This window comes from Cetorhinus maximus, chromosome 19 (genome assembly GCF_964194155.1).
Source record: "Cetorhinus maximus chromosome 19, sCetMax3.hap1.1, whole genome shotgun sequence".
NCBI lineage: Eukaryota > Metazoa > Chordata > Chondrichthyes > Lamniformes > Cetorhinidae > Cetorhinus > Cetorhinus maximus.
Genome location: NC_135897.1, coordinates 18,107,753 through 18,684,468, shown reverse-complemented (window position 1 = coordinate 18,684,468; position 576,716 = coordinate 18,107,753). Strand labels below are relative to the sequence as shown.

Sequence of the window (576,716 nt, the reverse complement as noted above, 5' to 3'; positions counted from 1 at the left end):
AGGAGTTGGAGTTGAGTAGAATCTGTAGTTGTAAAAAGGGAGTTGCAGATGTGAAATATAGATAGTTCAGCAGAGCGGCTGTATAAAGATCAGAGCGGAGTTTACCTGCGAGGGAGCGGAGCGGCTGTATAAAGGGCGGAGTGGAGTTTACCTGTGAGGGAGCAGAGCGGCTGTATAAAGAGTGCAGCGGAATTTACCTTTGAGGGAACAAAGCAGCTGTATAAAGAGCGGAGCGGAGTTTACCTGTGAGGGAACACAGCAGCTGTATAAACAGCGGAGTGGAGTTTACCTGTGAGGGAACAGAGCGGCTGTATAAAGAGCGGAGTTTACCTGTGAGGGAACACAGCAGCTGTATAAAGAGCGGAGCGGAGTTTACCTATGAGGGAACACAGCAGCTGTATAAAGAGCAGAGCTCACTATGGAGAAGGACGATGTAGGTGTAGAAATTAGGGAGGGGGACTGTGATATACTTGAACAAATTAGCATTGAAAGGAAGGAGGTATTAGCGGTTTTAGCAGGCTTAAAAGTGGGTAAATCCCTAGGCCCAAATGAGACGTATCCCAGGTTGCTATGTGAGGCAAGGGAGGAGATTGCAGGGGCTCTGACACTAATTTTCAAATCCTCTCTGGCCACAGGAGAAGTGCCAGAGGACTGGAGGACAGTGTCTGTGGTACCATTATTCAAGGAGGGTAGTAGGGATAAGCCAGGTAATTACAGGCCAGTGAGTCTAACATCAGTGGTAGGGAAAGTATTGGAAAAAATTCTGAGGGACAGGATTAATCTCCACTTGGAGAGGCAGGGATTAATCAGGGATAGTCAGCATGGCTTTGTCAGGGGAGATCATGTCTAACAAATTTGATTGAATTTTTTGAGGAGGTGACTGGTTGTGTAGATGAGGGTAGTGCAGTTGATGTCGTCTACATGGACTTTAGTAAGGCTTTTGACAAGGTCCCGCATGAGAGAATGGTCAAGAAGGGACCGTGCCCATGGGATCCAGGGCAATTTGGCAAATTGGATCCAAAAATTGGCTTAATGGCAAGAGGCGGAGGGTGATGGTCGAAGGTTGTTTTTGCGATTGGAAGCCTGTGACGAGCGGTGTACTGCAGAGATCGGTGCTGGGACCCTTGCTGTTTGTAATGTACATTAATGATTCACACATGAATATAGGAGGTATGATCATAAGTTCACAGGTGACATGAAAATTGATGGTGTCGTAAATAGTGAGGTGGAAAGCCTTAGATTACAGGATGATATAGATGGGCTGCTAAGATGGGCAGAGCAGTGGCAAATAGAATTTAATCCTGAGAAGTGTGAGGTGATGCATTTTGGGAGGATTAACATGGCAAGGGAATACACAATGAATGGTAGGACCCTAGGAAGTACAGAGGATCAGAGGGATCTTGGTAGATAAGGTGGTTTAGAAGGCATATGGGATACTTGCCTTTATCAGCCGAGGCATAGAATATAAGAGCAGGGAGGTTATGTTGGAGCTGTATAAAACGTTACTTAGGCAACAGCTGAAGTACTGTGTACAGTTCTGGTTGCCACACTATAGGAAGCATGTGATTGCACTAGAGAGGGTGCAGAGGAGATTCACCAGGATGTTGTCTGGGCTGGAGCATTTCAGCTATGAAGGGAGACTTGATAGGCTCGGGTTATTTACCTTAGAGCAGAGAAGGCTGAGGGGAGACATGATAGAGGTATACAAAATTATGAGGTGCATAGATAGGGTAGACAGGAAGGAACTTTTCCCTTTGGTGGAGGTGTCAATAACCAGGGGGCATAGATTTAAGGTAAGGGGCAGGAAGTTTAGAGGGGATATGAGGAAGAATTTTTTCACCCAGAGGGCGGTTGGAATCTGGAACTCACTGCCTGAGGGGGCGATAGAGGCAGAAACCCTCACAACATTTAAGAAGTATTTAGATGAATATTTGAAATGCCATAGCATGCAGGGCTACGGGCCAAGGGCTGGAAAATGGGATTAGAATAGATAGGTGCTTGATGGCCGGCACGGACACGATGGGCCGAAGGGCCTGTTTCTGTGCTGTAAAAATCTATGACGCTATGACTATGACTTGGACTCTAGGCATAGGGCATGTGTTATGACCATGCAGTTGGTAAAGAGGAATTATTTAAAAACCCCAGAGGGAAACTTTAAACAACTGTCATAACCTATCATTTTAAGTGTTATGTTTGAGATGCGACCCTAAATTCAGGAATCAGACCACCAGTTCTCAAGGCTATACATTAAACTAAATGAAACATGGTTTCAAATTACTACTATCATAACTTTTAACAAATTCCCAAACTAATCTCCAGTAAGGCAACAGCAACCCATAGATTTAACCAGATACCAGGCAAAGAATCTTCACCTTATGAATTCAAAATGAGGTTATTTTCACTGTGGAGCCAGTTGGAGGCTTGCAGCTGCCTTTTGAGCTTACATTGCTTCTGCCTGCACACCACACCCAAAAGCTGCTGAAGTTACATGTACCAGCCCCATTGAATGTTAATTCTCAATGTATCAACAACCTCTTTGAACTTTACCTTTTAACAATGAAACCTCTTTCATAGTACGAATTTTATTTGTAGTATAAACATATTGCTTGGTAGCTGATAGAAAGGTGTCAATTTTCACCCCACTTCTTGAATGCTTTGTTCAAAAAATGAAAATGCACGCTATCTCCCTGTTTACATCTCAAACTAGTACATCAAAGCACCCAGACTGGCTGCTTTAATCCAATTAAGGCACACCCGCAAACTAAGCTTCTACTTTAAAAGAAAAATATTTTCCAAAATATTATATACATTAATAGCTTTATGGCAACATGGTTCTTAGACAGACTGTAGTCATACTCTGGTATCTGCTTAACTCTTGTTTATTAGTACTACATCTAAACAGGTTACAGAGTAGGCAAGTAGTGCTTAGGCATGATTCCAACATCTCTCTCCCTCTCCCTCTCTATGATTATGACTTAGTTTCGTGTTGTTTTTGAAACATAGGACAGTATATTTGGGGGAGGTGTAGTTAAAGGATTAACAGATGGGATTTGCTAATGTATGACATAGGTAATTATGTACCACTGACATCAGTCATGTGATAGATCCTCTCATGAGAGAGGGAGAGAGAAATTGGAATCATGCCTCAGCGCTACTTGCCTACTCTGTAACCTGTTTAGATGTAGTATTAATAAACAAGTATTAAGCATCTACCAGAGTATGACTATAGTCTGTCTAAGAACCATGCCCCATGCCTAGAGTCCAAGACAGAGGACCCAATCTGAGAACACTCCAGTATGATTTTTAACACGACCAACCATTCCCCGCCATGGTTATACTTTACTCTGTCCCTTAAATGGACACATCATTCTGGAACCAGTCCTTTTTCCTTTACCGCCTACTAGCTTCTCATCCTCGAACTGACTTACACTGGAGATTCCTTTCCTCTATCCCGAGCTAGGCAATCTTCCAGCCTCCTTTAAATCTTCATGATCTAAGTCTCTTCAATCTGAGCATGAGCTCCCACCCACGTTCTGCTTGGTAAACAATTTCTCTGCTTTGGTACAGGACTAGTTGCATCTATCTCCTACTCTCTCACACTCAGATTCTTCCAGACTCCCTTGGATCTGTGAGGTTCAGTGATATCTTAGGAAACCTTGTAACTTGATATTACAATGCTTACTATGGACTATTCCCTCCCCAAAGCCCATCGCCATGGCAATGTGAATCACATGGGCCTTGTATCAATGTCAAAATACCATTCATCTATCCTCTAGACTAGACCATCAATTCCATTCTAGTGGGCACATAGCAGATGAAACTCAAAGGGGATAAGTGTAAGGTGATACATTTCAGGAAGAAGTATGAGGAGTATGATTAGTTTGGGATTGATACAGGGCTATGGGGAGAGAATGGAGCAGTGGGGTTAGTTTGGAATTGGTATAGGAATATGGGGAGAGACTGGGGGCAGTGGGATTATTTTGGGATTGCTACAGGGATATAGGGAGAGAATGGGGCAGTGGGATTATTTTGGGATTGATACAGGGATATGGGGAGAGAATGGGGCAGTGGGAATAGTTTGGGATTGATACAGGGGTATGGGGAGAGAATGGGGCAGTGGGATTAGGTTGGGATTGATATCGGGCTATGGGGAGAGAATGGGGCAGTGGAATTAGTTTGGGATTGATACAGGGATATAGTCATAGAGGTCTACAGCACAGAAAAAGGGCCTTCGGCCCATCGAGTCTGTGCCGGTCAAACAAGTACCTAACTATTCTAATCCGATTTTCCAGCACTAGGCCCATAGCCTTGTATGCCATGGCATCGCAAGTGCACATCCAAATACTTCTTAAATGTTACGAGGGTTTCTGCCTCTACCACCCTTTCAGGCAGTGACTTCCAGATTCCCACCACCCTCTGGGTGAAAAAATTCTCCCTCACGCCCTTTAAACCTCCTGCCCCTGACCTTAAATCTATGTCCCCTGGTTATTGATCCCTCCACCAAGGGGAAAAGTTCCTTCCTGTCTACACTATCTATGCCCCTCATAATTTTATACACCTCAATCATGTCCCCACTCAATATCCTCTGTTCCAGGGACAATAACCCCAGTCTATCCAATCTCTCCTCATAACTAAAACTCCCCAGCCCAGGCAACATCCTGTTAAATCTCCTCTGCACTCTCTCGAGTGCAATCACATCCTTCCTATAATGCGGATTCCAGAACTGCATGCAATACTCTAGCTGTGGCCTAACCAGCGTTTTATACAGTTCCAGCATAACCTCCCTGCTCTTATATTCTGTGCCTCAGCTAATAAAGACAAGTATCCATATGTCTTCTCAACCACCTAATCTACATGTCCCACTTCCTTAAGGGACCGGTGGACATGCACACCAAGGTCCCTCTGATCCTCGGTACTTGCCAGGGTCCTCCCATTCATTGTGTATTCCCGTGTCTTGTTTGTCCTGCCCAAGTGCATTACCTCACACTTAGCCGGATTAAATTCCATTTGCCAATGATCAGCCCATCTGACCAGCCTGTCTATATCCTCCTGTAATCTAAGGCTATCCTCCTCACCATTTACCACTCCACCAATTTTCGTGTCATCCGCGAACCTATTAATCAACCCTCCTACATTCAAGTCTAAATCGTTTATATATACCACAAACAGCCAGGGACCCAACACCGAACCCTGTGGAACCCCACTGGACACAGGCATCCAGTCACAAAAACACCCCTCAACCATCACCCTCTGCTTCCTGCCACTCAGCCAATTCTGGATCCAATTTGTCAAATTGCCTTGGATCCCAGGGGCTCTTACCATAGAACCGTAGAACCATAGAAAAGTTACAGCACACAAGGAGGCCATTCGGTCCATCTTGTCCATGCCAGCCCAAGGACACCCAGGTGCCCTTTCTAATCCCACCTTCCTGCACCCGGGCCATAGCCCTGCAGCTAACAGCACTTTAGGTGCAGATCCAGGCACTTTTTAAAAGAGTTTAGAGTTTCTGCCTCGACCACCAACTTGGGCAGCGAATTCCAGACACCCACTACCCTCTGAGTATAAAAGTTCTTCCTCATGTCCCCCCTACACCTTCTGCCACTTATCTTGAATCTATATCCCCTGGTTCTAGAATTCTCCATCAAGGAAAACAATTTTATCCTGTCCACTCTATCTATCCCCCTCATAATTTTGTACACCTCAATCAAGTCACCTCTCAGCCTTCTTTGTTCCAAGGAAAATAACCCCAACCTATCCAATCTCTCCTCGTAGTTACACTTTTCTAACCCTGGCAACATTCTTGTAAACCTCCTCTGCACTCTCTCCAGAGCTATTACGTCCCTCCTGTAATGTGGTGATTAGAACTGCACACAATACTCCAGTTGTGGCCTCACCAGTGTTTTATACAATTCCAACATTATATCCTTACTTTTATATTCTATACCTTTGCCAGTGAAGGAGAGCATTCCATATGCCTTCTTTACAACCTTGTCTACTTGAACTGCTGCCTTCAGGGACCTGTGTACTTGTATGCCAAGATCTCTCACTTCATCTACCCTTCTTAGTATATTCCCATTTATTATGTAATCCCTGTAACTGACCTCCCTAAATGTATGACCTCACACTTCTCTATGTTAAAATCCATCTGCCACTTTACCGCCCACTCCACCAACCCATCTATATCGTTTTGGAGATTATGGCTATCCTCTACACTATCTACTACTCGACCAATCTTTGTGTCATCTGCAAATTTCCCAATTGTGCCCCCCACGTTCACGTCCAAATCGTTTATATATAACACAAACAGCAAGGGTCCCAACACCGAGCCCTGTGGAACACCACTTGAGACAACTTTCCATTCGCAAGGGCATCCATCGCCCATTACCCTTTGTTTCCTGTTTCAAAGCCAACCTTTTATCCAGTTTGCCACATTACCCTGAATCCCATGGGCTTTTACTTTCCTGACCAATCTGCCATGTGGGACCTTGTCAAATGCCTTGCTAAAATCCATGTACACAACATCCACTGCACTACCTTCATCAACCCTTCTTGTTATTTCCTCAAAGAATTCAATCAAATTTGTGAGGCAAGACCTTCCTTTAACAAATCCATGCTGACCATCCCTGACTAGTCCATGCCTTTCCACATGACAGTTAATCTTATCTCTCAGGATTGATTCTACTAATTTGCTCACCACCGATGTAAGACTAACTGGCCTATAATTGTTTGCCATTTCCTTTGATCCCTTTTTAAACAATGTAACTATGTTTGCATTTCTCTGGTACCTCCCCTGTATCTAATGAAGATTGGAAAATCATCCTCAGAGCATCTGCTATCTCCCCCCTGACTTCCTTCAGCAATCTCGGAAACAATCCATCTGGCCCTGGTGACTTATCAACTTTCAAGGATTTCAAACCTTCGAGCACTTCCTCTCTCTTTATGACTATCCCGTCTTGTATCTCGCATTGTTCCTCCTGGACTACTATATTTACATCCTCCCTTTCCTTTGTTAACATGGAGACAAAATATTCATTCAAAGCCCTTCCCACAGCCTCTGCATCTACACACAAGTTTCCATCTTCATCTCTGATAGGTCCCACTTTTTCCTTAACTAACCTTTTAGCATTAATGTATTGGTAAAACATCTTTGGGTTATCTTTAACTTTACTTGCTAATCTTTTTTCATGTCCTCTCTTTGATTTCCTTATTTTCTTTGTCCCTGCACTTTCTATATTTGTCTAGGCTATCTGCAGTGCTTAGTTCTTTGTGCCTATCGTACGCTTTCTTTTTCATGTTTGATCTTCCCCTGTATTCCTCTAGACAACCAGGGGGGTCTAGTTGGCAGTACCACTCTTATTTTTGTAGGGGACATGTCTACTTTGTACAATTAGGATCTTGCTTTTTAGTACTTCCCACTGGTTTTCCACTGTTTTATCCTCCAGCAGTGCTGTCCAGTCCACCTCAGCCAAGTCCCTTCTCATTTCTGCAATATTTGCCTTCCCCCAGTTCAAGACTTTTACTCCTGCCTTATGTCTGTCCTTTTCCATGGTAATGCTAAATCTAACTGAATTGTGATCACTGTCCCCGATATGGTCGCCAACCGTCACTTCACCCACTTGCCCTTCTTGGTTCCCCAAGACTAGGTCTAGAATTGCATCTGCTCTCGTTGGGTTTGTCACCAATTGGTTGAAAACATTTTCCTGGACACACTGCATGAATTTTTCTTCCTCAGTGCCCCTTATATTGTTTGAATCCCAGTTGATATTTGGATAGTTGAAGTCTCCTACGATTATTGCCCTCTTGTTCTTACAAGCAGAAATTTGCCTACATATTTGTTCCTCTATCTCCCTTTCACTATTTGGGGGTCTATAGTATACTCCCAGTAGTGTGACTGCACCTTTATTATTTCTAAGCTCAATCCATAAACCCTCGTTTGCTGACCCATTTAGTATATCATCCCTTCTCACAACTGGAATTGATTCTTTAACCTTTAGTGCTACCCCGCCCCCCCTCCTTTTTTATCTCCTACTCAATCGTGTCTGAAGACTCTATAACCAGGGATATTAAGCTGCCAGTTTTGTCCCTCCTTTAGCCAGGCCTCCATTATAGCAATGACATCCTGCTGCCATGTGTCTACCTGTGCCCTTAACTCATCTACCTTGTTTGTAATACTCCTTGCATTGAAGTATAAACAGTTTAACCCCATCAATTTCCCTTGCTGGACACTTTGTAAACTTTGCTTCTCCTGTTACTCCATGTCTATCACAACGTCCCTAGCTAACGTTCTACCTGCATTTTTCTGATCTGAATCTGACCTATCTGATCCTACTCCTGGGATCCCATCCCCCAGCCACACTAGTTTAAATACTCCCCAACAGAACTAGCAAAAGTCCCCGCAAGGACACTGGTCCCAGCTCTGCCTGGGTGCAGCCCGTCTGGTTTGTACAGGTCCCACCTTCCCCAGAACTGGTCCCCGTGCCTCAAAAATCTGATCCCTCCCGACTACACCATCTCTCCAGCCACGTGTTCATTTGGTCTATCCTCTTATTCGTGCTCTTGCTAGCACGTGGAACTGGGAGTAATCCTGAGATTACTACATTTGAGGTCCTGCATTTTAATTTATCCCCTAACTCCCTGTACTGAGCTTGCAGGTCCTCATCCTTTAGTTTACCAATGTTGTTGGTACCAATGTGTACCATGACCACCGACTGCTTATCTTCCCTTCCCAGAACACCTTGCAGCCGCTCCGTGACATCCCGGACCCCGGCACCAGGGAGGCAACATACCACCCTTGATTCACGTTTGCGGCCACAGAAGTGTCTGTCTGTGCCCCTAACTATTGAATTCTTCCAGCCACATTAATCTGCCAGCAAGTTTTTTAAATGAGATGAAGAATTCTTCTATATCATGCTCATCAAATGTGGGTACTAACCACACATTACAGCTCTGGCTATCTCACTTTTCTCTTCCGCTTCCAATTTTAAGGTCAGATTTAGCTTGTTTTCTCCAATGGATTCAAATCCCAGTTGTAACGCCCACTTCTGCCATGGGCAAAATGCTCCCCTACTGCCTGTAATCAGTATGTTTTGTATGGAAAGAGATGTGTCTTTTCTTACACTTGGAGTGTGTATTCCAATTAAATAATTCAGCAGCAAGCTTTCATGGATTTAAAATGGAGAAGGTTATTTATTCTTGCACACTCACCCCGAATTAACGCAATGTCACACACGCGCACGCACGCATACACACACACGGATTGGGTACAGATAAAGTTAGTGCACTTTTACAGATTATAGGTAATTCAGTTTCCAGTCTCTCATGTGGCAGGCCTGTAGTTTCTGGAATGGATTCAGTGATTTTAAAATTGAAGTGAGGGCCTTGTAAAGCAAAGGATTCACAGCAGGTTGTGAGGTTTCTTGTCATTGAATATCTAAGAGGTTAGTTCTCAGCTAATTGAAACTGGAACAGGTTAAATAATTTGGCTGCTTAGGTGCTTTGGCAGTTAGTTTCAGTGTCTGGTTCTCAGACTGAGTGACAACTGATGGTTCTGATGGATCTGCTGGATCCCGGGGTTATAAGGTGCAATCCTTGAAACCAGCTTCAATCACATGACCACTGGGTTAACACTTCTGAGGCCCACCCAGTCTAATTTGGATGGGGAGTGTATTGTGTTACAATGGAAAGTTGATAGTGGCCATTGAGTTTCAATCTTCCTTTTTGCCCAGTATGAAACATAGAGACAGGCAGTCTTGGAAACTCCATAGTCTTTAGGTCTTGACCCATCCTTAAACAGTGAAATGTGTGAATTCCACCTCACCTATGTCCATATTTAATTAGGTATTCACTGGAGACTTGATAGTGTCTGTAGTCCAAATGCCAAAAGTCACATGATTTGTGGCAATCATCTTAACAACTTGTTTGTATCCAATTTTTATAAGTATTAACTGAAAATTTACAATATGATGTGTCTGTACTGGGCATGATGTTAGCTCTAACTAAATAGATTCTGTCCTTGATATCCTCTCTGTCTAACATAGCAACATTCTCCTTAATCAATCTTACTATGTGTCCAGGAATAGTTAATGCCCAGGTCTGCCTTTCTTTGAGCCAGGTCTCTGTTAAAGCCACAAAATCATATTTTCACATGGCAATTTGCAACTGCAACTCACCAATCTTATTTACCTCACATACATACACAGTAACCCTGATTCAGACTTAATCACTTTTCCCCTATTGTTGAACCTACCTAATACCTTACTATTTCCTACTCTAGTACTATCTGACTTTCCCAATATTCTGTGCACCTGGTATTCCTCTCTAGGTTTAGTTCCTGGCTCCCACACCCCTGCCAGATTTGTTTAAATCCTCCCCAGTAGCACTGGCAAATCACCCAGCAGGAAAATGAGTCCCTGGCCAGGGTTTTATGGCCAAGCGGGATATTACGGTCCCACCGAACTGAATGGAAATTTAAATGGCTCACTGTATCCACCAGGGGGTTGGGGCGGGTGGGGGTGGGGGGAGATACACCACAGTGGGGCTATAAAACCCTAGCCCTGGTTCTGTTTAGGTGCAACCCATTCAGCCTGTACAAGTCCCATTGCCCCCAGATCCAGTCCCAATGTCCAAAGCAACTAAAGTCATCTCTCCCCCACCATCTTTCCAGCCAGGCATTCTGGGTTACCATTATCCTGGGGGTTACCATTGACCAGAAACTGAACTGGACTACCAATAGTAATACTCTGGCTACAAGAGTAGGTCAGAGGCTAGGAATTCTGCAGGCAATAACTCACCTCCTGACTCCCCAAAGTCTGTCCATTATCTACAAGGCACAAGCCAGGAGTGTGATGGAATACACTCCACTTGCCTGGATGAGTGCAGCTCCAACAACACTCAAGAAGCTTGACACCATCCAGAACAAAGCAGCCCACTTGATTGGCACCACATCCACAAACATTCACTCCCTCCACCACCAACACACAGTGGCAGCAGTGTGTATCATCTACAAGATGCACTGCAGGAATTCACCAAGGTTCCTTTGACAGCACCTTCCAAACCCATGGCCACTATCGCCTAGAAGGACAAGGGCAGCAGATACATGGGAACACCACCACCTGCAAGTTCCCCTCCAAGCCATTCACCATCCTGACTTGGAAATATATCACCGTTCCTTCACTGTCGCTGAGTCAAAATCCTGGAACTCCCTTCCTAACAGCACTGCGGGTGTACCTACACCACATGGACTGCAGCGGTTCAAGAAGGCAGCTCACCACCACCTTTTTGAGGGCAGTTAAGGTTGGGCAATAAATGCTGGTCTAGCCAGTGATACCCAGGTCCCATAAGCGAATAAAAAACAAGATCAGTTCTAATAATACCAACCCAATATCTAAGGAGCATTGCAATATTATGGCCGGAGGCTTCGCAATTTCCACTCATACTCCTAGAATAACCTAGAATATACCCCATCTGAACCACGTGACTTTTCTTTGTGATCTGCCAACCTCTTGATTTATCTTCAACCTGTCCAATTTCTCCACGACCTCCTCCTTTAATGCGCAAAGTACTTATTCAATACCTCAGCCTAAGCCTCTGCCTCCACGGAGTATTTGCTTTTTGCTCCCTAATTAGCTCCACCTTCTTTGATATACTTCTCGAAGATTGTTCGCCAGTAATCTGTTCTCATAATGTCATTTTGCCTGACTTATTGGCCTTTTCTGTTCTCCCCTGTAATTTGTGGATTCAGCTTGTTTCTCTACCTATTTATAGGTCCAACTTGTATTGTAAGCCTCCTTTTTCTCTATCATTTTAACTTCTGGGAGCTCTAGCTTTGAATGCCCTTCATTTCCCCCTTATGGCTGGACAAGTTAGGCTTGTATCCACTGGAATTTAGAAGAGTAAGAGGCGACTTGATTGAAACCTTTAAGATCCAGAGGGGTCTTGACAGGGTGGATGTGGAGAGGATGTTTCCTCTTGTGGGAGAATCTGGAATTGGGGTCACTGTTTAAAAATAAGGGGTCGCTCAGTTAAGACAGAAATGATGAGAAATTTTTTTCTCTGAGGGTTGTGAGTCTTTGGAACTCTGCTTCCACCAGCTTTTGAGGAAGAGAGTCTTTGAATATTTTTAAGGCAGAGCAAGATAGATTCCTGATTAACAAGGGAGTGAAAGGATATTGGGAGTTGGCTGGAATGTGAGGTTGAGGTTATAATCAGATCAGCCATGATCTTATTGAATGGCGGAGCAGGCTCGATGGGCCGAGTGGCCTCCTCCTGGTCCTAATTCATATGTTCATATGAATGTGTCCAGGCTGTACATGGACCATCTCCTCTTTTGCAGGACTCCCATTCCTCATTTATTCTTTCGCCTGCCAGTCTTTGACTGCAGATCTCTTTACAATTCTCTGAAATGAGTCCACATGAGGTTAAGTAGCTTCACCATTAATTGTTCCTTGTCCTTTTCTGTAACTATACTGAACCTATTGACCCTGTTCCTCTAATGCTCCTGCACTGAAACATGCTCCATTTACCCCACTTCATTCCCCAGAACTGGATCCAGCTCTGCTTCCTTCCTCATTGGGCTGGAAACACGCTGATTGAAAAAGGTTCTTCTGTACATGTCAGGAGTTCCTCCTGCTCTATTACTATCGCAGTCTGTATCAGAATGACTGAATTATCATTGTCATTTCCCTACAGTTCTTGCATCTTTCTGTAAAGTTGCTCCTCTGCCTCCTTCTCAGTGTGTGGGCCATGTATTATTCACCCAGCAGCAGTGTTTCAAAGATCCTTTACTGTTTCCTAATTTGAATCAAATAGGTTGTCTCTGGCCCCTCAACAATATCATCCCTTTCCAGTGCTGTAACACTATCTTTGATCAATACTGCCACCAATTCTTCATTTTTTCTTTCTTTCTTTATCTTTACTGATAAGTAATATTAATTGCCCAACTCCTTTCCTTGTTTGAACCAGGTCTCTGTTATTGCCACTAGTCTTATGTGGAAAGTCTGGCTATTTATGAACATGCATTCCAAACCCACCTCAGTCTGCCTCACAGTTCCCCCCTCACCTGATCCCCCCTAGAATGACTCTTCACTCTGATGCTGTTTGTCTCTCTCAGTCCTCTGTGTATCTTGTGCTTCCTCTCTAATGCTTCACCCAGGTGCCCCTCCCCTGCTCTGACTTTTTTGATTAGTTTACTAAACATTTCCTTCACCTTCCAGCAATGATGCCAGTGTAAATATTTTGTGCTATCAGTGTGTTAAGGCCTGTGCTCTCCTCGAATGAGGTCACTATTCATGTCAAGTTCTGAGCTTTCCCATCCTGCTATCACTGATACTCCCTGTAAATGAGTCATTCCACACAACTTTTGTTATTCCAGAAGTAGCTGGTGCCAAACTCCTCAGAAGACTCATAGCAAACATTCACAGTGGGTGGAGAGAAAACAACTTTTGACAAACGGTCAGGTGAAATTGTAGAAATGCCAACATGGAGGGAAGCCATTTGGTCCATTATGCTGGTACTGGTCCCAGTTCTTCAGTTGGAGCTACCTACTGTTGTCTCATTCTCTGCTGTTTCACAGTATCCTTGTAGGTTCTTTTTCCAATTTCATTTCTAATTATTGCTTCATTTCTAGCTCCGTTTTCTGTGTAAGAAATGTTTTCATCAAGGGAAGTGTGTTAAAGGAAGGTTACAAATAAAAGGAACACACAGGTGCAGGGGGAAGCGATAGGTTTATTTCCATCAGACTACACTACAAGAATTCTCACCTTGGTGCAGATACCCTGTTGCCCTCCTCAGCCTGAAGTGGTTGTGAGGATGACAAGTGTGGATTGAAACTGACTCCGGATTCCTCGAGTCTCCACCGATACAGCAGCATGAAAAGCTGGCTGCATCCTTTAGCCAATCAGGTTTAAGCCATGCAAATCGGCAGGGGGAGGGAGGGGGATGTTGGGGGAATTGATGATCTGTCCCCATTTATGTTGGACATGGGACCTGCCAAATCTGAACTGCTAGACTTTGGAAGCATGAGGTTAACCAAACATATTGGCACTAGATACAGAGATACAATCAGATGGGGAGGAGTTATAGATTATTAAATTCATTTGGTTGAGGTTATTGATATTTTGAGAGCTGAAACTGTAGGGTCTGGTTGGGAGGGATTTAAAAGGGTCAAACCTGCCTCTTAAAGGGGAATCACCCCTTGAGAAATTATGAGCAATGCATTTTGTAATTTAAAGGTCTGGCTCATGTAGGGTTAATATGGGACTGAGTACAGTCCCACCCACACAGTGATGCAAGAGAGCATATGACCCACACCCAGGGTCAGTCTAGTGTTAGACAGAGCCATGTGTACCAGCAAGCATGGAGACAGCTCTTAGCTTGTACCCTTGACTGTGGCCAGGGTTTTCCGTGCCTGCTGGCATCAGGCATGTCCAGTGACATGAGCGGACAATATGGCGCAATCAGTTTCATGATGGCATGAAACTAGTTTGTGATCGTCTGCTCAGCCCACCAATGGCGGGCCACGTTTCCCACCATCGGACATTGGGAACCTGACTGTAATACATCTGCATATCAATATGAGGCCAGCCTGCTGGAATTGACCCCTCTTTGCTGGATTGTCCACCCACATCGGCAGGAAAACACACTAACATGTTTCATAGCAGCATATATGAGGCATGCGCTTGGCGAGCTGCACTTTGCTTGGGACTTTGAGGTTTGTTTGCCTACCTTGCTTCAGGCAGCACTCGCAGTCATCAGCGCCAAGCTTCACAGGCAGCACCACATCACTTTTAGGGGGGCTCATGGCAGGTCTCTACCTCCCAGATCAGTCATAACCTGGGGGTGGCTTTTCGATGGCTGCAGGGTAAGGTCTTGCTTGGGGAAGGGAGAGAAGTGGCCTCAGGCAAGGGAAGAGGCTGCAGGGTGAGGGCTATACTGGGGAAAGTGGGGTATCCCAGGGTGTGTGTGGGGACACATGTTGATCTGTGCAAGTGGCCTCAAGATGGTGAAGGCTGAGGAGGCAGTCTCCAGAGGAGATGAGACTAGATGGAGATGTGGGAGTGTGTGTGTGAGAGGGTGAGTGGTGATGTCCCTTGAGCTGGCAGTGAGTGAGGTCCCAGTGATGGACTTGAGTGTGTGAGTTTAGAGTGATGAGATGGTTGTCATATGTCATGAAGAGATATTAATGTTTATAATGTTATTGGAATTTATTTTTAAACTGGACTTGTACTAGGGTCTGTGACTATGTGTGTGTCTGTGTGTGTGGCTTAATTGGATTAAAGCCAGCTAGCCTGGGTGCTTTGATGTATAGTAGTTTGAGATGTTAATTAGATATGCGTGAGGCTAGAAGGTAAAGAGTACATTTGTATTTGTTGAATAAACCATTCAAAAGAATGGGTAAAATCTTGCACTTAGTTAGGAGACACCAAGCAATGTGTTTATATTACTAATAAAATTGGTGGAATGTAAGGATTATTGTTAGGAGAGGTAAAATTAAAAACCTAGTAATATAATAGAAAATTTACATTCAAAGGGAAAGCTAGGTATAAACCAAGAGGAGTTTGTGTGCGTGAGTCAGAGGCATCTAAGATAAAACCAGCCTGTACGCCTAGGGCTGTGTCTGCAAAGGAACCTCATTTTGAATTCATAAGGTCAAATGTGCTTTGCCTGATGTCTGTTTAAAGTCTATGGGTTATTGTTGCCTTGGCAAAGATTTATCTGGGAGTAATTAATTTGGGGATTTGCTTAAAAGTTATTATGGTAGTAATTTGTAGACATGTGTATGTGTTTAATTTCTTGTTAAATTAATAAATGTTTAATTTAGTTTTATATAAAAAACCTCTTGAGGCTAGGTGGTCTTATTCCTGAATTCAGAGCTGCATCTCAAACATACCAATTGAAAATATAGGTTATGGCAGTTGTTCAAATTCAAGCGTCTTCCTTTATAAGTCTCACTATCTCCAGCTGTGACTCACTAGTGTCAGGTATTACTTCCAACTGTAGATGCTGTGCTATACCTTTAATTATATCTGATTTCCTAGCCCCCATGGGTAAACCTAATTTTAACTTATTCACCAACTCTGTTAACTTACTCTTAGTTATTTTTTGTAACCCAATCAGAGTTATGTCCTCTATTCTCAGGCAAGTCTTAGCAATTGCCAAAGCCATCTCGCAGTCTCACCACTTAGAAAAATTCTCCCAACTCCTTAATTCAGAGTGCTTCTCGTACTTATAAGATTATTATATTGCAAATGTGACATGAGAAAAAACTTTTTCACATAATGAGTGGTTCGGGTCTGGAAAGCACTGCCTGGAAGTGTGGTGTAGGTAGGTTCAATCGAGGCATTCAAGAGGACATTAGATGATTATTTGAATAGAAACAATGTGCAGGGGCATGGGGAAAAGACAAGGCAAAGGCACTAGGTCATAATGCTTACTTGGAGAGCTGGTGCAGACATGATGGGGTGAATGGCCTCCTTCTGTGCCATTAAAATTCTGTGATTCTGAATACTCCGGGAGAATTGTGATTTTTTAAAAATACCATCTAAAGGCAAGCAAAAGCCAGGATTCACCAACTTTATGACTTAAACTTGAATACTGAGCAACAGAACCCTGCAGGCAACCATTGTTGAATTTTTCCTTCAAGCCAAACACGATCGCCATTGTAGCGGAGCCCGCCAAACCAGCAAGCACGGGAAATCACTTTGTCTCCCCGTGAATAGCAACGCCATCTTGAAATTCAAAAAGCTCTTAAAGCAGAATATACACTTTTTAAAAATTAACCTTGGATCAGAATTCCATTTTTACAGATCAAGTTGCACTCACCCCAGGGGACAAACCTAATGAAAATGGGGTGTCCTGGAGAAGAGAATTTTTTGAGGTCCAGGTAAATATGTTTCTACACTGATTTGGTGAAGTAATCCTAATGCAGTGCATTGATGAATCCTCAAACAGCTTCAATGAAATATTAAAAGCCTTTGAAAAATATTTTAATTTTCAAGTTGTGGAGCACACAGAGCTTAATAAGGGGATAGCAAATCCCCAGTGAAGCTACGAAAGGGATAATGCAAACCACACAAATGTACCAGCGAGGCAGGGAACTTTCCAGAAGCCCTAAAGATATATCTTTTTGGACATCCTAACACATTTCCCAAACTGCAACAGCAGGTGGCAGTGCAGAGTGAGCAGCCCGCAGTGAATGACAAGGACAAAGCTCTGCTGCAGGTGGAACAAGAAAAAACAGCAGTAAAATCAGAAAATGTTCACATCAAAGCTGAATTGGAAGATTTGAAACACAAAATTCAAGCTGAGTATATACCTTTGAAAACACAATATAATCTAAAATCTTCAATGAACTAAACTGTTCGACTTCTGAACAAACAAATTTCTGAGATCACAAAGGTACCAAGAGGAAATAACAACTCTGAATTACATTGTTTTGAAAATAAAAACAGCCTTGAAAGACTCTCTGAGGAACCAACACATGCCCCTGGGTACACATGAGGAGTTAAAAAAGAACCTGAATAATACTTCAGAAAAAGCTGTGTTAGAACTATGAGTAATAACAAAGCAATGCACTGATGCACAGAGAGAAAGCAAAGGCTGAATAAGAAAATAGACAGTTGAAAGAACAAAATCAACTTCAAAAACAGTACATAACCCTTAGCAGCATGAAGGAATAAAGACTATCTTGACCAGCTGAATGACGGAACAGCAGAACAAGCTCGATGAGACTCTGTTAAATTACAAGAAAACTCAAGATGAAGTAATTGTGCTTTTCACAGAAGAGGAAAACGCATTGCAGGACTTGCACACACTGCAAAGATCCCTCAGGTCAAAATTTGTTCCTCTGCAAATTTACAAAGTGAAGCAGAATGAATTTAATGTCACTCTGAAGGAATTGATGAACCAACTGGCATAGAAGAGTCAGGAATGTTCTATACCCCAAGAGGAAGTCAAGAGGTACAAGAGAGAGACTACAGAGTTGAAGAAATTGGTTGGACATTTGGAAGAAAACTTGGGAAACTATTGCATTTCCAAAGAGATATATCAAGAGATGAAAATTAAGAACCTGTAATGGCAAGAGCAAGTAGAACTTCTCACAAAGAGCGTGAAGAGCCTTGGAAACAATTGGACGAAGTGCAATGACAGGATGTTAGCTTGAAGGATAGCGCCGAGGAATTATACTCTGCCAAAGAAAAACTGATCAGGGTAGAGACTAACTTTCACGTTCGAAAGATGAGTTTGTAAAGGAAAAACAGGAACTGATGAGAACACTTGAATGTTCAAATAAAACACTTGAAACAGGACTTGAAACACTTAAATGATGAGCTTGTAGAAGCAAATTCAACAAAGATAGATCTTCAATTAAATCTTGATGAACTTTAAGCATCGGTAAGTATCATGCAAAATGCCTGGAACAGGAGAAAGAATTGCTGATTCATAAGAATGGTTGCTTTAAAGCAGAATTAACAACCAAAACTGATGAATTTCTTGAACTTTGGTCCAATCTGAATAACATGAATGTGCAACATGGAAGAGCAAATCCAGACTTTAAAATTAGATAAGAGAAATCATAGGAAACAAATTGACGATCTAATGAGTGAATTGACAGAATTTAAGGAGCAGTCAGTGACCATGGATAAAGATTCTGAACAGAAGTGAGTCCCCAGTGAAGTTGTCAAACTTATGTAGGAGTTTGCAGATAACTCTGAAACAAAGACAACTCAACTCAACCAGGATAGTTGCTAAGCTGAATGAAAAGATTCTTTTCCAGTTATTTCTTAGATTTACTGAATAAACTACTCAAAAATTTGGGTAAAATTGTGAAACAAGTGGAAACTAGAGTTCTTTTTTTGAAACATAAATTTTCACATATGACCAACAGGATGATGGAAGAAGCAAAAAAAATGACAAGGAGAAGAACACAATGTTTGTCCATCCCGCAAGAAGTGAGTTAGAGTAGCAACCACTGACCAGCACAACACCAAAGTGATCAAGTGTGATTCAACACAAAAGAATGGATGAAAAGGATGAGAATATATCCAGATGCCAGAGCAACCTCCAAACCTACAGATAGAAACAGCAGCGACAGAGCCTACCACTCCTCCGACAGTAGTGTGAATGAGATATGGGGGTTATATTGCCTCCAGACTAAGGTAAAACTATAGTCACAAAGTACATTGGATAAAGGCTTGGTGGGAGGTGTAGTATAAGGTTCCGGTTAATGTGAGACTGAGTACAGTACCGCACGCAAAAGTGATGTAAGAGAGCACATAACCTGCACCCAGGGCCAGCTGAGTGTTCGACAGAGCTGTGTAGACCAATAAGCATGGAGACAGCTCCTAGCTTGTACTCTTTACTGTATATTTGTCTAAGAGTCAATAAAGACTTACCGTCCACCTACATATGACTATGAAGACTTCTTCAGACTTACCTAACTGTAACCAACACCTTACAACACATTTCCCATGAGCATACCATTACATTCGACATACCTCGATGCAGTGGAAAAGGAGGGACTGAAACAGAGAAAGATAAAGTGACCTAAGGGGAGATTAGGGAGGGTAAGAAATGCTCTTTCCTGCACCTCTCGGAGGAACAATGAATGAGGAGATTCTGCTTTCCTAAAACTTTGCAATGGTCTGGAGATACCTGACCCATGGCCAGACTCCAGGAATACCCTTACTCTAAGCAGAAGACCTAGACCAAATTTCTCAGTCTGCTGCACACAATGCCATTAAGCAGCCATAGAAGCTGCAGAATTAATTGATTCCAATTGTATACAGCCTCCCAAAATGAGAGGACTTTGGACTCCTCCAGAGTGACTGGCTTTCCAAGGGGCGGGGATGTGCACTCAGAGCACAAACATACCTGAACATAAAGAGAAAATCCAGCCTGTTGATACCAACCATGCTGGAAATTGCCATGATTCCTTTACCATGAAGGAGTCAAGAGGAACATAGCAGATCTTAGGCCTCATCCAGAACACAAGTTCCCACACATGTTGTAAGACATTGAGCCTTCATCTTAAAGGTTCTTATAACTGGCTTAGAAAACAGTGCTGCTTATCTAGAAATTGGGGGTATTTTATTTGGATTTAAAATTTCAAAAAGATTAGACAAAAATCTGTGGACAAACTATTTAAACTCAATAGGTTAGGGAAAATGAGGGATTGTTGTCTATAAGCTACATTAGTATATGAGGAGGTTAAATGTCAAGTGGGTCTTGGATGATGCCAGGATCTAATTGCCGGTTCATGTTGTATGTGTGGATAAATTGCAAGAGTCCATAAGGGACTGGACAAGATTGCACTGTAGCGAAGGTCACTGCACACAGCGATAGCTAGACTTAGGTTTGTACCTCAACATGATGTGATCTCCAAGAGCTGGTTTTCGAAAGCTTGTGGAGATCAGAGAGAAATATTTCAGATTTTTCCCCTCTGAATTGGTCTGAAAGTTTGCTATCCATTTTTTTTTTGCCTCTCCTAGGAGATTACATGCTTACTCCTGTGACCTTAACGAACCAGCCAGTCCCTCCTCTTCATCTTATCACAGAACATTAACACAGCACAGAAAACTGTTATTCAGCCCCATCATCTCCGTGCTGGCTCTTTGATAAAGCCATCCAATTAATCCCATTCCCCTCTCTCTAACCATAGTGTGAAATGTTTTTTTCCTTCAAATATTTATCCAATTCTTTTTTCAATATTATCGTTGAATCCGCTTATGCCATCTTTTCTGGCAATGAATACCAGATCATGACAGCTCACCATTATGTTAAACAAATGCTTGCTGGTGTCGCTTTCAGCTGTTTTGCCAATCACCTTAAACCCGTGTCCTTTGGCTACTGACCTTGATGCTACTAGAAACAGCTTCTCCTCATTTACTCCATCAAAGCTCTTGTGATTTGAACACATCTGCGAAATCTCCCCTTAACCTTCTCTGTTCTAAGGAGAACAATCCCAGCTTCTCCACATAACTTGTTTTTTATTCTTTCATGGGATGTGGGTGTCACTGGCAAGGTCAACCCCAATGACCCTTAAACTGAGTGGCTTGTTAGGCCATTTCAGAGGGCAGTTACATCTCAGCCATATTGCTGTTGGTTTGGAGTCATACGTAGGCTAGACTGGCTAAGGATAAAGGGGATTAGTGAAGCAAATGGGTTTTCACACCAATTAATGACTAGTTTATATTCCAGATTTATTAATTGAATTTAAATTCCTTGGTGGGATTTGAACCCATATCCCCAGAGGATTAGTCTGGCACCCTGGATTACTTGTCCAGTGACATTACCACTACACCACCGTCTAAAGTCCCTCATCTCCGGTACCAATTTGGTAAATCTCTTCTGCACTCTCTCCATGGCCTTGACATACTTCCTAAAATCTAGTGTCCAGATTTAAATAGAATGGCCCAGAATTTCTGATCTCCAGGGCGTCAGGGGATCCTGAGTTACCCCAAAAATGCACTGGGGGAACCCTAGAAGTCCCAACATAAAGACTGCACGGCAATTGCCAGAAAGTTCAAACTTCCATTGGGCAATTACCCTGCACTGGGAACCATCGGATAATCCGATTCAAATTGGAGACTTTGGATGTTTCTGACTCTCTTAGCAGTACAGTTACCCAGACAAAGTTCGAAGAATTAAAACTGCTTCCAACTCCTGGGTACCCATAACAGTGACACCCCCTGACCAGCCCCCACCCCCGCAACCACCGACTCCACACTGACCGCCCGACATTCACCCCAACCTCCCCAATATCTCCCACCACCGACAGCCCTCCTGACCCTCTGACTACCCTCCTAACCCCCCAATACCTCCCACCCCAACTACCCTCCCGACCTCCCCCAATACCTCCCACCACCAACTACCCTCCCAACCCCCTGACTACCCTCCCAACATCCCCAATACCTCCCACCCCAACTACCCTCCCGATCTCCCCCAATACCTCCCACAACCAACTACCCTCCCGACCCCCTGACTACCCTCCCAACATCCCCAATACCTTCCACCCCAACTACCTTCCCGACCTCCCCCATACCTCCCACCCCAGACTACCCTCCCAACACCGCAATACCTCCCACTCCCAACTACCCTCCCAACCCCCGACTACCCTCCCGACCCCCCAATACCTCCCACCCCTGACCACCCTCCTAACCCCCCAATACCTCCCAACCCCGACTACCTTCCCGATCCCCTGACTACCCTCCCAACACCCCCAATACCTCCCACCCCGACTAGGCACTTTACAGCCTTCCGGACTGAATATTGAATTCAACAACTTTAGATCTTGAACTCCCTCCTCCATCCCCACCCCCTTTCCGTTTCTTCCCCTCCCTTTTGTTTTTTCCAATAATTTATATAGATTTTTCTTTTCCCACCTATTTCCATTATTTTTAAATCTATACCTTTTATGCCCTGTTAATCTTTCCACCCGACCCCCACTAGAGCTGTACCTTGCGTGTCCTGCCATCCATTCTTAATTAGCACATTCTCTTGGATAATATCACCACCTTCAACACCTCTTTGTTCCTTTGTCTGTGACATCTTTTGATTATCTGCTCCTATCACTGCTTGCTTGTCCCTACAACCACCCCCCCCAACCCCCCCACTTCTCTCCCCCAAACCACCCCCCCACCTTAAACCAGCTTATATTTCACCCCTCTCCTATTTTTACTTAGTTCTGTTGAAGGGTCATGAGGACTCGAAACGTCAACTTTGTTCTTCTCCGTCGATGCTGCCAGACCTGCTGAGTTTTTCCAGGTAATTCTGTTTTTGTTTTTGACCTTTAACCTTACCTGTCTTACGGCAGCCAGTTCTCACCTGATTCGAGTCGGAAGGTTGGATTGAGAAATGCGCAGCTACATTGCAGTGTAAGTAAATAGGAGCAGAGCAGCAATCGGACTTGGCCCTGAGTTCTGGAGTTCTCTTCCTAAGCTCTAGCTCTCTCTCCGCCCTGAAGATACTCCTCAAAATCATTGATCAAGCTTTTGGTCACTTGTCCTAATATTTCCTTCTTTGTCTTGGTGTCAGTTTTTATTTAATTACTCTCCCGTGAAGCTCCTTGTCTACACTAAAGGCATAATTTAATGTAAGTTGCTGTGGTTAATGGCCTCCCCATGGAGGCCCAGGTATGCAGCAAATTCGATCGGATGTCAGTATGGGAGCAGGCCTGCAGGAATCTTCAATACACACCAGCTCATGTGACCAAGATAGTAAGAGTTACAGTAGGGCAGAATCGTCTGGTCCAGTTGGCGTCGGACGTCATGGCGGGTGTGAGTGGACAATATGGCGAGAAGGCCAAAAATCTATTTCACGCCATTGGGAAACCAGCTTGCGATTGTCCGTCAATGGGAGGCCGCATTTCCCACCGCTGCACGTTGGGATCCTAATTTCAATACTTTACCACCTCATTGTAAACCCTGCTCACTGGAATCATCTCCCCACATCAAATTTACCACCCACATCAGCGTGACTTCAGAACGGCATGCTTCACAACTGCCTTTAACAGGCGTGCACCTGGCAGCCTGAACTTCGAGGTGAGTGCGCACAACTTTGCGCATCGATCACGAGCATCGCCTGTAGGACATTGAGGAAGAGCACATTCGGTGGGGGGGGAGGTGGGGCACAGGCAAGTCGCTTTCTCCTGGCTGGCTTTCAGTGTAGTGCAGGGGCAAGGGCTCCAGTGTGGGTGAGGCCTGCGGGGAGTGGTGGTGAAAAGGCAACACAGACTGAAGGAAGTACACAAGCACATACCAGGGGTGGAGGGAGCAGGGTGAGGAAAGCAACCACGCACTTGGAAAAGTTTGTCAAAAGTGAGCATTCTTCCACAGCTGAGACCGTTCAGCTGCAGCTCCTTTGACCTGCTTGGAATTGGGCCTCTGAAGGTTTTCTGCCCACTCAAGCAAAATATGTCACTTAAATGCTCCAGAAATTTTCATCCCTCGCATGCAGACTGCAAATTAATGTGTGTTTTAGGGGCAGCAGAACAATTGGCCGAATGGGCCAGTTGTACAATCCCCCTGTGAGAGGCGGCCATGGAGCAGTCACTGGTGGAGGTGCTCAGAGCCCCCTGCAATGTCTTTATTCAGGTTTGGACCAGTCTCCCCTATGGTTCAAGCTAACAGTGCAGCCTTGCAGTGCGGGTTAGGAGAATGCCTGTGCCTGAGCTGAGAGCACAGCATGCAGTCCAATGGGCAAAGCTGCTGCCAATTGGTCAGGTGGAGTGGGGCGGAGGTGGGTGGGGTTTTGGACAGCCAGGAAGTGCACTACACACAGGCCATCCAAGTGGTGCCAACGCTCTCCAGTATGCGTGAAGGGACCTTCAGACTTAACCAAGAGAGGTTCTTAGGACAAAAGCAAAATACTGCGGATGCTGGAAACCTGAAACAAAAACAGAAAATGCTGGAGAAACTCAGCAGGTCTAGCAGCTTCCATGGAGAGAAAAACAGAGTTAACGTTTCGAGTCTGTATGACCCTTCTTCTTTAGAAGCTGCTAGGCCTGCTGAGGTTCTTAGGATACATGTGCTAACCCACATGTAAGAAATTGGGGTCTTTAATAAACAGGTATTTTCTAGATTTTATGAGATTAGCTAAACTACATTGATTGTCTCTCTGGAAAGAGGATGTTGACATTCCTAAGCTGAGAGAATGGCATCTTCTGAACCCCTTTATCTATGCAAGTGTTTAGAAAGGGCCAGGGTATGACCCTCAGCAAGATGTAAATTAAAAATCTGACCTCGAGCAGGGTGACGAACAGGGGAAATGGTAACAACCTTGACAGTTTGGGTGCCTGTCCTGTGTCCCATTGGTCAGGATAGTTAGATAGGTGATTGACACTGGGCTACCAGCCCCCAGGAAAAGTGTATATCAACAAGTGCTATGGGACAGGGACCAGGTCCTGATGGGGTCATATACTGGCAGCGAGCTGGTGAGGTGGTTTTTTAAAAATTCATTCATGGGATGTGGGTGTCGCTGGCTAGGCCACCACTTATTGCCCATCCCTAATTGCCATTGTTCAGAGGGCATTTTTAAGAGTCAACTGGTGAATCTGGAGTCACATGTAGGCCAGAGCAGGTAAGGATGGCAGATTTCCTTCCCTAAAGAACATTAGTGAAGCAGATGGGTTTTTATAATAATCAGCAATGGTTTCAGGGTCATCATTTTAATTCCAGATTTTTATTGAATTCAAATTCCACCATCTGCCATGGTGGGATTCGATCCCGGGTCCCCAGAGCATTACCCTGGGTCTCTGGATTACCAGTCCAGTAACAATACCACCTGCCTCCCCCCACGCCCCCATTGTTGCTGAAGTGTTGGCGAGGTGTTGTTGGCATGGTGCTGGCAAGGTGCTGGTGAGGTGTTGGCACGGTGCTGGTGAGGTGTTGGCGAGGTGTCGGTAAAGTGTTGGCACGGTGCTGGTGATATGTTGATGAGGTGTTGCCAAGGAGCTGGTGAGGTTTTGGCGAGGTGCTGGTGAGGTGCTTGCTCGGTGTTGGTGAGGTGCATGCAAGGTGTTGACGAGGTGGTGGCGAGTTGTTGCCAAGGAGCTGGCAATGAGCTGGGAAGGTGTTTACGAGGTGTTGGTGAGGTCTTGGCAGGGTGTTGGCGAGGTGTTCGTGAGGTGCTGGCGAGGTGTTGGCACGGTGTTGGCGCAGAGCTGGTGAGGTGTCAGTGAGGTGTCGGCGTGGTGCTGGTGAGACGTTGATGAGGTGTTACCAAGGAGCTGGTGAGGTTTTAGCGAGGTGTTGGCGAGGTGCTGGTGAGGTGCTTGCAAGATGTTGGCGAGGTGCATGCAAGGTGTTGGCGAGGTGTTGCCAAGGAGCTGGCAATAAGCTGGGGAGGTGTTTACAAGGTGTTGGTGAGGTGTTGGCAGGGTGTTGGCGAGGTGTTGGCGAAGTATTGGGGATGTGTTGCCGAGGTGTTAGTGAGCTGTTGCCGAGGCGTTGGTGAGATGTTGGCGCGGCACTGGTGAGGTGTTGGTGAGGAGCTGGTGAGTTGTTGGCGAGGTGTTGGCGAGGTGTTGGTGAGGTGTTGCCGAGATGTTGGCGAAGTGTTGCCAAGGAGCTGATGGGGAGCTGGTGAGGTGTTGGCGAGGTGTTGGCGAGGTGTTGGTGAGGTGTTGGCGAGGTGTTGGCAGGGTGTTGGCGAGGTGTTGGTGAGGTGTTGGCGAGGTGTTGGTGAGGTGTTGGCGAGGTGTTGGCAGGGTGTTGGCGAGGTGCTGGCGAAGTATTGGGGATGTGTTGCCAAGGTGCTAGTGAGCTGTTGCCGAGGCGTTGGTGAGATGTTGGCGCGGCACTGGTGAGGTGTTGGCGAGGAGCTGGTGAGGTGTTGATGAGGTGTTGGCGAGGTGTTGCTGAGGTGTTGGTGAGCTGTTGACGGGCTTTTGCCGAGGCATTGGTGCGGTGTTGGCAGGGTGTTGGCGAGGTGTTGGTGAGGCATTGGTGCGGTGTTGGCAGGGTGTTGGCGAGGTGTTGATGAGGTGTTGGCGAGGTGTTGGCGAGGTGCTGGTGAGGTGCTGGTGATGTGTTGGCGAGGTGTTGGCGAAGTATTGGGGATGTGTTGCCGAGGTGTTGGTGAGCTTTTGCCGAGGCGTTGGTGAGCTGTTGGTGTGGTGTTGGCAGGGTGTTGGTGAGGTGTTGAGGTGTTGGCGAGGTGTTGGTCAAGTGATGGCGAGGTGTTGGCAGGGTGTTGGCGAGGTGTTGCCAAGGAGCTGGCAATGAGCTGGGGAGGTGTTTACGAGGTGTTGGTGAGGTCTTGGCAGGGTGTTGGCGAGGTGTTGTCAGGGTGTTACTGAGGTGTTGGCGAGGTGTTGGCGAAGTGTTGCCGAGGTGTTGGTGAGCCGTTGATGGGGTGTTGCCGAGGTGTTGGCGCGGTGCTGGTGAGGTGTTGGTGAGGTGTTGGCAAGGAGCTGGTGAGGTGTTGGTGAGGTGCTGGTGAGGCGTTGGCAGGGTGTTGGTGAGGTGTTGGCAGGGTGTTGGTGAGGTGTTGCCAAGGAGCTGGCAATGAGCTGGGGAGGTGTTTACGAGGTGTTGGTGAGGTGTTGGCAGGGTGTTGTTGAGGTGTTGGCGAGGTGTTGCCAGGGTGTTGCTGAGGTGTTGGCGAAGTGTTGCCAATGTGTTGCCAAGGTGTTGGTGAGCTGTGACGGGGTGTTGCCAATGTGTTGGCGTGGCGCTGGTGAGGAGCTGGTGAGTTGCTGGCGAGGTGTTGGCGGGGCATTGGCGAGGTGCTATTGAAGTGCTGGCCTGGTGCTGCTGAGGCGCTGTTGAGGTCTTGGCGAGGTGTTGCCGAGGCGTTGGTGAGGTGTTGGCGAAGTGCTGGTGAGGTGTAGGCGAGGTATTGCCGAGGTGTTGGTGAGGTGTTGGTGCAGCGCTGGTGAGGTGTTGGCGGTGAGCTGGTGAGGAGCTAGTGATTTGTTGGCGAGGTGTTGCCGTGATGTTGGCGAGGTATTGGCGAAGTGTTGCCGAGGAGCTGATGGGAAGCTGGTGAGGTGTTGGTGAGGTGCTGGCGAGGTGTTGGTGAGGTGTTGCTGAGGTGCTGGCAAGGTGCTGGTGAGGTGTTGGCAAGGGATTGGCGAGTTGTTGGAGAGGTGTGGTCGTGGTGTTGGCGAGGTGCTTGCAAGGTGTTGGCAAGGAGTTGGCGAGGTGTTGGTGAGGCGTTGGAGAGGTGTTGACGAAGTGTTGGCTCGGTGTTGGCGTGGCGCTGGTGAAGTTTTGGTGGGGTGTTGGCGAGGTGCTGGTGTGGTGCTGGCGAGGGATTGGGGAGGTGTTGGCGAGTTGTTGGCTAGGTGCTGGTGAGATGTTGGTGAGGTGTTGCCAAGGAGCTGGCGAGGAGCTGGTGAGGTGTTGACGAGGAGCTGGCGAGGTGTTGGCGAGGAGCTGGCGAGGTGTTTGTGAGGTGTTGGCGAGGAGCTTTCAAGGTGTTGGTGAAGTGTTGGTGAGCAGCTGACGAGGTGTTGGTGAAGTTTTGGCGAGGTGTTGCCGAGGAGCTGGTGAGGTGCTGACAAGGAGCTAGTGAGGTGTTGGTGAGGTGTTGGCGCGGTGTTGGCGAGATGTTGGCTAGGTGTTGGCGAGGTGTTGGCGAAGTGTTGGGGATGTGTTGCCGAGCTGTTGGTGAGCTGTTGACGGGGTCTTGACGAGATGTTGGTGCGGCGCTGGTGAGGTGTTGGCGAGGTGTTGCCAGGGTGTTACTGAGGTGTTGGCGAAGTGTTGGGGATGTGTTGCCGAGGCATTGGTGAGGTGTTGGCGCAGTGTTGCCAAGGTGTTGGTGAAGTGTTGGCGCGGTGCTGATGAGGTGTTGGCGAGGAGCTGGTGAGGAGCTGGTGAGTTGTTGTCGAGGTGTTGGCGGGCCGTTGGCGAAGTGCTGGTGATGTGTAGGCGAGGTGTTGATGAGCTGTTACCAAGGTGTTGGTGCAGCGCTGGTGATGTATTGGCGGTGAGCTAGTGAGGAGCTGGTGATTTGTTGGCGAGGTGTTGGCAAGGTGTTGGCAAGGTGTTGCCGAGATGTTGGCGAGGTATTGGCGAAGTGTTGCCGAGGAGCTGATGGGAAGCTGGTGAGGTGCTGGCGAGGTGTTGCTGAGGTGCTGGCAAGGTGTTGGCGAGGTTTTGGCAAGGTGTTGGCGATGTGTTGGAGAAGTGTGGTTGTGGTGTTGGCGAGGTGCTTGCAAGGTGTTGGCAAGGAGTTGGCGTGGTGTTGGTGAGGCGTTGGCGCGGCGCTGGTGAAGTGTTGGTGAAGTGTTGGCGAGGTGCTGGTGTGGTGCTGGCGAGGGGTTGGGGAGGTGTTGGCGAGTTGTTGGCTAGGTGCTGGTGAGATGTTGGTGCGGTGTTGCCAAGGAGCTGGCGAGGAGCTGGTGAGGTGTTGACGAGGAGCTGGCGAGGTGTTGGCGAGGAGCTGGCGAGGTGTTTGTGAGGTGTTGGCAAGGAGCTATCGAGGTGTTGGTGAGCAGCTGACGAGGTGTTGGTGGGGTTTTGGCGAGGTGTTGGTGTGGTGTTGGAGTGGCATTGGCAAGGTGTTGCTGAGGAGCTGGCGAGGTGCTGACAAGGTGTTGGCGAGGTGTTGGCGCAGTGCTGGCGAGGTGTTGGCTAGGTGTTGGTGAGGTGTTGGTGAGGTGTTGCCGAGCAGATGACGAGGAGCTGGTGAGGTGTTGGTGAGGTGTAGGAGAGGTGCTGGCGAGGTGTTGGCTAGGTGTTGCCGAGGCGCTGGCAAGGTGTTGGCAAGGTGTTGTGTGAGGTGTTGGCGAGGGGTTGGTGAGGTGTTGGCAAGTTGTTGGCTAGGTGCTGGTGAGATGTTGGTGAGGTGTTGCAAAGGAGCTTGTGAGGTGTTGACGAGGAGCTGGTGAGGTGTTGGTGAGGCGTTGGTGAGGTTTTGGCGAGGTGCTGGTGAGGTGTTGGTGAGGAGCTGGTGAGGTGTTGGCGAGGTTTTGGTGAGGAGCTATCGAGGTGTTGACAAAGTGTTGCCGAGGTGTTGGTGAGGTGTTGGCGAGGAGCTGGTGAGGTGTTGGTGAGGTGTTGGCGAAGTGTTAGGGATCTGCTGCCGAGTTATTGGTGAGGTGTTGGTGATGAGCTGGTGTGTTGTATGTGAGGTGTTGGCGAGGTGTTGGCGAAGTGTTGCCAAGGAGCTGATGGGGAGCTGGTGAGGTGTTGATGTGGTGTTGGTGAGGTGCTGGCGAGGTATTGGTGAGGTGTTGGTGAGGCGTTGGTGAGGTGTTGGCAGGGTGTTGGCAAGGTGTTGCCAAGGATCTGGCAATGAGCTGGGGAGGTGTTTACGCGGTGTTGGTGAGGTGTTGGCAGGGTGTTGGCAAGCTGTTGGCGAGGTGTTGCCAGGGTGTTGCTGAGGTGTTGGCGAAGTGTTGGGGATGTGTTACCAAGCTGTTGGTGAGCTGTTGACGGGGTGTTGCCAAGATGTTGGCACGGCGCTGGTGAGGTGTTGGCGAGGTGTTGCCAGGGTGTTACTGAGGTGTTGGCCAGGTGTTGGCGAAGTATTGGGGATGTGTTGCCGAGGCATTGGTGAGGTGTTGGCGCGGTGCTGCTGAGGTGTTGCCGAGGTGTTGGCACGGCGCTGGTGAGGTGTTGGCGAGGAGCTGGTGAGTTGTTAGCGAGGTGTTGGCGGGGCATTGGCGAGGTGCTGTTGAGGTGCTGGCGTGTTGCTGCTGAGGTGCTGGCAAGGTGCTGGTGAGGTGTTGGTGAGGGATTGGCGAGGTTTTGGCAAGGTGTTGGAGAGATGTGGTCGTGGTGTTGGCGAGGTGTTGGTGAGGCGTTGGTGAGGTGTTGACGAAGTGTTGGCTAGATGTTGGCGAGGTGTTGGCGTGGCGCTGGTGAAGTGTTGGTGAGGTGTTGGCGAGTTGCTGGCGTGGTGCTGGCGACGGGTTGGGGAGGTGTTGGCGAGTTGTTGGCTAGGTGCTGGTGAGATGTTGGTGAGGTTTTGCCAAGGAGCTGGCGAGAAGCTGGTGAGGTGTTGACAAGGAGCTGGCGAGATTTTGGCGAGGAGCTGGCGAGGTGTTTGTGAGGTGTTGGTGAGGAGCTATCGAGGTGTTGGCGAGGTGTTGTGAGCAGCTGACAAGGTGTTGGTGAAGCTTTGGCGAGGTGTTGGTGAGGTGTTGGAGTGGTGTTGGCGAGGTGTTGCCGAGGAGCTGGCGAGGAGCTGGTGAGGTGCTGACAAGGAGCTGGCGAGGAGCTGGTGAGGTGTTGGCAAGGTGTTGGCGTGGTGCTGGCGAGGTGTTGGCGAAGTGTTGGGGATGTGTTGCCGAGCTGTTGGTGAGCTGTTGACGGGGTCTTGAGTTGTTGGCGCGGTGCTGGTGAGGTGTTGGCGAGGTGTTACTGAGGTGTTGGCAAGGTGTTGGCGAATTGTTGGGGATGTGTTGCCGAGGCGTTGGTGAGGTGTTGGCGAGGAGCTGGTGAGTTGTTGGCGAAGTGTTGGCGGGGCGTTGGCGAGGTGCTGTTGAGGTGCTGGCAAGGTGCTGTTGAGGTCTTGACGAGGTGTTGGTGAGGTTTTGGCGAAGTGCTGGTGAGGTGTAGGCGAGGTGTTGATGAGGTGTTGCCGAGGTGTTGGTGAGGTGTTGGTGCAGCGCTGGTGAGGTGTTGGCGGTGAGCTGGTGAGGTGTTGGCGAGGTGTTGCCGAGATGTTGGTGAGGTATTGGCGAAGTATTGCCGAGGAGCTGATGGGAAGCTGGTGAGGTGTTGGTTAGGTGCTGGCGAGGTGTTGCTGAGGTGCTGGCGAGGTGTTGGTGAGGTGTTGCTGAGGTGCTGGCGAGGTGCTGGCAAGGTGCTGGTGAGGTGTTGGCGAGGGATTGGCGAGGTTTTGGCAAGGTGTTGGCGAGGTGTTGGAGAGGTGTGGTCGTGGTGTTGGTGAGGTGCTTGCAAGGTGTTGGCAAGGAGTTGGCGAGGTGTTGGTGAGGTGTTGGTGAGGTGTTGATGAAGTGTTGGCTAGGTGTTGGCGAGGTGTTGGCACGGCGCTGGTGAAGTGTTGGTGAGGTGCTGGCATGGTGCTGGCGAGGGGTTGGGGACGTGTGGGCGGCTAGGTGCTGGTGAGATGTTGGTGAGGTGTTGCCAAGGAGCTGGCGAGGAGCTGGTGAGGTGTTGACCAGGAGCTGGTGAGGTGTTGGCAAGGTGTTGGCGAGGAGCTGGCGAGGTGTTTGTGAGGTGTTGGCGAGGAGCTATCGAGGTGTTGGCGAGGTGTTGGTGAGCAGCTGACAAGGTGTTGGTGGGGTTTTGGCGAGGTGTTGGTGAGGTGTTGGAGTGGTGTTGGCGAGGTGTTGTCGAGGAGCTGACGAGGTGCTGACAAGGAGCTGGTGAGGTGTTGGCGAGGTGTTGGCGCGGTGCTGGCGAGGTGTTGGTGAGGTGTTGGCAAGGTGTTGGCGAAGTGTTGGGGATGTGTTGCCGAGCTGTTGGTGAGCTGTTGACGGGGTCTTGACGAGTTGTTGGCGCGGTGCTGGTGAGGTGTTGGCGAGGTGTTGCCAGGGTGTTACTGAGGTGTTGGCAAGGTGTTGGTGAATTGTTGGGGATGTGTTGCCGAGGCGTTGGTGAGGTGTTGGCGAGGAACTGGTGAGTTGTTGGCAAAGTGTTGGCGGGGCGTTGGCGAGGTGCTGTTGAGGTGCTGGCGTGGTGCTGCTGAGGTGCTGGCAAGGTGCTGTTGAGGTCTTGACGAGGTGTTGGTGAGGTGTTGGCGAAGTGCTGGTGAGGTGTAGGCGAGGTGTTGCCGAGGTGTTGGTGAGGTGTTGGTGAGGTGTTGGTGCAGCGCTGGTGAGGTGTTGGCGGTGAGCTGGTGAGGAGCTGGTGATTTGTTGGTGAGGTGTTGGCGAGGTGTTGCCGAGATGTTGGTGAGGTATTGGCGAAGTGTTGCCGAGGAGCTGATGGGAAGCTGGTGAGGTGTTGGTTAGGTGCTGGCGAGGTGTTGGTGAGGTGTTGCTGAGGTGCTGGCGAGGTGCTGGCAAGGTGCTGGTGAGGTGTTGGCGAGGGATTGGTGAGGTTTTGGCAAGGTGTTGGCGAGGTGTTAGAGAGGTGTGGTCGTGGTGTTGGTGAGGTGCTTGCAAGGTGTTGGCAAGGAGTTGGCTAGGTGTTGGCGAGGTGTTGGCACGGCGCTGGTGAAGTGTTGGTGAGGTGCTGGCATGGTGCTGGCGAGGGGTTGGGGACGTGTTGGCGGCTAGGTGCTGGTGAGGTGTTGCCAAGGAGCTGGCGAGGAGCTGGTGAGGTGTTGACCAGGAGCTGGCAAGGTGTTGGCGAGGAGCTGGCGAGGTGTTTGTGAGGTGTTGGCGAGGAGCTATCGAGATGTTGGCGAGGTGTTGGTGAGCAGCTGACAAGGTGTTGGTGGGGTTTTGGCGAGGTGTTGGTCAGGTGTTGGAGTGGTGTTGGCAAGGTGTTGCCGAGGAGCTGACGAGGTGCTGACAAGGAGCTGGTGAGGTGTTGGCGAGGTGTTGGCGCGGTGCTGGCGAGGTGTTGGCGAGGTGTTGCCGAGGAGATGATGAGGAGCTGGTGAGGTGTTGACGAGGAGCTGGTGAGGTGTCAGTGAGGTGTAGGAGAGGTGCTGGTGAGGTGTTGGCTAGGTGTTGCCGAGGCGCTGGCAAGGTGTTGGCTAGGTGTTGTGTGAGGTGTTGGCGAGGTGCTGGCACGGTGCTGGAGAGGGGTTGGTGAGGTGTTGGCAAGTTGTTGGCTAGGTGCTGGTGAGATGTTGGTGAGGTGTTGCAAAGGAGTTGGCGAGGAGATGGTGAGGTGTTGACGAGGTTTTGGCGAGGAGCTATCAAGGTGTTGCCGAGGTGTTGGTGTGGTGTTGGCGAGGAGCTGGTGAGGTGTTGGTGAGGTTTTGGCGAGGTGCTGGTGAGGTGCTGGCGAGGTGTTGGTGAGGAGCTGGTGAGGTGTTGGCGAGGTTTTGGCGAGGAGCTATTGAGGTGTTGACAAGATGTTGACAAGATGTTGGTGAGGTGCTGATGGGGTGTTGATGGGGTGTTGGCATGGCACTGGTGAGCTGTTGGCAAGGAGCTGGCGAGGTGTTGCTGAGGCGTTGGCGAGGTGTTGGTGAGGCATTGGCACAGTGTTGATGAGGTGTTGGCGAGGTGTTGCCCAGATGTTGGCGAGGTGTTGGCGAAGTGTTGCCAAGGAGTGATGGGGAGCTGGTGAGGTGTTGATGTGGTGTTGGTGAGGTGCTGGCGAGGTATTGGTGAGGTGTTGGTGAGGCATTGGTGAGGTGCTGGTGAGGTGTTGGCAGGGTGTTGGCGAGGTATTGCCAAGGAGCTGGGGAGGTGTATACGAGGTGTTGGTGAGGTGTTGGCAGGGTGTTGGTGAGGTGTTGCCAGGGTGTTACAGAGGTGTTGGCAAGGTGTTGGCGAAGTGTTGGGGATGGGTTGCCGAGGCGCTGGCAAGGTGTTGGCCAGGTGTTGTGTGAGGTGTTGGTGAGGTGCTGGCGCGGTGCTGGAGAGGGGTTGGTGAGGTGTTGGCAAGTTGTTGGCTAGGTGCTGGTGAGATGTTGGTGAGGTGTTGCAAAGGAGCTGGCGAGGAGATGGTGAGGTGTTGACGAGGTTTTGGCGAGGAGCTATCAAGGTGTTGACAAGGTGTTGCTGAGGTGTTGGCGAGGTGTTGGTGAGGAGCTGGTGAGGTGTTGGCGAGGTTTTGGCGAGGAGCTATTGAGGTGTTGACAAGGTATTGGCGAGGTGTTGGTGAGGTGTTGATGGGGTGTTGATGGGGTGTTGGCATGGCACTGGTGAGCTGTTGGCAAGGAGCTGGCAAGGTGTTGGTGAGGCATTGGCGAGGTGTTGGTGACTTACTGGCACAGTGTTGGCGAGGTGTTGCCCAGATTTTGGCGAGGTGTTGGCGAAGTGTTGCCAAGGAGCTGATGGGGAGCTGGTGAGGTGTTGATATGGTGTTGGCGAGGTGCTGGTGAGGTATTGGTGAGGTGTTGGTGAGGCGTTGGTGAGGTGCTGGTGAGGTGTTGGCAGAGTGTTGGCAAGGTGTTGCCAAGGAGCTGGCAATGAGCTGGGGAGGTGTTTACGAGGTGTTGGTGAGGTGTTGGCAGGGTGTTGGCGAGGTGTTGCCAGGGTGTTGCTGAGGTGTTGGTGAGGTGTTGGCGAAGTGTTGGCGAGGTGTTGGCGAAGTGTTGGGGATGTGTTGCCGTGGCATTGGTGAGGTGTTGGCGCGGTGCTGCTAAGGTATTGCCGAGGTGATGGCGCGGCGCTGGTGAGGTGTTGGCGAGGAACTGTTGAGGAGCTGATGAGTTGTTGGCGGGGAATTGGCGAGGTGCTGTTGAGGTGCTGGCGTGGTGCTGCTGAGGTGCTGGCAAGGTGCTGGTGAGGTGTTGGCGAGGGATTGGCGAGGTTTTGGCAAGGTGTTGGAGAGGTGTGGTCGTGGTGTTGGCGAGGTGCTTGCAAGGTGTTGGCAAGGTGTTGGTGAGGCGTTGGTGAGGTGTTGACGAAGTGTTGGCTAGGTGTTGGCGAGGTGTTGGCGAGTTGCTGGCGTGGTGCTGGCGACGGGTTGGGGAGGTGTTGGTGAGTTGTTGGCTAGGTGCTGGTGAGATGTTGGTGAGGTTTTGCCAAGGAGCTGGCGAGGAGCTGGTGAGGTGTTGACGAGGAGCTGGCGAGGTGTTTGTGAGGTGTTGGTGAGGAGCTATCGAGGTGTTGGCGAGTTATTGTAAGCAGCTGACAAGGTGTTGGTGAAGTTTTGGCGAGGTGTTGGTGAGGTGTTGGAGTGGTGTTGGCGAGGTGTTGGTGAGATGCTGGCGAGGTGTTGGTGAGGTGTTGCTGAGGTGTTGGCGCGGTGCTGGTGTAGTGTTGGCGAAGAGTTGGGGAGGTGTGGCGAGGTTTTGGCAAGGTGTTGGCGAGGTTTTGGCGAGGTGCTGGCGTGGTGTTGGTGAGGAGCTGGTGAGGTGTTGGCGAGGTTTTGACGAGGTGCTATCGAGGTGTTGGCAAGGCGTTGGTGAGGTGTTGATGGGGTGTTGCTGAGGTGTTGGCGTGGCACTGGTGAGCTGTTGGCGAGGAGCTGGTGAGGCGTGGGCAAGGAGCTGGCGAGGTGTTGGTGAGGTGTTGGCAAAGTGTTGGCGAGGAGCTGGCGAGGTGTTTGTGAGGTGTTGGCGAGGAGCTATCGAGGTGTTGGCGAGGAGCTGACGAGGTGTTGGCGAGGTATTGCTGATGTGTTGCTGAGGTGCTGGCGATGTGTTGGTGAGGTGTTGGCAGGGTTTTGGTGAGATGTTGGCGAGGCGTTACCAGGGTGTTGCTGAGGTGCTGGCAAGGTGTTGGCAAGGCGTTTGTTGGCGAGGTGTGGGTGAAATGTTGGCGGGTGCTGGTGAGGTGTTGGTGATGTTTTGCCGAGGAACTGGCGAGGTGTTGTCGAGGTATTGGCGAAGTGCTGCCGTGGAGCTGGTGAGGACCTGGTGAGGTGTTGGTGAGGAGCTGGTGAGGTGTTGGCGAGGAGCTATTGAGGTGTTGGCGAGGTGTTGGTTAGGTGTTGATGGGGTGTTGATGAGGCGTTGGCAAGGACCTGGCAAGGTGTTGGTGAGGCATTGGCGAGGTGTTGGCGAGGCATTGGCACAGTGTTGACGAGGTGTTGGCGAGGCTTTGTCTGGGAGCTGGCAAGGTGTTGGCGAGGAGCTGGTGAGCTGTTGGTAAGCTGTTGGTGAGGCGTTTGCGCAGCATTGGTTAGGTGTTGGCAAGGAACTATTGAGGTGTTGGCGAGGTGTTGCCAATGTGTTGCTGAGGTGCTGGTGAGGTGTTGGCGAGCGTTTATTGGCGAGGTGTTGGTGAGGTGTTGGTGAGGTGTTGGCGGGTGCTGGTGAGGTGTTGGCAAAGTGTTGGTGACATGTTGCCGAGGTGTTGGTGAGGTGTTGGTAAGCAGCTGGCGAGGTTTTGGTGAGATGTTGCTGAGGTGTTGGTGAGGTGTTGATGGGATGTTGCTGAGGTGTTGCTGAGGAGCTGGCGAGGTGTTGGCGAGATGTTGGCGAAGTGCTGTTGAGGAGCTGGTGAGGTGTTGGTGAGGAGCTGGTGAGGTGTTGGTGAGGAGCTGGTGAGGTTTTGGTGAGGTGTCGGCGAGGCTTTGGCGAGGTGCTGGCAAGGTGTTGGCAAGGATCTGGCGAGGTGTTGGTGAGGCATTGGCAGGTTTGGCGAGGCATTGGCACAGTGTTGACGAGGTGTTGGCGAGGCTCTGTCTGGGAGCTGGCGAGGTGTTGGCAAGGTGTTGGCGAGGAGCTGGTGAGGTGTTGGTAAGGTGTTGGTGAGGCGTTTGCGCAGCATTGGTGAGGTGTTGGCAAGGAACTATCGAGGTGTTGCCAATGTGTTGCTGAGGTGCTGATGAGGTGTTGGCGAGCGTTTATTGGCGAGGTGTTGGTGAGGTGTTGGCGGGTGCTGGTGAGGTGTTGGCAAAGTGTTGGTGACGTGTTGCTGAGGTGTTGGTGAGGAGTTGGCGAGGTTTTGGTGAGATGTTGCTGAGGTGTTGGTGAGGTGTTGATGGGATGTTGCTGAGGTGTTGCCGAGGAGCCGGCGAGGTGTTGGCGAGATGTTGGCGAAGTGCTGCTGAGGAGCTGGTAAGGAGCTGGTGAGGTGTTGGTGAGGAGCTGACGAGGTTTTGGTGAGGTGCTGGCAAGGTGATGGCGAGGTGTTGGCAAGGAACTATCGAAGTGTTGCCAATGTGTTGCTGAGGTGCTGATGAGGTATTGACGAGGCGTTTGTTGGCGAGGTTTTGGTGAGGTGTTGGCGGGTGCTGGTGAGGTGCTGTCAAAGTGTTGGTGACGTGTTGCCGAGGTGTTGGTGAGATGTTGGCGAGGTGTTGGTGAGGTGCTGGCGAGGTGCTGGCGTGTTGTTGGTGAGGTATTGGCAAGGAGCTATCGAGGTGTCGATGGGGTGTTGCTGAGGTGTTGGCACAGCATTGGTGAGCTGTTGGCGAGGAGCTGGCGAAGTGTTGGTGAGGTATTGGCACAGTGTTAGCGAGGTGTTGGTGAGGTGTTGGCAAAGTGTTGGTGAGGTGTTGGCAGGGTTTTGGTGAGATGTTGGCGAGGTGTTACCAGGGTGTTGCTGAGGTGCTGGCAAGGTGTTGGCAAGGCATTTGTTGGCGAGGTGTGGGTGAAATGTTGGCGGGTGCTGGTGAGGTGCTGGCGAGGTGCTGGAGTGTTGTTGGTGAGGTGTTGGCAAGTAGCTATCGAGGTGTTGATGGGGTGTTGCTGAGGTGTTGGCGCAGCATTGGTGAGCTGTTGGCGAGGAGCTGGTGAAGTGTTGGTGAGGTATTGGCACAGTGTTAGCGAGGTGTTGGTGAGGTGTTGGCAAAGTGTTGGTGAGGAGCTGGCGGGGTGTTTGTGAGGTGTTGGTGAGGCGTTGGCGCAGCGTTGGTGAGGTGTTGGCGAGGAGCTATCGAGGTGTTGCCAATGTGTTGCTGAGGTGCTGGTGAGGTGTTGGCGAGGCGTTTGTTGGCGAGGTGTTGGTGAGGTGTTGGCGGGTGCTGGTGAGGTGTTGGCAAAGTGTTGGTGACATGTTGCCAAGGTGTTGGTGAGGTGTTGATGGGATGTTTCTGAGGTGTTGCCGAGGAGCTGGCGTGGTGTTGGTGAGATGTTGGCGAAGTGCTGCCGAGGCGCTGGTGAGGAGCTGCTGATGTGTTGGTGAGGAGCTGGTGAGGACCTGGTGAGGTGTTGGTGAGGAGCTGGTGAGGTGTTGGCGAGGAGCTATTGAGGTGTTGGTTAGGTGTTGATGGGGTGTTGATGAGGCGTTGGCAAGGTCCTGGCAAGGTGTTGGTGAGGCATTGGCGAGGTGTTGGCGAGGCATTGGCACAGTGTTGACGAGGTGTTGGCGAGGCTTTGTCTGGGAGCTGGCAAGGTGTTGGCAAGGTGTTGGCGAGGAGCTGGTGAGCTGTTGGTAAGGTGTTGGTGAGGCGTTTGCGCAGCATTGGTGAAGTGTTGGCAAGGAACTATCGAGGTGTTGGCGAGGTGTTGCCAATGTGTTGCTGAGGTGCTGGTGAGGTGTTGGCGAGCGTTTATTAGCGAGGTGTTGGTGAAGTGTTGGCGGGTGCTGGTGAGGTGTTGGCAAAGTGTTGGTGACGTGTTGCCAAGGTGTTGGTGAGGTGTTGGTAAGCAGCTGGCGAGGTTTTGGTGAGATGTTGCTGAGGTGTTGGTGAGGTGTTGATGGGATGTTGCTGAGGTGTTGCCGAGGAGCTGGCGAGATGTTGGCGAAGTGCTGTTGAGCTGGTAAGGAGCTGGTGAGGTGTTGGTGAGGAGCTGGTGAGGTGTTGGTGAGGAGCTGGTGAGGTTTTGGTGAGATGTCAGCGAGGCTTTGGCGAGGTGCTGGCAAGGTGATGGCAAGGTGTTGGCAAGGATCTGGCGAGGTGTTGGTGAGGCATTGGCAAGGTGTTGGCGAGGCATTGGCACAGTGTTGATGAGGTGTTGGCGAGGCTCTGTCTGGGAGCTGGCGAGGTGTTGGCAAGGTGTTGGCAAGGAGCTGGTGAGATGTTGGTAAGGTGTTGGTGAGGCGTTTGCGCAGCATTGGTGAGGTGTTGGCAACGAACTATCGAGGTGTTGGTGAGGTTTTGCCAATGTGTTGCTGAGGTGCTGGTGAGGTGTTGGCGAGGAGCTGGCGAGGTTTTGGTGAGATGTTGCTGAGGTGTTGGTGAGGTGTTGATGGGATGTTGCTGAGGTGTTGCCGAGGAGCCGGCGAGGTGTTGGCGAGATGTTGGCGAAGTGCTGCTGAGGAGCTGGTGAGGTGTTGGTGAGGAGCTGGTGAGGTTTTGGTGAGGTTTTGGCGAGGTGCTGGCAAGGTGATGGCGAGGTGTTGGCAAGGAACTATCAAAGTGTTGCCAATGTGTTGCTGAGATGCTGGTGAGGTGTTGGCGAGGCGTTTGTTGGCGAGATTTTGGTGAGGTGTTGGCGGGTGCTGGTGAGGTGCTGTCAAAGTGTTGGCGACGTGTTGCCGAGGTGTTGGTGAGATGTTGGCGAGGTGTTGGTGAGGTGCTGGCGAGGTGCTGGCGTGTTGTTGGTGAGGTGTTGGCAAGGAGCTATCGAGGTGTCGATGGGGTGTTGCTGAGGTGTTGGCGCAGCATTGGTGAGCTGTTGGCGAGGAGCTGGTGAAGTGTTGGTGAGGTATTGGCACAGTGTTAGCGAGGTGTTGGTGAGGTGTTGGCAAAGTGTTGGTGAGGAGCTGGCGGGGTGTTTTTGAGGTGTTGGTGAGGTGTTGGCAAGGAGCTATCGAAGTGTTGTCAATGTGTTGCTGAGGTGCTGGTGAGGTGTTGGCGAGGCGTTTGTTGGCGGGGTGTTGGTGAGGTGTTGGCGGGTGCTGGTGAGGTGTTGGCAAAGTGTTGGTGACATGTTGCCGAGGTGTTGATGAGGTGTTGATGGGTTGTTTCTGTGGTGTTGCCGAGGAGCTGGCGACGTGTTGGTGAGATGTTGGCGAAGTGCTGCCGAGGCGCTGGTGAGGAGCTGCTGAAGTGTTGGTGAGGAGCTGGTGAGGTTTTGGTGAGGTGTTGGCAAGGTCCTGGCGAGGTGCTGGCAAAGTGTTGGTGAGGTGTTGGCAAGGAGCTATTGAGGTGTTGGCGAGGTGTTGATGGAGTGTTGCTGAGGTGTTGGTGCAACACTGGTGAGCTGTTGGCGAGCTGGTGAAGTGTTGGTGAGGCGTTGGCAAGGAGCTGGCGAGGTGTTGCTGAGGTGTTGGCAAAGTGTGGGCGAGGAGCTGGCGAGGTGTCTGTGAGGTGTTGGCGAGGAGCTATCGAGGTGTTGGTGAGGTGTTGGCGAGGAGCTGACGAGGTGTTGGCAAGGTGTTGCCGATGTGTTGGTGAGGTGTTGGCAGGGTTTTGGTGAGATGTTGGCGAGGTGTTACCAGGATGTTGCTGAGGTGCTGGCAAGGTGTTGGCAAGGCGTTTGTTGGCGAGGTGTGGGTGAAATGTTGGCGGGTGCTGGTGAGGTGTTGGTGAGGTGCTGGCGAGGTGCTGGAGTGTTGTTGGTGAGGTGTTGGCAAGTAGCTATCGAGGTGTTGATGGGGTGTTGCTGAGGTGTTGGCGCAGCATTGGTGAGCTGTTGGCGAGGAGCTGGCGAAGTGTTGGTGAGGAGCTGGCGGGGTGTTTGTGAGGTGTTGGTGAGGCGTTGGCGCAGCGTTGGTGAGGTGTTGGCGAGGAGCTATCGAGGTGTTGCCAATGTGTTGCTGAGGTGCTGGTGAGGTGTTGGCGAGGCGTTTGTTGGCGAGGTTGTTGGTGAGGTGTTGGCGGGTGCTGGTGAGGTGTTGGCAAAGTGTTGGTGACGTGTTGCCAAGGTGTTGGTGTGGTGTTGATAGGATGTTTCTGAGGTGTTGCCGAGGAGCTGGCGAGGTGTTGGTGAGATGTTGGCAAAGTGCTGCCGAGGCGCTGTTGAGGAGCTGCTGAAGTGTTGGTGAGGTTTTGGTGAGGTGTTGGCAAGGTCCTGGCGAGGTGCTGGCGAGGTGTTGGCAAGGAGCTATTGAGGTGTTGGCGAGGTGTTGATGGGGTGTTGCTGAGGTGTTGGTGCGATACTGGTGAGCTGTTGGCGAGGAACTGGTGAAGTGTTGGTGAGGCGTTGGCAAGGAGCTGGCAAGGTGTTGCTGAGGTATTGGCAAAGTGTTGGCGAGGAGCTGGCGAGGTGTTTGTGAGGTGTTGGCGAGGAGCTATCGAGGTGTTGGTGAGGTGTTGGCGAGGAGCTGACGAGGTGTTGGCGAGGTGTTGCCGATGTGTTGCTGAGGTGCTGGCGATGTGTTGGTGAGGTGTTGGCAGGGTTTTGGTGAGATGTTGGCGAGGTGTTACCAGGGTGTTGCATGAGGTGCTGGCAAGGTGTTGGCAAGGCATTTGTTGGCGAGGTGTGGGTGAAATGTTGGCGGGTGCTGGTGAGGTGTTGGCGAAGTGTTGGTGATGTTTTGCCGAGGAGCTGGAAAGGTGTTGTCGAGATGTTGGTGAAGTGCTGCCGTGGAGCTGGTGAGGTGTTGGTGAGGAGCTGGTGAGGTGTTGGTGAGGTTTTGGCGAAATGCTGGCGAGCTGATGGCGAGGTGTTGGCAAGGAGCTATCGAGGTGTTGGCGAGGTGTTGATGGGGTGTTGCTCAGGTATTGGCATGGCATTGGTGAGCTGTTGTCAAGGAGCTGGCGAAGTGTTGGTGAGGCGTTGGCAAGGAGCTGGCGAGGTGTTGGTGAGGCATTGGCAAGGAGCTGGCGAGGTGTTGGTGAGGGATTGGCGAAGTGATGGCGAGGTGTTGACGCAGTTTTGACAAGGTGTTGGCAAGGTTTTGGCTGGGAGCTGGCGAGGTGTTGGCAAGATGTTGGCGAGGAGCTGACGAGGTGTTGGTGAGGCATTGGCAAGGAGCTGGCGAGGTGTTGGTGAGGCATTGCCGAAGTGATGGCGAGGCATTGACGCAGTGTTGACAAGGTGTTGGCGAGGTTTTGGCTGGGAGCTGGCGAGGTGTTGGCAAGATGTTGATGAGGAGCTGGCGAGGTGACGGTGTTCATTGGGCAGCTTCCTTCTTCAAATGGAAGCAGGAGGATGGTTAAATGAACACATTCTGTGCCAACGTCTTGTCTGCCGTCTGAAATCAATAAACCACCAGCTGCTCCGTGTCGCATACCTTTCTCTGTCTAATTAGTTAATGTATCATATCTAAACTGTTGCATCTTAATAAACTCAATAATCTATTTTAAAATTACATTGAAATAGTCGACTGCCTACTTAGAAATCTGTGGGCTCGAATCCAGAAATCTTACACACGCGTCTCTCTCTTTGATCCTGCAGGGGGAGAACATCAGGATCATGGAGCCTGGTCACTTAGCGGTATTTTTAAAAATTCGTTCTCGGGATGTGGGCTTCGCTGGCTGGGCCAGCATTTATTGCCCATCCCTAGTTGCCCTTGAGAAGGTGGTGGTGAGCTGCCTTCTTGAACCTCTGCCTCATGGCTTACAGGAAGCAGAGAAGAAGAGAGTGGTGGAGGCACCTGGCTCGACAAAGGAAGGAGCACCTTCCTCATGATAAAGGGGCAGCAGGGCCTCCTGAGCATGGAGCTGAAGATCCACAGTGAACCAACGCCTCGCTAGTTCCAGGGCCTATAGACAGCGCCAATCATTCCTGCAGATGACTGAGAACCAGTGTTGCTGAAGACTGCGCATGTCCAGGGAACTAGTCGGTCACATCTGCCGCCTGCTGCAGGATTTGGCACCACGGGGACATGGAGGGCATCCACTGCCAGTGGCCCTGCAAGTTACCACGGCACTCAATTTTTACACCGGTGGCTCTTTCCAAGGCTCCACGGGTGACCTGTTGGGGATTTCACAAGCCTCCAAACACAAGTGTGTCCAGGTCACAGACGCCGTCTCCACGAAGGCACACAACTTTGTGCTTTTTACCCAGGATCAGGAAAGCCAGGAAGCAAGAACGCTGGAATATGCCCAAATCTCAGGTTTTCCACAGGTGCAGGGCGCCATTGGCCGCACTCACATGGTGCTCAGATCTCCATGGCAACAAGCGGTCAACTACATCAATCACAGGGGCTTCCACTCGCTGAATGTACATCTGGTGTGTGACCACCACAAACACATCCTGCAGGTCTGTGCTCAATTCCCTGACACCTTCCAGGGTCCACAGAGGCTGCAGGGCTGGCTCCTCGGGGACAAGGGCTACCCACAGAGGCCGTGACTGATGATGTCCATGAGGTGGCCTCAGACCGAAGCAGAGTGACGGTATAATGAGGCTCATGCCACGAACCGGACTTTAGTGGAGCAAACAATTGGCATTTTGAAAACGAGGTTCCGGTGCCTCGACAGGTCCAGTGGAGCAATGCAATCCAGTCCCCAGAGGGTGTCGCGCATCATCATCACTTGCTGCACGCTCCACAACCTGGCGCTGCAACAGTGGGAGGAGCTAGCTGAGGAGGAGATGGAAGAGCTGCATGTCTTCTCCAAGAAGGAGGATGTCAAAGGGGATGATGGTGATGAGGCCATCGCACTGGCCAGGCGAGGCAGGTGTGCTCAGGAGGCCCTCATAGCCACAAGATTTGTGGAAGATGATGACGCGATGCAGTGAGGAGACACCATAGATCTTCACATAGCCTCTGAGAATGTCTGACTCCTGTCTGGCTGAGGGCAGCTCGCTTGCGCTCTGTGATCAGGGTCATATCATAGAGACACAGCCATGACACTGCAAAAGCACCTGATCCTTTGTCCGCCTTCAGCACCTGAGCCCTTCAGGTGCACAGCATCACTGGTCACAGATGCTGAAGAGTTGGGGGCCATCCCCACCTTAAAGGTGCTGAGAGCACACAGAGAGAATGAGGGAACTCTGTGACACCTGCCCACGACATTCTGGCGGCAATGACCAGCACCATCGAGGTGCAGGCATCAGTAATGTGTCCAGGGAGTGTGAGGCTGGACCATCACTTTGGTCTGAAAGCTGCACAGAGCACAGGGAAGATGCACTGGACTGAGACACCTGCCTTTATCTTGTGCAGAAAGGTTTCACATCTGATTGACAAGAAAACTGCTCATCAGAACAAGGAGTCACAGGCAGGGAGACATTCTTGGGAGTTTATTGACAATAGTGAACATTATGTACAAGTGATTAACACCCGTGCCCAGGCTGTGCAACTATGTCTTCTTAACCTTCCTAATCCTGCCGCTACGTCTTGGTGCTCCCCGGACATCCACAATGGAAGTGGAGGCAGCCTGCTGACTGTAACAGCCTGCCTGTGATGACCTTAATGGGCGTCCTCTGGAGGGCTGAGACCTGGAAGGCCCCGATCTGCTTTCGGGGTCCTGCTGTGTGGCAGTGACACCCTCCTCGGCCTGTGGAGCTGGAGCTGCTGGGCTCACAGGAAGAGGGGATTCGGATGGTACGGACACTCCCAGAGTCACCTGGGTGGATGGGCCCGGGGTGTGCACCTGCTGATCCTCCTCCCTATGGGTGCCCGAGGGCCCCAGGCTGACTCCTTGAGGAGCAGGGGCAGCTGGAGTGAGACTGAGCTTTCCCGCACTCCTCTCACGTTGACACTGTTGGAGGCCAACTATGGCATCAGTGATGGAATTCAGCCCGTGCAGCAATGCAAGACCAATGTCCTGGACCAAGGTCTCCATTGACCTCGATGTGTTGCAATGCCAGCACTATCACCTCAGGTCCACCTGAAGGTGAACAGGTTCCTCCATCATCCCTTGCAATCTGAGGAGTGCAGCAGATGATCCTTCCTGATGTTCCCATGATTGTATTTGCAGCTCCACCAGCTGATTGAGGACCAAGTCCAGAAGCTCATCTCCAGACTCAGACTCAACAGAGTCCTTGCCTAAAGAAGTCCTCCGAGTGCCAGCGACCTTGGATGTCCCTGCCTCCGCCAGCTGTGGAACAGATTCTGTGCTGTACTTACCGGATTGTGATCCCGAGGCTACTCTACATCTAGGTCCCACCCAGATGTGTGTCGCTGCGCTGGTGGAGGGTGTGGGTGAGAGCCATGATGGGCCTTCAATGGTGCTGCCTTCGGGGTCCTCACCCAAGGCGCTCTAGGCTCTGGGGTCGGGGTCAAGGTTGCCTGAGGGCAACGTGTTAGATGTGCCTAGGACAGAAAGTGGAGATTATTAGTGCTTGGCAGCCACATTGAACACAGAACAGCAGACTCAGAGTAGCATTGAGAGAGGGATGATGTGGTTCAGGATCTTCACCTGGATGTTCATCTCCAACCTCTCTGTAGTCACAGAAATGGTCCACATCCTCTCCGGCCAGTTATACACAGCCGGTGAGTTCTCAAATGGAATAAGGAGCTTGATGTCTGGCACGCCATCCCCGATCTTGGTTCTCTTCCATTGATTGTGCGCAATCCTGTCCTGAATAAAGACAGATGAAGAGAGTGTGAGAAAGATGCATGCCAGGCCAAATAAGAAGGATGCCAGGCATCCCTGTGTGCTGAGTGGAGCGAAGGATGGGATGAGGAGGCAATTTCTTGAGGGGTTGAGGCTCGATGGAGATGTGAGGGTAAGTGAGAGAGAGTGAGTGCTGATGTCCCTTGAGCTGTCAGTGAGTGAGATGCCAGTGAATGTGTGATGGGCTTGTGAGTGTATGAGTTTAGAGTGATGAGGTGGTTGCCATACCCTGGCAGCACAGATGAGATCATTCATCCGTTTTCTGCACAGTATGGCCAACCTCTTGTGTGCAGCGTTGGCACTGACTGCCTCTGCCACCACCTCCCAAGCCATAGAGGACATCACAGCGGGCCTCCACAGCATCCAGAATGTGTCCCAGGGATGCCCCACTGAATCGAGGGTGGGGGGGGTGGCGGGGGTTGGGGGGTTGGGGAGAGTTGTGGGGGGGTGGGGGTGGTGACTGGGGGGGTGGGGGGGGTGGGTGGGGGGTTGGAGTTGTGGGGGCGGGGGGTGGTGACTGGGGGGGTGGGGGGGCGTGGTTGGGGGAGTTGTGGTGGGGGGGGGCTCACTCTTCTTGGCTTTTGGGGCCATGTCTTCACTGGAGCAGTACTGGGCTGCAAGCATTGAGAACTGTGCGCACAGCTGCAATTTAAATACAGCGCCAGGAGTGAGGAAGTGGCGAGGTGACGGTGTGGGCAAATCAGAGGTCACCCACCAGTGGTACAGTGAGTTTCCCATGACTGTATAGTTTATGAGGTGGGAAGTGGACAATATGGTACAAAAACCCACCAATGCCCTGATTCGCTACTTCAGTCATTCAAAGGGATCCCCTCATTGGTCCATGACCTTTCCATTATTTTGAATGGTGCTTTTACACCTTTTGTGGGAATCATTAATTCGTTTAACACTCAAAAAAAAACTTCTCACAAGATTCATCACTAAACATGAATAACATCTGAGAGTTGGTATTTTATAAAGCTATTAGAATAATATCTATGACTGGAGAATATCCTCAATTATGACAACACTCTGAATGCTTTAAAACCTTTAGTTAAACAGGTATTCACTGGTCAAGGTAGAGAGGATGGTCAGCTGCTCTCTACCTCACAGGACTGAGGTGTCTTCAAGGAGACCAGCTGCCATCTGCATTTCCAAATCTGAAGATGACACAAGCCAATCCTGTTGTAAATCAGCATGTTCAGGCATTCAGCTAACTTGACTGATCGGCCTAGAGAAACTGCATTCCTATGTTATGATCAGTTGATGTTAATACTGGACAATTCAGATCCCAGAGAGAAGCCTGGCTTGGTAGATCCTAACTATTTTGTTTTAGAAGCCACGGAAGTCAATTACTGAACATATTCACTAGACTCTGCCAGTATTCTGTTAACACAAAGGATAAAAACATTTATAAACAAGAAAAAATCAATAATATTACACCAGCCAAAAAGGTTGGAACGACTTCAATACAAACACCAGAAAATGATTCAAACTCACATTATTCCTTGTATCCCAGCAGTACCCTCACAGACACAAAACCCCAGTGAACATTTACCACTATCTTAATGCCACAGCTTGGGCAGCTCAGGTTCACATGGTTTTCTTCCAGCAGGTTTCTGAGCATTCGCTAGGTGCCTTTCTTCAACCAGTATCTCTCCCTGAGACATCCAAAAGCCGCAGTCTGAACTCACTATTACTTCAACTTCAGGGCAAACACATGAGTTCTTTACTCAGTTCCCCACAGTCCTGCAGGATTTCTTACTAGAGATTAGACCTTCTATCTCAATGCTCTGGTGCACACACATTGACTGAACCCTTCTGTGTCTCTGTGTGTCTCTGGACCCCTGCTGCTAGGCAACAATGTAGTTATTTTCTACTTTATGTTTTTTTAATTTCACTAAACCACTAACCCCTTGGCAACCCATCTCTTCACTTGGATGGTTGTAAAACCTGATTAAAAACGCATATATACAAACAGGGCCCCAGCTTTATTGGCACCACTCACAAAAACCCTCTAAATAAAAGTAAAACCAGGTTTCACCCTTTCTTAACACACAAATACAAACATAAATTAAACTTAAAGCTATACATTGTTCCTAACACACAAGAAAAAGCTATGTTATCCTGATAACATTCCTGCCAATTAGCTGCATTATCTGATGGGCCAGTGATCAGTGAATGGGTGTAGCCAATGCGATATAGCCCTTACGTATGTGTGCACCCACCCAATGTCTTCATAGCAGCTCTGTCAGCTTCCTCTCAAGAAGAAGGCATTGCTGCCAAGGTCTTATTACCAGCCTCATTCCACAGACCACTGCCAGACCTGTTGAGTTTTTCCAGCATTTTCTGTTTTTATTTCTGATTTCCAGCATCCACAGTATTTTGCTTTTATCTTATTGCCAGTGCTATTCTCTGCAGCTCTACCTCTAGGCTGCTACGTATGGTGCAAGGAATGCTACAGAAATGGGGAACCCTCAGTGATCTGATTTTGCAGGCAGATGATACATTTTTACAGCCAATTAGCCAAACAAAGCAGATTTTGGAAAACATTCTGCAAAACTAGCACAAGGGGCTTTGATACTTGGTTATCATTACTTGTCTAAAAGCAGGATCCATCAAATCACAGTCCTTGGCTCCACAGCCTCCAGTGAGAGAAGACATCCACCTCCTCCTCCATCCATCTTTTTGCTCGAAATCTATAAGTGCACTTACATCTTACATCCATCGCTTTACGGTCCCTTATTTCTGCCATTTCTCCTTGAAGCTGCTGTGGTTCCTTAAATCTGCAGCAGGTTGCCAAATTTTCCTGTATGCCCTCCCATTCATTTCAGCCCCACCACATTAAGTAACATCTGGGCACGTGCCCAGGTCAGCAGGGTCAATGAGATGACAGGAGGCCATAAATTGGCACACAAATGGAGGTACATGCCTTTATTTTCATTATTTTTGTCAAAATGATTGTCCATAAACTAATGATGATGAATAAAGAATGAGCAGAATTAATAAACTATTTCATGACTTCTTAACACTTCTTTTTGGGATGTGGGCTTCACTGGCTGGGTCAGCATTTATTGCCCATCCCTGTTTGCCCTTCAGAAGGTGGTGGTGAGCTGTCTTCTTGAACTGCTGCAGTCCAGGTGGTGTAGGTACACCCAGAGTGCTGTTAGGAAGAGAGTTCCAGGATTTCAACACTTCACTACAGACTACTAACACTTCAGCTGCAAGCAGTGGGCCTGCAACAATATCTTAAAGGATTGAACTGAATTTCATTTTTATAAATATCTTTTAACCTTACCTGCATTTAATGTTCACATCTATTCAGTTAATAACCTTATTACTTTTACTTAAGTAACTTACAGTAGTCCCCGCCTAGCACCCATTGTCTGGCAGGATAGGCTCTGACTCCCTGTGACCCTGAATTGGATAAAGCAGTTCTGGAAAAGTGAGTGAGTGAACTTACAATAGTTGCTTTTAATGAACAAATGTTTATCTTGTTTAAAACTAAAGCTTTACTGCTGCTGATTTTTAAATTGAATCACTCGCAAATTAAAAGGGGGACTACATTCAAACACATTCACACAAACAATCACACACAGAGACACACACACAGACATACGCACACACATTCACTCACTCACACACACATAAACACACACAAAACACAGCCACAGACACAAACTCACACATGCATAAACACACACATCAATTAATTAAAAGGAGGACAACATTCAAACACACACACACACACACTCACACACACAGAAACACACATACACACCCAGACACACACACACAGACAAAAAACACACACACAAACACACACACACAAGCACAGATATAGACAAAGACACACACACACAAACACAGATACAGACAAAGATACACACACACACAAACACAAACACCCACAAACTCAGACACAGGCACAAATACACACACTCTCACACAGGCACACATATACACACCCAGACACACACACACACAGCCACACACAAACACAGACACACACAAACACATACACACTCACAAACATTCACTCACACACAGGGACACACACACACACAAACACAGATACAGACAAAGACACACACACACAGGCACACACACACAGGCACAAACACACACACAAACACTCTCACACAGACACACATATGCACACCCAGACACACACACACACACACAAACACACAGACACACACAAACACTCACATTCACACACACAGGCACAAACACATTCATGCACACACACATATATAAATAGACACACACATACGCATACACACATACACACACACACCCAGCCCCAGACACACACACACACACCCCCAGACAAATCCAGGCACACACACAAACACACATACACACACAGACACACACATACACACTCACAGACACACACAGAAACACACACAAATGTAAACACACACAACCCCAGCCTCGGACACACACACATCCAGACAAACACAGACACACACACAAGCCCAGACACACACACAAACACTCACCCACAGACACACACACACACACAAACAGGCACACACACACAAACACAGACACACATTCACACACAGACATATACACACACTCACAAACACTCACACACAGGCACACACATAGACACACACACACACATACATAAACACATTCATACATGCACACACACACACACACATAAACAAACACACATATAAACAGACACACACACATATAAATATATACATACATACACACACACACACCCAGCACCAGACACACACACACCCCCAAACACGCACATACACACATACAGACACACACATATACAATCACACCCATAAACACACACACACCCCCAGCCCCAGAGACACACACATACACACACACACCCAGACACATACATACACACACACACACCCAGACAGACACACCCATACACGCACACCCATACACACACGCACATACACTCATAAAAACACACATGCACACACACATTCACACACACTCACACCCAAACACACGCACATTCACACAGTCACACACTCATAAACAGACACACACATGCACAAACACACACACACACTCTTATGCACACTCACATGTATAAACAGACACATACATACAAACACACACACTTACACATACTCATACACACATATATAAACAGACACACACACAACACACACACACTCACATGCATACATACATATATACACACAGACACACACACGTATATAAACAGACATACACACATGCACACACACACAAACACACACACATGTATATAAACAGACACATACATACACACAGAAACACGCACACATACACACATGCACACACACACACAAACACAGACACACATTCACACGCAGACATACACATACACTCACAAACATTCACTCACACACAGGCACACACACATAGACACACATTCACACACACATACACAAACACATTCATACATGCACACACACACACACACATAAACAGACACACACACATACAAATATACACATACACACACACACCCAGCCCCAGACACACACACACACCCAAACAAGCACATACACACACACAGACACACACATATACAATCACACCCATAAACACACACCCAGCCCCAGAGACACACACATACACACACACACTCAGACACATACATACACACACACACCCAGACAGACACACACATACACACACACCCATACACACATGCACACACTCATGAAAACACACATGCACACACACATTCACACACACTCGCACCCAAACACACGCGCGCGCACACTCACACATTCACACACTCATAAACAGATACACACACATGCACAAACACACACACACACTTATGCACACACACACATGTATAAACAGACACATACATACAAACATACACTTACACACACTCATACATACACACATATATATAAACAGACACACATACAACACACACACGTGCACATACTCATATACACACATATAATCATACACACACACATACACGCACACATACACAGACACACTCACATGCATACATACATATACACACACAGACACACACATGTATATAAACAGACACATACATACACACAAACACACACGCATACATACACACACATATAATCAGACACACACACATACATGCACACATACAGACACACACACACATACTTATACACACACAGACACACACATTTATAAACAGACACATACATACACACAGACACATACACATATAATCAGACACACACACAGACAGACACACAGGTACACACACACACTGTACTCACATACATATACACACACACATATATAAAAGACACACACACTCACACACATAACACACACAGACACTCACCCACCCTCACGCACATGCAGACACACACACACGAACACACACACTTACACAGACACACACATACACGCACACGTGCATACACACACACATATATACACGAACGATACACACATACACACACATTCACATACACAAAATCACACACACGCCCATACAGACACACACTCATACATATACGCACACACTTACACACGCACTCACATACACACACACATACACTCGCGCACACACACCCACACTCACACACACACAGACACCCATACACACACACATAGGTACACACACACATAGACTTACATACATATACACACACACGGACACACACATATAAACAGATACACACACACATGCACACATACACACACTCATACATACACACATATACACACGAACAGACACACACACACATAAACATATATATGCACACACACAGACACATATATAAACAGACACACACCCACACATACACACACACACACATACACACACACAGACACTCAGACACACACACACACGTACACTCACACACACACACTCACACAGATGCACACACATATATATACACACACTCACACTCATTGATGCACAGTTTGTGTTCCACCAGGGCCACTCAGCTCCTGACCTCATTACAGCCTTGGTTCAAACATGGACAAATGAGCTGAACTCCAGAGGTGAGATGAGAGTGACTGCCCTTGACATCAAGGCAGCATTTGACCAAGTGTGGCATCAAGGAGCCCTAGCAAAGCTGGAGTCAATGGGAACCAGGGGGAAAACTTTCCACTAGTTGAAGTCATACCTAGCACAAAGGAAGATGGTTGTGGTTGTTGGAGGTCAGTCATTTCAGTCCCAGGACATCACTGCAGGAGTTCCTCGGGGTAGTGTCGTAGGCTCAACCATCTTCAGCTGCTTCATCAATGATCTTCCTTCCTCATAAGGTCAGAAGTTCTCTGATGATTGCACAATGTTCAGCACCATTCGCGACTCCTCAGATACTGAAGCAGTCCATGTCCAAATGCAGCAAGACCTGGACAATATCCAGGCTTGGGCTGACAAGTGACAAGTAACGTTCACGCCACACAAATGTCAGGCAATGACCATCTCCAACAAGAGAGTATCTAACTGTTGCCATTCAATGGCATTACCATTTTTGAATTCCCCACTATCAACCATTTACCAGGAACTGAACTGGACTAGCCATATAAATACTGTGGCTACAAGAGCAGGTCAGAGGCTGGGAATCCTGTGGCGAGTAACTCACTTCCTGACTCCCCAAAGCCTGTCCACCATCTACAAGGCTCAAGTCAGGAGTGTGATGGAATACTCCCCACTTGCCTGGATGAGTCCAACTCCCACAGCACTCAAGAAGTTTGACACCATCTAGGATAAAACAGCCTGCATGATTGGCAACCCTTCCACAAACATTCACTCCCTACACCACCGTCACACAGTAACAGCAGTGTGTACCATCTACAAGGCGCACTGCAGGAATTCACCAATTAGACAGCACCTTCCAAACCAAAGACCACTACCATCTAGAAGGACAAGGGCAGAAGATTGATGGGAACACCACCACCTGGAAGTTCCCCTCCAAGTCAGTCACCTTCCTGACTTGGAAATATATCACCGTTCTTTCACTGTCACTGGGTCAAAATCCTGGAACTCCCTTCCTAACAGCACTGTGGGTGTACCTACACCACATGGACTGCAGCGGTTCAAGAGGCAGCTCACCACCGCCTTCTCAAGGGCAATTAGGGATGGGCAATAAATGCTGGCCCAGCCAGCGATGCTCACATCCCAGGAATGAAAAAAAAATCAAAGCAAAGGACAGCTTCTGGCTTTTTGTTGGTTTCATGACCCTTGAACTTCTCGACCAATAGGCTGAGACTGCTGTTTTCCATCACAATCTAGTGATCTTGTTTATCCGTAATAAAAATGCAGCCATCTGGTTTTGGCAGGTTACTTCACTTTGAGAAACGCTTTAGTCTTGGCAATTCATGCTGGTGAGATTTGCTCAGTTTCTGTATCTCTGGCTACAGCAAGCAGGTTCTCATTTAAGCTACTAATGCTTCTGGATTGGAAAGCCTCACAAGTCTCAACCACAAGTTTCATTTCAAATAATATTATCACTTTTTATAACGGCTGTTGATAAACCAAGGTTTCCCAGAGAGCTGGAGGTCTGAGTTTAAGATGGAGCTCTGAATTTTGTATGCAAAATGGGTGGGGAATGGGAGACTGAGACATAGAGAGAGGTAAGTGGGATTCACAGCAAAGAGTGTTGTTCAAAACCACTGAGTGTAGAGGGAGTGAACAGGGGTCAGAGGGAAGAGAGCAGTGCTGCATGGGCAGCCAGAAACAAACAAGAGATAGACACCAGATAAGGAGCATGGGTAGTGCCCAATATGAATAACAGTAACAGGCTTCATATTGACATATGTATAAGATAACAACCTCTTCCAGCTTGGACTCTCAATACTCAATTTCAATCTTATTCATACATCTATAGATTACAGGTTAGGTCTCAGCTGGGCCAAGATGAACAATTCTGAGATGAGGGTAATGCTGTCGATGTGGTGTATATGATCTTCCAAAAGGCATTTGATAAAGTGCCACACAACAAGCTTGATAATAGTATATTGTATATATTTTATATTTTGATGATTATTGTATATATTTTATATTTTGGTGATATATATTGTATATATTTGATTTTTTGATGATAGTATATTGTATATAATTTATATATATATATGTGATATAGTAGATGCTGAGAGGTTTTCCTGTGTTTGCAGACTCTAGAATGCAGAGGCACAGCCTCAAGATGAGATGATGGCCATTTAGAACTGAGATGGGAAAATTTTATTCACACAAGGGGTTGTGAACCTTTGTAATTCTCTACCCCTGGGGACTTTAGATTCTCAGGCACTGAGTATATTAAAGATTTTTAGACACTAAGGGGATATGGGGATCTACAATTTAAGTAGAAGATCAGTTCTTAGCTTGTTAAATGGTGTACCAAGCTTGAGGAGCTAAATGTCTGGCTCTTGCTCATATTTTGTATTGTTCCAAAGGGATACCTTTGCCCCAATGGCCCTCTTTACTTAAAGCCTGCTGCCTGCAGCTCTTTCTTTAACTTAGCTGGGATCTGTTTCTGTTCCTTTTGCCTCTGTGGCACTTGTTGGCTGGCAGGCTCTCTGAAACTGATTGCCTCAAGAAGAGTTGTTCACTGACCCTTGAACTGCTCTGAGGACCTATCAAAACACTCCCAGAGGGTCCCACCTTTGTTACAAGCAGGAATCAATGTAACAAGTATTGGAACATCCTGTACCTTAAGTGTTACAATCTCCACAGATGGCTAATTTAGCATCCAGGGACACACAGAACATGTGACACACACTAAAATACTCCAACACTGAGTGGAGTTTGGAGTAAAATAAAGTCAATTCTCTTGCATGGGGAGTTACTGCTCTGGATGGTGGGTAAATGCCAACTTATGCTTTATGGCAGCTGAGGAGTGGCATTCCTAGAAATTTACAGGCAGAGTATGATATATTTAAATTGGAAGGGGAGAAGAAAGGCACCGGGCTGTGGGGAGAGTGCGAGCTGTATTTTGCTTTTGAATTCCTGCAGTCGGCAGAGGCACAATGGCCTCTGGTCTGATGAACTATATAAACCAGTAGGTTTTATATATCCTTCAAAATCTTGAATAGTTACTTGGCAGTGCAGATGCGATTTGCTTTCCAGGATATCATGAGTCTAAGAGTTTGTACGCTCCAAGTTACTGACACACTATTAATGGTGTAAAATGCTGTGAATACAAAGTGGTGAAATATTAATTGCTCTCTCCGAAAGAGAATATGCAGTTCTCATTATTCAATGAAAAACATTTTCTTCACAGATTACAGAAGGAAGTAAACTGGGAGGTTTCTGATAACACCCAGGCACAATGGGAGAACCTTAATGAAGGTTTATATTGAAACTGGGAATGTGCAAGACAAATGATTTAAAGGTCAGCCACCCTCGGGACAGGTTTCTTTTCGTCAGCAATGCTGATTGTTTTCAGTTCACTGTGCTGTTCCACGAACAGAACAATACAACACGAAATATTTTTAGGAAGAGAGAGAACCTGAGTGGGAAATTTCTTTCGCGTTTTGAAGTTCAGTTTGCACTCACACTGTGACAATTATTTGGAGCAACCTAATTTCCCAGAGTTTTCACCACTGGATTTCTGTGTTTCTTTATGAAATATGGATGTATAATTACTGTGTTTTCTAAATGAGAGAATGATGATGTTAACAGTGCTGCAGCATTGCTTTGAGAGCCAGTGCAAATACTCACCCTGTTCAACAGAACAAACCTCAGCAAAACAAAAGATCAAATATATACTTGGGATCAAGCTTTTTTAGTTTCCACCTCCTGCAGCAGTCCTCACCATTTCTTGCTTTAGAATTATAGAATCATAGAATCATAAAATGGTTTCAGTACAAAAGAAGGGCATTTGGCCCATTGTGTCTGTGCCAGCTCTCTGCAAGAACAACTCCCCTAGTCCCATTTCCCTGCCTTTACCCTGTAGCTCTGCAAATGTTTTCACTTTAGGTAATTACCCAATTCTGTTTTGAAGGCCGCCATTGACCCTGCCTCCACCACACTCTCGGGCAGTGCATTCCAGATCCTAACCACTCACTGCGTAAAAGGTCTTTTCTCATGTCACCATTTCTTGAATCACTCTTGAATCACTTCACACTTACCTGCATTAAATTTCATCTGCTACTTGTCCGCCCATTCCATCCATCTGTCTATGCCCTTTTGAAGTTTTGTATTATCCTCCTGGCAGTTCACAATGCTTCCAAGTTTTATGTCACCTGCAAATTTTATAATTTACACACATTACATTAAAATACACCCAAATCTAGATCATTAACATATGTATCAGGAAGAGCAAGGGTCCCAACGCTGACCCTTGGGGAACTCCTCTACAACCTCCCTCCAGCCTGAAAACATTCATTAACCACTACTCCCTATTTCCTGTTACTCAGCCAATTCCATACCCATGCTTCTACCTTTTATTTCATGAGCTCTAACTTTGCTTCATCTGTTATTTCTTACCCTGAATATTAGAGCATACGATAGATATTGTAAATTGTTTTATTTTTCTGAACTAATATAGTAAATTTTGCTTTTGTTTGTTAAAAACCCATCAAAATAATATACAACATATTATCATCAAAACTGCCTCTCTCTATCACTTCTGCCAAAATGCATCACCTCGCCCTTCCCTGTGAAGTCCTCTCAGCATTTTGTTTGTTACATTGACATCATCTCTCATTCTTCTAAACTCCAGAGAATATTGGCCCATTCTACTCAATCCCTCCTCACACGAAAACCCTCTCATCCCAGGAATTAATCCAGAGAACCTTTGTTTCACCCTTCCTAAGGTAAGTATTGGGTATGGAAGTCAAGACTGTACACAGTGCTCCAGGAATAGTGTCACCAAAGCCCTGTATATTTGCAAGGCATGCTTACACTTAGACTCTAACCTTCTTCCAAAAGAAACTAACATTTGTTTTCTTAGTTGCCCGCTGTAACTGGATGTAAACTTTCTGTTATTAATGTACAAGGACACTCAGGTTTCTGAATATCAGCATTTCCCATACTTTCATCTTTTTAGGAAATATTCTGCTTTTCTATTCTTCCTACCAAACTGGTTAATCTTGCATTTGGCTTCATCCGCCACCTGCTTGCTCATTCACAGAACCTGCCTATATCCCTTTGCAGCCTCTTTGCCCAGAGCTTATATTCCCACCTAACTTTGCATCATCAGTAAACTTGGATATATTACACTTGATCCCATCATTCCACCATTCAATACGATCATGTCTGATCGAACACTTCAATGCCTTTTACCCACACTATCCCCATAACCCTTTACGTCATTGTTAATAAGAAACCTATCAATCGCTACCTTAAGAGGCCATTCAGCCCATTGATTCTATGCCGGCTCCCTGCAAAGCAATCCAGTTGGTTCTGTTTCCCTGCTCTATCCCTGTAGCCCGGAAAGTTTATTTCCTTCAAGTGGCCATCCAATTTTTTTTTGAAATCAATGATCAATTCCTCTATCACTAGCCCCGAGTTCCAGGTCATCACCACTCGCTGTGTAAAGAAGTTCTTTCTCACAGTTCCCCTGCCCAAAACCTTAAATCAGTTCCCCAAGTCCTTGCACAATCAGCAAATGGGAGCAGATTTCCTTGTTATCTTATCCAAACGTGTCATTATCTTGCACACTTCTATCAAATCTCCCCTCAACCTCCTTTGCTCCAAGGAGAACAATCCCAGCTTCTCCAACCAAACCTTGCAACTAAAATCCCCCCATCCCTGGAACCATCCTGGTAAATCTCCTCTGCACCTTCTTGAGGACCCTCACATCCTTCCTAAAGTGTGGTGCCCAGAACTGGACACAATCCTCTAGTTGGGGCCTAACCAGAGCTTTAGAAAGGCTCAGTGTAACTTCCCTGTTTTTGTACTCGATACATTTATTTCTGAAGCCCAAGATCCCATATACTTTACTAACCGTGCTCTCAGTATGTCCTGTTACCTTCAAAGATCGATGCACTTGAACCCCAAGGTCCTTCTGTCACTGCACACTCTTCAAAACTGTGCCATTAAGTCTATATTGCTTCACCCTATCCCTTGTACAAAACTGCATCACTTTACACTTCTCTGCATTAAATTCCACCCACCAATTATCTGCCTATTCTACAAACCTATCTATGTCCTGTTTCAGTCAATTGGTATCATCCTCACTGTTTGCCACTGCTCCAAATTTGGTATTATTGGCAAATTTTGAAATTTTAATCTATTCCAATATCCAAGTCATTTATATATCGTGAAGAAAGCAGTGGTCCTAGCTCTGACCCTTGGGGAACACCACTGTCTACCATCCTCCTGTCTGAAATACAACCATTTACCACAACTTGCAGCTTTCTGTCCTTAAGCCAATTTTTTATCCAAGCTGACACTAACCCTTCTATTCCATGAGCCTTTAATTTGATACTTTGTCAAACACTTTCTTAAAATCTCTGTGGACAAAATTCATAGAATTCCCTTCATTAAATTTCTGTGTGTTCGACTAACCCAATTGCATTTTTTGATGAAATAACAATCAGCCTTTTATAAATCCGTGCTGGCTCTCCTTAATTAACTCAAACTGCTCCAGGTACCTGCTGATTGATATAGGGGCGGAATCGTCCCAGATTTGCACTAAGTGCGGTAGCGGGCGGGTAAAACGACAATTTACCTTTCGGCTGTGATGGCGGGTTTTCACGCCGTATTGTCCCAATCCCGCCTCATTAATTATGCATTCCTCGGAAACACGCTGTTTCCATGGCAGCTGGGCTCTTAATTGCCCACCCACTATTACCTCGCCACCTCATCACGCTGGACGCCATATTTAAGTCCAGACGCTTCAGTGCTTCCAGACCACTACTGCACGGAAGATGTCCATGAAAAACAAAAAGACTGAACACCCCCAGGTTCGGAGATGTGTCACTGGAACGTCTTTTGGATGCTGTGGAGTCCTGCCGGATGTCCTCTACCCCTGCTCTGGCTGCAGGATGGGCAGTGGCATTACCAACCAGGCTTGGAAGGCAGTGGTCAGTGGTGGTCAGCGCCAATGCCCTGCAAAAGAGGACAGCCACCCTGTGCCACTAAAGGATGAATGGTCTCAGCCAGATTAACCCACTCTTCTCCTCACTCTCAACTCACACACTCACAAACCCTTCACACATCCAAAGGGATCTCACACCTCAAGGGACAACACCACTAACTCTCACACACACACTCACATCTCCATCAGGCTCATGTCCTCTCGAGCTCTTGTCCTCATCCCGCCCATGGTTCCACTCACCACACAAACATTCCACACAGTGCCATGTCTCCTGCTCACACTCTCTCCATCTGTTTTCATGCAGGAGAAGCTGGCTCACAACAGCAGGGAGAGGTCCCAGACTGGGGGTGGAGTGGCCCACATTAGGCCCCTCACTCACTTTGAACAGTGTGCCATCACATTGACTGGTGAGGACCTGGACTGTGCCTGTGGTGATGGTGAGGTCGGCAGCGAACACCCTCATGAGGATCCTGCACCACATCATCCCTCTCTCAACACAGCTGTGAGTGCTCTCTCTCCTGCTTTTGACTCTGCTGCCATTCACTAATTATCTCTACTTTGTTTCACAGGGAGCTCTGCCAAGCGAGCGACACCCTCAGCCAGACAATCCCTCAGCTCCAACCACATCCTCACCTGCAGCCAAGAGGACTCCTCCTCCACTGAAGAGCTGGAAATAAGCAGCCTGGAAGACCCATCACTGCAGAGGGAGCAGCCGACCCACGAGTGATTCTGGAGGGGGAAGTGTGTGTGTGTGTGGCAGGGCCTTTTGGAGCCTCGTACAAGCCTCTCCCACACACGCGGATCGTTCATATATCACACTCACCTCACTGTCCTGAGTATTTTCAATGCTGCCTCCTGGGGGTCGCTTTCTGTTGTCCATCTGAGCTGAGCTGCACCTCCACCCACCCACTGATCACACTCCCATGCAGCACCTGATCTCGCCCACCACGACTGTCATTTCACATTAGATTTGGACAGCATGGCCTTGATTCGGTTCTTTGTGCACTCCCCTGTCATTTCCCCTCCCCCAGTCACCCATTTCCTTTCCCCATCACTGTTGACTCCCCGGCATCACCTTCCACCTCCCCACCGCGACCAACCAGCCACAACCCTTTTCCTTCGGGGATGTCCAGGTGAACGTGCACATTCCCTTCCTTCCTGAAAATCCCATCCCCATCCACATTCACCTCCCCGACCTCCTTCCCACCCCCAGATCCGTGTCTGCCTCCGAGTCCCCACCACCCACCCTCGCCATCCCTTCTATCGCTACCGTCAAACCCTCACCCTCCCACCCTACCACCTCACTCTGCCCTCGGGTCATTCTCATCCTTCCTCCAGACAACACCCACCCTCAGTTCACTCCCCAGGAGGCAGACATGGGCCTAACCGACCCCTCGCATGCAGGGTCACCTGCACACACCCCTCTCTGCATCCTTTCCCCTCTTCGTACCACTCTACCCCTTCACACCACTTCTCCCACCGAACACATTCACCCCACTGCAACCCCTTCCCACCAGAATCCCGTTCCCACCACAGTCCTTCCACCCACCCCCAGGCACCCACCCTCACCCCCCCACATAGTCCCTTCCCCTCTCCACACCCCTTCCTCCCTCAAGACACCCTCCCCTCTCCACACCCCTACCTCCCCCCCAGACACCCTCCCCTCTCCACACCCCTACCTCCCCCCCAGACACCCTCCCCTCTCCACACCCAACCTCCCCCACAGACACCCTCCCCTCTCCACACCCCAACCTCCCCCCCAGACACCCTCCCCTCTCCACATCCATCCTCCCCCCAGACACCCTCCCCTCTCCACACCCCTACCTCCCCCCCAGACACCCTCCCCTCTCCACACCCCAACCGCCCCCCCAGACACCCTCCCCTCTCCACACCCCAACCGCCCCCCCAGACACCCTCCCCTCTCCACACCCATCCTTCCCCCAGACACCCTCCCCTCTCCACACCCATCCTTCCCCCAGACACCCTCCCCTCTCCACACCCCTTCCTCCCCCCAGACACCCTCCCCTCTCCACACCCCTTCCTCCCCCCAGACACCCTCCCCTCTCCACACCCCAACCGCCCCCCCAGACACCCTCCCCTCTCCACACCCCTTCCTCCCCCCAGACACCCTCCCCTCTCCACACCCCTTCCTCCCCCCCAGACACCCTCCCCTCTCCACACCCCTTCCTCCCCCCAGACACCCTCCCCTCTCCACACCCCTTCCTCCCCCCCAGACACCCTCCCCTCTCCACACCCATCCTCCCCCCAGACACCCTCCCCTCTCCACACCCCTTCCTCCCCCCAGACACCCTCCCCTCTCCACACCCCTTCCTCCCCCCAGACACCCTCCCCTCTCCACACCCCTTCCTCCCCCCAGACACCCTCCCCTCCCCACACCCCTTCCTCCCCCCAGACACCCTCCCCTCCCCACACCCCTTCCTCCCCCCAGACACCCTCCCCTCCCCACACCCCTTCCTCCCCCCCAGACACCCTCCCCTCTCCACACGCCTTCCTTCCTCGGACACCCTCCCCTCTCCACATCCCTTCCTCCCCTCCACCCCAGACACCCTCCCCTCTCCGCACTCCTTCCTTTGCACCTTCCACCGCCCCAGTTGTGGTCTTCTTCCCCGGTATCCCCTCCTCCCCTGTACTCTCTCCCTCCAACCACACCCACCCAACACCTTCATTCCCCCTCCCAACCTCCACCCCCAACACCTTCATTCCCCCCTCCCAACCTCAACCCCCCCACACCTGTATTCCCCCCATCCCAACCTCCATCCCCGACACCTTCATTCCCCCTCACAACCTCACCCTCCCAACACCTTCATTCCCCCTCCCAACCTCACCCTCCCCGACGCCTTCATTCCCCCCATCCCAACCTCACCGCCCGACACCTTCATTTCCCCCCATCCCAACCTCACCACCCGACACCTTCATTCCCCCCATCCCAACCTCCACCCCCGACACCTTCATTCCCCCTCACAACCTCACCCTCCCGAGACCTTCGCTCCCCCCTCCCAACCTCCACCCCCGACACCTTCATTCCCGCTCACAACCTCACCCTCCCGAGACCTTCGTTCCCCCCTCCCAACCTCACCCCCCCAACACCTTCGTTCCCCCCTCCCAACCTCACCCCCCGACACCTTCGTTTCCCCCTCCCAACCTCACCCCCCCCAACACCTTCGCTCCCCCCTCCCAACCTCCACCCCCGACACCTTCATTCCCCTTCACAACCTCACCCTCCCGAGACCTTCGTTCCCCCCTCCCAACCTCACCCCCCCAACACCTTCGTTCCCCCCTCCCAACCTCACCCCCCGACACCTTCGTTCCCCCCTCCAAACCTCACCCCCCGACACCTTCGTTCCCTCCACCCAACCTCACCCTCCCGACACCTTCGTTCCCTCCACCCAACCTCCCCCCCGACACCTTCATTCCCCCCTCCCAACCTCCCCCCCAACACCATCATTCCCCCTCCCATCCTCACCCCCCCCTCTCCACACCCCTTCCTCCCCCCAAGACACCCTCCCCTCTCTACACCCCTTCCTCCCCCACCAGACACCCTCCCCTCCCCACACCCCTTCCTTCCTCAGACACTCTCCCCTCTCCACACCCCTTCCTTCCTCGCACACCCTCTCCTCTCCACACCACTTCCTCCCTTGGACACCCTCCCTTCTCCACATCCCTTTCTCCCCACCGCAGACACCCTCCCCTCTCCGCACTCCTTCCTTTGCACCTTCCACCGCCCCAGTTGTGATCTTCTTCCCTGGTACCCCCTCCTCCCCTGTACTCTCTCCCTCCAACCACACCCACCCAACACCTTCATTCCCCCTCCCAACCTCCACCCCCAACACCTTCATTCCCCCCTCCCAACCTCACCCCCCCGACACCTTCATTCCCCCCTCCCAACCTCACCCCCCCACACCTGTATTCCCCCTCCCAACCTCACCCCCCGACACCTTCATTCCCCCCTCCCAACCTCACCCTCCCGACACCTTAATTCCCCCCTCCCAACCTCACCCCCCGACACCTTCATTCCCCCCTCCCAACCTCACCCTCCCGACACCTTCATTCCCCCTCCCAACCTCACCCTCCCCGACACCTTCATTCCCCCCATCCCAACCTCACCGCCCGACACCTTCATTTCCCCCCATCCCAACCTCACCACCCGACACCTTCGTTCCCCCCTCCCAACCTCCACCCCCGACACCTTCGCTCCCCCCTCCCAACCTCACCCTCCCGAGACCTTCGTTCCCCCTTCCCAACCTCACCCCCCCAACACCTTCGTTCCCCCCTCCCAACCTCACCCCCCCGACACCTTCGTTCCCCCCTCCCAACCTCACCCTCCCGACACCTTCGTTCCCCCCTCCCAACCTCACCCTCCCGACACCTTCGTTCCCCCCTCCCAACCTCACCCTCCCGACACCTTCGTTCCCCCTCCCAACCTCCCCCCCGACACCATCATTCCCCCTCCCAACCTCACCCCCCGACATCTTCATTCCCCCCTCCCAACCTCCCCCCCCGACACCATCATTCCCCCTCCCATCCTCACCCCAACACCTTCATTCCCCCCTCCCAGCCTCTGCCCCCCAACACATCTTCCTCTCCAAGTCGATCCTAGGCCTTCCTCTCCCACCACCTCGACCACCACCTGTTGTGAGTGTTAATGGTGACTTTCCACCTTCCGTGAGCTGCTTCACAGCACAGCCACATCCATGAGACACCTTCATTCCCCCCAGCACACCCAGCATGCCGTGGACGTTCCTTCAACATAACGTCTCCTGCTCCTCGGATGTGCTGATATGAACAAGACCCTGGCGGGTAAGCCCGACTTCTGCATGTCACACTGGTCAATACGTTCTATACCAGTGTGCTTTCCCACCGACGTGGGCTAGCCTAATAATGATATGCTGATGTATTACAATGTGGTTCCTGATGTCCAGTGTTGGAGAACGCAGCCTGCTATCGGCGGGCTGATCGGATGATCACGAACTGGTTTCACACCGTTGTGAACATAATCACGCCATATTGTCCACTCACACCACCCAACACGCTCAACGCTGTTGGATACAGAAAATCCCAGCCATAGATTGCAGATAGCTGAGACCCCAGCACTGATCCTTGCAGCAATCCACTAGTCACACCTGCCAACCTGATTCTGTGCCTTAACCAATCATTCAGCAAAGCTAAAGCACAACTCCAAAAATCCCATGGGTCCTAATCTTATGTAACAACCTCGGGTGTGGCGAAATCCAAATACACCACGTCCAGTGGTTCCCCCTTATTTACCCTGTAAACTACACCCTCAAAAAACTCTTAACAAGATTGTCAAACACAATTTCCCTTCTGTAAAACTGTGTTGACTCTGCCTAATCATGCCGTGATTTTTCGAAGTGTCCTGTTACCTCATCCATAATGGATTCCAACATTTTCCCTACTAATAGGTCAGGCTAACTGACCTTTAGACCTGAATTTGGGTGGTTGATCCACATTGGGACGATAGCTGGATCAGGGGCACACTTGGTGAGTGGCTGGACTTCCTCTGTGATTTTATCAATCAGAGCCAATTGAAGGCTGCCTGGGTCCCAGGGCTGACAGCTTGCATGGAGGTGTCAGACAGGCTGAAGATACAGGCAAAAAAAGAGATTAATTAACATGAACGAAGGCAGAAGTGGATGTGGGGCCTGAAATGGCAGAGGAGGGGCAGGCTGAAGGAACAAAAGAGTTTTGTTAGCTGAAGACAGATCTTTGGGCAGGCGGTCCCAAATATACTGGACCCAAGCATTCAGGCCCCCTGAGGACACAGTCAAAGACTAAAGAAAGGCAGCAGTCTGCCTCCACATGAACTCGAGGTGCTGGGGGAGCACCCAGGAGGACTGAGCACCTAAATACATCTCTAATGTAGTAAAATTCCCAAGGTGCTACACAGGAGTGTCATCAGTCAAAATAGGGCATCAAGACTGGTAGAGAGGGCAGCAGTCCAAAAGCTTTATCAAATAGATAGGTTTGACAGCTTGAGAGGTAAAAAGGTGAGATTTAGGGAGGGAATTCCAGAGCCTGGAACGCATGGACTATCAATCAGGGTTCATTGGCTGATAATTGTTTGTTAAATGCAGAAGCCTTGAATGTTTAATGAGATTTAAAGGTTTTGACATCCAATGTATTTATTTTTACATAACAGTTAACAGTGACCGAATGTAGAATCTAATCTGTTAGAAGTGGGGGCTTCCTGAGTGCCTGTCTTGACAGATAGTGGGCATATAATGCTGACAGGTACAGAGAGATACTAATGGTCTCTGATGAAAGGTCAGCAAGTCTGCCTCTGGGACAGAGCTTCTTGTTTGCTGGCCCGAGTTATGGTCACGTTATATGCCTGTAAAGTTTATTGGGAGTTGGATACTTTACTTTGAAAGAGCAACGTGGAATATGGACACTTCACAGAATGGAATCGAGTCACATGAATTCTCTTGTAGTTTCTGCGCAGAGACAGACATGTTGAACATGTCTCTGAAAGATACTTAAAATGCAAATAGCTCCCCAAGGTGCTGATTGGCTGCCCCTCACCATTTCAATGGAAGAGATTTAAAATGACAATGGCCGCTAAGCCTGCCGGCTCCATGAATATGGAATTTCAAATAAGGACATTTTGGAGGATAATCATAGCTGAAATGTCGATGAGGTAGCAGACACCCTGCATTGTGTGGCAAATTGCTTAGCTGTCAATCCATTGTGTGGACAATGGAAAACATCAATTATGGGGAGGCACTGGCAAAGTGGTATTGTCACAAAACTAGTAACCCAGGGTAATGTTCTGGGGACCTGGGTTCAAATCCCACCACTGCAGATGGTGGAATTGGAATTCAATAAAAATCTGGAATTAAAAGTCTAATGATGACCATGAAACCATTGTCAATTGTTGTAAAAACCCATCTGTTTTTAGGGAAGGAAATCTGACATCCTTACCTGGCCTGGCCTACATGTGACTCCAGATCCATAATAATGTTAATTGTATCCACGCCAGTTTGTGAAGTTAAAACTGAGATGCAGCTGTTTGCTTTGCTGGAGAGTGTTTATTGACTTAGTTCACAGCCACCACTACTCCAAACCCAGTGTCCCAGCTATCCCCATTTATAGGTCTGCAAATACCTATACCTGTGTAACAATGTAATTGCCATTAAACCTTAAGAATGTAATTAATAAGACATTGACAACGTGCGTGATACTACTTATCTGTGATGTCAAGGCAATATTTTTATTTCCTTGCTTCACTCTTGTACTTGGTAGCTTGAAAGGCTCCTATAGAGAACAATAAAGTGGTCACACTGGCAGCGTTCATTTAACAAAAATATCCTGTGGTATAATATGGAAAGAAGGGGAGGAATTCCTGGAATGTGTTCAGGGGCCCTTCCTTGACCAGTGTATTCTTGGTCCAACTAGGAAGCGACATTGCTAAATCTGGTGCAGGGGAATGAGGTGGCCCAAGTGTGGGAGAAAGCTTAGGTAACAGTGATCATTATACAGGTTAGGATCAGTAATGGAGAAGAGCAAGGAACAATCTAAAGTAGAACTTCTAAATTGAAAGAGGGTTAACTGGGAGGAGGGGGTCTAGCTAGGATAAAATGGAACCAAAGTTTGACAGGAAAAACAAACAGGACAATGAGTGTTGAATGAATAATGAGAATCACAGAATTGTTATGGTGTAGAAGGAGGCCATTTGGCCCATCATGTCTGCACTGGCTCTCTGAGCATTTTGACTTAGTGTCAATCTCCGCCTTTTCCCCATAACCCTGCACATTGTTTCTATTTAAATAATCATCTAATGCCCCCCTGAATGCCTCAACCAAACCTGTCTCCACCACACTTAAGGAGGAAGTTGTTTCAGGTAGAGGCTAGTTACATCCCAACAAGGAGGAAAGGGAGGGGAACCAAAGCCAGGGCTCCTCGGATGTCGAGAGAGAGATAATATGATGAAACAATAAAGAGTATATGATGCATGTCAGGTGAATTCTTCCAGGGAGAATCAGACCAAATACAGTATGTTCAGAGCAGAAGTGAAGAGGAAAAAAATGGTCAAGCAAAAAGAGAATATGAGTATAGAATGGGAGCTAACATAAAAGGTAATCTCAAATCTTCTACCAGCATGTAAATAGTAACCAAGTAATAAGAGATGGGGCCTATTAGGGATAAAGAGGGTGAGGTATGTTTCGAGGCACAGGGCAAGGTTAGAATGAGTACTTCCTTTACAAAGGAAACAGGGCTGCCAAAATATCGTTAGAGGAAATGGATGTGATGAAAGTTGATAGACAGGAGGCACTGGAAAGACTGACTGTGCTTCGAGTGGATCAATCACCTGGACTGGATGACTTGTATCCCTGTTTGCTAAAGGAAGTGGGGGTGGAAACCAGAACTTTCCAATCTTCACGAATGTTTTGTGGGAGTGCCAGTGGATTGGAAAGTGGCAAAAGCGACATTCTTATTCATGGAAGGATGTAAGGACATTCCTGACAACTGTAGGTTAGTCAGTTTAAGGTTTTAGAAATAATAATCATGAAACAATTGTTGACAAACTATTTGAAGGTCAAATAGCACATGTTGGAGCCTATCTTGATAGAATTCAGTCACTGCAGATATGTGTTTATGTTAGGAAAATGTGTTATCAGTAAAGTTAGCTCAGCTACAATGTTGAAGGCCTGTGTGCGTCATTGAAACAAAAAACAAGACATGGTATCAGAAATAAACTAAGCGTAACAATGAAGGTCCTGAAACCAGAGATGGAGCTCAGTTTGGAGGGAAATCTCACTGAAAACTGGAGAGGGTTCTGGCAGCAATTCGAGCTGTACGTCACAGCGATGGGCAGTGATAAAAAAAATTCTCGGGTACAGTTTTCCATCTTTCTTCACGTAGCAGGGGAAGCAGCTGTAGAAATCATTCACATTTGAAAATGATGAGAAATGAAATGACTTGAAAGAATGGAAAAATTTGAAGCCTACAGCAGCCCTAAGAAAAACATCACGTATAAAAGATTCCGATTTTTTACGTGCACACAAGGCAGTGACAATGTTAGTCAGTACGTAACTGAGCTGAGAAAACAAGCTAAATCCTGTGAATTTGGAGATCTGAGATAGAATAATTTGTGGAATCACAAATGACACTCTGAGAGAACAGCTTTTGGGAGAAGTTGATCACACGCTGGAGAAAGCAATAAATATATACAGAGCATCAGAGACAATGAAATGCCGGATTAAACAGATGACAGAAGATGATAAGCCGCACACGGTCAAGCAGTTAGATGCAGTTAAATAGAAACAGCCCTGAGAAAGAACAAATAGACAACCTGAAGGTAAAAAGAACAAAACTGCCATTAAAACATTTAAATGCAGCCGATGTGGAACAGAGCATTTACCACGTAGTTGTCCAGCCTACGGAAAGCAGTGTAAGAACTGTGATAAACTAAATCACTTCGCTAAGATGTGTAAATCGAAGAAAGTACACATGATTGCAGATGATGACACAGACACTGAAACAGAACCTTTTGTTGGTGCAGTAACAACAAATTCCAAAATAGATCAATGGAAGGCTGATTTTAAAAATGCCAACATGATGGTGAATTTTAAGCTTGATACAGGTGCACAAGCAAATGTCATTCCCATAGCCTGTATCATAAGATAAACAAAGAAAACAGCTAACTAAAATAAAAGTGAAGCTGTCTACTTATACAGGTAAAAAGAATGCAGTAGAAGGCAAGTGCACACTTAAAGTGAACTACAAAAAACAGTCTCAAGCACTTCCATTCATAGTGATGAAAACTGATGCAAAACCCATTCTTGGAATCAAAGCTTTTGAAAATCTGAAGCTAATCAAGAGAATAATGACTGTCAACACTGATGACATCCTGAGTGAGTGTAAAGATGTATTCCAGGGGATTGGCTGCCTAAAAGGAGAACACACCATCAAGACTGACGAAACTGTGACACCCAAAATACACCTGCCCAGGAAAATACCAGTGATGGTGAGAGAGCGACTGAAAGCAGAGTTGGACAGAATGGAGAAACTTCACATCATCAAGAAAATTGAAGAACTAACAAAGTGGGTTAATCCAATTGTAATTGTAGCAAAATCAGATGGGAATCTGCGGTCTGTCTGGATCCCAGAGACCTAAACCAGGCAGTAAAAAGAGAGCATTACCAGCTGCTCACAGTAGAAGAGATCACGTGTAAGATGCTAAATACTATTCAGTCTTGGGGGATGCGAGTTCAGGCTTCTGGCAGGTCGAGCTGGATGAACACAGCTCCTGTCTCTGTACCTTCAACACACCATATGGACGATACAGGCTTTACACTTGTCTTTTGCTATTAATTCAGCTCTGGAGATGTTCCACAGAATAGTGAAGCAGCTGTTTGAAGGGTTGGAGGGCGTGGAAACCTATATCGATGATGTGCTGGTCTGGGAAGCCTCATGAGAAGAGCACGACCACAGACTGAGGCAGGTGCTGGCCAGAGCTAGAGAAAGGAACCTCAAGTTGAAGAAGGAAAAGTACAAAATAGGTCTTCATGAAATCAAGTACTTGGGACATGTGTTAACAAGTAAGGGACTGAAGCCGGACCCTAGTAAAATCGAAGCAGTCATGAGCATGTAAGAATGTAAGAAAAACTTGGAGAGGTTTTTGGGAATGGTGACCTATCTTGGGAAATTCATTCCAAACATGTGAGACCTGACAGCACCTCTCAGAGAACTTCTACAAAATGATTTGGAAAGGTACTGGGAACAAAGTCACCAGGAGGCTTTGACTAGTCTGAAGAGAACACTGACACAGGCACCAGTGTTAAAAATATTACAATGTCAGTCAGCCGGTCAAGATCTCAGTGGATGCTTGAAAGACTGGCCTGGGAGCTGCCCTCTTGCAAAATGAGGCACCAGTGGCAAAGGCTTCAAAGGCAATGACTGAAACACAGCAGCGGTATGCCCAAATAGAGAAAGAAATGTTAGCAATTGTGTTTGGCCTAGAACACTTCCACCAGTTTGTCTGTGACAAAGACATAGAGGTAGAGTCTGATCATAAGCCTTTGGAAGCTATACTTAAAAAAAACTTGAACTGTACACCACCAAGAATCCAAAGATCACTAATGGGTCTGCAGAAGTACCAGGTCAGAGTTAAATACAAACCGTACATTGCAGACACTCTGTCACATGCATATCTACCCATCATGGAGGAAAAGGATAAAGAAAGGATCAGGGAAGCAACCAAGAATGATACCACCCTGAGAAAACTGCAGCAGATTGTACAAACTGGCTGGCCCACACACCGGAGCAGAGCCCCTTCTGCTGTACAAGAGAATTGGAACTTTCGAGAGGAATTTCATGTAGCAGAAGGAATACTTTTCAAGGGAGAAAAGATCATAATTCCTGCAACACTGAGGAAAGAAATGCTGCAGCGCATACATGAAAGTCACGTCAACATAGAAACATGCAGGAGAAGGGTTCGAGATGTAATGTATTGGCCTGGAATGGGAGCACAAATCGGGGAAATGGTGAATGCGTGTGCAGTGTGCCAAAAGCACAGTAAATCACAACAAAAAGAACCACTTAAACCACACAGTGTTCCAAAGAGGCCCTGGCAGAAAATTGGAGTGGACTCATTCACATTTGACAACAGTGAATACCTACTCGCAGTAGATTATTACTCAAAGTTTTGTGAGTTTGTTTTGCTGAGAAATGATAGTAAGAACATCACTGTAATAAATCATTTAAAATGAATGTTTGCTCACCACGGCATACCCAAAATGCTCATCTCAGTTAACGGTCCACAATTCTCAGGCACTGAGTTTCGCAAATTTACATAGGACTGGGAGTTTTGCCACACTACGTCAAGTCCCAAATATCCACAATCCAATCGAATGGTGGAACAAACTGTGCAGATCTTAAAACACCTGTTGAAGAAGGGCAAGGTGGACGGAAGCTAGCCCTAACTGGCTCTGCTGCGTTTCAGGAATACTCTATTAGAGGGCATTGGATCATCTCCAGTACAGCTCCTGATGGGGAAAAGGTTAAGGACTAAGCTTCCAACTGCGCCCCAACTATTATTTCCACAGCCAGTGAGCTACAGCGAGCAGGACCTGCTCAAACTGAGAGAGCAGAAGCAGAAACAGTACTTTGATTGAGGTACTGACCTCTGCCTGACCTGAACATGGGAGAGACAGTGAAGGATTCAGCATGAAGGGATCTGAAATCCTGCTGTTGTCACAGGAATCATAGAAGAACCAAGATCTTACATAGTGCAGACTCCAAACGGACAACAGTACAGGAGAAACCGGAAATTCTTACGGAAAACAAATGAAATGCAACCCTGCTCTGAACCAGAAAGAGTAGCTGAAGATCAAAAACCAGAATGCACCAATGAAGCAACGAGACAAAGCCCGAGAGTCCTGATAACTATCCAAGGAGTGATAGTGACACAGAGCTGGAGAAGGCACCTTGTCCTTCAAAATCACCTCTGTCACCATTCAGAACATCCAGTGGAAGAATTGTGAAAAAACCACAGAGATACAAAGATGAGTGAAAGACAAAACAGACTGATCAAAACAGTGAGAAAGAATAGATAAGAGACTTTGTGTACTAGAGTTGTATAAGGGTTTGTCTTTTTAAAAAAAGAGAAATATCATGATAATAGCTGATTGTGACAGTGAACTCCAGTATTAGATACGATACAGTACTCTGTACTAGAGGGGGGTGGGGGGGGGCACCTGACCTAGGAGTTGAAGGTCAGATAGCACAGGTTGGAGTCTGTCTTGATTGAATTCAATTACACAGACATGTCTTTATGTTTGGAAAATGTGTTATCAATAAAATTAGCTCAGCTACAATGTCAACAGCCTGTGTGCATCAGCAAAATAAAAAACACAACATAAAGTACCACATAAAAGGCTGGTTGACAAAGTGAAGGCTCATGAAATGGGAAGGTCAGTATCGGTTTGGATAAAAAAATTCAGGACAGAAAACAGCAAGTCATGGTAAGTCCAGACTAGAGGGTGCTAGACTGCAGTGTTCCCAAGGGTTAATGCTAGGACTGAATATGTATAAACATGTAGATGACTTAAAACTTAACCCCTTATTCTAATGTCCAAAATTTGCTGATGATAGCAGACTTGGAGGAGTGGCAAATAGTGAAGATGATACCAATCAACGGCAATAGAACCTGGACTAGCAGAATGGGCAGACAAGTGGCAGATGGAATTTAATACAGAGAAATGTGAGGTGATGCATTTTGGCAGAAGAGATAGGGAGAGGCAACATAGGCTTAATTGCAGTTTTGAAGCGTGTGCAGGGAGAGAGGGCCCTGAGGATTCATGTGCATCGATGATCTTTGAAGGTAACAGGACATATTGAGAGCACGGTTCGTAAAGTATATGGGATCTTGGGCTTCAGAAATAGAGGCATCGAGTACAAAAACAGAGAAGTTACACTGAGCCTTTCTAAAGCTCTGGTTAGGCCCCAACTAGAGGATTGTGTCCAGTTCTGGTCACCACACTTTAGGAAGAATGTGAGGGTCCTTGTGTGGGTACAGAAGAGTTTTACCAGAATAGTTCAGGGATGAGGGATTTTACCTACAAGGTTAGGTTGGAGAAGCTGGATATGGAAGCAAAGGATATTGAGGGGAGATTTGATCGAGGTGTACAAGATTTTGGCAGGTTTAGATAATGTAGACAGAGAAAAGCTGTTCCCAACAGATTTAAGTTTTTGGGCAAGAGAAAGAGGGGGAATGTGAAGAAGAACTTGTAACAATGTACCATTGAGTGGTAATGAGCTGGAACTCGCTGCCTACGGGGGGTGGTGGAAGTGAAGACAATCAATGACTTAAAAATAAAATTAGATGGGCACTTGAAGAAAATAAGCTTGCAGGACCATGGGATTCAGTGGGGGTAAAGGGACTGACTGGATTGCTCTGCAGGGAACTGGCATAGACTCACTCGATGGGTCAAATAGCCTCCTTCTGTACTGTTACGACTCTGACCACTATTGTGCGGAGGATGCATATCTTTCAGAGAATGAAGATTCCAAAAGGTAAATCATTTTTATTTATTAGAAATTATTCTTTGAGGCTTAAGGGCAATGTTGCAATTCCGAATTCTTCAGTGATATTAACTTCGACACTCCTTCAGACTCCATACAGCATTATTGCTGTGTAAGCCAGATTTCCCTGCTCACCTCTACCATCCCATTTTGTTCTTGAAGTGTTTATAGATTTATACTTTAACTATTTTCCTTAAGTTGTTTCCTTTTTTACGTAAAGATTAACTGGTGCGGAGTAAATGCTGCAGATAATTCTGATACAATACAGTATATGCCCTAGTTATTGAAGAGAATAAGTTCGATTTTTATGGTAGGAGTGACCACAGCTACAATCACACCCTGTAATACTTGATGCCTGGTCTTGATCAGTCTCAAATGGTACTTCAAAAAAATAAAGTAACAGATCTCCTGTGGCAATAAAAGCAAAATACTGCAGATGCTGGAAATCTGAAATAAAAACAGGAAAGTGCTGGAAATACTTAGCAGGTCTGGCAGCGCCTGTGGAGATGGAAGATAATTTCTTCTACTTCTACCCTATCCCAGGCCTTCCCTTTTGTCCTTCCCCCTTGCCCACTTTCAGCAGCATAACACCCATCACATTTCCACCTCCCTTCAGTCCTGGAGTCATATTCAACCCAAAACTTTAACTCTGTTTTTCTCTCTCCACAGATCTCCTATGGCATTGTTCATAGTGAAAGAAAGAATTTGCAGTGATAAAATCACAGAATGGTTACAGCACATAAGGAGGCCATTTGGCCCATCATGTCTGCACCAACGCTCTGTAAGAACAACTCCCCGAGTGTCACTCCCCTGCCTTTCTCCCGTAGCCCTGCAAATTTCTCCTCTTCAGATAATGATCCAAAAATGCTTTAGAAAGTCACGATTCAATCCATCTCCATCACACTCTCAGGCAGTGCATTCCAGATCCTAAGGACTCATTGCATACAGAGACTTTTCTTTGTGTGTCCATTGCTTCTTTTGTTAATCACCTTAAATCTGTGCCCTCTGGTTCTCAATCCTTCCACCGAGTCGAACAGTTAATCCCCATTTACTCTGTCCAGACCCCTCTATCAAATCTCCTCTCAACCTTCTCTCCTCCAAGGAGAACAGCCCCAGCCTCTCCAATCTATCTACATAATTGAAGTTCCTCATCCATGGAACCATTCTCATGAATCTTTTCTGCCTCCTCTCTAATGCCTTCACATCTTTCCAAAAGCATGGTGCCCAATTGAGGCTGAAACAGCATTTTATACAAGTTTATCACTACTTCCTTGCTTTTGTACTCTATTCTCATAGTGACAAAGCCTAGGATGATGTATGCTTTATTAACCACTCCCCCAGCCTGTTCAATTGCCTTCAAATGTGCACATTTACCCCCAGGTCCCTCTGCTCCTGCACCCCCTTCAGAATTTCACCTATTTTATATTGTCTCTCTGTATTCTTCCACCAAAATAAATCACTTCACACTTCTTTGCATTAAATTTCATCTGCCGCTTGTCTGTCCATTCCACCAACCTGTCTCTGTCCTCTTGAAGTTTGACACTATCCTCCTCACAGTTCACAACACTTCCAAATTTTGTGTCAGCTGAACATTTTGAAATTGTGCCCTGTACACCAAAGTCTAGGTTAATATCTACAAGAGCAGAGGTCCTCCCTCCAGTCCGAAAAATAACTGTTCACTACGCTCAGTTTCCTGTCATTCAACAAATCCTGTATCCATGTTGCTACTGTCCCTTTTATTCCATGAGCTAGATCTTTGCTCACAAGTCTGTTGTGCAGCATTCTATCAAATTCCATTTGGAAGTCCCTGTACACCACATCAACCACATTACCCTCATCTATGTTTTCCGTTACCTCAACAAAAGACTCAGAGTCATACGGACTCGAAACGTTAACTGTGTTCCTCTTCACAGATGCTGCCAGACCTGCTGAGCTTTTCCCAGGTATTTTTATTTTTGCTCAAGCTAGTTAGTTAAGCATAATTTGCTCTCAGGAAATCTGTGTTAGTTTTTTTAATTAGCCCACATTTGTCCTAGTGACTGTTAATTTGTCCCAAATTATTGTTTCTAAAAGCTTCCCCACCCCTGATGTTAAACTCACTGACTTGTAGTTGTTGGGTTTATTGTTGAGTTTATCCTTACAGTCATTTTTCAACAAGGATTTAACATTTGCAATTCTCCAGTGCTCTAGCACCTCCCCTGCATCTACGGAGGATTGGAAGATTATGGCCCATGTAACCTTTAGTTTCCCTCAATATTCTTGGATGTATCTCATCAGCTCTTGGTGACTTCCCAACTTCAAGTACAGTCAACCAGCCTTTCTAATACCTCCTTTTTATCAATTTCTGGCCCATCCAGTGTTTCAACAACTTCCTCTTTCACCGTAACCTGGACAGCATCTTCCACCTTTGTAGAGACAGATGCAGAGTACTCATTTAATATCTCAGCCATGGTCTCTGCCTCCATACATAAATCCCCTTTTAGGCCCATAATCAGCCTCATTCCCCTTTTACCACCCTTTTACTACCTGTATGCTGATAAAAGGAAATCTAAAAGTCTTCTATGTTCCTTGCCTGTCTCTTCTCATACTCTCTCTTAGCTTCTCTGATTTGTTTCTTTCACTTCACCTCTGAACTTTCTATATTGAGCCTATATTATCCACCTGAAATCATATGCACCCTTTTCCTGCTTCATCTTAACCTCTATCCCTTTTGTCATCCAGGGAGCTCTGGATTTGTTGGCCCTGCCTTTCCCCAATTCTCCAATCCTCTGACATCACTTTTGTATTGAAGGAGGATAAGAAGATTATGGTTAATGCCTCTGCAATTTCCATCAATATTTCCCCCAGTTTCCTTGGATGCATCTCATCTGATCCTAGTGCCTTATCAACAGTCAGCTGATAAGATTTTTTTATTCTATCATGGGATGTGAGCATCACTGGCTGGGCCAGAATTTATTGCCCATCCCTAATTGCCCTTGAGAAGGTGGTGGTGAGCTGTCTTCTTGAACCGCTGCAGTCCATGTGATGTAGGTACGCCCACATTGCTGTTAGGGAGGGAGTTCCAGGATTTTGACCCAGCGACAGTGAAGGAACAGTGATGTATTTCCAAGTCAGGATGGTGAGTGACTTGGAGGGGAACGTCCAGGTGGTGGTGTTCCCATGTATCTGCTGCCCTTGGCCTTCTAGATGGTAATGGTCGAGGGTTTGGAAGATGCTGTCTAAGGAGTCATTTTTCTATTTTTAAACCAACCAGTGTCTGATCCATCTCCTTTTTCACTATGACCTGGGCAGCATCCTCTTTCTTTATAGAGACAGATGCAAAGTACTTATTTAGTACCTCAGCCATGCCCTCTGCCTCTTCATTTAGGTCCCTAAACGAACTCCTTTTGCCACCCATTTTTTATTCTATCACGGGATGTGGGCTTCACTGGCTAGGCCAGTATTTATTGCCCACCCCTAGTTGCCCTTGAGAAGGTGGTGGTGAGCTGCCTTCTTGATCCGCTGCAGTCCATGTGGTGTAGGTACACCCACAGTGCTGTTAGGTAGGGAGATCCAGGATTTTGACCCAGCGACAGTGAAGGAACGGTGATGTATTTCCAAGTCAGGATGGTGAGTGACTTGGAGGGGAACTTCCAGGTGGTGGTGTTCCTATCTATCTGCTGCCCTTGTCCTTCTAGATGGTAGTGGTCGTGGGTTTGGAAGATGCTGTCTAAGGAGCCTTGGTGAATTCCTGCAGTGCATCTTGTAGATGGTACACACTGCTGCTACTGTGCGTCGGTGGTGGAAGGAGTGAATGTTTGTGGATGTGGTGCCAATCAAGCAGGCTGCTTTGTCCTGGATGATGTTAAGCTTCTTGAGTATTGTGGGAGCTGCACTCGTCCAGGCAAGTGGGGAGTGTTCCATCACACTCCTGACTTGTGCCTTGTAGATGGCAGGCAGGCTTTGGAGAGTCAGGGGGTGAGTTACTCGCTGCAGAATTCCCAGCCTCTGACTTGCTCTTGTAGCCACAGTATTTATATGGCTAGTCCAGTTCAGTTTCTGGTCAATGGTAACCCTCGGGATGTTGTTAGTGGGGGATCCAGCAATGGTAATGCCATTGAATGTCAAGGAGAGTTGGTCATTATCTGGCACTTGTGTGATGCTTATGTTACTTGCCAGTTATCAGCCCAAGCCTAAATGTTGTCTAAATCTTGCTGCATTTGGACATGGACTGCACCTGTATCTGAGGAGTCGTGAATGGTGCTGAACATTGTGCAATCATCAGCGAACATCCCCACTCTTGACCTTATGATAGAAGGAAGGTCATTGATGAAACAGCTGAAGGTGGTTGGGCCTAGGACACTACCCTGAGGAACTCCTGCAGTGATGTCCTGGAGCTGAGATGATTGACATCCAACCACTACAACCATCTTCCTTTGTGCTAGGTATGACTCCAACCAGCGGAGAGTTTTCCCCCTGATTCCCATTGATCCCAGTTTTGCTCGGGCTCCTTGATGCCACACTTGGTCAAATGCTGCCTTGATGTCCAGGGCAGTCACTCTCACCTCACCTCAGGAGTTCAGCTCTTTTGTTCATGTTTGAACCAAGGCTGTAATGAGGTCAGGAGCTGAGTGATCCTGGCGGAACCCAAACTGAGTGTCAGTGAGCAGGTTATTGCTGGGTTGGATTTGTCCGCTTTTTCTATACAGGACACACCTGAGCAATTTCCCACATTGTTGGGCAGATGCCAGTGTTCTAGCTGAACTGTAACAGTTTGGCTAAGGCTGTGGCTAGCCAAGCACAAGCCTTCAGTACTATAGTCAGGTGTCAGGACTTTGCCTTATCCAGTGCCTTCAGCTATTTCTTGATAACGTTGCAGTGAATTGAATTGGCTGAAGACTGGAATCTGTGATGCTGGGGACCTCCAGAGAACGCCAAAATAAATCATCAACTCGGCACTTCAGTTTGAAGATGGTTGCAAATGCTTCATAAAAACAAAAAGCTAAAAGCTACTGCGGATGCTGGAAATCCAAAACAAAAACAGAATTACCTGGAAAAACTCAGCAGGTCTGGCAGCATTGGTGGAGAAGAAATCAGTTAACGTTTTGAGTCTTCACGACCCTTCGGCAGAACTGAAGCATAGTTGGGAGAAAGGTGAAATATAAGCTGGTCTAAGGTGGGGGGGTGGGGGGAGAGAGAAGTTGAGGGTGTGGTTATTGTGGAGATAAGCAAGCAGTGATAGGAGCAGATAATCAAAAGATGTCACAGACAAAAGGATCAAAGAGGTGTTGAAGGTGGTGATATTTGTCTAAGAAAAGTGCTAATTAAGAATGGAAGACAGGATACTCAAGGTACAGCTCTAGTGGGGCTGGGGTGGAAAGACTAACAAGGTTTTAGTTTTAGATTTAAAAATAATGGAAATAGGTGGGAAAAGAAGAATCTATACAAATTATTGAAAAAAAAAAGGGGGGGTACTGTTGTACTGTTGGTACTGTTGTTGTCTGGCACATTGACCTCTACCTCGCGGAGGCTGAGCGTCAACTCGCAGACACTTCCTCCTACCTCTCCCTGGACCATGACCCCACCACAGAACATCAAGCCATTGTTTCCAGGACTGTCACTGACCTCATCTCCTCTGGAGATCTTCCTCCCACAGCTTCCAACTTGATAGTTGCCCAACCTCGGACGGCCCGCTTCTACCTCCTACCCAAAATCCACAAACAGAACTGTCCTGGCAGACCGATCGTGTCAGCCTGTTCCTGCCCCACGGAACTCATTTCTCGTTATCTTGACTCCCTTCTCTCTCCCCTTGTCCAGTCCCTTCCCACCTACATCCGTGATTCCTCTGACACCTTACGTCACATCAACAATTTCCAGTTCCCTGGCCCCAACCGCTTCCTCTTCACCATGGATGTCCAATCCCTCTACACCTCCATCCACCACCAGGATGGTCTGAGGGCCCTTAGCTTCTTCCTTGAACAGAGGCCCCAACAATCCCCATCCACCACTACTCTCCTCCGTCTGGCTGAACTTGTTCTCACACTGAACAATTTCTCCTTTAACTCCTCTCACTTCTTCCAAATAAAAGGTGTGGCTATGGGTACCCGCATGGGCCCCAGCTATGCCTGTCTCTTTATGGGGTATGTGGAACATTCCTTGTTCCAGTCCTACTCCGGCCCCCTCCCACAACTCTTTCTCCGGTACATCGATGATTACTTCGGTGCTGCTTCATGCTCTCGTCGGGACCTGGAAAAATTTATTAATTTTGCTTCCTATCTCCACCCCTCCATCATTTTCACATGGTCCATCTCTGACACTTCTCTTCCCTTCCTTGACCTCTCTGTCTCAATTTCTGATGATAGACTGTCCACCAATATCCATTACAAGCCTACCGGCTCCCACAGCTACCTCGACTACAGCTCCTCACACCCCGCTTCCTGTAAGGACTCCATCCCATTCTCTCAGTTCCTTCGCCTCCGTTGCATCTGTTCTGATGACGCTACCTTCAAAAACAGCTCCTCTGACATGTCCTCCTTCTTCCTTAACCAAGGTTTTCCACCCACGGTCGTTGACAGGGCCCTCAACCGTGTCCGGCCCATATCCCGCGCATCCTCCCTCACGCCTTCTCCTCCTTCCCAGAAACATGATAGGGTCCCCCTTGTCCTCACTTATCACCCCACCAGCCTCCGCATTCAAAGGATCATCCTCCGCCATTTCCGCCAACTCCAGCATGATGCCACCACCAAACACATCTTCCCTTCACCCCCCCTGACAGCATTCCGTAGGGATCGTTCCCTCCGGGACACCCTGGTCCACTCCTCCATCACCCCCTACTCCTCAACCCCCACCTATGGCACCTCCCCATGCCCACGCAGAAGATGCAACACCTGCCCCTTCACTTCCTCTCTCCTCACCGTCCAAGGGCCCAAACACTCCTTCCAAGTGAAGCAGCATTTCACTTGCATTTCCCCTAAGTTAGTCTACTGCATTCGTTGCTCCCAATGCGGTCTCCTCTACATTGGAGAGACCAAACGCAAACTGGGCGACCGCTTTGCAGAACACCTGCGGTCTGTCCGCAAGAATGACCCAAACCTCCCTGTCGCTTGCCATTTTAACACTCCACCCTGTTCTCTTGCCCACATGTCTGTCCTTGGCTTGATGCATTGTTCCAGTGAAGCCCAACGCAAACTGGAGGAACAGCACCTCATCTTCCAACTAGGCACTTTACAGCCTTCCGGGCTGAATATTGAATTCAACAACTTTAGATCTTAAACTCCCCCTCCCCCCATCCCCACCCCGTTTCTCCCCCCTCCCTTTTTTTTTCAATAATTTGTATAGATTCTTCTTTTCCCACCTATTTCCATTATTTTTAAATCTAAAACTAAAACCTTGTTAGTCTTTCCACCCCAGCCCCACTAGAGCTGTACCTTGAGTATCCTGTTCTCCATTCTTAATTAGCACTTTTCTTAGACAAATATCACCACCTTCAACACCTCTTTGATCCTTTTGTCTGTGACATCTTTTGATTATCTGCTCCTATCACTGCTTGCTTATCTCCACAATAACCACACCCTCAACTTCTCTCTCCCCCCGCCCCCCCCACCTTAGACCAGCTTATATTTCACCTTTCTCCCAACTATGCTTCAGTTCTGCCGAAGGGTCGTTTGCAAATGCTTCAGCCTTGCCTCAGTTCTCAATTGAGTTATCAACCTGACATCTGTTGTATCATTTTTTCTGCTTCATTGTACACATAATCTCTTTCGTCATTCAGGGAGTTTGGGATTTGTTTACCCTTTCTTTCCCCTTGTGAGAATGTACCTTGGCTTTTTTTTGGCAGCCTTCCACCTCATATGATGATGGTGCTGGTCTGTGTTAAACATTGTCTGGTGTGACTCAGGAGCTTCACTCTAACATGGCAGTCTCTGCCGCATTTGCTGCAGAGGAAGACAGTGGGCTGAGAAGGTGTACGATTCACTGGCCTCTGTTTTCTCTGGGCCCTCCTCTTGGCCAGCCGACCTTCTCGTTTCTGTTCACCTTCCAAACAGCCAGCCTCCAGAAGTCACAGCCATCAGTGACTGACTCCCAGTTGTCAAAGTCAATATCCACCATCTTCATATCTCACTTGTAGGTGTCCTTGCAGTGGGTGTATGGACGCCCAGGAAGTCGTGACCTAGTGGCCACTTCACCATACAGATGGTCTATGAGTATACGGCCATCATCCATCCAATGAACATGACCGAGCCAGCACAGATGTTGTGGGCTCAGCAATGAGTGTGTACTGATGGAATTAGCATGTTCCAGGACCTCAGAGTTGGTGACCAGGTCCAGCCAAGAGAAGCCGAGGATACGTCTGAGACAGCGAAGGTGGAAACTATTTAGCCTTTTCTCCAGTTGCGCATATGTTGTTCAGGTCTCACCACAGCAGAGAAGCGTGCCGAGGATGCCGGCTTGGTCAACTCACAGTTTGTTGTTCTGAGGCAGGTTGCTGTTGTTCCACACTCTCTTACTCAGCTTGGACATAATAGCTGCAGCTTTTGTGATGTATGTGTTGCTTTCAGCATCAAGTGACAGATTGTTAGTGATTGTGGAGCTGAGATACGTAAAGCTACCAACAACCTCCAGTGTCACTTTGTCAATGCTGATAGTTGGAGGTACAGCAACATCCTGGACCATGACATTTATCTTCCTGTTGCTGATGGTCAAAACAAACTCTTTGGAGCACAGCGTTGGAACATAGATACTCATGAGGTTAACTGGCCCTGCTTGAGTTGAGTGGTGGATGGAGAGAACATGTTCTGAACCATTTGTGGGGTGTTCTCTCATCGAGAGTAGCATGTTCCTCACAGTGAAGCCTATACCTTGCTCATGAGTTTCCTCTGAACTCTTCCCCTGCCAGATGAACACATGATGTTTCTCTTTCAGTGATCCACTCTCACTGAGCCTGCTCTCTTGTCGGGAAGCTACGTCAATGTTCAGCCTATCAAGTTCCATGTCATTCACAGTTGTCTTGTATGTGTTATCGACCAGCTGTAAGTCATTTGTCAAACCCATATACATGGTCCTGATATTCCAATTTGCCATTTGAAGAGCTGGCATCTTTTTTCTTATTATTTGTCTGCCTGGTGTGATGGATTCAGTCCACTTGTTGAGCGAAGGCTCTGAGCCCCAATCTCCATTGAAGCAGATGGACAGTGGCAGGTCAGCACCTTACTAGTGGAGGTGCTGCTTGACTTCAGGTGTGCAGTGGCTGCCAGTGGGATATGATGATCCCTCCCACTGTCAGAGACAGCCTGTAGCACCCGTTCTCTATGCCAATCCATTTGGGCTTATTATTTGTGACTGCTGTCTCCTGTGTTAAGGTTCTGCAGCGAAACCGGGTGTCCTCTCCAGTGTACAAACCTGGGAATAATTTATGGAGACCCTGGGCTGCCCAAACATCAGAGTTTCATAGAAAATAGGAGCAGGAGTAGGCCATTTAGCCCTTCGAGCCTGCTCCACCATTCATTATGATCATGGCTGATCATCCAACTCAACAGCCTGCTCCCGCTTTCTCCCCATACCCTTTGATCCCTTTCACCCCAAGAGCTATATCTAACTCCTGCTTGAAAACATACAATGTTTTGGCCTCAACTACTTTCTGTGGTAATGAATTCCACAGGCTCACCACTCTCTGGGTGAAGAAATTTCTCCTCATCTCAGTCCTAAATGGTCTACCCCATATCCTCAGACTGTGACCCCTGGTTCTGGACTCCCCCACCATCAGGAACATCCTTCCTGCATCTGCCCTGTCAAGTCCTGTTAGAATTTTATAGGTTTCTATGAGATCCCCCCTCATTCTTCTGAACTCTAGCGAATATAATCCTAACCGACTCAATCTCTCCTCATTTGTCAGTCCCGCCATCCCAGAAATCAGTCTGGGACCTCCCCGGGTGAGTCCGAAGGAACATAAAGCATTACGTTTGGCAGGAGTTGCTGGAAAGAGGAGATATTAAGACATCAGTCTGTCTTGGGCTCCACTCCAGATTTTGTATCAGGGTTTACTCCCTTAGATATGATCTCTCCCGAGGTATTCATAAGGCAGTGGAGCTATTCACCCATAGCTGGGATTTTGTTCAGGAGTGTCAGGGTGTGCCCACATGCCAGTGGTCCTGCAAATTGCATGTCTGGGGGCTAAACCTCCTCAGCGTTACTCTGAAGCTTTAGCTTGTGGCTGCGAGGGACCCAGTTTCAGTTTCAGTATGTCACCAGTAAGTGTGTATCCAAACCAGCTCTGATTTAAAGGCAGTCCAGTTCAGTTACAGTTTTGCTTGCCACTCTTCAATTCCAATTTATGGGGACCAAATCCATTCTCACCCCATTGAAGTTTGCCCTTTCCCAATTAATTATTCTTACTCTGGATTGCTCCTTGTCCTTTTCCTTAGTCAACCTAAAGCTTAAGATACAATGATCGCTAAATATTCACTGACTGACACTTGGCTCACCTCATTTCCAAGAGTCAGCTCCAGCAATGCCTCCATTCTCATTGGACTGGACACATAATGCTGAAGAAAATTCTCCTGAACACACTCTAGGCACTCTTACTCCTCTCTGCCATTTATACTACTACTACCCCAGTCAATAATCAGATAATTAAAGTTACTCTATAATTCTTGCAATTCTCTTTAATTGCTTTACATATTTATTCCTCTACATCTTTCCCACCATGTGGTCTATTGTATACACTGGGCAATGGTAAGGCACCACTATTGTTTCCTAGCTCTAGCCAAATAGATTCTGTCCTTGACCCCTCCGGGATATCTTCTCCCTCCATCACTTCAATGTTTTCCTTAATCAATACTGCCATCCCTCCTCCTTTTATCCCTTCCCTATTTTCCACAAACATCTTGCATCCAGGAATATTTAATACCCAGTTCCTGCCCTTCTTTGAGCCAGGTCTCCATTATCGCCACAACAACATATCTCCATTTGGCTATTTGTGCGCACAGGCTTCCACCTTATTACCCACACTCGGCACTTTCACATATATGCACTGTAACCCTAATTTAGATTTTATTACTTTCTTCCTTGCTCTGACAATACCTGATACCTTACTATTTCCTACTTCAGTGCTACCTGTCTCTCATAGTATTCTGTGCATCTTGGAATTCCTAACTGATATTACCTCCTGGTTTCTACACCCCTGCCCAGTTAATTTAGCACTAGCAAATTGTCCACAAGGAAATCAGTCCAGCTGTATTCAGGTGAACCCTATACAGGTCTGTACAGCTACCATCTGCCCCAGAGCTGATCACAATGTCCCAGGATTCTAAAGCCCTTTCCCATGTACCACCTATCCACTGATGCTGACATTAGCACAGGCACTTTCACTGGTGCTAACACTGGCACAGGCACTTGCACTGGTGCTGACACTGGCACAGGCACTTGCACTGGTAGTAACACTGCCGCTGGGACTTGCACTGGTGCTAACACTGCTGCTGGGACTTGCACTGGTGCTAAAACTGGCGCAGGCACTTGCACTGGTGCTAAAACTGGCGCAGGCACTTGCACCGGTGCTAAAACTGGCGCAGGCACTTGCACCGGTGCTAAAACTGGCGCAGGCACTTGCACCGGTGCTAAAACTGGCGCAGGCACTTGCACCGGTGCTAAAACTGGCGCAGGCACTTGCACCGGTGCTAAAACTGGCGCAGGCACTTGCACCGGTGCTAAAACTGGCGCAGGCACTTGCACCGGTGCTAAAACTGGCGCAGGCACTTGCACCGGTGCTAAAACTGGCGCAGGCACTTGCACCGGTGCTAAAACTGGCGCAGGCACTTGCACCGGTGCTAAAACTGGCGCAGGCACTTGCACCGGTGCTAAAACTGGCGCAGGCACTTGCACCGGTGCTAAAACTGGCGCAGGCACTTGCACCGGTGCTAAAACTGGCGCAGGCACTTGCACCGGTGCTAAAACTGGCGCAGGCACTTGCACCGGTGCTAAAACTGGCGCAGGCACTTGCACCGGTGCTAAAACTGGCGCAGGCACTTGCACCGGTGCTAAAACTGGCGCAGGCACTTGCACCGGTGCTAAAACTGGCGCAGGCACTTGCACTGGTGCTAAAACTGGCGCAGGCACTTGCACTGGTGCTAAAACTGGCGCAGGCACTTGCACTGGTAGCCACACTGGCACTGGGACTTGCACTGGTGCTGACACTGGCGCAGGCACTTTCACTGGTAGTAACACTGCCACTGGGACTTACACTGGTGCTAACACTGGTGCAGACACGTCCACTGGTGATAACACTGGTGCAGGCACTTGCACTGGTAGTAAAACTGGCACAGGCACTTGCACTGGTACTGAATCTAAAAGTGAGGGTCACCCATTTAATAAAGAGATGGGAAGAAATTTTTTTCTCTCAGAGGGTCGTGAGTCTTTGGAACTCTGTTCCTCAAAACGTGGTGGAAGCAAAGTCTTTGAATATTTTCAAAGCAGAGGTAGATAGAGTATTGATAAGCAAGGGGGTGAAGGGTCACCAGTGGTAGGTGGGAGGTTACAGTCAGGTCAGCCATGATCTTATCAAATAGCAGAGCAGGCTCGTAGGGCCGAATGGCCTACTCCTGCTCCTATTTCGTATGTTTGTAAATATAGCAGATATCATGACCTCAGGATATACAAAGCATTTTGCAATGAATAAAGCACTTTTGAAGTATAATTACTGTTGTATTAGAGAAAACATGGCAACCAATACGTGCACAGCAGAGATTAGTCGTGTTGGCTGAAGGATTGCTATTGGCCAGGACCCTGAGGAAAAACTGCCCTTCTCTTCAAATTAGTGTAATGGGATTGTTTACCATCTGAGTCAGATTTCATGTCCCATCTGAAAGAGTTCGCCTCCCTCAGCCCTGCACTGAAGGTTTAGCCTGGACGTTGCACTCGTGTTTCTGGAACGGGTCTTAAATGCACAAACTTTGGATTTCAAGATACAACCCTTGGGCCACAGCTGACACCTTCTAATAGATCTTAACAAGGCCTGGTGACGGTTGAAAGGATCTGACTCAGGTCAAAAAATCCAGGCAATGCGAAGGTCATGATTCTTGATCAAAGGCTGTGCCTGGAGTGAGGACATGGGATGGGCCTGTAAATTGGAAGAGACCCAAGGATTCTTTGTTGTCCCATTCATGGGCACCTCTAGGCTAAAATTCCAATTGCAAGTTTGGAATTTGATCAGCAAGCTACAGTCAGCAGAGAGCCTCAGGCTAGTTTGACCTCATAGTCCTGTTTAATTGTATAATAAATAAGAAATCGATTCTGGTGATCTAGTCAAGTTGAGATACAGATGAGGATAAATTATCGAAAAGAAAGTAATGGTATTAAAAACACCATGGGCAGTACCTTCCTCAGATCACATCAGATTGCCACTTACCTGCACCACATTTCTTCTGTGCCTGTCTCACCCGACCTTCCGACCCAGGCAGCGCAGGTGTCTCCGAGCCCAGTGTGGCAGTCCACATGGAGTTGAATGAAGGCACAGCGCTGTTTTTACAGCACTAGCTGCCGTAAAGCAGGTAAGTTTAAAGGTCTGATTGAAATTGACAGGCCAGGGAGGAGGTAAGTGAAAAGGATTTGGAGGGCGGGGTGTTGGAGGTGGGGAGGGGATGCGGGGAGGGTTTCGGACATTAGGAGGGGATGAGGGGTGTTCGGTCACTCGGGTCCCCTAGGGTCCTGCTCACAAATCGGTTTTCCGTTTAGGAAAATGGTGAGGGCACTGGTTCCTCAGAGGAGTGCAGTCAGAGCCAAGTTTGTGGCACCACGAGTGGCTCGGCTGTACAGGAGGGGAGGAGGAAGAAAGGAAGAGCAATAGTGATAGGAGATATACTGATTAGAGGAACAGTCAGGCATTTTGAGGCAGTGACTCCAGGATGGCATGTTTCCCCCCTGGTGCCAGGGTCAAGAGCAGCTGTAGGACATTCTTCTGGGCGAGGGTGAACAGCCAGAGGTCGTGGTTCACATTGGGACCGATGACTTAGGTAGGAAGGGGGATGCGGTCCTCCAATCAGAATTTAGGGAGCTAGGTAGGAAATTAGCAAGCAGGGCCTCAAATGTAGTAATTTTCAGATTGCTCCCAGTGCCACGTGCCAGTGAGTACAGAAATAGGAGGATAAGGTAGATGAATATGTGGCTGGAAAGATGGTGTAGGAGGGAGGGCTTTAGATCCTGGGACATTGGGACTAGCTCTGGGGGAGATGGCACCTGTACAAGCTGGACAGGTTGCACCTGAACAGAGCTGGGACTGAGTTCCTTGTGGGGCATTTTGCTAGTGCTGTTGAGAGAGCTTTAAACTAACTCAGCAGGAGTGTGGGAACCAAGAGAGAACATTAGAGAGAATACCAGGGTGCACAAAATACTGGGAGGGATAGTTAGCACAAGTATAGAGAATAGTAAGTTAATAGGTAAAGTCGGGGTAAGGGAGAAAGTAACAAAATCTAAATTAGGATTACTCTGCATGTATGTGAATGTACGGAGTATAGTAAATAAGATTGGGGAGTTACAGGCCCAGATTGCCATGTGGAAATATGATGTTGTGGTGATAACAAAGACCTGGCTCAAGGAAGAAGAGAACTGGGTGATAAATATTCCTGGTACAAGGTATTCAGAAAAGATAGGAAAGGAAGGACAGTAGGAGGGGTGGCAGTATTGGTTAAGGAGAGCATTGCAGTGCTGGAGAAAGAGGATGTCCCAGAGGGTTCAAGGGCAGAATCAATTTGGCTGGAGCTAAGGAACAAAAAGGGTACAATTACATTGCTCAGTGTAGTCTATAGATCACCAATTAGTGAGAAGGATGTAGAAGAACAAATCTGCAGGGAAATTACAGAGAGATGCAAACATTATAGAGTAGTTATAATGGGGGACTTTAATTACCCGAATGTAGACTGGGACAGTCATAGTATAAAGGGTGGAGAGGAGCAAAAGTTCCTAGATTGTGTTCAGGAAAATTTTCTTTCGCAGAATGTGTCCAATCCAACGAGATAAGACGCACCGTTGGACCTGGTTCTTGGAAATGATATAGGCCAAGTAGATCAAGTGTCAGTGGGGAAACATTTAGGAGACAGTGGTCATTGTATTCTACATTTTAGGATGATGATAGAAAGAACGATAGGCAATCCAAAGTTAAAATAATTAACTGGACAAAAGCCGACTTCAATGGGGCAAGAACAGAGCTGGGCCAGATAGACTGGAACTAAAGATTGGTGGGAAAAACTGTAGCTGAACAAAGGGCTACCTTCAAAAGAGAATTGGTTCGGGCACAGTCAAGGTATATTCCATTGAAAGGGAAAGGTAGGGCAAACAAATCCAGAGCTCCCTGGATGAAAAAGGAGATAGAAATTAAGATAAAGAAAAAAAAGTGCTTATGACAGGTGTCAGGTAGAAAATACAATTGAGAACCAAGAGGAATACAGAAGGTTCAGAGGGGAGGTGAAAAAACATATAGAGGAGAGATTATGAGGAAAGACTGGCAGCCAACATAAAAGGGAATGAGCCAAAGCCACTTGTTGCAGGAATAGTTGCCATGGATCATGCAGGTGTCCACAGACCCCACAAAGTGCAGCAGCAACACATCACCGGCTTTACCATCCTTTTGTGTTATTATTTTCATCACTTTTTAAATTATATTTAATACCTTCCCTCACCACTTAGGTTTAAATTAGTACAGTAATACTTTAACTGGTAAAAGTTTAATTTAGTCTTCTATCGGCACATAAATAGTAAAAGGGTGGTAAAAGGAGGAGTAGGACCAATTAGGGACCTAAAAGGGAATTTACACATGGATGCAGGGGCCATAGTCGAGGTACTAAATGAATACTTTGCATTTGTCTTTACCAAGGAGGTAGATGCTACCCAGGCTATGGTGACAGGTGAGGAAACTCTATCACTACATGTGTTCAAAATTGATAAGGAGGAAGTGTTGAATAGACTGTCGGTACTTAGAGTTGACAAGGCATCGGCACTGGATGAGATGCATCCAAGAATATTGAAGGAAGTGAGAGTAGAAATTGCAGGGGCACTGGCCATAATTTTTCAGTCTTCCCTAGACCCAGGGAGATGCCAGAGGACTGGAGAATTGCAAACATTACGCCCTTGTTCAAAAAAGGTAAGGATAAGCCCAGCAATTACAGACTAGTCAGTTTAACTTCGGTGGTGGGCAAGATACCCAAAAAAATTATTCGGGATAGAGTTAGCAGTCATGTGGAAAAATGTGGGTTGATAAGGAAGAGCCAGCATGGATTTTTAAAGGGAAAATGGTGTTTAACTAACTTGCTGGAGTTTTTTGAAGAGTTAACAGAAAAGGTCAATGAGGTTAATGCTATTGATGTGGTGTACATGGACTTTCAAAAAGCATTTGATACAGTGCCACACAACAGACTTGAGAAAAGTTATTGCTCAAGGAATAAAAGGGACAGTAGCAACATGGATACAAAATTGGCTAAAAAGTAGGAAGCAGAGAGTAATGGTCAATGGATATTTTTCAGGCTGGAGGAAGGTTTGTAGTGGGGTTCCCCAGGGATCGGTACTGGGACCCTTGCTTTTCTTGATTTATATTAATGATCTAGATCTTGGTGTGCAGGGAACAATTTCAAATTTTGCAGGTGATATGAAGCTTGGGAGTGTTGTGAACTGCGAGGAAGTCAGTGTAGGATATGATCATGGCTGATCCTCTATCTCAACGCCATACTCCCACACCCCTTAAAGCCTTTAGAGTCTAGGAATCTATCTATTTCCTTCTTAAATATATTCAGTAACTTCGCCTCCACAGCCTTCTGTGGTAGAAAATTCCATGGGTTCACCACCCTCTGAGTGGAAATATTATATTTGGTTCCCTCATCCAAATCATTGATATATATTGTGAATAGCTGGGGCTCAAGCACTGATCCCTGCAGTACCCCACTAGTCACCGCCTGCCACTCCAAAAAACACCCATTTATTCCTACTCTCTGTTTCTTGTCTGTTAACCAATTCTCAATCTATGCGAATATATTACCCCCAGTCCCATATGCTTTAGTTTTGCACATTAACTTCTTATGTGGGACTTTATCAAAAGCTTTCTGAAAATCCAAATACACCCCACATCATTGGTTCTCCCTTATCTAATCTGGTAGCTACACCCTCAAAGAAATCCAGTAGTTTTGTCAAACATGACTTCCCTTTCATAAATCGATTTTGACTTTGTCTAATCTCGTTGATATTTTCTAAGTGTCCTGTTATCACATCCTTTGTAATAGACTCTAGCATTTTCCCTACCACTGCTGCTAGGCTAACCGGTCTGCAGTTCACTGTTTTCTCCCTCCCTCCTTTTTTAAATAGTGGGGTTACATTTGCCACCCTCCAATCTGCCGAGACTGTTCCAGAATTTTGGAAGATGAGAACCAACGTATCCACTATTTCCATGGCCACCTCCTTAAGCACACTGGGTTGTGGATTTGGGGAGGCGATGGTGGAATGGTATTGTTGCTTGAATAATAATCGTGAAACCCAGGGTAATGTTCTGGGGACCTGGGTTCAAATCCTACCATGGCAGATGGTGGAATTTGAATTCAATAATTTAAAAAAAATTTGGAATTAAAAGTCTAATGATGACCATAAAACCATTGTCAATTGTTATAAAAACCCATCTGGTTCACTAATGCCCTTTAGGGAAGGAAATCTGCTGTCCTCACCTGGTCTGGCCTACATGTTACTCCAGAGCCACAGCAATATGGTTGACTCTTAAATGCCCTCTGAACAAGGGCAATTAGGGATGGGCAGCTGGCCTAGCCAGCGACGCTCACATCCCATGAACGAATCAAAAAAAGATCAGACCCTGGGGATTTATTGGCTTTCAGTCCCATTAATTTGTTCAGCACTATTGTTTTAGTAATACTAATTTCCTTCAATTCCTCCTTCTCATTAGGCCCTTCGTTCCCTATCATTTCTGGGAAGTTATTTGTGTCTTCCTCGGTGAAGACAGAACTAAAGTAGTTGTTTAATTGCTCTGCCAGTTCCTTGTTATAAATTATCCCTTTTCGGGCTGTAAGGAATCAATGTTTATCTTCGCTAATCTTTTGCTTTTTACATACTTACAGAAGCTTTTACAGTCTGCTTTTATGTTCCTTGCAAATTTACTCTCATACTCTATTTTCCCCTCTTAAAATAAACTCTTGGTCCTCCTTTGCTGAATTCTAAACTGCTCCCAATCCTCAGACTTAAATATTAGCCATTGTCTATCCACCCATCATGCCTTTTAATGAAGTTGCCCAATCTAGCTTCGCCAACTCACGCCGCATACCTTTGTAGTTTCCTTTGTTTAGATTTATGACCCTCGTTTCAGATTGGACTACTTCATTTTCTATCCTAATGAAGAATTCTATCATGTTATGGTCACTGTTCCCTAAAGGACCCCACACAACAAGATTATTAATTAAACCCTTCTCATCGCACAATATCAAATCTAGGATAGCCTATTCCCTTGTCGGTTCTTCGATGACCTGGTCTAAAAAACCATCTCATACGTACGCCAGGAATTCATCCACCACAGTATTATTGCTAATTTGGTTTGCCCAGTCTATATGTGGATTAAAATCACCCATGATTACTGTCATACACTTGTTACATGCATCTCTAATTTCCTGTTTAATGCCATCACCTACCTTACCACTACTGTTTGGAGATTTATAGACAACTCCCACTAATGTTTTCTTCCCCTTGTTGTTTCTTAGCTCCACCCAAACCGTTTCTACATCTAGATTTTCTGAGCCAATATCCCCTCTCACTATCGCACTGATTTCATTCTTAACTAACAACACCATGCCATCTCCTTTTAATTTTTGCCTGCCCAACATAAATATTGAGTATCCTTGGATATTCAGTTCCCAGCCTTGGTCACCCTGCAGCCATGTCTCCATAATCAGAATCATATCGTACCCGTTAACATCTATTTGCGCTGTTAATTCGTCTACCTTATTGCAAATGCTCCATGCACTCAGATACAGTGCCTTTAGACTTGTCTTTTTAATATTTTTACACTTTTTTGTACTATGGCCCTATATGCTGCTTGCCCCTGTTTCCTCTGCCTTCCAGTATTGGTTCCAATGCCTCAGGAATCTAAATCCCTCCCTCCTACACCATGTCTCCAGCCGCTCATTCATCTGGTCTACTCCCCTATTCCTGATCTCGCTAGCATGTGGCACTGGGAGTAATCCTGAGATTACTACCTTTGAGGTCCTGCTTTTTAGTTTAGTTCCTTGATCCCTTTATTCTGCTTTCAGGACCTCATCCCTCTTTTTACCTATGTCGTCGATACTGATATGGACCACGGCCTCTGGCTTTTCAACCTCCCCCTTCAGAATATCCTGCAGCCACTCAGTGACATCTTTGACCCTGGCACCAGAGAAGCAACATACCATCCTGGAGTCATGTCTGTGGCCGCAGAAATATCTATCTGCTCCCCTTATGATAAAATCCCTTATCACTGTTGCGGTCTGGCGGTCACCCATTCCCTTTCTGCCTGTGCACTCTTTGCCTGCAGCGTGACCACCTCACTATATGTGCTATCCACAAAGATCTCAGCCTTGAGGACTCTCCACAGTGACTCCAGCCTCAGCCCCAGCTCAGAAACACAGATTTCGAATAGCTGCAGCTGAAGGCATTTCCTGCACACGTGGTCACCCTGGATACTGGAAGTGTGTCTGGCTTCCCACATCACACAGGAGGAGCATTCCACTTGGCCAAGCTGCCCTGCCATGACTTACCCTTAAATTACTCACTTTACTTTTACTTCCTCTAGTTTAAGGAATATTAAATATATACTAGGGACCTTACTTCTTATACTTTATACACTACTTAATCTAAAGACCAATTTTTACTTTAAAGACTGGACAATAGAAATAGTAACCTAGTCCTACTTACAAAGGCTGCTGCTCCTCCCTTGCTAGCCCTCACTCCTGCTCTGGCCTTGGGCCTGGTTCCCCTCGCTCTGCTCGCATTATCAAATGCCAAAAGCAAAGGAGCACCTCTTTCACTCCCTCCCCAAACTCCCTTAATCACCCAACTCCCAGCACTCTATCCTAAGTCACACTCAAGTGCTAAGTTGCAATAAGATGGCTGGCTAAGATACTCCTGAGAGAAAGGCCTAGCTGACCCAGTTACAGAGGAAGCAGTTTCAGCTGCTTCTTTAATTAACCAAACCCAACTGTTCACCCAGTGGAGACCTTGTTAAAACCCTGCATAACGCAGGGAACTTTAGAACTTAAACTGTAGATTTCAGTTAAATGGTAATTACAAACAAAATCAGATTTTTACAAAAAGATTTTAAAAGATTAAGAGCCCTTACTCACCACATACCAGCATCCAGAGGAAATAAAGTGTTTACAAAGGTATTTCAATAGGTTAAGTGAGTGGCAAAAAATTGGCTGATAATGTGGGAAAATGTGAACTTGTCCACTTTGGCAGGAAGAATAGAAAAGCAGCATATTATTTAAATGGAGACAAATTACAGAACTCTGAGGTATCTGGGTGTCCTGATACATGAATCACAAAAAGTTAGTATCCAGGCACAGCAAGTGATTGGAAAGGCAAATAGAATGTTGTTGTTTATTGCAAGGAGAATGGAATATAAATGTAGGGAATGTTGCTACAACTGTACAGGGCATTGGTGAGACCACATTTGGAGTACTGTGTACAGTTTTGGTCTCCTTACTTAAGAAAAGATATAATTGCATTAGAAGCAGTTCAGAGAAGGTTCACTGGACTGATTTCTGGGATGTAGGAGTTATTTTATGAGGAAAGGATGGGCAGGGTGGGCCTATAATCATTGGGGTTTAGAAGAATGAGTCGTGATCTATTGAAATATATTAAATTCTGAGGGGTCTTGACAGGGTAGATGCTGAAAGAATTTTTCCCCTTGTGGGGAGTCTAGAACTAGGGGGCAGTTTCAAAATAAGGGGTTTCCCATTTAAGACCAGAAAGGAGTGGAGGCTGGGCCATTGAATTTATCCAAGGCTGAGTTAGACAGATTTTTGATAGACAAGGGGGTCAAGGGTTATGGGAGGCAGACAGGAAAGTGGAGCTGAGACCACAACCAGATCAGCTATGAACTTATTGAATGGCAGAGCAGTCTCAATGGGCTGAATGGTCTACTCCTGCGTTCTTGTATTCTTCTTGTGTTCTAAGAGGGTGCATGGGGCAAGAGGGCAACTTTATGATCATAGAAGGTGCTACCCAGCTCAAAGGGTGCACCATCAGAGGCTCAGCTGCATTGAGATGTACGAGTACGAATGTCTATGAAGATTTGTCTCTCCAAGGAGGCAGTGACAGAGTTGTGTGGCATGCAGGAGCAGGAGTTAATGCCAAGAGGAGGTTGTGGCCATCCATTGCATGTCATATTAAAGGTGACATTGGCACTCAACTTCTGGAGATCTGGAGATCCATGTGCCATCTCCCAGTCATCAGCCTATCACTGTGCAGAGGAACTCACAGATTCCATATACCATTGGCCAATATATCAAGTTCACAACAAATTAGGTCAGTCAGGTCAAGGGGACTGGCTTTGGGCTCATGTCCCAACCAGACGCAGGGGATCATTGACTGTACTCATGTGGCTATCAAGTCTCTCACACAGCAGCCAGACATTCTTGTGAACAGGAAGGGTTTCCACTCCCTCAATGTTCATGTCATCTGTGAGCAACATAGTGAATCATGCAGGTGTGAGATTTCTGAGAAGCTGCTACAACTCCTACATCCTTAGACAATCCCAATTGCCTCAGCTCTTCAGGCCACCCGAACGCCTTCATGGCTGGGGGAAAGGGGGTCCTCTGAATACATGGCTACTGATCCGTTTATGCAACCCCAGCAACAGGCCAAGGGCACATGCAGCCACTGCCATAGGACTACAAGAACCACTATCAAGCAGGCCATTGGCCTTTTGAAGAAGATGTTTCAATGCCTCTATAGATCTGGACATTGCACAATCTGGTGCTCCAGAGGGAACTACCGCTGGTGGCAGAGGAAGACCCTGAGCAAACCATATCCTCAGAGAGGAGGATGAGCATGAGGCACCTCAACGGGTGCCAGCCAATGACGAGGGCTCAGTTCACAGGACAGTGACATGCATGGCAGAGAAATTTATAACTCTCTGATCAGCAGAAGCTTCACAACAGGGCAAGTGTCAAGTGTTATGGACAGGGACAGGCACAAAACAAGCCTTCTTACACTGTAAGTGTAAATCAAAGGAAAGGATTAACTTTTATTTCTCAGAACACCCAAAATGTGATTGCAAAAACACTCAGTCCTCACACATGCTAGATACATATGCACACATGAACAGATGATTTCTCCTCAGAAAACATACACTTAAGTTACTTAAAGGGTAAAAAAAAAGTAATTTCCAATTAGTGTTCAAGAGGGTAGCTGAAACGTTGCAGGCCTGAAGGATTTACTCAATGTACTGAAGGAGGAGGATTCTGGTGATGAATTCACACTGGCTTACCCCAACCAGCAGCAAGTTTCTGGCTTTCCAGTTGAAGTTGGTTGAGCCACTGCAGCGAAGAACTAAACTCTGGTGGGTAAAACAAATAAGCCCAAATTCTCTGCCGTGGTGACTTTGTGCTGGGCGAGAGATGACTTCATATCTCAGACTGAACTCCCCTAGTCCTGTCCTTGTGGATTAATAAGGTATTTCCAGGTATTTCTTAACTCAAGCCAGTTTCTGTCATGTGACACAGGTATTTTTTTCATTCACGGGACATGGACGTCACTGTTGGCCAGCATTTATTGCCCATCCCTAATTGCCATTGTTCAGAGGTAGCTGAGGATGGTTAGCCTAAAGGTCAAGATTGGAAACTAAGATGCCTTTTCAGACAGAAGATTGTTATTGGAGTTATGTTTGAGAAGAATGGCTGAAACCAAGAGTAAAGAATCAGGGTATGATTTTCCACCATTGTTCTGTGAAGCTGAACCTTATGACCAACGGAAGAATGAAGTGGATATATGGACACGGGTTACATCCTTGCCAAAGAAAAAGCAAGGTATGGCCTTGGCACTTTTGCTTCCCACCAGAAACAGTACCAGGTGCAAAGTATTTTCAGAGCTAGAGACTTATCATTTGGACACTGAGGAAGGTTTGGATAAGCTCTTAAATTTTTGGACAAAATTTGTAAGAAAGATGCATATGAGACAAACCTAAGTAAATCAGCAGATAAGGCTAGAGGTTACAAAAATAATAAAAGGACAAAACTAAAGTTTCTATATGTGAATGCATGTAGCATTCAAAACAAAACAGGTGAACTGAGAACACAAATAGAAATAAGTATGATCTGATAGCCATTACAGGGACATGGCTGCAGGATGGCATAGATTGGGACCTGAATATTGAAGGGTATGTGATATTCTGAAAGGACAGGAAGCTAGGAAAAGGTGGAGGGGTGGCTCTGTTAATTACAATGGTATTAACACATTAGAGTGCGGTGACCTATGTTCAGGAACCCAGGATGTAGAGAAGAGAAATGATAAAGGCAAGGAGTCACTTGTGGTCATGGTGTACAGGCCCCCAAACAGTACCTACATGGTAGGATGGGATATAAAGGAAGAAATAATGGGAGCTTGTCAGAAAGGTAGGGAGATAATCATGAGGGATTTTAATCTGCTTATAGACTGGGAAAATCAAATGACCAAAGGTAGCCCAGATTAGGAATTCATTGAATGTTTTTGGGATGGTTTCTTAGAACAGCACATTCTGGCACCAACCAGAGAGCAGGCTATGCTAGACCTGGTATTGTGCAATGAGATAGGATTAATAAACTACTTCATAGTGAAGGCATCCCTAGGTAGTAGCGATCATAATATGGTTGATTTTACATTCAGTTTGAGGGAGAGGAGTGGGTCCAAGACTAATATTTTAAACTTGAATATTGCTGAAAAAAATAAATTTTTGTCGAAGCATTTCATCTTGCGAATTGCCCTGATACCAATGAGGAAACAAATTTCTACTGCATGAGAAGAGAGTGCTGATTTGTTAGCAAATGGACTCTGATTGGTAAAGGCGTGGCCATGGAGAATGCACCAGCTGATGTTGGCTGCCAGTTAACTGCCAAGCATTGTTTGAAATTTAAACCAGGCAGCTTGACTCTGATTGGTGAAGGCATTGCCTCGAGGAATGAACCAGTGAATGGCTGTCACTTATTTTGTTTAGCTCAGAACAACACAGCTTGCAGCACCACTCATTCCTCTCTTTTCAGGCACCTCCACACATCTTCATCTGAGCAGCCAACACTCACACTCAGCCTATAGCTCTCTCACATCCACATCTGTTATCCTCCATGAATGATGTTCTTCTCTGTGACCCCACCAGTTATTGCAAACACTTGCAACTCTTGAGGACAGGCAGACCTGGGAGGTGGCTCTCTAGTGACAGGCACCTCAATGGCTATAGGCACACAGGGAAGGAGCTCTTGCTCCAGGAGGCTGCAGCTGTCAGCAATGACCTACTGTGGGAGGCACTGGTGCTCAGGCGTGTCAAGAGAGCCGATGTAGATCATGATGGGGGTCTCATCTCCTTCCAGCTGGATCTGTGTGTCAACCCTCCTCTGCCCTGTGCAGGTCCACACAGCTGTGAAGAAGACAAATTGTGTTGATGTTAGTGTTGTTTCTCTTTTTGTTCCTCACCAGAGGTGCAGGGTGCAACTTCATAACCTGTTCCCATGCTGTGGTGAAGGCTGGCAGCAGGAAAGGGCAGTTGAAGGTGTGTAAAGTGAGACACATGAAGTGCTCCCCAGGAAGGTGGTAATCACCTGTCAAACAGCAATTTTACTTTCCGAAAGCTTTGAACAGCTGGATCCCTTCAGTGTAACTAATCAAAGGCTTCCCAGTTGCCAATTTCTTTGAAGAAGTTCTTTCCACTGTGACCCAACAGCCAGGGAAACAGGGGCTCTCACTGTTAAATCCAGAATTGAGGGATCATACAGTTGTAGGTTGGCTTAAGTACCTTCAATCCCACCCCAGTGAAACCTGGATGAAGGCAGAATGATGATGGCATCCAGACCCAAAGAGATTTAACTCCTCACACACATGCAAACACAACTCCCCCAAATTATTCATTAAGAACCATGCCCACGTTGTTTACCTCCACACACAAGTCACCTTTCTGGTCTAAAATGCCCTACTCTTTCCTTGGTTATCCTCTTTATGCATTTATATAAGATCTTTCGTTTCTCCTTGATTTTACTTGCCAATATGTTTTAATGTCCTCTCTTTGCTTTCCTAAATCCCTTGTTGTTACCTTTGCATTTTCTATAATCTTCTAGGCTTTCTGCAGTATTGAACTCTCAAATATCTGACATAAGCCTCCCTTTCTCGTCTTATCCTACCCTGTATGATCCTCGACATGCAGGAGGATATAGATTTAGGTGTCCTATCCTTTTTCTTTGTGGAAGCATATTTGTTCTGAACCTTCACTACCTCCATAAGAACATAAGAAATAGGAACAGGAGTAGACCATACGGCCCCTCGAGCCTGCTCCGCCATTCAATAAGATCATGGCTGATCTCCTTGAACCTTCAATACCTCCATCTTGAATGCATCCCACTGCTCTGACACGGATTTCCCTTCAAGTAGCCAAAGCCAGTCCACTTTTGCCCAATCACACCTCAGCTTATTCAGTTCAAGCTGTAACACCTCATTTGATTTTCCTTTTAGTATATCATCCCTCCTCCCAGCTGTAATAATTTCTTTAACCAATATTGCAATCTCCTGTTTATATCCTCCACTCTCATCTGTAACCAGGAATGTTGCACTGCCACTCCTGCCCTTCTTTAAGCTATGTTTCAGCAATAGCTATTGTTATGATCCCCGTAAAGGCTGATAACTTTTAAAAATGTTAATTTCCCTGTGGCCAATGCAAAAAATTGCACAACAGCATTTCACATTTTAAGACTTTTACTGTGACAAACTAAAATCAACATCTACTAAACATTACTTCATAGGCAACTAATATATTAATTATAGAAAATGCATTTTTCCCATTAACTAATTAACACAACCGAAAGCCCCAGGCTATGTTTATACTTTACACAAAACTCTCAGCAGATATGTAACTTCCAGATATGTAATATGACTTCCAATAAAGTCCCAAATTCCTCCCGGCAATTCAACAGGCTCTCTTCTCCCTGCCCCACCAGGAAGAATCTTCCTGTGTCCTTTTTAAAAGTCCCTTTGCTCAGTCAAATTGACCTCCAGCAGCATGGCACCCTCTGGCGACTCCTGGGTCTTTAAAATCTCAACAGGTCTCATCTCTTCAAACTGGGAATCTGTTCTCACCAGCATTCAGCTTGGTGGTCAACACAAAAACAGTCTCGCCCTCTGCTTGGCACAGCAGCTGTTGTTTTTGGTCTTCCCCTCCAGGTCTCACAGTCAACTGCCCCTCTTTCATATCAAACTGTGAAACCTGACACTTGAGTTTCTGAGTTTCATCCTGGGCCTCTGTCCAGATGGCATGGGCTAGTTTCTGGGCAGTGCTCAGCATGATTACCATTCCCCATTCCAGGACATTCTGCTTTACCTTTAACTAGAAGAGACATCCAAGCGGCTACCTGTGCTCTCAGTTCATCTGCCTTATTCACTAGACTCCTTACATTGAAGTATATACCAGCCAGCAGGAGCAAATTAGTTTCTTACCTACTTTCTACTTTTTGTGTCCTCAGCCTCCAACACACCTTTACTAATTTCCCCCTTCCATTTCCAACTTTGCTTCTCTCCCTTCTGAATCTATGCTTAGGTAAACATTCTCACTACGATATTGGCCTGTCCCTGTTAAGGTACTATCTGGCTTCTACAGGTACCACTGCTCAAGAATTTAAAGTCCTCCTTTCTGCATCATCCCTCCAGCCAAACATTCACCTGCACCACCCTCTTATATTTGCACTCACTAGTGCCTAAGACTGGGACTAATCTGGAGATTACTATCTTTTAAGTTCTTCTTATTAATTTATTTTCTAGCCCCTAAACCTGTCTGCAGGACTCATCTCTTTTTATACCCGTGTCATTGATACCAACACGGATCATGATTTCTAGCAGACTCTCTAGCCTTTCTGAAATAAAAACAGAAAATGTTAGAAAAACTCAGCAGGTCTGACAGCATCTGTGGAGAGAGAAACAAAGTTAACGTTTTGAGTCCGTATTACTCTTCTTCAGAGAGAGGTTTTCCAGCATTTTCTGTTTTTGTTTCAGATTTCCAGCATCCACAGCATTTTGCTTTTATCCCTAGCTTTTCTATTGCTTTATTCCTTTCTCAGCCTTACTGGCTGACTTAGCTGCCTAAGTATGACCAAGTCAGCATGGGGCTGTGGAAAACTCCTCTCTGAGGCAAGCTTCTCCCTAAAACATTCTCCGAAAATCACATCATCATATTTCCCATAGAAAAATGAACACACAATTTCAAACCATGAAAACTATCCAGTGCTTCTTCCAAGCCCAAATGTGAGAAAGAGTTGACCAATTTAAGTACAAGTGCTCAATGAGCAAGACTACTTGTACCTTATCCAATTCCTGAAATAAGGATTTTTAAAAAAATTCTAAAACTCAAATCAACACCTGTAGCTTTAGCACAGACACCTTTTCCATATTTTGAATTTGATGTTTGCACACTTCCAGATGTGCACTGATTTAGACATCCTTCAATTTGGCTTGCAGCTTATGCATGGTGCTAAATTTGTATCACAGATAACACCAAGGGTAAGTGCCACAACACAGTTAGGTTAGCTACAACAAATGACTGAGCTTCAGAACCTTCAACAGCATCTGAAGCACTGGTGCCAATGGCACTGTACTGATGTATCCAGTTCCTGGATTTATCCTCAGTGAAGACACTTAACATGAGAAGCTTCAGCTTAAAGGAAATGTCACATGCACAGTTTCACATCGCAATACATTAAAATGTTTAAAAATTCTTGAGAGTTATCAACAGTCACAGATTGCAACTCTTTCGAGTACAATCACAGTTCTTAGTTTCCGGGAGTGGGACATGAACCCACAACCCTCTGATTCAAAGGAAAGGGTGCTATGAACTGAGCCACAGTAAGATGGATGCCATCCCTTGCATTCCTAATTAACTGCTGTAGGGTACGAGTGGAAAAGAAAACATCTCTCCACTGGAATTTGACAGCTGCTATTTAATTGATATTTGAGTGGCTCTGTTATTTTCTATTGGATTTAGCAATGGTGAAAGTACCACATCAATTACATGATCTTGGGTTTATGTACCCCAAAGTTTGAACCAAGTTATGGACAGTCATGATGCTATTCAACCTCACTAATGAATTTTATAAGCAGTCTTGTCTACTTTAACAATATAATTATGCAAATATCCTTAACTGTTTAGCCTAAGGTATACTCTACAATTTTCAGTACTCAAAGCAGGTTAAGACTGAATTACTGAGAATACAGTAAAGTAGCTGTTTAAATACTACCACAACGCACCCAAGATTATAGTATGTACAAATATTCAGAAAGATTTCTCAGCTTTATTAATCATATCCTCTGCATTTTACAAAGATGTACATCATACAAAGATGAACATAGGTTGACAACTAGAAATAGCAGACAATTGAGTTGTTCAAAAATATATACAAGGTTTGGATTTACAAAAAAGGCCTTTAACCTAGTTATCCCAACCACCTCGTACCGGAGAACAGAAAGCTTCCATAGTGAAGGTCAAAGGTGAAGTATATCAGTGGATTGACACTTTGTAACTGACTAGACTTTACTATGGCAGGAAGTGCTAAAATTCAAAATACACCCAACGTACCGCATTTTGAGACGAGTGAAAAGCTGTATGTGTAGTTACCAAGCAACTACCTTCTCTGGTCCAACTCTGTTTGCTACATGATGGGAAACAGACTTTGAAGTGCATGGAGGTTTAGGAATTACACAAGACATGGGAATGAATCTTTTGATTCTGATTACTGCTGAAAAGTAACCAAAGCTTTGCTGAAGTGGTTAAGCTCTGGAATGCATTGCCTGTGTGGTGGAGGCAGGTTCAATCGAGGCATTCAAAAGGGAATTGGATTGTTATTTGAAGAGGAAGATGTGCAGGGTTGTGGGGAGAAGGCGGGCCAATTGCACTATGTGAATGGCTCATTCAGAGAGCTGGTGCAGACACGATGGGCCGAATGGTCTCCTCCTGCACTGTAACAATTCTGTGATTCTGAAGCAGTGAACCATTTGGGGAATTGCTCTGTCGTGTAAATAAGCAGCCATTCAAAAAACCTGTCAAAATATGTTTCACAAAAATTTTAGAAATCTGGCTCCCAATTACCTTAAATACAGGCAACAGGAGCTAAGAAATGGAGTGCAAAGTCCAACTGACATTGGCACTTTTCAGTCTATTAAATTTGGCTGCTCCAGGAACCTCACCCAGAAACGGAGCTTACTAAAAGTCTTACTCATTTAGGTAAACATGATGCTGTGTTATAAAATACCAAAACTCACATTATCAAGATATTTTACAAAACAAAACTATGAAAGCATTTCAAGGCACTCTGCTTCAGAAGAAATACTTCCCCTGATTTTCTTAATTTCTATTATTAATTCTGCTCTTAGTATTGAAGATTTCAGGTGTGACAAAAGCCTTGATTCAGACATAGGCCCCTAAGGCAGCATGAAATTCAGTCAGACACTGCACTAGCTGCTGGAACTTTGGTCTCTCATCACGGTCCAAGGCCCAACAGCAGGCCATCACTGCAAACCTGTAAAGAAAATACAAAACAAATGGTTTCAAACTACAGGACCAGATATATAATGGGGCATGGATCAGTGATCAGATATGTAATGCTGTATTGATGGGGCCAGGTTACTAACAGCAACTGCTTAATCCTGATCACTTGATACCACCCTCCCGCAATGAGATCAACAATCGTTATAGGGCGCTTACCTACAGGTTGCTGTAGTATGGGATGCTACATGCCCACAATTATTTCCTCAAATCACAAATAAACTTCATAGTTCTGAACCAAGAAGGAAACTGCTTTATTTTGGCAAGGTTACTATTCATTACAGCTTTATTGTCATTTAAGAAAGGCTAAATCCTCACCCACCATCTTAGCTTGAGCAGTAAACATCACATTGAATATGATCTCTTCCTTGCTGTCTTTCGACAGCTATAGCCACATCAGGACGAATAGAGAATACTTCTCTTTATAAACATGCTTATCATGCCCATCATAATTGTAATCAATTACGACCCTTTTCCAAAAGAGGTTCCTTCGCCTAAATTGTTTTGTATAATTTATTTTGCCAAGCTTAAGTGTGGCAGTTTTAGGTTTGGCTAAAATTAGGCCATGCTTTTAAAACACTAAAACTCTTTCAAATTCTTGACATCTGGCCTGCTTTTGACAGCCGTTTTGAAGGGGATTCAGCATGATGACATTCCACTGGTATACATGACAGATTTTCAAGAGTGATGATGGACAAAGAGATGGTTACCAATATCCAGGGAACGGGTTGGTGGAAATCTGATAAAAATGTTTTAAATAATATCAGTGAGAAGTATTTCCAGATAAATAACAAGGGTATACAATTTCAATAACTATCAGCAATGCTCTAAAAGATGACACTAATTGTTTTAGAGAATGAAGGAAGAGCTCTTAGCTTCTGCTCTTTCATCTCCTTTCTCACCTGGTATGGCCAAGATTGTAGTCCCATAGGTTGAATCAGTGGCCTATCAATCTGTGATAAATCAGCACTGTGCTGCACCTCCCCATCATTAATCTAGGGGCTTGGTTCACTCAGATGCACTGAATTAAACAGTTGTGTAATGCTAAACAAGATTTAAAAAATAAAACAGAGTGCCTTTTAAAAATTACAGTAACTTACAGTTCATCTGGACAATTGATTGGCTGGGCTATTCTGTATCCATCTTTAAGGTAAGCAGCCATCTCAAAAGGATCGATGTCAACGTATGGAGTCTGTCCCAGAGTCATAAGCTCCCACAATGTAACTCCAAATGCCCACTGAAAGGAAGAAAAGCAGATATTGAGATGTTATGTACCAGGAGAATCTGATAGTGGTAAACTGGGGTGGATAGAAGTTACAGAATCACTGTTTTATTTGCTTAGAGAACAGGTTTTTGTAGTAGGGCACAGTAAATAGAAAATTTATGGAAAATAACTTGCATACTGTCATTTCCATACATTTCAGCAAGAATTTATTATTAAGAACTTCTGTTTGAATAATCAAGTTTGAATTCAGGATTCTTTAGAGTATTTAGACTTCAATAATATCAGCTTCCTAGAATTTGGAGCTTATATTAGCCATTTCCCTCAAAACTTCAAGAGTGTAACTTAATTAGTTACACATTTACTATTTGCTAATTAAACAGCCTGTTGAATATGTGACGACCTTCGACCCTGAGGCTGTACAGTAAAGAAAATATGTGATTTCTTTAAAATGTCTGTGGAATCTGTAATTGTTTTTAAGAATGTTTGAAAAGGACTTAAGAGGTCCCATCAATTGTAAAGGGATCAATTGTAATTTTCTTGGAAAATAAGAAATACTGATCCATGCTGAAAGGAACTAAATCCTAAAAGTGATGTGAATAGCTCAAGCATGAAAAAGAGTTGAGAACCAGTATCAGAGGACCAGATCATGAACCAGCTATTGTTAGTTGGTCAGCTGAAAAGCTACGCCATCGGGACTGACGTGACGTGAGTGAGAAAGGGCTCGGAGACATTTGCCTTGTTGCTGCTAACCTTATCCTGTGTGAGTGTGAAAGAGAGAGATAGAGAATGTGTGTGTGTAAGAGAGAGAGAGAGAGAGAGCGAGCACGCGTGTGTGAGAGTGCGTGTGTGAACATGTGAGTATGAGAGAGAGTGAGTGTGTGAACGTGAGTGAGAGAGTGTGTGTGCAAGTGAGTACGAGAGTGTGTGTGAGTGTGCGTGAGAGTGAGTGAATGTGAGAGAGAGTGTGTGCACACGTGTGTGAGAGACAGTGATTGCGTGAGTGTGAGGCAGTGTTTGTGAGAGTGTGAGACAGTGATTGTGTGTGCGTGCCCAGGGAATGCGTGGCTGTGGTTTATTGTGTTTTTTTAAATTCGGAAAATAGTTTCAATAGACATCTTTTTCTTTGCTTAACATAAGAAAACTTGTCTGACTAATTGTTTACAAACTGAAAGCATAAACAGTAGGACTCCTGCAGTATTGGCAAAGCATATCCTCTCTAAATTCACAAAAAACCCAGTTATAGTCAGACCCAGAGGGTACAATAGGAGAATCATTTTTACCCCTCCTCACATGGTCTTAACAGGCACAAAGTGATGGAAGGTGTTGTCAACAGTGCTATCAAGTGGCACTTATTCAGAAATAACCTACTCACCAATATTCAATTTGGGTTCTGCCAGGGCCATTCAGTTCCTGACATTATTACAGTCTTGTTCTAAAATAGATAGAATAGCTGAACTGAAGAGATGAGGTGAGGTTAGTGTGACTGCCCTTGACAGCAAGGTAGCATTTGACATCAAGTTGAGTGAGGTAACAAGGAGTGCTAGCAAAATTAAGTCAATGCGAATTAAGGGGGAAACTCTCCATTGGTTGGAATCATACCTAGCACAAAGGAAGATAAAGAAGAGTCATATGGGCTCGAAACGATAACTCTGTTTCTCCCTCCACAGATGCTGCCGGACCTGATGAGTTTTTCCAGCATTTTCTGTTTTTATTACAAAGGAAGGTGGTTGTGGTTGTTCGAAGCCAATCATCTCAGTCCTAAGATATTGCTGCAGGAGCTCCTCAGGGTAGTGTCCTAGGCCCAACCATCTTCACTTGCTTCATCCTTCCGTCATAAGGTCAGAAATTGATATTTGCCCATGACTGCACAATGTTCAGCACCATTTGTTACCCCTCAGATACTGAAGCAGTTTGTGTTAATATGCAGCAAGACCTGGACAATATCCAAGCTTGGGCTGATAAGCAGCAAGTAACATGTGCATCACACAAATACCAGGCAATGACCATCTCCAACAAGACAGAAACTAACCATCGCACCTTAACATTCAATGGCACTACCATTGCTGAATCCCCCACTATCAACATCCTGGTTGAGGGGTGGGGGCTTACCATTTACCAGAAACTGAACTGGACTCGCAATACAAATACTGTGGCTACAAGAGCAAGTCAGGGTCTGGGAATTCTGAAGGTGATTAACTCACCTCCTGACTCCCCAAAGCCAGTCCACCATCTACAAAGCACAAGTCAGGAGTGTGACGGAATACTCACTGCTTGCCTGGATGAGTGCAGCTCCAACAACACTCAAGAAACTTGACACCATCCAGGACAAAGCAGCCACTTGACCGGCACCCCATCCACTTCCTTTAACAATCATTCACTCCACGCACAGGGACAGCAGTATGTACCATATATGGGGAGGCGATGGCGAAGTGGTATTGTCGCTGGACTAGTAACCAAGAGACCCAGGGTAATGCTCTGGGGATCCGGTTTGAATCCTGCCATGGCAGATGGCAGAATTTGAACCCAATAGAAATTTGGACTTAAAAGTCTAATGATGACCATGAAACCATTGCCGATTATTGTAAAAACCCATCTGGTTCACTAATACCCTTTAGGGAAGGAAATCTGCCATCCTGGTCTGGCCTGCATGTGACTCCAGATGTGGTTGACTCTTAAATGCCCTCCGAACAAGGGCAATTAGGGATTGGCAATAAATGCTGGTCTAGCCATATCCAATGAATAAAAAAATATAAGATGCAGTGCAGCAACACCAAGGCTCCTTCAAAAGCATCTTCCAAACCCACAACCTCTACCACCTAAAAGGACAAGAGAAGTAGATGTACCACCACCTGCAAGTTTTCCTCCAAGCCACACAACACCCTTACTTGGAACTATTATCATTACCTTCACTGTTGCTGGGTCAAAATCCTGAAACTCCCTTCCTGAGAACACTAAGTGTATCTACACCACATGATACAGTTCAACAGGCAGTTCACCACCACCTTCTCGAGGGCAATTAGGGATGAGCAACATATACTGGCCTTGCAGCCTTACTCACATCCCAAGGAAGAACTAAAAATTATACCGTTGGATAGAGCTTTCAACAAGAAATTATTGGAGCTTGTAACAAAGACAAGTCAAATAAACAAAGGTGGTCTAGATGTTGAGTTTCTAGAATGTTTTCTGATAGTTCCATAGAGCAATACACTGTGGAACAAACCAGATAAAGCTATTTTAGATCTAGTATTGTGCACTAAGGCAGGGATAATTAGTAATTCCTTAGTAAAAAATCCACTGGGAAATAGTGATCATAATACAATTGACTTCTACATATACCAATCATAAACAAAGCTAATTATATGGGTATGAGTGAACAGCTGGCTAAGGTTGATTGGTAAATAAACTGAAAGGTACAATGGTAAATAAACAGTGCAAAACATTTAAAGAAACAATTCAAAATGTTCAACAAAATTACATTTAATTGAAAAACAAAACTCAGCAAAAAAGGGAAAAAAAGCTTACTAAGGAGTTTAAGGATAGTATTAGACTAAAAGAAGGGGCATATAATATTGCAAAGAACAGTCGTTCTTATAGTCGTAAGCCCGATGATTGGGAGCATTTTACAAACAGCAAAGGACCACCAACAAATTGATAAAGAAGAAAAATAGAATAAACTATCAAGGGCTATAAAAGCAGATTGTAAGAGCTGTTACGACCTCCATAGGGAAATCATAAACCAAAATAACCCAATTTACTGAATGATCTCAAAATGAAGAAATTACCAACAACTTTCCAGTTTTTGTAACTTTTACTTTAACATGAATTGGAACGAACGCTAACTTCACAGAAGACACAAGTTACATATCAGAAATAGAGGGTAACCTGGAGGGAAGTAAGAGTGAGGAAATCAAGGTTTTATGAGAAGGAAATTATGTTTGACAAATTTTTCAGAGTTTTTGAGGATATAACACGAGTTGACAGACAAATGATACTTCAAATAAAAAGGTAAATTTCACTTTAAATGGTTGATACAAAAACACGTTGTACACAATCATAACCACATGCATTACTCTCCACAGACATGTGGCAACCTGTTCAGTTCCAAAATTCTTTAACTCAGCCTGTGATATGTAGGATAGCTCACTTTCCCACTCAATCGATGCGGCCCTCCAGTCGTGTTCACTGGCAGTCGTATTCCTTCAGAGACCCCTGGAAATGGTTGTCAGTCCGGCAGAATCTCTTTGGCTAGGTTCATGGCAGTCTTGGTGGCAAAAATTCCCGAGAGTTTTCTTTTATCTGAGTCATTTAATAAACCCCATTAAATAGTCTGGTTGGCTTTAGCAAACCTCAGCAGTAAAACTGTCCGATTCACAGTCCCTGCTCTTAACCTACTCTTCATCTTTCTGTCCTGCTTTACATACATCTCCTTATAAATGTGCCTTCTCTGAACTCTGTTCTGTAGCAGCTCTGCTTTGGGCCTAGCCACATCGATTTTGGTCTTAACTTCATTCTTGCTGATACTGCTTCAGGTCAAGGGTCACCAGGTCACATGGGCCAGTATTTCTTAATACCAATGAAATTACAATTGATCACTTTACAATTACGATGCAAACTTATAAAAGTCCTTTTCAAGCATTCTTAAAAACAATTACCCATTCCACAGACATTTTAAAAGCAATTACAAATTTTCCTTACTGCATTGCTTTTGGGTCAAAGGTTGCCACAGAGTTTTTACAAGTATAAAAAAAGGAGTGGCTAAAATAAATGTTGGTCCTTTAGTAGCACAGACAGGAGAAATCATGGGGAATGAGGCAATGATAGAGATACTGAACAAATAGTTTGTCAGTCTTCACAGTAGAAGACACAAGTTACATATCAGAAATAGAGAGTAACCTAGAGGCAAGAAAGAGTGAGGAAATCTTGGTAATAGTCCTGGAAAAACTTAAGGAACTAAAATCTGACAAATACCCAGGGCCTGATGACCTACCTTCTAGGGTTCTCAAAGAGATAGCTGCAGAGATAGTGGATGCACTGGCTGTGATTTTCCAAAATCCCCATGATTCTAGAATGATCCCAGCAGAGTGGGAGTTAGCAAATATAACACTGCTATTCAAGAAAGGAGGAAGAGAAAACAGGGAACTACAGGTAGTTAACCTGATTTCAGTCATGGGAAGTGCTAGAATCTATTAAGGAATTCTTGACAACGCACTTAGAAAATCATAGTATGATCAGATGATGAAGTCTGATCATACTATAATTTGGTTTTATGAGAAGGAAATTCAAGTTTGACAAATTTATTAGAGTTTTTGAGGATATAACTAGTAGGGTAGATAAAATGGAACCAGTAGATGTAGTATACTTGGATTTCCAAAAGACATTTGATAAGGCACCAAGGTTAATGCACAAGATAAGGGCTCATGGAGTTGGGGGTAATATATTAGCATGGATAGAGGATTGATTAATAGACAGGAAGCAGAGTAGGGATAAATGGAGCAATTTCAACTTGGCAGGCCAATGTCACAAGGATCAGTGCTGGGGATTCAGCTTTTTTAGAATTCTTTCACAAAATGTGGGCGTTCTAAGGTGGTGGTGAGCCAGGCACTCCCACAATGCTGTTAGGAAGGGAGTTCCAGGATTTTGATCCAGCAACAGTGAAGGAACGGCGATATAGTTCTAAGTCAGGATGGTGGGGAACGTGCAGGCGGTGGTGTTGCCATGTATTTACTGCCCTCGTCTTTCTAGGTGGTTGAGGTCATGGATTTGGAAGGTGCTGTCAAAGGACCCTCGGTGAGTTGCTGCATTGCATCCTTTAGAAAGTACACAAACTGGATGCTTAAAGTTGTGGATGGGGTGATGATCAAGCAGACTGCTTTGTCTTGGTGGTGTCTAGCTTCTTGAGCGTTGTTGTTGGTTAGTCCAGTTCAGTTCTTGGTCAATGGTAACCCCCAGGACGTTGATAGTGGGGGATTCAGTGATGGTAATGCCATTGAACGCCAAGGGGCGATGGTTAGATTCTTTCTTTGTTGGAGATGGTCATTGCCTGGTACTTGTGTGGCGCGAATGTTACTTGCCACTTGTCAGCCCAAGCCTGGATACTGTCCAGGTCTTGCTGCATTTGGACATGTTCTTCAGTATCTGAGGAGTCGCAAATGGTGCTGAACATTGTGCAATCATCAGCGAACATCCCCACTTCTGACCTTATGATGGAAGGAAGGTCATTGGTGAAGCAGCTGAAGATGGTTGGACCTAGGTCATTACCCTGAGGAAATCCTGCAGTGATGTCCTGGAGCTGAGATAACTGACCTCTAAGAACCCACAGCCACCTTTCCTTTGTGCTAGTTACGACTCCAACCAGTGGAGAATTTTCTCCTCAATTCCCTCGGACTTCAACTTTGCTAGGGCTCCTTGATGCCACATTTGGTCAAATGCTGCCTTGATGTCAAGGGCAGGAACTCTCACCTCATATTTGGACTAAGGCTGTAATGAGGTCAGGAGCTGAGTGGTCCTGGTGGAACCCAAACTGTGCATCAGTGAGCAGGTTATTGCTGTGTAAGTTCTGTTTGATAGCATGTCAATGACATTTTTCGTCACTTTGCTGTAATCAAGGGGAGGCTAATGGAGTGGCAATTGGCTGCATTGGATATGTCCAGTTTTTTGTCGATCAACATGCCTGGGAAATTTTCCACATTGCTGGGTAGATGCCAATGTTGTAACTGTGCTGGAACAGCTTGGGTAGGGGCCCAGCTAGTCCTAGAGCACAAGTCTTCAGTACTATTGCCGGAGTATTCTCAGGGCCCATAGTCTTTGCACTATCCAGTGCCTTCAGCCGTTTCTTGATATCACATGGAATTAATCAAAATGGTCGAAGACTGGCATCTGTGGTGCTAGGTACCTCAGGCAAAAGTAAAGTCACTGGGCATCGAGGCAGCATTTGACTGAGTGTGGCATCAAGGGACCCCAGCAAAATGGAAGTCAAAGGGAATAAAGGGAAAAACTCTCCACAAACCAGTCTTTCCTGGCATAAAAGGTGGTTGTGGAGGCCAATCATCTCAGCCCCAGAATATTACTGCAGGACTTCCTCAGTACAGTGTTCTAGAGTCAACAATTTCCACCTGCTCCATAAATGACCTTCCCTCCAAAATAAGGTCAGAAGCTAGGATGTTCACTGATGATTGCAGAGTGTTCGGTATCCAGAGTGACCAACTGTCCTGGATTTTATAGGACTGTCCTATATTTGAGGTGGTTATCTCGTGATCTGGGTTATTGCTGCTGGGATGTTGTTTGAACCATATCTTAGATCCTTGATTTTCACAAAGTACGTACCTTTGCATGCACACTGCACTCTCCTCCGAGTTGCCCAGTCACAGGTTCCCCAACCACCAACCACCCCACCACTCTCACAGCTTCACCAGCACCACCACCCCCAACTGTATGGTCCCCCATGCCAAACTGTCCCTTGATTATTTTCCACCTGTCAACCTCAGTCACAACTCCTCAGATGATGGAGCAGTCTGTGCTCATTTGCAGCAAGACCTGGAAGGATGATATTCAGGCTTGGGTTGATAACTGGCAAGTTACATTCATGCCACACAAGAGGCAGGCAATGACCATCTCCAACAAGAGAGAATCTAATCATTGCCCATAGTCAATGGCAATAACCTTGCTGAATTTGGCACCAACATCTGAGCGGGGTTACCATTGACCAGAAACTTAACTGGACCAGCCATATAAATACTGTTGCTATAAGGGTTTAGGTCAAAGGCCTAGAATTCTGCAGTGAGTAACTCATCTTCTGACTCCCCAAAATCCATCCACCATCTACAGGACACAAGTCAGGAGTGTATTGGAATACTCTCCATTTGCCTGGATGAGGTACAAATGGGCTTTTAGTGACTGTAAATGCATTTTTTTTCCCTAATATTACTGTGGGAATACTGAATCAGGCTTATGGCGTGTGTGTGTGTGTGTGTGTGTGTGTATGTGTCTAGTTTGCAAAGTTTGAATCATCAAAAGGGGTTAGGTGTAAACAGGCATTTTGAAATGGAGATGGGGTAAGCTAAGATGACATCCCAGCAGATACAGTGTGAATGGAATTTGCATTTTTAGATAAGTTGAGAAGTTGTTTGGTTTTTAAAGGGACATGATAAGATGTTTACAACTGGCAAGATAAATAAGGCAAAGTTATTAAGTTTATTTTTCCCGTAAGCGTTGGCTATAAGGACAACATGAAAGATTTTTATATTCTGGGAAAAGTAACTTCCAAAGAAAGGTTGAAATAATGGGATTTACAGATCAAAGGAGAGGAAAATATATTTAAAGAAAGATGGAAAGCTGTATTGAAACATGCACTGTGTGAAACAGGCCTATGTAAAACAGCCTCTCGCCACCCCAGAGAAATTTGCTGTTCCAGAGAGCAAGGTTGTATTGAAAAGCCTTGGAGTTCCATTGTTGAGTGAGAGGGATAAAGAAGTTGTGAGATAACTTCCTTATAGCAGCAATGGGTGCTTGTGGTAATGTTGCTGTATGTTTTATAGATTAAGAATCTATTTGGACTGTTGCTTAAAAGGGGTGTGTAGTTGGGAGTCTAGTTAAGTAGAAATCCTATGGGAACTGTTATAAAACTAAATGCAGCTGTGTAACTGTGATCTTATGTGTTTAAGTTTTCTTTTCTTTTGTTAATAAATGCTTTAATTTAATCTTCAAAATCTGTGAAGATGGTAGCGGAATCATTACTTCTGATTTCAATGCACAAGCCTCTCGTAATAAATACAAATTGCAAAATTGTTGTGACAGCCTGATACCCTGGGATTTGGTCAGCCTGGCAAATACAGCCTGCCATATCATAGCAACAGCCCCAAATAACTTGCATTGTAATAGGTACAAGCTGCACCTTAAAACCAAGCTCAGGAGTCAGGGCAAGCTTGGGTGTCTGTAAAGTGGGTGGGGGTTGGCAGGGTGGTCTTCAAGAAGACATTCAGACTGGTGAATGTGAGCTTCATGACAGATGGACACTGGTTAATGTTCCACTGGAGCCTCCACCCACCTTACTTTGTCTTCCCCTATCAGTATATCTTTCTATTCCCATCTCTCTCATATAATTATCTAGCTTCTCCTTGAATGCATCTATGCTATTCACTCAAATACTCCCTGCTCTGGTGAATTTCATACTCTAACCACTCAATGGATAAAGAAGTTCCTCCTGTATCCCTGTTGGATTCATCAGCAAGTGTTTTATATTTATGGCGCTAGCTCCGAACTTCACAATAAATGAAAACATAGCTACATCTATCCTATTGAACCCCTCCATAATTTAAAATACCTCTGTGTGGTTACCCTCAGTCCTTGCCTAGATAAGAGAGAGTCCCAGCCTGTTTAGCTTTTTCTTATAGATGTACTCTTTCAGTTCTGGCCATACTTGACTAAATTGAAATCAATTTACATTTAAATGCCCAGTCTGCAACTTTGTGCTGAACTTGTCCATAGTTCTGGCTGCTCTTTCCAGCTTCTGCTACTGCTCCAGATTTTGTGCATCCCACACAACTCTACAGCTGTTTCCTTGGACCTGATTCCTTTGATTGACCTTTCACTCTCTCCTTGCTTCACGATCATTGTTAGCCTTTAGATTTCTTTTTGAATCATCCACACCCCTCTGCTGTCATGAACTATAAAGACCCGACTGGACTTCAGGATAAAAGCAAATTATTGCGGATGCTGGAAATCTGAAACAAAAACAAAAATAGCTGGAAAAACTCAGCAGGTCTGACAGCATCTGCAGAGAGGAAGACAGTTAACGTTTCGAGTCCGTATGACTCTTCATCATCCTCTCCGCAGATGCTGTCAGACCTGCTGAGTTTTTCCAGCTATTTTTGGACATCAGGATCTGTTGCCTCATGGTTGACTATCCATTCCTGCTTGACTCCTCTCAATCCACTGCATACCCTCCACTAGTTCCCCAGCTTAATCTCCTCACTCTTCCTCCACTACTAATAATACACCTCAGCATTGGTTGGTGGCTGTTCGATGTTAACACCACAGTGTCTATTAGGAGGCAATACCTTCTTGGCTCTCAATGTAATCTAGGTTAATTCAGATCGTCTCTTCCTACCTTCAGTTTGCAGTCACTGCACATCACATTTATGTAACCCATTTCCATCTTGCAATTCTACAATGGAACAGGAGTTGACCATTTAGTGCCTTGATCCAGTTCTGCCATTCAGTGAGATCATGACTGATCCAGATGCCTGCCTTTGTCCTGTATCTCTTATACCTTTGGATGACAAAAATCCAGTAAACTCAGAACTGAAATTAACAACTGCCGCAGCCCAATTGCTGTTTGCGGAAGAGAGCTTCAAAATTCTACCACCCTTTGGATATACAAGTGTTCCCTAATTGCACCCCTGAAAGGTCTGGCTCTAATGTTTCGGCTATATTCCTCAGACACCCCAAACAACAGAGACAGTTTCTCTCTTTCTACCCAACAGTTCCCCTGAATAACTTCAAAACTTTCATCAAATCACTCCATAACCTTCTAAATTCCAGGGACTAGAACCTTAATTTGCATAATCTTGACTCAATTTAACCCTTAGAGTGCAATTATTATTCTGATAAATCTACGCCACACTCCCTCCAAGGCCAATATATCCTTCCTAAGATGTGGTGACCAGAACTGCCCTTGGTACTCCAGGTGTGGTCTGAGCAGGGCTTTCTGTAGCTGAAGTGTGACTTCTACCCGCTTGTAATCTAGTTCGAGATACAGAGAATTCCATTAGCCTTTTTGATTATTTTCTGTGCTTGTTCAAGACATCTTAATGATTATGTAACCAGACCTTCAAATCTTTTTGGACTTCCACTCTTTCTAGTTTTTCACCATTGAGAAAGTACTCTGCTCAATTCTTTTTGGCCCAAAGTGGACAACCTCACATTTACCTACACTGAAATCCATTTGCTGCAGTTTTACCTATTCACAATCTATTTAATACCTGCCTACAATATTGGCCATCATTGTGTCATTAGCAAACTTAGCCAAAATCACCAGGTACACCTTGATCATAACAAGAACATAAGAACATTAGAAATAGGATCAGGAGTAGGCCATTCAGCTCTTCAAGGCACTTTGCCATCCGATGAGATCATGGCCGATCTTCTGCTTCAATACCATTTTCCTGCACTACCCCGTATTACATAATGTGTTTAATATATAGAAAACTATCAATCTCAGTCTTAAACATACTCAATGACTGAGCCTCAGGAAGGCATAGTGGTATTGTCACTGGACTGGTATTCCAGAAACCCAGGGTAATGCTCTGGGGACCTGGGTTTGAATCCCTCAATGGCAGATGGTGAAATTTGAATTCAATAAAAATCTGGAATTAAAAGTCTGATGATGACCATAAAACCATTGTCAATTGTTGTAAAAACCCATCTGGTTCACCAATGTCCTTTAGGAAAGGAAACCATAAAACCATTGTCAATTGTTGTAAAAACTCATCTGGTTCACCAATGTCCTTTAGGGAAGGAAATCTGCCGTCCTTACCTGGTCTGGCCTACATGTGACTCCAGACCCACAGCAATATGGTTGACTCTTAAAATGCCCTCTGAACAAGGGCAATTAGGTATTGGCAATAAATGCTGGCCTAGCCAGCGATGCGCATATCTCATGAATGAATTAAAAAAAAGCCCCCGGGAGCAGAGAATTCCAAATATTCACCACCTCATTCCTCCTCATCTCAGTCCTAAATGGCCTGCCCCTTATTCTGAGACTGTGTCCCCTGGTTCGAGACCACCCCCAGTCAAGGGATACATCCTTCCTGCATCTATCCTGTTGAGCCCTGTAAGAATTTTCTATGTTTGAATGAGATCACCTCTCGTTCTTCTAAACTCCAGAGAATAAAGTTCCAGTCTATGTAATCTTTCCTCACAGGACAATCCCTCCATCTCAGGAATTAATTTAGTGAATCTTTGTTGCACCCCCTCTATGGCAAGTGTATCTTTCCTTAGGTAAGGAGACCAAAATTGCACACAATACTCCAAGTGAGGTCTCACCAAGGCTTTACATAATTGCAGTAAGACATCTTTACTCCTATGCTCAAATCCTCTTATAATTAAGGCCAACATACCATTTGCCTTTTTAATTGCTCACTGTACCTGCATGTTAGCTTTCAGTGACTCATGAACAAGGACACCCAAGCCCCTTTGAAGTTCAAAACTTCACAGCCTCTCGCCATTTAAGAAACAACCTGTCTTTCTGTTTCTTCTAACAAAGTGGTTAACCTCACATTTCTCCACATTGTATTCCATCTGAAAAACGTTTGCCCATTCACTTGGCTCTCCAAATCCCCTTGAAGCATCTTTGCATCCTCCTCACACTTCCACCTGGTATTGTGTCATCTGCAAATATGGAAATATTACATTTGATCCCTACATCCAAATCATTGATATAGATTGTGAACAGCTGGGGTCTAAGCACTGATCCTTGTGGTACCCCACTAGTCACAGCCTGCTAACCTGAAAATGATCCATTTATTCCTACATTGTTTTCTGTCCGTTAACCAGTTCTCAATCCATGCCAGTATATTCCCCCATCCTATGTGCTTTAATTTTGTTTACTAATCTCTTATCTGGGACCTTATCAAAAGCTTCCTGGAAATCTAAATATACCACAACTGCCGGTTCCCCCTTATCTATTCTGCTAGTTACATCCTCAAAAAAACTCCCAACAGGTTTGCTAAATATGATTTCCTTTTTGTAAATCCATGTTAATCTGCTGAATCCAACCATTATTTTCTAAATGTCCCGTTATCACATCCTTTATAATAGATTCGAGCATTTCCCCTACTACTGATGTCAGACTAACAGGTCCGTGGTTCCCCATTTTCTCTCTCCCTCCTTTCTTAAACAGTGGGGTCACGTTTGCCACCTTCCAATCTACAGGAACCATTCCAGAGGCTGTAGAATTTTGATAGATGATCACCAATGCATCCGCTATCCCTGCAGCCAGCTATTTCAACATTTTAAAGTTACAGGGGCAACAAATTGCTCCCAGGGAAAGCACGTAGTGCAAAAATTGCCCAACATTCTTCGTTAGAGTAATATTATTCAGTTTTAAAATTAAGTGAATTAAAAACAACAGAACACTAACAGTCAATATTAAATTGAAGATCCATTTCAGTGTCTAATACAAGCTGACCCTGATTTGTGTGTCAACCTCACCATGGTTCTAATCCTGTGCTCAGCATGAGATCTTCCATATTGATAATTCACTGCTTAATATTCCTCCTACTATAACCAAACAAACATTTTCCACAAACAACAATGACAAAAAACAAAGGAATTAGAACTGCAAAAAGCGAGCCAAAAATGAAATGTTGGAATTACCAAAGGAAAAAAAATCAAGCTAACTGACCTGGCTGCTGAGGATGATCCTCCAATGATGCAGTCAATCGGCAGTTGCAATACAACTTTCTCCCATGTCCCCTTGGAGCAGCTTCAGGAACCCAGCTCCCAATGCCCTGATACCAATCAACATGTCGAGCACAGAGGCTGTGCCCTTCATGTCAGAACTGCGGTGGGTGGGTGGGTGGGGGGGAGAGGAGGAGGTGAGGAATGGGTGCTGCCCCTCTCATGCAGAGTAATCTCTCCCCTTTCAGTCTCACTCACTGATCACCTTGCTGTGAATGTACTAATCTGGTAAATACTTTATTAAGTTTGTTGTGTTTGTTGGTGTTGTGTTATTGATTGATAGCTATTTTAAAATTGTTACTTTTATTTTTGTTGCTGCTATTAAATTATTGAAGTAATTTGTAACCTTTTGAAACTTTGAAATTTTGAATGCACTAACATGGTTGAAAATAGAAAGGGACAGCGGGCGAATTCACCCTGGAAACCTCACAAGAACAAAACTCATAGATGGGAGCAAAAAATGCATGAAAAGTCGCTCCTGTGTATTTTGATTGGAGCAGCAGCGAGTGCATAAGAACATAAGAAATAGGAGCAGGAGTAGGCCATTCGGTCGCTCAAGCCTCCTGCCCTGCCATTCAGTAAGATCATGGCTGATCTGCTCCAGGCCTCAGCTCCTCTTTCGTGCCAGCTCCTCATAGCCCTCAACTCCCCGATATTTCAAAAATCTATCTACCTCCTCTTTAAATACCTTCAGGGATCTAGCCTCCACAACTCTGAGATAGAGAATTCCAGACATTCACCACCTTCTGAGAGAAGAAGTTCCTTCACATCTCAGTTTTAAATGAGTGTCCCCTTATTCTGTAACTATGTCCCCTAGTTCGAGATTCCCCCACTAGTGGAAACATGTTCTCAACATCTACCCTGTCAAGCCCCCTCAGAATCTTGTACGGTTCAGCAAGATCACCCCTCATTCTTCTAAACTCTAATGAATAAAGGCCTAACCTGTTTAGCTGTTCTTGGTAAATCAACCCTTTCATCCCTGGAATTAACCTGGAGAATCTCTTTTGAGCTGCCTCCAATGCCAGTATATCCTTTCATAAATATGGGGACCAAAACTGTACACAGTAGTCCAGGTGCGGCCTCACCAACACCCAGTACAGGTGTATCAAGACTTCCCTATTTTTAAACTTCAACCCCCCAGCAATTCAGGCCAAAATTTCATTTGCCTTCTGAATCACTTGCTGCACCTGCATACTAACATTTTGCGTTTCATGCATAAGAACACCCAGATCCCTCTGTGCTGCACTTATCTGGACTCTCTCTCTCCTTTTAAATAATAGACTGCCTTTTGATTCCCAATCCTCTGGACTACTAGTTTTCGCCTCTTTGTATGTCTCATTTTTTGATTGGATATTCTCCTTGACCTTCTTTGTTAATCACGGGTGGTTCTTCCTTCTCATCAGGTCCTTCTTTTTGAACGGGATAAATTTTTGCTGAGTGTTATGAAATATCTCCTTAAATGTCTGCCACTGCTCATCCACTGACCTTCCCCTTAGTCAATTTTCCCAGCCAGCTTTAGACAACTCTTTCCTCATACCTCTTTAATTGCCCTTATTTAAGTTGAGGACACTGGTTTGTTTGCCCTCAAACGGAATTTGAAATTCTACCATGTTGTGATCGCTACCCCCTAGAGGATCCTTAACTACAATATCTCTTATTAATCTCAACTCATTACTATATTTAAAATAGCCTGTTCCCGGGTACGTTCAGCAACGTATTGCTCTAAGAAACAGTCCCTAATGCACTCGACAAATCCGTCTTCCATGTTACCCCTGCCAATCTGATTTGTCCAGTCAATATGCAGATTAAAATCACCCATGACAATTGTAGCACCCTTCTTACACACCTCCATTATTTCCTGATTTATACTTTGTCCTACAGTGAGGTAACTCTTTGGGGGCCTACACGCGACTCCCACCCATGACTTCTTCCCCTTGCTATTCCTTATTTCCACCCAAACTAATTCCACATCACGATCTTTTGCACCTATAATCACTACTCACCACTTCTTTGATGTCTTTCTTTATTAACAAAGCTACCCCACCTCCTTTTCCTTTTTGCCTATTTTTTGGAATGTTGAATACCCTTGAATATTGAGTTCCCAGTTGTGGTCACCCTGCAGCCATGTCTCTGTAATAGCTATCAAGTCATATTCATTTATTTCTATTTGTGCTGTCAACTCATCTATCTTGTTACAAATGCTGAGTGCATTCAGACAATGAGCCTTAAGCTTTGACTTTTTACTATTATTACTCCTTCTGGTTCTAATTTCTGCTGCACTCTTCTACTTATATTTTCTGCCTCTTCCTGTCACACTTTGATTATCGTTCGCCTCTTCACTACCCTGCACCTCTGCTCTCTCATTTCTTTTTGATTTTTTAAACTTCCCATCAATTGAACCCTCCCCCCACTAATTAGTTTAAAGTCCTATCTACAGCCCTCGTTATATGATTTGCCAGGACACTGGACCCAGCATGGTTCAATTGAAGCCCGTCCCAACAGAACAGCTCTCTCCTTCCCCGGTATCGGTGCCAGTGCCCCATGAATCGGAACCCATTTCTCCCTCACCAATATTTAAGCCATGCGTTTACCTCTCTAATCTAATTTACCATATGTCAATTTGCTCGGGTAGTAATCTGGAGATTATTACCTTTGTGATTCTACTTTTTAATTTAGCCCCGAGCTGCTCATAATCCCTCAGCCGAACCTCTTTCCTAGTCCTACCTATGTCGTTGGTATCCACGTGGACCACGACAACTGGATCCTTCCTCTCTCACTCCAAGTTCCTCTCCAGCCCAGAAGAGATGCCCTTAACCTTGGCACCAGGTAGGCAACACAGCCTTTGTCTTTGCTGCAGAGAACAGTATCTATCCCCCTAACTACATCCCATTGCCACTACATTTCTCTTTTTTCCCCCACACTTGAATGTCACACTGTACCACAGTGCTGTGGTTAGTTCGCTCATCCACCCTGCAGTCGTGTGTGTGCCCTCATCCACACCAGGAGCAAGAACCTCGTACCTATTGGACAAGGGCATTGGCCGAGGCTCCTCCAAAGCCTCCAAAATGGGAGACAGAATTTGAGGAGCTGCTCATCCTGCCACAGATTCTGTTTCTCCCAGGTTGCTGCTTCAGCACAGGACACCACCTTCCTACGCTTTTTTATCTGATCTTGTTCTTTGACCTTGCTGGGGTGTCTGGTTTTCTTGGGCTGCAGCATGGCCTGGATGTTGGGCAGGGCCCATCCTGGGCTATGGTGAGTCCCAGCAGTTTGTTGAATTGCTCTTCATTGCAGATGGCAAGAGCTGGAGGTGGTGGGGGATGATGCTAGTCATCTTCTTGTCCCTGCCCATATTGCTGGCCAGCAACAGGATTTCGATGGCGGTCATGTTGCAGGGGTTTTGGCCTCAACACGCTTGGCATAGTGATCCTTGTGCACTGCACAGTAGCCAGTTTGTGCGGCCAATGGGGAGCTGGAGACCAGCTTTGGAGGAGCGGGTCAAAATCTCAAAACAGGCCCTCAAAAAGAAAAAAGTATTTTGACTTCTACACTCTAACTTCCCCAGTCTGGAAATCTATTGTTCAGAAACACCAATTGTCTGGAAACTTTTTTGAGTAGACCCAAGCAACTCTAGGCATCATTTCAGTCCAGTACTTTGGGAGTGGAAACACGAAAGATACAGTATTTGGATAAATAAAAAAAAATTATTACTGCTTTATAATGTTTTATCGCCGTTTTATATTTTAGGCAAATATTTATATCCACTGAGTTTCCAGTTGTGATTGGGCATTCTAACATCATTCTATAATCCAGAATAATTCCAAAATCCAGAAATGTCTTGGTTCGAAGCATTCTGGACTGGCTAGTTTATAGCATATTAATTTCAACATGTTTACATTCAAAACTGTTGAAGCATAAAAACAAAAGCTATTTTTAAATTGTTCCACTGTTTGACTTCTAGTCTTCTTGCCATTCCTTTTTGTGTTATTCTGGAGGAGGGAAGGCTGGTGAGGGACTGGATTGGGGGAGAGACCAGAAATTCACACCATTGACAGGAGCATTGTGATGTGGACTACAGCAGTCTTAATAGCTGCAGCATGATTAATTCATAGTTACTGTGCAAATACACCAATTTTCTCGATATAAAATGTTGAGGTTCCTATTTTTTGTTGTTTGCAAGACTTACAAAATGGCACATTTTGTAGAGGATAGAACCATAGAAAAGTTACAGTGCAGAAAGAGGCCATTCAGCCCATTATGCCTGCACTGGCCAATAAAGAGAAAAAAGAAACTAACTGCTAATTTTAGTCCCTCTTTCCAGCACCTGGTCCGTAGTCTTACAGGTTACAGCACTTCAGGTGCTGACCTTTTAAATGAGTTGAGCGTTTCAGCCTCAACCAGCAATTTAGGCAGCGAATTCCAGCTGCCCACTACCCTCTGGTGAAAGCGTTTTCCTCACGTCTCCTCTAATCCTTCTACCAATCACCTTAAATCTATGCCCCCTGGTAATTGACCTCTCAGCTAGGGGAAACAGGTCTTTCCTGTCTACCCTGTCATAATTTTGTACAGCTCAATTAGGTCACTCCTTAGCCTCCTCTGTTCTAAGGAAAACAACCCCAGCCTATCCAATCTTTCCTCATAGCTGCAAGTTTCAAGTCCTGGCAGCATTCTCATAAATCTTCTCTGTACTCTCTTCACAGCAATTATGTCCTTCCTGTAATGTAGTGACCAGAACTGTACACAAGATTCCAGCTGTGGCCTAACCAGCGTTTTATACAGTTCCATCATTACATCCCTGCTTTTGTATTCAATACCCCATTCAATAAAGGAAAGCATTCCATATGCTTTCTTGACCACCTTGTCCATCTGTCCTGCCATCTTCAAGCAGTTGTGGACATGTACTCCAAGCTCTCTCACTTTCTCAATCCCTCTCAATAACTTCCCATTTATTGAGTATTCCCATGCTTTTTTTGCACTCCCCAAATCCAGTACCTCACACTTCTCCAGATTGAATTTCGTTTGCCATTTCTCTGCCCACTCAAATCGAACCATTGATACCATTCTGGAGTTGACAGCTATCCTTTTCACTATCAACTACACGGCCAATTTTTGTGTCATCTGCAAATTTCCCGATCATGCCTCCCACATTTAAGTCTAAATCATTAATATATACAACAAACAGTAAGGAACCCAACACTGAGCCCTGTGGAACACCACTGGAAACTGTTTTCCATTCAAAAAAACCATCACCCATCGACCATTACCCTTTGTTTTCCGTCACTGAGCCAGTTTTAGATCCAACTCTCCACCTTCCCCTGTATTCCACAAGATTTCACTTTTCTGACCAGTCTGCACATGGGGCAGAATTTTGCCCTTGATGGGCGGGCGGGCCCAACCGACACGGCGGTGGGCGGGCCGTCGATCGCCAACGCCGAAACTGGCCCCCGCTGCCATTTTACGTGGGCGGGCTAATTAAGGCCCACCCAGCGGGCTGCCCGACGGGAAGCGCTCTGCGCTCCCTGTGCAGGTGGGGGGGGGAGGAATTCCCCAACTGTCAGAGTGCGCTCTTTCACACATGTGCGCGAAAGAGCGCACATCTCCCTGAGACAAAGTGCTGCCTCAGGGAGATCGCTGAAAGGCAGTGAAACATTAAAAATAGAAGTATAAAAGAAATCATTAAGATGCCCCCCTCATGTGGAAATGTTACACGATATGGGACATGTTAATGAAATACACAAAAACTTTATTACACTTTTTAAATTCCAATATCAAACCTCATCCTGCCTTACTTACCCGCCTGCCCGTTGGGCCCGTGCACCGACCCGAAGTTCACACGCCCTCAAAATCCTGGTCAACTGGTGACTGAATGACCTTAACAAGGCCTTGAATTAATGGCGGGCACGCGTCGCGCTGCATAGCGCGTCTGACCGACCGAAACATCGCGCGTTGACATCAGGACGCTCGCGTGGTATTTTAAGCGCTGCCTTGCGGGCTGCACCACCCGCACGTCAGCCAGAAGATTCAGCCCATGGTCTACTTTTTATCTACCACAAATTGCTGTTTAACACACTAATAAAGGGTGTCATTACTTTTCCAATAATTTCTGTCGCATTGTTTCCTGACTGACACGGAATAACCTCAAGAGGTGCTGCTGCAATTGTCTATTCCTAGGTAGACAGCTGTAGTTGTTTTCTTATTGCAGACTTTGACAAACCATCCGGGAAAGTCCAGTGGCCAGAAATAAATGCTGTACATCGTTTTTGCTCCAAGATTTAAAACATAAAAGTGGAAAGTTATTCCTTTGCATGGTGTAATCCTGGGTAATGTGTTAATGGGGCAGATTGCACAGTTGAGAATGATTCTATTTTGATCACCGAGGTATCTGATAGAGAAGGAAACCCATACGGATGCTTAAACAAATCACAGTATTGAAAAACAGGTACATTTTGCTGCATATGGAGTATGCCCTCCACCCCCCTTGACTGGCATCCCATTTACCAAAGAGCAGGCTGTCAAAGTCCAAGGTGTAAATACCCCACCCTTCTATGCACATGCACAGGTACGACTGAAATTAACCATTTGAAAATTGTACAACTTACACTGAAAAAGCATCATTATAAATTATTTTAAGGTGAATATATGAGTAACTAGAGACATCACATATGGTAAGTGTAGCATGCTTTGGTGAACAGGTTGATTTGGATCTGTGGTTTTTAAAGTTATTCGCGCCTGGCCAGTTTCCTTGCCTCATGTCTGAGTCCATTGTAAACTGATTGATAGTTATGATTATCAACAACGACAATGACTTGTATTTATATACATCTATCCCACGTTTGGCACTTTTCATGTGTTCCTAAAAATTGGCATCCTAAATGAAAACGAAAATCAGTTTTCCATCAAAAAAGATGTAAAAAGAGTGGATTACATTCCTGACCTGGAATTTTTATAATAAAAATCTCTTGGCTGCCTTGAACCTAACTGGCCTGAAATGCATATTTATTACTATTTACTACTGTTTGTACTTATCACCCTTGCTCACTGCCTTTCTGTCTTCACCCTTCTTGAGCCCTTGCTGTGATTAGGGCGCCTAGCGGGAGGGGCTCAGGAGGGCTGGCGAGCAGGAGGGGTTAGGACAGGGGTCAAGAGGGGATTTGGAGGGCCGGCAAGTGTGAAGCAGTTGGGAGGGCCAGCGAGCGGGAGGTAACCAGGGCATAGAGGGTTACAGTAATAAGTTGCACCATGTCAGCGCAGCAGATTCTTAGGTTCAGCTGTTATTTTCCTATCGGTTATTTTCATTTGCTTATAAGAGCTTCACACTGGGGCTCAGCTTGGGCTTCTCCCTCACCCTACAGTTACAATTGCAATTTCCACCAAAGCTAGCTAACTGTAATGTTAGAAATAATTCACAGATTAGGGATACAAGAGCTAGTGTTCTGTATGGGCCAATATTATAGTGTATAGTGAATTTATCTTCCAAACCAGAGAATGAGCTCCCTGAAAATTATAGTAACTATGAAGTTATTGCCTCAATTATTGGGAGATTTCAGTTTGTTTACATTTGAAGACCGGTTTATTATTCTATGCTGAAGAAGTTGCTCACCACATCACTCGCACTGGAAAATTCATTGTTGACGAGGCTTTCAAGTGCCATCCACCGAACAGGTCTATTTTCGTTGTCCCCCAAGCAGTGGTAGTCCATAGGGAAGAGATCCCTGGAGAGAGCATTGTCTGTAATCTTTACCTGAAGGCTATCATCAATTCTAGGATAAATAATAGAGAACTGAATTATTAACTTGAATGCTTAAATATACAAAGATGTGAATTTTTAACTTAATGAACACATATAACAGAAACCAGAAAATCAAGTCAGTGGGGAGTTAATGAACACGGGTCAAGTCCAGTGGTACGTGAACATTCTAATGCTGGCACACAAATGACTGGGCTTAAACAGACCTTCATCTGTCTTCACCACATATCTTTGAACAACTGTACAAAATGTAAATTTTAATTTTTACAGTATTAGCAGAACACCGTGCTTACCACAGGCCAATAATTTATGCCAGCTCTTCTCTATACATTCACTTCATAGTTTATTTTGAGAGTTTTCATCCAAAACTACAAAAAAGTGTAAGATTGGTTCGTTTGAAACATGGATTTGTTTCGGCTCCTTTGATCTTAAGGGTGGGAAGGAGAAAACATACCTCATTGCATACAACAAATTGTATTTATACAGTGCCTTAAATGTAATAAAACATTCCAGGAGCATAAGATGTTACACTGAGCTAATCAGGAGATATTTGGTCAGATGACCAAAAGCTTGGTCAAAGAGGTAGGTTTTAAAGAGGGTATCAAAGGAGAAAAACGAGGTAGAGAGGCGGAGAGGTGTAGGATGGCAATTCCAGAGTTTAGGGTATGGGCAACTGAAAGCGTTGCCACCAATACTGGAGGGGTTAAAATTAGGGACGCTGAAGAGGCCAGAATTAGGTGAGCGCAGAAACCTTAGAGGCTTGTGGAGCTGAAGGGGCTAACTGAGAGAGGGAAGCGCGAGGTCATGGAGCGATTTGAAAACAAGGATAACAATTTTAAACTCAAGACATTGCTTGATAGGGAGCCAATGTAGGTCAGTGAACATAGGGGTGACAGGTGGATGGGACTTGGTGTAAGTTAATATACAGGCAGCAGAGTTTTGGATGACCTCAAGTTTACAGAGAGTAGAATGTGGGTGACCAGCCAGGATTGTGTTGGAATATTGAAGTTTAGAGGTAACAAAGGCATGAATAAGGGTTTCAACAGATGAGCTGAGACGGGTGAAGTTGGGTGATGTTACAAGGCAGGAAATAGTCTTAGTGATGGCATGAACAGGTGGTCAGAAGCTCATATTGGGGTCAAATATGATACTAAAGTTGCAAACAGATTAGTTTAATCTCAGACTTGCCAGGGAGAGGGATGGAGTAAGTAGTTAGGAAATGGAGTTTGGCGCGGAATCTGCAACAATGGCTTCAGTCCTCCCAATATTTAATTGGAGGAAATTTCTGCTCATCCAGTACTGGATGCCAGATAAGCAGTGTGATAATTCACCAACAGTGGAGGGGTTGAGAGAGATGGTGGTGAGCTAGAGATGGGCGTTGTCAGCACACATGTGAAAACTAATACTGTGCTTTTGGATGTCACCAAGGGGCAGCATGGAGCTGGAAAATAGGAGAGGGCTAAGGATAGATTCTTGGAGGACAATAGAGGTAACAGTGTAACAAGAGAAGCTATTGCAAATGATACTCTGGATATAATTAAATATATAAAAATGGAACCAGGTGAAAGCAGTCTCACCCAACTGGTCAACAGTCTAGAGAGCATTGGAGGATGGTGTGGTCAACTGTATCAAAGGCTGCAGACAGGTCGAGGAGGAAGAGTTTACCTTTGTCACAGTCACGTAGAATGTCATGTGACATTCAATACAAAGAGTTTGCAGTTCAGAAAAATGATCTCTGCTGGTGTTCATGTTCCACATGTGCCTCAGCCACACTACTTCATCTCACCTTATTCCTTTCTCTGTCATGTGACTTCCCCTCATACGCATCTTTGCTATTTGCCTCTACTGCTCCATGGGCAGGATTTTTCTTATGGCGGGTTGGCTGGGTGGGAGCAGGTGCGAAGCCGATCGCCGCCTACGATCGGCTCCACGCTGCCATTTTACACGGGCGGGCCAATTAAGGCCCGCCCAGTGTAATACATGGCCAGTAGCGCTCAGCAGGAGGGACAGTCGGGGCCAACGCACAGCAATGTGCCTGAGGCACGGAGCTGCCTCAGGAAGACTGAATGGATATTAAAAGGTTTGAATAAATGATTTAAAAACGTATTTAAACATGTCCCCTCATGTAACTGTGTCACATGAGTTGGGACATGTTTTTAAATTTATGAAAATTTATTTAATAAAGGCTTCATCCTGCTCATGGATGAGGTTTCCTGAAAAATGTGAAGGCTGTTTGGGCATTTTGCAAGCCTGCCAACCTTAAGGTTGGACGGGCAGCGTTCGCAAGTGCTTCAATTAATTTCCTAATGGCGTTAATAGGCCGTTTACATTTCGGCAGGCGCGCAGCCGACTCTGGCGCCAGCCCGCTGAATGAAATATTGCGATGGCACACGGTGACGTTGGGATGCATGCCCAATGTCATCGCACGTCATTTTACGCGTTGGCGTGCCAGGCCCGCCCCTGCACGCTGACTGGAAAATTCTGTCCCCCTGGGTAGTGAGTTTTACATTCTATTCACTCTCTGGGTAACAAACCTTCTCCCGAACGCTGTATTGGACACTGATCTCAACACTGATCCTTGTGGAACAGCACTTTCCACCTTTTGCCTGTCTAAGTGAATGCTGTTAATTTTAACTCTGTTTTCTAACACTGGTCGCCTGATTACACAAGCTCTGATGTTAATCATGAGTCTAGTACCTTATTAAGAGCTTTTTGAACCACCAGTATGATTATATCTTATTTACTTATATCTATTCTCTGCCAGTCATGACTCATTCTTGTCACTGAGTCAGAAGCTGCTGCATTTGAACTGATTCCAGAGACTTGAGCAAAAAAAACCTAGGTTTATACTCCAGATCATCACCTAGGGAGTGCTACATTGTTAGAGGTTCCATCTTTTGGATGAAATGACAAACCACTATAGGATGGATGTAAAAAGATCTCATGGAACCAGTTTGAAGAGGAGAAGGGAGTTACCCCAGTGTCTTGGACATTATTTCATGGAATAATAATGCCAAAGTAAGAGGCCATTCAGCTCATCAAACCCATGCCGGCTCTCACTAAAACAATCCAGATCCAGTCACTCGCGTTCCCCCACATTGTCCGCTTAGGTCTTCAAACAAGTGTCTATCCAATTTCCTTTTGAAATCATTGAAATCATCTTGGCTTCCACCAACCTCATAGGCAGTTGTATAAAAAAGTTCTTCCTCACGTCCCCCTTTGTCTCTTGTCTTAAACCTTAAACTTGCACCCCTAGTCCTTATACCATCAGCTAACAGGAACAGCTTTTCTTTGCCTATCCTATCTAAACCTGTTATAATTTTGTACACCTCTATCAATTTTCTTTTTCTATTCTTTGGTAATTTGATTTTGTAGTTCTTTTTTGCCTTCCCAATGGTTTATAGATTTTTTTTTAACCTCTTTCCTACCTCCTGTTACTGACCATAATCTTTCAGACTTCCCTAGAATCAGGGGAGCTGCCAGAGGACTGGAGAATTGCAAACATTACACCTTTGTTCAAAAAAGGTTGTATGGATAAGCCCAGCAATTACAGACCAGTCAGTTCAACTTCGGTAGTGGAGAAGCTTCTAGAAACAATTATTCGGGATAGAATTAGTAGTCACATGGCAAAATGTGGGCTGATTAGAAATTTCTTAAGGGGAAATCGGGTTTACTAACTTGCTGGAAGTTTTCAAGAGGTAACAGAGAGGGTTGAGCAGGGTAATGCTGTTGATGTGGTGTACATGGACTTCCAAAAGGCATTTGGTACAGTGCCACATAACAGGCTTGTCAGAAAAGTTATAGCTCATGGAATAAAACGGACAGTAGCAATGTGGATACAAAATTGGCTGATTAATAGGAAACCGCGCGCAGAGGGTTAATGGATATTTTTTGGGCTGGAGGCAGGTTTGTAGTGGAGCTCTTGGTTTTCCTGATATATACTAATGATATAGGCCTTGATATGCAGAGAACAATTTCAAAGTCTGAGGACAATACAAAAATTGGAAGCATTGTAAACGGCGAGGATGACATGTGGAACCTCAAAAGGACATAGGAAAGTTAGTGGAGTGCCAGATGAAGTTTAATGCAGAGAAGTGAGAGGTGACTCATTTTGGAAGAAAGAACACGGAGAGACAATATAAAGTAAGGGGTGAAACTTAAAGGGTGTAAGGAGCAGAGGGACCTGGGTCTATATGTGCATAAGTCATTAAAGGTGGCAGGACAAGTGGAAAGAGCTGTTAATAAAGCATACAGTATACTCGGCTTTATTCATAGGGGCATAGAGTACAAATGCAGCAAGACCTGGGCAATATCCAGGCTTGGGCTGACAAGTGACAAGTAACATTCGTGCCACACAAGTGTTGGGAAATGACCATCTCCATCTCCAACAAGACAGATTCCAACCATCGCTCCTTGATGTTCAATGGCATTACCATCACTGAATCCCCCACTATCAACATCCTGGGAGTTACCATTGATCAGAAGCTGAACTAGACCAGTCATATGAATGCTGTGTCTACAATAGCAGGTCAGAGGCCAGGAACTGTCCTGACTCCCCAAAGCTTGTCCACCATCTACAAGGCACAAGTCAGGAGTGCGATGGAATACTCCCCACTTGCCTGAATGAGTGCAGCTCCCACAACACTCAAAAAGCTTGACACCGTCCAGGACAAAGCAGTCCATCTGATTGGCACCACATCCACAAACATTCACTCCCTCCACCACCGACACACAGTAGCAGCAGTGTATACCAGTTACAAGACGCACTGCAGGATTTCACAAGGTTCCTTCGACAGCACCTTCCAAACCCACGACCGCTACCATTTAGGAGGACAAGGGCAGCAGATAAATAGGAACACCACCACCTGGAAGTTCCCCTCCAAGTCACTCACCATTCTGACTTGGAAATATATCGCTGTTCCTTCACTGTCGCTGGGTCAAAATCCTGGAACTCCCTTCCTAACAGTGCTGTGGGTGTACCTACACTACATGGAGGGGAGGTGAAGAAGCAAACAAAAGAAGCAAAGAGGGAGCATGAAAAGAGACTGGCAGCTAACATAAAGGGAATCTAAAAGTCTTCTGTAGGCATATAAATAATAAAAGGGTGGTAAAAGGAGGAGTAGGGGTGAGGAGGGACCAAAAAGGGAATTTAGAGATGGAGGCAGAAGGCATAGCCAAGGTATTAAATGAATACAAAGGGGAGGTAATTCAGACATTAGAAGGTTTTAAAATTGAAAAAGAGCAGGTATTGGATAGGTTATTTGTACTTGATAAGGCAACGGGGCCAGATGAGATGCACCCAAGGATACTGCGAGAAGTGAGTGTGGAAATCTTGGAGGTACTGGCCCTAATTTTTCAATCTGCCTTAGATTCAGGGGTGGTGCCAGAGGACTGGGGAATTGCAAAAGTTACACACTAGTTCAAAAAGGGTATAAGGGTAAGCCCAGCAACTACAGGCCAGTCAGTTTAATTTCAGTGGTGGGGAAACTTCTGAGACAATAATCTGGGACAAAGTTAATAGTCACATGGGCAAACGCAGGTTAACTAAGAAAAGCTAGCATGGATCTCTTAAGGAAAAATCATGTGTAACTAACTTGGACTTTTTTGAATAGGTAACAGAGGACAATGCTGTTGATGTAGTGTACATGCATTTCCAAAAGGCGTTTGATACAGTGCTACACAACAGACTTGTGAGCAAAGTTATAGCTCATGGAATAAAAGGAACAGTAGCAACATGGATACGGAATTGGTTGAGTAACAGGAAACAGAGAGAAGCGGTTGATGGATGTTTTTCAGGCTGGAGGATGGTTTGTAATAGGACTCAGTGTTGGGAGCCTTATTTTTCGTGATATATATTAATGACCTAGATCTTGGTGTACAGGGCACAATTCAAAACTTGGAAACATTGTGAACTGTGAGGAGGATAGTGTAGAACTTCAAAAGGACATACACAAGTTGGTGGAATGGGCGGGCAGATGGCAAATGAAGTTCAATGTAGAGAAATGTGAAGTGATTCAGTTTGGCAGAAAGAGCAGAGAGACAGTATAAATAGGGGGTGCATAAGCAGAGGAACCTGGATGTATATGTGCAGAAGTCATTGAAGGTGGCAGGGCAGGTTGAGAGGGCAGTTCATAAAGTACACAGTATCCTGGGCTTTATTAATAGGGAAATAGAGTACAAGAGCAAGGAGGTTATGTTGAACTTACATAAGACAATAGTTCAGCCTCAGCTGGAGTATTGTGTCTAGTTGTGGGTGCCGGAAGGATGTGAAGGCACTGGAGAAAGTGCAGAAAGTATTCACGAGAGTGGTTCCTGGGATGAGGAACTTTAGTTATGAAGATAGATTGGAGAAACTAGGGCTGCTTTCCTCAGAAAAAAGGCAACTGAGAAGAGATTTGATAGAGATATTCAAAGTCATGAGAGGTCTAGACAGAGTAGATAGGGGGAAGCTGTTCGCACTCGTAAAAGCATCTAGAATGAGATAGCACAAATTTGAAGTAATTAGTAAAAGAAGCAATCGTGATAAGAGGAAAAACATTTTCACGCAGTAAGTGGTTAGGGTCTGGAATGCTCTGCCTGACAGTATGGTCGAGGCAGGTTCAACTGAAGCATTCAAAAGGGCATTAGACTGTTACTTGAAAAGAATGTGCAGGGTCATGTGGAGGATGCAGGAGAATGGAACTAGGTGAGTTGCTCATTCAGAGAGCTGGTGCATATGATGGGCCAAATGGCCTCCTTCTGCACCATAACAATTCTAAATTGGTAAACTAGTGCTTAGTGCACAGCGCAATATAGCTGAAGTTGTGTCTACTGTACTGGTTTATGGTGGGCAAATGATAGACCATTTAACATCAGAAAATTAAGATCAGCAAAATGTAATGTATCTAATATGACTCTGGAAACAATATTTATTTGGCATCTTTCATGTTATGAAGGCATTTCACAGCCAATTATTTAGTTTTGAAGGGTAGTGAATTTTGTTTTGTAGGCAAATCTGACAGTCCAGTTATACACAGCAGGTTTCCACAAAGAGCACTGAAACGAACCTGTTTTGGTTGTATGGGTTGAGGGATGAATGTTGGTCAGGTCAATGCTCTGCTTTTCCTTTTTATTTTAGTAGTGCCATGGGATCATTTATGGTCACCATAACAGGTGGGCAGGCCATGAGTTAGTCTAATGTCTCATCCTTAAAAGCACATGTCTGACAATGCAGCATCCCATCAGTACTCCCTGAAACATCAGCACAGATTGTGCTCAAGTCCTTCTGAATCAAAAGGCCACAGCACAATCCTCAGTCGTGGTCTTTAGTATAGATCTGGGTTCTTTCATGTTGGTGGCGACAAACTATCTTTTTCAATACATAAAATTCCACTAGATCACCTGGGAAAATCATAGATTCATAGAATGGTTACAGCACAAGAGGCCATTCAACCCACTGTGTCTGTGCCAGCTCTCTGCAAGACCAACTCACCTAGTCCCACTCCCCAGCCTTTTTTGACAAGCACCTTTAAACAGCTGTACCAAACAGAAAACCGAGCACATTGGAAGGAAAGAAGATCACTGACTTCACTTCATAAGCACTATCATGCCCAAAGATCAGCATCAGTTAATTAAAAAACAGAAGATGTTAATAAACTGGACCATCCAGAACTGCACATCTAAATCAGTTAAATGAAAAGCAGATTGCTGAACTTTCAAGAGCATTATTCCTTGCTAATTTTACCTGAAGTCATGCCCAGGATGTTCCGGCTCTAGGAACCTAACTACAATCTTCTGACAGTGTTACAATAATAGAGAAAACAAACAATGGAAAAAGTATGATGAACAATTGGTTTGCATGCTACATATCAACTGATGCAGGGAATCTCAACCTTTTTGACTGAGGACCACATTCCCTTTTTTTTTGCATTCAAATTAGTTATACAATTATGCATATATTTATTATTTTTATTTTACCTACTTTAATATGAAACTTTTTGGTGGTGCTCGTTTCCAAATTGCAGTGCCCTCTCCTTTCTCTGCGCCTATAACCTCCTCTAGCCTGTACAACCATCTGAGATCTCTGCCATTCTTCAATTCTAAATTCCTGCTCTCCGGATTTTCATCACTTCACCATCGGTATCCTGAAAGCTGGATAGTCCCAAAGCTCTGGAATTCCTTCCCAGTGCCTCTTCGTCTCTCTACTTTTCTCTTCCCATTTAAAACGCTCCTTAAAATCTACCTCTGCACTGATTCTTTTAGTTACCTGTGCTAATATTTCCTTGTGCGTCTCCCCATGGGGAGGTGGTGGCATAGTAGTAATTGTCACTAGACCAGTATTCCAGAGACCCAGGATCTGGGGTCCTGGGCTCAAATCCCACAGCAGCAGATGGTGAAATTTGAATTCAATAAAAATCTGGAAATCTGAACCAGGAAATCTGCCTTACCTGGTCTGGCCTACATGTTCCAGACCCACAACAATGTGGCTGACTCTTAAAAAAAAAATGCCCTCTGGCCTAGCCAGCAATCCACCATGGATGAATAAAAAAATGACAAATTTTGTTAGATGACACTCATGTTGTCATAAATCAAACTGAGGTCGCGGGCATTCCTGGGATTCTGCAGATAGTGTGGAAGGTTAGCTCGGAGACAATAGCAGAATCGCCCCACAAAAAAGTTATGAATTATTTAACAGACATAATTAGTTATTTTCTGACTGCTTCAAGTTTCACTGAACTTTCACTTGACCCATCCTTCAGAAATACACACTGCCCTTAAAAACCCAGTTACACCTGGTTGACACGGTGCAACTTTTTCTGGGGTTTGAATGCTAACAGTTCACCATCAACTCTGTAAAACCAAAGTGATCTGGCTGTGGATGACATTATAAAAGCATAGCTTGACATGTTTCAAACATATTCTAGCTGAATAATATCACCAAAGAAGTGTAAGACTAGGTGAAACATGGTCAAAAGCCCCAGCAATGGCACTCAAGTGTAACCAGATATGCATAGGGATAAGGAGTCAGCATGATTTAATCAGTTCTTGTGCGCACATCTTTCATTTAGTGGCTTTGTGGATCAAGAAAAAATTAATTGATGATTCAATTTCCTTGCCAGAAGGACCCTGAGGTGTAAGTCAAATTGAACTAGCACCAACATCTATGACCAACCATTAGTATTCTGGAGAATACAAACTTACGAGTTTCCAAAGGGTGAAAAATAGTGATTACCTGCCTAAATACAATAAAGTTCTGCCATTTGTGACATCCTCTTCCTCAAATTTGCTTATCCACGCGAAAGTCTTTCTACACCAGATTGCCCATCGTGGGCCCAAATGTTCACTTACCCGCGGGTTTCAAAATAAAAAAATAGAAGCCAACTTTAGAAAATGCCGAAAAAAAGAAAAATTGCCTAAAGGAAGTTAAAAAAAAAAGGGAAGGTGTCCATGACACATCTCCTGCAGTAGGAAGTGCAGACTATGTGTGCCTGCTGCTGGCACGTGGATGTTCCTTGATGCTGCAATTTAATTCCTGATCACAGTGCAGTATCTGGGCAATCTTTAAGCCTGCATCTTTAAGCCTGTATAGTACTGTATTTAAAAATAAGTGAGTCAGAACCAACAAATAAATGTCCTAGGAAAGTGATACTTTTGAAAAATATTAGGTAAATGCTACTAGATAATGCTATTAGATAAAGTGCTTCTATGCTGGCCAGGGAATACAGTATCAGAGAACCTACAATTAAGTATATTGGGCAGTCTGAAGATAACATAAGGGTCAGTATAAGTGTTTCTGGTAATGTACTGCCAGGTTAACTTGTAAGTAGGAGCGATCCACACTTGGAAGAAATGGAGAAGTTACTAAGCATGCGGATAGAGCACCAGCAAATAAAGAGGACCCCAATGGTCTAATCATTCAAAATAAAGCGGCTGAATTGTACCAGCACAAGCAGCAGTAAAGAGGATAGGGCTGGTGTTAATGGTGATAACAGTGACGATGATGGTGGCATTGAACGGTTCTCTCCTTTGCTTTCCAGAGGATTTTCCGCCAGTACAGGATGTTTATTTGCTGTAAAAAGCATTTTGGTGTTCATAATGTGAAGTTGGTAGGGGAGACTGCATCAGCTAACCATGCAGCTGCAGAAGAGTTTCCCAAGGTGCTGCACGGATGCATTGAAGAGAGAGGGTACCAGTCAGAGCAGGTTTTTAATACAGATGAAACTGGCCTGCTCTGGAAGAAATAGGACCAACATATCCAAAGAAGAAAGGACAGCACCTGGTTTTAAAGCTGCAAAGGACAGGATGTAAACCAATACTGGTTTATAGGCCGGAAAACCCTCGAGCCTTTAAAAGAGAAAAATAAATCTCATCTGCCAGTCTTTTGGATGGCTCACAGTAACACCGGAGTTACATTAGTGTTTGAGGTCTGGCTTGAGAATTGCTTTCTACAGGAGGGAAAAGAACTTGTCCTTCAACATCATATTTATCTTCTACAATGCTCCTGGATCTCTACCCTCTCTTGCAGATAGCCATTCAGACACTGACATTTTGTTTTTATCCACAAATATGACCTTTCTTATCCAGCCAATGGAACAGGGGTCATTGCAACCTTCAAAGCTTACTTTACACATAGAAAATTCAGCAACATTATGGAAGCAAATCCTTCAAGTCTGTGATTGCTGGAATGAATTCAACACCCTCACAGCAACAGGAATAATTAAAGACTCATGGGATGAGGTTAGAGAGTCGACCATAATAACCTTCTGGAAAGTAATTTGGCCTGAGGCTGTGAATGATTTCACAGGGTTCCCTAGTTTGGATGTGAAGTGACCATGATTGTTGAGCTGACAAAACAAGTTGGAGAGGAGGGATTCGAAGATCTGGCACAGGTGAAGTAGAGGAATTGCTTCAATCTCATCAAGAGGAACCTTCTACAGAAGAATTGGTTGAACTGGTGGAATTTAAGTGAATTTTAAAAGCAGGAGGAAGAGGAGCCTAAAAAAGGTCATTTTACAGCCAAAATGATGGCAGACCTCATAGGTCAGCTGAAGATTTGAAAAAAAAAACAGGTGACAGGCTGATACAAACATGGAAATAAGCCTTGCCTTTTCTAAAGCGAATGACACTGCCTTTGCTCCTTACCGAGAACTTTACAAAGTGAAACTCAAAAGGCAAAAGCAGTCAAAAATATAATTTTTAAAAATCAACATCTACATCCGCCACATCACCCACCCCCTTCTCTCTCCACTCTCGAGTAAAGCACTTAAGTGTGACAAATTTTACACTGTTCTTGTTTTATTGCTTTATTACACAATTTCACCAATACGTTTCTCTTAAGTTTATTAAAACATAGTCTTTATTACCTTTGATGCTTTATACATGTCAAATTTTCAGATGACTGGAACCTATCTAATTGACTTCCATTGTAAAATATATTTGTTATTTGCATGTTTGCCATCTGCGACATTCCATGGGAACGTAGACCCCATGAACAGCAGGACTTGGCTGTATTCATGTGTTATATTATGCTGCACTAACCTTTTAAAAACCAATGCCAATGTTTCTTCCAAGCAGCACAGCTGTATGCTGCTAGTGCAAAACAAAGCATCCTAAACCAATAGGAGTAGAGATTCCACTTTGGGCGCAATTGGCAAACAAGCGCATTTTGCAGCCCTTTTTTTTAAACTTCTGTTCAAACTCATTTGTATATCACCGGATGCAAAATCTGTCAAGAACGAGAGCAGTTGGGCAGCATTTTCAGATATGATTCTTTGGAAAAAAAATTATGCTTTGAAAAATATTCCTTGTTTTTAAGTGGTAACTTGGTACAATTTGATTTTTACAGCTAAAATGGGTTTATCACAAAAATAGAATTTTTAAACAGAGTCGAGTAACTCCATTTTGAATTGAATTTGAACTGAAAATGTTATGAAAATATATTGAACCATTTCTTAGTTATACTTGGTACAGTATTCAGGGATTTAGTAAATTAAAAATATAAGTATATATATATTCAAAAGTTTTTAAAACACTTCTTTTAGTGTCCTTGCACCCAAAAGTCCCAGCTTAATGCTCTGTGAGAATCTGCAAATGAACACAATTAGTAAAAACTCCCAATGGTGATTAGCTCACTCTGGGAGTGTAGCCAGTTTTGGGGGCGGGACTGGCTTCTAGTATAATGGATTTTTAAACTAGTGCAAAAGATCTCAGAAACTCAAGGTACGCTGAAGTAATCTGTGTTTAAAATGATAATTTACACAGTGGTTATACAGAGCAGAAACTCCAAGTCAAAATGTAAATAATGTAACAAAAATGTTAGACAAAACCCTCAGAATTGAATTCATGGTGCTTAAAGTCTGTATGTTGAATTAGTGAGATTTAAACAAAAAAAAATACCGTAAATTGTGGCGTCTAAGTTGACCTGACGTACAAGATGACCCCATTTTTCCAGCCCCAAAAAGTGTTTTTTTTGCATATACTTGGTGTATAAATCAACTTCCCTTTTGAGCTATCAAATGCTATACTTGTATTAGTAGTCAGCCTCAATTTTACAACCCACAAATGCGTGTTTTATTTACTGGCACCTTATAACTGGACACAAGGAATCAAGCGGGCTATATGGGCCGCATTGCAAAGATGCGCTTGACTTTAAGACATGCCCACTCTTTGTGTTGTACATGGATGATGTTTCAAAGTGATGACCAAGCACACCTACATCGGCGGTTCACTTTTATACTTACTGCATAAGTCGGCCTCCGTTTTTGGAGGGATTTTTCTAAGTTTCAATGGATAACTTTAATGCCATCTCCAGCAGTTTATTTGTGGTAGGGTGATCAGATTTTCAACAGTCAACACATTGAAAAGCTTTGGGAAGGCAGGGCTTGGTGATGACTGACATGTTGGGCAACCAATGGGAGAAGTCTGGGGGAGAGGCAGTTGAAGATAGGTGAGTGTTTCTTAGCACAAGCCAGGTCCTCCAGAATGTGTCAAGCGACGTATTTCCTCCGCCAGGTGCATGGCCTGAATTATGACGTGCAGCTCCTGTTTATAGACCTGAGGGGCCTTCATGGCTCCTTGCAGGCGTTGCTCGTCTTTTACCAGGACCTGATCAAAGTCTGGAACATGGTCGCCTCGCAATGCAGCTCTCTGCCGTTAGGAGTAGCGGCTATGGTCAGAGAGCCGCTGCTCAGGAATCCGCCCCTCCGCCCTTTTCAGTGGCTGGCGGAGAGGAGGGCTGTGGCTGCTGGAGTGACCAGGATCGGGCACGTGCTGGGTGGCGGAGGAGTGGGCTGGATGTTTCCACAGGAGTTGGCGCGTCACATGTCCGTGGACGTCCAGCTCGCGGCCAATGCCATCGAGATCTCAGGATGGTTGTGCACGGACCCGGTGTCATACTGGGCCTCGAGGTGGCGCAGGTGCGCGGTGGTCTTCCATCTGAGCGTACCCCTGTTTGGATGGAATTCCACATTGGCCCCAAGCCTCAAACCCTCCCTCGGGAGCCGGTGCCCCGCAACCTGAGCCGCCTCGCAGAAATGCCCTCCGTGCTCTTTAGCACGGCGTGGAGAGGTTTCCTGTATAGGCTGCTGCTGCACACCCTTCACTTCCTTGCCCTTGCTGCCACCTGGACACGCCCTGGCGTTCCTTGTTGCCTTCCGGCAGCAAAGGTCCCGTTGGGGGGCCTTCTAATGGAGGTGTCCTCCTGCTTTCCATCGGGGACCTGGGGTGGAGGGTGTTGCACGCAGCAACCCCGTACAACCGCAGGATGTGTTGGTTCATGGACTCCCAAGTGACCTGTGCTTTTTGTGGCCTTGTGGAGTCCGTGGACCACGTTTACGTAGGGTGTTGTAGGATACACTCCCTTTTCAGTTATTTAAAAAGCCTTTTATTAAATGTTTTGTTTGCACTTCAGTCCCACGCTCCTGATCTACGGGCACCCGGTGTGGAGGGGGGCCGGGAGGGAGGAGGACTTCCTCGTGAACCTGCTCCTGGGCCTGGCCAAGTTGGCCATTAACAGGTCCAGGCAGCGGGCGATCGAGGGGGTCGTCCCACCCGACTGTCTGCCCCTCTTCCGCGGCTACATTCGCGACTGAGTGTCCCTGGAGAGGGAGCACGCAGTGTCTGCCGGCACCGTCGAGGCCTTCCGTGCTCGGTGGGCACCGCGGGGACTGGAGTGGTTTATCAACCCCCTTAATCACATTTTGATTTGATGTTTGTAAGTTGTCTTTAACCTTGGTCTGTGGTTTTGCAGTTCCCTAATTTAGGGGCTGTGTTTATTTTGTTCTACTTGGTGGACTCTAAAATAATTAATTCTCCTTAACTTTCCTAACCCTGCAGCCACGTCTTGGTGCTCCCCGGACATCCACAGCAGAGGTGGAGGCAGCCTGCTGATTGTAATGCCCTGTCTGTGATGACTTTGGAGGGCCGAGACTTGGAAAGCCCCGGCCTGCTTTCGGGAAAAAAAAAGAATGCGTCCAGCCAAAGTTGGCAACCCTAAGACACCCAATTCTTGAAGGCAGTGGTTTTGAACCACAGACTTTTGGTTAAATGACATTTCTCCCTTATTTTCTTTTTAAAAAGCTGCTTTGGGTTGCATTAGAGTGCTTAAGTTGGAGTTTGGTGAGTGAGGGAGTTCAATGAAGAGGGAAGGAGGTGATCATTTCATTTTCTACCTTTCCTCAGAAAGAGCAGCAGCCTTGGTAAGGAGGACCTGATAATAATTTCATCTTTCCTTGATATTCTCTAAATTAGAGGAAGTAAAATTAAAGGGAGTAATTTAAGGGCTAGTTATGGCAGGGCAGCTGGCCACATGGAATTCTCCTGCAGTGTAATGTGGGAAGTCAGTGACACTTCCAGCGTCCAGGGCGACGATGTGTGCAGGAAGTGACTGCAGCTGCAATGACTCGAAATCCAGGGTTCATGGCTGGATCTGTGGCTGGAGTCATTGTGGAACATTTGCAAGGATAAGATCTTCGTGGATAGCACATACAGTGAGATGGTCGCACTGCAGGTAAAGAGTGCACAAATGGAAAGGGATGGGTGACTGCCAGGCAGATTAAAAAGTCTAGGGAGGTAGTGCAGGAGTCCCCTGGGTCTGCCTCCCGCTCAGTTTTTCCATTTTGGATACTGCTGCGGGAGATGGTTTGTGAGGGGAATGCAGCAACAGCAAAGTCCATGACACCACGAGTGGCTCAGCTGCACAAGGCTGGGGGGGGGGGCGGGTAGAAGAGAAAAAAATAGAGTGGCAATAGTGATAGCGGATTCTATTGTATGTGAATAGGTGGACGCTTCTGCAGCCGTAGATGTGACAACAGGATGGTATATTGTCTCCCTGGTGCTAGGGTCAAAGATGTCACTGTAGAACATTCTGAAAGGGGAAGGGTGAACAACCAGAGGTCGTGGACCATATTGGTACCAACGACATAGGTAAAAAAGAGGGCTGAGGTTCTGAAAGCAGAATATAGGGAGCTAGGAAATAAATTAAAACGCAGGACCTCTCAGTAATCTCAGGATTATGCCCAGTGCCACCTGCTAGCGAAGTCAGGAATAGGAGAATAGACTAGATGAATGCGTGGCTGGAGATATGGTGTAGGAGGGGGGGCTTTTAGATTCCTGAGGCATTGGGACTGATTCTGTGGAAAATGAGACCTGTACAAGCTGGATGGGTCACACCCCAGCAGCACCGGGTCAAAGATCCTTGCAGGGGTATTTGCTAGTACTGTGGTGGTGGGTTTAAATAAAGTGGCAGGGGGATGGGAGCCTGGGCGGAGAGGACACGAGAGAGGGAAACAAAGACAGGAATGAAAGACAGAAAGTAGAAAGCAAAAGTGGAAGGCAGAAGAAACAAGGGCTAGCAGCAAATAAGGCCATAGTACAAAAAATGTGTAAACATGTTAAAAAGTCTAAAGGCACTGTATCTGAGTGCATGAACCATTCATAAGAACATAAGAAATAGGAGCAGGAGTAGGCCATTTGGCCACTCAAGCCTGCCCTGCCATTCGATAAGATCATGGCTGATCTGTCCCAGGCCTCAACTCCTCTTTCGTGCCAGCTCCTCATAGCCCTCAACACCCCAATATTTCAAAAATCTAACTACCTCCTCTTTAAATACTTTCAGTGATCTAGCCTCCACAACTCTCTGGGGTACAGAATTCCAGACATTCACTACCCTCAGAGAAGAAATTCCTTTGCATCTCAGTTTTAAATGAGTGTCACCTTATTCTGTAACCATGTTCTCTAGTTCGAGATTCTCCCACTAGTGGAAACATCTTCTCAATATCTACCCCAGTCAAGCCCCCTCAGAATCTTGTACGTTTCAATAAGATCATTCTTATTCTTCTAAACTCTAACCTGTTTAGCTGTTCTTGATAAGTCAATCCCTTCATCCCAGGAATAGATGACTATGTGGGGGGTAGGATTAGTAAATTTGCGGATGACACAAAGATTGGCCGGGTAGTTAACAGTGAGGTTGAGTGTCTTGGGCCACAGGAAGATATAGACGGGATGGTCAAATGGGCAGATAAGTGGCAGATGGAATTTAACCCTGAAAAGTGTGAGGTGATACACTTTGGAAGGAGTAATTTGACAAGGAAGTATTCAATGAATGGCATGGCACTAAGAAGTTCTGAGGAACAAAGGGACCTTGGCGTGTGTTTCCATAGATCTCTGAAGGCAGAGAGGCATGTTAGTGGGGTGGTGAAATAGGCATATGGGACACTTGCCTTTATCAATCGAGGCATAGACTACAAAAGTAGGGAGGTCATGTTAGAGTTGTATAGAACCTTGGTGAGGCCACAGCTGGAGTACTGTGTGCAGTTCTGGTCGCCACATTATAGGAAGGATGTGATTGCACTGGAGGGGGTGCAGAGGAGATTCACCAGGATGTTGCCTGGGATGAAACCTTTAAGTTATGAAGAGAGGTTGGATAGACTTGAGTTGTTTTCGTTGGAACAGAGGGGCGACCTGATCGAGGTATATAAGATTATGAGGGGCATGGACAGGGTGGATAGGGAGCAGCTGTTCCCCTTAGTTGAAGGGTCAGTCACAAGGGGGCATAAGTTCAAGGTGAGGGGCAGGAGGTTTAGGGGGGATGTGAGGAAAAACATTTTTACCCAGAGGGTGATGATGGTCTGACATGCGTTGCCTGGGAGGGTGGTGGAGGCGGGTTGCCTCACATCCTTTAAAAAGTACCTGGGTGAGCACTTGGCACGTCATAACATTCAAGGCTATGGACCAAGTGCTGGTAAATGGGACTAGGTAGGTAGGTCAGGTGTTTCTCACGTGTTGGTGCAGACTCGATGGGCCGAAGGGCCTCTTCTGCACTGTGATTCTGTGAACGAACCTAGTGAATTTCTTTTGAGCTGCCTCCAATGTCAGTATATCCTTTCTTAAATACGGGGACCAAGACTGTACACAGTACTCCAGGTGAGGCCTCACCAACACCCTGTACAGTTGTAACAAGACTTCCCTATTTTTAAACTTCAACCCCCGAACAATACAGGCTAAAATTCCATTTGCCTCCTGAATCACTTGCTGCATCTGCATACTAACATTTTGTGTTTCACAAGAACACCCAGATCCCTCTGTGCTGCACTTTTTTGGAGCCTCTCTCTATTTAAATAATAGTATGCCTTTTGATTCTTCCTACCAAAGTGCTTGACCTCACACTATCCTACATTAAACTCCACCTGCCAGGTTTTTGCCCACTCATTCAACCTATCTATGTCCCCTTGCAGATTCTTTATGTCCTCATCACAACATGCCCTCCCACCTATTTTTGTATTGTCAGCAAATTTGGATACATTACATTCTGCCCCTCCTCCAAGTCATTAATATAGATAGTAAATAATTGAGTCCCTAGGACTGATCCTTGTGGCACTCCACTAGTTACGTCTTTCCAACCTGAAAAACATCTATTAATCCCAACTATCTGTCTTCTGTGTGTTAACCAATCTTCAATCCATGCTAATACATTACCCCCAATACCGTGAGCTCCTATCTTGTGCAATAACCTTTTATGTGGCACCTTATCGAATACCTTCTGGGGATCTAAATAGGGTACATCTACCGGTTCCCCTTTATCAATTCTGCTTGTTATATCCTCAAAGAGCTCTAGTGAATTCGTCAAACGTGATTTCCCTTTCACAAAACCATGTTGACTGTTCGATTGCGTTAAGCTTTTCTAAATGTCCTGCTATTTCTTCCTTAATAGTGGACTCTAGCAATTTCCCAATGACAGATGTTAGGCTGATTGGCCTTTAGTTTCCTGCTTTTTGTCTCCCACTCTTCTTGAACAGGGGCATTACGTTAACGGTTTTCTAATCCTGTGGGACCCTTCTGGAATCCAGTGAGAGTTCTGGAATATTTCAACCAATGCCTCCACTATCTATGCAGCCACTTCCTTTAAAACCCTTGGATGCAGGCCATCAGATCCTGGTGACTTGTTCGCCTTTAGTCCCATTAGTTTGTCAAATACTTTGTCCCTTGTGGTAGAGACTGTTACAAGATCTTTCCTCCCATTAGCTCCTTGCTTCTGTGGTACCTGTGGGATATTTATAGTGTCCTCCACCATGAAGACCGATGCAAAATATTGGTTTAAATTTTCTGCCATTTCCCTGTTCCCCATTATCAATTCTCCAGTTGCATCCTCCAAGGGTCCCAGGCTCACTTTAGCCACTCTCTTTCGTTCTATATACCCGTAGAAGCTCTTGCTGTTTGTTTTTATATTTCTTGCCAATTTACTTTCATAATCAATTTTGTCCCTCTTTATTAGCTTTTTAGTCATCTGCTGGTTCCTAAAAAATTCCCAATCCTCTGGCTTACCACTAGTTTTCGCCGCTTTGTATGATTGGGTACTCTCCTTGACCACCTTTGTTAACCATGGGTGATTCATCCTTCTCATCGAAGGTAGACGAATTAACAGTGCAAATAGATGTAAATGGGTGCAATATGATTGCGATTACAGAGACATGGCTGCAAGGTGACCAAGCCTGGGAACTGAATATCTAAGGGTATGCAATATTTAGGAAGGACAGGCAAAAAGAAAAAGGAGGTGGGGTGGCGTTGTTAATTAAGGATGAAATCAGTGCAATAGTGGGACAGGATATTGGCTCAGCAAACCTAGATGTAGAATCAGTCTGGATGGATGTAAGAAGCAACAAGGGACAGAAAACATTAGTGGGAGTTGTCTATAGGCTTACAAACAGTAGTGATAAGGTAGGGACAGCATTAAACAGGAAACTAGAGGTGCATGTAACAAGGGTGCTACAGTAATCATGGGTGACTTTAATCTACTCACAGATTAGGTAAACTAAATTAGCAATAACACTGTGGCGGATGAATTCCTGGAGCGTGTATGAGATAGTTTTTTTAGATCGGTACAATCGAGGAACAAACTAGGGAACAGGCTATCCTAGATTTGGTACTGAGCATTGAGAAGGGGTTAATTAATAATCTTGTTGCGTGGGGTCTTTTAGAGAACAGTGACTATAACATGATAGAACTCTTTGTTAGGATGGAAAGTGAAGTAGTCCAATCCAAAACTAGGGTCTTAGATCGAAACCAAGGAAACTACGAAGGTATGAGGCGTGAGATGGCTAAGATAGATTGGGGAACATCATTAAAAGGTGGCTAGGCAATGGATAATATTTAAGGAATGAATTTATATATAAAAATAAAAAGATTAGTGAAGACAAATGTAAGTCCCTTACAGTGCAAAATGGGAGAATGTATAACAGAGAACAAGGAAATAGCAGAGCAATTAAACAACTACTTTAGTTCTGTCTTCAAGGACGAAGACACAATTAACTTCCCAGAAATGATAGGGAACCAAAGGTCTAGTGAGGTGGAGGAATTGAAGGAAATTAGAACTACTAAAAAAATAGTGCTGGAGAAATTAATGGGGCTGAAAGCCAATAAATCCTGAGGGTCTGATAATCTACATCCCAGAGTACTAAAGGATGTGGCCATGGAAATAATGGATGCTTTGGTTGTCATCTTCCAAAATTCAGTGGATTCTGGAACAGTCCAGGCAGATTGGAGGTGGCAAATGTAACCCTACTTTTTAAAAAAAGGAAGGGAAAAACAGGGAATTACAGACTGGTTAGCCTAACATCAGTAGTAGGGAAATGCTAGAGTCTATTATAAAGGATGTGATAACATGACGCTTAGAAGATACCAATAGGATTAGATAAAGCCAACATGGATTTATGAAAGGGAAATCATGTTTGACAAACCTACTGAAGTTTTTTTTTGAGGGTGTAACCAGCAGAATAGGTAAGAGAGGACCAGTAGATGTGGGGAAGAATTTTCGGGTCGGCGGGCAGGGGTGGGGCCCGCTCACCGACGTGTAAAACAATGCGCGGTGACGTTGGGCGGGCGTCCCTGCGTGTCATTTAGGTTTTCAATTCAGCAGGTGTCAAAAGCCTATTAAGGCCATTTAAAGTCATTAAAGCAATTAACAGGGCTGCCCATCCAACTTTAAGGCTGGCAGGCAAGTGAAGAGCCCAGGCGGCCTTCGCATTTTTCATGGAACCTCATCCACGAGTGGGATGAGGTTTCATGAAGGTTTCATTAATTAAATAAAATTTTTTTTCAAAATTCATGAACATGTATCAGCTCACTGTCAAATGAGGGGACATGTCTTAAAATATTTCCTTTTCTTTATTTAAATTTTTAAACCTTAAACTAATCTCCCTGAGGCACAGAGGTGCCTCAGGGAGATTTCTGCGTTCTATCGCGTGGATGTGTGAAAGAGCGCAGACCCCGGCTCAGAGAATCCACCCCCGCCCCCACAGGAAGTGGTCAGTGTTTCTGGGCGAGCGTCATGCTGAGCGGGATAAATGGTGGCGCGGACCCGATCGGGTTCCCGCCCGCCCCCCGCACAATCCCCCCAACGGGGGGAAATTTCTGCCCATGGTGTTTTTGGATTTTCAGAAAGTTTTTGATGAAGTCCCACATAAGAAGTTAGTGTGCAAAATTAAGGCACATGGCATTGGGGGTAATATGTTGGCATGGTTTGAGAATTGGTTGGCAGGCAGGAAACAGAGTTGGAATAAATGGGTGTTTTTTGGAGCGGCAGGCGGTGACTAGTGGGGTAGCGCAGGGATCAGTGCTTGGGCTCCAACTATTCACAATATATATCAATGATTTGAATGAGGGAACCAAATGTAATATTTCCAAGTTTGCTGATGACAAAAAACTTGATGGGAATGCCAGTGGTGAGGACGATGTTAAGAGGCTTCAAGGTGATTTAGACAGGTTGAGTGAGGGGGTAATTACATGGCAGATGCAGCATAATGCAGATAAGTGTGAAGTTATCCACTTTGGTAGGAAAAACAGAATGGTAGTGTATTATTTAAATGGTGATAGATTGGGAAATGTTGATGTACAAAGGGACCTGGGTGTCCTTGTACATGAAAGCAAGCATGCAGGTGCAGAAAGCAGTTAAGGTGGCAAATGGCATGCTGGCCTTTATTGCGAGAGAACCTGAGTACAGGAGCAAGGATGTCTTACTGCAGCTATACAGGGCTTTGGTGAGACCATACCTGGAGTACTGTGTGCAGTTTTGGTCTCCTTACCTAAGAAAGGATATACTTGTCATGGAGGGAGTGCAGCAAAGGTTCACCAGATTGATTCCTGGGATGGCAGGATTGTCGGATGAGGAGAAATTGAGCCAACTAGGCCTGTATTCCATGGAGTTTAGAAGAATGAATAAGAGGGGATCTCATTGAAATGTATAAAATTCTGACAGTACTGGACACAGGGATGATGTTTCCTCTGGCTGGCGTTCTAGAACAAAGGGTCACAGTTTCAGGATACGGGGAAGGCCATTTAGGACTGAGGTGAGGAGAAACTTCTTTGCTTAGAGGGTGGTGAACCTGTGGAATTCTCTACCACAGAAGGCTGTGGAGGCCAAGTCACTGAATATATTCATGGAGGAAATAGATAGATTTCTAGATGTTAAAGGTGTCAAGGGGAATGGGGAGAGAGCAGGAGTATGGTGTTAAGATAGAGGATCAGCCGTGATCGTATTGAATGGTGGGGAGGCTCGAATGGCCTATTTTCTATGTTTCTAACCAAGGCTTCGTTTGTTACAAGATCCCAGAATCCTCTATTCCAATCTAACTTTAATGTGCAACGCACAACGCTAAGACCAATCTTCATTTAAAAGCCTAGTTTATTTTAATTTTCACAATGGGTTCTCACAATCAACAGTTTTAGCCAGAAGCTGGATTTTAAACTAGCGAACCTACCTGAAGTGTGGAAGATTTTGTTTAAACCCAGAGCCGAAGGCAGGAAAGCACACGATCTCTCAATGAGAAATCTGGTTGAACGTGCCACGGCTCAACCAAACTTGCCTGTCACCTTCCTCAGCACCAATTGGTGGTTTACTGGTGGGCTACCACTTTAAGTGCGGCTTGCGGTTGGCAGACACCACTGTCAATCTTCTGTGTCACCCAGAGGCTGACTCTCCCAGCTCCCAGGTCATCATGGGGTAAATTATAGGAGGTCATGGGGGTAAATTATAGGAGGTCAGGGAGGTAAATTAAATGAGGTCAGGGAGGTAAATTAAATGAGGTCAGGGAGGTAAATTATAGGTGATTAGGAAGTAAATAATAGGTGGTCAGGGGGGTAAATAATAGGTGGTCATGGGGGTAAATTATAGGAGGTCAGGGGGGTAAATTAATGGTGACTGCTGGTTCAGAGCAAGCTCTGAGTGTCATACGTGCTTGTTTGTTTTCAGGGTACAGGAAGCACTTCCACATCTGACGCACTGGTTATTGTGAGTGTCTTCCTCCACTCTTGAGCCAAAACAAGCCCAACCTCCTGCGAAACTGATCCCTGCTTCCTTGTGTTCTAGAGGACCTGGCTTGTGCTGAGAAACACTCACCATTCTGCATTATTTCCTGTCCCCAGCAGATACAATCCTGGCCCCTGGCCAGTTACAAAATCAGCACAACCGGAATGGCAACATGATTTCTCAGGCTCACAGTCCCAATATACACTAAAGATCAGAAAACAGTTACCTCCATTAGGCCACATGCCTTCACACCTGTGTGTTCATGAAGCTCTGATTGGCTAATCGGGGCGTTCTGATGGATTGGCCAATCAGGCCACTGAAAGGCAAACAGGGAGTGCTGGGGGGGGTGGTGGGGGGCGAATTTGCACCTGACACTGGATGTCAGTGAGAAGGATTTCTGTGCGTGTGGGAGTGTCCCAGTGCAGCCGGCATTCAGATTCTCAGCATACAGGGCACGAGAGAGGTTTTTTGAATTTACCCAGTAAATGGAACACTGGGATGGGGGGATTCTAGGGAGAAAGATTGGGAAGACAAAACAGGGACATTTGGAAATTTGGAGAAAACTGTTGGGACAGTGGGACATTTAATCAAAAACCTGTCCTGGCAAAAACGGAATGTCTGGTCACCCAAATTTGTGGCTGCAATTTGTCAATGCACTAGTTTTGAACTAACACTTTTAACTAACAAAGAACCAGTCCATGTGGTGTAGGTACACCCACAGTGCTGTTAGGGAGTGAGCTCCAGAATTTCGACCCAGCAACAATGAAGGAACAGCGATATGTCCCCAAGTCAGAACGATGTGTGGCTTCGAGGGGAACTTGCCGGTGATGGTGTTCCCATGCATCTGCTGCCCTTGTCCTTCTAGATGGTAGAGGTCGTAGGTTTGGAAGGTGCTGCCTGAGGAGTGTTGGTGACTAGCTGCAGTGCATCTTGTGCATGGTACACACTACTGTCACTATGTGTCGGTGGTGGAGAGAATGAATGTTTAAAGTGGTGGATGGGGTGCCAATCAAACGGACTGTTTTGTCCTGGATGGTGTCAAGCTTCTTGAGTGTTGTTGGAGATGCACTCATCCAGGCAAGTGGAGAGTGTTCCATCACACTCCTGACTTGTACCTTCTAGATGGTGGGCAGGCTTTGGGGAGCCAGGAGGTGAGTTACTTGCCACAGAATTCCCAGGTTCTGACCTGCTCTTGTAGCCGCAGTATTTGTACGGCTAGTCCAGTTCAGTTTCTGGACAATGGTAACCCCCAGGATGTTGACAGTGGTGAATTTAGCAATAGTAATGTCATTGAATGTCATGGGGAGATGGTTGGATTCTCTCTTGTTGGGCATAGTCATTGCCTGGCACTTGTGTGGCATGAATATTACTTGCCACTTGTCAGCCCAAGCCTGGATATTGTCCAGGTCTTTCTGCATATGGGCACGGGCAGCTTTAGCATCTGAAGAGTTGCGAATGGTGAACATTGTGCAATCATCAGCGAACACCCCCACTTCTGACCTTATGATGGAAGGAAGGTCATTGCTGAAGATGGTTGAGACACTGCCCTGAGGAGCTCCTACAGTGATCTCCTGGTATGATTGACCTCCAACAAACACAGCCATCTTCTTTTGTGCTAGGTATGACTCCAACCAGTGGAGAGTTTTCCGCCGATTCCCATTGTCTCCAGTTTTGCTGGGCTCCCTGATCCCACACTCGGTCAAATGATGTCTTGATGTCAAGGGCGGTCACTCTCACCTCACCTCATAAGTTGAGCTCTTTTGTTCATGTTTGAACCAAGGCTGTAATGAGGTCAAGAGCTGAGTGGTCTTGGCGGAACCCAAACTGAGCATCAGTGAGCAGGTTATTGCTGACTAGGTGCTGCTTAATAACACTGTTGATGACCCCTCCATCACTTTGCTGAAAATTGAAAGTAGGCTGATGGGGCGGTAAGTGGCTAGGTTGGGGTTTGTCTTGCTTTGAGTGCCCAGGACATACTTGGGCAGTTTTCAAATTGCCATGCAGATGCCAGTGTTGTAGCTGTATTGTAACAGCTTGGCTAGGGGTGAGGCTAGTTCAGGAGCACAAGTCTTCAGTACGATTGCCTGAATGTTGCCAGGGCCCATAGCCTTTTCAGTATCCAGTGCCTTCAGCCATTTCTTGATATCACGTGGAGTGAATCGAATTGGATGACAGGCATCTGTGATGCTGGGGACCTCTGGAGGAGGCCAAGATGTATTTTTAAAAATTTGTTCATGGAATGTGGGCTTCGCTGGCTAGGCCAGCATTTATTAGCCTCCTCAAACTGCCCTGGTGGCGGTGAGCCACTGCAGTCCATGTAGTGCATGTAGATCCACAGTGCTACAAAGGAGGGAACTCATTCACTTGGCACTTCTGGCTGAAGATTGGAGCAAATGCTTCAGCCTTATCTTTTGCACTGAAATGTTGGGCTCCCCCATTATTGAGGATGGGGATATTTGTGGGGTCTCCTCCTCCAGTGAGTTGTTTAATTGTCCACCACCATTCATGACTGGATGTGGCAGGACTGCAGAGCTTAGATCTGATCCGTTGGTTGTGGAATTGCTTAGCTCTGTCCACCACTTGCTGCTTATGCTGTTTCGCATGCAAGTAGTCCTATGTTATAGCTTCACCAAGTTGATACCTCATTTTTAGGTATGCCTGGTGCTGCCCCTGGCATGCCCTCCTGCACTCTTCATTGAACCAGGGTTGATCCCCAGTTTAATGGTAAAGCAGGGGAGATATGCTGGCCATGAGGTTCTAGAGTGTGGTTGTATACAATTCTGCCGCTGCTGATGGCCCACAGCGCCACATGGATGCCAGCTTTGAGTTGCTAGATGTGTTTGAAATCAATCCCATTTAACATGGTGGAGTGCCACACAATACGATGGAGGGTATCCTCAATGTGAAAATGGGACTTTGTCTCCACAAGGACTGTGCGGTGGTCAAGGACAGATGCAACCGCGACTGGTAGATTGGCAGGACGAGATCAAACAGGTTTTCCCTTTGGTTGATTTCCTCACCAGCTGCCCGCAGACCAGTCTAGCAGCTATGTCCTTCAGTGCTGGGCCGGCTATCAGTAGTGGAGCTACCGAGCCACTCTTGGTGACGGACATTGAAGTGTCCCCTACCCAGGGTACATTCCATGCCCTTGCCATCCTCAGTGCTTCTTCCAATTGGTATTCGACACGGAGTACTGATTGATCAGCTGAGGGGGATTGAAGGGGGGGGGGGTACATGCAGTAGCTGGTAACCAGGAGGTTTCCTTTCCATTGTTTGACCTGATGCCATGAGACATTATGGGGTCTGGAATCAACTGAGGAATTCCAGGGCAACTCCCTCCTAACTGTGCCACCACCTCTAGTGGCTCTGTCCTGACATACTCAGGGGTGGTGATGATGGTGTCTGGGACATTATCCGAAAGATATGATTCTGTGAGGATGACTATGTCAGGCTGTTGCTTAACTAGTCTGTGAGACAGCTCTCCCAATTTTGACACAAGCCCCCAGATGTCACTAAGGAGGACTTTGCAGAATCCACAGGACTGGATGTGCTGTTGTCATTTCTGGTGCCTAGGTCAATGCTGGGTGGTCCATCCAGTTTCATTCCTTTTGGGTTTCATAAAGGTTTGATACAACCGAGTGGCTTGCTAGGCCATTTCAGAGGGCAGTCAAGAGTCGTCCACATTGCTGTGGGTCTGAAGTCACATGTAGGCCAGGCCACATAAAGCCAGATTTCCTTCCCTAAAGAACATTAGTGAACCAGATGGGTTTTTATGACAATTGACAATGTTTTCATGGTCACTATTACTGAGACTAGCTTTTAATTCCAGATTTATTAGTTGAATTTAAATTCTCCAAGCTGCCATGGTGGGATTTGAACCTCTGACCCCAGAAAATTAATCTTGCGCCTCTGGATTCTAGTCCGGTGATATTACCACTTCACCACCACCTCTCCCCCATGTTAGGGTATTTGCACTCTTTCGTGGGAATATCCACAATAACAACATCCATACTTCACAATCTCCAGGAGTTGAATCAATATTATTATAAAACAGTGAAACTAGTGATCACTCAGATCTCCTGTATTCAAACACTTGCACTATTTCTGATCAGAATTCTCCACAACTGTTTCAATTTTGGTATATTTTGTCATTCCAAGTTACAGTCCTAGCCACAAGTGAACAAGATTCCTGAATACATGCCATTCAGGTTACTCATGCAGAGTAAAAACATAAGCAAATGAACTAGAAATTTTAGACAGCAATCTCTTGTACTTACACACAATTTCTTGTAGCCAGGTCTTTATGAATAACTTCTCTCCTGGCCAGGTAACTCATCCCACAGGCGATCTGAATGGCCATATGTACAAGGTCCTGTTGGGATATTGCCTGTGAAAAATGCATGATAACCATTACTATGAATTTCATCAGTTTCAACAAACCCAGTTAGTACAAATTGAAATAGAATTACACCGCAATGGGAGGGATAGGTGCAGCTGGAGGACACGAATAGAGAACATCTTTATCAATTGCAATAATGTAGTGCCAAGGATCTGGATGCAGTGCTGAAGTTCAATGACCTCACACAAGTGGTCAAGGTCCATGAATTAATCTTCAAATGGCCTATCCCACCAATTGCACCAACAGCCTCCATTCATTACATCCCCTTCACTCTCGATCGACAGTGACTCATACCTCAAATTCCTAGCTTCACCTCAACCTCACACACTGAGCACTGTCGCAAACCTCAAACCCACATCTTTCACCTTGTACACACTGCCAGCTATTCAACCAAAACAGGCACATCACCCAAGCACATTGCACAGCACTGACTGACCCACTTCTCTGCCCATAACAAGAAGCAACAACAGCTAACCGGCATGGGACAAGCACATGCTCTGGAGAGTACTGTCGGGCTCCTCGACTTGTCCAGGCATTGGGAGCATTGGTCTGCTTCATAACATTCTATATGGCAAATCATTCTCACAAAATATATGCTCCATATGTGTTTGGGTTGCACACTGGATTAATGAACCAGGTGCTCAGTAGATAGCCCTTGTCGGCCCAACCTTCTGGCTTCTTGTAGTTGCTAAAATGCTGTTGGACACACAGCTTACTGGCTGTGAATGCATCATGACTACTGTCAGGATATTGGGTGCACTGACCATGGTCACACACCAGCTGCATAGTGGAATCTGTTGTAGTCAACAGGAGGTCGCACCATGGGGAAGACCAGTATCCTGGTGAAGCCACATGCATGCTCTGCCTCTGGCTATAACTGACACACTGCTTGTAAATAGAGGTGAATACATTGCCTTCTCTCCTTCCGGATGGAGGGGACAGCGTTTGCGATCAGTGGAGCGGCCATGTCCAAGGCATGGCCAGTGGCAGGGCTGAAACCATTGAAGATGACAGTATATTCGTATCCAATCCTCCTTCTCACTTCCCCCTTGTGTCATTATCTCTTCTGAGAGATGTTTTAAGGATGCATCTCTTGCTTTTCCCCCACCTTCCCCTCACTACCACCTGATCTTTGTGCCTCTCTCTTTTCAGATACCAAGGAACTAGAATCTGGATGGACAGTGGTGCAGGAATAAGTAGTGGCTGATCAGGAAAAAACACCATCACTTGCAGCCACCAGCTCAGATACTGACACTATGGGTAAAATCTTTAGCTTGGTGGGCATGCGCCTGACCCGGCCAAGTGTAAAACGACACGCGACATTTCAGTCGGAGGGCGCGTGCCGGAGTTGGTAGCATGCCCGCCGACAATTAAAAGGCCTATTAAGGCCATTAAAAGGTTAATTAAAAGAAATTTTTTGCTGCCCGTCCAACCTTACGGCTGGCGGGCAGGCAAAAAGGCCAAGTGGCCTTTGCACTTTTTTGAAAACCTCATCCATGGGCGGGATGAGGTTTCCAAAAGCAAATAAAAATCAAATAAAAACGTTATTTTTTCATTAATGTCAGAGTCACATGAGGGGACATGTTTCATAACATTTATAAAATCTTTATTTTTTTTAAAAATTAGCTCTGCCTCAGGGAGATTAAGTAGCACGCATGTGCAAAGGTCACACTTGGCCTGCTCACTCTCCTCCCCCCGCCCGCACAGGCAGCGCTCAGTGCTGCTGCTTGCGTTTCATGCTGGCCTGCCCAATGTGAAGTTGCCTTCCGGGCTCGATCGCGGGCAGCAGTCGGCTTCCCGACCACCCCCACTGAGCCCGCATGCCCTAGGGCAAAATTCTGTCCTATGTGTACTTTACAGGATAGCATAGTGGCCAAATCTACATACTGTGAGACTGGGCATGAGTAAACTGCAGCCAGGGCTGGGAGAAAGACTGGCACAAATGCCATTAATTTGGGAGGGGTGAAGTTGCACAAGTTCTGGTCCATAGGGCTCAGATGGGGGCTTCAATTGACAGAGCACAGGAAAAGATAGATGGGCATGCACACAGAAATACCTGATACAATGGCAGGCCTGTCAGAAAGGCTGCAGTCACTGCCAAGAAGCATGGAGGAGTTAAGCACCAACTTTCCACTTGCTTTTGCGCAGAGCTTGGAGCCCATCATTTATAGCATGAAAATGGTGACTACTCCATGAGAACAACTGTGGATACAGCCACAGTTCTGATGAAGAGTCATTCGGACTCGAAACGTTGACTGTGTTCCTCTCTGCAGATGCTGTCAGGCCTGCTGAGTTTTTCCAGGTATTTTTGCTTTTGTTGTGGATACAGCCATGATGCAGCGTCTGATGGTCAATGTCTCAACTTTAACTGCTGCTGATTAACTCTTTGGATATTGCTGGTTGAGGGCAGTGGGGGTCATTCAGGCTGGTGATCACATGTTCATCTGTGCTGTTAACAGGGGGTGTTAGCTGGAGCACTGAGGTTGAAAATTGCACAGTCAAATATCTGCGTTGTGTGCTGACTGACATCCCAATGTGCCAACTCTGCATGTTTTTGGTGCATGCTCCTAGTGCCTGCTCTACTGACCTATCTAAAATGACATCTGCTATAACCTGTACATGATTTTAGATGCCAAATGGCACCCATAGCACCAAAAATACAAGAGTTACCAATATGAATTTTGCAGCCACTAAGTTCGGCAGTTCTCCTTGCAGTGCCTTAGTAGTCTTAGCACAAAAAATACTATCATTTAAGTGGGCAAGGTTCCCCAGCAATTGATCAGCAAGTTCCAATTCCAAAATGGGATCTGTTTCACTATCTCCAGAACCAACACTTCCTTAATGTGACAATTCCGAGAGAGTTCAGTTGCATTGGACTCTTGGAATTGTCACGTTAAGGAAGTGTTGGTTCCGGAGATAGTGAAACAGATCCCATTCACTTCCTGTGAATGAATAATTTAAAAAAATCATGTCCGTCCTGGCTCTCCTAAGGAGCAATTGTCTGAAGGACAGTGTGCAGCAGACACCTTAAATCCCTGGAGAAATATCACCGGCGATGCCTCCGCAAAATCCTGCAAATTCAATGGCAGGATAGGTGCTCCCATATCAGTGTTCTCTCTCAGGCTAACATCCCCAGTATTGAAGCACTGGTTATGTTTAATCAGCTACATTGGGTGGGCCACATCGTCTGCATGCCTGCACGAGACTCCCAAAACAAGCTCTTTACTCCAAGCTTTGTCACGGTGAGCGATTACCAGGAGGGCAGAGGAAACATTTCAGGGAGAACCTCAAAGCCTTTCTGAGAAAAATGGAATACTCCCACCGATTTGTGGGAATCTCTTGCTCAAGGCCATCCAGACTGGAGAAGAAGCATCTACAAAGGTGCCAATCATTTCTAAAGTCTCCGACAGGCCCAGGTGGAGGCAAACAGCGGAAGGAGCGGACCAAAATCTGAGTGTCCAACCCACCCGCCTCATCAAACGCTATCTGCCCCACCTGTGGCAGGGTGTGCAGATCCAGCATTGGATTCTTTAATCACGTCAGGACCCACAACCCCGGAGTGGAAGAAAATCATTCTCAGCCCCGAGGGGCTGCCTAAGAAGAAGGAGCACTTCACGTACTTACATATAATAATTTATATATTATAAACTATATTTATATTATAAATTATACTATATAATAATGATAATGTATAAGTGCTGCATGTAAACTGTGTTTTAATAATGCTTTTAAGAAAACAGGCAAATGCAAACTTAAGAATAGCAATATGAGGACTATTCCACTGATGTGAACAATGAGACAGACCGACCAGACAAGCCAGAGATAAAGGATAGTGGCAACTCCATTAACATTCTATTATATGCTTATTGAATGGCTTTTCACACAATCAAAATACTGTGGGTGTTAGAAACCTGAAGAAAGAATTAAAAACTGCTTAGGCAGCATCTGTGGAGAGAGAAAGAGTTAATGTTTCAGGTCGATGACCTTTCTGATGATCAACCTGAAATATTAACTCTGAACAGCCTTTACTATGGCTATAGATTGTGCCTTTATGCCATTAATAGGCAATCAGTTCACAGATCATACCCAATATAGACAGCTAATAACCAAATCAGTATTAACAGTAATCCCATCCTATTTAGATGTTTAACATGCTCAAAGTAGGTTATATTTCTAATGAAAAATAACTTTCCACAAACACACAGGTACAAGTTTCCTTCCCTCCAGTTTTACCTTGAAATGCTCATCTGAACATTTTGGGAATATTTTACACATCTGTGCAAACCCAACCCAGTTCTTTTAGAATTTACACTATTCCATTTGATTTAAGCAAGTCAAACTGACAACTTTTCTATGATTACAAGAATCAAACCAACAAATAGTTTAATGTAAACGGAAAATGCTGGAAATACTCAGCAGGCTAGGTGGCATTATAATGACACTTTCTCATTGCATGAGTCCAAATTCAATGCACCCGAGTATTGGAGCAGCAGCTTTCCTCCCGCTGAAAGTAAACATGAGACTCACTACTGAAAACCATGGCAACTGAAGCACCCATTGCTATGAAGGTGAGTGTTTAAGAGTGGATGTCCTATCAGCCCTTGTGTGGGATTAACATTAACTACTGTTCATTTATACAAGTGGGTGATTTGTCTTTTTTTCCCCTTTTTTCTCTTCTTTCTGTTTTTTTCACTCTCACCCCAGCAAGATTATTGTGCAGACTCCCTGGAAAGTCTTTATGGACCCCGTTTGTTAACCATTGCATTACCCCATACTGTATTCACCTTCATAAAAATCAACCACAAGAACCTCCACATACAACAGAATAGAAAGGATTCAAGTACATGCACCACAAATTGCTGCATAGTCGTGGGAGCAGCATTTGCGTCACTACTTCATGATTGCTCTCTCAATCATGCAATACAATATATTGTTTTAGAAACCCCAAGAAAGATTGCAAAGTTACAAAGCATAAAGGTCATAGAAACATGTAATTTGAGCTGACAGGCCCATGCCAGTTTTTGTGCTCCACGCAGAATTAGATAATGGTTACAGCACAGGAGGCTGTCAATGGGCCCATCGTGTCTGCACTGGCTCTCCGTAGGAGCAATGCGTCTCGTGCCTTCTCCCCATAGTCCAGCACATTCTTCCTTTTCAGATAATAATCCAATTTCCTCCTGGCAGCCCTCTCCATTGAAGCCCATCAACGTTTCTTTCTATTCCTTTCTCCATCATGTGCTTATTCAACTCTCCCTTGAATACATCTATATTATTTGCCTCAACTACTCATGTGGCAGTGAGTTCCATATTCAAACAACTCTGGCTAAAACAGTTCCTCCTGAATTCTTCCAATGAATTTATTAGTGACCATCTTATATTTATGGCCTCTAGCTCTGGTCTCTTTCATAAACTTCTTTATGTCTACTTTAACAAACCCTCTCAATCTCAGAAGATCTCTGCTAGGTCAGCCTTCAGTCTTCTCTTTACTAGAGAAGAGGGCTGAGACTGTTCAATTTGTTCTAATAGGTATAATCTCTCAGCAGAGCCTCTATAACCTTATGACATGGATGACCAGAATTGTACACAGTACTCCAAATATGGCCTAACCAAGGTTTTATGCACGGTTAACATAACTTCTCCGCTTTTTAATTCTGTTCTAGAAATGATTTTTATGGCCTTATTGACCTTGTGGCACTGCTTTCAGTGATCAGTGTATGTGTTACTTTCCTTCTGTTCAGACACTAACTTTCCAAGGAATATGCAGCCTCCTTATTCTTGTGTCCAAAATATGTTACATAACACCTATCTGTATTTAAGTCAATTTACCGTTTACATGTCCATTCTGCAGGTTTTTAAATCTTTTCCTGCCATTTGTCACAGTCCTTCACTACATTAATTACACTGCCCAGTTTGATGTCATCTGCAAATTTCAGTGTGGCAGGCAGTGATGTCATGTTTCAATATAGATTATTATCGTTTGGATGTTACAGCAGGCTGCATAATTAGTGTCAATGCATAAACTGAATGACATGACCCAGATGGAGAGATGCTCATTGTGCTGGGTATAACATTTCAATTTTATGCTTTAGTCCTTTATGCGGTGCTCGAAATTCCCTCTTACAGAATATGTCGTTGGGCTATATTTGCTGCATACAAAGTAGCTGTACTTGTTACTAAGCCTGCAAGGTCATTTTGATTTTATTTGCAATTATTGTATTTCTATGAAAGAACACAGCTTCGTCAGTTTTGAACATCAACACTTACAAGTTTCTCACCTTTTAAAAAATACTCTGCTTTCCAATTCTTTTGATCTTTATGACCAAAGTGAATAGTTTCACACTTCCCTACATTATATTCCATCTGTCATCTTGTTGCCTACTCACTTAACCTGTCTATATCTCTGCAGCCTCTCTGTGTCCTCCCCGCAGCTTACCTTTCCACCCAGCTTTATATCATCAGCAAACTTTGAAATATTGCTGTCTGTCTCTTCACTTAAGTTAAATTACTGAGGCCCCAGCACTGATCCTTGCGGCACTCCATTATTCACTGCCTACCAATTTGAAAAAAAGCCTTGTTTATGCCCACTCTTTGCTTTCTCTCTATTAACTAATCCTCTATCCAGACGATGGCACAGTGGTAATATGGCCGGACCGGTAATCCAGAGGTCCAGGCTATTGCTCTGGGGACATGGGTTCGAATGCCACCACAGCAGCTGGTGGAATTTAAATTCAGTTAATTCTGGAATTAAAAAGCTAGCATCAGTAATAGCGACCATGAAACCATTGCCAATTGTCTTAAAAATGCATTTGGTTCACAAATGTCCTTTAGGGAAGGAAATTTGCCGCCCTTACTTGGCCGACACTTGACTCAGACCCAGAGCAATCTGATTGACCCTTAAATGCCGTCTGAAATGGCCTAGCAAGTCACTCAGTTCTATTAAGCATGCAACGAAGTCTACAAGAAGGAATGAAACTGGGCAGATCACCCGGCATCGACCTGGGCACTGGAAATGACAATGGCTAACCCAGCCCTGTCAATCCTGCAAAGTCGTCCTCACCAACGACTGGGGGCTTGTGTCAAAATTGGGAGAGCTGCCTAACAGACTAGTCAAGCAACAGCCTGACATAGTCATACTCATACAATCATACCTTACATACAATGTCCCAGACACCACTGCCGCCCTGGGTACGTCCTATTCCACCAAAAGAACAGATCTATCAAGGTAGTGGCAGTGGTATACAGTTGGGAGACAGTTGCCCTGGGAGTTCTCAATATTGACTCTGGACCCCATAATGTCTCGTGGAATCAGGTCAAGCATGGGTAAGGTAACCTCCTGCTGGTTACCACCTGCTGCACCCCTACCTCAGTTAATCAATCAGTACTCCTCCATGCTGAGCACCACCTGGAGGAAGCACTGAGAGTGGCTAGGGCACAGAATATACTCTAGGTGGGGGACTTCAATGTCCATCATCGACAGTGATTTGATAGCACCACAACTGATTGAGTTCTAAAAGACAAAGACTGGGTCTATGAAAGGCAGTTAGGGAACCAACAAGAGGGAAAAACTACTTAACTTCATCCTCACCAATTTGCCAGGCGCAGATGCATCTGTCCATGACAACATTGGTAAGAGTGACCTTCACATAGTCCTTGTAGAGACAAAGTTCCATGTTCACATTGAGGATATCCTCCATTGTGTTGTGTGGCACAACCACCATGCTAAATGGGATATATTTCCAACACATCTACCAGCTTAAAACTGCGCATCCATGAGGCGCTGTGGGCCATCAGCAGCAGCAGAATTGTATTTAACCACAATCTGTAACCTGATGGCCTGGCATATCCCCCATTGTACCAATACCATAAAGCCAGGGGATCAACCCTGGTTCAATGAAGAGTGCAGGAGGGCATGTCAGGAGCAGTACCAAGCATACCTAAAAATGAGGTATCAACCTGGTGAAGCTACAACACAGGGCTACTTGCGTGCCAAACAGCGAAAGCAGCAAGTGATGGACAGAACTAAGTGATTCCACAACCAAAAGATCAGATCTAAGCTCTGGAGTCCTGCAACATCCAATTTTGAATGGCGGTGGAAAATTAAACAGCTATTTGGAGGAGGAGGCTCCACAAATGTTCCCATCCTCAATGATGGGGAAGCCCAGCACCTCAGTGCAAAAGACAGGGCTGAAGCATTTGCTACAATCTTCAGCAAGGAGTGCCGACTGGATGATCAATCTAAGCTTTCTCCGGAGGTCCCAGCATCGCAGATGCCAGTCTTCAGCCAATTCAATTCACTCCTCATGATATCAAGAAACAGCTGAAGGCATTAGGTACAGGTTGATAGGCCCTGACAATATTCTGGCAATAGTACTAAAGACTTGTGCTCCAGAACTTGCCGTGCCTTTAGCCAAGCTGTCGCAATACAGCTATCAGATTGGTATCTACCCGGCAATGTGGAAAACTACCCAGATATGTCCTGTACACAAGAAGCAGGTCAAATCCAATCCAGCCAATTACTGCCCCATCAGTCTCTCAATCATTAGCAAAGTGATAGCACTGTTGACGACCCCTTCTATCAACTGGCACTTACTCACTGGTGCTTAGTCTGGGTTCTGCCAGGGCCACTTAGCTCTTGACCTCATTACAACCTTGGTCCAAACATGGACAAAAGAGCTGAACTCCAGAGGTGAGGTGAGAATGACTGTCCTTGGCATCAAGGCAGCATTTGGCCAAGTGTGGCATCAAGGAGCCCTAGCAAAACTGGAGTCACAGGGAATCAGGGGGGAAAATGCTCTACTCATTGGAGTCATACCTAGCACAAGGGAAGATAGTTGTTGTTGGAGGTCAATCATCTCAGTCCCAGACATCACTGCAGGAGTTCCTCAGGGCAGCGTCCTAGGCCCAACATTGCTTCACCAATGGTCTTCCCTCCGTCATAAGGTCAGAAGTGGGGAGGTTCGCTGATGATTGCACAATGTTCAGCACCTTTCACAACACCTCAGATACTAAAGCAGTCCATGCCCATATGAAACAAGGCCAAGACAGCATTAAGGCGTGGATTGATAAGTGGCAAGTAACATTCATGCCATACAAATGCCAGCAATGACCATCTCCAACAAGAGAGAATCTATCCATCTACCCATTACATTCAATGGCATCACTATCGCTTAATCCATGACCTTAAACGCCCCAGGGGTTACTACTGACCTGAAACTGAACTGGACCAATCAAAAAGATACTGTGGCTACAAGGGCAGGTCAAAGGCTGGGAATTCTACAGAGTGTAACTCGCCTCCTGACTCCCCAGAACCTGTCTGCCATCTTACAAGGCACAAATCAGGAGTGTGATAGAATACTCTCCACTTGCCTGGATGAGTGCAGCTCCAGTAACACTAAAGAAGCTTGACACCATCCAGGGCAAAGTAGCCCATTTGATTGGCATCCCACCCACTACCTTAAACATTCACTCCCTCCACCATCGGCACACAGTGGCAGCAGTATGCATCATCTGCAAGATGCACTGCAGAAATTCACCAGGGGTCCTGTGACAGAACCTTCCAAACCCGCGATCTCTAGAAGGACAAGGGCAGCAGATGAATGGAAGTTCCTCTCTAAGCCACACGCCATCCTGACTTGGAAATATATCGCCGTTCCTTTACTGTTGCTGGGTCAAAATCCTGGAACTCCCTCCCGAACAGCACTGTGGGTATACCTACACCACAAGGGCTGCAGCGATTCAAGACGACAGCTCACCACCAACTTCTCAAGGACAATTAGGGAAGGGCAATGAATGCTGGTTTAGCCAGCGAAGCCAACGTCCCATGAAAGAATAAAAAAACTAAATAAAACTCTTAACAAATTTGTCAAAGAGGATTTTCCTTTCATAAAACCATGTTGACTTGTTCTAATCATACTATGCTTTTCTAAGCGCATTGTTAAGCCTTCCTTAATAATAGATTCCAGCATTTTCCCAACAACTGATGCTAGGCTAACTGGTCTGTAGTTCATTGTTTTCTCTCTCCTTCCTTTCCTGAAAAGTGGCGTGACATCTACCAACTTCCAATCTGATGGGACCATTCCAGAATCTAAGGAATTTTGGAAAATCATAGCCAGCACATCCACTATCTCTGCAGCTACTGTTTTAGAACCCTAGAGTGTAGGCCATCATGTCCCAGGGATTTGTTGAGTTTCAGTCCCTTAAGTTTCGCCAATACTTTTCTCTGCTGCTATTAATTTCCCTAATTTCCTCATTCTTTTTAGCTCCTAAGTTACCGGTATTCCTGGCATGGAACTTGTGTTCTCTATTGTGAAGACAGACACAAATTATTTGTTCAATGCCTCTGCCATTTCATTGTTCCCCATGATAATTTCTTCTGTCTCTGCTTCTAAGGGACCAACATTTACTTTAGCTACTCTCTTCGCCTTTATATACTTATAAAAGCTCTTAAAATATGTTTTGATATTTCTAGCTAGCTTACTCTCATAGTCTATTTCCTTTTTTTACCAACTTTTTGGTGGTCCCATGGTAGTTTCTAAAACACTCCCAATTCTCAGACTTGCTATTGTTTTTTGCAACGTTGTAAGCCTCTTCTTTTAATCTAATACTATCCTTAATTCCCTGAGTGCTCCACAGATCGGTCTTTTTTGCAGAATTGTTGGTTTTCAATGGATGTATTTTTGTTGAACATTTTGAATTGTTTCTTTAAATATTTCCCACTGTTCATTTACTTCCATACTTTTTTGTCTATTTACCCAAACCTTGGCCAGTTCTCCCCTCATACCTATGTTACGGTCTTTGTTTAAACTGGAGATTCTAGTTTGCAATTGGAATATGGAATTAAATGGTATTATGATCACTATTTCCCAGTAGATATTTTTCTATAACATTACTAATGAACCCATGTTTCCCATCCTTGATCACCTTGTAACCATGTCTTTGTAATGGTGATTAAATGCAAGTCATATATCTCTATTTGTGCCACTAGTTCATCTATCTTACTGTGGATACTTTGTGCATTCGGATAAAGAACCTTTAATTTCCATTTTTACTTCTATTCTCTGCAATGTCCTTATTCACCAATGTACAATTTTTGTTAAACTCTCTGTCCCTTCCTGTCCCACTCTGCTTGTTTTTACCTACATTGCTATACTGTTCTGGTGCCTTGGCCTTTCTCTTTGGATTTCTAAATTTCTCTACACCTGAACCATGTCCCATCCCTGTTAGTTTAAAGCCCTGTCCACAGCCCAAGTCATATCACTGGCCAGCGGTTCAAGTGGAGCCCACCCCGTTGGAAAAGCTCACTCTTCCCCGAGTACTGATGCCAGCCAGAGTACCATGAATTGAAAACCCTTCTTCCCACACCTCTCTTTGAGCCATATGTTTATTTCTCTAATCTGCTTGACCCTATGTTAATTGGCATGTGGCTCTGGTAACAATCCAGGGATGATTACCTTTGTTTTAATTTGATCCCTAACTCCTCAAATTCTCTTAGCAGAACGTCATTCCTGGTTCTACCTATGTCGTTGGTTCCCACAAGGAGCACGACAACTGAATCCTCCCCCCCCCTCCATCCCCCACTCTAAGTTCCTCTCCAGCTGCGAGGAGATGTCCTTAACCCCGGCACCGAGCAGGCATCACAACCTTCAGAGCTCCCTGTCGCGGCTGCAGAGAACAGAATCTATCCCCTGACTGTACTGTCTCTTATCACCACCGCCTTCCACTTGGTAGAATGGCAACCTTCACCATGTTGCTATGGTCAGTCGTTCATCCACCTTACTATTGTTTTTCTCATCCACACAGGTAGCAAGCACCTTGTACCTGTTGGGCAAAGTCAGGGGCTGAGGTTTTTCCATCACTACAAGCTGCGTCCCCATACCTGCCTAACTTGCAGTCGCACCCTCCTATCCCTGACTATTGACCAAGATTATGTCTAACCTAAGGGGTGTGACTGCCTCCTGGAACAAAGTGTCCAGGTAACTCTTCACCTCCCTGATGCTCGCAATGTTCAATACTCAGACTGTGGCTGTATAACTCAGAGCTGAAGTTGCCTAAGCTGCAAACTCTTTCTGCAGATATGGTTGTCTGGGATTGTCAGGCATTCCACAGATTCCCACGTGCTGCAGTCACGGTACACCACCAACCCTCCATATCTGTCCAATCTCATTAGTCAATTAGTTAATCATTTCCACAGGTAAAATAATAGAAAGTTGCACTCACCTAGCTTGGAGACAAGGAAGAAAACTCATCAACTACTGGAGGCTGAAAAAAGTAGAAATAGGAGCATCTCTTTGTCACCCTGTGCTGAAATCCCAACTGAATCAAATTCCTAACGACACACTTTGTCTACGCCTCACTCTGGTGTTGTCTCGTGTCCCCTTACTCCTTGCAGTTTGAAAAACCTGTCTGCTTACATAGAGCCTCTGATGAGTCACTAACTAGCTTAGCTTGCTGGTACAGTAATTAACAACTATTAAACCAACTAATTTCAGCTTATTGACAAGTAACTGCTGTTATGATCCCAGCTGATGTTACTACTGGACAAGTCAGATCCCAGGGCGGAACCTGGCTTGATAGATCCAACTTTTATTTTTTGTTTGGAAACATGGAGGGCAGCTTCTGAACAGAGTGACAGGAGTCTGCCGATAAACTTTTAACAAAAGAATTAAAGCATTTATTAAACAAGAAAAAATGAACTATATGACAATACTGTTCCACCCACAACTATACCTTCGCAGATTTTTTTTATTCCTTTATGGGGTGTGAGCATTGCTGGCTAGGCCAGTATTTATTGCTCATACCTAATTGCCCCTGAGAAGGTAGGTGGTGGTGAGCTGCCTTCTTGAACTGGTGCTGTCTCTGTGGTGTAGGTACACCCACAGTGCTGTTAGGGAGGGAGTTCTAGGATTTTGATCCAGCAACAGTGAAGGAACGGCGATATATTTCCAAGCCTGGGTGATGAATGGCTTGGAGGGGAATTTCCAGGTGGTGGTATTCCCATGTATCTGCTGCCCTTGCCTTTCTAGATGGTAACGGTTGTGGGTTTGGAAGGTTTCTGCAGTGCATCTTGTAGTTTCTGCAGTGCATCTTGTAGACAGTACACACTGCTGCCACTGTGCATCGGTGGTAGAGGGAGTGAATGTTTGTGGATGGGGTGTCAATTAAACGGGCTTTGGGCCTGGATGGTGTCAAGCTTCTTCAGTGTTGTTGGAGCTGCAGTCTTCCAGGCAAGCGGAGAGTATTCCATCATGCTCCTGACTTGTGCCTTGCAGATGGTGGTCAGGCTTTGGGTAATCAGAAGGTGAGTTACTCAAAGCAGGATTCCTAGCCTCTGACCTGCTCTTGTAGCTACAGTATTTATGTGGCTACTCCAGTTCAGTTTCTGGTTAATGGTAACCCCCAGGATGTTGATAGTGGGGGGGGATCAGTAATGGTAATACCATTGAATGTCAAGGGGCGATGGTTAGATTCTCTCTTGTTGGAGATGGTCATTGCCAGGCACTTGTGTGGTGTGAATGTTGCCTGTTACTTGCCAGGCCAAGGCTGGATATTGTCCAGGTCTTGCTACACTTGGACATGGACATATATTATATATATATATATGGGTACATACATTTAAAAAAGATACAGATATCAAATGCATACAGATTTGTAAGGATAACACAAGTTACATTAGCTATCTTTTACTCTAATGTTCACAGTAAGTACACAGTCCATGTAAACCAATAGGCGACTTGTGGACAGGCAGCCCACACTCTGAAACCAAGTGACAGATGCCACCTCAATAGATGTTATGGTCCCCTCATCAACACCTCCTAGAGGCTTGTCACACCGCGAGCCAACCAGTCTTACTGAACTCTCTGTCACATGAGGGTTTCCAATCTCCACTCTCGCAGAACCCACTTTGGAATCTTCTCCCAAACGATGCTCTCTCAGACACCTTCCACAAGGGTCCACCTCCAGGGTTTCAAACTCTCCTTCTGATGTTCCTTTCCCCTGGATCGTCATGTGCATTCAAGCTCTGTCTCCCACGCACTCTCAGATACTCAGCCGTGCCAACAGAACACTACTGCTTCACATTACCACAGGAAAGAATTACAGACCTTCGGCTGTCTCCTTGGCTCTTCTGGCTTCTTGCAAGCCTATTTTGCTTGGAGTCTGCTTCCTGCAGCCGCCTTCTCTTTAATTTGGAGCCGCTCCTTGCTTTCACTTCCAATGAACAAGGTCTTGTTCTAGATTCCTGTCCTTGTCCTTTGACTTAACTTAAAGGGGTTCTTGGGCCTTTCTCTTTTCCCTTTTGGACCTGCTCCCTGCAGTTCCCTCTCCCAACAGACTGCTGACAACTTGGAATCTCCCTTGAGATCTAGAACCCCCTCAACATTCACTGTTACTTTAACTTTAGAGCAACTCATCTAAGATTCTTAGGTTTATTTTCCTCAGCAATCCTTGGTATGTCCAGCTAGAGAGAGCCTTAAACTACTTCTTCCACCTTAGCGCATAATCACCAGCTGAACTCAAACTGCTTTGTGTTTCTTTGTGCCTGTGGGTCCCTCTCTCTGGGCCCCTGTTGCTAGGCAACAGCAGTTTTTTTTCTACCTTGTGTTTGTTTTAATTACCCTTCAAGAGATTAAAACCTCATTAAAATGCAGACATCTTTTAAAGTGAAGCTAAAACTCAAATTCCCCCCTTTCTTAACACACAAATGCAGAAATGCAAATTAAACTTAAACATTAAAGATATACCTTATTCCGAACACACACACACAAATACGCATAATTTAATTAAACTATCTCTAGTTCCTAACACTGCCAGCCAGTTCCCTGTTTAACAATTGCATTTAACTCACTTGAAGGTTGAAAGTTCAAGGCTGTGACCTGAATATTGAATGGTAGTTGACATTTTGAAAAGATAGGAATCTAGGAAGAGGCGATGAGGTGGTTCTGTTATTAAGGATGTCATTAGTACAGAAATGAGAGATCACCTTAGCTTGGAAGAGCAAGATGTAGAATCAATCTGGGTAGTGATGAGAAATAGGAAAGGTCACCTGTGGGAGTAGTTTATAGGCCCCCTAACAGTACTTTCATTATAGGACAGAGTATACTCATGGGTGACTTTATTTTACATGAAGATTGGTCGAATCAGGTTAGCAAAGGTAGTCTGGAAAGAAGTTCATAAAGTGCAATTGGGACAATTTCTTGAAGCAGTATGTTCTACAGCCAACCATTGGGCAGGCTAGTCTAGACCTGACAATGAGCAATGTGACAGGATTAATCGACAACCTCATGGTGACAGCAATCATAATATGACAGAATTCCATGTTCAGTTTGAAGGGGTGAAGTGTAGGTCTAAGACCAGTGATTTAAACCTGAAGAAAGGGAATTATAAGGGTATGAAGGCGGAACTAGCTAAAACAAACTGGAAAACTAGGTTAAAAGGCAGGGCAATAGAGATGCAGTGGCGTACTTTTAAGAAGATATTTAATAACTCTCAGCAAAGATTTATCCCAGTGAGAATGACTCTGGGAAAAATGCATCATCCGTAGCTGAATAAAGAAGTTAAGGATTGTATGAAATTGAAAGAAACACTGTACAAATCCGCAAAGATTAGTGGTAGGTCAGAAGGTTAATCAGATTTTAAGAACCAACAAGGAATGACTTAAAAAAATAGAGGGAGAAGGTAGAGTATGATAGAAAGCTAGCTAATAATATAAAAAAACAGGTAGTAAAGAGTTTCTAAAAGTATTTGAATAGGAAGAAAGTAACTAAAGCTAATCCTGCTCCTCGAGAGCTGGAGTCTGGGTAAGTGATGATGGAAAACAAGGAAATGGCAGAGGCGTTGAACAGATATTTTCTGTCTGTCTTCACTGTAGAAGGCTTAGAAAACTTCCCAAAAAAACTTGAAAATCAAAGGATGAACAGGAGGATTGAACTTAAAACAATCACCATCACTAGAGGAAGGGTGCTGGGAAAACTATTAGCCATAAAGGCTGACAAGTCCCGTGGACTAGATGGCCTGCATTCTAGAGTCTTAAAAGAAGTGGCTGTAGAGATAGTAGATGCATTGGTCATAATCTTCCAAAATTCCTTAGATTCTGGAAGGGTCTCAGTGGACTGGAAAATAGCAAATGTAACACCTTTATTCAAGAAAGGAGAGAGACAGAAAGCTGGAAATTACAGGCCAGCTAGTCTAGCGCCTGTCATAGGGAAATTGCTGGAATCAATTACAGCAGGATACTTAGAAAATTGTAATGTGATCAGGCACAGTCAACATGGGTTTCTGAAAGGGAAATTGTGTTTAACTAATTTATTAGAGTTCCTTCAGAAAGTAAGAAGCAAGGTGGATAAAGGGGAACCTGTAGATGTGGTAGTACACTTGGATTTCCAAAGGGCATGTAAAGGTGACACATCAAAGGTTACTTCACAAGAAAACAGAACATGGTGCAGAGGGTTCTTTGCATGGATAAAGAATTGGTTCGCTAACAGAAGGAAAGAGTAGGGATAAGTGGGTCTTTTTCAGGTTGGAAAGATGGAACTAGTGGAGTACCACAGGGATCAGTGCTGGGGCCTCAACTATTTACAATCTACACAAATGATTTGGATGGAGGGACTGAATATATGGTAACTAAATTGCCGACGACACCAAGACAGATAGGAAAGTAAGTTGTCAAGGGGAAGTAGAGAGTCTGCAAAGGGATACAGGCAGGTTAAGTGAGTGGGCTAAAATCTGGTAGATGGAGTATAATATGGGGAAATGCGAACTTGTCCACTTTGACAGGAAGAATAGAAAAACAATATATTATTTAAATGGTGAGAGATTGCAGAACTTGGTGGTACTGAAGGATCTGGGTGTCCTGGTACATGAATCACAAGAAGTTAGTATGCAGGTACAGCAAGTGATTAGGAAGGCAAATGGAATGCTGGCGTTTATTACAAGGGGAATGGAATATAAAAGTAGGGAAGTTTTACTGCAGCTGTACAGGGTGCTGATCAGACCACATCTGGAATACTGTGTGCAGTTCTTGTCTTATTTGAAAAAATATATGATTGTGTTAGAAGCAGTACAGAGAAGGTTCACTTGACTGATTCCTGGGATGAAAGGCTTATTCAGTGAAGAAAGGTTGAATATGTTGGGCCTATACCCATTGCCAGTCTGTATCTTGTTCTCAAGATTTGTTTTCAGAAAGCGCTGACCCTTGTTCTGCTATTAACACACTCTGCTATCTGACCTTTATGCCATTATTAACACCTGCTTTAGTCTTTAACAGTATCATTACCACTCCCTTTGTCTTGTGCCCATGGCATCTTTGTCATTTTATCTCTCCTGACCTTTAACCATCTATTTTGCTCCACCACCCTCCTGTCAACAGCATTAAACCCATCACATTTCTAACTCTCTTCAGTTCCGAAGAAGAGTCTTACGGACTCGATTCGTTAACTCTGTTTCTCCCCCGACAGATGTTGCCAGGCCTGCTGAGTTTTTCCAGCATTTTCTGTTTTTATTATCTATACCCATTGGAGTTTAGAAGAATGAGAGGTGATCTATCGAAACATACAAGATCCTGAGGGAACTTGATAGGCTAGATACCAGTTGGATGTTTCCAAAAGTGGAGACAAGAACTCAGGGGCACAGTTTAAGAATAAGATATCTACTGTTTAAGACTGAGATAAGGAGAAATGTTTTCTCTCAGAGTTATTAGCATGTGAAATTCTCTTCACCAGACTGATGCTTGATTCCTGGGATGGCAGGATCGTTGTATGAGGAGAGACTGGGCCGACAAAGCCTGTATTCACTGGAGTTTAAAAGAGTGAGAGGAGATCTCATTGAAACATATAAAATTCTGACAGGAATGGACAAACTGGATGTAGGAAGGCATTTCCTCTGGCTGGGGGGGAGGCTAGAACAAGGGGCCACAGTCTCAGGATACGGGGTGGACCATTTAGGACTGAGATGAGGAGAAACTTGTTCACTCAGAGGGTGGTGAACCCATGGAATTCTCTACCACAGAAGGTTGTGGAGGCTAAGTCACTGAATATATTTAAGAAGGAAATAGATAGATTTCTAGACTCCAAAGGCATCAAGGGGTATGGGGAGAGCACAGGAGTGCGGTGTTGAGATAGAGAATCAGCCATGATCATATTGAATGGCAGAGCAGGCCCAAAGGGCTGAATGACCTACTCCTGCTCCTATTTTCCATGTTTCCCCGGAGAGCAGTGGAAGCTGGGTTTGTGAATTTATCCAAGGCTGAGTTTGACAGATTTTTGATAAACGAAGGAGTCAAGGGTTATGGGAGGCAGACAGGAAAATGGAGTTGAGACCACAACCAGATCAGCCACCATCTTATTGAATGGCGGAACACGCTTGAAAGTGTGAATGGCTTACTCCTCCTCCTAAGTCCTTTGTTCTACACAGAAAATGTGTTTACTAAAGCAACTAAGTCACTATTTTGTTGCCATTTGTAAGGTTTAGGAATTTTTCAAATTGAGCTCCAAGTGTAGTGTTGATATGTTCCTAAAATCTAAAAAAATACATCAGGCTTTTAACAGGAACTTCTGCATCTCTTTTTATATAAGATCGAGGATTCCTTAGAATAGTATGCACTCAAATCTACTTCCTCGTGAAGTTAGAGGTCCCCCTGCCGCCCCCCCCCAGTAACAGCAGCCCTGTCTTCAGTCACAGAGCTACCATAAAACAGTGCTGTTTGGAATATTAAATTATAAAGACAGGTTGCAGAAACTTGGCTTGTATTCTTTTGTTTAGGGGATTGAGGGGTGGTCTGATCACCATGTTTAAAATGGCAAAATGATTTGATAGTGTAGATAATGGAGGAGCTATTTGCTCTGAAGAGGTATTCCAGAACAGCGGGGGCACAATCTTAAAATTAGAGCAGGGCCATCTAGAGGTTAAATCAGGGAGCATTTTTTTTCCCAAAGGGCAGCAGAAATATGGGGCAGAATATTGTGCTTGCCGAGCGGGCACTTGCCCAACCCGAACAAGCGAAAAATGGCGCATGATGATGTGGGGTGAGCGTCCCAATGTCATCGCACACTCGCATGATATTTTGGTCAGTGGGTGCGCATGGGAGTCGGCAGCGCACCCGCTGACAATTAATAGGCATATTAAGGCCTTTAAAGTAATAATTAAATAAAACTTTTGGTCGGTTGGCTGGCAAGTGAAAAGGCCAAGCAAACTTTGGGTTTTTTGCAAAACCTCATCCATGGACAGGATGAGGTTTCATTCAGTGATAAAAAAACATTCTTCAAACTAATTTCTAACATGTCCCTGCTCATTTGACAAGAGTCACATGAGGGGACATGTTATTAACATTTTTAATTTTTTTTTTATTTTCAAAAATCTTCAGCTCCCTGAGGCAGCTCTGTGCCTCAGGGAGCTTTTACTGTGCGCACCCACGCGCATGCGCGAACTTCCGCACCTGCGCTCCTCCCGCCCCCACCCCAGCAGCGCTGAGTGCTGCAGTGCGCATTTCACACTGGCTCGTCATAATCGTGGTCAGAGCCCAATCGCGGGCAGCGGTCAACTTCCTGACCTCTGCCGGGCCCACCCACCGAGCCCGCCCGACCACCGGAAAATCCTGGCCGTGGAATTCTCCCCCATCACCTCCCCCCAACACTGCTACCACAAAAGGCTGTGGATGCTGTAGCTCAATGTCAGCTTTGAGGGTTGAGGGATAAGGATCAAAGGTGAGCAAATGGAGTTGAGGTACATACAGATCAGCCATGATCTAATTGAAATGCTGACTGGCCTACTCCTGTATCTAATGTTCTAACGACGCTAATTATCGGCAGCACTGGCTGAGATTTATTTTAGTTACAGATGTCATTGAGAATCAGCAGGCCAATACTGATTTTTCCCATATATCATGACAGCAACTTTTTAAGCAATGTGCATTCACAGTAATTTTTGTCTACCTATCAGTTTTGCCTGTCAATATAGATGGGCTGGATTCACAGCACTGGCATTGCCACTGAATTGAAGACTGCTGCAAACAGAATTGGGATTATACTGTTAAGGATTGCAAGATACCAAAATTAAAATAAACATCCTGCCATTTTATCTTTGGGCCTTAATTCAAAGCTTCATCTTATACATAAAAACCATCAAGGCTGAACTTCACATACACATTGATTCACTCCTGATAGCCTGAAACATTAGCAAGCCATATTCAAGAGGGGCAAAAATAGCAGCTCAACATCCCTGGATATAGAGTTTTCAGACAGGATAGAGAGGGGGATAAAAAGGTGGGGGTATAGCATTACTGGTTAAAGAATCAGTTACAGCTGTGAGGAGGGATGATATACTGAATGAAGCATCAAATGAGGCCAGATGGGTTGAGCTCAGAAATAAAAAAGGGGCAGCCATTCTGCTAAGAGTGTACTATAGACTCCCAAATAGGATGGGAGTTAGAAAAATGTAGGCAAATTTCTGAGTGCAAAAACAATAGAGCAGTAATAGATGGACACTTCAACTCCCCAATATCAATTGGGATACGAACAGTGTGAAGCACACAGAGGGCTCAAAATTCTTGAACTGCATTCAAGAGAACATATTTAGCCAGCTCGTAACAAGCCCAACGAGAGGGGGCGCAATTCTAGATTTAGGCAAGTGGACGAAGCTGCAGTGGGGGACCATTTTGGGGATAGTGGCCATAATACAGTTCGATTTACCATCATGGTGGAAAAGGACAAAGATAGAACAGTAGAAGAAGTTCTAAATTGGGGGAAGACAAATCTTACAAAACTGAGAAGTGAAGTGGCGAAAGTGGACTGGATACAGCTACTAGAAGGGAAGGTAAAGTGAGGCAGGTAAATGGATCGAGCAGAGAGGAGTGGAGGAGCCTCAGACTTTGCAATTGTCAAACAGGTTTGAGATGCTGCAACCTGTGTGGATGAAAGTGAGATCTGCATGGTAGATGAGCAGGCTGACCATGGCACTATGGTACAGGAAGCCAAACCAGTGGGGGGAATAAAAAGGAATGTAGTGGTAGTAGGAGACAACATAGGGAGATGGATTGACACTGTCCTCTGTAGCAAAGAACGAGAGTCCAGAAGGCCGTGTTGCCTTCCTGGTGCCAGGAATAGGGACATCTGTTCAGGGTTGGAGAGGAACTTGCAGTGGGAGAGGGAGGTCCCAGTTGTCGTGGTCCATGTAGGTATCAATGACAAAGGTTGGATAAGGAAAGAGGTTCTGCATAGTCTGTATGAGGCGCTAGGCACCAAATTAAGCAGAACCTCAAAGGTAATAATCACTGGATTACTACCTGAGCCACGTGCAACTTGACATAGGGCAAATAAGATTCGGGAGCTGAATGCATGGCTCAAAGACTGGTTTGGGGGAAGTGGGTTCCAATTCCTGGGGCACTGCTATCAGTACTGGAGAAGGGCGCTGTACCGTTGGGATGGTCGACACCTGAACCGTGATGGGACCAGTGTTCTAGTAAGCCACATAACTAGGGTAGTAGAGAGGGCTTTAAACCAAACAAGTTGGGGTGAGAGGTTAAATTTGGGTAGGTGTAGCAAACCAAGGGGTAGAGTCAAGGCAGGGGAGTAGATAGTAATATGGCAAATGCAGGTCAGAGAATGGAGGGAAGGGAGAGAGAGAAAAAAAACTAAGAATACACCAACAGTCAGCAATAGCAGTTTCAAAGATGACAAAAAGACCAAACTAAAGGCTCTGTATCTGAATGCTTGTAACATTCACAACAAAGTAAATTAATTGATAGCACAGACTGAAGTAAATAAATATGATCTCATAGCCATTACGGAGATGTGGCTGCAGGATGACAAGGATTGGGTCTTGAATATTGCAACGGTATGTGACGGTTAAGAAGAATAGGAAGCTAGGTAAAGGTGGAGGTTTTTTAAAAATTTATTCATGGGATGTGGGCATCACTGGCTAGGCCAGCATTTATTGTCCTTCCCATTTTTCTCTTGAGAAGGTGATGGTGAGCTGCCTTTGTGAACCGCTGCAGTAGGTACCCTCATAGTGCTGCTGGGGAGGCAGTTCCAGGGTTTTGACCCAATGGTAGCACTGTTAATCAAGGATGATATTGGTGCAATAGTTAGAGATGACCTTGGTTCAGGAGGTAGAATTGGTTTGGGTGGAGATGAGGAATAGTAGGGGAAACAAGTCACTAGACTACAGGCCTTGTAACAGTTACCACGATGTACGACAAAGTATTCAAGAAGAAATATTGAGTGCTTGCAATAAAGGGATGGTAATAATCACGGGTGATTTTAATTTACATATAAACTTGAAAAAATCAGATTGGCAAAAGTAGCCCAGATGAGGAGTTCATATAATGGTTTTCAGGTAGTTTCTTAGAGCAGCATGTTCTGGAACCAATCAGAGAGCAAGTTATATTAGGCTTGGTATTGTGTAATGTGACAGGATTAATTCATGACCTCAGAGTAAAGGCACCCTGAGGTAGCAGCAACCACAAAATGATTGCATTTTACGTCCAGTTTGAAATTGAGAAGAGTGGGTCTAAGACTAGTATTTTAAACTTAAATAAGGGCAACTATGTTGGCATGAAAGCTGAGCTAGTTGAAGTTAACTGGGATACTAGGCTAGAGATAGATCAATAGAGAAGGAGTGGCAGACATTTAAGGGGATATTTCAGAATACTCAGAATAAGAATATTCCTACTCTAAAGAAATATTCTAAGGGGAGAACCCACCATCCATGGTGAACTAAATAAGTGAAGGAAAGCATCAAACTCTAGGAAAAAGCATATAGCTATGTAAAGATGAGTGACAGGTCAGATGATTGGTCAGAATATAAAGAATGGCAGAGTATGACTGAAAGGTTAATCAGGGGAAGAATATTAGAATATGAGAAACTAGCTAGAAATGTAAAAATGTAAAAACAAGATTTTCTACAGGTATTTAAAAAGGGAAAGGAGTCAGTAAAGTGAGTGTCGGTCCTCTAGAGAATGAGAATGGGGGGTTATTAGTTTATTAGTAGATAATAAGGAAATGGATGATGAAATGAACAAATATTTTGCTTCTGTCTTCACTATAGCGGATACAAAAAACATTCCAGTAATAGTTGTAAATCAGGTGGTGGAAGGGAGAAGGGAGCTTGGTGAAATTGCAATCACTAGGGAAGCAGCACTGAGCAAACTGATGGAGCTGCGGGCTGACAAGTCTCTGGGTCCTGATGAAATTCTTCCTAGGGTCTAATAGAGGTGGCTGATGGTAGTAGATGCATTGGTGTTAATTTTCCAAATTCCCTAGATTTTGGAAAGGTTCCATCAGACTCGAAAGTTGCAAATATAACCCCTCTATTCAAGAAGGGAGGGAGGCAGAAAGCAGAAAACTATAGGCCAGTTAGCTTGACATCTGTTGTGGAGAAGATGTTGGAATCAATCATTAAGGAGGCTTTGGCTGGGCATTTAGAAACATACAAGGTAATCAGGAAGAGTAAGCATAGTTTTGTGAAAGGGAAATCATGTTGAACCAATTCATCAGGGTTCTTTAAAGGAGTAATATGTGCTTTGGATAAAGGGGAGCTGGTAGGTGTACTGTACTTCGATTTCCCAAAGGCATTTGATAAGGTGCCACATCAAAGGTTACTGGAAAAAATTAAAGCTCATGGTGTAGGGGGTAACATATTAGCGTGAATAGATGATTGGCTGGCGGGCAGAAAACAGAGAGTATGCAAAAATAGGTATTTTTCTGATTGACAGAATGTGGGGGGTGAAGTCCCACATGGGTTTGTGCTGGGGCCTCAACTTTTTACTATTTATATCAATGACTTAGATAAGGGGAGCGAAGACATGGTAGCTAAATTTGCAGATGAAGCAAAGCTAGGTAGGAAAGTGTTTTTCCTTCACATGTCCATAGCAATGAGTTACAGACCTTTAGTTGTCTCTTTGGACTTTCTTGCCTCTTGCAAGCTGTTCTCGCTTTAAATCTGCTTTCTGCAGCTTTGTCTCTTTAAATTTGAAGCTTGGAGCCTTTCTCTCTGCTCCTCACTCTTAACTTCACTTAACAAGACCTTTTCCAGGTTCCTGTCCTTCGACTAGAAGGTTTGCTTGGGACTTTCCCCTGTTCCACTTCCCTAAATTCTTGGGTTATTTTCTTTAGCTTGGGACTGGCTATTTGTCCCCTTTGCTCCAGTCTCTCTCTGGTAGCTAGCTTCAAACAATGTTAGCTTGGAACTGGCTATCTGCGCCTTCTAGGCTGCTATCTTCAAAACTGACTTCAAAACTGCTGTTTCTAGCTTTTGCGTGTGTAAATGTGGGAGGGACCTGCCTCTCTGGATCCCTGTTGCTAGGCTAGAGCCCAATTCTTCTCCTCTTGTTGGTTTACCTTAGCTGCAAGTGTCATAAAAATCTCATTAGAAATGCAGGCACCTTTTTAAAGTGAGGAGCAGAAAAAGGCTTCGAGCTTAAAGGGAGAAAGCTGCAAGACGCAGACTTAAAAGCAAAATAGGCTTGCGAGAAGCCAGAAGATCTAAGGAGACAGCTGAAGATCTGTAACTCTTTACTATGGGCATGTGAAGCAGCGGTGTTCAGTTGGCACGGCTGAACATTTGAGAGTCTGTGGAAAGCAAAGTGGGGGAAATCCAGGAGAGAGGAACATTGGAAAGAGCATTCAAAATCCTGGAGGTGGACCCTTGTGGAAGGTATTTGAGAGAAACCTTGGGCAAAGGTTCCAATGCGCGTTCTTCGAGTGCAGAGATTGGAAACCCTCACGTGGAAGACAGAGTTCAGTGAGACTGGTTGGCTTACAGTGTGACAAGTGTCTGGGGGGTGAGGCGGAGTTGATGAGAGATCCATAGCATCTGTTTGGGGTGGCATCTGTCACTTGGTTTCAGAGTGCCAGCTGCAGACTTCATGTAAGCACAGACCACCTACTCCTCTGCCCCCTCTGTGACGATGCAGCAACAGTAAATGCAAGACCCCATTGCAGCACCTGCAAAACCACTCAATATCTTTCAGACATTTTATGACAGAAAAAATTCCAGAAGTTTAACTTACATGTCTGTGTTAATCATTGGGGATGGGTGGAAAGCGGGGGACTGCAAGTCTTGCTTCTTCTTCCATTTACTGTGGAATTTGAATATATTCAGCTAGAACTATCCTTAACTCCTCTGCTTAAGGTATTTCAAATAACCTTCGCCTTAGATATAACCTACATTTTCATTCTTTTGAATTAAATGCTGCATCACAATATCTCTTTAAATTTTTAAAGAACTTTTATGTTTTGATTAGTTTGGTACAAAAATACACTTTCTGACGGTACTGAACTTTTTTTCTACAGGAGGAAACAGGATAAAATTGTTCTGCCTTGTCAAATAGCATATTATGCCAGCAGTGACTGTGCCAATAAACTCCTAATGCACCAATGCTCAAAGGAATAGTGCAAATAGAGTACATTTAGTTAATTCAGTTTATATTGTTTGTTGCTATACAATCTCAATGCCTGTTGCGATTGAGATACGGATCATCTGAAGTGTTTACTTCCATGTTTTTCAGCTTTGCATATAAATTGGTATTAAGGATTGTTTAGCTGATGAATTTCAGAGTAATTCCAAGTCTTGCTTCTTCCTCCAATTTACTTAACAGGCTGAAAACATTCACCTGGTATGACCATTCATCTGTGTCTATAGCTTTGGAGCAGAAAATTGATACATTCAGGCTAAATGCCATACTGCAACTCCAACCGGTGGAGTGTTTTCCCCTGATTCTGATTGACTTCAGTTTTATTAAGACTCCTTGATGATACACTCCGTCAAATGCTGTCTTGATGTCAAGAGCAGTCAACTCACTTCACCCCTGAAGTTCAGCTCTTTTGTCCATGTTTGGACCAAGGCTGTAATGAGGCCGAGAGCCAAATGCCCCTGGCACAACCCAAACTCAGCTTCAGCTCAGAATCCTGCTGTTTTATAATTCTTGGCATAACTCACCTGAATGTCAAGTGCCAAACCACTGTCAGCAACCCTCAATGTCCATGACACAATAGATAAGTGGCTGCCTTCAATCCCAGGTACATGGAAGATGCTGCATCTGTTAGATTGGTATCTGCAGTTACTGAGCAGAAAACTTCTGAGCCAATCCAGTAAGTACAAAACTATAAGATATTTATTTGAAGAGGAGACATCAGTGAACAACAGATATTATGCTGCTTGACAGGTTTCCCAAATGAGTTACTGCACTGTCACATTAGTTGAACCAATTTGCTTTGTGCTATTCCACATCTAAGAATAAATGTACAGTTTCTCCAGGAAAGCTGTTCCTCAATAAGTTGTTGGCAAACAGCTTGGTGTCATTTTGCAAATATTAAGTCAATATTAGATCAAAAACCAGCACAATGTATTGATAGCATACACCTTTAGCAGTGATCCTCCTGTACTTCATGGGGCACTCTTTCCTCATATAAAGGACTTGAAGTGCCTGATTTATTTAAGTAAATATTAGGTCAGTACTTTGACTAAATTTGAGTTAAAGAACTGGTTCTTTCAATGGAAAGTCTTTAACACTGAGAATTGTTTATAGGGTTGGACTTAACATCTTAGCTTTAATCAGTACTAAGATCTCTTTTGGAGTTTCCACTAGGTTGTACTTTATTTTCAGTGCAATTTGCCCAGTCAGCCATACCAGTGCAAAAGATTGTGGAACGTGAAGAGCAAATTACTTTCAGTGCAAACTGAGTTTCCGAGATCTTTTGTGCTGGTTTAAAAAACATTGTGATAGAAGCTAGCCCTACCCATCGAACTGGCCACATAGCTGGATTGAAGTAATTACCACGCTGTTTCCACTAATTGCACCTGTTTGTGGGCCTTGGAAGAGGCTCCAAAAATTAAGCTTTTTGAAAACAAAGCAAAGACACAAACAAACTTTTAGATGCTCCTGAATATAATTTTTCCTTTTAACTGACTAAGAAACTGACTACTGTTCACCAATACAACTAGCAAACATTTATGTATAGTTTTAAAAGATAATCTCAGTTATTTAAGGTCAGGTTGCCTACAAGTGGACTAGTTACTAAATAAACCTGGCATCTACCCGACAATGTGGAAAATTGCCCAGGTATGTCCTTTTCACAAAAAGCAGGGCAAATCCAACCTGGCCAATTACCGCCTCATCAGTCCATTCTCGATCATTAGAAAAGTGATGGAAGGTATCATCAACAGTGCTAGCAAGCAGCACATACACATCAATAACCTGCTCACTGATGCTGAGTTTGGGTTCTGCCAGGGGCACTTGGCTCTAGACCTCATTACAGCCTTCAACCAAACATGGACAAAAGAGCTGAACTCCAGTGGTGAGGTGAGACTGACTGCCCTAAACATCAAGACAGCATTTGACGGAGGCAACACAGCCTTCGGGACTCACTCCCGTGTGCACAGAACAACATATATTGTCCCGTACCACTACTGCATTCCTTTTCGCTCTCCCAACTTGTGCTGTGGTCAGTGTTCTCATCCTCCCTGCTCTCGCTGTTCTTGTCCACACAGGATGAAAGAACCTCATATTTGTTGAGCAAGTGCAAGGACTGGAGTAAGGCCAGGGCTATTAGCTCAGCTTCAGCATTCACCGTCATTGGGGCGGTAAGATCCTGGCCACTCAGCTGATCACTGAGCTGGGCAGGCTAACAACCCATGCCACCCCCCACCCCCCTCCCCCCTCCCCCCGGAGGCCATACCACCCCTCCTGATATGACCAGTGCTACCTTCTGGATCTCCATACCTGCCTCACTCGTAGACATACCCTCGCTGTAAAATACTACTTGAACATGGTGGTTAATGGCAGACTTTATATTCAGTGATATGCAAATACATTTTAGGGGAAAAAAATTCTCAAAACTAGCGCAGTTATGGGCACAATTTGTATCCAACTGCACCCAGAGTGGAAGCTCCAGGTTACAATATTCCCTTTAATCTGTTACCACACGTTCTCTCCTCATGTATTTTTTTAAATGAAACATATTTCAAATGAATTCAGCACACCAGCATCAGAGGGGGTTGGGGTGGGGGGTTGGACATCGGGTGGGGGTGGGGGTTGGTGGCTTATGTCGGATAATGGTGGGGAGGGGGTGGGGTGATGGTGGGAGAGAGAGTGTGCTGACATCGAATGGGGATTGGGGGGGGTGGAGAAGGTGTCAGAAGTTGAAGGGGGAAGGTCTGGTCATATCAGGAGGGGTGGTAGTATGGCCTCCAGAGGGGGCATGGGTGCAGTTAGCCTGCCTAACTCAGTGATCAGCTGAGTGGCCAGGATCTTACCGCCCCAATGACGGTGAATGCTAAAACTGGGCTGATAGCCCTGGCCTTACTCCAATATTTACCCTGATTTATTTAAGGTGGCTCCGAGCAGTATGCTCAGGAGCACAGTCCAACAATATAACGGCACCAAGAATACAGGTAGCTGTGAGTGTTGGGTGGAAGTAATTTCTGGAGTAAGTTGTCAACTCCCTGCCCCTGCAGGTGCTCTGCACCCATCTCCCACTTGTCCCCCCCACCCTTTTTCTCTCCTCCACCGGCTCCTCAGTCCTGAAGATGTCAGAAACAATGATCGGTGACTGAAAATGCCTTTTCTTAAGTCACTATTCAAAGTAAAGCCAGATACACAGAAGAAAAATTAAAAGCTCGAATGCAACAAAATAGCTTTACATTTTGATTTTTAATCTTGTTATTAGTGTGAACAACACTACACACAGCACTGCCTCTTTCAGAAGATGATATGCACAGAAGCTCTATTTTGGTTATGTTTGGGATGAAGAAAGAAAAAGGTGAAGTAGTGATAGGCCACTGAAAGAGAACCTTTTCTTACTGTTATAATTTGGGAATGTCTATCCAGCTGAAAGAATTTCAGAGCGTTTTGTACCAAATTTGTGGTTGAGCACAAATGACATCACAAGGTAAGATTACAGCAAGTGTGTCCATGCAATCCTAGATATGAGAGCATTGGGCCCTTTTTTATCAGGTCAAATTGTCATGGGCTGCCATACAGATAGAGTGACATAACACTGGGTCCTAAACTTCTAGGAAAGGAGCAAAAGTGGTATTCACTTTCATACCCTAGATTGTCCAGGAGGTGTGGCAACACACAAAAGGGGACCTGACAGAATCTAAATGTTGGACATGGTCGTTATGTCACTGAACATAGTGGATGGATTGGAATACAGAAACACTAGAGGGTTTGTAAGAAAGTGGTAACCTTTTCTCTACTATTCATCTTCATCGGACAAACAAGGGCAAAAGCAGTGGAGTATATGCATCAAACCGCTATGAGGTCCTTAAGGGATGAAACTGGACAGACCACTCTGCATTAACTTAGGCACCGAAAACGACAATGGCAAACTCAGCCCTGTCGATCCTGCAAAGTCCTCCTTACTAACATCTGGGGACTAGTGCCAAAATTGGGAGAGCTGCCTCACAGACTAGTCAAGTAACAGCCTGACATAGTCATCCTCACAGAATCAAACCTCACAGATAATGTCCCAGACACCACCATCACCATCCCTGAGTACGTCCTGTCCCACCAGCAGGACAGACCCAACAGAGGTGGCGGCACAGTGGTATACAGTTGGGAGGGAGTTGCCCTCAATGTCGACTCCGGACCCCATAAAGGCTCATGGCATCAGGTCAAATATGGGCAAGGAAACTTCCTGGTTACCATGTACTGCACCCACTCCCCCACCACCCATGAATCAGTGCCTCTCCATGTTGAACACCACTTGAAGGAAGCACTGAGGGCGGCAAGAGTGCAGAATGTACTCTGGGTGTCTATCACCAAGAGTGGCTCGGTAGCACCGCCACAGATCGAGCTGGCCGAGTCCTAGAGGACATAGCTGCTAGACTAGGTCTGCGGCAGGTGGTGAGGGAACCAACAGGAGGGAAAAACATACTTGACCTCATCTTCAGCAACCTGCCTGCTGCAGATGCGTCTGTCCATGTTGGTGTTGGTAAGAGAGACCATCGCATAGTCCTTGTGCAGATGAAGTCCCGGCTTCACATTGAGGATACCCTCCATCGTGTTGTGCGGCACGACTACCATGCTAAATAGGATAGATTTCGAACAGATCTAGCAACTGAAGACTGGGCATCCATGAATCGCTGTGGGCCATCAGCAGAATTATACTCAACCACAATCTGTAACCACATGGCCCAGCATATCCCCCACTCTACCATTACCACCAAGCCAGGGTTTCAACTCTGGTTCAAAGAAGAGTATAGGAGGGCATGCCAGGAGCAGCACCAGGCACACTTAAAAATGAGGAGTTAACCTGGTGAAGCTATAACACAGGACTGCTTGCATGCCAAACAGCATAAGCAGCAAGTGAAAGACAGAGCTCAGTGATTCCACAACCAACGGATCAGATCTAAGCTCTGCAGTCCTGCCACATCCAGCCGTGAACGGTGGTGGACAATTAAGCAACTCACTAGAGGAGGAAGAGGTGGCTCCACAAATATCCCCATCCTCAATGATGGGGGAGCCCAGCACATCAGTACAAAAGATAAGGCATTTGCAACAATCTTCAGTCAGAAGTGCCGAGTGGATGATCCACCTTGGCCTCCTCTGGTGGTCCCCAGCATCACAGGTACCAGTCTTCAGCCAATTCGATTCGCTCCACGTCATATCAAGAAACGGCTGAAGACACTGTATAGTGCAAAGGCTATGCTCCAAAACTTGCCGTGCACCTAGCCAAATTGTTCCAGTACAGCTCCAACACTGGCATCTACTCAGCAATGTGGAAAATTGCCCAAGTACTTCCTGTACTCAGAAAGCAGGACAAATCCAACCCGGCCAATTACCGCCCCTTCAGTCTACTCTCCATCATCAGTAAAGTGATGGAAGGGGTCATCAACAGTGCTATCAAGTGGCACTTGCTTAGCAACAACCTGCTCACTGCCGCCCAGTTTGGGTTCTGCGAGGGTCATTCAGCTCCTGACCTCATTACAGCCTTGGTTCAAATGTGGGCAAACGGGCTAAACTCCAGAGGTGAGGTAAGAGTGACTGCCCTTGATATCAAGGCAGCATTTGGCCAATTGTGGCATCAAGGAGCCCTAGCAAAACTGGGAATCAGGGGGAAATCTGTCCACTGGCTGGGGTCATATCCAGCACAAAGGAAGATGGTTGCGGTTATTGGAGGTCAGTCATCTCAGTTCCAGGACATCACTGCAGGAGTTCCTCAGGGTAGTGTCCTAGGCCCAACCATCTTCAGCTGCTTCATCAATGACCTTCCTTCCATCATAAGGTCAGAAGTGGGGATGTTCGCTGATGATTGCACAATGTTCAGCACCATTCGCGATTTCTCATATACTAAAGCAATCCATGTCTAAAAGCAGCAGGACCTGGACAATATCCAGGCTTGGGCTGACAAGTGGCAAGTAACAATCATGCCACACAAGTGCCAGGCAATGACCATCTCCAACAAGAGAGAATCGAACCATCGTCCCTTGACAGTCAATGGCCTTACCATCACTAAAATCCCCACTATTAACATCCTGGGGGTTACCATTGACCAGGAACTGAACTGGACTAGCCATATAAATATTGTGGCTACAAGGTCAGGTCAGAGGCTAGGAATCCTGCAACAAGTAACTCACCTTCTGACTCCCCATAGCCTGTTCCCTATCTACAAGGGACAAGTCAGGAGTGCAATGGAATACTCTCCACCTGCCTGGACGAGTGCAGCCCCAACAACACTCAAGAAGCTCGATATTATCCAAGAAAAAGCAGCCTGCTTGATTGGCAGCCAATCCACAAATGTTCACTCCCTCCACCACCAATGCACAATGGGAGCAAACTGTACCAGCTACAAGATGCACTGCACAAACTCACCAAGGCTCCTTAGACAGCATCTTCCAAACCTATGACCGCTACCATCTAGAAGGACAAAGGCAGCAGATACATGGGAACACCACCACCTGGAAGCTCCCCTCCAAGCCACACATCATCCTGGTTTGGAAATATACCGCCGTTCCTTCACTGTCCCTGGGTCAAAATCCTGGAACTCCCTCCCTAACAGCATTGTGGGTGCACGAGGACTGCAGCGGCTCAAGAAGGCAGCTCAACACCACCACCACAAAGGGCAATTAGGAATGGGCAGTAAATGCTGGGTGTCCCACATTCCAGAAATGAATGTTTAAAAATGTGCTGTTCTGTGTATGAGTTTAAGTTGGTTCACTTGGATTTCAGCATATTTGGCAAATGGTTCTTGCCAGATTTCCCTCCATTGCACCAATGTCATGACAGATTTATATTTCTGGATGTTTTATGCTTCCAGAGATTTAGTTCAGGATGCACAAGGAAGGGGAATGATTCTCACTGAAATCTGCAAATTATTAGTAAGCTGTGGAAGAAGTTTGCAGTGTGGGTACACAAATAGTTCTATATAGCTGTGGATAGATGGTATTGGCTAATCTGGCAATTCAATCCTCATGTTAGTTTAATAACCATTCCAGCAGTTTGGAACATAGTTTTAGTACAGAATGGGTGGATATGTATGGAGTGTGACACTTTCCATATAATTCTCTAATGCAATCTACCTTTCATTCACCCCAGCATAAGAAGCAATAAAGAGTGCAAGAACAACAATTGTTATAATGCTATAGGTTTGAATATCAATCTGCTTTTGGTGAAGATAACATTTGGTCTGTCAGTTCTGTCTCCAACTGAGTGTAACTAAGAACTCCCAGCTGTGGTTATCATATAATACTCCTGTTTCTTAATATGTGACAGAGTGCTCTCTTCCATTCACACATCAATTTTGTTGTTACCTACATCTCTGTCTTAAAATTGGCAGAAATGAACAACACTATTATGGCAGTTACAATGTAGACGAGTGACCAATTCACAGCTTACATGGAAGAATTCCAATAGTGCCATCTAGTGTAAAGCTTAATAAGTTCTTCTTGAAACTCCACTTCTTCCCTCCATAGCTCTCTTGCTTGGCTTGCCATTTGTGTTTTAACAGCTGGCATCAGTGCAAGCACAAAGGGCTGAATAGTCTAGTCTATATCTAAATTTCTATCATTCTCTACATGAGGAGAATAAATCTCAATAACGCATCTTCAACCGTAAAACTAACAGTTTAAACCTAATTTGTCAAAGTAGTCAAGACAACCAACCAAGTCAGCCACATTCCATAATTTCTGTCATTCACCCTACCAAAGTGTTTCAACTTACTAAGTGGCATCTCCTGCAACTACCGTTATCAGTGCGAGACAATTTCATCGCCTCTATAGCTCTGATCAGTGAGAAAGATCAGGACAGAGTGGGACCTGCCTTCACCTCCTGTACATCTTCAAGGTGAAGTGAGCCACTGTTGAAAAAAAAGCAGTGAAATATTTCAAAGGAAAGCAAGAACAGCTGCGTGAATAAAGTCATGGCAAGAACATAAGAACTAGGAGCATGAGGAGGCCATTCTGCCCCTCAAACCTACTCCTCCATTCAATAAGATCAAGGTTGATCTGATTGTGGGTTAACTTCAATTTCTTGTCCGCCCCCCATCACCCTTGACTCCCTTAGACAATCAAAAATCTGTCTAACTCAGCCTTGAGGATATTCGATTGCTTAGCTGCCACTGCTCTCTGGGAAAGGATTCTAAAGATTAATGAACCTGAGAAGAAATTCCTCCTCACCTCATCTTAAATGGGAGAACCCTTATTTTTAAACTGTGATTTCTAGTTCTAGACTCCCCCACGAGAGGAAACCCCCTCTTATCATCTATCCTGTCAAGCCTTCTTAGAATCTTTTGTATTTCAATAAGTTCACCTCTCATTTTTCTCAACTCAAGTATAGGCCCAGCCTGCTCAACATATCCCCATAAGAAAAACCCCTCACCCTAGGGATCTGTCTAGTGAATCTTCTTTGAACTGCTTTCAATGCAAGCATATCCCTCCTTAAGTAGGGAGATCAAAGCTGTACAATGCCCTGTACAATTGTAGCAAGGCTTCCCTACTTATTTATTCCACTTCCCCCTTGCAATAAAGGCCAACATTCTATTTGCCTTCCTAATTACTTGTACCTGCATGCTAACGTTTTGTGATTCATGTAGGACACCTAGATCCCTCTGTACCACAGCATTCTGTAGTCTCTCTCCATTTCAATAATATTCTACTTTTCTATTCTTCCTGCCAAAGTGGACAACCTCATATTTTATCACATTATACTCCATCTCTCAATTTTTTGCCCACTCACCTGATCTATCTAAATCCCTTTGCACACTCTTGGTATTCTCCCTACAGCTTTCTTTCCTATCTATCTTTGTATCATCAGAAAATTTGGCTACAATACAGTTATCCCCTTCATCCAAGTCATTACCATAGTTGAGGCCTCAGCACTGATCCCTGTGGCATTCCACTAAGTACAGTTTGCCAACCTGAAAATGACTCATTTATTCCAAATCTGTTTTCTGTTAGTTAGCCAGTTCTCTATCCATGCTAGTATATGAACCCCAACACCATTAGCTTTTATATTTTGCATTAACCTTTTATGTGGCACTTTATCAAATACCTTTTGGGAATCCAAATATACTACTCCTATTGATTCCCCTTAAGCCATCCTGTTTGTTACACCCTTAAAGAACTCTAGTAAATTTGTCAAACACAATTTCCTTTTCACAAACCACATTGACTCTGCCTCATTGTATTACGAGCTTCTAAATGTCCTCCTGCTACCTCTTTATTAATGGATTCTAGGACTTAGGCTAAGTGGCTTGTCGTTTCCAGATTTCTGCCTCCTTTTTGTGAACAGAAGTGTTACATTTGTAGCTTTCCAATCTACTGGGGCTTTTCTAGAATCTAGAGAATTTTGGAAGGTTACAACCAATGCATCACTATCTCTTTAGCCACTTCTTTTAAGGCCCTAGAATGGAGGCCATCTGGCAGCCTTAAGTTCCATGAGTATTCCTGTTACTTTTTTTTCGAGTGATACTGATTGTTTTAAGGTCCCCACCCTTTTGCCTCTTGATTTTCTAATATTCTTAGCATGCTTTTTGTGTCTCCCACTGTGAAGAAGACTCTTGTCATTTCCTTATTTCCCATTATTAATTCCCCAGCCTCACTCTAATGCTCACTTTAGCCAGCCTTTTGCTTTTTATATACATGTCAAAGCTTTTACTGTCTGTATATATTTCACGCTAGTTTTCTCTCATACTCCAATTTCTCTCTCTATTTTTTCAGACATCCTTTGCTGGTTTCTAAAATTTTCCCAATCTTCTGGCATATCACTAATTCTCACAGCATCGCATGCATTTTCTTTGAATTTGATAACATGCTTAACTTCCTTAGTTAGCCACGGATGGTGCATCCTTCTGGTAGAGTCAGTCTTCTTAATACAGAGTTATGAAAATAGCTCCTTAAATGGCAGCCACTGCTTTCATCTTCCCTCTTAGCCTATTTACCCAGTCCACTTTAGCAAACTCTGTCTTCATATCATAGTAATTGTCTTTAAAGGTTAAGACACTAGTTATGGGCCCACATTTCTCAATCTCAAACTGAATGCAAAATTCTGCCATATTATGATCACTCTTGCCTAGAGGATCCTTTATTTTGAGGTCATCAATTAATTCTGTCTCATTATACATTGCCAGGTTCAAAACAGCCTGGTCCCTGCTAATTTCTACAATGTATTCTTCTAAGAAACCCAAATACAATCTATGAACTCATCTTACAGACTACCTGTGCCAATCTGACTTGTCCAATCAATGTGAAGATTAAAGTCACTCATGATTATTGCAGTACCTTTTCTTGCAAGTCCCGATCATTTCTTCACATATATTCTGTCCTATGTAGCTACTGTTAAGAGATCTGTATTCTACTCTCACAGTAACTACTTTTCTTTTTCTCATTCTCAATTTCTCATCTCCACCCAAACTGATTTTATATCTTGATCTTCTGAATCATTATCATTTCTCACTACTGGATTGATCTCATTCTTTATTAACAGAGAGACCCCATCTCCTTTTCCAATCCTTCTTTCCTTCCAAAATGTCTTGAATTTCAGGTCCCAGCCTCAGTCTCCTTGCAACCATGTCTCTGTAATAGCTATCACATCACACTCCTTTATTTCTATTTGTGCTATTAATTCTCCAATTTTGTTACAAATGCTGGTTATCATTACCCATATTGCTACCCTGCACTAACTGCCTTGTCCTTTCTCTTTAACTTTCCAAATCTCCCCTCATGTGAACCCTCCTTCCCCCACTGTTTAGTTTACATTTAGGTTAAAGCCCTCTCTACTGCCCTAATTATATGATTGCCAATACTCTGAAGATTCAAATGCCCAATCCTACAATGCAAGGAACATGCCCTAGGGCCCGAGAGCATCAGACTTTGAGATCACAATGCAAGATTTTTTGCGGGTAATTTGGATGCCAAGGAACTTTGTGCAAATTTCCCTCAAGTGGAGAGGCAGTGTCTTTTTTAGCACTCCTAATCAAATTATAGTCTGTGTACTTATATCCAAGGTGCTCTACCTTTCTCTGCTCTCTGAAGCCTTTGATACAGCTGAGCACACCACTTCCCTCCAACACATCTCCTCCGCTGTTCAGCTCACAGGGGCTGCTTTGCTTGTTTTACTTGATATTTTCCAATTTACTTAGAGCAGGCTAAATTTGTCATTCTGATTTGAAGCACTGGCTATTGAACTAGCAAAGTACTTAGAGCTTCAGAGCACCACATTTTGACAATTATGCAAACAATTGTGTGCACCTTCAATCTCTGAATGCATTTCTTAACAGAAGAGATACATTAAAGTGCATTTATATTGCCCTGTTAAAAATGGAGAAATATGCCAAGGCACTTCACTAAGGTGTGATGATGAGAGATTAGAAAGAGTAGATGCACAAAGGAACCTGGTGTCCTCGTGAATAAGTCACTGAAAGCTAACATGCAGGTATAGGAAGCAATTAGGAAGGCTAATGGTATGTTAGCCTTTATTGCAAGAGGATTTGAGCACATGAGCAGCAAAGTCTTGCTTCAATTGTATAGAACCTCAGTTAGACTGCACCTGGAGTTCTATGTGTAGTTTTGGTCCGCTTAGCTTAGGAAAGATATTATTGCCATAGATGGTGCGCAACGAAGGTTCACCAGATCTGTTCCCGGGATGGGAGGACTGTCCTATGGCGATTGGGGAAACTGGGCCTCTATTCTATAGAATTTCGAAGAGTGAGAGGTGATCTCAATGAAACCTGCAAAATATTTAAAGGGATAGACAGGCTAGACGCAGGCAAGGCGTTTCCCCTGGTTGGGGAGTCTAGAACCAGGGGACACAATTTCAAAATAAAGGAAAAGCCACTTAGGACCGAGATGAGGAGAATTCTTTTTATTCAGGGGGTTGTGAATCTTTGGAATTCACTACCGTAGAGGGCTATGGAAGTTCAGTCATTGAGTATGTTTAAAGTAGAGATTGACAGATTTATAAATATCAATGATAGGAAAGGATATGGGGATAGTGTGGGAAAAAGGTATTCAAGTGGATGATCAGCCATGATTTTATTGAATGGTGGAGCAGGCTCGATGGGCTGAATAGTCGACTCATGTTCCCATTTGATCAGACAAACATTAGTCAATTGAGATGGGTAACTAAAAGTTTGGCCATGAGGTCGACTCCTGCCTGGTTCAGCGAGATGACCAGGCAACTAATAGGAAAAGACAGTTTTGTTTTTAAGGACCTGATAGAAAATGGCACAGAATTAAGACAGCTTCAAAAATAAAAGTTAAGATAGGGTTAAAAAGGTTGGTGGAATGGGTGGATACATGGCAGACAAAATTCAATGCAGTGAAGTGTGAGGTGATGCAATTTGGTAGACATAAGAGAAACAATGGTTGTTAAATACCCTAGATCCATTACAGCACAGGAGGCAGCCCTTCAGCCCACTGGCTCTATACCAGCTCTCCTTAGAGCAACACAGTCGAATGACCTCTTTCTGCGCTGTAACCATACTCAATGATACACGGATGGAGTAGGGAAGCTGTGCTTGCTCCCCTTTGTTGGAGGTGTTTAAAATCACGACGGGTTTAGATGGAGTAAATAAAGAGAAACTGCTCCCAATGGCTGAACTATCAATAACTTGGTGGTACAGATTTAAGTAAATCAGCAAAAGAACTAGAGGCTACGTAAGGAAAAACTTCTAATGCAGCGAATGGTTGATGATTTGGAATCCATTGTCTGATAGAGTGGTGGAAACGCATTCGATTGCAGTCTTCAAAAGGGAATTAGACAAATATTTGAAGAAGAAAAAAATTACAGGAATAGGGGAGAAGGGCTGGGGTATAGGACTAACTGGATTATTCTTCAAAAGAACTGGTGCAGACTCGATGGGCCTAAAAATAGTCACAATAGCCTCCATAGTCACTGTACTGTTGTATGATTCTGTCATGCATCATGCTTGGATTATAAAAAGGTCATCAAAATAGCAAAGAAAATTTTGAATTCAATATGGCAAGACAAATAAAGGATATAAATTAGATGATACAATTTTAAGTTGGGTGGAGGAATAGAACTCCCAGGTTCACTTACATAAACCTTTGAAGGTGGTAGGACATGTAGAGAAGGCTGCTAAAAAAACACATGTAATCTTTGGCTTTATAAGATAGAGACAGAGTACAAAAGCACCAAGTTCACTAAATCTTTACATATCATTGGTGGGGCTTTACGGGAGTATTGTATTCAATCCAGGCCACCACACTTTAGGAAGAATGTTAGGCCTTGGGTGAGGGTTCATTCATTAGAATGGTGCCAGGATAAGGGACTGAGAGATTGGAGAAGCTGAGACTGTTCTCTTTTCAGCAGAGAAGATTAAGGGAAGTTTTAAGAGAGGCGTTCAAAATTATGAAGTGTCTGTTAGGGTAAACAGAGATAAACTGTTTCCAGTGCAGAAGTGTTGGGAACTAGAGGACACAGATTTAAGATAATTAGAAAAGACCAGAAAGAAGATGAAAAGATCTTTTAGACAGCAAATTGTGGTAATCTAGAACACATTGCTGAAATCAGATTCAACATTACCTGTAAAAAGCAAATTGGATAAATACCTGAAAAGGAAAACAGCGCCGAGCTATGGTGAAAAATCAAGAGAGTGGAACCAATTGGACAGCTCTTTCAAAGAGTCGGCACAAGCACAATTGGCTGTATTCTTCAATGAACACTAAGTATTTACATTCAGAGGTAACAGATACTAGATGCTATGTTAGGTCCAACATTTAATGGTAGTAACTAGGAAATGTACAAAATAGTGCTATTGCTCAGCAGTTACCTGGGGATTGTTGGCCTCAGCAAGCTTGCACTGTCGAAGGAAGAGTTTCAGATTTCCCCAATTCATGTACGGCAGCAGTACCATAGGCCTCTCCCCATCCTCTACGCAAACATGATTGATGGGAAGCAGGTTTCTGGTCAGAAAAATAGCAAAATATCAGTCACCAGCAAACATCATCTTTTTAATCCTTTCTATTTTCCAAACCAGCATACTGTAGGCATCGACTCATGCAACAGGTAAACAACAGTTACAGCCCCATAACATTGGACATGTTTCTCCATGATTAGTGACAAATAGTCCTAAATCACTTAGAAGGTTCAAATTTATAATTCCATATACGAAGAAGTCAAGTCAGAATGCCAGTGGAGGAATGTAATCTAAACATTGTTCTTAGCATTCATGGCATATTGCCGAGCTCCTCTAGGTCAAAATGAACCCAGGTTTCTCAGGTCGTTCTGAAGTACAAAATTACATTAGTCTACCAAAACAGCTGAGGTGGTCTTGTGGTGCAGTGGGTAGCATTCTTGCCTCTGAGCCAGAAACTCCAGGTTCTTGATGGGACTTGATGGCCAAGGAAAGTGTATTCATAAAGTGGCCAAACAGATTGAATATCAACTTATAAATCCTTCCAATACACATTAATGGCAGAGGGCAAGAGCAGGAGAGATTCCTGGGCAGCCATTTGATGGAAAGAAAGTTGGATCTACCATCACTAGTACCAGACTACAACATGCATGTAAAAGTGCATGTTACCGCAGCAACTCAGAACTCCGAGTGAGCTGTGACACATCACCACCAAAACAATTATTTGGCAAAACAGAGGAGAACAAATGGCAGAATCAAACTGATTCAGTCGGATGTATTGCATGCTTTGATTGACTAAGAGGAGACGGTAAAGGGAGTCAACAATGAAACTGTTATTGAATCAGGGACAGGGCCTCAACAAAATTAACATAAGCAAGATAACTTTAATGAGGAAATTAATGGCACTAAAGAGTGACAAATCCCCAGGAGCAAATAGTTTTCATCCCAGGCTTTTAAAAGGTGGAAAAAATTGCAGATGCTCTAACTATAATCTTTCAAAGCTTGCAGGTTTTGGGAACCATTGTTTAGATTGGAAAATTGTGCATGTCACTCAGCTTTTTAACAAAGGTGAAAGAACAAAACCAGAAAATTGCAGATCAGCTAGCTAAACATTTGTTGTCGGGAAATAGCTAGGGTGTATAATGAAGAATAGCATGACTGAACACCTTGAAAATGTTTGGCTGATAAGAGAGAGTTGGCATGGATTTATCCTGGATAATTCATGTCTGATGAATCTAATTGAATGTTTTGAAAAGGTGGCCAAAGTGGGCATTTAAGAGCCAACCACATTGCAGTGGGTCTGGAGTCCCATGTAGGCCAGACCGGGTAAGGATGGCAGATTAGTGAGTCAGATGGGTTTTTCCGACAATGACAATGGTTTCATGGTCATCATTAGACTTTTAATTCCAGATTTATATCTGCCATGGTGGGATTCGAACCTGGGTCCCCAGACCATTACCCTGGGTCTCTGGATTACCAGTCCAGTGACAATACCACTACACCACCCCTTCCCCACCCTCTGAATTTAAGTCGCAGATCAGTCATGATCTCATTGAATAGCAAAAGAGGCTCAAAAGGCTAAAGGGCCTACTCCTGTTACTTTCGTACAGGGTTTATAAGATTGCCTATCTGAAGATCCTCAGTGCATATTGCTATGACCGGTCCCCAGGTGACATCCCCCAATTTATGGTCTTGGGTGAGATAACCCAATTGTTACACTCCAGGGTGATGAACTGGCTCCCCTTCTTTATTCAAACCCCTCCATTGGTTGCAACAAGGTAGATTTAAAAAGGGTCCCTTCCCTCGTGGATATCTTTTCCCAGTCCAAATGTATTTATGTTTTAGAAGGAGCCAATTTAACCAGACTTTCTTAAATCAAAGAAAAAGTTTATTAGATACATTAGATACATAAAAAATTAGAAAAAATAATAAAAACGCAACACACATACACATTAGAAATGAAAAGTTGAGTCCAAAAATAAAAGTTAAAAAAATGTACAAATCAGTCTTTGGTTTGTCCATGAGGAGTAGATGGTGAAATGTTGCAGCTGTGAAGTTGGGTGATTCCGGTAGAGCTGACTTTGGCAGTTGAGCAGTTGGTTTGGAGACACTTGGGTCTGCAGGTGAGCTGAAGGAGTTGTCCTGTTTACTTTTGACTGTGGCTTTGCTGACTTGTGACTTGCCTCCAGCAACAGAGAAATACTTTTTTTTACCTGGAAGCTCCAAGGATGCCTAGTTATGTTCTTCAGCTGTGACCTTCACTAGCACACCAGAACTAGCACATATAGACCAGGTTTGTAAGCTGGCTTTTTAGCCCTATTTCTTGTGTATTCCTGGAAAAGAAAAACTAACATGCCTTTCGCCCAGAATCTGCTTTCTTTCAACTCAGATCAGTTCCACATCCTGAGATATAACTTAACAGTGATGGTTTCTGCTGAGGTGGTAATCAGTCTCCATTATCTCTGTAGCCACAGAGATAGATTTATGATTTGGGATAGATTTAAACTGAGTTCAATTTGAGAAGAAGGTTATATAGCCTATTGTGCCAATTTCGATGGTTTTTACTGAAACAATAAATTGAAAAGGTTTCCTCAGTTTTCACTCTTTAAGCAACATAGTTGTTTGCTGCCATTTAATATTTCCATTAAAAAAATTGAGCACATTTTTCAAACAACTTATGCAAATAAGAATTCAAAAGTCCAAGAGCATTTCACAGGCAAACATCTAGCTTTTGCAAACATGGACAAAAGAGCTGAACTCCCAAAGTGAGGTGAGAGCGACGGCCCTTGACATCAAAGCAGCATTTGACGGAGTGTGGCATCAAGGAGCCCTAGCAAAACTGGAGTCAATGGAAATCGGGGGAAATCTCTCCACTGGTTAGAATCATACCGAGCACAAAGGAAGATGGTTGTGGTTGTTGTAGGTCAGTCATCTCAGTTCCAGGACATCACTGCAGGAGTTCCTCAGGGTAGTATCCTTGGCACAACCACTTTCAGCTGCTTCATCAATGACCTTCCTTCCATCATAAGGTCAGAAGTGGGGATGTTTGCTGATGATTGCAGTGTTCAGCACCATTTGTGACCCCTCAGATGCTGAAGCAGTTTATGTCCAAATGCAGCAAGACGTGGACAATATCGAGGCTTGGGCTGATAAGTCGCAAGTAACGTTCGCACCACACAAGTGTCAGGCAATGATCATCTCCAACAAGAGAGAATCCAACCATCGCCCCTTGATGTTCAATGGCATTATTATCACTGAATCCCCCACTATCAACATCCTGTGGGGTTATCATTGACCAGAAACTGAACTGGACTAGAGCAGGTCAGAGGCTAGGAATCGTGCGACGAGTAACCCACCTCAAAGCCTGTCCACCATCTACAAGGCACAAGTCAGGAGTGTGATGGAATACTCCCCACTTGCCTGGATGAGTGCAGCTTCCACAACACTCAAGAAGCTTGGCACCATCCAGGATAAAGCAGCCCACTTGATTGGCACCACATGCACAAACATTCACACCCTTCACTACCAACACACAGTAGCAGCAGTGTGCACCATCTACAAGATGCACCGCAGGAATTCACCAAACCTCCTATGCCAGCACCTTCCAAACCCACAACCACTACCATCTAGAAGGACAAGGGCAGCAGATAAATGGGAACACCACCACCTGGAAGTTCCCCTCCAAGCCGCTCACCATCCTGACTTGGAAATATATCGCCGTTCCTTCACTGTCGCTGGGTCAAAATCCTGGAATTCCCTTCCTAACAGCACTGTGGGTGTTCCTACACCACAGGGACTACAGCGGTTCAAGAAGGCAGCTCACCACCACCTTCTCAAGGGCAACTCGGGATTGGCAATAAATCCTGGCCCAGCCAGCGAAGCCCACATCCCATGAATGAATATATAAAAAAACCTTCACAGCAGCTCTAGAATTACATTAATCTCGACACAGTTAAGGATTTAAGCAACTGAACAATGTCTGTGTTTCTCACCTAGGCAAGAATCTGGCAGTGCTTTGCCCACTCATTTGAACCTGCCTGGTTTTTCATTCCTTTCTACTTAACAGAATGAAATGGCACCTGGTGACCCATTCTGCCAGATTACCACGCAAGAGCCAAGGACTGAAATGTACCACATAATCTAAACTAGCACTTCAGTGCAGCAGGGATATGATTATGAAATTGTCACTTGGGTGACAGGTTAAACCAAGAACCACCTCACTGTTCAGGCGGATGGAGAGGTAGAAGGATCTCATGGTATGACTGGAAAAGCAAGAAGCTTCTGAAGTGTCCAGAGTAACATTCCTTTCACAACCAAAGTGATCAAAAACAGATGAACGCCCTTTCATTCATTTGTGAAACGTTGTGTGCTAATTATATCTCATGTTTCCCTACCGAACAACTATGATTGCATCTCACAAGCAACTCAGTTACCATGAAGTGCTCTGGAACATCTCAAAAAAATGCCTGTTAAAGGAAAGTATGTTCTTATGTTAATGATGTGGAATGTGTACTCTATTGCTGGCTCTTCTCTTTGTATTAAGTCCTTGGCCAACAATTAGGACCCAAGAAGTTAAAGACATTAATTGTGCTAAACTGCAAAAGCAATTTTGCATACAAATGTAACAACAAAGGTGACGGATAAGAAATGAGCCTGTCCTACACAGCAATGATGCCTTTAAAAATCCTTGGATGGTTATCTCAGGACCAGAGCACCAGGCTTTTTGAGATTCCTAACTCTAAGATGATATCCTCATTTACTCTGATTTTTGCACCAAAAACTGGAAAATTATTATTCGTGGAAAACGAATAGTGAAAACTGATGCAAAAACTTTTCAGACTTGTCACACTTGGCAAACCATTCAAATCTGTCTGAGCAATTTCCCAAGGGCCTGACGTGATCTTTAATGGTCCTGTGTCTCTTGACATGGCTATAAAATCCTTTTATTATCGCTACCAGTTATTCAAAAACCTCAGTATCATCTCTGCTAGAGAACAAGGTGTACTATTAGCAGTGGTAGTAGTTTGTAATCACAGCGATGCTGCACTACACTAGATTTTTGAATTGGGGATAAACAGATGGAGAGAAAACCGGTTAAAACAAGGGCCACTGGTCATGGCTTTGAAAACACCATTTCTGTTGAATTACCACAAGACCATAAGACATAGGAGCAGAAATTAGGCCATTCGGCCCATCCAGTCTGCTCCGTCATTCAATCATGGCTGATAAGTTTCTCAACCCCATTCTCCTGCCTTCTCCCCGTAACCTTTGATCCCCTTACCAATCAAGAACCTATCTATCTCGGTCTTAAATACACTCAATGACCTGGCCTCCACAGCCTTCTGTGGCAATGAATTCCATAGATTCACCACTCTCTGGCTAAAGAAGTTTCTCCTCATCTCTGTTCTAAAAAGTTTTCCCTTTACTCTGAGGCTGTGCCCTCAGGTCCTAGTCTCTCCTACTAATGGAAACATCTTCCCCACGTCCACTCTATCCAGGCCTTTCAGTATTCTGTAAGTTTCAATCAGATCCCCCCTCATTCTTCAAAACTCCATCGAGTACAGACCCAGAGTCCTCAAACGTTCCTCATATGTTAAGCCTTTCATTCCTGGGATCGTTCTCGTGAACCTCCTCTGGACCCTCTCCAGGGCCAGAACATCCTTCCTGAGATACGGGGCCCAAAATTGCTCACAATATTCTAAATGGGGTCTGACCAGAGCCTTATAAAGCCTCAGCAGCACACCCCTGCTTTTATGTTCTAGTCCTCTCGAAATAAATGCCAACATTGCATTTGCCTTCCTAACTACCGACTCAACTTGCAAGTTAACCTTAAGAGAATCCTGGACTAGGACTCCCAAGTCCCTTTGCACTCCAGATTTCTGAATTCTCTCCCCATTTAGAAAATAGTCTATGCCTCTATTCTTCCTACCAAAGTGCATGATCTCACACTTCCCCATGTTGTATTCCATCTGCCACTTCTTTGCCCATTCTCCTAACCTGTCCAAATCCTTCTGCAGCCTCCCCGCCTCCTCAATATTATCTGACCCTCCACCTATCTTTGTATCATCTGCAAATTTAGCCAGGATGCCCTCAGTTCTTTCATCTAGATCATTAATGTATAAAGTGAAAAGCTGTGGTCCCAACACTGACCCCTGTGGAACTCCACTAGTCACCGGCCGCCATCCTGAGAAGGACCCCCTTATCCCCACTCTCTGCCTCCTGCCAGACAGCCAATCTTCTATCCATGCTAGTACCTTGCCTCTAACACCATGGGCTCTTATCTTACTGAGCAGCCTCCTGTGCAGCACCATGTCGAAGGCCTTCTGGAAGTCCAAGTCGACAACATCCATTGGCTCTCCTTTGTCTAACCTACTCGTTACCTCCTCAAAGAATTCTAACAGATTTGTCAGGCATGACCTCCCCTTGATGAAACCATGCTGACTTTGCCCTATTTTACCATGCACTTCCAAGTATTCTGAAATCTCATCCTTAATAATGGACTCTAAAATCTTACCAACGACTGAGGTCAGGCTAATCGGCCTGTAATTTCCTGTCTTTTGCCTCACTCCCTTCTTAAACAGGGGGGTTACATTAGTGATTTTCCAGTCCTCTGGGACCCTCCCTGACTCCAGTGATTCCTGAAAAATCACCACTAACGCCTCCACTATCTCTTCAGCTATCTCCTTCAGAACTCTGGGGTGTAATCCATCTGGTCCAGGTGATTTATCCACCTTTAGACCTTACAGATTTCCTAGCACCTTCTCCTTGGTAATGGCCACCATACTCACCTCTGCCCCCCCGACTCTCTTGAACTTTGGGGGTGTTACTCGTGTCTTCCACTGTGAAGACTGACGCAAAGTACTTATTCACTTCCCCCGCCATTTCTTTGTTCCCCACTACTACTTCTCCAGTGTCATTTTCCAGCGGCCCAATGTCCACTTTTGCCTCTCTCTTACCCTTTATATATCTAAAAAAACTCTTGCAATCTTCTTTTATATTACTGGCTAGTTTACCCTCATATTTAATCTTCTCCCTCTTTATTTCTTTTTTAATTGTCCTCTGTTGGTCTTTGTAGGCTTCCCAATCCCCTGGTTTCCCACTGCTCTTCGCCGCATTGTATGCTTTCTCTTTAGCTTTTATGCTGTCCCTGGTTGCCTCGTCCTCCCTTTAGTATGCTTCTTCTTCCTAGGGATGAATTTTTGCTGTGTCTCCCAAATTACTCCCAGAAACTCCTGCCATTGCTGTTCTACTATCTTTCCTGCTAGGCTCATCTCCCAGCCAATTCTGGCCAGCTCCTCCCTCATGCCTCTGTAGTTGCCTTTATTCAACTGTAATACCGTTACATCTGATTCCAGCTTTTTCCTCTCAAATTGCAGGGTAAATTCTATCATATTACAGTCACTTCCTCCTAAGGGTTCCTTCACCTTAAGCTCCCTTATCAAATCTGCCTCATTACACATCACTAAATCTAGAATTGCCTGTTCCCTAGTGGGTTCCACCACAAGCTGCTCCAAATAACATAGGTAAGACTAGGAAAGAGGACCTGTTTTGGGATTATCAGGAATTAGGAACTAAATTAAAGAACAGGTCCTCAAGGGTTATAATCTCCGGATTACTACCTGAGCCACGTGCAAATTGGCATAGGGACGCAAGAATAAGGGAAGTAAACACTAGGCTAAAGGGGTGGTGCGGGAAAGAGGAATTTCGTGGGGCACTGGCATCAGTATTGGAACAGGAGGGATCTGTACCGTTGGGATGGTCTCCACCTGAACCGATCTGGGACCAATGTTCTAGCGAAAAGGGTAAATCGGGTGGCCAACAGGACTTTAAACTAGAAAGTGTGGGGGAAGGGAAGGGTAAAACTCCAAGAAGTATGACTAATGGCAAACAAAGCAGCAGGTTAGCATGTGGTGGGGGTGGATTCAACTTCATGGAAAATTATGAAAAAACTGAAAAGAGAGCCCAGGAGAGGCTATTAAAGTCTCCAGAACACAAAATAGGACAGAGTGTTTGGAAAGGGCTAGGAATCTAACGTCAAGCACATCAGATAAAGGGACAACAATGAGAAGGGAAATACAGGACTGGAGGTGTTGTATCTGAATGCACGCAGTATACGAAATAAGGTAAATGAGCTTGTGGCGCAGATTGAAATTGGCAAGTATGATGTGGTGGGCATCGCGGAGACATGGCTGCAAGGGGATCAGGACTGGGAGCTAAATATCCCTGGATATACATCCTATCGAAAAGATAGGCAGGTTGGCAGAGGTGGTGGGGTTGCTTTGTTAGTAAGAAATGAAATTAAATCGATAGCAAGAAATGACGTAGGGACAGATGATGTAGAATCTGTGTGGGTAGAGTTGAGGAACCGCAAATGTAAAAAAACCATAATGGGAGTTATGTACAGGCCTCCAAACAGTAGTCAGGATGTGGGGCACAAGATACACCAGGAGATAGAAAAGGCGTGTAAGAAAGGCAAGGTTACAGTGATCATGGGGGATTTCAATATGCAGGTAGACTGGGAAAATCAGGTTGGTAGTGTATCCCAAGAAAAGGAATTTGTGGAATGTCTACGAGATGGCTTTTTGGAATTACAATGCACTATTGCTCAAATTAAATCAGGATAATTTTCCTTCCTTCACCATACCAACAACTTGCAGGTACATAGCATCTTAACAAAGGAAAGGTTTCTATGATGTTTCACAGAACAATTATCAAACAAAATTTGAAACCAAACCAGAGCAAGAGCTATTAGGGCAGTTGGTTAGAGGCAGATTTTAAGGACTGTCTTAATAGGAAGCGAGAGAGGGAGAGAGAGAGAGAAAGAGAGAGAGAGAGTGAAGAGGATTAGGAGGGAATTCCAGAAGTTAGGGTCTGGGTAGCTAAAGGCATGGCCGAAAATTGATGGCAGAGTTGAAAATTGGACATGCGCAAGTGGCCAGAATTGGAGGTGCACAAATATCTCTAGATCATAGGGCTGGAAGAGGTTACATATCCAAAGAGGGGAAATGCCATGGAGGCACTGTAAAACAAGGTGAAAAATTTTTATTCACAGAACTGGTATAGCGCAGAAGGAGGCCATTTGGTCCATTGTGTCTGCACCGGCTCTGCGAATGAGCAACTCAAGCAGTACCATTCCTGGCCTTCTCCCTGTAACCCTGCATAATCTTTCTTTTCAGCTAACAGTCCAATTCCCTTTTGAATGCTTCAAATGAATCTTCCTCCACCATAGCCATTCTCAAACCCTAACCACTTGCTGCGTAAAAAAAGTTTCTCCTCATATCACTCAAGATTTTGAATGCCTCTATAAAATCTCTTCTCAACTTTCTTTTCTCTAAGGAAAACAGTCCTAATTTCTCCAATCTATTTTCATATCTGAAGTACCTCATCCTGGAACCATTCTTGTGAATCTTCTCTGCACTCTCTCCAGTGCCTTCATATAGCTGAGGCTGAACTAGTGACTTTTACCAAATTCAGCATAACCTCCTTGCTCTTGTACTCCATGCCCCTAACAATAAAGCCTAGGATACTATATGCTTTATTAACTGCTCTCTCCACCTGTCCTGCCACCTTCAATGATTTATGTACATAAAGGGCCCTCTGCTCCCCCGCCCCCTTTAGAGTTGTAAAACATTTTATATTCTCTCTCCACATTCTTCCTAACAAAGTGAATTACTTCACAGTTCTCTGCATTGAACTTCATCTGCCTTCTGTGCAATCATTCCACCAACATGTCTATGTCTCTCTAAAGTTCTACACTATCCTCCTCACAGTTCACAATGCTTCCAAGTTTCGTATTATCCACAAACTTTGAAATGTTGCCCTGTACATCAAGATCGAAGTCATTAATATATCAGGAAAAGGGTCCCAACAATGACTCCTGGGGAACACCAATACAAACCTTCCTCCAGCATGGAAAACATTAATTAACCACCACTCTCTGTTTCCTGTCACTCAGTCAATTCTGTATCCATGTTGCTACCTTCTCTTTTATTCCATGAGCTAGAACTGTTCTCACAAGTCTGCTGTGTGGCAATTTATCAAATGCCTTTTGGAAGTCCATGTACACCACATCAACAACACTGTCCTCATTAACCTTCTCTGTTACCTCTTCAAAACTTTCATTTCCCTCATTATCCTTGGATGCATCTCATCTGGTCCTGGTGCCTTATCAACTTTAAGTACAGGCAGCCTATCCAATACCTCAGCTTTTTCAATTTTAAACCCATCTAGTGTCTGAATTACTTCGCTTTTCATCATGGCCTGGGTAGCATCTTCTTCCGTTGTAAAGACAGATGCAAAGTATTAGTTCAGCACCTCAGCTATGCCCGCTTGCCCCCATGTGTAAATCTCCTTTTTGGTCCCTAATTGTCCCTAACTCTTCCGTTTACCATGCTTTTACTATTTATGTGCCTACGGAAGACTTTGGGTTTCCCTTTTACGTTAGCTGCCAGTCTCTTTCCATACTCCCTCTTTGCTTCTTCACCTCTCCTCTGAACCTTTTATATTCAGCTTTATTTTCAATCCTAATTTCTACCTGACACCTGTCATTAGCACACTTTTTCTTCTTTATCTTAATTTCTATCTCTATTGTCATCTAGGGAGCTCTGGATTTGTTTGTCCTTCCTTTCCCTTTTGAAGGTAGCCCATTGATCAACAACTGTTTTTCTTGCCTGCCTTTGACTCAAATTTATTCAGCAGAGATCTGTTCTTACCTCATTGAGATTGACTAAAAATAATTAATTGGGTGAAAACCAATCTAAAATGTATGGTACAATGATCGCTGCCCTCTAAATGTTCTCCTACTGACACATGACCTACTTGGTCCACCTCATTCTCAAGAACCAGGCCCAGCAGTGCCTTCTTCCACGCTGGACTGGAAACTTTCTGCTGAACAAAATTCTCCTGAACACATACTCGGAACTCTTGCCCCTCTCTGTTCTTTACACTAATGCTATCCCAGTCCATATTTGGAAAATTAAAGACCCCCATTATAAGTGCTCTATAATTTTTGTACCTCTCTGTAATTTCTTTGCAACTTTGTTCCTCTACATCCTTCCCATTAGTTGGTGGCCTATAGACTATACCGAGCAATGTAATTGCACCTTTTTTGTTCCGAGCTCTAGACAAATGGATTCTGTCCTTAATCCCTCTGGGACATCCTCTTTCTCCAGCTCTGCAATGCTCTTCTTTATCAATATCGCCACCCCTCCCCCTTTTCTTCCTCTCATATCTTTACTTAACACCTTGTATACAGATGGCCCTTATCTGAGCCAGGTCTCTGTTATAGCCACATCATCATATTTTCACATGAAAATCTGCACATGTAACTCATCAATCTTACTTACCACACACCATGCATTCACATACATGCACAGTAACCCTGATTTAGATTTTAAAAAAACTGCGGATGCTGGAAAATGATGGAGGGGTCCAATCCCTCTACACCTCCATCACTCACCAGGATGGGCTGAGGGCTCTCAGCTTCTTCCTCGAACAGAGGCCTGAACAATCCCCATCCACCACTACTCTCCTCCGTCTGGCTGAACTTGTTCTCACACTGAACAATTTCTCCTTTAACTCCTCTCACTTCCTCCAAATAAAAGGTGTAGCTATGGGTACCCGCATGGGCCCCAGCTATGCCTGTCTCTTTATGGGGTATGTGGAACATTCCTTGTTCCAGTCCTACTCCGGCCCCCTCCCACAACTCTTTCTCCGGTACATCGATGATTACTTCGGTGCTGCTTCATGTTCTCGTCGGGACCTGGAAAAATTTATTAATTTTGCTTCCAATCTCTACCCCTCCATCATTTTCACATGGTTCATCTCTGACACTTCCCTTCCCTTCCTTGACCTCTCTGTCTCAATTTCTGGTGATAGACTGTCCACCAATATCCATTACAAGCCTACCAACTCCCACAGCTACCTCGACTACAGCTCCTCACACCCCGCTTCCTGTAAGGACTCCATCCCATTCTCTCAGTTCCTTCGCCTCCGTCGCATCTGTTCTGATGATGCTACCTTCAAAAACAGCTCCTCGGACATGTCCTCTTTCTTCCTTAACCGAGGTTTTCCACCCGCACTCGTTGACAGGGCCCTCAACCGTGTCCGGCCCATCTCCCGCGCATCCGCCCTCACGCCTTCTCCTCCCTTCAGAAACATGATAGGGTCCCCCTTGTCCTCACTTATCACCCCACCAGCCTCCGCATTCAAAGGATCATCCTCCGCCATTTCTGCCAACTCTAGCATGATGCCACCACCAAACACATCTTCCCTTCACCCTCCCTGGCGGCATTCCGTAGGGATCGTTCCCTTCGGGACATCCTGGTCCACTCCTCCATCACCCCCTACTCCTCAACCCCCACCTATGGCACGTCCCCATGCATACGCAAAATATGCAAGACCTACCCCATCACTTCCTCTCTCCTCACCGTCCAAGGGCCCAAACACTCCTTTCAAGTGCAGCAGCATTTCACTTGCATTTCCCCTAACTTAGTCTACTGCATTCGTTGCTCCCAATGCGGTCTCCTCTACATTGGAGAGACCAAACGCAGACTGGGCGACCGCTTTGCAGAACACCTGCGGTCTGTCCGCAAGAATGACCCAGACCTCCCTGTCGCTTGCCATTTTAACACTCCACCCTGCTCTCTTGCCCACATGTCTGTCCTTGGCTTGCTGCATTATTCCAGTGAAGCTCAATGCAAACTGGAGGAACAGCACCTCATCTTCCGACTAGGCACTTTACAGCCTTCCGGACTGAATATTGAGTTCAACAACTTTAGATCTTGAACTCCCTCCTCTATCCCCACCCCCTTTCTGTTTCTTCCCCCTCCCTTTTGTTTTTTCTGTGACATCTTTTGATTATCTGCTCCTATCACTGCTTGCTTACAACAGCCCCCACCGCACCCCCCCCCACCCTACCCTCCCCACTTCTCTCCCCCCACCCCCTCCCCCCCACCTTAAACTAGCTTATATTTCACCCCTCTCCTATTTTTACTTAGTTCTGTTGAAGGGTCATAAGGACTCAAAACGTCAACTTTGTTCTTCTCCGGCGATGCTGCCAGACCTGCTCAGTTTTTCCAGGTAACCCTGATTTAGAGTCTATTACTTTCTCCTTTACTTTGGCCCCACCAATTAACTTACTATTCCCTGCTCTAGTACTAGCTATCTCTCCCAGTATTCTGTGCACCTTGATACTCCTCCCTAATATAATCTCATGGTTCCCACACCCTTGTTAAGTTAGTTTAAAACCACCCCAAAAACACCAGCAAAATGCTCTGACAGGAACTCTGGCTAGCTCTGTTCAGGTCCCATCTCCCCCAGAGCTGGACACAATGTCTCAAGAATCTAAAGCCCTCTCTCCTGTACCATCTTTCCAGCCATGCATTCATCTGTTCTATCCTCCTATTTCTGTACTCGCACGTGGTACTGGAAGTAATTCACAGAATTGTTACGGTGCAGGAGGAAGTCATTTGGCCCATCGTGTCTGCAAACTTAGTGCCAATCTCTTGCCTTTTGCCCGTGACCCTGCACGTTGTTTTTATTTAAATAATGATCCAATGCCCTCTTGAAGGCTCCAATGAACCTGCCTCCACCACGCTTCCAGGCAGTGCATTCCAAACCCTAACTACTCGCTGTGTAAAAAAGTCTTTCTCTTACCTTGCATTTGCTTCTTTTGCAAAACACTTTAAAACTGTGCCCTCTGGTTCTCGATCCGTTTATGAGCGGGAACAGTTTATCCCTATCTACTCTGTTCAGACCTCTCATGATTTTGAAAACTTCTATTAAGTCTCCTCTAAACCTTCTCCTCTCAGAGATTACTACTTTTGAGGTCCTGCTTGCTAAATCCTTACCTAGCTTCCTAAATTCTGGCCGCAGGACCACATCCCTCTAGCTATCTATGTCGTTGTTACTGATGTGGACCATGACTGTTGGCGGTTCACCATCCCCTGTGTGCTCTGCGGCCGCTCAGTGACATCCTTGACCCTGGCACCAGGGAGGCAACACACCATCCCGGATTCATATCTGTAGAGACAGAAACATCTAATTATTCCCCTAACTATTGTATCACCTATTGCTATTGCTCGCCCAGGCCTCCTTGTACTCCTGTACAGCTGGGCCATCCGTAATGCCATGGACTTGGTTCTGGCTGCACTCCCCACATGAACCATCACTCTAATCTGTATTCAGAACTGAATACTGGTTGGAGGGTAGGATGTACTCAGGAGGCTCCTACTCTACCTGCCTGTTACTTTTTGACTGTCTGGTGGTCATTCCTTACCTATCTCCCTGCATACTCTTAAGCTGCGGGGAGACCAGACCTATAAACATGCTATCCACTTAACTTTCAACCTCCGCAGTACGCCAGTGGCTGCTCAAGTTCCACAACCCGGAGCTCAAGCTGCTGCAATTGACAACACTTCACGCACAAATGGTTATCCATGACATGGGAAGCATCCTGGAGTCCCCACATAGCACAGGATGCACACTCCTGAGGTTGGAACAGCCCTGCCATTTCTCTATTTAACTTATAACCTTGTTACTGCAATTAAACCTCACTAGTGGTGCACCTTACCAATATTATTAAAGTTTTACCAATAGTAATAAAACTTACTATTAATAAACAATAGCAATATTGATAACTGTAACAATACTTACTACACCGTGCTAGTGGCAAAATATCTTACCATCAATAAATCTTACAAATAAATGTTATTAATACTTATGATTTCTACTAATAGTTAATACAACTTACTAGCAGAAATAAATCCTACTTTATAAAAAAAGATTCATCCATTTATTCCCTAGTTTACATCGAAAATACTCATCAGCCAATCACCTGCCTGCACCCCCATAATGTCACACCTCAATTTTTCATTCTAGGGCTCTGATTGGAAATGGCCCAGCCCTACTGCTCTCGCTGTTTCTCACTGCTCGGACTGAGCCTTCCCTCTGTGTGTGCATGGAGCCCTGCTGCTCTCGCTGTTTCTCACTGCTCGGACTGAGCCTTCCCTGTGTGTGTGCATGGAGCCCTGCTGCTCTCGCTGTTTCTCACTGCTCGGACTGAGCCTTCCCTCTCTGTGTGCATGGAGCCCTGCTGCTCTCGCTGTTTCTCACCGCTTGGACTGAGCTCTCGCCTTCCCTCTCCGTGTGTTTGTACCCCTACTGCTCTCGCTGTTTCTCACCGCTTGGACTGAGCTCTCGCCTTCCCTCTCCGTGTGTTTGTAGCCCCATTGCTCTCGCTGTTTCTCACTGCTCGGACTGAGCCTTCCCTCTCTGTGTGCTTGGAGCCCTGCTGCTCTCGCTGTTTCTCACTGCTTGGACTGAGCTCTCGCCTTCCCTCTCCGTGTGTTTGTAGCCCCATTGCTCTCGCTGTTCCTCACTGCTCGGACTGAGCCTTCCCTCTCTGTGTGCTTGGAGCCCTGCTGCTCTCGCTGTTTCTCACTGCTTGGACTGAGCTCTCGCCTTCCCTCTCCGTGTGTTTGTAGCCCCATTGCTCTCGCTGTTCCTCACTGCTCGGACTGAGCCTTCCCTCTCTGTGTGCTTGGAGCCCTGCTGCTCTCGCTGTTTCTCACTGCTTGGACTGAGCTCTCGCCTTCCCTTTCCGTGTGCTTGGAGCCCTGCTGCTCTCGCTGTTTCTCACTGCTCGGAATGAGCTCCCGCCTTCCCTCTCCGTGTGCTTGGAGCCCTGCTGCTCTCGCTGTTTCTCACTGCTCGGACTGAGCCTTCCCTCTCCGTGTGCTTGGAGCCCTGCTGCTCTTGCTGTTTCTCACTGCTCGGACTGAGCTCTTGCCTTCCCTCTCCATGTGTTTGCAGCTCCACTGCTCTCGCTGTCTCTCATCACTTACTCTGAGCTCCCGCCTTCCCTCTCCGTGTGTTTGCAGCTCCACTGCTCTCGCTGTCTCTCATCACTTACTCTGAGCTCCCGCCTTCTCTCTCTGTGTGTTTGTAGCCCCAATGCTCTCAGAGCTCAAATTTGAGACATTGCTGGATGGGAGCTACCGTAGGTCACTGTGCATGGAATGATGGGTGAAAGGGAATTGGTGCGAGTTGGATGAAAGGGAGAGTTTTGGAGGAGCTCAAGTTTACGTAAGGTGCAAGCTGGGAGGCTTGCTAGGAGAGCACTGGAGTAGTCTAACCTACAGGCAACATGCAAAAGGATTTCAGCTGAGGCAGGGAAAGAAGACAGATGATGTTATGCAAATTAGACAGTTCTGGTGATGGAAGGTATATGCCATCAAATTGGGTCAAACAGGACACCAAATTTGCGAAGTTTAGTTAGGCCATGGTCAAGGAGAGGGATGGAGTCAGTGGCTAAGGAACAGAGTTCTGGGGGTTCCAAATATTTAGTTGAAAGACATTTTTACTCATCCAATACTGGATGTCAGTCAAGCCACATTCCAATCAAAGGCAGTGGCAGGGCAAGAGAGGTAAAGCTAGATGTTTGTCAGTGTACATGTAGAATATGATTTGTTTTTGATTAATGGCATCAAGGGGGAACATGTGGATGTGAAATAGGAGGGGCTCATAGTTCCTTTGGGTCCCCCCGCCTAGTTAATGATGTGAGAGTAGGAATAAAAAAATGCATGTGATTCTCTGGCTACAATTGGATATAGTACTGGAAAGCTCCATCTACAGAACTATGCTGAGCTTTGTAGATTCTCTGCCAGGGGAACCTATCACGAAGAGTCATTTTCAGGGATGCATTAATGCTGCAACAGCCAGTCTGAGTGTGCACAAGTGTACTTAACTTTCAGTAGTTCACTTTCGAATCCAAGATAACATATGACTCTTGTCACGCAATCAAATTAATGAGGCAATCACACACACATTATTTGAGCATTGAAATGTATAAAATTCTGACAGGGTTGGACAGACTGGATGCAGGGATGATTTTTCCTTTGCCTGGGGGGGGGGGGGGGTCTAGAACAAGGGGTCACAATCTCAGGAAACGGGGTAGGCCATTTAGGACTGAGATGAGGAGAAATTTCTTCACTCAGAGGGTGGTGAACCTGTGGAATTGTCTACCACAGAAAGCTGTGGAGGGCATGTCACTGAATATATTTAAGAAGGAAATAGATAGATTTCTAGACTATAAAGGCATCAAGGGGTATGGGGAGGGTATGCTATTGAGATAGAGGATCAGCCATGATCATATTGAATGGTGGAGCAGGCTCAAAGAGCCAAATGACCTACTCCTGCTCCTATTTTCTATGCTTCTAAATGTAATTTGAGTCCTCAACAAAAATGTAAAAGAGGAGTGGAAACAGCAAACTCAGTACTTCAGCCTGGAATTTCATTTATTATGTATTTTGGATGGAACCATGAAATATTAAATACAATTCTTACTGAAGCAAGCTTTCTAATTGACTGGCATGATGACAATCAGACAGCACATTATGATGTGAAAAGGAGAGATTATTTTTAAAGCAGTTTAGGCCTTGGAATTCAGTATTAAAAACTAGAATGCTTATGAACATAGGAACAGGAGTTGGCTATTTAGCCCCTCGAACTTGCCCTGCAATTCAATGAGACTATGGCTAATCTGTGACCTAAATCCATACACTCACTTTTGGCCAACATCCCCGAATACATGTGGTGAACAAAAATCTATCAATCTCAGTTTGAATAATTGATCAAGTATCAACTGCCATTTGCCAAAGAGAGCTTCAAACTTGTACTACCCCTTTGTGTTGAAGTGTTTCTTAATTTCACTCTTGCAAGGTCTGTTTTTATTTATTTTCAGGCTATACCCCCAGTCTTAAACTTCCTAAATGATGGAAATAATTTCTATCTACCCCTGTTCTGATTTCCTTAATACCATGAAAAGTATGATCAAATCACCCTTAACCTTCTAAGCCCCAGAGAACGCAACTCTAGTTTGTGAGGTGAGAGTGAGTGCCCTTGACATCAAAGCAGCATTTGACCGAGTGTAGCATCAAGGAGCCCTAGCAAAACTGGAGTCAATGGGAATCAGGGGGAAAACTGTCCGCTAGCTGGAGTCATAAGGAGCAAAGGAAGGTGTTGTGGTTATTGGAGGTCAATTATCTCAGTTCCAGGACATCACTGCAGGAGTTCCTCAGGGTAGTGCCCTAAGCCCAACCATCTTCAGCTGCTTCATCAATGACCTTCCTTCCATCATGAGGTCAGAAGTAGGGAAGTTCGCTGATGATTGCACAATGTTCAGCACTATTCACAACTCCTCAGATACTGAAGCAGTCCATGTCCAAATGCAGCAAGACCTGGACAATACCCAGGCTTGGGCTGACAAGTGGTAAGGAACATTTGCGCCACATAAGTGCCAGGCAAAGACTACCTCCAACAAGAGAGAATCTAACCATCACCCCTTGACATTCAATGGCATTACCAATGCTGAATCCCCCACGATCAACATACTGGAGGTTACCATTGACGAGAAACTGAACTGATCATATGAATACAGCATCAGGTTAGAGGCTAGGATTCATGTGGTGAGTAACTCACCTCCTGACTCCCCAAAGCTTGCCCACCATCTACAAGGCACAAGTCAGGAGAGTGATGGAATACTCCACACTTGCCTGGATGACTGCAGCTCCAACAACATTCAAGAAAGTTCAACACCATTCAGGACAAAGCAGCCCATGTGATTGGCACCTCATCTACAAACATTCACACCCCTCAGTAGCACAGTAGCAGCAGTGTGTACCATCTACAAGATGCATTGCAGAAACTCACTAAGGCTCCTTAGGCAGCACCTTCCAAACTCACAACTATTACCAGCTAGAAGGACAAGAGCAGCAGATACATGGGACACCACCACCTGGAAGTTCCCCTCCAAGTCACTCACCATCCTTACTTGGAAATATATAGCTCTTCCTTCACTGCTGCTGGGTCAAAATCCTGGAACTCCCTTCCTATCAGCACTGTGGGTGTACCTACACTGCATAGTCTGCAGCAGTTCAAGAAGGCAACTCATCACCAACTTCTCAAGGGCAATTTGGGATGGGCGATAAATGCTGGCCTAGCCAGCGAAGCCCACATCCTGTAAATGAATAAAAAAATGAAAACAGAAAATGGACTTACTCAGCAGGTCGAGCAGCAGCTGTGGTTAGAGAAACAAAGTTAATGTTTCAGGTCGATGACTTAGAAATGCAATAGGTTTTAAGGAAGTGAAAGGGGACAGGGAGTTAAGGATAAAAGAACAAAAATTGGTGGTGCAGAGCCAAAGGAAGTGCTAATGGGACAAGTAAATAAACAAAGGATGTGTCTAAAAGAGGTTTGACTGGCAGAATGATGATCAGATGTCATTCAAAAGCAAGAGTCAGGAGAAAAATGGTAGTAAAACTAAAACCTGCAGAAAGGAAACAAAATGGGGGTATAGATTAAGTTCTTAAACTGTTGAACCCAATGTTGAGTCTAGGAGGCGGTAAAGTACTTAATCAAAAAGATGTCACAAGTGCTGTGAATGGGGCTGCCCTTGTCAACCTATCATTTCAGCCTCTTCCTGCCCCAGTGAACACCAAGTCAACTAGTTTGTGTAATCCCTCCTTGTAATTTAACCCTTGGAGTCCAGGTATCATTCTGGGAACTTTATGATGCACTCCCTCCAAGGCCAATATATTTTTCCTAAGGAGTGGTGCCTAGAACAGCTCACAGTGACTCCAGGTGTGGTCTATCACCCTATCATTAATTCTGACTTTAGTAATTTCCTGATAACATATTTGATTAACTAGAATGTCATTCCCTGGTTTCTTTCTCTCAACTTTCTTAAATAACAGTGATGTACAATTTTCTAACATATAGGAATGGTTCCCAAATTAAGAGATCATTAGAAGATTTTAAACAAAAACAAAAAGTACTGGAAAAACTCAGCAGGTCTGGCAGCATCTGTGGGGAGAAAGAGAGTTAATGTTTCAAGTCCATATGACTCTTCTTCAGAACTAAAGAGAAGTAAAAATATGGTGAAATATATACTGTTTAAGGGGGGTGGGGCAGGTGAAGCTGGATAGAAGGCCAGTGATAGGTGGAGGCAAAGGAGAGATTGAAAAAGATGTCATAAACAAAAGAATGCAATTTTCTCACCTATTTCTATTAAAACCCTGGAATGTAAATTATAACTGGTTGTGAGGGTTTGGCACTGTCTAGTGTCATTAATTTTTTCATCACTGTTGTTTTTCAATTTTATTGTTGGTGAATCCCTGTCCCTGATTCAATATTAGTTTGATCAGGACGTCCAGGAGGTTGGCCTCTTCCTAAACCCGAAATAATGACACAAAGTTCTAAGCTCTGCAGTCTTGCCACATCCAGTCGTGAATGGTGTTGGATAATTAAACAACTTACTGGAGAAGGAGGCTCCACAAATATCCCCATCCTCAATGACGGGGGAGCCTGGAACATCAGTGTAAAAGATAAGGCTGAAGCGTTTGCTACAATCTTCAGCCAGAAGTGCCGGGTGGATGATCCATCTCGACCTCCTCCTCTGGTCCCCAGCATCACAGATGCCAGTCTTCAACCAACTTGATTCATTCCACGATATCAAGAAAGGACGGAAGGCACTGGATACCACAAAGTCTATGAGCCCTGACAATATTCCGGCAATAGTACTGAAGACTTGTGCTCCAGAACTTGCTGCACCCCTAGCCAAGTTGTTCCAGTGCAGTTACAACACTGGCGTCTACCCGGCTATGTGGAAAGTTGCCCAGGTATGTCCTATACACAAACAGGAGGACAAATCCAACCTGGCCAATTACCACCCCATCAGTCTACTCTCGATCATCAGTAAAGTAATGGAAGGTGTCATCAACAATGCTATCAAGCGGCGCTTGCTTAGAAATAACCTGCTCATTGACACCCAGTTTGGGTTTCACTGGGCCACTCAGATCCTGACCTGATTACAGCCTTGGTTTAAACATGGACAAAAGAGCTGAAATCCCGAGGTAAAGTGAGAGTAACTGCCCTTGACATTAAGGCAGCATTTGACTGAGGGTGGCATCAAGCAGCCTTAGCAAAACTGGAGTCAAAGGGGATGGGGGGAAAACTCTCGACTGGTTGGAGTCATACCTAGTACAAATAAAGATGGTTGTGGTTGTTGAAGGTCAGTCACTTCAGCTCCAGGACATCACTGCAGGAGTTCCTCATGGTAGTGTCCTAGGCCCAACCATCTTCAGTTGCTTCATCAATGACCTTCCTTCCATCATAAGGTCAGAAGTGGGGATGTTTGATGATGATTGCACGATGTTCAGCACCATTCGCAACTCTTCAGATACTGAAGCAGTCTATGTCCAAATTTGCAAGATCTGGACAATATCCAGTCTTGGGCTGACAACTGGCAAATAACATTTGAGCCACACAAGTGCCAGGCAATGACCATCTTCAACAAGAGAGAATTTAACCATTGCCCCTTGACGTTCAATGGCATTACCATCACTGAATCCCCCGCTATCAACATCCTGGGGATTACCAATGACCAGAAACTGAGCTGGACTAGCCATATAAATAGGCTAAATGAAGGTCAGAGGCTAGGAATCCTGCGACAAGTAACTCAACTTGTGACTCCCCAAGACATACCTGGGCCTGTCCACCATCTACAAGGCGCAAGTCAGGATTGTGGTGGAATACTACCCACTTGCCTGGATGGGTGCAGCACCCACAACACTCGAGAAGCTTGACACCGTCCAGGACAAAGCAGCCCGCTTGATTGGCACCACATCCACAAATATTCACTTCCTCCACCACCGACACACAATAGCAGCAGTGTGTACCATCTACAAAATGCACTGCAGGAATTCAAGGCTCCTCAGACAGCACCTTCCAAACTCCCTAGCCACTACCACTACCCACTACAGACCACTACCATCTAGAACATCAAGGGCAGCGGATAGGTGGGAACACCAACACCTGTAATTTCCCCTCGAAGTCACTCACCATCCTGACTTGGAAATATATCGTCTTTCCCTCACTGTTGCTGGGTCAAAATCCTGGAACTCCCTTCCTAACAGCACTGTGGGTGTACCTACACCACAGGGACTGCAGCAGTTCAAGAAGGCAGCTCATCACCACCTTCTCAAGGGCAGCTAGGGATGGGAAATAAATGCTGGCCTAGCCAGCGAAGCCCATATACCGTGAATGGATAAAAAATTATTGAAGATGCCTTACTTTAATATTCAAATATCATCGTTATCAATTTACAAAAGGCCCCACACTGCTCTTAACTCCCTATTCCTCCAGACATAATTATGACAATTATATGTGTTGGTTTGGATATCCCTTTGAAGTTTCTTTACAAACTCTCTTTTTTGTAGATTTTGCAATCAGTTTTGTATCTTTCCAACTGGCAGGGTCTCCATATGCATTTTCTTTTCATTTTATTTTGTTCCAGATAAGTTTTTGGTCAATGTTGATGGTGATGGATTCAGCAATGGTACTGCTGTTTAATGTCAAGAGAAGATGGCTGGATTCTCCCTTGCTGGAGATGGTCATTACCTGGTACTTGTGTGGTGCGAATGTTACTTTCCACTTACCACAAGGTTGTCCAGGTTTTGCTGCCTGTGGGCATGAATTGTTTCGATACCTGAGGTGTGAAAGGTACTGAACACTGTGCAATCATCAGCAAAAATCCCCACTTCCTATGTTGGAGGGAAGTTGGTTAAAAGCAGCTAAAGATGGCTAGGTCTTGGAACTGCCCTTAGGTATTCCTGCAGCTTTGTCCTGAGGCTGAGATAATTAGCTTCCAACAATCACCACCATCTTTCTTTGTGCTAGGTATGACTCCAACCAATAGAGAACTTTCCAGGATTCCCAATGAGTTGAATTTTGCGAGGGCTCCTTGATGCCACACTCGGTCAAATGCTTCTTTGATGTCAAGAGCAGTCACTCTCACCTCAGCTTTTTTCCCCATGTTTGGATCAGGACTGCAATGAGGTCTGGAGTTGAATGACCTATAGGAACCCAAACTGAGCATCCACGAGCAGCTACTTGCTGTTTAAGTGCCACTTGATAGCACTGTCACTGACACCTTCCATTGTTTTGTTGATAACAGAGTGGACTGAAGGGGCATTCGTTGGCCGGATGGGATTTGTCCTGCTTCTTGTGGACAGGACAAACTTGAACAGTTTTCCACATTGTCGGTAGACGCCAGTGTTGTAGCTGTACTGGAACGGCCTGGCTAGGGCGTGGCTATTTTTGGAGTACAAGTCTGAAGTACTCGAGTCGGGATGTTGTCAGGGTCCTATAGCCTTTGCTGTATCCAATAACTCCAACTGTTCCTTGATATTCAGTGGAAATAATCAAATTAGTTGAAGATTGGCATCTGTGATGTGGGGACCTCTGGGGGAGGCCAAAATTGAGCATGCACTTGGTACTTCATGCTGAAGATGATTGCAAATACTTTAGCCTTGTCTTTTGCCTTGACGTGCTGGGCTCCACAATTGTTGAGGATTGCGATGTTTGTGGAGCCTCCTCCTCCTGTTAGTTGTTTAACTGACGACCACCATTCACGACTGGTTGCGGCAGGGCTGTAGTGCTTTGATCTGTTTGGTTGTGGGATCATTTAGCTCTATAGCATGCTTGTAGTCCTGTACTGCAGCTTCACCAAGTTGGTGTCTCTTTTTTGGGGAAGCCTGGTGCTTCTCCTGGCATGGTCTTCTGCACTCTTCATTGAACCAGAATTGGCCCCTGACATGATGGTAATTGTTCAGTGAGGGAAATGTTGGGCCATGAGGTTACAGATTGTGTTTGAATACAATTCTGTTGCTTCTGATGGCCCACAGCAACTCATGGGTGCCCAGTTCTGAGTTGCTAGATCTGATTTGAATTTAGTCCATTTAGCACGACGGTAGTGCCACACCACATTCCTCAGTGTGAAGAAAGGACTTTGTCTCTACAACGACTGTGCAGTGGTCACCCCTACTCTTAGGGGTATAAACTGGTTCTGTAAACATTAAATTCTTTTCTGAACATTTCCCACTATTTTACATTGTTTTTCTCAGTAGCAGTTAAATCCATTTTATGGTCTCTTTCTCAGTGCATTGAAGTTAAACTTACCTAAAGCTAGAATCTTGGTAGCTGTTCTGTGCTTATCCATTTCAAGCACTATATTGAACTCGATCTCATTATAATCGCTATTTGATAAATGTTGATATAGTTAGGCTGTTAATTAAATTTAGATCATTATTGTTACCACCACAGGGGGAGGGGTAAAACAAGGTTCCCCTATTCTACTACTCCAGGTCTCACCATAACAGGGATTTTTTGTGAATTTAGTGAGGATGTCCTTTACCAATACTACAGGACTCCTACTAAGTATGTCTTCAGATTATAAAAAATTAGTCAGACAGATTTTGAGTTTAAACGATATATGGTTAACTGTTTGTTGGCTGGTCTTGATGCGGTGATTCCACATTGCAGCCATGTTGTTCAGTTGTCTTTCTAGGTACAGTTGTATGAAGCAGGTTTCCATATTTTATTCCCAAAAGATTTTGGTTTTCAGTAGATTTCTCTTCTCAGGATGGTTACATTGCAAATCTAGGCACAATACTTTTGAAAGAGAGAGGGAAACAGCTTCTTTGCAGCCTTTCAGTATAGCATTCTGATCTCTGACCTCTCTGGCTTAGTAAACCGTTGTTAAAGTCCTGCTGGCTGTATATGCCAGAAAAATTCAATTAATCCATGTCTGCTGCAATCATTGTTTTTAGAACAGGTAGTTGCATGTTGATGTCTCATTTCAGAAACTTTGGAATAGTTTCCGGATAATTTAAAAGCTAACGGGAGATGGGGTCTTTCACGCTCCACATGAGGTTAAAGTGCCTGTTCCTTTTCATCTCACTTGGGCAGAGTACAAATTTGTATATTGTAGCTGGTTGGCAGTCCTCCATTGTCTTAACAGGATCATAGTTTATTACTTTTTTAAAAATCCAGCCTCAAACCAGAAATAGAAATTGTATTTTTTTTTAAAAAGCACACCCTTATAACTTTACTCATTACTAAACTTGCCTCCCCCATGTTGGCTCTGAAATATTTTTGCAGAAGCTTGTCCAGTTGCACACAAGAAATTCACCATCTTTCTGACATATGCTAGCCTGCTTATCCCAATCTATGAATGTTAAAATCCACCATCAAAACTACTCTGCCCTTACTGAATGCTTGTTTAATCTCTGCATTTATACAATCTACCACTTCACAACTGCTTTCAGGGGATCTATATGCAGCTCCCACTATAGTCTTAAAACCTTTTCTATATCTGAGTTATACCCATAAAGTTTCCACTGCCTGCTTATCTCTTAAGTCCTTGCTCATCATTGAAGTGTTTCATCCTTAAACTGAGGCTACCTTATCCCCTATACTATACCATTCTCCCTGGCTTTCCTGTGGACTGGGGTATATTTTATCCTTACCATCTTGCAGCCTTGTTTCAGTTATCGTGACCACGCTATACTTTGTGGTCCAGATCACCTGACTAACCCCCCACCCCCAACATCCCCTGACCATCCAACAACACACACACACCCACCCCACCCGACTCCCTACCTGACAACACAGTCACCAAACCCCTGACCATCCAACTAATCCCCCTCACCCCCACACCCCATAGCCACTGACCACTCCTTCCCCCTTTGGACAGCCTGCTGTCCAAAGGTTCCATGGTCCACATCCTGGTGTCTTATCGATGGTCTTTAATCCACATCCCCACAGGTAGCAAGTACATAGTACCTGTTGGTTGGATCCACTTTTGCAGATCTGCATTCTCAATCTCACTTGGGTTCCCCGTATTCTGCACAATATCAGTCGTATCAACCCTATTCTGAATCTACGCCTCTATGAGGTTAACTGAAGCTTGAAGCCAATTGTTCAGATATTGCTCCCCCTCCCTTGTGTGTCAGGATATTGCCAACATGCACTCCAACTTAATAAGTTTGAATTGAAGAGATTAGAGATGGAGGCACACATTGAGGATATGATCACTCAGTACAGTCTTATTGTCCACAAACCCCCACTTACTGCAGTCCAGACACAATCTGCTCGGCAATACCTTAGCTTAGATTATTTATGTCTGTTTTTTTAGCTTATAATAGTTTTTTTTCTTCATTTGCACTCTCCTTAGCACCAAAACATGGAATAAAAATTTTAAATGGTGCCTCAAGGTTACAAAAACACAAGTATTGGAGGCAAAAGCAGCACCTCTTCACTGATTTCCCACTTTCACCAAATTTCCATCTTTTTCATTCTATATGCAACATACTCCTTCATTCTGTGCCACCATGCAGTGAAGAGCTAATTAAAGTACAATGCAACAATCACATGCGGCAAATGCTTTTTTACATAACATTTCAGGAATTTCACCAGTGATTCAGGATCACATTTCAGAATTTGGATCCCCTTTCTGTGGAAAATGAAGGCCAAATCCTCCTAACTTGGCATCATCTCCAACTTTGACCAGCCTGCATTAGGCTTCTGAATCCAACTAGTTAGCATAAATTAAAGATGGTAAAGGTTAATTCTTGTAGCATTCCACTCAATTCAACATAACTACTCTAATCAGTTCTCACTACATTTTACCCTTCAGTCAGTTTTTTTTTAGCCATATGCATAGAACAATTTGGCTTAACAATGTGCTTGAACCACTACTTCAGAACGGTACCTTCCTGTTCTAAGGCTACTAGTAATTTCAAGGAATCATGTTTTAAAAATCTGAAAACTAGTGGTGTTGAGTATTAATCTGCTGTAAGGAAGCCTATTTACATATAAGCAAAAATAAATGTGGCTTTAATAAACTGTTTAATAAACTGTCCCGGTTTATTAAAAGAAAAAGATTTCACTAATGCATATCAGATTTGATCATTAAAATTCATTAAACTCTCTCAAGCAACTTCCTAAATTCCATCAGAAACTTAGAAAATGCAGCTTCTGCATTCACCTATTCTAGTGCCTGTGAGTGTACCTGTGATGGAGTCCACGTAGCTTGCAGCTCTCTGTCAACATCATAGTCACTTGTACCTCTGAGGCATGATCTACAAGGAAAACAAACAAAATTGAAATAAATTGCAGCTCTTGCACATAGCAACGTTATTGTTACCACCTTTCCATTAAACAAAAAGGTAAGATTCCAGATCGTTAAAGCTATACTTTCGTGTGTGTTGCTAATGGCCCTGCAAGTGTACTGGGGAAGAGTCAACAAGTATGCAGCAAGCAGTTAATCTGAGACACATACTGAAGTCACAAGACATCAGGGAAGGGTATAAATCATGATATGCAAGTGTTGCTTATACCATTCCTAGGCCGGAATTTTCCAGCCCTTCACACTGGAAGGATCTTCCAGTCCAGCCGATGTGAACAGGGATTTCAATGGCTTACCAACCCCACCACGGGGGGCTGGAAAATTCCGGCCCTAGTGCACTGCAAAAAGATAGATATTAATGACTCCTGTTTTCCCTGTTTCCATGATAAAGCCTGTCCAATTATCAAAATTATATTAATTTGGAACAATTGTTTCAGGTTTAAGGCCGGAGATAATCACAAGATCTTGTATTAGGGCTCCAAAATAGCAGAACCTCATTCTGCTTCTTCCATGGTCTCGCAATCACTGCAAATTTTTAAAACATGCATTTCTAATACCAAACTCCCCAATACAACCAACAATCTCTCTGGACTTAATGAAACACTTTGTCAAACATGCACAAAAAGGACTGAATTCCAGAAGGTGAATGAGAGTAGCTGCCTTTGGCATCAAGGCAGCATTTCATTGACAGTGGCACCAAGGAGGCTTTACAAAATTGAAGCCAATAGGAATTGGGAGAAAATGTTCCACTGGTTGAAATCATACCTAGCTCAAAAAAGATGGTTGTGGTGGTTGAATGTCAATCACTTCTGCCCCAGAATTAAGTAATGAGATTTAACCCTGTACCAGAATACACTGAAGAATCAACATATTCCATTACAACTGCATTTATTTTTCTAAAATCACATAAACACACCTGGAGGTTTGTGCACAATTTTGGTTTCCATATTTAAGAAAAGATATACTTGCATTGGAGGCAGTACAGTGGCGGCATATGGTCTATTCTTATTTCTATTTCTTATGTTCACTCCCTCCATCTCCAGTGCAACATGGCTGCAGTGTGTGCTATATCAAGGATGCACTTCCCAAACCCTGGCCTTCGTTTAGAACGATAAGGGTAACAATGTGCTATCTAGGGAATGCACTTCCCAAGGGGAGATGATGGCGTAGTGGCATTGTCGCTGGACTAGTAACCCAGAGACCCAGAGTAATACTCCGGGGACCCGGGTTTGAATCCCGCCACGGCAGATGGTGGAATTCGAATCCAATAAAAATCTGGACTTAAAAGTCCAATGATGAAACCATTGCCGATTGTTGTAAAAACCCATCTGGCTCACTAATGTCCTTCAGGGAAGGAAATCTGCTATCCTTACCTGGTCTGGCCTACATGTGACTCCAGGCACCCCACACCCCAATGTGGTTGGCTCTTAAATGCCTCTGAACAAAGGCAATAAATGCTGGTCTAGCCAATAACGCCCTTCATTTGGAAGAATAAGGGTAACAAATGCATGGAACTTCAAAATTTTCCTTCATGTCCATCATTGTGGCTTGGAAATATATCACTGTTGCGTGGTCAAAATCTGGAACCTCACTACCACACGGATTTCAGTGGTTCAGGAAGGTTGCTTACCACTATTACCAACTTCTCAAGAGGAATTGGGGATGGGTAATAAATACTGACTTGCTCGTGATGTTTGTATGCCAAGGATGAATGAATAAAAAATAAAGATGGAGGATGAGAAGGGGAATATGCCCAGCAACAATGGCGTAGTGGTATTATCACTGGACTGGTAATCCAGAGACCCAGGGGAATGCTCTGAGGACCCAGGTTCAAATCCCACCACGGCAGAATATGGAATTAAAAAAGTCCATGAAACCATTGCCGATTGTCATAAAAACCCACCTGGTTCACTGATGTTCATTAGGGAAGGAAATCTGCTGTCCTTACCTGGCCTACATGTGACTCCAGACCCACAGCAATGTGGTTGACTCTTAAATGCCCTCTGAACAAAGGCAATTTGGGAAGGGCAATAAATGCTGGCCGAGCCAGTGATGCCCACATCCCATGAACGAATATAAAAAACCTACAAGCCAGTCAGTTCAACCTCAGTGGTGGGAAAGCTTTTAAAAATGATAATTTGGGACTAGTCACTTGGGCAGTTGTGGATTAATTAAGAAAAGCCAGCAAGTCATGCTTAACCAACTTTAAGTTTTTTGATGAGGTAACAGAAGGGGTAATGGTAAGTGTAATTTTCTCACCGAAATGGCCAATTATGTACCTATACCTCTGGGTCAAAATTCTGGAACTCCCTTACTTAACAGCACTGTGGGTGCTGTTACAACACATGGGCTGCAGCAGTTCAAGAAGGCAGCTCACCATCACCTTCTCAAGGGCAGTTGGAGATGGGCAACTAGGGATGGGCAATAAATGCTGGCTCAGCCAGCAAAGCCCACATCCCATGAATGAATAAAAAAAAAGCTGCTGTGGTAAACATGGACTTCCAAAGGGGTTTGGTAAAGCGCCACATAACAGGTTTGTCAGCAAAGTTGAAACCCAAAGAATAAAAGAGACAGTGGCAGCATAGATGTGAAGCTGAGAGGCAGGAAACAGTAATGTTGAACAATTGTTTCTCAGACTGGAGGAGGGTGTGTAGTAGGGTTCACCAGGAGTTGATACTAGCACCAGTTGGGTGTGCAAGGCACAATTTTGAAAATTTGCACATGACACAAAATTTGGAAGTATTGTAAACTGTGGGAGGATAGTGATAGACTTCAAGAGAACAGATAGGCTGGAGGAATGGGTGAACGCCTGGTAGATGAAATCTAATGCAGAAAAGTGTGAAGTGATGCAATTTTATAAGAGCGAGCAAAGGCAATATAAGATAAAGGATACAATACTAAAGCGCGGGAGGGGGGTGGGGGTGCAGGAGCAGGTGGATCTGGAGGTATAAGTGCACAAATTGTTGAAGGTGACACGGCAGGTTGTGAGAGCTATTAATAACGCATATGGGATTCTGGGCTTTATAAAAAAGAGGCATTGAATACAAAAGGAAATTATACGAATCATTATAAAATACTGGCTCAGCCTTAACTGGAGTATCATGTCCAATTCTGGGCATAACAGTTTAGAAGGGATGTGAAGGCATTCAAGAGGGTGCAGAAAAGGTTTATGCGAATGATAAGAGACTTCAGTTACATGGCGAGATTACAGAAGCTGGAGCTGGTCACTATATAGAAAATTGAGAGGAGATTTGATAAAGGTGTTCAAAACCATGAGAGCCTTGGACAATGCAGATAGGAAGAAACTTTTCCCATCGGCTGAAAGATTGAGAACCAGAGGATATCAATTTCAGGTGACTGGCAAAAGAACCAAAGGTGAAATAAGGAGAAACACAGCAAATGATTAAGATCTGCAATGCATAGCCTCAATGTGGTGGAGGTGGATTCAATCGTGGTTTTCAAAAAGCAATTGGACAATTATCTGAAGAAAAAAGATTTGCAGGGCTACAGGGAAAAGGCTGAGCAGTGCGACTAGCTGTGATGTTTCAACAGAGACAGCATGGTCACAACAGGTCGACTGTCCTCCTTCTGTGCTGTAACCATTCTATAACTCTATGAAAAGAAAGATAGAATTTGTTTCTGTCATTGGGTGCTCTCCTTTAATGACAGCTGATCTTTAATCAACTGAACCACAATCCCAGAAAGTTTCAAGTCTGATCTACTGCAGCAAGTGTGATTGTAGAAATGTCACAATTATCCTCAGTGACTGAGAGTTATAGATGGCAAGAAAAATAGCAGGTTCACTACCCAGCAAACCAATATTTTGCATCCGGTAATAAACTATTATGATGTGCCTTAAGTTCACTGTCCTATAGAATGTATGTGTTTACTCTGTTCCTTGTTTTCTCTCCCACAACAGCTGGTGCAAGCCACCAAATAATTTTGATATTACTCAAGTGTGCTTATGTTCTCACATAGGCAGCTTTGGAAAGAAAAAACATTGATTGAATTTAATTCAGATATTGCATAATTGACGTTTCTTCTGTAATCCTCTGGTAGGTAAGAACAGCAATATTCCCATAGCCATATGTCATATTCTGTTACTATACTCATAAGCTGTATTTATGTTTAAAATAGGAAACAATTTCAAACTTTTAAAAAAGTTGCACAGACTTTGCTTTGGAACATTATTGACAACAATGTATTTATTACCTCAAAAAAGGTAATAGAGAAGTCTAACTTCTGAGTTAGAATACTCAAAAACCATATATCTCCTATGGAGTTTTTCATGAGTATTATGGGACCAAGAATGCAATCTTTGGTGCTCATTATGGTTACGGCAGCCTAAATGCTCAATCTTATAGCACAGGAAATGTTGTGGGGTGTGGAGAGAGCTGGGATGAGAAGAGATGAAAAGAGGAATGTCACAAAACTATCATATTTTTCATAATATCATTGTAGGCTTATGGGTGCGAGTGTGGATGGTTCTGTCTGAGACTGATTTAATTAGATTAGAGGCGCTTAGACTACAGGATTGAAATTATCATAAGAGTTGTGTGTAAACGAGACTTTTGAAATGGAAATGGATATGCTAGGGCGAGGATGAGGTGAATGAAATTTGCATATTTAGATAAGTGAAGGGGTTGTTTGATTTTCAAAAGGGATGGTGTAATGTTTACAACTAACAAGATAAGTGAGGCAAAGCAATATGTTTATTTTTCCCCAGAAGTGCTGACCAAAACGATGATTTTTATATTTTGGGAAAAGTAAATTTCCAAAGGCATGTAGAACAATGGGATTTTACACATTCAAGAGAGAGAAACATATATAAAGAAGGATGGAAGGCCATGTGGTGCGGCCATGTAAAATCTTGAAAGGTACACCGTGAAACAGATTTGGAAGAAGTCTCTAGCCCTCTCTGAAGAAGTGCTGCTCCAGTAACTAAAGTTGTGTTAAAAGCCTTTGGAATTCCACTGTTGAGTGGGTGGTGTAGTAACCTTGCTGGTTTGCATATTTAACTTTAAAATCTATTTTGGACTGTTGCCTTAAAGGGTATGTGTAATTGGGAGTCAGATTAAATAGGAATTTTGGGATTTGTTATAGTAGCAAGTAACTGTAATCTTATGTATGTGTTTAAAATCTTTTCTTTTGTTAATAAATGTTTTAATTTAACTTTTAAAATCTCTAAAGTTCTTACTCATTACTTCTGAATTCATTGCAGAAATCTTCTCGTAATATGTATGAATTGCAAAACTATTGTGATAGCCTGGTCAAGTTTCCCTTGTGGATTTGGTCTGCCTGGCACATATCACTGCCACATCTTAACAGGAAGAGAGAAGGTCATACCCCTTGTCTCTCAGTGAAGTGAGAAGATTTCGTCCACCAAGTTGTCATTCATCGAATCAAGTGGAATGGCAACCCTTTGATAATGCTTATTAGAGCTAAACTCTCAGTTTGCAAATGGAATGGAGTAGGTCCTTGCCTATCACTGCTCTCAGGAGCCATCTTAACACAATGGTGTGCAACACTTCAATTCATATTTAATGACCCTATGCTTGTGTAATAACACTCCAAGTCACCTTGATATCCATCCTTCTTTCAGACTGCTGGCTTATTATTAAGGAAACCAATGGCGCATTTAACTTTATGGAAGTTACAAGTTAAGAAATTCATTTACAGCCACAAATGGAAAAAAAAACTGTTACACCTTCCGGTTGGTTTTCTATTCATTTGGGACAGCAAACCAAAACATGGTACAGCCTGATTACAATTAAAATTTTACACCGAGAAGCTCAATGCATTTTCTGTAGATAATTATTCTAGAAAAATTAGATGTGTCAAACTAGCCTCATTTCTGAAATTTACTCAATTGCTCTACCTGACAAAAAAAAATGAAAATTAATTCCCTAGTTTATATTCAAGCCACTTGGAAAAAGAAATTCAGAATGCCTATTACAGAAATGTGGCACTCTTCAAGCTACATACAGAGGTGGCTAGGAAACTGCACACACTCATCGGCAGCATCTTGAGAATTGCCAGGACAGTTTGCCTAGTAGTCAGATTTGGAGATGAGCTTAGATATGCTAACTTAAAATAGACATTCGTTATGTTGGAAACTTTTATTTAAAATATTGTTTACTTCACTGTGTGGGAGAATAAATATAAGCTAATGTTATAAATATATTCATAACATATATCACAGAATCTCACAATGCAGAAGAGGCCCTTCGGCCCATCGTGTCTGCACCGACACATGAGAAACACCTGACCTACCCACCTAATCCCATTTACTAACACTTGGCCCATAGCCTTGAATGTTATGACGTGCCAAGTGCTCATCCAGGTACTTTTTAAAGGATGTGAGGCAACCCGCCTCCACCACCCTCCCAGGCAGCGCATTCCAGGCCGTCACCACCCTCTGGGTAAAAAAGGTTTTCCTCACATCCCCCCCTAAACCTCCTGCCCCTCACCTTGAACTTATGTCCCCTCGTGACTGACTCTTCAACTAAGGGGGATAGCTGCTCACTATCCACCCTGTCCATGCCCCTCATAATCTTGTACACCTCGATCAGGTCGCCTCTCAGTCTTCTCTGCTCCAACGAAAACAACCCAAGTCTATTCAACCTCTCTTCATAACTTAAATGTTTCATCCCAGGCAACATCCTGGTGAATCTCCTCTGCATCCCTTCCAGTGCAATCATATCCTTCCTATAATGTGGTGACCAGTACTGCACATAGTACTCCAACTGTGGCCTCACCAAGGGTCTATACAACTCCAACATGACCTCCCTGCTTTTGTAATCTATGCTTCGATTGATAAAGATGAGTGTCCCATTTGCCTTTTTCACCACCCCACTAACATGCCCCTCTGCCTTCAGAGATCTATGGACACACACACCAAGGTCCCTTTGTTTCTCAGAACTTCCTGGTGCCACGCCGTTCATTGAATACTTCCTTGTCAAATTACTCCTTAATCAATTATGCTAGGGTCCTTCTTTCCTGATCCTCGTTACTACAGAATATACAAACTATAAACCACAAAAAGACCTTAAACTGTAAGCAATGATAGTAGTAAGTACTTACCCAACCTTACCCACCACTTACAAGTCATTCCTTTCCCTTGTAGCCTCTACTGCTGCAGCAGGGCAAGACCACTCTCTGAAGATTTAAGAAGTTGGATATCAAAGAAAAAAATGCAAAGAGCACCTCTTCCTCTCTGCACCCGAATTCCCTCTGTGCACCAAATTGCCAATACGCACACTCACTCTGGCTGTGTCTCACTCACGATGAGGTTACTCCTTCCAAAGTGTATCACCTCACACTTTTCAGGGTTAAATTCCATCTGCCACTTATCCATTTGACCATCCCGTTTATATCTTCCTGTAGCCCAGAGCACTCAATCTCACTGTTAACCACCCGGCCACTCTTTGTGTCATCTGCAAACTTACTAATCCTCCCCCCGCCACTTAGTCATCTATGTTGTTTATATAAATTATGAATAATAGGGGACCCAGCACAGATCCCTGTGGTGCAACACTGGACACTGGCTTCCAGTCACTAAAGCATCCTTCTGTCATCACCCTCTGTCTCCAACAACTAAGCCAATTTTGAATCCACATCATCAAATTACCCTGTATCCCATGTGCATTTGCCTTCTTTATAAGTTTCCCATGTGGGACCTTGCTTTGCTGAAATCCATATAAACTACATCAACTGCACTACCTTCATCTACACACTTACTATTTGATTACTATTTGAAGCTTAACTAGTGTGAGTCATCTCAGCTCTATTTAAGAAAGGGTCTATTTAGAAGCACACTACAGTGTGCTTGCACACACACAGGGGAGAGAGCTCATCTTGATGAGACACAGCCAGAGTGAGTGTGGGTATTGGCAATTTGGTGCGCAGTGGGAATTGAATTGGTAAGTCTTTCTCTTTAATTTTTGTAAGTTCAGTAGTCTAGTTAAAAGGTTGGTAAGGTCGCTGACTCAGCTGACTGTGTGACAGTTAACTGTCAATCACCTGAAGCCTGATTAGGGCCTGAATAGGTGTTGATTAATATTTGAAGCTTAACTAGTGTAAGTCATCTCAGCTCTATTTAAGGGTCTATTTAGACGCACACTACAGTGTGCTTGCACACGAGCAGGGGAGAGACCTCATTGTGAATGAGACACAGCCAGAGTGAGTGTGCGTATTGGCAATTTGGTGCACAGTGGGAATTTAGTGCATAGGAGAAGAGGTTCGCTTTGCATTTTTTTCTTTGCTATCCAACTCCTTAAATCTTCAGAGAGTGGTCTTGCCCTGCTGCAGCAGTAGAGGCTACAATGGAAAGGAATAACTGGAAAGTGGTGGGTAAGGTCGGGTAAGTATTTACTACTTTCATCACTTACAGTTTAAGGTCTTTTTGTGGTTTATAGTTTGTATATTCTGTAGTAAAGAGGATCAGGAAAGAAGGGCTCTAGAGTAATTGATTTAAAAGGTTTAATTTAAAGGAATAAGTCATGGCAGGAGAGCTCAAAGCCGTGGTGTGCTCCTCGTGCTCCATGTGGGAAGCCAGGAACGTTTCTACTGCCCGGGGCCAGCATGTGTGCAGGAAGTGTGTCCAGCTGCAGCTCCTGAGAGCTCGGGTTTCAGAGCTGGAACGGTGGCTGGGGACACTGTGGAGTATCCACGAGTCTGAGAGCATCGTGGATATATCAATTATATTTTATATAATATACATATGAGTAGCTGTTGGAGAAGAAAATGGCAAGATACAACCTTTTCAAAATATGTTTTGAGCAATCTGACTTGTTCAATTTTTTATTGATTAATTTATGAGTACTGCTAAAATTTGCCAGGGGAAAACTGAAATAAGCCAGAAACAGGCACAGGGATTGTGATGTGCAATTAACCCAGGTCCATCTGTAGTGATACAAGAAACATGTAAACTTTGCACTTGCCTCCTAATTTGAATGACAGTGATGTACATGCTGCTGAGTGGCCGTATGGCTCAGCAGGCTGCCCAGGTTCATGTGAGGCTTGTACCACTGAAAGCTAGCCTGAGCTACTTAAAACAGCTAGCACCTCTTAAAGGCAAGGTGTCAGCTGGTTACAGCAAGTGCTGAAGCTGCTTAGAGAAAAATCTGAGACAAGCGTGGTGGAATGGTGCAACAAGCCAGAGAGGTTCTTCATTGCAACACAGGAGACCTTGGTGCAGGAGAAAAAGTCCTTTTCCCTCGGGGAGGGTAGAAGGTCCTCCAGACAGAATCTAGAAAGGCAGTGGGAACAGATAGCCATCGTGGCCATGCCAGAAGTCCAGGCCCTAGGACCTGGAAGCAGTACAGGGAAAAGTTTAGTTCACACAAGTGGACAAGGTGTAATGGAATCTGGTCATAAAGGTTCATGTCCTATGAGGGCTTATAAGGTTAAAATAGTTCATTTTTCTAATACTGAAGCCTCCAGGTGTACTGCATGGGGGCCATAACTCCTAAAGTCACAAGAGCTTACCACAGGGTAACTCTTGATAAAAACAAAAAATGTTAGAAATACCCAGCAGATCAGACAGTATCTGCAGTGAGAAACAGGGTTAAGATTTTAGGTTTTTTTTCTTTTCATTATAAATACTGGAAATTTGCATCTCGCTAACTCTTTAAATCCCCAGATTAGTAAAGACTAAAGTAAATCTTACTTTAATAATCAATCAATATCCTACTCAAATATTTTACTGCAACAATATTTGGATTTTAAATTTGGATTGTCGACTAGAGATAGGATATTATCTTTTCCTTCGAACTGTCAATTTTGAAATTGACAGCCTTACCAACTGTGAATTGCATGCTTGGTTCTTTAAGAAATTTCTACAGAGTCTTATATTGTAAGAACACACGAGATGGGTTCAGGAGTAGGCCATTTGCCCTTCAAGCCCGCTCTGCCTTTCAATGAGATCATGGCTGATCATCTACCTCAGCACCATTTTCCATCACTAACCCTTAGTGTCTTTAATATGTAGAAATCTATTGGTCTCTGTCTTGAACATACTCAATGACTGAGCCTCCTGAGTCCTGTGGGGCAAAAGAGTTCCAAAGATTCACCACCCTCTGAGTGAAGAAATTCCTCCTCATCTCAATCCTAAATGGTCTGATCCTTTCTCTGTGACTGTGCCCCCTAGCTCTCGACCCTTCCCCCAGCCAAGGGAAACATCCTCCCTTCATCTACCCTGTCGAATCTTGTAAGAATTTTGTATGGTTGAATGAGATCACCTCGTATTCTTCGAAACTGCAGAGAATAAAGGCCCAGTCTATTTAATTGTTCCTCAGAGGCCAATCCCTCCACCCCAGGAATTAATTTAGCAAACCTTAGCTGCACTTCTTATAAGGACAGATATACTTTCCATAGAGGGAGACCAAACTGCACACAATACTCCAGTTGTGGTCTCACCAAGGCTCTATACAATTGCACTAAGATATCTTTATTCCTATACTCAAATCCTCTTGCAATAAAGGCTAACATACCATTTGCCTTCTTAATTGCTTGCTGTATCTGCATGTTAGCTTTTAGTGCCTCATAAACAATGATATCCAAGTCCCTCTGAAGTTCAACACTGCTGACTTTCATTTAAGAAATACCCTGTTTTTCTGTTTCCCTACCAAAGTGGATAACCTCATTTCTCCACATCGTATTCCATCCTGTCTTCTGTATCACTAACCATCTTTGGTGAAGATGTACTTTATGGAGGAGAGATCTCTGGACCATACAATATCCTATATAATCTGGCTGGAACTTGAAGGACGAGAATATTCTCAGTTTGTTCCTTGCCTTTGGGGAGTCAAACAAGAGCTTCAGACCCATTCAGTGGTTTTAGGATTTGGCTTCCTTACCATTAAGTTGAGAGTGAACATTTGATAATGAAGAAGTGTTTCCTAATTTCACTCCTGAAAGTTCTGACTCTATTTTGTTCTAGTTCTAGGGCTGATTTTTCACCTAGATGCTGAGGCGCATTTAAGTGTGCAAATGGCCACACTCAGCTTTTTTAAAAAGAGGAAATCTGATTTTTTTTTCTGCATTCCCAAACCGACACCATTTTCTTCTGGCCATTTTGCAGGCTGAGAATACTTCGCGTGCAAAATGCACATCTACCCCCACTAAGGTCAGGTTCCCCATTTTAAATGGGGGCAGAAATAGGGGGCAGGGTTTTGGAAGCTTAGTTGGTTGAGTTGGTGAAGAAAATTGAAAATTGAAAGCCTGAAGAGGTTGGAACATTCAGAAAAGAAAGTGTAAAGTGCTTTCACACCCTCAAATGTCACTATCAGGTGCTGTATTGTAATGTAGATGTGTTTTTAATGTAAAGGTTCATTGTAGGGATCTGTCGGCAAGTTGGCCCTTACATGGACCAACCTTGTGTATTTGTTCACATGTATTGCAGTGCTTTTCCAATGGAGAAAGCACCATAATGCTGGGAAATATGTTACAAAATGGCCTGTCAGCTTGTGCTGTCATCTTTTCTACCATGATTCGAATGACCTGGCTCAAAGAAGGGCAGGACTGAGCATTTAATATTCCTGGGTACAAGGTGCTTAGGAGAGCCAGGAAAGGAAGTAAAGGTGGGTGGGGAGTGGCAGTATTGATTAAAGGTGGCATTACAGTGCTGGAGAGAGATGTTCCACAGGGGTCAAGGGCAGAATCTTCTGGCTGAAGGTAAGGAATGAAAAAGGTGAAATAACATTGATCGGTGTAGTATATAGCCCACCAACTAGTGAAAGGGGTGTAGAGAAGCAAATTTGCAAAGAAATTACAGAGAGGTGCAAGAATTATGGAGTAATTATAATGGAGGACATCAATTATCCAAATATAGGCTGGGGTAGAAATAGTGCAAAGAGACAAGAGAAGCGAGAGTTCCTGGAGTGTGTTCAAGATAATTTTCTGCAGCAGTATGTTTCTGATCCAATGAGAGGGCAGGTACTGTTGGACCTGGTTCTGGGGAATGAGCTGGCCCAAGTAGATCAAATATCAGCAGGAGAGCCTCTAGGGGACAGTGACCATTGTAGTATTGTAGGTTAGTCATGGAAAAGGACAGGGAACAATCCAGAGCAGGGGTAAATAGTTGGGGGAAGGCCAACTTTGATAGGATGAGATTGCACCTGAGTCGAGTGAGTTGCAATCAAATGTTGGCAGAAAAGACAGTGGTTGAACAATGGGCCACCTTCAAAGAAACAGTATTGCAGGCAATGTCAAGGCATATTCCCTTAAAGGGGAAAGGTAGGACAAATATCCAGAGCGCCTTGGATGTCAGGAGAGATACAGGTGAAGATACAAAGGAAGAAGTAGGCGTATGACAGATAAAAGCAAAATACTGCAGATGCTGGAAATCTGAAACAAAAACAAAAATAGCTGGAAAAACTCAGCAGGTCTGACAGCATCTGCGGAGAGAAATACAGTTAACGTTTCGAGTCCGTATGACTCTTCGTCAGAACTGAGGAAATATAGAAATTTGGTGAAATATAAGCTGGTTGAGAGGGGTGGGACAGGTAGAGCTGGATAAAGGGCCAGTGACAGGTGGAGAGATTGCCAATGATGTCATAGACAAAAGGACAAAGGGGTGTTGACGGTGGTGATATTATCTAAGGAATGTGCTCATGGTGACATTAAGGGTAGAAAGCAGGACAAGCAAGTGACAGATGGCCCTAGTGGGGGTGGGGTGGGGGGAAGGGATCGAAATGGGCTAAAAGGTGGAGATAAAGTTATAGATCGAAATAAATTTGAAAATAGGTGAGAAAAGAAAAATATATTTAAAAAATGATAAATTATTGGAAAAAGGGAGATCGGAAAGGGGGTGGGGATGGAGGAGAGAGTTCGTGATCTGAAGTTGTTGAACTCAATGTTAAGTCCGGAAGGCTGTAGAGTGCCTAGTTGGAAGATGAGGGGCTATTTCTCCAGTTTGCGTTGAGCTTCATTGGGACATTGCAGCAGGCCAAGGATGGACATGTAGGCTTGAGAGCAGGGTGGTGTGTTGAAATGGCAAGTGACAGGGAGGTCTGGGTAATGCTTGTGGACAGACCGAAGGTGTTCTGCAAAGTGGTCACCCAGTCAGCATTTGGTCTCTCCAATGTAGAGGAGACCACATTGGGAGCAACGAATGCAGTAGGCTAAATTGAGGGAAGTGTAAGTGAAGTGCTGCTTCACTTGAAAAGAGTGTTTGGGCCCTTGGACAGTGAGGAGGGGGGAAGTAAAGGGGCAGGTGTTGCACCTTCTGCAGTTGCATGGGAAGATGCCATGGGAGGGGCTTAAGGTGTAGGGGGTGATGGAGGAGTGGACCAGGGTGTCCCGGAGGGAACGATCCCTGCGGAATGCTGCTGGGGGGTTTGGGGGGGGAGTTAAGGGAAGATGTGTTTAGTGGTGGCATCATGCTGGAGTTGGCGGAAATGGTGGAGGATGATCCTTTGAATGCGGAGGGTGGTGGGGTGATAAGTGAGGACAAGGGGGACCCTATCATGGTTCTGGGAGGGAGAGGAAGGAGTAAGGGCGGATGCCCGGGAGATGGGCCGGACACGGTTGAGGGCCCTGTCAACCACCGTGGGTGGAAAACCTCGGTTAAGGAAAAATGAAGACATGTCAGAGGAACCCTGCACTGTTGCAGATCTTGCCGAATTCAACAACAAGGCGCAAAAATGTGTCCAATTCTGGCTGGGCCATGTATCAACTGTCCGTGGAGACGATAAGAAGGAGCGGAAGTATTAAATGAGTACTTTACATATGCCTTTACAAAAGGAAAGTGATGTCACCCAGACCGAGGTGACAGAGGAGGTAACTGGTACACTTGAATAATTAAAATCTAGAAGGAGGAGGTGTTAGAAAGGCTATGTTTACTTAAAATAGATAAGCTACCAAAACTGGATGAGAGGCTTTACTAACTATTCTCTCAACATGCCTTGCCATTTTCAATGGCTTATGTACATACACACCAATGCCCCTCAGTTCCTGCACTTCCTTTAGAGTTTCTCCCTTTATTTTATACTGTCTCTCCATATTCCTCCTGCCAAAATGAATCACCTCAAGGGTACGGAGGGAAGTGACGATGGAAATTGCAGCGGCACTAGTGATAATATTCCAGTCTTTTTTAGACACAGGGGTGGTGCCAGAGGACTGCAGAATTGCAAATGTTACACTCTTGTTCAAAGAGGGATGTAAGGATAAAGCCAGCAACTACAGGCCAGTTATTTTGACTTTAGTGGTAGGGAAACTTCTGGAAACGATAGTTCGGGTCAAAATCAATAATCATTTAGACAAATGCAGGCTAATTAAAGAAAACCGGCAGGTATTCATGAAGGAAAAATGTTAAACTAACTTGCTGGAGTTTTTTGAGGAGATATTAGAGAAGGTTGATAAAGGCAATGTTGTTGATATGGTGTATATGCATTTTCCAAAGGCATCTGATACAGTGCCACACAACAGATTTGTGAGTAAAATTCTAACTCATGGAATGAAAGGGAAAGTAGGCACTTGGATAATAAATTGACTGAGTGACAGGAAACAGAGAAGTGATAAATGGTTGTTTTTCAGATTAGAGGAAGGTTTGTAGTGGAGTTTCCCAGGAGTCAGTGTTGGGACCCTTGCTCTTCCTAATATATATTAATGACCTAGACATTGATGTTCAGGGCATGATTTCAAAATGTGCAGATGATATGAAGATTGGAAACATTGTCAACTGTTGAACTTCAAAAGGACATAGGCATGTTGGTGGGCAGACAAGTGGCAGAAGAATGCAGAGAAGTGTGGGGTGATTCATTTTGGCATGAAGAATATGGAGGGACAGTGTAAACTAAAGGAAGAAACTCTAAATGAGGTGCAGTAAGAGGGATCTCGGTGTATATATACATAATCTTTAAAGATGGCAGGGCATGTTGAGAGAGCAGTTAATAAAGCATATAGTATCTTAGGCTTTAGTGATCGGGACATTTTACAAGAGTAAAAAGGTCATGTTGAATTTGCATAAGACACAATTTAGGCCTCATCTGAAGTACCGCGTCCAGTTCTGGGCACCATGCTTGAGGAAGGATGTGAAGACATTGGAGAGAGTACAGAGGAGATTCACAAGAATGATTCCAGGGATAAAGATCTGCAGCTAGGAGGAGAGATTGGCCTTGGAGAAAAGAAGGCTAAGAGGAGACTTGATACAGGTATTCAAGATCCTGAGGGGTATGGACAGGGTAAACATGATAAATAGTGAGAAATTGTTCCCAATCAACGGAGCATCAAGAACTAGAGGGCACAGATTCAAAATGATTGGCAAAAAGAGTAAAAGTGATGTGAGGTGACTTTTTTCCCTCAGAGGGCAGTTGGAATCTGGAACAAACTTCCTGAGAGGGTGGTGGAGGCAGGCTCAATTGAAGTATTCAATAGTGAATTGGAATGCTACCTGAAAACAAAGAATGTGGAAGGTTATAGGGATAAGGCAGGGAAGTGGAACTTGGTAGAATGCTCTTTCAGAGAGCAAGTACACACTCAATGGGCTGAATGGCCTCTTTCGGTACAGAAAAGATTCTGTGACTGATAAAACAAACTGGTTTTGACAATTGAAAAAAAATCTCCACTTGAAAGAAACCTAACCACCTGCTCCCCTGCATTGATTGACAAGTGTGATGCTTTGAAAATGAAATAAGTACCTGTAACTTCCTTCCCAAAGAGTAGTCTGTTGTCTGGGCAGCTGTGTTTGTGTATCAATGCTTGACCAAGTTTTAAGTACTAATGGGTTTCAGCACAATAGGTGCTCCATTCATCTGAGAATGAATGACAGTTTCAAGATTGTCCATTTGACGTGGTTTCTAGCGTGCAAGCTAATAGTTTAACAAGGCTTTTTCATATGATAGAAAGCATTTTTTTTCTCAGAATCTAGATAATGCAAGATGAAGTGATCAAGGACGCCATTTCACTAGCAAAATGTTATCTTGCTCACAATAGATGCTACATCACCCCCCAGTCATCAGGGTTAGTGGAATGTGGCAATAGAACTTTGAACACAATGCTTAATAAATTGTGTACAGAACACCCCACTCAATGGGCTAATATGCTACCATTATGACTTACTGATATATACTCTACTCCACACCCAACTACAGGGGTGTCTCCCTATGAGGCAATGATCGGATGATATATCTATCTCCCCATACACTTGGCTCTGAGTGGAGGTAGCCCCTTGGCAATGCAGATGTGCAATCAAGAGGGATTGTAGACGGTCATCAATCACATGGGAGAAGTTAATAAATTGATGGCTCAGAGCCTGGGGAAATCCAAAAATCAGGTGAAGAAATACTTTGACAAAAAAGTTAATCCTTTCAAATATCAGATAGGTGATTGGGCAAAAGTTCAAGGTTTTGCACCAAAAGAACCCTGTTTTGAGGCCAAGTGGACAGGGCTTTATATGATTTCAGGCAAATTAAACCCAGTCATATATTTAATTCAGGTTCCCCAGGGAAAGATGGCTCAAACGAGAGTAAAATGGTTTGGTATTAATCAATGAAAAATGGTTAAGCATAAAAGCTAAACTTGTTTTTTCAACTGTGCAGGTAAAAGATGAAAATGCTTATGGCATTACTTGGAGAAATGACACTGGTGATGATCAGAAAAGGAACTGCCCAGGGACATGGAAACTGCCAATTCGATGAAGGGACATGTGAAAATAAGGGCAAGGGAAATGCTCCTGTTGATATTGATGTAACACAACAGTTAACTGTCATGCTTGCAGACATTGTGTCACATGTTGCTATTCAACCACGAGAGGGGACAAAGTTAGAAATAAAAACAAAAAACTGTGGATGCTGGAAATCCAAACCAGTTATGTTGAAGGGTCATGAGGACTCGAAACGTCAACTCTTTTCTTCTCCGCCGATGCTGCCAGACCTGCTGAGTTTTTCCAGGTTTTTGTTGACAAAGTTAGAAGATCACTGTGAGGATGAGTTTAAGGTTAAAGCGTGGGTGCGGGTGGAGAATTTGGCAGAAGGGCAATGGTGTGGTAGGCAGACCAAACGGTTGACGGAGGGTGGTAAATAGTGAGGAGGATAGCCGTAAACTGCAGGAGGATATCAATGGATTGGTCAGAGCAATGGCAAATGGAATTCAACCCAGAAAAGTGAGAGATAATGCACTTGGGGATGGCTAACAAGGCAAGGGATTACACTATGAATGGTAGGACCCTGGAAAGTGCTGACGACAAGAGGAACCTTGGTGTGCATATCCACAGATCCCTGAAGGTAGCAGAGCAGCTAACTAAGGTGGTTAAGGCGGCATATGGGGTACTTGTCTTTATTAGCCAAGGCACAGAATACAAGACCAGGGAGGTTATGCTAGAACTGTATAAAACAATGGTTAGGCCACAACTGGAGTACTGTGTGCAGTTCTGGTCACCACATTATGGGAAGGATTGCACTGGAGAGGGTGCAGAGGAGATTTACCAGGATGCTGCCTGGGCTGGAGGGGGTCTGAGCTATGAAGAAAGATTGGATAGGCTGGGGTTGTTTTCCTTGGAGCAGCGAAGGTTGAAAGGGGACCTGATAGAGTTGTATAAGATTATGAGGGGCATAGATAGGGTGGAAAGAAAGGTACTTTTTCCATTAGTAGAGGGGTCAATAACCAGGGGGCATAGATTTAAGGTAAGAGGTAGAAGGCTAAGAGGGGAGTTGAGGAGACATTTTTTCACCCAGGTGGGAGTCTAGAACTCACTGCCTGAAAGGATAGTTGAGTCAGAAACTCTTGTAACATTTAAGAAGTATTTAGATATTCACTTGTGTTGCCATAGCCTCCAGGGCTATGGGCCAAGTACTGGAAAATGGGATTAGTGTAGTCAGATCTTTGTTGACCAGTGCAGACACATTGGGCCAAATGGCCTCCTCTGTGCTGTAAATGTCTATGAGTCTTTGGAGAGAGGAGCACTTCCATATGCAGTTAAACAATCAACTCCTTGGAAAACAGTTAGGATGGGATATTGCTCCCCTAGGATACATATCAAGTGTGGTATACTATGCTGGGCATAGGAATAAGCATGAATCAGAAAGAGAGGATCATATTCCCTTAGTAATGGAAGTACCTTCAGTCCAGTAAGAAGAAGGGTGGGATGTCTACTCAGTCAATCAGTATGCTTCCTGGAGGGAGAATATCACGTGGAATACAAGTGGATCCAATTTCTGGTGAATCAGGAATACACCTAGAAATCTGGGAATTTAGAGTGTTGTGATGAACTAAATGGAGTATACTTATGTAGATGTGATAAACCCAAATACAGGAAAAGGCTCTGGATTTACTATTAACCAGGCTCTCCACGCTGTAAAATAGCTATTCACAGGCAGGGACCGAATGCGATTCGGGTAGCTTATCAAGGGCAAGGGATTTATTGTGTCACAACATCAGCATCCACCTTCCACGTGGGAAAGGTAACTTGCCCTGTCAAGGAGCCAACATTTTGCTTTACACCCTTGTATCCAACCACGATAGGTCCAGAATGGATTCAACCAGTATTCCAACATGATCTCACTGAGTTAAAGGTAAATTTAGTCTGCTAGCTGAGGCTAAACAAGCAGTAGTTAGTTTGCGCCACCCCATGCTGTCTTTGTTGCTGAACCTTAAGACTGCATTAGAAAAGACCACTGAATCTTAAGACCGCATTAGAAAAGACCAAAGTATCAATGGAACATGTAATTTGCCTCCAGCAGAAAAACTGTAATAGTAAGAAAGATATTCAACGATTAGAGGCTGCTCATTAGTGGCAGTTCACCTATAACATAGGACAGCATCAGTGGTATGGGATTTTCTCCATGACCTTATTACCACTCCAAGGGGTTTTGATAATCATATTGGTAATTATGGTGTGTTATTTGAAACGACTTATTCACCAAATGTCACATTTCTACATCTGTAATTTTGAGCTTCAGCAGCAGCTTCCAAGATGATAAATTTGAGGGATCAATTTCACTTCATCCTCAAAGTGGGGAACATAGGGTTTAGTTCTCTTTTCATTATCTTTCTATGATGTTTTTATGAACTTTTTTATGATGTTAGTGTCTTTTTACATAGAATTGTGACCGTTGGAATCATTTGCAAGAACTGTTAAGAAGAACAAGGGAAATGTGAACGAGCCTGTGGACTGAAATGTAAAGAGATTATGGCATCAGACCAAGCCAATCATGTAAGAGAGGTTGGAATATGTCTTAACAGGATGGACTACCAGAAAAGAGGATTAAAGGTGAGGCGCTTCAAGATATTGATGTAGAAGGACAGAAGAAGGATCAAAGACCATCAGTCAACAGAACACTTGAAGAAACGGTGCCACAGCTATCTGGGAGGCAAGGGTTGGAGTCATGAAAGACAGAGCTGTATACTGCTGCCTACATTAAGTACTGCATAGTTTAACTTGTGCTGTTTAATAAATCTATTGTCACTCATAATCACCTGTGTGTTCCTTAATCAGTCATGAGCCAAGTCTCAAATCCACAAATCTAACAATATTTAGCTCAATAAGACTTTTGCTACTTTCTAGGTTATGAGAAACATTCTGAAATTATGATTTCTTCTCATCAATTACTTTATTTCATTCATTGTTTGTAAAATAAGGCAGCTTGCAGATTTGTAATTGTATGAGCTCAACTTGGCTAACTACTAAGCCTTTTGGAAGTTTGGAGAAGAATGCAATTGCACACAAAAAACGGATATTCAAATACAAGCAATTTCACTGTATTCCATATGCACCCAACACCAGTATTTTATCATATCACTAGTTATTGGTCAGTAAATGTAAAGGACATGGGACTCATTTAACTAGAAAGGCTGGTGACACTGAATCCAGGGCACTACGGACCTGAAATTTGTAAAAAAAATGAATGTTAAAAACACTGATTTCCTTACTTTTATTATGTTATCTTTTTAAACAAAACATTGTATTTCTTTTCCCCATTGTCTTTTCATACCAATGACAAATTTCTTGCAGCTGTTGGTGATACGTAAAAGCTGATTAGAACAGAAGCCTATAACCAGCTACGAACATTTTGCAAGAATGCCAACTTGTTAAACCTTTTTGTGCTCCTCTGCCAATCAGTCCTTTACTATATTAGGTTGAGAAAATGGCAGGGGTCTTTGCCCCAAAATTTCAACATGTTGTTCCATTTCTGAGTGAGGAGGTACAGAATGACCTGGCCCTCTCACTGTTAGATTGCTCTCAACCGTCTCTGCCAAACTGAGAATGGGAAAAAGTCAAATGGGAAAGTGAAGGAACTAGGTCAAATTTTACAACAATGCAGGACAACACAGCTGTGATCCATCAGAGCTGAATAAAAGTAGAATTTAAACAAAAAAAATAGAGTTGTGTGTCTGAATTCAAACAGGAGCAGGAAAATAGAAAATAGGTTATTTGGCCCTTGGAGCTTACACTGCCATCCAGTAAGATCACGGCTGATCCTCTATCTCAACGCCATACTCCCACTCTCTCCCCATACGTTTGATGCCTTTAGCGTCTAAAAATCTATCTATTTTCTTCTTAAATATATTCAGTGACTTGGCCTCCACAGCCTTCTGCGGTAGAGAATTTCACAGGTTCACCACGCTCTGAGTGAAGAAGTTTCCCCTCATCTCAGTCCTAAATGGCCTACCCCGTATCCTGAGATTGCAACCCTTGTTCTAGGCCCTCCCAGCCAGAGGAAACATCATCCCTGCATCCAGTCTGTCCAGTCCTGTCAAAAGTTTATACATTTCAATGAGATCCCCTCTCATTCTTCTAAACTCCAGGGAATACAGGCCTACTCGGCCCAACCTCTCCTCATCCGACAATCCTGCCATCCCAGGAATCAGTCTGGTGAACCTTCGCTGCACTCCCTCTATGACGCATATATCCTTCCTTAGGTAAGGAGACTAAAACTGCACACAATACTCCAGGTATGGTCTCACCAAAGCCCTGTATAGCTGCAGTAAGACATCCTTGCTCCTGTATTCAAGTCCTCTCGCAATAAAGGCCAACATGCCATTTGCCTTCTTGACTGCTTGCTGCACCTGCATGCTTACTTTCAGTGATTGGTGTACAAGGACACCCAGGTCCCTTTGTACAACATTTCCCAATCTATCACCATTCCAATAATACTCTGCCATTCTGCTTTTCCTACCAAAGTGGATAACTTCACACTTATTCGCATTATACTGCATCTGCCATGTGTTTGCCCCCTCACTCAACCTGTCTAAATCACCTTGAAGCCTCTTAACATCCTCCTCACCACTCACACTCTCATCAAGTTTTGTGTCATCAGCAAACTTGGGAAATATTACATTTGGTTCCCTCATCCAAATCATTGATATATATTGTGAGTAGCTGGGGTCCAAGCATTGATCCCTGCTGTATCCCACTAGTCACTGCCTGCCACTCCGAAAAAGACTCATTTATTCCAACTCTCTGTTTCCTGTCTGTTATCCAATTCTCAATCAGTGCCAATATATTACCCCCAACTCCATATGCTTTAATTTTACACACTAACCTCATGTGGGACTTTATCAAAAGCTTTCTGAAACTCCAAATACACCACATCCACTGGTCCTCCCTTATCTACTCTGCTAGTTACGTCCTCAAAAAACCCCAGTAGGTTTGTCAGAGATGATTTACCTTTCATAAATCCACACTGACTTTGTCTAATCTCGCTGATCTTTTCTAGGTGGTCTGCTACCACATCCTTTATAAACATAAACAGTTTTATGGCATCAACAAAAATTTGTGTTTATATTGCACCTTTAATGTAATAAAATATCCCAAGGCACTTCACAGGAGCATTACAAAGCAAAATTTACCACTAAACCACATAAGGATATTAGGGCAGTTGACCAAAAAGTTGGTGAAAGAGGTAAGGAGTGCCTTAAAGGAGGGAAGAATGTTAGAGGGTCACAGAGGTTTAGGAAGGGAGTTCCAGAGCTTAAGGTCTTGGCAGCTGAAGACAAGGCCACCAATGGAGGATCAATTAAAATCAGGGATGCTCAGGAGGTCAGAATGAGAAGACTGCAGGAATCTTGGAGGGTTGAGAAGACGGTGGAGATTAGAGATAGGGAGGCACGAGGCCTTGAATAGATTCAAAAACAAGGATGAGAATTAAAAATTGCCATGTTGTTTAAATGGACATCATTGTAACTCAACAAGCACAGGGGTGTTTGTTGAAAGGGACTTGGTATGAATTAGGATACTGGTAACAGAGTTTTAAACCACCTCTAGTTTATGGAGGGTGGAACATGGGAGATAACAAAAGCACGGATGAGAGTTTCAGCAGCAGATGAGTTCAGGCAGGGCTGGAGTCAGGCGATGTTATGGAGCCAGAAATAGGTAGCCTTAGTGATGGAGCGGCTGCACAGTTGAAAGTTCATTTAGGAGTCCATTATAACGCCAATGTTGTGAACAGTCTGGTTCGGCTTCAGAGAGTTGCCAGGGGAGGGGATAAAAACAGACGGATTTCAATGGAACCTTTGACAAGTACAAGACCTGTGAGTGGTGTACAGGCCTCCTAATTGTGACTACACAGTAGGAGAGAGTATAAAAGAAATAATGGGAGTTTGCCAGAAAGGTGCAGCAATAATCATGGGGGATTTTAATCTACATATAGACTGGAAAAATCAGATGGGTAAAAGTAGCATAGATGAGGAGTTCAAAGAATGTTTTTGGGAAAGTTTCTTAGAATAGCACATTCTGGAGCCAACCAGAGAGCAAGCTATACTAGTCCTGGTATTGAGCAATGAAATAGGATTAATTGATAACCACCTAGTGAAAGCACCCATAGGTAGCAGCGGGCATAATACGATTGAATTTTACATTTATTTTGAGGTAGAAACGAGTGCGTCCAAGACTAGCATTTTAAACTTAAATAAGGGCAATTATGAAGGCATGAAAGCAGAACTAGCTAAAGTGAACTGGCAAATGAGGTTAAGGGATATGTCAATAGGAGTTCAGTGGCAGACACAGAGTAGATACATTCCAATGAGAAAGAAAAATTCCAAGGGAGGCTCTGTCATCTATGGTTAGCTAAAAAAGTTAAAGATAGCGTGAAACTTAAAGAAAATACTTGCAAAGATGGGTGGCAGGTCAGAAGATTGTAAAGAATATAAAGAACAGCAAAGAAAGACAAAAGGATTAATAAGGAGGGAAAAATTAGAGTATAAGAGAAAGCTAGCTAGTAATATAAAGACAGATAGTAAGAGTTACTATAGATATTTAAATAACAAAAGAGTTAACAAAGCTAGCGCTGCTATAGAGAGTGCATTTGGGGAATTGATAATGGAAAGTAGGGAGATGGTGGATGAATTAAACAGGTATTTTGCTTCGGTCTTCACTATAGAGGACACAAGTGATATCTCAGAAATAGCTGTAAATCAGGAAGTGGAAGGGAGGGAGGAACTCGGGAAAATTACAATCGCCAGGGAAGTGGTATTGGGCAAATTGTGGGGGCTGCGGGCTGACAAATCCCCCAAGTCCAGAAGGACTTCACCCTAAGGTCTTGAAAGAAGCGGCTAGTGAGATAGTTGATGCACTGGTTTTAGTTTTCCAAAATTCCCTAGATTCGGGGAAGGATTGGAAAATAGCAAATATAACTCCTTTATTCAAAAAGGGGAGAGACAGAAAGCAGGAAACTATAGGCCAGTTAGCCTAACATCTGTCACAGTTAAAATATTAGAAGCTATTATTAAAGATGTTATAGCAGTGCACTTAGAAAATTTCAAGGCAATCAGGCAGAGTCAAAAACAAAAAACAAAAAACTACTGTGGATGCTGGAAATCCAAAACAAAACCAAAACAAAAACAGAATTACCTGGAAAAACTCAGCAGGTCTGGCAGCATCGGTGGAGAAGAAAAGAGTTGTCTTCTCCACCGATGCTGCCAGACCTGCTGAGTTTTTCCAGGCAGAGTCAACATGGTTTTATAAAAGGGAAATCATGTTTAACCAATTTATTGGAGTTCTTTGAAAGAGTCACGTGCTGTGGATAAAGGGGAACCAGTGGGTGTACTGTACTTAGCTTTCCAGAAGGGGTCTGATAAAGTGTCACATTAAAGATGTTACAGAAAATAAAAGCTCATGGTATAGGAGGTAACATAATGGCATAGATAGAAGATTGGTTAGTTAACAGGAAATAGAGAGTTGGCAGAAGTTGGTCTTTTTCTGGTTGACAGGGTTTGATGAGTGGGGTGCCACAGAGAGCAGTGTTGGGGCCTCAACTTTTTACAATTCAGATAAATGACTTGGATGAAGGAACCGAAGAAATGGTGGCTAAACTTGCTGACGACACGGCGATAGGTAGGAAAATAAATTGTGAAGAGGACGTAAAGAGGATACAAAGTGACATAGATACGTTAAGTGAGTGGGTAAAGATCTGGCAAATGGAGTGTAATATGGGCAAATGTAAAATTGTTTATTTTAGCAGGAAGAATAAAAAAGCTTATTATCTAAATTGCAGAGCTCCAAGATTCAGAGAGATCAGGGTGTTCTAGTGCATGAATCACAAAAGGTTAGTATGCAGGTGCAGCAGGCAATTAGAAAAGCTAATAGGATGTTAGCATTTATTGTGAGGGGAATTGATTACAAAAGTAGGGAGGTTATGTTTCAGTTGTACAGGGCATTGGTGAGACTAGATCTGGAGTATTGTGTGCAATACTGGTCTCCTTATTTAAAGAAAGATGTAAATGCATTAGAAGCAGTTCAGAGAAGGTTTACTAGACTAATACCAGGAATGGGCGGGTCATCTTATGAGGAAAGACTGGACAGGTTAGGCTTGTATTCACTGGAATTTAGAAGAGTAAGAGGCGACTTAATTGAAACCTTTAAGATCCTGAGGGGCCTTGACAGGGTGAATGTGGAGAGGATGTTTCCTCTTGTGGGAGAATCTAGAACTAGAGGTCACTGTTTAAAAATAAGGGGTCACTCATTTAATACAGAAATGATGACAAATTTTTTCCCTGAGGGTTGAGAGTCTTTGGAACTCTCTTCCTCAAAAGGTGGTGGAAGCAGAGTCTTTGAATATTTTTAAGGCAAAGTGAGATAGATTCCTGGTTAACAAGGGGTGAAAGGAATGAGGGGTTGAGGTTACATTCAAATCAGCCACGATCTTATTGAATGGCGGAGCAGGTTCGAGGGACTGAGTGGCCTACTCCTGCTCCTAATTTGTATGCTCATATATCCCAAAGCGCTTTACAGCCAATGTTGTAATGTAGGGATATCATGAAGTTATTAATGTACAGTTTTGGAAATTTCTTTTTAAAAATAGAGGTTTAGTCTCTGGGTGTGGCTGTGTATGTCTTAATTGCACTAAAGTCAGCTAGTCTGGGTGCTTTGATGTATGCTAGTTTTTGTAAGAGAGGTAGGGTACATTTGCAATTTGTTGAATGGAGCATTCAATAAGACGAGCGAAATCTGGCACCTAGCTAGCAGACACCAAGTAATGTCTATATTACTAATAAAATTGGTACAATGAAAAGGGTTTTATTATTAGAAGTGGTGGAGTTTAAGGGGCTGGTGATACAATGAGAATTTACATTCAATGAGTTTGCTAGGTATAACAGACAGCAGTTTTGTATGTGCAGGGCAGAGGCAATTAAGATCAAAGTAGCTGTAAGCCTTCAACTGTCTCCGTATGAACCAAAGTGAGAGGAACCTCATTTTGAATTTGTAAGGTGAAAATGCTTTACCCAGTGTCTGGCTAAGTCTATGGGTTGCTGTTGCCTTAATAGAGATTACTTTGGGAATTTGTTAAAAGTTATGATAGTAGTCATTTGTAGCCATGTGTAAATATAACTTGTGTAAATTAATAAATGTCTCATGTATTTTGATATAAAACCTCTCAAGAACCAGTTGTCTGATTTCTGAATTTAGAATTGCATTTCAAACATACAAAAACAAAATATAGGTTATGACAGTTGTTTAAAGCTTCCCTCTGGGATTTTTAAATAACTCAGCTTTAATAACTGCTGGGTCATAACAAGGGAAAATAACAGTCAATTTACCCCATAACAAGCTCAATTATGCCCATCTGAGGTGGCAGACAGGATCTCCATTCAGTGTCTCACCTAAAAGACTGAACATCCAAAAATACAGTATTGCCCTCGAGTGTCAGCCTAGATTATTATGTTGAAGTACAATAGCAGGACTTGAGCCCACAACTTTTTGTCTCAGAGGTGAGAGTGCTATGAACTAAGCCTCAGTTAACACCTTAAAAGATGGCTGCAGTTGGATGCTGGGGAACGGAGTTTGTAGTGGGGACCAAAAATAATGCCTTACATCTTCCCAATGTTTAATTGGAGGCAATGCTGGACAAGCAATTTGACCAACAATTTAGAGACAGTGGAGAGATTGAGAGAGGTGGTGATGAGACAGCTAGGTGTCATCACTGTACATGTGGAAACTGATGTGTTTTCAGATGACGTTGCCAAAGGACAATATGCAGAAAAATATGAGAGGACTAAGGATAAATCTTTGGGGGACACCAGAGGTAACTGTTCAGAAGCAGGAAGATTGGCCATCACAGGTTATTCTGCGGCTACAATTGAATAGATAAGAATGTAACCAGGGGCAGCAGTTCCACCCAGCTGGATGATAATGGAGAGGCAATGGTGGAGTAGGCTTTGGTAAACTGTGTCACTGGCTGCAGGTTGGTCAGAAGGACAAAGAGAGAAAGTTTACCTTTGTCACAGTCATATAGGATGTCATTTGTGACTTGTTTAAGAGCTGGTTTGGTACTGTGGCAGGTACAAAAAGCTGACCAGAAGAAAACTGGCACAGATTTGGTGACAGCTCAACTCAACCCAGCCCAGCCTCCTGGACAGGCTCAGTCTCCTGGCATTACCTGAGTCTGAGGAAGCTGCATGTGATTAAAGTTTCCACTTTTATTTTGAGTATTATTCATTTATCAATTTTAATCTTTAACTCTTCAAGGACTTTGATGATTAAAAAAGAGATTGAAGATGGGGTGATAGTTTGCAAGGATGGAGGAGTTCAATTGTTGACTTATTAAGGAGGGGGTGACAACGGAAGTTTTGAAACCGGGAGGACGTACCTGAAGAGAGAAAACCATTAAGATCAGCTGATGTGGCAGTCAGGAAGGGGAGCTGAGTGGTCAGCAGTTTAGTAGGAATAGGGTCGAGGGAGCAGGAGATGGGTCTCATGGACAAAGTGAGCTGACAAGGGCATGAGGGGAAAGGAGATAGGAGAGAAAAAGAAAGATGTGAGTTCAAGTTGACAAAAAGGGGGAACCTTGGAGGAAGTTCGGCCCAGTGGGCTTGGGGGAAAAAGGGAAGTGGTAGATGCAGCTGGATCAGACGGTTTCAACCTTAGTGACCAAGTCATTAGTTCATCACTCAGGGACTAAGGGACACAGATTTAAGGTTTTAGACAATAGATTGAGGGGAGAATGAAAGGAAGAGCTTTTTAACACAGCAAGTGGTAATGGCTTGGAACTTGCTGTCTACAAGGTGGTGGAAGCAGAGAGGGTCAATGATTTCCAAAGGAAATTGAATGGATGCTTTTGAGGAATAAACTTACAGGGCCACAAGGATAGAGTGGGGGAGTGGGACTGACTGGATTGCTCTACAGAGATTCAGCATGGGCCAAATGGCCTTTTTCCATGCAGCTATAACTCTATCATGAGCTCCTCAAACTTTTTGGAAGTGAAGATGGAGCAAACAGGGGAGAGGGGTTTAAGACAACAGCATGCAGTAGAGAAAAGAAGCCAAGGATTGTCCTTGTATTCTGACATGATTCTGGGAATAGTGCACAGTTTTGGCAGACAAGAGCCAATGGTGCTTTATTGATAAATTAACCAAGTCCTGATTGGATAAAATCCCTGGGCTGGATGGACTGCATCAAACATACTAAAAGTTCGGGAGGAGATAACAGAGGCACTATAAATATGAAATTCATTTGGAAAGGGAATAGTGTCAGGGAACTGATGAACAGATAATATGATTTCTATGCTTTAAAACAGTGTTAGAACAAGTTCAGTATTCTATTGGACAGTAAGCTTCATGTTAGTGGGTAGAACGATAATAGAGCCTTCATTCAAAGCTGTAGTGGACAAACATGCATAATAAGCAGTCAGCATGGACTCCGAAAGGAAAGGTCATGCTTGACCAACCTTCTTGAATTCTCTGAAGTAATAGGAAGATTAGACAAGGGTAATGCCTCTGAAAAAGTACTGCAATGTAGACTCAAGGTCAGACCATGTGGAGTCAGGAGATAAGTAGCAGAATGGATAACATGCTGACTACATAACAGAAAACAGAGGGTAATAGTTATAGGCAGTTACTCAGACTTGCGGAAGATGGAAAAGTGGTGTTCTAAAGGAATCAGTGTGAGAACCATTGTTGTTTACCATTTGCATAAATTATTTGGATTTGGGAATCAGAAGTACAATTTTAAAATTTACTGATGACATCAAATTAGGGGTGCAACTAATACTAAGGAAGAAAACTACAAAATGCAAGATGACATTAATAAAACCGCAGAACTTGTGCATAATTAATAGATAAATTTCAATGTAAGTGAGTATGAAGTACATTTTGCTAGGATGAATGAGGAGGTAACATATTCTTTAGGAATTAAGAGTCTAAACCAGAGCAGAGGGATCTGGGGCTATGATACACAAAATCACAAAGCAGTCTTGAGGGTTAATAAGGCCATAAAAAACATATAAAACATTGGGATTCATCCCTGGAGGGATAGAACTGAAAAGCAGAGAAGTCATGTTAAATGTTATGCTATGCTAAAAGTTATGCTAAATGTGTATAGGTCACCAAGATGCAACAAGTACTGTTTACAGTTTTAAGTACTGTTTACAGTTTTGGCCACCATATTATAAGTGGCAAACAGAGTGCTACTGAGGAAACTGAGTGCAGACCTGGAGTTTGGTGAGTAGGGGAGTTTGGTGAAGGGGGCGAAAGAGCTGCTTGTTTTCTTTTTCTATTTTTCTCACCCCGTAGGAATTGGTTCTTACTCTACAGGGAAAGGAGTAGCTGTTTGGTGAATATCTGATAAATGGGTGAGTTCTATTTTATCCCTAAGGTTTAAAATAGTACACAAATTGGTGGTAAGGTTAATAAGATATATAAAAAAGCAACATCATAAGTGAATAATAAGTAATTATTTAAAACACATTAAAGATGGCAGGACAGGTAATGTGACAAGGCTGTCGCATGTGGAAACTCCTGGATAACAGTGTGTAATCACATCTGCAGTAAATTTTTGCGGTTCGAGGAACTTTGGCTTAGAGCCATTGAGCTGGAGGCAGAGCTGCAGACTCTGTGACACATCAGGGAGGTGGCAAGTTACCTGAATGCTTTGTACCAGGAGGCAGTCACACCCCTGAGGATAAGTTCTTCTGATTTGGTCAGGGACAGAAGGGTGTTACTGCGGGTGAGACAGGTAAAGGGACCCAGGGGGCAGGAGTTCAAGCCTCTGCAATTGTCCAATAGGTTCAAGATTCTCTCAGCTTACTTGGATGAGAGTGGAGGCTGCAGGGTGGATGAGAAAACTGACTGTGGTACAGGAAGCCATTCAAGTGGGGGCACCGAAAAGGAATATAGTGGTAGTGGGGGACAGCATAGTGAGGGGGACTGACACTGTTCTCTGCAGCAAAGAGCGAGAGTCCAGACAACTGTGTTGTCTGCCCGGTGCTCGGATTTGGGACATCTGCTCAGGGCTGTGGAGGAACTTGCAGTGGGAGGAGGAGGATCCAGTTATGGTCCATGGAGGTACCAATGACATTGGTAGAACTAGGAAAGAGGTTCTGCGCAGAGAGTATGAGCAGCTAGGCACTAAATTAAAAAGCAGAACCTCAGAAGTTATAATCTTAAAATTAGAGAGATGAATACATGGTTCAGAGACCGGTGTGGGAGGAAGTGGGTTCCAGTTTGTGGGGCACTGGCACCAGCACTGAGGAAAGAGGGGGCTCTACCGTTGGTACAGTCTACATCTGAACCGTGCTGGGACCAGTGTTCTTGCGAATCGCATAACTAGGGAAGTAGAGAGGGTTTTAAACTAAATAGTGGGGGTAAGGGGTCAAATATGGAAAGGTGTGGCATTTTAAAGAGACAAGGTGAGAGGGAAAAATAATGTTTTGGGAAATGAGGGTCGGAGAATGGCAGGAAATGACAGAAATGCACAAAGAATCAAGACTAGATGATACAAAGGTAACAGAAAGACTAAACTAAAGGCTCTGTATCTGAATGCGCATAGCATTCATAACAAAGTAAACAAATTAATAGCGCACATTGAAGTAAACAAATATGATTTGATAGCCATTGCAGAGACGTGGCTGCAGGATGAGAAGAATTGGATCCTGTACATTGAAGTGTATATGACATTCAATCAGGATAGGAAGTTAGGTAAAGGTGGAGGGGTAGCACTGTTAATCAAGGATGGCATCTGGGCAAAAATTAGAGTTGGCCTTGGTTCAGGAGACCAGGATGTACAATCAGTTTGGGTGGAGATGAGGAATAGCAGGGGAAATAAGTCACTAGTGGGAGTGGTCTACAGGCCCCCTAACAGTAACCATAATGCATGACAAAATATGCAAGAAGAAATACTGGGTGCTTGTGATAAGGTACAGTAATAATCAGGGGTGACTTTAATCTACATATAAACTGGAAAAATCAGATTGGCAGTAGTAGGCTGGATGAGAAGTTCATAGAATGCTTTTGAGATACTTTCTTAGAGCAGCAGATTCTGGAACCAACCAGAGAGCAGGTTGTATTAGACTTGATAGACTTGGTAATGTGACAGGATTAATTCATTACCTCAGAATAAAGGCACCCCTTGATAGCAATAACCATAATATGATTGAATTTTACATCTAGTATGAAAGGGAGAAGAGTGGGTCTAAGACTAGTATTTTAAACAAAATAGGGGCAACTATGTACACATGAAGCTGAGCTAGCTGAAATTAACTAGGATACTAGGGTAGAGGATAGATCAATAGAGAAACAGTGGCAGACATTTAAGGGATATTTCAGAATACTCAGAATAAGTACATTCATACTATAAAGAAACATTCTAAGGGAGGACCCACCATCCGTGGTTAACTAAAGTAGTTAGGGAAAACATCAAACTTAAGGGAAAAGCACATAATTGCGCAAAGGTGAGTAGCAGGTCAGATGACTGATCAGAATATAAAGAATGGCAGAGAATAGCTAAAAGGCTTATCAGGAGAAAGAAATTGGAGCATGAGAAGAAGCTAGGTAGAAATGTAAAAATGGATAGTAAGAGTTTCTACAGGTATTTAAACAGGAGAAGTATAGGTAAAGTCGGTCCTCTAGAGAATGAGAATGGGGAGTTAACAGTAGATAATAAGGAAATGGCTGATGAAATGAACAAATATTTTGCTCCTGCCTTCACTATAGAGAATACAAAAAACATTCCAGTAATAGCTGTGAAATCAGTAGGTGGAGGGGAGCGAGGAACTTGGTGAGATTGGAATACTAGGAAAGCAGTACTGAGCAAACTGATGGAGCTGTGGGCAGACAAGTCTCCTGGTCCTGATGGACTCCATCCTAGGGTCTTAAAAGAGGGGTCTAATGAGGTAGTAGATGCACTGGTGTTAATTTTCCAAAACTTCTTCGTTTCTGGAAAGGTTCCATCAGATTGGAAAGTAGCAAATGTAACCCCTCTATTCGAATAGGGAGGGAGGCAACAAACTGGAAACTATAGCTTGACATCTATCATGGGGAAGGTGTTAGAATCGATCATTAAAGAGGTTATAGCTGGTCACTTAGAAAAACTCAAGGTAATCAGGAAGAATCAGCATGATTTTGTGAAAGGGAAATCATGTTTGGCCAATTTATTGGAGTTCTCTGAAGGAGTAACATGCGCTGTGGATGCAGGGGAGCCTGTAGACGTACTGTGCTTGGGTTTCCAGAATGCATTTGATAAGGTGCCACATCAAAGGTTATTGCAGAAAATAAAAGCTCATGGTGTGGGGGGTAACATATTAGCCTGGATACAGGATTGGCTGGCTAGCAGAAAACAGAGTATGCATAAAAGGGTCTTTGTCTGATTGGCAGGATGTAACAAGTGTGGTCGTGCATGGGGTCTGTGCTGTGGCCTCAACTTATTACAATTTACGTCAACGACTTAGATGAGGGGAGTGAAGGCATGGTAGCTAAATTTGCAGGCCACACAAAGATAGGTAGGAAAGTGTGTTGTGAAGACATACGGAGCTCGCAGGTTTGATATAGCTGGGTTGAGTTAGTGGGCAAAAATCTGGCAGACGGAGTATAATATGGGAAAATGTGAAGTTGTTCACTTTAGCAGGATGAATAAAAAAGCAGAGTGTTACTTAAACGGGGAATGACTGCATAATTATGAGGTCTAGAGTCACAGAGGTCTACACCACAGAAAAAGGCCCTTGGCCCATCGAGTCTGCGCTGGTCAAGCAAGTACCTAACTATTCTAATCCCATTTTCCAGCACTAAGCTCATAGCCTTCTATGCCATGGCATCGCAAGTGCACATCCAAATGCTTCTTAAATGTTGAGGGTTTCTGCCTCTGCCACCCTTTCAGGCAGTGAGTTCCAGATTCCCACCACCCTCTGGGTGAAAAAATTCTTCCTCACATCCCCTCTAAACCTCCTGCCCCTTACCTTAAATCTATGCCCCCTGGTTATTGATCCCTCCAACAAGGGAAAAAGTTCCTCCTGTCTATCCCATCTATGCTCCTCATAACTTTATACATCTAGATTGATATCTGGAATGAGGGGGTTGGCTCATGAGGGTAGGTTGGACATGCTGGGTTTGTTCCTACTAGAGTTTACAAGAGTGAGGGGTGACTTGATTGAAGTGTGCAAGATCCTGAATGGTTTTGATAAGGATGTGGAAAGGATGTTTCCTCTTGTGGGTGAGTCCAGAATTGGAGGGGGGGTGGGGGGGGGCACTGTTTTAAAATTAGGGGTCGCCCTTCTAGGACAGAGATGAGAAATTTTTTTCCCTCGGAGGGTTGTGTGACTTTGAAACACTCTGCCTCAGAAGGCGGTGGAAGCGGGGTTACTGAATATTTTTAAGGCAGAGGTAGATAGATTCTTGTTAGGCAAGGGAATCAAAGGTCATTGGGGATAGATGGGAGCGTGGAACCCAAAACACAAACTGATCAGCCATGATCTTATTGAATGGAGGGTAGGCTCGAGGGGGCCGAATGGCCTACTTCTGTCCTGTTTCCTACGTTCGTAGGATATGGAGAGGGTGCAAAAAATATTTTATACGGATGATATCAGAACTGCGTGGTTACTCCTATCAGGAAATATTGTGTCAGTCTGTTGGTGTGCTGTACTTTCTATGTGATTCTTATGTTTTGCTTACCTTTTACTGTTTTCGCGAAAACATACTTCTCTTTACTTGGGTCTTTTTCGTCAACTAAAATCCCATGAAAGATACGACCAAAAGTACCTGAAACAACAGAAATCAATTTTAAAAAATACATACTTATCAAAGGGATATTTAATGAGCTGAATTAATTCAGCTTCAGTTTTAACCTTCCAGATTTGTGCAAAATATTGTTTTACTGAATTCATCCTGGGGTGAAACCATTCTACCATTTGAGAGTGCAATATTCTCAGCATGTCAATTCCACTGTGTCATATTTCCCTCTCATTTAAGTCACATATAGTTACTTAAATCAGCCAAGCTGGAGTAGATATTTTTATTTTCTGGCCTCATGTAAACCTAATCCTGTGCTACCCCACAAGCAGACTTGGTTCGTTACAACACTACACATAGGTCCTTAGTGTTCTGCACTCTGACTGTGGTGATGGTCGCTCATGATTTTCCTTTTAATCTGCCTTGGGGTCCACAGCCTAGATTGCCTTCTGACTTGTTCTGTAGCCTCCCATTGTAGTGCATAAACAGAATTGGTAATGTCAATAGGGTCAAAAAGAAATGAAAAAAAAACAAATAGAGGAGTGAAAGAACATAATGTGCACAATAGACTGAAGAGCAAGACTGAACAAGGAGGTATGAGTGCATTTTTCCAAGAGTAAGCCACAGTACCATTAATGCAATTAACAGTGAAAAACAGTGAGGTGGAACTGAAGGATAGACATCAATTTATATATCTGTATATTATGCTAGTTTTAAACAGAGAAGATTGAAAAGTAGCCTAATAAATGGAATTGCATAATTTAAAGCCATGTAATGACAAATCTGTAGTGTTTAATATGATCCCTCTCGCATGCGAAGGGTGCCATATATCCCTTGCACAGTGAATGCTGACAGGGATCATTTAGCACTCTGAGGTTGGATTACACAAATTTGGAAGATTGTTCTGCCACAGGAATTCCTTTTACAAGACAGAACATTATCAAAAATATATTGGCCAAGCAGGAACATATTTTATAGTGGATGTACGTCACTGAATGTAACTGCAGCTCTTCAAGCTGTCACTAAGTTAACAAGTTCATTCAGGTTACAGAGCTGGTATGTTTTAACAGTGTTTTAACAGTGTTGTCACAGCACAAATTTAGTATTTAAGCACCAGTATCTAGCTACTCTAATATGCTTTCATGTTGTGCATTACAGTGCTTGTTGGGATGTTCAAATTGCTCCCATCAGTACCAGCACAAGTAACACACCTGTAAACACTAGTACTTCCCTGTAGAAATATAAAATCATGAAAACCTGTGCAAAATAAAACCTAGGTTTGAAAATCCAAACATTGAAATTTGCGCTTCTGGACATTTTTCACAGTTCAAGTGTACATGACATCAAAATTTCACATTTACACTTTTTATGATAATCTCAGTAGTGTTATTGCCTATTTTTAAAAAACAAGTTTATGGTCCTCTAACAGTGCAGTCATACTTTCAGGCTTCTACCAAAGCAAAGATATGACCAAAAGTACCTGAAACAAAAAAAAAATTAAGAAAAATACATGCTTACCAAAGGGATAGTTAATTAGCTGAGTTAAGTCAGCTTCAGTTTTAACTATCTAGATCTGCACAAAATATGTTTTATGGAATTCATCCTGGGGTGAAGCCATTATACCATTTGAGAGTACAATATTCTCAGCATGTCAATTCCACTGTGTCGTATTTCCCTCTCATTTAAGTTACATATTGTTACTTAAAGCAGCCAAGCTGGAGTAGATATTTTTATTTTCTGGCCTCGTGTAAACCTAATCCTGTGCTACCCCACAAATAGACTTGGTTCGTTACAACACCATACATAGGTCCTTAGTGTTCTGCACTTTGTGATCGTGGTGATTGTAGCTCATGATTTTCCTTTTAATCTGTCTTGGGGTCCACAGCCCAGGTCTCCTACTGACTGTTCTGTTAGGCTCCCACTATAGCACACTGTTTTCCACATGGACTGCAATGGTTCAAGGCGGCTCACCACCATCTTCTCAAGGGCAATTAAAGATGGACAATAAATGCTGGCTTAGCCAGTGACATCTACATCCTGAGAAAGAATAAAAAAATAAACAACTGGTTATGTCAATAAGGGTCAGAGAAATGAAAAAAATAGAGGAATGAAAGAACAGAATGTGTCAATAGACTTAAAAACAAGACTGAACAAGGAGGGATGAGTGCATTTCTCCAGGGTGAGTCGAGTATGAAAAGCATACAACATTTATACAGGGGGTGCCATCTCATCCTCATACATCTCAAAGCCCTTTCCACCCAATTAATTCACTTTGATATGTAGTCACTGTTAGGCTACCTCCAAATCTGTGCCTACCTTTTCCATAATTCCATGTTCAAATCCCTCCAATCAGATTTCTGACACACCAGACAGTGGTGAAACATCCCTTGTTAAAGTCATAAATAGCATTTTTTGTGACTGTAACGGTGATAAACTATCTCATCTCATCCTTCTCTAGTTATCTGCCGCCTTCGACATATTTGATCACACCTGCCTCCTCTATCGTCCAGCTGGGCGGAACTGGTCTAGCTTGCCTCCATTCTTATTTATCTAATCAAAGTCAAAGAACTACCTGCAATGGTTTCACTTCCCACTCTCACTGTTATATCTGGAGTTCCCCAAGGATCTATTCTTGACCTACTTCTATTTCTCATCTACATATTGATGTCAGTGATCCCCATTCCTTCCAATGTGCTCGGTTTTCTGTTTGGTACAGCTGTTTAAAGGTGCTTGTCATGAAAGACAATGGAGTGGATTAGGTGAATTCCTCTTGCAGAGAGCTGGCATGAACATGACGGGGCAAATGGCCTACTCCTGTGCTGTAACCATTCTATGATTGTATGCTACCCCTCGGCAATCTCATCCGAAAATACTCAGCTCTAGCTCAGCATAACCTCATTGTACCCTTTAACCGTCTCTGTCAAATAGCTTGTCTGAAATGTGATATTGGATGAGCAGGAATTTCCTCCAACTAAACAATGGGAGGACTGAACCCATTGCTTTTGGTCCCTGACACAAATTCCATTCCCTGTCCAGTGTTTCCATCCCTGGTAACTGTCCTAAGCTCAGCTGACTGCAACCTCTGTGTTTACGACCATATGGTATCATAGAAATTTACAACATGAGGCCATTCAGCCCATCATGTCTGTGCCGGCTGGCAAGTAGCCATCCAGCCTAATTCCACTTTCCAGCCCTTGGTCCGTGGTCTTGTGGGTTACAACATTTATAGTGCATATTCATGTACTTTTTAAATGTCATGAAGGTTTCTGTTTCTACTTCCTTTTCAGACCCCCACCCGCCCCACGCTCTTTGTCTTTAAAGGAACATACTTGCTCTGGCCTCTCTATCTCTTCCCCAAATACCTGCCACTGATTTACATTCAAGTGGCTGTTTCGAGCCCACTTCAGCTAAATCACATCCCATTTTTGTTCTTCAGTTCCAACCCATATTACCACATTTGATAATCCTTCCATCATATCATCCCAACTCAACAGCTATAATTGTTTCTCTAATGTTATATCCCAGCTGATGTTACTACTGTACAAGTCAGATCCCGGCTTGATGGATCTTAACTTTTATTTTTTGCTTAGAAAGGTGGAGGGCGGCTACTGAACAGAATCACAGGAGTCAGCTGATGAACTTTTAACAAAAGAATAAAACATTTATGAAACAAGATAAACTATATTGCAATACCCCTTAACTCATAACTATACCATTACAGATATATACAGATTCGGAGCTATCTTATACTCTCATGTTCACAATAGGTACACAGTTCATATAAACCAACAGGCAACCTGTGGTCAGGGACACCACACTCTGAAACCAAGTAACAGATACTGCCCCAAACAGATGCTATTGATCTCTCATCAATGCCCCCGAGGCCCTTGTCACACTGTGCGCCAACTGGTCTCACTGGATTCTGTCTTTCATATGAGGGTTTCCAATCTCCACTCTCGAAGAACCCGCTTTGGAATCTTCTCTAAAATGACTCTTTCTCTAGGACGTCTTCCACAAGGCTCCACCTCCAGGGTTTTAAACTCTCCTTCCGGGATTCCTCTCCCCTGGATCACCACGTTCATTCAAGCTTCCTTCCAGGCACTTGCTGTCAGACTCAACCGTGCCAACAAAACACCACTGCTTCACATGTCCATAGTAAAGAGTTATAGAACTTTGGCTGTCTCCTTGGATCTTCTGGTTTCTCGCAAGCCTATTTTGCTTTAGATCTGCGTCCTGCAGCTTTCTATCTTTAAGCTTGCAGCCTTCCTCTCTGCTCCTTATTTTCACTTCCACTGAACAGGGTCTTGCTCCAAATTCCTGTCTTTGTCCTTTGACTTAAATGACTTATTGGGGTTTCTCTTGTTTTCCTTGAGGAGCTGCTTCTTGCAGTTACCTCTCCAAGTAGACTGCTGACAACTTGGTATCTCCCCTGAGATCCAGAACTCACTTGACATTCACCGTTATTTTAACTTTAGAGCAACTCATCGAAGATTCTTAGACTTATTTTCCTCAGCAATCCGCTAGTATGTCCAGCTAGAGAGAGACTTAAACTGTTCCTTTCACCTTAAGAGCATAATCACCAATCGAACTCAAGCTGCTTTCGGTTTCTGTGACTGTGCGTCCCTCTCTCTGGACCCCTGTTGCTAGGCAACAGCAGTTTTTTTTTAAACCTTGTGTTTGTTTTAATTCCCCTTCAAGAGTCATAAAATCTCATGAGAATGCAGGCATCTATTAAAGTGTTACCAAAACTCAAGCTCCCTCCCACCTTTCTTAACATACAAATATAGGTATACAAATTAAACTTAAAGCTAAAACTCATTCCTAACACCCAAATATAACTTACTTAATCTCTAGTTCCTAACAAATCAATATTGCAACCCCCCTCCTTTTTATCCCTTTAGCTCTTTTTAAAACCATGTAACCAGGGATGTTGTGTTGCTATTCCTGTCCTTCTTTCATTCATGTCTTAGTAACAGTTATAACATCATATTCCAAACGTGTCAATCTGTGCTCTTAGCTTATCTGCCTTATTCCCTATGCTTCTTGCATTGAAGTATATACCATTTAGCACTGTCAAACTGTCTTCTTGTCTATTTTCTAGGCTTTGTTTCCTCTCTCTTCCAAACACGCTAATTTTTCTGCCTTCCATTTCCAACTTTTCTTCTCTCCCTTCTGTATCTGCTCTCAAGTTCCCATTCCCTTTGTCAAGCTAGTTTAAATCTCTTCTCAATATCACTGGCAAAAACCTGTGCAGATAGTGCAGAGGTGCAACCTGCCGGATTGTAAAGGTCCCACTTTCCCCCCAGAAGCAGTCCCATTGTCTCAGAAATCTAAAGCCTTTCCTCCTGCATCACCTCTCCAGCTACGTATTCATCTGCTCTTCACTATTTCTGTACTCACTAGCATGTGGCACCTGGAGCAATCTGGAGGTCACTTCATTTGAGATCCTGCTTTTCAATCTCTCTCTCCTAGATTTCCAAACTCTGCCTTCAGGACCTCATTCCTCATTCTGCCTATGGTGTTGGTACCAAAAAGAGCCACGACCGTTAGCTGTTTACTTCATTCCTCAGAATGTTCCACAAACGCTCAGTTACATCTTTGACCCTGACACCAGCGAGGAAAAATACTATTCTGGATTCACATCTGCGGCCACAAAAGCACCCGTCTGTTCCCCTGAGGATAGAGGTGAAAAGCCAACGGTCGTGGTTCACATCGGTGTCAACAACATAGGAATGAGATCCTGAAGGCAGAAGTTAGGAATCCAGGAGAGAGAGATTGAAAAGCAGGACCTCAAATGAAGTAATCTCCAGATTGCTCCTGGTGCCAAATGCTAGTGAGTATGGAAATAGGAAAGAGCTGATGAATACGTGGCTAATGAGACCTCTACCACTATTCCTCTTCCACTCTTCTTCCTCACTATTGTCCCCCCCCACAACTCCCCACTACTCTTTGCCCCTGTGCAGCTGAGCCACCCATGGTGCCATTGTCTTGGCTCTGGTTGCATTCCCCAGAGGATGCATCATTCTCACTTGTATTTAGAACTGAATACCACTTGGACAGTGAGAGGCCTCATGGGATCTGTGCCCTGCCTGCCTGGTCCTTCTTGCCCTCCTGGCAGTCAACTATTTCCTCTCTGCCTTCACATTTTAAGATGTGGGGTGACAACCTCTAGAAACATGCCACCATGGTCCAACTTTTTCAGTCTCGGGATCACTGGAGACTGGATGTATGACTGAAGATGTCTGTCCAGGCCCTTGTGGAAGTCCTGATGCGCTGACCCCCGTGGGAATTGTCTGGAAAGTTTCAACCTACAACAGCCAATTCCCTGCTCCCTGGGACCCTCCGCTCTCTGAGCTAGAGTCGGAGACTTTGGACAGTTCCAATGTACTTACGTGGATAGTTACCTCGGAAATGTTAGCCAGATTAATGCCTGGTCTAACATCTTAGTAACTACACAATTGACCCTCCCAATCATCCCCCCGACCACGTCCCCACCAGGCCCGGTCACCACACCCACCGACACCCCCACCCAACCAAAACACTAGCCCAACCCAACCAAAACACCACCCTCACCAGAACCAACCACTTCCCCGATTTGACTGTCCCCTCACCCGCCTACACACCTCTCCCACCCGAGCTGCCTGCACCCAACTATGCACTTAGCGCACCCACCCTCCCCGTTCATCCACTCACCCATTCACTCACATTCAAAGTTATGGTAACTGGTGCCATTAAAAAGGGGCATGTCCTATCTTCACCTGACTCTAATCTGCTTTGATGGAGTTCCCTGATGGACACTGTCCCTTGCATTTCTGGAACATCCAGGCTCGGAAAGCTTGGGAAGAAATGCGGAGTAGCATTAAGTCGGGGGAATTTATAAGTGGAGCCACAATCTAGCCTATTCTCTAGAGACATTTATTGTTAATCATGCAATTTGCATACCATTAACAATAAGGATATACAGGTGGAGGGTATCGATTGGTTAAGTGCAGTAAGCAGATATAGAGACTTGGTCTTGTGGTGCAGTGATGGCATCCCTACTTCCGGGCAGAAGCTCCAGGTTCAAGTCCGCGCCAGGACCTGCTGGCCACGGACAAACCATTCATGATGTGGTTCAACCAGAGAGTGAGCTCGGGAAGATAAACTTAAAAAAAGACAAAAATTTGACCCCTTAACTACATCAAGAAATAGGTGTAAAGAGAGACTTCTGGGACACTGGTGTTGGTTTGGGCAGGGGGGGGGGGGGCGAGGCAAGCACTTGGAATTTTTGCATTCTGAAATAAATATAGCATTATGTAAAAGATTCACATCTTGTTTCCTACTTCAACTGGCTTCAGGATGAATTAACAATTATCAGCTAATCACCAGGTCTCGCTCTCTACCGCTCCCTCACTTGGACCACTCCTTGAATTGTAAAAGACCAGGATTGTACCTTTTTTCTCACTGCGCCAAATTCCCTCACTCACCATATTCCCCAAATTAAGTATTCTGTCAAAGAGATATACGTTTGAGCTAGACTCCATGCTAATTATTTATATGTCCATACTACTCACTTGGAGCTACTTCACCTGCTCAACATCAACCTTCCATAGTATCAGTGAATGCTGCTGTTTCCAGGCTGCTCCTAAACTCCAAGGTCAGCTCAACTAAGGAACCTCATTGTGAAGTTTGTAAGGAACTCTCCCAAGATTATTTCATCATCTCTCACATTCCCTACTTTCTTCTCCCTACACCAGAGCTGGCACTGACACAGGCATTTCCTCCACTAAAGCAAGGAAAGCAGAGGAACTGATGGCATCTATCCTGAATTCCTGAAGAACTTGAGACCTAAGAGGCATGACTGGTTGGCTCCTGTATTTACTAACATCATACAACTGGCGTCATTCCATCAATCTTGAGAGAGGCTAAAGTCATTACCTCGAGCTGGGGAAACTTGATGACCAGGCTAGTTATTTCTGCTACGTACCTCTTACAAAATGTCTCCTCCTGGCCAGGCTCTCTTTATTGGTGAAGCCCAACCTCCCTAAAGGACAAAAACAAAAAACTACTGCGGATGCTGGAAATCCAAAACAAAAACAGAATTACCTGGAAAAACTCAGCAGGTCTGGCAGCATCGGCGGAGAGGGAAAGAGTTGACGTTTCGAGTACTCATGACCCTTCAACAGAACTAAGTAAAAATAGGAGAGGGGTGAAATATAAGCTGGTTTAAGGTGGGGGTGGGGGGTGGGGAGAGAGAAGTTGGGGGGGGGTGGTTGTAGGGACAAGCAAGCAGTGATAGGAGCAGATAATCAAAAGATGTCACAGATAAAGGAACAAAGAGGTGTTGAAGGTGGTGATATTATCTAAGAGAATGTGCTAATTAAGAATGGATGGCAGGACACTCAAGGTACAGCTCTAGTGGGGGTGGGGTGGAAAGACTAACAAAGTATTAGTTGTAGATTTAAAAATAATGGAAATAGGTGGGAAAAGAAAAATCTATATAAATTATTGGAAAAAACAAAAGGGAGGGGGAAGAAACGGAAAGGGGGTGGGGATGGACGAGGGAGTTCAAGATCTAAAGTTGTTGAATTCAATATTCAGTCCGGAAGGCTGTAAAGTGCCTAGTCGGAAGATGAGGTGCTGTTCCTCCAGTTTGCGTTGGGCTTCACTGGAACAATGCAGCAAGCCAAGGACAGACATGTGGGCAAGAGAGCAGGGTGGAATGTTAAAATGGCAAGCGACAGGGAGGTTTGGGTCTTTCTTGCGGACAGACCGCAGGTGTTCTGCAAAGCGGTTGCCCAGTTTACGTTTGGTCTCTCCAATGTAGAGGAGACCGCATTGGGAGCAACGAATGCAGTAGACTAAGTTAGGGGAAATGCAAGCGAAATGCTGCTTCACTTGAAAGGAGTGTTTGGGCCCTTGGACAGTGAGGAGAGAGGAAGTAAAGGGGCAGGTGTTGCATCTTCTGCATGGGCATGGGGAGGTGCCATAGGTGGGGGCTGAGGAGTAGGGGGTGATGGAGGAGTGGACCAGGGTGTCCCGGAGGGAACGATCCCTACGGAATACCGCCGGGGGGGTGGTGAAGGGAAGATGTGTTTGGTGGTGGCAGCATGCTGGAGTTGGCGGAAATGGCAGGGGATGATCCTTTGAATGCGGACGCTGGTGGGGTGATAAGTGAGGACAAGGGGGACCCTATCATGTTTCTGGGAGGGAGAAGGCGTGAGGGCAGATGCGCGGGAGATGGGCCGGACACGGTTGAGGGCCCTGTCAACTACCGTGGGTGGAAAACCTCGGTTAAGGAAGGAGGAGGACATGTCAGAGGAACTGTTTTTGAAGGTAGCATCATCAGAACAGATGCGACGGAGGCGAAGGAACTGAGAAAATGGGATGGATCCTTACAGGAAGCGGGGTGTGAAGAGCTGTAGTCATGGTAGCTGTGGGAGTCGGTAGGCTTGTAATGGATATTGGTGGACAGACTATTACCAGAAATTGAGACAGAGAGGTCAAGGAAGGGAAGGGAAGTGTCAGGGATGGACCATGTGAAAATGATGGAGGGGTGGAGATTGGAAGCAAAATTAATAAATTTTTTCAGGTTCCGACGAGAGCATGAAGCAGCACCGAAGTAATCATCGATGTACCAGAGAAAGAGTTGTGGGAGGGGGCCGGAGTAGGACTGGAACAAGGAATGTTCCACATACCCCATAAAGAGACAGGCATAGCTGGGGCCCATGCGGGTACCCATAGCCACACCTTTTATTTGGAGGAAGTGAGAGGAGTTAAAGGAGAAATTGTTCAGTGTGAGAACAAGTTCAGCCAGACGGAGGAGAGTAGTGGTGGATGGGGATTTGTTCGGGCCTCTGTTCAAGGAAGAAGCTAAGGGCCCTCAGACCATCCTGGTGGTGGATGGAGGTGTAGAGGGATTGGACGTCCATGGCGAAGAGGAAGTGGTTGGGGCCAGGGAACTGGAAATTGTTGATGTGACGTAAGGTGTCAGAGGAATCACGGATGTAAGTGGGAAGGGACTGGACAAGGGGCGAGAGAAGGGAGTCAAGATAACGAGAAATGAGTTCCGTGGGGCAGGAACAGGCTGACACGATCGGTCTGCCGGGACAGTTCTGTTTGTGGATTTTGGGTAGGAGGTAGAAGCGGGCCATCCGAGGTTGGGCGACTATCAGGTTGGAAGCTGTGGGAGGAAGATCTCCAGAGGAGATGAGGTCAGTGACAGTCCTGGAAACAATGGCTTGATGTTCAGTGGTGGGGTCATGGTATAGGGAGAGGTAGGAGGAAGTGTCTGCGAGCTGATGCTCAGCCTCCGCGAGGTAGAGGTCACTCCCTAAAGGTCAAGCTGGTGCAGTGTTAGTGAAGTGCCTGCATTTATCACCTACACTGATACTGATTTACTAACACATGCTCAAGACAGGTGTTGCACTCCTCAACCTCTCATCCGCATATGAAACTGTGTGGCAACATAATCTTCCTTTGAAAGCAGCAGATTTTTCCAGTGCTAGGCTACAAAGCTTCTCCCTTCTGCAATGCTTAGCAATCGAAGATATAGGGTTTCATACAGTGACCAAGGAAGTGCCACAATGACCCTGAAAGATGGGCTTCCCCAAGGTTCCTCTTCAACATCTACGTGAGTGAAATGCCTCCCACCAACTCCAGGAAGTTTGGCTTGGTAGATGATCTGGCTCGTGTTACCCAAAGAACCAACCTTGAGGATCTTAACAGCACCTTGTCCCATGAAGCAATATTTCAACTATTGGCATCCCTACCCAAACCCAACTAAGACCACAGTCACTGCTTTCCACCTCAGCAATTGTCAGGCTGACAGCGAACTCCTGGTCTCCTTTTGTGGCAAATCAGTAAAGAACTATTTATATCCCAAGTACCTTGGAGTCACCCTGGCCCATAGCCTCAGATACTGCAAACACCTGAAAAAGTCACAGAAAAGACCAGTGCATGCAATCTTTGTACTGCGAACCTAGCTCTTTTGTACACTTCAGCAGAACACTGCTCCCTTGCGTGGACAGACAGCAGCCACACAAAACACAATGTGGATAATCAGTGGTACACTGAAATCAACAGTTGTACAATGGCCTCCAGTCCTGTATAATATCCCACCCCCTGAAATGCAGCAGAAGGCAAATGCAGAGATGAGTTTGGCCGCATTAAAGCCAACTCAGAACTACCAATTCCTGAAACCTTCAGGGCCTACTGAATATGCAACTCCAATCATGCAAACCTTTCTGGAGTTCGACCAATACTTGAGTGATGCAGGTTTTGACAAAAAGGACAAATGACGCAACCTCTGGGCTGACACCAATAACACCAAAAAGATTTGGTGAATGATCCAACAATAGAGCCTCCAGGGTTCAACCTCCCTCAGACTGTGATCTGCACTCAACAGGATCCGCACTATCTCTGCAAGGCCATCACACCTTCTCCACAATGAAATTTCAAGGATAGCCCAGCTTGCAACTGTGCTCACCCAGGTCAGACCGTTGGCCACATTGTGGATGAAAATTTGCCACAGGATTCACTTAGCAACATACTTGGACTTAGACTTGTAAAGCTGCAAGATGTCATACACAAGAAAAATATATATCTGCACTGTGGCTACTTACTTCCATCTCCGTAACGTCGCTCAACTCCAACTCTCCCCAGCTCATCTGTTGCTGATGCCCTCATCCATGCCTACGGTCACGCTCCTGGCTGGTCTCCTATCTTCCACCCGACATAAACTTGTGCTTTTCCATAACTCTGCTGCCTGCATCTTAACTTGCTCCAAATTTTATTCACACATCACCCCTGCGCTTGCAGATCTTCACTGACTCCCTGACCGACAGCCACTTAATTTTAAAATCTTCATTCTTATTTTCAAATGCCTCCATTGTGTCACCCCACTCTGTGTCGTCTCCTCCAGCCCAACAAGGCATCAAGATCTCTTCATTACTCTAATTCTGCTCCCTTGAGCATCCTTGATTTTAATCCATCCACTACTGATGACTGTCCTTTCAGCTGCCTTGGTCCTAAATTCTGGAATTCCTTCCCTAAATCCCTTTGCCTCTCTAGCCTCTTTAAAGATGCTCCTTAAAACTTCTCTCTTTGATCAAGCTTTGGGTTAACTTTTCTGGTTTTTCCTTGTTTTTATTCGTATGGCTTGTTAAGCACAAGACACTACATAAACGGAAGTTTCTGTTGGTGTGATGTTTGTGGGCAGATGCAGTAGTTAGTTTGCACCCAACATCCCACAAATATAACAAGTGAGATAAATGATCAATATGATTTAGTTGGCAATGGCTTAGTATTATTCAGGTCTGTAGGAAAACTCCCTGCTCTTCTTCAATTATTTTTTTTTGTTCAATCGCGGGATGTGGGCTTCGCTGGCTGGGCCGGCATTTATTACCCATCCCTAATTGCCCTTGAGGTGATGGTGGTGGGCTACCTTCTTGAACCGCTGTAATCCATGTGGTGTAGGTACGCCCACAGTGCTGTTAAGAAGGGAGTTCCAGGATTTTGATCCAGCAACAGTGAAGGAACGGCGATATATTCCCAAGTCAGGATGGTGAGTGACTTGGAGGGGAACTTCGAGGTGGTGGTGTTCCCATCTATCTGCTGCCCTTGTCCTTCTAGATGGTAGTGTTCGTGGGTTTGAAGGTGCCGTCTAAGGAGCCTTGGTGAATTTCTGCAGTGCATCTTGTAGATGGTACACACTGCTGCCACTGTGCGTTGGTGGTGGAGGGAGTGAATGTTTGTGGATGGGGTGCCAATCAAGCGGGCTGCTTTGTCCTGGATGGTGTCGAGCTTCCTGAGTGTTGTGGGAGCTGCACTCATCCAGACAAGTGGCGAGTATTCTATCACACTCCTGACATGTGCCTTGTAGATGGTGGACAGGCTTTGGGGAGTCAGGAAGCGAGTTACTCGTTGCACGATTCCTAGCCTCTGACCTGCTCTTGTAGCCACAGTATTTATATGGCTAGTCCAGTTCAGTTTCTTGTCAATGGTAACCCACAGAATGTTGGTAGTGGGGGAATTCAGTGATGGTAATGCTATTCTCTCTCGTTGGAGATGTTCATTGCCTGACACTTGTGTGGCGCGAATGTTACTTGGCACTTGTCAGTATCTGAGGAGTCGCGAATGGTGCTGAACATTGTGCATCATCAGCGAACATCCCCACTTCTGACCTTAGGATGGAAGCAGCTGAAGATGGTCAGGCCGAGGACACTACCCTGAGGAACTCCTGCAGTGATGTCCTGGAGCTGAGATGACTGATCTCCAACAACCACAATCATCTTCCTTTGTGCTAGGTATGACTCCAACAAGTGGAGAGCTTTCCCCCCTGATTTCCATTGACTCCAGTTTTGCTAGGGCCCTTGATGCCACACTCTGTCAAATGCTGCCTTAATGTCAAGGGCAGTCACCTCAACAGTTCGACTCTTTTGTCCATGTTTGAAACAAGGCTGTAATGAGGTCAGGAGCTGAGTGGCCTTGGCAGAACCAAACTGGGTGTCAGTGAACATATATTATTGCTATGACCCTTTCCATTACTTTACTGATGATTGAGGGTAGACTGATGGGGTGGCAATTGGCTGGGTTGGATTTGTCCTGCAGACCTTCAAATCCCTACACATGATGGGGCCTCATTATAACGTCCCATCTGAAAGATGCCACAGCACCAGCAATGCATAACTCCTTCTGTTAACCTTCCAAGTTGGACTACAAAGTGAGCTAAGCCAAAAAAAAGGCATGTTGCTTCCCAGGAGGCTGCTTTACCCCAGTTTGAATTTGCAGAGTGCAGCATAATTCTAGTATTTGAAATCATTAAGGAAAGCAGTTAGTTAACCTCCAAGAAACAACAGCAGTCTACATGCTAATAACAATTTGAGTCTATGCAGATCTTTGAGCTTAAAGCAGTTTACATTTTCCAGCTAGAGGCTCAAGAATGAAGACTGATGCAGACAAGCTTTTACATGTCAAACAATGACAGGATTATGCCGGATAGGTTTAAGCTTTCGGTATACAACATTTGCTCAGGAAGTTCCAGGATCAATTTTCAACCTCTGTTAGCTGAATGCAGCTGCATTGCGGCACTATCATTTGCCTAAAAACTTCTAGGTCACGGACGGAAAACTAGTCAGTAACATTGTCCTGATTATTATCCAACGGTCCGAGATAGAAGTGTGGGTGCCAGATGAGGGGAGGATCAAACTCAGCTGAGCTGCACTCTAATGCGCAGTCACAAGCACAGATTCCCTAGGGCTATGTGCAGAATGGTCATTTAGATACACTTACCAGAGAGAACTGTAAAACCACACTTCAGCAAAGGATTCTGTTTTTTTTTGTCTCAGATTACTGGCGTTATACTATTTGCTCCTTTTGTACGTGACTGATATAGGCATCCCAGGAATACAAACAATATACAACACATGGGTTTTTTATTGTAACTTGAACTGAAACATATATACACACCATGAGTACAGGAGCACGATTTACACAACTCTAAGTGGCTGTAGACCAGCAGAGTAAGTTACTTTGCCAATGTCAACTCCTGGGTGATGTGAGATGTGACATCACTTCCTACATTGACACTCAACTCTCTTAAAATGATCCCGCAACATCACCCCTCTTTTTCAAAGATTAAAAATCTATCCTGTTACACAGAAAACATACTTACAATATACAATTATGTTGTGGTTCAGAATAATGATACAGGAATAAGGTAAAAAGTAATTTACAAGTACACAAAACTAAAAATCTCAAAAACATAGGAGGTATACTTATTCGACCATATCTTGTGATCGCAAGCTTCTGCTCAGAATTGTGATCATCCTCACAACTGTTCTGATTCACTGACAACTCAGAACTTTTGTTAACCTGTTCTTCATCTGCACACATGCCATTCATGTCCTCATTGTCAAACCTTGTCCCATGACACGACATGAGCGTCAGATGCATTGACATCGTATAACTCTGAGTTGACTTTGGTTCCGTCTAAGAATTACACCATTAGGTGTCTTGACCTCATACGATCTGGGCTGGTCATGGATCCTAGCAAGCTCAGCAGGGTGTTAAGTTCCCTACGAATAATTGAAAACTCTGACCTTCCGTTCTACTCGCAATCGAGCCAATTCTGGTCCTGCTTGCAACACCTTAATTTTCCATCGTTTGGAAAGAAGTACATCTCTTCCTGTTGAAAACTTAGAAAGATGAGACTGGGCAGGGTAGCTACTGCCTGTCTCCCAAACATCAACTCTGCAGGCGACGGTATATCCATGTCCGAAGGAGTCGGTCGGAGGTGCAGCACTGCAACCTCAATATCTTGCCCTGTCTGCCTATAGTTTAAAATGAACGATTTGACAATATGAACCATGTGTTCAACCATACCGTTTGACTTTGGATAATGTAGCGGCAATGCCATATGACCGACTTCCCAGCTGGCGCACATGTTTTGAAATGGTCTACCAGTATATTGCAGCCTGCTAGTTAGTGGCAATAATGTTTTCTGGCACGTCAACTAAGCTAAAAAGAGTACTTGATGTATCACGTAACTTCCCGATGACCGGAAATTTCGTGAAGTAATCTGTAACGAGAAGAAAATCATTGCCTTGAATGTGAACTAAGTTTCTGCCAATCCACACTCATGGGCGTGGAAGGATTTCATGCGGAATCAAGGGTTCCTTGATTTACTTGATAACTTTGACATGCCTCACAGGATATCACTGTTGATTCCTGGACAGTAAACTGTCTGCTCTGGCAAGGCGTCTGATACATTCAATCCCTAAATGCGCTTGATGTAATTGGGTTAGAATATCAGAATGCAAAGCTTCGGGGAGCAGGCCTTGTTTCACTTTAAAAATCACCCCACAGGATACCAAACTCATCTCCATATGGCCAGCAGCAGTGTAAATGTTCAGTTACTTTCTGTATGGTGTCAGGCCATCTTTCCATAACCTCCCTCCACAACAACGATTGGGTAGGGTCACGTGCTGTCTCATCTCTTAATTGCTTGCATTTGGCTGGTTGAAAATTCACAAGGTCGATCTTCAAGACATCTTCAACTTCAACACCCACGCTGTGGACATGCAAATCCAGCTAGACATCTGCATCTTTAATTGTGTCAGGCAGCCTGCCCAAGGGGTCCGATGTAACCATTATGCTGCCTGGTTTATATCAGACATAACAATTGTACATCTGAACCTTCACTAAAAGCCTCTGCAACTGTAAGGAGTACTTGTAAGTGGTTTGCACCATATAGTTTCCAATGGCTTGTGGTCAGTGTCTACAGTGAAGTGCTTTCTGAACAGGAGGTGTGAAACCTGGTTATGCAAAAGGCCATGCCAAGGTCTCAATATTGGAATATTTAGCCTGGGTCTGTGACAAACTCTTCCAAGTGAAGTCAATTGACTTCCTTTCCTGCAGGATGCATGCACTCAATTCCTTCTGGGACATGTTGTATTCCAAAATGGTTTCATGACGGTATTGCAGTATGCTATCCTGATTCAATAATTCTGATTTGAAAGACTCAAAACACTTGCTGGTGTTCTTCCTGCCACAAGTAGGCTGTATCTTTGTGCAGAAGTTCTCTAAGCAGAGATGCTCACTCAACAAAATTAGCGACTTATTGGGCCAAAAAAGTTGAGCAACCAGAGGCACTATTGTAATTCCTCTTGGCCCTGGAGATTTGGCATGGCTCTGACATCCTCTATTTTGTGTCAGTCTGGGCATACTCCTGTGTTGGAGTATATCAGCACAAAGAAGCTGATGTGCCCAACGTTGAACTGGCACTTCTCGCTATTAAATATGAGGCCCCCATTATGAGCAGCCAGCATTAGCAAATGCAAGTTTTGGCTGTGCTCTGTCTTGGTCCACCCCATCACTGCAATGTCATTGGCTATACAAATACAGCCTGGGACATTTTCTTTTATTCTGTCCACATATTGTTTGGAGCACATCTTGGCTGACGCACAGTCTGAAACAGTATTGCCTGAACGGCATTCTAAATGTTGTGAGTAGTCGAAAGTCTTTGGCTAAATGGACAGACCAATAGCCCTGGTTTCATCAAGCTTTGAAAAACACTTAGCAAGAATAACCAAAGAACAAAAGAACAAAGAAAAGTACAGCACAGGAACAGGCCTTCGGCCCTCCAAGCCTGCGCCGATCATATTGCCCGTCAACTAAAACATTTTGCACTTCCGGGGTCCGTATCCCTCTATTCCCATCCTATTCATGTATTTGTCAAGCTGCCTCTTAAACACCACTATCGTACCTGCTTCCACCATCTCCCCTGGCAGCGAATTCCAGACACTCACTACCCTCTGCATAAAAAACTTGTCCCGCACATCTCCTCTAAAGTTTTCTCCTCTCATCTTAAATCTATGTCCCCGAGAAATTGACTCTTCCACCCCTGGGAAAAAGCTTCTGACTATCTACTCTGTCCATGCCACTTATAATTTTGTAAACTTCTATCAAGTCACCCCTCAATCTCCGTCGCTCTAGTGAGAACAATCCGAGTTTCTCCAACCTCTCCTCATAGCTAATAACCTCCAGACCAGGCAGCATCCTGGTAAACCTCCTCTGCACCCTCTCCAACGCCTCCATATCCTTCTGGTAATGTGGAGACCAGAATTGCACGCAATATTCCAAGTGTGGCCTAACCAAGGTTCTATACAGCTGCAGCATGACTTCCCAGCTTTTATACTCAATACCCCTGCCGATGAAGGCAAGCATGCCATATGCCTTCCTGACTACCTTATCCACCTGCATTGCCACTTTCAGTGACCTGTGGACCTGTACACCCAGATCCCTCTGCCTGTCGATGCACTTAAGGGTTCTGCCATTTACTGTATAATTCCTACTGTCCCTGAGTGGGCCTACCCTTTCCCTGGCTACTCTCTTGCTTTTTACATATGTATAAAAAGCCTTGGGATTTTCCTTAATCCTGGTTGCCAATGACTTTTCATGACCCCTTTTAGCCCTCCTGACTCCTTGCTTAAGTTTCTTCCTACTTTCTTTATATTCTCCACGGGCTTCATCTGTTCCCAGCGTTCTAGCCCTTACGAATGCTTCCCTTTTCTTTTTGACTAACCTCACAATATCCTTCGTTATCCAAGGGTTCAGCTCCTCAAAGGTCAGGATCTTATGCAGACATCACTTGAGGGCCAAGTTCAACCATCATGGGTCTAAGCAACCATCATGGGCCTAAGATTACCATCCTTTTTTGAAACACGCGGGTGATGGAGCTGCACCAATCGGTGCACTTGGCAGATTGTGTTCCACTTTGAGCTTCTCTTGAACGTACATGCTGCATTTCCTTGGAGCATCGATAGTAAGAACTGCATCCTCCCTTATATGCAACATGGCATCTCCCTTGAAGTCACCAACTGCATCAAAACTTGTCTGAATAGAGCCATTTCAGGTCTCTAACCAACTCAATGCACTCTGTGCTGCAACCTTCCACACCTTTTGGTGCGATGCTGACCTCATGTATTGTGATGATCTGTAAATCTGAAAGTCCTGTTACAACTGGTCCGACTGTGTCTACAACATAAAACATTTGTGGCACCTATTCCGACTTTCCACAGCTGCAAAGCAAGGTTAGCGTTCCAATGCACTTCATCGGCGAGCCATTGTAAGCTTAGTTGTGGTGGGTTGTATCGTAGATTCCCATTTCTCTACATACATAACCTTCTACATATGGCAAGGCATTAGCACTTGCTCTCATATTGATTTTGACCTTAGGCGAATGCTTACCATTCTTCTGCGGACATACAATCCTAATCATAGTGATTGTATAATAGCATTAACAAGTCGATATACATCGACATGTTTGTTCAACCCGTATCTGAACATGGTTCTTGTTCAGATCCTCTTCACGTTTTGCTTCCTTGACAACCTGGTGTACCTTCTTAGATTTCTGTTGTGTGCTAGCATACTTTTGGCTGCGGTTGCCGCTGTGCCTTGCACACTTTTGCTCTGTGCGTGACTTGTCACCATTTTTTAGATGCATGCTCTGAGCTTGGCTTCCTGCACTGTCTTGCCACTGCCCACGTACAGCACATACTTAAGATAGGTTCTGGTATGCTGGAAGTTGCGAATTGCATGAGTCAGGCCACATTTCCACAAGGCTTAGCATACTTCTGAGTCTTGGTTATCATAACAATTTTTGTAGCCTTCCCCAGCACTTATAACTGTTGGCGTCCAGCCACTATGGCTTCAAATTTCCTTCCAGCGTAAAGTAATGCATTGGTGGTGTACATTTTCTTCTTCTCAGGAGGAGTTTTTGAAAAGCCTGTAATGGGATAGACACGATGACTAGTTCCAAGATCCATTTTGACTCATCTTGTCATTGCTGGTATGTCATTGGCTCTAACTTATGGATCGGGAAGTTGACCTCTACTGTTGCGATCCAGACCAGGCCCCCAAATTTTGTTACAGTCCCAGATGAGACCCCAAAATTTATTATGATCCGGTTAGTAACCTTTTCCAGTAAACGTTTTTTTTGTTAAATTGGACGAAATTTGAAATCCCAGTTGCTCACTAAGAAACTAAAGCCACAAAATTCCACTGTTCTAAACAAAAAGAAGAAATTCGCTATACAAAAAAATCAACACTCCATTTTATATGCTAACGTACAGAATTAACATGAAGTAAACATGAATTAACACGAAAGCTGTGGTTGAACACACCACAAATTGCACAATAAATGATAAACACAATCCAAGACCAGTTCACTGAATCTCTCAGCAACCCACCCAGGCATCAGTGCGTCACAAAAAGTCTATAATCCTAGCGTCACACTGGCATTGAAATTCATATACCACATTACTCATTTGTGTGATAGGCAGAACGTCTTTCTGGCTCGACAGCAGCATCCTGTTAGTGGCGAATACCACTCGTGTTGATACTGCATAGTAGCTAGCTTCACCTGTTGCTCAAAGTTTTGAGATACCTTGCCCTTCCAGGGTAATCTGAGGTAGACTGGTACTTTTCAGGTCTGAAAGTGATGGCCTTAGGCCCGTTCACGAGTTTGCGTGATATACAGCGCAAAATTCTTATCAGGGTAGCCATTATCCCGCAGGATGCCTTTGATGTGCCCTATTTCAGCATCAAGCTTCCATGCTGTGCAAATGGCTCGGGCCCTATTTACAAGGTTGCCGATAAGGCCAATCTTATATGTGTATGGAACTGTAAGAACCATATGAACAAGGAGTAGGCCCTTCAGCCCCTCGAGCCTGCTGTGCCATTTAATAAGATCATGGCTGATCTGACAGTAACCTGATATCTGCATCTACCTACCTACCCGATAACTTATCGCCCCCTTGCTTACCAAGGATCTATCCACTTCTGCCTTAAAGATATTCAAAGACTCTGCTTCCATCACCTTTTAAGGAAGAGTTCCAAAGACTTATGACCCTCAGAAAAAGTTTCAACTCATCTCTGTTTTAAATGGGCAACTCCTTATTTTTAAACAGTGACTTTTAGTTCTGGACTTTTCCACAAGAAGAAACATCCTTTCGACATCCACTCTGTCAAGATCCCTCAGGATCTGATATGTTTCAATCAAGTCACCTCTTACTCATCTAAACTCCAGTGGATACAAGCCTTGTCTGTCCAACCTTTCCTCATAAGGCAACCCACCCATTCCAGGTATTAGTCTGGAAAACCTTCTCTGAACTGATTCCAACGCATTTACATCCTTCCTTAAATAAGATGACCAATACCGTACATAGTACTCCAAATGTGGTCTCACTTGGGTTCTGTGTAACTGAAGCATAACCTCCCTTTTTCTGTATTCAATTCCCCTCGCAATAAATTATAACATTCTATTAGCGTTCCTAGTTACATGCTATACTTGCACACTAACCTTTTGTGATTCATGCACTTGGACACCCCGAAACCTCTGAATCTCAGAACTCTGCCATTTAGATAATATACTTCTCTTTTAATCTTCTTGCCAAAATGAACAATTTCATTTTTTCCCACATTATACTCCATTTGCCAGATCTTAGCCCACTCACTTAACCTACCTATATATTTTTGTAGCCTCCTTATGTCCTCTTCACGACTTACTTTCCTACCTATGTTTGTGTCATCAGCAAACTTGGCAACCATCCCTTCATCCAAGTCATTTATATAAATTGTAAATAATTGAATCCCCAGCACTGATCCTTATGGCACACCACCCGTTACATCTTGCCAACCTGAAAAAGACCCATTTATACCTACTCTCTGCTTCCTGTTAGCCAGCCAATCGTCTATCCATGCCCCTATGCCATGAAATTTTATTTTCCGCAATAACCTTTGACGTGACACTTTATCAAATGCCTTCTGGAAATCTAAGTGCAGTATATCTACCAGTCCCCCTTTATCCACAGCACGTTACTTCCTCAAAGAACTCCAATAAGTTGGTTAAATCCCAACACGTATATTGACTAGTGAAGGTAGGCTTGTGGTAGACCGTGGTAGATTTTTCAACTAGTACGTCAAGGAAAGGGGGTTCATTTGACTGCACCAATTCATAGGTGAATTTAAGCACAGGATGGAGCCCATTAAAACATGTAAGGAAATTGCTACACGCAGCTGCGGATTTAAATATAGTAAACATATCATCCACACATTGGAAATATGCGAGGGGTAGGAGTTTAGGTATCATTCTGTTGAAGACACGTTTCTCATGGAACCCAACAAAGATGTTTGCGGGAGCTGGGCCTAGAGAGGATCCCATGGCAAACCATCCATTTGGGTACACATGGTGTCATTAAAACTGAACTCAACTGTGCGAGTTGCTGAGTTCATAAGTTCAGCTGATTCACACAATGGTGGTGGGTCTAGATTGCAATGTATTGCAATGGTGAAACCACATCTGGAGTACTGTGTATAGCTTTAGTCTCCTTATTGAAGAAAGGATATAAACGTGTTAAAAAGTTAGAGAAGGTTCACTCAACTGATACCTGGATGGTGGGGGGGGCGGGGTGGTGGGGGGCGGGGGGGAGGCAAGGTTGCCTTATGAGGAAAGGTATCCATTAGAAGTTAGAAGGTTGAGAGGTAATCTTATTGAAACATATAAGATCCTGAGGGGACTTGACAGGGTGGATGTTTTAAGAATGTTTCTCGCTTGTGGGAGAGACTAGAACTCGGGGACACAGTTCAAAAATAAGGGGTCTCCCATTTAAGATGGAGATGAGAAGAAATTTTTTCTCTCAGAGGGTCATGAGACTTTGGACCTCTCTTCCCTAGAGAGTGATGGAGGCAGGGTCATTGAATATTTTTAAGGCAGAGGTAGATAGATTGTTGACTAACAAGGGGCTGAAAAGTTATTGGGAATAGGTGGGAATGTGGAGTTGATACCACAATCGGATCAGCCATGATCTTGTTGAATAGCAGAGCAGGCTCGAGGTGCTAAATGGCCTACTCCTGCTCCTAATTCATATGTTTTCCTGTTATAGGCACAATATTTCCACAGGGTTTTTTTTTTTGGACTGTCTTCTGTACAGGATAGTTTCTTTTTTTTAGGCTCTTTTTTTCTGGACTGCTGCAGCTACAACTCCCCAGGTGTCACTGTGGGGTCATTTCTGAGCTTTCAGAGTAAGCCTTGCCCATGGTGCAGGAATCCACAAGCAGCAATGACGGTGTGCTCCTGCTTCCAATTTCTGCCAGAACAGTCAAAGACACCAATCCTGTAGCTATTAACGTGCCCCCCGACCATCGATCTGGCTGCCATGTAAGTTGCTGTACTCCCACAGTTTGTAACCTCCCAGGGTCCTGTCTGTGGTGGAGTCTTTTGCACTGTTAATGCTTGAGCTATCTTCAGCCAGTCCAGGTAAGCAGCCAGCACTCCTATTGTGCTTGGTGATCAGAATTCCTCCAGCTCTGTCACTCTGTAGTACATGGTGAACTTCAAAATATCGCAATTTTGCTCCTTTAGCTTGTGACTGATCTAGGAGTCACAGGAATACAAACAATATACAACAAATAAATAGGTTCTTTATTGTAACTTGAACTGGAGCATCTACACACCCATGAGTACAGGAGCATGTTTACTCTATTGGTCTACACCCACAATTCCCAAGTCACAGGAGATGTGATATCACTTCCTTCAGTGACTCCCCACTTACAGTCCCTTAAAGTGATCCCATCACAACTGGTAAAAGACCAAAGTGGAGCATAATTGTTCAACAGCTTGAATTTTACTCACTCATTCACTTTTCCAGAATCGTTTCATCCAATTCAGGGTTGCTGGGAGTCAGAGCCTATCCCGACAGGCAATGGGTGCTAGGTGGGGTACACCCAGGAAGGGACACCGGTCCATCACAGGGCACGCACACATATACACACATGCACACATGCACGCACGCACACACACACACACACACACACACAGAATATCTCAAAATAAAAACTATTTTCTTTACTATTATGGTTAACTAGGTCCTTTGCAGTTTTGTATCTTAGATGTCCCACGAGGCTACTCACATGACATTAGATTATTGCAACTGATGCACAATGTAGTTTTTGCCAGGATGGAGGCACATCCCTTTAAGACCAAAGTGTAATTGTTAAGATTGTTTGGTCAATGAATTGATATTGCAGTTTGGTACGTGCTTGTTAGTTTCAAGCTGGAGGTTATATGTGCAAAGGCTGTTTTGCACCCATAATACATATAGCATCAGAAGCAGGGCTTGTGTGCACATGTCGACATACCGTTTATTATAAAGTAAAAAATAGATTTCTTTGCTTTTCCCAAACTTCAGATTACACCAAGATATCATCTGTTCCTCCACAATGCCATCTAGTGGCAGCTACCTGATACATCAAGAATAATACTGACAGTAAAGAACAGACACCACAAATCAATAGCTGTAGGTTCACTGCTCAATTATTTTTTTCTTCAATCGCTCTGCATATAATGAAACATCAGGCACCGGACCTTTATCTGTGATAATCATAGCTTGTCAATCAAGTTATCATCGATCTTATATAGATAAAATGAAGCATCTTTTTTTTTGCCTAGTGTTTTAGAAATTGACGATCATACTTAAAACAGTCGACAGTCTAAGAAATTCACATAGCTCCAGTTCCTGTACACACCATGTAGGGACAGGCTCAGACAAAAGCAAAATACTGCAGATTCTGCAAACCTAAAATAAAAATAGAAAATGCTGGAAATGTTCAGCAGCTCAGGCAGTATCCATGGAGAGAGAAACGAAGTTAACATTTCAGGTCAGTAACCCTTTCATCTGATAGGATAGGAAAAGTACATGATATTCAGAGACTTGGGGAGGGGAAAGGAGGAATACATTTTTTGTTGCAACCTCAACTGAAGCCCAAGTTCATTACCTTCCTGAAGAACATCTTTGAAAGTGACCCTCTCTCTGGAGATTGCAATGTCCTTTACTCTGGCCTTTGCCTCCGCTAGTGTAACACTTTTGAGGTCATTCTTTTCTATCCGCAGTGTTGGGTAACCTGCAGAGAAAACAAAGAGTAAAGCATATCACCAACATCCTATATTAAGTTATATGCTGCATTCAAAATTCACAGGATGTTTAACTGTAGGATGAATGAGATGAGAATTTACGGCAAGAGAAATAGCTAGAGAAGAGAGAGAGCAACAGGTGATAAAGGAGGAGAGCATCAAGGAAAATGAAAACATGGGATTACATTAGAAAAGAAGTGGAACTGGCCTTGTTTTATAGGGTAAAATTCAGATTTCCAGAGTCATGGTAGTAGCCAACATCACACAGGAAATTATTACATGTTCAGCTAATTGTGAAAGTAGAGTAGAGTGCGAGAGGAGGACTTTGGGACAGGCAGTCAGCAGCATCTAGAGGAGAGTGCGAGAGGAGGATCCTGGGACAGGCAGCCAGCAGCACCTAGAGGAGAGTGCGAGAGAAGCACCCTGGGACAGGCAGTCAGTAGCAGCTAGAGGAGAGTGTGAGTGGAAGACCCTGGGACAGACTGTAGGGAGGATGAGCAAACTGACCATAGCACCGTGGTAGAGGGAGCCATTCAAGTGGGAGGAGAAAAGAGAAATGTAGTTGTAATCGGGGATAGTATAGTTAGGGGAATAGATACTGTTCTCTGTAGCTAGGATCAAGAGTCCCGAAGGCTGTGTTGCCTACCCGGTGCCAGGTTTAAGGACATCTCATCTGGGCTACAGAGGAACTTGGAGTTGGAGGGGAAAGGTCCAGTTGTTGGTCCATGTAGGTACCAACGATATAGGTAGAAGAAGGAAAGAGGTTCTGCTGAGGGAATATGAGCAGCTAGGGTTTAAATTAAAAAGCAGAACCAAAAAGGTTAATAATCTCAGGATTACTACCTGAGCCACAAGCTAATTGGCACAGGCTCAATAAGATTAAAGAGGTAAATGTGTGGCTCAAAGATTGGTGTGAGAGAAGTGGGTTCGAATTCATGGGACATTGGCACCAGTACTGGGGAAAGAGGGAGCTATTCTGTTCGGACGGGCTCCACTTGAATCATGCTGGGGCCAGTGTCCTGGCGAATCGCATAATTAGGGTTGTAGATAGGGCTTTAAACTAAATAGTGGGGGGGAGGGTTCAGTTGCATGGAAATATAAAAAAATCAAAGTTTAAGGAGAGAGTAAGAGTGCAGGTTAGTGACAAGGCTGATTGCTATCAAAAAGTGAAAGGAAGGGACAGAGTGTGTGAACACTATATTGCACCAAAGAATCATATAAGAGTAGGGAAAATTGACAATAGGGCAAACTTAAAGGCTTTGTATCTGAATGTACACAGCATTCGGAATAAAACTAATGAGTTAACAGCGCAAATAGAGATAAATAGGTATGATTTGGTGGCCATTACTGAGGTGTGGTTACAGGGAGAACAGATTTGAGAGTTGAATATCCAAGGGTACTCAGTGTTTCGGAAGGATAGGCAGGAAAGAAAAGGAGGTGGTGTAGCTTTGTTAGTAAAGGAAGAGATCAGTGCTGTAGTGAGGAATGATATAGGCACTGGAGAGCAAGACGTAGAGTCAGTCTGGGTAGAAATAAGAAATAGCAAGGGAAAGAAGTCCCTGGTGGGGTTAATCTATAGCTCCCCAAACAGTAGTTTAGCAGTAGGGCACAGTATAAACCAGGAAATACTGGGAGTACGTAAGAAAGGCACGGCAATAATCATGGGTGATTTTAATATGCATATAGACTGGACTAATCAAATTGGCAAGGGTAGCCTCAAGGGAGAGTTCATAGAGTGTATTAGAGATTGTTTCTTGGAGCAATATGTTGTGGAACCAACCGGGGGCAGGCTATTCTGGATTTGGCTTTGTGTAATGAGATGGAATTAATTAACGATCTCATAGTAAAGGATCCTCTAGAGAAGAGTGATTATAGCATGCTAGAATTTAAAGTTCAGTTTGAGAGCGAGAAACTTGAGTCCCACACTAGTGTTCTGGAGTTAAACAAAGGTAAATACATAGGCATGAGGGCAGATTTGACCCTAGTAGACTGGGCAGGAAGACTACAAGGCAGGATAGTTGATGAACAATGGCAGATATTTAAGCAGATATTCAATGCCTCCCAAGTAAAATATATCCCAATGAGGAAGAAAGATGATAAGAGGGGGAAAAGCATCCATGGCTAAGCAAGGAAGTTAAAGATAACTTAAAGGCAAAAACTAAGGCATACCAAATTGCAAAGGTCAGTGGCAGACTGGAAGATTGGGAAACTTTTAAAGATCAACAAAGGGTTACTAAAAAAATAATAAAAAGAGCAAAGGTAAATTATGAAAGAAAACTAGCGCAAAATGTAAAAACTGATAGCAAATGCTTCTACAAGTATATAAAAGGAAAGAGAGTAGCTAAAATGAATGTTGGTCCCTTGGAGGATGAGACTGGGGAGTTATTAGTGGGGAATGTAGAAATGGCCGAGACGCTTAATCAATATTTTGCCTCAGTTTTCACAGTGGAGGACACTAGTACCACCCCAATAGTAACAGGTAGTGAGTGCAGAGGGTACAGAGAAGGAGGAACTTAGAACAATCACCATCACTAGAGAAAAAGTACTGAGCAAACTATTGGGATTAAAAGGTGACAAGTCCCCAGGACCTGATGGCTTACATCCCAGGGTCTTAAAGGAAGTGGCAGCGGAGATAGTGGATGCATTGGCTATAATATTCCAAAATTCCCTGGATTCTGGAAAGGTTCCAGTGGATTTGAAAAATGGTAATATAACGCCCTTATTCAAAAAGGGGGAAGGCAGAAAGTAGGAAACTATAGACCAGTTAATTTAACCTCTGTCGTTGGTAAATTGTTGGAATCCATTATTAAGGAAGTAGTAATGGGGCATTTGGAAAGTCAAAATGCAATCCATCAGTCAGCATGGTTTTATGAAGGGTAAATTGTGTTTGACTAATTTGCTAGAGCTCTTTGAAGATGTGACAAGCAAAATGGATAATGGGGATCCTGTAGATGTAGTATATCTGGACTTCCAGAAGGCCATTGATAAGGTGCCGCACAAAAGATTAATACACAAGATAAGGTCACGCGGAGTTAGGGGTAATATATTAGCTTGGATAGAGGATTGGCTAACCAACAAAAAGCGGAGAGTGGGCATAAATGGGTCTTTTTCTGGATGGCAAGCTGTAACTAGTGGGGTGCCACAGGGTTCGGTCCTTGGGCCCCAACTATTTACAATCTATATTAATGACTTGGATTCAGGGATAGAAGGTACTATAGCTAAATTTGCAGATGACACCAAAATAGGTGGGAAAGTAAGTTGCAATGGAGAAATAAGAAATTTACAAATGGATATGGACAGGTTAGGTGAATGGGCCAAAATCTGGCAGATGGATTTTAATGTGGATAAGTGTGAGGTTATCCATTTTGGTCGAAAGAATAAAAAGGCGACTTATTATTTAAATGGAGAGAAACTTCAGAATGCTTCGGTGCAGAGGGACCTGGGTGTCCCCTTGCATGAATCGCTGAAGCTAGTCTGCAGGTACAGCAGGTAATAAGGAAGGCAAATGGAATTTTGGCACTTATTGCTAAAGGAATAGAGTATAAAAATAGGGAAGTGTTGTTGCAACTGTACAAGGCATTAGTGAGACTACACCTGGAGTACTGTGCACAGTTTTGGTCCCCTCACTTGAGGAAGGATGTAGTTGCATTGGAGGCGGTTCAGAGGAGGTTCTAGATTAATTTCAGAGATGCTGGGCTTGTCTTATGAGGAGAGATTGAGTGGTTTAGGCCTATACTCGCTACAGTTTAGAAGGATGAGAGGAGATGTAATTGAGGTATATAAGATGCTAAAGGGTATGGACAAAGTAGACGTGGAGCGGATGTTTCCCCTTGTGGGGCATTCTATAACGAAAGGCCATGGTTTTAGGCTAAGGGGTGATAGATTTAAATCAGAGATGAGGAGGAATTACTTTTCTCAAAGGGTCGTGAATCTGTGCAATTCATTCCCTCAGAGTGCAGTGGACGCCGGGACGCTGAATAAATTTGAGGAGATAGACAGACTTTTAATTAGTAACGGGTCGACAGGTTATGTGGAGAGGGCGGTAAATTGGAGTTGAGGCCGAAATGAGATCAGCCATGATCATAATGAATGGCAGGGCAGGCCCAAGGGGTTGAATTGCCTACTCCTGCTCCTAGTTCTTATGTTCTAGACAAGTCTGCCAATTTTTAGATGAAAATTAACAAATTAAAAACAATCAATATATAAATTGAAGACATCAACAATATATCATAAACAATTTTATCCAAATGGTTAAAGTGAGCAATATTTTAGACATGTCAAACTGATGATGCTTTATAATCCATTCACAATTTCCAGTAACAAGTGCTGCAAGTCCACATCTTTTTTTAGTGAGAGCTCCTGTATTGAGTGCAAATGTAGTGAAGTTATGCTGAAACTTCATAAAGCTCTGGTTAGGCTAACTAAACCAGAGCTGTGTGTCAGTCCTAGTCACCACACTTTAGGAAGGATGTGAGGGTCCTTGAGAGGGTGCAGAGGAGATTTACTAGAATAGTTCCAAGGATGGGGGATTTTAGTTGCGAGGTTAGGTTCAAGAAGTTGGGTTTGTTCTCCTTGGAGTAAAGGAGGCAGAGAAGATTGGATAGAGGTGTACAAAAGTATGACATTAGATAAGATAGACAAAGAAATGCTGCTCCCATCAGCTGATGGCACAAGGATGCGAGTATAAGGTGTTGGGCAGGAGATGTAAGGTGGAATGTTAAGAGAAATCTTTTTACATGCAGCGAGTGGTAATGACCTGGAACTTGCTGCTATGGGGGTGGCGGAAGCAATGAAAAGCACTGATATCAAAAGAAACTGGATGGACACTTGAGGGGAATGGGACTGACTGGATTGCTGTACAGAAAGCCAGCATGGACTCGATGGGTGGAAAAGCCTGTTTCTGTGCTGTAATGACTCAATGACTCTTATGTATATATTTGAATAGTTCCAAATTCAAGTGCATTTCTTTATTACCTGAAAGTATAAGCAAGTGAATGACAAACACTTGAAATGGAGATTTATAGCATATAGATAATAACTGAGCCCTCCTCTCTCAGTGACAATGCTGGTTAGTCATTGCGCTGTGGTCTTACAGCTTCATTATTGCAGATTCCAAGAGTACTTTACACTAGATCTGAACATGAATGCATTGAAAGCAGAATTAACTTCTGATTCAAGTAAATGCATGAGATACACCGAGACTATGTCTCTTTAATAAATAGCAAAATTCCAGTATCCTATTTCACTACTGTAACCAAATGAAATCCCAGCACTATTATCATGATACTATTCATTTACTGCAATAAATAAGTTCAGCGAAGGCAGAGCAGCCTCTTTATCACTCAACACTGTCATTAACTCTTTCAATCAGCTATCTCAGGATTGCAACACCGATTGGTCCTGTAACACAAACCTGTTCGCGCTGCACCAACATCAATTGTTCATTGGGAAACACTGAGCCTCAGAACCCAGAAGGTCCGATCGATGGCCTGTACTGTATTAAGTTGGTATCAGCCAGCGGAGTAGTGGCTTTCTAGAATCATGCCGCTCTGGGATAACGTGCCATTGCCAATCGGTATTCCTCATTATTAGCAAAACAAGAATTGAGACTGAAAAAAGACTATAAAAATAGTGAAAATTTGTGTTTCTAGTTGATGTTTGGGTGTGAATATGACTTGGGGAGAAAAATAAATACAATTGCATGAAGTGAGCGCAGCACATGTGGGGTTGGGGATGAGGTAGGGCACGGGAGGGCGCATGCGCGCAGGGGAGAGGGTTATGGAAGAGAGTGCGAGTGTGAAAGAGAGAGAGGGTGACATTGAGAGTGAGAGAGAGAGGGGGGGAGCGAGTGAGAAGCGAACGTGTGTGAAGGTGACAGAGAGGATCAGATCAGATCAGTCTCTGAGGGCCCCGATTGCCATTTAGCTCAATGGTCGGCATGCCTAAATTTACTTGAGTAAATTATCAGTCGGCACTATTACCCATGACTTGTGAGTTTGAGCCTACTGCACAGAAGAAATTAACAAGAATGAAGGTTGGGTATTTAAGGATATTTGAAATCGGAGCATGAATAGGTTATTCGGCCCTTCGAGTCTACTTCACCATTCAATAAGATCATGGCTGCTCTTCCACCTCAACTACACCTTCAGCACTAGCCTCCATATCCTTTAATTCCCTTAGCATCCTAAAATCTTCAATCTCTGTCTTGAATATACTCAACAGCTGACCATCCACTGCTCTCTGGGATAGAGGATTGATATGATTCACAACCCTCAGTGAAATTCTTCTCATCCAAATCCAAAAGAGCCAACTCCTTATTCCAAGACTGCGATCCTTAGTTTAGACTCTCCATCCAGGTAAACTCATCCTCCCAGTAACTTTTTAAAAATTCATTCATGGGTCTGGGTGTCATTAACCAGGCCAGCATTTATTGCCCATCTCTGATTGCCCTTGAGAAGGTGGTGGCGAGCTGTCTTCTTGAACCGCTGCAGTCCATGTGCTGCAGGAACACCCAGTGTTAGGAAGGATAGTACGTATCTTGTAAAGCCCCTTAAGAATTTTAAATGTTTCAGTGAGATCGACTCACTCTTCTAAATTCGAGAAAATATTATTCCAGTCTACTTAACCTCTCCTTATCCCAGCAGTCAGCCTAGTGAACCTTTGTTACACTCCCTCAAAGGCTAGTATATCCTTCCTCAGGTAAGGAGACCAAAACTGTACACAGTACTGTAGGTGTGACCTCATCAAGGCAGTGTAAAATTACAATAAAACTTTTTCACTCTTAATACTCCAGTACATTTGTAATAAAGGCCAACATTCCTTTTCCTTAATAGTTTGCTGCAACAAAATATTAGTATGCTTGGAATCCTACAGCGAAGAAAGTGGTCTTTCGGCCCATCATGCCTGCGCCAGCTCTTTGAAAGAGCTATCCAATTCGTCCAGGCCTCCAGCTCTTCTCCCCCCATAACCCCAACCAACCTTGATTCTGCCCAAGCATATTATGACCTCTTAAGTGCTCTGTTACCATGTCCCTGATAACAGATCCTAGCACTTTCCCTAGTAATGACGACAGGCTAACCGGCCTATAGTTCCCCGTTTTCTTTCTCTCTTTTTGCTTGAATAGTAGGGTTACATTAGCGACCCTTCAAACCATGGGGATCATTCTAGAAGAGAGGAAATTCTGGAACTTCAAAACTACTGTGCCCATTATCTCTGTAGTTGCCTCTTTTAAAACACTAGGATGCAGGCCATCAGGTCCAGGTGATTTATTGAGCAAGTCCCATTAATTTCTTTACTAATAATATCTCTCCACTAGAACCTTGGTTTTCTCATTATTTCTGGAATTTCTTCATCTTCTACTGTGAAGACAAATACAAAGTATTTGCTTAATGCCCCTGCCATTTCCTTATTCCCCATTATTATTTCTTCTGTCTCTGCCTGCACAAGACTCATATTTACTGTTGCTAATCTCTTCCCTTTTACATATCTATACAAACTTCTACTATCTGTGTCTCTTGCTAGTTTTTCATAATCTATTTTCTCTATCAATTTCTTGAAGATCCTTTGCTGAAATCTAAAACCCTTCCAATCACCAGGCTTATGGAATCTGAGTCTGTCTGAATGAACTACTGAAAATGCACCAATTCAAGTTGAATTGAATGTGGAACACAAAGAACAGCAACTTGGAACATGCTGTATAAAATTACACAATAAAATCTGTTCTACTGCACTGTAGCTCCTTTCAAAGCCATCATTGCAAACACTTTCCAGTTAAGGGGTCACATCAAGGGCACAATAAAAATAAAGCTTAAGATAGTTATATTCATGATTGCAAGATCTCATGTACGTCACATTATATTTCAGTGCAGGCCCTGGTTTGCCAATCATATACTATGCCACAGAGCTGTCGAAGATGAGTTTGTACCCACAAGCCTCGGGTGAGCGCCAGGAAGTCAGGAAAAAAATCTGTGGGTGAGTATAAAAATGACCCTGGGTTACTTTTGCACATACTGCAAAGTTTCAGCTAAGGAATCATGTTTAGCATATAGTACGTGTGGGAACCTCCGTTTGGAAGCAAAAGGATAGGAAATTTGGGGACAGAAATTTGGATTGTAAATAAATTAATGGTCAATGTATATTCATCACAATTTCAAGCGCTGAAATTAATATTCATCTGCTAAACCTTGGCTAATGAATTGTTAACAATAATTGTAGTAGGAAAAATAACAAACCCACTACTAATGGAGAAAATAGAAAAACACTTAGAAACCAAAAATATAGTAATCAATAGAATGAATTTCTAGCTTGACTAACCTCAATTAATTCTTTTAGAGGTAACAGAGGGTAATGTAGTAAATGTGATATATCTAGACTTTCAAGAGGCATAGCGTACCACGTAATAAACTGCTGACTAAAGTTAGAGCATGCAGAGTCAGGGGACAAGTAGCTGAATGGATAGCTAGCTGGCGGCAAGACAGAAAGACATGAATATGGGAAAAGGATAGCTATTCAGAGTGGCAGAAGGCAGGAAGTAGGTACCCACAAGGATCAGTGCTGAGACCACTGTTGTTCACAATTTAAATTAACAATTCAGACTTCAGGGTTAGACATGCAGTTTTAAAATTTGCAGATGACTCAAAATTAGAAGAGACTGTCGATACTAAAGGAGGACTGCAACAAATTACAAGACATTAATAAGCTTGCAAACTGGGCATATGATTGGCAAATGCATTTCAACTTAGGTAAGTGAGAGATATTACATTTGGTAGGCAAACTAAGGAGGTCACATATTCATTGGAAAATAAGAATCTAAATGGAGTAGAGGAGCAAAGGGATATAAGAGTACAAATGCACGCATCACCGATCAATAAGACCACAATAAAAGCAAACTGTGCATTAAGGTCTATTACTAGAGGTAGAATTGAAAACAAAGTAGGAGTTAACCTTGGTTAGACCAAACTTGAAGAATTCTGTATGCAGTTTTGGTCATCACATTATAAAAAGGATATAGTGGTACTGGAGTGTGCAAAAAGGATTTAAAAGAATGGTGCCTAAACTGTGAGCTCCTATCTGGAAAAATAAATAGGTTACAAAAGAGAGGGCTGAGACCTAATAGAGATCTTTAAAATTTTGAAAGGTTTTATTAGGACAGACAAAGAGAGAGAGTTTCCATTTGTGGAGATAAACAAACCTGAGGTCATAAGGTAGTCAACAAGAAATCAGATAAAGAATTCAGAAACCATTTCTTTAGAATAAAGAACAAAGAAAAGTGCAGCACAGGAATAGGTTTCTCCAACCTCTCCTCAATACCCCTGCCATTGAAGGCAAGCATGCCATATGCCTTCCTGTCTACCTTATCTACCTGCATTGCCACTTTCAGTGACCTGTGGACCTGTACATCCAGATCCCTCTGCCCATCAATGCACTTAAGGGTTCTGCCATTTACTGTATAATTCCTACCTGTATTAGACCTTCCAAAATGCATTACCTCGCATTTGTCCGGATTAAACTCCATCTACCATTTTTCCGCCCAAGTCTACACCCGATCTATATCCCGTTGTATCCTTTGACAATCCTCTTCACTATCTGCAACTCCTCCTTAGTGTCGTCTGCAAACTTACTAATTAGCCCAGTTACATTTTCCTCCAAATCATTTATGTATACTACAAACAGCAAAGGTCCCAGCACTGATCCCTGCGGAACTCCACTAGTCACAGCTCTCCATTCAGAAAAGCACCCTTCCACTGCTACCCTCTGTCTTCTATGACCAAGCCAATTCTGTATCCATCTTGCCAGCTCACCTCTGATCCCGTGCGACTTTACCTTCTGTACCAGTCTGCCATGAGGGACCTTGTCAAAGGCCTTACTGAAATCCATGTATATAACATCCACTGCCCTTCCATCGTCGATCATCTTTGTCACTTCCTCGAAAAACTCGATCAAGTTAGTGAGACACGACCTCCCCTTCACAAAACCATGCTGCCTCTCACTAATACACCCATTTGCTTCTAAATGGTAGTAAATCCTGTCACGAAGAATCTTCTCCAATAATTTTCCTACCATTGACGTAAGGCTCACCGGCCTGTAATTTCCTGGATTATCCCTGCTACCCTTCTTAAACAATGGAACAACGTTGGCCATTCTCCAGTCCTCTGGGACCTCACCCGTAGCCAGTGAGAATACAAAGATTTCTGTCAAGGCCCCAGCAATCTCCTCCCTTGCCTCCCTCAGTACTCTGGGGTAGATCCCATCTGGCCCTGGGGACTTATCCACCTTAATATTATTCAAGACGCCTAACACCTCCTCTTTTTTGATCTCAACATGATCCAGGCTATCTACACACTCTTCCTTAGACAAATCAACCGCTAAGTCCTTCAGAGTCCACCCAGAGTGTGGTCAGAATGTGGAACTTGCTATCACGAAAACTTGTATTTATTTAATGCCTTTCACATAATAAAATGTTACAAGGCACTTCAAAGGGCCAAATGTGACATTGAGCCACTTAAGATGAAAGTTGAGCAGGTGACCAAAAACTTGGTCAAAGTGGTAGATTTTAGGGAGGCACTGAGAGGTTTAGGGCCTAGACAGCTGAATTTACAACCACAAATGGCGGAGTGATTAAAATCAGGAATGCTCAAAAGGCCAGAATTAGAGGAGCGCAGATAATTTGGAAGGTTTTAAAATCAAGACATTACTTAACTGGGAACTAGTGTAGGTCAGTGAGCACAGGGATTATGGGTGAACAGGATTTGGTGCGAGAAAGGGCATGGACAGAAGAGTTTTGAATGACTTCAAATTTACGGAGGGTAGAATGTGGGAGAGCAGCCAGGAGTGTGCTGGAATAATCAAGGTAGCAAAAGTACAAATGAGGGTTTCAGCAGATGAGCTGAAGCAGGGCAGGATTCAGGCAAAATTACGGAGATGGGAATAGGCCGTCTTAGTGATGTCACAGTCGGAAGTTCATCTCAGAGTCAAAGACGACATCGAGGTTGTGAACGGTGTGGTTCAATCTCAGAGAGTTACCAGGAAAAGGAATGGAATTGGTAGCTAGGGAATGCAGTATGTGTCAGGGAACAAAGACAATGACTTCAGTCTTCCCAACATTTAATTGGAAGAAATTTCTGCTCATTCAGTACAGGATGTCAGTTAAGCAGTCAGGCAATTTAGAGACAGTGGAAGGGGCTGAGAGAGATGGGGCTAAGTACACCAGGGGGAGAAATTTCCTGTCGGCGTGCGGGGGCGGGCCCCGCACGGTGATGCGTAAAATGATGTGTGGTGACATCGGGCGTGTGTCCCGACGTCACCACGCGTCATTCCGATTTTCCGTTCGGCAGGCACGTGCTGGAGGTGGCTACGCACCCGCCGAACTGTCAAAGGTCTGTTAAGGCCATTAGTAAACCAATTTAGGTAACTGACAGGGCTGTCCGTCCAACCTTAAGATTGACGGGCAGGCGAAGAGCCCAAGTGGCCTTCTCGTTTTTCATGAAACCTCATCCACTGGCGGGGTGAGGTTTCATGAAGGTTTTATTAAATGAATAAATACATTTTTCTCAATTCATGAACATGTCCCTGCTCATGTGTCACTGTCATGTCTGCATAATGTTAATATTTCCTTTTTTTCAAGATTTCAATGTGAACTTAATCTCCCTGAGGCACGGAGCTGCCTCAGGGAGATTTCTGTGCTCTTTCGCGCAAAAGAACGCAGGCCCCGACTCTCCATCCTCCCCTCGCCTGCACAGAGCACTACCGGGCGAGCGTCACGCTGGGCGGGCCTTAATTGGCCTGCCCACGTAAAATGGTGGTACGCTCTGCGCCTGTCCATGCCCTCTCCTGACCGACAGGCAGAAGGTTCTGCCCTAGGTGTCTTCAGCATACATATGGAAATTGACTTTGTGTTTTCAGATGATGTAGCCCAGGCACAGCATGTAGAGAAGAAATAGGAGGGGGCCAAGGTCCGATTCTTGTGGGGACACCAGAGGAAACTGTACAGGAGTGCGACGAGAAGCACTGCAGGTGATGCTCTGGCTACAATTGGATAGATAAGAATAGAACCAAACAAATGGCAAAGATGCATTTAAGGAGAAGCACATGAGGGAAAACGGTTTCTAGTGGTGTTCCACAGGGCTCAGTGTTGGGGCCCTTGCTGTTTGTTGAATATATTAATGATTTGGACTTAAATGTGGGAGGCATGATTGGGAAATTTGCAGATGATACAAATTTGGCCCGTGTAATTGATAGCGAAAAGGATAGCTGTTGTCTCCAGAATGACATCAAGGGTTTGGTTGAGTTGGCAGAAAAGTGGAAGATGGAATTCGTTCCAGAGAAGTGTGAGGTGATGCATTTGGGAAGGCCAAACAAAGCTAGGGAATACTCAATAAATGGGAGGATACTGGGAGGGGTAGAGGGAGTGAGGGACCTTGGTGTGCATGTCTATAGGTCCTTGAGGGTGGCAGGACAGGTGGATAAAGTGATAAAGAAAGCATATGGAATGCTTTCCTTTATTGGGCGAGGTATTAAATACAGAAGCAGAGATGTAATGATGGAACTGTATAAAACGCTGGTTTCAGCCACAGCTGGAATTTTGGGTACAATTCTGGTCACCACATTACAGGAAGGACATAATTGCCCTGGAGAGAGTACAGAGGAGATTTACAAGAATATTGTCAGGGTTTGAAAATTGCTGCTGAGGAAGACTGGATAGGCTGGGGTTGGAACAGAGGGGGCTAAGTGGTGACCTGACTGAGGTGTACAAGATTATGAAGGGCCTAGATAGAGTAGACAGGGGTGCCCTGTTTCCCCTAGCGGTGAAGTTAATTATCACGGGGCACAGATTTAAGGTGACTGGTAGAAGGATTGGGGGAACAAGAGGAAAAACTTCTTCACCCAGAGGGTTGAGGGTATTTGGAATTCACTGCTTAGTTTGGTAGTGGAGGCAGAAACACTCAACTCATTTAAAAACACCTGGAGCTACACCTAAAGTACTGCAACCTTAGAGCCAGGTGCTGGAAGGTGGGATTAAAATGGGCAGCTAGTTTTTTTCTTTTTTGGCCAGGGCAGACACGATGGACTGAATGACCTCTTTCTGTGCTGTAACTTTTCTTTGGTTCTATGGAGAAGGGAATAAAGAGTTATGCTAATAGAGTTATGTGAGGAAGGAAAGAAGGCACCTCCGAGTGCAGCATAAATACCAGCATATTCTGGTCTGTTCCAGTGCTATATAATCTACCTAATTCTATGTATGACCATGATATTGGGGATTTAATGGCCCAATAAACTAGTAAATACATTCTTCTGAGTCAGACTTCTCACGCAATCAGAAATAATTTCTCTTAAGGCTGTTTACAAAATATCTCTTAGAAATTGATCTGTAAATAAACGTCTAATATTTGCTGCACATTTACTTTTGTCAGCTACTTAGCCTGAAACCAACATTCAAATCCATTTGACATGTACATGCTAAATAATTTTCAAATCTCTACATTTTATTTTTTTTATTTGATAGACCTTCCTAAGGAAAATTGCTGGTGTCAGCAATTCTATGAAGCTCACCTGACGTTTTGGAAGCTTGGGTGACACCATTTTGCCTTTCTTCTTCAGGGTTGCACCTAGGAAGTTCCTTCAGATCACTTCCTGTGAGGACAGGAAGTCGTGTTACAGCCATATTTATTTCCCCTTTTTATCATAGTGCATTTATTCCATTCACAATGTTAATATAATAAAAATATTGTCAGCTGTTTTGGGGGTCACCGTTTCCCATATAGCAAGCGATGCAAAGGAATTTTCCTGGGCAAAGCTCAAAGAGAAAGGACAGAATGGTTTTACCTTGGTCTACAAAATCCGTATTAATTAACTAACTGTCACCTCTGCTACGATTGGACAACTAAAGAAAATTATGTACAAGTGGATTTCTGTTTAAATAGTTTGTTAAATGAACAAATTTGGATAACTAATTCTAAGGAATTAATCCATTAGACAATAGTATTACTGCATAGAAATTGACTAAAATTGCAAGGTAGCACATGCAAGGTATTTCAGATAGCTGATATGCAGATTCACACTAGGTTTTCTCCTGGAAGGGCATATCTAATTACTTAGGAAAATTGTATGTCTGTATATAGTAACTGGAAAACCCTTGTCCCCAGCTATCACATTGTTATTTCAGCAGGCCCCGCAAATCTCAAACGCACCACTTGCAGCCCTGCAACGGCCCTGGAGCCACAGGATTGATGCTGCCAAACAGCCCAAAGTGCTCTTTAAGCTTTGAAACGCTTCTAGCGGCTAGTGCCAAGAGGGCCTGGAATGTTGTGTACCGATTTAGGCAAGCAAGTACAACTCCGTGACCGATTGATACGTCTGGGATGCAGGAAAGACCAGGAGGTCACACCACTTGTCGAGAAGATGAGTAGCAGCTTCAAACTCTGGGTGGCCTGGAACAGAAACAGCAGTGTACAGGCTCCTTACCCAAGTTAGTGACTCTGCTCCACATGCACTGGCAACTAGACCAATGTAGGGGTAGGGGTAGGGACTGATTAGTGTTTGCGTGTGTTTTTGGAGGGGGAGCAGCTGATTACTGTGCGCGTGCGTATGCATACATGTGCACGTGTGATGGGGATAGAGGGATTGATTGTGTGCATGTGTGTGTATGCATGTGCAGCATCCTCTCCTCATGCAGTATAAATTGTTGTTCCCTTTGAAATTTGACATTCTTATGTCCGTCCTGATGAGTGCAAGGTGAAAAGTTTTGGCAGCATGTCTTTTTTCAGCAATACTCAAGTTCTGTACTACCAAATTACTATTTATGAAGGAGTACATTGCTTAACTGATGCATGATTAGTGCATCTGCCCACATTATCAAATGAATGGATTTGAAAATGTGCACTTTTGTGTCTTAAAACTAGATTTGGTTAGGTTTTATGTCCCAGGTATATACTTATACCTGGTTCACACACTTGTGGTTAGATGTTCTAACATTCTAACTTTGTATTCTATGATCCAAAAAACTCCAAAACCCAGAAATGCCTTGACCCCAAGAATTCTGGTCTGGAAAGGTTATAACATATCAACATATAATTGAAGCTATGTAAATTTCTGAAGCTGTAATTCCACCATTCCCCCATCAGGAACAGTATAGTATCTCAGTTTGGCAGCAACTCAGCTTACTCTGCATTGAACAACTTACAATATATCCAATATGCAATATGTACAATATATCCAGCTTTGAAAACCAATGCAAACAGCCACTGTGATATATGCTTACTGGCAAGTAAGCTTTGCCTTTCTATAATGTCTTGCAAAAATGGTTTACAAACAATCATTATATCAAGCTATACACCAAGAATTCAACTTATTTTATCACTAGATATCACTAGAATAGGGAATGGTAAGTTAAAAAGTGGGGCTGGAGTAAAGGAGTAAGTAATCGAGTCTAAATCAAGGTTACTGTGCGTGTATGTGAATGCGCAGTGTGTGGCGAATATGGCTGATGAGTTACAGGCGCAGATTGCCATGTAGAAGTATGATGTTGTGGCTATAACAGGCACCTGGCTCAAAGAGAGGCAGGGCAGGGTATTAAATATTCCTGGATATAAGGTGCTCAGGAAAGCTAGAAAAGGAGGGGGGTGGTGGTATTGGTTGAGGAGAGCATTGAGTGCTGGAAAAACAGGATGTCCCAGAGGGGTCAAGGACAGAATCTATTTAGCTAGATCTAAGGAACAAAAAAGGTACACTTACATTTCTCAGTGTAGTCTATAGACCACCAACTAGTAGGACAATGTAGAGGGACAAGTTTGCAAGGTAACTACAGAGAGGTGCATAAATTACTAACTAATTATAATGGAGTTCTTAAATTACCCAAAATTAGGCTGGGATAGTGTGAAGGGCAGAGATGGGCAAGAGTTCCTAGAATGTGTTCAGGGAAGTTTTCTTCAACAGTATGTTTCCAGCCCAATGAGAAAGGAGGCACTGCTAGACCTGGTTCTTGTGAATGTGCTGAGCCAATCGGATTAAGTGTAAGTAGGGGAACATTTAGGGGATAGCAATCATTGTATCATAAGGTTTAGGCTGACTTTGGAAAAGAACAATCCAGAGTAAAAATAATTAATTGGGGAAAGGCCAACTTCAATGGGGTAAGAATGGATCTGGGCCAAATAAACTGGAGTCAAAAGTTGTCAGGAGAAACAGCAGCTGAACAATGGGCTACTTTCAAAGAGATGATTCGGGCACATTCAAGGTATATTCCCTCGAAACAGAAAAGTAGGGCAACAAATCCAGAGCTTCCTGGATGACAAAAAAAGAAATTAAGATGAGGAAGGAAAGGTGTGCTTACGACAGATGTCAGGTAGAAAATACAATTGAGAACTAGGCTGAATATCGAAGACTCAGAGGGGAGTTGAAAAAGCAAATAAGAGAAGCAAAGAGGGAGCACATGAAAAGAGAGTTACAGCGAACATAAAAGGAATCCCAAAGTTTTCCATAGGCATATAAATAGTAACAAGGTGATAAAAGGAGGAGTAGGGCTGATTAGGGACCGTAAAGGGGATTTACTCAAGGACGCAGCTAAGGTATTTCATGAATAGTTTGCACCTGTCTTTACAAGGAAGGTGGCCATGGTGAAAGGAGGTAACTCAGACACTTAAAAAGTTTAAAATTGATACGCTGGTGGTATTGGATAGGCTGTCTGTACTTAAAAGTTGATAAGGCACCAGGTCCAGATGAGATGCATCCAAGGATACTGAGGGAAGACCTGACTTGGAACTATATTGCCGTTCCTTCAAAATCCTGAAACTCCCCCTTCTTAATAGCACTGTGGGTGTACCTACACCACATGGGCTGCAGCAATTTAAGACGGTGGCTCACCAATGTTTTGGATAGTCCCCATGATCTGTGGGCTTTTGGCATGGTTCTTGGTTACTGGTATGCGTGACCTATCTTCCTTTACACAGCCTGTAGCCATACTCTGGTACTAACACTACATCTAAATAGGTTAGCGTAGGTACAGTGCTCCTGAGCACAGTGTGTTCAAATCTCTCTCTGAGAGAGAGTGGGAGCGAGAGAGCAAGAAAGCGAGAGAGAGTCAGAGTCTAGCACATGACTGACTGGTATCATGCAGATTACAGTGGCATATTCATTCTGTTTAGCCTTTACACTACAACTACCACCTTCTCAAGGGCAATTAAGGATGGGCAATTAATTCTGGCCTAGCCAGCGACACCCACAGCACGTGGAAAAATGTTTTAAAAAATAGAGTAGAGAAGTTAGGGCTGTTTTCCTTGGAGAAAAGACGACTGAGGGGAGATCTGATAGACTCTTAAAATCACGAGTGGTCTGGACAGAGTAGATAGGGAAATGCTGTTTCCACTCGTGAATCAAGAACAAGAGGGCACAGAGTTAAAGTAATTTGCAAAAGAGGCATTAGCGACATAAGAAAAAACATTTTCATGCAGCAAGCGGTTAAGGTCTGGAATGTACTATCCAAGAGGCAGGTTCAATCGAGGCATTCAAAAAGGAATTAGACAAGGAAAACAGTCCTAAGTTTATTGTGTTCCATTGGTGTAATGCAAGTTCCTTATTTTGATGTGTATGTATTATTAAATGCTGATTACATGCAGGTAAATGGGGTAATTTCCATAGTAATATTTCTTTTGGCTGTCATGTTATATGGCACAGGGGGCTTCTTCCGCATGGCAGCCACAGATAGGCCAGCTCAGGTAACAGGTATGGAATGAACATGGCTTCAGCTGCATGAGGCTACATCTTATTGGTCTTAGTACAATTATTTAGAGTTGCGACATGCTGTACAACTAAACTGATGAAGATGGTTTTAGAAACATAACAAGAATACAGATCACATTGAGATTTATGTGAAACCATTTCCTACTCAATGAGTAATTTATGAGTATAAACAGCTAAGAGGTTCATGAAAATGTGTCTATTTACAGGGTCCTATAAGCATTTAATAATATAGCTACATTTGAGTAATGGCTCACATTAATGTATCAAAATAAATGTAATGAAACAGCCTGCTTGTGTACGATAGCATCCAAATGGAATAACTCTCAAATCCATATTTCTCTCTCAACTGCCTGTATTGCATAATTTCTACAATTGGGTCATTTCTACAATTTCACCTCTAACCCAGTTTTTTGGAGTCTCATCATCCTGTGGTCCATAGATCCAAAAGATAATTGTTGGGTACACCTTTTGAACACATCTATTAGGGAACACATGACAGCTACAAAGAAACACTAAGAAGAGAGAAAAGACAGAGGAGGAGCCAGGTCACTGTATATTTCTTTTGGCTGTCATGTTATATACAGACACACTGGTGAGGCCACAACTGGAGTACTGTATGCAGTTCTGGTCACATTACAGGAAGGATGTAATAGCTCTGGAGAGAGTTCAGAAGAGGTTTACAAGAATGTTGCCAGGGTTAAAAAAGTGTAGCTACGAGGAGAGATTGGATAGGTTGGGGTTATTTTCCTTAGAACAAAGAAGGCTGAGAGGTGACTTGATTGAGGTGTACAAAATTATGAGGGGAATAGATAGAGTGGACAGGATAAAATTGTTTCCCTTGATGGAGAATTCTAGAACCAGGGGACATAGATTCAAGATAATTGGCAGAAGGTGTAGGGGGGTCATGAGGAAGAACTTTTTTTACGCAGAGGGTAGTGGGTGTCTGGAATTCACTGCCCAAGTTGGTGGTAGAGGCAGAAACTTTAAACTCTTTTAAAAAGTACCTGGATCTGCACCTTAAGTGCTGTAAGTTGCAGGGCTATGGGCCGGGTGCAGGAAGGTGGAATTAGAAAGGGCACCTGGGTGTCCTCGGGCTGGCATGGACAAGATGGGCTGAATGGCCTCCTTCTGTGCTGTAACTTATCTATGGTTCTAAGACAGGAAGAGATAGAAAATAGGAAAAAGTATCCACAAGAGTTATGAGCATCAAAATGGAAGACAAAGAACAACAAGGAATTAAAGAGTAAGATGAAGAGATCATTTTCTTTTCTCCATAATTCTCCATTCTTAACAATATATTATAGTAATTTTGTTGCACATTAACCTCCTATGTTTCTGTATCTAATACACATATGCATTATGCATCCTGAGATGCACAAAAACGTGTGTTTTTCTGAGATTTGGGAGATGGAGGCGAAGTGATAGTGGAGGGCTAGTAATCAAGAGGCCCAGGCTAATGCTCTGGGAACATAGGTTCAAATCCCATCATGGCAGCGAGCGGAATTTAAATTCAATTTATGAATAAAAACTCAATTAATTTCCTTTAAGAAAGGAAATCTACCGTCCTTTACCTGGTCTGGCCTACATGTGACTCCAGACCCACAGCAATGTGCTTGACTCTTAACTGCCCTCCGAAATGGCCGAGTAAGCCAATCAGTTGTAATTGAGAGGGCATCACCACCACCTTCTCAAGGGCAATCAGGGATGGGCAGTAAATGCTGGCCTTGACAATCACTGTCAATCCCGTGAATGAATAAAAAGTAAAATTTTTGAGTGAGGAAAATATTCCATACTTAGTATTTTCCAAGAACTCATCAAAAGTATTAAATTCTGCATCTCTAGAGAAATCTCTTACAAATTTGTTTCCAAATTCTCTCAACAGAGCTATACTTCCCTCTAACACCCCCTTTGGCAATTGTGTAAATGTCAACCACTCAACATCAGGGAGAATCTACTAATCTAATAGAATAGCAACTCCCACAAAAATCTGATAGTATGCCTTTTACTATTTCTCCAGAATCATAACTAAATGCCTCTAAAAACCTAATTACACCTTAATATTAATGGTTTCTCTGGCAGTTTACTCTGCAAATCTATTGCCTTTTAGTCACAATTCTGTGTTTAATTAGTATGACCTAAAAGGTAAACATTTTGTCACAGATAGATCAATTCTGCCATTTCCTTCCCTAATCAGGAAAATTTCAATTAGATTGGCCAATTGATGATTAACTGACCAGAACCACACATAGCTTTCGAGATAGCATTTCCACAATGCTTTATACAAACATCAAATACAATTTACTTTGACTTGTACTCTGCTAATATAACATAGCATCCCATTTAGCTTGTATAATTACAATTAAGTGTTAGACCAATATTTATCATTGAAATTTAAGCACAGAATACAATCATTTGATCTCCAAATTTCTACACTGGAGATATCTACTTTCATCCCAATTTTCCTACCCTTTCATCACATCTTTTAATATTTTTCTTCCTCAAGTATTTACCTAACTTTCTCTTAAGCTGAAAAGAGTATCCTAGTTCCTTTCAGCTTCATCGCAGTCTAAACATTTTGGGGGTGTTGGAATGCCGCAGCATGAAAACATCATGGCAGCTGCCATGCACAACTGCATAATGGTTTTTGTGTTTTGTGCACAAACTGTAAATTAATGGATTGAAATTATATGCAGATCACAAATGCTCTCACCTGTTAAGTGTACATTGTACATTAATTAATTGGATATTTCATTGTTTTCAGGTGTTATAGAATCAGAGAGTCATTTAGTAAGGTGGCCATTCGGTCCATCGAGTCCATGCCGACACCCCACAGAGCAATCCAGTCAGTCCCACTCCCCCTGCTTGATCCTCGTTGAACCTGCAAGTTGATTTCCATTCAATTTCCTTTTGAAATCACTGATTGTTTCCACTGCCACCACCCTCATGAACAGAGAGTTCCAAGGTCATTACCACTCGCTGTGTAAAAAAGTTCCTCCTCACATTCCCCCTGAATCTCTTGCCCAAAATCTTAATCTGTTTTCCCCTAGCCCTTGTACCATCAGCTAATGGGAACAGCTTTTCCTCATCTACTTTATCAAATCTTTCATAATCTTGTAGGCCTCCATCAAATCTCCCCTTAGACTCCTTTGCTGTACCTACACACTGACTTTTAATGATTCATGTACCACGACACCCAAGTCCCTCTGTATCACCAAGTTCTGAAATCATTTTCCATTTAAATAGCATACTGCTTTTCTATTCTTCTTGCCAAAGAGGAGAAGTTCACATTTTCCCACATTATCTGCCAAATTTTTGCCCACTCACGTAGTCTACAAAGAGGTATAGATACGTTAAGTTCTATGTTCCCAGACTCTTTACAACTTACTTTCCTACTTATCTTGGTTTAATTGGCAAATTTAGCTACTACACATTCGGTCTCTTCATCCCAGTCATTTATAAAGGTTGCAAATAGTTGAGGCCCCGGCACTGATCCTTTTGATGCTCCACTAGTTACAGATGGCGAAACAGAAAATGATGCACTTATCCCCACTCTCTGCTTCCTGTTGGCTAACCAATCCTTTACCCAGGCTAATTTGTTACCTCCTACACTACGAGCTCTTATTATGTGTAGCAATCTTTGATGTGGCACCTTATCAAATGCCTTTTGGAAATCTGGAAATCCAAGTACACCACATCTATAGGTTCCCCTTTATCCACGTCACTTGTTACTTCCTCAAAGAACTCTAATAAATTAGTCAAACACTATTTCCCTTTCACAAAACCATGTCGACTCTGCCTGATCCCATTATGATTTAAGTATCTTCCTATAACCTCCTTAATAATGGATTCTAGCAATTTCTCTATGACAGAGGTTAGGCTAACTGGCCTATAGTTTCCTGCTTTGTTTCCTTCCTTTTTTGAATATCATCACATTTACTATTTTCCAATCCGCTGGGATCCTTCCAGAATGTAAGGAATTTTGGAAGATTATAACCGATGTATCTACTGTCTCTGCAGCCACTTCTTTTAAGACCCTAGGATGCAGCACATCAGGTCCTGGGGACTTGTCAGCCTTTAGGTCTAATAGTTTTCCCAGTATCTTTCCCTGGTGATGGTGATTCCTTCAAGTTCCTCCCTCCCTTTCACTTTTCAAGTTTCTTTGGGAAGTTTTCCAAGTCTTCTGCAGTGAAGACAGGCACAAAATATCTGTTCAACGCTCCCGCCATTTCTTTGTTATCCATTATTAATTCCCCAGACTCTCTCTCCAGAGGACCAACACTCACTTTAGTTACTCTTTTCCTGTTTAAATACCTGCAGAAACTCTTACTATCTGTTCTTATATTATTAGCGAGCATTCTCTCATACTCTAATTTTGCCCTGTTTTTTAGTCTTTTTTCTTTCTTTGCTGGTTCTTAAAAAATTGTCCAATCTTCTGAACTACCACTAACCTTTGCAGAATTGTAGTGTTTCTTTAAATATGATGCTATCCTTAATTTCCTTATTTAGCCATGGACGATGCATCCTTCTCAAAGAGTCTTTCTTTCTCACTGGGATAAATCTTTGCTGAGAGTTATTAAATATCTCCTTAAAAGTCTGCCACTGCATCTCTACTGTCCTATCTTTTCACCTAGTTTCCCAGTTCACTTTAGCCAACTCTGCCTTCATAAGTGCCTACATTTAGGTTTAAAATACTAATCTTTGACCTACATGTCTAACCTTCAAATGGAACATAAAATTCTATCATGTTATGATGGCTGTTGCCTAGAGGCTCATTTACTATGAGTTTATTGATTAATCCTGTCTCATTGCATATTACCAAGTCTAGGATAGCCTGCTCCTAGTTGGCTCTAGCATGTACTGCTCTAAAAGATTGCCCCAAGTACATTCTATGACTAATTTTCCAGGCTACTTGTGCCAATCTGATTCGCCCAATGAAGATTGAACACATGATTATTACGGTACCTTTTTTACATGCCCCATTTATTTCCTGTACTCTATTCTACAGTGTCACTACTATTAAGGGGCCTATGCTAACTACTGTTAAGGGACCAAGTGACCTCTTACTCTAGTTCTTTTATTTATTCGTTCATGTGGCCATCGCTGGCTGGGCCAGCATTTATTGCCCATCCCTTGAGTGGCTAGGCCATTTCAGAGGATGGCAGGTTTTCTTCCCTAAAGGACATCATGAACCAGATGGATTTTTATGACAATTGACAATGGTTTCATGGTCATCATTAGACTTTTAATTCCAGATTTTTTATTGAATTCAAATTTCACCAGAGCATTACCCTGGGTATCTGGAGTACTGGTCCAGTAACAATACCACTATGCCACTGCCTTATCTCTATTCAAGCTGATTCTACATCCTGCCCTTTCACGCTATACTAATGTCATCCTTAATTAACAGAGCTATCCCACCACATTTTCCCAGCTTCCTATCATTTAGAAATGTCAAACCCTCTTCGATATTCAGGTTCCAGCCTTTCAACCGTGTCTCTATAATGGATATCAGGTCATACATATTAATTCTATCTGTGCTAACAATTAACCTATCTTGTTATGAATGCTGTGCGCATTCAGATACAGAGCCTTTAACTCTGTTTTTTTTACCATCTTTGCAATCTCTGGCCTTATCTGCTGGTGCGCACTTAAGTTTATACGCTCTGCCCCTTTCAACCACACTGTCATTATCCGAACTGCAACCTTGTCATTTCCCTGCAATTTACCAATTCTGCCTTCACATCAAAATAAAAACAGAATTACCTGGAAAAACTCAGCAAGTCTGGCAGCATCGGCGGAGAAGAAATCAGTCAACGTTTCGAGCCCTCATGGCCCTTCAGCAGAACTGAAGCATAGTTTCAACAAGGGAGAAATATAAATTGGTTTAAGGTGGGTGGGGGGGAAGAGACACATTGAGGGTGTGGTGTGAGCAGATAATCAAAAGATGTCAGAGACAAAAGGGTCAAAGAGGTGTTGAAGGTGGTGGTCTTTGTCTGAGAAAAGTGCTAATTAAGAATGCAAGACAGGATATTCAAAGTACAGCTCTAGTGGGGGTGGGGTGGAAAGACTAAAGGTTTTCGTTTTAGATTTAAAAATAATGGAAATAGGTGGGGAAAGAAGAATCTATATAAATTATTGAAAAAAAAAGCGGGTGGGGGGGGGAAAGAAACGGGGTGGGGATGGGGGGAGGGGGAGTTTAAGATCTAAAGTTGTTGAATTCAATATTCAGCCCAGAAGGCTGTAAAGTGCCTAGTCGGAAGATGAGGTGCTGTTCCTCCAGTTTGCGTTGGGCTTCACTGGAACAATGCAGCAAGCCAAGGACAGACATGTGGGCAAGAGAACAGGGTGGAGTGTTAAAATGGCAAGCGACAGGGAGGTTTGGGTCTTTCTTGCGGACAGACCGCAGGTGTTCCGCAAAACGGTCGCCCAGTTTGCGTTTGGTCTCTCCAATGTAGAGGAGACCGCATTGGGAGCAACGAATGCAGTAGACTAAGTTAGGGGAAATGCAAGTGAAATGCTGCTTCACTTGAAAGGAGTGTTTGGGCCCTTGGACGGTGAGGAGAGAGGAAGTGAAGGGGCAGGTGTTGCATCTTCTGCGTGGGCATGGGGAGGTGCCATAAGTGGGGGTTGAGGAGTAGGGGGTGATGGAGGAGTGGACCAGGGTGTCCCGGAGGGAACGATCCCTACGGAATGCCGTCAAGGGGGGTGAAGGGAAGATGTGTTTGGTGGTGGCATCATGCTGGAGTTGGCGGAAATGGCGGAGGATGATCCTTTGAATGCGGAGGCTGGTGGGGTGATAAGTGAGGACAAGGGGGACCCTATCATGTTTCTGGGAAGGAGGAGAAGGCGTGAGGGAGGATGCGCGGGATATGGGCCGGACACGGTTGAGGGCCCTGTCAACGACCGTGGATGGAAAACCTCGGTTAAGGAAGAAGGAGGACATGTCCGAGGAGCTGTTTTTGAAGGTAGCGTCATCAGAACAGATGCGACGGAGGCGAAGGAACTGAGAGAATGGGATGGAGTCCTTACAGGAAGCGGGGTGTGAGGAGCTGTAGTCGAGGTAGCTGTGGGAGTCGGTAGGCTTGTAATGGATATTGGTGGACAGTCTATCATCAGAAATTGAGACAGAGAGGTCAAGGAAGGGAAGAGAAGTGTCAGAGATGGACCATGTGAAGATGATGGAGGGGTGGAGATTGGAAGCAAAATTAATAAATTTTTCCAGGTCCCGACGAGAGCATGAAGCAGCACCGAAGTAATCATCGATGTACCGGAGAAAGAGTTGTGGGAGGGGGCCGGAGTAGGACTGGAACAAGGAATGTTCCACATACCCCATAAAGAGACAGGCATAGCTGGGGCCCATGCGGGTACCCATAGCCACACCTTTTATTTGGAGGAAGTGAGAGGAGTTAAAGGAGAAATTGTTCAGTGTGAGAACAAGTTCAGCCAGATGGAGGAGAGTAGTGGTGGATGGGGCAGCTGCCTTCACATGATCCCTTCCAATCACTATTTAGTTTAAAACCCTCTCTAAAGCTCTAGTTATACAACTTACCAGAACACTATTCCCAGCACAGCTCAGGTGAAGACCTTCCCAAAGAGAGCTCCCACTTTGCCCAGTACTGGTGCTAGTGTCCATGAATCAGAACCCAATTCTTCCACACCAATCTTTGAGCCACACAATCATCTCTCTAATCTTATTTAATCTACGCCAATCTGTATGTGGCTCAGGTTCTGCTTAATTTAGTTTAATCTTAATTTAGCCCCTAGGTGCTCATACTCCCTAAGCAGAACCTTTTTCCTAGTCCTATCTATGTCGTGGGTACCCACGTGGACCATGACAGCTAGATCCTCCCCATCCCAGTGCAAGTTCCTATCCAGCCCCTAGCAAATGTCCTGACTCTTGGTCTTGGTTACAGAGAACTGCGTCTATCCCCCCTGACTATGTTGACCCCTACTACCACTACATTGCTACTTACTCCCCCTGCTCCAATGGCTTCGTGTACCATGGTGCCACAGTAAGTTTGCTCAGCAACTCTGCAGCCCCCACTCTCATCCATGCAAGTTGAAACAATATCAAACCTGTTGGACAACTGTAAGGGCTGAGGCTTCTGCACTCATGCCTTCTCAATCCCCTTATCTGCCTTACTTGCAGTCACACCCTCCTGTCCCTAACCACTGTCCAAATCAGAAGACCCTAGCCTAAGGTGTGTGACTACCTTCTGGAATGAAGTGTCCCTCTCCTGTTTCCCTCTCCCTGATGTATCACAGTGTCTGTAGTGCAGCCTCCAGCTCGCTGACTCTGAGCCAAAGCTTTTTGAGCTGTAGACACTTACTGCACGGTTGCCGTGGGTCACACTGGTGCCACAAGACCCAACATACTGCAGCTGCAACACATCACCTGTCCTGCCATTCTGACTGCATTTTTAATTAATTAATTCTTTTCCTTTTAAAAAATTTTATTTAACGCTTTCCCTCACCACCACTTACTGTACTAATTTAAACCTTAGTAGCAAAATTAATCTTTACCACTAAAAACAAAACAGTAGACTCACCAGCTTCTTACTTCCCTTCTGCTAGTGCCTCTTAATTAAAACTTAAGGACTGTTTAAAAATTTACATTTTTCTAATTTCCAGCTATTTACACAACCCTAAGAGCAGTTCTCGCCAAGCAATCAATTTACGGCTTGTCTGTGTAGTTACAGTTTGCTTTTTTTTCCAAACTCAGAGTGCGCCTGAACTTCCCACAGTCTGTGTTCCTCCTGCAGGTCCGCTTCTCTCCCCAAAGATTACTCATAACTGTGTAAATATTATGTTCGCATTCTATCGTTCACCGCCTAGCTATCTGGAATGTGACAGTGAGGGGTGCTCATGTGTGTGCATCCATATAAATATTGTGGCTACAAGAGTAAGTTAGAGGCTATGGATTCTGTGACGAGTAACTCACCCCCTGACTCCCCAAAGCCTGTTCACCATCTACAAGACGCAAGTCAAGAGTGTGACGGAATACTCTCCACTTGCCTGGATGAGTACAGCTCCAACAACACTCAAGAAGCTTGACACCGTCCAGGACAAAGCAGCCTGCTTGATTGGCACCCATCCACCACCTTCAATATTCACTCCATCCACCACCAATGCACAGTAGTATCAGTGTACATCATCTACAAGAAGCACTGCAGCAACTCACCAAGGCTCCTTCGACAGTACTTTCCAAACCCATGGCCTCTACCACCTAGAAGGACAAGGGAAGCAGATGCTTGAGAACACCACCACCTGGAAGATCTCCCCAAGAGAGACACCATCCTGACTTGGAACTATATCGTCGTTCCTTCACTGTCGTTGGGTCAAAATCCTGGAACTCCCTTCCTAATAGCACTGTGGGCGTACCCACACTACAGGGACTGCAGCGGTTCAAGGAGGCAGCTCACCACCACCTTCTCAAGAGAAAAATGGAATGGACAATAAATGCTGGCCCAGTCAGCAATGCGTACATCCTGTGAAAGAGTTAAAAAAATGGTGTCCAGCACCCGTGGGAAGATAGCCAGAAATGCAAATCCCTATTTATTATTATTCTGGCTGTAGTCATCCCAGGGGAAGCTTATGTACCTGCTTGTCCTGGCAAATAAACGTAATGCATTTGTGACTGTGACACCTTGCTACGTCTTCTATTGAGACCGGGAAGGTTCTAGAGCCAAAGAACTTTAGGATAGGGGTGACTTTCAGGACTACTGGCATGGCATGGCCACTCAGATTCAACAGGGTGTAGAAGTTTGGAACGCGCTTCTAAAAATGGCAATTGATGCTAGATCAATTTTCAATTTGTAAATGGGAATTGATAGATAAAAATTAAGAGGGGATATCGGACAAAGGCAAGCAGATGGCATCATGTCACAGAACGACCCTGATCTCGCTGAATAGCGGAACAGTCTTAAGGGACAAAATGGCCTACAGCTGGTCCTACATCTTCTTGCAGGGCATGGCAGATATCTGCCATCATCTGACATAATTTCAGGCTCTGAAGTACTGTTTGTCCCAGAGGCCAAGGAAGCTGAGCTTCTCTTTGTACACCCTCTTAGGTGGGGGTAGGGTTTCTTGCGAACTCGACCCTCTATTGCTTCGTTCTCTGCTGGCCACTTGCAGCTCCACCAACAGCATGTCCTTGGCTGCTGTTCATCCTCATTGTCCTCCTCTTCCTCAGTTCAATTAAGAGTACGTGTCATGAACCTACTTTTCAATAACTGTGAAGTCTCCGAACCATTATCTCACACCAACTACGATAACTAAAGTGTAGCCCAGTATGAATAAAGAACAACAGCTTCGCTTTAACCAGCCTGATCTAGTTCCCTGGCAACTATGCCGACCCTTGGGACACCAATGCCGTATCGGTTAAATTCAATTCAGAACCAAATTGTATTATAGTATTCAATTCAAATACGTTGATGAGTCAGTGGAAAATTTGTCCATCTGGTTTACGCCCTGGGTTAGTGTGGGGTTGCATGATTGTTTTTTATTGATTCATGGGATGTGGGCAGCGCTGGCTCGGTCAGCATTTTTTGCCCATCCCTAATTGCACTTGAGAAGGTGCTGGTGAGCTGCCTTCTTGAACTGCTGCAGTCTGTGTGGTGTAGGTACACCCACAGTGTTGTTAGGAAGGGAGTTCCAGGATTTTGACCCAGCGACAGTGAAGGAACAATATATTTCCAAGTCATGATGGTGAGTGGCTTGGAAGGGAACTTTCAGGTGCTGGTGTTACCATGTGTCTGCTGTCCTTGTCCTTCTAGATGGTAGCGGTCCTTTGTGAATTACTGCAGCACATCTTGTAGATGGTACACACTGCTGCCAATGTGGTTGAGGGAGTGAATATTTGTGGATCGGGTGCCTATCAAGCGGGCCGCTTTCTCCTGGACGGTGTCAATCTCCTTGAGTGTTGTTGGAGCTGCATTCATCCAGGCAAGTGGAGAGTATTCCATCACACTCCTGACTTGTGCCTTGTAGATGGTGTACAAGCATTGGGGAGTCAGGAGGCAAGTTATTCGCCACAGGATTCCTAGCCTCTGACCTGCTCTTGTAGCCACAGGATTTATATGGCTGGTGCAATTCAATTTCTGGTCAATGATAACTCCCAGGATGTTGATAGTGGGGGATTCAGTGATAAATAAAGAGCAACTAGCAGGTACTAAAGCTTCACTTTAACCACCCTGATCCAGTTCCCTGGCAACTTTGCCGACCCTTGGGACACCAATGCTGTATGTATCCATTTGGATTAGTGTGGGGTTGCATGATTGTTTTTTATTGATTCATGGGATGTGGGCCATTTTTATTAATTCATCGGATGTGGGCCATTGAATGTCAACGGGCTATGGTTAGATTCTCTCTTGTTGGAGATGGTCATTGCCTGGCATTTGTGTGGTGCGAATGTTACTTGCCACTTGTCAGTCCAAGCCTGGATATTGTCCAGGTCTTGCTGCATTTGGACATGGACCACTTCAGTATCTGAGTCGTCGCGAACGGTACTGGACACTGTGCAATCATCAGAGTACATCCCCACTTCTGACCTTATGATGGAAGGAAGATCATTTTGTCCATGTTTGAACCAAGGCTGTAATGAGGTCAGGAGCTGAGTGATCCTGGCGGAACCCAAACCGGGCGTCAGTGAGCAGGTTATTGCTAAGCAAGTGCCGCTTGATAGTGCTATTGATGACCCTTTCCATTACTTTACTGATGATCGAGAGTAGGCTGGTGTGGCAGTAATTGGACGGTTTAGATTTGTCCTGCCATTTGTGTACAGGACATAACTGGGCAATTTTCCACATGGCCGGGTAGATGCCAGTGTTGTAGATGTACTGGGACAGCTTGGCTAGGGGTGTGGAAAGTTCTGGACCACAAGTCTTCAGTACTATTGATGAAATATTGCCTTTGCAGTAGCCAGTGCATTCAGCCATTTCCTGATATCACACGGAGGGAATCGAATTGGCTGAAGACTGGCATCTGTGATGCTGGTGACCTCCGGAGGGTGAAATGGATCATTCATTCGGCACTTCTGGCTTAAGATTGTTGCAAAAGCTTCAGCCTAATCTTTTGCACTGATGTACTGGGCTCCCCCAACATTGAGGATGGGGATATTTGTGGAGCCTCCTCCTCCAGTGAGTTATTTAATTGTTCGCCACCATTCATGACTGGATGTGGCAGGATTCCAATATTTTAAATGTTGTGGGGTGTTGGGGATGGAGTTGGGGGATATGGGATAAAATTGAGGCTGACGTCTCTTCACTTCTTGGCACATACTACTGCCCCCGCCACCCCCCGAGAGCTATCACTGGCCCTTGGTCTCAGGGAACCACCCCAGCTGAACTCTTTCAGACAACAGATGAAACGGAAAACAGTTTGACAATGTTTTGCATCCTCATTTTGTTTTATAATAATTCAGTATCAGTAATAATTTTGTAGATAGTGATGTAACCAGGGACAAGCTATTATCTTGAACGTGAGCAGGCTAAGTAGACTGCAGCTGCATGTTATTGATGTGTAACCTAACTTGATTTTACAGGCAATGCACATTAATAGAGCTGGCTGGCAAGCAACACTCTGTCTTACCCAGAGACAACATTTTCTTTTCATTTCAAAATATTTTTTTAAAAATTAAATAAATCTATTTGATTAATGTGAAGCTAGCACAAAAAAAAAACTTCAAATCCTGGACTCAGTTTGAAACAGACAAATCAGTAAAATTATACAATATAGTTACGATCAGAGATGGAAAAGCACTGCGTAACACCTGGGATAATCCAGGTTATGTTCACTTGGGGAAAGTTTTACCTTGTACTATTTAACTATGCAAAATGTTTGTTTTATCAATAGGAAAGCAGAGTAACAAAATTTTTATTTCAAAACATGATTGATATTTAGCTCTACAATCAGCTTGGCCCACAATTAAAAAGAAAGCATGAATATAGTCTCTAATTATCCAAATGAAGAAAGTCTTACTAGTGACAGGCGTTGCATTGTTGGGTGTATCAGCTCTCAAATACTGTGTGGTCTGTGTAGAGGGTTGCGACAGGCCCTGAGAGCTTCCACTCTCACTCATACTGACAACACAAAAGACAAAACTCATTATATTACACATTAGCAACTCAGTATATACTGTATTTCCATTTGAAATTTTTATCTCATTCATAACATGATCAGGTAGCATCAATTTAGAATCATAGAATGCTTACAGCACAGGTGGCGGCCATTCAGCCCATTGTCTGTGCTGGCCTTCTGAAGGAGCAATTCACCAAGTGCCACTACCTTGCCTTTTCCCCATAGTCCTGCAAATTTTTCCTTTTCTTACAGAAATGGGTTTTATGTAGAACAATTCATCACTTCTCTACAAATATTAAAAGTGTTTCTGGTCAAGTATACCACATAGCAAGCCACTGGTTTATTATCTTGTGGTTTGTAGCTACAGACCAACTATCAGACTTGTCCCAAGTACCAGCATCCACCGTGATGAACAGATTCATTCCAGCATGCACCCCTCCTAGTGTTATACATTACAACAGAGGAGCTAAGCAGACAGGCAAAAAGCCAGAAATGGTGAGCCTCTATGAGGTGGCATTACAGGTGATATCTTTTAGAACATACATTTACTTCCATTTTATACAGACAGAGATGAGAAATGGGCTTGGAATCAGAGGTACTTTAAACAGAAAGCACTCTCCTAATATTCTTTCCTCTAAGATTAAGAGACAAATTTTAGTAGATTAGGAAATAAAGGCATCTTGCAAATCTTCCCTCTAAGAGTGTTTTGGTGAATTGTTTACCAATTACTTACAATTGTCAAAGTGGGGTACAGCAGAAAGAATTATTTTTGAATTTATTTAAGGCCATAATTTATACTCAAAAGGCTTCAACATATCCTTAAGTCCTGGAAGTGTGCAGACTATACCTTTTATTTTATCTGACCATATTTACAGTAACACTTGCTTCATTTTGAAAGAAACGGAGAGGGTCTTTTAAATTTGAATGAGGATGTACCAAACATTGTAATAATTAAACTTACATTCTTCAACTAGATTATTAGCAAACACTGCAGCCGAGTAATTGCAGCAGAATATCTGGTTAACATGGGTCTAACCAGAGGAAAGTTAGATTTATTACCAGTTATTTCTGTTATTGAATGCACCACTGAAACCCACAATTTCAGGTGGGCCACAGCACCTCCACTCAGTTAACCTACACTGCTACTGAAGGGACAACTAACAAGCAACAGAAAAAATATAAAGTAATGAGAAGCTGACTGAAAATGATCTCATCAAATCTCATTTAGAACAAAAAACATTGTGTGGAATCGTATATCCATTCACTAGAACATTAAATACTGTGATAGAAGCAAAAAAACTGCAGATGCTAGGAATCTAAAATAAAACAGGAAATGCTGGAAAAATTCAGCAGATGTGGCAGTAGCGCAGTGGGAGACAGTGGCATAATGGTATTGTCGCTGAACTAGTAGTCCAGAGACCCAGTCTGGGGACCTGGGTTTGAATCCCACCACGGCAGATACTGAAATTTGAATTCAATAAATATCTGGAATTAGAAGTCAAATGATGACCATGAAACCATTGTCGATTGTCATTACAGCCTTGGTCCAAACATGGACAAAAGAGCTGAATTCCAGAGGTGGGGTGAGAGTGACTGCCCTTGACATCAAGGTAGCATTTGACCGAGTGTGGCATCAAGGACTCCAAACAAGTCCGGAGTCAATGGGAATCGGGAGGGAAACTCTCCACTGGTTGGAGTCATATCTAGCACAAAGGAAGATGGTTGTGGTTGTTGGAGGTCAATCATCTCAGCTCCAGGACATCACTGCAGGAGTTCCTCCGGGTAGCGTCCTCAGACCAACCATCTTCAGCTGCTTCATCAATGACCTTCTTTCCATCATAAGGTCAGAAGTGCGGATGTTCACTGATGATTGCATAACGTTCAGCACCATTCTCGACTCCTTAGATACTGAAGCAGCCCATGTCCAAATGCAGCAAGACCTGGGCATTATCCATGTTTGAGCAGACAAGTGGCAAGTAACGTTCACGCTACACAAGTGCCAGGCAATAACCATCTCCTGCAAGAGAGAATCTAACCATCGCCCCTTGATGTTCAATGACATTACCATCACTGAATCGACCATTAACAACACCCTGGGGGCTACCAGAAACTGAACTGGACGAGCCATATAAATACTGTGGCTACACGAGCAGTTCAGACGCTAGGAATCCAGCGATGAGTAAATAATCTCCTGACTCCCCAAAGTCTGTCCACAAGGCACAAGCCAGGAGTGTGATGGAATACTCCGCACATGCCTGGATGAATGCAGCTCCCACAACACTCAAGAAGCTCGACACTGTCCAGGACAAAGCAGCCTGTTTGATTGGCACCCCTTCCACAAACATTCACTCCTCCACCGTCAACGCACAGTGGCAGTGTGTACCATCTACAAGGCGCACTGCAGGAATTCACCAAGGCTCCTTAGACAGCACCTTCCAAACCCATGACCACTACCACCTAGAAGGGCAAGGGCAGCAGATAGATGGGAACACCACCACCTGGAAGTTCTCCTCCAAGTCACTCACCATCCTGACTTGGAAATATATCGCCGTTCCTTCACTGTCACTGGATCAAAATCCTGGAACTCCCTCCCTAACAGCACTGTGGGTGTACCTAACACATGGACTGCAGCAGTTCAAGAAGGCAGCTCACCACCACCTTCTCAAGAGCAACTCAGGATTGGCTATAAATGCTGGCCCAACCAATTAAGCCCACATCCCGTGAATGAATTAAAAAACTCATCTGGTTCACTGATGTCCTTTTAGAAAGGAAATCTGTGATCCTTACCTGGTCTGACCTACATTTGACACCAGGTCCACGGTAGTGAACTCTTAACTGCCCTCTGAAATGGCCTAGCAAGCCACTCAGTTGTATCACTCTTCTAAAAAGTCAATAAAAAGTCATGAAACCAGGCAGAACACCTGGCGCCGACCTAGGCACCAGAAACGACAATGGCAAAAGCAGCCCTGTCGACCATGCAAAGTCCTCCTTGTTAACATCTGGGGGCTAGTGCCAGAATTGGGAAAGCTGTCTCACAGACTAGTCAAGCAACAAGGTAGTCATACCTTACAATGTCCCAGACATCATCCCACCGGCAAGACAGGCCCAGCAGAGGTGGAGGCACAGTGGTATACAGTTGAGAGGAAGGTGCCCTGGGAGTCCTCAACCTCGACTCCGGACCCCATGAAGTTTCATGGCATCAGGTCAAACAAGGGCAAGAAATCTCCTGCTGATTATCACTTACCATCCCCTCTCAGCTGATGAATCAGTGCTCCCCATGTTGAACACCACTTGGAGGAAGCACTGAAGGGGGCAAGGGAGCAGAATGTACTCTGGGTGGGGGACTTCAATGTCCATCATCAAGAGTGGCTTGGTAGCACCAGCACCGAGCAGGCTGAGTCCTAAAGGACACAGCTGCTAGACTAGATCTGTGGTAGGTGGTGAGGGAGCCAACAAGAGGGAAAAACATACTGGACCTCATCCTCACCAGCCTACCTGCCGCAGATGCATCTGTCCATGACAGTATCAGTAGAAGTGACCACTGCAGAATCTTTGTGGAGGCAAAGTTCTGTCTTCACATTGAGAATACCCTCCCATCATGTTATGTGGCATTACCACCGTACTAAATGGGATAGATTTCAAACAGATCTAGCAACTCAAGACTGGGCATCCATGAGGCGCTGTGGGCCACCAGCAACAGCAGAACTGTACTCAATCACAATCTGTAACGTCATGGCCCAGCATATCCTCCACTCTACCGTTACCACCAAGCCAGGGGATCAACAGTGGTTCAATTAAGAGTTCAGGAGGGCATGCCAGGAGCAGTACCAGGCATACATAAAAATAAGGTGTCAACCAGGTGAAGCTACAACACAGAACTATTTGCATGCCAAATAGCATAAGCTGCAAATGATAGACAGAACTAAGCGAGTCCACAACCAATGGATCAGATCTAAGCTCTGCGGTTCTGTTCCTTAGGCAGCACCTTCAAAACCCACAACCTCTACCATCTAAAGGACAACGGCAGCAGACAAATGTGAACTCTACCATCTGGAAGTTTCCCTCCAAGCCATTCACCATCCTGACTTGGAAACATATCGCCGTTCCTTCACTGTCGCTGGGTCAAAATCCTGGAACTCCCTAACAGCACTGTGGGTGTACCTACACCACATGAACTTCAGCGGTTCAAGAAGGCAGCTCACCACCACCTTGTCAAGGGCAATTAGGGATAGGCAATAAATGTTGGCCTAGCCAGCAATGCCCACATCCCACAAATGAATAAAAACAATTACCTTTGACAAAGATGTCATGGACCTAAGACAATCTCTCCTGACTCCCACCTATCCTTGACCTTCTATTTTGCTCCACCCCCTCTTAAACAGTATGAAATCTATCACATTTCTATTTCTCTTTAGCTCTGAAGTTATACAGACTCAGAACATTAACTCTGTTTCTCTGTCCACAGATGCTGCCAGAATTGCTGAGTTTTTCCAGCATTTTCAGTTTTTATTACGTTAAATACTATATCGTAAATGAGATTTGTCTATTATTTAAATCATATTTCCATTTAAAAATTGAAATGCACATCATAATGCATGCCTTCTGAAATCATACATTAAACTGAAAGCCACTCACCTATCATCGAGTTCCACTCTTTTCATGCTGTGCAGGTGCAGAACGGCCAGTATTATTGCCACCAAGAATATGACGGCACAGCAAACTCCAACGCTGATGTAGAACACACGGGTGGAGGTAGTGGGTGCTGTGTGTACAGCATCAACTGTTAGGAAGCCAAGCACAAAGATGGAATTTGAAACTAGCTCCATTTATACTAAGCGAGCACCAAAATAGATTTGTAATTGGTAGGTCTTGTTTAACAAATGTAATTAGATTTTTTTAAGGAAGTAACTAAAGTAGTAGACAGGGGAATAAGTATGGATGTAGTTTATTTGGGCTTCCAGAAGGCATTCAATAATGTTGTTCTTGCCACTAACATTAAAGTTTGCAGAATAAAAGGTGAATTATTGACCGAGTTAGGAGGTTGGTTATGTCGTAGAAGACAGAGAGCAAGGATGGTGTGAATGTACTGGAATTAGAAGGAACTGGCGAGTGGTGTCCTACAAGGAGCTGTGTTGTGTTGAAAATTTATATTTAAGGACGTAATTAGCACAAGAGAGAGTCATATACCTACGTTTGACGATGACAAGGACATTGGTGGCACAGTAATAGTGTAGACAGGGCTTTAACATTACAGAGACATTGATGGTTTTGCTTACTCACTTAATTTATGGCACATGGACTTCAATGCAACCAAGTGTAATGTCATTCTTTTTGGGCCAAAAAGGATAGATCGGTGTGTTTTTTTAATGACAAAAGGCTAAGAACAATGGCAGTTTAAGGGGTTTAGGGGTCATGTATACAAATCACTAAAATATAGTCAGGTACAAAAAGCAATTGAATGGAATGTAGGCCTTTCTTACTCAAGGGGTAGAATATAAAATTGGCAGAAGCACTGCTGCAGATATACAAAGCCCTGATTAAACTAAATCTGGAGAACATTAAACAATCTGGTCACCACACCTTAGAAAGGAAATGTTGGCCTTTGAAGGAGTACAGATCGATTTACTGAACACTGCCAGGGTTCCAAGGGTTAAATTATAAGGAGACATTACATTAACTAAGCTTGTATTCCCGAAAATATAAAAGGTTACATGGTGGTTTGATTGAGGCTTTTTGGATTTTCAAAAGGAATTAATGGAGGAAAATTTTGCTGCTGGTGGGGGATTCTAGGACAAGAGGACATCAGAGCTAAGCTATTCAAGACAGAAGTTAGGCAGCACTTCTACTCACAAAGAGTAGTAAAAGGTGTGGAAATCACCCCCACAAGTAGTAGTAGATGCTAGCTCAATTAGTAATTTTATAAAGAACTTATCTTTCTGTTTCTGTTGGACTGTGAATTAAAATTACAATGGCTGCAGTTTGAAGGACATGTTTACTGGAACAGTGCGAGGGATATATACAATGCTGCTGTCCTGGGACAGAGTGTGCCATGAAAGAAAGGATGGTGCCGAGGAGAAGTCTGGTCTGAAGGGGGGCTGCCTGGCAACATTTTAATTGGCTTCTGACCAGGTGACCAGGGTTTGTGTGAGAGCAGTGCGGCAGAATGGCTCCTAGCCTGGAAAGAAAATGACCCAAAACCTCTCTCTCCTGTGTGTATAAAATTCCAGTAATTCTACAATAGCTAACTGGCTTTTTCTCCTCATACCTCTATAACCTGCTCTCTCTGAAAACCTTAGTCAAGAGGCAAAAGGGAAATTCACCATTAGAGACATTGAAAGGCAAGTGCTCAACCAGTGAACTAAAGATCGAAAGTGCTGGAAGACCACCTCATGTCATCAGCAAAGAACTGAAAGGAATTTGCAAGGCATCGATCAAAATCAACCCATCGAATCGTGCACTCCAGAATTGGTGCTATTGAACTGTTTTATCTCACCCTTAAAATCCATGTTTTTGTGTGTTTTATATGTCTTGTATGTACACAGGGATTTTAGGTTATAGAGTTAGAAATTAGCAGCTCATATTTCTTTCTTTTGCCACTGGTTAAAGACAATTTGTTCAATAAACAATTATTTATTAAGTTTACAAACCTGGTGCTTGTATTCTGTTAACCTAAATTAAACAACTAGGTGGGGTGGTCAAACTTTTTCACATTTGTTGTGGCTCGGGGAGCAGTGGGGCTTGATATTACAGCACACTATCCCCAGTGAGTCATGACAAAGTTTGGGGGCTCCAACGAGATATTTTGGAACAAAAAACAACGATGATTTGGGTGCAGATTTAGTAAGTAATATAAGTTAAAAGGAAACACCAGGTCTGTACTGTCACAAATAAGATGGCACTGGAAACTGCTAAAGCTTTCCTGCAAGTGGAAGAGACGTCCCTGACAATTTTACAAGGGATCCTAAAAGCCAGCTTAATTGAATTAGCAAATAAATTAAGAGTAGGATTGCCTGCCAAAGCCAGGAAGGCTAAGATAATCAAGAGATGGCAGCATTTGAAATTGGAAGGAATGTCTGAGAGACCGAGTTCTCCAAGAACTGGTTCATTGGAATAGGCTCAAATTCAGTTGCAAATAAAAACATTGGAACTAGAGGCAGCAGAAAAAGAAGAGGAAAGAGAAAGAGCAAAGGGAACAGGCAGAAAGGACAGAGATAGAAAAAGAAAATGGAGGAGAGAGACCATTTCAAAGGGAGTTAGAAATGGTGAGGTTAGAAATGGAGAAACAAACTTGGAAAGAAAAGAACAGAAAGAGAAAAAGAGGAAGAAAGAGAAAGAATTCCAGCTTAAAATGTTGACAGTTAAAAAAGAGACACCAGTAGGTGAGGCAGGACATATTTCCAGATCAGAACCCAGTGGGAGATGTTTAAATTTGTACAAGCTCTACCAAAATTTGAGGAAAGGGATGTTGAAGCATTCTCTATTTCATTTGAGCAAATAGCTAAACAGATGAACTGGCCAAAGGAAAACTGGACATTGCCCATGCAGAGAAAAGTGACAGGTAGAGCACAGGAAATTTATGCCTCACTGTCAGAGGAGATTCCTAGGGATTGCGATGTGGTGAAAAAGGCCATTTTGAGTGCATATGAGTTGGTCCCTGAAGCATACAGACAAAAGTTTCAAAGTTTAAGGAAACAGCCTGGGCAAACTTATATTGAATTTGAAAGGGTTAAGGCAAAGTAGTTCTGACAGGTGGATACGAGCATTAGGAGTTGAAACTGTCTGTGAAGTTCTTAGAGAGACCTTGGGAAAATTTAAAAACTCCCTACCTTCTGTAATAAGAACCCATGTTGAAGACCAAAGGGTTGCAACTGCTAGACAGGCAGCAGTAATGGCTGACGATGATGAGTTGATCCATAAAACTAAACCTTTTTACCATCACCCTCATAAATTTGAAAAGGACAGAAAGTGGGACGGTGGAAGGAAGGCAATTAGCCCCGTTACATTTTCCTCCAAATCATTTATGTATACTACAAACAGCAAAGGTTCCAGCACTGATCCCTGCGGAACTCCACTAGTCACAGCTCCCCATTCAGAAAAGCACCCTTCCACTGCTACCCTCTGTCTTCTATGACCAAGCCAATTCTGTATCCATCTTGCCAGCTCACCTCTGATCCCGTGTGACTTTACCTTCTGTACCAGTCTGCCATGAGGGACCTTGTCAAAGGCCTTACTGAAATCCATGTATATAACATCCACTGCCCTTCCATCGTCGATCATCTATGTCACTTCCTCGAAAAACTCGATCAAGTTAGTGAGACACGACCTCCCCTTCACAAAACCATGCTGCCTCTCACTAATACACCCATTTACTTCCAAATGGGAGTAAATCCTGTCATGGAGAATCTTCTCTAACAATTTCCCTACCACTGACGTAAGGCTCACCAGCCTGTAATTTCCTGGATTATCCCTGCTACCCTTCTTAAACAATGGAACAACATTGGCCATTCTCCAGTCCTCTGGGACCTCACCCGTAGCCAGTGAGGGTACAAAGATTTCTGTCAAGGCCCCAGCAATCTCCTCCCTTGCCTCCCTCAGTACTCTGGGGTAGATCCCATCTGGCCCTGGGGACTTATCCACCTTAATATTCTTCAAGACGCCTAACACATCCTCTTTTTTGATCTCAACATGATCCAGGCTATCTACACACTCTTCCCTAGACAAATCAACTGCTAAGTCCTTCTCTTTGGTGAATACATGAAGAGAAGTATTCATTTAGTATCTCTCCCATTTCTTCTGGCTCCACACACAGATTCCCACCTCTGTCCCCGAGTGGGCCCACCCTTTCCCTGATAAATGGTTATTTATTTATTAAGTTTACAAACATAGTGCTTGTATTTTGTTAACCTAGGTTAAACAATCAGGTGGGTTGAGCAAACTTTGGAAAGCAGCAGGGCTTGATATTGCAGCTCACTATCTCCAGTGAGTCGTTACAATTTTAAGTCTGATAGATTTCTGCTAGCCAAGGATATTAAGGGATATGGAGCCAAGGTGGGTAGATGTAATTAGGATACAAATCAGCCATGATCTCACTGAATGATGAAACAGACTCAAGGGGCTGAATGACCTACTGCTAGTCCTATGTTGCCTAGTTCTTGAGAAAAAGGCTGTAAGAGACTAGGCTGACAATGGGCTTCACAATGAAATTTCAGTTGTTAAGTTGGCCAGAGAAGAAATTCTTATGTAAAAAATGTCAAAAAGAAAGGAATCATTAAAACCTGTTTTAAACAGGTTTTATGATTAACAGCCATTCACTTTTTCTATGTTTTTTTTTGAAAACTGAGTGAAGATAATATTGCCAAAATTACCACCTTGGAGGAATATTTGGAAGATGAAATAACTCTCCCAGTTGAAAGGACAAGACCCTCAAATAATGTCCATTATGAGTGCATTCCAACCGTCATTTATTAGTAATCACTCCAACTCAGTTTCTGATTTCAACAGACATGGCTGATTAAACCAGATTTTGACAGCATAAACTTACATCATAACAATAACAGTGAATATATTAGATAAGTAACTAATTGTTATTTAAATTACAGGATATTTCATAACATTTCAGGATTCAGAAAAGAAAGTATTTGGGCCAGAATCCATCAACTGTAGAGTACCAGCAAGGTGGGATGCTATAGCACACACTAATTAAGGATAGGTACCAAAGAAGAAGCTGGCTTGTGGTGAACCTGGGATAGTTGAAAGCATAGTGTGCAGGGATGTACAAAGGGGAGGAGCAGAGAGGAGACTGAAGTTGAGAGCAGAGTGAGAGATTACATCAGGGCTTAATGGAACAGGAGAGAAAAAATAGAAATTAACAAAAAGTATATCATCTTTCTATGCTTCGAATACACTGAACAGGCTTGCTAGCAAAATTGAAGTCCATGGGATAAAAGAGGCAGGAGCAGCATGGATACAAAATTTGCTGAGAGATAGAAAGCAGAGTTGTACTGAATGGTTGTTTTTTTACTACCAGAGGGAGGTATACAGTGGAATTCGCCAGGGGTCACTACTAGGACTACTGCTGTTCTTAACGTACATTAATGACTTCAACTTGGAGGCACAGGGTACAATTTCAAAATCTGCGTATGAGACAAAACTTGGAAGCGTGGTAAATAATGAGCAAGAAAGTAGTAGATTTCAAGAGTTCAGAGGCTAGTGGAATGGGCAGACACATGGGCAGATGAAATTCAATGCAAAAACAGTGCATGCTCATGTATTTTGGCCCTGAGGCCATCATGATGCCTCAACAGCTGTTGATTCACTAATTCACACCACCTCCATCACCTTTAGTGCCCATTGGCCCACCGGAACTATTGCCTCATGGCTCCACCAGTATACTTCTTCATGTCCACTCGCTGAAATCCAAGGGATATGGACTTGAATATCTTTGGTAAAAAATTTATTTTAACCATTCATCACCAGATCTGGCTAGACCACTCAAAGCATGATTGGGCTAAGCGCTCTCTCTCTTTCTCTAAAACTGCCTGTTGTTTAAAGATCATCTAAGAAGCCAAAGATAACCATAGTAGATAGTGGCTTCCATTTGCTATTAACCTTCTTAATGTACCCTCCACCGCCATCTCCACCCTCACCTCCAACTCATGGAATTTTTTGTTACAAAGATCGAGACCAGCTGAATCAGTTGTCTCTGCAGCTCCCCTCCTTCTTCTAGCCCACCAGGCTTAACTTCCTCTAACCGTCCTCCTTGGCCTAACCTTAAATACACACCTTTCTCTAGTTTATTTTGAAGTAGCACGGAGTACTGCTTAAGTTTAAAAGGAGGTGATTTTTTTTTATTCATTCATGGGATGGGGACCTCGCTGACTTGGCTAGCAGTTATTGCCCAGCCCTAATTGCCCTTGAGAACTGAGTGGCTTGCTGTGCCATTTAAGAGTCAACCACATTGCTGTAGGTCTGGAGTCACATGTAGGCCAGACCACGCCAGGACATTAGTGAACCAGATAGGTTTTTACAACAATGATTTCATGGTCATCGTTTGACTTTTGTTAAAATTCCAAATTTCACCATCTGTCATGGTGGGATTCGAACTAGGGTCCCCAGAGCATTACCCTGGGTCTCTGGATTACAGTCCACTAGGCCACTGTCTCCTCATGTTTTATGAAACATAAAAGATTCTGAGGGGATTTGATAGGGTTGATGCTGAGAGGATGTTTCTCCTCATCGGGGAATCTAAAACTAGGGGGCACAGTTTAAAAATAAGGGGTCTCCTATTTAAGACCGAGATGAGGAGATTTTATTTCTCTCAGAGGGTCTTTAGTCTTTGGAATTCTTTTCCCCAGAGAGCAGTGGAGGCTGCTGGGTCATTGAATTTATTCAAGGCACAGTTAGACAGATTTTTGATCAACAAGGGAGTTAAGGGTTACGAGGGGGGGGCAGACAGGAAAGTGGAGTTAAGGGCACAATCACACCAGATGCTACTGAATGGCAGAGCAGACTCGAGGGGCTGAATAGCCTACTCCTGCTCCAATTTCTTACAATCTTATGATTCTACAGAGTACTAAACTCAGGAAAATTGGCGATTGATAGAAGAGGTGCTGCTCTGGTTTTTAAAAAACAAAACAAAAACAAATGTGGTCCAAGAAAGAGGAGACAGCGAGGTCTGAGAGCTGAGGTCGAGGCATTAATTAAAATTAATAGTTTATACAAGGTCTTAACTAGATTATAAAAAAGTGTGTGTTTTTTTTAAGGTCATGGATGGAGCAGCTAAGACTTGTTGCTTGCAACTCCTGCGCCATGTGGGAACTTCAGGCATCTTGGGGGGGTGGGGGTCATGCATGTCAACAGTGTCTCTGGCTGCTTCATCTCGAGCTTAAACTCAGGATTCCTGAGCCCAAGGGGCAGCTAGAGCCACTGCAGACCATCAGGGATGATGGAAGTTTCCCTGATCATATGCTCCAGGAGGTGGGTACCTCACAGGCCGAGACTAAATGATAGTAGATGGATGGCCATTTGGAAGAGCAGGAAGTGCAGGAGTCTTTGGGGAGTTTGCCAATCTGAAACTAGTCCTCAGCACTGGAGACTGCTGGGAGTGATAACACCTTGAAGTGCAGCCCAGACCATGGCACCAATGGTCAAAGAGTAGAAATGTAGTCTGTTGCGATCCCCGTGGGGAAACCATAAACCAAAATAACCAAATTATTGAATAGCCCCCAGAATGAAGAAATTACCAACATGATTTCACATTTTGTGCCTTTTACTTTAACACAAATCAGAACCAATGCAAATTACATATGAATTAACAGGCAACTGTACTTCAAATACAAAGATAAATTTCACTTGAAATAGTCGATACAACAAAGATACGTCTTACACAACCACAAGCATTCACATTACTCCCTGCACAAATATGGCACCAGGTACAATCACCATATGCCTTTCCAACTTGGCCTCTGGTATGTAGGATCTCTCATTTTCCCACTCAAAAGATTCAGCTCTTGGGTCGCGTTCACTGCCAGCTGTATTGCATCCGAGGTCTCCAGGTACAGTTAGGCACACGTCAACGAACCATCTCTCACTCGAGTCACATCGATCTTCATGGTGTAGCTTTCCAGTGTCCCTTTTCAACTGACCAACCAACAATTTCCAGTTCACAATCTGGTCTTGATACAAACTCTTAGCTCCTTCACATGCCTGAGGTATTCATCCCGCTTTTAGGATCAAGTCCCTTTTGGTTAGGTGGCACGTTGCTTCCCTAAGAGCTTCTGGAATTCTATTTCTCTTCTCACAGAAAGCTGACCTTTTTGTAGAGAGCTCAGCTTGTTCCTGAGCATACCAGGAAGTTGATAACGGTGACCTGCTCTAGCACTTCTTTGTGTCCTCATCTGCGTGCTGATCACCTTATGCCTTTAGCTCTCCTAAATGTCTGCTAGCCACATGGCTTCTGGTCTTAACTTCCTTCCTGTGACACTGCTTCCAGGTCAAGAGTCACCAGGTCACATGGACCAGTATTTCTTATTATCCAAGAAAATTACATTGATCTGTTTACTTTTGATGCAAATTCTTAAAAGTATATACATTGTTAAAAAAACCAATTACAGATTCCACAGACATTTTAAAGAAATTATAAATCATAAAGCTTCTGGGTCAAAGATCGCTATAAGTTGTTACTGGAGATTCTATAGTTAGAGGTGCAGACAGGTGGCTCTGTAACCATCATCATGGGTCTCACATGGTGTGTTGCCTCCTGGTGTCAGGGTAAAGGATATTACAAGAAGGGTGCAGAATATCCTGCAGGGGAAGGGAGTGAACCAGAAGTTGAGGTACATCAGTACCAATGGCATAGCTAGGGCAAGTATTGGGATCCTATGGTCAGAACTTCAGGAGCTAGGGAGGAAACTAAAAAATAGAACCTCAAAGGTGGTAATCTCTGAATTGATTCTAGTGCCACATGCTAGCGAGAGTATGAATTGTAATATAGGGAAGATCTTTTCCCCGGAGAGCAGTGGAGGCGTGGCTTGAGGCACGGGGCAGGATGGTCATCTTCAGAATCTTGCGGCATTGGGACCAGCTGTGGGGCATGAGGCACCTATTGAAAAGGAACAGGTTGCACCTCAACAAGACTGGTCCTTGAGGGGAGAAGCACTAGTATGGTGGAGAGGGTTTAAACTAAATTGACAGAGGGAATGGGTACCAGCAGATAGAAAAAGGAATAAGGTGAGTGAGTATGTTGGAGAGAAGCAAATAGTGCCATAATAGATAGGAGCAAATCAATGAGGACCACAAGGAATACAAAAACAGGCTTAAAATGCACATATGTAAATGCACAAAACATGGTGAATAAGGGGAGGCTGAGCTACAAGCACAAATCGCCATGTGGGAATATAATGTAGTGGAAATAATGGAAACGTAGCTTTAAAAGGGGCAGGACTGGGTGCTTGATAATCACAGACTGAAAGTGTTCAGAAAAGATAGGAAAAGAGAAAAGGGGGGTAGGGTGGCAGTGCTGATTAAGGAAAACATTGTAGTCTTTGAAAAAGAGGATGTCTTTGAGGACCAAAGACAGGGGTACGGATTTTCGTCACAATGGACAACCTGCTAGACCTGGTTCTGGGGAATGTGCTTGGCCAAGTACATTAAGTGTTAGTCGGAGAACCTTTAGGAGACAGTGGTCATTTTATCATAAGGTTTAGGCTGACTATGGAAAAGGACAAAGTACAATCCAGAGTAAAAATATAATTAACTTGGGAAAAGCCAACTTCAATGCAGTAAGAACAGATCTGGACTGAATAAACTAGAATCAAAGGTTGGCAGGAAAAATGGTTGCTGATCAATGGGCTACCTTCAAAGAAGAGACTGATCAGGCACAATCAATGTATATTATATACCTTTCTCATAGTCATTGACTATTCTCAAAAGAGAAAGGTGGGGCAAACAAATCCAGAACGCCCTGGATAACAAAAGCGATAGAAATTAAGATAAAGAAGGAGAAAGTATGCTTATGACATATGTCAGATAGGAGATACAATTGAGAAACAGCTGAATATGGAAGGTTCAGAGAGGAGGCGAAAAAGCAATAAGAGAAGCAAAGGAGGAGTACGAAGAGAGACTGGCAGTCAGCAAGGGTGGTAAGAAGAGAATAGAGCTGATTAGGGACATGGAGGCATGGGCATAGCTGAGGTATTAAATGAATATTTCGCATCTGTCTTTACCAAGGAACAAGATGCTATTCAGGCCATGGTGAAAGAGGAGATAATTCAGACGGTTTACAATTGATAGGGAGGTATTGGATAGACTGTCTGTACTTAAAGTTGATAAGGCACCAGGACTGGTTGAGATGCATCCAAGGATACTGAGGCAAGTGAGAGTGGAAAGTGTGGAGGCACTGGTCATAATTTTCCAGTCTTCCTTAGACTCAGGAATGATGCCAGAGGACTGGGGAATTGCAAGTGTTACACCCTTTTTCAAAAAAGGGTATAAAGATAAGCCCAGCAATTACAGGAAAGGCAGTTTAATTTCAGTGGTGGGAAATCTTCTAGAAACAATAATTCCGGACAAAATTAAAAGTCACATGAAGAAATGTAGGTTAATTAAGGAAAGTCAGCATAGATTTCTTAAGTGAAAATCATGTTTAACTAACTAACTTGCGTTTTTGAAGAGGTAACAGAGAGAGTTGATGGGGGCAATGCTGTTGATGTGGTGTACATGGACTTTCAAAAGGCGTTTGATACAGTGCCACACAACTGACTTGTGAGCAAAGTTATAGCTCATGGAATAAAAAGGACAATAGCAACATCGATACAAAATTGGCTGGATGACAGAAAACAGAGAACAGTGGATAGTGATGTTTTTCTGACTGGTGGAAGGTTTGTAGTGGAGTTCCACAGGAGTCACTGTTGGGACCCTTGCTTTTCCTGATATATATTAATGACCTAGATCTTGGTGTACAGGGCACAATTTCAAAACTTGCAGATGTACAAAATTGGAAGCTTTGTGGACTGTGAGGAGAATAGTATCGAACTTCAAAAGGATATAGACAAGTTGGTGGAATGGGCAGACAGGTGGCAGATGAAGTTCAATGCGGAGAAATGCAAAGTGATTCATTTTGGTAGGAAAAACATGGAGATACAATGTAAAATAAAAGGTGCAATTCTAAATGGGGTGCAGGAGCAGAATGACCTGAATGTATATGTGCATAAGTCATTGAAGATGGCAGGACAGGTTGAAAGCACGGTTAATAAAGCATACAGTATCACAGACTTCATTAATAGTGTTTTGAGGTGGTTTCACTTACTCTTATGAGTGACTTGGAGATGGTCAGTATATAGTTTTTCTTGAAACTATTTATTTACACTATTTACAAACACCTCATGGTAAGTACATTATTCTCCGGACAGAGACAGTTCTGTGTCTTGCTCTTTTGGAGCCCCCTGGGCATCTGACCCTGACGACATGCTTACATTATCATTGTCTTATTAACATAATCATTCACCTTTTACTCAACATCTCCCCCAAGTATAATCTCAAGTTGTTAAATTATTTTGTTAAACTATTTACATTCCCATCATCTCCCCACAAAGTTGTAACCTCATAGGTAGAGCCTATCTGGTGCTTTCACGACTCTGCCTGATCCTGTCTTGAGTATTCTCGGTTGAGGGTGCTGGTCCAAGCTCAGTTCCTGGTCTCATCACTTCTGGGGTTGTTTGCAGTAGAGTCCTTCTCATCAGTCCCATCATGGTAATGCTGGAACAATCGTCTCCTTGCGGTTTCTAAGGGTAACAGAGCCTGTTTTTTCAGAGAACTCCCAAGTGTTGTTTTTACAAGGTACAATCACGGCTTCTTAGCTTGTTCTATGAATATACCTTCTGCTCAACTGTCTCCTATCCGCACCTTTTACCCAGCTTCTAACATGGGTAGTGTTCTCATTTTATGCTGGTGATTATACCAACTGGATTGTTTCTCTTTGTGTGTTTGCTCGTGACATCTTACTCAGTCATGATCTTTTTGTAATGAAGGAAGTTGGGTCTTTAGCCTTCTCCCCATCAGCAGTTCTGCTGGTAAAAAAACATTATTTAATAGAGTTGCCTTGTAATTGCGTAAGGCTAACTCTAGGTCATTTTGCTTTTCCATCAACATTTTGATGGTTTTTATACCTCCCCCCGCTTCTCCATTAGCCTGTGCATGGTGTGGCGAACCGGTCACATGGTGAAATCCATATTCCACTGAATTGTTGGAAATGTTCACTCAAACTGTGGACCATTGTCTGAGCCTACCTCATCCGGAATACCATGGGAGAGTAAATGTGTTTCAAAGCTTTTACCACAGCTTTTGCAGTTGTGGTATGGAATCTGCTGATTTCAACCAGCGACAGTAACAGTCAATGATTATGAGGTAGATAGGTAGATTGTTCCTCTGAAGTCAAACAGGTCCATTCCTAGTCTTTGTCAAGGTCTGGATGGAAATGTTGATGGTAGTAATGGTTCTGTTGGTTCCTGGCTGTTGATGGCACAAGTATGGCGCATCAAAATAAATTCTTCTATGGCTTTCACAATTCCCAGCCACCATACTAATGGTTGTGTCCATGGTCTACATTTAGTAATGCCTAAATGATCAACACAGAGTTTTCGGAGAATGTCTTCTTGCATTCCTCTTGGGATTACTAGACTGTCATTGAAGACAAGGTGGTCATCAACAATCAGCAGATGTTTTTGTTCTTCACTGTATTGTCTTAACACCTGATTGCTTGGGACACATTCAGGCCAACCACCCTGGAAGTATGTTCTGACCTGGCTGCATTCTGTGTGCTTCAGCAGGGCTCGTCTGATCCTCTGGAGTTTGTTTGCAGAGGCTGGTAGGGTACTTTTTATTGAAGAACAATATGCTTCCACCTCAGAGATGAGCTTCAAGCGATGTACTGTATCCTGGTCAACTGTAGCTCTCGACAGTGTGGCGGCAGTTGTCTGACTTTTCCTTGGCACGTACTCTGTCGTAGAGTCATAGCACATGAATCTGAGCCAGAAACCCTATATCTTTGGCAACATCTTAGCAATTTCCTTCAAATTCAGGAGTGTAACCAGAGGCTTATGGTCCGTCTCAATCCTGAATTGTAAGCCCATTAAGTAACCTGAAAATGTTTTGCAGGCCCACGTCGCTGCTGGTGCTTCCTTTTCAATTGTTGCATCGTTATGCAGTGGAGGGTCTTTGAATTTATTCAAGGCAGAGTTTGACAGATTTTTGTTAGTCAAGGGGCTCAAATGTTATGGGGGGCAGACAGGAAAGTGGAGATGAGACCACAACCAGATCAGCCACGATCTTATTGAAAGGTGGAACAGGCTCCAAGAGTCATATGGCCTACTCCTACGTTCTTCAGTCTCTGTCAATGAACTAGAGACATAATGAACTGCTTTTTTCCTGCCATCCTCTTGTATCTGTAGAAGAACAGCTCCAAACCCTAACGCTGATACATCAGTTGCCACTGTAATCGGCAGTTTGGGGTCATAAGGGAGGCAATGGCATAGCGGTATTGTCGCTGGACTAGTAATCCACAGACCCAGGGTAATGCTCTGGGCACTGGGGTTCGAATCCCACCACGGCAGATGGTGAAATTTGAATTCAATAAAAATCTGGAATTAAAAGTCTAATGATGGCCACGCAACCAGTGTCGATTGTTGTAGGAAACCATCTGGTTGACTAATGTCCTTTAGGGAAGGAAACCGGGTCTGGCCTACATGTGACTCCATATCCATCACAACAACAATATGGTTGACTCTTAAATGCCGTCTGAATAAATACATGCCCATGAATGAATTTAAAAAACCAAGTAAGGGCAGCTGATTTTCTTCCTTAAAGGACATGAGTGAACCTGATGGGTCTTTACAATTGATGATAGTTTCATGGTCTGATTCGATTTAAGCTAGGGAAAGGTAGGTCCTAGTTTTTATTTAAAGTACACAAATGATGTAACTTTTTTTTTTACTGTATTTAACTTAAAGTAAGGATTTTTTTTTCAACTAGAGGCATGGCAGGGCAGCTCAGTCCCGTGTTATGTACCACCTGCAACATGTGGGAAGTCCTAGATGCTCCTTGCGCTCTGACTGATCATGTGTGCAGGAAGTGGCACCAGCTGCAGCTACTTGAGCTCAGAGTTTCGGAGCTTGAGGGGCAGCTGGAGGCACTGAGGAGCATCCGCGAGGCTGAGAGTTTCATGGATATCATGTTTTTAGATGTGGTCACCCCACAGTTTATGGAAATGAAGTCGCAGGTAGTCAGGAAATCCCCAGGGTGCATCGCGCTCAAGAACCGTTTCTCTGTGTTGAAAAACGGTGAGAGTGACGGTTCCTCTGGGGAGGGGGGGGGGAGAGGAAGAGCAATAGTGGTAGGAGACTCGATAGTAAGGGGAACAGACAGGCGTTTCTGCGGCTGTAGACGTGACTCCAGGATGGTATGTTGCCTCCCTGGTGCCAGGGCCAAGGGGGTCACTGAATGGCTGCAGGGAATTCCAAAGGGGGAGGGCAAACAGACAGAGACCGTGGTATATATTGGTACCAACGGCATAGGTACAAAGAGGGATGGGGTCCTGCAAGCAGAATTTAGGGAGCTAGGAAACAGATTAAAAAACAGGGCCTTAAAGGTAGTAATCTCTGGATTACTTCCGGTGCCACGTACTAGTGAGTATAGAAATAGGAGGTTAGTCCAGATGAATGCGTGGCTGGAGAGATGGTGCAGGAGGGAGGGATTTAGATTTCTGGGACATTGGGACCATTTCTGGGAGCAGTGGGACCAGTACAAGGCGGACGGGTTGTACCTGAACCGGAATGTGGCCAATATCCTTGCGGGGGGGGAGGTTTGCTAGTGCTTTTGGGGAAGGTTTACACTAACTTGGCATGGGGATGGGATACTGAGAGGGGCTTCAGCAGGGGGAGATGCACAGCCAAAATTAGAAGAGAGAGAGCAAGTGAGTCTGAAAGGCATAGAAATTATAGGCCAGTTAAGGCACAAGGGAGTTTGGCAAGGTTGGATGATATTTATTTTAATGCAAGGAGTCTGACAAATAAAGCAGATGAGCTGAGGGCACAAATTAACACATGGAAGTATGATGTCATCGAGACATGGTTGAGAGGGAGGCAGGATTGGCAGCTCAAAATTCCAGGATATAGGGTCTTCAGGCGAGACAGGGGAGGAGGTAAAAGAGGAGGGGATATCGCAATATTGATCAAGGAATCAATTACAGCAGTAAGGAGGGACGACATCTTAGAAGGCTCCTCAAATGAAGCCATATGGGTAGAACTGAAAAACAAAACAGGAGCAATCACATTGCTGGGATTGCATAGGCCCCCAAACAGTCAGAGAGAAATAGAAGAGCAGGTATGCAGGCAAATTTCAGAGAAGTGTAAAAATAATAGGGTAGTAATAGTGGGGGATTTCAATTTCCCCAACATTAACTGGGTTAGTCATAGTGTGATAGGTTCAGAGGGAGCAGAATTCTTAAAATGCATCCAGGAAAGCTTTTTAAGCCAATACGTAGAAGGTCCTACAAGAGAGGGGGTGGCCCTGGACTTAATTTTAGGGAATGAAGCCGGGCAGCGGTAGATGTATCAATGGGGGAGCGTTTTGCAGATAGTGATTGTGACTCCATTAGATTCAAGGTTGTTATGGAAAAAGACAAGGATGGACCAGAAATCAGAGTTTGAAATTGGGGAAGGCCGATTTTAATAAGATCAAATGTGATTTGGCCAGAGTGGGCTTGGAACAGCTATTTTTAGGTAAATCTGCGTCAGAGCACTGGGGCTCATTCAAGAAGGAAATAGGGAGAGTACAGGGCCAACATATTCCAGTAAAGACAAAGGGTGGCACCAACAAATCCAGGGAACCCTGGATGTCGAGGGATATACAGGATTGGATAAAGAGAAAAAAGGAGGTTTATGGCAGATACCGAAAGTTCAAAACAGCTGAAGCTAGGAGTATAGAATTTGTAGGGGGGATCTTAAAAAGGAAATTAGGAGAGCAAAAAGGGAGCATGAAAAAACATTGGCAGTTAAAATAAAGGAAAATCCAAAGTTATTTTACAAGTACATTAAGAGCAAGAGGATAACTAGGGAAAGATTGACTGGGTGGTTAACAGTGACGTTGAGTGTCTTGGGCTACAGGAAGATATTGATGGGATGGTCAAATAAGTGGCAGATGGAATTTAACCCTGAAAAGTGTGAGGTGATACACTTTGGAAGGAGTAATTTGACAAGGAAGTATTCAATGAACGGCATGACACTAGGAAGTTCTGAGGAACAAAGGGACCTTGGTGTGTGTGTCCATAGATCTCTGAAGGCAGAGGGGCATGTTAGTGGGGTGGTGAAAAAGGCATATGGGACACTTGCCTTTATCAATCGAGGCATAGATTACAAAAACAGAGAGGTCATGTTGGAGTTGTATAGAACCTTAGTGAGGCCACAGCTGGAATACTGTGTACAGTTCTGGTCGCCACATTATAGAAAGGATGTGATTGCACTGGAGGGGTTGCAGAGGAGATTCACCAGGATGTTGCCTGGGATGAAACATTTAAGTTATGAAGAGGGGTTGGATAGGCTTGGGTTGTTTTCGTTGGAGCAGAGAAGACTGAGGGGCCACCTGATCGAGGTGTACAAGATTGAGGAGCATGGACAGGGTGGATAGGGAGCAACTGTTCCCCTAAGTTGAAGGGTCAGTCACAAGGGGACGTAAGTTCAAGGTGAGGGGCAGGAGGTTTAGGGGGGATGCGAGGAAAAACTTTTTGTGGTGACGGTCTGGAATGCACTGCCTGGGAGGGTGGTGGAGGCGGGTTGCCTCACACCCTTTAAAAAGTACCTGGATGAGCACTTGGCACGTCATAACGTTCAAGGGTATGGGCCAAGTGCTGGTAAATGGGATTAGGTAGGTAGGTCAGGTGTTTCTCACATGTCGGTGCAGACTCAATGGGCCGAAGGGCGTCTTCTGCACTGTGATTCTGTGAAGAGTAGGGCCCATTAAGGACCATAGTGATAATTTGTGTGTGGAGCCGGAAGATGTAGGTAGGGTTCTAAATGAATACTTTGTGTCGGTGTTCACAGGTGAGAGGGACAACGTGGGTGTAGAAATCAGGCAGAAGGATTGTGATGTGATTAAAGAAATTAGCATAGAAAAGAAGGAGGTTCTAAGTGGTCTGGCAGGCTTAAAAGTAGATAAATCTCCAGGCCCGGATGAAATGTATCCCAGGCTGTTGAGTGAGGAAAGGGAGGAGATAGCAGGGGTGCTGGCAATAATTTTCCATACCTCTCTGGCCGTAGGAGAGGTGCCAGAGGACTGGAAGACAGCCAATATGGTACCGTTATTCAAGAAGGAAGGAAGGGATAAAACAGGGAACTACAGGCCAATCAGTCTAACCTCAGTGGTGGGGAAACTATTAGAAGTAATTCTGAGAGACAGAATTAATCTACACTTGGAGAGGCAGGGATTAATCAAGGACAGTCAGCATGGTTTTGTCAAGGGGAGGTCATGTCTGACCAATTTGATTGAATTTTACGATGAGGTGGCCAGGTGTGTAGATGAGGGCAATGCAGTTGACGTAGTATACTTGGACTTCAGCAAAGCTTTTGATAAGGTCCCGCATGAGAGACTGATAACGAAGGTAAGAGCCCATGGGATCCAAGGCAATTTGGCAAATTGGATTCAGAAATGGCTGAGTGGCAGGAAGCAGAGGGTGATGGTCGAGGCGTGTTTTTGTGACTGGATGCCTGTGTCCAGTGGGGTTCCACAGGGATCGGTGTTGGGTCCCTTGCTGTTTGTAGTATATATAAACAATTTAGACTTGAATGTAGGAGGGTTGACCAGTAAGTTCGCAGATGACACAAAAATTGGTGGGGTGGTAAATAGTGAGGAGAATAGCCTTAGATCACAGGAGGATACAAACAGGCTGGTCAGATGGGCTGATCAGTGGCAAATGGAATTTAATCCGGATAAGTATGAGGTGATGCACTTGGGCAGGACAAAGAAGGCACGGGAATACACGATGAATGGTAGGACCCTGGGAAGTACCAAGGATCAGAGGGGCTTTGGTGTGCATGTCCACCGGTCCCTTAAGGTAGCGGGACAGGTAGATAAGGTGGTTAAGAAGGCATATGGGATACTTGCTTTTATTAGCCGAGGCGCAGAATATAAGAGCAGCGAGGTTATGCTGGAACTGTATAAAACGCTGGTTAGGCCACAGCTAGAGTATCGTGTACCGTTCTGGAATCTGCATTATAGGAAGGATGAGATTGCACTAGAGAGAGTGCAGAGGAGATTTACCAGGATGTTGCCTGGGCTGGAGAGTTTTAGTTATGAGGAGAGATTTGATAGGCTGGGGTTATTTTCCCTGGAGCAGAGGAGATTGAGGGGAGGGACATGATTGAGGTGTATAAAATTCTGAGGGGCATAGATAGGGTAGACAGGAAAGAACTTTTCCCCTTGGTGGAGGGATCAATAACCAGGGAGCATAGATTTAAGGCAGGAGGTTTAGAGGGGATGTGAGGAAGACTTTTTTCACCCAGAGGGTGGTGGGAATCAGGAACTCACTGCCTGAAAGGGTGGTAGAGGTAGAAACCCTCATAACATTTAAGAAGTATTTGGATGTACAATTGCGATGCCTTGGCATACAAGGCTATGGGCCTAGTGTTGGAAAACGGGATTAGAATAGTTAAGTACTTGTTTGACAGGCGCAGACTCGATGGGCCGAAGGGCCTTATTCTGTACTGTCGACCTCTATGACTCTATAATGTGCAAGCACATTTGAAGAGATGAGCAGCTCTTTAATCCTGTCAAAGGCATTCTTCTGCTCTACTCCCCAATACCACTGCTGATTTTTTCTTAGCAGGTCTCATGAAGGTTCGCTGATGGCAGACAGATTTGGGTTCAATTTCACCACCTGATTGACCATACCTAAAAATCTTTTTATGTCAGCAATGCTGTGGGGCTTAGGAAATTCTTTAATCTCCTTGGTCTTTTGCAGGTCTACTGTTATCCCTTTTTAGTGTATAATATGGCCTAAAAACCGGATGGTAGTTTTGCCAAACTCATACTTCTCATTCGGAATGAGGCCTACTAGGATCTATGATCGTGTTCTTCTTTGGTAGCCGCATGGATGAGTAGATCATCCATGTGGCAAATAATTCCTTCTTTGCCTTCAAGAATGTTGGACATAGTACATTGAAAGATTTCTGGCGCAGAGGATATGCCAAATGGAAGCTGACTGAAACAAAAGTGACCGAAGCATAAACGTTATCAACAACTTTGATTCTTGATCAAGGGGAATCTGCCAAAAATTGCTGCTGGCATTCGTAAGAACACTTTTGGACAACTTCACCACACTGTCAATAATAGAAGAAATTGGGTGTCTCTCTCAGCAGCTTTACCCATCTGTGTGAGGTCAACACGGAGCCTGATTTCGCCATTAGGTTTAGGGACTGTCACTAGCCCTGAGCACCATTGTGTAGGCACTGTAACAGGAGAGATCACTCCTTGATGCAACGTCCTGTCAATTTGTTCTTTGACTTTCTCAATCAGCGGGCGTGGTACCCTCCTAAGGGTAAAGAAGCAGGCGGGTTTGGCATCTGGGAGTAGAGTGATGTGATACCCACTTCTGAGCTTTCCCAGTCCGCAAAACAACCTAGAAAATTCATTCTTAAATATGGCTCCGCTGTCATCCTGTGTTACCTCATTGGCCCTTTGTACAAGATCAAAGTCCTGAACACTGCCCTGCTGAGCCGAGGAAGTTGCTGGTTCTGTAGGATATAAAGAGTTTTATTCATTTCTTTATCTTTAATGTCTCAGGGTTGTGGTGATCTGACCCTTCACTTTGACATCTGCACCTCCTGTCCCCTGAGGCTTTACTTTTGATGGCTGGATCTCAATATCACTAAGCCAGTCCAATTTGTCTGGTTAAGGCTGTGACCCCAGTCCCAGTGTAAATTATTTTCTGTATCCTTTGACTTACAGATCTACAGGCCAGAGCTGCTTGTTGAGATCTTTTATTTCTCCCTGGAAATCTTTTATCCTGAGTGTCTTTATTTCCAATTTGCTGTGATGCTATAATGGTTAAAAGCTTGTTCCCGCTCTCTTCCCTTAAATTGTGCTTTAGATCTGCAGGGTTGTTTAAAAATGTCCGGTCTTGCCACAGGGAAAGCATTTGGCTCCCCCTGCTGGGCATTCTCTGCAGTGATGCTGCTTTTTGGCACTGCATCCGGAACATTTTAGCACTGAATCAACCCTAACTGAGCCTCGCCGTCTCCACAAAGTGCACTCCAATTCTGCTGTTGCAGCTTTGCTTGCCTTGCAAACTGTTCAGGCTTCTCCAACGTTAAATCCTCTTTGGGTTGTAAAGGTCCGACAGCACGTTGTCAAGCAAGCCGGCTACAGTGCAGTCATGAGTTAACTTAGCTTTAAAGCTCCGTAACTGCAACTACTGGCCAGTCGATACAAATCGTTAATAAATGAATCAATGGATTCACTCAGCCTTTGACCCCTTTGGTTGAATTCTTGCCCATTCAATGACCAGATTCTTCTTAGGGCAGAAGTAATTATCAAAGGCCCTCTTAATCTCCTCAAATAATGTCAAAGTCACCTGACATCATCAACTATGTGTAGAATGGTACTGACATGGTGGCTTTGGGGCTTTTCTTGCAAATCCAAAGCTGTTCGGTACCTTTCCAACTGTTGCCTCCAGACCTCACATCGCTGTCGTTGCTCTGGACCCTCGATATGTTGGAAGGGCTGTGGAAGGGGTAGTGGCTGATCAATGGCTGTCGACATCATGAACGGTTTACTGTCCCTACCAAGGTATGTTTTAACAACGTTCTTCGTTGTGAAGGTGAGCTATTCCAAGGTCTTCACCTGTGAGTTACCAATCTGTGGTCTCAATTTGTTAAACTGCAGCTTCCAGTGCTGCCAGCAAGTTTTGAAGGGGTTTTACTTACTCTGAGTGACTTGGAGATAGTCAGTATATAGTTTTTTTTTGAAATTATTTATTTATACTAGTTACAAAGACCTCATGGTAAGTTCACTGTTCTCCGGACAAAGACAGTTATGTATCTTGCTCTCTTGGTTATCTGACTCCGGTGTCACGCTTACATCATCACTAACATCATTGTCTGATTAACTATCAACTCTTTACTCTACAAATAAGGGCAGAGAGTGCAAGAGCAAGGAGGTGATTTGAACATGTACAAGACACTAGTTCGGCCTCAGCTGCAGTATTGTGTCCAGTTCTGGGCACCTCACTTTAGGAAGGGTGGGAAGGCATTGGAGAGAGTACAGAAAAGATTCACATAAATGGCTGTAGGGATGAGGAACTTCAGTTATGAAAATAGATTGGAGAAGTTAGGACTGTTTTCCTTAGAGGAAAGAAGGCTGAGAGGAGATTTGGTAGAGGTATTCAAAATCATGAGGATTCTGGACAGAGTAGATAGGGAGAAACTGTTCCAACTCATGAAAGGATCGAGAATGAGAGGGCACAGATTTAAAGTACTTTGCAGCTGAAACAAAAGTGAGAAAAAACATTTTCACGCAGCTAGTGGCAAAGGTCTGGAATGCACTGCTGGACAGCGTGATGGAGGCAGGCTCAATCTAGGAATTCAACAGGGAATTAGACTGTTATCTGCAGAGGAAGAATGTGCAGGGTTATGGGGAGAAGGCAGGAGAATGGCACGAAGTGAAATGCTCATTTGGAAAGCCACTGCTGACATGATGAGCCAAATGGCCTCCTTCTGCACTGTAACAATTCTGTGACAACAGCCAAGTCATTACTTACATGCAGTTCTTCCATCTTTGCTGTTATTTTTGCCTGGGTAAATCAGAGATTTTTCTTCCTGTTCTGGTTCTAGAGGGGTTTAAACAAAAGTTGTAACATGTAATTTAAAAAAAGAATGAATAGTTATTTGTGCTAAGTTGCCTATATTTTGCCTCCAGAATGGGATACAGCGACTATTTTGGTTGTTGCAATTTGCAGTTGTCCTGCAATATCTGAAAGCCTCCAAGGAAATGTACTATTAAAGAACTGAACCACACCCAAACAAATTCCAAATGGAAATAAAACATTTTTAAACAATTTGCTAACAATGCTTTTTCTAAGAAAAGTAGACAGCTAAAACTGTCTTAAAAAAATTTATAGCTATTTAGCCCATCATTTCTGCGGTGTTTTACCAACATAATTTCAATCTAATTGCACTGCCCTCCTCTTTTCCCCCATAGCCCTCTATCTTACTTCCCTTCAAAAATTCAGCCAATTTCCCCATAAGAGCAATGGTCACTGCCTCAATCACACCATGACAAAGAGTTCCATGTTTTGAGAATTATTTGTATTAAAAGAATCTCAACCTCGCTCCTTACTCTTTAAGTGGTCATTTTAAATGGATGACGGAACATAAACTCCTCAATCGCAGGCACTATTAGAACTCAGTTGGTAGCACTCCCGCCTCTAAATCAGAAGATTATGGGTTCAAGTCTCATTCCAGAGATTTGAACACAAAAATCAAGGCTGACAGTGCAGCACTTCCTCAGTACTGCACTGCACCATCTTTTAGGTAAGATATTAAACCAAAGTTCCACATGCCCCTTCAAGTGGACATAAAAAAACTCCAAGGCAGTATTTAAGAGGAGCTGGGGAGTTCTCCCTTCAAGGATTATGGGGAGCTAGCAAGAAAGTGGATTTATGTTGTTAGTGAATGGCACAGCAGGCTTGAAGGGTGAAATAGCCTACTCCTGCTCCTATTTATGATTTTACAATATCCTGGACACTATCTATAACCCCCAACCAACATCGCTAAAGGGAAAGTATCTGATCATGATCACATTGCTGTTTGAGGGTGCTTGCTTTGTGCAACTGTTGCATTTCCTTCATTAAATCGACTGCACTTACACTTCAAAAGTACTTAATTGGTTGTAAAATATTTTGGGATGTCCTTAGATTGTGCAAAGTGCTATATAAATGTAAGTCTCTCTTTTTCAAAATTTTCATTATTTAAGCTATTAAATCTTCTCTTGGCTTTCTCTGCTCTAACAAAAATACACTAGTATCTAAAGTACCTCCTCAAAAGTATGGTTTTCCATCCCTGGCATCATTCTAGTGAATCTACACTGTATAACAGTTCTGTACTTTGGCTTTAATGTCCTTTATATCATGAAGCACCTAAACTGTACAGTAATGAAACTGCAGCATAGTGATTGCCTAATTTAAATCATTATTACTTCCTTGCTTTGGTACTCTGTCTTGATTTATAATCTTGCTACATAAAAAAGGCCTATGTAATGTGCGTTTCCATGTCCATTTGCAGGTGTGTTTTGACTGTCACCCTGAAACTGAGCCCATCACTTCTAGTGACACTTTTTCCTTCACCTGTACATGGCCTTTCTCTCCCATGATGCCTCTTTTCATTTCACCCCTTTCCAATGCTCTGCGCTCCTAAAAACAAGGCCCTTGCCATCCACCAGCTAATTGTGAATGATTGCATCGACCTCAAGGCATTTATGGAAACCTAGCTGAGACGTGATGACACCTTCCCTGCAAACGTAGCCTCGCTGCCTGGGTAAACCTTTTATCACTTGTCTCACCCAAATACCACAATAGTAGTGTGGCTCTCATCACCAAGTTACACCTTAGTCTGCCCCCCTACTTCTCTGGCACCTTCTCTTCCTTTGGGCATTTCATCTTATTCCATCTCTCTTGCTTGTCATTTAAAATCCTCATTCTCTACTATCCACCCAAGTACTACACCAAATGTCTTACCGAGATATCTTCAATTCTTTTCTCTCTTGGCCTGCGCTCAGCAATTTCTCATCCTTGGCAATTTCAACATTATCATGCTCTCTTTCTCTCCTTCTCTGATCAGTTCACTTCCTGCCTATCCTCCCTTAATCTTTACCTCCATATGAACTCCCCTACCCCACAGTTACTGCCACCCTCTTGACCCTGCACTGGGGACAGTCATCAAAGTTTCATTTATTTTAAAATCAACTTGCACTACGGCCAAGGGCCAAACTGAGGTGAGTTTTATAATCAATCATTATAAGTAAAATATAAAATACAAAAAATGATAGAAAGAATAGCATATTGATCACTAGATTAGAGTCTTTATATTATCAGGGATCAAAGTTTAACAGTCATTAGTGCTTGTTCATTGCCTGGCATCGGATTATTCTTAAACCTTGTCGTTTCACATATTAATTCAGTTAGTTGTTTTGAGTTCTGTAGCTGGTAGCCACTGTGAGATCTGTCTCCGTAACAAGTAGTGAAATTTGGAGTTCAACAGCGGAGTTGATCACCTCGGTTCTCGAGTACAGTTTGCCAGTGTATCCAAACTCACACCATGTCCCGTTCGCCCATCACCCGTGGTCTCTGATGTACACTGGCTCCCAATCCAACATTACATCAATTTTAAAAGTTTTCAAATCCATTCTTGCCATCCTCTATCTCTGTAGCCTCCTCCAGCCCTACAAACTTCTGAGATATCTGCACTCCTCCAATTCTGGTCTCTTGTACACCCCCAATATTATTCACTCCACCACTGATGGCCGTGCCTTCAGCTACCTAGGCCCTAAACTCTGGAATTTCCTCTTTAAATTGTTCTGCCTCTCTCTCCCCTTTAAGATGCTCCTTAAAACCTACCTCTTTGACCAAACTTTTGGTCCCTGTCCTAATATCTCATTATGTGGCTCAATGTCATGCTTCTGTGAAGCATCTTGGGATGAGTTTAGGAAGCCTCTATCTGGTCATCTGTAGGATTTAGCTCACAGAACAAAGCTATGTGCAGTTTGGATCTAATTGACACAATCTCGATACAAGCCACACAAAAATGTCACTGTGCAGTAAGGGATGCTCTCCTGGGGTTGTCGTTAGGTCACTATATAGCTACTGAGTGGCAGATGTCATCTTGTATCTAGTTACACACTTCCTGACCTGTCAGTACTTAATATAATAGTTACCCAAATTGGAAACGTGACCCATTGTATTCTTCACTCTAATAAGCACATTGAAAGGATTTCTGGCTAAAAAGGAATGGAGTTACAGTGATGATGCAGTTCCTTGGAACTCTACCCTACAGGATAAAAACCTCTGCTTTTTATTCCCCATGTGACATGCTCTACATCTCAACCATGATATTCCAGGGATGGACAATGCAAGGGCCAAGTATCTGCCCACACAGAATAATAAAACATGAAGGATCCACATTCCCTGTCACTCTTTCCCATATTTGAACAGTTGGCCACAAATAGGCCAAGTGTTTTGTCAGGAAAGGATTAATTGGCAAAGGTCACAGTATTAGGGTTCATTTCATGTCAGTGATTCAACAAGGTGCCAGAGAGAAGCTGAATAAATGTGTATTAATAGGGTTGGTTTTGCTGTCAAGACAGTGTTCAGATTCAAAAAGGGAATCTAATTTCATGCTGTGATCAGAGATTCAGAATAAAAATTACTAATTATTGTCATCAGCATTTCTACAAGTGGCATGGTCTCTGCACATTCTGACAACACTCATCCATTGCATTAATTTTTTTCATCATAAGTTGCACCATTTGACTAAATTTCACACAGTCACTCCCACCCAGTTTAAAGTTGGTGGTAAAGGAAAAATTAATTACAAAACCGTCTTAAAGCATATGTGTTGCATATGTTGACTCTTTAAAAGAGCAATCCAAAAGATCCCACTCCCTTGCTTTGTCTCTACAACCCTGCAATGTTTTGCCTTTTAAGTATCAATTCAATTCTCTCTTAAAATTTACTACTGAATCTCTTCTACCAGGCAGTGAATTCCAGATCATCATAATAGTTCACTTCAGAATAGGTATTTTCCTCACATTGCCATTGCTTTTTTTGCCAAATACCTTCATTCTGCGTCCACGGGTTTTTGACCCTTCTGCTATTGGAAACAGTTCCTGCTCATTTACTCTATCAAAACCCTTCATGATTCTGAGCACCTCTGTCAAATCTATAATTAACTTCACGGTTCTAAGGAAGATAATCTCATTTATAGGGTCTGAGTAGTATCTCTATTTTGTTTTGTTTTTTTGATGTGCCAGGGAAAATCAGCCAGGGTACCTCACATTATCCTACAACTTTACTGAAAGCATTTAATAGTCGTTTGGTAGTACAGAACTTGAGTATTGCTGAAAAAAAGACATTTTGTCAAAGCTTTTCATCTTGCACTCATCAGGACAGTCACACGAATACCAATGTCAGGGGAAGCAAAAACTTAATACTGTATAAGAGTGCGCTGATTGGTTGGCAAACCAATCTTCTCATATAGTATAAAGTTGTTGTTTCCCCTGATATAGGTACTCTTGCGGCTGTCCAGATGAATGCAAAGCGAAAAGCTTTGACAAAATGTCTTTTTTTTTAGCAATAGTGAAAGCATTTACATATTGAGACAATAAGGTAAGAGCAAGGTCGTGCTCTGCCCCTCCCCTCCCCAAGACCCCAGCACTCCATAAGCATCACATGATAACTATATGGATACAAAATTGGAAGACATTCAAGCATTGTGGAATTTTAATTCAGCAAGGATAACTATAAGAGGAAATCCAAATACAAATCTGGACACAAACATAAGATTTGCCTTGCTTCAATCTTAAAATTAAACCAACAGTGAAACGCGGTTTGTTTCTTCAATAGTTTGGGATGGGGAACAAAGGACACACAAAACACTTGTTTAAGGCACTCCTTACTTCTGTAGCAGATTTTCCTCCTTTTGAAGTTCAGGACTGTGATGTTCTTAGAAGAGTTAATTGTCAGGTTAAGCTGCACTTCCATGGTCACCTCCGAATCAAGTTTTCCTGTGCATAAGAGGTCCACTCTAAATACTGCAAAAGAGCAGATAACTTGTGAAGCTTTCTGTTTAAGTCTGCCTGGCCAAAGGCTCAAGGCAAAAACTGCAATTTTAAAATACAAACAAATTTCATTAGTCCAGGTTTATGACAGCTGGACTTTGGCAGCAAAGGAAATCCAACAATGGACAAACGTCCTGGAAGTATAGAGAAATCAAACAAACTGACATCTTCATTGAAAGATAGGTTAGCTTTTAACCAGCCCCCATAGCTCTTAAGGAGATGAGAAGAGGAGCTATGTGCAAAAAGTCGTTTATAGGTATACATTTAGATTCACAATTGTTAAACCAGGATTGGTGATAAATCTTACTAAGGCAGGAAAATAGTTCTAGTAGCTTAAAAGTAATCGACAGTCTAGTGGTTTCTCTTTTTTTGCCCCAGCATGTCACTCACTGGTTTACACATGGTAAACAGTAAGTTCAGTACTGAAGACAATTTCAAAGACACAAGCACAAGGAGTCACCAAGGACAATGATCGAAAGGGCCAGAACTTCCAAGGAATGGCAATTGGAGTCAGATTGCCACTCTGCTCCTTTTAAGTTACATAGAATACAGCAGCACATTTCGCACCCAACCTTCCAACTCGGGCCAGATACTTAAGCAGTCCATATCCAAATGCAGCAAGATCTGGACAATATCCAGGCTAGGACTGACAAGTGGCAAGGAACATTCGAGCCACACAAGTGCCAGGCAATGATCATTTCCAACAAGAGAGAATCTAACCATCACCCCTTGCCATTCAATAGCATTACGGTAATTGAATTCCCCACTATCAACATCCTGGGCGGGGGTGGGGGGGTGGTGGTGGTGGTACCATTGACAAGAAACTGAACTGGACTAGCCATATAAATACTGTGGCTATAACAGCAGGTCAGAGGCTAGGAATCCTGCAGCGAGTAACTCACTTTCTGATTCCCCAAAGCCTGTCTACCATCTACAAGGCACAAGTCGGGAGTGTGATGGAATACTCCCCACTTACCTGGATGAGTGCAACTCCAACAACACTCAAGAAGCTTGACACCATCCAGGGCAAAGCAGCCCACTTGATTGGCACCACATCCACAAACATTCACTCCTTCCACCATCGACACACAGTGGCAGCAGTGTGTACCATCTACAAGATGCACTGCAGGAATTCACCAAGGCAGCACCTTCCAAATCCATGACCACTACCATCTAGAAGGACAAGGGCAGCAGAAAGATGGGAACACCACCACCTGGAAGTTCCCCTCCAAGCCACACGCCATCCTGACTTGGAAATATATCGCTGTTCCTTCACTGTCGCTGGGTCAAAATCCCAGAACTCCCTCCCTAACAGCACTGTGAGTGTACCTACACCACATGGATTACAGCGGTTCAAGGCGGCAGCTTACCACCACCTTCTCAAGGGCAATTAGGGATGGGCAATAAATGCTGGCCCAGCCAGCGATGCTTGAGAATAAAAAAAAAGTGAGAAATATGCAGTGCAGCTATTCAGGAATCCTCTCAGTTGAGGGCAGAGCAGTGTTGGGGAAAGTGAAGCCATGCCCCCTTTTTTTACAGCACTAGCTGCCACAAAGCAGGTTAGTTTAAAGGACCCAGCCACTTTGAGAAGCCAGGGAGAAAGTAGGTGTGTAAAGTAAGTGGGTAGGATAAGGTGAGGGGGGGTGGCGATCAGGAGCAGATGGAGTGGTCAGTGGGAGGGGCTCAGGTGATCAGTTGGGGGGGGGGGGGTCGGATGGTCAGTGAGGTTGAGTGGCGGGGGGGGTATTTGGGGGATCCTGTGGGGTGAACAGTGCTATAGTTATCCCAGAGTTAGAAGTGGTTTCAACTGTAACTTTTCCTGGCTAACTATTCTGGGAAGAGAGATGGAGTCTGTGATTTAAATTGGAGTTTTGGTTGGTTCCCAGTGCTGGGTAATTTACTCATCCGAAGTCTGAATTTCATGGGCAATTGCAGTGCAATTCTTACATGGGGATTTCCGAGGGATGGAGGCCCCCAGTGCATCTTCTGGGGTCCCTCCTGGGAATGACATCCTCGAGGCAATGATCTAATATATCTCAGTTGAAAATTTAAGAGCAAACGGGTTGAAAAGAACCAAAGTATAAGAATCCACATTTTCCAGACTTGGAAAAATTGAGAGAACATCGCAAATTTTTTTATACCTACGTATTTAGCTACATAACTTCCTCATTTTTGCATATAATGCTATATAAGATAGTACTACCTGGGTAGCAGTTAGGAATGAACAACCAAGGTTGTTCCTTGGGAACATAAACACCCAACATTCAAGATCTGCAGCACAACTCCAAGTGGAAACAAACTTCCTCATTAGCCTGTATTTACAGTTGGGCTGCATGCTGACTTCTTCTAATAACTAGTATATAGCCCTGGTAGAAGGATTCAAGCAGAATATACTTTCCTCTTAATTGGTCAAATTTTTAGGGGTCACATTTGTGAATAGCAACTACTTTCCTAGCTTTTATATATGCATTTCCCTAATTGTTTAATTTGTTAATCCTTTCATTTCAAAGTACACGATATACCAGTTGGGTAGCTGATATACAGCAGTACTGGGGACAGCGCTGGAATATAGATCCACTAACGGGAAAACTAGGTTTCAGCAGGAGGAGAGTTCTGGGACTTATCAGAACTGGGGTGGGTACATATTATGTTTTGTAATACCACGATAGAGGTACTGCAATTTGACGAAGTGGAAGTCCTAAGCCTAGAACCATTGTGTAAGGAGAAAACTGCAGTTTGACAGAACTCCATATCTCCAATTAAATATAGGAAAACCCAAAGCTATTGTGTCTTTTGTGCCCTGTGCAAACTAGCCACCATCTCCATCACCCTCTTGGTCACTGCCAGAGGTTGAACCAGATTATTCACAACCTCAAGAGTCCTATCTGATTCCAAGCTAACTTTCTAACCACATGCACTCTCCATCACCAAGACCTTTACCTCCGTAATACCGCCCATCTCTGTCCCTGCCTAAGTTAATCTGCTACTGCCCCATTTATGCCTTTGCTTGTTTTTATTCGTTCATGGGACGTGAGTGCCGCTGGCCATCCCTTATTGCCCTTGAGAAGGTGGTGGTGAGCTGCCTTCCTGAACCGCTGAAGTCCATGTGGTGTAGGTACACCCACAGTGCTGTTAGGGAAGGAGTTCCAGGATTTTGACCCAGCGACAGTAAAATAACAGTGATATATTTCCAAGTCAGGATTGTGAGGGGCTTGGGGGGGGAGCATTCAGGTGGTGGTGTTGCCATGTGTCATTGTTGTCTCTAGACTTGACAATTCCAATGTTATTCTGGCAGGCCTCCCATCTTAGACCCTCAGTAACCTTGCGCTCCTCCAAAACACTGCTGCCCATATTCTAACTCACACTGAATTCCATTCTCCAGTCAACCACGCTCATGCTGACAGAGGAATACCAGACAGCCCGGGTTACCTTTGAGGTGCTCTGTGTTACTCACAATAAGAGGTTGTGGTGGAAGAATTAAGCCAGGCTGGTCTTTTGGTTCAAGCTGGTTTATTTTCAAGACAGCTCCTCAGTGCTACTGACTTCCAAGTAGCTTCCACACAAAGTGCTCCAGCTGTATCTTTTTATTCTGTTTAGATGGGATAATCAATGCCCATCACCTGTTTAACTAGTAACTGTCTTTAACAAGGTGTTTGCCACATTGACAGATTCCCTTCTTTTCTTCTTAAATTAGAACTTTGAAATAAAACTTAAAGGGCACTTTTTTTAAACAAACAGAAGGAAATAATGTCACATATTTCCACATCTATAGTTTCCGTATTTCCTTTACCAAATATATGTAAACAATTATAAAACAAAAAAGTATTTTTTTTTCATTGCATCATTATAATATAAGGCCCCCCCTCCCCTTCCAACACATTTAGTAATTTCTTAGAGCAGGCATTTCTTTTCGTAAAACAGTCTGATTGTTGGTGACAAAAGCAAAATGCTACGGATGCTGGAAATCTGAAACAAAAGCAGAAAATGCTGGAAAAACTCAGCAAGTCTAACAGCATCTGTGGAGAGAGAAGCGGAGTTAATGTTTTGAGTCAGTATGGCCCTTCTTCAGATAGTTTGGTGACTTGTGTAAACCCATCGTATCTTAGAGATCTCTCTCCTCTCTTTTGTTTTATGTTGGCTCGGTCTATTCTTAAGCCTTTTTTCAATTACTCTTTTCATGGAATGAATGTTGTCCCAAAGAGACCGGTTATCAACATAACATTCTATGGGCAAACCTTTCTCACATTGCCCCTTATATAATATTTCTGTCAGTATATTGAATAAGTAAACCCCCATTTCTAATGCTTCTACTAATATCAACGTTTCAGCAGCTAAGGTGCTTTTCACAACCCTTTTTATTTTCTTGGCCTCCCTAGCCAGCAGGCAACATTTATCATTCTTTCCATTCCCACCTAGAATTTGATAAACCCTGCTGTGTCAGAGTACCCATCTGGAAGATTGGCATGTGAAGCATCACTAAAAATGACCAACCTCATGTCTTCTGAATCACCCAAGGCTGGAAACTTGAGCACACATCTCTCCGAATTTAATTTTTTAAGCGTTTTATTTGCTCTCAGCACTTACTCAACTGAAGCATGTTTCATCCTGGTATTCAACTCCAACACATCATAACTCGTGTCAGGCCTAGTCTGAGTGCACAACTTGTTCAACTGCCCAATCAAACTTTTCAACAGTTCCGTTTTTTTCCCTGATTGCAGGATCCTCTTTTACTGAGGATCTAACCAGAGTTATTGGGATATGATTAACATTTTCTAGATAAGATTGTTAATTCAATGTCACTCCTAACTTCCTCTGCTTAATGTCTAAACCTATGTACTTAAAGGCCCCTGAAACCAGACTTCCAGCCTGGAACTCTTTCTTTATCTTCTCGATTACCCATTGTTCAAATTCTAGAGCCTCCCCACAGAAAATCATCAACATGCATGATAAAGCTCCCAGCCAGTTTCTCCTTATGGTACCAGTAGAGCATCGCAGAGTCTGCCTTTAACTGAATGCAATCTGTTTTGAACAGGACAGACCTCACGGAAAAATACCAAACTCTTGATGTATCATTCAACCCATAAACGCACTTGTTCAATTTCCATAGCTTTCCTTCTACATCCCTGGCTGCTTTCAGTTGTTTTAAAAAAAAACATCCCTTTGAAACTTCTCCCCCTGTAAAAACACAGTCTTCATATCAATTGGTTTGCACTCCCAGGAATAGGATGCCAAAATACCTAAAAAATATCTTTAAACTCACTTTCCCCGCAATAGGCAAGTCCACTCTGACATTCTGATCTCCTAGTTTCTCTTCAAAGCCTCGGGCTACTAATCTCGCTTTGGCCTTATATGTGCCGTCTGGGAGTACTTTTTCTGTACAGGTCCACCTGTGAGATAAAGCTGACTGTCTTCTGTCAGGTATTTCAGAATATACCCCAAATTCCTTCCAACTTTCTAACTCTTTCCATTTGGCTTCCTTTATCAGACTATTTTCCAATTCATTAGCAGTTACTAGAATCTCTCGGTCATAAGGACTTCTGCTTCTACTGAGATTGCTAGCTTGCTCTCTAGTCCTCTTTCTTGTTAAGCTACGGCCTCTACTCAAATTCCTCTCCCTTTCTGGACTACTACTCTATGATCTTTCTCCCGTGCGAACAGAACTTGGTTTGCAAGTCCCGTGATTTTTTTTCTAGGGTCACTATCTGGTCCACTGTCAGAACTCATAATGCGCTTTCTGGGTTTCCACATCTTTACCTCGATTTGCCAATCGATAGGTCTTGTCTCCTGTCCTTCATCCTGCACATTTAGTCAATGTTTGTATTTACCAGGGGCCTTTCCTGCTCTCCCTATGATGGTGGCATCCCTCCACACACTGGTCCCTACTGGCATGTATGTTACCTTTGTTCCTACTTTGGGTAGTTGCCCTTTTGGACGAATAGCGTTGTCCTGTACCTCAGTATTACTTTGTTCATAGTCAGTCAACCCTGTATCTGTCGTTGTCTGCATCTCATAACTACCCAGTGTGTGTATGTAAAGTGCATGGTACTTCCTCATGTTCTATGTCCTGTTCAGGACCTGTAAAGGTACAGTCAGTGCCAATTAACCGCGAGGAATGTACCCAAACAGTTTGATTGCTGTGTTGTACAATTACTATTTTCTCATCGCTCCCCATTACCTTGCCAGGTCCTTTCCACTCTTTCCGGCCTTCCCTTTTATAATATACGCCTCCTTGTCTAAACTGCATTCCCAATGGTCTTATGAGGTTCTGTCGGGCCTGCCGACTTTTCTCCGAAACCTCAGCTTTAATGAAAGCTTTTCTGCCCACATGCAAAGTGTTCAGATGAGCGGAAAAGGTGGAGCTAATGCTAGTCCCTTCTAGAGCAGGGGGAGCATCCAATAACACCGACGGCAACGTCGGGTTTCTTCCATACACCAACTGGTACAAGCTGTATCCCCCCAACCATTTGCAGAGAGCTCTTCGCGTGCACCGCCCATGCTAGCGCTGTTTGCAATTTACAATCTGGTTGATCAGCTAATATTTTATGTAACATGTCATCTATTACTGCATGGTTTCTTTCGCAAAGGCCATTATTAAACGGGCTCTCAGTTGCCGTATGTATAACTATGATGTTAAATTTTTGCATATATCCCGAATTCATCATTGGCGAATTCCCCACCATTATCTGTGAGGAACTTTGTCAGTGTTCCCACCCATTTCTCTTATCGACAATGGTCCTTTTGTCTTTAATATGTATCACAGTGGATAGGCTGAATCTGGGTGCCATATCTATTAAGTGTAGTAAAAAAATTCCCCTAACCTTGTCCCAAACTTTCAAGTCTATCACCAATACATCGTTAAACTCCCTGGCTAGTGGCAGCTCACAACAGGACGCGGTGGTGTCTTGCGATATTTAAGGCAAATTTCACACTGAGCAGTGATTTGTTCAGTAAGGTCGTCATATCCTTTATCAACCACTCCCGCATCTTAAGCAGAGTCTTCAGTTTCTGTGGCACTGGATGTGCAAACTGTCTATGTAATTTCCAAATGATCTTTTTGGCCACCAAGTTCTTATTCTCAACAGTTAACAAAACTTCCATGAACTTTTTGATGAGAAATCTCTGGCTTCGTTAGTGGCAGGCAGTAATGACCTAGCCGAGTAAAATGTAGGTCCACATTTTTTCCCAAACATGACTGCTCTATCATTCTTCATATCTAGCGTCGTCTGAGCCGCCTTCATCGCAGTTCGATTCAACAATAGCGGTATCTCCCTAGAAACCACATCAGTACTGATGAACGGATTGATCCCTGCTATCTTAAATGGGAGGACCACCCATTTGGAGGATGTTAATGTATTGTCATCTCCGAACCTGAAGCAGGTAGAGCTTTCTACTCCTTGACCTTCCACCAGTCTGCCTCATCAAGAGACTCCAGATAGCAGTCAAGCCAGTCCATGCCACACACCGTAGAAGTGCAACCACTGTCCAGAATTACACAGTTGAAGGAATCTACCATCAAGATACTCATCAACGGATTCAAACTCTCAGTGATCAATACAATCCCACCATGGCAGTCACCAACATAGTTTTCAATTTCAGATGAATCCATCTCGTGGGTCATTTCAAAAACACGATTCCTCCGCTGTGGGCAGTTCGTCACGTAATGATACTGGGAATCACACTGAAAACACCGAATAACCATTCCCTGTGCATTTTTTGGATTTAAATGCCTACGGTCACCGTTCCAGACACTTTTTGTCCTGACTCTCAAATTGGCTAGGGTTACGACCATTTTCAGACCTCCTGTCATTAACTCCATCTTTGTATTGGAACCTTCGTCTAATGTTTGGTTGACCTTGAAATTCAGTCACCATTGAATTCTCTATCCTTTGCTTCACAGCATAGTTGTTCGCATTTGTTAAGAAAGTGGCAGGGAATGACTGTTTCCCCCAAAAATTTTTTTCAGGGCAGCAGCCATTTCATCTAGGAGAGGTTCTTTCTCCTGGAATTGAACCCCCGTTAATACTAAAAGATGATCAACATGAGAAATGCGAGCACAGTCCAGTAATTTAAATGCCAATACCAATTCTGGAATTTCAAGTTCAAATCTCTGTAGTCTCCTGTACCATTTATCAAAATCCACGATATATTCTTCTATGGACTGATCATCTGATTTCCTAAACCTATCAAAGATCGTCCAAGCTTCATACGCTTCCAATAACTCATCCTTTTTGTAAAGCCTATCCAAAAACTGTAACAGAAGGTTCAATCCCTCATCATGATCCAAATCATCCACTTTCCACATGAAAATACCTTACTCCTTATCTCACTTTTGGCTGGTAATGATAACGCCAAAGCCATACCTTGCTTCTTCCAGGGCATGGGAGTAACCTGGGTCCACATTTCAACTTCAGCCTTCCATTGCTGATAAGGTTCAGAGTCAGAAAAAATTGGTAGATAGTCAAAGCTTGCGATTTTGCACCCCGCCATTCCTTAACTTAAATTGTCAGCAACAGTGCACTTCTTTTCCCTCAGAGGATTGAGACAAAAAGCTTCACGTACAGCAATCAATCAGCAAAGCTTAAAGTTCATCCCCTGCGACCATGTTATTAACAATAAGAGGTTTTAGTGGAAGAATTAATCCAGGCTGGTCTTTTAGTTCAAGCTGGTTTATTTTCAAGACAGCTCCTCAGTGCTACTGACTTCCAAGTAGCTTCCACACAAAGTGTTCCAGCTGTATCTTTTTACTCTATTTAATGGGATTATCAATGCCCTTCACCTGTTTAACTAGTAACTGTCTTTAACAAGGTGATTGCCACATTGTCAGCTGTGGCTCAGTTCATAGCACCCTCGCCTTTGAATCAGAGGGTTGTGGGTTCATGTCCCACTCCTGGAAACCAAGAACTGTGATTGTACTCGAAAAGAGTTGCAATCTGTGACTGTTGATAACTCGAAAGAGTATCAGCGCACAGGGCTGTATCTGCAGACAGAATTGGCCAAATCTCACTTTAGTGCTTGAGAAAACCCCTCTTCCCAAAGAATGTTAGGACCCCAGATGCAAGGCCATCACAAAGATGTGTGAATGAATAACTAAATTTAATGCTAAAATGCCCTATTCATGTCGTGCAATGCTATTAGTATCACCATTTCAGTCTTGAAATGTGATACATCAGGGTGAAAAGTATGTAGCATAAGCTGATTGTCCACACCAAGATGCCTATTTATGGGCATTGTTGCAGCTACATGACATTGACCATTAAGTCTGTTCTTTTTTAGAATGCCGATCAACAGAAAGCCTGACCCAGAGCCATGCCATCTGCAGCCAGGGCACCTGTAACTACAAAGCAGTTGTCATATGCACACTCAGTAACCATCAGTTATGGCATGTAATTTGGTTGGACTTTGTTGCAATCTTACTCCAAAGCAAACCTAAAGGAATGGTGAGTGGAGTGCCTATCCTGCAATAACAAACTAGGAATCTGATGATTGACCAACTCGGTCATTTGCCTCCACTTCCAGCTCCTTTCTTTTCATTTTTGCCAGTTGCTTCTTATTCCTTCAATCAAGGCTAAGGCTTTTTCTAATTCATTCGTGGGATGTGGGTATCAATGGCAAGACCAGCATTTACCTGCTCCTTTTGGTTATTTGTCCACCATCACCCACAGCAGGACAACAGTTCGATCAATCCATCAGTTTGTGGGATCATTTAGCTCTGTATATTGAATGCTGTTTCCGCTATTTAACATGCATTTAAGCCCTGTATTGTAGCTTCACCAGATAGAATATATCAGATTGCCCTTGAGAAGGTGTTGGTGAGCTGCTGGCTTGAAAAACTGCAGTCCATGTGGTGAAGGTAGGCTCTCAGTGCTGTTAGGAAGGGACCCAATTAACAACGAAGGAAAGGCAATATAGTTCCAAGTCAGGATGGAGAGTGGCTTGGAGGGGAATTTGCAGGTAGTGGTGTTTCCATGCATCTGTTGCCCTTGTCCATCTAGGTGGTAGAGGGCATGGGTTTCGAAGGTGCTGTTGAAGGAGCCTTGGCGAGTTGCTGCAGTGCATCTTGTAGATGGCACACACTGTGCGTTGGTGGTGGAGGGAATGAATATTAAAGATGGTAGATGGGGTGCCAATAAAGTGGGCTGCTTTGTCCTGGATGGTGTCGAGTTTTTTGAATGTTGTGGGAGCTGCACTCTTCCAGGCAAGTGGAGAGTATTCCATCACACTCCTGACTTGTGCCTTGCAGATGGTGAACAGGCTTTGGGGAGTCAGGAGGCGTATCACATGCTGCAGAATCCCCAAATTCTGGTCTGCTGTTCTGGCCACAGTATTTTTGTGGCTGATCCATTGAGGCTTTTGGCCAATGGAGACCCTCAGGGTGTTGATAATGGGGTATCTGGAAATGGCAAAGCTGTTGAATGTTGTGGGGAAGTAGTTAAATTCTCTCTTGTGGAAGAGGGTCATGGCCTGACATTTTTGTAGCATAACTTTAATTTGTCTCTTAGCCCAAGCTTGAATGTTGTCCAAGTCTTGCTGCACGTAGGCACAACTGCTTCATTATCTGAGCAGTCACAAATGGAACTGAACACTGCAATAATAATTATGATCATATAATGGAGGCAAGGTCATTGATAAAGCAGCTTAAAAAGGTTTAGCCTAGGACACTATCCTAAGGAACTCTTGCAAAAATGTTCTAGGAGTGAAGCTAGCAGAAATTTCCTCCGATTAAATATTAGGAAGACCAAAGTCACGGTCTTTGGTCCCTGCCACAAACTCCACTCCATAGCCACTGATTCTCCTTCTTTCCCTTGCAGCTGTTCCAGGCTGAACAAGTTTGTTCGCAAACTTGGTGTGATAGGTGATCCCCAGGTTGTACTTCCGACCGCATATACGCGCCATAACTAAGACCACTATCCCTGCCTCTAGCATTGCCGCACTCTGCCCGTCTCTGCTGATTTGTTGCTAAAATCCTCATCCACTCCTCTGTTACCTCTAAATTTACTATTCTAACATGCTTCTGGATGGCCTTCCATTCTACACTCTACACAAGTCCCTTGTGCTTGCTGACCTACATTGATTCCGAGTTAAGTAATAGCTTGATTTTAAAATTCTTATCTTGTTTTCAAATCACTCTGTGACCTCGCCCCTACCTTCTCTGTAATCACCTCCAGCCCCACAACCCTCAGGTTATCTGTAATAAAAACAAAGTGCTGGTAAAACTCAACAGGTCGGGCAGCATCTGTGGAGAGAGAAACAAGGTTAATGTTTCGAGTCCAATATTTGTAAATGAAGAGAGGCAGGAATGTGATGGGTTTATGTCTTTGAAAAAGAGATGGCATAAAAGGGAAGGTCAGGGATAGGTTAGAGGGAGGGGATTTTGAACAAAGATGTCATGGAACCAAAGGCAAAGGAAGTGGTAATGATTGTACTGAAGAAACAAAGAATTGGTCCAGGTGAATAGCAGGATAAAGGTCAGCACAGTCTGAAAGCAAAAACATGAGAACAAGATACAGACTGGCACTTGAGGGGAAAAGATATTCAAAATGGAGGACAGGGTTCATGCTGAAGTTGTTGCACTTAATGTTGAGTCCAAGAGGCTGTAAAGTGACTAATCGGAAGATGAGGTGCTGTTCCTCCAACTTGCATTGGGTTTCATTGGGAACATTGTAGCAGGCTGAGGACAGAAATGTGAACATGAGAGCAAGGAGGTGAACTGAAGTGACAGGAAGGTCTGGGTCATGCTTCTGGACTGAGCAAAGGTATTCCGCAAAGCAGTCACCCAGTCTGCGTTCGGTCTCCCCAATGTAAAGGAGGCCACATTGTGAGCAGTGAATAAAGTACAAGTAAATCACCGCTTCACCTGGAAGGAGTGTCTGGGGCCTTGGACAATTAAAAGGGAGGAGGTAAAGGGGCAGGTGTTACACCTCCTGTGATTGCATGGGAAGGTGCTGTGGGATGGGCAATGAGGTATTGGGGGTGAAAGAGGAGTGGACCAGAGTGTGGTGTAAGGAACGGTCCTGTCGGAATACTGACAGGCAAGGGGAGGGGAAGATGTATTTGATGATAGGAGTTGTTGAAAATGGTGGAGGATAATCCTTTGAATACGGAAGCTGATAGGACATGGGGTATGCTATTGTGGTTCTGGGAGCGAGGGGAAGGGTGAAGGCAGAAGTGCGGGAATGGGTGGGACACAGTTGAGGGCCCTGACAATCAAAGTGAAGGGGGGGAATCCTCGGTTCAAGAAAAAGGAAAGCATGTCGGAAGTGCTGTTGTGGAAGGTATCATCATCAAAACAAATGTGATGGAGACAGAGGAACTGGGAGAATGGAATGGAGTCCTTATAGGAAGCAGGGTGCGGGGGGGTGTAGTCAAGGTAGCTGAGGGAGTTGGTGGGTTTGTAATTAATATTAATAGGCAGCCTACCCTGGAAATGGTGACAGAAAAATTAAGAAAGGGAAAGGAAATGTCAGAACGGACCATGAGAAGGAGAGAAAGGGGTGGAAATTGGATGCATAATTGATTAATTTTTCCAGTTCCAGTTGAGAGTGCGAAGTGGTGCTGATACAGTCATCAATGTGCTGGACAAAGGGTTGTGGGAGGGGGCCTGAGTAGAACTGGAACAAGGGATGTTTGACGTAACCCACAAAAAGACAGGTATACTTGGGCCCATGTGGGCACCCATAGCCACATGGAGGAAGTGAGACAAGTTAAAGGAGAAATTGTTCAAAGTGAGAACAAGTTCAGTTAGGGGGGAGGATGGTGGTGGTGGATGGGGATTGCTCGGGCCTCTGTTCAAGGGAAAAGTGGCCTCAGGCCGTCCTGGTGGGGGATGGACGGATAGAGGGATTGGACATCCATAGTGAAGAGGAAGCGGTTAGGCCGGGAAACTAGAAATTGTTTAAAGGACATAGGACGTCAGAAGAATCAAGAATTTAGGTGGGAAGAGACTGGACAAGGGGAGAAAAAATAGAGTCAAGATAAGAAGAAATAAGTTCAGTGGTGCAAGAACAGGCTGAAACAATGGGTCTACCACGACAGCTCTGTTTGTGGATTTTGGGAAGAAGGTAGAAGCTCCTGATATTTGTGCTTTTCCATTTCTGGCCTCTTGAGCACCCCTAATGTTGGTTGCTCTACCATTGGTAGCCATGCATTCAGCTTCTGTTGTAGCTGGTACTGGAACAGCTTGGCTACAGGCACAGCATTTCAGCAGCACAACTTGTCAACAGTACAGCAAGAATGTTGTTGGGGGCACATGGCCTCTGCTGTACACAGTGCACTCAGCCATTTCTTGACATCACATTGAAAATAATCAAATTGGCTAAAGACTGGTTTCTGTAAAGCTGGGGGCCTCAGGAGGAGGCAGAGATGAATCATTCACTCCATACTTCTGGTTGCAGATGGTTGCAAATGTTTCAGCCTTATCTTTTGCGCTCATGTGCACCACCATCATCGAGGGTGGGGATGTTCATGGAATCTGCTCCTGTTAGTTATTTAATTGTCCAACTTCACCCACAACTGAATATGGCAGGACAACATTTTGACCAATCCATCGTTTGTGGGATCATTTAGCTCTGTATATTGCATGCTGTTTAACATGCACGCAAGTCCTGTGTTGTAGCTTCACAAGATAAGCACCTCATTTTTAGGTTTGCCTGACACATGGGCCTCTATACTCCTCCTTGGATCAGGGTTGACCTTCTAGCTTGATGGTAATGGCAGAATGAGGCATAAGCTGGGCCATGAGTTTACAGGTTGCGGTAAAATACAATCTTGTTCCTGCTAAGGGCCCACATGAGTGCTAAATTTTGAGCTGCTTGATGAGTTATGTTAGCATAGTGGTAGTCCACACAAGATGGAGGGTATCCTTAGTGTTAAGACAGCATTTTGTCTCCACAATGAGTGTGGTGGCCACTCCTACCAATACTGTCATAGACAGATACACAACTGCGACAGACAGATTGTTAAGAACGAGTTCAAGTATGTGTTGGCTCTCTCACCACCTGCTGCAGGCTCAGCCTGGCAGCAATGTTGTTCAGGACTGGTCCAGCTCGCTCAGCAGTGGTGTTACCAAGCCATTCTAGGTGATGGACATTGGAATTCCTCACCCAGAGAACATTATGCTCCTGCTTGCCTCAGTGCTTCTTCAAACTGGTGCTCAACATGGAAAAATAAGGATTCATCAGCCAAGGGAGGGTGGTAGGTAGCATTGAGCAGAAGGTTTCCTTGCCCATGTTTGACCTAATGTCATGAGACTTCCTGGCGTCCAGAGTCAATGTTGAGGTCCCCCAGAGCAACTCTCTCCCGACTGTATACCGCTGTGCTATGTCTGCTGGGTGTGTCCTGCCACTGGGATCCATTCCTCAGAGAAGGCGGCGGCGGGTCTGGGACATTACCTGTAAGGTATGATTCGGTGAGTATGGCTATGTCAGGCTGTTGCTTGACTAGACTGTGGGACAGCTCTCCCAATTTTTGCACAGATGTTGGTGAGAAGGATGTTGCAAGGTCGACGGGGCTGGGCGTGCCTGTGTCATTTCTGGAGCCTAGATTGATGCTAGGTGGTGTGTCCAGTTTTACTCTTATTTGACTTTCCTGTAGAGTTTGATACAACTGAGTGGCTTGCTAGGCCATTTCAGAAGGCAGTTAAGAGTCAACCACATTGCTGTGGGTCTGGAGGCACATATAGGCCAGACCAGGTAAGGACAGCAGATTTCCTTCCCTAAAGGAGGGTGAACAAGATGGGTTTTTAAGACAATCGGTAGTTTAATGGTCACGATTACTGATATGTTGGGAATCCTTCTGAACCTTTCCAACACACGTCACATTTTTGTCCCTTTATTCTTAATATTTTTCCCCTCCCTTTAAATTTACACACACATGCACTTTTCCATTTCCAATCGAAATCTGCAGCTGAAGTTATGCAAATAACCTAACTTGGAAATGCTGGGTGTAAACAGTACAATTCTACATGAGCTTTTTAAAAATGTCACTTGGTATAATGAAGTTACATTGGAAAATACAGAAAATACCTTATCGTTTAAATTGATCAACATCTGTCAATTGTTGTTTCTCATCCTTTCTCACCTGATACTGTGCGTGGAACCTCCCCTTGTGCAGAGATGTTGGCTTGAGGCATGTCCATAGCTGCTGGGTTGTCCACCTGAAATCCCAATTTATATTCAACCTGTCATGGAAAATGTTGAAGAGAACAAGTCATGAAAATGATCATTTGGCCATTTACCATCAGCTATTTACATCATTAAGGTCACACTTAATTAAACTCTCCACAAAGAATGTTATGAATGTTATTCCCCCACAATAACTCTACTAAGTTTAGTTGAACAAGTAAAGGTTGGGGTGGGCAGGGGGGGAGGTGGGGAAGTAACTTTAACTTATTAAGCTTGCCAAACATTTATTTTGCCTGTTCTTAACTAATGTGAAGCTAGTCATTTCATGCTACTACTATACAGTGGCAACACGAGTGTTGTTTTCCACGAACATGATACTGCTGTCAAACCAAAAAGTCACTCTGCCTACTCATGTGAGTAATGTGCTATATGAACTTCAGTGCCAGTGCAATGTCAGGTACATAGACCGTACATTCCAAAGACTGGTGAATCGTATAAAACAACACATCCCTTCTATTGTTTGCAATAGACAGAGTACTGACCATACTCAACCAGCCTGTGCTTGCAAAATTCAAAACGAGTGTCTATTATTAGATGTGATTCAGCAATTGGGCAGAATTCGCTGAGCATCCCGAGTGTACTAGGAATTACGCTAACAGCCAATTTAAGATTACCAGTCGGGCTTGCAACGTAGCTCACTTACACATGCTAGAAATTACATATATTCATATGCAGGACCTGTCCTCTGCAAGCAAAAGGTATATGTCCAGACATTGCACTTTTCTGAATGAACAAACGCATGGGAGACAATAGCTCCATGGTGCATTCACCATAACATAACATATTGCTAAAACCCAAAACTGATGTTACACTCCACAATTTGCAGAATATGGCTGTTTAAATTTATGACAGTTTGAATAAAGTACAACATACCATGCTGTAAAGTCATATCATAAAATCACAATCTTTACAGTGCAGAAGGAGGCCATTTAGCTCACTGAGTCTGCATCGGGTCTCAAACAGCATTCCACCTAATCCCACTCCCCTGCTTTATCCCCGTAACCTTGTGCATCACATCCTCATATATGTTCCTATGTGTAAGGAAAAATGTATACACATGTTAAAGGTGTGTTTTAACCTTCAGTGGGCCAAAGAGTTCTGTGCATGAAGGTTCAGTTATAGTAGCTTCGGAAATAAATATTTATATGGTACCATGAATATAATTGCAGCCATCAGGTTTAGTCTGCATAGGCAATGTTACAGTCGCAACCTGGAGATTGTGTGGAAATTCTGATTGGACATGGTAAATCCATTTGACAAATAGATTCTGCATAATGTTGTTGAGAAACAAGCCCTGGATGGAAAGAAGCCTGTATCAGACATAATTATCATGAGTCCCAGATGCTTTAGCACAGGGAAAGCTTGCTTCATCACTCCTGCTAAGGATGTCCTTGATACCCAGTTCATCAAGGTGATGGATGAAATGTATTCACCATGACTTCAAAAGACAAATCAAAAAAGATGCAATTTCATGCAAAAATTGTGGATTATACTTTAGTACTGTCCTGTCTGCATACCAAATGAGATAAGGCAGATTCATGAGAAGTGCAAACAAACAAACCAACTATTTTTTGGGAAAAATGTCAAACGGTGAGAAACCCAAGAGTTCAGAGTTTTGACATTAGTTTTCTTTGAACCAAACTGAAATGCTAAGTAACTGAGCAGTTGCTTAGCTAGTCTTCATTAACCAAGGCACTGAGGGATGCTGCTCAATCACCATTCCTCCAAATGATGGGTAACAGCTAGAAACACCAGTACCATGGGTTGTTTGTGAATCTGTACTTTTAAGCATCTTCCGCCACTATAATAATCTCATTCTCCTGACTGAACTCAGTGCCTCCACAAATGGAGTTCACATTTAAGGAATAGTTAGGGTGTGACTGAAATTAGCTTAGGTGCAGTTATTGTCAATTCCTGCTAGAGTTCTGTGAGGATGGCATTTCTGCAATGGTAGTATGTAGTTAATCCCAAGTTTTGAACTCATGGCAATGAAGGAACGGTCTAAGTCTTGATGGTGTTTCCATAATGCATAACTGCTGTAGCATTAAGAAAGGCATACCACGTGCCCTGTAACTCTCTTCCACTCTGCTGTGGAAACCCAAACTTTAGAATAAAACTGCTTTTGCAGCCCAGGACCTTTCTGGCTTGACTGGATGGCTGATTCAAATCTGCATCTTCTCCCAGCCCAGAGCCATAGCTCCCAACTCAGCTCCAGCTCAACTCTAGCTACCACAGCTCAAACAGCTATAGCACCCAGCTACAGTAATACCCTTTTCATGTCAGATTCCATTGTTTTCACACCTCTTTGAAACGCAAATCCTTCCAAATATTAAATCTTTCATGCCTCTATTCCGTCGTTGCTTTCGAGTCAATAAAATACAACATCCCCACTTCTATTTACCTATGGAACTCCTGCAAGGTGCAAACATGTTTCTTTGACTTCCCTTTGATATTCAAACTCTCAACTTCTCTAAAAATGCAAATGTTAGATCCAACCTATTTATTTGAACCTCAAACCTAACACCTCCATCCTTTTCATGTTTTAAACTCCCCAACCTGTCTCCTATTAATCACTGCCCAGCTGAATTAAATCACACACACACAAAGCCTTCTTCACAGAATAGCACAACATTCCCCAAAAATAACAAAACCATCCTTTTCTCACAATTAACTCCTAATTCAGATTGTACCATCTTCAAAGGTGATCAACCTGAAGTTTTACTTCTGTTCTTTTCTCCACAAATTCTGTCTGACCTGAATGTTTCCAGCACTTTGGTTTTACATTTCTAATGTAATGACATTTTATCTACATGCAAGGACCCCAGAGATGGAACCTGGATCCCCTATTGATGACTTAACATTACCAACTGGTGCTGTGTCTGGGGCCAGCTTCCATTTATGAACATACATAAATGACCAGTTTTTTTGTCAAGTCTGCACGACATTCATGATACTTGTAGCATGACCACTAGGTACTTCCTAATCCCAATCATATAACTTCCTAGGAGAGGGGAAATATAGGTTAAAAAGGGGGCAAAATCTGGGGGAATGCAGTACTTAACTCCATCTTTAGGCCTCCTCTTCAGATCCAAAGGCTATTGCACCATTTTCCAGCTTCCTGACTAATAAAGCAAAAGCTCTACTAGCACATTGTCAGCCAAACTGAAATCATTTCCTGCCTAGACTCCATTATCCTGTACCAATCTATTAACCTATACCACTCAACACCCATCTAGGCTTTCTTCCTCTTTTCCACTTTGTTATCAATGCCAAATCTTTTACTTCAGAACAATGTCCATCTATCCACAGTCTTAAAATCCATAGCTCGTGCTTTCACCACTTCAAGGTTGCCCCAGCACGATTTTCTGCCTCAAGTTACTGTCCAGTCAAAGTACATATTGTCTCTTCACGGTACAAGTGCCATACCACTGTCAATCTGCTCCATTACAAGTTCTCTTGGCTCCCAGTGAGTGGACTTCAAAATTCTCAATCATGCTTTCAAATCCCTGCAGTCTTACCCAATGCTGCCTAAGCAATCTCCTCCAACCTTTGTCCTTGCATACCCCCTTGTCTTTACCTAACAGGATAGTTCTTATCCCCAGGCTCTCTGCTCCTCCAGTCTTTCACTTGTTTTCTCAGTCCTCACAGAATGAAAAATGAGTTTAGCTGGATGTACCTCATCTTTCATCTCTTATTCTTCTGTCTGCCCATGTGCTACTTTATCCACTTATCTCATTTTGACAAGGGTTGTTGGAATCTTCTAATTAGTTCACTGTTCCTTGCCATCTACTCCACTTCTGCCTGTTGCACTGATTTGCTTTTTTCCAACATTTCAAAATCTTTACCATTGACCATCTATATGGGCTCCCACCCTTAAATATTTTGCTTTCTCTTTGCCCCTGCTGCTTCACAATCGCTGGTCCTTTTCATTAATGTAAAGCACTTCAAAATATCTTCCTCTCTGAAGAGCACTTTGGAATGCAAGTCAATTTTATTATTGTTGAATCCTCTATGCAAAGAACTGGCAATCGCATCCAATTCCATAACCCGCCACATTTTGTGACAGGCAGTTAATAACTAAGAAAATACTGAAGCAGTCCTTCATGAAATCTGAGAGAAAGATCCTCAGCTAACATTTTATCGTTATTTCCACACAATTAAACATAAATACTGTTTGAGAGATTGTGATTAATATCAAATTCAATCACATTTTTATTTTGCCCTATGTTGCCTTTAACTAAATGAACGGTCAATATACACAACAACTTCTGTTTATATAGTGCCATTAGTGTAGTGAAATGCCCCAAGACTCTTGACAGGATTGTTATTAAACTAAATTCGACACAAAACTACATAAGATGGTATTAGGGCAGATGACAAAGCCTGGCCAGAGAGGTAGGTTTTAAGGTGTATTTCTAATGAGGAGAGTGAGATAGAGAGATGGTGAGGTTAAGGGAGGAAATTTCAGAGCTTAGGGCCAGCTGAAGGCACAGCCATGAATGGAGGAGTGAATAAAAATGGGTATGCGTAAAAGCACAGATATTTTGGAGGGTTGTAGGGCTGGAGGAGGTTATATAGATAGGGAGGAACAAAGACCAGTCAGAGATTTAAAAATAAAGGTGAGAATTTTAAAATAGAGGCATTGCTTAACCAGGAGCCAATGTAGATCAGCAAGCACAGGTGAATGAAGCTTGGTGAGAGTTAGGGCAAAGGCAGCAGAGTTTTGGGTTACCTTAAGTTTACGGAAGATAGAATGTGGGAGACCAGCATGGGATGCGTTGAAACATTTGAGTCTAAAGGTAACAAAAGCATAGATAAGGGTTTCAGCAGCAGATGAGCTGAGACAGGGGAAAAGTCAGGTGATGTTCCAGACCTTGAAAGAGGCAATCTTTGAGATGGCACAAATGTTTGAAGCTGATCTTGGTATCAAATACAAGGCATCAAGGTTGTGAACAGACTACTTCAACCTCAGACAGATGCCAGGGAGAGAACAAGTGTCAGTATCTTGGGCACAGCATTCATGCCAGGTAACTGCATTCGTACCAGAGAATGAAGCCAATGGCCCCAGTCTTCCCAATATTTAATTAGAGAAATTTTTTGCTCATGTAGTATCAGATGTCAGACAAGCAGTCAGGCAATTTAGAAAGAGGAGGGGTCAAAAGAGATGCTGAAGAGGCAGAGCTGGGTGTTGTCAGCACACACTGGAGTGTGACTTTGTTTTTGGATGATGTTGTCAGGGGCAACATGTAAATGAGAAATAGAAATGAGCCAGAGATAGATCCTTGGGGGACACCAGGCGCAGGAGTGAGAGAAGCTATTGCAGGTGGTTCTATGGCAATGACTGACTGGATGAGAATGAAGCCAGGTGAGAGCAGTCCCAGAGCTGGACAAAAAGGAGATGTGTTGCAGAAGGATGGTGTGGTCACATATATATGTTCAAGTTTGTATCCTTTTGATTTAAACGAGAGGGGAGGAGAGCCATAATAGAGGAAATGACCAGAATGATAAATAATAATGGTTTAATGGGGACAAGCGCATCAAAGATAACAGTAAGGGTGTGGTTGAGCTGGTTGGTAGCTGAAAAAAATGCCACGATGAATGGAGGGCCAACAGCGAGACAGCTGGGATTATGAAAGTGGCAGGTCTAAATGGATTGGGAGAGGGATTATTCTGAAGACAGACAAAGAAGCAAGAAAGATTGGAAGGGTGAAGGGAATGTCAGTGAACAGTGATACAAAGGAGAGATTAGAAATGGCCTTGAGTAATAATATTCCTTGCATATACAAAAACTGCCCAGCAATTTATCATTAGAGGTGCATAAGAATGGCCTTCGCTGATTTTCCCCTTCTCCCAGTGGGGAGGTCTGTGACATCTACTGTAAAATGTACTGTTCTGAATTAGTCATGTGATGAACATAAATAGAACTTTGCTTCAAATCATTCCATGTAGTTGTAATTAATAGGCATGTGATTGCAGAATGTGGTGCATTTCCATTGGAATCTGTCCTGACCTAACCTTAAAGCTTACCTTGGATTTGGCGTGCCAAGTAAAATGAAGGCTGTTGGTCTCACCCGGTACAAGTAATTTAAAAGGGAGTGCGTAATGACTGACAACATCATTCCGTACATAATATAGCTCAGCATCAAGACCTGTTGAGAGAAATAAAATGAAAATTGTGTAATCCATGTGCATGGTGTCTAAATTGCAAATTATTTTCAATGTTTTTCAGTCACAAACATCAGCAGTTCACATTTAATAAGCACTGTTAATGTGGCAAAGGCAAAACATACCATTAACTGCAAAAATCATAACACTGAAATGACGACTAGCGCTTTACTGACTAACACTTCATACATACAAAGTAAAGTGCTACTGAAAATTTTATGTAGCTACTAAGATACAGAACCAAACACCTCAATAGGGCACTATTGTGTATTGCTATTTTTGTTAAATATAAATATATTTTTAAAAACATGCATCAGTTTTTCATGGGTAGTTCACTTGCACAACATCACAGCTGCCCAAAATAAACAGAGCATTATAATGGTTAACTTTGAAATTGAGGTCAATGAAAATGGCTGCTAATTATCACATTTTGGCCAATAAAAGCAAATTCTCATTTTACTTATGGATGTTTTATATTGCAGATTGTTCTAGAATAGGCATAAAATAAACAGAAAACATTCAACAATAACCAGCAGAAACACATCAAAATTCTTATGCACTATATCTGACCACCACAGAAATATTAATCATCTACTAAAATTTCCAAAAATTGAAGGTCGGTAATTATCAACAAAAGACATTTTTCTACAGCTCCAGTTCCAACAACAACTAAACACAACTACAATGCTTAAGACTTCAAGGACAGAACACACTGTATGATTCCACTGAAAGAACCTACTGCAAATTCAAAGTTTGGTGGGGGTGAAGAGAATAAACAATCATCATCAATGCCAACATATTAAATCATTGCAAATTACAGCACTGACGTTGACCGTTTGGTCCTGGGCTGGGCCCTTTGAAAGAGCATCATCCTTGGTTCCGCACCCTCACTTTTTGTCCATGCACAATGAAGCTGAGCAGAGAGCCCAGACTTCCATTAGTTTGTTGAAACAGATGTGCATGAGGGAAGATTCCTATCCCCACAATGGAGCCGGCCAGTTCTGGAGTGCACAGTGCGGGCTCATTACCCGCGCTAATGAAAACTGCAGACACCAGGAATGGGGATAGGAATAGTGGATATGGGCTCCATCCACCATTTTTAAAGCTCTGCGGATTATCTCCGACTTTGCGAAAATCTGGCCCTCCATGCTTATCTACACTTTTCAAAGTCTAAGTATAATTTATAGTCTGCTGTCTTTCCATACAAGTCCATAAGGTACATCACTTCACATTTCTTTGCATTGAACTCCATCATCCTGCCCACGTCATCCTGAAACCTATAACTATCCTCATCACTGTCTTCTTAATTTGCTAAATTTCAATCATCTGGAAACATTGTGATGTTGTTCCTTACAGCAGAGGCCAGGCTATTTATAAAATCTGCAAGAGTAATGAACCCAAAAATGATCCTTGGGGAAACAGTGTTACAAAGCAGCACCCAGTCTGAAAATCATTCATTCATCACCAACCTTTGCTTCCTGTCACTGAACCAATTTTATATCCTTACTGCAATTTTCCCCTTAAGATTGTTCCATTATTGCTTTATCCTACAAGAGTTCTTTTTCCAAACTACCTGCGCCAGGCCTGTTCTTAAATCACAAAACTAGCTATTCACCAGTTGAGCATTTTTCCTTTGATATTTTCTTCCATGTTCTTCATAAGCTTCTTCAGTGCACACAATACAAATGTATTTCAAAAGTCTATATATACACCCACTGCATTACCGTGATCAATTCTGTTACCTCAAAGAATAAAATCAAGTTAGTCAGACACAATTGCCTTTAATAAATCCATGCTACCTCTCCTACATTAACCCAATCCTTTCCAAATAAAAGTTTATTTTGTCCCTGATAATGATTTCCAATAACTTCACCACCAATGTTAGGTTGGCTGGCCTGTTAGATTCCTGCTTTTCCCTCTCCCCTTTCTTGCGTAGTGGTATAACATTAGTGACTCTCCAGTCCTTAGTATCCAATTAGTATTGAAAAGTTGAGGCCAATTCTTTTGCTATTTTTATCTTTGCTTCCATCAGAGCCAAGGGTGCATACCATTTAGTAATGCTAATTGTTTAGCAGGTCTTCTCTTTCTATTACTATCCTGTCCCTAACATCCCTCTCCTCTTTCAGTGTAACCCATACATGATCCACTTCCTTTGTGAAGGTAGATGCAAAGTACTCACGTAATACTATAGCAATCTCCTCTATCTCTACATTGAGTTACTTAAGGCCCGGCAATTGCTTACATTTCATGGGCAGAATCTTCTGCTCCCAACAGCAGCGAGAATCGTGGCAGGTGGGGCCACTTAATTAGGTGGGAATGAAAAATCAGTTTTCCGCCAACAGAAAAATAGTTTGGAATTTTGCTCTCCTGATTTTCAAGGCAGGTTAAAGGCTCAGCTTCCCAGTGAGCAAAGTGGGGAGCTCCATTTGCATCCATTAGCATCGCATGAATGCTCATTAACAGGCCAACTTGCCAAAATCACATTCTCCCTCCAAAATAAGTGTCCCGCCAACAGCTAATTAGAAATTTCTGTTTTACGACTGCACACCTGGAGAGTTTCACTTCACCCACGACTTGGAGGTCAAAAGAGGCTGCTTTCACCTTCCTTTTACACCATCATTGAGATATATCGGGTGCCTGTAGCAAAAGCTGCACCAAGGCTGGGCACGGGATTCATGACCAGAGGGAGACAGAGGCAGGGCTGGGGGAGGCAAGGGTGAGAGGAAGGAAGGAATAGGGAGGGAAGGACTGAGGCCATGCTGTCGGGGGCATATTGTTATGATATGGTAGGTGGTAATTGCCGGGTTGACCAAATCCCAAATGGAAAGTTGGTCAAGCTATCACGACGACTTATAATTTGTATTTATTACGAGAAGGTATGTGCACTGAATTCAGAAGTAAAGATTCCACTACCACTTTTGGAGATTTTGAACATTAAATTAAAACATTTATGAACAAAAGAAAAGAAAATTTAAACACACAAGATTACAGTTACACAGTTAAATTTAGTCTTATACATTTCCCAAAAGATTTCTACTTAGCTAGATTCACAAATAAACTCCCTTTTCCAGGCAACAGTCTTTATAGATTCTTAATTTATAAAAAATCCAGTAATATTACCACAAGGCACCCACTATTGCTATAGGGGAGGTATTTCACTGGCTTCTCTCTCCCTCTCACTCGACAATGGAAATCCAAGGCTTATAACAAAACCTTGCTTTGTGGAATCAACAAACACTTCTCTAGGGTGGCTAGAGGTGAAGTAACACCAGTCTGTCCTTGCACAACATACTCTTCAAGATCACAAGGCCACACCCAACAGCTTTCAAACATTCCTTAAATATGTTTTTTTCTCTTTCATCTTTAAACCCATTGTTCTTAATTTTCTTTGGGAGTTATCTTTCCCAGAATATAAAAATCTTTCATGTTGTCTGTATTGCCAAAACTTTCGGGAAAAATAAACTTAATATCTTTGCTTTATTCATTAATGATCTTTGCCAGTTGTAAAACTTCCTTTCTTTCTCTTTGAAATTCAACAGCTAAAAATTCAACTCCTCTTTACCGTCATGGCCTAAGTACAAGGCTAGTACAAGGATAGGCTGTTGTCTAGGCTATTGGGGGCGAGGCTGACAATAGCCAGATGAGGGTTACAGCACATGGGTCCATTCACCCTAATCAAGACTCTCATTGTGAGTGCGGAGTCTTTTCCGAGGGTGTGCTCAGCCACTGTGGACTCCAGAATGTTATGACTCTGAAAGGGGTGACCTGGGGATGCCACGTCTAGACTGAGGGCAAGCAAAGACTTGACACTGGATTCCAGCTTGGAGACGGAGGGAGAGCATTCAAGGGGAATTTGAAATGATGGTTCAATTCTATTAGTTCTGAGGTGCAAGGAGGAGTTGAGAATGCAGGCTGCAGGCAGCACTGTCTTGTTGATAGCTGTGATTTGAATGAGGAGAAGAAGGGGCCCGTCACCAAGTGGCACAGGTCCAAGAAGAGTACTGGCCTAAGCAGCAAGAAGCAGCAGGGCCCCAGGAAGACCCAGATGCTCCCAAGGCAGGGGAAAATCCATGAAGACATGAGCGCAACGAAGGGTATATAGAAAAAACAGTTCTTACCTGGAGATGAGCAAAAGACAGTGCCACAGGTGCCTTTGCTTGTTTAGGGATGTGGTAGCTCACAGGCGGAGGGGCATGTTAGTGGGGAGGTGAAAAAGGCATACGGGACACGACTTTATCAATCGGGGCATAGATTACAAAGGTAGGGAGATCATGTTGGAGTTGTATAGAACCTTGGTGAGGCAGTGTGTGCAGTTCTGGTCGCCACATTATAGGAAGGATGTGATTGCACTGGAGGGGGTGCAGAGGAGATTCATCAGGATGTTGCCTGGGATGAAACATTTAGTTATGAAAAGAGGTTGGATAGACTTGGATTGCTTTTGTGGGAGCAGAGAAGACTGAGGGGAGACCTAATCGAGGTGTACAAGATTATGAGGGGCATGGACAGGGTGGATAGGGAGCAGCTGTTCCCCTTAGTTGAAGGGTCGGTCACATGGGGGCATAAGTTCAAGGTGAGGGGCAGGAGGTTTAGGGGGGATGTGAGGAAAAACTATTTTACCCAGAGGGTGGTGACGGTCTGGAATGCACTGCTTGGGAGGATGGTGGAGGCGAGTTGCCTCACATCCTTTAAAAAGTACCTGGGTGAACACTTGGCACGTCATAACATTCAATGCTATGGGCCAAGTGCTGGTAAATGGGATTAGGTAGGTAGGTCAGGTGTTTCTCACATGTCAGCGCAGACCCGATGGGCCTCTTCTGCACTGTGTGATTCTGTGTGTGAGATACTCCGTGAAGAATTAATGCCACAAGGGTTTGGAAGGCATTCCATGCTGGTGGCTTTGAAGGGGACTGCCACACTTTTTTGCCAGTAGGTCCACCCAGGGCACCATTGCAGAATATCACAAACGGCTACACACATGTGCATGGATGACACAAGCCAGGTTGCCAGAGCTGTGGGATTCGCAGCAACCTCATGTTTCCCGCAAGTGTAGGGTGCGATTGACTAAACACATGTAGCTTTGAGAGCTCCCTGGCAGCAGCCTGAGGGATTCATTAATAGAAAAGGATTTCATTCTCTGAACGTCCAGCTAATTTGTGAGCACAGAAAACAGATCCTGCATGCTTCTGCTAGGTACCCAGGGAGCTCTCATGGCTCTTACATCTTGACTCACTCGCAGGTCCCCACAGATCTTTGAAGGACTTCGGTACTTACAGGGTTGGCTCCCCAGGAAGGAAGGAAGACCTGGCTAAGGATGCCCGTTCACCATCCACATAGTGCAGCTGAGGAGAGATACAATGCAGCACATTCCACCACAAGGTCCTGAATAGAGAAAACGGCTGGCCTCCTTAAGTTGTGTTTCCAATGTTTGGACAGGTCAGGTGGGGCTCTCCAAAATTCACCATAGAATGTGTCCTGCATCATCATTGTTTACTGTGCCTGCACAAACATGCGCTGCAAAAAAGGGGGGGAATGGTGGGGGAGATGTGTTGCCTGAGGGAGAAATTGAAGAGCTAGACGTCTCCTTAGGCAAGGAGGACATTGAAGGGGATGGCTCTGAAGAGGGCAAGGATTCAGGTGAGCCAGATAAGATCCCATTGCACGGGTATAAGCGGCAGACATGTCCGTGACAACCTGATAGTTACAGGATTTCAGGAGGATTTAGGTGATGACTAATTCTCAAAATTGACGTTTTCTTCAGCTTTTGATGCAAGGGGCGCCCCAACACCTTCATTCTCAGCTTGAACATCTCACAAAAGGGCAAACATCTCAGAAAGATCATGGAATAATCCGTAGCCTAATAATGGGATTGTCCTTGGAAGGGGGAGTAGCCTTGGCAACATGTAGCTGCTGTGGAATCTGATTAACACTCCCTTAGCGCACGTCCTTAGGCAGCTCCATATAGTACTGTCCTTTCAACCATGGCCTCAACAAGTCAGTATGCATGGCAGCTTTTACGCGGCTGCAATTCCAAATTATACAGAGATGAACTCTTGTCAGAATGATACCAGCTCAATCAGGCGATCCGAACCCACATATCAGCCTTTAATGCTTTGTGCTTGGTCAGCTCAACAGAGAGCAGCATCTGGAGAGCTCCATTTGTCCCATTGTCAGCACTCATTAATGCAGAATGCTGAGGCATCATCTTGCTATTGCCACACCCCCACCTCCAGTCGCCCTTTGCACATCAGAACGCAGTGACCTTTAAATTGACATCATGCAGCAAAGCTCCGCATGGGCCCCAGCTATGCCTGTCTCTTTATGGGGTATGTGGAACATTCCTTGTTCCAGTCCTACTCCGGCCCCCTCCCACAACTCTTTCTCCGGTACATCGATGATTACTTCGGTGCTGCTTCATGCTCTCGTCGGGACCTGGAAAAATTTATTAATTTTGCTTCCAATCTCCACCCCTCCATCATTTTCACATGGTCCATCTCTGACACTTCTCTTCCCTTCCTTGACCTCTCTGTCTCAATTTCTGATGATAGACTGTCCACCAATATCCATTACAAGCCTACCGACTCCCACAGCTACCTCGATTACAGCTCCTCACACCCCGCTTCCTGTAAGGACTCCATCCCATTCTCTCAGTTCCTTCGCCTCCGTCGCATCTGTTCTGATGACGCTACCTTCAAAAACAGCTCCTCTGACATGTCCTCCTCCTTCCTTAACCAAGGTTTTCCACCCACAGTCGCTGACAGGGCCCTCAACCGTGTCCGGCCCATATCCCGCGCATCCGCCCTCGCGCCTTCTCCTCCTTCCCAGAAACATGATAGGGTCCCCCTTGTCCTCACTTATCACCCCACCAGCCTCCGCATTCAAAGGATCATCCTCCGCCATTTCCGCCAACTCCAGCATGATGCCACCACCAAACACATCTTCCCTTCACCCCCCAGGCGGCATTCCGTAGGGATCGTTCCCTCCGGGACACCCTGGTCCACTCCTCCATCACCACCTACTCCTCAACCCCCACCTATGGCACCTCCCCATGCCCACGCAGAAGATGCAACACCTGCCCTTCACTTCCTCTCTCCTCACCGTCCAAGGGCCCAAACACTCCTTTCAAGTGAAGCAGCATTTCACTTGCATTTCCCCTAACTTAGTCTACTGCATTCGTTGCTCCCAATGCGGTCTCCTCTACATTGGAGAGACCAAACGCAAACTGGGCGACAGCTTTGCAGAACACCTGCGGTCTGTCCGCAAGAAAGACCCAAACCTCCCTGTCGCTTGCCATTTTAACACTCAACCCTGCTCTCTTGCCCACATGTCTGTCCTTGGCTTGCTGCATTGTTCCAGTGAAGCCCAACGCAAACTGGAGGAACAGCACCTCATCTTCCGACTAGGCACTTTACAGCCTTCCGGGCTGAATATTGAATTCAACAACTTTAGATCTTAAACTCCCCCTCCCCCCATCCCCACCCCGTTTCTTCCCCCTCCCCTTTTTTTTCAATAATTTATATAGATTCTTCTTTTCCCACCTACTTCCATTATTTTTAAATCTACAACTAATACTTTGTTAGTCTTTCCACCCCACCCCCACTAGAGCTGTACCTTGAGTATCCTGCCATCCATTTTTAATTAGCACTTTTCTTAGATAATATCACCACCTTCAACACCTCTTTGATCCTTTTGTCTGTGACATCTTTTGATTATCTGCTCCTATCACTGCTTGCTTATCCCTACAACCACTCCACCCTCAACTTCTCTCTCCCCCCGCCCCCCACCTTAGACCAGCTTATATTTCACCTCTCTCCTAACTATACTTCAGTTCTGCCGAAGGGTCATGAGGACTCGAAACGTCAACTGTTTTCTTCTCCACCGATGCTGCCAGACCTGCTGAGTTTTTCCAGGTAATTCTATTTTTGTTGAGGTTTGCTTGAATTGTCCTCACAGGGATTGCCTCACCAGAACAATGATTTGATGAGCTGTAAACAATCGGAACTCTGCAATCATCACAAGCCTGACAGGTCTCTGTCCTGGAAAACCTTTGCATTAGAGCGAAACCTGGCCCAGTCATTACTGGCACAACAGCCAATGACAACACCTTCCCTTCAGATACCCTGCTGAGGCCTTAGGAGATTTGCATACGCAATGCTTTCAGAGTAACACAGTCCTCAACACTATCCAGCTCACAAAGGTCATTCTTTTCTAGATAGCCTAAGTCAAAGAGAACACCATCATGCCATGACTTCCAAATCGAGTTGTGTGCTTTGTCTGTACCCAAGGAGCATGCAAAGCACAGCTAAGCAACCGTCCAGGTCCAATGTAAGATCGTTACAGTAAGGAGACAGCTTCATCAAGATGAGCACACACCTCTGACATCACATATTCACACCCCTCTTACAGACATTTGGAAGTTTTCCCCATTGATCCTTACTTGCCTAGTTCAGAGTCCTGTGTCTGGAGAGTGGGAACTTAGCATGGAATGATGTTCAGCCTTAAATGTGGACACTACGTCTTCCTGCAGAGAGGAATAGAAGCCTATGGGCTTCAAAGTTTGAAACTACATTTTTCATGATCTGACTCTCAAAGTAAATGCCATTGCATTCTACACATTGGAGTAAGGAATATAACATTAGTCGCAACGACTACTTGTGCCATCCACAAACAAGAGACATCAGGATAATCACTAACCTTGATTAGCACTTCTTCAAAGCCCAAAGTATGTCTGCCCGAGATTTAAGGCTGACAGGTATATTGGCTAGCCATCAGTGTCACAGATGATGTGCATTTCCTGATGTCACAGATGTGGAAATAAAGGCTACTCACTGTGGTGAGACTGTGAGAGAATTTATGCAACTTAATATCCAGATGGGATTTCATTGGGTTGGGGGGGGTGGGGGGTGGTGTGCTACTTTTGGACCCTTAAATGACCGTGGGACATTGATTCCATTCATGTTCAGTTTGGTTCAATGAGGCTTGGAGAAGAATAGATGCAACGTGCGTTTACAAAAGTGAAAATTCAACACAATGAATGTGCCACCAGTGTGCATTTAATACTACTTAATCATTCTAACCCTGTCACCATATCTAGGTGCAGCCCTGACATCTGCAGCTGAGGTGGAGTCAGCCCGATGACTGCCATGCCCTGTTCTCAGGAGATGACTTCGATGGGCGTCCTCCGATGACCCGTGACATTGAGGGCCCCGGTCTGCTAAGTGTCCTCGGCTCAGGTGCATGTGGACCCGCCTCGCCTTAACTTGCTGGAGGTGATGGGAGTCACTGGCAGAGGGGAGGTGGAGCAGTAGGGCACCCTTGGAGTGTCCTGGGTGGATGCCCCCGGCTTGGCTGGGGGGGTCTTCCTCCTCCTCGCTCTGGGTGCCTGATGGCCCCCCTCTGACTCCTTGAGGAGAAGGTGCACCTGGAGTGACGTCGAGATGCCCCATTCCCCCTCCCAATAAGGCACTGCGGGAATGTACCCATGGCAATGGTGCGCAAGTTCAAATGCAAATCACAGGTTGAATGGTTTCCTCTGTCCCACAATGACTTTGAGGATGAGGGAGCGGATTAAGAAAGAAAAAGGGACAAAGGAAAAGTCAAAGAATTCAGTTTTCTTTTACATAACTAACAACAACTGAGGCGTCACACTTCTAACAGTTAATTTTCAATGCCATAAAGGTTGGTTTGCAATAATTAACACTTACCTTGTTGTTAAAAGGCTATTTTGATTTGAAATGGCTTGACTAAAAACTTTGAGGCATATTTCTTTCACATCTACAGTGCACGGACCAGGACCCCTCATCACTCAATGCCACTTTAATGGGGAACCAGATAACAAAATGCCATTTCACAAAGATAATGATGGAATTGTTCATCTCTAACAGTAACTTGTTGATCTGTATGAAACTGTGCAACGGCCTTCGCCTAAAGCTGGGTGATATTTGCAGTTAAATAACGGATGGTGAACACACTTAGTCTTGTCATTATTTTGACAGGAACTTTTGGGCTATGGTTTCCCAAGTTCTTAAGTTTATAAACCATGCCAGTCTAAAGGCACACCACTGTGATGAAGTGTCTATCTGCTGACAGGCTCTTGTTGTTGGCAGTGCGCCCAAGCTTTAATACAAAACCTTACACAGCTAATGGTAACACCAATCCAAAAGTCTGTACGTAGGTCTTTCAATCTGCTATTACATTACCATCTCCTCCTTTGGTTCACTAAATTAGCTGAACGCATCAAAATGGTGCATGCACACTAATGAACGCATCTGGTTCGGTATTGGTTCTAAACCTACTGTAAGCAAATGAGAAAGGAGGCAAAGCAGGATAAACAATGATTGTCACAGGAGATTATTTGTGTGTCATTCAACATATTGGGGTGTCACTCTCTAGGAATCTGACTATAAAAATTAAAAGAATAAAAATAATTCAGGAGATCTGCCAAACAATGAACTGGGCAAGAGACTTCTGTAATTTGACACGATTCATTTCTGAATTGCAAACCATTTCAGCCTCAACACCCGAGTGAACAAAAACAACAAAGCAGCTTTTCATTGCCATGAGAAACACTGTCAACACTGATGATTTGAGTTATTACAGAACACTTGACAATAGTCTGAACAGGAGAATTGAAGACAGTACAGGTCCCAGCAGGAATTCAATTGAGAGTAATTTAAACTTGTAATTACCCCTTGCAATATTATGGGTCAAATAGGGATGATCAGAGAACTAGACAGTTTTAGCACAGGAAGAGTCAGACACAACAATACCTGATGTGATATAGTGATGAACGGGTAAGCTTTTAATCTTGAGTGAAGATAAATGTCATACCAGGGGCTAAATCTTACATGCTTACCAAATGTTACCTTTTCTTGCACTGCACATAAATCCTTGCCGAATATCGCAAGGGAAGAATTTTAACAACTTTGTCCCCTTCCCCATCACAACCGGGGGCGGGAGGGGGGAACCGGGGGTTAAATTAGCAAAATCCACCACAAACACACTTCCAAGTGGGTTAGCATGCATTCAAGTAATCCCGGCTGGACAGTCATTATAACATTCAAATTGGGGTGCTTCTCGCTGCAATTTGAACTTGATGTTTCCCAGGAAACTTGTGCGGGAAGCGTTAAAACGAAGGCAAAGTTGAGCAGCACTTCATGGGGCTTAATCATGTCGGGGGTCCCGAGATTAATAAGACTCAGTGCTCACAGCTGCTTTCCCCATTCCCTCAGAAATGGTTTTGGGGGGGGGGGGGGGGGTGTAAGGGACAGCAGGGAGCGAGGGCGAGGGCGAGTGGTGGGAGCAGGGTGCAGGGGTAATGAGAGTGAGGGGGGGGGGCAGGGATGAAGAAAAACTGTGGCGAGGAGGAGCTAAGGTGAGTGGGAGCAGGGGTGAGGGAGAATGGCGGTGAGGGGGAGCCAGGGTGAATCGGAGCGACAGAGGGTCCAGTTCACAGGAGGCACTAACAAAATGGACAGGCAGAAGCTCAGCTTCCTTGACTTTTGACATTTTTCCAGAGGTTGAGATTGTTGAGTCAGGAGGTCGCAGGCACCCACAGCTTCCGAGATGACCTGCTGGCCAGGCATTACCAATGGCTGTAATAGTGACCAACACCCTCCATTTATTTTCCTCTGGTTCCTTCCAGAGCATTGCCAGAGACATAGTGAGGGGGTCCTAGTCAGCTGCACATAAATGCATCAGGAATTAAGGTGGATGGGCTGTTTGCCAGGGCTGCCAGTTATGTAATCTTCCCATGTGATGACAATACCAGAATGGGAGGGCATTAGGATTCATGTCTCTGGCTGGATTACCACTGGTAAAGGGTGTCAGCGATTGCACATACTCGTAGCAACCGAAGCATCTCCAGCTCAACCAGGAGTATTCAACAACTACAAGGGATTTCATTCTATCAACGGCCTGGAGAGCAGGAAAAGGTTCATGTGGGTGTATGTCAGATTCCCTAGGCATTGGCATGATACATAAAAATTACAACAATTATGTTAAATCTATTAGCGGGTGAATGACAGAAGATAAGTGAGAGGTGTTCAAAAAGATAATTCAACATGATACAGAAACCTGTTCATATTCTGAAATGGGCAAGAGCTCTAGATTCCCAAAAAAACCCAGTCATGGGCGACTAATAAGGTAAGAGACAACATAAAACTAAAAGAAAAGGCATAGACAATTCAAATAAAAGACAAGGCATTTGCAACCATCTGCAGCCAGAATTGCAGAGTGGATGATCCATCCTGGCCTCCTCTGGAGGTCCCCAGCATCACAGATTCCAATCTTCAGCCAATTCGATTCACTCCACGTGTTATCAAGAAACGGATGAAGGCACTGGATACTGCAAAGGTCATGACAATATTCCGTCAATAGTACTGAAGACTTGTGCTCAAAAGCTTGCTGTGCCCCTAGCCAAGCTGTTCCAGGACAGCTACAACAGTGGCATCTACTCGACAATGTGGAAAATTGTCCAGGTGTGTCCTGTCCATGAAAAGGAGGACAAATCTAACCCAGCCAATTACCGCACAGCAGTCTACTCTTGATCATCAGTAATGTGATGGAAGGTGTCATCAACAGTACTATCAAGTGGCATTTACACAGTAATAACCTGCTCACTGACGCTCAGTTTAGGTTCCGCCAGGGCCATTCAGCTCCAGGTCTCATTACAACCTTGGTCTAAGTATTTACGAGCTAACTGAACTGAACTTCAGAGGTGAGATGAGAGTGACTGTCTTTGGCATCAAGGCAGCATTTGACCAAGTGTGGTATCAAGGAGCCCCAGAGCCACTGCTCTCAAAGTCTGCTCTGGACTGTAAGGGCCAAACGCAGGTTAGGTAACCGCTTTGTGGAACACCTTCGTTCAGTCCACAAGCTTCCAGTCACCTTTTTATTTCTCCACCTTGCTCCCTCTGCCCTCGGCTTCCTGCAGTTGAAGCTCAACGAACAGCAAATCAAATATAGATAATTCGCAATATAAAGAAAAGTGCAAAATAAAGTTTGGCAAAAGAACCAATATATAGTTATAGAATGATATAGAATGCGATGCCTGAAAGAACGGCAGAAGCAGATTCAATGGTAACTTTCAAAAGGGAACTGGATATAGCCTTGAAACAGAAACAATTGCAGGGTTATGGGGAAAGAGTGAAAGTTGGTACAGTCACAATGGGCCAAATGGTCGTCTTCTATGCTGTATGATTCTTCTGGCCTCAGCTCTCCCTTTCTCTGACCTCGGGCCACCAGTCTCACTTCCTATGGCTTTAGGCCATTTTTCCAACTCCGTTTTGCTTACATTTTTCAGCTTTCATTTTTTTACTCATTTCCAGAGTCCAATGTGAAGTGTATTTTCATTTTAACTGGTTCTTTAAAAAAAATTTGGTGTAGGGTTCCAAGCATGAGTCAAAAAAGGGGGGCTTAAGTAACAAGATTGGGACGCTTGGAGTATGGGCTTGTAAAGAGTCTCACGAGAGAAAACATTGATCCAAATCAGGAAATACCAAAGTCAAGATAGCAGAGCAGTGTCCTCAGTCAGGGTCATCGACCTGACGCGTTAACTCTGTTTCACTCTCCACAGATGCTGCCTGACCTGCTGAGTATTTCCAGTATTTTCAGTTGTTTCAGATTTCCAGCAACTGCAATATTTTACTTTTGTCCAGTATTTCCACACTATGTTTGAATCAGATATGGCAGTAGACAATTTACCTGTACATCCAACTTGGTTCTGAACAGCGAACAAAATAACTTTTGTACCAAAATGGAATAATTGAAGTGAACAGTGCTTCAGTGTTTAACATTACCACCAAAAAGGCTCGGTCAAGTCAATCACAACTTAAACTTCCAAGTATTCACCTCCCTTCTTGGTGAAATTCCTCTTGCCTCAGTTCATGGTTCAGCAGGCATTTTATGCATTTTTCCCTCCTATATGATCATAAAATGCAAACCAAGTGGCATTTTGAACATTCGCCATTCTAAACAAAATGCATACCTCGAGCTGTTTCTGCTCAACGCTTCTAAAGCATCACAAAGCAACTGAGAATCATTGATAAAGGTGCAAGTTTCTAACATAACTGTAAATTATCTCTAACCACAAATGATTGAATATATATTCTCATTTAAATTTATATCTGAGAAGTCTTTTTTTTGTTTTTTTTATATATTACAGCAGTTGACAACAATTGCCTGTCAAACTTTGCAACGAAACTGGACCTTCCTTAAAAAGAATTGCACATCTGTGTAGCATCAACTCTTATCAATTTTTCCTTTGTCTGTTCAGGAAGCCAAGAGCAATAATTTCAAAAGTTTCTGGTTCCGAATATCAGGCACAGCCAGGAAACAGCCTCATTTAGCTCTGTGCAATTGCTTTCCATTGTTGCTATAAGCGGGGCTATAGCTCCCAAGCTGTGATCTATAGAGGCCTGCGTAGGTCACATTTCAATTGTTGGCTCTGTTTTGTGCCCCACCATGTCTGCTTGTGTCCTAGTCTACCAAGTCCAACATTAGAATTTTCTCACGTTCTTTTATGACAGATGAAGCTGCTAGATTTTCCAAAATAAAAGGGACTCAATGTGCTTCAACTTTACTCCAGAGCAAGAAGATCTAATCACATTTAATAGAATCGGAGAATCTTTACAATGCAGAAAGAGACTAGTTGGCTCATCGAGTCTGCACTGGTTCTCTGAAAGAGCATTCTACCTAGTCCTACTCTCCTGTCTTATCCCCGGAGCCTTGCACATTCTCTTTTTACAGGCAGCAATCTAATTCCCTTCTGAATACCTTGATCAAACCTGCTCCACCACCCTCTCAGGAAGTTTGTTCCAGGCTCCAACCACCATCTGGGTGAAAAAAATTCTCCTCGCGTCACTTTTACTCCTTTCGCCAATCATTTTGAATCTGTGCCCTCTAGTTCTTGATGCTCTCTTGAGTGGGAACAGTTTCTCTCTATTTACCCTGTCCATACCCCTCAGGATCTTGAATAGCTCTATCAAATCTCCTTCAGCCTTAATTTCTCCAAGGAAAACAGTCCAAACCTCTCCAATCTATCCTCCTAGCTAGAGTTCTTTATCCCTGAAATCATTCTTGTGCATCTCCTCTTGTACTTTCTCCAATGCTTTCACATCCTTCCTCAAGTATGGTGCCCAGAACTGGGCATAGTAATCCAAATGAGGCCTAACTTCTGTCTTATACAAATTCAATATAACTTCCTTACTCGTGTACTCAATGCCCCTATTAATAACGTCTCAGATACTATATGCTTTACTAACTGTTCTCGCAACATGCCCTGCCATCTTCAAAGGCTTATGTACATATAACCAAAGTCCCTCTGTTTCTGCACCTCCTTTAGAGTTTCTCCTTTTATTTTATACTGTCTCTCCATATTCTTCCAGCCAAAATGAATCACCTCACACTTCTCTGCATTGAACTTCATCTGCCACGTGTCTGACCAATCCACCAACGTGTCTATGTCTTTCTGAAGTTCAAGACTATCCTCATCACAGTTGACAATATTTCCAATCTTTGTATCATCCGCAAGTTTTGAAATCATGCCCTGAACATGACAGTCTAGGTCATTAAAATATATCAGGAAAAGCAAGGGTCCCAACACTGATCCCTGGGAAACTCCATGACAGACCTTCCTCCAATCTGAAAAACAACCATTTATCACTACTCTCGGTTTCCTGTCACTCAGCCAATTATCCAAGTGCCTGCTTTCCCTTTTATTCTATGAGCTAGAATTTTGCTCAAGTCTGTTGTGTGGCACTGTATCAAATGTCTCTTGAAAATCTATATAATCAACAGCGTTGCCCTTGTCAACATTCTCTGTTACCTCCTCAAAAAACTCCAGCAAGTTAGGTAAACATGATTTTTCCTTCGTGAATCCATGCTGGCTTTCCTTAATTATCCTGCACTTGTCTAAGTGACTATTGATTTTGTCCTGAACCATAGTTTCCAGAAGTTTCCCTACCACAGACATCCAGCTGACTGGTCTGTAGTTGTCAGCTTCATCCATGCACTCCTTTTGAACAAGAGTGTAATATTCACAATTCTCCAGTCCTCTGGCACCTCCCCTGTGTCTAAGGAAGACTGGGAGATTATCACTAGTGCCTCTGCAATTTCCAATCTCACTTCCCTCAGTACGTTTGGATGTGTTTCATTCAGTCCTGGTGCCTTATCTATCTTAAGAAAAGATAGCCTAACACCTCCTCTCTCACCTCAGCCTGGGTAGCATGTTCTTCCTTTGTAAAGACAGATGCAAAGTACTTGTTTAATACCTCCACTATTTCTCCTGCCTCCACGTGCAAGTCCCCTTTTTTTATCCCTAATCTGCCCTACTACTTCTTTTACAATATTGTCATTATTTATATGCTTATAGAAGACTTTGGGGTTCCCTATTATGTTCGCTGCCAGTCTCGTTTCATGCTCTCTATTTCTTTTTTCTTATAGCCCTTACCTCAAAACTGCTCCTGCACAGCAAGAACACCTGACAAAGTGGTAAGTGCTCCATGCATGTCCAGTGCATAAAAAGCAGGGCAAATTGAATTGGTCTACTCTCAATCAATGAAGTGGAGGGGTTTGGTGGGGCGAAAGGATGCTATCAAGCAGCATTTACTCATTAATAACTTGCTCACCAATGCTCACGTTGGGCTCCATTAAGACCACTCAACTTTTTTTAATTCATTCACAGGATGTGGGCTTCACTGACTGGACCAGCATTTATTGTCCATCCAGAGTTGCCCTCGAGAAGGTGGTTGCGAGCTGCCTTCTTGAACCGCTGTAGTCCATGTGGTGTGGGTACACCCACAATGCTGTTAGGAAGGGAGTTCCAAGATTTTGACCCAGCGACAGTGAAAGAATAGTGATATATTTCCAAGACAGGATGGTGAGTGACTTGGAGGGGAACTTCGAGGTGATGGTGCTCCCATGTATCTGCTGCCCATGTCCTTCTAGATGGTAGAGGACACGAGTTTGAAAGTTGCTGTCGAAGGAGCCTTGGTGATCTCCTGTAGTGCATCTTGTAGGTGGAACACACTGCTGCTACTGTGCTTCGGTGGTGGAGGGAGTGAATGTTTGTGGATGTGATGCCAATCAAGCAGGTTGCTTTGTCCTGGATGGTGTCAAGCTTTTTGATTGTTGTGGGAGCTGCACTCATCCAGGCAAGCGAGGAGTATTCCATAACACACCAGACTTGCACCTTGTAGATGGTGGACAGGCTTTGGGGAGTCAGGAGGTGAGTTACTCATCACAGGATTCCTAGCCTCTGACCTGCTCTTGAAGCCACAGTATTTATATGGCTAGTCCAGTTCAATTTCTGGTCAATGGTAACCCCTAGGATGTTGACAGTGGGGGAATTCAGTAATGGTAATATCATTGAACAGCAAGGGGCAATGGTTGGATTCTCTGTTGTTGGAGATGGTCATTGCCTGACACTTGTGTGGTGCGAATGTTACTTGCCATTGACAGCCCAAGCCTGGATATTGTCCAGGTCTTGCTGCATTTGGACATAGACGGCGTCAGTATCTGAGGAGTCATGAATGGTGAACATTGCGCAATCAGCAGCGAACATCCCCACTTCTGACCTTATGGTGGAAGGAAGGTCACTGAAGAAGCAGCTGAAGATGGTTGGGCCAAGGACACTACCAAGGAACTCCTGCAGTGATGTCCTGGAGTTGAGATGACTGACCTCAAACAACCGCAACCATCTTCCGTTGTGTTTGGTGTGACTCCAACCAGTGGAGAGTTTTCCCCAATTCCCGTTGACTCCAGTTTTGCTAGGGCTTGTTGATGCCACACTCTGTAAATGCTACCTTGATGTTAAGGGCAGTCACTCTCACCTCACCTCGGAAGTTCAGCTCTTTTTTCCATGTTTGAACCAAGACTGTAATGAGTTAAGGAGCTGAGTGGCCCTGGCGGAACCCAAACTTGGCGTCAGTGAGCAGGTTATTGCTAAGCAAGTGCCACTTGATAGCACTGTTGATGACCCGTTCCAACACTTTACTGATGATCGAGAGTCGACAGATGGGGCAGTAATTAGAGGGGTTGGATTTGTCCTGCTTTGTGTACAGGACATTCCTGGGTAATTTTCCACATAGCCGGGTAGATGGCAGTGTTGTTGCTGTACTGGAACAGCTTGGCTAGGGGCACGGCAAGTTCTGGAGCACAAGTCTTCAGTATTATTGCTGGAATATTGTAAGGGTCCATGTCCATTGCAGTATCCAGTTCCTTCAGCCGTTTCTTGATATCACGTGGAGTGAGTCAAATTGGCTGAAGACTGGCATCTGTGATGCTGGGGGCCTCTGGAGGAGGCCAAGGTGGATCATCCACTCGGCACTTCTGGCTGAAGATTGTATCAAATGCCTTATCTTTTGCATTGATGTGCTGGGCTCCTCCATCATTGAGGATGGGGATATTTGTGGAGCCTCCTCCTCCAGTAAGTTGTTTAATTATCCACCACCATTCACGACTGAATGTGGCAGGACTGCAGAGCTTAGATCTGATCCGTTGGTTGTGGGATCGCTTAGCTCTGTCTATCACTTGCTGCTTATGCTGTTTGGCATGCAAGTAGTGCTGTGTTTATAGCTTCCCCATGTTGACACCTTACTTTTAGGTATGCCTGGTGCTACTCCTGGCATGCCCTCCTGCACTCTTCATTGAACAAGGGTTAATCACCTGGCTTGATGGTAATGGTAGAGTGGGAGATATGCTGGGCCTTGAGGTTACAGATTGTGTTCAAATACAATTGTGCTGCTGCTGATGGCCCACAATGCCTCATGGATGCCCAGTTTTGAGTTGATAGATCTATTCGAAATCTATCCCATTTAGCATGGTGGTAGTGCCACAAAACACAATGGAGGGTATCCTCAATGTGAAGCCGGGACTTCATCTCCACAAGGACTGTGCAGTGGTCACTCCTACCAATACTGCCATGGTCAGATGCATCTGCGGCAGGATGGTTGGTGAGGATGAGGTCAAGTATGTTTTTCCCTCTTGTTGGTTCCCTCACCACCTGCCGCAGACCCAGTCTAGCAGCTATGTCCTTTAGGGCTAGGCCAGCTTGGTCAGTAGTGGCGCTACCGAGGCACTCTTGGTGGGGGGCATTGAAGTCCCCCACCCAGAGTACAATCTCTGCCCTTGACACCCTCAGTGCTTCCTCCAAGTGGGTTCAACATGCAGGAGCACTGATTCATCAGCTGAGGGAGGGAGGGCAGTACGTAGTAATCAGGAGGAGGTTTCCTTCCTCATGTTTGACCTGACACCATGAGACTTCATGGGGTCCGGAGTTGATGTTGAGGACCTCCAGGGCAACTCCCTCCAGGACATACCCAGGTGATGGTGGTGTCTGGGACATTATCTAGGTATGATTCCGTGAGGATGACTATGTCAGGCTATTGCTTGACTAGTCTGTGAGACAGCTCTCCCAATTTTGGCACTAGCCCCCAGCTGTTAGTATGGAGGACTTTGCAGGGTCGACAGGGCTGAGGTTGCCGTTGTCATTTCTGGTGTCTGGGTCGATGCCAGGTGGTCCATCCGGTTTCATTCCTTTATTGTGCCTTTGTAGCAATTTATCACAACTGAGTGGCTTGCTAGGCCATTTCAGAGGGCATTTAAGAGTCAACCACATTGCTGTGGGTCTGAAGTCACATGTAGGCCAGACCAGGTGAGGACGACAATAGTGAACCAGATGGGTTTTTACAACAATTGACAACGGTTTCACGGTCATCATTAGACTTGTAATTCCAGATTTTTATTGAATTCAAATCCATCTGCAGTGGCGGGTTTCGAACCTGAGCATTACCCTGGGTCACTGGTCACTAGTCCAGTGGCAGTGGCAGTACCTTACTCCACTGTACTCCACTCCTCTTCACTGCCTTGGATAAGCACAGGCTAAAAAAAAACCAAATGCGAGAGGTGAGGGTGAGGAATTGGTGATGGTAATGCTGTTGAATGCCCAGAAGAGGTGGTTAGACTCTTTTGTTGTGTGTGTGAGATAGTTATTACCCAGTGCTTGTGTGGTGCAAATGTTAATTGTCCTAATTCAGCCCAAGTCTGCCCTTGACAGTAAGGTGGCTTTCCATTGAGTGTGGCATGAAGGAGCCCAAGTAAAATTGAAGATAATTGGAATCTGATTAGAGTCATACTTAGCGCAAAGGTGGTGGTTGTTGGAGGTCAATCATCTCAGCCTCAGGACATCACTGCAGGAGTTCCTCAGGGTAGTGTCTTAGGCCCAACCATCTTCAGCTGCTTCATCAATGACCTTCCTTCTGTCATAAGGTTAGAAGTGGGGATGTTGCGGATGATTGCAAAGTATTCAGTTCCATTTGCAACTTAAATACTGAAGCAGTCTGTGCCTGCATGCAGGAAAATCTAGACAGCATTCAGACTTGGGCTGAAATAGGACAATTAACATTTGCACCACACAAGCACTGGGTCATAACCATCACACACACAAAACAAAAAGAGTCTAACCAGCTCTTCTTGGCATTCAACAGCATTACCAACACCAATTCCTCACCATATATACTCGGTCAATATACCGAGAGTTAGCACAGAAACAGGGCAGCCATATTCTGCAGCAACTGACTCTGAACCGAGTCCACCATCCAGGAGGCACAAGTGAGGAGTGTGATGGAATCTTCTTCACTTGCTTGGATGAGCTTCAACAACACTCAAAGCTCAACATTCCAGCTCCACTAGTCTGCTTGATCGGCATGCCATTCACATCCTTAAACATTCACTCCCTCCACCACCAGGGCACTGTGGCAGCATCTGCAAGATGTATTGTACCAATTCACTAAGGCTCCTTCAACAGCATCTTCCAATCCCATAAGGGCAGCCGACACATGGGAGCACGACCATCTTCAAGTTTACTTCCAAGCCACATACCATCCTGACTTGAAAATATTTTGCCACTTCATTATCACTGGGCCAGAATCACAAAACTCCATACACACTGAAAGCAATGATTAAAGGTTGTACTTCATCACCACTTTCTCATAGGCAGTTAGGCAATAATATTGGCCTTTCCAATGACACCAACATCACATCAATGAAAAAAAAATGAAGACAAAATTCTGACATCGAACCTCCCAGCACTAACGCACCACACTAATTTGGAACAGTCGGATCTCTCTCTCACTGCCTAGGGACTATCAATGACATTGGAGAGAGCTCAATTGGTGGAAATAGTGGTAGCCTTCACACCTCAATGTTAAAGATCACAGGTTCAAGTCCCACTCTAGATATTTGCACACAAAATCCAGTCTGATAGTCAGTGCAGTTCTGTCAGAAGTCTTTCAAAAAAGATGTTAAACTGAGACATTGTTTGCCTTCTTAGGTGGACTTAAAACCTCAACCAGCACCACCAAAAACAAGTTACCTGGTCACTTGTCAGTGCTTTTTGTGGAACCTGTGTGTGAAAATTAGCTTTGTTTTGCTACAGTACATTATAGTGGGCATGAAGCACATCTGGAGGTTGTGCAAGGTGACATGAAAATGTATTCTCTTCCATTATCTCTCAATAAAATAAAGGTAGTTTCAAGATAACAGTAAAAACATATTCTAATGCTGAATTCTAACTACTGCATTACGTCTCAAAATAAGCAAGGTGCAAGAGGAAAACTCTTCTTTCAAGCATCACTTGTTACAAAATCAAGTAGTCTCACTAGTTTTTGTTACGCATAATTCTGTTCATCCAATGGAAGAAATCCAACAACACAAATGAGATTTAACATTCATTTTTCTGCAAAATAGGACACTGAATGCTTCAAGGAAGCAAAGAATGAATGAATGCTCACACACACACCAAGGAAGCATGTACAATACTTTCATTTATATGTCTATGATTTAACAAAACAAAATATCATACACTGCCAAAACAACACTGCCTACCTAAAGTTTCAGTTTGTTTCCTTAATTGCGTCAACGTTGGCAAAGAAAGGAAATAAATGCACCAACTGCAGCTTAAGCCGAGCAGGGAAAAATTAGTGAAGAGTTCACTGCAAGATATTTGGACAACTCTCAAAGCTCCCAGTTAAATCAATAAGGCAAGTTAAGAATGCACTGAAGCTTGTGTTTACATTGATCTTTTTAATTGGACCAGTAGATCTCTCATGACATTGCATGGCAAGTCAAAGGATATACTTGTCTCTGTTCTGACTGTTGTGTCTGTGTTGCTGCATCATCGAGCCTCTTCTAATCTTTGTTGGGTTTGTTTATTTTTGTTTATTTCATAATGCTCCTTTAATCATCCCTTTTTCTTCTTTCCTATTGAGTGGGTGGTGAACTGAGAAGCAGAGGACTGCCAATTACATTTAGTAATGTTTTTCACTCCTGGATCTATATTTCTAACAGATCCAAGTAGCTTTAAAACTCCCCACCCACCACCCCCTCACAATGCTGTTATATCTTGGAACTACCTTGCCAAACACTGGCACACCTCCCCAATAGCAACACCAGAAATCAACTGGTAAACCAAATTCTGCCTTGTACAGCTAACAAATTCTGTCTACAAAATGGCTTCATCCCACCACAGCCTCCAAACCCTCAGAATTAATTGTGCACCTTTTAACATTGTCTTCTTCCTGATCTCAGTTTATGATAGCTGCAAGTTTAGTCCAATGGTCACCATGCCCATAAGATCCAAAATTCCATCAGTGTCCACCTACATGTGCATTTGTGTACCAAACCCTACTGTTTTTCTTTCTTCATCAGTTTCCTGAGCCCCACTCTGCTCCTCACATGATCGTGCTATCATTTATCCCTCTCTGAAATGTTTTTCCATTTATTTTAACATTGCAGCATTTTTTTTTGCTGCTACCACCTCAATTTTGAATCACTCTCCCCCAGCCCCCACCTAACCATCAACACTCTGTGCTCCTCGCAACATTCTTCAATTAGACCTAGCATATTACCCATCCCTGCCCCCAAAACCACAGCGGCTCCAACCCTTAACTCAAACTGACCTTTCCACTCAGCATCCTCGAGAGTCGGACCCAAAAACCATCTTCCTAATCATGCTCATTCGAAGCACTAGCTCCCTGCACTCTACCAGCAGAACAACAATCAATACTCTTGCCATTCACATCTTTATTAAGGATGATCAGATTGACATCTTAACTTTGGCTGAAAGTTGGCTTGTCCCTTACCCAAAGCCTTGGCATGTGGCTATATCTTCCCTATCCAAACTGCCATGGTAATAAAACAGTCCTTGACACTGTTAGAATCATCTCTCTCAAGACTGAAGCTTTCTTTTGCAAAATGGAAGGGTTTGGCATGATCTGGACATGTGGGTGTTAACCTGGGATTTTTTTTTTTTTAAAAAGGTCATACGTTCACCTTGGAACTGTAAACAAGCCGGCCTCTACCAAGAAAACACCTGACCTATATGGTACTTGAGAAGGAGTTGTTTTTGTGCCAAACTGCAAAACACGTAATTAATGAAGCTGGGAGACAGAAAGGCAATCACATTGAAAAGAGGAAAAAACTTAAGTTGTGAACCTGCTTGTCTTGAAGGCATTCTTGTTGGAGAATAAGCTGAGGAAGGAAGGTTACCTTGACTGGCTCCCTCTCTCTGCCTTGCTTAAAATTGTGTTTGGCTATCAACCTATAGCCAGAGAATCCTCATGAGTGTAACTAGTCTGCATTTGGACCTGCAAAGCTGAGACTAGTGGTGAGAACTTCCAGGCATTCACCTGGGCCAGCACACGTCTTCACACGAGAGAACTCCAGGTCGACAGCATCGAGATCCTGCAGACTTTATCCTTTATTTTATAATGCCCATGTTCCAAAGCCCATCTCTGCACAGAGATTCTATTATCTGTTTGCCCATTGTTTGTCTGCATGTGCGCGCGAGCTGGGCAGTTCTTTAGGAATAGATAGATAGTTATACTTCACGATTATAATTGTGTGTTCATCAGTACTTGCAACTTGTTAAATGAAGTTTTGTTCAAAAATAAATTAATCATTCTGCGATTTTGAAAGAAACTGGTCAGTCCTTTTACTTTTTTATTCATTCACGGGACTTGAGGAAACATGCCACAGCCTATTTCAAAAATTAAAACACTTCTGCTTATGGACAGACACCAAGAAAATAAAGGAGTTCAGCTTTGCCTCTCTCCCCTGTACGTAACAATAATAAACTATGATAATACTTGCATTGCCATCATGATTATACATACAAACTGTGGGAAGTATTTAGAGAAACACAGGAACAGGAAGCAGCCATTTAGCCCTTCGAACCTGTTCTGCCATCCAATGGCTGATCTGCAACCTACCTCACATACCCACCATTACCCCAGGTACCTTTAATACCTCTGGGTAACAAGAATCTATCAATCTCAAATTTAAAATTAACAGCTGGCTCAGCATCAATGAACATTTGAGGAAAAGTTTTTCAAGCTTCTATCACTCTTTCATGTAGAAGTGTTTTATAACTTCATTACCCAGTCAGTGGAAATATTTTCTCTCAATCTAGTTCCAGGATCAATCCCATTCTATGTTGAAATAACGGAGCACTACAATGCCTTCAATTGGGAAGGGAGGTCAAAGTTCTGATGGCTGAATATTCCATAAGGAATAAGACCCACTGAAAAACAGTTGACATTGGGTAAGGACAAGTAACAGTTCACAGCAGGGAGACAAAGGAAACAGTTTATTTATGTTGTTTAGAAAAACAAAAGTAGTTTACAGAACAGTAAAATAAGAAAATAATGCTGTCCCAAAAGCTTTCCAACAACAGCCTGTATAAAAGGGCACAAAATTCCTTGTTGCATCAAACCAGTCTGCATATCAAAAGATAAAGAAAATTAGATCTGATGTGGAATTCCCTTCCCTCTAGTTACCAAAGAAAGCCTTCTAATTAATTCCAGATCAGAAACAGAGTCAAGGTAATCAGTCTGATCACTACCATTTAAGCCAGATTGTGGTGAAACTGACATCAGAAACATTTTCAGACTGGCCAGGAAAATTTCATCTGGGCCATAAGAAAACTGTGGAAAAACCTAGAGAGATTTTTCATTCCCTACTTGCAGAAAAATTGCAGGTTATTGTGGATGCATTTTTGAAGTATTTTTTTAAACTACCACTTCTTTCCAAGTTCACAGTCACACTTCCTTTCCTCTTCATTTCCTCTCAAGTTTGGCACTCTCCTCCTAATTCCCCTTCCACACAGATACTACTAACTTCTTACTACAGTTCCTGATGCCACCTGGCTGATGCTATTGATCTGCAAGTCAAACTCTATTGCACTAGGTTTTAGCACTTTCAAAACTGTCAATAAAAAATATCAGGAAATCCAGCTCGACACAAGGTTCCAACTCCTGGAGCAGCAGCAACCTCAGATAGTGGTAAGCCATACTTGCTTTGACTGCACCTTCCAAACCTGCGACCTCTGCTGTCTGGAAATACAAGGGCAGCAGGCATATGGTAACATTACCACCTGCAAATTCCCCTCTAAGCCACATACCATCCTGACTTGGAAATGTATCACTTGTTCCTTCATTGTCACTGGGTCAAAATCCTGGAAGTCCCTCCTTAACAACACTGTGGCATAGAGAGAGCAGGCATTAAGGTCCTATGGTCAGATTTTCAGGAGCTAGTGAGGAAGTTAAACAAAAGGACCATGAAGGTAGTAATTTCTGGATTACTCCCAGTGCCACGCACTAGTGAGAGTATAAATAGGAAGATCGGGAAGCATTGCACCATAGCAGGACTGGGACCAACATGCAAGGTTCACCAGTGTGGTTTGGAAGGGTTTAAACTCAATTGACGGGACGGAAACCAACATATGGAAGTAGAAACAAGAAACAATATGCATAAAGGAGGGGGAGTTTTTATTGTACACAGAAGGAAGTAATGCCATATTAGATAGGAGCAGTCTAAGGAGGTTTACAAGGAAGACAAAGACAGGATTACAATGCATGTATGTGAACACAGTGTGGTGAATGAGGTTGGCGAGCTACAAGCACAAATTGTTACATGGAATATGATATAGTAACAATAACGGAAACTATGTTTAAAAGTGAGGAGATCTAGGCACTTAATATTCAAGGATACGAGGTATTCAGAAAAGATAGGGGAAGGGGAAAAGGAGGTGGTGTAGCAGTACTGTTTAGGGAAGACAATGTAGTGTTGGAAAGAGATGATATCTTGGTGGGGCGGGGGCGGGGGCGAGGACAGAATCCATTTGGTTAGAGTTGAAAATCAAAAAGGGGATGATCATGTTGCTGGGGGCGGTCTATGGCCTCTAAATGGCAAGAGATAGAGCAAATCTGCAGGGAGTCAGAGATTTGTGCAAAAACTATAGACTGGTGATATTGGGAGACTTTTAGCCCAATCAATATTTGGGTAATTATGTTAGAGTAAAGGGTAAGGAGGGGGAGGATTTCTGAAACATGTTTAGGAGAATTTCCTTGATCAGTATGCTCTTGGTCTACCTCAGGAGGCTGCACTGCTGGAACTTGTGTAAGAGTAGTGACTGTATATAAGGCATTCACAAAGGAGAAGAGCAAGGCAATCTAAAATAGAACTTTAAAATTGGGAGAGAGATAACCTCAATATGATGAGAAAGGGTTCAGTCAGGTAAAAGGGACCAAAGACTGACAAGAAAAATTGTAATGGAACAATGAATGATCTTTAACGAAGTTTTAGGTACAGGCTAGGTACATTCAAGCAAGTGCGAAAGGTAACAGAACTAAAGCCAGGACTCTTTGGTAACAAGGGAGGTAGAAAAATCTGATGAAACAAAAATATGCTGTATGCGAGGTGAATTCTTCAAGTGAGAACCAGGCCAAAAAACGTTGAGGTAGGGGGAATGAAGAGGATAATACAACTGGCAAGGAGAGAATATGAGAATAGAATGACAGCTAATATAAAAGGAAACCCAAAAATCTTATACCGGCAAATAAAGAGTGAGAGGTGGGGTGGCCTTTTGGGGGCAAAGAGAGTGATATATAATTGGAGGCACAAGGTGAGGATAGAATACTTGAGGAGGATGAGAAAGCCTGAGCAGAAGTGGAGATAGTGGACACAATGGATGGGGTGAAAACTGATAGGAAGGAAGCAATGGAAAGGCTGGGTATGCTGAGAGTGGATAAATTACCTGGCCCGGATGGTGTGCATCCCACGTTGCTAACGGAAGTGCGGGTAGAGATGGGAAGAGATGATCATCTTCCAATCTTCCCTAAATATGGGAGAGGTGCCATTGGATTGGAGAGTGGTAAATGTGACACACATATTCAAGAAAGGTTGCAAGGACATTGACTAATCTAATTAAATATTTTTTTGAAGTAACAGAGAAGGCTGTTGAAGGGAATGCAATGGGTGTTGTCCATACATAAGAAAGCTCTTGAAAAAGTACCATATTGGGTGGTTCATAAAACTGAGGCTTACGGAATAGGATAAAAAAAATTGGCCTAAGGACAAAAAAAAGGGAATCATGGTTGTTTTCCAACTTTAGGACGATAGACGGTGGTGTTCCCCAAAGATCACCCAGGACCACTGTTTTTTTGACATATATAATTGACTTGGACACAAGAATACAAAGTAAAATTCCAAAATTTGCAAATGATTCCAAAATTGGAGGTTTGACAAACAGTGAGGATGATGCTATTCAACTGTAACAGGACATAGACTAGCAAAATGGGCAAAGAAGTGTCAGATGGAATTTAATACAGGGAGGTGAGAGGTGATGCACTTTGGCAGAAGGAATAGGGAGAAGCAACAGAGACAAAAGAACAGGAATGGACCATACAGCTCATTGAACCTGCATGTCATTCAGTATGATTATGGCTGGTCATCGGCTCGAACTCCACTTTCCCACCCATTCTCCATATCCTTTGATTCCCTGAGTCTAAAAATCTATCTCAGCCTTAGATATATTCAATGATGGAGCATCCATAACTCTGTGGGGTAGAGCATTCCAAAGATTCACAACCTGTTGAGTGAAGAAATTTCTCAGTGCTAAATGATCAACCCCTTATCCTAAGACTATGCCCCCTTTTTCTTGATTCCCCAGCCAGAGGACACAACCTCTTGAGTGTCTAACCTATCAAGCCCCTTCAGAATCTTGTATGTTACAATGAGGTCACCTCTCATTCCTCTGAACTCCAGAATATAGACCCAATTTATTCAGACTCATCTCAGGAACTAATCTGGTGAACCTTTGCTGTACCTCCTCCAATACATATATATTCTTCCTTAAATGCAGAGACAAAAACTGCACATTGTACTCCAGGTATGGTCTCACCAAAGCTTTGTGCAGTTGTAGTAAGACGACTTGTTCTTATGCTCCAGTCACCTTGCAATAAAGACCAACATTTCAACTGCCTTCCTCACTGCTTGCTATACCTGTTTGCTAAGTTTGTGCTCCTTGTGCAAGTCCCTCTGAACATTGTTACAAACAGGATGGGTGGAGTGCGTGAATTATCAAGGCCCACTACTCCGCAGGTTGTACCATTAATTTAAATGTTTAATTTTCTCACCAAAACAGCCAATTATTTACCTATATTTCTAGTACCCAGAAGAAGGGACTCTGACCAGGTTTCTTTCAAAAACTCAACGATTAATTTATTTTAGAACAAAATTCCTTTTAAATAAGTTTCAACAACTGGTTGACACACGATTGTAATCCACAGGTGTAACTAACTAACCCTTTTAAACTTCGCCAGCACACACACAGGCACACATATACAGACAAAAGGCACACAGGTAGTATCTGCAGAGTCAGGCGACTAGAAAAAAAACTTAGAAGGAAAAAACAACTAAAGTTCATGGTGGTTCGATGTTGTCAGTCCGAAGTTCCCTTGGAACTGGGCTCTGTAGATGTCAAGAAGTTCATCAACGATGCTTCAGCGTGGAGGAGAGCATAGCTGGACCAATTATTCCTGTCTTAGCTAGTAAGTCCAAAATTATGCAGACAAACTACGCTCAGATGAGGATCATCTGGCTACAGGTCGTGAACCACAAGTTTCACAAAGCAGAGAGCGAGTGTGCTAGTCAGGGTAGCCTTCTATTCTCAGCCTTTCCCCAACAAGGCTGAAAGCAAAACCACAGGTTCAAAGTTAACATTTCCCTCTGCCATGTGATTGCTTTTTTGGCTTCCAGTTTTTCATTAATTAAAGAGCATTGCAGTTCAAATCAAACAACTCCTTCTCAAATACCATATAGCTCAGGTAATTGCTTGGAAGAGGCCTGCTTGTTGACAGTTCCAAAGTGAACTTATGACCCTTTTAAAAAAAACTCTCAGGTAGCCTCCAATGTCCAAATAATGCAATGTCCTTCTATATTTTAAAAAGTAAAATCCAGTTTAAAGAGGTACGATTCTAACAACATCTAAGAGTTTCACATCTTTCAAAAAAATATTGTTTTTCTATTCTTCTGCCGAATAAATTCACACTTCCCCACATTATACTCCATTTACCATCTTGTTGCCCACTTACTTAAACCTGTCTACACCACCTTGCAGCCTCTGTGTCCTCCTCACAGCTTACATTCACACCTAGCAGCGTGGGAGATTTGGATACATTACTCTTGGCCTCCTCGTCTAAGTCACTGGTAATTATCTGAAGAGAAAAAAATTGCAGGGCAATGGGCAAAAGGCCAGGAACAGGACGAGTTGAATTGCTCTTGCAGAGTCAGCACTGGCATGATGGGTGGAATGGCCTCCTTCTGTGCTGTGATCATTCTATGATTCTATTAATATGGATTGTAAACAGCTGAGGCCCGAGCATCGATTCCTTGCAGCACTCCACTAGTCACAGCCTGCAAACTTGAAAATGCTGTTTATCTCTACTCGCTGTCCATTAACCAATCCTCCATCCATGCTAATATATTACCCCCAACTGCATGTGTCCTTGATCTTGTGTATTAACTGTTGAGTGGCAGCATGGATTTCCAAAAGGCCAAAAACTAAGTAAACTATGTCAGATTCATAGATGTTTACAGCACAGAAGGAGGTGGTTCAGGCCATCGCGTCTGCGCCGGTCAACAAAGATCCAACTACTTAATCACATTTTCCAGTGCTTGGACAATAGCCCCGGAGGCTATGGCAACGCATGTGAATATCTAAACACTTCTGAAATGTTATGAGAGTTCCAGACTCAACCACCCTCTGTGTGAAAGAATTTCTCCTCAACTTCCCTCTTAGTCTTCTACCTCTTACCATAAATCTATGCCCCCTGGTTATTGACCTTTCTACTAATGGAAAAAGTGCCTTCCTATCCATCCTCTGTCCCTTGTAATCTTAAGCACCTCTATCAGGTCCCCTCTCAACCTTCGCTGCTCCAAGGAAAACAACCCCAACCTATCAAATCTTTTCTCATAGCTCAGACCCTTCAGCATCCTGGTAAATCTCCTCTGCACCCTCTCCAGTGCAATCACATCCTTCCTATAATGTGGTGACCAGAACTGGACACACTACTCCAGCTGTGGCCTAACCAGCGTTTTATATAGTTCCAGCATAACCTCCTTGCTCTTGCATTCTATGCATCAGCCAATAAAGTCAAGTATCCCATTTGCCTACTGAACCATCTTATCTACCTGCCCTGCTGCTTTCAGGGATCTGTCGATATGCACACTAAGGTCCCTCCAAAATCAGTATTTTTCAGGGTCCTACCATTCATAGTGTAATACCTTGTCTTGTTAGCCCACCCCAAGTGCATTACCTCACATTTTTCCAGGTTGAATTCCATTTGCCATCGCTCTGCCTACCTGACCAGTCCAATGATATCCTCCTTCAGTTTGCGGCTATCCTCCTCATTATTTACCACCCTACCAATTTTCGTCTCATCCGCGAATTTCTTGATCATACTCCCTGCATTTAAATCCAAGTCATTTACGTACACCACAAACAACAAGGGCCCCAGCACTTAGCCTTGCGAACCCCACTGGGAACAGGCTTCCAGTCACAGAAACATCCCTCTACAATCACCCTCTGCGTCCCGCCTCTCAGCCAATTTTGGATCCAACAGGCCACTTTGCCTTGGATCCCAAGGGCTCTTACTTTCTTGACCAGTCTGCCACGAGGGACCTTATCAAAAGCCTTGCTAAAGTCCACGTAGACCACATCAAATGCATTACCCTCATCAACACTCCCGGTTACCTCCTCAAAAAATTCCATCAAATTTGTCAAACACCTTCCCTTAACAAATCCATGCTGACTATCCCAAATTAATCTGTCTCTCTCCAAGTGCAAATATATTCTGTCCTTCAGAATTCTTTCTGGTAACTTCCCCACTTAGGTCAGGTCAGACTGACTGGCCTGTAATTTCCTGGTCTATCCCTTTCTCCCTTTTTTAATAATGGGGCAACATTAGCAGTCCTCTGGCACCTCACCTGTGGCCAGAGAGGATTTGAAAATTACTGCCAGGGCCCCTGATATCTCTTCCCTTGCCTCCATCAACAGCCTGGGATACATCTCATCCGGGCCTGCGGATTTATCCGCTTTTAAGGCTGCTAAACCCACTAGCACCTCCTCTCTCTCTATGTTAATTTCCTCTAATATTTCACAGTCCTCCACCCTGATGTCTATATCTGCGTTGTCCTTTTCCATTGTGAAGATCGATGCAAAGTATTAATTGAGGGCTGTACCCATGTCTTCCGGGTCCACACACAGATTACCTCTATGTGTTGGCCCTAATCTTTCCTTAGTTATTCTCTTTCTCTTTATATAATTTTTAAAACCCTTTGGGTTTTCCTTTATTCATACCCACCAATGCTTTCTCATGCACTCTCTTAGCTTTCCTAATTTCATTTTTAAGTTCCTCTCTGCACTTTTTATACTCCGCTAGGGACTCTACTGTATTGAGCCCTGGTGTCTGCCATAAGCTTCTCTTTTTTTTCTCAATCTGAACCTTTATATCCCTTGACATTTAGGGCTCTCCAGGCTTGGTTCCTCCCCCCCCCCCCCCCCCCCCGCCCCCCACCCCCCTCCCACCCCATTGTCTTTATGGGAACATATTTGCCCTGTACTCTTGCTAGTTCCTCTTTGAATGCCTCCCACTGCTCTGACACAGTTTTATCTGCAAGTAGCTGCTCCCAGTCCACTTGGGCCAAATCATAACTCATCTTAGTAAAACTAGCCTTTCCCCACTTTAGAGCTTTTATTCCCGGCCCTTTCCCATAACTATCTTAAATCAAACTGAGTTATGGTCACTATTGCCAAAATGCTCCCCTAGTGATACGCCTTCCACCTGCCCGGGCTCATTTCCAAATATCAAGTCCGAGCTGCCCCCCTCCCTTGTTGGGCTTTCTACGTACTGGCTAAGAATGTTCTCCTGGATTCAACTGAATTATTTTGAACCCTCCCTACCTTGCACACTAAAACTATCCCAATTAATATTTGGGTAGTTAAAATCCCCTACTATTACTGCATTATTCTTTCGCTTCTCTGAAATTTGATTACATATTTGATCCTGTATCTCTCCCTGACCGTTGGGGGCCTATAGTACACAACCAACAGCGCATTTTCCCCTTTTGTGGTTTTTACTTCGACCCATATGGCCTCATTTGATGATCCTCCCAGGATATCATCCCTCCTCACTGCTATAATTGATTCCTTGATCAGTATTGTGATCCCCCCTCCTCTATCTCATCTGAATACCCTATAACCAGGAATGATGAGCTGCCAATCCTGCCCTTCTTTTAGCCAAGTCTCAGTCATAGCTATGATATCATACTCCCACATGCCTATCTGTGCCCTCAGCTTGTCTGTCTTATTCCTCAAGCTCCTTGCAGTAAGATATATTCCATTTAGCCTTGCTAAACTCACTTCTTTATTATCTAGGCTATGTTTCCTCTGTCTTCCAGACTCACTTACTAACGTTTTAACTTCTAACTCCATTTCAGCTTCTCCCCCTTCTAAACTATTTTTCAGGATTCCATCCCCCTGCCAATTTAATTTAAATCCGCCCCAACAGTATTACAAACGTCTCCGCAAGAATGTTGGTCTCGTTCCTGTTCAGGTGTAACCCATCCAACTTTTACAGGTCCCACCTCCCCCATACACGGTCCCAATGCCCGAGGAATCTAAAGCCCTCCTCCCTCCTGCACCATTTCTCCAGCTACACATTCATCATGGCTTCCTTCTCTGCCATAATCATTCCCTGACCTACACCACACAAACTGCATGAACATGCATCATCTTCTCAAGGGCAATTAGGGATGGGCAGTAAATGCTGGTGTAGCCAGCAATGCCTACAGGATGAAGGAATGAAAAAAAGGGAACCGATGACATCCATGGGCAGCACTATTTTAATGCAAAAGCAAAATACTGAGGATGCTGGCCATCTGAAATAAAAACAAAGTGCTGAAAATACACAGCATGTCAGCCAGTATCTGTGGAGAGCGGAACAGAGTTAATATTTCAAGTCAATGACTTTGTTGGAACTCATCAGTTATCAACACAAAACATGAACTCTGTTTCTTTGTCCACAGATATTGCCTGGCCTGCTGAGTATTTCCAGCACTGTAATAAAACATAGGGACAATTTATCAGTGGCTCTGGCCATCATGTTCAACAGTCAAGGATAGAAGGCCTGCTCAAGCTGTATATGAGGCTTATATTTTATATCTTATTAAGGTGGACACTAGCATAAGAGAAGCTGTGGTCTTAAATTCCATTCTCAGAATTACTCCTAGGTCTAGTCAAAAGAAATTGAAGGAACATACCATATACTAATTAAAGCTATATTTCTTCAAGAAGAATCACATTTCCCTTTCATTGCATATTAACAAAAAGAGAATGGAAGTCTTTCCCAGCCTTCTAACGCTCATATGCAAATCAAAGACAGAAAACTGCTGGTTACAAAAGATGCGGGCATTCAAATGTATTGCCATTCTTAAATATAAAATGCTGGAACAATTACTCACTTAGTGGATTGTGAACTCCAGAGTACCTCACGTTCATTTCACAGGCTACAACAGTTTAGCCCAATTCCTCAAAAATGTGTTAATGTTCAGTTAAGGACATGTGCCAGTGATCAAACGGTGCACCATGTCTTACATTCCTATACTCTTTGAAAATGTTTTGTTCCTCCGACAATGATACAATAAAATGGGACTTCTTACGGTAAAATGCTATTTCCCATTTCCCTTCACACCCCTCCAACCTTTCACCCACTGTTGAGAAAGTAGACAACCATATAGTATGGTGGTGACCCTTAGAGTTCATGAAGTTACAGTGTTGATTCTTGACCTTTGCTGAGCCAGGCTTCTCGTTTCTGATTGGTAATCAGTGACCTTGTCTGTACATGCCTACTCCAAATACTGCTCTGACTATAATTTAACTATGCCACGAGGATGATACTTGTTTTGGTTCTCATTACATTTTTCACCTGAGAAAGCAACTGAAATACTCCACTCAAAGTTATACTGGTACTCGCGATGTTTGATCTTGTCAAGTTAAAAAATAATCAATACCTCGTGTGTGCTATAAGGTTTAAGTTTGAAAATCTGGAATTAATCAGATCTATTATAGCTCGTGTAATTGGCTCAGAGTTTTAATTTTTTTCTTCATCCACAGGATGTGGCTGTCAATAGCAAGGCCAGCATTTATGTCTATCCCAAATTGCTCTTGAAAAGATAGCAGTGAGTTGCCTGTGAATTGCTGAAGTCCATGTGGTATAGATACACCCACTGTGCTGGTCAGGAGGGCGTTCCAGGATTTTGACCCCATGACAAGAAGGACCAGATCAGGTGGCAACTTGGGAGGGGAACTTGCAAGTAGTGGTGTTCCCATGCATCTGCTTATCTCTATTACTTAGAAGGACAAGGGAAGAGGTTTGGAAGGTGATGACAACTTGGCGAGATTGTTGCAGTGCCATCAATGGTGAAGGGAGTGAATGCTTGGTGGTGGATTGGATGGCAATCAATTAGACTGTTTTGCCCTGGAGGGTGTTGAGGTTCAAATGTTGAACTTGAACACTAATCCAGGCAATTAGAGAGTATGCCATCGCTTAATTCATTATTTAATACTGAATCATGTCCAGATGTTAGAAAACATTACCAAAATGCTTTAAAATTGTTAAAACCAGCTTTGTTTTTTTGCTAAAATTTTTTTAAATCAAACTCCAATGATATATTTTATTTCTGTTTTTATTACTGCGCAATGTGTGATGACTTTTGACTCAGAAGCAGTACAGTAAGGAAAATTTGAAATTTCTTTAAAATGTCTGTGGAATCTATAATTGTTCTTAAGAATGTTTAAAAAGGGCTTAAGAGTTCACATGAATTGTAAAGTGATCAATTGTAATTTCCTTCTATAAGGAATACCTGGCAACCCCTGACCTGGAAACAATACTGATAGAAAGGAAACCAATGCACAAAAGCCATGTGAGTGGCAGACAAAGAAGATACTGCAATAAAGAACAAAGGAGAAAACAGACACAGAAAGAGGAACGCCCCAAATTCTTGTGAGGAGAAGAAGCAAAATCACTCAGGTAGAGGTCAATTTTTCTGTTTGGCAGAAAAGGAGACAAACTCTTGGAGGCAATGCGCAAACTGGCTTAAAAAGTCCAAAACCCGGAAAGCTGTGTGAATAGCACAGTGATGCTAAAGAGCTGAGCGTTTTACCAGAAGTGGCCAAACTGTGAACCGGGCATTGTTGGTTGATTGGTTGAAAAGGAATTCCGAAAAGCTAAGTCATCAAGACTAACATGACCCAAAGGGGAGAGGGTTGATAGATTCATGCCACATCAATGCTAACCGTATCCGGGGGCCTCGGATGGAATAAAGATTCATGCCACATCAATGCTAACCGTATCCGGGGGCCTCGGATGGAATACAGATTCATGCCACATCAATGCTAACCGTATCCGGGGGCCTCTCTCCCCGAGTTCGATACCATCATCCTCATTCTCTTGGGTGAAGACGGACGTGAAGTATTCATTCAACACTCTAGCGATGTCCTCTGGTTCCACCCATAGATTGCCCCCTTGGTCCTTTCCCTGGTTATCCTCTTCCCATTGATATACTTATAGAATATCTTGGAATTTTCCCTACTTTTACCAGCCAGAGCTTTCTCATATCCCCTCTTTGCTCTCCTAATTGCTTTCTTAAGCTCCACCCTGCACTGTCTGTACTCCACTAATGCCTCTGTTGATTTGCTTCCCTTGTACCTGCTAAAAGCCTCTCTTTTCCTTCTCATCATAACCTGAATATCTCTGGTCATCCAAGGTTCTCTGGGTTTGTTACCCCTATCACCCTAGAGGGAACATGTTGAGCCTGTATCCTCCGCCATTTCCGCCAACTCCAGCATGATGACACCACCAAACACATCTTCACTTCACCCCCCCGGCGGCATTCCGCAGGGATCGTTCCCTCCGGGACACCCTGGTCCACTCCTCCATCACCCCCTACTCCTCAACCCCCACCTATGGCACCTCCCCATGCCCACCCAGAAGATGCAACACCTGCCCCTTCACTTCCTCTTTCCTCACCGTCCAAGGGCCCAAACACTCCTTTCAAGTGAAGCAGCATTTCACTTGCATTTCCCCTAACTTAGTCTACTGCATTCGTTGCTCCCAATGCGGTCTCCTCTACATTGGAGAGACCAAACGCAAACTGGGCGACCACTTTGCAGAACACCTGCGGTCTGTCCGCAAGAAAGACCCAAACCTCCCTGTCGCTTGCCATTTCAACACTCCACCCTGCTCTCTTGCCCAGATGTCGGCCCTTGGCTTGCTGCATTTTTCCAGTGAAGCCCAACGCAAACTGGAGGAACAGCACCTCATCTTCCGACTAGGCACTTTACAGCCTTCCAGGCTGAATATTGAATTCAACAACTTTAGATCTTAAACTCCCTCCCCCCATTCCCACCCCGTTTCTTCCCCCTCCCTTTTGTTTTTTTCAATAATTTATATAGATTTTTCTTTTCCCACCTATTTCCATTATTTTAAAATCTACAACTAACACCTTGTCAGTCTTGTCACCCCACCCCCACTAGAGCTGTACTTTGAGTGTCCTGCCATCCATTCTTAATTAGCACATTTTCTTAGATAATATCACCACCTTCAACACCTCTTTAATCCTTTTGTCTGTGACATCTTTTGATTATCTGCTCCTATCACTGCTTGCTTGTCCCTACAACCACCACCCTCCCCCTCAACTTCTCTCTCCCCCCTCCCCACCGCGCCCCCCTCCCCCACCTTAAACCAGCTTATATTTCACCCCTCTCCTAACTATACTCAGTTCTGTTGAAGGGTCATGAGGACTCGAAACGTCGACTCTTTTCTTCTCCACCGATGCTGCCAGACCTGCTGAGTTTTTCCAGGTAATTCTGTTTTTGTCTTGTATACTGTCTGTCTTTGTAATACTGTCTGTCTTGCATCGGATGTAATTACTTAGATAACATACCGATTACCTGACCTATTGTGAGATATAACTGCATGCACTGATAATGGTTCATGTATAACTACCTGATTGTTACATGATTATAACTCAGATAAAAAGGATTAGATGTTGTCTCATGGAATGAATAGTACATTGTTAGAAGAGATAAGGGACAATCAAGAAACTGTATGGGTAAGCAAAATCAATTAGCTAACATAGATATAATTATAAGAGAATAAAGAAGGGCAAGTTAATAAGATCACTCAAGCTAACAGGATCACTGTGTGAATATGCTGGAGCCACTGTATAAAATACTGCTCGTTGAACACTAACTTCAAGCAGATCCATTGTGATCTAATCCCAATGGCCATTGTACGGTTCAGTGCTTAATAAATTGTACTCTTTCCTGAAGTAACCTGCATTTGCTGTATTTATTCTTTGACAAAAGCAACACATGACCCAACTTCTAACTTACCACGCTTGCACTGCTGCACACCAGAAAGCATTTATCAATACAAATGTAGCAGTATACTTAAATCCTTAAATAAACAAAGAGCTTTATCCTTTAGAGGATGCAGTTTGCCAAAGAAAGTATTTTCAATAAGCATTACAGGTACAGTGCCTCCAATCTGGCTAACCGAAAACCGGCAGTGTATAAATACCAGACATTTAAGTGAACCATGCAAGAATTTTTACACTGTCTCCTGCCAATGCAAGATGGCTGCTGACACCCATGAGGGCAATGCATTTGACAGTCTACATGGACTTCAGCAAGGCTTTGACAAGGTCCTGCATGGGAGGCTGATAACTTTCATGTCTGTGAAATGCCTGTGTCCAGTGGGGTTCCCACAGGGTTGGGTCCCTTGCTGTCTGTGGTACATATACACATATATATACACATACATATACATATACACACATACATATACATATACACACATACATATATATATATATATATATATATATATATATAAAAAAACAATTTAGACTTGCATGTAGGAGTGTTGATCAGTAAGTTTGCGGATGACATGAAAATTGGTGGGGTGGTAAATAGTGAGGAAAATAGCCTTAGATTACAGGAGGATATAGACGGGCTGGTCAGACGGGCTGATCAGTGGCAAATGGAATTTAATCCGGTTAAGTGTGAGGTGGTGCACTCGGGCAGGACAAACAAGGCACAGCAATACACGATGAACGGTAGGACCCTGGGAAGTACCGAGGGTCAGAGGAACCTTGGTATGCATGTCCACCGGCCCCTCAAGGTAGCGGGACAGGTAGATAAGGTAGTTAAGAAGGAATATGGGATACATGCCTTTATTAGCTGAGGCATAGAATATAAGAGCAGGGAGGTTATGCTGGAACTGTATAAAACGCTAGTTAGGCCAAAGCTAGAGTATTGCGTGCAGTTCTGGAATCTGCATTATAGGAAGGATGTGATTGCACTAGAGAGAGTGCAGAAGAGATTTACCAGGATGTTGGCTGGGCTGGAGAGTTTTAGTTATGAGGAGAGATTGGATAGACTAGGGTTATTTTCCCTGGGGCAGAGGAGATTGAGGGAGGACATGATTGAGGTGTATAAAATTATGAGGGGCATAGATAGGGTAGACAGGAAGGAACTTTTCCCCTTGGTGGAAGGATCAATAACCAGGGGGCATAGATTTAAAATAAGGGGCAGGAGGTTGAGAGAGGATGTGAGGAAGAATTCTTTTCACCCAGAGGGTGATGGGAATCTGGAACTCACTGCCCAAAAGGGTGGTAGAGGCAGAAACCCTCATAACATTTGAGAAGTATTTGGATGTGCACTTGCGATGCCATGGCATACAAGGCTATGGGCCTAGTGCTGGAAAATGGGATTAGAATAATTAGGTATTTGTTTGACCAGCACAGACTTGATGGGTCGAAGGGCCCTTTTCTGTGCTGTAGGCCTCTATGACTCTATGATCCATCTGCATACATGCACTTGTTCACGCATGCACAGAAAACCTAAAGCTAAATATTGCTGACAATGGAAAACAATGCACAAATTTAAATTGCGGCTCAGAATTTGAGATAAAACATGATATATATATTTCATATTCTCCTTGAATTTTTAAAAAGCTGGTGCACATTTTTTGTGCTTCTAACTTGGGCATATTGAATCATAAGACCAAGTAGGCCATTCGGCTCATCGATTCTGCTCCGCCAATCAATGAGATCATGGCTGATCTGATAACCCTCAACCCCACTTTCCTGCCTTTTCCCCATAACCCTTGTCTTCTTTGGTTAACCATGGGTTTACCCCTTCCTAGAATCCTTCTTCCTCACTGTTCGTTGTGAGAAATGAGCTATTTTCTTAAATGTCTGCCACTGTTCATCAACCGTCTTTTCTGCTAAACTCCTTTCCCAGTCCACTCCAGCCAACTCTGCCCTCATTCCTTTGTAATTACCCTTATTTAAGTGGAGCAGTTGTTTCCAACCCAAGTTTCTCACTCTCAAACTGAATGCTAAATTCACCCATGATTAATGTATTGGCTTTTTTACATGCCCTCATTATTTCTTGATTTATTCTTTGGCCTACAGCATAGCTACTGTTAGGGGGCCTAGAGACTACTCCCACCAGTGTCATCTTTCCCTTGTTATTTCTTACCTCCAACAATTTGGATTCTACATCTTCCGATCCAAGGTCATTTCTTGCTATCATACTTACTCTATCTCATACTAACAAAGTTACCTCACCACCCTTTCCCTCATGTCTGTCCTTTCGAAAAGTCACACACCCCTGAATATTTAGTTCACTGCTTTGATCTCCTTGTAACCATGTCTCCGTAATGGCTATAAGATCATACCTATTAACCTCTATTTGTGCCGTTAATTCATTTATCTTGTTCTGAATGCTGCGTCCATTTAAGTAAGGAGCCATTAATTTTGGTATCATCCTGGTACAGAGTGTGAAGAAAAATCAGGTGAGGAGGATCACATGCCCATAAGGGAGCCAGCCAATTTCCCAACCCATTTTTAGTTGTTGCAGCTCTGTCCAGGTGTTTCAGTAGTTTCAGAAGCAGGAACATGAAAATCTGCTCTATTGCATTTTAAAGGGAGACTGAAGCCTCCCAGCCTCTATATACATGCTCACTTGTTTGAAATGGGTGCAGGCCATAGAAAAAGATCAAGCCAAAAGAAATTACCAAGGCGAAAATGGGCATTGTATTTTCTGGCGAGCGACAGGGGGGTGAAGGAGCTGGGGAGCAGGGGGGGGTGGGTGCGGTTTAATGACCAAACATCTGAGAGTGCTTTCCAGCCAATGAAGTACTTCTGCAGTGTAGTCACTGTTATAATGTAGGAAATCTACAATCAATCCTTTCATAATTCAACAAGTCTGGATTTCTTTTGCTTATATTGACTTTTTTAGATGAACTGCTTTTTAATTCTCAGTATCGAGAAATAAAAAGGATGGTGGTTGCTGTTACTCAGGATAACATAATACATTGCAGTTATTTCATTTTGAAATTTGGCAGCTTAATATTTTATTTGTCATGCATTTTGAAACTCGGGATAATGGTTTCAGGGTAATTTGATTAGTTTATGCATAAAATTTTTTTAATTGTTGATTCACAACATGAATTTATATTTGTAGACCACTTACAATAACTTTCTTTCTTTTATGGGCTGTGGGCCAGCATTTGTTGCCCTTGAGAAGGTGGTGGTGAGCTGCCTTCTTGAACCGCTGCAGTCCCTGTGGTGTACGTATACCCACAGTGCTATTAGGGAAGGAGTTCCAGGATTTTCACCCAGAGACAGTGAAGGAATGGCGATATATTTCCAAGTCAGGATAGTGAGTGGCTTAGAGGGGAACCTGCAGTTGGTGTTCCCATGCATTTGCTGCCCTTGTCATGCTAGGTATAGTTAGTGGGTTTGAAAGGTGCTGTCGGAGGAGTCTTTGTGAGTTCCTGCGGTGCATCTTGTAGATGGTACACACTGCTGCCATTGTGCGCCGGTGATGGAGGGAGTGAATATTTAAGGTGGCGGATTCCAAAAGCATTTCAGACAAAAACACTATTTGCAACTATATCATTAAGTAGACAGCAAGCAAATCTGTTGATGCTGATGCCACACAGTTGCATGGAACTACTAGAAATATATCTACCAAGTAGGGGATTGGAAAGCATCATGGTGCATTATTTTAGGATGAAACAATACTGCAGTCCACAACTGAGCTGTAAAGCTTGACTGAAAAACCTGGTGGTGGGACATAGTACAACAATCCTGAAAAATATTCCCCAGCATTTTATTCTCAACTGATACTGCCGTTAATTCCATTCATATTGTTGTTCCCCAGCAATCCATGGATGAAAATGTTGATGGTCATTATTTGTCCACTGGTGTACCAAAGTCAGAAATTTAATAACCCCAGCATATCTTTGCAATGTCACGTGCCAAATCAAAGTGACTAAACATTGTTGTTCTACAGTGGCCACATCACTGCTGTAGGTTACTGTTAAACTGCCATTTGAGTTTATAGACCCATTCCCAAAATGTATGATAAGTGAACAGAAACTCAAGTCTATTGATGATCAATGGTGTTATTCGCACATGAACAACAATGTATAAATTCTCTCAGCATGATGAACAGAGATGCAGTTCTAATTCCTGCTTTGAAATTCCTGCATGGCTTTTCTTGTTAAACCTCTACCACAGAACCGTCCCTCTATCGTTTGAATGTTGAAGACCATTTGCAACTACACTTGCTATAGACAAAGTCTTGATGCCATCATCTACATATACATATCTAAGTTAGCAGATATAATTGTCTAACATTTGCAGCCAGCATGTTTGTGAAAGCATTTTAGAAATATATTTTCTATAACTTCAATGAATGTGAGCCTCTGATCAAACACCAAATGGAATCAGGATTGCAAATTAAGCTGCTTTCAAAGAGCCCAACCCATATTTCCATCAACAGCTTTTATGGATTTATGATGGTGCAATAAAGGCACATTTAGAAAACAGCTTTTCAAAAGGGAAAAAAAATGTGATCCTTTTGATTTTCAAAAGCTGCAGTTACAAAGTCTTAGGCTTTGAAGTTTTCCTTCCGGGATTTCAACACAGCACAGAAAATTCTCAATTTATCGGCTTCTAATTCAGTTATTTAAATCAAATATCAAACAAATTTATATTCTTTAAGCGCAAAATAGATAAGAATTTAATTGTATAAGTTGTTCTTTTGTGCAAGAACCAATTTAAAAGGATCAAATTTTAGCGATAACTACAGAAAAGGAATTGGTGCTGAAATAATTAGCAAAATCAAGTTGTGCAGGTCCTGATGGCATCCTCTCTCAACTGTTGAAGGAAGTCAGTGAAGAAATAGCAGAGGCTATGACCACAATTTGACAAACGTGCAAATTAGCCAGGTGTTAATTATACATCGATTGTGTTTAAATGTTTCCAATTGAGGGCATTAATTGGGGTTTCACTTGAGCAGGTATATAGAGACACACGGGGTACAGAGTTAGATGTATACTTTCAACGTTGCACTCTAACTTAACATCAGATCAAGTAAAGGTTTGCTCCAGGGCTATCCTTCAACAACTGGCAATCTGGAATATCACACCAAGAACTAGAAAGTAGCAAACATAATATTCCTGTTCAAGAAAAGAGACAAGAATAGACAGTAATTACAGGGTAGGTAGCCCATTGTCAGTTGTGGACAAATTCTAGATCAACCCCTGACAATGCTCACCCCCACCCCAGTCCCTGACACTGTTTATCCCCCAACACTTCTCAAATTCCTCCCCCATCCCCTGACAATGTTCATCCACTCTTCACCCCACGAAAATGCTAAAACTGCACCCCCTCCCCCCTCAACAATGATGACTCTTCCGGCATCTGCTGGACAGGAGCAAGTGATTCCGGGAGGCAAGCCAGGAGTGGGGGAGAGGGGAGAGGGGAGAGGGGGGCGGGCGGGACATGGGAGTCCAGGTGGAAGGAAGGGATGTGCACTTTCTGGGTAAGAGGGGCGGTGGGGTGGGGTGTGACTTGTGAGCATTGATGTGGATGCTGATTTACTTAAGAGTTTTGCAGGTTTTCTACCTATGAAAAGCTCCAGGTAAATCCATGTAAAACCAGGGTAAGTATAGGGCAAACAGCCAAGTCTCCAAGGTTCTGGCTATGTGATTCTACTATCACGTGAATCACGAAGCAATCTAGGCAGGGTCAAACCGGAACTTTAAACTTCCTGCATAAGTACCATGGGTGTGTGCAAGTTGGGCCTTCCTCAGGGTCCCAAGGCACATCAGCGAGGCAAGTTGAGTTGGAGGACTCTTCCCATAAATCAGAAGATTTGGACCAATACTCTAGTTGCAACATAATCAGAGCTTTATTAAGTATCTGCATAACTTTGTAGTTAATGCTTCTACTTATGAAGCCCACGATCCCATGTACCAACTTTCTCTCAATATGTCCGGCCGCCTTCAAAGATCTATGCACATGAATGCCCAAGTCCCTCTGTCCCTGCACACTCTTTACAACTGTGCTATTTAATCTATATTGCCTCTCCTTATCCCTTTTCCCAAAATGCACCACCTCACACCTCTGTATTCAATTCCATCTGCCACTTATCCACTCATTCTGCGAGCTTATCTATGACCTGCTTCAGCCGATTGGCAGCATATTCACTGTTTGCCACATCTCCAAGTTTGGTACCATCGGCAAATTTTGCAATTTTTCTCTATATTTCAATATCCAAGTCATTTATATACATTAAAAAAAGTAGTGGTCCTAGCACTGACTCTTGAGGATAGTTCTTGTAGAGTTTCCCCAAGTATGAAAAATAACCATTTACCATGGCTCACTGTTTTATGTCCTTAAGCCAATGTTTTGTTTAAGCTAACACTGACCCTTCATTTTGTTAACAAGTCTTTTATAGAATACTTTTAAAATCTATACAGACAACATCCACCATATTCCCCTCATCAAAAAATTCAATTACATTAGTGAAACACAATCTGCCTTTTACAAATCTCTTAATTAACTCAAAACTCTCCAAGTGCCTGTTAATTCATTCCTTATAGGTGTCAGCTGTGGCTCAGTTCATAGCACCCTAGCCTTTGAATCAGAGGGTTGTGGGTTCATGTCCCACTCCCGGAAACCAAGAACTGTGATTGTACTCGAAAAAAAAAGAGTTGCAATCTGTGACTGTTGATAACTCGAAAGAGTTTAATTCATTCCTTAATTATGGTGTCTAAAACCTTACTCACCATTGATACCAGCCTGTAGTTACTACAAGTGTCATGCACTTTGAGAAGAAAAAAACTAAAATCAAGAGTCTACACTCATGGGAAAATGGTTGAAGCACATGGATGGGCAGAGAGATATGCATTTCAAATACATAATCCTTTCGAAAGTGTGAATGTAGGCAGCTAAAGCTATTCAAATAAAAAGGCCAATAACATTTTAGGTTTTATGAATAGGGATAGAGTCCAAAACCAAAGAGGTAACAATAAACTAGTGCATGCAAATGATAAATCTAAAGTTACAGTATTGTATTGTGTTGTGTTGTTTTGGCCAGCACATTTTAGAAATTCAAGTAAACCCATGGAAAATACAGGATAGATTCACTAGATGACACTAGAGATGAGGAAATAAAATCATGAACAGAGGCCGGAGACCATGGTACATTTTCCTCCACTGGAGCACAGAAGACTTGGAGAAAATTTAACAGATATTTTAAAATGATAAAGGCTTTTTAAAAAGGTCAATAGGAAAGGGTCATTTCCTTTTGGTTGGGCAATCTAACAAGGAGTCATTAATTCAAAATTGCCATTAAAGAATGAAGAATGGGTTGTAAGGCATTTATTTCGTGCAACAATTTGTTGGAGCATTGGGTCCTGTCATGCAATTAAGGCAAACACCTTTGCATTTTTGAAAGAAGTGTGGAAACATGTGAAGCAAAGGAAGACAGAGGAGTACAGTTGACGTTTCGAGTCGAAACGTCAACTGTGTTCCTCTCCACCGATGCTGCCAGACCTGCTGAGTTTTTCCAGGTAGTTTTGTTTTTGTTTTGGATTTCCAGCACCCGCAGTTCTTTGCTTTTATCTATGAAGACAGAGGAGTAATGGGCAAAGAGAAAAGAAGTGAAATTAGTTTTAGATTGTTCCAACAAAAGAGCTGGCATTAGCACAATGCCAAAATGCTCTCCTTCTATGCTCACAGCTATTAAGGAGCTTATAAATTCCAGGTCAGGAAGTAAAATCAAATCTTTGGTTGAGGGAGAAAGATTTTCAATGCAAAACGTGTTCTTTATACCTTCTTTCTACTGAGCATTTTTTTAAAAAAGAAAAATATTTATCTTTGGAGAAATTCCATTTACCTTTATGCCCTCACCTCAAAGGCATCAACATTTCAGGTTAGATATAGACAAGAAGAAAGTTCAGATGAAATCAAACACTGGTTCAATCAGCAAGCATCAGCACTAAAAGAACAAGATAAACGTTCTTTTCATTCTGCATGCAAAGCCACATATGATTACCTGTTCACTGATCTAACATCCCAAGTACTGTTATGTGAAATATTAAGCGACTCAGAAACAACCCACTCTTGCCTCTGCAAGCCTGCGTTACTTACTCAAGGTTTTCCTCTTCATTTTTACCGGCCTCAGGAATTCTTTCAGGATAGAACAGTACTCACTGACTGAACAGTTGTCAGCATCAGTATCTGATGGAATCTATTTGCATAAATAAATGCATTTTTAACTATTGATCTGGAGAAGCACCTGGAAAAGTTTTTTTATTACTTGGTCGTTTCGTTTATGACAACTTCAATCCTGAGCTAATTTGGACCAATTGTGACACCCAATGCTTTAACGGACCTAAAACAGAATTGATGAAACTGCAAATTATTAACCTTCGGCATCAGCTTTACTCATTGGCACCTTCACTGAAATATAATTCATGTTGCATTGCCAGCAAGTAAAATCAAGCACTATTTTTTGGAGGGTATCTTTTTAGTTCAAGTTTCAGAACACTGCCATCCAACCTTGTTAAAATTACGGAGTCCAGCCAATAGAGACTGTGCTTTGTTCCATCAATATACTGATAATGTAAAAGTGAACTAAGCGGGGTAGTGGGGTGATGGAGCAGCATTGTTACAGTTTCAATTTAACAGCCGATCAGATACCCTTATCCTGGAATCCACCACCATTCTGATGTGCACAGAATCTAAATTATATCACCTGCTGACACAAGTTCAACATCTTTGGCCTGTAGGCTTGCACTGGCAAGCAAATTTAATGAGTGTGGTTTAGTTAGTCACGTCACACATTGGGAATTCTGGTTTCTTCTAAAACTAAAGCACTATTGCACCAACACCATTGCATTAAATTTCAGGGCAAATCGAATGTGCGTGTGCAATTATTTGATGCACATAATTAGTCCCAGTTAGCTATTGATAAAGGGGCAAATTGATTGAGATTTTTAGAACTTTGAAAAGTAGAAGAAATTTGGCAGAGGAAATTCCACCAGTTTGGTTGGCGGGGGGGGTGGGGGTCCAGAACAAGCGGAAATCACCTTCAAATCAGAGTTAGGTTATTCTGGGCAAAGTTAGGAAACACTTCTTCACTCAAAAGGCTGGTATTAGTATGGAACTCACAGCCATAAAAAAACCGATGCCAGCTAAATTGATAACTTCAAATTGGAGATGGACAGAACTTTACTACACAAGGGAGTGAAAGATATGAAACCATGGCAGGTGAATGGAGTTACGATACAGATCAGCAATGATTTCACTGAATGGTGGAACAGGTTCAAGGGTTGAATAATAATAAACTCCTCTTCCTATGTTGCCAAGTACAAGAAGCACGTGTTATCATGTGGGTGCCAATACCTGCGAAGCATACACTGGCATGAACTGTCTTCGGCAGAAGAAAAAGAAACAAGTACAATGATACTCGCTGCTTTATTCATTGCCATAACAAAAAGAAAAAAAATTCCAGATGTATTGAACAAGTTAAAAGATCAATGGATTGTGAACAATTTGGTTAGGTTTTTTTGTGGCCAGTAAATTACCCACTGCACTGTCTTTTGCTATGGGAACCCTGCAAGTGCTCGCAGCAGCAGCACAAAGGTCATGAGTTGGCGAGGAGGAAAACACTAATTCTTGCTGCTGAGCAAAAACAGAAGCTCAGCACCCACTCCGTTCGCCAGAGAATGTGTGGTTTCTCCTGCTGCTAACAGCAGTTTTGTGTGCCTGTTGTCTGCCTCCCACCGCTGCTCTCACCCGCGCCCCTTACCACTCCCACCCACACCCCTACTTCCTCTTCTGCTTCCTCCATCGCTCCTTCCTGCCCCCACTGTCCACTCCCTCCCTTCGCCGCTCCCCTCTGTTTGAGTTATGAGCGGGAGAGAGCAGTGGCAGGAGTGAGCAGGAAGGAGTGGGGGACAGGAAGAATGAAAACTAGAATGTTCTTTTCTGGACTTTGTTTGATCTGCATTATCTTTGATGCAGGCAGCTACCTGGGACGTTGCTGTCATTGACGTCAGACACTGCAACTGCATGTGCGGGGAGTGTGCCCTCTGCAGTTGCAATGTCATCAAATGCAGCCAGTCACATAGGAGATATTAGGGCCAATCACCAAAAGCTTGGTCAAAGAGGTAGGTTTAAGGAGTGTCTTAAAAAAATAGAAGCAGCAAGGTGATGAAGTAATTAAAATTGGTGATGCTCAAGAGGCCAGAATTGAAAGAGAATTGACAATTGAATCTGCAATTCTGTGATCGCAGAAGGTTGTGGGGCTGGACTAAATTACAGAGATAGGGAGGGAAGAGGCCCTGGAGGGATTTCAAAACAAGGACAAAAATTTTAACAATACAGACTTGCCTAACCAGAAGCTAATGTGGGTCAGCGAGCACAAGGGTGATGAGCGGGCTAGCCAGGAGTGCACTGGAATAATAAATGCTAGAGGTAACAAAGGCACGGATGTGGAGTTCAGCAGATGATCTGAGGCAGGGGCGGAGTTGAACGATGTTACAGAGCTGGAAATAGTCTGCTTTCATTCAGCAATGTGGTCAGAAGTTCATCTCAAGGTCAAATATGACAACCAAGGTCTGGTTAAGCTTCAGACAGTTGGCAAGGAGAGGATATTTCCTCTAGTCATGCCAATGCATGACAAGACAAAAGTTCCCGAGACGGCCGCACACAAATCAAAATTACTGTGCACTACAAAAAAAGTGAGAGGTTACCTTACTCAGTGACTAGGGAACAAGGTTTGTGGTGGGACTGAAGGCAATGGCTTTGGTCTTCACAACGTTTAGTTGGAGAAAATTTCTGCTTATCGGTACTGGAGGTCACACAAGCAGTTTGGCAGTTTAAAGACAATGAAGGAATCAGGGTTGATGCTGTCAGTGTACATGCGGAAACGAAAGCCGCGTTTTCAGACGCTGTCACCAAGGGGCAGCAGGTAGGTGAGAAATAGGACAGGGGCAGGTATAGATCCTTAGGGGACACTAGAGGTAACGGCACGAGAGCAAGAGAAGCCATTGCAAGTGATTCCCTGGATGTGACTGGATGGACTAGAATGGATAAAAACAAAAAGCTAAAAGCTTTTGTTTTTATCTCTGTGTTTAATTGACTGCCACCTCTCTTCAAGAAATGCCCTCTCTGAAGAAGTACGGTTCTGTTCTCCGACAGGATTTCTGCCTGTCTCTTCTGCCCTGCTCACCTTCATTGCTTTCCATTTCTCTCCTGGTGTTTGGCAAGGTGTTTACTAAAACCCGCTTTCACAGCCATATCTCCTTTCTCAGTGACTGTCTCCGTCTCCGACTCACCCCACGTGGGTTTCAACTGAAATTCCATCCCTCTTGTTTCAAACCCACCCAGGATTACAGGTATCTCCGGGACATAAAACGTTTCTCGGACTGCTGTTCCCATCGCATTCTGAGATCCACACTCAGTGCCATGCGCCGCCATATGAACACACTCGACCTCTCCCTCCAGCAGCACCGCCACACCCTTTTTCAAAGCTGCGCGTGCCCCCAGTTTCATTTTATTCTTCGCCTCATCCGTCGCCTCAACAAGAAACTTTTTCTCTTTCTCTCAAGTGCTAAGGAACGCAAGCTCCAACAACTCATCGACACCAACACCCATCTGGGACCCTCCACCCCTGCTTGTCCCTCCGTCCTCACCCCATCTTCCAATCCCAGCCCCAGCCGCGTATTCACTATACCCCCTGACCTTCCCCTCTCTGATGCTGAACGTTCAGTGCTCAGCAAAGGACTTAGTTTCATACCCTTACGCCCTCATCTCAATGAATTTCGGGCTCGGCACGATGCTGAACTCTTCTTCCGCCGTCTTCGTCTCCGTGCTCATTTCTTTGGGCAGGAGTCCTCTCCCCGTTCAACGGATCCTTTTACCCACCTCCAATATTCTCCCTCCACTTGGACCCCTCCCTCTGGATTCTTACCTTCTCTTGATCTTTTCATTGAGAACTGTCGGCGTGACATTAGCCGTCTCAATTTCTCTGCTCCTCTCACCCATTCTAATCTGTCTCTCTCTGAACTCACTGCACTCCGTTCTCTCAGGTCCAACCCCAACATTGTCATCAAACCCGCTGACAAGGGTGGTACTGTTGTTGTCTGGCGCATTGACCTCTACCTCGCGGAGGCTGAGCGTCAACTCGCAGACACTTCCTCCTACCTCTCCCTGGACCATGACCCCACCACAGAACATCAGCCATTGTTTCCAGGACTGTCACTGACCTCATCTCCTCTGGAGATCTTCCTCCCACAGCTTCCAACCTGATAGTCGCCCAACCTCGGACGGCCCGCTTCTACCTCCTACCCAAAATCCACAAACAGAACTGTCCTGGCAGACCGATCGTGTCAGCCTGTTCCTGCCCCACGGAACTCATTTCTCGTTATCTTGACTCCCTTCTCTCACCCCTTGTCCAGTCCCTTCCCACCTACATCCGTGATTCCTCTGACACCTTACGTCACATCAACAATTTCCAGTTCCCTGGCCCCAACCGCTTCCTCTTCACCATGGATGTCCAATCCCTCTACACCTCCATCCCCCACCAGGATGGTCTGAGGGCCCTTAGCTTCTTCCTTGAACAGAGGCCCCAACAATCCCCATCCACCGCTACTCTCCTCCGTCTGGCTGAACTTGTTCTCACACTGAACATTTTCTCCTTTAACTCCTCTCACTTCCTCCAAATAAAAGGTGTGGCTATGGGTACCCGCATGGGCCCCAGCTATGCCTGTCTCTTTATGGGGTATGTGGAACATTCCTTGTTCCAGTCCTACTCCGGCCCCCTCCCACAACTCTTTCTCCGGTACATCGATGATTACTTCGGTGTTGCTTCATGCTCTCGTCGGGACCTGGAAAAATTTATTAATTTTGCTTCCAATCTCCACCCCTCCATCATTTTCACATGTCCATCTCTGACACTTCTCTTCCCTTCCTTGACCTCTCTGTCTCAATTTCTGATGATAGACTGTCCACCAATATCCATTACAAGCCTACCGACTCCCACAGCTACCTCGACTGCAGCTCCTCACACCCCGCTTTCTGTAAAGACTCCATCCCATTCTCTCAGTTCCTTCGCCTCCGTCGCATCTGTTCTGATGACGCTACCTTCAAAAACAGTTCCTCTGACATGTCCTCCTTCTTCCTTAACCGAGGTTTTCCATCCACGGTCGTTGACAGGGCCCTCAACCGTGTCCGGCCCATATCCCGCGCATCCTCCCTCACGCCTTCTCCTCCTTCCCAGAAACATGATAGGGTCCCCCTTGTCCTCACTTATCACCCCACCAGCCTCCGCATTCAAAGGATCATCCCCTGCCATTTCCGCCAACTCCAGCATGATGCCACCACCAAACACATCTTCCCTTCACCCCCCCTGACGGCATTCCGTAGGGATCGTTCCCTCTGGGACACCCTGGTCCACTCCTCCATCACCCCCTACTCCTCAACACCTCTTTGATCCTTTTGTCTGTGACATCTTTTGATTATCTGCTCCTATCACTGCTTGCTTATCTCCACAATCACCACACCCTCAACTTCTCTCTCCACCACCCCCCACCCTCCCCCCCCAACACCTTAAACCAGCTTATATTTCACCCCTCTCCTAACTATGCTTCAGTTCTGCCGAAGGGCCGTGAAGGCTCGAAACGTTAACTGATTTCTTCTCCACCGATGCTGCCAGACCTGCTGAGTTTTTCCAGGTAATTCTGTTTTTATTTTGGACTAGAATGGAACCAGGCAAGTGTTGTCTCACCAAGCTGTGAAATGGGGAGAGACATTGAACTGCATAAGCAACCGCATCAAAGGTTGCATACAGGTCAAGGAGTACAGGGAGGGATAGTTTACCTTTATAACAGTTACACAGAATATTTTCTATGACTTTGATAACAGCTGCTTCAGTATTATGGCAGGGAAACCAGATTGTAGGGATGCAAACATGGAGTTCCAAGAAATAAGGACACACATTTGGAAGCCAGCCTTACATTCTAAGATGGCGCTGTAGTCTGCAAGGACAGAGAAATCCTTTTTGGGCAGAGAGGTGATGATGGCAGATTTTCAGGAAAGTGGGGCAGTATCAGAGGAAAAAGAAGTTAACAGTTTCAGCTAACCAGGAAGGGGAGCTGGGTAGTCTGAATTTTTTTTTATTCATTCATGGGATATGTGCGTTGCTGGCTAGGCCAGCATTTATTGCCCATTGGCAATTTCCTTCCCTATAGCAGATGGGTTTTTACGACAATCGGCATTGATTTCATAGTTATCATCAGACTTTTAATTCCAGATATTTATTGAATTCAAATTTCACCATCCGCCATGGTGAGAATCGAACCTGGGTCCCCAGAGCATTACCCTGGGTCTCTGGATTAACAGTCCGGTGACAATACCACTATGCTAACGCCTCCCCTGAATTTAGTGGGAATAGGGTTGAGAGAGCAGGAGGTGGGTCTCATGAGCCCGGAGAATGCATGACAACACAGAGGAGAAAAAATAGATAAAGGTGAAAGATCAGCACTGGGACAGGGGAGGGAAGCAGCAGAGGCATATAATTGGATCATCACAATATTAGTGACAAGTCCCTGAGCTTCTTATACTCATTGTAAGAGGTAAAGCTGGAGGGGACTGTTTAAGACGACAATTTGTAGCAGTGAAAACAAACTGCGGTTTTCTTTGCATTCCATGATGATCCTAGAATAGTAAGTGGTTGTTAGACATACCCACATTCTTGGAGTGAATGAGGCAGAGATGAGGGCTTTATGTTTTGGTGGTGGTGGGGCTTGTGTGTGTGCAGCCTGGATGAGTAATGGCATTAGTGTGGAGTAGGGAAAAGGTGGAAATGAGGGTGCAGTTGAGCAGACCGCAGCTCTGAAATGCCCTCTGAAATGGCCTAGCAAGCCACTCGGTTGTAACAAACTGCTACAAAGACACAAAAAAGGAATGAAACCGGACCAACCACCCAGCATCGACTTAGGCACCAGAAACGACAACGGCAATCATAGCCCTGTCGACCCTGCAAAGTCCTCCTTACTAACATCTGGGGACTAGTGCCAAAATTGGGAGACCTGTCTCGCAGACTAGTCAAGCAACAGCCTGGCATAGTCATCCTCACGGAATCATACCTTACGGATAATGTCCCAGACACCACCATCACCATCCCTGGGTACATCCTGTCCCACCGGCAGGACAGACGCAGCAGAGGTGGCGGCACAGTGGTATACAGTCGGAGGGCGTTGCCCTGGGGGTCCTCAACATCAACTCCGGACCCCATGAAGTCTCATGGCATCAGGTCAAACATGGGCAAGGAAACGTCCTGCTGATTACCAAGTACTGCCCTTCCTCAGCTGATGAATCAGTGCTCCTCCATGTTGAACATCACTTGGAGGAAGCATTGAGGGTGGCAAGGGAGCAGAATGTACTCTGGGTAGGGGACTTCAATGTCCATCACCAAGAGTGGCTCAGCAGTACCACAACTGACCGAGTTGGCTGAGTCCGAAATAACGTAGCTGCTAGACTGGGTCTGCAGCAGGTGGGGAGGGAACCAAGAGGGAAAAACATACTTGACCTCATCCTCACCAACCTGCCTGCTGCATATGCATCTGTCCATGACAGTATCGGTAGGAGTGACCACCGCACAGTCATTGTGGAGACGAAGTCCCGCCTTCACTTTGAGGGTGCCCTCCATCGTGTTGTGTGGCACTACCACTGTGCTAAATGGGATAGATTTTGAACAGATCTAGCAAGTCAAGACTGGGCATCCATGAGGCACTGTGGGCCATCAGCAGTAGCAGAATTGTATTCAACCACAATCTGCAACCTCATGGCCCAGCATATCCCCCACTCTATCAATACCATCAAGCCAGGGGATCAACCCTGGTTCAATGACGAGTGCGGGAGGGCATGCCAGGAGCAGCACCAGGCATGTCTAAAAGTGAAGCTATAAAACAGGGCTACTTGCATGCCAAACAGCATAAGCAGCAGGTGATATACAGAGCTAAGCGATCCGACAACCAACGGATCAGATCTGAGCTTTGCAGTCCTGCTACACCCAGTTGTGAATGGCGGTGGACAATTAAACAACTCACTGGAGGACAAATATCCCCATCATCAATGATGGAGGAGTCCAACACAGCAGTGCAAAAGGTAAGGCTGAAGCATTCGCAACAATCTTCAGCCAGAAGTGCCGAGTCGATGGTCCATCTCAGCCTCCTCCATAGGTTCACAGCATCACAGATGCCAGTCTTCAGCCAATTCAATTTACTCCACGTGATAGCAAGAAACGGCTGAAGGCACTGGATGCCACAAAGGCTATGGGCTCTGACAATATCCCGGCAATAGTACTGAAGACTTGTGCTCCAGAACTTGCCGTGCCCCTAGCCAAGCTGTTCCAGTACAGCTGCAACACTGGCATCTACCCGGCTATGTGGAAAATTGCCCAAGGATGTCCTGAACACAAAAAGCAGGACAAATCCAACTCGGCCAATTACCGCCCCATCAGTCCACTCTCCATCATCAGTAAAGTAATGGAAGGGATCATCAACAGTTCTACCAAGCGGCACTTGCTTAGCAATAACCTGCTTACTGATGCCCAGTTTGGGTTCCACCAGGGTCACTCAGCTCCTGACCTCATTACAGCCTTGGTTCAAACATGGACAAAAGAGCCGAACTCCCAAGCTGAGGTGAGAGTGACAGCCCTTGACATCAAGGCAGCATTTGACCGAGTTTGGCATCAACGAGCTCTCGCAAAACTGGAGTCGATGGGAATCAGGGGGAAAACTCTCTGCTGGTTGGAATCATACCTAGCACAAAGGAAGATGGTTGTGGTTGTTGGAGGTCAGTCATCTCAGCTCCAAGACATCACTGCAGGAGTTCCTCAGGGTAGTGACCTAGGCCCAACCATCTTCAGCTGCTTCATCACTGACTCTCCTTCCATCATAAGGTCAGAAGTGGGGATGTTCGCTGATGATTGCACGATGTTCAGCACCATTCGCAACTCCTCAGATACTGAAGCAGGCCATATCCGAATGCAACAAGACCTGGACAATATCCAGGCTTGGGCTGACATGCGGCAAGTAACATTCGCGCCATACAAGTGCCTAACAATGACCATCTCCAACAAGTAAGAATCCAACCATTGCCCCTTGATGTTTAATGGCATTACCATCACTGAATCCCTCACTATCAACATCCTGGGGGGTTACTATCGGCCAGAAACTGAACTGGACAAGCCATATAAATACTGTGGCTACAAGAGCAGGTCAGAGGCTAGGAATCCTGCAACGAGTAACTCACTTCCTGATTCCCCAAAACCTGTCCACCATCTACAAGGCACAAGTCAGGAATGCGATGGAATATTCCCCACTTGCCTGGATGAGTGCAGCTCCTCCAATACTGAAAAAGCTGAACATCATCCAGGGCAAAGCAGCCCACTTGATTGGCACCACATCCACAAACATTCATTCCCTCCACCACCGACGTACAGTAGCAGCAGTGTGTACCATCTATAAGATACCATCTACAAGATTCACTGCAGAAATTCACCAAGGCTCCTTCGACACCACCTTCCAAAATCCATGACCATTACCACCTAGAAGGACAAGGGCAGCAGATAGATGGGAACACTACCACCTGGAAGTTCCCCTCCCAAGTCACTCACCATCCTGGCTTTGAATTATATCGCCGTTACTTCACTGTCGCTGAGTCAAAATCCTGGAACTCCCTTCCTATCAACACTGTGGGTGTACCTACACCACATAGGCTGCAGCGGTTCAAGAAGGCAGCTCACTACCACCTTCCCAAGGGCAACTAGGAATGGGCAATAAATGCTGGCCCAGCCAACAAAGCCCACATCCCGTGATTGAATTAAAAAATAAGCGTGCTATATAGCTTGGATTTTTGAAGTGCAGTTTGGAGTGAGTTGGGAGCGTTTTTATTCCAGGGGCAGACACAGAAGCAAAGGAGGGAAGGGGAAGGAGGATTTAAGTGGAGAGCGATACAAGGAAGTGAACAGAGAGGGCCTTAACTGGGACTGAACCAACTACTGAAAATGTATATAAGAAACACATTTAACATAATAAACATCCGAAACCATTTAAAAACAGCAATGTCAATATAAAAAAAAGACATGAGTATTTTGAGAAAGTTCTACTGCTGGTATGTATTCTACATATCTACACGGCTAATTTATAAAAGCATAAAAAACTGGACAAAGGCTTTAAAATGACTGAAGCCATGGCTGGCTACAACTCAAACAAAAGGAACGTTCTAGCATTCAGAGAAGGTGACATCTCATTTTCTCCAAAGAGACACTAATGACCCCTGTGACTGCAGAGATCAAATACAAGGAAATTGTACAAAGGCCATTTATATTCCAAGGCCAAGTCTGGCCAACGGAGACTACCAATCTGATAGGATAACGGTCCCAGAATAATTAGGAAATTATTAATGTTTGAAACATTACCCACCTCAAGAATCCAGACTAAGGAATATACATCCTTTGTCCAAGCCAGAGTGGAAAGGTGGGAGTCACATGACCCCCCCCTCCCTCCCCCCAAGCTGGTGAAACTTACAATATTGTCTTGCGGTTGCAAAGCTCTGTCTAGCATCTTACATCTAGCAAGCAGCAGTTCTGAACCAGAGCTCTGCCCAAGTTTAATTTCTGCACCAACGCCTACAAGACTAATTCATCTCTACCATATAGAGTGTCCATCCCATTGTGAATGTCAACTCTACCTGGAAAGAGAATTACCCAACATTAGACTTTGATTCTGGGCTCTGGACTAACGTGAAACAATAATTCTTTAATCTGTGGTTGTTGGCATATAAATCCCCTTCTTTCTCAATTCCCCCCCTTCTTTTATTGTATAAGTAAAGAAGGAGGCTACGTTGCCACCCTTCCTCTCATGTTTGAGTGTGTGTGAATAAATTACCCCTCTGAGTTTACTGTGGAGTTGTTAACAGAAATTGGATTACACCAAAACCGAGGGGTTGGAAAAAATACACTACCACTTATAAAGGGGGAAATCAAAATCAAAACACCTTTCTGTTTACGGACACGAAAGGGAAGAAATCAGGGCTGTTTAAAATTAATTCCCCTCCATTAGGGGCCGAGGGGGTAATCTATGGCTGGAACCAAAGCACATCGGCAGAGTGTTGAACAAATACTTCACATCCGTCTTCACCCAAGAGAATGATGATGATGGTATGGAACTCGGGGACAGGGACTGCGAGGTTCTTGCGCAAATTGACATAGGGAGTGACAAGGTATTGGAGGTGCTGTCAGGCTTAAAAGTGGACAAATCTCCAGGTCCGGATGATTTGTGTCCTAGACTGCTGAAGGAGGCAAGGGTGTAAGATCACAGGGGCTCTGACCCAAATTTTTAATTCCTCTCTGGCCACGAGGGAGGTGCCAGAGGACTGGAGAACAGCTAATGTGGTTCCGCTATTTAAGAAGGGTTGTAGAGATAAGCCAGGGAACTACAGGCCAGTGAGTCTCATGTCAGTGGTAGGGAAGCTGTTGGGGAAAATTCTGAAAGAAAGAATCTATCGCCACTTGGAGGGGCAAGGTTTGATCAGGGACAGTCAGCATGGCTTTGTCAGAGGAAGGTCATGCCTAACGAATTTGATTGAATTTTTTGAAGAGGTGACCAGGTGTGTAGATGAGGGTACTGCAGTTAATGTAGTTTATATGGATTTCAGCAATGCCTTTGATAAGATCCCACATGGGAGACTTATAAAGAAGACAAATGCACATGGGATACAGGGTAATTTGATTAGGTGGATTCAAAATTGGCTTTCTTGTAGGAGACAGAGGGTGATGGCAGAAGGCTGCTTTAGTGACTGGAAGTCTGTGTCCTAGTACCACAGGGATCTGTGATGGGTCACTTATTATTGGTCATTTATATAAATGACATAGATGACTATGGCGGGGGGAGGAGGAGGAGGAGGAGGATTAGTAAATTTGCGGATGACACAAAGACATGCCGGGTGGTTAACAGTGAAGTTGAGCGTCTTGGGCTACAGGACGATATAGACAGGATGGTCAAATGGGCAGATAAGTGGCAGATGGAATTTAGCCCTGAAAAGTGTGAGGTGATAACACTTTGGAAGGAGTAATTTGACAAGGAAGTATTCAATGAACGGCATGACACTAGGAAGTTCTGAGAAACAAAGGGACCTTGGCGTGTGTGTCCATAGATCTCTGAAGATGGAGGGGCACTTTAGTGGGGTGGTGAAAAAGGCATATAGGACACTTGCCTTTATCAATCGAGGCACAGATTACAAAAGTAGGGAGGTCATGTTGGAGTTATATGGAACCTTGGTGAGGCCACAGCTGGAGTACTGTGTGTAGTTCTGGTCGCCACATTATAGGAAGGATGTGATTGCACTGGAGGCGGTGCGGAGGAGATTCACCAGGATGTTGCCTGGGATGAAACATTTAAGTTATGAAGAGAGGTTGGATAGACTTGGGTTGTTTTCATTGGTGCAGAGAAGACTGAGGGGCGACCTGATTGAGGTGTACAAGATTATGAGGGGTATGGATAGGGAGCAGCTGTTCCCCTTAGTTGAAGGGTCAGTCACACAAGGGGACATAAGTTCAAAGTGAGGGGCAGGAGGTTTAGAGGGGTATGTGAGGAAAAACTTTTTTACCCAGAGGGTGGTGCCAGTCTGGAATGCACTGCCTGGGAGGGTGGTGGGGGCGGGTTGCCTCACATCCTTTAAAAAGTATCTGGATGAGCACTTTGCATGTCATAACATTCAAGGCTATGGGCCAAGTGCAGGTAAATGGGATTAGATAAGTAGGTCAGGTGTTTCTCACGTGTCGGTGCAGTCTCGATGGGCCGAAGGGCCTCTTCTGCACACTGTGATTCCGTGAAGTCAAAATTGTAACCTAAATATGGCAAGCTCACATTGTATAGATAGCAACATGAAGTACAAGAGTTAGGACCCTGCTGTGTCAAGCAGAATGTGCACCATTAGCTAAAATGGTGGGAAGCAATGCTATTAATGCACACTTATGCACAGGCTTCACTCATACAACTGCTCTTCAAGAACAAACTTATTTTGTTCCTTATTCAGATTTGGCAGGCTGCTCTGATAAGCCCCACATCCACTTCTAAAAATCAGCAGGAATTTTAGCATCCCACAGTGGCCATGTTGAGATTATCCCACAATGTGCTCCACTGGTCAAACGTGGCTGCACTAGTGGCTTTTGCACTTGCTAATTTATACAAGTCTATTCTCCTCCTTTCACCCAGTTTGGGAATTTTAACTTTGACTGTGCCTTAGCTTCTCCTCTGATTTCTATTTTGGGTCTCTGCCTTTTTCTCCATAACTCAGTGTCCAGCCTTATGTAAAGTGCTCAGATATTATATTCCAGGCCATGAGTGCTATACAAATGCAATCATTTCAAAAACTTAAGTTTTGATGCTTTATTCAAGGATTTTAAAAGTGATTGCAAAACAATGCAGTTCTGCATTTAAAAGCAGTACGTAGCCATGGGAAGAACAGTCAGTCAGTTAAACTTTCATCGTCAGCCACTAGGAGACAGTCAGTTTGTACTTTGAAATTGATCAAGTGCTTTTTCAAAAAATACAATTTAAGAGCCCAACTCCAGTATTACATAAAAAGTCTGGTATTGCCAAAGGGATACAGAATAACTTTAAAAAATATGTAGAATTTCAAGAGAGTTATTAGATAATCTTTTTAAAAACCATAGTGATTTGCATTTGTAGCAGTTAATAAACTGCACAATTATGCGCACATTTGTATGAAAGTATAAAGCCTTGACTGAAATTATTTAAGTGTGTAGCTAGTGTGTATCTTGAATTTTTTTAAAGAACACCAGCCAGGCATTTCTCCCTTTTTCATCCAGGTTTTTCAGTTCTTCCATCAATAAGCAAGTCCCAACTTCCTGCACCTTCATTAGTGTCTTCACTATTCTTATAATCTAAATAAATATCCAATAATACATCTAATAAAGCAAAGAAAAAACCCTGATCTGTTAAGTATTGTTGTTATTGAAATTGTTATACGCTATTAGATGTATCGCAATTTCTAAGATTTAAAAATGAAGCAAATTTATCAAATGAGCTTGCATTTTTATAACAGTATTCGTATCCTCAGGATATCACGGAACACTTCAGGCAAACAAGGCTACTAAAAGTACACACTAGTAATGCAATAACAAAGAAAGAAGCAAGTCACAACACAATATCAAAATCATTTTCATGCTGAACATTTCTTGTCCAAACACTTTTTATGTCAATGTTTACAACTGAACTATCCTTGTATAAATCTCGTTACACTTTGTTGAAGAACCAATCAAATCACTCAATGTTCTTGAAATAAATTCACATCTTTTTCAGTAAAGTTTCAAATGGCCCAAACAAGATCTCTTTGGCTCTTTGAGGCTATGAGGAGAAAAGCAGCAATAGTTTTATTCAGGTTAACTTAATGTTGAGGTAGAGGGGGAGGGAAAGACAGAGCAAGAGATTCTTTCCTCATCCTAATTTTCTGAACCCTAATCTTCCAAAAGAAAATTACATTTTGGAAGCAAAGTCTGTCATTATCCCTTGTTTTTGTTGAGTAAGAAAACATAAATATTCTTATTATTGACGGGAACCAAAAAAAAACTATAAAACAAAACTGTGTGTCTGCTCAATGTTATTGAATTCTTTGAAGAAGGAAAAGAAAGAGTAGATAAGGGAAATGCAGTAAATGTAATATATTTGAATTTCAAAAAAGTTTTCAATAAGGTACGAGGCAGTAGACTCATGGCTAAGGACAGAACAAGAGGAGCTGGGACAAATAGCAGAATGGAAAACAAGCTGGTTACAAATCAGAAAAGAGTGTAGGGGTTAGAAGTAGTTATGCAGAATGACAAAAGGCGAGATGCAGTGTTCCACAAGAATCAGTGCAAAAATGACTGAATAGAATGATCCTAGAGCTAGAGGTTATACCCACCAAGAAAGATTGAACAGGCTGGGACCCTTAACAATGAGGGGTGACCTGAGATGGGTCTTTAATTTAATGAAAGAGTTTAATAGGGCAGACATAGACAAGATGCTTCCATTTGTAGGCTAGGCCAGAACTAGGAGCCACAAGGACCATAAATAAAAGATAGTCACCAAGAAATTAAACAGAGAATTCAGTAAAAGTTTCTTTATCTAGAAGTGTTGAGAATGTGGAACTCGCAATCACATAAAATAGTCACTAATAAATTCAATAAGGAATGCAGGAGAAATTTCTTTACCCAGGGTAGTTAGAGTAGCTACATTTTGGTAAGAAAAAAAAAAGAGGCCACATATTACTCAGTTCAATAAGACCAGAACAAAAAGCAAACCAAGCACTCAGGTTTATTTCTAGAGGGATAGAATTGAAAAGTAGAGAAGTATGCTAAACCCGTATCGAATCTTGTTTACAGAACCCTGGTGTGTAGTTCTGGTCACTATCTTATTAAAAGGATATACAGGCACTGAAAAGGAAGCAGATAAGATTTACATGGGCGATGCCATAATTGCAATATTGCACCCATCAGAAAAGGATGAGCAGACTGGGTATCCTTTCTCATGAAAGTCTGAAGGTGTTGAAGATCATGAAAGGTTCTGGTAGAGTAGACAAAGCTGTTTCCACTTGTGGGGAAGAGCAAAACTAGAGGCCATCAATATAAAATAGTCAACAAGAAATCAAATAGGGAATTCTGAAGGAACTTCTTTACCTAGACAGGGGTGAGAATGTGGAACTTCACCACCGAGAATGCTTTAGGTGGATAGAATAGATGTATTTAAAGGGAAGCCAGATATGCTTTAGAGGAGGCGGGGAAGAGGGTTATGCTGATAGTTAGATGAGGAAAGGTGGAAGGAGGCCTGATGGGCCATAAACACCAACATGAACTGGCTGGTTGAATGGCCTGTTCTGTACATTCCATAATTCTGTGCACAATGTGGAACTTGCTACCTCAAGGAATAGTGGAGCTGAATAGCATAGATACATTTAAGAGGAAAGCTAGATAAACAGGCGAGGGAAAAGGCAATGAAAGGATAAATTGTTGGGGTTAGATGGAGGAGGGAGGAGGCTTGAGTGGAGTAAACGTTGGCATAATCCAGTTGGTCTAAATGGCCTATTCCTGTGCTGTAAATATTATGAAATTTCTTAGGAAGTTACCAACCAGTGCTGCTAAACTCCGAGTGGTACCACCCACACTCAGTGTTCAATCATGTCTTCCACCTCTAACACTGGCAGATACCTAAAATCACCAAACCTAACCCCACATTCCACCCCCAGCTCTGTCAAACTCCAGACTTCCCCTGATGAGCAATGGAAGAATGAGATAATTCTGCTGCTGCTTGTAGATGTCCCTACCAGGAGATGTGCTGTCAGGGTATGTCACACTCATCTGTCTTGTGCCACCTTCACACATCCACTGCAACTGCCCTGCAATGTCCATCATCCAACCACAACTAGATCAACCCTTCCTTCTGCTGCCCTCCACTTTACCCTCTAAAAGCTACCCTCTGTAGCTTTCAGCTCTGATCGAATGGCCAAAATACTGACACACTCATTTCTGGATGTCACTTCTTAAAGAGTTATTTTTGTTCTTGCTATTGAAGCACCTCTTCATTGGTCTATATATGGAATTTTTAGCACCCACATTTCAAAGGCCTCTATTTTCTTCTACAGGTCTTTACTTATTGTCCAGGTTTCTGAGCCATGCAGAAATGTGGATAGGATGTAGTATCTTACGATTTTTTTTTCCTTGTTACAAGCTTGAGTATTGTTGTTAACACATTCTTAATCTTCACAAAATTACTTTTGCTATCTCTATCATTCTTTTAATTTTGACATCACATCTACCTTCTTCCATTATCATTTGTCCTAAATAGACAAACTCATCATTTGTTCCAGTGTGACACCATCCACTTCAATCTTCACTCTAGTTTCTAATGTATTCCTTCCAGCTACTATTGGTCTTTTTGGTGTTCATACTGGGCCCTGCTCTTTGCAGGCAGAAAGATCATGTATATACATTGCACCTGTTTCAGCTAAACAAAATGAGTGGCAGCCATTCGCTGATTTGCTCCTCAGGTTATTGCCTTGACCAGCCAGGGTCAAGCCACCTGGTTTAAATTTCAAACAATGTTTGGCAGTTAACTGTCAGTCACCATCAGTGCTGCATTCACCATGGCAATGTCACTCGACGAGACTCAGCCTACATTCTCTAGAGTTTTGATTAATGAGAGGTGATCTCATTGAAGCATGCAAAATTCTTACAGTGCTTAACAGGGTAGATGTAGGAAGGAAGTTTCCCCTGTCTGGGGGAGCCTAGAACCAGGGGACACAGTCTCAGGATAAGGGGCAGGCCATTTAGGACTGAGATGAGGAGGAATTTGTTCACTCAGAGGGTGGTGAATCTTTGGAATTCTCTGCCCCAGAGGGCTGTGCAACATACCCAGTGAATGAGACTCAAGACTGAGATAGATAGATTTCTAGATATTAAAGATATCAAGGGATATGGGGGTCGTGCAGGAAGATAGCATTGAGGTAGAAGATTAGCCATGATCTAGTTGAAAGACGGAGCACAATCTAAGGGCTGAATGGCCTACTCCTGCGCCTATTTCCTACGTTCTTATTCATGCTTGTTATATTTTTTTGATATTTTCAGTTTTATCTTAATCTTTGGCACAAGGACACAATGGCCTGAATTTATATCTACACTGGGATACATATGAATGTCCTTGATACCGCTTCTAAGACATTGTTTCACCATCACAATCTACTGATACACAAAGATAATACTATGTCAATTTAAAACAATTTCAGTTTTTCAACTCAACCTTATTCATTCCTTTTTATAACTGTCCAGTGATTTGCAAGAACAAAGAACAAAGAAAAGTACAGCACAGGAACAGGCCCTTCGGCCCTCCAAACCTGCACTGATCATATTGCCTGTCAAACTAAACATTTTGCACTTCAGGGGTCCGTATCCCTCTATTCCCATCCTATTCATGTATTTGTCAAGCTGCCTCTTAAACACCACTATCGTACCTGCTTCCACCACCTCCTCTGGTAATGAATTCCAGACACTCACTACCCTCTGCGTAAAAAACTTGCCCCGCATATCTCCTCTATAGTTTTCTCCTCTCACCTTAAATCTATGTCCCCTAGTAATTGACTCTTCCACCCTGGGAAAAAGCTTCTGACTATCTACTCTGTCCATGCCACTCATAATTTTGTAAACTTCTATCAAGTCACCCCTCAATCTCCGTCGCTCTAGTGAGAACAATCCAGGTTTTTCCAACCTCTCCTCATAGCTAATAACCTCCAGACCAGGCAGCATCCTGGTAAACATCCTCTGCACCCTCTCCAACGCCTCCATATCCTTCTGGTAATGTGGCAACCAGAATTGCACTCAATATTCCAAGTGTGGCCTAACCAAGGTTCTATACAGCTGCAGCATGACTTCCCAGCTTTTATACTCAATACCCATGCCGATGAAGGCAAGCATGCCATATGCTTTCCTGACTACCTTATCCACCTGCGTTGCCACTTTCAGTGACCTGTGGACCTGTACACCCAGATCCCTCTGCCCGTCGATGCATTTAAGGGTTCTGCCATTTACCGTATAATTCTTACCTGTATTAGACTTTCCAAAATGCATTACCTCGCATTTGTCCAGATTAAACTCCATCTGCCATTTCTCTGCCCAAGTCTCCAACCGATCTATATCCCGTTGTATCCTTTGACAATCCTCTTCACTATCTGCAACTCTTCCAACCTTAGTGTCGTCTGCAAACTTACTAATTAGCCCAGTTACATTTTCTGTATGGTTAAAAATTTCTAACTACTAGCCTTATTAAAATAAAGAAAACAGGCTGTTACATTTATAATTTCAACCAACCATCAGAATCTGCATACATTTGCAAATCACATTACACCTCCTCTCAAACTTGCTATCCGGGGACAAGGGGAACCTGTCCGCCATATTTAACTATGTAGCTCAGGCTATGCAGCTGTTTTAACTCTCACGTTCTGGACCTAATTTATTGGGGAAGCTACCAGACCAAATAACAGAACTGCTTCACAATTGTCATACTGCGATAATGTGCAAGTCAGCAGGGAATGTACTGCCAATTGTAGGTACTTAGGGTGTAGGAACTACATGCAGCCGTAGCAGGAAGGCCGTTGGGTCAGGAAGTGTTGGTAGGTTAGCCCCAGGAAGTTGCAAGAGCCTGCAAGCAAAACAGGGTTGTAAGATGTAGGAGCATTATAAGGAACAGTCACAATTTTTGCAATGTTGGGGGGAAAGAAGAATCCTGTGTGGGATGCAAAAGCACTAGGAGAAACTGTTGAATATAGCAGCGATGAAAGGATGGACAGGATGTGGCAAACTAATAAAACAAACATGTGGGAATACCAGGACTGGGTTCCTGGTTTTGAAGTACAGGAAGGGATTTATGGAGCGTATCTGGCAAAAAGTGACAAGGGTTCCCATGGGGCAGATCATTAGCAGGAGGGAACAGGCCAAGAGGAAAGGTACAAGTGCCCTGGCTGTTGCAGTGTTTAAGGGTAGCATTCCTCTCCCACTCACTCCCATTTTTCTTCAATCAATCAATTCGTTCTTCACTTACTAACTCTTCTCAGTCAGTCATTTTCCAGGTCACCTGTTTCCCCCACTCTCTATGGTTCTTCCTTTGCCCACTGCCATCTCTCTCAACTCCTTATTCACCCTTAAATTTACTTCAAACTCTGTAAACTGCTGGATTCAGACTTGCCAAATATACAGCTTGCTGTTATGGTAATTAGCTAGAAATCTATATCCACTTTCCTCAAATCTCACTGCTAGGTCTCATGAATAATGTCCATGGTGCTATATCGCAAAGGGCAAGAGACACTTATCAAAACAGTTTTCAGCATAGGGTCAAAGCTTCCAGAAGGGAGAAAAAAAAAATTCAGGCACAAAGTCACATTTATCCATCTGGTACACCTGAAACCATCTTCTGATTTATACATTGTTTCCCTACATTGTATATTCAGTTGCAAAGATTTACTGTTATATTGCTCATCCTCAAGTACACTGCCACAAATCATTAAGAGTCCAAATCATTTAAGTGATATTCAAGTCAAGTCAAACTGAATTAATTACTTTCTCCCACCTGGCTTAATTCAGCACAGATGTTGCAATACTAAAGATATCTGCAAATCAGCAGAATTAATGAATTGTGCATGTTAAGTTTCAGTAACAGTTTAGCTATTGCAGGGAAGATAAGTGAAGAAAATCAGGGGGGAAAAAAAACTGAGAGTTTTTCTCGTTGCAGATAAAATGCAAACCGGTAATGGCAACAAGTCCTTCTTATCCTCCCAAGGACAATTAGCTAGCCAACAGAATAAACTTAAACCTACACCTCTCAAGATCCAAACACGTGTAGGAACGTGTGGCAAATGTAGAAAGGAAACTACTCAAGTGCCTCACTCTTCACTGTGCACTCACGGTAGATTAGGACACAAAGTCACAACCAGAATGCAATGGCACAATTTAAAGTGGGGAGGTGGGTGGGGGGGGGGGGGGGGGAGGTTGTGTGCATGGTGCACAAATGGGCACCACAGAGTGTGCACAAGAATCTTTGGAGGCAGCAGTAGATAAGAAGGCTGTTAAAAAAGTGTCATTAATAGGAAGTTCTGCTAAACATTTAAAAAGCACAGGTTAGCCCTCAGCTGGAGTACTGTGTTCAATTCTAGGCACCACACTTAAGGAAGGATTTCGAGGCCTCAATGAGTTTTATTAGAATGCCCTCCTATTCTGTACTATAAGCCAAGACAAGTGTAAGCATCCAGTTCAGCCATCAGTAGCATTATAATGTTTCAAAAATCTGGTTCATGGTTGATATGTTTTAGAATATAACAAACTTAAATAAAAGGTACAAATACCTTTACAAATACAAGAGTATGAAAAAGCAAGCTAAACGGAACTGGGAAATTAGGTTAAGGGGTAGGTCAGTGTCAGTGGGTACAGTTGGAGTGCATGCAGTTGTTGGGTAAGAGTCTAATTTTTTATTTTGTACAAACCTAAATTTAGTTTGCAGTTTGTAGCAGGCATTAAACTGAAATCTAGTTTAAATTCTGTAGTTGCCAGCCTCAAGCAGGGAGTTTTTTTGTTTTAAAAATAAGTTTTATTCGTGTGTTTACAAAATTAGCAAAAGATTAGTACTAGCATGGCTTCAAAAAAATAAACATTACTATACTGTTGATTTCTTTGTCTTAACAGTTTTACATTATTCCTGAACTGACATGCCCACTAGTGGGTCCAAAAACAGCACAGCAAAACCTCAAGGGGCAACACTGTGTCCTCACTCAGTCCAGCGATGGCCGCAGTGTGGTGCTGTGCACACATAGTACAGCCTCATTGCATCCTCAGCTCTTGCACTGTGCGACTAGAAAAACACAGTTTCCTTGTGTCCACACTTCAGGTAGGGCTGGTCTTTTGTTCTAGACAGTGTTGGATCTTGTGCCACATCAGCTATGCTTTGGGTCAATTCATTGACTTCATGTGTGATCTTGTTGACATAGATACAGCTGTTCCCAGCTTCTTGTTGGTAGTCACAGTTTCGACATACATAAAGCAAGGTTCAAGTGAAAGGACAGCTTAATTAAGAACCAGCTGAAACTGGATCCTCATCAAGTGACTTGAGATAGGCCTTTTGTGTTAGGAGCATATAAAAGAAGCCAACTTAGCGCGATTTACAATAGAGTGCCGGAGTTAGGGGCTTCAGGGAGTTAAGCTGAGGAAGGGAAAGAGGTTGCTTCTGCCTAAACTTTTTCAGCCTCCAGCAATTGATTCTTGCTCTGCTATACATAGATACCAACAACATAGGTAGGACTAGGAAATAGGTTCTGCTGAGGGACTACGAGCAACTCAGGGCTAAATTAAAAAGCAGAACCACAAAGGTAATAATCTCTGGATTACTACCTGAGCCACGTGCAAATTGGTGTAGGGTAAATAAGATTAGAGAAGTAAATGCGTGGCTCAAAGGTTGGTGTGGGAGAAATGGGTTCCGATTCATGGGGCACTGGCACCAGTACTGGGGAAGGAGAGAGCTGTTCCGTTGGGACAGGCTTCATTTGAACCATGCTGGGACCAGTGCGCTAGCGAATCATATAACGAGGGCCGTAAATAGGACTTGAAACTAATTAGTGGGGGGGGACGGTTCAATTGAAGGGAAGTTTTAAAAAATCAAAAAGAAATGAGAGCGCAGAGGTGCAGGGTAGTGAAGAGGTGAATGATAATCAAAGTGTGACAGGAGGGGTCAGAAAATATAAGCAGAAGAATGCAGCAGAAATCAGAACCAGAATGAGCAATAATGGTAAAAAGTCAAAGCTTAAGGCTCTTTATCTGAATGCAAGAAGCATTTATAACAAGAAAGATGAGTTGGCAGCACAAATAGAAATAAATGGATATGACTTGATAGCTATTACAGAGACATGGCTGCAGGGTGCCCAAGACTGGGAACTCAATATTCATGGGTATTCAACATTCCAGAAAAATAGGCAAAAGGGAAAAGGAGGTGGGGTAGCTTTGTTAATAAAGGACGGTATCAGTACGGTAGTGAGTAGTGATATAAGTGCAACAGGTCATGATGTGGAATCAGTTTGGGTGGAAATAAGGAATTGTAAGAGGATGAAGTCACAGATCGGAGTCGTCCATAGGCCACTGAAGAGTTGTCTCACTGTTGGACAAAGTTTAAATTGGGAAATAATGGAGCCATCTAAGAAGGACGCTACAACTATCATGGGTGATTTTAACCTGCATAATGACTGGACAATTCAGATTGGCAGGGGTAACATGGAAGACGAATTTGTAGAGTGCATCAGGGATTGTTTCTTAGAGCAATATGTTACAGAACCTATCCAGGAACAGGCTATTTTAGATCTAGTAATGTGTAATGAGGTGAGATTAATAAGAGATATTGTAGTTAAGGATCCTCTAGGGGTAGCAATCACAACATGGTAAAATTTCAAATTCAGTTTGAGGGTGAGCAACTCGGGTCTAAAACCAGTGTCCTCAACTTAAATAAGGGCAATTACAGAGGTATAAAAAAAAGAGTTGGTTAAAGCGGGCTGTGAAAATAGACTAAGGGGAATGTCAGTGGATGAGCAGTGGCAGACATTTAAGCAGATATTTCATAATGCTCAGCAAAAATTTATCCTGGTCAAAAAGAAGGGCTCGATGAGAAGGACGAAGCACCCATGGTTAACAAAGCTGGCCAAGGAGAGCATCCAATCAAAAATTAAGGCATACAAAGCGGCTAAAACTAGTGGTAGGCCAGAGGATTGGGAATTTTTTTTTTAAAGAAATCAACAGCAGATGACTGAAAAGCTAATGAAGAGGGAGAAAGTTGATTATGAAAATAAATTGGCAAGAAATATATTAAAAAAACAGCAAGAGCTTCTACGGGCATATAAAAGGAAATAGTGGCAAAAGTGAGCATGGGACCCTTGAAGGTTGCGACTGGAGAATTGATAATGGGGAACAGGGAAATGGCAAATAATTTAAACCAATATTTTGCATCGGTCTTCACGGTGGAGGACACCATAAATATCCCACAGGTACAACAGAAGCAAGGAGCTAATAGGAGGAAAGATCTTGGAACAGTCTCTGATGGCCTCCATCCAAGGGTTTTAAAAGGAAGTGACTGGAATCAATCAATCAGAATAGTGGAATCATCGGTCAAAATATTCCAGAACTCACTGGATTCTGGGAGGGTCCCAGCGGATTGGAAAACCGTTAACATGATGCCTTTGTTCAAGAAGGGAGACAAAAAGCAGGGAACTATAGGCCAGCCAGCCTAGCGTGTCATTGGGAAAATGCTAGAGTCCGTTATTAAGGAAGAAATAGCAGGATATTTAGAAAAGCTTAACACAATCAAACACAGTCAACATGGTTTTGTGAAATTTGCTAGAGTTCTTTGAGGATATAACAAGCAGAGTTGATAAAGGGGAATCGGTAGATGTAGTGTATTTGGATTTCCAGAAGGCATCACAGAATCTCAGTGCAGAAGCCCTTCGGCCCATCGAGTCTGCACCTACACATGAGAAACACCTGACCTACCTTCCTAATCCCATTTACCAGCACTTGGCCCATAGCCTTGAATGTTATGACGTGCCAAGCGTGCATCCAGGTACTTTTTAAAAGATGTGAGGCAACCCGCCTCCACCACCCTGCCAGGCAGCGCATTCCAGGCTGTCACCACCCTCTGGATAAAAAAGTTTTTCCTCACATCCCCCCTAAACTTCCTGCCCCTCACCTTGAACTTATGTCCCCTTGTGACTGGCCCTTCAATTAAGGGGAACAGCTGCTCCCTATCCACACCCCTCATAATCTTGTACACCTTGATCAGGTCGCCCCTCAGTCTTCTCTGCTCCAACGAAAACAACCCAAGTCTATCCAATCTCTCTTCATAACTTAAATATTTCATCCTAGGCAACATCCTGGTGAATCTCCTCTGCACCCCCTCCAGTGCAATCACATCCTTCCTATAATGTGGCGACCAGAACCATCCAATAAGATGCTACGTAAAAGGTTATTACACAAGATAACAGCTCACGGTATTGAGGGTAATGTATCAGCATAGATTGAGGATTGGTTAACACTGATGACAGACTCAGGATTAATTGGTCTTTTTCAGGTTGGAAAGATGTAACTAGTGGAGTGCCACAAGGATCAGTCCTAGGGCCTCAATTATTTACGATCTATATTAATGACTTGGAGGAGGGGGCAGGGTGTAATGTATCCAAATTTGCCGACGATACAAAAATAGGTGGGAGGGCATGTTGCGATGAGGACATAAGGAATCTGCAAGGGGGTATAGCTAGGTTGAGTGAGTGGGCAAAAACCTGGCTGTTGGAGTTTAATGTAGGAAAAGTGTGAGGTCATGCACTTTGGTAGGAAGAATCAAAGGCAGACTATTATTTAAATGGAGAGAGACTCCAAAAAATGCAGCACACGGAGGGATCTGGATGTTCTTGTGCATGAAACACAAAAAGTTAGCATGCAGGTGCAGCAAGTAATTCAGAAGTCAAATGGAATTTTGGCCTGTATTGCTAAGGGATTGGAGTTTAGAAATAGGGAAGTCTTGGTACCACTGTACAGGGTGTTGGTGAGGTCGCACCTGGAATACTATGCAGAGTTTTGGTCCCCGTATTTAAGAAAGAATATACTGGCATTGGAGGCAGTTCAAAAGAGATTCACTAGGCTGGGATGAAGGGGTTAACTTATCAAGAACGGATAAACAGGTTAGGCCTTTATTCATTAGAGTTTAGAAGAATGAGGGGTGATCTTATTGAAACATCGAAGATTCTGAAGGGGCTTGACAGGGTAGATGTTGAGATGTTTCCACTAGTAGGGGCATCATGAACTAAGAGACAGTTACAGAATAAGGGGACACTCATTTCGAACTGAGATGCAAAGGAATTTCTTCTCTCAGAAGGTATTGCATGTCCAGAATTCTCCACCCAAGAGAGTTGTGGAGACTAGATCACTGAAATTATTTAAAAAGGAGGTAGGTAGGTTTTGAAATATCGGGGAGTTGAGGGCACTCAGGCTGATCTGGCGGGCAGGTGAGGGGCCGAATGGCCTACTTCTGCTTTTTTGTTATGTACAGGAGAAGCTGGTTAATTGGTGAGTATCTGGTAAGTGATTAAGATTTATTCTATTCCCAAGGCTCAAAGTTGTATATTCTGAGCGAGAGATGAGTGGGAGAGGATAAAAGGCGTGGATCAAGAGGCCTACCTGCAGTGATTCCAGCGGCGGAGTGATGTTACGAACCACAACGTGACATGAGTGCAGGGAAAGCAGCTGATTGGTGACTAGGATTGGTGAGTATTTCTAGTCTTTTAAGTAAGGCCTTCAGTTTGTGTTTAGCTCTGTAGTCTTTTTTTGCCTCTCTCTTTCTTAAAAATAGCTGGTTAAGTATCAGATTGACACTAGTGTAAAAAAAACCTAAATACAGTAAATTGTAAAGAGCCGGGGATTCTTCAAGTATAAAGAGCAGGATACTTGAGTAATTAATTAATTAAAATACAATAGTGATGGCAGGACAGGTGTTGCATTGCTGCTGCAGCATGTGGGGGCTGTTGGGCACCAAGGTGATCCAGAGCGAACACATCTGTGCTAAGTGTTTGCAGCTCAAGGAACTTCGGATCCGAGTTGAGGAGCTGGAGTCCAAGCTGCAGACATTGCGCCACAACAGGGAGGGGGAAAGTTACCTGGGCACTCTGCTCCAGCAGGCAGTCACACACCTCAGATTAGGTCATTCAAATTTGTCTGTGATCAGGGACAGGAGGGCGTGACTGCAGGTGATGCAGGTATGGGGACCCAGGGGGCAGTGTTTGAGGAGCCTCGGCCCCTGCAACTGTCCAACAGTTACGAGGCTCTTGCAAGCCATGTGGACGAGAACGGGGACTGCAGGGAGGATGAGCGAACTGACCACGGCACCATGGTACAGGGAGCCATTCAAGTGGAGGGAGGAAATGGGAATGTAGTAGTGGTAGGGGACAATATAATTAGGGGGATAGATGGATATATACTGTTCCCTGCAGCCGTGAGCGTGAGTCCCGAAGGCTGTGTTGCCTGCCCGTTGCCAGGGTTAAGGACATCTCCTCAGGGCTGGAGAGGAACTTGGAGTGGGAGGGGGGGTATCCAGTTGTCGTCGTCCAGTTGCTCCCAACGACATTGATAGGACTAGAAAGGAGGTTCTGCGGAAAGAATTTGAACACCTAGGAGCTAAATTAAAAAGCAGAACCTCCAAGGTAATAATCTCAGGATTACTACTTGAGCCACAGGCAAACTGGCATAGGGTAAATAAAGTCAAGGATTTAAATGCATGGCTCAAAGATTGGTGTGGGAGGAATGGGTTTCAGTTCATGGGGCACTGGCTCCAGTACTGGGGTAGAAGGGAGCCGTTCCAGTGGCATGGGCTTCACTTAAACTGTGGGAGGGGGGTGGTGGTGGTTCTGGCAGGGGAATAAGTAGGCTTACAAAGCAAAAAAAAATGGCAGCATTGCAAGGCAGCTATTTAAGTAATGATACCCAGAGCGTGACAGGAAGGGACAGAGTACAACCATAAAAGAAAAACAGCAGCAAATAGGGTCCAAAGGGGAAAAAATGGTAAAAAGGCAAAATTAATAGCTCTACTTCAATATACATAGTATTCAAAACAAAATAAATTAACGGCAAAAATAGAGGTTAATGAGTATGATCTTATTGCCATTACTGACACATGGTTACAAGGAGATCAAACCTGGGAACTAAATATTCAGAAGTATGTGACATTTCAAAAGGACAAGCAGGAAGGAAAGGGTGGTGGGGTAGCTTTGTTAGTACGAGATGGGATAAGTACGATAGCAAGAAATTATCTCTTGCATCGGAAGATGTACAATCCATATGAGTGGAGGCAAGAAATAGCAAGGGGAAGACGACACTGGTGGGTGTAGTCTATAGGCCCCCTAACAGTAGCTATGCTGTAGGACAGAGAATAAATCCAGAATTAATGAGGGCATGTAAAAAAGGCAGTATATTAATCATGGGTGACTTTAATCTTCATGAGGATTGGGAAAATCAAAATTGACAGAGGTAGCCACGAGCAAGAATTCAGAGAGTGTATTCCGGACAGTTTCCTAGAACAATATGTTGTCGATTAAACCAGGGATCAGGCTATTTTGGATCTGGTAGTGTGTAATAAGGCAGGTTTAATAAATGACCTCAGAGTAAAAGATCCCCTAGGCAACAGTGACCATAACATGGTAGAATTTAGCATGCAGTTTGAAAGTGAGAAACTTGGGTTGGAAACAACTGTGCTAAACATAAATAAGGGTAATTAAAAAGGAATGAGGGCAGAGTTGGCTGGAGTGGACTGGGAAAGGAATTTAGCAGAAAAGACGGTTAATGGAACAATGGCTCACAACAAAGATATATCTCAGTGAGGAAGGAGGATTCTGGGAAGGGATAAACCAGCCATCGTTAACTAAGGAAGCCAAGGATGGTATCAAAATGAAAGAAAATACAATGAGGCAAAGATTGGTGGCAAGCCAGAGGGTTGGGTAAGGTTTAAAAACCAACAAAAAATGACCAAAAAAAAGAGAAAATAAACTTTGAAGGTAAACTAGCAAGTAATATAAAAAAGGACAGTAAGAGCTTCTTTAAATATATTAAAAAGAAGAGAGGGGTCAAAGTGAACATAGACCCCTTAGAAAATGAGGCTGGGGGGATAATAATGGAGAACCAGAAAACGGCAGAGGAGTTGAATGAATACTTTGCATCAGTCTTCACAGTAGAAGACACTAATAGCATTCCAAAAATACTAAATAAATCAAGGGGCAGAAGAGGGGGAGGGGGTGGTGGTGGTGGGCAAAGAAATAGATACAATAAATATCATTGGAGAAAAAGTACCAGGGAAACTAATGGGGCTGAAGGCCTAAAAGTCCCCTGGACCAGATGGGTCGGATCCTAGGGTATTAAAGGAAGTAGCTACAGAGATAGTGAATGCACTGGTATTAATCTTCCAAGAATCCTTAGATTCTGGAAAAGTCCCAGAGGATTGGAAAACTGCCAATGTAACACCCTTATTCAAAAAGGATGGGCGACAAAAAAGTTAACTTTTAGCCAGTTAGCTTTAACATTTTCCCAGTGACAGATGTTGAGTCTATTATAAAGGATGTAAAGCAGAGCATTTAGAAATGCATAATATAATCAAGCAAAGTCAGCATGGCTTCATGAAGGGGAAATCATACCAAGCAAATTTATTTGAATTCTTTGAGGTAGCAAGCAGGATAGATAAAGGGGAACCAGTAGATGTGATATATTTGGATTTCCAAAAGGTGCTCAATAAGGTGCCACACATAAGGCTACTTAATAAGAGCTCATGTTGTTGGGGGTAGTATATTAGCATGGAGAGAGGATTGGCTAACTAATAGCAGACAGAGAGTTGGGATATGGGGGGCATTTCAGGGTGGCAACCTGTAACTAGTGGAGTGCCACAGGGGTCATTAGGGCCACAATTACTTACAATATGTATTAATGACTTAGATGAGGGAAGTGAATGTACTATCGCCAAGTTTGCAGGTAACACAAAAATAGGTGGGAAGGCAAACAGTAAGGATGACAGTCTGCAGGGGAATATAGACAGGTTAAGCGAGTGGGCAAAAGCTTGGCAGATGGAATGTGTCAGAAATGTGAGGTTATGCATCTTGACAGGAAGAATAGAGGAGCTGAATGTTATTTAAATAAAAAGCTGCAGCACAGAGGGATTTGGGGGTCCTTGTGCATAGATCACAAAAAGCTAGCATACAAGTTCAACAGGTAACAGGGAACGCAAATAGAATGTTGGTATTAACATTGGTCCTCTGAAGAGCGTCTGGGGAATAATGGAAAACAAGGAGGAGATGGCAGAAGCATCGAACAGATATTTTGTGCTGTCTTCATTGTAGAAGAGACACATAGCATCCAAGAAATGCTTGTAAATCATGAAGTGAAAGGCAGGGAGGAACTTAAAACAATTACAATCACCAGGGAAAGGGTACTGAGAAAACTGTTAGAACTAAAAGCTAACAAGTCCCTAGGACCAGATGGCCTGCATCCTAGGATCTTAAAAGAAGTGGGTACCGCAATAGTAGATGCATAAGTTATAATCTTCCAAAATTCTTTAGATTCTGGAAGGGTTCCAGTGGATTGGAAAATAGCAAATGTAACAGCTTTATTCAAGGAAGGAAACTACAGGTTGGTTAGCCTAACATCTGTCATAGGGAAATACTAGAAGCTATTATGAGGTTATAGCAGGGCATTTAGAAAATCTTAATGCAATCACAAAACCATGTTCACCTTGCCTGAAAGGGAAATCATGTTTGACTAATTTATTATAATCTTTAGAATGATCGACCTAAACAGAGTTGGTGTATTTGGTGAGTGCCTCGGTGCCTTCGGAGACGGCGCGTTTGGCCTGTTCCCCTGGCAGCATGAAGCGGACGGCGCTCTGGACTTCCTCGGCCGAGATGGTGCGGCGCTTGTTGTAATGAATGAGGTGCGAAGCCTCAGAGGCGATGCGCTCGAAAATGTCGACAACGAAGGAATTCATAACACTCATAGGCTTGGACGAGATCCTGGTGGAAGGGTGGACCTGGGTCAGCACCCTGTACATGTAAGCGGAATAGCTCTGCTTGCGAGATTTTCTCCACTTCTTACGCTGATTCTTGGTGACTTTAGTCAGCTACTGTTTTGATGCCTTGCAGGACACACCACCCTTCGCCATAGTTGCCACCTCAGGCATTCCACTTGACTTGGACCAATTATTATAGAGTTACTTGAGGAAGTAACAACCCTGCTCTCATGCCCACATGTCCGTCCTTGACCTGCTGCATTGTTCCAGTGAAGCTCAACACAAACTGGAGGAACAGCACCTCATCTTCTGACTGGGTACTTTACAGCCTTCCGGACTGAATATTGAGTTCAACAATTTTAGATCATGAACTCTCTCCCCCATCCCCACCCCATTTCCGATCCCCCACTTTTTTTCCCAATAATTTATATAGATTTTTCTTTTCCCACCTATTTCCATTATTTTTAAATGTATTTCCATCCATTGTTTTATCTCTACCTTTTAGCCTATTTCGATTCCTTCACCCCACCCCAACTAGGGCTATCTGTACCTTGCTTGTCCTGCTTTCTACCCTTAATTAGCACATTCCTTAGATAATATCACCACCTTCAACACCGCTTTGTCCTTTTGTCTATGACATCTTTTGGCTATCTCCACCTATCACTGGCCCTCTATCCAGCTCTACCCTCCCCTCCACCACACCACACCCCCCCCCCCCCCCCCCACCCCCAACCCCCACCTTAAACCAGCTTATGTTTCACCTCTTTTCTATTTTTACTTAGTTCTGTTGAAGAGTCATACGGATTCGAAACATTAACTGCGTTCCTCTCCGCAGATGCTGCCTGACCTGCTGAGTTTTTCCAGGTATTTTTATTTTTGTTTTGGATAAAGGGGAACTTGTAGATGTGGTGCTCTTGGATTTCCCAATGGAATTTGATAAGGCACCTCAATAGGTTACTACATAAAATAAAGAGCTCATGGTGTAGGCGGTAACGTCTTACCATGGGTAGAGGATTTGCTGGCTAACAAGAAACAGAGTAGGGATAAATGGGTCTCTCGAGTTGGCAAGCTGTAACTAGTGGAGTGCCACAGGGATCAGTGCTGAAGGCACTGATCATCTACAACAATGATTTGGATGAAGGGATCGAGTATATGGTGGCCAAATTTGTTGGTGACACCAAGATAGGTAGGAAATTAAGTTGTAAAGAGGTGTAGAGTCTGCAAAAGAGTATAGGCAGGTTAAATGAGTGGGCAAAAATTTGCCAACTGAAATATAATGCGGGAAAATGCGAGATTGACCAGTTCAGCAAGAAGGATAAAAAATAGCATATTATTTAAATGGCTGGAGATTGTTGTATGGCAGAGGGATCTGGGCCTCCTGGTATATTTTTAGTCTTTCATAGAATGTGGGTGTGGTTGCCCATCTCTAATTGCACTTGAGCTGAGTGGCTTGCTAGGCCATTCCAAAGAGCAGTTAAGAGTCAGCCAAATTGCTGTGGAATCACATGTAGGCCCGACTAGGTAAAAATGGCAGATTTCCTCTCCTACAGGACATTAGCGAAGCAGATAGGTTTTTATGGCAATTGATAGTGCATAAACTAATTTATAGTCCAGATTTATTAACTGAATGTAAATTCCCCCGGCTATCATGGTCAGATTTGAACTCATGTCCCCAGAGCATTAGCCTGGGCCTCTTGATTACTATCCAATGACATTACCACGACGAAACTGTCTCCCCACATGAATCACAAAAAGCTAGCAGCCAGGTACAGCAAGTGAATAGGAAGGCAAATGGAACGTTGTTTATATTCCATTCCACTTGCAATAAAAGTAGATGAGTTTTGCTACAGTTGCACAGGGCATTGGTGTGGTCACACCTGGACTACTGTGAATAGCTTTGGTCTCCTTAAGGACAGTATTGTCCTTCCAAACCCACAACCACCACCATCTAGAAGGACAACAGCAGCAGACACAAGGGAACACCACCACTGACAAATTCCCCTCCAAGCCACTCACAATCCTGACTTGGAAATATATCACCATTCCTGGGTCAAAATCCTGGACTCTCTCCCTAATGGCACTGTGAGTGTACCTACACCACATGGACTGCAGCGGTTCAAGACAGCAGCTCACCACCACCTTCTCAAGGGCAACTATGGATGGGCAATAAATGCTGGCCCAGCCAGCAAAGCTCACATCCCATGAATGAATAATTTTTTTAAAATTTCATTGGAAACAGTTCAAAGAAGGTTCACTCAACTAATCCCTGGGATGAAGGGGTTATTCTAGGAGGAAAGATTTGACAGGTTCAGCCTGTATCCAATGGAGTTAAGAATGAGGGGTGATCTTACTGAAACATTCAAAATCCAGAGGGACCTTGGCAGTATATTTATTTATTCATTCATGGAATGTGGGCTTCGCTGGCTAGGCCAGCATTTATTGCCCATCCCTAATTGCCCTCAAGAAAGTGGTGGTGAGCTGCCTTCTTGCACCGCTGCAGTCCATGTGGTGTCGGTACACCCACAATGCTGTTCAGGAGGAAGTTCTAGGATTTTGACCCAGCGACAGTGAAGGAACAGCAATATATTTCCAAGTCAGGATGGTGAGTGACTTGGAGGGGAACTTCCAGGTGATGGTGTTCCCACCTATCTGCTTCCCTTGTCCTTCTAGATGGTAGTGGCCGTTGGTTTGGAAGGTACTGCCTAAGAAGGCTTGGTGAGTTCTGGCAGTGCATCTTGTAGATGGTACACACTGCTGCTACTGTGCGTCGGTGGTGGAGGGAGTGAGTGTTTGTGGACGGAGTGCCAATCAGGTGGGCTGCTTTGTCCGGGATGGTGTCAAACTTCTTGAGTATTACAGCTGCACTCATCCAGGCAAGTGGAGAGTATTCCATCACACTCCTGACTTGTGCCTTGTAGGTGTTAGACAGGCTTTGGGCAGTAAGGAGGCGAGTTACTTGCCGCAGGATTCCCAGCCTCTGAGCTGCTCTTGTAGCCACAGTATTTATACGGCTAGTTCATTTCAGTTCTGGTCAATGGTAACTCCCAGGATGTTGATGGTGGAGGATTCAGCGATGGTAATGCCATTGAATGTCAAGGAGCAATGTTTAGATTCTCTCTTGTTGGAGATGCTCATTACCTGGCACTTGTGTGACGTGAATGATATTTGCCACTTGTCAGCCCAAGCCTAGATATTGTCCAGGTCTTGCTGCATTTGGGCATGGACTGCTTCAGTATCTGAGGAGTCGCAAATGTCGCTGAATATTGTGCAATCATCAGCGAACATCCCCACTTCTGACCTTATGAGGCAAGTAAGGTCATTGATGAAGCAGCTGAAGATGGTTGGGCCGAGGACACTACCCTGAGGAGTTCCTGCAGTGATGTCCTGGAGCTGAGATGATTGAGCTCCAACAACCACAACCATCTTCCTTTTTGCTAGGTATGGCTCCAACCTGTGGAAAGTTTTTCTCCTGATGCTATACTTGATCAAATGCTGCCTTGATGTCAAGGACAGACACCTCACTTCCGGAGTTCAGCTCATTTGTCCATGTTTGATCCAAGGCTGTAATGAGGTCAAGAGCTGAGCAACCCTTGGTAGAACCCAAACTGAGCATCAGTGAGCAGGTTACTGCTAAGCAAGTACAGCTTGATGGCACTGCCGATGACCCCATTCCATCACTCTACTGATGATCGACAGTAGACTGATGGGGCGGTAATTGGCTAGATTGGATTTATCCTGCTTTGTGTGTACAGGACATACCTGGGCAAATTTCCACATTGCCGGGTAGACATTAGTGTTGGAGCTGTACTAGAACAGCTTGGCTAGGGGCATGGCAAGCTCTGGAGCCCAAATCTTCAGTACTACTGCCAGAATAGTATCAGGGCCCATAGCCTTTACAGTATCCAGTGCCTTCAGCTGTTTCTTGATCTAAGTGGAGTGCATCGAATTGACTGAAGATTGGCATCTGGGATGTTTCCAGAGGAGGCTGAGATGGATCATCCACTAAGCATTTCTGGCTGTTAGGAAATAGAGATAGTTTACAAAAGTTATGATTGTATTTGTAGGTGTTAGGAATGAGCTTTAGCTTTAAAGCTTCAAGTTTATTTTGTGTTTGTGTGTGTGGTAAGGAAAGGTCAAATTAAGTTTTAGTTTCACTTTAAAAAAGGTACCTGCATTTCCATTGAGGTTTTTTTTACAACAGTTGCAGCAAAGGTAAACAAACTCGAGAAGAACTGGGCTGTTGCCTAGCAACAGGAGTACAGAGAGGCAGGTCCCTCCCACAGACACACACACAAAAGCTAGAAACAGCAGTTTTGATTTGGAAACTGGAGGAGTTCAGCAGATTTTGAAGATAGCCGCTAGGCAAGAGCAGCCTAGAAGGAACAGATAGCAAGTGCCAAACTAAAGAATGACCCCAAAATCCAGGAGAATGGAAAGGGGGAAAGTCCAAAGAAGACCATGTAGTCAAAGGAAGGGCAGGACCTGGAAAATGTCCTATTAATTAAGTTAAGAATGAGGAGCAGAGAGAAACGCTCCAAGCTTCAGATTTATAGAGGCAAAAACTGCAGAAAGCAGATTTAAAGTGAGAACAGCTTGCAAGAGGCAAGAAGGTCGAAAGTCTCAGCTGAAGGTCTGTAACTCTTTGCTATGGGCATGTGAAGCAGTGGTACTGTTGACAGCTGAGGTGGTGAGAGAGAGTGCGTGGAGGACAGTTTGAATGCATGTGGTGACTCAGGGAAGAACAACACCAGAAGAAGAGTTTGAAATCCTGGAGGTGAACCCTTGTGGAAGGCGTCTGAGAGAAAGGGTCGGTTTGAGAGAAGATTCCAAAGTGAGTTCTTGGAGAGTGGAGATTGGAAACCCTCATGTGAAACACAGTTTTCAGTGAGACTGGTTGTCTCACGGTGTGACAAGCATCTGGGGTAGCTGAGGAGAGATCCATAGCATCTGGTTCAGCTGGCATCTGTCATCTGTTTCAGAGTGTCTGACCACAGGGTGCCTATTGGTACATGGACTGTGTACTAACTGTGGACATTAGAGTATAAGATAGCTTTTGTAACTCGCGTTATCCTTATAAATATGTATATATCTGTAAAGGTTAAATTGTGGGTGAAGGAGTATTATAATATAGTTCATTTTGTCTTGTGAATAAATGTTTGGTTAAAAGTTCACCAGCCGACTGTGATTCTGTTCAGTAGCTACTCTAAACGCATATCTAAACAAATAAACATTAGGATCAATCAACTGGGATCAGGCTTGTCCAGGTAACCTCAGCTGGGGATTGTAACATGAAGAGTAATGCGAATGTTTCAGCCTTATCTTCTGCACTGATGTGCTGGGCTCTCCCCATTATTGGGGATGGGGATATTTGTCAAGCCTCCTCCTGAGAGTTTTTTTTTATTCATTCACAGGATGTGGGCATTGCTGGCTAGGCCAGCATTTATTGCCCATCCCTAATTGCCCTCATTTGGAGGGCATTTTTTTTTTAAAAAGAGTCAACCATATTGCTGTGGGTCTGGAGTCAGGTAAGTGCGGCAGATGGTTTTTTTTTTACAACAATCGACAATGGCTTCATGGTCATTAATTCCAGATTTTTACTGAAATCAAATTTTACCATCTGCCATGGTGGGATTCAAACCCGAGTCCCCAGGGCATTAGCCTGGGTCTCTGGAATACTAGCCCAGTGACAATACCACTATGCCACTGCCCTCCCCAGTTTAATTGTCCACCATCATTCACAGCTGGATGTGGCAGGACTGCAGAGCTTAGATCTGATCAGTTGGTTGTGGGATTGCTTAGATCTGTCTATCACTTGCTGCTTATGCTGTTTGGCACACAAGTAGTCCCATGTTATAGCTTCACCAGGTTGGCACCATATTTTTAAGTATGCCTGGTGCTACTCTTGGCATGTCCTCCTGCACTCCACTGCTTCCCCAGGCCCGCCACCAGAGCCTTCATCTGCAAGTAAATGTTCCACTGACAATGGTTACCCATGCAGAAACAGGTAGGTCCCCAACAGATCCCCCTGCACATTGAGGCTGGCCACCACACTGCTCAATGCCATACAGCAGGAAAGGTGAGCAAACTGCCTCCGTGTCCTCCAAGGCATCACAGGGAGCACAAAGTAGGAGGGTTCACAAGCAGGGACACCGTGATAACTTGGATCGCTGATGGGTTCACCATGATGTTACTTAATATTACTGTTAGGAGTTAGATGCATGAGCTTCATAAATACACATACTATCTTCAATGAACGTGTTGATCTGTCATTTCACACTAATAGCTTCAATTACCAGGTTAACGGAAAGCAGCAGTTTCTTACCAGTGGCACTGGAGACTGCAGCCAGAAGTCCAGAAGTATTGGTTTGAATGCACGTGCATGGAAGCAGTGGGAGTTGGTTCATTATCCAGACGTTCCGAGAAAAGTTGTAGCCCACCAAGGAATGCAGATGTAGAGGGCAATTCCAGGATATGCTGTCCATCCACAGGTGCTTTTGAGGGAGGAGCAATGATCCAACTTATTGGTAAAATGCAATTCAACCAGTGTAGTTCAAACCTGAGTGCTGTGCAGAAGGCAGTCAGACGTACAGGAGTGTTCCACTTCCACTGATGCAACAGTGGCTGTCAGGATGCCATGTTTCTTTGGAGGAAGCTTGCAAATGTGGTTGCTCCCATGCAACCCAAGCCTTTCTCCTTCTAGGTGGTAGAGGCCATGTGTTGACAAGGAGCGTCAGTGAGTTGTAGCACTGCATGCTGTAGATGTCACATACTGATAACGCTGTGCTTCGGTGGTGGGTGGATGGTAGTTGAAGGTGTGGCAAGCACACGTTGGCTTATACCTGCACAGTGGCCAATCGCCACAGTTCTGTTAGCACACGCACACATACCTGCAGGTCCTGCGGCTTAACTCACGCTGCCCAAGTGCACTCTTAACACAGTGGACTCTGTCCGGACACAAGGAAGTTTTCTACGCTATTAGAAATTTGCAGGCCCAGCAATTAAAGGAATCCCAAGGTTAATCTGTGGACAATGTTGAACTCTAAGGGTGATGATGCTGGATTCAGCTATGCTGATGACACTGAAGATCTATGTTTCCTGTTGGTATTCTCTCTTGTTGGGGTGGGCATTTCCTTCAAGATACGTGGCTCCAATGTAAAGGCAATTCTGTGGCTGTGTCTCATTGGGATTGGCTAATAGATTTGCAGCAGATCCGAAAGGCTGGTTCGGTGAATCTCCTCTATGTTAAGAGGGCCCTGACGATAATGGCACCTTGCATGGAACCGTTATCCATGTCTGCCCCTCAGGATGTTTCCCAAAGTTGCCCTCTTCCTGTGTCATCTTCATCAGATTCTACCAGGTGCTCCTACTCCTCCAATGAGATAGTTCTCTCCCAACTTCTGTCCTCTTGGTGTGAAGGCCCATCTGCTACACCATATTATGGGGCATGCAGCAAACTATCCTCGTGACCCTTGCAGGTGAGCACTCGAGTGCTCCCCCAGAGCAGTCAAGTCATCTAAACCACATCTTCAGAAGCCCGCTCAGTGATATTCCTCATCTGCACATGGCCACTACTGGATTGACATTGGGGCCCCTCAGGAGACTCAGCAACCATCTCCTTAAGGAGTACCTTGTCCCAAGGAAACCAACCACAGCCCAGTGGTGTGGGCTGGTACAGCTGAGGCAGCCGTGAATGCATCAGGATGAAAGTCTGAAAAACATGCTCAGATGTGCAGGAAGACCTTATGTGGGATGGTACCATGCGTATGTTTTCCCCACTTTCATTTGCTACAGACTCTTCCCCCAGTGAGCCTAGCAGTCAGTCTATTCTGCCTCCCACCTAGCTACCCAAGGCAAGGAATTATTCTGATGGCCACACAACCATGTCCTTTCAATTCCACAAGCCCCACTCCCAACATCCTTGGGGGTCAGCCACAAACCTCCATCTGTGATGAAAAACCTTGTGGTCAAACTTTCAATACCCAGCACTCTGTAAAAGGAACAGATATCTTTCCAGAGGCCTTCAGAAGATTTTGCAACTTGTCAATAAAGTTTGAGTCATCCAATGCAGGTTCAGTCACTTCCAGTGATGAAAATTGCACCTGTTTGAACTCTGCAGCACTTTTAAATGTCCCAGCAGGTTCGGTCACCCCGCATGCACAAAGCATGTCCCACCTTCTTTCCCCTACCAGTGAAAATGGTTTCTACCAGAAATGAGAACGGGACTTACGAATCTGAGGCCCGGCCACCATTTTGAATGCCCCTCCATGAAAATCTGGCCCATAAAGTCATTTATGGCACAGAAGGTGGCCTTTCAGTCCACTGACTCCATGCCAGCTCCCCACAGGGCAACCAATTCAGAGGGAAGGGCATATCTGTATGGCTCAATCCCTGTAGCCCTGCACATTTATTTCCCTTAAGTGTCCATCCAATTTTCTTTTGAAATCATTCATCGTCTCCACTTCACCACTCTCGTGGAAGCAAGTTCACTGCATAAAAAAGTTCCCATTCACATTCCCCCTGCATCCCTTGCCTGAAATCTTAAATCTGTATCCCCCCTTGTTCTTGTACCATCAGCTAATGGGAATAGCTTTTCCTCATCTACCTTATCAAACCCTGTCATAATCTTGTACACCTCCATCAAATCTCCCCTTAAACTCATTTTGCTCCAAGGAGAACAACTCCAGCCTTTCCAACCTAATCTTGTAACTAACTCCCTGGGAACCATTCTGGTAAATCTCCTCTGCACCCTCTCAAGGGCATTCACCTTCCCTGAAGCGTGATGACCACTCTTAACTGAGGCCAAACCAGATCTGTATAAAGGTTCTGTATAAATCCCCTGCCTTTGTATTCGATGCCTCTGTTCATGAAGCACAAGGTCTCAAATGCTCTGCTAACCACGCTTTCAATATGTCCTGCTGCCTTCAAAGATCGATGCACATGAAGTCCCAGGTCCCTCTGTAACTGCACACTCTTTAGAACTATGCCGTTAAGTCGATGTCAGCTCTCCCTATCCCCTCTGCCAAAATGCATCACCTCTCATCTCTGTATCAAACGGGAAATTGTGAACTTGCCTACTTTGGTGGGAAGAGGAGAAAAGCAGACTTTTATTTAAAAGGAAAGAGTCTACACAATGTTGCAGTACAGCGGGATCTGGGTGTCAGCGTAGATGAATTACAAATGTTTGCATGCAAGGTACAGCAAGTAATTAGGGAGGAGAATAGAATGTTGGTCTTCATTGCAATGGGGATGGAGTATAAAAGTAGGGAAGTCTTGCTACAAATGTACAGGGCACTGGTGAGACCACACCTAGAGTACATTTTTGCTTTCCTTCCTTTTAAGTAGCCGTATACTTGTATTGTAGATAGTTCAGAGAAGGTTCACTAGGTGGATTCCTGGGATAAAGGAGGTCTTATGAAGGAAGGTTGAATGGATGTGGCTTATCCTCATTGGAGTTTAAAAGAATGAGAGGTGATCTCATTGAAACAGAAGATCCTGAGGGGCCTTGACAGAGTGGATGTTGAGAGGATGTTTCCCTTCGTGGAGGAATCTAGAATCAGGGGACAGTTTCAAAATAAGGGGTCTCCCATTTAAGATGGAGTTGAGAAGGAATTTCTTCTCTGAAGGTTGTTAGTCTTTGGAATTCTCTTCCCCAGAGGGCAGTAGAGGTTGGATCATTAAATATATTCAAGGCTGATTTTTGATCTAAAAGGGAGTCAAAGTTCATGGGAGGCAAACTGGAAGGAAAGTAGGATTAAAGCCACAATCAGATCAGCCATGACCGTATTGTATGACGGGGCCAAATGGCCTTCTCCTGCTCCTACATTTTATATTCTCATGTACTTAGGAAGCTACTGATTTTATTATGTGAATTATAACAGGACTTCTACACTATATGTATAAACAAATGAAAGGTTTGACAGGTGATTGAGGGAAAAGCTTAGGACTTCTGCTTATGTAGGGATAAACACCAGCAAAGACAAGTTGGTCCAAACAACTTGCCTCCCTAATGTAATTTCCATGTAATTCTATGCTCTGAAACTGGTCATCTAAAAGTGGAATTTCAGTAACCAGGCAATTGCTTACATTTTTTCCTCTCATTTCTGTTTCCCTGTGGGAAGGTGTAAAAGAAACTCAACTTCAAAATTATCCAATATTTTCCTTGTTAAACATAAGCTTCGAGCCAATTCTGAAAAGTGGTGATTCTAAAAGCAACAAAATTAATAAAATTGTGTTCTACTTAAAATTTGCAGACTTGCAAGACGGCTGACAGAGAAGAAGGCATGTTTTCAACAACTTCGCTTATTACCACGATTAACTCAAGGATTCGATTGTAAATGGACTGAAATAAAATAATCACAGAATCTCCCCACTACTGTTTGCACGCACAGAATGTGTAGACTTTAAAGCCCCCACCATCAGAATTCTAATGTGTTTTACTGAGGTTTAACTGAAGATACCACAAAGTCAGCTGACAAAAACATCGTCATAAATGGTTTAAAAGGAGGTTGCAGCTGTAACATATTAAAATATTTACATGTGCTACAGATGTCGCTGTAAATCTTTAGTCCACGTCGACCAAGCTATTTAAAAATTTGCCAACAAGAATTTAACATAGTGTGCATACCTGGAATTCAAAAAATAAGGTAGAAAAATTTGTAAAAATGGAAAACTGTTTCTAACATATCCTTAATCTTCAAACACATGGTGCATTATGTATAATGCAGAAAAGAGGAAGAGATCAATTCTTCTTCACATACTCCACAGTGCCCAAATCCTTCATCTCACTGTCAGGATTCAGATAACATTTTACAAAAGTTTATTGATACTCATGACTAAATGGAACATGAACTACTTCAATTAGTTAAGTGACAGTAACTGTTTCCTTTCTACAATAACAAGATTTATCCTACTTCTAGTCTTCAGAGCTATGTTTGCACTTGGATCAAATTCAAAATTAAACACAGCTGCTAACATGAATTATACATGCTTAAAGATAAATATTGATTTTATGCCTACCAAGCTCAAACTAGTTTTTACAATAGTACCAACTCTCATACTTGGCATTATACACTACTATAGGTTTTGACTTGAGGGAAGACAAGGCGGTTACATGTTAAGTTGTATAAGGCCAGGTTTATGTTCAACATCAGGAGGCAATTGCTTCCCCAAAGAACAGTAGATCTCTGGATCAGGTTGCTGACTCACATGGTGGAATTCCTGGACCTGTTTCTGGTTGAGGTGGAGATTGCCTCAAAAGCTAGGTACTGCAAGGAATTATCAGGCCAGAGTGATTTCATGGCTAGTTCTGACCACACGGCAGGGTCAGATAGGAGAATCTGAGAATTCCTATCTCCCCCCACCCTCACCCACCCCCTCCCAATTGGCCTAGGCTTCTTTAGAATCTGATTCTTCACCTCTCCCGTCTTATCATCTAAACCCTGATATTTGCACATGTTGATATTACATTTTATATATTTTCACAAACATAAGATGTCCATATCCAATGGCAGAAGTAACATTTTCTTTTAAGCAAAACATAATAAGTGAGCAGCATTCAACATTATAGCTCAAGTCATAGTGCAAGTAATTGAACAATTGATATTTGCATCAACTTAAACTTAGAAATATTCCACATACAGCTTGAAGCATGAGTGTATATTTAAGATCATTCACAATCCTCAGAAATCAAATGATTACTGCCGGAGCAATAATTTTCTGACTTGTGGGGTTTTGAAGATATCAGTGGAAGAAGCGCTTTTATATGCAAAAAAGGAAAAGAAAAGCAAAAACTGCAAGCTCAAATCAATTTTATACTTGAATACTACCAACAATCCAGGTTATGCCATTGCAAAATAGCTTAAATCGAATAACTTTATTTTTGCAACTTTACGAGCCTGACAGTGTTCAACATGGCATGACACTAGGAAGTTCTGAGGAACAAAGGGACCTTGGTATGTGTCCATAGATCTCTGAAGGCGGAGGGGCATGTTAGTGGGGTGGTGAAAAAGGCATATAGGACACTTGCCTTTATCAATCGAGGCATAGATTACAAAAGTAGGGAGATCATGTTGGAGTTATATAAAAGCTTGGTGAGGCCACAGCTGGAGTACTGTGTGCAGTTCTGGTCGCCACATTATAGGAAGGATGTGATTGCACTGGAGGGGGTGCAGAGGAGATTCACCAGGATGTTGCCTGGGTTGAAACATTTAAGTTATGAAGAGAGGCTGGATAGACTTGGGTTGTTTTCATTGGAGCAGAGAAGACTGAGGGGCGACCTGATCAAGGTATATAAGATTATGAGGGGCATGGACAGGGTGGATAGGGAGCAGCTGTTCCCCTTAGTTGAAGGGTCAGTCACAAGGGGACATAAGTTCAAGGTGAGGGGCAGGAAGTTTAGGGGGGGGATGTGAGGAAAAGCTTTTTTACCCAGAGTGGTGTCAGTCTGGAATGCGCTGCCTGGGAGGGTGGTGGAGGTGGGTTGCCTCACACTCTTTAAACAGTACCTGGGTGAGCACTTGGCATGTCATAACATTCAAGGCTATGGGCCAAGTGCTGACAAATGGGATTAGGTAGGTAGGTAGGTCAGGTGTTTCTCACGTGTCGGTGCAGACTTGATGGGCTGAAGGGCCTCTTCTGCACTGTGTGATTCTGAGATTCTGAATATCTACCCAAGCTTCACTGCTGTAATAGTACTTTAGATAATGTAGCTCAGAGCTAAATCTCAGGTCAGTACCATGTTCATAATGATATATTATTATATAACATTATTCTGGATAGTCCGAGGAGTCAAGCATGGTCGTGATGTTTAACATGGCCTTATCCCAAACCAGGGAGTAAAGTACATTGAGGAGTTAGGTAGTGGAACCATGAAGGGTAAGATAAAAGCAAAATACTGTGGATGCTGGAAATCTAGAACAAAAACAAAAATACCTGGAAAAACTCAGCAGGTCTGACAGCATCTGCGGAGAGGGATACAGTTGACGTTTTGAATCCATAGGACCCGTCATCAGAACTAAGACATATAGAAATGAGATGAAATATAAGCTGGTAGAAGGGGGTGGGACAGGAGAGCTCGATAGGGGGCCAGTGATAGGTGGATTCCAAGAAGCAGATGCTGTCAGACCTGCTGAGTTTTTCCAGGTATTTTTGTTTCTGAACCATGAAGGGACTGGTTTGAAATCTTGGCTCAGAATTTTAAGAATCGCTGGACCTCAAAAGTAGGAGCCCTACATAATGTCACTGGACAAGCAGCAAACTTTGTTGATCACTTCTGGCAGAAATTTACTTTCCTATAACAATACTGTTTATCCAAAAAAAAAATCAGGATGTATCTTCAAAGCAGCAGAATCCTTAACAATTGAAGACAAAGCTATCACATATTCACTCACATAGCATTCCATTACTTCCTGTATGTAAGCATGCACTCCCTGTCTAGCTTTAGAGAGTGTAAAAGATTGCCACATTAAGCTATATTCTGACTAAATTGTGAAAATTAGGACACCCAGTTTGAATTCTTAATGTATGAGCAACTGGTTATTCAAGGCATTGTTCATTCAGGAGACTTGCTGTTTTCCAACAACTGAGATGAAGGATGCATCAGGACCATTAATTTAAACTGACCAAATTTTCATTTAAGTAAATAGTACCCACCCTTTCCCCGTAGCACTGCATTTTTTCCTTCTTCAGGTAATTATCAAATTCTCTTTTGAAAGCCAGATTAAATCTGCCTCCACCACATGCTCAGACAATGCATTCCCCTGCGTAAAAAGGTTTCTCCTCATGTCACCTTTCCTACCTTAGCCAGTCACCTTAAATCAATGTCATCTAATTCTCAGCCCTTCCATCAATGGGAACAATTCTTCCCCATCTACTCTGTCCAGGCTTCTCATGCTTTTGAAAACCTCTATCAAATCTCCTCTCAGCCTTCTTTTCACTGAAGAGAATAGCCCCAGCTTAGAACCATAGAAAAGTTACAGCACAGTAAGAGGCCAATCAGCCCACCATGTCTGCACCGGAAAGAAAAAAAATAGCCGCCATTCTAATCGCACCTTCCAGCACCCAGTCCGTAGCCCTGCAGGTTATGGCACTTCAGGTGCAGATCCAGGTGCTTTCTAAATGAGTTGAGGGTTTCTGCCTCCACCACCAAACCAGGCAGCGAATTCCAGACATCCACCACCCTCTGGATGAAAATGACTTTCCTAATATCCCTCTAATCCTTCTAATAATCACCTTAAATCTGTGTCCCCTGGTATTTGACCTCTACACTAAGGGAAACAAGTCTTTCCTGTCTACTCTATCTTGGCCCCTCAATTTTGTACACCACAATCAAGTCACCCCTCAGCCTCCTTTGTGCTAAGGGAAACAACCCCAACCTACCCAATCTTTCCTCATAGCTGCAATTTTCAAGCCCAGGCAGCATTCTTGTAAATCTCCTCTGTACTCTCTCCAGAGCAATTATGTCCTTCCTGTAATGTGGTGATTAGCACTGTACAGAAAATTCCAGCATTTCATACAGCTCCAGCATTACATCCCTGCTTTTGTATTCAATACCTCATCCAATAAAGGAAAGCATTCCACATCAAAAACAAAAATTGCTGGAAAAACTCAGCAGGTCTGACAGCATCTGTGGAGGGAAAGACAGAGTTAACGTTTCGAGCCTGTATGACTCTTCCTCAGAACTAAAGAGAAGTAAAATGTGGTGAAATATATACTGTTTAAGGCAGGTGGGACAGGAGAAGCTGGATAGAAGGCCAGTGATAGGTGGAGGCAAAGGAAGATTGCAAAAGATGTCATAAGCAAGAGGTCGAAGGAGTGTTATGGTGGTGATACTGGTTAAAGGAGGTGATTGTGGTGATATTAAGAGTAGAAAGCAGAATGAGCAAGTGACAGATGGCGCTAGAGGGGGTGGGGTGGGGGGAGGGGACGGTGTGGGAAAAAAGCTACTACAAGGGTGGTGCTGTTGTTGCCTGGCGTACTGATCTCTACCTCGCAGAGGCTAAGCCCCAACTCGCAGACACTTCCTCCTACCTCCCCCGGACCATAACCCCACCACTGAACATCAAGACATTGTTTCCAGGACTGTCATTGATCTCATCTCCTCTGGAGATCTTCCCCCCACAGATTCCAAATTCACAAACCCCCAACCTCAGACAGCCCGCTTCTACCTCCTCCCCAAAATCCACAAACAGGACTGTCCCACAGATCAATCGTGTCAGCCTGTTCCTGCCCCACAGAACTCATTTCTTAACTTGATTCTGTTCTTTCCCCCCCTTGTCCAGTCTCTTCCCACCTACATCCGCGATTCCTCTGAAGCCCTACATCATATCAATAATTTCCAGTTCCCTGGCCCCAACCGCCTCCTCTTCACCATGGACGTCCAATCCCTCTACACCTCCATCCCCCACCAGGATGGTCTGAGGGCTTTCCGCTTCTTCCTCGAACACAGGCCCGAATAATCCCCATCCACCACCACTCTCCTCCGTCTGGCTGAACTTGTTCTCTCACTGAACAATTTTTCCTTAAACTCGTCTCACTTCCTCCAAATAAAAGGTGTGGCTATAGGTATCCGCATGTGCCCCAGTTATGGATCTCTCTTTATGGGGTCTGTGGAACACTCCCTGTTCCAGTCCTATTCAGGTCCCCTCCCACAACTCTTTCTTCAGTACATTGATGACTGTTTCGGTGCCACTTCAAGCTCTCGTCTGGACCTGGAAAAATGTATTAATTTTGCTTCCAATTTCCACCCCTCCATCACTTTCACATGGTCCATCACTGACACTTCCCTTCCTTGACCTCTCTGTCTCAATTTCTGGTGATAGTCTGACCACCAATATTCATTACAAGTCCATCGACTCCCAGAGCTATCTCGGCTACAACTCCTCATACCCCACTTCCTGTAAGGACTCCATTCCATTCTCTCAGTTCCTTCACTTCCGTCGCATCTGTTCCGATGATGCCACTTTCCAAAACAGTTCCTCTGACATGCCTTCCTTCTTCCTTAACCGAGGTTTCCCACCCACCATGGTTGACAGTGCCCTCAATCGTGTCTGGCCCCTCTGCCCTCACACCTTCCTCTCCCTCCCAGAACTTTTCACCGCACCAGCCCCCGCATTCAAAAGATCATACTCCGCCATTTCCGCCAACTCCAGCATGATGCCACCACCAAACACCCTGGTACACTCTTCCATCACCCCCAACTCCTCATCCCCTTCCCATGGTACTTTCCCATGCAACCGCAGAAGGTGCAACACCTGCTCCTTTACTTCCCCCCCTCCTCACCGTCCAAAGGTCCAAACGCTCCTTTCAGGTGAAGCAGCACTTCACTTGCACTTCTCTCAATTTGGTCTTCTGCATTCGCTGCTCCCATTGCGGTCTCCTCTACAGTGGAGTGACCAAACACAGACTGGGTGACCACTTTGTGGAACACCTTCCATCAGTCCGCAAGCATGACCCAGACCTTCCTGTCACTTGCTATTTCAACACACCACCCTGCTCTCATGCCCACATGTCCGTCCTTGGCCTGCTGCAATGTTCCAGTGAAGCTCAACGCAAACTGGAGGAACAGCACCTCATCTTCCGACTAGGCACTTTACAGCCTTCCGGTCTTAACATTGAGTTCAACAACTTCAGATCATGAACTCTCTCCTCCATCCCAACCCCTTTTTGATCCCCTTCCCCACCTATTTCTATTATTATTTTTAAAAATTTATTTCCATTCATTGTTTTATCCCCACCTTTTAGCCTATTGCGATCTTTTTTCCCCACACCATTCCCTCCCTCCACCCCACCCGGGCCATCTGTCACTTGCTCATCCTGCTTTCTACTCTTAATGTCACCATTAACACCTCCTTTAGCCAGTATCACCACCATCAACATCCCTTCGACCTTTTGTTTATGACATCTTTTGCAATCTTTCCTTTGCCTCCACCTATCACTGGCCTTCTATCCAGCTTCACCTGTCCCACCCCCCTTAAACAGTATATATTTCACTACATTTTTACTTCCCTTTAGTTCTGAGGAAGAGTCATACAGACTCAAAACGTTAACTCTGTCTTTCCCTCCACAGATGCTGTCAGACCTGCTGAGTTTTTCCAGCAATTTTTCTTTCTGTTTCAGATTTCCAGCATCTGCAGCATTTTGCTTTTATCAAAGCATTCCATATGCTTTCTTTACACCTTATCCACCTGTCCTGCCACCTTCAGGTGCCGTGGATAGCTCCTCTAATCTATCCAAGTACTAAAGTCTCTCTTCCCTGGATTCATTCTCAAACCTTTACTGCACCCACTCGAAAGCTGTCCTAAAGTGTGGTGCCCAGAATTGGACACAATACTCCAGTTGAGGCTGAACCAGAGTTTGATAAAGGTTCACCATAACATCCTTGCTTTTGTACCCTCTATTTATATAGATAGGCCAGGAGCCCATATACCTTTGCAACCATTTTCTCAACCTGTCCTACTTCCTTCAACAATTTTTGCACACATACCAGGCACCGCCCCCCACACCCCCATTCGGCTCCTGCAACCCATTCATTCTGAATTGTATCCTTTATTTTATATTGCCTCTCCTCCTCCTTCCTGCCAAAATATATCACTTCATACTCCTCTGCATTAAATCTCATCTACCACATCTGCCTGTATCCTCTTGACGTTTACCACTATCCTCCTCACAGTTCACAAAACTTCCAAGCTTTGTGTCATCTGCAAAGGTTAAAACTGTGTCCTGTACTTCCAAGTCTAGGTCATTAATATATCAAGAAAAGCAGTGCTCCCAATACCAACTCATGGGAAACCCCAATGCATCTTTTCCTCCAGTCCAGAAAACAACCATTCATCACTACTCTTTCCTGTTGCTTGACCAATTTTATATTCCATACTGCCACTGTTATTTTTAGTCTATTGGCTTTAACTCTGACAAACCAGATTTGTGGCACTTTGCTAAATGCCTTTTGGAAGTCCATGTACACCACATGAACAGCATTACCCTCATCAACCCTGTTACCTTAGCAAAAAATTTGATGTTAAGCAGAATTTGGCTTTAACAAATCCATGCTGACTTTCCTTAATTAAGCTACATTTGTCCAAATAACTTTGTCCCAGATTGTTTCCAAAACTTTCCCACCACTGATGTTAAACTGACTGGCCAGTAGCTGTTGGGCTTACCCTTAGACCCTTGATCAAAAAAGGATCTAACATTTGCAATTCTCTAGTGCTCTGAAACCTCCCCTGTATCTAAGGAGGAATGGGAGATTATGGCCAGTGTCTCCAAAATTTCCACCCTTGCTTCCCTCAATATCCTCGCAAGCATCTCATCTGGTCCTGATGACATATCAACTTGAAGTATCTCTCTCTTTCTCAGCTTCCTCTTTATCAATTGCTAGCCCATCCAGTGTCACAACTACCTCCATTTTCACCATGACGTTGACTGCATCTGTATTTACCAAGAAAGATGCTATGTATTCATTAGCACCTCAGCCATGCTCCCTGCTTCTATGCCCAAATTCCCCTTTTGTCCCTAATCAGCCCCATCCCTCTTTTTACTATTTATTTGCCTATAGACAACTTTTGGATTCCCTTTATGTTAGCTCCCAGTCTCTTCTCATGCTCTATCTTCGCTTCTCATTATTTATCTCACTTGCCCTCTGTAAAAGTTCATTCAGCTTGGCTCTCACTGGAGCCAACAGGCATACACATATGTCATCTCAAGGGTTCCGTTTCTCTTTGGTTTACCTTTCCCCTACATGAGAATGTACCTTAACTGCACCCAAACCATCTCCTCTTTAAAAGCAACCCATTGCTCCATCACAGTGTTGCCTGTCAATCTTTGGTTCCATTTTTTTAAAAATTAATTCGTGGGATGTGGGCACAATTTGGCTTTAACAAATCCTGCTAGGCCAGCACTTATTGCCCATCCCTAATTGCCCTTGAGAAGGTGGTGGTGAGCTGCCTTCTTGAACCGCTGCAGCCCATGTGTAGGTATACCCACGGTACTCTTTGGAAGGGAGTTACAGGGTTTTGACTCAACAACAGTGAAGGAATTGCGATATAGTTCCAAGTCAAGATAGCGAGTGATTTGGAGGGGAATCATCAACAGGTGGTGATGTTCCTACTTGACAGCTGCCCTCGTACATCTAAGTGGTAGAGATTGCAGGTTTTGAAGGTGCTGTCGAAGGAGCCTTGGTGAGTTGCTGCAATGCTTCTAGATGGTACACATTGCTGCCACTGTGCATCGATGGTGGAGGGAGTGAATGTTTAAGGTGGAGGATTGGGTCAATCAGGCTGCTCTGTCCAGGATTTTGTCAAGCTTCGAGTGTTGTTGGAGCTACACTCATCCAGTCATCTACCTGGGTCAGATCTGTTCTCAGCCCACTGAAATTCACATTTGCCCAATTAATTATTTTTCTTGATTGCTCCTTGTCCTTTTCCTTAGCTAACCTAAACCTTATGATACCATGATCACTTTCTCCCAAACATTTCCCTACTCACACTTGATCGATTTGGTCCACCTCATTCCCCAGAACCAGATCCAGACATGCCTCCTTCTTTCTTGCGTTGGAAATATTCTGATCATTACCGCCTCCCCATCTCCTTTCTTTCCTTCCCAATCTTTCCTGAACACCTGGTATGCAGTCCTGCTCTTTTTTGAGCCAGGTCTCTGTTATTGTCAAGCCATCATATTTCCAGGTGGCTATGTGCACTCGAGATAGAGAGTAGTGGAAGTCTGGAATTCACTTCACCAAAAGAATGCTGAGTGAATTGAAATTTTCAAAACAGGCTGATGGGATTTTTGACAGGTAAAATATAAAGGGATTATGAACGAAGGAGGTAAATGGGGTTGAGGTTCAGATCAACTATGATATAACTGAAGGATGTATCAGGCTTGAGGAGCCAAATAGCTTACTCCTCTTCCTATGTCCCAGTTGCAGTTATCTAGAGGTCAAGTGCCTGCATGTTACTGACCTGGCCAGTCCAAGATTGCAATATAAACTGGAATTTAAATAGTCAAACCAGGAGTGTGATGGAATAGCCTCCACTTGCCCAGATGAGTGCAGCTCTATTCAAGAAGCTTGACATCACCAAGGGAGAAGAAACCCACTCGATCAACAGCCCATAGGTCACTTTAATCAACAAATGCCTCCATCACCGGTGTACAGCAGCAGCATACACCATTGTCAAGATGCACTGCAGCAACTCACCGAGGCTTCTCTGGCAGCACCTGCCAAACTCTACCAGCTAGAATACAAGTTCTGAAACTGGAGTCCCTGGAGATTTTCCAGGAGTCCATGAGTGTTTACCAGACAATGCTGGCCTTATACGTGGGCAGAATGCTTAGCCAGAGGCAGGTTTGGTGCATGCCAGGTGATAGGTGTGAAGTGTGGCTACCACAAGTGCAATGAAAAGTGGGCTGGCTGTATCACATAGGAGGGAAGCACACACAGGGAGGAGCTCCGAGCCAGCACAACAATATTTGTAAAAAAAAAGAGAACCACTGGCCTAGATAGAAGATGAAGAGCAGCAGACATTTGCAGAACTGATATTGTATATCATCAACTTGTCATGTGGCCTAACTAGCACTCATCAGTAAACTATTCTATAATGAAAACAAATCTCAACAAGCACTAAACAAAAATGAAACAACCAAACAACAACAGTTCGAAGTGCTCATATCACCACAAAAGGTTGCAGCTATTTTCAAATTCCGTTTTGCTTTTCCATTTTAGATTGTGATCAAGTATTTCACCCTTCACTACCCTAAATAACCCCATTCAAGATAACTTACCTACAAAACATTCATAAACATTGATTGTCAAAAGCACTTTGAAATCTTGTGAACTGGACGGTGCTAAGTTTATTAAACTTCAATAATATCCATAAAAACAAGAATATAACCAGGCTGAGAACACATTCCAAAAACTAAATCCCAACCAAACAGTTCAATATCATAGTATGGGCTTTCCACCTCTGTGCGCCATCGGCTAGGAGGTTATGTTAACTTGTATCAAATACTAGTTCGGCCTCAACTTGAGTACAGCATCCAGTTCTGGGCATCAAACTTTAGGAAGGGTGTGGAAGCAGCAAAGGTTCACAAGAATGACTCCAGGGATGAGGAACTTCAGTTATGTAGATGGATTGGAGAAGTAGGGACTGTTTTGCTTTGGAGAAGAGAAGATTGAGAAGAGGTCTGATAGAGGTATTCAAAAGCATGAGGGGTCTGCACAGGATAGATGAGGAGAAACTGTTGCCATTGGCGGAAGGATCGAGAATGAGGAGACTCAGATTTAAGGTACAGGGTGTAATTGGCAAAAGAAGCAATGGTGACAACAGGAAAAACTTCTTCCATTCAGCGAGCGGTTAAGGTCTGGAACACGCATCCTGAGAGTGTGTTGGAGGCAGGATTAAATCAAGGCATTCAAGAAGGAATTGGATTATTATCTGAAGAGAAAGAACGTTCAGAGCTGAGGGAAGGCAGCAGGGGAATGTAATTAGGTGAACTGTTCCTTCAGACAGTTGGAAAGACAGGACAAGCCAAATTACTTCCTTTTGTGCTGTGACCATTCTATGATTCCCCTAAAATGCATCTATAGTTTTCGCTTCAACTGTTCCCTGCAGTAGCAAGTTCCACATTCTAATCACTATCTAGGTAAATAACTTTCTACTGAATTTCCTATTAGATCAGGGATTATTTTATATTTATGAAATCTAGTTTGGTCACCCTCACAAGGTGACATTTTTTCTAAATTTACCCTATTAAACCCCAGCCAGTTCAGGCTTTCCTGTCGGTTACGACCATTCAGCTCTGGTGCCATTCTTGTAAATCTTGTTCATTCCTTCTCTAACACCTCTACACCCTTTCTGTAATATGAAGACCAGAACCATGCAGAGTACCGTAAGTGTGCCCTAACCAAGATTCAATACAAGTTTAATGTAACTTGTTTAATTTTCAATTCTACTCCACTAGAAGTCGTCCAATGCTTAGTTTGCACTTTTCATGGTCTTATTAACCCGTGTTGCTACTTCTAATGATTTGTGAATCTGTACCCCTAGATGCTTTGCTCCTCCAAGCCCATTTAGACTCTTCTTCCAAGGACTGTGTGGTCTCCTCATTCTACCAAAATGCACCACCTCTCACTTCTCTATATTGAAATTAATGTCATTCACATGCCCATTCTGTAAGTTTAAGATAATCTTATAGTTTAACTTCTCCAATCTCTCTAGGTAACTGAAGTTCCTCATCCCTGGAGCTATCCTCGTGAATCTTTTCTGGACCCTCTCTAATGTCTTCACATTACCACAAAAATAAGAGCTCATGGTGTAGGGAGTAACATGAAGTTACATGGATGGATTAGAGAAGTTAAGGTTGCTCTCCTTAGAGAATAAAAGGTTGAGAGCAGGTTTGTTAGAGGTATTACATATGAACAAGGATTCAAAATCATGAGGGATCTGGATCAGGTAGATCAGGGAGAAACCGTTCCCATTGCTGGAAGGATCGAGAATCAGAGAGCACAGACTGACAATTAGCATGGATAAAGGATTGGTTAGCTAAAAGGAGCAGAGAGTAGGGATAAATGGGTCATTTTCAGGTTGGCAAGCTGTAACTATTGGAGTGCCACAGGGATCGTGCTGGGGCCTCAACTATTTACAATCTATATTAATGGCTTGGATGAAGGGACTGAATGTATGGTAGCTAAATTTGCTCATGACACCAAGACAGGGAGGAAAATAAGTTGTCAAGAGGAGGTAGAATCTGCAAATAGATATAGACAGGTTAAGTGAGTGGGCAAAAATTTGGCAGATGGAGAATAATGTGGGAAAATGTGAACTTGTCCACTTCGGCAGGAAGAATAGAAAAGCAGCATATTATTTAAATACAGAGAGATTACAGAACTTGGTGGTAGAGGGACCTGGGTATTCTGTCATAAGAAGTTAGTATAGCAAGTAATTAGGGAATCAGGTACAGAAGTAGGGAAGTGTTACTACATTTATACAGGGCCTTAGTGAGATCGAATTTGGAGTACTGTGTACAGTTTTGGTCTCCTTACTAAAGAAAGGAGGAAGCCATTAGAAGCAGTCGAGAAGGGTCATTTGACCGATTCCTGGGATAGGGTAAGGTTGAGCCTACGCTCTTTGAAGTTAAGAAGAATGAGAGGTGATCTTATTTTAACATAAGATCCTGTGTGGACGTGACAGGGCGGATGCTAAGAGAATGTTTCTCCTTGTGGGGGAGTCTAGAACTAGGGGACAGCATTCAAAAATTAGGGGTCTCCAGTTATGGCTGAACCAGTGTTTTATACAAGTTTAACATAACTCCCTTGCTTTTATACTTTATGCTCCTTTTTATAAAGCTCAGAACCTCATATGCTTTACTAACTGCCCTTACTCAACCTGCTCTGCTGCCTCCAATGATTTGTGCACAATTACTTCCAAGTTCTTCTCCTCCTGCACCCCATATAAACTGTACTCTATTTTATATTGTCTTCCCTTGTTCTTCCTACCAAAATGAATCACTTCACACTTTGCTGCGGTAAAATTCATCTGTCACTAGTCCACCCATTCCACCAGCCTGCTGCCTATGTTCTTTTGAAATTCAACACTACCCTCCTCGCCATTTCCCTTCCACTGTTAGGCAGCTGTAGACTATGCTTATTAGTGTACTAATCTCCCAACCACACACCATGAAGCTTTCTCTCACTGTTCACTGCACAAAATTGAGCATGACAGCATACCATCGCCTCATGGTTATAAATATGTTCAGCCATTCAAGCCCTTTCAGCTGGACACTGACCAGTTTGGGAGTATGATTTGTATCACTGGACAAGAGGGTCCTGTTCGTATTTACGAGGGATATTTTTATAAACTCACTTGGCAATAGTGGGCTTCTAAGTGGTCATTATTTACAAACCAGTCAATTTTCAGCGTTATGCAAATTAAGTTTCACTTAACTTTTCCACACAGATAGTGTATTTCATCAATAATCTACGTTATGTAAACTATAGGATTTAAATCATACTGTTTGACCCAGATAATTTAGATAGAAATGGCAAGTTGCTGTGTGAAGTTGGTGTAGCTGTGGGAGATAGCCTGTAACCACACAGAATCAGACTCTTTGTGTTGGGTAAGAAGCTCCTCAGCTTCCACCCTCTGGATAAATCAGTGCAGCCATGTTAACCAGCCCTCTCCCGAGTGCCCAGCTCTGATCCTAGGCCTCTCCCCCCGCCACACCGCCTGCTGAACCCGGGATGAGTGAGAGACCCTAACTCGGGCATGAAACCCTGGCCTGGCCTGGCCCGGCCTGGCCCAGCCCGGCCCAGCCCGGCCCGGCCCGGCCCAGCCCAGCCCAGCCCAGCCCAGCTCCCCATTCAGCGGCGGTCACTGCACTCTGGACTCCGGGCGCCGAGCAGCGGCCCCCGGCCCTGGTCTCTCTCCCCCCCTCGGCCCCCGGTGCCCCTCACTCACCGATCAGCCTCCGCATCTCCTCCACGCTCAGGTAAACGTTGACCCCGGGGCCACCCCGACACAAGCCACCGCCGCAGCTCCAGAGCAGCACAAGGGCCCGCCACAGGATCGGCCATACCCCCCAGCCAGGAGCTGTGGTCGCCATTGCCAAGCGGCGCCTTCTCCACTCAGTGTCCACTCCGAGCTCTAACCCGCGCCGGGGAAACTCTGGCCCCCTCTCCGCCTCTTCATGGCCGCATTCGGGCCCGGGAAGCGCGCGTGCGCATCGGCCGGGCCCGGGAAGCGCGCGTGCGCATCGTCCGGGCCCGGGCGGCGCGCGTGCGCTTGTGGTTGGATGCCGCAGGCTGGGCGCGTGGTTGCTCTGCCCCCTGGCTTTGCATTGCCTTTGGGCTGACCTAGCACCAATTCCATCAGCCCTGGTATGAGGGGTGTGGATTGATCCTATCCCGCTATTTCTCAATGGCCTCAGGTCCCGAATCTCCAGCTGGGTCATTCCACACTGACCAAGCTGTTTCTAGACACTGTCCACTCCCTCAGCTATCCGGACTCAAGCCGCTTTGTCATCTCTCTGTCCAGTGGAAAGGTCCACACCTGCCTCAATCCGGATCTGTGAAGTTGTAAACAGCTTTTTAATTCATTTCACATTTTATATATTCATTCACAGGATCTGGCCTTCGCTGGGTCAGCATTTATTGCCCATTCCTAGTTGCCCTTGAGAAGGTGGTGGTGAGCTGCCTTCTTGAACCGCTGCAGTCCATGTGGTGTAGGTACATCGACAGCGCTGTTAGGAAGGGAGATCCAGGATTTTGACCCTGTGACTGTGAAGGAACGGCGATATATTTCCAAGTCAGGAATGTGAGTGGCTTGGAGGGGAGCTTCCAGGTGGTGTTTTTCCCATCTATCTGCTGCCCTTGTCCTTCTCGATGGTAGTGGTCTTTGGTTTGGAAGGTGCTGCCTAAGGTGCCTTGGTGAGTTCCTGCAGTTGTACATATGCTGAAACTCCTCTTTCATCATTTGGAGGGACTAATCCTGAACTTCAGACTGCATTTCAGTCAAATATCCCTGATATTTAGTGAGGATCTTTTCTTGGGACTGTTCTAGACCTGGCCAGGGTGGCCATCCAAAGGTCCAGGATGGATGCCACCCATAGGGGTGGTCACTCTGGCTACCTGGCTCTCTTCAGCATTGTTCATATTATCCAACAGTACAACTGAAGCCATCTGCAACCAGTGGGCACTGCAGTGACTGAAGAACATTACAAAGACTGGAGCGTGCAAAGGGATATAGGTACGTTAAGTGAGTGAGCAAAAAAATGGCAGATAGAGTATGATGTGGGAAAATGTGAACTTATCCACTTTGGCCCATGGTGTTGGGGGTAGTATATTAGCATGGATAGAAGACTGGCTAACTAATAGGCGATAGAGAGTTGGGATACAGTGGGGGGGGGCATTTTCAGGATGGCAACCTGTAACTAGTGGAGTGCCACAGGGATCAGTGCTAGGGCCACAATTATTTACAATATATATTAATTGATGGGGAAAATGAATATACTATTGCCAAGTTTGCAGATGACACAAAAATAGGTGGGAAGGCAAATGATGAAGATGACACAAGGAGTCTACAGAGGGATATAGACAAGTTAAGTGAGTGGGCAAAAATGTGGCGGATGGAATATAATGTGGGAAAGTGTAAGGTTATGCACTTTGGCAGGAAGAATAGAGGAGCTGAATATTATTTAAATGGATAAAGACTGAAGAAAGCTGCAGCACAGAGGGATTTGGGAGTCCTCATGCATGAGTCCCAAAAAGCTAGCATACATGTTCAGCAGGTAATAGGTAAGGCAAATGGAATACCAAAACAAAAACAGAATTACCTGGAAAAACTGCAAATGGAATGTTGGCCTTTATTTCAAAGGGAATGGAGTATAAAAATAAGAAAGTCTTGCTAAAACTATACAAGGCACCAGTTAGACCACACCTAAAATACTGTGAACATCTTTGGAACAGCTTATCTAAGGAAAGATATACTGGCATTGGAGGCAGTCCAGAGAAGCCTCACTAGGTTGATCCCGGCAATGGAGAGATTTTCTTATGAGGAAAGGTTGAGCAGGTTGCTCATTGGAGTTTAGAATGAGAGGCGACCTTATCGAAACATATAAGATTCTTAGGGGGCTTGACAGTTTAGAAGCTGAGAGGTTGTTCCCCCTTGTTGGGGAGTCTAGGACCAGAGGGCATAATCTCAGAGTAAGGGGTTGCCCATTTAAAACAGAGATGCGGAGGAATTTCTTCTCTCAGTGGGTAGTCAATCTGTGGAATTCTTTACTGCAGAGGGCTGTAGAGGCTGGATCGTTAAGTACATTCAAGGCTGAGATAGATTTTTAATCAGTAAGGGAATCAAGAGTTATGGGGAAAAGGCAGGAAAGTGGAGTTGAGGATTATCAGATCAGCCATGATCTCATTGAATGGCGGAGCAGACTCGATGGGCCGAATGGCCTACTTCTGTTCCTATGTCTTATGGTCTTATGCCAAGAAGAATAGAAAAGTAGCATATTTAAATGCAGAGAGATTGCAGAACTCGGTGGTGGAGAGGGATCTGGGTGTCCTGGTACATGAATCACAAAAAGTTAATATGCAGGCACAGCAAGTGCTTAGCAAATGGAATTTTTTTTGCAAGCGGAATGGAGTATGAAAGTAGGATAATTTTGGTGCAGTTGTGAGACCATATCTGGAGTACTGTATACAGTTTTGGTCTCCTTAATTAAGAAAGGATATAAGTGTGTTCGAAACAGTTCAGAGAAGGTTCACTTGACTGATTCCTGGACATAAAGGAGTTTTATGAGGAAAGGTTGAACAGGTTGTGCCTGTAGTCATTAGAGTTTAGAAGATTGAGAGGTGATCTTACTGAAACATATAAGATCCTAAGGGGACTTGACAGGGTGGATGCTGAATGGATTTTCCCCTTGAGGGAGAGACCAGAACTAGGAGACAATGTTTAAAAGTAAGGGGTCTCCCATTTAAGACGGAGATGAGGAGGACTTTTTCTCTCTCGGAGGATTGTTGGTCTCTTCTCTTCCCCAGAGACCTGTGGAGGCAGAGTCATTGGATATTTTTAAGGCTGAAATAGATAGATTCTTGATTGACAAGGGAGTCAAAGGGTCTAGGCGGTAGACAGGAAAGTGGACTTGAGGCCACAAACGGATCAGCCACGATCTTATTGAAAGGCGGAGCAGGCTGATTTGTATGTTTATATTTTGATACAGGATCTGACTTTCCTGGGTTGAAACATTTGCCTACATCAATTTGTAACATGTCATTGAGTACTAGGTCATGTCTTTTGACATTTCAGGATGGTAACATTTTAATCCTACAAGGGTGAGAATTCCTTTGGCCAACACATATTTCCAGGTTCCACTCTCACCGCTTGCTGTGATTCTCTATCTGTAAGGAGATTTTAAAAAAAAGACCACAATGTTTGATTACTTACGTGCACCCCCCTGTGCCTCCAGAAGTGGGCAGCAGACAGTTTGCCACCCCCCCTGCTGCCCTCCAATCCCCCCCATCATATTATTGTTCAAGGATCATGACCTCTGTTGGGTACTTTTGGGAAAGTTATAAGCATGTCACTTTTGAGTGCAATAAAGCTGAGATCTTCATAAACACACCTCTGCGATGTTGCTACATGTCACAACCAGAAGAATTATTAGCTTGCAGCATTTTAATTGAAAGAAGGATTATGATCCTGGAAAGACAAGAAATTTGAACCGAGGTGGCCACAGGCTAAAGCTCTGCTTTAAGGTGCTTACATTGAAGCTGGAGTTAATTACCCCCAACCATATAATAGATTTTGACCTTATAGTTTGAATATCAAATGAGGTTTGAGCTTGGCAGATTGATCAGTGTATCTGTGGCATGTGAATCATCACCACAAAGCATTCTTCCTTTTTATCTCACTTTACCTGCAATTTTTTCTTTTCTTTAAATTTCCACCTCCAGAACACACTCTGTGATCATGTTAGCCCCTCAGCCCAATGGACGGGCAGCTGTGCTTTTCACAGACTTTCACTCTCTTTTAACTTGGTTACTCTGATGCATGGAGTATTGGCATCTGATTCTCCCTCTGCTGTTTCCTGTGCAAAGTTGCCAATACCCTGCTTATCATCTCCCTGTTGGGGATAAGTCTGATCAGGCATGTGCCCCGTGAGGGAAAGAGCAAAACCTCTGACAGGATTTTTCAGATGGTGGGGTTTCCCTTACCACCACCCAAAGAGTTGACAGGGAATGCATCCCTGCCTATACGCAGCCATTTAGTGCTGGGTTAGGTGATAATTGGCTCAGGACAAGATTTCTATCTGGGGAGGAGGTCCGATTCGCTGGCAGCTCTGTAGTCTCAGCAGCACCAGGTTGTAGCAGTGGCCTCCTCTGGGACTACAGCCAGTCCTGAAGAACAGACTATGGAGGCTGTACTTCAAATAAGTTCAGGGTATTGGCGGGGCCTGGCTGGCATTCCCCAACAAGAAGGGTGAGGGGGGGAGGGATGCTGGGTTTGAGAATTTGGGGGGGAGCGTTAAGGAGGGGTGTTATAGGGGGTGTCTCCATTGGGTATAGGGGACCAGTAAAGAAGGTCTCCCCTGTCTTTATCCGACATTAGCTTGCCCAGTAAAAGCTGCCGGTCTACCCACCTGGCTGGAGCCTCTCACTGCCACGGGTAATGTGGTGAGGATGGCATAAGGTATCTACGTGCCCCTTAATTGCCCACTTAAGGACCTCATGACATAAAAGGGGATACAAATTGCGGCAGGCGGGTAGACAACAGATTGGCTACATGCTGCATTTTACCCCCACCTTCAAACCGCTGATGAGGCACTGTAAAATCCTGCCCTCTGTTACTATACAGCATGGCAGCGATTTGTAGAGTGGAAACCCACAAAGACTGCAGATGCTTTGAGGAAAAAGCCCATACCACCTTGTGCCAGGGTGACAACTACAGATAGCGTCTGTGTTAATGAGGTCCCAAGGTTACCGACTCCATTCTGAGGCCGTTGCTGCCAATTGCGTCAAGTTAAAGCCAACCCCTGTCTGCAACTGTTCTGCCGTTCTGGGCATGAGGCTGGTACCGACTGTGCATGCAACAAGAAAGCAAAAATGAAAGCAGCTGCTGTTTTCCTGACATGGTCTCTGCAGATCCTTGAGGGCAAAGCTTCAGCTGTCAGAATTGGCGCTGCTCACAGAAAACAAACTTTTAAAAATCTTAGAACGTCCTTACAGCAACATCAGTATGATTGCCCAATAATGATGGACTACATCGAATTGTAAAAAGACCTGATTGCACTCGTCTTCCCCCAAGTGCTTGATGCAGACTAGAACTTGTCAACAAATACGTAATTACAGGCCGATTAGTATGACCTCGGTCGTTGGTAAGATTTTAGAGTCCATTATTAAGGATGAGATTTCAGAATACTTGGAAGTGCATGGTAAAATAGGGCAAAGTCAGCATGGTTTCATCAAGGGGAGGTCATGCCTGTCAAATCTGTTAGAATTCTTCGAGGAGGTAACGAGTAGGTTAGACAAAGGAGAGCCTATGGATGTTATCTGCTTGGACTTCCAGAAGGCCTTCGACAAGGTGCCGCACAGGAGGCTGCTCAGTAAATATGAGCCCATGGTGTTAGAGGCAAGGTACTAGCATGGATAGAAGATTGGCTGTCTGGCAGGAGGCAGAGAGTGGGGATAAGGGGGTCCTTCTCAGGATGGCGGCCGGTGACTAGTGGAGTTCCACAGGGGTCAGTGTTGGGACCACAACTTTTCACTTTATACATTCATGATCTAGATGAAGGAACTGAGGGCATCCTGGCTAAGTTTGCAGATGATACAAAGATAGGTGGAGGGACAGGTAGTATTGAGGAGGCGGGGAGGCTGCAGAAGGATTTGGACAGATTAGGAGAATGGGCAAAGAAGTGGCAGATGGAATACAACATGGGGAAGTGTGAGGTCATGCACTTTGGTAGGAAGAATAGAGGCATAGACTATTTTCTAAACGGGGAGAGAATTCAGAAATCTGGAGTGCAAAGGGACTTGGGAGTCCTAGTCCAGGATTCTCTTAAGGTTAACTTACAGGTTTAGTCAGTAGTTAGGAAGGCAAATGCAATGTTGGCATTTATTTCAAGAGGACTAGAATATAAAAGCAGGGATGTGCTGCTGAGGCTTTATAAGGCTCTGGTCAGACCACATTTAGAATATTGTGAGCAATTTTGAGCCCCGTATCTCAGGAAGGATGTTCTGGCCCTGGAGAGGGTCCAGAGGAGGTTCACGAGAATGATCCCAGGAATGAAAGGCTTAACATTGAGGAACATTTGAGGACTCTGGATCTATACTCGATGGAGTTTAGAAGGATGAGCAGGGATCTGATTGAAGCCTACAGAATACTGAAAGGCCTGGATAGCGTGGACGTGGGGAAGATGTTTCCATTAGTAGGAGAGACTAGGACCCGAGGGCACAGCCTCAGAGTAAAGGGAAGACCTTTTAGAACAGAGATGAGGAGAAACTTCTTTAGCCAGAGAGTGTTGAATCTATGGAATTCATTGCCACAGAAGGCTGTGGAGGCCAGGTCATTGAGTGTATTTAAGACCGAGATAGATAGGTTCTTGATTGGTAAGAGGATCAAAGGTTACGGGGAGAAGGCAGGAGAATGGGGTTGAGAAACTTATCAGGCATGATTGAATGGCGGAGCAGACTGGATGGGCCGAATGGCCTAATTTCTGCTCCTATGTCTTATGGTCTTATGGTAATAACTGAGTACTGCAGTAAATCTACACAGCAAGTTAGTCTCAATGGCTGAGTTTCCTGATTCCCTCAACTGTCCAGTATTCTCAAACCAGATAGAGGCCATGCTTATTGAAATTATATTCAGACTTAGAACCAGTACAATATTAACTGGATCGATGCTGGATGGTAAAGTTAAAACTAAGACACAGCAGCTTCCTTTGCTTGAGAGAGTTTATTGACATAGTTCACAGCCAACACTACTCCCACCCCAATTGTCCCAGCTATCCCCATTTATACTATTTTGATGAAACCAAATAAACTAAATTAACAAATCAAGGGACAAATTAAAAGGCAGCCTCTTAAAGGGATACTGCAAAAAAGAAAGACTAAATCTTAAAGGAAACTTTGCAAACATTAAACCAAAATGTGATTAAAGGGGTCAATAAAGCACCCCAATCTCCACAGTGCCCACTGGGCACGGAAGGCCTCGACGGTGCTGGCAAACACTATATGCTCCCTCTCCAAGGACACCCGGCCGTGAATGTAGCCGTGGACGACCCCCTTGATCACCCGCTGCCTGGACCTGTTAATGGGAGGTCCCATTTATACTCTTTTGAGAAAACCAAATAAACTAACTTAACAAGTCAAAGGGCAAATTAAAAGGCAGTCCCTTAAAGGGATACTGCAAAAAGCAAGAAAACTTACAAAACTCAAATTAAAATGAGATTAAGGGGATCGATAAAACCCCAGCCCTCGCAGTGTCCGCTGGGCACAGAGGGCCTTCACCGTACCAGTGGACACCATGTGCTCCCTCGCTTAGCATGCCCGGCCAGGAATGTAGCCGTGGAAGAGATGCAAACCATTGGACCAGACGACCCCCCTCGACCACCTGCTGCCTGAACCTGTTAATGGGACATTCCATTTATAAAAGTTCATGATCTTGTTGTAAACTAATTTCTGAAGAGAGTTCCTGAATTATGGGGAAGGATCACAGACAGCGGTTCTTAAAGGGACACTGCAGCCCAATCAGCTATAGATCCAGAATAATCCCTGTAACTAGGCTGGACATTCCATTTATATGTGTACAAATATTCATCGCTTGATTAACAATGTAATTGCCATTAAACCTTAACAATGTAATTAATAAAACATTGACAACGATGGTGTCCTGGCCCTCTGCACTTTGCAAAACTAATGGTCATTGTTTCATGAATTTGCGTCACAGCTGTCACAGCACAAGTTAAATTCCACCCCCACCCCCATCATCATCCCCCCCTCCCATTACATGCCACCACCCCGCCAACCATCTTTTGCTCTCCTTCCACACCCCACTGCCTGTTTACTCCACTACCATCCATACCTCCACCACCCATTAAATCCCAACCCCCAGTCTCATCCTCACCACCCTTTCAAAACCCAGTCCCACTCTACCCCCACCACCTGTTACCTACTGCCTCCTACTGCCTGTTCAACCTCACTCCTGCTACCTGTTCCATTCCATCCCCTGCACTGATTGTGATCTTCCCCTTTGCATTTTCCCCCACTCTATGTTTTCTGAAGCTAATGGGCATTAGTTATTGAAATGCAACCATTACTGTTGCATTAAATATTTCACAATTTTCCCAGTTTTATTGTGTTGAACAAAATGCACTACGTAAGTTAAACTATCTCTCCGAGTTCTCCTCTTTAATTACCTCCCTCTGTTTCCTGATGGGTGCAACAGGTGGCAGCAGCCATTCTTCGTGGGTTAGTGCTGTCAATGAGCTGTTATACCATAAGGACATTGCAACTGAGCCTAATGCTGCCCAAACCCCAATGCAGCAAATGAAAACAATCAGGAATGGGAATCTGGATTTAACTTTCTCCTCCAGTTGTAGAGACACAGAGACCAAATGGGTGAAGTTTCAGCAGCGAATGTAGCCTTACTAACAGTTTGATAAAAAACCAATGAGCAACCGACAAGATAATGCCCAATAATTCCAAGCTGTGTCCATGTCACATTGCTGCTGTCACACTTCTTAGTCAGATTTCTCAAGGAGTTAAACAGCAACAAACTAGGAAAACATCACCAAATTCTCAAAGATAATCAACATTAATCCTTCAACAAACTGCTCACAAGCAAATATCCCCAACTCCAAATCTCACCAATCCACATTCATTGTAGCTGTGTGAGCTCTGGCTCAGAGGATCACAAGTTTGTGGGTTCAAGTCCTACTCTAGAGACTTGAGCACAAGATTTAAGGTGACACTCAAGGTCAGTACTGAGGGAGTGCTGTACTGTTGGAGGTGTTATTTTTAGGATGGAATATCAAATGAAGCCCCTGTCTGCTTCCTTAAGGTGGAGATAAAAATCCAACAGCACCATTTCAAAGAAGAGTGTAGGAGTTATCTCTAGATGTCCTGACCAATATTTATCCCTCAACCAACATCACTAAAACCTTCTATTGTCATTGTCACGTTGCTGTTTGTGGGAACTAGCTGTGCGCAAACTGGTTGCTGTGTTTTCTACATTGCAACACTTCAGAAGCACTTCATCGGCTGTAATGCACTTTGAGATATGCAGTGGTCATGGAAGGTGCTACATAAATGCAGGTCTTTCTTTAAAACCTCCCTCTTTGAACAAGCTTTTGTTCCCTATCCTAATTTCTCTTGATGTGTTTTAGTGTCAATTTTTGCTTGGTAAACCTCTTGAGAATACCTTGGAGTGTTTTACTATGTTAAAGGTGATATAGAAATGCAAGTTGTTGACCAAAACAGATTATCTGGTCATTAGCACATTACGGTTTGTGGGAACTAACTGTGCACAACTGAATGCTACATTTCCGACATTACAACAGAAATGACCTTTGAGAAAGAACTTCATTGGCTGTAAGGCGATTGAGAAGTCCTGAGGTCATGAAAGGTGCTATATGAACACAAGTCTTCCTTTTTTTTTCTACTTTCTTCCTCAATGAATCACAGGAACACTAAGTGAATTGTTATTTCCACAAACGTTATTCCAAATGAGGAATTAAAAAATTGTACAGAATACCACATGGATCTGAGTGTGATCCCATTGACCGGGATACCATGTGGATCTGAGTATGATCCCATTGTACAGAATACCATGTGTTTCTGAGTGTGATCCATTAACCAGAATACCGTGTGGATCTGAGTGTGATCCCATTGACCAGAATACCATGTGGATCTGAGTGTAATCTAATTGTACAGAATACTGTGCGGATTTGAGTATGACCCATGGACCGGGATACCGTGTGGATCTGTGTAATCCCATTGACCGGAATACCATGTGGATCTGAGTGTGCCCATTAACCAGAATACCATGTGGATCTGAGTGTGATCCCATTGTACGGAATACCATGTGGATCTGAGTGTGATCCATTAACCAGAATACCATGTGGATCTGAGTGTAATCCCATTGACCAGAATACCATGTGGATCTGAGTGTAATCCCATTGACCAGAATACCATGTGGATCTGAGTGTGATCCATTAACCAGAATACCATGTGGATCTGAATGTGATCCCATTGTACGGAATACCATGTGGATCTGAGTGTGATCCCATTGTACGGAATACCATGTGGATCTGAGTGTGATCCCATTGTACGGAATACCATGTGGATCTGAGTGTGATCCCATTGTATGGAAATATCGTGTGGATCTGAGTGTAATCCCGTTGTACGGAATACTATGTGGATCCGAGTGTGATCCCATTGTACGGAATACCATGTGGATCTGAGTGTGATCCCATTGTACGGAATACTATGTGGATCCGAGTGTGATCCCATTGTACGGAATACCATGTGGATCCGAGTGTGATCCCATTGTACGGAATACCATGTGGATCTGAGTGTGATCTCATTGTACGGAATACCATGTGGATCTGAGTGTGATCCCATTGTACGGAATACCATGTGGATCTGAGTGTGATCTCATTGTACGGAATACCATGTGGATCTGAGAAATTCTGTAATCCAATTACTTTTGAATACATACAATTGTAAGCCTTTGATATGATTGATGTGAGATATGGAAAACCACTGAGTAGAATTTAGCACGGTGTCTCTTCAATCATGTTTTCAGAGTCAAAATACAATGACCTTGTATAGTTTAATGAGACCCATTTAAGATCGAATGATCATCAGCATAGAGATAGTAAGTGCTCCGTTAGACTGCACAGTTTATGGATCTATTATTGTTTGCCAAACGATCAATTAGTGATATCTCCAAATCACTGCAGTCTGTCTTGAAATATGTGGAAACATCTTTATACTGTTTCCCGATTACTTTTATTCAACCAAAGATATTTGGAATTTACAGAAATGTGGATATTTGAATATAATGGGCCTCAAATTTTCAGGAATAAAACATTTTGCTCTTTGCATTAGTTAAATTTATTGTTGAAAGTTTAGGCTTTAACCATTTTTGCCCATAAAGTTGCTGAAAATGCAATCTGATAGTGGTACAGCAAGAGCAATGGGGGGCATCTGGATCCTGAACTGAGCAGGGTATCTCCTTATATAAAAGCAAAACACTGCAGATGCTGGAAACCTGAAACAAAAACAGAAAATGCTGGAAAAACTCAGCAGGTCTAGCAGCATCTGTGGAGAGAGAAACAGAGTTAAAGTTTCGAGTCCATATGACCCTTCTTCCCCCACAGATGCTGATAGACCTGCTGAGTTTTTCCAGCATGTTTGTTTCAGGGTATCTCCTTAACCAATCACATTTGTGGACTGTGAAATAAACCAAAGAGATGAAGTGAGTATTTCAATTCAAAATGAAATCAGCCACAGAGAGAGAAACAAATAGAGGGAACAAGAGATTGGGTTAAGGGAGAAAAAAGACAGGTTGGAAAAGTAAGAAAAAATTTCACTATGGCAGCAAATGTTTGACAAAAAAGACCTCCACAACAGAAGTCCTAGTGTACAGAGCAGTTGTCATCACCACATTGCTGTACTGCAGTGAGACCAGGACTGTATGTCATGACACATAAGAGTGTTAGAGAAATTCCATCAGTAACATTTCTGCCAGATTCAATTGGAGGGCCATCAAACAAATGCTCGTGTCCTTCTTGAATTCAGCTTCAAAAGCATTTAGGCAAAACTCCTGAATAATCAACTACGATGAACTGGAGCCTGCCCAATGGCCGAAAAGTGTCTCGCCCACTAGGTCCTGATTTCTCAACCAGCCAGCATTCCGGGGAGGACAAATAAAATGCTTCAAAGACACTCTGAATCTCTCCTTGAAGCACGGCAGCATTGGCATTAATAACTGGGAGGAGCTTCCAACAATCGTTCAAAATAGCGACAATTTATCCATCAAGCTGCTTCGTGCTTTGAGCCACAATGTCAATATAATTAACATGCACATTAACAGAGTTCCCTTTCTTTCTTTAAACAAAAACTTTATAACGCACTTAAACAATTACAAAGCAAATCAAAGAGAAAAGAATGATGAGGCAGAGAGGCAGCAGAGAAGGAAAGAAAAGGAAGGAAATCCTGACTCCATAGGGCATCCTGCCCCATGTGCTGAAAGATTTGTGGGTTGAAAATTGGCCTGTGCAGTCACATGAAGACCCATGGCAGAAACCCGTGTCCCTGAGTAGACGTCATCCTCGAATCGAGGGACAGCTGATGATGAAAATCCTCGGTGGGCGCACTGGTGTATCAGATTGCTGAATGTTTGGGAAACGAAGGTGTAATATTTTTATATTATTCCAAGTTGATTTGGGAGCTACATGTTCATGTGTATGTATACATAAGAATTCAAAGTGCCACATCACTCACTACTGCACTGCATTCGGCGTATCGAACTAACAATGTGTTAGTCCACAGCACATGGTTTGATCTGAGAAGTGCATTCGACAAAGCTCCAGCATTTGAGTTTAAAAGAATGATTATTTCAGACTCCTGGGAACCACAAGATGTAACAGAAGATAAAGGGAAGCTGTGAATTCTGAAAATCCATGGAAGACTTAGTTAAACATATTATAGGAGAGGCAGAGTCAGATGGGAGTAAAACAAGTATAATTTGAAATCACACAATCATTATGAAAAGTGGCTGTTTGAAAAAATGGTGGCAAAAATTTGGGTGGTCAATATGCAAATAGCAACTTCATTAATTATATAGGGAGGTTAATAGCTTAATAAACTGTGTCATAAACAGGAATATGTTCAATATGCAATTAACTGTCACTGATCGGAATATATTCAAATTACAGTTCCTGTACTGACAGGGAATGTGCTCAATATTCAGTTACTGACACTGTTACTATCGTATTGTATGGCACTACCACTGTACTAAATGGGATAGATTCAGAACAGATATAACAGTTCAAAACCATGAGGTGCTGTGGGCCATCAGCAGCAGCAGAATTGTACCCATGCACAACTTGTAGCCTCATTATCCAGCATATGTTCGGATCCCCCTGAAGACCAATAATCTAAAAGAACTGAATTTACCAAATGGTTCCAGCGGAAGAAACCGATGACAAGATTTCACAGGATTGCAGAATCTTTACAGTGCAGTAGGAGCGCATTCAGCCCAACATGTCTGCACTGGCTCTCGAATGAGCAATTTACCTGGCGCTGTCCTCCGGCCTTCTCCCCGTAATCGTGCACGTTCTTCATTTCACTTTTATAACTTTTACTTAAACAATCAAACAAAACAGGCAAATTGTATTCAATAGAAACTATAAATTACACTCCAACTAGCTGATACAACAAAGATAGATCTCACAGATTTATTGGAAGCATCCTTAGCACATATGGCACCACATTCAGCCACACAGTCCTTCAAATTCTGTCTTCCTCAGGTAGAGTTCAATCCCTTTTGTTCATGCAGGATTTGGTCAGCAAGTCACCTCCGACAACAGCTTTACTCAATTCACAGATATGGCCATCACCAAAAAGGCACACTTCTGTGGAACCTTCTTAGCTAGGTTCTTAGCAGTCTTCAGGTTTTCAGTCTTTTCAGCTGTCTCACACACTGCTCTCCACAGCCTATCTGCTTTGACATCCTGCTGAAATCTGATCTCTCAGAGCTCTATGTGTTTTCCTTTTGGAGTCAATCAGCCTCAGTCTCCTTCGCAACCTGAGGTCACAGTCTGATTCGCCAGAAGCCTGATGCCACAGCCAGGAATCCAAGGTTAGACCTCCACCACCCTCCCCCCCCTTACTTTCCCAGAAACATGGAATTTTGGTTTGTCTTCCAGTTATGAACTCTCTCAAAAATTACAGGCTTTGAAACCAAAGTTTGGGCAGGCAACAGCTCCCACATGCTTGCAGACTGCAGATTTCATCATATATATCCCTCACACTACCATTACCATCAAGCCAGGGGAGCAACCCTGGTTCAATGAAGAGTGCAAGAGAGCATGTCAGGAGCAGCACCAGGTTTACCTAAAAATGAGGTGCCAACCTAGTATAGCTACAACACAGGACTATATGTTTATTACAGAATGCAGAATTACATATGCCTGCCTTCTACCTACTAACCAGTGTCCCAGCAGTCTCCCTTTATACTCTTTTGAACACCTGTGAAATTAACCAGACTAATGAAACAAACTAACTGATTTAACCAAACTCACAGCCCCTTAAAACGGTACTGTAATGAAAGGATAAGGATTTAAAGGAAACTTAACAAACTAAAGCAAAATGTTATTTTTGAGGGCCAATTATGCACTCTGCCCCTGCAAGGCCCACTGGTCATGGATGGAAGCCTCCTTTTATATTATTTTGTTTAAACTAAATTAACAAATCATGGGACAAATTAAAAGGTAGTCCCTTAAAGGGATACTGCAAAAAGACAAAATCTGAATTACAAAACTCAAATTAAACGTGATTACCGGCTCAATAAAGCACTCCAGACCCCACAGGGCCCACCATTCATGTAAGGCAGTCTCCTTTTATAAGTGCTCTAGGTACCTAATTAAACAATGCTCTTTACCTGTGTATCATAACAACATAATTTACATACCACTAACAGATTTCCCTTTTCTTTCTTCAAACAAAAATTTTAGAACACACTCAAATTACAAAACAAATCAGAGAGAAAAAATTATATTCATACTTCATATAACCCATACAAGATGTCCCTTTTCTACGACCTCCAACAATTTATTCAAGCCAGTATTCCTTTTTCAAAGCAGTCCAATAATTGGTGACTTGCACCAACCCATTGGCCGGGATTTTCTGGCCCAGCCATGGCAGAAACTACTGCGGGAGATTCAAAGGCCCAGCCAAAAGTCCATTGACTTGTTTCTTCTTTGGATGTAAAATCATCTTTCTGTGCCATGGGTATCCCGAGCTATTGGGAGACAATTAACACTTTCTAGATACGAGTGTTGATTCAAGGTTACACCTGACCTATTCTGATTAGTGTCCAAGCCTATATATTTAAAGGCCCCTGAGGCCTGACTTCCAACCTTAAATTCCCCTCTGATCTTATCTATAACAAATGCTCAAATTATGCAGAACCTCCCCACAGAACATCATTGACCTGCTTCATAAAGCTGCCTGAGAGTTTCTCTTTGTGATACCAGTAGAACATTGCTAAATGTGTTTCCAGTTGAGTGCAGCCTACTTTCAGCAAGACAGACCAAACCAAGAAATCCATATCCTTGATGTGTCATTCAATCCATAAATTTATTTGGTTAATTTGCACAGCTTCCCTTCCACATCCCTCGCTTCTTTAGATGGTTTCAAAAACACTTGTCTTTGAAATTTTTCACCTTGCAGAAATGTGGTTTTTATATTGATCAACCTACATTCCCACAAATTAGTGACCAACAGAGAAACAAAGAACATTTTCAAGATTACTTTTCCTGCCATGGGGAGTCCACTCTAATATCTTGATCTCCAGGTCTCTCTTTAAAACCACAAGTTATGTGTCTCGATTTAGCCATCTGGGACTACTTTTTCTTTACATATCCATCTGTGCGAAACGGCTAGCTGGCCCCTATTAGGCATTTCAGAGTACGCACCAAATTCCTTCCGACTATCCAACCCTTTTTATTTTGCCTCTTTTATTACATTATCTTCTAATCTGTTTGCAGCTACCGAAACTTCCCAGTCATAAGGGTTTCTACACAGGATCTCACCCTCCCAAGATCAGAGGTTCTGAAACCAGAACATGATCATTTCCTAGTGCCAGAGTCACTTCCAGATCCATTATGGGGACTCACCGTGTTTTCTTGCTTTCTACCATTTCACCTCATTTTGCCAGTTCATAGATCTTACCTCTTTCCATCATCTTGGACATTTAGCCAATGCTTGAATTTGCGGGTGGCTTTCTCTGCTCTCTACAATGGTCACATCCCTCCATTCACTAGACCCTTCTGGCACGTGTGTCACCCAAGTACCCAGCCTAGGCAGTTGCCTTTTGAGTACAATAGCCCTGTTTCTGTGTGTGAGTATCACTTTGCCTATCCTCATCCGGCACCTTTTCTGCCAGATTCTGTTCCTTCTAATTATCAAACATTTGAGTGAGGTAGAGGGTGCCTCGTTACCTTCTGTTAATTGCTCAAATCCTGAATGTTTCTAATTAATCCCAATTAACCAAGGTGAATGGATCTTAATAGTTTGACTACCCTGTTGGAGAACCATTGTCTTTCCATCATAACCTATCATCTTATCCAGATCTTTCCACTCTTTGAGACCCTCTCTTTTATATTGTACTTAATCCCCAGGATTTAGGTTGAGCTATGATCTCGTATTATGCAAGCTGTAAAGTTTGCCAAACTTTCTCTGAGATTTCTGCCTTGATGAATGCCCTTCTCCCTTATGTAGGGCATTCAAGCGAGCAGAAAAAGTGGAACTAATTGTAGTCCGTTCTAGAGCTGGGGGATTATTACACAGCACAGAAGGTATTTTGGGATTCCTCCCATAGACCAATTGATACAGACTATAGTTCCCAATCATTTGAAACAAATTCCTTGCATGGACTGCCCATGCTAAGACAGATGTTAGCATGCAGTTTGGTTGGTTGGCTAAGATCTTATGGAGCATTTCATTGATCACCCCATGATTTCTTTCACAAAGCCCATTACTGAAAGGAACTTTCAGCTGCGGTGTTCATAACCACAATGTTTATATTTTCGCACATGTCTTTAAATTTGTCATTGGCAAACTGCCCCCATTGTCAGTCAGGAACTTAGCTGGTGCTACCAGTCTGGGCCCTATCCATTTTTCCATGATGTTGTCTACAATCGCTTTTTTGTCTTTACCATGTATTACTGTAGAAGACTGGATCTTGTTGCCATGTCTATTAAGTGCAAGATGAAAATGTTTATGTCCTTGTCCCACACCTTTAAATCCATAGGTACTACTTCATTAAAGTCTCGTGCTGATGGGAGATTCCCAGAGGTCATAACAGTATCCTCTGATACTTGTTGCATTTATCACACTTTTCTCTAATCTCTTCAATAAGCTTTGCATACTCATCGTCAACCACCCCTGCCTCCTTTAGTAGGATTTTTAATCTGTGACAAGAAGGGAGGACAAATTGTAGATGTAACTTTAAGACAATTTGTCTTTTTCTCTCAAATCCCTATCATCTGATGCCATGAATATTTCTTTGGTATTCTGGTAAGAGATACTAGGTTTTGCGAAAGAGATGCAATAGTGGCCAGATTGGGTAAATTGCAAATTAATTGACTTTCCAAAGACGATTGCTTTATCATGTTCCGTGTTCAATTTCATTTGAACCTTTTTCATGAAAGGTTATCTTGCGAGATAACACATCTGTATTAATAAAGTGGGTTCCTCCAATTATTCTGCATGGAATCTATTCAATGATCTCAATGTGCTGTCATCCCTAAACCTGAAACAAGTAGAAATTGCATATTCCCTGACCTTATTTGATCCTTACTGCTGACCGAATCAAAATAACATTTTAACCAATCTGTTCCACATACCGCTGAGGTGCAACCACTGTCCAACGCAGTGCAATTAAACAGATCCGTGATTGGACTAATTATCCACAACTCGTTACCAGACTAAAGCTTCTTGTGACCTCAGGCTGATCAATATCATCATTTTCAATTTCCAAATTCTTTGGGAGGAATTGTCCCAGATTTGCACTAAGTGCAGTAGCAGGCAGGAAAAAGCACTTTGGCAGCTTTTCACACCATATCGCCCCAATCCCGCCTCATTAATCGTGCATTCCCAGGAAACACTCTGTTTCAATGGCGGGCAGGCTTTCATTTGCCCACCACGCTGTCACCTTGCCGCTTCTTCATGCCGGGTGCCTTATTTAACGTGCATTCATGTGCACACGTCTCAGTGCTTCTAGTCCAGGACAGCTGCACAGAAGACATGGCCCTGAAAGGCAAGAAGAGTTCACCCCTTTGATTCAGTGACATATCCCTGGAATGCTCTTTGGACACCATGGAGGGACACCATGATGTCCTCTACCCCGGCTCTGGCCGCAGGAGGTCCAGCAGTCTCACCACTCTGGCTTGGTAGGTGTTAGCAGTGGTGATCAGTGCCAATGCTGCACAGAAGAGGGTGGCCATCCAATGCAGAAAGAGCATGAATTATCTCATCCGTGCCGCCAAGGTAAGTCAACCATCTCATCCATCTCAATTCACCCACTCACACATTCACTGGCATATCTCTCACTGCCAGCTCAAGGGACATCACCACTCACTCTCTCAAGCACACCCTCACATGCCCACCTGGCCTCATCTCCTCTGGAGCCTGCATCCTTAGCTTTCACCATCCTGAGGCCAGTGCAGAGATCAACTTGTGCCTGCATATACACCCTGGGATACCCCCCTTTCCCAAGCAAGCCCTAGCCCTGCACTCCCACCCCCACCTTATGGCTGGTCTGGTAGACAGAGATGTGCCCGTGAGCCTCCTAAAAGTAATGTGGTGCTGCCTGTGAAGCCTGGCACTGATGACTGCGTGTGCTGCCCAAAGTAAGGCAGGCAAACAAACCTTGAAATCCCGAGTGAAGTACAGCTCATTAGGTGCATGTCACATATGCACAGTTGTGAAACACGTTGACATGCTCAGATGATCCAGCTTGGGGGTATGATTCCAGCGAGCTGAGCTTTTAATGATATGCAGATGTATTGCAATGAAGTTCCCAATGTCCGATGGCGGGAATTGCAGCCTGCCATTGATGGGCAGAACGGACGATTGCAAACTGGTTTCACAACGTTATGAAACCAATTTTTGGCCTTCTCGCCATATTGTCTGCTCACACCGCCAAACACGCCCGATGCCAACGGGCTGGAAAATTCCACCCCCTGTGTTATATGTCACTTCGGAAACCCTGCTGTTCCACTTTGGGCAATTTACTGCATAATGATATTTCAAATCATATCTGAAACAACTAGTTAACATTTCCCCAGGCATTCCCAGGATTCATTTGTCTATTATTGTCACTCCAATCCTGTTGTCTGCCAGATCTGCCAAAAATGTCTCCATTCTTTTTCCTTCTGTCAGTAATTCTTCTGTTGCACTGCCACCTGCATTCCATGTCTGAACGGCCTTGAAATTCCGCGATCATTGAGTCATCCATCTTCTGTGACACTGCGGAATGTCCCATTTGTGCCATGAAGGCTGCTGGAAATGACTGCTTTCCCAGGAACATTTTTAAAGCGTCAGACATCTGATCCAAAAATATGCCTCTTTTTGAAATCTAACTCCGGGAGCCTATCTATATGCAACACTTCAGCTCAATCCAACACTGAAAGCAAGCTCTGAACGAAGAAAATCCAAATTGAATTTCTGCAATATTTTATATAGTCTGTTAAAGTCTATGATGAATTTTATTAATCGTTTAATGGGATGTGGGCTTCGCTGGCTAGGCCAGCATTTATTGCCCAGCCGATGCCCATTCCTCTATGGAGTAACTGTCAATCTTTCAAAATCTAACAAAGCCTGACCATGCCTCATAGACATTCAAAAGATCATTTTTCTTGTAATTCTTATCCATAAGCCTTCATAGAAGTTCCAATCCTCCCTCAGTATCGAGCTGACGAGCCTCTAACTCATAAAATACTTGGCTTCTGATCTTACTTTTCTTAGGAATTGACAGTGCCAAGGCCATGCCTTGTTTTCTCTTCAGTAAAGACATAAGCAGTGTCCATATAGCCACTTCATTTTTCAATTGATCATAATGTTATAGAGAATTCAAAGAACCTCAGTGGGAAATCATACGCTGACAATTTACACTTGGTTTCAGCCAATCTTCTTTAAAGTAAGCCAGATTACAACCTTCTGTCTGAAAAAGAATCTTATTTTCTAATCTTCACCTGCAGGTAAACATCGTGTGGAAGAATTGGTTTCCGGTTTATGGGGCACTGGCACCAGTACTGGGGAAAGTGGGAGCAGATTACGCCTGAAACATGCTGGGACCAGTATTCTTGCAAACCACATAACTAGGGAAGTAGAGAGGGTGTGAAACTAAATAGTGGAGGCAAATATGGAAAGATGTGCTACATCAAAGAGTAGAGACAAGGTAAGAGGGGAGAATAGCAATATGGGAAATGAGGGCCAGAGAATGGCAGGAAGGGACAGAGAGAAAAAAACCTAAGAATGCACCAAGAATCAAGGCTAGATGTCACAAAGATAACAAAAAGACAAAATTAAAGGCTCCGTATCTGAAATGTGCATAGCATTCATAACAAAGAAAACAAATTGATAGCGCACATTGAAGTAAATAAATATGACCTGATAGTCATTATGGAGACATGGCTGCAGAATGACAATGATCAGGTCCTGAATATTCAGGGTACATGACATTCAAAAAGAATAGGAAGCTAGGTAAAGGTGGAAGGGTAGCACTGTTAATCAAGGATGGCATTTGGGCAATAGAGATGACCTTGGTTCAGGGGATCAGGATGTAGTAGGGGAAAGAAGTCACTAGTAGGGGTGGTGTACAGACCCCTAACAGTAACCATAATGTAAGGCAACATATACAAGAAGAAATATTGGATGCTTGTGATAAAGGGACAGTAATAATCATTTGTGTCTTTACATATAAACTGGAAAAATGAGATTGGCAGTCGTAGCCTGGATGAGGAGTTCATAAATGCTTTTGAGCTAGTTTCTTAGAGCAGCACATTCTGGAACCAATCAGAGAGGAGGTTATTTTAGACTTGGTATTGTGTAATGTGACAGGATTAATTAATGGCCTCAGGGTAAAGGCACCCCTAGGTAGAAATAGCCACAATATGATTGAATTTTAAATCCAGTATGAAAGGGAGAAGAATGGGTCTAAGACTAGTGTTTTAAACTTAAGTAAGGGCAACTACATGGATGAAAGCTGAGCTAGCTGAAGAGAACTGGGATACTAAGCTAGGGGATAGATCAATAGAGAAGCAGTTGCAAACATTTAAGGGGATTTTTCAGAATATTCAGAATAAGTATATTCCTACTATAAAGAAAAATTCTAAAGGGAGGACCCAGCATCCATGGTTAACTAAAGAAGTTAAGGAAAGTATCAAACTTAAGAAAAGAGCATATAACTGTGCAAAGGTGGGTGGCAGGTCAGGTGATTGGTCAGAATATAAAGAATGGCAGAGAACGACTAAAAGGTTAATCAGGAGAAAGAAATTAGAATACGAGAGGGAGATAGCTAGAAATGTGAAAACTGGATACCAAGAGTTTCTACAGGTATTTAAACAGGAAAAGAGTAGGTAAAGTGAGAGTCTGTCCTCTGGAGGGTGAGAATGGGGACTTAATAGTAGATAATAAGGAAATGAACAAATATGTTGCCTCTGTCTTCACATAGGGTATATAAAAAGCATTCCAGTAATAGCTGTAAAATGAGGAGGTGGAGCAGAGAGAGGAACTTGGTGAAATTACAATCACTAGGGAAGCGGTATTGAGCAAACTGACGGAGCTGCGGGCTGACAAGTCTGTGGGTTCTGATGGACTTCATCCTAGGGTCTTAAATGAGATAGTTAAATGATCAGGTAATAGATGTGTTGGTGTTAATTTTCCAAAATTCCCTAGATTCTTGGAAAAGTTTCATAAGACTGGAAAGTAGCAAATTTAGAAAAACGCAAAGCATTCGGGAAGAGTCTGCATAGCTTTGTGAAAGGGAAATCATGTTTAACCAATTTATTAGACCTCTTTGAAGGAGTAACATGTGCTGTGGATAAAGGGGACCCTGCAGACGTGCTGTACTTGGATTTCCAGAATGCATTTGATAAGGTGCCACATCAAAGGTTGTTGCGGAAAATAAAAGCTCTTGGTGTAGGGGATAACATATTAGCCTGGATAGAGGATTGGCTGGCTGGCAAAAAACGGAGTATGCAGAAATGGGTCTTTGTCTGATTGGCAGAATGTGACGAATGTAGTCCCACAAGGGTCTGAGCTGGGGCCCCAACTATTTACACTTTACATCAATGACTCAGATGAGGGGAGTGAAGGCACGGTAGCTAAATTCACCAACAACACAAATATAGGTAGGAGAGTACGTTGTGAAGAAGGCATAAGGTGTTTGCAGACAGATATACATAAGTTAAGTGAGTGGACAAAAACCTGGCACATGGAGTACAATGTAAGAAAATGTGAAGTTGTTCACTTTGGCAGGAAGAATAAAAAAGCAGAATATCACTTAAACGTAGAACGACTGCAGAATTCCGAGGTGTAGAGGGATCTGGGTGTTCTCATGCTTGAGTCACAAAAAGTTTGTATGCAGGTACAGCAAATAATCAAGAAGGCTAATGGAATGCTATCCTTTATTACAAGAGGAATTGAACATAAAAGTAAGGATGTTATGCTTCAGTTATACAAGGCATTGGTGAGACCACATTATTGAATACTTTGTGCAATTTTGGCCTCCTTATTTAAGGAAGGATGTAAACGCGTTGGAGGTGGTACAGAGGAGGTTTACTAGATTGATATCTTTTGTTGTCTTATGAGGAAAGGTTGGACAGGCTGGGCTTATTTCCACTGGAGTTCAGAGGAGTGAGGGGTGACTTGATTGAAGTATGAAATGAAGTCCTGAATGGTCTTGACAAGGAGGATGTGGAAAGGATGTTTCCTCTTGTGGGTGAGTCCAGAACTAGGGGCACTGGTTTAAAATTAGGGGGTGCCATTTTAGAAAAGAGATGGGGAGAATTTTTTTCTCTCAGAGGGCTGTGTGACTTTGGAACTCCCTATCTCCGAAGGCAGCGGAGGAGGGATCATTGAATATTTTTAAGGCAGAGGTAGATAGATTCTTGTTAGGCAAGGGAATCAAAGGTTATCGGGGGTAGATGGGAAAGTAGAACACAAACAGCTCAGTTATGACCTTATTGAATGGTGGAGCTGGATTGAGGGACTGAATGGCCTACTTCTCCTATTTTGTATGTTCGTAAGAAAGATGGTAAGAGGGGAAAAAGCATCCATTGCTAAGCAAGGAAGTTAAAGATAACATAAAGGCAAAAGCTAAGGCATACCAAATTGCAAAGGTCAGTGGCAGGCTGAGAGATTGGGAAACTTTTAAAGATCAACAAAGGGTTACTAAAAAAAATAATAAAAAGAGCAAAGGTAAATTATGAAAGAAAACTAGCGCAAAATGTAAAAACTGACAGCAAAAGCTTCTAAAAGTATATAAAAAGAGAGTAGCTAAAGTGAATGTTGGTCCCTTGGAGGACAAGACTGGGGAGTTAAGAGTGGAGAATGCAGAAATGGCAGAGACGCGTAATCAATATTTTGCCTCAGTTTTCACAGTGGAGGACACTAGTACCACCCCAATAGTAATAGGTAGTGCAGAGGATATAGAGAAGGAAGAACTTAGAACAATCACCATCACTAGAGAAAAAATACTGAGCAAACTATTGGGATTAAAGGGTGGCAAGTCCCCAGGACCTGATGGCCTACATCCCAGGGTCTTAAAGGAAGTGGTAGTGAATGCATTGGCTATAATATTTCAAAATTCCCTGGATTCTGGAAAGGTTCCAGTGGATTGGAAAAATGCTAATATAATGCCCTTATTCAAAAAGGGAGGGAAGTAGGAAACTATAGTCCAGTTAGTTTAATGTCTGCCGTTGGGAAATTGTTGGAATCCATTATTAAGGAAGTAGTAATGGGGCATTCGGAAAGTCAAAATGCAATCCATCAGAGTCAGCATGGTTTTATGAAGAGTAAATCGTGTTTATCTAATTTGCTAGTGTTCTTTGAAGATGTGACAAGCAAAGTGGATAATGGGGATTCTATAGGTGTAGTATATCTGGACTTCCAGAAGGTCTTTGATAAGGTGCCACACAAAAGATTAATACACAAGATAAGATCACACGGAGTTAGGGGTAGCATACAAGCTTGGAAAGAGGATTGGCTAACCAACATAAAGCAGAGAGTCAGGATAAATGGGTCTTTTTCTGGATAGCAAGCTGTAACTAGTGTAGTGCCACAGGGTTTAGTCCTTGGGCCCCAACTATTTTCAATCTATATTAATGACTTGGATTCAGGGATAGAAGGTACTATAGCTAAATTTGTAGACGACACCAAAATAGGTGGGAAAATAAGTTGCAATGAAGAAATAAGAAATTTAAAATGGATATGGACAGGTTAGGAGAATGGGCCAAAATTTGGCAGATGGATTTTAATGTGGATAAGTGTGAGGTTATCCATTTTGGTCAGAAGAATAAAAAGGTGACTTATTATTTAAATGGAGAGAAACTTCTGAATGCTTCAGTGCAGAGGGATCTGGGTATCCTCGTACATGAATTGCTGAAAGCTAGTCTGCAGGTACAGCAGGTAATAAGGCAAATGGAATTTTGGCATCTATTGCTAAAGGAATAGGGTATAAAAATAGGGAAGTGTTGTTGCAACTGTACAAGGCATTGGTGAGACCACACCTGTAGTACTGTGCACAGTTTTGGTCCTCTCACTTGAGGAAGGATGTAGTTGCACTGGAGGCGGTTCAGAGGAGGTTCACTAGATTGATTCCAGAGAGGCGGGGCTTGTCTTATGAGGAGAGATTGAGCGGTTTAGGCCTATACTCGCTAGAGTTTAGAAGGATGAGAGGAGATCTAATTGAGGTATATAAGATGCTAAAGGGGATAGACAAAATAGACGTAGAGCAGATGTTTCCCCTTGTGGGGCATTCTAGAACGAGAGGCCATAATTTTAGGCTAAGGGGTGGTAGATTTAAATCAGAGATGAGGAGGAATTACTTTTCTCAAAGGGTCGTGAATCTGTGGAATTCACTACCTCAGAGTGCAGTGGATGCCGGGACACTGAATAAATTTAAGGAGGAGATAGACAGATTTTTGATTAGTAACGGGTTGAAAGGTTATGGGGAGAGGGCGGGAAATTGGAGTTGAGGTCAAAATGAGATCAGCCATGATCACATTGAATGGCGGGGTAGGCTCGAGGGGCCGAATTGCCTACTCTTGCTCCTAGTTCTTATGTTCTGCTGCCATGTTAAATGGATCCCAATCAGATGATGAAGTATGAAACTAGTTGCAAATCCTTTTCTTGATAAGCGGTTTATTTGCAGAATGCATAATTACATATGTCTGCCTTTTACCTCTCACCCCAGTGTCACAGCAGTCTCCCTTTATAGGTGCTCTAGGTACTCCGTTAAACAATGCCCTTCACCTGTATATCTTAATAACATAATTAACATACCATTAACACGATGGGCCGTGACAACACTCCAGCAATAGTACTGAAGACTTGTGCTTCAGAACTAGCCCTGTCCCTAGCCAAGCTGTTCCAGTACAGCTACAACACTGGCATCTAGCCAACAATGTGGATAATTGCCTAGGTTATGTCCTGTCCACAAGGAACAGGAAAAATCCAATCTGTTCAATTACAGCCCATCAGCCCACTCTCGATCATCAGAAAGTGATGGAATGTGTCGTTGACAGTGCTATCAAGCAGCACTTACACAAAAATAACCTGCCCACTAATGCTCAGTTTGGGTTCCGACCTCATTAAAGCCTTTGTCCAAACATGGACAAAAGACCAAGGGTGGGATTTTCCACCCTGCCAGCTGCCGGGATCGTCCAGTCCCGCCGGAAGCCAATGGACTTTTGGCTGGGCTGCCAAATCTCCTGCGGCAGGTCCCACCACGACGGGGCCGGAAAACCCTGGTCCAAGTATGACATCGAGGAGCTTTAGCAAAATTGAAGTCAATGGGAATTTCCGCTGGTTGGAGTCATACGTAGCACAAAGGAAGGTGGCTGTGGTTGTCAGAGGCCAAACAACTCAGTCTGAGAACATCACTGCAGGAGTTCCTCAAGGTAGTCGATGCAGACTCGATGGGCCAAAGGGCCTCTTCTGCACTGTAAGATTCTGTGTAGTGTCCTCAGCCCAACCATCTTCAGCTGCTTCATCAATGCCTTCCCTCCAACATGAGGCCAGAAGTGGTGATGTTTGCTGATGATTTCACAATGTTCAGCAACATTCGCGACTCCTCAGATACTGAACAGTTAAAGCCCACATGCTACAACATGCAAGTTTGAGATGATAATTCTCACCACAGAAATACCAGGTAATACTATCCCCAACAAGAGAGAATCTAACCACCTCTCCTTGATACTAAATGGCATTACCATTGCTGAATGCCCACCATCAACATCTTGGGGGTTTCCATTGACCAGAAACGTAACTACACCAACATTATAAAAACTGGGACAAAAACAAAAATACCTGGAAAAACTCAGCAGGTCTGGCAGCATCGGCAGAGAGGAACACAGTTAACGTTACGAGTCCGAATGACCCTTCAACAAAACTAAGTAAAAATAGAAGAGAAGTGAAATATAAGCTGGTTTAAGGGGGCGGGGGTGGGACAAGTAGAGCTGGATAGAGGGCCAGTGATAGGTGGAGATAACCAAAAGATGTCATAGACGAAAGGACAAAGAGGTCTTGAAGGTGGTGATATTATCTAAGGAATGTGCTAATTAAGGGTAGAAAGCAGGACAAGCAAGGTACAGATAGCCCTAGTGGGGGTGGGGTGAAGGAATCGAAAAAGGCTAAAAGGTAGAGATAAAACAATGGATGGAAATACATTTAAAAATAATGGAAATAGGTGGGAAAAGAAAACTCTATATCAATTATTGGAAAAAAAGGGGGGGGTTCGGAAAGGGGGTGGGGATGGAGGAGACAGTTCATGATCTAAAATTGTTGAACCCAATATTCAGTCCAGAAGGCTGTAAAGTGCCTAGTTGGAAGATGAGGTGCTGTTCCTCCAGTTTGCATTGAGCTTCACTGGAACAATGCAACAGGCCAAGGACGGACATGTGGGCATGAGCGCAGGGTGGAGTGTTGAATTGGCAAGCGACAGGGAGGTCTGGGTAATCCTTGCGGACAGACCGAAGGTGTTATGCAAAGCGGTCACCCAGTCTGCGTTTGGTCTCTCCAGTGTAGAGGAAACCGCATTGGGAGCAACGAATGCAGTAGACAAAATTGAGGGAAGTGCAAGTGAAATGCTGCTGCACTTGAAAGGAGTGTTTGGGCCCTTGGACAGTGAGGAAAGGTGAAGTAAAGGGGCAGGTGTTGCACCTTCTGCAGTTGCATGGGAAGGTGCCGTGGGAGGAGGTTGAGGTGTAGGGGGTGATGGAGGAGTGGACCAGGGTGTCCCGGAGGGAACGTTCCCTGTGGAATGCCGCCAGGGGGGTGAAGGGAAGATGTGTTTGGTGGTGGCATCATGCTGGAGTTGGCGGAAATGGCGGAGGATGATCCTTTGAATGCGGAGGCTGGTGGGGTGATAAGTGAGGACAAGGGGGACCCTATCATGTTCTGGGAGGGAGAGGAAGATGTGAGGGCAGGTGCGCGGGAGATGGGCCGGACACGGTTGAGGGCCCTGTCAACCACCATGGGTGGAAAACCTCGGTTAAGGAAGAAGGAAGACATGTCAGAGGAACTGTTTTTGAAAGTGGCATCATCAGAGCAGATGCAACGGAGGCAAAGGAACTGAGAGAATGTGATCGAGTCCTTACACGAAGCGGGGTGTGAGGAGCGGTAGTCGAGGTAGCTGTGGGAGTTGGTAGGCTTGTAATGGATATTGGTGGACAGTCTATCACCAGAAATTGAGACAGATGTCAAAGAAGGGAAGGGAAGTGTCAGAGATGGACCATGTGAAAATGATGGAGGGGTGGAAATTGGAAGCAAAATTAATAAATTTTTCCAGGTCCAGACGAGAGCATGAAGCAGCACCGAAGTAATAATCGATGTACCGGAGAAAGAGTTGTGGGAGGGGGCCTGAGTAGGACTGGAACAAGGAATGTTCCACATACCCCATAAAGATACAGGCATAGCTGGGGCGCATGCGGGTACCCATAGCCACACCTTTTATTTGGAGGAAGTGAGAGGAGTTTAAGGAGAAATTGTTCAGCGTGGGAACATGTTTAGCCAGACGGAGGAGAGTAGTGGTGGTTGGGGATTGTTCGGGCCTCTGTTTCAATTTCTGAGTGAGCAAAAAAATGGCAGATGGAGTATGATGTGGGAAAATGTGAACTTGTCCACTTTGGCCCATGGTGTTGGGGGTAGTATATTAGCATGGATAGAAGACTGGCTAACTAATAGGCGATAGAGAGTTGGGATACAGGGGGGGGCATTTTCAGGATGCAACCTGTAACTAGTGGAGTGCCACAGGGATCAGTGCTAGGGCCACAATTATTTACAATATATATTAATTGATGAGGTAAATGAATATACTATTGCCAGGTTTGCAGATGACACAAAAATAGGTGGGAAGGCAAATGATGAGGATGACACAAGGAGTCTACAGAGGGATATAGACAAGTTAAGTAAGTGGGCAAAAATGTGGCAGATGGAATATAATGTGGGAAAGTGTAAGGTTATGCACTTTGGCAGGAAGAATAGAAGAGCTGAATATTATTTAAATGGATAAAGACTGAAGAAAGCTGCAGCACAGAGGGATTTGGGAGTCCTCATGCATGAGTCCCAAAAAGCTAGCATACACGTTCAGCAGGTAATAGGTAAGGCAAATGGAATGTTGGCCTTTATTTCAAAGGGAATGGAGTATAAAAATAGGAAAGTCTTGCTAAAACTATACAAGGCGCCAGTTAGACCACACCTAAAATACTGTGAACATCTTTGGAACAGCTTATCTAAGGAAAGATATACTGGCATTGGAGGCAGTCCAGAGAAGCCTCACTAGGATGATCCCGGCGATGGAGAGATTTTCTTATGAGGAAAGGTTGAGCAGGTTGCACATTGGAGTTTAGAATGAGAGGCGACCTTATCGAAACATATAAGATTCTTAGGGGGCTTGACAGTTTAGAAGCTGAGAGGTTGTTCCCCCTTGTTGGGGAGTCTAGGACCAGAGGGCATAATCTCAGAGTAAGGGGTTGCCCATTTAAAACAGAGATGAGGAGGAATTTCTTCTCTCAGTGGGTAGTCAATCTGTGGAATTCTTTACTGCAGAGGGCTGTAGAGGCTGGATCGTTAAGTACATTCAAGGCTGAGATAGATTTTTAATCAGTAAGGGAATCAAGGGTTATGGGGAAAAGACAGGAAAGTGGAGTTGAGGATTATCAGATCAGCCATGATCTCATTGAATGGCGGAGCAGACTCGATGGGCCGAATAGCCTCCTACGTCTTATGGTCTTAGCACCTCATCTTCCTACTAGGCACTTTACAGCCTTCCGGACTGAATATTGAGTTCAACAATTTTAGATCATGAACTCTCTCCTGCATCCCCACCCCCTTTCCGATCCCCCCCTTTTTTTTCCAATAATTTATATAGTTTTCTTTTCCCACCTATTTCCATTATTTTTAAATGCATTTCCATCCATTGTTTTATCTCTACCTTTTAGCCTTTTTCGATTCCTTCACCCACCCCACCCCCACCAGGGCTATCTGTACCTTGCTTGTCCCGCTTTCTACCCTTAATTAGCACATCCCTTAGATAATATCACCACCTTCAACACCTCTTTGTCCTTTTGTCTGTGACATCTTTTGGTTATCTCCACCTATCACTGGCCCTCTATCCAGCTCTACTTGTCCCACCCCCCCTTATACCAGCTTATATTTCACCTCTCTCCTATTTTTACTTAGTTCTGTTGAAGGGTCATTCGGACTCGAAACGTTAACTGTGCTCCTCTCCGCAGATGCTGCCAGACCTGCTGAGTTTTTCCAGGTATTTTTGTTTTTGTTTTGGATTTCCAGCACCCGCAGTTTTTTGCTTTTATAAAAACCGGGGCTGCAATAGCAGGTGAGAAGCTGGGAATTCTACAGTGAGTAACTCACCTCCTGACTCCCCAAAGCCTGTCCACCATCTACAAGGCACAAGTCAGGAGTGTGGTGGAATACTCTCAACTTGCCTGGATGAGTGCAGCTCCAACAACACTCAAGAAGCTCGACAGTATCCAGGACAAAGCAGCCTGCCTGATCAGTACCCCATCCACCACATTAAACATTCATTCCCTCCACCACCGACGCACAGTAGCAGCAGTGTGTACCATCTACAAGATGCACTCAGCCACCCACCAAGGCATCTTTGGCAGAGTGACCTCTACCACCTAGAAGGACAAGGGCAGCAGGTGCGTGGGAACACCACCACCTGCAAATTCCCTCACTATTCCCTCCATTGAGTGGCCAGCCAACCGGCTGAAGGGAAAAATGTGACATCACTCACAGTGAATGCTGGAACAGTGCAGCATGGAATGCATGGTGGCATTGTGCTATTTGTGCCGCTGACCAGTCTCTTTAGACCTTGCAACACATGCTGATAAGATTTTTGTACAACTGACTAAAGCAAAAAAAACACGTCTTTTATCTGAAGTATCAATGCCCTTCTGTGTTGAATCATTTTCATAAATCTCATTCAAAAATTTCACTTAAAGTACGATCAAGTGACTTAAGAGTATCACAGGTTCATGCACACCTTATCAAACACCTTTTGATTTTCCAGGTAGATCACATCTACTGGTTCCTTTTTACTTACATACTCAAAAAACTACCAAATTTGTCAAACATGATCAGCCCTTTGTAAAACCATGTTGGCTTTGTCTGGCATGCTATGACTTTCTAAGTGCATCATTAAGACTTCCTTAATAATAGATTCCAACATTTTCCCGATGATTGATATCAGGCTAACTCTTTTCTCTCTCCTTCCTCTCTTGAATAGCAGTGTTAAGTTTGCCAACTTCCAGTCCACTGGGACCATTCCAGAATCTAGGGAATTTTGGAAAATCATGGCCAGCGCATCCACTGTCTCTGCAGCTATCTCTTTTAGAACCCAAGGCCATCAGGTCCCGGGGATTTGTCAAATTTTAATCTTTGAGTTTCTCCAGCACCTTTTCTCTGCCGATATAACCTCGATTTCCTCACTCTCCTTAGCCCTCAGGTTACCCTCTATTTCTGATACTTAATTTGTGTCTTTTACTTTCAAGACAGACACAATGGCTGGATTTTCTTCTTGGAGGTTGGAATTGGAAAATTTCTTGATTTTGCATTCCTGCCTCCATCCTGGAAGTGGGAAGTAGGAAGAGGGATAGGAAACAGAGAGTAATGGTTAATGGGTATTTTTTGGGCTGGAGGAAGGTTTATACTGGAGTTCCCCAGGGATCGGTATTGGGACCCTTGCTCTTCCTGATATATATTAATGATCTAGATCTTGGTGTGCAGGGGACAATTTCAAAGTTTGTGGAAGACAAAAAACTTGAGAGAATAGTAAACTGTGAGGAGGACAGTGTTTCTTCTGTTCAAAAGGACATTGACACATTGGTGGAGTGGGCAGATAGGTGGCAGATGAATGCGGAGAAGTGTGAGGTGATGCATTTTGGTACAAAGAACATGGAGAGACAGTAGAAAATAAAGGATACTATTCTAAAGGATGTGCAGGAGCAGAGAGACCTGGGCGTATGTGTACATAAGTCATTAAAGGTGGCAGGGCAGGTAGAGGGAGCTGTTACTAAAGTATGCAGTATTCTAGGCTTCATTAATGGGGGCATAGAGTGCAAGGGCAGGATGGTTATGATGAACTTATATAAGACACTGGTTAGACCTCAGCTGGAGTACTGTGTACAATTCTGGGCGCCACATTATAGGAAGGATGTGAATGCATTGGAGAGAGTGCAGAAGAGGTTTATGAGAATGGTTCCAGGGATGAGAAACTTCAGTTATGAGGAAAGATTGGAGAAGTTGGGACTGTTTTCCTTGGAGAGGAGTAGGCTAAGAGGAGACTTGACAGAAGTTTTCAAAATCATGAGGGGTCTGGACAGAGTAGATAGGGAGAAACTGTTCCTGCTCGTAAATGGATCGAGAACCAGAGGGCACAGTTTCAAAATGTTTTGCAAAAGAAGCAAATGTGAGGTGTGAAAAAACTTTTTTACACAGCGAGTAGTTAGGGTTTGGAATGCACTGCCTGGAAGTGTGGTGGAGGCAGATTCAATTGAGCCATTCGAGAGGGCATTAGATGGTTATTTAAATAGAAGCAACGTGCAGGGTTATGGGGAAAAGGCAGGAGATTGGCACTAAGTTAAAATGCTCAGAGAGCTAATGCAGACATGATGGGCCAAATGGCCTCCTCCTACACTGTAATAATTCTGTGATTCTTTGAAGTGTTGACTGGTGTGATTTTCATTGGTGGGAGTTGAGGACAGGCTGGAGTCATGCCTGCTGCCTCCCACATCTGCACACATGGTTAAGCAGAGGCGTAAGCAGAGGTGGGTCAAACCTGTCTGGACCGATAAAACACCCGCCTCCACCGGCATCTTTGTGCTGCAGGAAATCCAAGCACTCCACTGAAAGTTACCATTTTCACTGGAACTGCTGGTTGAACTGTCAGTCGTTCTTGTCAAGGTCTTGTCATTGCTGATATCATTGATGGTTAATAGCCTGATGTCCCTGTGAAACTTGGCCCTGTATGAAGGGTTCCTCAGCATTCTCACAATCCATTGCATATTGCCTTGACTTTGTGCCCTGCTGCCTGAGAAAACCCAGTTCTGCTTTCCCTTGTAAGTGGTCATTCTCTGCTAAGTGAACGTGCAGTAGACCACAGCACAGCTCTACATGTGGATGTGGCAGCTCAGCTCAGCTCAGCTCAAGGGCTGCTCCCCACACTCAGACCTCAACTCTACTGCCCCTCACACTACCCCTCTCCTACAACCTCAGCCAAGGAGGGCAACACCGAACCCCTGGCTACTCCTAGCCTCGCTTCATCCCAAGGCATTTGTGTCCCTCAAGGAGTTGTGGCTCCCTAAACTGTTGCTGCACAGTATCAACACATGCCACACTTGCATTTACATAGAAATGGTAAACCTTTCACTGGTAACTAGAGCACAAATAACCAGCCCCTCTCTATCTTGTAAGGATGCCAAGCTGAAATCACACATGCTGACCCAGGTACTTCATGTACTCCAATGCCAGAATATCTGAGATATCTGTGCTCCTCTAATTCTGGCCTCTTGAGCAGCCCCAATTTTCATAATTCCACCATTTGTTCCACGCCTTCATTTGCAGGGCTCAAGCTCTGGAATTCCCTCCCTAAACCTCTCCATCTTTTACCTCGCTTTCTTCTTTTAAGACATTTCTTAAAAATTCCAAAGAATTTGACCAAGCATTTGGTCATCCGACCTAATGTCTCCTAATGTGGCTCAGTGTCCATTTTATAAAGCTCCTATGAAGTGCCTTAGGGTATTTTATGACATTAAAGGTGCAATATAAATATGAGTTGGTGTTGTAGTTTTAATTCCACCTCTGCTTTTCCCTATCTTGCCTGTTTGGTGTGGGTTAACATCAATGCCATTTATATTGGATTATTCAAGGAGTAACTTCATCACTACACTATCGTACCTTTAAATGGAACCACCAGATAGTAAATGGTGTAGAAAATGTTCACGTTTATATTTTAAATTAAATTGTTGATGTGGGTCAAGAGGACACAGGTTAAAAATAGTAATGAGTTAAGTTTAGAACTAATGTTAGGAGATGATCATGGGGTGATCAACACTTGGAATGAAGAGGGATGAATTAAGATAGTCCAAATGGCTTTCCTTGAGTGATCTTGTGAGGACACAAAATATCCCACCAGATGGCAGCATTGCACCTTGTTAAAAGCAAGGCTCCTGCAATCAGACAGTGCCCTGGCTTTGTAAAGAGGTGTGACAGAGGACTGAAAGATTAGAAAATTTAATTATATTGTAATCATTGAATGGACACTGTAGATTCATTCACCTTTGTAAACATACATTACAAATGAATCAAATTTCCTATTAATGTGCATTTCACTGGGATTCACTAAATCTACATGTCATGTTGCTGGTTTGTCAATTAAAAAGATTGTAAAGATTGTACACTGTCACTATCCCTATATTTGTGCAAGCAATCAGAATTCTGAAAAAGTAGAATCTAAGCAGACATTATAAGCCCAATGATTGCAGTGGCATGGAACTGTCAATAACCTGCCGGTTTACATGAATTCTTGTAACTGCACAGTTTAACTATTTGAAAGAGAGTTAGAAACCAAGTTTAATCGCCTTTTATTAAGCTTTTGTAAAGACAAAACTTGCTGATTAATTTAGAATCATAGAATGATACATTACAGAAGGAGGCCATTCAGCCTATCATGCTGATACTGGCTCTTTGAATGAGCTGTCCAATTAGTCCCAATTCCACCTGCTCTTTACCCAAAGCCCTGCAAATGCCTCCTTTTCATGTATTTTTTTCAAGATCCGTTGTACACTCCCTTAACAGATGGCTGGAGAAGGCTAGTTCTGACGGGTTTCTGCAATACAGTCCACAGAGTACATCTGCATTGGGTTTAATTGTGTCCATTCTATGTAAAACCTCACTGTGCAATGGTAATGTACGTGGAATCTTAGAACACCAAGCAAATCTTCCCACATCTGACGAGGAAGGGGCTGAAGTGGGAGAAGCCAAGACACCAGCTTGGAGACAGATGTTTACAATCAATAGATTGTCCAGCCCTTTGCCTGATTGTTCATTCTTCTCAGGTCAACCTTGATCAGCGGGTAGCATTCTCCCCCATAAGTCCAAAGATTTTAGGTTCCAGTCCACACCAGAGACTAGAGCATACAATCCAGCTGACAACCCAGTGCAGTGCTGAGGGAGTGCTGCACTGTTGGAGGCGCTGTCCTTCAGATCAAATGAGGGCCCATCTGCCCTCTCAGGTGGATGTATAAGATCTCTGGGGTTATTCAAATTCAGAGCATTCATCATTTATCACTGTTGTTGGCTGTAAAATGTATTGGAACATTGAGATTTTGTAAGGTGCTACATTAGTTTCTATCGATACAATATATAAATAGAACTCAAAAGCTGAGAATTTATGTTAACCTTGCATAGAACCTTGGTTAATCACACTTGGGAGCCTGTAGGGGGTGGTGGTGTGTGTCAGCTTCACCTCTGACTTCTGAGCGGTCCGAATCGCTCCCACTCCCTGGGTTCTAGACCTTGGACTTATTTGGGGGTTGTGACAAAGTGCAGCAGACAACTGGTTTTGGTGCAAGAAAACAAAACTGGGTTTATTGAAGTCACAAATGAACTTATAACATTAGGATTACACTGAGATTATACAGACCTACAAAGTACACTTAGTTAAGAATGGGGAACACACGGCATAACGAGGGAAAATCACGCTACTAATCCCCTTACCCTTGTCCCACCCCCAAAACCTAACTAAATTGAACTAGGAGAGGTCAGGGATCATGCTCACCAACCAGGGTTCCTTGACAGTTCGAAATCCAGCCAGGTAAGCCGGTTGCAGTTATGGGGTACGCTCTTTGTATCCTCTGGGGCCTGCCGTCCCCACGTGGTCCTGGTCTGTGGAATCTGCGAAGGTTCTTCAGTTGGGTGGAGGGCACGGTTGTGGGTGGTCGATCTTCGTGGAGGGCTGCGGTTGCGGCCTTGTTGTCTTCAGTTGAGCCTGTCACCCCGTGCCCCTCGCCGTGATGTTGCCTGCGGGCCTGCAAACCTCCAGATCTCCTCCCTCCGCTTGGCTCAGCTACCTCTCCCTGCTTAAACTCTGCTTCAACCGCTCCAAAACAGCTCACCCTCCTCCCCTTCATAACTGGTGGCCCAGTTATACTGTTTTTCAAATTTCTTATCTGAATCCAAATCAAGGTTAGTTCTTTGTCTGATTTTGGTGGGCTTCTTCAGGTGATTGTTGTCTCGTTGTTTTTAATGGGCTCACATGATGTTTATCGTTGTCTTCCTGTCCCCATCACTAGTCTTGAACTGAAAGCCATTGTATATGTGGAGTATTGATAGGTTCGCATAATTGCATTGATTGCTGCCTTCCTCCCTTAGTAGTTAGTACAGATTATTTATGCAAGATTTTGATGGGCTTTAGTTTCATGTATGATGAAGTCTTTCTCTGGGTTGATTGTTTTAAAGGGAAGAATGCGTATTCTGTCTCCTCTCATTGTCTGGTTTCAGGCAACAATCCACACTGCACTCAACAAGCCCTGCCATGTCCAGTCCCAGGCCTTCATGGGCCTAGCCTCCTGTCTGCAGGGTTCCACACTTAACTCTGCAGTCGGGTCCCCTGCCATAAAAGTCCAAACGTCATATCCTTGTTGATGATATGAAAAATGTGGGAATTTTGAGAACCCTTCAAGCCTGTGCACAGTTATTGTCTCTGTTATAGAAAGGAAAAGGCACTGGAGAATGTGCAAAAAGATTTACAACAATGATACTAGATCTGAGGGGCTAAAACTAACAGGAAAGACTAAACTGGCTAGGGGCTCGAAAGAAGGCTAAGATCTAACCTGATTGAAACCTTTAAAATTATAAAGGGGTTTGATCAGGTAAATGTTTACATGTGTGGGGAAATCCAGAACCAGGGACCATAAATATAAGAGAGTGACAAATAAATCAAATAGGGAATTTAGGAAAATCTTCTTTATCCAGGGAGTGATGTCCAGAGATAATGGAAGGAGTGGATGAGGTGAATACGATACATGTATTTAAACGGCAGCTAGATAAACACAAGAGACAAAGCAATAGAAGGGTACACTGATAAGGTTAGATGAAGTATGGTGGGAGGAGGCTCATATGGAGCATAAACATTAGCAAAAACCAGATGGGCTGAATAGCCTGTTTCTGTCCAGTAAATTCTATGTAAATAAAAGTGCTCTGTTTGCCTCTCAAATATTCACCAACTCCCTGCATTAGTAATCCTCATTAGCAGCTGTACCTGTATCCATCCTGCAACTGCTGATCCAAACATCGCCAGAAAACTGACTCCACACCTGCTTTCTAACTACAGTACAGACAGCTGGAAACTCAAAAGATGTCAATTTATTTAATAGATAACATAATAACTTTTAAAACATGTAACAGCCCATAGGTACATCTTCCTTTTGAGTCGCTCACCCAGGGGCTTCAGTATGGCAGTTGATGCTCAAGTGAGGAACCTTGAGCCACTCGTGCTCAATGCTGCCTTGGAGCTGGAGCCTGATGGCAGAAGTGCTTAGACTGCAGGGTCTCATTGGCCACCTACATAGCAGCCTGGCCTGGCAGATTCCTGGGCACCAGGCAATTGTTGGTTCAAGGAGTGACAAAGGAGCAGGCATGCTGTTTTTCTCATGAGCAACATGTACCACTCCCATGAGGTTGCAGTTTTTGGCTCTCACCAATCATCATGAGGAGATCCCTGTAGGAGAACAGCCTCTTTCTCACCAGCCTAACCAAGGTGATCACAGCTGGGGTTGGACCCTCTAATCTGAATGATACCAATTTGATAGGGCCAGTGTCACAGACATCTACTGAGGACCTGCCTACAACACCCATAGAGGTGACCTTACACTAAATGTTGTTGAGTGTTGGCATCCAGCAACATAAGGTCAGTGCCTCGTATTACTGCACATGTGAAGGTCTCAGCAGATGCTACACTTGCCTGGAGTACCATCTCCTGGACTCTCATTTCCTCTAGCACCTGTCCTAAGGTATCTCCAAGTGGAGACTCCTCGAACTCACTATCTAATCTGCCCAGAGTGACAATTTCTGTGCTGGGGGTGGGACTGATGGGACAAATATGGCTGCTCCTTCAGGAGGAAGTTCCTCCACTGAGTCCACTTTTACATGTGTTGTGAAGGGGCTGGAAAAAGGAGAGAGGGACAAGGGTTGGCTCGGCACTGATTGGTTCGGCAGTAGCAGATGAATGTTGGTGCTGCTTGTCGTGTCCTGAATGAGTGATTCCTTAAGAAACAAAGAGGGGAACAAGTAATAGGCCAATGTGTCAAAGAAATTCAGGCATTTAAACAGCGCTTTGCACTACCATTGGAAGTTTCAAAGCACTTTACAGCCAATTGAAGTGTAGTCACTGTTGTAATGTAGCAAACGTGGCAGCTAATATGTGCACAGCAAGCTCCCACAAACGACAATGTGATAATGACCACATCATCTATTTTTGTGATGTTGAAGAGGAATAAAGGCCAGGACACTGGATAACTACCCTGCACTTCTTCAATCTAAAAGGGCAGACAGAGCTTTTGCTTAACATCTCATCCTAAAGATGGCACCTCTGACAGTGCAGCACTCCCTCAGTCCTGCAGTGGAGTGTCAGCGTAGAGCTTTGTGCTCAAATCCTGGAGTGGGACTTGAACCTGGAACCGGCGCAATGTGGCTTTCGGCTCCACCATCACTGATGTTCCCAGCTCTGGACAATGTCTATGTTTGCCAACTCCATCTGCTGCAAATTGGATGTTTACTGATCTCCCTCAGTTTCACTCCTCTCTCTTACATTGTTCTAAACTGGGGAAAGATTAATTTTACTCAGATGAGATTTAATTTGGCCCAAGTGGACTGGGTGCAGCTACTTGCAAATAAAACTGTGTCAGAGCAGTGGGAGGCATTCAAGGAGGAAGTAGCGAGAGTATAGGGCAAATATGTCCCGTAAAGACAAAGGAGGGGAAACCAAGTCTGGAGAACCCTGGATGTCAAGGGACATAAAGGTTAGGATTAAGAAAAAAAGAGAAAGCTCATGGCAGATACCAGGGCTCAATTCGGCAGAGTCCCTCGCGGAGTATAAAAAGTGCAGGGGGAACTTAAAAAGGAAATTAGGAAAGCCAAGAGAGTACATGAGAAAGTATTGGTGGGTATGAATAAAGGAAAACCCAAAGGGGTTTTTTAAATATATAAAGAGCAAGAGAATAACTAGAGGAAGAGTAGGGCCAATTAGGGACCATAGAGGTAATGTGTGTGTGGACCCAGAAGACGTGGGTACACTCCTCAATGAATACCTTGCATCGGTCTTCACAATGGAAAAGGACAATGCAGATATAGACATCAGGGTGGAGGACTGTGAAATATTAGAGGAAATTAACATAGAGAGAGAGGAGGTACTAGCCGGTTTAGCAGCCTTAAAAGTGGATAAATCCGCAGGCCCGGATGAGATGTATCCCAGGCTGTTGAGGGAGGCAAGGGAAGAGATATCAGGGGCGCTGGCAATAATTTTTAAATCCTCTCTGGCCACAGGTGAGGTGCCAGAGGGCTGGAGGACTGCTAACATTGTCCCATTATTGAAAAAGGGAGGAAGGGATAGACCAGGAAATTACAGGCCAGTAAGTCTAACCTCGGTGGTGGGGAAGTTACTAGAAAGAATTCTGAGGGACAGAATATATCTGCATTTGGAGAGACACAGATTAATCAGTGATAGTCAGCATGGATTTGTTAAGGGAAGGTCGTGTTTGACAAATCTGATCAAATTTTTTGAGGAGGTAACCGGGAATGTTGATGAGGGTAATGCATTTGATGTGGTCTACATGGACTTTAGCAAGGCTTTTGATAAGGTCCCTCATGGCAGACTGGTCAAGAAAGTAAGAGCCCATGGGATCCAAGGTAAAGTGGATCCAAAATTGACTGAGAGGCAGGAAGCAGAGGATGATGGTAGAGGGATGTTTCTGTGAATGGAAGTCTGTTTCCAGTGGCATTCTGCAGGGCTCGACACTGGGGCCCTTGTTGTTTGTGGTGTACATAAATGATTTGGACTGAAATGTAGGATATATGATCAAGAAGTTCATGGATGACATGAAAATTGGTAGGGTGGTAAGTAGTGAGGAGGATAGATGTAAACTGAAGGAGGATATCAATGGACTGGTCAGGCGGGCAGAGAAGCGGCAAATGAAATTCAACCATGGAAAAATGTGAGGTAATGCACTTGGGGAGGGCTAACAAGACAAGGAATTACACTATGAATGGTAGGACCCTGGAAAATACTGAAGATCAGAGGGGCCTTGGTGTGCATATCCACAGATCCCTGAAGGTAGAAGGGCAGGTAGATAAGGTGGCTAGGAAGGCATATGGGATAGTTGCCTTTGTTAGCCAAGGCATAGAATACAAGAACAGGGAGGTTATGCTGGGACTATATAAAACACTGGTTAAGCCACAGCTGGAGTACTGCGTGCAGTTCTGGTCACCACATTACAGGAAGGAGGTGATTGCACTGGAAAGGGTGCAGAGGAGATTTACCAGGATGCTGCCTGCGTTGGAGGGTCTGAGCTATGAGGAAAGATTGGATAGACTGGGGTTGTTTTCCTTGGAGCAGCAAATGTTGAGAGGGGACCTGATAGAGGTGTATAAGATTATGAGGCGCATAGATAGGGTGGATTGGAAGGCACTTTTTCCATTAGTAGAGGGGTCAATAACCAGGGGGCATAGATTTAACGTAAGAGGTAGAAGACTAAGAGGGGAGTTGAGGAGAAAATTTTTCACCCAGAGGGTGGTGGGAGTCTGGAACTCACTGCCTGAAAGGGTGGTTGAGTCTGGAACTCTCGTAACATTTAAGAAGTAGCTAAATATTCACTTGCATTGCCATAGCCTCCAGTGCTATGGGCCAAGCGCTAGAAAATGGGATTAGTGTAGTCAGGTCTTTGTTCACCAGCATGGACATGATGGACCGAATGGCCTCCTTCTGTGCTGTAAACGTCTATGATTCTATTGTAAGCAATTACATTATTTATTTATTTATTCTTTCATGGGATGTGGGCATCTCTGAACAAGGGCAGCATTTGTTACTCATCCCTAATACTCCTTGAACTGTGTGGCTTGCTAGGCCATTTCAGAGGGCAGCAGAGTCAACCACATTGCTGTGGGCCTGGAATCACATGTAGGCCAGACTGGGTAAGGATGGCAGATTTCCTTCCCTAAAGGGCATTAGTGAACCAGACAGTTTTTTACGATAATCAGTGGTAGTTTCATGGTCACCATTACCATGCATTATTATTTTCCTGTAGACACTGAGAGGGGGAATATGAGAGTACGTGTTGAAATAGAATGTGTCGATATAGGGCACAGTGTCCATACTGAGAGGGAAGAAGAAGAAACTTATAAATGTGTTCAATGAAAGGAAGTGTGTGGACTGTAAAGGGAGGAAGAAGACACTGAGGGGATCCTTGTTGCTACAAGGTAAGAATACCTAGTGTAAAGGTAGCAAGCATCAATGGGTATGTGTTTGGCAAGAGGAGAGAAAATACAGTGACCCCTCATGATTGGTGGTGAAGTATGTGGTGCAGGGGAGGGAAGTGTTGAGAGTGCTGTGGGAGGGCTGTGTGCTGTAGTCTGATCTAATACAGAGAAATGAAGATACGTTCTGCTCATCCGTGTTGTTCTGGTCAGCTTGTTTGAGAGGCTTCCAGCACTAAATCGACTATCTGGCAGTGATATCTACCATGCTACAGCATTTATTTGGGCATCTTCCTGCCATCTCCTTCCGTGCCTTTACCTGCTGCAGCAGCAGCTGCTATGTCTAAGAACAGACACCCTTCCCTGTCTCATTTACTAGTTATGAATCCTCCCAGTGCAGCCACAAACATTTAGTGCAGTTCATCTGATTTTTTTGTTTTGTATTTTATTTTTAAATTTATGTTTGGAATCTGGGCATCACGGACAAATGCTGATTTATTGCCCATACTTAAATGCCCTTGAGTGGATGTTGGTGGGCCTTCTATTTGAACTGTTGCAATCCATGTGCTCAGTGAGGAGGAGAATTCCAGGATTTTAACCCACTCAGTGATGTTGAAGGAGATCTTGAGCAGTGAGCCCATTGGAAATTCCACTGCCCATTGTTTGGGCAATTCATCACTGTTCTGATCATGTGGGCAGCTCACTAAATACATTCAAGTAGGACCCAATTGTCAAAGTAGATCCCAGCTCAGAATGATGATAGAAACACTCACAATAGGAGGCGAGCCTGTCCACCATTCAATTAGGTCATGGTTGATCCAAACTTCAACACGATTTACCCACCTTAGCCCCAGCAATCACAAATTTCAAAACTCAGGTTGGTCCCCAAGATCCACAGGTTTTTGCCGGAGGAAGTTCCAGATTTCCACTACCCTTTGTGTGAAGAAATACTTCCTGACATTGCCCCTGAAAGTCTGGCTCTAATTTTAGTCTTTTACCTCCTTGTTCTGGATTGTCCCCATAGAGAAACGGTTCCATTGTAACTACTTTATCAAATAATCTTACATTGTAAACACCTGCATGAGATTACCCTCAATCTTGTAAACTCGAGGGAATGCAAGTCAAGTTTACGGTTCAGTTCTGGGCATTGCACTTCAGGGAGGATATATTGGTATTGGAGGGTTACAGTATCACCAGAAAAATACAGCAGTAAAATTAGGAAAACTGGTTGTGTAAACTAGGCTTGTATTTCCAGGAATTTAGAAAATTGAGGTGCTCTATCTCTAACCTCCCTTTGCTCTCCAAAGCCTTGAACATGTAGTCAACTGCACAAATCTGTGCCCATCTCTCCCAGAATTCCATAGGCTGGATTTTATACCTCCCTGCTGGGTGTGCTTTCACCAGGGGTGGGCACATAAAATACGACGGGTGGCTAGCCACCAGCTTCCCACCCATCCCTGAACCCGATCATCCTAATATGAGAGATGCGTAAAGTGCTCACTTAGCCCACCCACCCTTAGGCCTATTGAGGCTCTTCAGTTCCCAATCAATGGCCATTTGAGGCCCTCAATCCACCCCCACCACCATAATGCAGTAGCAGGCAGCCAAGAGTGGAAAGACTGTTTTTTCACCAAAGTTGGTAAAAGGGTGGGAAGGAAAGGGAGGATACCCTTTGTGTATTGGGGAAAATCCCCTTAAGATTGTACCACCCCCCTTTGTGCCTCCCTGCCTGGCTTCTAAAGCCCAGCCCCCAACTCCCATCTTGCCCCCTTTCCTAGGGCACCCGATTCCTCCCCGCCCAAAAAGCCCTGGACTTACTCTGGGTCCAGGCGCCATCGGTGTTCGTCGTGGGCCTGCTTGCAGTCCCAACAGCTCCCACTACTGACTGCTGGGGCTGCTGAGATTTCAAGAGTTGCCAATCAATAAGATTGGCCAGTAGCTCTCAAGGGAGGGGACTTCCTTCCACTGAGCGGCGGAAGCCCCACTAACTGCTTGCTAAGGCTGTCGCCAACATAATATTGTTGCAGGTAGCCTTTTTTAAAGTCAGTTGATCTGCCACAGTACCAAAACAACTCTTATCAAAGTTTAGGGTGACCAGATAACCCAGTTTTGCCAGGACAGCCCTGATTTTTCATTAAATATGCCAGTGTTCTGACAAATTCCTGAAAAAAGCTGAAATGTGCAGGTTTTCGCCGTTTCCCTCTTTGTAAAATACAACTGGGCCTGGAGGGAGAAAATCTGTGTGTAATTCGTCCTTCTTCCTGTAAACACCCATCACATCACATTGCATTGCATGCAGTGCACTTGTATCCCTCCCCCCACCACCCACTTGACGTCTCCAAGGAAGTTGTCACAACCTTTTTGGTGCCGGCGGTTCTATTGCTGATGACGCCTTTTAAACGATCTACGAAACAGGGTTGCCAACTCTGGCTGGACATATTCCAGGAGATGTCATCACATGATCTTCCACTTAAAACTTCCCCACCCCAAACTCCTGCCTTTGGTCATCCAATATGTCAATTATCACAAAGCCCCATTTTCCCAAGGCTTTTCAATGTGTCCAAGTTTTGGCTTCTGAAAACCTGATCACCCTATCAAAAGTCACAAATGACATCCTACGTTACTGTGACAAAGGTAAACTTTCCCTCCCTGTCCTTCTTGACCTGTCTGCAGCCTTTGACACAGTTGACAACGCCATCTTCTCTAAAACTCTCCATTGTCATCCAGCTGGGTGGGACTGCTCTCATGGGGTTCCATTCTTATCTGTCGAATCATAGCCAGAGAATCACTTGCAAAGCTTCTGTTCCTGCTCCTGCACCATTACCTTTGGTGTCCCCCAAGGATCTATCTATGGCCCCCTCTCCTATTTCCCATCTACATGCTGCCGCTCAGCGACATCTAAAACTCTGTGTTAGTTCTCACATGTATGTTGATGACACCCAGCTCTAGCACACCACCCCCTCACTCGACTCCTCCATTCTTGCTAAATTATCAGACTCCAGCACTGGATGAGCAGAAATTTCCTCCAATTAAATACCGGGAAGACTGAGTCATTCTTTCTGCCTTTCTACATTACTTTTTGTCTTTAAGACACTCCTGAAAATCTACTGCTTTGACCAAGTTTTTAGTCTCCTGCCCTAATAATTCCTTATGTGGCTCGGTATCAGATTTTGCTTTAGAACATTCCAGTAAAGCATCCTGGGATGTTTGTTATGTTAAAGGCACTTTATAAATATGTTATTGTTGTTAAGACTTCAAAAGTAATTAATTGGCTGTGACCACACCTTTGTCTGGCATTGTGAAATGTGTGATATTAATGCTCTCTCACTCAAGTCGCTCACACTGGCCATGATTTATTGATTTGCTGGCAGCTTCCCAGATATCCTTGCACTGGGACGCTGAGAATGAAATCATGCAAAAGCCCAAATTCTGATCTGAACCTGACGGGAATCAAACTCATAGCTTTCCAGGGTGGGAATGAGCCCCAGCTGCCGAGTGATTTTATCTTTTCTTTCCATCCCACAAAGTTCCAAAATATGTGCTGAGCATTTCTTGTTTTTTCATTAATTTTACAATTCCCAAGAGAAAACCTGCCAACTTTCAGAAACATTTCCATATTGCAGCAATTATATTTAAAGAAGAGAAGTATTTAACACATCTTCAAAGTGAGTTGGGGGAAGGTATGTAGGTTATGAACACCACATCGGTTAGGGGAAAGATATTTCTAAAATCCTTTCATATTTTTATCCCACATCCAGTTTTATTTCCTCAAGCGATGAGGTCCTGACAATAATCAGGGTATCCCATGTTGCTGCAATTATCTCCAGTACTTTGTGTCTTATTTTACCACATGGATGAGGTCATTGTGTTGTGTAGCAGAGTCAGATTGGAAAACTGCAGAATGTGAGCAGAGGGAGAGAAATTCTGCAATTATTTTTCATCAGGTGAACCTCTTGGGATGACTTAATAAATGTTCAACAGATGATTTGTTATTTCGAAATCTGTCCCAGTTTTGTGAATGTTGCAAAAACGATTAGTTTAAAATATACACGTCTTTTTTTTTCAGAAAGGAGCACGTGTGTGTTCTCCAAAACTTCAGCTGAATTGGGTTTAAAACTATCTTCAGCTATTCCGGCAGCTGCTCTGACATTTGAAACTTCCAGATAACAATGTAATTTTAAAGATGTCCTGTGCAAGGTTTTTCTTAGTATTGAGGTCTCTTCCTCCCCAGTCTTCATGGGGATTGGGCCTTTGGGATATTCTGCTCCAATACATCATCTCAGTGGACAGGTCCCAAAAGCACTCAGAGATACATTGTCAGCTGACTACAAGATGTGTTTAGATGAGGCAAAGAGATTTCTGTCTTCCACATTGAGGGTGTTTGAGGAAATGTTACACGGGACAGGAAATTGCAGAGGTACTTGGCCAAACTTTGAATGTGCCCTAGTTTTTTTCTAAGCAAATTAGTTAAAGCCTCTCATCCACTTTGCACAACTAAGGTCAGAGTTTCTGTGCAGCAATTGTTGATGATCTTAATGTCATTATCAGGCAGCTTTAGATATGCTTGAGCGACAAGTGAAGCTCTTGCAAACTCCTCCAGTATTATGTACCCTGCTGGAGATTACCAATGTTGCAAAATCCATTAGGGTGAAACATGTAAACTTCATTTCTTACTGGACCATGTCCTGACATTTCCTCTCTGAGGCAGGGAATTCCTGATCTAGAAGGGCAATTGGCTTTGGGGCAGCCTGTGTTTTCCTTGGTGGGCTCCCCACTGACATTTTAGCTGGGGGAGGGGGGAAATTCCGGTGCCCTGGGCCATTCCAGCCATGGAAACACAGAGGTCGGTAGCAAATTTAGAAAACCGCTGTCAAAAACCCATCTGTATTCCAGGAGGTCACAAACCTTCCTCCTGCCATGACCTGCTCTTTGAAGTCTAGTGTTGCATTACCTTCTTGACTTTTTTGCCACTAAGACTTAGCTGCCTTTGCAACCTCCCTCCCTTCCCCTAGTCCTCTCAGGAACTCACTGCCCTAACCCTGAATTCACATCTTTCTCTAGTTTCTCTCCTATCTCCCCTCATGATCTTTCTGAGCTCATTGTGTCCATGAGCCCCACTGTTCTCTTCACCCTATTGCTACTTAACTCCGACCACAAAAACCTCTTCTGAATTTTCCCATTGTTTGTGGACTATTCATTCAAATGCATGGTGTCTTTAAACGTTTTTACATGGTTGTGTACGACTGGTATCTTAAAGGGGGGTGGCCTCCTTGGGACCTGCTGGGCTGCTGCGTGGCTACACACGTACGCAAGGCTTATAGAGAACCTTGCTAGCCACCCAACTTCCCTTCCGAGTTTCCATGTTAGCTAATATTGTTAATGGTCTCTCTCTTCAGGTACTGGCACCCTCTCCACAAATCTGCCACCAATATCCCTCTCCTCAACCCTTTTCCCTGCTGTCCTTTCGAACTACCACCACATCTTCAATCTCCCTTTCGTCTCTAAGGTCATTGAACATGTCACCTCCCAAACTGTTCCCATCTTTCCAAGAACTTCTTGTCTGAATCCCTCCAATCAGGTTTCTGCATTTGTCACAGTACCGAAATGGCTGTTATCAAATCACAAATGACATTCTATGTGACTGTGACAAAGGTAAACTTTCTCTCCTCGTCCTTCTCAACCTGTCTGCAGCCTTTGACATGGCTGACCACACCATCCTCCTCCAACACTGTTGTCCAGCTGGGTGAGAGTGCTCTCACCTGGTTCTACTCTTATCTAATTGTAGCCAGAGAATCATTTGCAATGTCTGCTCTTCCTGCTCCCGTACCATTACCTCTGGTCTCACCCAAGGATCAATCCTTGGCCTTCCCTTATTTCTCGTCTATATATACCCCTCAGCAATATCATCCACAACGCAGTGTTAGTTTTCATATATATACTGATGACACCCAATATGACCACACATTTTTTATTATTTTACAGGATGTCAGTGTCACTGGCTGGGCCAGCATTTGTTGCCCATCTCTAATTGCCCTTGAGAAGGTGGTGGTGGCCCGCCTTTTTGACTGGCTACACTCGATAAGGTGTAGGTACACCCACAGCGCTGTTAGGGAGGGGGTTCCAGGATCTTGACCCAGTGACAGTGAAGGAACAACAATATAGTTCCAAGTCAGGATGGTGTGTAGCTGATTGTTTGGCTGATGTGCACTGATTGCTGGGCTCCCTATCATAGTGGGTTTATATTTGTACAGTCTCCTCCTTCGGTTAGTTGTTCAATTATCCAGCACCATTCACAACTGGATGTGACAGGATTGCAGAGTTCTGATCTGATCCTTTGGTTGTTGGATTGCTTAGCTCTGTCTATTGCATGCTGCTTCCGCTGTTTGGTATGGATGGAGTAGACCCCTCTCAACTCCTCAACTGTCTCTAAGTTGTGACGCTGCTTGTCCAACATCCTGTACTGGATGAGCAGAAATTTCCTCCAGCTAAATATTGGAAAAATTAAAGCTATTGTCTTTGATTCCTGCCAGAAATTCTGTTCTCTCCTCTCACCCTACTTCAGCTAACCATATCAGCACCATGCACTTATCGAGCTCCCCTTAAATGAAGATATTCACATTCACTGTTCCACATGATAGTGATTTTCACCTTTTTCCCACCTTCAAGGGCCTGTGTTCTTCCCAGTTAGTTGGCTGCTGAGATAGACCCCAATTAGGGCCGGGATTTTCCAGCCCCGTCATGGGTCGGACCCATCATGGGCGAGGCGGCGCCCCAGCCAGAAGCCCATTGACTTGCAGCGGGACCGGAAGATTCCGGCGGCGGGCAGGTACCCACCATACCTCAATGAGACTTCCATCGATGTCAGGCAGATGCCTTGGCTGCCTAAAAGGAGGCCCCAGTTACGTTGACGATGGTTGGGAATCAAGTTAGAACGATGCAGTAATTGCATTAACTGTGGATCCACTCCATTCCCATGGGGAGAGTGTGTTAATATCATGCAATAATGCAACAGACATTAATATACTGGGCTAGAAATTGAATTGCACCAATTTCCAGGTGCAAGGATAGTGATTTGTGATTTATATTTAAATTATTCTTTCACAGGGCATGGACATCGCTGGCTAGGCCAGCATTTATTGCCACCCCTAATTGTCCTTCAGTAGGTGGCAGTGAGCTGTCTTCTTGAACCGCTGCAGTCCATGTGGTGTAGGTACACCCACAGTGCTGTTAGGGAGGGAGTTCCAGGATTTTGACTCAGAGACAGTGAAGGAACAGTGATATATTTCCAAGTCAGAATGGTGAGTGGCTTGGAGGGGAACTTCCAGGTGGTGGTGTTCCCATGTATCTGCTGCCCTTGTCCTTCTAGATGGTAGTGGTCGTGGGTTTGAAATGTGCTGTTGAAGGAGCCTTGGTGAGTTGTTGCTGTACATCTTGTAGATGATACACACTGCTGCTATTGTGCTTCGGTGGTGGAGGGAGTGAATGTTAAGGTGGTGGATGGGATGCCAAACAAGCAGGCTGCTTTGTCCTGATTTGTGTTGAGTTTCTTGAGTGTTGTTGGAACTGCATCCACCCAGGCAAGTGAAGTGCATCCCATCATACTCCTGACCTGTGCCTTGTAGATGGTGGACAGGCTTTGGGGAGTCAGGAGGTGAGTTATTCACTGCAGAATTCCCAGCCTCTTAACTGCTGTCATAGGCACAGTATTTATATGGCTACTCCAGTTCAGTTTCTGGTAAAGGTAACACGCAGGATGTTGAGAGTGGGAGATTCAGCGATGGTAATACCATTGAATATCAAGGGGAGATGGTTAGATTCTCTCTTGTTGAAGATGGTCTTTGCCTGGCACTTGTGTGGCACAATTGCAATTTGCCTGTGCCCATTCAGACTGAGGTGGGAAATTTGGTGTAGCCACCTGCCTTATCTGAATGTTTGCATCATTCAACCGGCTCCTTGCTCCTGTCCTATTCTTAACCCAACTGGCTGCCTCTGTGGTCAGCAGGGGCACCCACTAGCATTGTTCACAAACCATGTGTTTAGCCAGCCTGCTCTTCTTAAAGGGAAACCACACTGAAGAATATTGTTGTAATTTAAATAGCAAAGCTAACACCAGGGCAGTGAGGTGGCTCTAGGGTGAAAGATGTGGTGCTGGAAGCCTTAGCAGTGTAGGTGGGCAGAAGCAGAGACGCAGGGCAGCTCTCAAGGATCATCTTCAGGAGAGAATGGAAGGAGGATGCACTCCTGGTTCTGAATTAAACACTCCCAGATCGGGAGCATTTGGCGCTTGAGCAGGTCAAGAAGTTGGAACCCACCCACGTTATTCAAATGGCAATTGAGAAGGCAATTAAGGTGATTAATGACCCAATTCACAGTAATAATACATCCCATAATACACTCTCAAGGTGAGAATCACAACAGGTGGGAATTTGTTTTTTAATGGACAAGCTTGTTTGGGTGGGTTTTAAAACTGCAGCTGAGACCAGGGTCTCAGCTTTTCAGTGAGCACTTCAGTGACTGCTCATGTGAATGAGGAGAGGAACTTTTTGGAGGGTGTTTCATCAGGAGGACTCTCCTCTGATTCAGAGAGCTGCAATCGCTAGCAAGACCTTTATCACACTGGGCCAAGATTGCTCATACTGATGCCATACTCACCCTGGCTGACCTCATGAGGCCATTGAGCCTTTTGTGGCACCGGGACTAAGCCCTTCTCACCGCGCCCACACTGCTGACCTCTTTGGCCACCTCCTCCCATGCAGCACGGTTCTGACTGGGCTTCCTCCTCATGCCAGCAGTTGGCACGGGTACGTCATGTCGATCATGAAGTGCACCAAGGGCGGCTTCACTGAATCTGGGGGCTGGTTTGGCCCTTCTGGCACGCCTGCCCCCTCGCTCCAATGGCATGAACAACTATGCATGAAAACATGTACAATTCCTCAATGCCAAAAGGTGGGAGATTTGCATTGCCAATAGAGGCCTAATGACCTCATGGGGGTGGTCAATATCAGTGAACCCATCTTCACATGACATCTCCTACCTACACACTGCCAACCTCTCACGCTGCTCAATACACACGCCCATCCCTCATCCAGCAGCACTCCCTGGCACTCAGGACTCATACCTAACATCCAGATATTTCACTTCAGCCTCGCCTACCAATACTGCCAATCTCTCACACAGTTCCCATTGCTTCTGCATGCTCCAATGTATTCAGCAGTAGCAGACACATCACCCAAACACAGTGCTGCAGAATCTCTGACATTCTAGCCTTTCTTTTTTTGCAGGACAAGGTGGCCCATAACAGGAGGGAGCAGAGCTGGCCGGGGACATGGATGTTTGCTTCTCCTGAGCCCGACAGAGGAGATGGTTCCTTGCATCATGGGGCTGGCAGCAACAGAAGCTGTGGCATCGCTGGGAGTATTGAGGATGTTTTTGCCTTGTGCTCCTTCTCAGCTCCATTCGCCCTCACCCTGCTATCTGGCATGGTGAGAAAGCTGCTGATGTATAACTGAGGAATCCTTGTTCCCCACTCAATCCCAATTCTCTCACCAACCTTTCCCCTTCTGAGTTCCTGCTTTCTGAAAACAACCTTAAGAATCTCTTGACCTGCAATCTGGGTGCAGTGGCTCTTTAAATAAATGACAGGGCAGCAGAAACTCTTCTTGTTTGCAGAATGATCGACAAATTTGTTGCCAGGACTAGCATTGCTCAAGTTAGGGTGCCTGGCATCACATCAGCTGGTTGAGCTGTGCAAAGTTAGGATAATATTAATTCCAGTCCTTCCGGCAGGCTGGGGCCTTCCTAGTATGTGCCCTTCATCCTCACCGAACACCACACATGTCTCACAAGAAGTGGCTGGTGGTACAGAGCATCTCACAAAAGCAGAGCTCGGCTTTTGTAACGCTACCTCCCTTCTTTTCCAGCAACTTGTTTCCAACCCATTGCCATGTTAACTGATAGGGGTGTAATCCCTCACTGATTCCCTTCTATCTATTCCGACTCCACACTGAATGTTTATTAAACTGACAGCCTATTTTCTCTTTAAACACACGTTATTGACACCCCTTGTTCTGCACTAGTGATAAGAATTTGAAATCATTGAAAGAGGTGGTGTTCTGTCTGATTGACTCAGCTGCAGAAACCATTTTCAGTGAAACAGCAGTCATGGGAAGTCACTCTTCTGAGAATGCCTTTTTGAAAAATATTTTTGAGGAATATTGGGCAGGATTTTTAGGTCAGTGTGCGAGTGCGATCAGTGACCTGGGAGCGGCCAGGGAATGGACCGCCGCCCGCGATTTCACGCTGGCTGGCCAATTAACAGGCAGCCAGCATGAAATGCATGCAGAAATGCTCAGCGCTGCCGGGGTGAGGGCGGGAGGAGGGCGGGCGCGGACGTAAGTGCAAGCATGGCCGGGGGGTGGCGGAATGAAAGCTCCCTGAAGGCAGAGAGCTGCCTCAGGGAGCTGAAGCATTTAAAAGCAATCAGTAAAGATTTTAAAATCCAGAAAAAAGCATCAGGATCAGTCAACTGAATATATACACGATGAAAATTCTGTCCATGCATTTTATTTTTTTAAATTTAATAACGGAAACCTCACCCCACTCTTGGGTGAGGTTGCATCAAAAATGCAAAGTCCGCCTGGCAGATTCGCTCATCCGCCAACCATGAGGTTGGACAGACCACAAAGAAATCGAGGGCAATTGGACCTTTAATGGGCTTAATTGCCCTCTTAATTGTCGGCGGGCACGCTTCTGACTTTCATGCACGCCCGCTGACCACAACATTGCGTGAGCGTGGAATGACGTTGGGACGCTCGCCCGCTGTCATCACTCACTGTTTTACGCTCGAGCAGTTCAGGCGTGCGCCCACACGCCAAGCTAAAAATTCTGCCCTTTGTGTTATTCTGTGAAGAAGGCTGTGTGTGTGAGTGTGTGTGGGTGGGTAAATGATTTAATGAAACTGGGGAAAGGTTACTAGAGACAGGTTGTCTGGAAGGTTAAGACATGGCGGGATAGAGGTGTTAGATGTGCATTTGTAATAGGATATTATAGTGGGTTTGAGGTACAAGTAAATGGGCTGGATCTAACATTTACATTTTTAGATAAGTTTAGATTTTGTTTGAATATCAAAGGGAAGTCAGACGTGATAAGAAACATTTTTGCATCTTACAGGAGTTCCATGTGTAAACCGAAGAGGGTATGTTACATTTTAATGACCCAAAAGCAGAGACAAAATAGAAACATGAAAGATTTTATATTTGGAAGGATTTAAATTTCAAAGAGGTGTGAGAATGATGGAACCTGAGATGAAAGGGTGGAAAAAGGTTTTTTAGAGTTACTGTGAAGAGCTTAGTTGTTGGTGGTTGGCTGTGTGAGGAAGATCTCCTGGAAACAGCTTTAGGCTGGGAGAAGATGCAGTTTGAATAGGCCATCCAGAAAAGTCTTGGGCTGCAAAAAGCAGTCTTGTTCTGAAGTCCTGGATTTCCACAGTAGAGTGGAGGTGAGTTTCAGAGGTCATATGGTATGCCTTTATTAAATCAGTTTGGCTTGGGTAATATTGCTGGATTTTTATAATTTAAACACCTATAAAGGAATGTTGCCCAGGAGGTGTTTACTCGTGGGTCTGACCAAGTAGGGAGCCTTTTTGGGGGAATATTTTGTAAGACTAATTTTAACTGTGTAACTGTAATCTTATGTGCTTAAGTTTTCTTTTCTTCTTGTTAATAAAACTTTTATTTTTTATTTTTAAAACCAGAAGTGTTACTGGATTTCTTGCTGCTGACATCAATATGTTTTCTTCTCATTTTCAGAATACAAAAATAAAGGGTAAGCCAAGTTTCCCTCTGGGATTTGGTTTAATTAACATCAGTTAACATCGGCTGTGGTCATAACACTCTGTTTAAACCACCAGCACCACAGTTTAGTCCTATAATTGCAAGATGTTACAGATTCCCTGACTATGATCAGATATTTAACTTCATCACTATCAGTCCCTGCTAGGTTTCAACTGAGACAGCTACGAGATGTATCCACTATTGTGAAGGATAGAAGTCTATCCAAACACCAAATAACAAGTGAACTCTCTTTCTTTCAAACCCCTGTCAAACTGTAGTTTTAACACATGTCTGGGTTATTTCTTGGTGCTTCAACTGTATCTGAGATGTCATGAATGGTTTGTTTCTTATTGGGATTTGGAAGCCCGTCATTGCTGTGTTCCAGTTGAGAGTTCCATGCCTGCTTTTGGAGCTCTATTCAATGACGTGAGGAACACTCATATTGACTCTCAATGTGCAACCTCTTTCAGTTAAAGACCAACAATGCTGGAAATAAGGCCTCATGGTCGTGATGCTTTCCTCCCCTGTTTCAGAGTCAGCCTGACTGTTTCATAGTTGTGCCTAAGTATTTCTTTGTGTGATGGTGTTGCGGCTGAACCACACAAGATAAATCCTTTTCCATCAGTTAACTATGATAAGCTTACATATAAATTGGATGTTAAGATTTTACTGCTGGCTAGTGAAGTTATCAGGAGCTGACACCAGTTCATTCAGACCGTTAAAATTCTGTGATTCTGTGATGCTAGATTGGTGACTTGCTTAACCTTTGGTTTTTTCCTTGGAGATTGCAGAGATATTCTCAGCCTCACTATTTTATTTTCTACGTTTATTTAACCTCCAAATGCACAGTTCAAAAACAGAGGCAGAGAATGTGTGGCACACAGGTGATATATATAGTGCCACATTGAAAGCCCTAACTTCACTCCAGTGCATTAATTTCAGTGTCGAGTCTATTAGTGCAGACTGTTACAGCATGCCCTATGGCCAAGCGGAGTAACTTGGACAGCAGCGTCCGGATTTCCATGTTTAACTGCTCGTGTGCAGGTAGCAGAAGTCGCTGTCTGACATACTCTGTTGTAATGGTAAGCCCTGATTGTCTCATGTTCCCATGTTAGCTGATATTTCTTTCTTCAGGTGTTGTCTCTCTCTCTCTCTCTCCTTTAGATCTGAGGTCATCATCTCCTCTCCTCAAAGTACCAACCCTTGACCCCACCATCCTTAAAAACTACTGCCCATCTTCACCCTTACTTTTCTTTCCAAAGTCCTTGAACTTGTGGTCCCGTCCCAAATCCTTAGGGATTCTTAGGGATCCAAGTTCAGCTCAAAGCTTGATGTTTGGAAAAGATGTGAACTTTTCTCCAGAAAGTTTGCTAAATAAAAAATAATTGATACGGGATATTGATGGACATTGTTTACTTGTCCCATTGTGTAGATTGAACTTAAACTGTGCTTTGGTCAATGGGGCTGTTATTGCTGGAGTGGTGTCCGAATTGCCTATTAAAATTGTTGATTTCGTATTAGGGAATGGCCTGCTGGGGGAGAAAGTGTTGCCATCTCTTGGGGTGGGAGGCAAGTATACTGAAATTGACAATGTACTCAAAGAGCCAGGAACTATTTATAATCCTGCTGTAAAAAGCACTCCTTGGCCAAAGATGTGCCCAGAGAATCAAAAGCTGACTTCAGAGAGTAAAAAATGCTTGAAACCTCCAACTGGAAACAAAGAGTTAAATAAAATGCAAACAAATTGACTCTGTTTGGTTTGAACTGACCTGCAGATTCGAAGTCACAGGAGTCAGAACAGAATACAGCAGCAGAATTTGAGGCGAATGATCAAAGGAAGGCTTAAATTATTCTACTGAGGAGAAGGCGCCAGATATTTATACTTGGAGACAATGGCCAGAATCGCTGAGTTTACTTTGAGTAGACCCTGAGTCTCCCATAGTCCCAGTATTATAGGTATTGGGTTGTAAATCGTTGTGCTGTAAACTATCCATTTACTTCCCAGGTAAAAGTGAGTTGGGATCAGTTGGCATTTCTGCCTGGATAGAAAGTTAATATGCTTCGCATTGCCATGGAAAAGAGGGCAAAGGAAGCCATTTTTGAGATCAGCTTACAGGCTCCCCTACAAATCACTGAATATCACATACAGTAGAGGTTCAGTGTGTTCAGCAGAGGGAAAAGGCTGCTTGACTTTGTGAACTACTACAACCAGATGCAGGAGGGAAGCAGTCTCTAGTTGAAGGGATACATCCTGCAGCCCTTGATAGATTCCAGGGGATTTGTTCTGGCATGGTCAGGGGAAGAAGAATCATTGGAACAGGCTTTGCTGCTGGTGGTTGATTTAAGGAATTTTCCAAAAACTGAGAAAAATGCCCGGAGATGGTAATTCAAAGTTGGCGAAACGATGATACAGAAACCTATTGGAAGCTGGGTGCACCTGTGGGCTCTTTACTGAAAGGACAGGAGAGAGATGGTAGGGATGGCTCACCTTTTTTCCACTTCGACTGACAAAAGACAACGTGTTTTTTTATTAAGTGTTTTAACCCCAGAGTACAGTAACTGTCAGCAACAGACAAATGGCAAGTTTTCCCGTAAGTTTTAAGAGAAAGATAAATGTTTATTATTCAACATCTGAATATATATGTGACAACACCCACTCTTATATTCATACAAATACACACACACTCAAGATGAGATTGTGTTTACAAAGGTAGTAAGCATTCCGGTTTTAGGATTTCAAGAGCTCTCTGTTGCACTTGCTTTTCCCTGGGGGTGAAGAGTTGAAATGATGCAGGTCTGTAATTTCCACTGAAGATAAGAGTCTGGAGGTTTAGGAGGATCAATTCGCTGTTGTTTTATGTTCACAGCAGCAGATCTCTTTTGTTCCTCTCCAGTCAAGGTGCACTAAGGAAGTCCTGGTACAGTTCTTCAGGTAGAGAGCTCAAGGCCAACCTGAGTCTCTGCCTACTGGTGTTTCTTAGGCAGGGTTTTTTCCCCTTCGATGGCCTAAATGTTTCTGTCTTGTCTGCTCAGAATATGCCTTATTAAAATCTGCTTAACAGAAACCTAGGGCAGGATTTTCCCATCCCGCCCACTGCAGGACCGGAAATTCCCGCCTGAAGGCAACAGACCTTTTGCAGGTCCATCAAATTATGTATGCCGCTTGCTACAATTCCTGTAGCGGGTGGGACCGGAAAATTTAGACAATAGTTCCTGTCCTGTGACCAGAGCATCTCTTTCTGTTGTCATTATTAATAGTTTCGGATAGTTAGGCTATTGTCAAACAATTGCATTCAGGTATCACTGACCACACCATTTTGTTAAGACAGAGCTTTACACACCCATTTTCTGGATTTCAAGTTTGGAGTCGAAGAGTCTGAAAATAGTATTGTGAAAGCAGCATTTTAGTTAGTCGGAGAAGTGCAACTATTAACCACAGCAAGGGTTATTTGTATTTTGATGACTTCTCAAATATATGTCCAGAAATGTCATTTCCATTTTAATGACATTGTCAAGACTTGTTCAGACATGGAGATTAACTTGGGGTCTTTGCAGTTCCATGTGTTTTGAACTCCATTTTGCTTCACAGGAAAGTGTCCATTTCAGGTTTATACTTCACAAGTTCACATTTAGGCATCCATCCCTTCCTCCAAGTCATTTATATAAATTGTATATAGTTGAGTTCTCAGCAATGATCCCTGTGGCACGCCACTTGTTACATCTTGCCAACCCAAAAAAGACTCATTTATGCCTACTCTCTGCTTCCTGTTAGCCAGCCAACCTTCTATCCATGCCAGTACGTTACCCACTATGCCATGAGCTTTTATTTCCTGCAATAACCTTTGATGTGGCACTTTATCAAATGCCTTCTGGAAATCTAAGTACAGTACACCCACTGGTTCCCCTTTATACACAGCACATGTTACTTCCTCAAAGAACTCCAATAAGTTGGTTAAACATGATTTCCCTTTCACAAAACCATGCTGACTCTGCCTGATTACCTTGAACTTATCCAAGTGCCCTGCTATAGCTTCTTTAATAATAGCTTCTAACATTTTCCCAATGAAAATGTTAAGCTAACTGGCCTGTAGTTTCCCGCTTTCTGCTTCCCTCCCTTTTTGAATAATGGAATTACATTTGCTATCTTCAAATCTAATGGGACCTCTGGAAAATTAAAACTAATGCATCAACTATCTCACCGCCCACTTCTTTTAAGAGCCTAAGATGAAGTCCATCAGGACCTGGGCACTTGTCAGCCCGCAACTCCAATGATTTCCTCAGTACCACTTCTCTGGTGATTCCTGGGTTCCTCCCTCCCTTCCATTTCCTGATTTGTAGCTGTTTCTGGGATGTTACTTTTATCCTCTATAGTGAAGGCTGATACAAAATACCTGTTCAATTCTTCTGCCATTTCTTTGTTTTCCATTATCAATTCTCCATACTCACTTTCTATAGGACTAATGCTCACTTTGTGAACACATTTCTTTTTAAAATATTTATAGAAACTCTTACTATCTGTTTTTATATTTCTGGCTAGCTTTCTTTCGTACTCTAATTTTTCCCTCCTTATTAATCTTTTAGTCATCCTTTGGTGTTCCTTATATTCTGTCCAATCTTCTGGCCTTCCCCATATCTTTGCACAATTATATACTTTTTCTTGAAGTTTGATACTATCTTTAACCTTTCTAGTTAACCACGCATGGTGTGTCCGTCCCTTGGACTTTTTCTTACTCGTTGGAATGTATCTGTTCTGTGCATTCTGAAATATGCCCTTAAATATTAGTCACTGCATCTCTATTGACATATCCCTTAACCTAATTTGTCAGTTCACTTTTGCCAGATCTGTTTTCATGCTCTCATAATTGTCCTTGTTTAAGTTTAAAAACATAGTCTCAGACCCACTCCTCTCTTCCCTAAAACTGAATGTAAATTTCAAGCACATAATGGTTGCTACTACCTAGGGATTCCTTCACTATGAGACCATTAATTAATCCCATCTCATTGTACAATATCGGGTCTAGTATAACCTGCTCTCTGGTTAGCTCTAGAACATGCTGTTCTAAGAAACTATCACGGAAACCTTCTATGAAACTCCTCATCTAGGCTACCTTTGCCCATCTGACTTTTCCAGTCTATATGTAGATTAAAATCTTCCATGATTATCACCATGCCTTTTTGATAAGCTCCCTTTATTTCTTTCTTTATGTTCCATTCTACCATGTGGTTACAGTTAGGGGGCCTGTACACTCCCACAAGTGACTTCTTGCCTTTACTATTTCTCATCTCTACCCAAACCATTTCCACATCCTGATTTCCTGACCTTAAGTCATCCCTCTTTATTGTGCTATCACCATCATGAACTAATAGGACCACCCCTCCACCTTTTCCTCATTTCCTGTGCTTCCTAAATGTCTTATACCCTTTAATATTCAGGCCCTAATTCATGTCCTCCTGCAGCCATGTCTCTGTAATGGTTATTAAACCGTACTTATTTATTTCTGTGTACACTCTCAGTTCATCTGTTTTATTTCAAATCCTTTGTGCATTCAGATACAGAGTCTTTAGTTGTATCCTTTGATTCTTTTTGTAACCTCTAGTCTCATCTGTTGATTTACTGTTAGATTTGTAATCTCTATCCCTTCCTGTCATGGTCTATTTTTCATTTCCCATAATAATACCTTTCTCTGTTGCCTTGTCTCTACTCTTTGATTTATCACACCTTCCTAAATTTGTACTCTTCCCTCCTACTACTTAGTTAAAAACCCCCTCTGCTTCCCTAGTTATGCGGCTCGCAAGAACACCGGTCCCAGCACAGTTGAGGTGTAGACTGTTCCAACGGTACAGATCCCACTTTCCCCAGTATTGGTGCCAATGCCCCACGAACCAGAACCCACTTCTCCCACACCAGGCATTGAGCCACGCATTCATCTCCCTAATCTGATTTTTCCTATGCCAATTTGTACGGGGCTCAGGTAGTAATCCAGAAATTATTACCTTTGAGGTTCTGCTTCTTAATTTGGTGCCAAGCTCCTCATACTGACTGTGCAGAACCTCCTTCTTTGTCCTGCTTACGTCGTTGGCACCAACATGGACCATGACAACTGGGTCCTTGTTACGATCCCCAGCTAAGGTTACCCCTGGACAAGCCTGATCCCAGAGTAGAACATAGCTTGATAGATCCTAACTTTTAATTTGTTTGTTTAGATTTGTAGAGAGTGGCTACTGAATAGTCACAGGAGTCAGCTGATGAACTTTTAACAAAAGAATAAAACATTTATTAAACGAGAAAAGATGAACTGCATTACAATACACACCATGAGCCAACCAGTCTTACTGAGCACCGTCCTTCACACGAGTGTTTCCAATCTCCACTTTCCAGGAATTCACTTTGGAATCTTCTCCCAAACTGACACTTTCTTCAGACACCTTCCACAAGGGTTTACCTCCAGGGTTTTGAACTCTCCTTCAGATGTTCCTCTTTCCTGGTCACCACATGCATTCAAGCTGTCTTCCACCATTCTTCCTCACCAACTCAGCCGTCAACAGTACACATTGCTTCACATGCCCATAGCCAAGAGTTACAGACATTTAGTTGTCTTGCTGGATCTTCTTGCCTCTTGCAAGCTGTTCTCGCTTTAAATCTGCTTTCTGCAGCTTGAAGCTTTAAACTTGAAGCTTGGAGCCTTTCTCTGCCTCTCACTCTTAACTTCACTTAACAGGATCTTTTCCAGGTTCCTGTCCTTCCTTTTGACTAGAAGGTCTTCTTGGGAGTTTCCCTGCCTCTGTTCCACTCCTTTGGCCTTGGGACCTTTTGGTTCTTTTGGGAAATCTGCAGCTCCCTCTCCCAGTACCCAGTCTCTCTGGGGTCCTGGCTTCAAACTTAAAACTGCTGTTTCTTTAGTTTTTCTTTGTATCTATGGAAGGCACTTGCCTCTCTGGGCCCCTGTTGCTAGGCAACATCATATGCTTCTATTCCTGTTTGTTTAACTTTTTAAGTCGTAAACTCTCATTAGAAGTGCAGGCACCTGTCTAAAGTGAAATGAAAACTCCATGTGACCTTTCTTAACACAGAGATACAGAAATACAAATCAAACTTAAACTTTAAACCTAAAACTCAATCCTAACAACTACAAATACTAACATAATTTACTTAAACTGTCTCTATTTCCTAACAGTCTTCCCTCTCCTACTGCAAGTTCCTCTTCAGGCCTGAACAGATGTCCTGAACCCTGGCATTAGGCAGACAACACAGCCATCTGGACTCACATTCTTTGCTGCAGAGAATGGTGTCAATCGCTCTGACTATACTGTTCCCTAGTATCACTACGTTCCCCCACTTGAATGGCTTCCTGTACCATGGTGCCATGGCCAGTTAGCTCATCCACCCTGAAGCCTCCATTCTCGTCCAAACAAGCTGGAAAAACGTCAAACCTGTTGGATAATTGCAAGGGCCGAGGCTCCTGCACTCCTGCCCTCTGGGTCTCCTTACCTGCCTCACTTGCAATCACACCCTCCTGTCCCTGACACTGACCAAATCAGAAGACTCTGTCCTAAGGGGTGTGACTGCCTCCTGGAATAAAGTGTCCAGGTAACTTTCCCCCTCCCTGATTTGCCACAGTGTCTGCAGCTCGGCCTCGCAACTTGGTGGAGCAGACCATTGGGATGCTAAAAATGAGGTTCTGGTGCCTGGACTGGTCTGGTGGAGCCTGCAATATAGCCCACAGAGGGTGTCATGTATCGTTGTTACCTGCTGTGCCCTTTACAACCTGGCACTGCAACAGGGAGAGGAGCTGACTATGAGGAGATGCAGGACCTGGAGGTCTTCTCTGATGAGGACGTCAACAGTGATGAGGGAGAGGAGGTCCTCAAAGGCAATGATAATGCGATGAGGCCTTCGCACTGGCCAGGAGAGGCAGGCCCTCATAGCTGCTAGATTTGTGGAGGATGATGACAACATGCAGTGAGGAGACACCATAGATCCTCGCATTGCATCTGTGAATGTTTGACTCTAGTCTGGCCTATGGCAGCGCACATACCCTTAAGGAACATCAAGGCACAACATGGACATTGCTGCTCTTAGCAAAACCTGGCTCACTGGGGAGGGGCAGCTGAGGGAAGACAGTGGAGGGTACACTTGCTTCTGGAAATGGAAGTCAGACCGTGACCCCCACATCCATGGAGCCAGTTTCGCCATGAGGAACAGGATAGCTGCCGTGCTCTCCGAGCTCCCCATGGGGAGTCAGTGAGAGGCTGATAACCCTATGCCTGCACCTCTGTTGTAACCGACCATGTGCGGTGAAGAGCAGTGGGAAACCAGGGGATTGGGAAGCCTACAAAGACCAACAGAGGACAATTAAAAAAATAAGGAGGGAGAAGATTAAATATGAGGGTAAACTAGCTAGTAATATAAAAGAAGATTGCAAGAGTATTTTTAGATATGTAAAGGATAAGAGAGAGGAAAAAGTGGATATTGGGCCGCTGGAAAATGACGCTGGAGAAGTAGCAGTGGGGAACAAAGAAATGGCGGAGGAACTGAATAGGTACTTTGCGTCAGTCTTCACAGTGGAAGACACGAGTGACATTCCCAAAGTTCAAGAGAGTCAGGGGGCAGAGGTGAGTATGGTGGCCATTACCAAGGAGAAGGTGCTAGGAAAACTGGCTAGGTGCTAGGAAAACTGAAAACGGAAAGAAAAGGTCTGAAGGTGGATAAATCACCTGGACCAGATGGATTACACCCCAGAGTTCTGAAGGAGTTGGCTGAAGAGATAGTGGAGGCGTTAGTGGTGATCTTTCAGGAATCACTGGAGTCAGGAAGGGTCCCAGAGGACTGGAAAATTGCTAATGTAACCCCCTGTTTAAGAAGGGAGTGAGGCAAAAGATGTGAAATTACAGGCCGATTAGCCTGACCTCGGTCGTTGGTAAGATTTTAGAGTCCATTATTAAGGATGAGATTTCAGAATACTTGGAAGTGCATGGTAAAATCTGGCAAAGTCAGCATGGTTTCATCAAGGGGAGGTCATGCCTGACAAATCTGTTAGAATTCTTTGAGGAGGTAACGAGTAGGTTAGACAAAGGAGAGGCAATGGATGTTATCTACTTGGACTTCCAGAAGGCCTTTGACAAGGTGCCGCACAGGAGGCTGCTCAGTAAGATAAGAGCCCATGGTGTTAGAGGCAAGGTACTAGCATGGATAGATGATTGGCTGTCTGGCAGGAGGCAGAGAGTGGGGATAAGGGGGTCCTTCTCAGGATGGGGCCGGTGACTAGTGGAGTTCCGCAGGGGTCAGTGTTGGGACCACAACTTTTCACTTTATATATTCATGATCTAGATGAAGGAACTGAGGGCATCCTGGCTAAGTTTGCAGATGATACAAAGATAGGTGGAGGGACAGGTAGTATTGAGGAGGCGGGGAGGCTGCAGAAGGATTTGGACAGGTTAGGAGAATGGGCAAAGAAGCGGCAGATGGAATACAACGTGTGGAAGTGTGAGGTCATGCACTTTGGTAGGAAGAATAGAGGCATGGACTATTTTCTAAGTGGGGAGAGAATTCAGAAATCTGGAGTGCAAAGGGACTTGGGAGACCTAGTCCAGGATTCTCTTAAGGTTAACTTGCAGGTTGAGTCGGTAGTTAGGAAGGCAAATGCAATGTTGGCATTTATTTCGAGAGGACTAGAATATAAAAGCAGGGATGTGCTGCTGAGGCTTTATAAGGCTCTTGTCAGACCACATTTAGAATATTGTGAGCAATTTTGGGCCCCATATCTCAGGAAGGATGTGCTGGCCCTGGAGAGGGTCCAGAGGAGGTTCACGAGAATGATCCCAGGAATAAAAGGCTTAATATATGAGGAATGTTTGAGGACTCTGGGTCTATACTCGGTGGAGTTTAGAAGGATGAGGGGGGATCTGATTGATACTTACAGAATACTGAAAGGCCTGGATAGATTGGACGTGGGGAAGATGTTTCCATTAGTAGGAGAGACTAGGACCCGAGGGCACAGCCTCAGAGTAAAGGGAAGACCTTTTAGAACAGAGATGAGGAGAAACTTCTTTAGCCAGAGAGTGGTGAATCTATGGAGTTCATTGCCACAGAAGGCTGTGGAGGCCAGGTCATTGAGTGTATTTAAGACTGTGATAGATAGGTTCTTGATTGGTAAAGGGGTCAAAGGTTACGGGGAGACAGCGGGAGAATGGGGTTGAGAAACATATCAGCCATGATTGAATGGCGCAGACTTGATGGGCCGATTGGCCTAATTTCTGCTCCTATGTCTTATGGTCTTATGGGTGGGGGGAAGGGATCGAAATAGGCTAAAAGGTAGAGATAAAACAATGGATGGAAATCCACTTAAAAATAATGGAAGTAGGTGGGAAAAGAAAAATCTATATAAATTATTGGAAAAAACAAAAAGCAGGGGGAAAATCAGAAAGGGGTGGGGATGGAGGAGAGAGTTCATGATCTAAAATTGTTGAACTCAATATTCAGTCCGGAAGGCTATAAAGTGCCTAGTCGGAAGATGAGGTGCTGTTCCTCCAGTTTGCGTTGAGCTTCACTGGAACAATGCAGCAAGCCAAGGATGGACATGTGGGCATGAGAGCAGGGTGGAGTGTTGAAATGGCAAGCGACAGGGAGGTCTGGGTAATGCTTGTGGACAGACCGAAGGTGTTCTGCAAAGCAGTCACCCAATCTGCGTTTGGTCTCTCCAATGTAGAGGAAACTGCATTGAGAGCAATGAATGCAGTAGACTAAGTTGAGGGAAGTGCAAGTGAAATGCTGCTTCACTTGAAAGGAGTGTTTGGGCCCTTGGACGGTGAGGAGAGGGGAAGTAAAGGGGCAGGTGTTGCAGCTTCTGCGGTTGCATGGGAAGGTGCTGTGGGAGAGGGTTGAGGTGTACGGGGTGATCGTTCCCTCCGGAACACCCTGGTCCACTCCTCCATTACCCAGACCTCCCTGTTGCTTGCCATTTCAACACTCCACCCTGCTCTCATGCCCACATGTCTGTCCTTGGCCTGCTGCATTGTTCCAGTGAAGCTCAACGCAAACTGGAGGAACAGCACCTCATCTTCCGACTGGGTACTTTACAGCCTTCCGGACTGAATATTGAGCTCAACAATTTTAGATCATGAACTCTCTCCTCCATCCCCACCCACTTTCCGATTTCCCCCCTCCTTTTTGTTTTTTCCAATAATTTATATAGATTTTTCTTTTCCCACCTATTTCCATTATTTTTAAGTGTATTTCCATGCATTGTTTTATTTCTACCTTTTAGCCTATTTCGATCCCTTTCCCCCACCCCACCCTCACCAGGGCTATCTATACCTTGCTCATCCTGCTTTCTACCCTTAATTAGCACATTCCTTTAGATAATATCACCACCTTCAACACCTCTTTGTCCTTTTGTCTATGACATCTTTTGGTTATCTCCACCTATCACTGGCCCTCTATCCAGCTCTTCTTGTCCCACCCCCCACCCCTTAAACCAGCTTATATTTCACCTCTCTTCTATTTTTACTTAGTCCTGTTGAAGGGTCATTCGGACTCGAAACGTTAACTGTGCTCCTCTCTGCAGATGCTGCCAGACCTGCTGAGTTTTTCCAGGTATGTTTGTTTTTGTTTTGGATTTCCAGCATCCGCAGTTTTTTGCTTTTGTCTTAGTGTTTATTATTTGATTAACACCCATGCCCAGGCTGTGCAACTACATCTTCTTAACCTTCCTAACCTTGCTGCTACATCTTGGTGCTCCTCGGACATCCACAGTGGAGGTGGAGGCAGCCTGCTGACTGCTACGCCCTGTCTGTGATGACCTTGGCGGGCGTCGTCTGCAGGGCTGGGACCTGGAGAGCCCCGGCCTGCTTTCAGGGTCCTGCTGTGTGGCATCCTCCTCGGCCTGTGGAGCTGGGCTGACAGGAAGAGGGGATTCAGATAGGCTGGACACTTCCAGAGTCACCTGGATGGATGGCTCTGGGGTATGCAGCTGCTAACTCTACTCTATGGGGGGCCTCAGAGCCTGAGGGCCACTGGCTGACTCCTTGAGAAGGGGAAGCTGGAGTGGGATCAAGCTGCCCCACACCCCTCTCACGTACGCAGTGATGGAGGCCAACTATGGCATCAGCGATGGAGTTCAGCCCGCGCAGCAGTGCAGGAGCAGTGCGACATTCTTTACCAAGGTCTCCATGGCGGCTGCCATCCTACCAGTGTTGACTTCGATACGTTGGCATGTCGGCGCTATCACCTCGGCCTGAAGGTGGACGGATTCCTCCATCGTGCCTTGCAATCTGAGGAGTTCAGTGGACATCCCTTCCTGATGTTCCCGAGCTTGCCTTTGCAGCTCCAGCAACTGCGGTATGACCAAATCCAGAGGCTCCTCATCTGACTCGCACTCAGCAACGTTCTGGCCTCCAGCAGTCCTCCAAGTGCCGGAAACCTGGGAAGTCCCTGCCACTGCCTGCTGTGGATCAGATAGTGTGATGTGCTCACCAGATTGTGATCCCAAGGCTACTCTAAAGCTATGTCCCACCGAGGTGTGTGCCTGTGCGCTGGTGGAGGGTGTGGGTGAGCGCAGTGATGGGACATCAGGGAGGGTGCCTTCAGATTCCTCTTCAGAGCTTCCCTCAGGGCTTGATTGGAGGCTCTGGGTCATGGACTCTGTCAGCTGATTGGCAGATATGCCTGCGAAAGCAAGGGGAGATAATTAGCGCAAGGCAGTGGCCTATGAAACAGGACACATCACTCACAGCATGGTTGTCTGATGGATGTTGCACTGCTGGATCCTCACTTGGTAGAGCAGCGCTGATCTCGCTATCATCATAGGACCAGTCCCGGCCATCGCCAGCCAGCTGGATGGCTCTGTTTTCAAAGTCTGTGAGGACTTTGATGTCGGGCATTCCTCCACCAGCCTGCGACCTCTTCCTCGTGTTGTGAGCCAGCTTGTCCTGCATGAATAGAGTTGGGGAGAGTGTATCAGGACACCTGCCAGGGCAGGTGATAAGTATAGAGGCAGAATACTGCAGATGCTGGAAATCTGAAACAAAAACAAAAAATGCTGGAAAAACTCAGCTGGCCTGACAGCATCTGTGGAGAGAAAGACAGAGTTAATGTTTCGAGTCCATATGACTCTTCTTCAGATGTTAAGTGTGCCTGGCATGTGTGGGTGGTGAGTGGTCCCACGGACGGGATGAGGTCAATGTGACAGTGTGCGTGAGAGCGTGAATGGTGATGTCCCTTGAATTGGCAGTGAGTGGGGGCCCTGTGGATGTGTGATGGGTTTGTGAGTGTGAGAGTTGAGAGTGATGAGAAGAGCGACTTACCCTGGCTGAACGAAGGAGATCATTCATTCTCTTGCAGCACTCGGTGGCTGTCCTCTTTTGCAGGGTGTTGGCGCTGACCACTGCCTCCCAAGCCAGATTAGTGATGTTGCTGCCCATCCTGCGGCCAGAGTGGGGGTAGAGGACATCACAGTGAGCCTCCACTGCATCCAAAAGGCGCTCGAGGGACGTGTCTTTAAACCAGAGTACTGCAGCCTCTTGCCTTTCGGGGCCATGTCTTCCATGCAGCAGCCATGGGCTGGAAGCACTGGGAGGCTGCACTTTAAATATGGCACCCGGTGTGATGAAGCGACAGTGTGATGGTGTGGCAGGCGAATGAGTGCTTGCCCGCCATGGAAATGTGTTTCCTAGGAACGCATAATTAATGCAGCAGGTTTGGGATGATACAGCGTGAGAAGCCGCCATTGCGGCCGCTGGGTAAAACATCATTTTACCTGCCCGCTACCGCACTTCATGCAATATCTGGGATGCTTCCGCCCTATGATTTGCTGGTGGGAAAGCTTTAAGAAATGGTAATCTGGGACAAAATTAACTTTGTTATTTAGACAAACGTGAATTAATTAAGAAAAGTCAACACGGATTTGTTAAAGGCAAACCGGGTTAGATTAATTTGATTGAGTTTTTTTGATGAGGTAGCAGAGAGGCTGGATGAGGGTAATGCCGTTGACGTGTGCGTGGATTTTCAAAAAGCTGAAGCCTTTGGAATAAAAGGGGCAGTAGCAATATGGATATGAAATTGGCTGAGTGGAAGGAAACAGAGAGTAGTGATGAATGGCTGTTTTTTGGATTGGCAGAAGATTTCCAGGAGGTTCCCCAGGGGCAGGTATTAGGAACACTGCTTTTCTTGATATAAATTAATGACCTAGGCTTGCAGAACACACAAAACCTAGAAGTATTGTGAACTGTAATGAGGATAATGATCAACTTCGTGAGGACATAAACGGGCTGGTGGAATGGGCGGATACACGGCAGATGAAATTTGATGCAGAGAAGTGTGAAGTGATACATTTTGGTCAGAAAAATGAGGAGAGGCAATATAAAATGAAGGATACGATTCTAAAAGGGTGCAGGAGCAGGGGGACCTGGGGGCGTATGTACTCAAATTGTTGAAGTAGGTTAAGAAAGCAATTCATAAAGCATATGGCACCCTTAGCTTTCACAGAATTACAGAATTGTTTCAGTGCAGAAGGAGGCCATTCGGTCCATCATGTTTGCACCTGCTCTCCCAATGAGCAATTCATTTAGTGCCATTCTGCCACCTGCTGTCCATAACCTAGTACATTCTACCATTTCAGATAACTCTCTTTTGAATGCCTCGATTGAACCTACTTCCACCACACTCTCATAAAGTTCATTCCAGACCTTAACCACTCGCTGCATGAAAACGTTTTTTCTCATGTCACTTTTGCTTCTTTTACCGATTACTCTAAATCTGTTCCCTCTAGTTAAAGTGCAGCTGGACTGGTGATCCAGAGACACAGGGTTATGCTCTGGGGACCTGGGTTTGAATCCCGCCAGGACAGATGGTGGAATTTGAATTCAGTAAAAGAACCTGGAATTAAAAGTCTTATGATCACCATGAAACCATTGTCAATTGTTGTAAAAACCCATCTGGTTCACTAATGTACTTTAGGGAAAGAAATCTGCTGTCCTGGTTTGGCCTACATGTGACTCTAGATCCACAGCAATGTGGCTGACTCTTAAATGCCCACTGAACAAGGGCAATTAGAGATGGGCAATAAATGCTGGCCTAGCCAGTGACAGCCACATCCCATGAATGAATTTTAAAAAACCTGCCTTCAGGCCAGTCTGATTTTGGCTAGTGACATGTCCAAACCAAGACTTGTGCACTTTACACCTAGTAGGAGAAAGTCTAAAGTTCGCGGAGATCTTTGGAGAGGTAAGATATCCTTTTGGATATTGTTCCGAGACACCTTTGGGAGAGGTCAAGTGCCCTTTGGGATTGTTAAAAATAGATATGAATGTGCATAAAAAGTGACTAAACTCATTGGAACTGACAAGCTCAATGAAACAGTCAAAGGGAGCTATCAAAGGGAACTGTCAAGCTGTTGAGTCATTTAAATCTCCTGCCCTTTAAATATTTGGGGGAAAAAAACTGGCTGTAGTGTTAAAAATAAAAAGTGCTTGCTATTTCATTCTGTTAGTTGACATAAGCCTGAGGGCCATTATTATAGGTTTATGACTGATTTCACAACCTATCACTATCACAGTGGAATGCCTGTCAGTTTACAGTTTGATTGACAGCTCCATGTGCTTATAAATTTTTTGAAATGGGGCTATGAATACAAATGGTTGTTCTTAAAAGGGATTAAGTGTTTGAAGAAATGTAGTCAATGGGTTTCTATCAATGAGTGTTTTTTTTAATAGTGAGTACATTGACAGACATATTTTATTTAATCTCAGCATGGGTCCTGAGGTCTGCCCACACTGAGTGAGTTGGCATGGAGGCTGTAATAACAAAGGTGGGGGTCATGGGATTAGCATGAGTTGGGACCAAGTGGGCATAGGAGCTATAAAGGCATGGGAGTGGGTAGAAGGGCATAGGTTGGCATGGAGGGTATGAGGGACCATGGGGGAGCGGTTGCAGGCATGGGGTGGCATGGATTGCCATGGATGGGGCATGGGGAGAGTGAGAGGGTTGTGAGAGGTGAGTGTTGGAGGGCTGTTTTTTGTTTCATTCTTTTTTTCACATCTGAGACAAAGTTCCAGAGCACTGAGGCTGGCCTCTCTGCCCAGCTTACCTCCACACCTGGCAGCCCCCATGCTGCCTCCGCACTGTTTCCGGGGTCAGCTGCTACGATACCCATTGCATCCATCCCCCCAGGTCCAAAAATCCGAAGTTCCAGGACACTTTTACGGAAGTCAGGATCGCGGAGCTGGGAATTCTCCCAACTCTGCACACTCACCCGTCGCATAAGTGAAAATTCAGACCTTAGAGTACAAAAGCAAGGAAGTTGTGATGAACCTGTATTAAATACAGGCCTCGGCCTCAACTGGAATATTGTCCAATTCTGGGCACCGCACTTTAGGAAGGATGTGAAGGCACAGGAGAGGGAGAAGAAAAGATTTCTGCGAATGGTTCCAGGGATGAGAAACTTCAGTTAGGTAGATAGATAGATTGGAGAGGCTGGGGCTGTTCTCTTTCGAGAAGAGAAGGTTAAGAGGAGATTTGATAAAGGTATTCAAAATCATGAGGGGACTGGACAGATTGGATAGGGAGAAACTGTTTCCATTGGTGGAAGGATCGAGAACCAGAGGACACAGATTTCAGGTAATTAGCAAAAGACCCAGAGGCAACACAAGGAAAACTATTATTACACGCAAGTGGTTAGGATCTGAGACTGTGGAATGGGGGTAGGGGGCATAGTCAATCATGGCTTTCAAAAGGGAATTAGATAATTAACTTGAGAAAAATTCCCAGGGCTACAGTGAAATGGTAGGAAATGGGACTAGCTGAGTTGTTCTTGCAGGGAGCCAGCATGGCACAACAGGCCAAATGGCCTCCCCTGTGCTACAACCATTCTATGATACTATTCTGTTTAAAAATTTCAAACCCCTCTCTGTCCTGGCCCCTTTGGCCAATTTATTACGTAAAGGTGCTTTATAAACACACATTTTTTGTAGCAGCACTGATCTGCCTTCCAGTGCAAAGTAGGGTGGCAAAGGAACAATAACAGATTGGTACAAAAACTCTTCATGGAGAAAATATTTTTAAAATTGGCTGCAAAAGTAATTTAGCCAGAAAAGAAAAACAAACAAAAAAACAGGCAAAGATGGAAAAAACTTTCTGTACATTCCATTTATGGAACTCCTCCAACTGGAGTTCTGCAGAACCAATATTTTGACGCAAGTTTCCTGGAAAAGTCTGAATAGTTCCTAACACAGAAACATTCCAGCTCCAGTTATAATTGCTGTTTGACGACACTGTGCAATCCTAAAGAATGAGATCTGTAGTTTAACTCGGATTGCAAAATAAACCATGCCCAGCTTTTTTAAAGGAATCAGTCTTCCAGCAGTTGTTGGAAAGAAATGAGCTTGAGATTTATCCGTAGGAGTGTGGAACAGCTTTTTTTAATTCATTCACAGGATATGGGCTTCGCTGGCTGGGCCAGCATTTATTGCCCATCCCTAGTTGCCCTTGTAAAGGTGGTGGTGAGCTGCCTTCTTGAACCGCTGCAGCTGGTGAGAATGTTGAACAAACTTCATAAATTTCTCAACATACAATTTATTCTCTGATGTATTCGAAGGATAATGGGGTAGACATTCATTTTAGACAGTTGCACAGAACAGCCTGTGGAACTGAAAGTTAGTAAAGTCAGCAGCTGATGTAACACTGCCCATTTTATGCCACTGATTGTCTGAACATTAACAGTGGATGACAGAGGGATATTCAACAATATAGTGCATCAACAATGCCCACAATGTGTATTTTCCAGCAGCACTGATTAAATAATGAACAGGAACGGAAAGGCTGATTTGTTTTCTCTTCCCCAGCTCAGGGTTTCTCATTGACCTTTCTCACCAACTGAGCAGAAATTTCAGGAGCATCTTGGGATCTTCTTGTGTACGTGGCTCAGAACCATCACGTAGAGCAAACCGCAGAGTAATGCCGTTGCTCTGTCCTGCACTGGAGAGTGATACCAGCATTCTGTAAGAGTAACACATCGACTCTTCCTAACCAACTAGGAGAAAAGCTATTTTAGATTTTTTTTTAATGCAGTGAAACAGAGTTAGTTAGTAACCTCATAATGAAGGATTCTCTGAGCAAGAGTGATCATAATATCATAGAATTTGATTCTGAGTTTGAGAGTGAAGTAAATAAATCCAAAACTGAGTATTGAACTTAACTAAAGCCAATATTAAGAATGAGGGGCACATTGTCTAAGGTAGACTGGGCAATTAGATTAAAAGAAATGATGGCAGATGAGCAAATGTGAACATTTAAATCAACATTTAATACGTTTCAATAAATATACATTCCATTGAGAAATAAAAACTCCATGAAAAACGTGTTCCATTTATTATTAACTAAAGAGGTTAAGGATGGTATTAGATTAAAAGAAGAGGCTTACAATATTCTCAAGAATAGGAGTAACCATGCGGATTGGGGGACTTTAGAAACCAGAAAAGGATGATCAAAGAAGTCATAATGAGGGAGAAAATTGGTATCAGAGCAAACTAGCAAGAAATATAAAAACAATTGTGAAGGTTTCTGTAACTAAAAAGGAACAGAATAGCTTAAAGTGAACATTGGTCCTTTAGAAGCTGAGACAGGAAAACTATAATGGGGAAAATAAGGAAATGGATTGGCATTGAACAAATATTTTTCCTCTGTCATCACAGTACAAGACACAAAACCCCCCAGAAATAGTGGGCAATCAGGGTTCTAATGAGAGTGAGGGACTTATTAAAAATTTATCCATGGGATGTGGGCGTCGCTGGTTAGGCCAGCATTTATTGCCCATCCCTAGTTGCCCTTAAGAAGATGCTAGTAAGGTGGCTTCTTGAACCGTTGCTGTCTAATATTAGTAAAAAAAAAACTGGAGATTAATGGGACTAAAAGTTGACAAATCCCCAGAACCTGATGGCCTGTATCCTAGGGTTTTAAAGGAGTTAGCTGCAGAGATAGTGGATGCATTAGTTATGATCTTCCAAAATTTCTTAGATACTAGAATGGTCCCAGTGGGTTGGAAGTTAGCAAATGTAATACTGCTTTGCAAGAAAGGAGGGAGAGAGAAAACAGGGAATTACAGGCCTGTTAGTCTGGCATCAGTTATCAGGAGATTGCTGCATTCCATTATTATGGAAGTGGTAGTTGTAGTAGAGAGTATCACAGTCAGTGAAAATGATTATATATTGATTACATTGTGAACAGAATATAAGAGTCAAGAATTTGATGAGAGTGGGAATTTGGTGCAGAGAGGGGAATGAGGTAATGCTTTTTGCCTCCAATACTTATAGTGATCCATGTAAGTTTAGTGGTATTTAAATAGTATACAAAATATTGTACAGTGTCTTAGTGCTTAGTGCAACTTAGTGTGCTTCACTATCCCTAGAGGTTTGGGGGAACTTGACCCCTTGCCTGATTGGTGGTTTACCTCTGTCAGTTGTGCCCATCAGGAACCTAAGCTCAACAGAGCAGGCACACAGGATTAGAACTACATCTTGTGTGCAGGATAAACATGGATTGGGTGGGCCAAACGACCTGTTTCTATGTTGTAATTTCTATGTAATGGTTATCATCCAGAACAATGCAAAGAGAGAGGCTCCATTCTATCTTATTTACTACATTTTGTTTGCAATATAAGTCACTGTGGTTGTGGGAGAACAGCTGCGAAGGAGTTTGTTTGACAGCACAAACTGACTTGGTTTCCAAGTTGAAGGAGAATTGTTGCATTAGTGCAGTCCTCAAAAGGCAATGGGGAGAGAGAAAAATCTGAATTATGAACAAGAACATTCTGCTACTCTGTGCAGAATTTTCATGCCAAGGGTTAGTGCACAAAGTACTTGGAGCATGGAAGAATTATTTACAATTATATCACCAAATCTATGAAGAGTGAAGTGATGAACTGAGCATGGACAAAGCCAAACGTAAAGTAGGTCAACATAAAATTGGGTATGACCCATTCTGACCCATGGGGAATCAGAGTAGGAAACAAGACTCACTTGTTATAGACAGTGCAATGTAACTAGTCCATATCACAGAAAACAAATAGTACAAAAACAGACATTATTGTCCACAATTATCTCACCGTCTAGCTAAATGGCTGAAGTGGTCACTAATCCAGTATCACATGTAGGCCACAACAATCCTAGTTCAATCCCTGTTTGTGTACTAGTCTATGCAGTTTAACTGGTGGAAAGTGAGCCAGGTTTCTTGCTCATCGTGCCTTGCCAATGAATGTTCTGGAAGCGACATGTTTTTGGATACGAAAATGAAATAAAATTAATTTGGAAGGTAAATTGAGACAAATGGAACCAAAATAGATTTGGCTTAAAAATATGGAATGGCTGATTCCTAACTGAACTAATAAGAGGAGCCAAAAAGTGGATGTCATGAAAGTATAATAATTATCAGAAAATTATTGTGCTTTATTGTAAAAATGGGTTAATAGTGGGGTTTGGATTAGTTTCTCTTTGTGTATGTGTGTGGGATTTAATCGATTTGGAAACAGCTGGCCTGGAGGCTTTCAGTTATCAACAAGAAGCTAGGTGTGAAATGCTAAATATGTAAACATGGCTGAAGTTTTAGAATGTGAGGTGTAAGGAACATTTGCATTTTTAGATAACTTAGGTTAGTTTGAATTTCAAAGAGATGGTAAGATGTTGCACCTAGCTAGAAGAAGCCAAGCCAAACAGTGTGTTTATTTTTCCCAAAGGTTACTGATAAAATTAGTACTATGAAAACAATTTTATTAGGAGAAAGGTAAAGTTCCAAAGACATATTGGAACAATGGAATTTGCATTAAAAAGGGAGAAATATGTATAAAGGAGATGAGGCTATGTGTAAGAGGGGAAAGCATTCTAAGATCTAACACAAGTGTGAAAAGCCTCCAACCTCTGTGCATCAAGTTGCTGTCTACAGGAACCGAAGCTAAGAAAACTTACTTTGAATATCACTGACCAGGGTATCGTGTTGCTTTGCCTGGGTCTGTTTAAATCTATTTGTTTTTACTGTTGCCTTAATGGAGGTGTAACTAGGAGCCAGATTAATTTAGGGTTTTTAGGAATTACTACAGTAGTAATTTGTAGACCTACTTATGTGCTTGAAATCTTTTCTTTGTTAATAAATATTTAATTTAGTTTTCTAAAAACCTCTGAAATTGTAGGAGTCTTATTACTTCTGAATTCAGAGCACGCATCTCCAAATAAAATACAAATTGCAAAACAGTTGTGACCGCATGATCAAGTTTCCCTTGTGGATTTGATCCATCTGGCACACATCATCTGCCATGTCATAACAGTGGAGGACACAAAACCTGAGTTACTGTCCATGTCTTAGAAAGGAGATTGATTCCCTAATTCCTGCCCATGGAGCAGGGGAACTGTGATTGTCCTCAGAGCCCCTACAATAGCAAGAGTGGGAATTTAGGGTTCTCACTCATTTGGTACCCAGTGACTTCTGCCAGAAAGTGTGTATGTGTGGGCACCAGGGGCTGGACCTGGATGTGGTGATCACATTCCTGTCGAACACTGTCTATGTTCAATTGGATGAGGTACAAGAATGTTTGGATATCTATAGCACCATACTCCAGTTAAAAGGAGCATCTTCAAGAGAAAAATAGGAGAAGATTGGAGTAAGAAAAATTAAAGGAAGGCTCAACCCACTGGTTAATGTAGTCAAAACTAATGACGGATGTTAGAGAGAACAAACATTATTTCTGAACTGTGTTTTCACAGAATTTTAATGGCACTGGAGGCCATTCGGCCCATTATGTCTGCACTGGCTCTCCAAATGAGCATTGTGACCTAGTGTCATTGCCCTGCCTTTTCTCCGTACCCCTGCACATTGTTTTTATTCAAATAATCATCTAACGGCCTCTTGAATGCCTTGATTGAACCTGCCTCCACTACAATTGCAGGCAGTGCATTCCTGACCCAATCCACTCATTGTGTGAAAAAGTTTCTTCTCACCTCACATTTGCTTCTTTTACAAAGCACTTTAAATCTTTGCCCTCTCGTTCTTGATCATTTTACAAGTGGGAACAGCTTCTCCCCATCTACTCTGTCCAGCACCACTAACCCCCAACATTTTGACAGAAGAGGTCCTGATTGCAAGGCTGACTCTTTTACAACAATTTTCATTTATTTTAACAACATAAAAATATATCATGGCACTTCACAGGAGCACAATCAAACATAAAATGACAATGATGGATGGCGGAATTGTCTTATGAGGAGAGATTAAGGAAGCTGGGTCTGTTTTCTCGATAGTTTCGAAGATCTCATTGAAACTTACAAAATTCTTACAGGGCTTGACAGGGTAGATGCAGGAAGGATATTTCCCCGGTCTGGGGGATCTAGAACTGGGACACAGTCTCAGAATTAAGGGGTAGGCCATTTAAGACTGAGATGAGAAGGAATTTCTTCACTGAGAGGGTAGTGAATCTTTGGAATTCTCTACCCCAGAGGGCTGTGGAAACTCAACCATTGAGCATGTTCAAGACAGAAATCAATAGATTTCTAGATACTAATGACACCAAGGGATACGGGGATAATGAGAAAAAATGGCATAGAAGTAGATGATCAGCCATGATCTGTTTGAATGGCGGAGCAGGCTTGATGGGCTGAATGGCCTACACCTGCTTCGATGAGGACATATTAGGTCAGATGACCAAAATCTTGCTCAAGGTGGTAGGTTTTTAAGGAATGTCTTAAAAAAGGAAAGAGAAGATGATAAGTGGACAGTTTTAGGGAGGGAATTCCAGAGCTTAGGGCCTGCATAGCTGGATCTGTGGCCACCAATGGTGGAGCAATTAAAATCCGGAATTTTGTGAGACCAGAATTAGAAAAGGGAAGATATCTTGGAGAGTTGTGGGGCTGGAGGAGAATGCAGAGATAGAGGGGGGCGAGGCCACAGCGGTATTAGAAAACAAAGGCCAGCATTTTACGTGTCTCCACTTAAGTGGTATGTCGCAGTCTGCTGCCACCATTTTTGGTGAGGATCTCAATGTAGATGTCAAGGGATCTGTCTCTATGCTACCAAACTAGGTAAGATAATGAGACTGATGAGGATTCTGGTTGGACACAAGTATCTGAAGTTTATTACTAGCAACAATTATACACAGCTCTGCACAGGCACAGATCAACTAGCATGGATCCTAACAGTTACATAGGCTGATTACCTGACTCATAAGATGTACATAGAGTCTTGCTGATTCAGAGTCACAAGCAGAAATAAGCATCTGCAATAGAGAGCACAGGCAACAGTGAGCATCTACCATGGAGGCTGTACTTTCATAGTCCAGACTCACACACAGCGATGTCACAGTGATGTCACTATGCAGCTTCTTAAAGATACATGTCATTGTGAGCACTGACACATATACAATATTACCACATCCCCCTTTTCCCTTTTGATAAAAGAAAAGCTTCGTGAGAACAGACATAACAGTGAATATCGGGCATAACAAGATTGAGTCACAGTATTGAGCCTTTATACATGAAGATAATGCTTTGGTGGCTGTATGACACGACTGTATCTTGTTCCCATGTAGTTTTCAGGGTGTTGTATTGTGTTCTTGTGGTTGTACATTCTTGGTTTGTGTTTCTTGGTTGTTCATTGTGGGATCATCTTGTCTTAGTGTTGGTACTGAAATAACACTCTCTGTGTCTGAGTCATTGTCAGTCTGATCTGTCTGCGGTTCAGCATGCATGATGTGAATGCACCGACGGTTCCCTCTGAGGATCTGACCGTTTTGCATTTCAACTTCATATGACCGTGGCTGTGTGCACTTTCACAGTACCTTTCCTTGTACCCTCGTCTTTGTGTGGTCACCCTGTATGTGCACACTTTGACCTACATTTAGCTGTGTTAGTGGTTTTGATTTCTGATCATGCTGCTGGGACATCCTCTCTCCATAAAACATCATGAGCTTTCATCTGGACTGGGAGTAGATGGGATGGGAGAGTGGCGTGAGCTGGCCTCCCAAACATCAAATTGGCAGGTGTGGGTAGACCGTCCCCCTGTGGTGTGGCATGAAGGTTGAGCATGGTGATTCAGAAAGCCTGCCTGGTTGCCTTACACATTACAAGTGTTGCTTTGACCGTCCTGATGGTTTATTCTGCTAACCCGCTGGGCTGAGGGCAGTGTGGGGAAGCTGTGATGTATTTCACATCCTAATTTGTGCACACGTCCTGGAAGGTTTGTCCTGTATATTGAGGATCGTTACCTAAGACGATGGTTTCAGGCAGACCGAACATGCTGAAAATCGCACTGTGTCAACAACTGTAAAGCTGGTCGTGTCTTTGATCTGGTGAACAAAAGGGAATTTGGTAAAATAGTTAGGCACCAAGATGTAATCTTCGCTGTCCAAAAGGAAGAAATCATTAGCTGTTTTCGACCATGGGACAGAGGGGATCCCATGTGGTAACAATGGTTCTCTGCCCTGCTGCGGTTGGTGCATCTGGCAGGTATGGCATATCTGTGTCAATGTCCTTATTAATACCTGGCCAATAAACCGATTCCCTGGCAAGGCATTTTGTTCATTCTGGGCCAAATGTCTGACGTTGAGGTGACTTAACATAGTTTGATGCATTGCCTGAGGTATGAGGACTTGCTTGCCTTTGAATATGATGCTTCTGGAGATGCCCAGTTCAACTCTATGATGCCAGAATGACCAGATACTTTCATGAACATCCTTGATGTGATCGGGTCAACCTGCGATAATGACTTACATTAGCCGGCTCTTCTTGGGTGGCCTGTTGTATCATTTCAGCTTGACCTTGCCCGAAGTGGATCAAGTCGACGTGGAGATTGTCTTCCACCTCGTTTTCGATATTGTCCATGTGGAGGTCCAAAGGCACATCTTTTGGTCAGGTTGGGTAAACAACTCAGGATGTCAGGGGTTACTATTTTAGAGCCTGGTTTATGTTAGGCATCAAAGTCATAGCCTTGAATCTTCACGAGTAGATGCTGGAGCTGTGGTGGTGCACTGGTGAGCAAATCATCTCCTGCAGCTTGTGGTCTGTTGGACTGTGAAGTAATTGCCAAACAGATACATGTGGAAACACTGGATGCCAAATACTAATGCAAGAGTTTTGCGTTCAATGTTAGAGTATTTAGCTTGTGCAGTGGTGAGAGCCTTTGAGGTGGTGAAAGCAAGAGGGGAGCCAGGGAAAGGGTAGGCCCACTCAGGGACAGAGGTGGGAATCTGTGTGTGGAGCCCAGAGGAAATGGGAGAGATACTAAATGAATACTTCTCATCAGTATTCACCAAAGAGAAGGACTTAGCGGTCGATTTGTCTAGGGAAGAGTGTGTAGATAGCCTGGATCATGTTGAGATCATAAAAGAGGAGGTGTTAGGCATCTTGAAGAATATTAAGGTGGATAAGTCCCCAGGGCCAGGTGGGATCTACCCCAGAGTACTGAGCGAGGGAGGAGATTGCTGGGGCCTTGACAGAAATCTTTGTATCCTCACTGGCTACGGGTGAGGTCCCAGAGGACTGGAGAATGGACAATGTTGTTCCATTGTTTAAGAAGGGTAGCAGGGATAATCCAGGAAATTACAGGCCGGTGAGCCTTAAGTCAGTGGTAGGGAAATTATTGGAGAAGATTCTTCGTGACAGGATTTACTACCATTTGGAAGCAAATGGGGGTATTAGTGAGAGGCAGCATGGTTTTGTGAAGGGGAGGTCGTGTCTCACTAACTTGATCGAGTTTTTCGAGGAAGTGACAAAGATGATCGACGATGGAAGGGCAGTGGATGTTATATACATGGATTTCAGTAAGGCCTTTGACAAGGTTCCTAATAGCAGACTGGTACAGAAGGTAAAGTCGCATGGGATCAGAGGTGAGCTGGCAAGATGGATACAGAATTGGCTTGGTCATAGAAGACAGAGGGTATCAGTGGAAGGGTGCTTTTCTGAATGGAGAGCTGTGACTAGTGGAGTTCCACAGGGATCATTGTTGGGACCTTTGCTGTTTGTAGTATACATAAATGATTTGGAGGAAAATGTAACTGGGCTAATTAGTAAGTTTGCAGACGGCACTAAGGTTGGAGGAGTTACAGATAGTGAAGAGGATTGTCAAAGGATACAACGGGATACAGATCGGTTGGAGACTTGGGTGGAAAAATGGCAGATGGAGTTTAATCCGGACAAATGTGAGGTAATGCATTTTGGAAGGTCTAATACAGGTAGGAATTATACAGTAAATGGCAGGACCCTTAAGTGCATTGACAGGCAGAGGGATCTGGGTGTACAGGTCCACAGGTCACTGAAAGTGGCAATGCAGGTGGATAAGGTAGGAAGGCATATGGCTTGCTTGCCTTCATTGGCAGGGGTATTGAGTATAAAAGCTGGGAAGTCATGCTGCAGCTGCATAGAACCTTGGTTAGGCCACACTTGGAATATTGTGTGCAATTCTGGTCGCCACATTACCAGAAGGATATGGAGGCATTGGAGAGGGTGCAGAGGAGGTTTACCAGGATGCTGCCTGGTCTGGAGGTTATTAGCTATGAGGAAAGGTTGGAGAAACTCGGATTGTTCTCACTAGAGCGACTGAGATTGAAGGGCGACTTGATAGAAGTTTACAAAATTATGAGTGGCATGGACAGCGTAGATAGTCAGAAGCTTTTTCCCAGGGTGGAAGAGTCAATTACAAGGGACATAGATTTAAGGTGAGAGGAGAAAACTATAGAGGAGATGTGCGGAGCAAGTTTTTTACGCAGAGGGTAGTGAGTGTCTGGAATTCACTGCCAGAGGAGGCGGTGGAAGCAGGTACGATAGTGGTGTTTAAGAGGCAGCTTGACAAATACATGAATAGGATGGGAATCGAGGGATACGGACCCCGGAAGTGCAAAATGTTTTAGTTGACGGGCAATATGATAAGCGCAGGCTTGGAGGGCCAAAGGGCCTGTTCCTGTGCTGTACTTTTCTTTGTTCTTTGTAGCAAAAGCAACAGGCTTGTCATCCTGTAGTAGGCACACACCAAGACCCTTCTCTGACACATCAGCCTAGAGCACAGTGCATTTGGAGGGTTTGTAGTATTGCAAGACACATGAGCTCGAAGAGAGGGCATCCTTCAAACTCTAGAAAATGTGCTGGTGGTCTTCTTCAGGAATTACCTCGGCTGATGTGATACCTGTTAGAAGCATGATGTGGTTTTTCGCAGTCTGCTGCCACCATATAAGTTGAGGATCTCGATGCAGATCTCAAGAGATCTGTCTGTATGCTACCTATACTAACAAGATATTGAGACTGATGAGGATTCTGGTTGAACACAAGTAAGGCTCTACACAGGCCTTGACCTGGCCAGGGTCCGAACAGTTACATAGGCTGATTACTTGATTATATGTCTGACTCATACGATGTACATAAAGTTTTGCTCATACAGAGTCACAGGCAGTAGTAAGCATCCTACGGCTCCTCTGTAGATTTCCCCACAAGTAGCTGTTCCCAGTCTACCTTGGCCAGATCCTGCCTTAATTTACTAAAATCCGCTCTCCCCCAATCCAAAACATTTTTTTGCAACTTGTCTATTTCTTTGTCTATAACAAACTTAAACTGTACCATGTTGAGGTCGCTATCACTAAAATGCTCCCCCACCACCGCCTCAGCCACCTGTCCGGCTTCATTCCCCAGAACTAGGTCCAGCACTGCGCCGTCCCTTGTTGGACCCTCTACATATTGCCCTAAAAGGTTCTCCTGTACACATTTCAAGAAATCCACTCCATCCAGGCCTGTACTCCACTAATGTCTCTGCTGATTTGCTCCCCTTGTACCTGCTAAAAGCCTCTCTTTTCCTTCCCATCGTATCCTGAATATCTCTGGTCATCCATGGTTCTCTGGGTTTGTTACTCCTTCCTATCACTATGTCTATCCCAATTAATGTTGAGAAAGTTGAAATCACCTAATATAATTACCCTATTGTTATTGTTTTTACACACCTCTGCAAATTGTGCACATATTTGCTCCTCAGTTTCCCGCTGACTGTCTGGGGGTCTATAATAAACACCTAACAATGTGGCTGCCCCTTTTTTATTCCTAAGCTCTACCCACAAAGCTTCATTCAATGCCCCCTCCAAGATATCATCTCTCCTTACTGCAGTAACTGACTCCTTAACTAATAATGCAATACCTCCTCCTGTTTTACCTGCTCCCCTGTCTCGCCTGAAGATTCTATATCCCGGAATGTTGAGCTGCCAATCCTGCCCCTCCCTCAACCACATCTCAGTGATGACTACTATATCACAATTCCACGTGTCAATCCTCACCCTTAACTCATCCATTTTACCTGTAATACTCCTGGCATTAAAGTAGAGGCCGTCCAGCCTTGCCTTACTCCCTTGAAACTTAATACAGCTGTACTCCCTCTGACTTGATTGTTTGACACAGGGGTGATGGGTGCAAGTTAGGAAAAGGATAGCAGTCATACAATTACAAATCACAAAATTTAATCAAAACAGTGATGGATGTCTTTCAGCCCTGCTACACTGTATTGTCAAATTATCTTCCAACAGTTCAGAATACAGCATGTGTGGAAGTACTGAGTACAGGTACATTTCTGACACATCAAGGAGGAATACGGTTAATTAGGAATGACTATGTTGTAGGACATTAGTTGTTTGTATTTTTCCTAGTCAGTGAGTAATTTGCAGCATATAGTTCTTTAAATGGGAGAAGCATCCAAATTAAGGCCACATACAATATCTGATATTAATTCATGTCTGCTGAATCTTGCCCCCAAAGATTCTTTAATTGATTACAGTTTTTAAAAAAAAATAATTCATAGGATGTGTGCTTCGCTGGCTAGGCCAGCATTTATTGTCCATCCCTAGCTGTCCTTGAGAAGGTGATTGTGAGCTGCCTTCCTGAACCGCTGCAGCCCATGAGGTATAGGTGCACCCACAGTGCTGTTAGGGAGAGAGTTCCAGGATTTTGACCCAGACACAGTGAAGGAACGGCGATATAGTTCCAAGTCAGGATGGTGAGTGGCTTGGAGGGGAACTTCCAGGTGGTGATATTCCCATGCATCTTGTCTTTCTAGATGGTATTGGTCGTGGGTTTGGAAGGTGCTGTCCAAGGAGCCTTGGTGAGTTTCTGCAATGCATTTTGTAGATGGTACACACTTGCTGTCACTTTGCGTTGGTGGCAGAGGGAGTGAATGTTTGTGGATGGGGTGCCAATCAAGCGGGCTACTTTGTCCTGGGTGGTGTCAAGCTTCTTGAGTGTTGTTGGAGCTGCACTCATCCAGGCAAGTAGAGAGTATTGCATCACACTCCTGACTTGTGCCTTGCAGATGGTGGACAGGCTTTGGGGAATCAAGAGGTGAGTTACTCACCGCAGGATTCCTAGCCTCTGACCTGCTCTTGTAGCCACGGTATTTATATGGTTAGTACAGTTCAGTTTCTGGTCAATGGTAACCCCCAGGATGTTGATAGTGGGGGATTGAATGATGGTAATGCCATTGAACATCAAGGGGCGATGGTTAGGTTCTCTCTTGGTGGAGATGGCCATTGCCTGACACTTGTGCGGTGTGAATGTTACTTGCTACTTGTTAGCCCAAGCCTGGATATTGTCCAGGTCTTGCTGCATTTGGACATGGACTGCTTCAGTATCTGAGGAGCTGCCAATGGTGCTGAATATTGTGCAATCATCAGAGAACATCCCCACTTCTGACCTTATGATGGAAGGAAGGTCATTGATGAAGCAGCTGAAGATGGTTGGGCCTAGGACACTACCCTGAGGAACTCCTGCCATGAAGTCCTGGAATTGAGATGATTGGCCTCCAAAAACCACAGCCATTTTCCTCTCTGCTAGGTATGACTCCAACTAGCGGAGGGAAACCCTGATTCTCATTGACTCCAGTTTTGCTCCTTGATGCTACACTCCGGCAAATAGTGCCTTGATATCAAGGGCAGTCACTCCCACCTCACCTCAGGAGTTCAGCTCTTTTTTCCATGTTTGAACCAAAGCTGTATGAGGTCAGGAGCTGAGTGGCCCTGGCGGAACCCAAACTGGGCTTCTATGAGCAGGTTATTGCTGAGTAACTGCAGCTTGATAGCACTGTAGCTTCAAATACCTTCAACTTTAGTTTGTCTCTCACACAGAAAAGATATTGCCAATAAAACTAGAAAGGATTTAGAAATCAGCTGCAAATCAAAATATTCTAGAAAGACTTTCTTCTACCAGATTTTTTTTATCGTGTGTGTGTGTGTGTGTGTACGTATGCACGCAGATATGTGCCTGCGTCCATGGTTGTGTCTTATCCTTGCAAGTTACTCCCTCTGTCCTGAAATGCACACTTCTTATATCACAAAATCACACCTGTCAATGATTGATGCAATGTTCTCCCCACCCATTTTGATTGTAACATCCTGGGAATGTAAAAGGCCCATTAACATATAACAGTGTTTTTTTTGGTGAAAATCCTGGGCTTTAGGTTGGTGAATGAGTTTACCTTCTGTGCCAGTTTGGCATGCATACATACGAACAAACACATTAGAAGCAGGAGTTGGCCACTCAACTCTTCACGCCTCCTCCGCCATTCAATAAGATCATGGCTTATCTGATTGTAATCTCAACACCACATTCCTGCCTACCTATGATAACCTTTCAACCCCTTGCTCATCAAGAGTCTATCTAGCTCTATTTTAAAAATATTCAAAGTCTCTGGATCCACCACCTTTTGAGGAACATAGTTCCAAAGACTCACAACACTTAGAGAAAAAAATTTCTCCTCATCTCTGTCCTAAGTGGGCGACCCCTTATTTTTAACCAGTGGCTCCTAGTATTGGATTCTCCCACAAGAGGAAGCATCCTTTCCACATCCACCTGTCAAGATCCCTTAGGATCTTATATGTTTCAATCGAGTCACCTCTTACTCTCCTAAACTCCAACAGATACAAACCTAGCCTGTCCAATCTTTCCTCTTAAAACAACTAGCCCAACCCAGGTATTAGTTTAGACCTCTGATCTGCTTCCAAAGCCTTTACATCCTTCCTTAAATAAAGAGACCAATACATGGTATTCTAGATGTGGTCTCACCAATGCCCTGTATAACTGAAGCATAACCTCCCTACTTTTGTAATCAATTCCCCTCACAATAAATGATAACATTCTATTAGCTTTCCTAATTACCTGCTGTACCTGCATACTATCCTTTTGTAATTCATGCACTAGGACACCCAGATCCCTCTGAATCTCAGAGCTCTGTAATCTCTCACCATTTAGATAATAAGTTTCTCTTATATTCTTCCTGCCAGAATGGACAATTTCACACTTTCCCACATTATACTCCATTTGCCAGATCCTTGCCCATTCATTTAACCTATCTGTATCCCTTTCTAGCCTCCTTGCGTTCTCTTCACAACTTACTTTCCTACTTATCTTTATGTTATCAGCAAATTTAGCAACCATTCCATCAGTCCCTTCATCCAAGTCATTTATATAAATTGTAAACCGTTGAGGTCGCAGCACTGATCCCTGTGGCACAGCACTCATCACATCCTGCCAACCAGAGGAAGACCCATTTATGGCTACCCTCTGTTTCCTGTTAGCTAGCTAATCTTCTATCCATGCCAAAATGTTACCCCCTACACCATGAGCTTTTATTTTTCGCAATAACCTTTGATGTGGCACCTTATCAAATGCCTTCTACAAATCTAAGTACAGTACATCCACCGGTTCCCCTTTATCCACAGCACCTATTAGTTCTTCAAAAAATTGGGTAAACATGATTTCCCTTTCACAAACCATGTTGACTCTCCCTGATTACCCTGAATTTTTCCAAGTGCCCTGTTATAACACCTTTAATAATAGCTTCTAACATTTTCCCTATCACAGTTGTTAAGCTAACTGACCTGTAATTTCCTGCTTTTTGTTTCCCTCCCTTTTTGAATGAAGGAGTTACATTTGCTATTTTCCAATCTAATGGAACCTTCCCCGAATCTAGGGAATTTTGGCAAATTAAAACCAACGCATTAACTAGCTCCTTAGCCACTTCTTTTAAGACCCTAGGATGAAGTCTAGCCGGGTCTTGTCAGCCCACAGCTCCAAAAGTTTTCTCAGTCCCACTTCCCTGCAGATTGGAATTTTTCCCAAGTTCCTCTGCCCCTTCCACCTCGAGATTTACAGCTATTTCCGGGATGTTACTCGTATCATCTATAGAGAAGACTGATGCAAAATACCTGTTCAATTCATCTGCCGTTTCCTTATTTTCTATTATTAATTCTCCAGGCTCACTTTCTATAGGACCGGCGCTCATTTTAACTTTTTTCTCTTTGAAATATCTATGTAAACTCTTACTATCTGCCTTTATATTTCTAGCTAGCTTTCTCTTGTACTCAAATTCTTCCTTCCTTATCAATCTTTTGGTCATTCTTTGCTCTTTTTTATACTCTGCACAGTCTTTTGACATGCCACTCATCTTTGTGCAATTATATGCTTTTTTCTTTAAGTTTGATACAATCTTTAATTTTTTTAGCTAACCACAGATGTTGGGTCCTCCCCTTGGAATTCTTTCAATTTTTTTTTTGGTGATGACCATTTCCAATCTTGTCGGGGAACTGATCCAGATATAACAGAACCGCAGCCACTATTTTGTAAGTGTTGCTAACAGCCACTTGGGTTCAATGGTCAAGACAGTCATTTAAATCTGAACAAACGCAGACAATTGTGTGGTCTGACTGCAGCAGCTTTTTCTTGGTTAACATATTCATGAATTCAATCCATCTGTATCTGTTTGAATAATTTTACTTCAGTTCCAGCTTGTTTTGAAGGGTCAGTTAAAAGTTCCGTTGGATCCTCGGAGAGGAAACTTGATCTATTCTAATGGCTGTCATATTACAAACTGCCTCTGTAGTACAGTCACTTTGACCTTTTAATGTTGGCTCCCTTTAAGTTTAATGCATTCTTGCTGAAGGATTGGTTACAATCTCTTCCTGCATTGGATCCAGATTCTGGCAATGACATCTCTCCTGCTCACGAGAGCTGCCACCTCCAGCCATGTCTTTTTGGCGACCCTTGCTGACCTCTACCTTCTATCTTCTGGGAAGAGAACTTTTAAGGACTTCATCTAAAAGTGCATCACGGGAGTTGTTGCTAAAGCCTGGGGCGATCCTTTCTCTTTCTGCCACCACGTGCCATCTCAGCTGTCTAGCCCCTCCTTCTTGCCTCTGGGTTCAAGCTGGCTGATTGTTGCAAAGGAGCGTTTAAAATTCCTAGCTGGGAGAGAATGCCAGCACTAGGACCCTCCCTCGCTGACAGCCCCTTAATTGGCTGCTGATGGTAGGATTCGGGGAAAGGTTCTGCCACCTGCCCATGCGTGCCAATGAGATGTATTTCCACCCGACCTTGGGACCTCTGCTCTAACGGCAACATCCTGGTTAATGATTGTGGAATCTTGCTGTGCAAAATTGGTTGCTGCTTTTCCCACATTACAACACTGACTACACTTCAACATGTATTTCATTGGTTGTAAAGTGATTTGGGATGTCCTGAGTGATGGGTGCTATATGAATGCAGATCTTCCTCTCTATCTTTCTGATACTCTTTCTCTTCCTCCATCCATTGCAATCTATCTGTTACTTTCTCTATTTCTGTCTCTCACTATCTCTCTGTCACTCTCTCTTGCTATCACTCTCTCCCACACTGTTGGCTTTCATTAGAGGTCTACTTAAATCACACTGAAGTTGAATATTTTCCACCTGTCTGTAATGGCATCAATAACAACATTTGTGGATAAGGCACTGCTGTATTCACATAATATAGATAACAAAGTACATGATATGGTCAGATGCTGCAACAATGCTCACTACACATGGTACCTTAACGTTACAATAAGATGTTTTAAATATCTATTCGGCCAACCAGCTAAATAAGTATTGTAGCTACAAAACAGGTCAGAGGCTGGGAATTCTGTGGTGAGTAACTCACCTCCTGACTCCCCAAAGACTGTCCACCATCTTCAACAGTGTTTCTCAACCTTTTTCCCTGTGTGACCTCAAATGGAGAGTATTCCATCACACTCCTGACTTGTGCTTTGTAGATGGTGGACAGGCTTTGGGGAGTCAGGAGGTGAGTTACTCGTCGCAGGATTCCTATCCTCTGACCTGCTCTTGTAGCCACAGTATTTATATGGTTCAGTTTCTGGTCAATGGTAACCCCCCCAGGATGGTGATAGTGGGGAATTCAGTGATGGTAATGTCATTGAACATCAAGGGGCGATGGTTACATACTCTCTTGTTGGAAATGGTCATTGCCTGGCACTTGTGTGGCACGAATGTTGCTTGCCACTTGTCATCCCAAACCTAGATATTGTCCAGGTCTTGCTTCATTTGAACATGGACTGCTTCAGTATGAGGAGTCGCAAATGGTGCTGAATGTTTTGGAATCATCAGCAATGATTGTTGATGGATTGTTAATGTCTCTGGACTCTGATTAATAATGTATTAGCAAAATGATTATTGGTGAAATAATTTCCTGATTTTTGAAGCAATAGGCAGCTGATTAATAATGCAACAGGACTAATTAATATAATTAGATCCTGATCATTAATGTAATATGACACTGGTCATTAATGTAATAGGACACTGATTATTCATGTAATCAGATACTGATTATTTACGCAATAAGATCCTGATTGTTGATGAAATAGGCACCAGATTATTAATGTAGTACTGTAGTATCTTGATTATTAATGTGGTAAGATCCTGTATCTTAATGTAATAGGATTCTGATTATGGATGTATAGGAACCAGATTATTAGTCTATTAGGACTTTGAGGATTGCTGCAATAAAATCCTAATTATTGATGCAATAGGATTCCGATTATTATAATATAAACATGATTATTAATGCATTATGATCTTGATTATTGAACAAATAGGCATTCTACAAAAACAAACACCTACCTCTTCACAGGCCTCTTTTGCAGCAGCAATTGGGCCATGGAGCGCAGTGCATTAGGCCACACCCACCAACAAAAACCATCTGATGAAATCAGCCTGAGCTCCACAGCATGCCTCAGAGCTCACAATGCCAAAATCTTCTCTCGTAACCGCACTGGGACTTGCAACCCACAATTTGCAAAGCTCTGATCTACAAGGCACAAGTCAGAAGTGTGATGGAATACCCTCCACTTGCCTGGATGAGTACAGCTCCCACAACACTCAAGAAGCTTGACACGGTCCAGGGCAAAGCAGCCTGCTTGCTTGGCACTTTCCCCAGTGCATTTCCAATTCTCCCAAATCAAAACCAAAATACTGCAGATGCTGGGAATCTGAAATAAAAACAGAGAATGCTAGAAACACTCAACATGCCAGTATGCCTCTGTAGAGAGAGAGAAACAGAGTTAACATTTAAAGTTGGTGACCCTTCATCAGAACTCAGAATTATCATAATTCAACTCACGGGTTTATTTATTTATAGACACATGTCTATGAACAAAGAATAAAGTTTACAGTGAATTTTAATCTATTTCATAACGTTCCTCGTAATATGGATAATAAGAAACCAGGCGGGGTTGGTGGGCTGAGATGACGTCACCACCTAACCAAGCTGGGAAACTAGTTGGCATTAACCTTAAGGAGATGCTCCTTTCCCACTGTTTGAACAGAATTTTAACTGCCAATGGGATGTGGTTTCGGGTGTGGATGGGTATAAAGTGCAAAAAGTGAGGTCGTATTGGGAAGCTGACAGGATTCCCCCCATTTCTGGGTTGAACCTGGGTGGGTTTGCAGGCAAGGCAGCCTTGCCACGTGCCCTCTCCATAACACCCCTTACAACTGTCTTGTGCATACAAACATACGCAATAGTAGCATAAGTAGGCCATTCGGCCCCTTGAGTCTGCTCCACCATTCAATAAGATCATGGCTGATTTGTTTGTATTTCGAGTTCCACATTTCCACCTACCCCCGATAACCTTTGATTCCCTTGCCTAACAAGAATCTATCTACCTCTGCCTTAAAAATATTCATTGACTCCGTCTCCACCACCTTCTGAGGCAGAGTTCCAAAGTCACACAGCCCTCTGAGAGAAAAAAAAAAATCCTCACCTCCAGCTCATAAGGGTGACTCCTAATTTTACCTCTTCTTCTGGACTTACCCTCAAGAGGAAACATCCTTTCCACATCCACCTTGTCAAGACCATTCAGGATCTTATATGCTTCAATCAAGTCACTCCACACTCTCCTAAACTCCAGTGGAAACAACCCAGCCTGTCCAACCTATCCTCATTCCAAGTATCAATCTAGTAAACCTCCTCTGAAATGCCTCCAATGCATTTACATCCTTCCTTAAATAAGGAGACGAAAATTGCACACAGTATTCAGGATGCGGTCTCACCAATGCCCTGTAAAACCGAAGCATAACATCCTTACTTTTATGTTCGATTCCTATTGTAATAAAGGATAGCATTCCATTAGTCTTCTTAATTACTTGCTGTACCTGCATATTAACTTTTTGTGACATCTAGACCTCTCTGCATCTCGGAATTCTGTAGACACTCTCTGTTTAAATAATTGCTTTTTTATTCTTCCTGCCAAAGTGAACAACTTCACATTTTCCCACATTATACTCTACTTGCCAGATTTTTGCCCACTCACTCAACTTATCTATATCTGTCCACAAATTCTTATGTCTTCTTCACAACATACTTTCCTATACATTTTTATTTCATCTGCAAATTTAGCTACAATGCCTTCACTCCCCTCATCTAAGTCATTGGTGCAAACTGTAAAAAGTTGAGGCCCCAGCACTGACCCCTGCTGGTCTCCACTAGTCACATCCTACCAATCAGACAAAGATCCATTTATGCATACTCTCTGTTTCATGTCAGTCAGCCAATCCTCTATCCAGGCTAATATGTTACCCCCTACACAGAATCGCAGAATTTTATTTGCACAGAAGGAAGCCATTTGGCCCATCGTGTCTGTATCGGCTCTCCAAATGAGCATTATGACCTAGTGCCATTGCCCTGCCTTTTCCCTATGCCCCTGCACAATGTTTCTATTCAAGTAATCATCTGATGCTCTCATAAATGCCTTGTTTGAACCTGCCTCCACCACACTTCTGGGCAGTACATTCCAGACCCGAACCACTGGTTGTATGAAAAGGTTTTTTCTCACGTCACATTTGCTTCTTTTGAAAATCACTTTAAATCTGTGCCCTCTCGTTCTTGATCCTTTTACAAGCAGCAACAGCTTCTCCCTATCTACTCTGTCCATCCCCCCTCATGATTTTGAACATCTCTAGCAAATCTCCTCTTATTCTTCTTCTTTCCAAGGAGAATAGTCCCGACCTCTCCAATCTATCTTCATAGCTGAAAGTTTCTTATCCCTGGAACCATTCTTGTAAACCTCTCCTGCACTCTCTCCAATGTGTTCACATCCTTCCTACAGTGTGGCACCCAGAACTGTACACCATGAGCTTTTATTTTCCACAATAACCTTTGATGTGGCACCTTATCAAATGCCTTCTGGAAATCCAAATACAGTATGTCTACAGGCTCCCCTTTATCCACAGCACATGTTATTCCTTCGGAGAGCTTCAATAAATTGGTTAAACATGATTTCCCTTTCACAAAATCATGCTGCCTCTTCCTGATTACCTTGTGTTTTTCTGTGTGCTCAGCTATCACCTCTTTAATGATCAACTCTTAACACCTTCCCCACGACAGACATCAAGCTAATTGGCCTATAGTTTCCTGTTTTCTGCCTCCCTCCCTTCTTGAATAGAGGGGTTATATTTGCCACTTTCCAATCTGATGGAACCTTTCTAGAATCCAGGGAATTTTGAAAAAATAACACCAACACATTTACTACTTCATCAACCACCTCTTTTAAGACTCTGTGATGAAGTCCATCAGGACCCAGAGACTTGTCAGCCCGCAGCTCCCATCAGTTTGCACAGTACCACTTCTCTAGTGATTGTAATTTCAGCAAGTTCCTCTCTCCCCTCCACCTCCTGATTTTACAGCTATTACTGGAATGTTTTTGTATCCTCTATAGTGAAGACAGAAGTAAAATATTTGTTCATTTCATCAGCCATTTCCTAATTATCTACTATTAAGTCCTCATTCTCAGTCTATGAAGGATCAACACTCACTTTACCTACTCTTTTCCTGTTTAAATACCTGTAGAAACTCTTGCTATCCATTTTTACATTTCTAACTATTTTCCTCTCATATTCAAATTCTTTCTCCTGATTAACCTTACAGTCATTCTTTGCCATTCTTTATATTCTGACCAATCACCTGACTTGCCACTCATCTTTGTGCAGTTATATTCTCTTTTATGTTTGATGCTTTCCTTAACTTCTTTAGTTAACCACGGTTGGTGAGTACTCCCTTTAGAATTTTTCTTAATAGTGAGAATGTACTTATTCTGAGTGTCTACTTTTATTCTGAATACACTTCTATTCTGAGTGTAAAATATTCAAATAAGCAATTAACTGAGGATTTAATTTGACATTCTGAGTTTAACAGGCAGCTCACAGGATTCCCGAATTATGTGCAATTCACCAGGATCAACAAGATGAGAGCACAATGGGAGTCATTGATCGATGAAACTGACAGGCTCAGAAGCCTTTAAAGAGTGAATTGGCCAAGCTTGTGGTTCAGTGAAAGGCTTGTGTTCACAGGATTATTCTTAGAGCCTGATTGCACTGCTTTGAAGGTCACTTCCAACTGTTTAGAAATAATTTCCCTCACTTTGGAGTTTGGTCCCTTCATATATGCCCCTAGCATTCCATGTCAAAGGACATCTGGATATTCTGACAAAGATGTAACCAGTAGTCATTGGTGCACTGCCTAGAAGTTTGTTGAACTTACTTCGAGTGGCTCTTAGTGCATTCAGATTCTTCTCACTCATATTTAGTGAGAGCAGACCACTTGGCTTCAATGACAGGTTCCATCACTGTGATAAAAACAAAATGCTGCAGATGCTGGAAATCTGAAATAAAAACAGAAAATGCTGGAAAAACTCAGCCGGTCTGGCAGCATCTGTGGAGAGAGAAACAGAGTTAACGTTTTGAGTCCGTATGACTCTTCTTCGTAGCTAAAGAGAAGTAGCATTTCTACTTCTTTCTCCCTACTTCTCTTTAGTTCTGAAGTGTCATATGGACTTGAAACGTTAACTCTGTTTCTCTCTCCACGGATGCTGCCAGACCTGCTGAATTTTTCCAGCATTTTCCGTTTCCATCACTGTGATATTAGCCTTGAACCAGTCAGCATTTTTCCACTCTAGCTTCCCATATGTTGAGAGTACAGTGAGGTAGATGGTATCTCAAAGCATCTGTACTCTGCGGGAATGCAGGAGAGTGTCTGTTCAATTGAGTTGAGGAACTATTGGTTTTCAATCTGGGTCGGCAGTGTGGCTGATGTTGATACGAGGACGGCATTTCTGCTTTGAGTGAAAAAACTTCAAGGGTTACATCATCACCCTGATGCTCACCAGAGAGTGATCTGTATCAGTCAGCGCTGTGGTAGCTGTGCATGTCGAGAATGCTGTTCAGAGAGTCACATCTGGTAATGATCACATCTAGCTGGTGCTAATATCCTGATCTTGGATGTCTCCAGGACACCTTGTGGCACAGTTTGTTCTGACAGAAGGTGCTAGTTACACAAAGCTCATGGTAGCAGCAAAGCTTAACTAGTCTTTGCCCATTCTCATTTATCTTTCCCAGGCTATGATGTCTGAGATAAGAGGGCCCTGCCTCATTGTCCGCACCCACTTGTGCTGAAATCCCCCGGTAGCTAAAGATGTTCTGACTGAGGAATTCTGCTGATAGTGGTGTCAAGCTCCTCAGAACTGTCTTTCTCCTCAAAAAAGGGTGTAAGGATAAACCCAGCAACTATAGGCCAGTCAGTTTAACTTCGGTGGCAGGAAAGCTTTTAGAAATAATAATTCAGGACAAAATTAACATCTGCTTGGACAAGTGTGGGTTAATTAAGGAAAGCCAGCATGGATTTGTTAAAGGCAAACTCTATTTAACTAAACTGATTGAGTTTTTTTGATGAGGTAATGGAGAGGATCGATGTAATGTATATGGACTTCCAAAAGCAGTTTGATAAAGTGTCACATAATGGACTCATCAGCAAAGTTGAAGTCGCTGAAATAAAAGGGACAGTGGCAGCATGGATAAAAGGTTTGTTGAGGGACAGGAAACAGAGAGTAGTGGTGAATAGTTATTTTTAAGACTAGAAGAAGATGGGGTTCACCAGGGCTCGGATATTAGATCCTGCTTTTCATGATTCTATAGCCTTGACTTGAGTATGCAAGACACAATTTCAGAAATTACAGATGACACAAAACTTGGAAGTATTGTGAACTGTGAGGAGGACACTGATAGACCTCAAGAGGACACAGACATGCTGGTGAAATGGACAGATATGCAAAGAATAACTAAATAAAAAATTAAAGAGGGAGAAAGAAGAATATGAGAGAAATCTGGCTAGTAATATAAAAACACACAGTAAGAGTTTCTACAAGTATTTAAATAGGAAAATAGTAACTAAAGCTAGTGTTAGTCCTCTAGAGACGGAGTGTGGGCAATTGATAATGGAAAACAGGGAATTGGCAGAGGTATTGATCAAGTATTTTGTTTCTGCCTTCACTGTAAGACTTAGAAAACTTCCCGAAGGTACTTGAAAATCAAGAGGTGAACAGGAGGGAGAAACTTAAAACAATCACCATCACTAGAGAAAAGATGTTGGGAAAACTATCAGACATAAAGGCTGACAAGTCCCCAGGACCAGACAGCCTGCATCCAAGGGTCTTAAAACAAATGGCTGCAGAGATAGCAGAGGCATTGGTTATAATCTTCCAAAATTCCTTAGGTTCCTAAACGGTCCCAGGGGATTGGAAAATAGCAAATGTAACACCTTTATTCAAGAAAGGAGGGAGACACAAAACAGCTAGCCTAACATCTGTCATACAGTAATTGCCAGAATCCATTATTAAGAAGGTTATAGCAGGATACTTAGAAAATTATAATTTGGTCAGGCAAAGTCAACATGGGTTTATGAAAGGGAAATCGTGTTTAACTAATTTATTAGCATTTTTTGAGGAAGTAACAAGCAAGGTGGATAAAAGGAAACCTGAAGATGTGTATTTGGATTTCCAAAAGGCAGTTGATAAGGTGCCACATCATAGGTTACGACAGAAGATAGGATTGCATGGCGTAGGAGGTAACATATTGGCATGGATGAAGGATTGGTTGGCTAACAGTAAGCAGAGAATAGGGGTAAATGGGTCAGGCTGTGACAAGTGAAGTGCCACAGGGATCATTTCTGGGGCCTCAACTATTTACAATGCACATCAATGATTTGGATGAAGGGGCTGAATGTTTGACAGCTAAATTTGTCAAGACAAATAGGAAAGTAAGTTGTCAAGAGGAGATAGAGAGTCTGCAAAGTGATGTAGACAGGTTAAGTGAGTGGGCAAAAATTTGGCAGAGTATAATGTGGTAAAATGTGAAATTGTCCACTTTGGCAGGAAGAATAGAAAAGCAGCATATTATTTAAATGGAGAGAGATTGCAGAACTCAGAGACAGAGGGAACTGGCTGTCCTGGTACAGGAATCACAAAAAGTTAATATGCAGGTACAGCAAGTGATTAGGAAGGCAAATGGAATGTTGGTATTTATTGCAAGGGGAATGGAAGATAAACGTAGGGAAGTTTTACTACAGCTGCACAGGGTGTTAGTGAGACCACATCTGGAATATTATGTACAGTTTTGATCTCCTTATTCGAAAGAAAGATATAATTGCATTGGAAGCAGTTCAGGAAGGTTCACTTCTGGGTTGAGGGGTTTATGAAGAAAGGTTAAACAGGTTGGGCCTATACCCATTGGAATGTAGAAGAATGAGAGGTGATCTTATTGAAACATTTAAGATCCTGAGGGGATTAAATAGGGTGGATACTGGGAGGATGTTTCCACTTGCAAGAGAGACTAGAGCTAGCGGACACAGTTTAAGAATAAGTGTTCTACCGTTTAAGATGGAGATGAGAAGAAAGTTTTCCTCTCAAAGGGTCATTAGTCTATGGAATTCTCTTCCCCAGAAAGCAGTGGAGGCTGGGTCATTGAATTTATTGCAGGCAGAGTAAGATTTTTGATAGACAAGGAAGTCAAGAGCTTTGGGGGGGCATAAGACAAAATGGAGTTGAGACAATAACCAGATCAGCCATGATCTTATTGAATGGCAGAGTAGGCTCGAAAGGCTAAATGGCCTACTCCTGCTCCTAAGTCCTATGTTCCTATGAATGTTGTAAAAGCTTTCTTTTTGTTAACAGAATTGACCACTTGACCACTAAGGTGATCATGTGAAATAATTGTTCCTCTGTAGTGTCTTCAGCTCGATCCACCTCCTCCATGTTGATCAAGCATTCCCCCATTTCCCGTATGGATCTGTGCTTTTGGCAATTCCTGGAGTTTTCTCGCTTCCCTTCGCCTCTGGGTGGCATACTTCTGCAGTTTGAATGCTGCCTGCTCTCACTTTTCCCTGTGTTCCTGGTGCTGGACCTTCTGCAAAGCTTGGCCCAGTGTCCTCTAAGCTCACAGGCTTTGCACATGTCGGTGTATGACGGGCATCCATGTGGTTTATGGGAGAGTCTGCAGTTACTGCACACCTTATTCTGCTTGCATGCCCTGGATATTGTACCTACAGGCGTTTCAGACCTTTAGGCTATCACACGGTCTCTCTGTGTTAACTGCCTCATTTCTGCATTTGTCCTTTAATATCTTAGAGTCATAGAGGTCTACAGCACAGAAAAAGGCCCTTCTGCCCATCGAGTCTGCGCCAGTCAAACAAGTACCTAATTATTCTAATCCCATTTTCCAGCACTAGGCCATAAGCCTTGTATGCCATGGCATCGCAAGTGCACATCCAAACACTTCTTAAATGTTATGAGGGTTTCTGCCTCTACCACCCTTTCAGGCAATGAGTTCCAGATTCCCACCACCCTCTGGATGAAAAAATTCTTCCTCACATCCTATCTAAACCTCCTGCCCCTTACCTTAAATCTATTCCCCCTGGCTATTGATCCCTCCACCAAGGGGAGAAGTTCCCTCCTGTCTACCCTATCTATGCCCCTCATAATTTTATACACCTCAATCATGTTCCCCCTCAATCTCCTCTGCTTTAGGGAAAATAACCCCAGTCTATCCAATCTCTCCTCGTAACTAAAACTCTCCAGCCCAGGCAACATCCTGGTAAATCTCCTCTGCACTGTCTCGAGTGCAATCACATCCTTCCTATAATACGGATTCCAGAACTACATGTAATACTCTAGCTGTGGCCTAACCAGTGTTTTATACAGTTCCAGCATAACCTCCCTGGTCTTATATTCTACGCCTCGGCTAATAAAGGCAAGTATCCCAAATGCCCTCATAACCACCTTATCTACCTGTCCCGCTACCTTAAGGGACCCATGGACATGCACACCAAGGTCCCTCTGATCCTCAGTACATCCCAGGGTCCTACCATTCATCATGTATTCCCATGCCTTGTTTATCCTGCCCAAGTGCATCACCTCATACTTATCCGGATTAAATTCCATTTGCCACTGATCAACCCATCTGACCAGCCTGTCTATATCCTCCTGTAATCTAAGGCGATCCTCCTCACTATTTACCACCCCATGGTGGTGTCATCTGCGAACTTACTGATCAGCCCTCCTACATTCAAGTCTAAATCATTTAAATATACCACAAACAGCAAGGGACCCAACACCGATCCTTGTGGAACTCCACTAGACACAGGCATCCAGTCACAAAAACACCCCTCGACCATCACCCTCTGCTTCCTGCCACTCAGCCAATTCTGAATCCAATTTGCCAAATTGCCTTGGATCCCATGGGCTTTTATCTTCGTTATCAGTCTCCCATGTGGGACCTTATCAAAAGCCTTGCTCAAGTCCAAGTAGACAACGTCAAATGCATTGCCCTCATCTACACCCCTGGTCACCTCTTCGAAAAATTCAATCAAATTGGTCAGACATGTCCTCCCCTTAACAAAACCATGCTGACTGTCCTTGATTAATCCCTGCCTCTCCAAGCGCAGATTAATTCTGTCCCTCAGAATTGCTTCCAATAGTTTCCCCACCACTGAGGTTAGACTGACTGGCCTGTAGTTCATTGGTTTATCCCTTCCTCCCTTCTTCCCTTCTTGAATAACGGTACCACAATGGCTATCCTCCAGTCCTCTGGCACCTCTCCTGTGGCCAGAGAGGTATTGAAAATTATTGCCAGCGTCCCTGCTATCTCCTCCCTTGCCTCACTCAACTGCCTGGGATACATTTCATCTGAGCCTGGAGATTTATCTACTTTTAAGCCTGCCAGACCACTTAGACCCTCCTCCCTTTCTATGCTAATTTCTTTAATTATATCACAGTCCTTCTGTCTGATTTTGATACCCACGTCATCTCTCTCACTTGTGAACACCAACACAAAATATTCATTTAGAACCCTACCTACGTCTTCCGGCTCCACACACAAATTACCACTATGGTCCTTAACGGGCCTTACTCTTTCCCTAGTTATCCTCTTACTCTTAATGTACTTTTAAAATAACTTTGGATTTTCCTTTATTTTACCTGCCAATGTTTTTTCATGCCCCTTTTTGCTCTCCTAATTTCCTTTTTAAGTTCCCCTCTACACATTCTATATGCCCCTTGGGCTTCTGCTGTTTTGAGCCCTCGGTATCTGCCATAAGCCTCCCTTTTTCTCTTTATCCAATCCTGTATATCCCTCAACATCCAGGGTTCCCTGGATTTGTTGGTTCCACCCTTTGTCTTTACTGGAATATGTTGGCCCTGTACTCTCCCTATTTCCTTCTTGAATGAGTCCCACTGCTCTGATGCAGATTTACCTAAAAGTAGCTGCCCCCAGTCCACTCTGGCCAAATCATATCTGATCTTATTAAAATCGGCCTTACCCCAATTTAGAACTCTGATTTCTGGTCCATCCTTGTCCTTTTCCATAATAACCTTGAATCTAACAGAGTTATGATCACTATTTGAAAAATGCTCCCCCACTGATACCTCTACCACTTACCCGGCTTCATTCCCTAAAATTAAGTCCAGGACTGTCTTGTAGGACCTTCTACGCACTGGCTTAAAAAACTCTCCTGGATGCATTTTGAGAACTCTGCTCCCTCTAAACCTACCACATTATGACTAACCCAGTTAATGTTGGGGAAGTTGAAATCCCCTATTACTACCCTATTATTTTTACACTTCTCTGAAATTTGCCTACATATCTGCTCTTCTATTTCTCTCTGACTGTTTGGGGGCCTATAGTACACTCCCAGCAATGTGATTGCTCTTTTTTTGTTTTTCAGTTCTACCCATATGGCTTCATTTGAGGAGCCATCTGAGATGTCATCCCTCCTTACAGCTGTAATTAATTCCTTGATCAATATTGCGATACCCCCTCCTCTTTTACCTCCTTCCCTGTCTTGCCTGAAGACCCTATATCCTGGAATATTGAGCTGCCAATCCTGCCCCTCTCTCAACAATGTCTCTGTGACAGCAAAGACATAATAATTCCATGTGTTAATTTGTGCCCTCAACTCGTCTGCCTTATTTGTCAGACTCCTTGCATTAAAATAAATACTATCCAACTTTGCCAAACTCCCTTGTGCCTTAACTGGCTGATAATTTGTATGCCTTCCAGACTCACTTGCTCTCTCTTCTAATTTTGGCTGTGCATCTCCTCCTACTGAACCTCTTCTCAGGATCCCATCCCCCTGCCAAGTTAGTTTAAGCCTTCCTCAACAGCATTAGCAAACCTCCCCGCAAGGATGTTGGTCCCATTCTGGTTCAGGTGCAACCTGTCCGCCTTGTACAGGTCCCACTGCTCCCAGAAATGGTCCCAATGTCCCAGAAACTAAAGCCCTCCCTCCTGCATCATCTCTCCAGCCAAGCATTCATCTGGACTAACCTCCTATTTCTATATTCACTAGCACGTGTCACCAGAAGTAATCCAGAGATTACTACCTTTGAGGCCCTGCTTTTAAATCTGCTTTCTAGCTACCTAAATTCTGTTTGCAGGACCTCATCCCACTTTCTACCTAGGTCGTTGGTACCAATATGTACCACGATCTCTGTGTGTTTGACCTCCCCCTTTAGAATGCCCTGCAGCCGTTCAGTGACACCCTTGACCCTGGCACCAGGGAGGCAATGTACTATCCTGGAGTCACATCTACGGCCGCAGAAAAGCCTGTCTGTTTCCCTTACTATCAAGTCTCCTACCACTATTGCTCTTCCCCCCTTTTTCCTCCCCCACTGTGCAGCTGAGCCACTCACAGTGCCATGAGCGTGGCTGCACTCCCCAGAGGAACCGTCACTCTCACCGTTTTCCAACACAGAAAAACGGTTCTTGAGTGAGATGCATCCTGGGGATTTCCTGACTACCTGCCTGACACTTTTCTTCTGACTGATGGTCACCCATTCCCCCTCTGTCTGCACTTCCATAAACTGTGGGTGACCACATCTAAAAACGTACTATCCACGAAACTCTCAGCCTCGCGCGTGCACCTTAGTACCTCCAGCTGCCGCTCAAGCTCTGAGTGCAAGGATCGTCTGGGACTTCCCACATGTTGCAGGCGGTACAAAACACGGGACTGAGCTGCCCTGCCATGCCTCTAGTTGATAAAAAACTCTTACTTTAAGTTAAATACAGGAAAAAAACGTTAAATTATTTATGTACTTTAAATAAAAACTAGAACTCTTCCCTTTCCTTAGCTTAATCTATTTTAAACTGGAGAAAAACACTTACCCGCTACTCACCAATCAGCTCTCACCAATCAGCTCTCACCAATCAGCTCTCACCAATCAGCTCTCACCAATCAGCCCTCACCTTAGTGCTGACATCACGTTTTGAAGCTTCCCTGTACTCACTCTGGTTCCGATATCCTCTCCATGCCGTGTTCTTTCCTCTTTTCTGGGACGCCCCTCTGGAACATCACAATAGGACTGGAGACACTAATCAATTCCATAATTTGTTCCAAGAGTTCTAATTTGGCATCAGAGAAATCATACCCTTTCACTTTCTCCCTACATTGGTTAGCAAAGGCATCTAGGCAATTGTCGGCTTCCTGTACCACCTGAATTCCAGATGGTGTACCCTGAAATTCACTTTAATCTGAAACTGACTTTCCAATGTTACCCATAGCTTTGCTGGAGTCTTCTGCTCAACCTGAGAGAGACCAGAGACATGAATCCTGACACAACCTTCATTTCCGATGACGATCCTAATCTTTATAACTTGCTTCTCCACATCCAGAACCTCATGGTCTTGGGAGTGTAGTTCAGTAAACTGTGGAGACAGTCTGAACTCTCCTGGGATATCAGATGCTTCCAATCCATCCCTGGAAATCTTGCTGCCATTGCCTGCTATTCTTTTCTCCCTAAAGAGCAACTGTTGCTTTCAGAGCTGCAGAGATGAGAAGAACCACGCTGTGCTGCTGCACTGTGGGTTTTAAGCTTGCAGGCAGAAAGGGCCCATGGTGTCATGATGGCCAATGACAGGCAAATGTGTTGACGGCAGGAAGGACTGTATGCCAAAACATGATGCTGCACTGAACCCTGCAGCTGAAACTGCCATTGCTTTTCTTTGCCGGCTCAGGCACACTACTCACACAATCACTCTCTGATGTGAAAATGATGATTCAGCCACAATGCTTTAGGTAGGGCTTCCAAATTAAATCATTGTTTCCAGTTCAGGCTCAATGCTATCTGCTCACTATCACTTCCACTATGTTGTGTTATATCTTCCTGGGCTAATAAAAACGAAGCTGAAAGCTGAATACTTATCTTTAATGCCTGCTCACTGTGCAGACTAAGATGGCTGCTGCATCAAATGACATTGCATCACTTCCTATGATGATATAACTATTTACACAATTATATATTTAAATGTGAATACTTTACATATTAACCAGCACACTATCACAAAGTAGACCTTAGGGATGGGCATAAAAATGCAGGCCTCGCCAGCGATGGCCACATCCTGTGAAAGAATTTTTAAAAAGACAGAGCCTCGGTTTACTGTCTCATATGAAAATGGCACCTCTGACAGTGCAGCATCCTCTCAGTACTGCACTGAAGTGTCAACCTTTATTTTTGTGGTCAAAAATAAGACTTGAACTCAAAATCTTTTGGCTTAAAGCGAGAATTCTCCCTTATTAAGTCTGATCATGTTGTATGTTTGTTTTGGGAGCTTTTCTTCAACAACAGCAACTTATATTTATATTTATAAAGCAACTTTAATAACGTAAACACCTCAAGGCCCTTCAGAGGGACCTTATCAGATGAATTGACAGCAAACGATGTGAATAGATATTAGGAATGATGACCAAATGCTTGGCTAAATAGCTAGGTTTTAAGCTATGTCTTAAAGGAAGAAAATGAGGTAATAAGGTGGAGAGGTTTTGGGAAGGAATTGCAGAACTCATGGCCGAGACAGCTGAGGGCATGGCTGCCAATAGTGGAACGATTAAAATTGGGGATGCTCAAGAGAAAGAATTAGATGACTGCAGATAACTCGGAGGCTTGTAAGGCTGGCAAGGGTTACAGGTATAGGAAGGGGTGAGGATGTGGAGTCATTTGAAAACAAGGAGGAGAATTTTTAAAATGGAGACATCAGCATCATCCCAGATTTGCACTCAGTGTGGTAGTGGGTGGGAAAAATAACCATATCATCCCAATCATAAGAACATAAGAACTAGGAGCAGGAGTAGGCAATTCAGCCCCTCGAGCCTGCCCCGCCATTCATTACGATCATGGCTGATCTCATTTCGGCCTCAACTCCAATTTCCCACCCTCTCCCCATAATCGTTATTAATTAAAAATCTGTCTATCTCCTCCTTAAATTTATTCAGCGTTCCGGCATCCACTGCACTCTGAGGAAATGAATTCCACAGATTCACAACCCTTTGAGAAAAGTAATTCCTCCTCATCTCGGATTTAAACCTACCACCCCTTAGCCTAAAACTATGGCTTCTCATTCTAGAATGCACCACAAGGGGAAACATCCTCTCCATGTCTACTTTGTCTATCCCCTTTAGCATCTTATATACCTCAATTAGATCTCCTCTCATCCTTCTAAACTCTAGAGAGTATAGGCCTAAACTGCTCAATCTCTCCTCATAAGACAAGTCCCACATCTCTGGAATCAATCTAGTGAACCTCCTCTGAACCACCTCCAATGCAATTACATCCTTCCTCAAGTAAGGGGACCAAAACTGTGCACAGTACTCCAGGTGCGGTCTCACCAATGCCTTGTACAGTTGCAACAACACTTCCCTATTTTTATACTTTATTTCTTTAGCAATAAATCCCAAAATTCCATTTGCCTTCCTTATTACTTGCTGTACCTGCATACTAGCTTTTAGCGATTCATGCATGAGGACGCCCAGATCCCTCTGCATTGAAGCATTCTGAAGTTTCTCTCCATTTAAATAATAAGTCACCTTTTTATTCTTCCAACCAAAATGGATAACCTCACACTTATCCACATTAAACTCCATCTGCCAAATTTTGGCCCATTCACCTAACCTGTCCATATCCATTTGTAAATTTCCTATTTCTTCATTGCAAATTACTTTCCCACCTATTTTGGTGTCATCTGCAAATTTAGCTATAGTACCTTCTATCTCTGAATCCAAGTCATTAATATAGATTGTAAATAGTTGGGGCGCAAGGACCGAACCCTGTGGCACCCCACTAGTTACAGCTTGCCATCCAGAAAAAGACCCATTTAGCCCGCATCTCTGCTTTCTGTTGGTTAGCCAATCCTCTATCCAAGCTAATATATTACCCCTAACTCCGTGTGATCTTATCTTGTGTATTAATCTTTTGTGCAGCACCTTATCAAAGGCCTTCTGGAAGTCCAGATATACTACATCTACAGAATCCCCATTTTCCATTTTACCTGTCACATTTTCAAAGAACTCTAGCAAATTAGTCAAACACGATTTACTCTTCATAAAACCATGCTGACTGATGGATTGCATTTTGACTTTCCAAATGCCCCATTACTACTTCCTTAATTATGGATTCCAACAATTTCCCAATGGCAGACATTAAACTAACTGTTCTATAGTTTCCTACTTTCTAACTACCCCCCTTTTTGAACAAGGGCATTATATTAGCATTTTTCCACTGGAATCTTTCCAGAATCCAGGGAATTTTGAAATATTATAGCCAATGCATCCACTGTTTCCGCTGCCACTTCCTTTAAGACCCATGGGAAAGATAGCGGATGCCATGGAAACCCTGTTCCAGCAGAATGCTGAGATACATACAGACCTGCATGCGTGGGTGACTTCCTGCAGTGGCAACGTGAGAGGGAAATGGGGCACCTCAACATCCCTCCAGGTGCTTCTTCCCCTCAAGGAGTCGGGCCGGGGCCCTCGGGTACCCGAAGGGAGGAGGATCGGCAGCTGGACACCCCTGGGTCATCCACTCAGTAATGTCAGAAGCTGTCCTCTCCCTGCAAGCTCCCTTTGCCTGTGACCCCTTCAACCTTGTCTTCTGTCACCGCAGAGGGAGCAGCTGGCCCACCTATCCTGGAGGATAGCCAAAGCAAGCTGGGGCCCTCAAGCTTCAGCTCACCAGAGGACGCACGCTCAAGTCATCAGAGGCAACAAGGCCAACCAGCTCTGAAGTCCTGTCATATCCAGTCATGAATGATGGTGGACAATTAAACAACTAACAGGAGAAGGAGGCACCAGAAATATCCCCACCCTGAATGATGGAGGAGCCCAGCACATCAGTGCAAAAGATAAGGCTGAAAAATTTGCAACAATCTTCAGCCAGAAGTGCCGAGCGGATGATCCACCTCGGCCTCCTCCTGAGGTCCCCAGCATCATAGATGCCAGTCTTTAGCCAATTCGCTTCACTCCACATGATATCAAGAAACGGCTACAGGTACTGGATACTGCAAAGACCCTGACAACATTCCGGCAGTAGTACTGAAAACTTGTGCTCCAGAACTTGCCATGCTCCTAGCCAAGCTGTTCCAGTACAGCTACAACACTGGCATCTACCCAGCTATGTGGAAAATTGCCCAGGTATGTCCTGTACATAAAAAGCAGGACAGATCCAACCTGGCCAATTACTGCCCCATCAGCCTACTCTCCATCACCAGTAAAGTAATGGAAAGGGTCATCAACTGTGCTATCAAGCAGCACATGCTCAGCAATAGTCTTCTCACTGATATTCTATTTGGGCTCTGACAGGGTCACTCAGCTTCCGACCTCATTACAGGCTTGGTTCAAACATGGACAGAAGAGCTGAACTTCCGAGGTGAGGTGACAGTGACTGCTCTTGACATCAAGGCAGCATTTGACCGAGTGTGGCATCAAGGAGCCCGAGCAAAACTGGAGTCAGTGGGAATCAGGGGAAAACTCTCCGCTGGTTGAAGTCATACCTAGCACAAAGGAAGATGGTTGTGGTTGTTGGAAGTCATTTATCTCAGCTTCAGGACATCACTGCAGGAGTTCCTCAGGGTAGTGTCCTAGGCCCAACCGTCCTCAGCTGCTTCACCAATGACCTTCCTTCCATTATAAGGTCAGAAGTGGGGATGTTTGCTGATGATTGCACAATGTTCAGCACCATTTGCGATTCCTCAGACACTGAAGCAGTCCATGTCCAAATGCAGCAAGACCTGGACAATATCCAGGCTTGGGCTGACAAGTGGCAGATAACACTCGTGCCACACAAGTGTCAGGCAATAACCACCTTTAAGAGAGAACCTAACCATCGCCCGTTGACATTCAATGACATTACCATCGCTGATCCCCCACTATCAACATCCTGGGGGTTACCATTGACCAGAAACTGAACTGGACTAGCCATATAAATATTGTGGCTACAAGAACAAATCAGAGGCTAGGACTCCTGGGCGAGTAACTCACCTCCTGACTCCCGAAAGCCTGTCCACCATCTACAAGGCACAAGTCAGGCGTGTGATGGGATACTCCCCACTTGCTTGGATGATTCACTCCCTCTACCACCAACGCACAGTAGCAGCAGTGTGTACCAGCTACAAGATGCACTACAGGATTTCACCAAGGCTCATTATGCAGCACCTTCCAAACTCATGACCACTACCATCTAGACAGACAAGGGCAGCAGATAGATGGGAACACCACCACCTGGAAGTTCCCCTCCAAGAGATTCACCATCCTGACTTGGAAATATATCGCTGTTCCTTCACTGTCACTGGGTCAAAATCCTGGAACTCCCTTCCTAACAGCACTGTGGGTGTACCTACATCACATGTACTGCAGCAGTTCAAGAAGGCAGCTCACCCCCACCTTCTCAAGGGCAATTAGGGATGGGCAATAAATGCTGGCCCAGCCAGCGATGCCCACATCCCATAAAATGAACGAGAAAAATTGCTCAGGTTGCCTCCAGCCCTGCTGTGGATGTCAGGGCAGCACCTAGAAGTGTTCGGCCTAGAAAAGTTAAGAAATTCTGATCACAAGTGTCTGCACGGGTAAACACACTTAGACACTTTATAATCTGAAAATATATTCACTTTCACTGAATAATCTGTGATGGTGTCTTTCAGCTTCATTTACAGGCTTCGCGAGTCCTCCCACTGCATCCTCCACCACTAGCAGTTCTGCTGCACGCACTCAGCCCACGAGTGATTCTGGAGAGAGAAGTCTGTGTGTGTGTGTGTGAGTGAGTGAGACGGTGTGTCGGAGCTGCATGCAAACACTATCCTATGCACACAGATCCTTCCCAGATCACCCTCATCTCAATGAGCATTTTGAATGCTGCCTGCTGGGGTTCACTTTCAATTGCCCATCTGAGCTGACCTGCATCTCCGCCCACCCACAGATCACACTCCCTGCAGCACCTAATCTCACCCAACATGAGTTCCCTTTCATTTTCGGTTTTAGAAGCATGGTGCTGGTAAAATTTGTCTTCAACTTCTCTGTCCTTTCCCGTCACCCATGTCCTTTCCGCCATCACTGTCATCACCCCCCAGCATCACCTTCCACCTCCCCACCGTCACCTACCAGCCAGAACCCTTTGCTTTCTGGGATGTCCAGGTGAAGGTGCACATTCCCTTCCTTCCTGAGAATCCCATCCCCATCCACATTTACATCCCCGACCTCCTCCTTCTCACCCCCAGGGTGCGTGTCTGCCTCCAAGCCCACACCAACCACCCTTAGCGTCTCTTCTACTGATACTATCACACCCTAACTCTCCCAAAGCTCACTCTGCCCTCATTCTTGCCGTTTCCATCACCACGGCCACCCTCATTTCGCACCCCAGGAGGCAGTCATCGACTCCAAAGACCCCTCCTTTCCCTTGCACGTTCGCCTGGCTAACCCCCCTTACTCCTTCCTCCCCCTTACTCCTTCCTCCCCCCGAACTCCTTCCTCCCCCTTACTCCTTCCCTGCCCTGGACTCCTACACCCACCCAAAGTCCTTCCCCTTTCCGAACTGCTTCCCCCCTCTGAACTCCTTCCCCTGCACCTTCCTCCGCCTTTATTCCTTCCTCCACCTTACTCCTTCCTTCCCCCGAGTCCAGCCCCCTCCAAACTCTTACCTCCACCCAAAGTCCTTCCCCCCACCGAACTGCTTCCCCCCTCTGAACTCCTTCCCTTACACCTTTGTCCCCCCTTACACCCACTTCCCCAGTTGCCATTTTCTCCCCCGTTACACCCCCTCCCCCGTACTACCTCCCCATCCCAACATCAACCCCCTCTGACACCATCGTCCCCCCCCGACACCGTCATTCCCTCCCTCCAAACCTCACCCCCTCCTCTGACACACCTTCCTCTCCCAGTCAAACCTAGACCTCAAACTTACCCTCCCACCACCCTGCTAAAACCTTCTCCCCCCAATTCAACATACTCCTTCCTCTCCACCCCTTCGACCATCCTCTGTTGTGGACCATAGCCAAGACACTGATGTCCCAAAGCAGATCCTCAATGGGGACCTTCCACCTTCCAAGAACTGCTTCGTGGCAGAGCCACGTCCTTGAGAATCCACCCAGCATGCGATGCACGCTCCTTCAGGTGGATGTAGGGCTCAACATCACCTGTCCCTCAGATGTCTGCAATGTGAGAAAGGCCTAATGATAAGCCCCGACCTCTGCACGTCACACTTGTCTAGATATGTTTGCACCGACGTGTCTTCCCGCCAATGTGGGCAGTAAATTTGACGTGGGGGGTTGATTCCGGTGAGCAGGGCTTATAATGATATGCAGATGTATTAAAATGAAGCTCCCGACGTGCGGCAGAGCAGATGATTGCAAACTGGTTTCACGATGCCGTGAAACCGACTTTTGATCTTCCTGCATATTGTCTGCTCACACCTGCCATGATGCCTGATGCCAATGGGCATGGAAAATTCTGCCCATTTTCATTCTGGGAGCCAATGTAGGTCAGCGAGCATTGGGGTGATGGGTGAATGGGACTTGGTGCAAGTCAGGATATAGTAAACAGAGTTTTGGATGAACTTAATTTTATAGAAGGTGAAAGATGGGAGGCTAGTCAGGAGTGTGTTAGAATAATCACGTCTTCCCTTATGCTTGTTTTTTTTTGGTACTTTTTTCTTGGATTACTTCTGTGGATGAGCGCTAGTTCCCTGTACCTTTGAGAATATCTTCTTTACCTTGTTATGATGTGGCAGGTGATATGCACCGGGTGGACCAAATCCACAAGGGAAACTTGGCCACGCTATCAAAATGGTTTTGCAATTTGTATTTATTACGAGAAGATTTGTGCACTGAATTCAGAAGTAGTGAGTCCATTAGCAACTTTAGAGATTTTAAAAATTAAATTAAAATATTTATTAACAAAAGAAGAGAATTCAAACAGACATAATATTACAGTTACTTGATATTATAACAGATCCCAAAATTCCTAATTAACCTGACTCCCAACTACACACCCCCTTTAAGGCAACAGTCTAAAATAGATTTTAAATTTAAATAAGAAATCCAGCAAGGTTACCACAGCACCCACTCGACAGTGGAATTCCAAAGGCTTTTTAACACAACTTTAGTTACTGGACACAGCAGACTTCTGCGAAAGTGGCTAGAGGCTTTTCTCCAAGGCTGTTTACCACAGTGTACCTTTCAAGATGTTACACAGCCACCCACCACATAGCCTTCCATCCTTCCTTTTATATACTTCTTCCTCTTTAATGTGTAAAATCACATGTCTTTGGAAATTTACTTTTCCCATAATATAAAAATCTTTCATGTTATCAATATGGACCTTTTGCCTTTTGGGACAAATGAACATAATAACCTTGTCCTATTTACCTTGTTAGTTGTAAACATTACACCATCCCTTTGAAAATCAATCAACCCCTTCACTTATCTAAAAATGCAAATTTCATTTACACCCTACCCATGGAACTCTCACCCTAGCTTACCCATCCCCATTTCAAAAGTCTGCTTTACACCCAACTCTTTTTATAATTTCAATCTTATAGTCTAAGCATCTCTAACATAACCACACATAAGCCTGCCTTACAATATCCCACAATACTATTATGAAAAATATGATAGTTTCATGACAACCTTGATATCTCAGGAATCCCAGATTAATATCAGAAAAAAAATCCAGAGCTGGGGGCACAGTTTTAAAATTCGGGGGTCGCCCTTTTAGGGCAGAAATGAGGAGAATTTTTTCTCTTGGGGTGTTGTGCAACTTTGGAACTCTGCCTCAGAAGATGATGGAGGTAGAGTCATTGAATATCTTTAAGATGGAGGTTGATAGATTCTTGCTAGGCAAGGGAATCAAAGGTTACTGTGGTAGATGGGAATGTGGAATTAGTAATATAATCAGATCAGCCATGATCTTATTGAATGGGCAGGCTCGACGGGCCGAATGGTTCACTTCTGCTCCTATTTTGTATGTTCGTATGTAACATGCTCAGGATAGCAAACATTAACCCATTAATGATTTGAAGTACTCACTGTCTCCTCGGGATTTTGCGTTGATAAATAATACATCAGGATATCAAACTGTGGGGCAGAAGATCTACAGCCCAGATGCTGCAAATTGCTGTAAGTCCAATAGGAGTATTATGGAAGGTCTCCTACTGTGGGGGCTGGGATGTAGATACCCCTGGCCAAAAAGGAACTGCAGCCAAATGAGTGAATTCCCAGGTACAGCTTCCCTCACCCCAAGCCTTGACTGACATCACTCAGTAAGCTAGGAGGAAGTAATGAACCGACCGATTGATTGACAGCGGCAGGGCCAAATGGGAGTCCAGGTTTTAGTGGTGTTCTTAGACAAACATTTGTGTACAAATTCTATTGGGAAGGTCTTGATAACAAGTTGCAGTATGAATGCTGGGTGATTTTTATAATACACAGTGTAATTTGTGTGGGTGCTATATCAGTCTGAACTATCTTTTGGACATTCCAAATGATTCTCCAATGTTTACACCTACAGCTCTTTAAAAATCTTTGCAGTTATCACGTCATTCAGGATAAGTTCAGCTGTATCTCAGTGAGTAACACTACAGCCTTTGAATCAGAAACCCATAGGTTCAAATTCCACTCAAGGGACTTGAGCACAAAATCTCAGCTGATACAGAGAGAGTGCTGCACTGTTGGTGCTGTCTTTAGGAGAAGATGTTAAGCTGATGTCCTGTCTGCACTCTAAAGTGCATGTAAATAAAACAGGTGATCAGGTCATTATCACATTGCTATTCATGGGATCTTGCTGTGTGCAAATTGCCTGCTTTATTTCTTACATCACAACACTCCAAGAACACGAAGGAGAAGGAAATAGAAGGTTAGGGTTAGATGAAGTTGGGTGGGAGGAGGCTCGGGTGGAGCACAGGCTGGCACCAACCCGTTTCTGTGGAAATTCTGTGTAATTCCATGTAATTGGACTGTAAAGTGTTTGGAATGTCATGTGGCTGTAAAAGGCACTGTATCAATGCCAGTCTTTTTTTCTAATGTTGATCACATTTGGAACAACTGACTAGCTGTTAAACCCATAGTGGAACAAGTGAAGCAGTCTGCGGGAGAGTTGCAGGCCTTCTGTCTTGTGCTAATGGGGTGGAATAATTTACAGGCCTTATTCTCATGTTGCTGTAACTGTCTCTGTTTCACTGGGACCTCTAAAACGTCACAGCTAATTTAGTGTTTAATTTGAAGACCAGGACTGATCAGGGCATAGTGAGCATAGTGATTGGGGGCAAAAGTAAGGAGCTCCTCAGATTGCCTTCCAATTTTCACACAGTCAGCTGTTGAGATCTGCAATGTGCTGCCTGAAAGGATAGTGGAAGCATATTCACCACAACTATCAAAAGGAAACAGGATAAATATATGAAATGGAAAAAAAGTTCCAGGGCTATGGACAAAGAACAGGGGAGTTCTTCCAAAAAATGAGCATGATGGACTGAATGGCCTCTTTCTGTGCTGTGCTGTGGAGGTTTAATGGCTCATCCCCGAAAATGGATGAAGGGACCAGGGTGGGTGATTAATTTGTACCTGTTCATAGCATTGCAGGCAACATATCAAATTGGTTCTGCCTGCTGCAGTATTAAATGATTGTTGTACAGTCAAGTCTCCTCGTGCTGTCCATTGACTATACACATCAACAGAGGGCCCGCGAGTACCTTGTGTTGCTTAGAGACAGCCAGCAGCATGGTGGAAGTGTTTTTCAAAAGACAATCTGGGCTGTGATATTTTGAGGAATGACTGAATGGCCAGGATTTTGTCAACAGCGCGTCATTCCTGAAGTTCTAACTGGAACTGTGGTCCACCTCCACTTTTGCTCTTGTATAACCATCATGCTGAACATCAAACAATGGTGAACAACGAATGGTCCACTACACTCTCCGTGCTGATTCAAATGACAGGAATTGGTCGACAGTGAAAGATCAAGGCCAATATCATTCACCTACTACCGCTCACAATAAAACAATGGAATTGGCAATCAGACCTTATCAATGGGGACAGTTAGACTTTATCCGGTAAAACCCACAATAGTGACTCAGTAGCCTTGCTTAAAAACTCTCTCCATTATTATTTCTATTGACTTGCACCACCTGATTTACAAAATAGCACAATGTTAAGATCTCCCTCAGTGAGTCTACAGCACAGACAGATATGAGGTGAGATAAACTCCAGTGCTGGAGGGCTTTGGGAACCATAGGTCAAAAGTCACCTGTTCCTCCCAATCACAACACTTACCACATTGTCTCACATTATCCATATACTGTATTTCAGAATATTATTTTATGAAAAATATTAATCTCATAAAAATGTCTGATTGAAAAGCTGATTGGAATTTTTTCTACCTGTGACTACAATCACATACATGAATGATACCTTGCATTTCTATTGTACCTTTCATGTCCTCAGGTTGCCACAAAATGAAGTAATTGCCACAGCCAATGAAGTACTGTTGACTTATAGTCGCTGTTGTAATATAGGAAACATTGCAGCCAATTTGTACACAGCAAGCTCCCAGTGAGATAATAACCAGAAAATCTGATTTAGTGATGTTGGAAGGGAAAGCTTGAGATGTCACATGCAGAGTATTGCTTAGATCCCAAGCGCAAAGTCCTGCTCACACTGGTGTTGAAATGAGCTCAAAATGGAGACACTTGGTTAACTGAAGCATAAGAAACATGATTTTTGTCACATGGGAACTGAGCTAAAGGGCTGGATTTTGTTTTCAGCAATGATAGTGTGGCACCAGTCATTTGTTACACTTGTCCACTGAAATCCTAATGACAATTTCATTGGAGGCTGCTATGAGCCAAAGATCATAAAGTAGTCTCGGGGGATGCAATTCCTGTGTGAACAGAGGAAGGACAATATATTTCCTCCAACAATCAGACTGAAGTGTCCTTACTGAAGTGTTCAGGGCTGGATTTTCATGGACCAAGGGAGACACAGTGGAGGGGTGGAAAGGGATGCTGGACCCGCTTCTGGGATTCCCATTCCCATTCCTGGAGTTTCTGATTTTCACTAGAGCCTTTTAGGGCTGGCTCAGGTTGCGAGCCCACACCCTGCTGTCTGACCTGGCAGGAATAGGCACGCCCTAGTCCTTTGCAATTTTAATGGAATCGGGCCAGCTTTTCAAGGAGTCATGGTACACGGAACATCAGAAGTTTCGCGAACCATAGTCTGCAGGAGGAAATCTTTTGAAAAGTAAGTTCAAAAGGTCCCTCTCATGCCCTCACCCACCCTCTATGGCCCTTTATAACCCCTATTGCCAAGGTATGCTCCCAAACAACCCCTATGTTCCCTCATGCCCCTATGTCAGGGGATACCCCTCATCTCCTATGCCTCCATTCCAAGCTATGAAATTTCCAAGCCCATTCACCCAAACTATAAACTTTATGGAACCAATGAACCCTGCAGTGACAATAGTATATGTAAAAAAGCTTAAAAAAAAACAAGTCATTTGTTGATAACTTCCAACTTTCTTAAAAGAAAATCCTTTCTACTACAGGCCCAATAATAGTGTCAATCATCCAGACCCTTTTAAGTATCAATAGCAGAAACTGTAAGCACTTGAAAACTCTTAACCTTCTGTAAATAAACATTGGTGCAATTGACAGAATAGATCAGAGAACCAGAGCTGTCAATCAAGCAATATTTCCCTGGGGCTCAGGTGTTTCAGTACTCTAAAGATTGTCTGGTCTGTCAGCCAGGAATGTATCATGAGGCTTTGCTGGGAGCTGTTATGACACAGCAGTTTGGAAAGGCTAAGTTATTTAAAATCCCAGAGGGAAACTTTAAACAACTGTCATAACCTAAATTTTCAATTGGAATGTCTTGAGTTGCAGTTCTAAATTCAGGAATAAGGCCACCAGTTCTGGAGAGGTTTTTATATCAAACTAAATGAAACATTTATGAATTTACAACAAATTAAACACATACACATGGCTACAAATTACTACTATCATAACTTTAAACAAATTCCCAAATTAGTCTCGACAAAGGCATCAATAACCAATAGATTTAACCAGAACAAAAACAGAATTACCTGGAAAAACTCAGCAAGTCTGGCAGCATCGGCGGAGAAGAAATCAGTTAACGTTTCGAGCCTTCATGGCCCTTCGGCAGAACTGGAGCATAGTTAGAAGAAGGGAGAAATATAAATTGGTTTAAGGTGGGTGGGGGGGGGGGGGGGAAGAGACACATTGAGGGTGTGGTGTGATGATTGTGGAGATGAGCAGATAATCAAAAGATGTCACAGACAAAAGGGTCAAAGAGGTGTTGAAGGTGGTGGTCTTTGTCTGAGAAGTGCTAATTAAGAATGGAAGACAGGATATTCAAAGTACAGCTCTAGTGGGGGTGGGGTGGAAAGACTAAAGGTTTTAGTTTTAGATTTAAAAATAATGGAAATAGGTGGGGAAAGAAGAATCTATATAAATTATTGAAACAAAAAAAAAAGCTGGGGGTGGGGGGAAGGGGAAAGAAACGGGGTGGGGATGGGGGGGTGGGGGGAGTTTAAGATCTAAAGTTGTTGAATTCAATATTCAGCCCGGAGGGCTGTAAAGTGCCTAGTCGGAAGATGAGGTGCTGTTCCTCCAGTTTGCGTTGGGCTTCACTGGAACAATGCAGCAAGCCAAGGACAGACATGTTGGCAAGAGAACAGGGTGGAGTGTTAAAATGGCAAGCAACAGGGAGGTTTGGGTCTTTCTTGCGGACAGACCGCAGGTGTTCCGCAAAACGGTCGCCCAGTTTGCGTTTGGTCTCTCCAATGTAGAGGAGACCGCATTGGGAGCAACGAATGCAGTAGACTAAGTTGCTCCCAATGTGGTCTCCTCTACATTGGAGAGACCAAACGCAAACTGGGCGACCGTTTTGCGGAACACCTGCGGTCTGTCCGCAAGAAAGACCCAAACCTCCCTGTCGCTTGCCATTTTAACACTCCACCCTGTTCTCTTGCCAACATGTCTGTCCTTGGCTTGCTGCATTGTTCCAGTGAAGCCCAACGCAAACTGGAGGAACAGCACCTCATCTTCCGACTAGGCACTTTACAGCCCTCCGGGCTGAATATTGAATTCAACAACTTTAGATCTTAAACTCCCCCTCCCCCCATCCCCACCCTGTTTCTTTCCCCTTCCCCCCACCCCCCGCTTTTTTTTTCAATAATTTATATAGATTCTTCTTTCCCCACCTATTTCCATTATTTTTAAATCTAAAACTAAAACCTTTAGTCTTTCCACCCCACCCCCACTAGAGCTGTACTTTGAATATCCTGTCTTCCATTCTTAATTAGCACTTCTCAGACAAAGACCACCACCTTCAACACCTCTTTGACCCTTTTGTCTGTGACATCTTTTGATTATCTGCTCATCTCCACAATCATCACACCACACCCTCAATGTGTCTCTTCCCCCCCCCCCCCCACCCACCTTAAACCAATTTATATTTCTCCCTTCTTCTAACTATGCTCCAGTTCTGCCGAAGGGCCATGAAGGCTCGAAACGTTAACTGATTTCTTCTCCGCCGATGCTGCCAGACTTGCTGAGTTTTTCCAGGTAATTCTGTTTTTGTTTTGGATTTCTAGCATCCGCAGTAGCTTTTAGCTTTTTGTTTTTAGATTTAACCAGACACCAGGCAAAGCATTTTCACCTTATGAATTCAAAATGAGGTTCCTTTCAATTTGGTTCCTTTGCAGACAGTTGTAGGCTTACAGGCTTTGATCTTACATTTCTCTGACCTAGACACACAAACCTGTTTTCTGTTACATCCAACCCCTCTCTTTGAATGTAAATTCTCATTGTATCGCCAGCCCTTTGAACCCCTTTCATAGTACCAATTTTATTAGTAATATAAATATTGCTTGGTGTCTCCTAGCTAGATGCAGTATATCACTCCCACTCTTGAAAGCTCTATTAAACAAAATGCAAATGTACCCTCTACCTCTGTTTACATCTCAAGACCATGATAAATCAAAGCACCCAGACTAGTTGACTTTAATCCAATTAACACACACGCAGTCTAAACCTCTATTTAAAAACTAATTTCCAAGAACATTATATGCATGAATATCACTTCCAGACAGAGCCCAGAAGTCCATTAGACTGTTGAAATACCTGAGTCCCAGGGGAAACATTGATTGATTGACAGCTCTTCCAAACCCATGACCATCTGTAAGGAGAAGGGCAGCAGATACATGGGAACACCACCATTTGGAAGTTCCAGTCCAAGCTACTCACCATTCTGACTTAGAAATATATCACCATTCCTTCATTGTTGGTGGGTCAAAATCCTGGAACTCAACCCCAAACAGCATTGTGGGTGTACCTACACCACAGGGACTGCAGTGGTTCAAGGAGGTAGCGCACCACCATCATCTAAAGGACAATGAGGGATGGGCAATAAATGTTGGCCTAGCCAGCGATGCCCACATACAATGACTGAAGAAAAACTCTCATTCTATGATCTGTTCTGTCAATTTCCCAATGTTTATTTACACAAGATAAGTAGATTTCAAGTGTTTACAGTTTTTGATTTGAAAGTTTAAAGGGTCTGGAGGATTAAAACATTTATTGGGCTGTAGTTAAAAAGGATTTTTTTGAGTAAGTGGAAAAAAGCACAAGTGGAGAGGCAGTCGAATGATTGAAAACAGCGCGAGAGGAGAGGCAGTCGGGAGATTGAAAACAGTGCGAGAGGAGAGGCAGTCAAGAAATTGAAAATAGTGTGAGAGGAGAGGCAGTCGGGAGATTGAAAACAGTGCGAGAGGAGAGGCAGTCAAGAAATTGAAAATAGTGTGAGAGGAGAGGCAGTCAAGAAATTGAAAATAGTGTGAGAGGAGAGTCAGTCGGGAGATTGAAAACAGCACGAGAGGAGAGGGAGTAAAGAGATTGAAAACAGCGCAAGTGGAGAGGGAGTAAAGAGATTGAAAACAGCGCAAGAGAAGAGGCAGTCGGGTGATTGAATACAGCGCGAGTAGAGAGGCTGTTGGGAGATTGAAAACAGCGCGAGATGAGAGGCATTTGGGAGATTGATCAGATAATCCTCAACTCCACTTTCCTGCCTTTTCCCCATAGCCCTTGATTCCGTTACTGATTAAAAATCTGTCTATCTCTGCCTCGAATATACTTAATGACCCAGC

General features: G+C 44.0%; 1 protein-coding gene across 4 annotated transcripts; it reads right to left on the bottom strand.

Annotated features, from left to right (window-relative positions):
* Positions 1 to 101,803: 101,803 nt before the first annotated feature.
* On the bottom strand, positions 101,804 to 461,023 carry ryk (receptor like tyrosine kinase). 4 transcript variants are annotated; one of them, XM_078563543.1, is made up of 17 exons: positions 460,751 to 461,023; positions 447,975 to 448,055; positions 360,220 to 360,341; positions 354,089 to 354,188; positions 338,852 to 338,986; positions 333,942 to 334,010; positions 312,275 to 312,419; positions 307,541 to 307,641; positions 290,381 to 290,461; positions 276,697 to 276,822; positions 252,325 to 252,411; positions 218,896 to 218,965; positions 191,901 to 192,033; positions 152,558 to 152,667; positions 125,357 to 125,516; positions 104,174 to 104,310; positions 101,804 to 103,047 (listed from the first exon to the last, which is right to left on the bottom strand). In XM_078563543.1, the coding sequence occupies exons 1-17, from the start codon at positions 460,893 to 460,895 to the stop codon at positions 102,936 to 102,938; spliced, it is 1,914 nt and encodes a 637-aa protein (XP_078419669.1). In that variant the 5' UTR covers positions 460,896 to 461,023; the 3' UTR covers positions 101,804 to 102,935. The 4 variants fall into 4 exon arrangements, with proteins under 4 accessions (XP_078419669.1, XP_078419671.1, XP_078419670.1 ...); XM_078563545.1 differs by lacking the exon at positions 290,381 to 290,461; XM_078563544.1 differs by lacking the exon at positions 447,975 to 448,055.
* Positions 461,024 to 576,716: the final 115,693 nt, after the last annotated feature.

Excerpts from the sequence above, each read along its gene's own strand:
- ryk (XM_078563543.1), bottom strand. The coding sequence starts at position 460,895 with ATGGCGACCACAGCTCCTGGCTGGGGGGTATGGCCGATCCTGTGGCGG. Across the intron at positions 152,668-191,900 it reads CTGAGGCCAACAATCCCCAG|GCAATATCCCAACAGGACCT; the intron begins GTAACTGCTGAG and ends CATTTTTCACAG. Across the intron at positions 125,517-152,557 it reads CTGGCTACAAGAAATTGTGT|AATTGATGATAGCCTTCAGG; the intron begins GTAAGTACAAGA and ends TATTTATCCTAG.